Here is a 575093-nt window from a genome sequence, read left to right on the forward strand (position 1 = left end):
GTGTAAATGAATCTATCGCACGGTTTCCTCAGATAGGGTGGGGAGCTGGAAGTTGGTTTTCCTTTTACTGAGTTGGGGTGAGGGACCTAAAAGCATAAGAGTCACTTCCATGGAGTCACAGCTCCTGTGCTGGAGAGACAAACAAAAAGGAAACAGCTCCTGGTGGCCTACACCCAGCCATTTGCCCCTCTGTCACTTATGAAGTGCTCACTGGCGCCATGCACATACATGACCTCCTTCAATCCCCGTGACAGCACTGCACTATTTTTATAGATGACAAAACAGCCTCAGAGAGGTTATATGATTTGAGACAAAGTCTACACATTAGCAAGAGACAGAGGAGTAGGATTTAAATCAAGGGAGTGGGCTCCAAAGCCCATTCTCTCCCCAAGTCTGATATACCATAGAGTCTCATCAAATTCACACTTAATGCATGAGACTTCCCAGTTCCCTATTTTTTATGTAATAAAAATGCCATAAGTAAAATTTATATACACACTGTTCATTACATATTGTTCATTACCCCACACATTATGCACACATGCAAACACCACACTATAGAGTGTCGTATATACAAAACCATGTATACTGCAATTTACACACAGTAAATTCAGGGACATAATAAATTCAGGGAGTAAATTTAAGGATTTAAAAATGTGATTATCTTTTTATTCCCTGATTTTATTTTCTAACAAATTTTCTCATTGTGCTTCAATGCTTGATATTTTATATTGCTCTGTTTTCCAATTCGCTTATCCTCTCTTAGCTACATCTAATCTGCTGTTAAACCCATCTGTTGCATTGTTAATTATGATGTTTGTTGTATTTTTTTTCTAGAATCCCCATTTGATAACTTTAAAAATTTTTCTAGTCTCCTTTAAATTCTTTACTGTTCCTACTTTTTTGGAACGTATTAATCACAATAATTCTAAAGTCTGTTATTTTAAATGCCAATATCTTGATTCTCTGTGGGTCTGTTGCTGTTATCTTTTTCTCCCCCCACCTCTTGGTTTCAGTCATATGGTCTTATCTCCTGGTACGCCTGGTAAATTTTATGGACTGCCAGACAGTGTATATGGAAAAACTGTAGAGATAATTTGAGGCTCTGAATAATCCAGAGAGGATTTGCTCTTGCTTCTGGTAGGGAGATAGAGTAAAGGCAGCTCACTTTAATCCAATTTGGAATTCAGTTTGTTTGAAGCTGAGTTTCAATCTTTGTGAAGGCTGATCTATTTCTGATTTGCTCTTCAAGCCTTTTTTTTTTTTAAACAAACCCCCCTCCTTTCCTTGGAGATGCTTGAATTCTTTCCCTCTTCCTTTTTTCCCCAATTCCATGTGATTGTAAAAACCTCAGTCTTCACTTTATGCTCAACTTCATTCTCAACTTCATAGCTACTGCTTAGGAGGAAAATTGGGCCAAATATTGAGCTCATCTTCCTAGATTTCTCTTGTAGATTTCCAGGATCATAGCCACTAGAAAAGCCTTCAAAAAAAAAATTTAAATGTATTTTGTCCTTTTTCTTTTTTCAGTTGCTCTTGGTGGGAAAGTTGGTGTGATATATAAGCTAGTCCACTGTAGCCAGAAGTAGAAACCTGCAAAGATCTTAGAGCCCACCCCTGTTGAGATGCAATTCCAGTCCATTGCTTCAACTTGACCATCAAAGGGGTCAGCCTCGGCCTTGTGTGGGGTCTCCTCCTACCCTGTGCACCTGCTTGCCCCCATGTGGGGCTTGACTGTTGCCTAACGATGTTCATGGCCAGGATGCTGCATCTAGCCCGGCTACCCTTCCAGCCTAAGTGTCCAGGCTGGTCAGGATGGTAGTGGTCTGGCTTCTGCAAAGCTTCTGCCACCATAGGGAGGCCAGAGCCTGCTCCCCTCTGCTGACCATTGTCACTCACAAGCCGTGCCTTCTATAGACTGAGTCCCCTTGTGCCAGGCCCAGGGCTCAGTGCTAAGTATAAGTTGTCTTATTCCTCCCTCACAGAAGCACTAGCAAATAGTTATCTTCATTTTACAGATGAGGAAACCAAAGCCCTAGGGGTTTAGTCAGAACCCCTGCCCACCTCTAAAAGTACATCTGTATTTATACGTTTGCTTGTTAATTTTCTTGCCCATCCTAGACTGTAAGCAAAACGAGGGCAGAGAACACATCCATATGTCTATTGTGTGTCCTCATTGTATGCCCATGCCTGGCACAAAGTCTGTAGACAAGGGCAAACATTGCATGAATAAACAAAGCCTCAGGTCCCACAGTTGTGTACGGCGGGGGCCAGACTCCAGGTTCTTCCCGAGGGTCCTGCACGCTTCCCACTCGTGTCACAGCCAGGTGGGGAACGCACTCATTCATCAGAGAGTTAGCTATCTGGCACATTCTCTATGTTGAGATTCTATCTGAGTCCCCTGCTGGCAGGGGGACAATTTTGGCAATAGCAGGCTGTCCTGGCTCTGTTGCCCTTAATCAGCATCTGGGGACCCATGTGGAACTAAGGAATAGACTCAAAAGGCATCTGAAATTAGAGTAAAAATCTGCAAGTGTGTGGTTGTTTTTCTAGAAAAAGGATCCATGGTATTCCTCAGATCCTTAGAAAGGTGTGGGACCCCCAAAAAGACCTGGGCATAGGGATTGGTTTTCTTGTCTGTTGCCCAACATTGTGTCCCTTGCCAGGGAGGGGCTTCCTGCGGCCACTGCAGATTGCGGGGTCGGGGGGATGGTAGAGAAGCGGCCGGGGCATGAAGGGGGACCGTCTTTCCCAGCCGGGATGCTCCAACAGCCCTCAAGGTTGGGGGTGGGTGTCGTCCACCAAAGGACTGTGCATAATGGAGGTCTGGCCCTCTCAGGGCAGCCGCTGACAAGAAAGCCGTCCCACCGGCTGAACGGCATATTTGTGTGGCTTCTGGCTCTGAGGCAGCCGCCAGGTGAGGCAGGGGTGGCGGGGGTGGGTGTGTGGGAACTCCCAGGCCTGTCACCGCTTTGAAGTGAAGACCCGAGTCCCTGATGGAGTGGGGACAGGAAGGCGCCACAGGTCCCTCAATGGAGACAGGGCCTCTGGGGCCCCGTCTCCCTGCCCAGGCCAGCCTGGGTCTCCCCAGCCTGGGGACCAGGGAGACTCTTATTCAGCCTGGTCAATGTGTCCACCTCCAGGAACACTCCCTTAGAGTTCTCCCGCCCACGTGCTCTCTCTCACACGCAAAATCCTCTCTCACGCACACTCATTTCTCTTTCTCACGCACACACCCTCACACCCATTCGTGCCCGTGCTCGAGGCTCCTGCAGACCCGGAGTCTGACCTTGGCCTCCGTGTCCACCTCAGGGTCCGTGAGGTGACCCGGTGGCTTCCTGGCTCATCCTTTCTCAGTATTGTTCCCCGCTGGTCAGCCCTGACAAGGTCACTTCCTACACAGAGCACAGCAGACCTTGCTGGCCACATCCACCCCGCTGCACCGCGAGCCGGAGTCCTGCCCCCGCCCTGTCCCCTGGCCCAGGCTGGCCCTGAGCCCCGCTTCTGACAGGGAGTCAGGGTCTGGGCCTCCCTGCCCCCCAGTTCAGCAAGTCTCTCACTCAGAGCTTTGAGCAGTTTAAGGAGGAGGAACCGTTTAAGAAAAGGCAAGAAAACCAAATGATAACCGATGTCCAGGTGTGACACTCAGCGCCTGTCCTCCATCCCCCAGGCCAGACCCTGCCCCCACCCACAGTGGCTCCCAGGGGAGGGGAGGACAGGAGAGGGAGGACTGTGTTCCTGAAGGTCCCGGCCAGGGCAGTCTCTGAGACTCTCATGTCCCTGGTGCGGAGGTTTCCCTGCTACGGCTGGGCTCAGGGAGGGACATTGCTGGACACTAGGACTTTGGCCTTTGGGAGGGTCCTGACGTGCCACTCTCGCTGCTGCCAAGGTTGTCCCAACAGTGTGGCTGGGTCATGGGTGAAGGTGGCCTAAGACAGAGTGATAACAAAAATATTTAGCCCCTGAGCTGAAACAGGGCCCCCCCAGGCCCCCTGCTGTGCCCAGCTTTAACCCTTGAGTTACTAGACACGGGCAGCGGTGGTGACATTGGGATGGGGGGTACAGGGGCACAGGGAGTGGGACAGTGGCTATTTAGCAAGTGCTCCTGAAGAATTTCCAGAGCTCAATAACAGATACCGCAAGGTTGGCAACATACAGACAGTGTTGGCTGCCTGGAGCCCAGGTGAGCTTTGGGGCACCCTGGGGGGCTAATGGTGAAGACGAGGAGCCCTGGGGGTGGCGCTGGTGGCAGAACCCCAAGAGAATAAGGCCAGCATTTGCTGTTCCTGTAGTTCCCACTGGGTGCTGGACCTGCGGGGTGGCTTACACATACCAGCTCTCGGGATATTTTAAACAGCGCTGTTGAGGTGTATTTAAAGGGTATGATATGGTAGGTTTGGACACACGTACATATAACAGTAGTGAGAGCATCATTGCTGTGAAGATAATGAACAGTTCCCTCCCTGCCCCCCCAGTTTCCTCAGAACCTTTGTGGTTTCTCCTTCCTGAGCCTCCCTGCTGACCTCGGGCCAGCACTGATCCGCCTTCTGTCATTACAGGGTGGTGTTCATTTTCTGGAGTTGTTTGTAGAGGTGGCTCATTTAATATTTGCAAGGTCGCTCTGAAGTGAATACTGCTTTTCTTGTCATCATCCCCCTTGTAAAGATGAGAAAACAAAGGCTCAGAGAGGTTAAGTGACTTGCCTGCCGTTGCACCGCACGGCCGGTGAGGGGTGGAGCCCAGGGCATGTGGCTTCGGGGTCCAGCCCCCCGACCACTGGGCCACACTGCCCCTCATGTAGATGGAGGGGCCCGAGCACAGGAGGGCCTCAAAGTCTCTCTGCTGCTGTCCCCTTTCTGAGGGGCCAGAGGGAAGCAAGGAGGGTTTTGGGAGAGGGATCAGAAAACCCCTCTGCCGAGGGCAGCGTGGGTGTCACAGCCAGGCTGGCCTTGGCTGCCGGGAGCTGTGGGCAGTGGACAATGAATGGCACCATGGCCCAATCCAGATCTTAGCAAGGACTGTGGAGACTGTTCCCACTGCAGGAAGGGGGCCTGCGAGGGCTGCTGTCTCCCGCAATCCACGTCTGTCCCCAGAGGCCCCTTTGGTCTGAAGAGGCTTTCTGTCCTGATGTGGAGAAAAACCTCGGGGACCACTCTCCCGCCGCAGCCTTGCCTGGGGCAGGATTGGGGGGTGAGGCCAAGCCGGAGGTGGAGCTGGGACTTCAGAGATCCCTCTAGGTCCCCCTGGCTGGGCCACCGGTGCCTGGGCAGACCTTGATCGCTGGACCAAGACACTGTGGTTACCTGGAGCAGTTGGCAGGGCTGGGCACGCGGCACGCTGTCCTCACGGACGCCAGGGCACCTGCTGGACTCCAAAATGCTTTCCAAACGCCTCTTTCAGGGCACAGCTTGGATGAGCAAAAGAGGTCAAGAGCTTGGAGCTCTTTGGGGGCCTTGCAAGGAGGGGCCTTCTGGAGGGGACTGACTTGGAGCAAGCCTTTGCGAAGGAGTCCTTAGGGCGCGTGACCACGTGGCTGCTGAGGCTTTGGCCAGCACGGCATGGAGCTGCCTTCTCACCGGCTGCTCTGCGAGGATCACGACAGTACCCAGTGAAAACCAAAGCGGTAAATACCTCCGAGAGGGCAGGAATGATTACAGCTTTGCATCCAGCCGTCCCTCTGCTGCAGGGTGGGGACTGGATGATAAATAACATGCAAAGACTGTAAATCACTCCCAGACCTAATTGATGCAACAAGAGATTGACGCAGCTCCCTGGCCTGGGAGGTGTCTGCGTCTGGGGGTCATCGCAAGGGACAGTGCTGGGACTCCCGAGGCTATTCTGTGCAGGAGCAGGGGAAGCCCTCACCTGGGAGTTCCGGCCCTGGGTTCCAGCCCCAGCTCTGCCAACCACTCGCTGTGCTGCCCTGGGCCAGTTGCTCTCCCACTCTGGGCTCCTTTTTCTTCAGCTGTGGAATGGTAGGCTCCAATATTCTACAGTTCCAAGCCTCCACTTCCCCACCCCTGTTCCTCAAGATTCCTGGGCTTCCTGGACCCTTTTAGGAAGGGGTCAGCCCCATCCAGGCTCCTAGGAGGGCCCAGGCCTGGGGAGGGAGCGGGTGATTAGGGTCCTGCCAGGGCCCCTGCCTGGCCAGTGACAGGAAGGCGGCAGATCACGGTACAGGGAGCGATTTTACTGGAAAGATGAAAGGAAATTGCATCTTTAATAATTCACCGGCCGGTTTGGAGGGAGGCAGGTTGGCGGGGCTGCGGAGCCGCCGGGCGATCCCAGCCTGTGTTCCTGGAAATCCGCTGGCTCCAGAGCCTGCCCGAGAGACCCAGGGCCCTCCATCTCCTCCTGGCCGAGGGACAGCGGGAGCCGACAGAGTCTAGACCAGGGTGAGAGGTTAAAACACAGCCATCCCGGGAACCCGCTAAATTGATATCCCCAGCAAAAAGGGAGCCGAAATAATCGATACGGCAGCAGCCAGGAAAGCGGCCAAGCTCGGGCCGGCCTGGCGGAGTCGCTGCGGAAAGGGAGGGCTCTCGCTCTGGCCAGCCCCGTGCGGCTGCGCGAGCAGACTGGGGGGTCTCTGCTGGGGCCCACCCAGAACGGGAAGAGGCCTGTGGGCAGGCGGGGGCCACCGACGCTGGGCAGCCTGTCCCGCTGGTGGGGTGGGTGCAGGGGTCACGCTGCCTGGTGTCCTCAGCCGATCCTGGTCTCTGTCACGCGGAATGCCTTCAACTGAGTTACACTGGAGTGCCAGGATCACCTCTGCTCGGGAGCCTGGAGCGCCAGAAAAAGGAAAAGAAGGAAGTGGCTGATGGGAAGAACGGCCCAGGGCACAGGTGGAAGGTGTCAAAGACAAAGAGTCCTCAGATGTTGGTTTGACCCCCCGGCCCAGCCCCTGCAGCAAATCACTCCAGGGTTGCAGCCCTTCCCTGTGAAGGGGACCTCAAAGGATGCAAGACCCTTTGCTCCTGGAAAGAGCTTTGCATTTGTAGGTTGTCATTACTATTAGGGCTTTTTCTCAAGGGCTGCAGGATCGTGGTTGACTCACTGGTAACTGCCAAGCTTTCCGGGGTGGGAGAGCCCAGGTGTAAACCCGAGTGGGAGGGGTGCATCGCAGGGAGGCAGGATTCGGGGTTGAGATATCTGCGGGCCCAGGGGGCTCAGGCAGAACAACTACTGATCTCCTTCTCTCCCACCCTCCTTCCTTCCTCCTTCTCTCTCCTGATAATTAGCAAAGACAACTCAAGAATCATGGAGAACACGCCCATCCTTCTTTTACAGATGGGGAAACTGAGGCCCAAAGAGGAAACACTTCCACGGGCACCTAGCTGGGTAGTGTGGAACCAGGGCTAGAATTCTGATCTGCTGACTCTGAATCCAGTGCTCTTTGCTCGAGTTTCAGGAACCTGTGGTTTCTGAGTCCAGGTGCCTGTGCCAGTGGTCTTGCGATTCACCCGACTCACTGTCTGATCTCCACCCACCCAGCCCTCTGAGGCTCAGCTTTCCTCCCTGGAAAACTAGGAAAAGTCGCACCCCATCGGTGTCACAGGGCCATCAGGGAGCGCCTATCGGCTCACATAACTTTAATTCTAGGTCAGCAAAACCTTTCTTAATCTGGTGGATCCAACACTTTTGGAAGTCATCGGGTATCAGCAAGTAGGCAAAAATGATTTCTGAGCAGATGAAAGGGTAGTTGAAAACATCCATTCATTCAGCAACGCTGGTGCTCTTTGCTTACAAAAATATCCCTCAGGCCCTCGTTCAAGGCCTATTCACTCTTACTTGACAAATAGTTCTGACAAGTTTGGTGGTCTAGTTTCTCAGGCCACAACAGGTACACTGAGGGTAGTGAGAACGTTATGATGACACAGGAGGCAGAAAAACTGTAAAATGCAGATCTAGTAATTAAAAAAAGCAAAGCAGACGGGATATACCTTGATAATCCCTGAGGCTAACCCTGTATTACAGTCCAGTCTACTAATTAGTGCTGTCGGAAGGACCCTGAGTCATCAAGAAAGGGCAAAATATACAATGCCCTCTGAGAAATCAGGTATGTGTAGAATCCCCTGTAGAAAGATTTCTACCAAAAATTAGAAAAAAAAAAGTGTTGCTGTTTAAAGAGATAAGTCGTGGCTACAAAAAAATGAACGTGTGACATCTCATTCTGGGCGACGCCAGGCACCTGGGATGGGGAGAGCTGGCCCCGTGTGAAGACCAGGCCCCACAGAACGCAGGTTAGTTCTCTTCCCTCGTCAAGGTGCCTCCCACCTGCGTAATTAACTGGTTTTCCTGCCCTTTCTCACTGTTTCTCTCCCCTTTAATCCATTCTGCATGCTGCAGGAAGAGTCCTTAATTTTGGCTCTTCTGATAAGGAGCCTCTGACTTCATCGCCTGTGCCCGGGTAGCGCTGGCTTGCCCTGTCTGCACACCCTGAGGCTGACCGAGTGTGCTGGGTCAGCCGCCATCGGGCCACGCCAGGAAACTGGGTCCCCAGGCCACTGCCCCGCTGAGCAGCCCCCTTCCCACGGATTAATGACCCCATCACCAGAACGTGCGGCTCTGTGTGGTCACCCACAGCATCTCACGGTGTCCCTTCTTTATGTGGCCTGCCTTCCCCGCCACCCTGCACTGCCTGGCTCCTCACTGCCACAGCTTCGGCCTGAACGTGTCTGGGGGCCGCTCCCCTGGGAGGTGGCTCCTCCGCTGTGGGCAGCTCTGGTTGCTGTGTGACCCCCACCTGTCCTCCCGGGGTGCTCCCTCTGAGCCAGTCGTTCCTGACCAGGCACCTTGCGCTGCCTGGATCCTGTGACCCCCTTGGGAACATTTCTTCGCCCGATTCCTCCTTTCAGTCTGTCCAGGTCACATGATAAAGGTTTGTCACTCTGCCTCTCTGAGCCTGTTTCCCTGTCTTTACGATGGGGTCAAAAGTATCTGTCATCTGGCAAGGCTGCTGTGAGGATTGTGTATTTGAAAACTATAAAGCCCCATTCAAACATACGGGCTGGTTCTGCAAGCCTCAGTTTCCCCAGGTGTAAAATGGGTGTAAGAATTGTATTTCATTCCTTCACAGGGCTCTGGGAAGACTGCAGCCAGATGTTGATGTGAAAGGGCTGGGGAAGAGGGACAGTGCGGTGGGACGTTTCACACTCGCCCGGGGCCGGAGTGTCTTTAGCGCGGCAAACACACACGCTCAGCTCGTGCCAGGCTAGGGCCGAAGTAGCCGCTGCGTCTGCTCCCAGAGTGGGCCAACTACCTCCTTGGAAGTCTGTATCGAGAGCTCCTCTTTTGCCCCTCCTCCCCACCCTGGGTCACGCTGAGATCAGGTGGGCAGCAGGGAAAAGTGGGACTCCTGGCTCAGGTGACACCCACGTAGGGCTAATGTACCCATGAGGCGTAGTCCTTGGGTGCTGCTATGGACTGAATGTTTGCTTTCCCCCAAATTCCTATGTCGAGATCCTAATCCCCAACATGATGGTGTTAGGAGATAGGACCTTTGGGAGGTGGGTAGGTCAAGAGGGTGGAACCCTCACGAATGGGGTTAGTGCCCTCGTAAGAGAGACCCCAGAGAACTCTCTCACCCCCTTTCTGCCATGTGAGGATATAAGAAGTCAGCAGTCTGCAGGCCGGAAGAGGGCCTTCACCGGACCCGGGCCATGCTGGCATCCTGCCCTCGGACCCCTCGCCTCCGGAGCCACGAGAGATAGACACCTGCTGTTTACCAGCCCTCCAGCCTGTGGCACGTGTTACAGCTGCCCGCGTGGACTAAGGTACGTAATGTTTTTTAGGGACTCACAAAATGTTTTAATTTCTTTTAAAATCAGAATTTAAAAATGAACTTCTAGGTTGAAAATCATGTTTTAATAAATAATGTTTGTCTTTATACCAACGTGGTCATAAATGACAATCTTTATCATTTTTTTTTTTTTATGGATGAAGGGGGCCAATGAAGGCAAAAGTGCCCAGCGCCCATGAAAGTTGTGACACAGCCCGGAGTCCGCAGTGTGTATTCTGCCCCACACTCCAGCAACTTGCTGGCGCCCCTGCCCCTGTTGCAAACGCGCCGGCCAGCCTCGTTTCAGCCCAGATGGCCTCCGCTGGCCTGAGGACACATTGCATATTATGATGGGCCCTTTTGTGTAACAGCACCAAACTTTGCAACATCGCTCCTACTCCTGCCCACCCCACCGAAATCCTTGACTCGAGGTATTTCCTCATGGCCCTAGTTCCCACAGCTGCGGAGGGAAGACTGCGTAGCCTGCCCACCCCGCCAGTCCCAGGAGGCGCCGGCGGCTCCTTCTGTCTGGCTGGGGTGACTGGCGTCCTGGGCTGGTGCTCTGCAGTGGGAAGATCGAGAGCCGCAGAGGGACTCGCTTGCTCTCTGGGCTCCCCCGGCCCTGGCTCTTCTGCTGACCGGCCTTGGGCTCATCCGTAAGACGGGAATCAGAGACACCTGTCTGCTTACTTCAGTGGACCAACAGAGACAGGGTAGGGAAGCCACTGGGGAGTTTCTGGAAGGAGAGACACCATGAACACTGGAGGCATAACCACTTCTTTTCCCTCCAACTGCTCAGTCCCTTCTTTTTCTGCTGTTTGCCTTGGCACTTAAAAGGCCACACGTTGTGGGGGGGTGCATGTGTTCTACCTTAGTCGTCCACAATAGTCTCCACCTGCCCCATAGACCCAGCACAAATGTAACCTATTCTCACAACAGAAGAAACTTAAGAGCAGAGCTGGTGGTGAAATGTGGCATTAAAACATTTATTATTTGGATGATGTGTTTCTTAGTATCCAGTAACAAAGAACCTTCTGGAAGCAGGACTGAATCACCCAGAAAAATCCCCTGTCCCCTTTTGGGGAAGAGTTTGGTAAGACTCCCCTTCCCCACCCTCTCCTCTACCTTCAAACACCTTTAATTTTGCCTCCGATTTCTGCTCCTACTCCTTTGTACTTTTGCAAAAATATTTGGCTTGACAAGTATCTCAATGGTTTAACTAACACCAGCTCCCTCTACTCGGTCTGTGAACTTCCGGCTGTCCCTTTGCAGTGTCATGGTGGGGGTGTGACTCAGTAAGGGACAATGCCCTCCCCAGACTCCTGTGCCGCCGTCCTGGCCAGGCCGGGGGAACGTGATGCTCTGGGGTGGACACTCTGGTCGCCGCCCTGAGGAGCTGAAGGACTGGCAAGTTCCAGCCAGAGAGAATCCCCAAGGAGGAGCTGTTACCAGAGACAGTGTCCCCAGTGCCTTGCCATGGGAGGGATTGTGCAAAACAAGGGACATGTCATCACAGGAAAATAAATCACTGGGCCCTTTGGGGTCCCTCCAATGAAAGACTCATTTGACCAACCAGGATTGGACAGTCTTGCTGTTGACTTTTGGAAGCTGCTAGGCCCAAGTCTCAGCCCTCTTGTAATGAGTCATTTCCAAATGCCACAGTGACATCTCCGGGGAAAGGGTAGGTTTGGGGGGTGGTTAAACCAAACCTTTAGTGCGAAAGCCATTTTCTCTAGGCCTGGCCTAGTTCTACCACCTTGGATAGGTTGGTTCTCAGATTTGGGGAGCACAAACCTCCTTCACCCACGTCCTCCTGGACCAGCTCCTTCACAACCTTCCTCCTGCCCGACGCTGCCCTGCTGCCCCGGCAGCCAAAGCTGGGCAATCTTCTTATTTGCTCGCCTCCTGGGCAGGGGCTCCTCGAGGGCCCAGCCAGCACCCGCTGAGGCACAAAAGCCCGTGGGAAAGATTTCCTTTGCTGAACACACAGAGAACACGGATTCAGGGCATTTTTGGTTTTCGGTGTTGTTTATTTTTTTAAACCCACTTGCAGTTTGGGCTCAGCTGGAAAGCAGGACATACCGACGGAGGGAAGGTGGGTGCGCGAGCAGGATTCCGCCGCAGCTCTGGCGGGAAGCCCCAGGCCCCTGCTCCAGGGAGGCAGGTCCTGTCGTGCAGCTCCTTGCTGGCGCAGGGGCAGCGACCAGCCCTTCTGTGCAAGTGTCCTGAGCACAGGGAAGTCGTCTTCTCTCTGATCCTCGTCCTCAAAGGCCCTGCCAGAGGTTTCCCAACGGAGTGCTCAGCAGCGGAGGGACGCGACTCCCTGGGCAGGCCCCGAGAGGCTGTCAGACAAGGAGCTCGGCCGGAGTCTGATGCCAGATAACAGACTGGGGCTCGGCTGCTCGGAGGCCGCGTCTGGGGCGGCCCCCGCCCCGCCAGCTGCCCAGGCCTGATCAGTGGTACAGTTCCCACACCCCACCCACCCCATCCCTCGGAGAAATTAAAATAAAATAAAATAAAAATTAGAATAAATAGCGACTCGGCCAACATGTACATTTACACGACGGACAGGACGATCCCCAAACCATAAAGGTTTACAGACTGGTTAAGGAAGGACAAGCAGACGACACTGGGCGTGAGGGCGCACGCTCCCCACGGGGGACGTGGGGCTCCCGGCCTCGTCCAGGGGAAGTCGGGAGCCTCCCTGGGGCTGCGGCCCCAGAGCTCAGGCAAAGCCACCAGGCCGTGGGGAGCAGGGTTGCGGCAAGCCGGCCGCCTCAGAGGAAAACAATGACTAACTCATCCTGACAGGCAGGGGGGAGAGACCGGGACAGGATCAACATCAGATGGCTGGACTGAGCCTCCTCCATGCGCCAAGCACCGCGGGCGAGTGGGGAGAACAACACGAGCCTCAGAAATGCAATATCCAGTTCTGCCTCCCAGCAAATACATTCAGAGGTCAGCGTGGATACGGCCGTCCTCACTCAGCACAGGGCAGGGCACACACTTCTGCCCCCCAGTTCCCGTCTGAGTGGTCTCCCCTGGGAAGCTGCCTCAGGGTCTCAAATTTTAGGCTTTACTGTTGTTTCTGGACAAAAAAAAAAAAAAAAATTTTTTTTTCAGCGTTTTCCTTCCATGTCTGAAAAAAGGAGCAGCAACCTGCATTTAGAAAACAGCTCAAAGTGTTATTCGGATTGGCCAGGAAGCGCTTTCAAGCGATGGAACAAACTAGGCAAACCGTAAGTCTGGAGCCACCGTGACACGACACGTAATTAAAAATATATTTATATATGTGTACATATTTATATCTCACTTCTTCACACGCCTAACAGCCAGGGAAGGCGGCCCCGGGGCAAGACCACCGAGGAGGGCGTGAGGAGGAAGGGGCGTCAGGCCTTGGGTGCCCACAGCCCCGTCTCGGCTTCTGGGGGGCGCGAGCCCCTCCGCACAGTGTTTGGGAGCTCCCTTCCTGAGGCTGGTGCTCGGGGCCCACGGCAGCGCCGAGGAGCCCCCGCTTCCAGGTGCCTCTCCTCGCCCGGGCCCTGCCTCGCTTGCAGCGGATGCTCGCACGGCCGCACACCCTCGCTGGAGGGCAGCGGGGCTCGCCAAGCGCAGGTGCGGCTCGCTGAGGGCGGCGAGCCCGGCGGGCCTGCCTGACTGCACGAGACCATGACCCCTGCTGCCCTCTCTGCGCACCCCAACGCCAGCCCCTCTCCCCTCAAGGCCTCTTGCTGGGCCTCTGGTGTCCCTGGGCCCCGGGCGGGGCCTACGTGGGCCCGAGGACGAAAGGCAGGAAGCAGAAGCTTGAGCAATTAAGAGTGAAGAAAGGCGTGGGGGAGAAGTGGGCCGAGCGGGGGCCGGGGCCAGCACGGGCTCCTTGGCAGAGGCCACAGACCTGTTCCAGGTAAACCTGCTCCCCCACCCTGTCCCCAACAGGCTCTTTTGGGGGACTGGCCCAGGCTCTAACACTGGGGCCAGACCTGGGGGAACTGAGGAAGCCCCTCCCCACCCACCTGCTCTCTTAGAACCAGTAAGGAGAGACCCTCCCCGCCACCTCCTCCCCCAGCCGGTCTGACTATGCCAGGAGGGGCTCCATCGTGACCCAGGGCATGACCAGCCCCAACAAAGGAGCAAAGAAGGAAGTGGCTGGCCTCTGGCATTTTGGGGGACTCATCAAAGGGTGTGCTCCAGACCCCGGAGATGGAGCTGTGTGGACGCCTGTTACGATCTGAAGCCAGCCCCTTCACAGCGCTGCCCCGGGTCCTGCTCTCCAGCCCCCACAAAAGGGGCTGCTCCCCAGGACCGGGGCCTTTCAAGAAACCCCAGCCTGGAAAGCTCCATCTGGCAGCCCCACCGGGCCAGCCACCTGACTGTCCCTGTCATGACCCAATGGATTCGGCCCTTTCCCAACCACCGTGGGAGGCCTGGGCTTCTGCACCCTGCCTGGGCTGAGGCTTAGGGGCAGTGACAGGGCATCAGCTAAACCTCGAGGTCCCGGACAGCCAGGCAGCTCCCACCCCACCCTGCTCCCCAGCAAGACCTGAGAGTGGAGTGGGAAACACCACCTAGCATTTTGGTTTTAATTCGCCAGCTTTTGGGCCCTGTTCACCACAAGGCCCGAGGGGCCAGGACGGGGTTTACTGTGGTCCCAGTGGTGAGGAACACAGGATTCCAGCCGGGACCCCTGCCGGGGCAGAAGTTTCCAATTACCCTAATTGGCTACTGGCAAGCTGTCTGTGGCTAGAATCCTTCCAGAGGGGGCCGGGTTTGATCTCCCACTAATCCGGGGGTCCTCGCGGTGCTGACTGTGTGATCACATCGCGGGCATTTTCACTGAGAGAGGAGACTTCAAAGCGACCGACTTTTGAAAAATAAAACACAGTAAACAAAAGAGTGCAAGTAGAACTGCAAACTCCATCTCCCCCGCTGCCCCCGACGCCCTGGGCCCGAGGCTGGGGGCTGCGGGGAGGAGGCGGGAGGGTGGAGCGTGAAGGTTGGAGAAAAGCTCAGCCACGGCTGACAAAGGCCGTCCCTTGCGGGGGGCGGCTGGTGGGGACCCTGCCTGCCTTTGTCCTCCCGGACATCTGCTACACGTCGCCTGCTGCCAGTTGGCGACTGCGGCTGACAGCGTGAGGGAACAATGCGCGCCCGTCTCCGACCCAGTTTTCCAGCCTTCTGAGGTCCTTTCTGACCCAAGCGGTGTCCGGCTGAGAGGAGTCAGAGATGAAATCCCTCGCACAAAGCTCTGCGGGGACGGGTCCAGGGGGAGACGGGAGTGGGGAGGGGAGGGCCGGGGCCACCAGGAAAAGAAACATGCTTCCCTTATTGGTGTGAGCTGCCGCATGCTCGGGCTGGGGGGCTCGTGCGGGGGCTCCTCTCAGGGATTCCATCCCTTCCCCGTCTGGCTCCAGACTGGCCACTGACGCTGCCTGCCTTGCTCCCATTTCTTCCACCAGCCAGGGCCACCCCTGTCCTCCCGCCTGTCCATCTGGCCCCGCGAACCAGGGCCCCAGCTGCCCGTGGGCCGCCTGCCAGGCCCCCTGGCTGTCAGGCTGTCAGTTTCTGGATGGTTCTGTTGTAGTACTGCGTGATGGGGGGCGTCAGAGGGTTCCAGCTGTTGGCGTGGAGCTCGATGACCTCCAGGAGCAGTGACCGGGTCAGCATTGACTCTGAGGGGCACAGCATCTTGTCCCGGGCGCTGGCCAGGAGCTCTGTCATCATCTCGGGCAGCTGCTCCTCCAGCAGCCGGCCTGTGCTCTGCAGCTGCAAGTACAGAGGTGGGGTTAGGACAGGACTTGGCCCCGCAAAGGCCCCCTGACCTCCTTGGTTAGGTGGGCTGGGGGCAAGCACAGGAAATAGCTGGCTTGTCTCAGGGACATGCAGGCCCAGGCCTCCGTGCTGTGGCAGGAAAGAAGACAGGGGGCTGCAGGTGGGCACAGCCAAGTGTGGGATCCCACATTAACAAGCGATTTGCCGGCAGGAATCAGAGGGATCAGAACATCACCTGCTGCCCAGGGCTGAAGGGGCCCTCCCCAAGAATGTGCCTCTTGTCCCTTTCACCCAAGAGCCTCCCTCCTACAGGCAGCCTTCCCTGATTACACTCACACCCCCCAACAGCGCCCTGATCTGCTCCCACTGGTGATCAGGTGGCACTGTGCTCATTTCACTTGTTAGGGCGTCTCTCTGGGGATGAGCTTAGTCATTGTTACCTGCAGGTGTCCGTGTGGAACTTGAGAGCAGGGACAATGGCTCCTATTTCTTTCTCTCTCTCTCTCTCTCTCTCTCTCTCTCTCTCCCGCCTTCTCTCCTGCCCCCAATCCCACCTCACCAGGCCCCAGAACTGACCTCTGCCCACGCCTATGACACAATGGGGCAGAGAAACATGAACCGGGGAGAAGGCCAGCCAGAGGTCCTGCCCTGCAGAGACCCTGATCCTCTTGAAAAGCCCAGCTGGGCAGGATCCCCCCCTTCCTGGATCGGCACACCCCCAGGCAGCAGCCCCCGGGGGCTCTCCATACACTCGCAATCCCCACCTCTGCCCCACCCCAGCCTTGTCCTACCCATTTTTCTAGGCTCTACAGTCTTCACAAAGCCTTCCTCGAGCTCCTGAGTGCCCCCTGACCTCTGTCCTCTGACCTTTCAGGGCTGTGTGCTCTGTGCCCACACTTATTTTACGCACTGCACATCCACTCTGTGTGTGTGTGTGTGTGTGTGTGTGTGCGCGCGATCTACCCTTACCCAGACTGGAAGCTGTCCGAGGGCTGCTTTCTCCTGCTTTCCCCCAGTCCTAAGCCCCTTGTAGGGGGCCCAGCTGGATCCCAGCAAATGAATAGAGGGATGAGAGGGACGGTCCCACAGACCCAAGGCTGCCATTGGGCTCCCAGCGCTTCTGACTTCCAGGCTCCCTGGGTGAGGCCGTTGTGGCCGGGCCTGAGAGGTGTGCTCGTGACAGCCCTGACAGGTGAGGCCCTCGTGCGGGAAGCCCCGCTCCCGCCTGCACCCCAGGCTGTGTGCAGAGGGCAAAGATCTGCCCCAGGGACTGGGCCAAAGCCAGCCTCTAAAAGGAAGATCCCAGAGGAAGTTTCCATGAGCAGTGGCTGCACCTTGGGGACAGGAGTGGCACCTCCTGAGGGGGCTGCTGTGGGGTGGGCAGTGCCAGCACAGAGGGGACAGGGGGTTGTGTGGAGTCTCCTAAGTCATTTGTGTGGCATGCCTGATCCAGGAAGCAGGTGGCCTGAGGGGGCAGAGGGAAAGTGGGCAGTCCCAGCCCTCTGTTGGTCCCTCTAGAGAACCAGTTCTCTCTCCCTCCAGCCAGTGGTGGGCTGCTCTGCTCCCAGCATTTACTCTGGTTTAGGGTGGACAGTTCTGGATGCAGAAGTTCATGCCCACTCCTGGAGCCATCTGCCACCAGCCTTGCCCGAAAAAGCTTTCCCTTGGCCTTGCCGATGCCTCCAGCGACCCCTGCACCCCATGACTGCCAAGGCAGGAGGGACGCACCGGGTCTGAGGTCAGGACGTCTAAGCCCCACGGCTTACCTCCATGGAGCAGCAAAGGACAGCATCTTCCTTCACATCCTGAGATTGCAAGAGCTGTGGGAGAGAGCGGCAGAGAACACCATGAGGGTGACGGGCCAGCGGCAGGCCCTCGTGCCCCGCTCCAGCCCCTGCCCCCTGCCCTCTTCCCTCCAGCCCCAGCCCCGATGCAGCTTGTAACAAACACCTCTGAGGGTCGGGCCCGAGCGAGATGCCCGGAAAAGTAAGAGAAAGAAAGCTGCACCCAGCAGCCGCGATTTCTCTGACGGGCTTTGAGAGCCGTAAGACAGTGCACTCAGGCGGGGTGGAGCCCTGGGCCAGGTCTGGACGCCGTGACTAGAGGACATCGCAGAGACAGGCTGCAGTGCTGTTAAGAATTGGGCAGCTAAAATCCTTAGGGAAGTGAAATCAGCCTCAAGGTGTCCGACGGGTGACTCCCCTGTGTGTGAGGAGGCCCAGCCGTGGGCTCCGGCGCCCCTGGGCCTGGCCGTAGGAGGGTGTCCAGTAATCAAAGCACTCTTCTCCACTGGCCGCGTGCTGTGGACTTTCCAAACCACGGCCGGATGGACTTGCCCAGAGGCTGGAGCTGTCGCTAACCAGGGCCATGGCCCAGTGCTTGGGTTGGCCATGCCCAGATCTAGGCTGCCTGGCTCACTCTCTCAATCTCTCTCTCTCTCTTTTTTTTTTTTTTTGAGACAGGCTCTCACTCGGTTGCCCTGCCTAGACTGCAGTGGCATCATCATAGTTCACTATAACCTCAAATTCCTGGGCTCAAGCCATCCTCCTGCCTCAGCCTCCCAAAGTGGCTGGAACTACCGACGTGCACCACCACACCCGGCTAAGTTTTCTATTTTTTGTAGAGATGAGATCTCTCTGTGTTGTGCAATCTGGTCTTGAACCCCTGGCCTCAAAGCGATCCTCCTGCCTCAGTCTCCCAAAGTGCTAGGATGATAGCGCACGACTCTCTTTTAAATACAGATATAATTTCCATGACATAAAATCCACCATTTGAAAGTATATAAGTTAGTGATTTTTAGGACATTCCCAGAATTGTGCAGCCGTCACCGCTATTTAATTCCTGAGCATTTTCATTGCCCTCCCAAACAAACACATCCCCACTGGCAGTCACTCCTCACTCCCTCCTCCCCGCTGCTCCTGGCAGCCCCCACTCTCCTTTCTGTCTCCGTGGATCTGCCCACGCTGGACGCCTCCTATACACGGAATCATACAGGATGTGGGACTGGCTTCTTTTATTTAACAGTGTTTGCAGGGTTCACTCATGTTGCAGCGTGCACCAGTCCTTCATGCCTTTTTATGGCTGAATAATATTTCATTGTGTTGGGCACATCCCATTGGTTTATCCATTCACCGGTTGATGGCGTCTGTGCTATGCCCACTTTCTGGCTATTATGAACAACGCTGCTGTGAACATTCACGGACCAGTTTGTACGTGAAATTCTCTTGGGTAGATGCCTAGGAATAGAATGGCTGGGTCATGTGATAGCTCTATGTTTAGCTCTTTGAGTAACTTCAGGCCTGTTTTCCACGGTGGCTGCACCATTTTACGTTCTCATCAGCCATGCATGGGGGTTCTGGTTCCTCACCAATGCCTGGCACGTCCCAGTTTTCTGATTTACTCTCTCGAGCCCCCAGCAGCACTGGGGTGCTCCCCACCACCTGCCTGAGACTCGCTCTGGGCACCCAGTTCTTCCCAAACTCCACTGGTCACTCCTCCCACGGTCCCCTCTGCCGCTTCTCCGCCTAGTCCCTAACACAGGTGTTCCCGATATTCTGTTCCCCAAATACTTATCCTCAGGCGTCTGCTCTCTCGACACCAGCCCATCCTGCCATGTTGACCACCCAGCTGTCAGGGGACGCCACATACAGCTCGTCTGCAGGGAGCCCCCCATATTTGCTGAGCTTCTCTCTCTGGACGACACCCCGGCTTTACCGCCTGTGCCTCAAAGCGGCTCACTGTTCCCTCCAGCTCAAAACCACCGTCATGTTCCTTTTCCCTCATCGCCCACAACCAAGGAGGTAGCAGAGTCTGCTAGTTTCCCTCTGAAATGTCTCCAGAGCACGTCAGCCCCCCTTTCCTGGTCTCTGGCCTCACTCGAAGGCGAGGCCTGTTGCCTCCCTCGTGGGGGACTGCCTGGCGTCCTGACACCGCCCAATCCCACTTCCTGCCCCAGTCCTTGCACACCTGGCCAGCGTCATCTCCCCACCACCCCACGCCACACCCTGCTCAGGGCACGTTGGCCACAGAGGCGACTGTCACAAGGAAAACCCAACAGCTACACTGAGCCACACGGTTCCAGGTGAGGCCACAGTTCACTCCCAACCCACGACTCGAGGAGCCCAATAACACCTGATTGAATTCACGTGAAGGCGATTTGCTGTTTTTATGGAGAAACATTTTGGGACATTTCATCCACAGGAATTTTTGAGCTATGTTTAGTACATACTCAGTAAATACGGAGTGGAATGTGGAACGAATGAAAACGCACTACATACTACGTAAAACACAAGAACCACCTTCCCACAATTTCCACGACCTCGAAGCCAGTGTGGACCAATCAGGCTAGAGACTCAGTCTATCTGCCCTCGACCTAGCCCTGCCACCCCACGCCAGACGTCAGAGCTCCTGGGTCACACTGTAAGAGAGGCTGAGGTGGCCTTTGAGAAAAGCAGCACAGATCTACCAAAAAAAAAAAAAAAAAAAGACAAAATATTGGGGGCTCATCCACTTCACAAATTCACAGCTATTTGCTGAGCACCTGCTCAGGCCAGCACGTTCCCTGCAGGCAGCAAAGCAGACCGAGTCCTGCTCCGGGGGCTGGAGAGGCGACAATAAACCAATAAATGTTTGTATCAGATGGTGATAGGCGCTGTGCTAAGCAAAGTGACCGATATGTTAATTAGCTTGATTGAATCACTCCACTTGTATACACATATCAAAACGTCCTGTTGTACCCCATAAATGTATATAATTATGATTTATCAATAAAAAATAATGTTAATGATCTTTTTTTTTTTAAAGTGGCCTCGAGTAAGAGTGTCAGGGGTACTGGCTTAGTGGTGAGGGAGGTCAGGGCGCCAGGCCAGTGACGCCCGGTTAGGGTGGCCCTGGCAGAAGGCTCAGACAGGGGGTGGGGGGCAGATGGAGGGGCTTGGCCCATGGAGGAGGCCGGTGTCAGGATGAGGAGCACACAGAGAGTCTCAGGAAATGAGGCCAGGGAGGCGGCGGGGCCAGGGCCCCTCGGCCTTGCAGGCCAGGACAAGATTCGGAGTTTTCCTCTGAGCAACATGAGCACCATGGCAGGGCTCTGAGCGGAGGCAGGACAGGGCCTGGTTTGTGTTTTAAGTGGACCATTTTCCCTGCTGTGGGAGGGAAGGGCGGACGCTGAGGGACTGCAGACAGCGAGAGGAGTCAAGTCTGGACATATTTGCCTCTGGAGTGGATGGGGAGAGACAGAGAGAGAGACAGAGAGAGGGAGAGAGGGAGGTGTGTGTGTCAGGAGCCACGGGTTTCCGTGACTTCCCCTTTGCCCGGGATACAGGCCCAGACTCCGTAGCTGGTGTTTGGGCTCCAAGTGACCTTTCTATCTCAACCCCCCACACTCTCCATCCTTCAAGGCTGGGTCACTTCCCAGCTGCTCCCCGGCACCTTCCTGATCACCCCGGCCCCCTGCCCTCCCTGCCCCTCCCTCCCAGGGCACTCCCTGGCCCCGTGCACGCTGCACAAATGAAAAGCTGAGTTCCAGTGTGACCTGTCGGCTTCCTGAAGGCAGGGGCAGCGCCACACTCATCTCCGCTGCCCTTTAACACAGGTGCGGCCCCTGGCAACAGCCGGGCCTCACTAAGTGTTGGTGGATAGGATTTATGCGTTGTTTTCTGCATTTGTAAATGAAAGGGCAGAGGGTGAGAAGAGTGTGTAAGAGGGAAGCATTTTGAAGGCGATCGTCCTTGTCCACTGACCGAGAGCTGGAGCCAGAGTTTGACCTGGGCACGGCACAGTCAAGAAGGAGAGGTGAAATCACACACGACCAACGCAGGGGCCGTCCACATTGTGGGCTCGAAATCCAAACTCTGCTCATCCTTATTTCTTCCCTTCTCCTGTCCTGCTGCAACTGTCCACCCCGCCTAGGCTCCCACCTAGCAGGAGCCACGGCATTCACTTCTGGAGGCTGAGGACACAGGGCAGTCTTCACGACATGCCAAATGGGCACGCAGGACATCGGGGCCACAGGAGCCCAGAGGGCAGGTCAGGGGGGCTCTACTGGCCAGAGACACGCTAAGAGACCATAGCGTCCCCTCACCCTGTGCAGGGCTCTGCCCAAACATCCCCTCGTCCCTGCCTGCCTGCCTGGTGACAGATCACTCCCCACGCCCCTCCTGGCTCACTTCTCTCTCCAGCCCCTGACTTAGTATCTGCTTGTTTGCCTCCTGTCTCTCTCCCTGTCTTTGTGACTGCAGGACCTGGTGACTCCCCTTCCTGTCCCTTGGGCCGCTGCCCCTGCCCCCTCCCCGGCCAGGGCAGGGCGCTCAGGCAGAGCTGGGGCTGGGTTCTCAACCCCAGGGCCTCTCCTCCACCTTATCTTTCTCCTGGTTGTTTGGGAAAGTCTGCCTTAAGCCAAAAATCACATCGTGTGCGATAGGCTCTCTTGCAAATGACCTGCTGGGTTTTCTCAAGGAAGTCAGGGAGGGCTGGGAGTTTCTCATCTTACTTTTCCCTCCCAGTTGCTGGACCGCAGAGAGCACAGGAAGGAACGAGGTGGCTGCATGCAGACCAGGCCCCGTCCTCCCTTGCACGCCGGCTTGGCCTCCCATTGCCCGCTTTTGAGAGTGGACTCTCAGGCCCTTAGACTGAAGGGACCACAGAGGGCGGCCCCGTCAACCTCCCTCTGACACGAGGGAGCTTTGCTGGCCAGGGGCACCCGGCTGGGAAGTCACCACCTGCTGCCCTCCGTGTGTCACAGGGGCTGGCCTGCCTCCCCCAGGAGCCCTTGACACAACTCCATGGGCTTCCTCCCTGGGACCCCAGTGCCCCTTCCGGAACCCCCCTCCCAGGCTCACCATGCCTCTGCGTGACCAGTGGCCTCCCAGGAATCCTTACGGGACCTGCCTTTGTGGCCATGATCCCAAGGGCAGAACCTTCCACCTTTCTGTCTTGGCCCAGACTCACCCATGCTGTGTTCCATTTCTTCAGGGCTCTGGTTTCCTAAGGGACAGCTAGTGTTTGGATACACAAACCCCTGCTGAAATGTTGAGGGGCCGACTAGCTCCCTCATTTACGGGTGCTCTATTTGGGATCTCCGGGAGGCCATTGCTTTCTTCAACTCAAAGACAGGTCTTAAAAACTACCGGCAACCCGGACAGATACTGGTATACTCACGTTCACAGCAGCATTACTGACAACAGCCGAGAGGAGGAACAGCCCAAATGTCCCCGACCAATGCGTGGACAAACAGGTGGTATAACATAGACACACAGTGGAATGTCGTTCAGCCTCAGCACAAATCCAGACACACGCTGCCACATGGACCCACCCTGAAGACAGTGTGCTAAGTGAAATAAGCCAGACACACAAGGACAAATCCTGCACGATTCCACTTATATGAGGTCCCCAGAGTGGTCAAATCCATAGAGACAGGAAGTAGAAGGGTGGGTGCCAGGCGCTGGGGGAGGGGGAGTGGGGAGTTAGTGTCTAATGGGGACAGGGTTTCAGCAGGGGACGATGACAAATTCTGGAGATGGATGGTGTGATAATAGCACAACAGTGTGAATGAACGTAATGCCACAGAAGTGCACACTTAGAAATGGTTAAAATGGTAAATTTTAGGTCCTGTGTATTTCACCACAATAAAAAAAATGGTTTAAAAAAAGGCAGTGGCAGAGCAGGTACCATTTGTGGGGCAGGACTGTCCCTCGCCCCTGCTGCCACTCGCTGGGAGAAGAGCCATGCCAACAGGGGAGGCCAGGCCGCCCACCGGGGGTCTGAGGCCCGGGGGGGGGGGGGAGGAGCAGCCCACTCTCATCAAAGTCCCTGGCACAGGAGGGAGGTGAGCGGGCCGGGGCAGGCAAGCCACCGGCGCCCTCGAACAGTGAAATGTGTTTCTTGGACGAGAATCCAAGGCAATTGTGCGAGCCCACACAGTGTTTGTTCGGAAGCTAATGCATTCCTGTCCTATTGTCTCTGCCGGAGACTTGTTGTGGGCACACCCATCATATCCTCCCTCGGGGAGAAGCCAGGGTGCTCAAGTCGGGCTGTGGGAGGCCCGGCAGCAGCCAGGGAGAAAGGTGGCCTGGTGGGAGTCGCCCGGAGTCCCCAGGGGAACGGTCGTAGGCGCAGGCACGCTGTGCCAGGCGTGCCCAGGATGCAGCCAGGCTGGTAGCTTGGGATGCCACCCGCAGGGAGGGAGAGAGGGTGCTGATGGAAGAATCCATGGGGCCGCCTCCCCGTGCGGGCAGGAATGAGAGCTGGAGGTCACAACATCCTGCCTTACTAGCGAGGGGTGAAGCGTCCACCCCAGGCAGGCTGGCCAGCCCTTCCTGAGCACCTTCGATCACCCCCAGCACAGCCTCCGACCTTGGTTGAACAAACCCTGGCTGCTTAATGCAGCTCTGCTGAGCCCAGCCCCTGCCTCCTCCTGCAGCCTCCTGCCTTTGCTGTGGTGGGAGGTGGGCCAGAGAGCAGCGACCAGGGAGCTGAAGGGGAAGTTCACGGAGGCTGGGTTTGGTTGGCCAGGCCGACAGCCGGGCCAGGGCTGCGGGAGGACAAGCTGAGGGAGTGGAAGGAGCCACAGTCCAGAGGACAGGGCACAAGGAAGAGCAGAGAGTGGGAGGTGAGGGCTGCGGTGGCCGAGGAAGCCACAGAGATCGGCACAAATGCTGGCAGCGGAGAGAAAGGGGGCAGGGAGAAGAAGGGGGCAGAGGCAGAGGAGACAGCGCTGGCACGTGGCACGGGTCTAGAACGACGGCCACCTGCATCTCAGGAGTGCCCTCAGGGCCACCCGCCCTGCGCCTCTGCTGGACCTGGCCCTGCACCCACAGCCAAGTCTAGAGGGTAGCACATGAACTGATGCTCATGATAACCACCTGGAGTCATCAAGAAGAGGGTCAATTATGTCTGGGTCCCTTTTCAAGGCGGCAGGGAAGTAGATAATCTACCGGGGAAAGGCTGTCATCAAAAATGTGCAGCCGGCTTGGAGTCAGAAGATTTGTTGCTTGCTAAGAGTAACCCCCGGCGCGTCACTCAATCACTCCGTGCCTCGGTTCCTTACCTGGGAACGGGCATAATATATGCTTAGGATTGTTTTGAGAGTCAATGGAGATAATGTAGGCGAAAGAGCTTTGAAAAGTGCAAACCTTGATTCAAATGTAGGGTGTTATTATTGTTATTACATTTATATCTTTAGAAACATATATCTTCCCTGATGATCTCAACACGCTTTGTATGAACCATCCCATTTACCCTCATGGCACTCTTGTGGAGACAGGGAAAGGCCACGGGCATTATCATTGCTCCTTAAGAGAGAGGGAGGCTAAGGCTCCGTAGTTACGTGGCTTGCACAGCCAGACAGACGTCGAGTCTGCATACAACTAGACGGTGCTCGAGAGTCCTAGGTCAGCATTCTCATCCTCAGAGAATGATTTTAATGTCTCCCAGATTAGCCAATCCTTATTTTGCTAGTTGGTGCTCATAATTCTTAATTCTGTTGACTGGCGACAATAGTCAACCTGGGCCTTCACAAAATTGAGTTGATTTTACCTGTCCTTTGTCTGCGTTGGCCACCACCTATCCTATCCACCCATCCACCCAACCATCCATCCATCTATCCACCCATCCATCCATCCATCTGTCCACTCACCCACCCACCCATCCATCCACCCACCCACCCATCCACCCACTTACCCATCCACCCACCCATCCATCTATCCACTCACCTATCTACCCATCATCCCATCCATCCATCCTTCCATCCATTCATCCATCCTTTCATCCATTTATTCACCTACTCATCATCCATCCACCCATCCATCCATCCATCCATCCTTTCATCCATGTATCTGCTCACCTACTCATCCATCCATGCATCCATCTACCCACCCTTTCCACAACATTTATGGAATACCTACTGTGTACTGAACATTGTGTAAGTACAGGGATAACAAGAGGAATAAGACTTATAACTTACAGGGTAGTAGGGGGAAATCAAGAGACTTTTGCTAGGTATATGGTGTTGGAGCATGGGATGGCATGGTGGTGGAGAACACTCCAGGCATATGGCATAAGGAGAATGTACCAAAGCAAAAAATGTGAACTCGCAGAGTGGTGAACAACAAGTATTTCAAGATGCCCAAAATATATGATGATAAAGAAACCAAGGGCCACATTCTGAAGGGCTCTAGATGCCATGCTACTGAGTTGGATTTTATCCCAAGGGACTGGAGAGCCAGTGAAAGGTTGTAAACTGGAGAGTAGTAAGAGAATATTTGCATTTTAGAAAGATCCTTTCTGGCAGAGCGTGGAGAATAAATGGGAGCTGGGAGGGTGGTGTGGGACTGGAGGCAGGGAGACCGGTGAGGAGGGTGCTGTGTGACACGAGGCACAAGGAGAGGAGTATGTTTGAGAGGCAGACTATGTTCAGGGGCAGAAGTGGGGTGAGGAACAGAACAATGCAGAGGACACACAGCCCCGGGCTTGGGGCTTGGTCACTGGATAAAGGATGATGCCATCAATGATACTGGAAAGGCGGGAGAAGGTTTTGGGGAAAGTGAATTTTGAGTCAGTGTCAGAAATGTTGAGTCCATGGGCCTTGGGGCTGGTCAGGGAAGGTGACTAATGGGAGAAAGGTTATCTGGCAGCATCAGAGCCACGGGTTAGTGAGTCAAGGCCACAGTGTGAGCGAGGTGACCTGGAGAAGACATGGCGTGAGATGAGAAGAGGGCAAGGGCTCCCAGCCTGCACACAGCAACGTCTACGGTGGGAGAGAGGGAGAGGAGCCCCCAAAGGAGGAAGAGAAGGTCGGTCAGTGAGTTAAGCAGAGCAGGAGGAAGTGGCGTCATGGAAGCCAAGAGCGTTCCAAGAAGTACAAGGTCAATGGTGTCAAATGCTCAGAGAGGTCAAGTAAGATGAACAATGACTAAGGTCACCTGGATCTGGTGATTAGAAGCGTGGGGGCGACCTTTGCCAGAGGACTTCACTGCTGCGTAGGGGCAGTGGGGGTCTGGGGTGCAGACAGAGAGGGTACCTTATTTCTTTCTTTTTGAGGGGGGTGTTCTGTTCTTTCTTCTCTCTCTTTCCCTTCCTCCCTCCCTCCTTCTTTCTCTCTTTCTTCTTTCTTTCTTTCATTTTGTACTTGCCTACAGAAGAGGAGGGTAGGATGCTAAGAGAAAGAGACTGGCACGGTGTCACATGCAACGGTCTGGGAGTCTGGTACGGTGAAGTAGAAGAGCCCCGAGCCTGTTTAAAGGTGGAGGTGAGCGGGCAGAGCACAGAGAGAGGCATGATAGAGGGGAGGGAGGATCAAGTGCATAATCTGCCTTAATAAGAGCAGTGGCATGGGCCTCTGGAGTGAGAGGAAGGGCCAGGGTGGCCGTGGGTATCAGGACAGGTGCAGATGCTCACGCTGCCCTTACTCAGTGCTGTTTTACGTTCATTACTGCATTGCAGACACCTTTAGGAGAGGAGAAGATGCCCCAAATTCCACTTTTCCATGAGTCTAACATGGAGCCCTGGTACGGTGGCTATGGTCAGATGTCAGGAAATTCATGGTTCTGACCTGGCCTTCAGCGCAAGCTTGTGCCCCGTGGTCTGGCCACCAGCCCCCCTAACTAAGGCGGGCAGGCACCTAATTGCGGATGAGGCACCCAGAGGGAACAATTAGCCTCCTTCTTGCCGAGCTTGCGAACCGCCTGTACAAAGTGGCGACAGACAGTCGATGTCACATGGGGGATGCTTCACACTCAGCTGGCCCCAGGGCTGGGTCACATGGGGGATGCTTCACACTCAGCTGGCCCCAGGGCTGGAAGCGCAATCTAGGGCTCAGAGCAGACACTGAGTCCCCCTACAGACATCAGAGCCAGAGGCAAGGGCCACAGCTCCAGCAGCTCATTTTGGGGGCCAAGCCCTGACCAGTGACCTGGACAGGAGGGGAGTTCTGTTCACAGTCCCCGCAGCCAGGACTTCCCGGGAGCCTGGGTTGGGTTCGAGACTCCAGGGAAGTCGGCTGTGTCTGCAGCCAATGCCTCCCAGCTTCCCTTTAGGGCCCTTCCCAGCCCTTCTAGAAGATCCTTCTCTGCTCGCTGCCCCAGCATCCAAGATCCCTCCTAAAGGGTGAACAGGAAATGCCTGAGGCAGCTCTGAGGTTTCAACTTCCAAGAAGCGGGTGTCCTGAGGGTGCGTCGCCTGGCTGACATTTTTTGAGTGTTTGCTCTAGGTGCTTTGTGTACATTTTAAAATCCATGCAATCCCTATGCCAGATTATCTGAGTTAGACACCACTGTGAGCCTCCTCACGTACAGCTGCAGAAACTGAGGTACAGAGAGGGAAATGCCTCCCCAGGAGCACGCGAGCCAGTGGAGAATGGGTTAACTGCTGCCCCCGCCCCCGGCAAGTCCAGACAAACAGGCTGGTGGGGAGGGGCTGGCCACAGGGAGGTGACCCCGCATCCTGGGCTGCCCGGAATGGTTCCCATTTTCACCTGTCGTCCCAACGTAATTAGCAAAAGTGCCCTTCAAAGTGCCTCTCAAAGCCGCCCTGATTCAGATGCACGTTTTATGGTCACCTAGACTGGGGGTTGGGAGCCTTTCCCAGGCACCCCCATCACCCACAGGTTGACGGGCCTCAGGCCATTCGCGCAGTGGGGCCAGGGCTCCTGCCCAGCTCTGAGGACTGGGCAGGTGCGGTGGGGAGGAGGACTCCAAAGGCCACCAAGTGTCCCTAGCCCTAGTGAGGAGTGGTTATCATTGCAGGAGATCAGGACACCTGAGCCACAGTCCACACCTGGGCCACAGGCCTCACCGGAGCCTGCGAGGGCCCCTCGCTCACCAAGGACCACACGGAGCAGCGTGGAATGACGGTAACTGGGCGCACTGCGAGCTGTTTCCTGCTGCAGTGGCAGCGGCGGAGCCCTGGGGGAGCCGCTGGAGCAGAGACGGGGGTTGGGGGGTGTGGGGGGTGTGGGGGGGAGCGGTTCCTCTCCAGCCTCCCTGCTGGGCAGCCCAGCTAGGAGTGCCGGGCCCAGGGGGCAGGCCTGGACCTTGGTGCCCCTCATGCCCTCTCTGAAGGAAGGACTGCATTGTGTCTGACTCAGCACAAAACAGCTCCCTGCGACAGGGGAGGATTGGGGCTGGCTGGGGTCAGGCCTGGGGCTCTGGGCCGGTGGGCAGGCTCCCCTCACAAGGCTCAGTCTCTGAGCTCACAGGCCTGTCCCGGCATCCCCCAGGCTGGGACCCTGGGCAGGCCCAGGAGAAGGGCAGGGCTGGGGTGAGTGCCTCCGGCTGCCGCGGGCCCCCTGTCCCTGGCCCCTGCCCCAGCCCCTGCCTCCCACCCTGCACCTCCGCCCACCTGAGGCCTGAACTTGACCTTGCTGGCTTTGGGGGGAGGGTGTGATAACCGTCTCAGTGGAGGGAACTTGCTGCCTGCAAAGGCATTTTCCGGCTCTCTAAAGTAAACAATCAAACAGGAAATTAATCGAGAAACCCACATCAACGGGAAGGTTCAGGTTGTGATTTTCACAGCCCCAGAGCCAGGAAATTCGAAGTTACAGTTCCCATAGCAACTTGCCTGTAGAATCAGCGAGTGCTGGGCTGGAACAAGACCTCCAGGGGTCGGCAAGCCCCCACCTCCAGGCAGCGTCACCCAGCAGCAAGTCTGAATGTCTCAGGGCAGACGGGCTCTTGCGAGGTACAGCACGGATCGGGGAGAGTTGAAGGCTGGGGCTCTCCTTTCGGTGCTGACAAGGGTGGGCAATCGGTGGACCTCTCAGGGATTCAGCTGCCCCCATTCTATATTCCCACATTCCCACTATTGTCCCCCCAGTCCCACATCCTATGAGATGGGAATGACACTCGGCCAGGCCTCCTACGTCACAGACTGCACAAGGCATGCTTCTTATTCACGCTGTGCTTGCTCCACGCAGTCACATGACGGCCTCGTCCCATCTCTGTCCCATTCTGATTGTTCCTGAATCTTGTGCTTGGCCTTTGGCCTATCCTCTGCTTGTCGCTCCTCCGAGAAACATCTCAATTGACTGACAGGTCCCGGAGCTTCCAAAGCAACCACCAAGGCGGCTCCATTTCTTGGATATCCTCTCTCCCCTGCCCTCCCACCCCTTTGCAGGACCAAATATATAACATTATAATATTAACTCAATGCACTTAGTGCCCCTCTGACGGATAACCAGCTAGATTTAATGAAACCGGAGGCAAACCCGCCACCTTCAAATAGGTAGGGGCTGTGCAGGTTGGGTGGGGTTTTCTTTTGTGTGTGTGATCAGTGAGGAGTCCCTGCCTGGCAGGAAAGGAGATAAGGGCGTTGGAGCTCAACTCTAGGAGGAAACAGTCTGGAATCCTTCCCTGAGAGCCACCCTGCCCTCCCACCCGAGAGGGCCATAGGACTGCTAGCTGGCCCCGTCAGCCGGCCGGGACCCCTGGATAACACCAGCTGAGGTGACAGCGAGAGCTTCCCGGGCACCGGGCCTGTGGCAGAGGGTGCCTGTCTGCCCGCCCACCGCCAGCCTGGCCCTCGAGCCAGCGCCTTCAATTGAGCAAAGCGGTGGCAAGAGCGAAGTGGCGCCTGCTGGAAAGAGACAGAGCGTCTCCGTGATTTCCTAACAGGCCTAGCTGCATGCCAGGGCGCACGGGCCAGCTCACTGGCCTCGCTTACGAAACAGTCCTTTCCTCCTCTGGGTAGGCTTCCCTGGGGGTGGCCAATCCACTGTCCAGCCACCCAATTCCCTGGAGGCATCCAACTGAGCCCAGGCCACAAGGGGACTGCCCACGGCAGAGAGGCTGAGTTCTCTGCAGTCTCAGAGGGACTTGGGGAGGTCACGGTCACTGAGGGCCATCCACCAGCTCCAGAGGAAGGGCCTCCCTGTGCCCAGAGTCCAGGGGTGGCTCCAGTTCATGGGTACCCTGCATGACCACTGACTGGGCACAAGATCGTCTGCAGGGCTGCCCCAACCCACCTTCTCCCAGCCTGGGCAGAAGCTTCTTAGGAGGTTCTTCATGGTGTGCGTATGTCACCCAGGTGTCCCTTTTCAATGCAGGGGGTTGTTACCAATCTCAGACTTTACAGGGTGTGTGGGTTGGGGGAGGGGTAAGTAGCTGGCAAGGGGTGCTGAGGACTTAGAGAAGGGACGCACTGGCTCGTTCCTCTGCCACCAAGCTTGGGATTCTGAAGAAACCTTTGCTTAAACCATGTCCTTTTCCGCATGGTAACCTTGGCGTGCTGTATTTACGAAGAATAAACACCTGCAGTAGCCTGCGGAGGTGCCAGTCTTCCAGGGGTCGGGGGTGGGGGTGGAGCTTGCGGCCACATCGCAGAAGCTGGGCTGGAGGTCTGGCCTTCGCGGGAGGGAGCTCAGCTGGTTCCGCAGTGGGTTTCGGTGTAAGGCGGTAGCCAAGGACCAACTGGGCAGGGACAGCTGGGCCTGGGACAATTAAGCTCTGTTAATGTGCAGAGAATAATAGGGCTGTGCTAAAGGCATAATTAGCATTGTACTCGGAGGAGCAGCCACCCAATAGAGGGCCAGACAGGCCTGGGCTGAGAGAAGGGCCTGGGGCTGCCTGGGAATGTCAGAGGGACAGACTCTTTGCCAAGTCTAAGAGACTTGGAGATAAGAGAATTTAATTGGCACCTGGAAGTTTGTTTGGCTTTAGCGCCTTACCCTTAGTAGAATATACATTTTAATAATGAGGCAATTTTTCTAAATGGAGATGATCTTTTTGGATGAATGAGCCTGCGAGTCAGTATTTTGTACCATCCGTGTGCTCTGACTGTGTTCAACTGGCCAGGCTGCGAGGGGGTAAGAGCTTAGCCTGGCACCCAGGCCGCGCCCCGGGCAGGCCCACTCCAGGCCCTGCAGCCCCTCTCTCCGCTTCACAGACCTCGGATCCAGCCGAGCACATCTGTTCACAGGTCTAAGGACGCACGGGGTCCTTGTCTGCCTCCAGCTTCTGCTCGTCATTCTCTGCTGGGCACGCCTTTTCCCACGTTGGCTCCACTTACCTGATCCCGCAAGACCAACCGAGAGACCCTCCCGGAAGAAGCCTTCCCTGACCTCCCTCCCTAACCTCTGTGGCTGGAAGGCTCGCTGCTCACAGCCCAGGGCAGCCATTTGGTTCTACCTAGTTCCAAGTCAAGTAAAGCATCCACCAAGAGGAGTTCTTAGGCCGGGCGCGGTGGCTCACGCCTGTAATCCTAGCACTCTGGGAGGCCGAGGCGGGTGGATTGCTCAAGGTCAGGAGTTCGAGACCAGCCTGAGCGAGACCCCGTCTCTACTAAAAATAGAAAGACATTATATGGACACCTAAAAATCTATATAGAAAAAAAATTAGCCGGGCATAGTGGCGCATGCCTGTAGTCCCAGCTACTCAGGAGGCTGAGGCAGTAGGATCGCTTAAGCCCAGGAGTTTGAGGTTGCTGTGAGCTAAGCTGACGCCACGGCACTCACTCTAGCCTGGGCAACAAAGTGAGACTCTGTCTCAACAAAAAAAAAAAAAAAAAAAAAAAAAAAAAAAAAGAGGAGTTCTTTCCACATAGCTCATGAGACCTTGTGTCCAGCGGTCCTCTCAGAGCACCTGAGGGCCGGGTTAGAGAGGAAGCATGGCTTGCTGCAGGCTGGGGTGAAGCCACCCGGAAGGGCCTCTGTTCCCTGGGACGTAGTAGCCCCTCTGTGCGTGACATAGAGGCTGGGAGCATGGCAAGTTCTGCCCCCAACTTCTCCACAGAGTCTGACACGGTAGTGACAACTTTTCATTCATTCATTCATTCATGCCAGCCATGCAACACGGAGGCACGAATCTGGCCTTGTAGATTACCAGTCTAGCAGGGAAGACGGATGTTGCATAAGTGGATCGGTGTTTGGAACCGACGCTAAAAATTGAGACTGCCTGGATTCCTACTAGTCACGCTGTGCAGCGCAGAGGTAACCTCACCGTGTCTCAGTTTCCTCATCTGTAAAGTGGGGCTAGACATACTACCACCCTCCAAGGGTAGTTGCAAGGATTAAACAAGATGTTGAGAGCACCCTGGACTTCCACCCACGAGACAGCAGTACCCCTTCCCCAGGAGTCACAACCAAAAATGTCCCCAGACATTGCCAAATGCCCCCGTTGAGAAGCATGGGTCTGGGTCAGGGGTTGGAAACCTATAGCTCACCAACCAAATCTCTCTTGCAGCCTGCTTTTTGTACAGGCCAGGGAACTAAGCATGGTTTTTACATTTTTAAATGGTTGAAAAATATTCCAAAGAACAATGTTTGGTGACGTGTAAAAATTACACGAGACTCAAATTTCAGTGTCCATAAATACAGTTTCGTTGGAACCTAGTCACTGTCACTGCTTTACGTATCATCCACGACTGCTTTTTGGCCACAACAGTAGATTTTGTAATATGGCAGTCTTGACAGTCTTGTCGTTGGCTTGGTGGGGCAGAGGCCAACCCAGAGAGACAGCATGTGGGGAGATTAGCTTTTGAAAATCCTGGCTCTAAAGGGAAGAGAGAAATGGGGTGGTTCCCACAGGGGAATGAAGGGAGGTTTCCCCTTCAGACGAGTTTGCTGCAAATGTATGTGCTGTGGGAGAGAGACCAGGGACCCCAGGAGGGGAGCCATGGGTCAGAGAGAGGGAGGAAACAGGTGGCACTGGCATCGGGGTGGCCGAGTGGGGCCACCACCCTGGTAGACAGGCTCCCCCAAAATAGGCAGGGACCAAGGCAGGCCCATTGTGGTGGTGAAGTGGCCGAGACAGCCCGTGGGCTGGTAAGATAATTAAAGAAAGCTCACTTAGAGAGCAGTCTGGGTTAAGAAGAAAGATACTTAAATCTGGCCTTAGGATTATTTTTAAATCTTACTATATTATTTGCATTTATATATACATTACTCTTTCTTCAAGCTGTGTGCTAACTTCATTGCAAATTTATATTAAAAATATCCCCAAGGATTTATATCATCTTTTGAGAAAATTTTTCATGGAAGTGTAACACATGCAAAACCACACCCAAATTCTAAATATTTGGATGAATTTTCACAAAGGAAACACCCTCATGTCACCGACTCCCTGGTCAAGAAACTGACCCTTAGTGGTACCTCCCCTCCCCCAAGTCCTCTTGTGCCCCTTCCTTGTGGTATCCCTTGGGGTCCCCACCATCCTGCTTAACACCAGAGCCTAATTTTTCGCATTTTGAAACTCCCAGGTGTTTGAATCTGAAGCAAACACGCTGACGCTGCAGGGTGGTTCCCCTCGAGGCCCTTTGCTCGCCTGGTGGCAGCTCTGAGAGCCCCACCTGTTCTAGGGTGCTCCACTCTGGGGTTCCCTTCACAGGGCACATCTGATTCCGGGGCTCGGTGGGGCAGGCATGCTAGCCACAGTCTTCAGGGCTGAGGAGGTGGAGTCCTGATCTGAACGAGACGATCTCCCATGTGCCCAAGGCCACACATCGGGCTCAGGGAGCTGATTCCCAAATCCAGGAATCTGTCTCAAAAGTTTGGTGCTCTCCTATGCATTGTGTCCATAGATATGTGACCTTTAACTTTCTCGGGAACATGGATCCCTTTGAGGATCTGATGGCAACTCCGGCACCCCTCCCAGAAAAATGCACATCTACCCAGGTTCACAGACATCCGGGTACAATTCCAGGGGGTTCCCAGACCCCGAAGGCCACCCAAGGGCCCCAGACACATGAGCCTTACACACCCAGCCTAAATCATGAATGCAAAAGTGTCAGGAGTGTGGGACAGTGACTGCCTCCCTGAGGTCATCAGTGCAGCTGTGGTCTCACGAGTTGCCAGGGTGATCGCACAGCTTTTTTCTGTGGCTTTTCGGGCTGAGGCTGGGTAGCCCCATGGTTAAGGCATAATGTTAGGGTGGCCCATTTTATTGATGGAAACTGAGGCTCAAAGAGCTTGAGGAACTTGCCTCCAGCCCTAGCTGGACCCAAGAACGTGGGATTTGAAATTATGTAAGTCCGACGTCCAAGCCCTTGTTCTTTCCACCCTCCCTGCTCACGGAGGGGCTTTCAGCTTCCCCGGAGCTAGCAGGGAGTCTCCCTAAAGCGCACGTTGGGTGGTCAGGAGGGAGCCGGCTGGCGGCAGGAGGATGCCTCAGCACATGCCATCTCCACTCGTGGGAAATGACTCATTGGAGCCCTGCCACTCTGGGGCTGCAAGGGACAAATGCACATTTCCTGTGTCTTGGCCAGAGCCTCGGGCAGTGTGAGCTGGCAGGGCAGATTGCTGAAGGCAGCTAGAGATAGAAAACCACCCAGCTCTGCATCCTGGGATGAAGGTGTCTCTCCCTGGGTTCACAGCACAGAGGTATGTCACCTCTAGGCCTCAGTTTTGTCATCTGTGAAATGGGGGTGGAGGTCAGACTGGATCAGCCATAGTCATGTGGGGTCCTCCTAATGACAGTATCAGCATCATCTGGGAAAGTGCCAGTTCTTTACAACAGCGATTCTCAAACTTTAATGTGCATCAAAATCACCTGGTGTGGGGAGGGCATGTCCCAGCTGAGAACCACAGATCTAGATCAGGGTCACGAACTGCAGCCCACCGGCCAAATCTGGCCATAGCCTGCTTTTTATGGCCTGTGTGGGCTAAGAATAGTTCATATACGTTTTTGAATAGTTGGAAAAAAGAAATCAAAAGAAGAATATTTTGTGACACAAATTATATGAAATTCAAATTTCAGTGTCCCTAAATAAGGGTTTGCTGGCACGCACCGACTCCCATTCATTTACATACTGTCTACGCTGCTCTTCCGGGAGGAAGGCAGAGTGGAGCCGGTTTGCTCTCATGGCTTCGTGCCGCTGCTCACACACTACACGTTGCAGGGATGTGGTTAAACTCCGTTTTGCCTCTTGGCCTGCAAAGCCTGAAATATTTACTATTGGCCCTTTATGGAAGTTTGCTGACCCTAATCTACAGAGAGAAGGAAAGGGGAGGGGAGGAAGGGAGGGGTTCATGCAAGAACTGGGATCCCTTCTGGGGGAAAAAATGAGCTGTCAGGAGCTCTTGGGCTCCAAGGGAGTCCTGCTCTGCACTTGGGATCCTTTCCACAACTGCTCCCAGGGAGATCTCGAAAGCCTTTGCCCAATAAAGATCTTCCTTCTTGCCTATATGAAAACCTGACATTCTTTTATACTTCTAGATCAGCGGCTCTTAACTGGGAAACCCCTGCCCAGAGACAGGCCTCAGGGTTCTCCGCAAGCTTTAATGCATGTGGGTGTTTTCTAGGGAGAGGATTCTTTTTTTTCTTTTTTGAGACAGAGTCTCACTCTGTTGCTCAGGCTAGAGTGCTGTGGCGTCAGCCTAGCTCACAGCAACCTCAAACTCCTGGGCTCAGGCAATCCTTCTGCCTCAGCGTCCCGAGTAGCTGGGACTACAGGCATGCGCTACCATGCCCGGATAATTTTTTGTATATATTTTAGTTGTTTGGCTAATTTCTTTCTATTTTTAGTAGAGATGGGAGTCTCGCTCTTGCTCAGGCTGGTCTCGAACTCCTGAGCTCAAATGATCCACCTGCCTTGGCCTCCCAGAGTGCTGGGATTACAGGCGTGAGCCACTGCACCCGGCCGGCAGAGGATTCTTGGTGGGCTAGTGACCCCCCTACCCCTCCCAAGACTGAGCACATTTTTTTTTTCCTTTGGGGCACACATTTTTCTCTTCCCACTGTCCTTCCAAAATGTGAGAGTCCCTGGAAGGGGAACACTGCACATATACCTCCCTTCTACCTGGGAAAGGGGAGGTGATCTGATGGCACTGGACAGCCTTAGGAGGGTCCACGGATTCTGAGGAGGGGCGGGGTATGGAGTAGGGGGAAGGCCCTGGAAAGAAGAAATCGTGATCCAGGAAAAGTTCCCCTGACCCCTCCCACTCCATAACCCACTTCTTCCCATCCGAAAGAGGCAGCCAAGGCTTGCAGCCCGGGGGCCACCCTCCCCAGGGGGCACCTCTACTCCCGCCTGCAGCCTTAGCCAAGCAAGTCTCAACTCTGGCCCTGGGATTCCAGGTATTTTCCCAGCCAGCCGCACCTCATCTAATTGCTTTCCAGTCAGCTAATCCTTGGCCCACGCCCTCCGCTGCAGCCAGGCAAGCCACCTCGGTGCGGCCAGCAGACGCTTCCGAGATTCCCCGTGGCCCGCGTCCAAGCCTGGGGCAGCCTCTCGACTCCCCTAGCCCAAACCACATCCTCTTTGCGCTTCCCCACACCTCAGACTCTCCTCTGACTACCATTTCCAAACCAAGCAGAACTCGGTCCAGTCCAGGCCGAAAGCGGCAGTCAGATTCGTTCCCTGCCACCCCGGCTTGCCACTGCCCAACTATCGGGGAAGAACAATTAGCAAAAAGTGGAGTCGTCCCTACTGTTCAATTCCCAGAGCTAATTGTTTTAAGCAGGGCTTCGGCCTTAATTAAAGGATAATTAGTTACTGAATGTGTGTTTGCATTTCCACAAGTGTGTTTGCATTTCCTAAGTCTGGCTTTGAACCCTGGGAAACCAGATTCAGCAAATACTTTTATGTTTCAGTACCTCTGAGTAAGGGAGAAGGTCTTAATTGCAGACATGGTAGTCCTGTGTGATGAAAAGGGCCACGAAAGAATGAGCTAATGGTGTTTTCCAGGCACACTCAGCCACGACCTCTGTCCAGCCATTGTGGGGAGGAGCTGGCAGCTGCCCAGCCCTGCCTGGTGCTGCCCCTCCTGTGGATTCTGCTCTTGTCTCCCTCCTGCAGTTGGCCACCCCTGCCGTGGCCCTTCATTCCCCTGTCCGTGCTTTTCTTCTTTCTTTCCTTTTCTCCCCCTTCCTTCATCCTGAGGTCAGAGGGACTGCTTCTGCAGACCCTGCCGGGTGCCCCAGCCCCAACCCACGCTGGCACCCCGGCTGCAAGCCCGAGGTTTCGGCTCTCACGCTGCCCCCGCACCCCCTCTGCTGCTGGGTGCTCAGAGAGGTGGTGAACAAATACTTTTGAGACTTAGGGGAATCCAGAACTGTTCCAAAAGCCTGAGAACTCCAGAAGCTAGTCTCTAGACCTGCCCTGTCCAGTCTTACAACCACCGGCTGCACAAGCCTAGCCCGAATGGAGAGGTGCTTTCCATGTAAAATACACACTGGATTTCAAAGACTCAATACAAGAATAAAATGAAGAAGAATATTAAAAAAGAAAAAAAACCCCTCATTGATATTTTGTAATATTGATTACAGGTCGAAATGATAATTACTCGGACATAGTGAATGACATAAAATTAATTTCACCTGTTCCTTTTTCATTTTTTAAAATGTGGCTACTAGGAAATTTACAATCACATACGTGGCTCACGCTATGTTGCTACTGGACATGTTGCCCTGTAGCCGAGATTCTGCCGTAACTGCCAAAGGATAAGAGGCTTCCGTTGTCCTCAGTGTCTGTGACAATGGGTGGTTCGCTCCCACCCACGCCATGCACCCACTGCTGTGCTCCCTGTACTTCCTCCTACTCCCTGTGCTCCTTGTGGGAGAGGCGAGAGGGGGCCCTGTGGCTCCCCACCCTCTCCAGGTGCAGCTGGGGGCCGGCACTGCATAAAGCAGGTGCTTGCTAAAGCAGCCCCTGCAGTGACCCCTTCCCCTGGGGCTCTTGGTCCAGGGAGCTTTGCCGGACGCCCACCCTGACTTCTGATAACTGTGGCACTCAGGATTCTGACTTTGGACAGACTAATTAAATCTCACATGACGCTTGGCGGACTGAAGCTGAGACTGGACCACTAAGCCAGAGCCGAGTGTGGGGACAGAGTAGAGGCAGCTTCACCAGCTGAGAGCACTTGGGGCACCAGTTCACTCATATTGTGCCTGCAAATTGCTTCTTTTGAGTTTGATTTTGGGAGAGTGTTTCTCCTCCCTCTCCTGCTCCGATCTCATCTCCAGGGACCACAGCCAGCCAGCCCCACCCTGCCCACTCACCTTGCCTCTTCTAGGATTCTGGATTTATCTCCTCTGAGAAATCGTCCCAGATTAATTCTAGAAGGGCTGCCTATCGTCTCTTGCTTTGCTCAGTCTAGACACTCTATTTCCTTCGTTCATTCAACAGGTATGTATTGGGCACCTATATGTTCCAGGCATAGAGATGCACCTGTGAACAGACACACGGCCTGCCTTTAGAGAGCTGCCTTGCTATTTGGGAGGCAGAAAACAAGAAGATTAACAAAGAAAACTCTAAGGAAAAGCCAGGTACTGGTGGAGCTACAAAGAGAGGGCAAGCAGGCTGGGGACAGTGACAGGAGTGGCAGACTGGGGGGAGGTGGGTGTGGTCAGGGAGGGTCTCTCCGAGGAACTGACATCTGAGCAGAGACCTGGAAGGACCCCTAGTCGAAGGGCATTCTCCCAGAAGGCACAGCAAGTGCACAGCCCCTGAGGCTTGTTTTACTGTGTTCCTTCACGGTTTTCTCATTAGAGAATTTTTTCATTTTATACAACATGAATATGCTGCTGACCCATCCCTTTGTTTCATGTCTTTGCTTCTCAGGGGCCACGTGTCAAAAGACAGTGCACTACAGGGAAAGGAGGAAATCAATTTGTAACCAGCAAATCTAAGTTAGATGCATTTACCCCCGAGGGCCAGAGAGAGGAGGCTGCCTGAGTTTGCCTGTCTCCGAAATCCGCCTTCTTCCCCCGGCTGCAAGGCCTGGAGGTTCCTTCTCGCCCCCTGTGACCTACGGATCAGTGCTGGCCACGGTGGGGACGGAGCCACTGAGAAGGAGCTGGGCTCTAGCTCGGTCTTGCGGTGGACAGAAAAGCGGAGAAAAGGTGGTTCCTAACTGTGTCTTGCCTGTCACCCCAGGTGCCTCCTAGACGCCATCCGTATGTGAAGATGGAGCAGCAGCACGCGGAGTGTCATCAACTGCTAATTTGAACTGTCAGTGCTGAGCGCTGAGCAGGTTGAAGAAAGATCAGCGTGGGGCACAGAGGGTGGCGTGTGCCGTACGCACCCGCAGCTCTTAGCGCACGGCAGTTTGTCCCTCCCCGCCCCAGTGGACAGCAGCTCTTCAAGGGTGGGACCCCGGCATACTCATGCCCAGGCCCCGGAGCTGGCCCAGCACTTGGCCCCTCGACTTCTGGATGGGGGTACCTGAGCTGCAGCATGGAGGCTGGGCACGGCGGGCAAACCTTGGGGAGGCCCTGGGAAGGGGGCACTGTGGGGTCAGGCCAGGAGCCACCAGGGTCGCTTACATCCTCCCACAAATGGGACACAGGCAAGCTTTATTTTTTAACTTCTAGGTTATTCTGAAGTTACGGATGGCCATTTTTTATACCCACAGCACCTGGTTTATGATCTCCTAAATATTAACATATAGGTCACGCTCCTTCCCTCCCAGCCGATCCCTCCATCTGACCTGCACTAGGAAAGGGCCCCAGTGTGGCTCCCTGGTGTTCCCAAGTTCACTGCCACTAGTGGTGGGGGGTGCGTGTGTGAGAAGGACGGCATCCTAGCGTGGGTATTTAGCCCTAAAGGATTTAAAATCTAGACGGCTGCATGTGTGTATGTATATCTTGTACACACAACTCCAGCTAGATACAATTCTATCTTCCACAGACCTGTCCATTCAACAGCTTAGAAAGCATCTGCACCTCCCACCCTCCCCCAGGCCTTCAGCTCCTGCCCGTCCTCGCCTGCCTGCAGATAGCAGGGGCCTCTTGAAGTTCAGACATTAATTACCGAGTTAGAATATTTTTCAAAATTACAAGGCATGGCCCCAGGAGATAAGAGGAAGGAGGAGGAGCACACTGGGGAGGGGTTGGGGCATAGCGGGGAGGGCGAGCTGCCCGGGGCTGCAAGGGTGGGGCTGGAGGCCCCTCTCTGTCCCCACCTGCCAGGCCAGTGCCCCCTGCAGGGAGCATGGAGACCAGGACAGAGATTCACAGCTTGCTCTGGGCCGGCTGTGGGGGTGTCCCTGGGGAGGGCAAGGGCTGCAGACTGCCATGCAGGACTTTCCTTGTTGGTCCTAAGCAGAAAGGCTTGGACAACTCCACCCCTTACCTCCCTCCCCGAGGCCTTACAGTAGAATTCCTGCTAGAAATTGGCTATGTGAGTTTAAATTGTTTTCAATGAAGGGCAAAGTCCATAATTTCATATTCAATAATTCTGTAATTAGCAAGATGGATGGGAAGGACCTGGAAGGACGGGGTTCACTGGGGCTTGGCAATTCCATGGAACTTTTAAGAAAATGCCAAATAGCTGATGTTTATTAAGAAAAACTGCTCCCACCTACACACACTTTATAAGGCTAATTTTCCGGGGAGCCACATGCGTTCTGGATCTCTGTATCTCAGAGAAAACACCCGAAGCTTGCACCCACACCGCCTTCCAATAGAGAACTAAAGAGATGTCCGCCCCGAAGCCATGTTGAGATGGGTTTGGAAATCTCTTGAGTTTTAAGGCTGTTTAAAAACGGTTCTGGCTTGGAGAGCGGTTTCCCTTTGGAAACTAGTGTCTGGTGGAAGCTGGTATTTTTATAACTGCAGGCTCTCTGTCAGATCCTGCGTTACCATGGTTGCCGCGGGGAACACTGGCTTCACGCTTCACATTTCAGTTCGCAGAGTCTGGCTAAGGGAGCAGGAGAGTCGGAGGGTGGGGGTTGGGAGGGGGTCGGGAGCGGTGCTGGGGGCGGTGGGAGACTCCCCTGTTCTCTTGAGGAGGTCACAGATGCCCACAGCCTCCGATGGGGCCACCTCAGTGTGTTTGTGGGTGTGGGTTTGGGGCCCGGGGGTCTAAGCAGGTTGTCATCACACCACTGAGTGGCTTCGCTGTGTGAGCAGAGCAGAAGAGGCGGACGAAGGCTCTGAGGGGACAGAACTGGTGGGGAGTTATTTCAGCAGAGGTTACAGGAATGGTCCCTTAAGCTGGGGTATTCATAGCAGCAGCTGCTGGCCCTGCAGGGACTCTGATGCTAAGCCAGTGCCCAGGGGCTGGGTACCTGCCCTGGGAAGGCTACATTCTCGGAGGAACATTCCAGGCGGGGTCTGTGCCTAAGATTAGGGCTGGAATAAACTGTTCATGGAGAAAGGCTCTCCTGCTTTTCAAGCTTCATTCCAGCCCTTCACTTCCTGCTAAGTCTTTGTTTGACTGTTGCAGTGAGAACAAAGTTAAAGATGAGTAGGAGCTGGGGGGCTGCTCTCTGCGAGGATGCCCCTCGGAAGCAGACTTCCCACCTCCCCTCCTGGTCCACCGTCCGGGCCCCCACCTTCCCTCTCCCCACCCCCTCACTTGGAGCACTGCACTTTCCACAGTGCACCGAGGCACCCGTGGGTTCCTCTGGCCAGGGACTGCTCCAGATTTAGCTGACTTTGTTACCTCAGCACATTTCTAACCAGAAATGTGTCCAGGAGACTTTTCAGTCCAATAAGGAAGTAGCATTTTTCTCATTGTTTGTGGAATGAATACATAAATTCTTCTCTATGCCTTCCATGGTGTTGCTTTCTGGCATAAAAACTTTCAGAGGTTCTTGGTGTCATCACCTTGCATCGACCAGGATGCCCCCAATGGGAGCCAGAGGTGGCCTGTGGCTCACCCATCAGGCCCTCTCTTTACCACGCTGGCATTGACCACGCTCATTCTGGCCCCCACGCAGTGGCTCGAATGCTTCTTCCTGAAGGCTTGCCCCCTCACCCCAGTGCCCATCCATAGTCCACTTTCCCTTAAGCCCCAGCTCCCCTCCCTTTTGTCCCCAGTGGCAGCCCACTCCCCCCTCCACCCCTTTCCCTGCACGTCCAGCATCATAAGTGTTCACCACTGCTTAATTTCTGTGGATGTGGTTGCCAGGTGGATCGCAAGCCCTTTGCAGAAGGATCGCAATGTATACTTCCTCCTTCTAGCACTACTAGGAAACTGCAGTTTAGTAAGAAAGTAGCATCGTCTCAGACCCAATCACTGCTTATCGAATGAGCACAGAATCCTGAGCAAAATGCAGCCAGGGGTACATGACAGATGAGACCCAGCCTGCCCCCAGGTAGCAATGAAAGATGTGAATGATTTAAAAGCAACCAAGAAGAGATCACAAGGCATTAATACAACCGCCTGGCAAAGGACATGTTTGGAGAGCAGACGTTGACGGCCCTGTGTGGACATTAGTTCTACAGGATGTCACAAGAAGAGCAAATCCAGGCAGGGTGGGGAGGAGGCGGGAAGTGCGCCTGGCCTTGCAGGTGGGTGAGAGGCAGGCAGGACGATTGCGAGGCCCTATGGAAACACACATGGAGCCACTTGGCTGGAAAGGGGGATTGTGTTTGCTTATTGAGGGGCTCAGATGCCCAGGTAGGAGAATGGACCTTACTTTCTGGCCTGTGCTGCGATACTCCTCTTGAGCAATGCCTGGAACACCGTTTGTGTTCAACGGCAATACACACAGGACAGTCCACCCAGAAGCTGTCATACGTCACTTGCTTTACGTGAGCATCTCCCTTACTCTAAGCCTTAAAACAAACCCACAGGGTGAGTATTAGTCCCATTATTCCCTGCTACAGATAAGAAAACTGAGGTTTGGAAAGATGGAAGAATTAAGTTAAAACCCCACAGCTGGGATTCAAACTGAAGTCTGTCTGGCTCCTAAGGCTCTGCCCCTCCCACACGTTTTTTGGCTTGTCAGTGGACGCTCATTCAATGTACCTAAGATGTTACTTAACCTTGGCTGCACATTAGAATCATCTGGAGAGCTTATATCCGCCCCGCAACCCCATCCCAAGTAAGTTTGATTTAATTGGTTGAAGGAGGGGTCTGAGAATTTGTAATTTTGTAAAAGCATCCTGAGCTGTAGGGTTGAGGACAATTTCCCGTGGATCCAGCCAGCAAATCTCTGGTCCCCATCAGAGTCCATCGCTACCCTAGATGCAGCCTAGCTCGGCCGCTTCTGGCCCAAGTGGGCCCTGCCCTGGCCCCAGCCGGGCAGCCGAATGCAGCCCCGTCCCCTGCTCTGGGGAAGGGAGGCATGGTCCCCCTGGAAAGGTGCCTCTGAAGAATGTTCCGCTTGACTCTCTCAGCCCTGTGAAATAGCAGAGGCTCTCCACCCATACCCGCTTCATCTCAGCCTTTTCCGAGGTCAGATTTCCCCCGGAGCCAAAACAATGTGAGCAATTGAATGCACACTCACGCAAAAAGTTAAAAAAGTGGCTCTCTCATTGTTGCACGGAGCAAATTCATTTCCTGAGAAGCCTGCCTGGCTGGCCTCTGTGTTCTCCTCCCCAGCCTGTGCCTGCCCGCCTCCTCCAGGAGCCCAGCCAGTTGCGTCCCTTGGGGGTGCCCCTTGGAGACACCCCACAGAGGCACCTCTGGAAAGGGCAGGGAGAGGTGGATGGTATTTCTGGGGCCCGGAAGAGGGGAGTAGAGCAAGGGAGCCAGCCAGGGAGAGGCTGGTGGGGGTCAGAAGGTGGGCGGGGAGGGTGAGAGATTCCTGGCAGAAAGCCCTTCCCCTCCCCGCTTCATTCCACCTCTGACCTCTGGCTACGGCTGCTGGACTCTGGAGAGGGCGGGAGGATGGGAGTTAAGGTAGAGATGGGCTGGGGGGACTGGAGGGACAGAGGGAAGGTGGGATGTTCCGTGCAGGGGGAAAAGATGGGAGGAAGTGGAGAGAAAGAGGCACACAGATTTGTTGAAAATTCCCCTGCCAGAGGAATTTTCAGCAAAGCTCTTAAAGTAAGGGGCCCAGAGAGAGGCATTCAGTGATAACCCAAGGAAGCCTGGCAAAGCCACCACTGGTTCACAGAGGTGACGGAGGAGGTGGAGAGCATTATAGGGTCAGGAAACAAGGGTGCTGGACAAGCCAGACCCGCAGCTAGGCAGGTCGGCTCAGAGACGCCAGCTGACATGGGGAGATGACACCTTAGCTCAGGCCACAAACAATAATCATGCCCCTACTGTGTGTGGAATCCACACAGTCACAGTCTGACTGAGGACCTGGGCAGGAGAAAGGGGTCCTTAGTTAGGACACTATTAAAAATATTTCTTATGTTTCTTTCACCCATGTGTTATAATGTTCAGTGTACAAGTCTTTTACTTTAGTTAAGTTTATTCCTAAGTATTTTATTCTTTTTGATGCTATTATAAATGGGATTGTTTTCCTAATTGCCTTTTCAGATAGTCCATTATTAGTGTACAGAAATGCAACTGCCTGTTTTTGCACATTGATTTTGTATCCTGCAAATGTGTTGAATTTATTAGTTCCAACAGTTTTATTGTGGAGTCTTTAGGGTTTAGATCATGTCATCTACAAACAGAGACAATTTTATGTTTTCCTTTCCTATTTGGATGCTTTGTATTTCTTTTTCTTGCTTAACTGCTCTGGCTAGGACTTTCAGAACTACGTTGAATAGAAATGGTGAGAGTGAGCATCCTTGTTTTGTTCCTGATTTTAGATGGAAGGATTTAATATTGTGAAAATGTCCACATTACTCAAAAGCGATCTCCAGAGTCAGTGCAATCATTATCAAAATCTCGATGGCATTCTTTTTACAGAAATATAAAAAACAATTCTAAAATTCATACAGAACCACAAAAGAGCCCAAATAGCCAAAGCAATCTTGAGCAAAGAATAAATCTAGCACTTATACTTCCTGATTTCAAAATATATCACAAAGGTACAGTAATCAAAACAGTATGGTACTAGCATGAAAACAGACATATAGACCAGTGGAACAGAACAGAGATCCCAGAAATAAATCTATGCATTCATTTATGGTCAACTGATCTTTGATAAGGGTACCAAGAACACACAGTGGGGAAAAGACAGTCTCTTCAATAAATGGTGTTGGGAAGACTAGATAGCCACATGTAAAAGAATGAAATTAGATCCTATTATACCACAAATAAAAATCAACTCAAAATGGATTAAAGACTTAAATGGAAGACCTGAAACCGTAAAAGTGCTAGAAGAAAACAGGGAAAAAGCTTCTTAACTTTGGTCTGAGCAGTGATTTTTTTTGGATATGGCCCCAAAAGCACAGGCAACAAAAGCAAAAATAGACAAGTGGGATTGCATCAAACTATATAAAAAGCTTCTACACAGCCCAAGGAAACAATTAACAGAGTGAGAGACAATCTTTGCAATAGCAGAAAATATTTGCAAACCATACATCTGATAAAGAATTAATATCCAAAATTTAAATTTAAGGATCTCCTATAACCCAATAGCAAAAAAACTAACAACCCAATTAAAAAATAGGCTAAAGATTTGAATAGACCTTTCTCCAAAGAAGACATATAAAATGGCCAGCATGTATATGAAAAGATGCTCACTGTCACTAATCAGCAGGGAAATGCAAATTAAAACTGCCATGAGATATTACTTCACACCTGTTAGGATGGCTATCATAAAAAAAAGACAACAATTGTTGGTGAGGATGTGGAGAAATTGGAACGCTTGTACACTGTTGGTGGAAATGCAAAATGGTGCATCTGCTGTGGAAAACAGTATGGAGGTTCTTTAGAAAATTAAAAATAGAACTACCATATGATCTAGCAGTCTCACTCTGGGTATTTATCCAAAAGAACTGAAATCAGGATCTTGAAGAGATATCAGCACTCCCATGTTCAAGGCAGTGCTATTCACAATAAGCCGAGATGTGGAAACAACTCGAATGTCCATCAACAGAGGAATGGATAAAAAAATGGGTGGGGCTGAAGAGAGGTTGGTTAATGGGTACAAACATATCGTTAGATGGAATACGTTCTAATGTCTGACAGCAGAGTAGGGTGACTATAGTTAACAACAATGCATCGTATATTTCAGAATAACTAGAAGAGCTCCCAACACATAGAAATGATAATTACTCAAGGTGATGGATATATTAGATACCCTGGCTTGATCATTACACATTCTATGCATATGACAAAACATCACATGTACCCCATAAATATGTACAAATATTATGTATCAATAAAATTTTTTAAGTAGTCTATACATACAATGGAATACTATTCAGCCTCAAAAAAGAATGAAACTGCAATAGACAACAACATGGATGAACTTTGAGGACGTTATATAATACTAAGTGAAATAAGCTAGTCACAGAAAACCAAATACTGTATAATTCCATTTATGAGAGGTATCTAAAATAGTCAAACTCAAAGGAGCAAAGAATAGAATAGTGGTTGCCATAGGCTGGGGAGTGGGAAAGATGAGAGTTGCTAATCAGTGAGTGAAACTTCAGTCATGCAAGATGAATAAGTTCTAGATATCTGTTGTCCAACACTATGCGTGAAGATAACAATACTGTACTGCACACTTAAAAATCTGTTAAGACAGTAGATCTCATGTTAAGTGTTCTTAGCATAACAAAATTAAAAACAAATATTGAAAACCATAAAAACCTACAAAAGAGCTGGGTTAGCAAACATGAGCTGTGAGCAGGAGGACAGGGAGACTTATGCGGCTACAGAGGATCAATGACACTCTGCAGTCATTTTGAAAAGCCATCTTGGTAGAAACTATTCAATCTTAAACCATGAAAGGGCTCATTGCAAATTAGTCTTCTCCATTGCTGGAAGAAGGCTCTCTGGATTGGCATGTTAGTTACGGCAAAAATGAAATCAATTCCACAAAGATCCACTGGGCTCCCACCACGTGGCAGGTGCTGGTTCAGGACCAAGAATGCGAACAGAGTAGCCCTTGCTTTGCTTGCAAGGCGGTGAAACGGGGCGGTTAGGGACAGGCACCCTGTGGTCAGATCTGGATTCTAATACTGACTCTGCCACTCGATGGCTGTGTGGCCCTGAGCAAGTTGTCCGACCTCTCTGTTCTCCTCTGGAAAATGGGGATGATAATCTTCAGAGTGTTATGTGAGTTAAAAGAGAAAAGCATGTATAAAGTGCTTTGGATCGTGCCTCCCGCGGAATGAGATGTGCTGCCATCATTACCGAATACGCTATCAGGCTGGAGGGCACCTTCCGGGCCCCAGGACGGAGCTGTCCGTGCACCGGGCTGTGGATCGGGGTGAGGGGGCTCTACAGAAAAGGTGACTTTGGGCTGGGCTGCGGAAGTGTCGGGGCAGGGAAGATGGAGACGTAGAGATGACGCCAAGGTTTCAAGCTTGAGCAACCCGGAGAGTGGCTGCCTTGACCAGGTCAGGGTGTGAAGGGAAACGTCCGTGGACTCTCAGGGAGCTGGGGTGTCCTCCAGACTGACGGGGCCCAGGGGCTGAGCACGTGATGGATCTTAAAGGGGCACAGGGGCCGAGTGAGCCCTGGGCCCGGGAACTAAGGGGGCCTCTGTGAGCACGAGCACCCCAGACGGGGGCCGGGTTGTGAGGACTTTTTATCTTTCCCTTGGGTTTGTTCTAAGTGAGACTCTTCACACTGACATGGTTTTTGTTTTGACTTGCGACAAGGAAGAGGAGCAGGGAGCCATGGGGGTGCAGAGACGGTGGGTGGCGTGGGTGGCCGGGACTGAGAGGAAAGCATTGGGCAGGTTCTAGGGCTGCAGATGGGCTGCAGGGTGGCAGCAGGCTGGGGCTGGGCCCACGTGAGCACTGGGCTGAGCAGGAGGGCTTTGGGGTGTGGCTCTGGCCACATCTTGCTGCAGGGGTCTAGGCACGACCTGGCACGGGGTAGTCGGCAGCTGGAAATGTGGGCCTGGGGTGGTTCTGGGAGTTGGGAGGGTCCCAGGGCAGGGTGGGTGCTGTGGATTTGGAGTCAGCTATCTGCCTGGCCCCGGGGAAGGAGCCTAAGCTTTTCCAGCATGCAAGGAGGCTGCAGCAGTGCCTTTGGCTCTAGAAACTTCTATGAGCCAGCTCAACCTGCTTTAGGGATAGAGGCCAGGCCAGGGCATGAGCGTGTATGTGATAAGGCAGGGGAGGCAGCTCTGACCCTAAGAATTCAGAGGTCCCCAGGGAGCTGGGAAAGGCAACAGGCTCTCCACAGGGACTGATAAGACCCCTAGGTCACCCCTTTCTGCCCTCATCTTTTCTTAAGGCCCCATTTTAGGGAAGCTCAGTTCTCTACTGGAAACAGCCCGAGACCAGGAGCTCAGGAGCTCCAGGCCAGCATGCACCAGCCATGTGTCCCTGGGCAGGGCACTCAGCCCATGTGCACCTTTAAGACTGGCATGTGCTCAGTCCCTAGGCCCCATTAGCCTGGGACAACCAGCTCTCTGAGAGCTGCTGTGCCCTGGAATGGTGCCCTGGACATTTCCTTCCATACTCTGACCTAGCTGCCCCCAGTGCACGTAGCTCTCTCCCCCCTTGCCATCCTTGCTACACCCTCGCAGAGAAAGCAGCACGAGCCCCCTTTGCAGGTGAGGAAAGCACAGCTCAGAGCAGGTAAACTCTCCCTGCAGATGGCACAGCTAAAAACCCACAGCGCCAGGATATGAACCCAGCCAGCAGCCTGGCCCCAGGGATGATGCGCTAGCTTGGTACATGGGGCTTCGGTTTCTTCTTTTTCACAATGGTAAAAGCCATAGATGATTTATTTACTCTTCAAGTTGACCATGAGCACAGGATGGATCTGTGTTTGTCAGTCCCGAAAAGTTTAATGCATCAAACGAGTATGCATTAGGAGTGGCTCTTTGTTTCTTGTCTGCGCAGACCTCCTGGCACCTTCCGGATCTCCCACTGGAAAGTCTGCACTACCCCAGGCGGTGTTAGAAGTGTCCCAGCAGCCAGGGCCAGCGCTCAGCCCCAGCCCTGCCTCCTGCTTGGAGGAGCAGGTGACAGCAACACCAGGAGGTGTCCAGATCGGGCGGAGTGAACGTGTTGGGGCAATTCAGGTCACTGCCCTAGAACAGCGCGGCTCCCGGTCTGAGGTGGGTTGTCAGGGCCCAGGGCAATGCAGGCAAGGATGGAAGGGCCCCAGGAGGCCATCTGGGCCAGCTCCCTGCCTCCAAGTCATCCCAAAGTGGCGCAAAAGGCAAAGCCTGCAGCCCTCTTGGTGCTGCATTCTGAGCTCAAGACCCTTTGAGGGTGACATGAAGTCGGGAGAGGCCATTGTCTGAATCTGCAAAACAAGTCTGAATGCAAGCGCATTTGTTGCGAAACATGGTCGGCTACGTGGAGTGGCCGAGGCTTACCGGTTTACAAAAGCACCCAGGAGAGGCCCGTGTGCTCTGGCTCGTCTGGAATGAGCACGCTATTGTTCTATAAATGGATGCTTCAAAAACACTTACAAATACACTCCCTTCCTTCTCTTAAATTGCTCTATTACCGTCTTTCTTTCAAAAACACAAAAATGTCCCTTCCCCCCACACCTCCCCTTTACCTAACAAGTTCCCTTTCTCCGCTGCCATTCACGGAGAAGCTTCTCGCAAGACTTGTCCACAGTCGTGTCCTCACCTCCGCTGACACCCAGGGCCTGGGACCTTATTGCCAAACCCAGGGCCCTTCCCTGTCCTGGTCCTTTGGTTCTCCAGAGGCTGTTCCTCCCTATATCCTGGTCCCCGCTATGTCCAGAGGCCTGCCGAGGGCGGAGGGGACGGCGCATGTGATGTGTGGGGCCACTGGGACGGTTCCTGTGTGCTTTTCTGAAGCCTTCTCTGCCACCTCACCCTCCTCGTCCATCCCCTCTGCTGGCTCCACCTGCTCCTCCACCTGCACCCTCTTCCTGGGTGATCCCATCTGGTCCCCGGCCTCGAGCACCAGGTGCACATCCACAGTTCACATGACCCGCAGATCCCTACCTCCAGTGTGACCTCTTCCAGATCTTCAGACCCTCCTACCAGGCCAAACTTGGGACAGCTCCCCGGGGACAGCTGACAGGTGACCCAACCACAACATACTGGAAAACACTCCTGGTTTCCAGGCCCACTCTATTTTTCTTCCAGCATCTGCCATCCCAGAAAACAGTGTCACCAGGCTGGAGAACAGAGGGCCCACGCCACCTCCCCGCTTCCCTGCATCTCAAGCCCTGTTGGTTCTAACTCAAACACACAACGAGAACTCAAACACGGCTCTCCCTCCTCACTGTCATGGCTGTACTCCAAGCCACCAGCCCTGCACTGGACGACACCAACAGCCCCGCCCTGGGCTCCCAGCTTTCACCTTTGCCCCCTTTCAGTTCTATTCCCCCAGAGCAGCCAGAGGGACCTCAGAAAGTGTGTGACAGTATCTGGTAGGGCAAGTACCCCACTGAGCTTTTGCTTCTCAAAAGATTTTTGGTTCTTCTTCTTTATTTTTTTGAGATTCAATGGTAAACCAATCCAATCCAGAGACGCATTCATTGCAATAATACGTCCCGTAGGCCTCCTGTCTGCAGCCGGCGTTCCAGGTTAGGAATTACTAGGTCTGAGTTAATAATACTTGCCTTGGGGGGCTGTTTCCCTTTACATACGCTCAACGGATAAAGACCTGACTTTACCAAAGGCTCGATCCCTTCGTGAGTGACACAACCCTGCCGGCTTTGCCCACGTGTGCGAGACGAGTTTCGATTCGCGCCACCCTGGTGGCAGCGCTCTGGCCCCGCGCGTCGCTTACCTCCCTGAGGCAGGTGTAGATGGGGCACACGAGCACGCGGAAGGGCTCGCCCGTGCTGCTGCGCATGGTGCCGAAGACCTCGCACAGGAAGGTGATGAAGCCCAGCCAGCGCTCCACGTCCTGCTGCTGCAGCTCCTCACGCACCGTGAAGTCCTTCTGCGGAGGCAAAGAGACTGCGTCAGCCCAGCGCCTGGTGGCTCAGGGTGGGCCCCGGCGGCCGCAGGCAAAGCCCATGTCTTCAGTGAGGGTGGGGTGGGTGACGCATGCACTCGCTTGTGGGCAGGACCACCCTGACCTTCGGCCACAGCACCTCTACTTCGGGTGTTCCCAGGTGCGGGGTGCAGCTTCCCCTCCTCCGCCACAGCCCAGACCTGCTGCAGGTCACCCTCCTTCATGGACCCCCATGGTCAGGTGGGGGATGAGATGGAAGGGGAAACGTCACTCTCCCAAGACTCAGCACTTTCCTCATTCAACTCCCTGTGGCTAAACCATCTCCCCTTGCGACCCCCAAACCATGCCCTCTGCATCCGGGAGGGCAGCCGAACACTGCCTGCCACCTACGGTCAGCAATGGGCAAGTGAGGCCCCTCCCGGCTAGCGCCCGACACAGCTGCCACCTGCAAGGGGCCTAGAGGACAGTAGGAATATCAGAGGTATTCATTCATTCACACATTCATTCTTCCTCCTTAAAGATACTCTTGCCGCACTGTGTGCCCGGCACTGCCCTGGGAGCGACATGAGACATGTTCAGTCGTAGCTAGGACACAAGAGGGAAGGTATGAACAGCCATCAGAGGGTTCTAGTGAGGGGACTTGGGAGCTCAGAGGTGGCAGTTATTCTCAGCTGGGAATTAGGGCCTGGAAAGAGGCCAGGATTCCGACATGGGAACGTGGGGGGCGTTTCAGGTGGACAGAATGACAACAAAACGCAGGCGCAGGGAGGATGACATGGGTGTTTGGCACAGAGGGATGTACAGCCCAGCCAGGCCCCAGCATTGGTGGGGTGGGGAAGACAAACAGGGGACAGGGCTGGGACAGAAGCCCTGGCTGGAGTATGGAATGGCTGCAACCAGCCAAATAGTTGGGTCCCCTGGGATGGTCGCTAGGGAAGGTTTTGGGGGTGGGGCATGGGGTCATGAAATGCCACAGTCTTACCTGTGTTTTTAAGAAAGGTTAATGTGGCAGAGGTGTGGAGACCAGGCAGGATGGAATAAAAACCTGAACTCTCTGGCACTTGAAAGATAAGAATCCGTGATAGGTTAAATGATGTTCAGAAATATATTTCCCTTGCCCCTTGTCTTTGGGTTTGGCCATGTGCCTTGCTTTAGCCAACAGAACGAGGCAGAGGTGACAGGGTGCCAGTTCTGATCTGAGGCCTTAAGTATTTACGCTCACTCTTATGCTTCTTCCACTGTCATGAGAAGACCCTCTCTGGCCTGGCCTGATGGTCCCAGAGGAAGGACGACAGACAAGTGGAACAGGCCCCACCCAAGTCTAGCCTAGATTAGGTGACCCCTAACCAACCTGCACGCACATCATCTAAATGCATGCTTACTGCCTCGTGACACTGAGATTTCTGTGGTTGCTTGTTAAGCAGCAATAGCTGACTGATACAGGATTGATACAAGACACAATGTCAAGGTACATAGCACTTGCTAAGGGGTGAGTTGTAAGGGGGTGGGTGGAAAGGGAGACTGCAAGATGACACCAAGATTCTGGGTCTGGGTGACTGTGCCACCAAAATAAATAGAACATGGGAAGACAGGTCGCAGAGTGTGACCCAGGCCACTCCTACCATCTAACACCCCTCCCTGCTGCGGACTGTGCTGAGCATTCTTGATGCCAGAGGCTCAGCACCTGCAGAGACGGAAGCCCTCAGAGATGAGTCAGTTAACACCTGTCCCCTCCGTGTGATGGAGGTGCTGTCTAGGTGGGGGGAGGGTGGCCTTGGTCTCCTTAGGCAGCACATCAGGGGACTGGCCAAGATTTCCAAGAGAAGCCACTCGAGTTCCAGCTTTTGATGAGCTTAGGCCACAGCTTATAGCAATCTGAGTTTCATCAATTACAAAAGTAAAGTACGTACATGCGTGTGTGTGCACGAGTGTGTGCTTATATCAACATCTATATGTAAAACAACAGCGCAGCAGCTGCTATCTGTGAGCCGGACACGGAGCCAGGTGCCTTCACTGCGATATCTCCTTTAATCACCACAACGATCCCACAAGGCAGGTCTTGCTATTGCCCCATTTCACAGATGGTGACTCTGAAATAGAGAAGTTGCACGACTTGCCCATGACCTCGTGGCAATGGCAGAGCTGGGCTGAACCTCGGTCTGTCTGATAAGGAGACCAGGCTTATTTTTTTCCCCTCCTTTTTATCGCGTTTTTAAAAAAATTAATTTTATTGTGTATATTTAAGGTGTACCGCATGATGTTATGGGATACATAGAGAGAGTAAAAAGGTTACTATAGTGAAACAAAGTACATATCCATCATCTCACATAGTTGCCCATTTTTTGTTTGTTTGTTTTTGTGGCAAGAACAGCTCTTCGGGTGTTTTTAAATTGGAAAGTAGTACATCAGAGCCCAGGCTCTTAGTCGCTCTCCAAGTCTCCACTTTCCACAAAGCCGATTGCCCAGACTGCCCCTTGGAAGTGCACCCCTGCCTGCGACCCCTCAGGCCTCCTGCCCCCACCCCTGCCCACTGCAGCGTCTGCCTGCGCCGCTGCGGAGCCCTGTTGTGTGTCTCCCACCCTGGAGTCTGCGCTGGGGCAGGGCCGGCCAGGGACCCCACCGTAGTAGACACAAAGATGCGTTTGTATTTTCGCCCTAGTCCCAAGCCTGGAGAAGGCAGCTTCCACAGGGGGCGCCCCAGGAATCCCGGTTATCTGCGAATGAGTGAATGACCTGCCAGCCCCCCCAGAGCCTGCGAAGGGCCCCGGACTGTTGGCCTTAAAGTTGTGAACCTTTTGGTGGTTCCATTCTCATTAATCTGATTATTCCATTTTAGGCTTATGTAATCTGGACAAGGGCAGGGATTACCATTCTCCTTTTACAATGGGGAAACTGAGGCACAAGAGATCAAAAGATTTGAGTAAGGTCACACAGTACTAGAACTTGAACGAGAACCTAAGCCCCTTCTCTGCCTGGGCTAAAGGTTCTCAGCTTGGGTTTTACACTGGAGTTGCCTGGAGGAATTCTGAAGATATCGATGCTTGGACTCCACCGCAGAGAGTCTTGTGTAATTGGCCAGGGTGGGCTTGGGACACTGGTCATTTTTGATAGCTCCCCAGGTGATTCCAATGTGCAACCGTGGCTGAGAACCACAGCTCTCGGCCTTTATAAAATGCCAACTTGAGTGTTAAAATAGTGCCCCTCTATCAACGCCCAATATGTCCTTACCCCATCTCCTATAAAAATACCCATCCATGAAGGCACACACAGAAGGACAAAGTCCCGCAGCAACACTGAGGAGGAGGATAACAGTGCACGGCAGACTCTTCACCAGACTCGGGAGGTAACACCATTCACGAAAGCACTGTCACCAGTAAACTCTGATTGTCCAGGGCAGCTTGGCCTCTTGACCCAGAAGACCAAAAGCAGGGTAGTTTGAGGCTTCAGTCCTTTCCCCTGTCTGCCTCTGGCTGGCTGACCAAGAGCTTGTCAGTGCTAGCAAAGCCCTGTGCCGTGTCCTCAGGCAGCTCCATCAGCACTGGCTTCCTCCAGGCCTTGGAGACCCAGGTCCCTGCTGGGGCATAGGAGACCGGGTGGTATGCTGTGTCCTTTGAGGAGCGGTGCTCTCAGGCCTAGCCCTCTGGGGCAGGAAAGGGCTCAGGGGCAGTAGGCACCAGGGACTGAAGCTTTAAAAATTGATTGCATCTGATCAAAGGACTGTAGCTTGACTCAGTTTCCTCCTGATAATCCGTGACATCGAGGGAGGATTCTGTTCTGGGCTAGCACAGCTCACTAGGAGAATGAACATCTGCTAAGTATCGGCAATTGGATTTGAGATGAGCACATTACGCCACCCACCAGCTTCGGGTCTGAGAGGGACACTCTACTTTGGCAGACACCGAGCAGTTCCAAGGAAGAGCCACACAGCTAACACGAAGACCCTACAGAGCCTTCCTCGTTCAGGAGTGAGGAGAAAAGCACTATGGACCCTCACGGCATTATAGGGGAGCATTATCTTATTATGATACATATACATTTTTTTGGAGAGCATTATCTTGAAGACTTAATGGAAATGCATACCTCTGAAAATGTTAACTACAATAAACCAAAAATAAATAAAATTAAAAACCCAAGCACAAAACCTGCGGGCTTGTATGTCTGTAAGAAGAAGGACAATATGCATTCTGTAAGGTGACAAGGCATTCAAAAGAAGGGATTGTGATTAGCTAAATAAAAAACCCTCAGGCTGAAATGCAGGTGAGACAGGAGCCGGGATTAGGGGAGAATGATGGAAACTAGAAATCCCACAGCAAAGCGAAAATGAACCGTAGGCAACAAAGGACAGAACGGACGCTGCAGAAACAGGAATCCGGAAGACAGACTTGGAAAACACCTGGAAAGCTGAATACAAAGATAAATAGGTGAAAAGAAGAAAGAAGAAAAATGAAAGAGAATACACAGGGGGCATCTCATCTAGGAATTATCAAAGTTTTCAAAAAGGACATCAAAATACATGGAACAAAGAGACCAGGGTGAAAATTTTTCTGAAAACAAACAAACAAATAATAAACAAAGAGAGTTGACTTTTCAGGTAAAAGCTGTCCGCAGTGTTCCAGCCCCTCATTTATACCTAGTAGAAGAATTTTCTTTTTTAATTAAAAAAAAATCTAAAAACAGCCATGAAGGAACAAAAAAACGAGGTTTCTTACAAAGAGACAGAAATCTGGTTATTCTTCTATTTCTATATTGGGTGTTAAAATTCAGAGACATGGTGGCAACATCTTCATGGGTTTGAGGGGACAAGAACACACCTACCTACCAGTGAAAGCAAGAGAAAGGCGTCTCACATAACCAAGTGTTGAAAACAAATCGCTCCCACAAGCTTCTCTTAAAAAAATTAAACGTTGCAGCTGCTATGAAAAGTAGTATGGCGATTCTTAAAAAAATTAAAAATAGGATTGTCATATGATCCAGCAATTCCACTTCTGGTTATGTATCCAAAAGAACTGAAAGCAGGATTTCAACAGGTGTGAGATATTTACACGCTCATGTTCATAGTTGCTTTACTGACAATACCCAAGAGGTGAGAGCACCCCAAGTGTCTATCCACAGATGAATGGATAAACAAAATGTGGTGTATACACACAATGGAATATTATTCAGCCTTTAAAAAGGAAGGAAATTCTGACACATGTTACAACATGAATGAATCCTGAGACATCATGCTAAGTGAAATAAACAAAAGAACAAATACTGTATGATTTCACTTACATAGGTATTTAAAGTAGTCAAACTCATAGAAACAGAAAGTAGAATGGTGGTTGTCAGGGGCTGGGGAGAGGGGCACATGGGGAATTGTTTAATAGGTAGAGAGTGTCAGTCTTGCAAGATGAAAAAGTTTTGGAGATTGGCTGTACAGCAATGTGACTATACACTATTGGGCTGTATAATTAGAAATGGTTGAAATAGTAAGTTTTATGTTATAGTTTTTTTAATAATAAAATTAATAAAAAAATTAAAAACTTTCTCGAATGCATGTTCCAGCCAACACAATTTATGACTCAACTCTGAGGAAGTCATGGTTTAGAAGAAACAGAAGGGAAAACTGAAAGTATTAATGAAACCAGGTGGATGTATAAAGTTAAGTCAAAATAAGTAATTATAATTTTGGTTATAAGATTGAATCAAAAGCCAGAAATAATCCTTAGAAGAGATTTAATTTTTAAATGTAATTTAAATAATAACTTCATAGCAGTAGTGATTTAATAATCCAAAATTAAATTACTAAAGACAGATAAATACTGGTGGGAAGGGGACAGAAGATTGTAAAACACACAAAGTTTCCTAATTTAGATCATTAAGATTCTTAGGTTATTGCTTCTGTCTTAAGTTTAGTAATCAGAGAAATAAAAGTTAAAGTATACCTTTAAAAATGCTAACAGTGAACACTAGTAACCACTAACAGAACTGAAAGCAGGATATATAAAATGAATGGATGAGTAAAAATAACAGTGGGCAAATGAAAATAAAATTAAAGTGGTAGTAAGATCAAAGTATTTTTTAAGATAACAATCACTAAATATAATTATAAGGTTTTTTATATAAATAAAAATATAATCTGTAATAAATAGATAACACAAATTGCTATCTATTTTCTAGCAAATATTCAAAATATATCAAAAACTATTGAAGCTACGTGCAGTGGCTGATGCCTGTAATCCTAGCACTCTGGGAGGCCAAGGTGGGAGGATCACTTGAGGTCAGGAGTTCAAAACCAGCCTGAGCAAGAATGAGACCCTGTCTCTACTAAAAATAGAAAAATTAGCTGGGCATGGTGGCTCACACCTGTGGTCCCAGCTACTCAGGAGGCTGAGGCAGGATGATCACTTGAACCCAAGAGTTTGAGGTTGCTGTGAGCTAGGCTGACACCATGGCACTCTAACCCGGGCAACAGAGCGAGACGCTGTCTCAAAAAAGAGTGAGACACCGTCTCTACCAAAAATAGAAAAATTAGCCAGACGTGGTGGCATGCACCGGTAGTCCCAGCTACTCGGGAGGCTGAGGCAGGAGGATCGCTTGAGTCCAGGAGTTTGAGGCTGCTGTGAGCTAGGCTGACACCACGGCACTCTAGCCCAGGCAACAGAGCAAGACTCTGTCTCAAAAAGAAAAAAAAAAAAAGAAAAGAAGAAAAAACAAGCAATTGAAACATAAGAAGAAAAAAAAAAGAAAGAATTGTATTAGGAAATGAAACCACTAACTTTCAATGACTGATTAAATAAATAAAAAATGAATTACTTAGATGATTTAAGTAATATAATTGATAAGACTAAATTGAAACAAGCATCATAGTAAGCTATGATCCCACTATAAATTTCAACACATAGACATTATACAGATTACATACTGGGATTAAGAATTAATTTTAAAAAATCCAATTACTTGGATATTTAAAAGGTATTCTCCTAAAGAAAAATGGAATAAATATTTAATCAAATAAACAATGCTTGTAATAAATCATCTGGGAAATAAACAGCTATAAAAACTTGTGAGATGTGGTCAAAGCTATAAGCAGAGGTCAATTTATAGTCTTAACTATTTTGGCCATTAAAAGAAGGAAGAAAATATATCATCTAAACCCGTGTTGTTCAATATGGTAGCCACTAGCTGTATGTGACTACTGAGTGCTTGAAATGTGGCTATCCTGACTGATACGGGCTGTAAGTGTAAAACAGACACTAGTTTTCAAAGACTTAATATGAAAACAAGAGATAAAATGTCTCATATTTCAAAATAGCAATCACATGTGAAATTTTGGATATAGTGGGTTAAGTAAAACATACTATTAAATTTAAAATTACATACAGAGATGACATTATACTTCTTCTATAGGACATTAGTCTAAAGATTTAACTCAAAAAATGAGAAGACCGGCCGGGCGCGATGGCTCACGCCTGTAATCCTAGCACTCTGGGAGGCTGAGGCGGGTGGATCCCTAGAGGTCAGGAGTTCGAGACCAGCCTGAGCAAGAGTGAGACTCCGTCTCTACTAAAAAATAGAAAGAAATTATCTGACCAACTAAAAATATATATAGAAAAAATTAGCCAGGCATGGTGGCGCATGCCTGTAGTCCCAGCTACTCAGGAGGCTGAGGCAGTGGGATCGCTTAAGCCCAGGAGTTTGAGGTTGCTGTGAGCTAGGCTGACGCCACGGCACTCACTCTAGCCCGGGTAACAGAGTGAGACTCTGTCTCGGAAAAAAAAAAAAAAAATATGAGAAAACCAACAACTAAGGAAATAAAGGAAAGGACATGATATAGTTTGGATATCTGGCCCCTCCAAATTGCATTTGATCCCCAGTGCTAGAGGTGGGGCCTGGTGGGAGGTGTTTTGGTCATGAGGGCGGATCCCCCATGATTGGCTTGGTGCCCTCCCCATGATGATGAGTGAGTTTTCGCTTTATTAGTTCAGGAGAGCGCTGGTTGCCTAAAGGAGCCTGGCACTGCATCCTCCCTCTCTTGCTCCTTCTCTTGCTAGGTGACAGGTCTGCTCCCCTTTCGACTTTCGCCTTGCCTGGAAGCTCCCTGAATCCCTCACAGAGGCAGATGCTGGCACAACCTGCTGGTCTGCAGAACCGTGAGCCAAATAAACCTCTTTTCTTTATAAATTACTCAGCCTCAGGTATTTCCTTTATAGCATTGCAAAATGGACTAACACAGGATATAATCCAGATAAAGCCAAAAAATTAATTAGTTAGGAAGTAGAGAAAGGAAATTATATACAAAAATCAAGAAAGAAGACATAGAAATAAAATTAGATATGGAAACAGATATGGAGTAGATAAAAAAAGCATAATAAAAAATTGCAACACAGATGATGATTTTGAAAAGTGATGAGATGGATTTTTTTTTTTTACTAAAAAAAGAAATAAAAAGCCAGAATAGCCTAAAAATCATAAAATAAAATGAAAAGTTTGGAAGAAATTACCTTTATAAGGAGGTCTCTAAACTTACGACTTTTATGGGTAAGTTCATTCAAACTTTCAAAAAATTAGGCAATCGCTTTTCTTTGGAAACTGACCCAGAACACAGAAAAGGAGAAGCTTTTCAACCAGTTCCCTATAACCAAAATCTCATAATGATAGTAAGTTACAAATAAGGAAGTCTACAGGCTAATCTCTCTAATGGGAATAAATGTGACAGTTCTAAATGAAATACTAACAATTAGATCCATTATAACCAAGTAGATTTTTATCCCAACAAGGCATGAATGATTTAGTATCAGGAAATCTATAAATGTAATATATTACATCAACAGGCCTGATTAAAAAAAAAGCAGCAACACTCATGACCCTTGGAAGGGAAGAGATAAAATGATTTGATTATATATATGGAAAACCTAAGAAAACTTTCTAATAAAGATTAGAATTAACAAAAGAGTTTAGTAACTAATAAAAGTATTTAGATACAAAACATATAAAACCCAATAGCTTTCTTTTATGACAAGATTAACCAGTGAGATATTCTAATGCATAAAAACTCATTTATTAAAGCAATAAAAATACTTAGGTGACATAATTAAGAGATATGCAAGATGTCTATGAAGAAAATTGCAAAACTAAACTGAAAGACTTAAGAGAACATCTTGAACAAGAGAAGAGACACATAGTCCTTAACGGGAAGATAGCATTGTAAAGATGATAATTCTTGCTGAAATAATTCACAGGTCTAACACCAATCTGTACTCTGTAGCCCAACATGAACCTTTTTGAGGAAAGGGGAATGGAGATTTGAAAAAAAAAAAAGGGATCCTAAAAGTAATTTGAAAAAAATAACAGGGGTTATAGTTAAAATCAAAACAAAACAAAATTGGAAGCAGTTATATTACTTTCAACCTGTCCTAAAGCTTCAATAAGTAAGAGACTGTGGAACTGACCTAAGAATGGAGAGCTAGATCAGACAGTCTAGAAATGAATTCGGCATCCGAAAGGGTTTATCACACGATCCCGGGAGGAATACAAATCAGTAGCAAAGGAAGCATTATTCACTCACGCAACAGTGTAGAGACAGCTGTCTAAGTATCAGGAGGAAAATCATTAACAGTCTCACTCCACACTGGGCCCTAAAATGAATTACAGATGGACTAAAGAGGTAAATATTTTAAAACAAACAAACAAACAAACAAACAAAAGACAAACTAAAAACTTAAAGAAAATTAAATTGAGTATTTATCAAATTTCTGGATGGAGAAGGGCTTTCTTCATTAAAACAATGGAAGAATGCATCAAAATATTATAAAGATACTTAAAAGGCAATTGACATGCTGCAAAAATATGTATAATAAGTGTGACAAATGGTAACGGTCTTAATATACAGTATCTCATGTTTGTAATAAAAGTAATAAATCTCTCATGAACAAATGGAGAAAGTGCATTAAAAGGTAAATCACATGTCAAAATATAAATTGCTAATAAATACGTGAAAACAAATTAATTCAATATCAGTAGCAATTAAATGAATGAAAATACCTTTTTTCCACCTATATTAGCAAAGCTTAAAATAAAATGGTAATTGTCTATGCTGGTAAGGATGTAGTGAGATAGACACTTTTATACATGGGCAGTGTACACTGGTACCACTTTTCTGAAAAACCTTAAAATAAGTCTTAAAAATGTTCTTATTATTTGATCTGGTAATTGCACTTCTGGGTAATTATCCTAAGGACATAATTAAAAATAACAGAAGAAATAAGCTTAATGCACATAAAAATTCAACAACCGAAATATCCAACAATAGGGGAAGGATTAAGTAAATGATGATTCATGCATCCATTAAAAATTATGTTTATGGAAAGTTTATAATAGCATGGGAAAAATGCTTATATAATACTAAGTGAAAAAAGCAAAACCAAAATTGCATGTACCATATAATCTCATCCACGAATAAATTTTTTTATAAAGGAAAACGATGAGAAATATTCCAAGTGTTTAAAGCGTCATTGTTTCTCAATAGTAGAACTATGGCTGACCTTTATTTTTTACTTTTTATTATTTTCTGAATTTTTTTCTCCCTAATTATCTGCGAACATTTATTTTTTAAAATCAGAAAAACAGTTATTTAAAAAGCAACCGGCAGATTGTGACCCTTCTGGCTTTTTCCATTAGGACAGTGGGGGATCTGCGGCTCGCAGGGATCCTCGTAAGAAGGGTGAGGAACTGGGGTGTGAACATGCCCGGCCCAGAGGCCACCAAAAGCCAGCCTATGTGTCTCCTCTTGACACGTGTTGCAGGTTGCCAGCTTTTCCTCTGGAACAAGGAGCCCCTTTCTGCCAACCGAAACTAGCCGTTCCCTGAGTCTGTACTTCTCCCAAGCTCAGCCTCCTGCATCCAAAAGCAGCAAGGGGCCTCAGATTGGTGGCAGCCATTTCAAAGTCTGGTCTTTGGCTCTAGGTTCTCCTCGGACTGGCAGGCTCCCTCCCAGCAACCCCTACTGCCTTTCCCCAAACTTTAAGGCTACCATTTAAGCCCCGTTTCCTGCCTAAAACTATTTATTGACGTACTGCTATTTCCTGCACCGGCCACATCAATAAGCCCTGAAAGCCATTCAGTGTCTCAGGTTTCTCAAGGCATTCTGGGAAATTCTTCCCACTCGGGATAACCACATGAACTCTGGCGTGGTGGAGCCCTGTGGCCAAGCCAAAAACAGCTGTGTACAGGCAGAGGGGAAAACACAGCCCCCGCCCCGCCCCAGCGGCGGGCGGCCACAGCAGGGAGATGCTGCTGCTCAGAGAGGGAGGGCTCAGGGCACAAGGACCACAGTGTATTTTTACACTTCCTGAGGCCGATGGGCAGCCCCCGCAAGTCCCTGCAAACTCACCATCATTTCGTCCTCCCCTTTTTTAAAACAAATGACCGAGGGAAATTTGCCCATCCAAACCCTACATCCCCGGTGACTCTGGTTTGTTTCTGTCCAGAGAGGTGGCTGCTGTTGCCATCTCCCCAGCGGGGAGGAGAAAGTGCACTTTTATTTACTGCTAGCAGGAAGTTGCTTTTTCCTTGAGAAGTTGGGAGTGTGGGAAGGACGGGCAGTGGGGAGCTGGGGGCAGCCCAGCAGCGACCAGTGGATCCCAGTCATTCTTCTCCCGGGCAATTGGTTTGGGGACTTAAAAAAAAAAAAAAGTATTTGACAGAATTCTTTATATTGGACAGAGGAAAATAATTTTCAAATAAAAGGTGCTGTATTTTTTTGTTGGGCTCAAACTTTCCCTCTTCTGGGTTTCTGCTCCAATGTCACCTCCCCAGGGAGGCCTCCCTGACTGCCCCTCTACATAGCAGGCCCCGGGGCCCCTCATTCTGACCCTGCCCTATTTTCCTCCTAGCCCTTATCACCTAAGAAGTAAAACTGTCCCTGTTTGCAAATGACAGGATCCTATATGTAGAAAACCCTAAAGATTCCATTAAAAATATAAGGACTAATAAATAAATTCAACAAATTTATAGGATACAAAATCAGCAGCATTTCTTTACACCAACAATGAAATATCTGCAAAGGAAATCAAGAAACAATTCCATTTACAACAGCATCGGAAAAAAAAAGTACTTAGGAATAAATTTAACCAAGGAAGTGAACCAATCTGCACACTGAAAATAGCCCTTATCACCTAAGATTAGGTCCTTTGTTTGCTGCTGCCCTGACCCTTCAGTAGGAAGAGTCTCAGGAGACAGGGAGCTTGTCTTTCTCAGCCATCATCATGGCCCTAGAATGGGACCCGGCCCATCGCAGGGGTTGAATGGGCATGTGTGGACTGGATGGATAAATACTCCAAGGTAAGTGGTCAGACAGCTCTTCTCTAACAGGACAACCTGCCCAAAGGGCACAGGCTGTTGCCATTCCTTTTCAAATCTAACACTTAAGAGTGGAAAGTTGTGTTTGCCTGATTCATCTTTTCTTATATTTGTGGCTGACAGTACACTCCCCAGATACTTTCTTCCCATCTTCCCTGGGCCAGCCCTGGTCCCTGCTCCAGGCCGTCTCATAACATTGGTTTCACTTTTGCGGTTAACATTTTTTTTTGCCATAGGGTGATGTTTTTTGGCTTATCTGGGACTTTCTCCCCCTTCTTGGGGCTGCTTTAAGGAAGGCCATGCCATTCGGCCAAGCTAACCCTTTAGTGGTGTGGTGGGGTCGCCTGTGATCTCAGGGTAGTTCCTCCCCAGCCAGACTGTTCCCCTCAGGGCTGCTTGCTGAGGACATATCCCAAGGGTTGCTCCTCAGTTCCCCCCACCAATAACGCCGCGTCACTCCTCTGTCCCTGTCACCCAGCACAGGGCCTGCTGCCTGCCGCCAGTGGCTGGGAACTGGCCCAGGGTAGTTCCTGGAAGGCTCCTGCCCCGCCCCAGTCATTATTTGGGAGGAGCCAGGACAAGAGCCTCCACCTTGAAGAGGGTGATGCAGTCCCTTCTTGGCACCTGTTTGCATCAGGCGTGAGGCAGAGGGAGGGGACTTCCCAAGCCCAGGGCTGGTCAGGAGTGTGGATCCTGGAGACACTATGACATATCAGGTCATTCATTCCTGGCCTTAGAGAACCCTGAATGTTCCATTTCTTTTCACTTCCTGGGACTTTTGGGCCCCATGAAACACCTTAGGATCCTTATGAAAAAGGATTCAGGGATGTTAAGCCACCTCGAGTTGGTTTCCGTGACTGGGACCAGAAAGAACTGATGGGTGCAACAACAGGCTCTTCCTATGTGACGGGACGATGGATTCCTGGGCGCTGGGCGGGAGGACAGGGATGGGGCCCGGGAGCCGGGGATGGGGACTGCGGAGGGCAGAGCTGGAGAGGAGGGTGGACTGCGGCCGGGTGGGCGGTGCCTCCAGCAGAGCACAGAGTCAGCAGAGGACGAGAAGGGGAGAAAGGGTAATTTGGCCGGCAGCCCACGGGCCCTGCCCCTCACACACCCACTCAGGGCAGCGTCGTGGAAGGTCTTGGCATCAGTCTGACCGGGTCAGGCAGACTCCTTGGCTTAAATGAATAACATGTGCAACGTATCTGGCGCAGAGTAGGTGTTTAACAAGTGGCAGAGAGACCTCCTGGAAGTTGGATCCTGAGTCACTCCATCCACCAAAGCCTGCCCCGGACCTGGCCGCCCCCTCCTCTGGCAGGCTCCGTGGGTAGCCCCAGCCAAGGGGCGCGCCTGCTGGGCTGCACTCGTGGCTGGCCATCACGCCACATCCTGGCCACAGCTGCCAGTCTTGGCTCAGTCCTGCGGGGCCCTGAGGCCTGGCCCCAGGGACTCAGCCATACCCTGACTCTGCAGCAGCAAGAACCTGGACTCTGGCAATATTCTCCTGCAGCTGCCCATCTCCTCTGGAAGGAGAAGGTGCCCTAGGGCAGCGGTCCCCAACTGTTTGGGCACCAGGGACTGGTTTCATGGAAGACAGTTTTCCCATGGACCGGGGTGGGGATGGGAGATGGTTGGGGATGATTCGTTGGTGATGCAAGCGATGGGGAGCAGCGCTAACCGCCGCTCACCTCCTGCTGTGCGGCCTGGTTCCTAACAGGCCACAGACTGATACTGGTCCGTGGCCCAGGGGGTTGGGACGGCAGCCCTAGAGGACCCTGAGGGCATGGGCTGCAGCCTCCACCCCGGGACGGGTTGCTTGCCTTGGGTTCTGATGCTAGGTGGGCCTGAACCATTCCCTGGGCTTGGGCATGTTCCTTCTCACGCAGGCTCGGACCTTTTACCCGAGTAGCCCTGACCTCCCTGCCCCACAACCCAGACGCCCACTGCATGATGCCCAAGTCCTGGTCACTCTACTGCTTCACTCTGCTCTGTCCCCAGACACTTAGGATTCTCAGTTGCCGTGCCAGAAACCCTCTCGGATTAGCTGAAGCACATGGGGCCTGTGCTGGCTCCCAAGGCCACATCTCTCATAAAGGCTCATGAGCCAAAGGGCAGACAGGACCCCCTCTCTACCAGTGTCCAACTCTCAAATCTCAGAGAAGGATCTGGACTGGCCCTGCCTAGCACATGCCTGTTTCTCAGACCAATCACTGTGGATGTGGGGATGGGGCTCCCGGATTGGCCAGACCCAGGTCATGTGGCCGTTCTGTGGCTGGGACGGGTGGGCTCAGTGACAGATCCCTCGACCACACACAGAAACAATAGCTGCCCACTGCAAACACAGACTCTGCCTGGGACCACGAGGCGACCGTCACAGGTGCCTGAAACTCTCCCGAGCACCACGTCAAATGCTCCACGTGCTGACGGTGACTGCTGCCCTTTCTGTCCCACCCAAAAGAATGAAGAGAGAGTGACATTATAAGTACGATCTTGCATCAGCTCTAATCGGCAGACATGAAAACCCTGCCCCGCATGCCAGTCTTTTCACCATTGTTAATAAATATGACTGGAGATGTTCTCTGAGACGACGGTTCCTGGCTCTGTGGCTGGGGATGTTCTCTCCCTGGCACTTGGCTCCAGGCCAAGGGCACACGCTGTGGCTAGGAACTGCCATCGGCCACTTCCAGCTGAATCTAGATCATTCTGGAGACATTTTCGAAGCTTCCCAGGCTGTGAGCACCTAGCATATTTCTGTCCGCAAAATGAGGTCAGGTAGGCTCAGCTCTGCTGATCTGTGGGACGGGACGGGGGGGGGGGGGGGGGGCGGGGGTGGCGCTGGGTGCAGTGGAGAGAAGCTGAGAAGTCAGGCTGATGGAGTGGGAATTCTGTCTCACACTTCCGCAGGCGCGAAGCCTTATTCTCAGGCAAGGGAGCCAGCACCTGCTGTGGCCGTGGCCTTGAAAAGCCCTCAGAAGAAGCTGGAAGTTTTTCTTTCAGACTGAGCAGGGAGAGGGGGCTGGATTGTCTGACAGATGAGGAACACCAGGGGGATGAGTAGGGATTCCTCAAGCCAGGTGTCACTGGACTCAGCCACAGGGAAGACGGAGGGACCCCACGCCAGGTCAAGGGGCGTCGGGGGGCTGAAGTGCACAGCCTGAGGGCAACCTAGGAATCAGACCCTTGGTAGACAGTGCCCGTGCTGGCACCCTGGTCTCATCTGCTGCCTGCCTGATCTCCACGTACTAATAGCGGTCCTGCCTCACTTTATATAGCACTGTCCCTTTCCAAGCCCTCCCCACAGCTTCCCTGGCTCTGCCCACACCCTATGTCGCTGCAGGACGAGGCTCATTGGTTCGACCACCTTCTGAGGTTGACAGGGCTTGAACCCAGGTCTCCACTTCTGCACCTGGTGGCATGTTTGAATACGCCCTCATGCAGACACCTGAGACACAGCCGTAGCTGCCCGCCTCTGCCCTGCAGACTTGGGACTCCTCCCTGCCTGGCTGCCACCCTGCCTGGGAGAGTGGCCGGGGCTGGGAGGCGGGTGTTCACCAGGGCCCGCCCCAGCACAGGGAATCTTATCCATCGCGCAGAGCGCTCTGTGGGGACGAGGGGGTCGTGCTCATCTGTGCCCCTGTTCGTAAAATGTAGAGAGACCATTCAACCTGCACCTGGGTGACAGTGACAAAACAGATGTAAAAACCCTCCCTAAACAGACAAGGGTTACTACGCCCACATTCTGCAATGTGAGAAACTGAAGTATACAGTGGACGAATGTCCTGTCTGGGGTTTCCTGTGTGAGGGACCAGGAACTGGGGACAGAACCCAGCGTACCCAGAGTTTTGGAGCTCCCTAAAGTTTGCTCCCAGAGGTTCTGCCTGGCCTGGGTCCCCAGGCCCAGGTGGAAATGCCGTCTGGGATTCTGCCGCTTTGGACCAGGCCCACAGACCGTGCTCTGGAAACAACTGGAAACTGAAGAAATGACTTTCGAAATCCTCCTTTCAACGAGCAGCCCAATTATTTCTGAAATTGTCCGGAAGACTGGCGTTAAAAATAGATGATTACGCAGGTGTTATTAAACTATTTATAGAATTTGAGAAAACCCCCTGAAATGTTCACAGAAAAATCTGCCTATAATGGGGGTTCCTGAGTGACTCAGTCTGAAGCCCAAGCCACCCGCAACTTTGAACTTTGCCACAGATGAGACCTTTAAAAATCACATTAACATTTACGGGGCATCATCCCTCAAGAAAGCTGTAACGGGGTGCACACATCTTTTATCAAGCCATATCCCAAAATGTTTACTGACGACAGTCAAGCCACAGCCACGGGTGGGGCACACGGAGGAACAGCTGGGGTGGGGGAGGCAGGACAGAGGAGGAGGAGGTCACGAAGTCCCAAGTCCGGTGGGCTGGGGGAAGGCCAACATTTGCATGTGTGAGATGGGGATCCTGGCTTGTGCTCTGCCTCTGGAAACCATACGGGGATACAGACCTGGAAGCCATCGTCTTGCCTGTCATTTTATGCAAAGACAGGGATGGAAGCTGTTTGGGTCAGGCTCTGACCAACCTCTCTAATGCAACATGCTGTTCTGTTTGGTTCTGCCCAAATGGACGTGGTGATGTCTGTTCTGTGCAGCGCTGCAGGGGTGGGGGCAGCCCTGAAGGAATTGCCTTCCCCATGAGCCGTGAGCTCCCCTCTGAAGACCGAATGGGCTCCTTGTGTTGTTCCCAAGGAGCCTCAGGCCACCTGTGGGGATGGGTGAGGGGCGGTTGAGCGGGCAGACTTGGAGCTCCCAGATTCCCGGCAGACAGCCTCTGCGGGGTCTGTTTCACGGGTTGAGGATGTGCCTGAGATAGACTCTGGAAAAAATAGCTCTGCTGCTAGAAATGTATGAAAACCACTGGTACGTCAAGGCATGTGCAAGCGGCTTGAACACCAGACCAGCCTGGAGTGAGGCTCCCTGACCTGACTCCCACCCAGCCCTCGGACCTGGGCAAGCCCCGGACCTACCACCACCTCACATTCTCCATCTAGGAAAGGGTGACGGGGCTAAACACAGTGACAATGAAAACACCTGGCCAGGGCAGACATTCAACAAATGTCTGTCCCCTCCTGCTTCCCTGGCCTTCCCAAGTCAGAGTCCAAGGACATGGGCAAGGGGTGGGGTGGTCATTCATGCCAAGTATGATGGGATAGTCTGGCTGGCCTCCCTCTCCTTGGCCAGTGCGTGCTGGGCGGCAAGAGGGAAGGTGTCTCTGCACAGAGGAGGGAGAATGGCAGGTAGTTATTGACGGCAGGGGACTGAGGGTGGGAGAAGAAATGGGCTGGCCAGACGTGGGGCTAACATTCTGGCTAGTGTTAGTTTTGCATGCATATTTTATTTCCTTGGCTAGACTGCAAGCCTCGTGGGTATCTTACCCCTATTTGCCTCTCTCAAGTATCTGGCGGAGAGTAGAGCTGGGTATAAAACAGCAGCTTGGGGACTCTTGTTGACTTGATATGAGTGGAGGCCTTCAAGATACTTCGATATCTGGTATGCTAACTGAGAAATGCTGGTAGAGTTGGGGAAGAAAAACCCATCTTGTCTCCATGCATGCCAAGATGGCCCACCTTCACCCGCCTGAGCTTCTCTAACCAGAGTCGGGGACCCGCTTCCTCTGGCTGCTGAAAACCTGGCTCACGTGCATATCCTCAGTCTCAGCCTACTTGTCTTCTCCTCCCAGAGGCCTCCTGCATTCTCTAAGTACACCCTCTACTTGGGACTGTCCGTCACTGTGTCTTGTTTGCTCTTCTGCATAGCACACGTCACAATGGGAAATGACACACTTGTTGGTTTATGTACTCAGTGTCTGCCTCTCCCACGTGGGCTGCAGGTTCCAAGAGGGCAGAGGAACTGCGTCTATTTTAGTCACCAATATACGTCTAGCATCTAGGACATCACAAGCCCTCGGTATGTTTCATTGAGTGAACTCAATAAATGAATGGGGGATTTTTTTTAAAGCAATGACAATCCCAGGGAGGAAATATTGTTGGGGCACAGAGTGAGGCGGGCTCCTGGCCCCTGCACTAGTGAGTAAGGTACCTGCTAGGTCTGAGCTTGGTCACAGAAGGCATGAAAACAAGATGACTCTGGCTTTGGGCTGTAACAGAAGTTCCTTAGGAATAGGGTAGCTGCTAAGATGGGAAGTTCATTCTGTTCTTACTTGGGTGTCCACTCATATTAAGGTGGGTGGAAGAAAGAACTCAATTCTCACCAACATGGGACCCACCATGGCCCAAAAGAGAAGGGGGAGTGCTGAGATTGGAAAGGGGCATATTATCCTGTTAGGACATGCCCTCATGGAAAGGCCAGAAGACCCACCACGTGGGGGCTATGTGACCTTGGGCAAGTTATTCCCCTCACTGGGCCTCAGCTGGGTCATCCACAGAATGGGGCAGATTATACTTGTCCTTCAAGCCCGTAAGTTGTTGTGAAGACTGAACGAGACAATAGATATAAAATCACCTTGTGAACTGTGTGTGCTCTATAGAACTGGGTGGTTCTACTTTATGGCCAGAGACTACACCTTGCTTATCAGCCCCTTGAAATCCGGCTTGGTCCCCGCCTTGCACATGTAGACGGCTCAGCAGAACGTTCTGAACGGATCCGCGTGACCCGAGGCTGCTGGCTGGCACCGTTCACTTTCTCCACTCACAGCCCTGCTGACCCAGCCACCTCCCAGCAAGTCACGCGCTGGGTGGCAGCGAGAGGAGGCTCCATCTGCCTCAGGATTAGAGCAGCCTTGTCTCATCTTGGCACTGCTGACATCTGGGGCTGGCTCATTCTTTCTGTGGCATGCTGTCGCGTGCACTTGGACTTCTACCCACCACGGCCAGAGGAAGCCCCTACCTCGCCCCCAGCTCTGGAAACCCAAAATAAAATATCTCCAGATGTTGCTAAATATCTGCTGAGAGTAAAACCACCCCCAGTTGAGAACCACCACCTACAGGAACAAGCTTGCACGTTGCCCCCACCCAAGGGACGCCTTCTTGGACACAGCAAGACTGAGAGGCACTTGCAAATGTCAGGAAGTGTCAGGAAGCACATCCAGGGAGGGCGCTATAATGTGAGGCCTGTGCAGGGTGCCCCTGAAACCGCCTTTAGAAACCTTCCGGGGGCTGCATGGGACACAAACCGGCAGCCGAGCAGCTACTTCATGGGACCCAGTTTTGTGCTAACCTGACACATACCTAGCAGCGAGTATAGATAACCTGCCCCCTGCATTTAATCCACAGACTGTGACCATGTTCCCCTTGTGGACGACAGACACAGAATTGGGGTTTGTAAAAAAGTATGAGCCCTTATAGGTGGTGAACCCCAAACTGAGGAGGACAAAAGCAAGCCTGGGCTCTGGAGCTGGCAGCTGTGCCCTTAGCTTGTGATGCCAGCACCATGAGCAAATTCTCCTCCATCAGGCTGACTGTATTTTTAAATGTGAACAGCTTAGCATGCTTAATACTACTTATATAGGGGGTGCCTTGGACAACAGATAATTCAACTGTGTGAACTAGGTGACGCTAACGAATACCTCCCACGCCAGTGTCCCCAGATAAAAATAGTGCCAGCTCCCTCGCAGGTCTGCGGAAGGAGAGGACAGGAAGCTGGAGGTAGCCGGTTGTGTCTGGCACCTTCGTGCCTGCCTGCCCCTGGTGGTGCGGGCTCTGCTGCAGGCAGAGGAAGTGCTACCCTGGTGACAAGGGATGCTCTGGCTGTGGTCAGAGGAGTGGAGAGGCCTAGTGTAGTCTCTTCTTTCCACCTTCCACTGGCTGTGCCCACCACAAAGGGCTCTGCTTCCTCTGCAAACAACCAAGGTGCGTGCAGAGAGCAGCATGTGAGCTCGGGCAAGCCACTTGGCCTTGCTTTGCCTCATCTGCAGAATGGGTTATAAGACATGCCCCGATACTTTGCACCGGCCATGAGAGGTCTAAATGCCTGAGGTGGTCTCACAGGGGAGAGGCTGCTGCAGCTCTACAAGTGCAGGCCTCAGTAGAGTGACCCAAGGGACACCCAGAAGTGACCCTTGTGCCTCGGAGCATCCCCTACCCTAGAATGTGGGATACTGCCTGAGGTCACCCCATTGACACCACACCGTTAGAACAAGTCTCTGTTTCCCCAAGAAATCCCCAGTCAAACCACAGGATAAAACAGTCAGTACAAATCACGCTGGCCCAGTTCAACAGATCGGAAACTTGCCCTTCTATGAGACACTCGGGACTTGAGACAAGGGGGGTTGGAAGAGAGGAAAACTAGAGTAGTTTACACAGCACTATGGGAAATCGTCTATGGGGTGGCTGATCACGGAGGCCTTGGAGTCCAGGAGGATTTTGACAAGGACATCAGAGACCTGGGGTCAGGGAAGACCCCTGGTACAGACTGCTGATGTGGCCTTTTTGCTCTGGGCTGGGCATGTCTGATTCCAGCTGTTGGAGAAAAGGCTTGAGCCGCGTAAAGGATGGTCCTAAGGAAACGTAGGTCTCCAACCCAGACTTGTCACACGGTGCGACAACCTGAGGGGTTTAAGGTAGGCGTGCACTTGTAACGATTCCAGAAGTTATGGGTATGTTAAAGAGGCAAGTCTGTCCTAAGCCCTTCTCCCCTGGTCGGCCTTGGGGTGGCTGTGGGGTCTGAGTGTGTTTCCAGGTGGGGACACATGGGCACAGGGTGCCAGCAGAGGTGCAGATGGCCGCGTCCTTATAATAATGTCCACGTTGACAAGCTGCCCTCTGCACTAACCACCTCCAGCTTGGCCCTTCCTCCTGCGCACAGACCCTCGCTGATCCAAAAACATGCAGAATGGTGCAAACCATGGCCAATTTCAAAACTGGGCTTTCAGGCGTTGTTTCCCTTCTCTGGCCTGAGCTTGCAGTTCCAGTGACTTTGGCATGTGAAAGGTGGCACTTGGTTGAGTGCTTGGATGCCAGGCGGCTTGGCTCTCCCAAGGCATGGACAGCTAGGGCTCTTGTGGGGGAAAAAAAAATCCCATTTTCCATGAACACTAAACTGACACAATGAGAGAGGGTTTCTCCGAATGGTCTGAAATTCTTCCCTGCACAGAACTTTTAGTCATCAGTCATCAGGGGACAGAAAAGAAAGGAAGCATACCCAAGTGTTGAACTTGATTCTAGGCACCCAGAGGGAAGAAGTCTAGTTACATTTTCCAGGTTAATAAGTTTCTAAGGAAAACAGGACCTCCCGTCTGAAAGAGCCCAGGATACAGGTATCTCCGTGCAAGCCATTTTAAGAACCCAAAATAAAACTAAGAAGTGATTCCTCCTACAACGGGCACCTTCACTATACGAAGAATTCACTGTGGGCTTCCTTCAAGACCCCTGGAAAGATGAGAAGGTCAAGTACAGGCTCGCATCTGTGGTAGCCCACGAGCAGGCTCATTTTTCAAAAACTGTGAGTGACTGTAATCCCAGGAAACTGTCACCTTGGAGACGAAATCAGGTTGGGGAAGAAGTGAAGGCCACCAGCAGGGTGCAGGGGACTCTGGAGGGACCTAGGAGGATGATCGTGCTCATGTGGGCTCTTGGGACAGAGGAGTGCTCTGTGAGCCTCTCTCCAGCAACTAAGTGGTGGTTTGCTACTCTGTCCTTCAAGGAAAGGGTGACCTTGCCAGCTGAAGATCAAAACACCTGGCCAGGAGTAATGCCACCTGCTTCCGAAACATGGCTTATTCCTAAGGCAAAGCTTCGATCTATTAACAAAGGAAGTGAAGGCGAAACTAACCACTTGGGATGCCCATGTTCTGTCTTGGCTCCCCAAACAGGACTCTAGCCAGATAATTTGGCATTTACAACCATCCCTGCACCCATCCCTCCATCCTCCACTCCTCGCTCCCTCCTCCCCTCTCTCCTTCCGCCCACAGATGTCCGAGGGCCTATTCTCCGGCAGGTGCTGACCCTAATGCAATACACACAAAGGGCCTGGGGGAAGGAACGTCCTAAGCTGCATCCTGAGATCTGCTGCACAATCAAGAAAACCTACAGAGTTCTGACAAAGTCAGGTCTGACAGGCAGCTCCAGAGGGCATCGGCTTCAATCCCACCTGCTTTCAATCATCCTAGGTGGCTTGTAAAGCTGTCCTATTTTTAAAGCTATTCTGGGAAGAACGTCCCCAAACTTCCCTCCGCTTCCAAGTTCTCCCTCAACCCACCACCTCGAGCAATTGGCTTCTGAAAGGTCGATCCCCACCCCCCCAGCCAGAGCCAGCCGTCTGTGGGAGCACCAGCCAGAGCCTGTCCCCTTCTGGCCCCAAGACCCTTCCCCCGCTGTGGGGACACCTTCTGGGGAGCCTGGGTTTGCTGGGTGGGAGTTTAGCCAAGGGCCTTAGCCCTTGAGCCTCAGGGGGCCCTTAGGTCTGGCTCTCCCCCGCCCCATCTTTCCGCCACTGCTGTGCTGAATGCTCACTGATTCCTTGCCCAGTGTGACCTCACACTGCTTAAGGGCTCATCCCTGCCTTCCAGCTTTGAACCTGGCTGGGAGGAATAAATCTGTGGAAGGAGCAGCAAAACCGTGAGTGATATTGTCAGTGTATCTCTAGGAGGAAGGGGCAGGGAGCAAGAACTGAGCTGGGGCTGCACTGGGCTAAATGAGGTAGGACGGCCCTGTGGCATGTTCTTGGGGGCCGAAAGCCACCCTTGGGGCTGCTAGTCAGCAGGGCCGAAGGATCCCGAGGTGGTACAGGTCCCCCCCCGCCCCCCCCCCAGAGACAGGGATAGGGATGAAATCTTCTGCAGATTCATGACCAGCCTGAGCAAGAGCAAGACCCCGACTCTACCAAAAACAGAAAAAATTAGCCAGGGGTTGTGGTGTGCACCTATAGTCCCAGCTACCAGGGAGACTGAGGCAGGAGGATCGCTTGAGCCCAGGTGTTTCAGGTTGCAGTGAGCTGTGATGATGTCACTGCACTCTACCCAGGGCAACAGAGCAAGACTTTGTTTAAAAAGAAAAAAATAAAAAAGGAAAAAGAAATCTCCTGCAGAGCAGGTGAGAAGGTGAGAAGGTGACAGGTGCACAGGGGATCCTAACTCAATTTAGCTCCAGTTTTGGTGTCCCACTGCCGGTACCGTGTGGGTATGGACAGCTAGGAGACAGTCGGGATATTTTTTTTTTTTTTTTTTTGAGACAGAGTCTTGCTCTGTTGCCTGGGCTAGAGTGCTGTGGCGTTAGCCTAGCTCACAGCAACCTCAAACTCCTGGGATCAAGCGATCCTCCTGCCTCAGCCTCCCGAGTAGCTGGGACTACGGGCATGCGCCACCATGCCCGGCTAATTTTTTCTATATATTTTTAGTTGTCTGGCTAATTTCTTTCATTTTTAGTAGAGACAGGGTCTCGCTCTTGCTCAGGCTGGTCTTCAATCCTGACCTCAAGTGATCCTCCCGCACTACTCCATTTGCCTGCTCGGGCATTTGTATGGCAACCTCAGGGAAGTATCTGGGAGCAGTTTTAGAGAAAAGTAGATAGATGATGATGAACTTCAGTTGGGCTAATTATTAAAAAGAAAGAAGGGAAGGGAGCACATAAGCTGCACCCTGGAGCTGGTGGCCACCCGGCACAGCATCCCCGCCAAGGGACTCTGTTTATTGAGTGATTGTCATGGAGGCAGAAAACATTTTGTCAGAAATACAGAGCACAAAACCCAGTGGGTGCTAACTACTTAATCCTACTGGCACCGCGCTGCAGAAGCCAGAGCTGTAGACGGCTGCGGGGAAAGGTCTGAGTTATATAAAGCCGCAGGGAGCAAAGATAGCCCGAGGCGCCTTGCCTCTCCTCTGTCTGTTTTCCGGAAGCTGAAATTTAAGCCTCACCAAGGAATGAAATGATACAATGATACCATTTTCCCATGAAATGTCAAGGGGTTTAGAGGTGATGGGGCTGCAGCCTGCCCCTCCCCGTTTCTCCATGGCAGGAACCTCTTTATTTACAAGGATAATTAACTGCCTTCCCTGTGCTACCCTGCGTGGCTTCGGGGGAGGGCTTGGAGGCTGCAGCCTCTCTCCTGCAGCTGGCCTGCTGTGACACAGGTGAAGTCAGAGCACTGGTCACTGGCCACTCATTCAGAACTCTGGACAACTGGACATACAACTTCTGCTCCAAAGCACATGGCCTTTGTACCATGCGCTTGTCCCCTGGAGACCGCATCCAGTCTCATGGTTTCAAATGCCACCTGATGGCTCCCAGAGGTTCATTTCAATCCAGACCACCCCTCTGAATGCCGACTCCAAATGCCTGGTCAACATGACCACTTCCGATTATGCATGTGCAACGTGACGTGCCCACTAGTGAACTCTGGTCCACCCTCCAAAGCCTGATCCTCCCGCATCATCATCCCCATCCCAGTGAGTGGTGACCCCTCCTCCAGTTGCCCAGGTCCCCAGTCTTGAGTCATCCTTGACTACAACACTCTCTTGCACCTACATCCAGCCCTTTAGCAGATCCTCTCGGCTCTTCCTTCAAAGTAGATCCAGACTCTCCTCTGTCTCTTCACCCTCATCACGTTCCCACCGCCCCTCACTTAGACTCTCCCTAAAGCTCGTTCCCTTCCCTGAACACTTTCAGACTACTCTCAACCCAGCAGCCTGAGTGAGCCTATTAAAACCCAAGTCAGATCTTGCCTTCCCTGCCCAAAACCCTCTGACACATCCCAGCCCTCGCAGAGCTAATGCACATGCTCGTGAGCCCGCAGGTCTCTGCACCGCACTGACCCGGCACGCTCAGCTCCCCACGTCCACACCCTGCCCCAGCCCTGGCCTTCTTGCTGTCCCTACATGGGACAGGCATGCTCCTGCCTCAGGGCCTTTGCACTAAATATTCACAGAGCGTTGCATGAACAAAGTTGCCTGAAATTTAGCTTGAGAGATGGAAACAGACCCAAGAATGAGACTAAGAATGCCAGGTAGCAAAGGCTGAGTGCCCAGTGAGGGCACAGACAGACACAGCTGCTGGGGTGCTCAGGGAAGGCTCCAGAGACACAGGATTCCCGGGGAATCTGGGAAGAGGGATGAGATACACACAGGTCCGCTGCCCCAGGGAAGACTCTCAGTGGGAGCACGGAGGAGGAGGACAGCTAAAGCGAGGGCGGGAGGCTGCCCAACCCTGGGACGTGGTGTTCTCCCCTCTTTTCTCTGTGTCTCTGGTGGCCCTGTGTCCCTGCCTGTCTGTCCAGAGCTTGCCTCTCTCTTAAAGAAGGAAGAAAATGACAAAAGAAGAAAACGAAGTAAAACCACAAAGATGATTTGAAAGCGCATGGGTCTCAGGAGCTCCAGCCCCTTGGCCCTGCTCGGGCTCTGTCCTGCTGCAGGGCCTTGGGCCGATCACAGGCCTCCACCTCCCCATCTGTCCAGAGCGTGGCTCTCACGGTCTGGCCGGCGGGGCCGGAGGCCCGTGGCGCTATCTGTGGGTAGCGCCTGCTCGGCCTGGTGTTGGGCTCGGGCCATTGTGCAGCACCTCCCCTTCCTCCCCGAGGTCTGCTCATGACCTCAGAGATGGAGACGTGACATTCCTAGGAGATCTCTTCCGGGAGCCAAGACTCTCCTGGGCAGCTGGTGTGAGAAGGTGGCAGGCGTGGGGGCCACGGGGAGCAGGGATTGGAGGAGGCTGGCCGGACGAGGGTCTCGGGCCCTGCAGAAGGGGAAGGTGTATTCAGAAATACCAGCAGGTGGGCCAGTTCACAGGAGCCACCAGGAGGACGTGTTTCCCCACACGACGCGGCCTATGACGCGCCTCTCTGATTTCCAGGGTGGCGACTAGAGGCGCCCTGGCTCCAGCCGGGCGGGGTCTGAAGTGGGAACTTCAGAGTCGGACTTGGCCGCATTCCTCTGAAATCCCCGGCCTCTGAGAATGAAAGCTGCCGGTCACGTCCTCCCTTCGTCTGCTCCGGGAGAGACCTGGCCTCGAGCCCCTGGCGGCGGAGGCAGCCCCTCCGGCTCCCCGCGCTTTCCTAGCCTTTCAGGAAACGTCTCCAGGCCTGGTGGGGTACGTGCGTCCAGAGGGTGGGGAGGGGGCTGCTGAGCTGGGCCCAGGCCAAAGGGCTCCGTGGGGCGTCCTGTTGGACTTGGCAGCCTGCCCCTCGGTGACTCACGCCTGCTGGTCGTCCCCTGCCCACAGCACCCCCCTCGAACTCGGTGCTCCAGAAACAGCCTTCTCCCAAGGCCCAAGCGGCACCTCTGCAGATCCCTGCCTCGGATCTTCGTCCACACTCCCTGTCTGCTGGACACTTCCTCTGTATTTAACCTTCGGCCAAGTGACCCTGGGCAAGCTACTTCCTCAGTCTGGGACTCACAAAAGGAGGGGGCCGGACTCGCAGAGCCTGAAGCCCTCAGCTGGAGCCCTGCACCCTTTGGGGAGGGCGGTTCCTCCTTCTAGCCTGTCCTCCAAAGGACGTGGGGTCTTGGGGACAGAAACACTGTCCTCATTCTAGTTCTACGTGTGAACCGTGTCTAGCTCTGGTTTATTCTGCACAGTCTCCTGCCCACCTGGCTGAAGGCCTCTAGTCCTCTGACCCCTGTCCCAGTCACACCACCCTCAGCAGACACTGTCTTCTGTGTGCGTGCCTTACTTTCCCCACTAGACTAGGAGTCCTAACTCAGCCCAAGCAACAAGACCAATCTTGGCCTTCCCTTGGTGGCCTGCACCTTGTCAGCAGATGAGCTCCTTTCATCCGCACAGCAGCCCAACCGCAGTGGCACCGTGTTCATCTCATTTGACAGAAGAGACACCTGGGCGTAGAGAGGGAAGAAGTGCTCTGCCCAAGGTCATGGGCTGGCACTGAGGCCAGGGGCAAGGCTCTAGCATCTGCACTCGTAACCACAATCCTGGACACGGCGTGTGGGCTCTCACCACGCTGTCTGGTCTTCCCAGTGGAGCCTAAAGCGTCCCGAGAGCAAAAACCAGCCCTTGAGTTATGCTGCCAACATTTTTCTTTGTCAAGACTCCTTTGGCTATTCTAGGTCCCTCGAGTTTCCATACTCGTTTTAGAATCAGCTTGCCAATTTCTGCCAAAAGCCTGCTGGCATTTCGACTGAGACAGTGTTGAATCCAGAGATCAATCTGGGAAGAACTGATATCTTAACAATGCTGTGTCTTCCAGCCCATGCTCATGGCATGTCCCTGATCAATACTTGATTATAGGTCCCCAGAGCTTCAGACAGGGCCAGACCTACAGTATTGGTGCAAACCTAACGAATCGAATTGAAATGCTAATTCCTTCTGCTATTATCCCAAGCCAAGTCCGATTCAGCCACTGCCAGCATCGTGAGTGCTTACTGAGGACCAGCGCTGCACTCAGCCCTCACACACATCATCTCATTTAATCCCCGCAGCAAGCCTTCGAGCCTTAGTATCACTTTCCCCACTTTCCCAGTGAGGAAACTGAGGCTTGGACAAGCAAGAAACCCATCCAAGGTCACATGACTAGTCCATGACAGAGCTGGGATTTGAACCCAGGCCTGCTATTGCCCACCACATTGTAGGAAAATAAAAATCAGCTGATATATCCCCAAGCCCAAAGAAAATGACCTGGGGCATCTCCACGGTGCGGGACTCCCTGCTAAGGAAGCAACAGTGCAGTGGCTTGAGTGGCCGTGCTGGGAGGGGATGAGGTCTGTGGCCCAGGACGCGGCTGTGGGTGCTGAGGGGCAGGCTGCACAAACCTACTGTCTGCCACGTCCCCCAGTCCCTGCTCACATCCTCCTGGATCTGCCCTGGGGTCTCCCCAGGCCTGAAAGGCTTGCTGTGGGGGGAGGGTGGGAATGGGACACTGTTGGCCGTCAGGGCTCACTGTGAAGTCATCGTGTTTTCCTAGCAGCCACGTCCACTGTTGGCCTGCACCCCCAGTGGGAGTTCACACCCACCCTGCACATTTTTCCCGTAGTGACCTCTGCAAGGGTAGCCCGAGTGTCACTGTGATGGTGAGGGGGTCTGTGTTCTGTCTTATTGCAGTCACGCCTCCACCTCGCCCCGACTTTGGAATCTTATCTACAAAGGCCATGGCCGCACCTCCTGGCCGTCCACACTGCTCCCCTGACCTCCCCCGGCTCCATGGGCCCTTCTTGGCAATGCAGCCACCACAGGGCTGCTGTGTGGCCAGGCAGGGGTCAAGTGCTCCAGGTGGCCTTGGAGTCGCTAATCGGAATGGCAAGCCATCCTTCGGACGAGAAGCAGACTGCGCAGGCAGAGAGACGCACGCTGTCTGGGAGATGGAATGCGTGACAAGGCAGCATGGTCACACGCACACACGTGCACGCACACACACGCACGTCCTGCCCTTTCTTGCTTCTCAGGAGGGAGCAGACTCGGTCAGGAGAGGACATCTGGGAGACCGAGAGCTGGGGCTTGTGTCCTTTATTACAATGCTTGATTTGGGGGCAACTGTGTTGAAGGCCCCCAGAACAGAGGCAGCTGGGGCCCAGAGTTGGGCTGCCTGGGTGTAAAACCAGCACACGGACAGACCATTACTTGAGGAAAGCTTTTGGTGCTTTTACTCTCCTGAGATAGGGTCCCCTCCCTCCCTCCTTCCCTCTCTCCCCTCCCCTCCTCCCTCTCTCTCCCTCCTTTTGATACTTAACATGAGAGCCAACGTGGCCACAGCCGTTCTGGCTGGGCCCCTCCTCTGCCCATCCCTTGCAAATAGCAAGGACTGGGGGCGGATCTCAGTCCTCTGTCTGCTACCAGTGCCCCTCACAGCTGCTCCCGGAGCCAGTGAAAGGCACTGCTGCTGTCCTGACCCCGGCCCACCCCTACCTCAAGGATCTGGAGGCCCCAAACAAAGTCCCAGCCCAAGGCCCCCTCCCAGGCTGCCAGCTGAGCCATATGGACGGCCGTGGGCCCCAGCAGGGCACAGGCCGAGCCACAGGCTGAGCGAAGGGAGATTTACAGCTGTGCTGGGGGCGAGGGGCCAGGGGTCACCCAGCCCACCCCCGCTCCACACAGAAGGCTCTCCTAGAGTCAGCAGTCGACTGGGGGAAAGGGTGGCAATGAGCATGGTGGGAGAGGAGGAAGGACCCGTGGTTCAGGTTGGGGTGAGGCCAGGAAGGGAGAACGGCTGGACTCGGGGTCCTTCCTCTCCCTTCGGAGTTCCAGGTGTGGACCCTGCACCCCAGGAGTTCTGATCTTCTAGCTCAGAGCAGGTAAGGCCAAAGGGGACACACTGACTTAAAATGGTCCCCTCTCACTGACTGGTGCCCCCGTCCTGTGGAGTTTCTGCTCAGCGCTCGGCATGGAGCTGCACAGTGACAGTAGTAATTGTTAGCGCCTGGGATTTGCTGAGGGTCAGTACGTGCCAGGCATTGCTTTCAGTCCTTACACGCACTGTCTCATTTAACACTCCCAAGAACCCTACCATCATCCCGTCACGCAGATGATGAAACTGACACACAGAAACATCAGGTCACTTGGCCAAAGTCACACAGCTCGTAAGTGGCGGTGCTGGGATTTGAACCTGCACAGGAATGCAGCCCCTGAGTCCTGGCCTTTGACCCCACTCACTGCTGGGCTCAGATGCTGAAAGGATCTACGGAATGAGGCTCAGCTTCAAGCAGAGCCAGGTGGCGCCCCAATCCCAGTACTGGGGGGCAGTTCTGCAGGCAGACAGCCCCAAGGCTTGCAGCCCCCTCCCAAACACCAGCAATGGGCAGCCTGCTCTGCCGGCCACTCCCCAACCTCCCACCAGTCCTCTCTGACCTCCACGGCTCACTCTTGCTGGGTGGGGTCTGCATGGTGTATCCAGCCCCACAAAGGAGGGAGAGTCATGGGCTTGGGGACAAGGGACAAGGGATCTCGGACAAGTTATTCAAACTCTCAGCCTCAGCTTCTTCATCCCCCAAACCCAGCAGGGGTTGATGAACCTACATGAAAGTCCTGAGCCAAATGCCTGGGTAGTGGCTCTCAACTACGGCTGCGTGTCGGACTCACCTGGGAAGCTTTAAGCAACGCTGATGCATGGGTCCCACCCCTGAGATGGCAGCTCAACCTGCCTGGGGGTGGCCTGCGCATTGGCCTTTCCAAAGCTCCCCAGGTACCGCCAAGGTGCACAGTAGAAATTTGGTAAATGGCAGCTGTTGATGATGATGACAGCAAGGTCGGAGCTAGTTCATGGCAAAGCCAAGGTCACAGCCCGGTTTTCACTCCTAAGCAGTCTCTTAAGAATCCCTACGTCCCTTCCCCTGGGTTTGGTCTCTGGGAATTCTCACTTTGGAAAGGCTTTTGCCCTCCTAGACGGTCTCGTGGCTGGGCCTGGCTCCTCCGCCCATTTCAGAGGGAACTGCAAATTGTCTTCAGGGGGGGCAGGTTTCTGTGGATGCTGACTGCGAGGGCAGTTGTGCTCCCCCAGGCTGCGATGCAAGGAGCCCCCCAGGAGTGCAGGCCGGCGACAGTGGGGGCTTCAGGATGCATCAGACCGTCTAGACTACTCTGTGAGCGAGTATCCCAAGTCGGGTTCTGTTTCTGCAAGTTATTCTTCTCATTTTGTAGTCACTTGTAGCAACCACAGACTTTAGGTTTCGGACCTGTAAGAGTCACTTGTCTACGTGGCTCCTTCTGCCTTCCTGAGGGCTTTTTTCCATAAAAGAAAGAGAAGGAAGGAGGGTGGGAAAGAAGAGAGGAAGAAAGGAAGGCGGGAGAGAAGGGAGAAGGAAAAAAAGAAGGAAAGGCAGGAAGGAGGTAGGACGGAAGAAGGGATGGAAAGAAAGAAGAAACCTGACATTCGCACGTGCAGCAAGGAGCTCGGGGCCAAGGGCTGGCCTCTCCGGGGTCTGTTTTTCAGCAGTGATGGGGACGGTGTCGGATCGGAGGTGGCCATTCCTGCGAGTGTGGATGGCAGTGGGCTTTCCCCGAGTCGTTCACGTGGACTTGTGCACACACACAGGTGTTCGCTCTGCCCACGGCCCGCTGCTCACGGTGCTGACCCAGGCTAAATGCCCTGCAGGCACCCAAGCTGGAAACTACCCAAGTCCCTCTCTGCGGCTTCGCACATTCACCCGGTCACTCGGAGTCGACCACTCAGACCACTCTGGGAGCATCCCTGACCCTTAGGTCCCACTGCCACCGTCTGAGTTGAGGCTCCTCACACCCTTCCTGCTCCTGCCGGAGGCTCCCAGTAGGACACCCCCAACAGGACACCCTGCTCCCCAGTCCTCATGCAGCCCCTGTCTGCCTGCTGCAGAGAGAGACATCACCTTGCTCCTTGTGCACCTTCAACAGTGTCCCTGAGAGCAAAGGGTATGATCTCCGCACTTGGTAGGGCAAACAGTGCCCCTCCCTGGTCCTCCCCTCCCCCTCCCCCTTCCAACTCTGCCCCCCCCCAGCCCCGGATACCTCACTCCAGTAACAACCCCCCTTTTTTTTGCACATGATTTTTCCCTGCTTCCTGCCTCTGTTCAGGCTCGTGGCTTAGCCTGGAAAATGCTCTCCTGCACACTTCGTCATCTCCTGCCCCAGTCCAGCCACTGGGACTTAGGTCTTCATCCTTTGCTCTGAGAGATGTCCCCAGGTAGTTCTTCCACTCTAGAGTCTCAGAGTGGTCTGGGTGTGCCTCTGTGATATCACTTGGCATGCTGGCTTGTAGCTACTGGGCTGTCTGTCTGCACCCCACCCCCCAAATCAGATTTGGAGGTCCCCGGTGGTGGGAGAGGGTCTTTTTCACTTTTCCACCAGGACCTTGCCTGGCAGGTAGGAGGCGCTCAGCTGATAAATGAATGAGTCTTGGAGTGGAAAAGGCCGTCCCCACCAGAGTGCACACGGGGCAATGTAAGGCTCAGAGAGGATGCGTGAGAGGGGCGGGGACAGGGACAGGTGGCCCATGAGGCTGACAGCGTATGCGTGGGCGGGGTTGTGTAAGGCTGGAGGGAAGGAGTGCTGACTGGGGCCTCCGAGGCTCGGTGGACTGGGGTCAGCGGGCAGTGGTCAGCCCGTGCAGTTTCTCTGGGTTTCCCCAGGCCTGCGGGGACGGCGGCAGCCTGTGGCAGGCGGCGAGGACACTGAATTCCCAGCCACGTGGGAGGAAGCGTCTCCAGCTGCGAGGACAGAGTGGGCGGGGAGAGGTGGAAATCCCAGCTGTGAGGCTGCAAGGCACTGTCAGGAGGGGGCAGCCAGTCCCGGGTGCCCTGGCTCCTGGGCTGCACCCCCCCACTCGTCAGTTCCTTCATCTCTGTGCCCCCGGTGCCAGGACAGCCTGGTGCCAGGTGAACTGTGCTGTTCTAGAACCGGAGTCCTGGGCTCTAGGATTTCTTGGACTGGTAAAATTTGGGAGTTGCCAATATTTTATTTTGTTAAGGATGTTTTTTTTAAAAAAAGGTTTCATCCATCATATTATAAAAGAAAGGACAATTTAATCCCAAGATAGTAGGAAGGATGCAAGTAATGGCCAGCCCTTCCCAGAAGGGGCGGTTGGCAACTGTTCAGGTCACTCCATACATAAGCCGTGCTGGTGCAGCCTGCAGTGTAGACAGCTGCAGTGCGTGGACTGGCACCTGGGAACCCCTCAGCCAAGGCCCTGCCAGCTGGTCCGGATGTGTGGTGGCGTGTATGGGACCCCACGTCTAACAGCCCTCGGCCTTCCCCAGAGAGGAGAGGAGGGAGAGTGCACGGAACCACTCACGAACGGCTAGGACCAGGACAGGTACACGTTAATTGAGGAAAAAGGAGGAAAACATTTGTAATCTGGGCTGTGCTGGGAAGGCAGGCCTGGGCAGGGGTGAAGGGTCTACCAGGCAAAACTCCTCACTCCCCACCCCTGCCCCTGCTGGCTCTGGTCCTCCAAGTCTGGTGGCCTGGTGGCCAGTCGGGGGGTGGGCAGCAGCTGCCCCGGGCCGCAGGCGCCGGGCATTCCTCTCCTAAGCTCCACACGCGTCCCCGGCCCTGTTTATAAGGCACGGGGAGCCAAGGAGTCTGTGTGGCCCCGCCAACTCAGCCCCGAGGCCAGAGGAGGAACCCAAGCCGGAGGTCAGGCTGAGCCACCCCCCATGCCAGCCCCAGGACCTGCCGACCTGCAGTGTCCCGGAGACCCAGGCACCTGACCTGTGGCCCTCTGGGTGCCCTGAGGGCCTGGGGTCTGGGCCAAGGAAGGGAAAGCTGAGAGAGTGGGGAGGGGGGCTCGGGGGGCAAGGGGTGGGGGGTGTTCATGCCCCCTGGGCACTGCACGCTTTAAATAGCTCAGCTTCTCTATGCCTCGCAGTCCTGTCACCTCTGCCAGCGCCCGCCTGAGTTTCCACATCAGAGAGGGCTGATTTCCAGGTCAGCGTGGGGAGGGGGGGCGCACGGGCTGACCTGGCTTCCTGCGGCCACAGAGGCTTCGGAGAGGAAAGCGAAGTGCTGCCCCGTCCCCCTGTAGTCAGCTGGCTGTATCCTCCGGGCCAGGCAAGGGCCTTGGAGCAGGATGCATGAGGGGCTTCGTGTGGCTTCCCTTGTCTCCCTGGAGAAGTCCATGCCCGACCTGGGCCACCTCCTGCTGGAGTCAGCAAACCTGCGACCACACACCCGCACCCAGACAGAGCCTCTGGCGGGCTTGGCCCTCCCTTCCTGCCCCGGGTCGGGGTTACTGCCCGGCTGGGCCCATGAGCTACCCCTGCCTCCGTGGGAACCTCCTGTGGCCCTAAGTCTTGGTCCCGCCCCACCACTCAGCGCCACGTTCCCATACCCAGGCCTTTCCCCCGCAGCCCCGGCAGAGACATAGCAGTTTGACAGCACTTTACAGCTGTACATTTCTGTGGCACTTTACAGTTTACAAATTATTTTCACGTCCCCATTTCATAAGATCTTTCCAACCACCCTGTGCACTATGCAGGACAGATATAAATAATCCCCATTTTACAGCCAACAAGATTGAGACAGCCAGAAATATTAGGGGAAGTATCCAAGTTCATATGTCAAATTAGTGGCACAATCAAGACCGAAACGCAGGCCTTTTACTGCGCTCAGAATGCTTCCTCTCCCCGCGCCCCCTCCCTTTCTCCTCTCTGACAAAGGCGGGAGGGGGGAGGCCGACACAAGACGAGGGGGAGGAGAGGGCAGGGCCATGTGTCTTCTCTCCCAGGCCCTGAACCCTGCTGCTGGCTCCATAGGTCACTTTCACAACCCAGAACAAAAATCTCACTAGATATGGCCTCAGACCGCCCGGCTCCAGCCACCCTCGCCGGCAGACGCACACAGACACACAGAGAACGGGCTGTTATCTCTCCTCTCCAGCCTGCTTCCTCCACTTCTCACACAGCAGATTTCTTCCAGCCTGGCTGCCTCCCCTGGTCACCACCCACGGCCGCTGGCCCCTGGGGGCCCGCCAAGTCCCCCGCACCCTCTTTGCCCTAGACTGTGACGCCGAGTCCCTGCTAATCAGACAGTCGCCTCTGCCCTCCCAGCCGCCACCCCCAGAGTTCCCTGGAAATGTCCCTTCTGCAGGCCCGGCCCCCGCTGCGACGCACGGCTTTGCACACACAGCTGACTTGTGTTTGCAGGGACAGACAGGGGCTGGCGCTGGGGCCGGAGCCAGGCGGCACTGGGAGGGCAGAGCAGAGGGGGAACAACACAAAGTCCAGAGAACAAACTTTTGCAAGCGAACCCTCTGGGGTCATTTGGGAGCCTGACGACAGCAGGGGGTTGGGGGCGGGGCCTTGAAAAGCCAGAAGCCCCATGAAGGCAGGGATGGGGGTCTTCACCTTCCGTGGCTCCTCCAGCAAACATATTGGCCAGAGGGTCTTTTGTGATGTGAGCGCAGGGAAAGCTGTGCCAGCCAGGAGGGGGCAGGATGACAGGAGGGTGAGGAACAGATGGGGCTTTTGAGCCTATCTGCACTTCCGCCCCTCCTCAAGCCCGACCCAGGCCTTTGCCTCCCCTAGGTACACAGAGGGTGCTCAATAAATGCTTGTTAGGCTGAGCTGGCCTCTGGCCATCCTGCTTCTGTGGGGCCGTTCTTCCAACTGGCTCCCGGGCAGGCCGCCCTCCTGTGCAGACTGGCAGGGAAGGCAGCGCGGGGAGCCGGCTGCGATAGCCAACATACCAGACATGTGTCTTGAATTGTCCCCACGCAAAGCTTCTCCTTTATAAGGCAGAGGAGCCAGTGTCCGTGGTGCCCGCCACGTTTGCAGGGGGAGGACATCCACCTCCCAAGGCAGCAGAGGTGCGTGTGCAACGCTGGATTAAGTGTCCCTCGCCCTCCCACAGCCCCCGTCCGACCTCTTCAGTTCTGAGCCCAACTCTGAACTGAATCCACGGCTGCTGGAATGTACAGGGATCGTGACAAGTCAAGTCGTACGGGGGGAGTTTTAAAAAAAAAAGGCACAGCAGCAGCGGCAAAGAAAGCTTTTTATAAGGTGGCTCTTTCTCTGGGTGTCACTCTGGGCTGAGTGCTGGGGAAACCGTAGAAGGGCGGCTTTGGGGTTGAGCAACCCCAGGCTGCCTGGGCTCACACCCCAGGGTCCTCACACCCCAGGGTCCTCACACCCCAGGGTCCTCACTTTGTACTACTTTAGGGCGTTAGAAACGACACGGCATGCGGGCTCTCCCTCACGTGTTCTTTCTCTCTCTCAGGCCTGGTGACCAGGGAGGAAAGGACCCGTTAAAGGTGCCACCACCCTTCCCCTGGCCTAGACGGAGGTGCTGGTGCAGCCTCATCCAAGACACGATCTGTTCCTCGGGGCTCCTGTCCCTGCAGCCTGTCACAGGAGGCCACCTGCCGCCTGACCACCAGGACTGCATACTCAGGGGCGCTTACAGACGCCCAACACCAGGGCACCGGCAGACCCACAGACAAGCACCCACCCTAACCCAGGGCTGCAGCCTCCAGCCCCTGGGGCCAAGTGGGAGCAAAACAAACCAAACTGAGTTTCTTTCTCTTTGCATTCATGAATCACGAGGGCGATGGGCTGGAAACCAGCCGGGCGGGAAGGAAGGACACGGAGGAGAAGCCGAGGTTGGCCTAGGAGGACAAAGAGCCATCCTGCTGTCTGTCTGCAGCTTGGCGGAGCAGGGAAGCAGCAGATCCGAGCCCCCTGCTGAGCGCCGGCCTGGAAGCTGCCTCCAAATTCTTTTGGTCATAAGATGACAGTGGGCAGAGCACACGGCCACTGTCTGTCTGCGGGGAGGAGGCTCTGAACAACACTGCCGTCTAAACTCCGGCCTCTTATCTCGCTTCCCTGCCACCTGTCGTTGGCCTTATACCTGCGTCCCCCCCCCACCCCCGCCCGCCACGCTCACTTCTGGCCAACCAAGGCACTCGGGCAGCAGCTCGTTCTGAGCAGGTGGGGCGTGGGGCACCAGGGACTTGGCTCTAGTTCTGCCTCTGTCACTGGCCAGCACTGCGACTTTACGTGTTTCCTAAGCTCTCTGGGATTTTCTCTCCCCGTGTGTAAAATGGGACTGTTAAAACCCACCTCACAAAAGTCTAATGGGTCCCCAGGGTCCCCAGTGTCTACACACAGCTGGCATCCAATAAGTGCCTGCAGGGTGCCCGCCCACCTGCAAGGGAAGAGTGAACGGTCCTTCCGGCCAGACCCCTGACGGGAACCCCAGGCGCGCATGACGCTGTCCACGTTGTTCTTACACTGCCACGGGCATCCCACCGTTCACGCCTCAGCCACCCAGTCAGGCAGGTATCATCTGTTAGCCCCATTTCACAGATGGGGAAATGAGGCCCAGAGAGGCCACATGATTTGTTCTAGGCCACAGAGCTAGGAGTACCTGAGTTAACTCAAACTGGGGCTGTCCAGATCCTGTCCTCTGTCTTGAGCATCACTGTCAGACCAAGCAAAAAGAAACAGACTGTCCCTCTGGGCCCTCCAAGGACCAGCACTAGCTGCTGGGCTGAAGTGTCCCTACACGGCGGTAGTCAGAATGCTCCCATGAGGTTTGGGGGTTCAGGGAGCACTGCAAACCCCAGATGCCAGCCTCCTGGCCACGCACACCGTCCCCGCCCTGGTGGCTGGCATTTCAGTCAGGTGTGGCCCTCAGCGCGGACCCTTGCCTCCCTCTCAGCCTGCCTGGGGACCCCCACCCCTGCCCACTCTCTGTCTCACAGTCCCACCATGGGTGACAGGAGATGCCGTCTTGGCTCAGGGGTAGAAATTAGAAACAGGGTGCCCAGGGCCTGCCACAAACTGTCCCTTCTCCCAGGGGACCCAAAGCCTGAAGAGCTACCCACCCAGGTTCCCCTCGTACAAACCCCAGCTGAGAGTCCCATCAACGAAGACAGATCAGGAATCTTTTTCTACCGAAAGGGAGAGCCCACGGCTTGCCCCGGCGCAAGCTCTGGGGGATTAAACCTGCTCTAAGTTAGCTCAGGACTGATGCTCTCTCCCCCTCCCCTGAGCTACCTGGGGCTCCTGCTCCCCAACCGACAAAAATGTGCCCTTTGAACGTGACCGTCTCTGAATGAACAGCTAAAATAAGTGAGTAATACAAGAGAGTCGGCCCCTTTTCCTCCTGGCTGCCGCGAGTTCATTAGAAGACGGGCTGAGAACTGCCCTCCTGACCCCAGCTCCCAGGACGCGCACAGACACCTTTTTCAGAATTTTAAGGCCTTGTGGTCTGTCTGCCTTCTACTTTAGGAACATCCTAACAAGGGTGGCTGCTGAAAACTCCCAGGAAGAATCCTACCAGAAGGTTCCATAAACCGTACAGCAACGACTCCAGGCACCCCAGGTGTGGGACCACCAAGTTGGTGGTGTGGAAACAGAGTGACCCCCGCTCCCCACTGCTGGGGAGCTGAGGCATGCCAGTTCTGGGGTCCAGGAATGTGTAGCGGGGGGAGTGCTTGCTAGGGCTGCCCTGGGGGCACACGAGGGCCTGGGGGCCTGAGGGGAGAGGGCACAGACGAGGCAGCTGCCCCCACCCCACCAAAGCCCCACTGCCCCATCACGGGGCTGTTAAAGCTGGACAAGGCTGCGGCCCAGTCCCACTGCCCCTCGGCCTGCTCTTGACCTCAGCTGCAGCCCCTCCTGTCCACTCCCACTGCAGTGAGAGAGGCCTGCTGACAGCCAGGGCTCTCCCCACAACCTCTTCCTGCTGTCTGAGAAGGAAAATAAACAGCACTAGACAAACCAATACATTTTAAAAAGGCAGCCTCAGCTGAGCTTGTTAAACCTCCTTCGTTATAAGTGCAGCTGGGTTCCCTGGGCACAGAGAGAGGCATCTCTGGGCAGGCACCGCCCCTGGGGAACCCAGGACCTATACTCCATCCTTCTAAGCTGCTTGGGACCTCTGTGGCCTCCAGGAGCCTCGGCTGCCCTGGGCTTACACTGGGAATAGGCACCTGCTCTGGAGCTCTGGATGGGACCTTTGCTGGGGGTCTGGGTTCTAGTCTAACCCCCAGCCTGGGGTTTCGAGACTCAGGGCTGGGGCCCCAGATGGGCTAGAAATTGCACACAGGAGGTGGCTTGCTGGCAGAATCACCATGATATGGCTGAAAGTGTCTCTGTGGGACTCCCCCCAGGATGCCAAGATGCTGGGAGTGGCTGCTGGCAGACAGGGCTGGCCTTGTGCACTGGCGCCCCCTGCAGGCAGCTCTGCCCTACCCCCAGCGGGGCTGACTCCAGAGCACACACAAGCCAACCAGGCTCCGGACCGGAGGGTGGGCGGGAGCCTGGAGAGGAGCGTGGGGAGGAGCGGGCCAGGACTGCAGACCCAGCCAGGTGGGGGTATCAGGGATGGGATCTGGTCTTCACTGTCAACCCACCGACCAGTCAGTCAGCAACGGGCATTTAATAGGCACCCTCTGTATGCCTAGCTCGTCCGCTCTGGAATACCAAAGAGCTGGAAGGGATCTCTGAAATCACTTCTTCTAAGCCCTGTATTTCTTGGGCAAGGAAGCTACCCCATGGTGGAAGGCCTGGCCCGAGGTCGCCCAGCTAGAGAAAGGCAGGGCTGGGGCTCGAACCCGGGTCTCCTGCAGCCCAGGGTGCTTCCTCCTACCTGAACCTTTACATCCTCAGCTTCTGGTTTCCCTGCTCTGATAAACACCCACCAGGCTGCGGCCTGAGCAGCCCCCCCTTCTCTTCCCACCCCCAGCGTGTTCCAGGCTCTTCCCAGTCCTGGCCCTCCAAGTAAGCTTTGCAAGCCCCAGGCACCCGAGGGGTTGTGGGAGGTGGACAGAGGGTGCTGCTGAAGGCCTGGTGCCCAGCTGGGGGGACAGGACCCCATAGACCACCTCACCCAGTGCCCTCGTTTTCCTCCTGGGGATGCTGAGGCTGGGGGTGGGTGGGGGTGGGGCAGACAAGGGCTGGCTTCAGACTTCCTGTCTCCTGCTCTACCCTGGGGAGGAGGGAGAGGCCAGAAAACATGTCCAGGGAGGAGGGGAAGGGGCTTCTGCAGGGGAGGAGGTAAACGCAGAAACAGTTGCTTTGTGGACCGCTCTGCTCAGGGTCCCTGCAGGGCTGAGGGCTGCGGCATGGGGGGCACGGATCTCTGTGCAGGGGTGAGCAGTGGGCACCCGCCCGCACACAGCCCTTGGGAGCAGCTGGCTGGCAAAGAGGGCCTGCAGGGGGCTCATGCGGTGGGCACCTGGAGCCCTGCCCTCTCCTACAGGGCCGTGACCTCACCAGAGAGGGGCAGCAGGGGGTCTCCTGGCCTTGGGTGCCAGGCCCTGGTGCCATACCACCTGCCTCAGGGAAACCCTGGGGTTCGGAGTCCCCGGCAGGCTGGCCTGGGTCCCAGATGTGGTGGCCCTCCCTGCCTCCTGCCCAAGACTGCCTGAGGCCCAAGGTTGGCAGGAAACTCACGACGCTTGAAGTAGGAGTTTTAGTTTTGGATGAAAATATGGTCTTGGCCAGAAATTGCGAGACGCAGGCGCCAGCAAGATGAACAGGCCAGTGTGGTTACCATGACCTGGGGTCACGGCCTGGCTGGGCGGCCTCAGCCTTGGGCTTGCTGACCGCCACCCTTGGCCAGGCTGGCGGTGCCCCTCCGCACCACCCTCACCCCACAGGCTCCTCCCACCTACAAGTCCTGGGGTTTTCTTCTGTCCACCCAAATCCTGCCTCTTTCTTCATGCCACCTCCTCCAGGAAGCCTTCCCCAACCTGCCCCGCTTACGGGGCTTGCCCTGTCCTCTGATGTTCCTAAGCTGCCCTTGGGTCGGGCTGGCCTTGCCCCTCCAGCAGCCTCTATATACCTGGTAGGGGCCAGCGCCCCTGTTTCACTGGGGTTTAACAGCGCTGAGCCCAAAGCACCCAGCAGGGCCTCAGCACCAGCCCGGGGGCCCTTGGAGAGCTTTCCTGTGGCCGGATCCCAGGGCCATCCACAGTGCAGCATCCCAACCCCAAGTCCCAGTGCGCCTGGGGGGCCTTGGGCTTGCGGAAGAAGCTCTATGTGGGCATCTCAGGCTGCTTTCCCTGCGTGGAGCCTCTCCTGGGAGCTGTCAGTGAATGGCATTCATCAAGGGGGAGGAAAAACACGCTACTGTGAAATCCAGAGGTTCCTCCTGGAGTGGGAGTCTTAAAGGGGGCACAGACAAAATGACAGGAATTTCAGTGGATTTTAACTATGACGATGCTGGTGGAGTGAGCAGGTGTAGGAGGTGGGTATCATGACCCCATTTAACGGAAGAGTAAGTGGAGGGCTGCCAGACGGCGGGATCTACCCAGAGTCGCCCAGAGTGGTGTCAGCACCAGGGCCAGAGCTAGGTGGCTGGCTCCTGGCTGCTTCAGCTACTTCTTATGCCACAAGGTAATAAGCCATTGAAAGGAAGTGTCTGTGGCAGAGAAGTCACTTCCAGGTGACTCTGCTTCTAACCCCGCTTTAGAAGTATTACTCCTCTCATCAGATTTTTAATTTTTACCACCCAGAGTAGTGCAAAGACTGTTGTCTAAAGGGGTCCAACGTATGGCTCCAGCTGAATGCACTTGTTGGTTATAGATATTTGTGAGCTTCAGCTGGAGCCTGGCCATCTCCACATACCGCCTAAGCTACCCCTCCTTTGGTATCGCCCTTGCTCCGAGGACAAGCTGGGAGGTGGGGTCACAACATGGTGGCCCTCTGGCCCTCTCTGCTTAATGGGTCTGGGAGGGAGTGATCTGGGTGTGCACAGACTTCTCCGGAACACACTCGGTGCCATGCTGGGCACTGTCAAGGCTGGGACGATTGGGAGGCAAGGGGTTCCCCAGGAAGGAGGGCTCGGTGGCCATCCCAGGAGGGGACTGCTCCTGGCTGAGCATGCCTGTCCCATGCAAAGTGGCCTGAAGCTTCTCTCACTCTGTGAACCGGGATCTGTTCTGGGAATCTGGAAGGGCCACCCAAGGATTAAGTGAAGGTGGTTCCCTGCAGGTTGCTCCTTGCTCCCCCCAAGACTCAGAGCTCTGGGCCCTGGGACTGCCTGAAGGACTCACATGTGAGCTCTAGGCATGGGCGGCAAGGGACGGAGACTCTGGAGGTGTGCGGGGAGCCCTGACTCTAAACTCTGGGTTTCAAGGGCAGATCTGTGCTGGGTCAGCACAATGCAGATTCCCTGTGCCGATCGCTCTGCTTCCTGGCCAAGTGTCACCACCTGTCCTGGAGAGAGGTGCCCCAAACAGGGGAAGTCCAGAGGTGAGACGAAACCAGCAGCCGGGCACAGCGTGGGTGTGGATTGCTCGCATGATGCCAGTCAGCAGTGGAGTAACTGAGGCACGGCTGACCACCCCTCGCCCAGGGTCCCCCTTCCTTGCACTGCACCCTGCACCCCGGGACGCCCGCTGTGCCCTGACCTCGGGGTGTGTTCTCTTGACACAGGGATAGCCATGGCCACCTAAACCCCTGGTTCTCTAAGGTAAGACATCTCTAAGTGTAAGATCCTATGACCCACATACATGTCTTCCTAAAACACAGCCTCGAACAAGCTCCCTGGGCCTCGGCCTCTCATCTACAGCACGAGGGGATTGGACTGGGTAATCTACAGACCTTTCCTTCCGCTCTGCACTGGCCCTGAGTTTTAATTAATCCTGGAATTCTACAGCTCAAGAGCCAACAGTGTCTCTCTGGGCCCCACTTTATAAAGCCCAAACCCTTTTGCCTCTCAGGTCCCTAGTTGCTCCATCCTATAGACTTCTTTTAACTCTCAGCCGGATTCCAGCAAGGCAGCAACCTCTCTGTCCCTCACTTGTGTCATTTCTTTGAGTCTTGGTTCATTCTATTTCCCCCATCAAAAACACCCTTCCGGAAAAGTCTGGCAGTTCCTCAAAAAGTTAAGCATAAAATTTCCATGTGATCCAGCCATTCTACTTTAGGTATATACCCCAGTGGCTTGGAAGCAGGGTCTCCAACAGATATGTACATGCTCATGCTCATAGCAGCGTTATGCACAGTAGCCAAAGGTGGAAGCAACCCACGTGTCCATCGATGAATGAAGGATAAACGAAGTACGGTATATGCATAAAATGAAATATTATCCAGCCACGAAAAAGAAGGAAATTGTGACACATGTTATCCCATGAATGAACCTTAAAACCATGATGCTAAGCGAAATAAGCTGGACACAAAAAGGAAAATATCGTATGATTCCCCTTGCTGCTATCCGTAGAGTGGCCACGTTCATGGAGACAGAAGGCGAGTGGAGGTCGTGGGAGGTGGAGGGATAGGGAGTTATCTGTGGTGCGTACAGGGCTTCTGTTCGGGATGATGAGGGGGTCTGGTGGGGACAGTCATGCTGGGTGCCCAGCATTGTGGGTGTGCTTCATGCTGCTGAGCTATGTACTTAAAAATGGTTAAAATGGTACGTTTTATATTTTTACTGCAATAAAAAAAAATGCCCAAAAAGAAAAGAAAAAGAAAACAACAACAAACTGTCCCCTCTCTCTCCTCCGTGGCCACCCCCTCCTGCTGGGACCAGCTTCCTCCTGGCTCCACCGCCCAGGGAAGGCCTCTGAGCTCCTCAAGCATTTTTAGGAAACACCCCAGTCTCCTTGTGGCCTGGCACAGGCTGGCTCCAGAGGAGGACCTCGGATAACTCAACACTATTTTCTTCCTTAGCAAGAGTGGCCCTCTGCGGTCCCCTTCCTGCCGGGGGGCCGCCGCTCCCCCTCGGTGGTGGCTGGGAGCCTCCCTGGGGAGCCAGGGGCAGGGTGGTGGGCAGTTACATAACCCGCAGGGAGATTTTTTCCATCGGCCCGCGCGGTGCCAGCTTTCCAGCGGCAGCCGCGGCAGGTAGAGGCGCCCTGTCTGGGCCGGCCGTGCCGGGCAGGGCCGAGATGCTGCGATCTGGAGCCGCTTAGCATAGCTCGGATTCCCCGCGGCGGCTGGGGGCCGCCACTCGCTGAGCTGCGGGAAGGATCTGCTGTCTCCTGCCTGCCCGGCTCCGGGGCGGGAGGAGGAGGAGGTGCCGCGGGTGAGCTGCCAGCCAGCCAGGGGTGACCCTCTGGGGCTCGGGACACCCGAGCCGGCCTTCTCCGATAACCCACTTATCTGCGCGGCCTGCTGCGGCGTGGCAGCCTCAGACAGGGAAGCGCCCAGCCAAGTTCTATCAGGGGATTTAGCAGGGAAAATGAAGCCGGGGTGGGGGTGAGGGTGTGCAGGGAAGAGGACACGGTCTGGCAAGGGACACGGGGGATGGTGAAACAATTCCTGACCTGGGTAAAGCTCCCCTGGCCCAGAAACGAGAGGGAGCAGAACCCCGTGCCATTCCCTTTTGTGCCTGCCCACCTAACACGCTTGCCTCCCCGTGGACAGAAGCTGCTGGGACCCGCCAGTGGATGCTTGCTGGATAACTACCGTGTGCTGGTACGGTGGTGGGACACAAAGGTGACACAGGCACATTGTTTGCCCCCATGACATCTAGGGACACAAGCCTCAGATGAGAAAAGCTTAAATACGAGTCTGGAAGACTCAATGAAGGGGACACATAGTAGATGTTAAAGGGTCAGGGGAAGGCAAGGTCCCTGGGCTGGGAGATCAGGGAAGGCTTCCTGGAGGAGGCAGATTTGACTAGGAGGAAAGAAGCACCTGCCAATCCCTGGGTCCACCCCCAGCAAGTCTACAGGCACCCATTGCCTGCCGTCACTGCTCCAACTCGGAGCACAGGAGGGGGAAATGGAAATGCTGCCACAAGACCAAGGCAAAGGGCGGCCTCCAGGAATCTATGTCGTGAGGCCGAGACATAAAGTTAGAAGGGCTCCTTGTACCAGGGCAGGGCACCCCTATGGATGGAGCGGCAACTACAGGCTCGGCTCAGAGCTGGGGTCCGTGTGCACATCAACCCATTCAATCTCTGCCACAACCCAATTGTTCTTTACAACGGTGGTCCCCAACCCCGGGGCCGTGGCCCCGTACCAGTCCGTGGCCTGTTGGGAAAACAGGGCCTCGCATCACCACCTGAGCTCCACCTCCCTGGGCCACCGTGCACCCCCCATCTCCCCTGTCCTCCCCACATCGTCTGTGGAAAAACTGTCTTCCATGAAACAGTCCCTGGTACCAAAAAGGTTGGGGACTGCTGCTTTGCAGGGCAGAAGCTGGAGTGCAAAGATGGATTAAGCGCTCCTGATCGGTGTCCAGGTAGCAGTCGATGCTACCACATGGGTTCTCAGGGCCTCAGCTTCGCTGCCTCAGGGCAAGAAATCCTGCCTAGAGAAATGAGGTTCACGAAAGTGACCCACGCCTGCTTGTTCCGGATGGCCTGGCTGACCCGGTGCAGGCAGCTGCAGGCCCGTGTGGCCTTACCCTTTGCCTCCCTCCTGAGCCACCCCTGCTCCTAACGAGGCAGCGCAGTGGCCACTTTTCATCCAAGGCCCCCTCGGCCTCTGGACACCTTGATTCTCTGTGAAGGCTGCAGTCAACTGCCTGTGAGACCCACAAAAGTCCCTGCCGTGCACAGAAGGCCACTCTGGGCTTTCTCAAGAGTGGGGCGCTCTGTGGTTCTGGAGAAATCAGCAGTAGCCCAGAGGTGGGAGGTCGGGCACTTGGCTTTGCGGGAAAGCTCCCTGGTCTCTGGGGGCCCAGGGAAGTGGTTCGTTTTGCAGCGCCCAAGGCCCACCTGCCGGTATGACACCTGGCAGGCTGCTGTCCTGGGCTCCTTCCAGCACTGGCTGAGGGTCATTTTCTTTCCTCTATTTATTTCAGATTCAAAAATCAAAATGCTGTTTTACATTCAAGTCACTGGCTGCTTCTGTCCCACTGAGCATCCCCAAGTTGCAGAGGGAACCTCAGACTTTGCACTTTTGGAAGCCACTTTGTTCCCCCTACCCCCATACTGAGCAGTCAGGGAGATCTGGACTTTGAGCTATCCCCGCTGGGTCCTTGAATAAAACGCTCAGGATGTGGCTGGCACCCCCCACCGGCACACAGTGGGATAAGAACAGAGGGGTAGGCAAATGGACTGAGACGACACATATGCAGAATCTACCACAGTGTGTGGTACACAGCAGGTGCTCAATAAGTCTTTGTTGAGCAGAATAAAGATTGAAGAAAAGCAGATAAAATTCACCAAAGCAAGTACAGACAAATCTGGCAATGAGACACACGGCTCCGACCCACTGTGGCTGTGGCAAGGGGGGTTAAGAGCATGGGTAGGAGCCAGGCATCAGCTCTCCCCATCGGGGGAGCCCAGGGCGCCCGTGGACTCTGGTGCAGAGGTCCAAGCTCCTGTGATACTTGGTCTCCTGTGTCGTGAGGCAAGTCTGTTGGGGACTGCAGGTGCCTACCCTCAGGGAAATGCGTGTGCTGGCTCTGCGTGTCCCTCGCAGGGCACAGCCTTCAGCGTGGCACAGATGACACCCTGGGGTGCTCAGATGCCAGCCACTTTTTAGAAAAGCAGACCTTCGGTGGGCCTGAGACACCCTCCACAATCTGCACGTGGGGAAAGCGGCTTGCACTGCCCTCCGGCCCTTGGCGTTAGCCCCTTCTGATTTCTAGCAACCCGTGGAGGGGAGCTGGGTGGATATGGCCCAGGGCTTTTGCGCAGGCTTTGGAATGCACAGAACAATGTGCTTCTATCCCTGGGTATGCCCAGCTTGGGCCAACACTGAAATTAGTTTACATGCCTGGAGTGCACACTGGCTCAGCGGTGGGTGTGCAGAAGTGAGGGAGGGGGTCTGGGAACAGAAGAGGGAGAGGTGCAAGGAGGAGATCTAAACTGGGATGGCGGCTTCTGTGGTCCACACGGACAAGGACAAAGGGACAGTCCAGGTATTTCCCCAGGTACCCTCGGCCCTCGGGGGCCCAGGAAGCTCAGAGACTCAGCAACCACTGGAAATGCAGTGGGATTACTCCACAGGGGGGATTCTGAAATCCCCGCTGATAACTTCATGATTTTCCCAAGCTCCTGACCCCCAGCGCGTATTTGGGGAGTGGCGTGGGGCCAGCCCCAGGCAGCCCCATGACGTTGAGTGAGCCTTGTAGCCACTTTCTTCATCTACACACTTGAGGAATTATCCCTGACCTGGAACCTACTTCCATTTCACATACAGGAAAATGCTCAGAAGAATTCAAAAGGCCCTCATGTGCTGGGAGCATTGGTACCCAAGACTGACGGCTCCATCCATCCCTTCCATAGGCATTTACTGAGCATCTACTATGTACAGGTAATGATGCCAGGAGCTGGGCACAGGTGATAACTCAGCCAGGATTCCTACCCTGGAGGAGTTTATAACTTAGAGCCGGTTAGAACCCCAAGAATCAACATTAGTCTCTCTCCTCTCTTCCTCTGGAAAAGACAAGGGTTAGGAATCCCAAACTTCTGATAAGGAGGGATGACTTAATTTTCTGGAAACCTTGAGAGAACCCCGAGAGAAGGCTTTCCCTTCAGGAACAGAGATAGAGGAATGGCCCGATTCCCCTTCCCAAGCCCACAAATGTGGGACCAGGAGAGGGGGTAGGGGGCTGGGACAGACAGGGTGTAGAGTGGGGGAGACACGCACATCCCAGGTAAGGTGAAGGTAAGGTACATCTTCAGGGTTTGTCCACACTTGTGAGGTTTACTGATAGGTGCAGCTCGACCAGAAAACCTCCAGTGCCCCTTGTGAGCTAAAATCATCCCCCAAGACCCCACAGAGTCACCACTTGATCAAGTTTCTACATTTCAAAAGCCCCAAACACGTGCTTAACGAGCACCCAGCCAGAAACTCAGAAGAGTTTATCTGTTCTCTAGCTTGAGGTCAGCTTTTTAAGAGGCTGTCTTCTAGAAGGTGCTAGAGAAGAGCGATTTATTTTGAAATCTGGTCCCATGCCAGGTTCTGATTTCGTGTTGTCTTTTTACAATAGCCCTGCTGTGTTTACGACTTGGTTGAGACGAGGGTGTTTTTTTTTTTTTTTTTCAAAAAAAGGTATTGCATCCTTCTGTTAGATGTGTTGTTGGTAACAGTTGCTAGGGAGAGCTGGGCTCAGTTACAGACACACTGATGCCCGCTCTAATAATACTTTGCTCTGCATAGCTCGGATGCAGACACCTCTCGGCTAAACCGGGCACACACATTTCAACAGAGGAGGGCTTGAACTTGTACTACCCAAGCCTGTCTCAGCAAAGGAGCACTCCCTGAGCCCACGTGGAAGTCCTGGGCAGTGACAGGGCAGTGCTGGGCGGAGGGGGCTCAGGCCTCCATTCCTGTCATTCCAAAGGTCCCATAAAAAGAGGCACACTCATTCTTCACTTCTCTGTGAAACTGGAGCCCCCCCTCCTCCCCGTTACGGCACCACCACAATCCCCTGATGAGGATCAAGGGAGACTTTTGGTTACTTCTGGAACCCAGGGGCCCGGGCGGCTCACATTCTCGTGGAGTCGGAAACAATCAATGCGCATCGTGCAGTTACTGGGAGCCTCGGTGGGAAGGGCGGGTGAGGCAGGCTGAGCAGCGAAGCCGGTCCCCTCCCCAGCGTTGCAGGAGGGCCAGCCCCTGGCATGGCCTGGCAGCGTGGGGTGATAGCTGTTCAAGGCCAAGAAAAGGGGAAAGGAAACGGGGAAAGGAGTCCAGGACAGAGAGAAATGGGGCCGGCAGGAAGAGAAAAAGCGGTTCCCGCCTCCTCAGGGAGCCGTCTCAGGATGACAGTGAGGGGAACTGAGGCTGGAGGAGCTGAAGGAATGGTCTCCGCAGTTAGGTCTCCTGCCTCAGTGCTCTCCCACCGGCTTGGGCTCCGAGTCCTGCACGTCGTTCCGCACGGAGCCCAGCACCTGACAGGTATCTCCTGACTGGCTCACACACGACAGGCAGAGCCAGATGGCTCAACGATGGACAATCGTGGCGTCTCTGGGGTGTCTCCTGAACGGTGGTGGTCAAGCCTGGCTGCAGAGGAGTTCTTAAAGGATGCCAGGCGCTGTTCCTGGAGACGCTAATTCAACTGATTGGAGGCAGGGCCCCCGTGCCCGCACGTGTTAGAAGCCCTCCATGCGATCCCAGTGTCCAGCTAGGCTGAGAACCACTGACCTAAGGAAGGCCCAGTGTCTGAAATGCAATATTCCCCTGCTGGGTCCCCTCTGCTGACAATCACACCGGTAACAGACTGTGCCTCAGTTTGCCCACCTGTGAAACAGACTCATCACCTACAAACTGTCAATCACCCAATACCTTGGACCCTGGACCAGCAATACCGGGGGGCTTGTTAGAAACGCAGAATCTCAGGCCCCATCCCAGACCTACTGCATCCGAATCTGCATTTAAAGAAAACCCAATGTGATTCCTATGCACATTCAAGTTGGAGAACCAGTGATCTAGCGAACACTACATGCTTTGCAGGTTTAAGAAAGGTCTGATTAGCCGGGCACAGTAGGAAGCTACCACTTGGGAGGCTGAGGCAGGAGGACTGTTTGAGCCCAGGAGTGTGAGGCTGCAGTGAGCTATGATAATGCCACTGCACCTTAGCATGGCTGACAGAGGGAGACCCTGTCTCAAAAAAATAAAAATAAAAGCAAAAAATTAAAAAAAAATCTGTTTAATAAATAGATCTATAGCTTATTTACAAGGATGCTGATAAGAAAAGGGCCACATCTAAGGCAAAAAAGAGTTAGTTTGGATGTAAAAATTGAATACCGTTTTTGAGCTGTGGGATAGGTGATGGGGTCCACTGAGACCCCAGGGTCTCTGGTACTGTCATGCTCATGAGGGCATCTCTTCTGGGTTCCTTGAGATGGTGATGTTGAGTCTGGCTGGGGAGGGTTAAAGGACCTTTGGCCTTCCCCCAACCCCTACTTCCCGATACATGGGGGCTGCACCCTAGCTTGGCAGGCAGGTTGCAGACCTCTGCTGCAGAGTGTTAACCACATCAGAGGTTGCCTCTCTCCCTTCTATGCCAACGGCTCCCATCATCGAAGCCCAGGCAGCAAGAGCAGCCAGCCGGAGAGGGCAATGTCCAAAGACAGCTGCTGGGAGCCGTGCTCGTGGGGCTCTTCACATGCTGGCCCCTTTGCTGCCAGCATCACTAAGCTGGGCCTTAGGACTTGTGTGTGGAGGTTGCAGCCAAACCCGACCACACGAGGGGCATCTCAGAGGCCGCCGAGCCGGGGCCTGAAGTGGATGGAGCTGAGCGTGGCCTTCGGGGAGAGAGGGGAGGGGGAGGCGAAGGCTCTGCAGGCCGGGCCAGGACCGCGGGCCGGGAAAGGGACACAAGCACACTGGGCCAGGAGATGAAGGCGAGTGAGAAAGGACAGCCCTGCAGGCGTTAGGAGGGACAGCGGGGTTTACTGCGCTGTGCCTGCTGCTTCCTTCTCTTGTACCTCTTGCGTTTGGGTGGCGAATGGCCATGAATTATGCTGCTCGGCAAGCCCTGCTCCACCCCACACCCCCTTGGCTTCAGAGAGGAGCAGCAGGGCCTGAGAAAGCCCAGACACGGCGTTGGTGTCCTCTGGGCCTTGCAGTTACGGGGCCGTCAGGGATTCGGGGCAGCTTCGCACCAGCGCAGACATGCTTTGACCGGCTGCCCAGGAGGCCTGAGTACCCACATCCAGCCCTTGGTTATACCCTTCAAGGGGGTCCCTGCTTGTCTCACACAAAAGCCAGAGCTGCAGCTAGTGAAGAGGGGTGACTGGTGGCCTATGGGGACATTTAGATTTCTAAATGCCTGACCCACAAATGCTCCACCCAGGCAAATGGTCGGCGTCTGACACCTGGGGAGTGGGGATGAGCTGTTCTAGAGCCTCAGAATGTGAGCTCTGCCTGCCCCTGGGGGTTCCCCTCTTGCCCTGGACTGCAGCTGTCCTCAGGCCCATGGCCTGGGAGAAGGGAGAGGGGAGGCTTCCAGTGCCTTCCTCTTCACACATCCGTTTCTCCACGATGGCCGAGGGCCCTCCAAGTACCAGGCACCGTGCAGACTCTGGGATGCAGAGACGACGCCCCGTCCTAGAGCCCAGGGTGGGTGGGCAATAGCAGCACGCGCCCGACTTTGTCACTGTGTGTTCATGCCGTCATTGGTTGAAGTTCTGATCCTTCCTCCCTGCAAACCTCTTCAGGACAAAGGTGTGTCATTTATTGACCATTGGATCCTTAGCCCTGAGGCTGGTGCCTGGCACACACAGACACGCAGTAAATACTAGCAGGGTGACTGAATGTTTGTGGCTACAGGCGACAGGTGCTGGGACAGGGGACGGCTGGGTGCTTCCTGGAAAGTGGGGCCCCAGCGCCACCTGAGGCATGAGTGTGATTCACTCTGGAAGGGGGGTGGACGTTCAGGGTGGGGTCGGAAGTAAATTCTGGACAGGAGGAGAGTCCGTTTACCCAGGGTGCAGCAGGAGAGGAGGTTCAGCCTCGCTGGAGGGTGGTGGTGGGGGAGGGGGTACAGGATGTGGGGGTGCCAGTTCTCATCTGCCCCAAAGACAAGGGGCACCTGTAGAGTTGGGTCTCCTGAGCTGGCCCCCAAGCCTCTAACACTCATGACAGACCTATCATTGAGCCACAACACGGGGTAAGCAGGTTTGTGACGTCTAGGAGGACCCAGGACTGTTGCGTGCCAGTGGCAAGGCCTGGGCAGAGTGGGAAAGGCAGATTGTCATGGGGGGGTCACTCGTGCCCGTCTCCGAGGGCCCAGCTCATCTCCAGCAGCGCAGATCAGAGGTTGTACCGAAGAGCCAGTGTGTGCGAGTCCCAAGCAGGTGCTCAGAGACCAAGCTCCGACGGACGGCTGCATCGGGTCTAGAACCCCTGTTTCCCAGCTGTCAATGTAGGGCCTACCCCTACCCCCGTGTTTGCCAAACTGTGTCTCTCAGAGCACCAATCCCACAAGAAGTTCCTAGCTGAGGAATGCAACGAGGGCTTCGCTGAGTTAAACGCAGCCAGACAGGGTCCCTCCTCGCTGCCTGTGCAGAGCCTGTGCTAACTCTGAGGCTGACGGAGAGGCGAGTGCAGGGGCCACAGAGCCCGCTCTGGGGCTGAGCGTTTCCCGAGACTGATGCTCCACTGGACACTGGGAAGGCTGCTCTCACGGCTGGCTGGAGGAAATGCCTGACGGGGGTGGGCCCTGCGGCCAGCCGCCCTCCCCGCCGCCCTGTGTGTCTGTCTGCCCTGGGTCTGGCTGGGTCACTCGGAGCTGGCAGCCACTGTCTAGAACTCTTGCCCCATCCTGGCCCTTCTCTGAAAAACAAAACTCAAAGCCAACGCCATAGGCTGATCCTGTCCCTGACTCGCCTGTGCCGGGTGGTCGGTGGCAGACACACTTCTCCCTGCCCGTCACTCTCTACACTCTCCCAGGACATTCCGGCCCGCGAGGAACATGCCCGATGTGCAAATCCCTCAGGTAATGCGGGAATTCGTCACCAGGGGAGCGCGGGCGATCCAGGAATGGGAACCCGATCAGGGCCTGGAGCAGGAGAGAAGCAGCCTGGGCGGGCCAGGGAGAGCTCATGTTGCAGCGGGCCAGACACACGGGGAAGAGGAGAGGGTGGGCGGGACGGAGCCCTGCGCCCCGGCAGCGACTTCCCCAGCTTTCAGGGAAGAGATGGCAGACCAGGAACCAAGGGTGAGACAAGGGGACCGTGCCCTCGTTTACACCTGCTGTCTGGGCACAGTGAGGAACGGAGCCCTGTTCGCTCGCAGAAGTCTTGCAGTTTGGATGCTCTATGACATGGTCACCACAGCCAAGACAGACCTGCAGCTGTAATTCTACTTTCATAACTTCCCAGCCACTGTTTTACCTTGCCTGGCCTGGCAACTCGATTCGTACTTCAACAAGTCTCTAAAGTACCAAGGAGGAGGAGAGATGGCTTTCCCCCAGCCACGACTTCCAGGGTGGTCCCAGGGCCCAGTGTGGCACCAGGCTATGCCCCCCGCTATCTCTCCCTGATGCCACCAGTTCACCCGCTACCGCCCACGACAGAAGAGCAGGTACTCGCGAGATGAAATGGTGCCGGGCTCGGTCTGAGTGCACACACCCACACCCACTACACACCCATGCCCATAAAAACACCGCGGGATGCTGGTCTCCATGGGGAAGCAATGAGCAGGGGTGGGGTTACGCTCTCTGGGGGTGAAGGGCTATTAAGTGGGAAAGACAAGCTTGCATTGCCACGCTTCCCCTCTGCCTAGGAGCCCCAGTGTCTGGGCAGACAGACTGTCCCTTTCCAGCTCCTGCGTGGCTTTGCTCACACCCGTCTCGGTACCAGCTACCACCAGCTGCACAGCTGCAGACGTACGAGGGCGTGGTCCTGGGGGGAGGAAGAGAGACGGCCACAGCAAGTTCGTGTCTGCCCAGACAGAGAGAGGTCAAAGCACAGGCCAGGCTCAGACTAAGAGCTGGGCCTCTTATCATGAAAATAGAAAGAGGGAAAGGCTGGTTCAACACAAAGCACCTATAAAATTATATTGGTGCATCGTTACCATGGAGCACGCACACAAACACACACAAGTCTGGCCACTCGCCCCTGCCCTTCCACTGCCTTTCTGTTTTCTATAATTACTCGGGCGAGGGGGAAACTCGGGGAAAGTTCAACTGTGGTTCGAACTTGCAGCCTCCTCGCTACTAATAACCCCCAGACGGACGCAGAGGGGCAGGGGCGCGGGGGCAGCTGTCGTGTCCCGTTACCTGGAGCATGTTGAGGAGCAGGCTCCGGAACTTGGTGCCCTCCACCATGAAGAGCGCCATCTTGTCGCACAGCTTGGCGGCGGTGAAGGCGAAGCTGCGGTCAGACACGGCCTTCTGGTAGATGGTCCGCACGATCTCTCCCAGCATCTCCTCCGAGTTGGTGGAGTTCTGCGCCTCCTCCATGAAGGTGGTGAGCTTGGCGTCCACGTCGCTGCTGTTGTTCCGCATGCTGTTCAGGATCTCCATCAGCTTGTCCATCTTGTTCTGCTGAGGGCTGGTCGTCTCCACCGCCACGTCCTCCTGGGGTTGTGGGAGACAAACGGGTGTGCCTGAGGGACGCCCAGGTTTCCGCAGGGGCAGCCTGGTGGATGGAGGGCTGCCACCTCCAGAAAGCGGAACCAGCCCTACCTTCTTGGGCCTGAGGTCTGGTCCCTCTGGGAATGCTAACCGCCACCCAAAGACCCCTTATGCCCTGAAGCTCTTTGTTGACTTTTTTCTTGGCATCAGCGACATTCTAGCTCCTATCCAGGGTTCTCATATACACTAGCTTTTTTTGTCTATTGTTCCATCAAATGTCTCAATCAGGAAGTCTTATTTAATATTTCATCTTGTATAAGCCCCATTAAATCAAGACATCAAATAAGAAATTGGGCCAAAAAAGAAAACGCGGGTAGGAAGGCCAGGTCAGGAAGGTGGGTAGGATCCAAAATGCCTGCAGTGGGGGTTAGAAGTGGCCCAGGGAGCAGCCACCTTGCCCTCCACATCCTCAGCTCTGAATGCCCACGGCTGGTCACATTCTCTGGGCACAGGGCTCCATGTGGACACGGCCCTGGCTTTGCATCCTACGGAGACGGTGCCGGCCTTCTACACACAACTCCTACACACCAAGGAGTCCACCAATGTGCCGCTAAAATGGCTGGTGCTTCTAGGAGGGAAATTTCAGATAAAAAGCCCTTATGAGGTTTCGCTGCAACTGGGACCAGACCAGGGGCTGAAGGAAGAAGAAAATGGCATCTGACTGTCAAAAGTGTTTACTCAAACAGAGCAGAGTGGTGGTCAAGAATGTGATTGACTTAACTGCTGGGATGTGAGGTCCGGGTGGAGGGGCAGGATCATAAGATGAGATCATAAAGTCCTAAGATGAGACCCACACTTGCCCTTCTGTTCTCAACAGTAGGTGCCCTGGCCTAGAAGGCACAGGGCAAGGTTCTATCTCCTGCTCTCTGTTGCTTGCCATGTGGCTTTGGGCAAGTGGTTTCACTCGCTAGGCCTCAGTGTCCTCAGGGGTAACACGGTGAGGACGAAAGGTTCATAGTGGGGTTGAGTTCCAAGGGCAACCGGTCTCTCACTTGAGACCTGAGAGTTGAATCTGGGGTGTCCTTCTCCGTCTTCTCCTCGAGCCCCTCAAAGCCATCTACGTCCTCAAGGAACGCTCGTCTGGGTCTCTGAGTTGGGTCCAGAAGACACAGCTCCCCAGCCCCATGGACATCTAAGGCTTTATCCGTTCCTTGAAAGGTAGAGGGAAGTGTTACTCTCCTTGATGAAAACCTCGTGTGGGCTGGACTAGTGGCTCCCCTGTCCCCAGGGTTCAACTTTCTTTAGGGTAAGTGGGAAGAGTGACCCAGCCTGAGACTAAGCCCATGTCCTTCTGGTCCAGGAGTCTAGGAGGCCTCACCTGAGGGGAGTCCTTAAAACTGATCAGTGGGTGCTATAGATCCACCCTCTCTGTTCCATCTCCCCCATGCCCCTCCCAACCATCTGGGCCCCAGGGTAGGAACAGTTGTTTGCATATAGACCCTTGCAAAAGACAAGGCTCTTCGCACATTATCTCATTTATTCTTCACAGTCTCTTTGCAAGGTGGGTAGTATAACACCCATTTTACAGATGAGTAAACTGTGGCTCAGAGAGGTTAGGTGACTTGCCCAAGGTTGCCCAGCCAAAGGCAAAGTGAGGACTGAGTCTGGCTGGCTGCTCTCTGCCGCACTGCAGTTGCATTTAGCAGAGCTCTAGGGAACGTGATAAATGGTCCTTCTCCCTGGTTGCGCCATAACAACCTGTCCTGGAAGCTCTTCAGGCAGGGACCACACACTGGCCCTCACTTGGGAAGTTCTCCCCAGTGCCTACCTTTGGGACATAAGGAAATAGTGAGACTTCCCTCTAGGATCCCACAGCCGCTTGTCCCTGAGGGGATGTGGAGCAGAGGAGGGGACCCTGGGGGAAGCAGAAGGAACTCAGGAGGACATAGAGGACACTAGGAGCAGCATCTCATGTCCAGAGTTGATCCAGGAAGAGGGCTGCCCTGCCTCATCCTGCCTGAGTGTGGACCTTGGGCCTGACCCCTGGGGCAAAAGGCTGGGGAGGATGGGGGAGAGGGAGGATGGGGGAGTAGAGGGAGGATGGGGGAGAGGGAGGATGGAGGAAACGCCCAGGACCTCAAGCTCTGCGGAGGTCCCAGAGGAAGACCCCACAGGCTCTGCCTAAGTCGGCCTTTCTTGGGATGGTTCCTCTCCAAGGTGACCTTACCTGTGCCTTCGGCAGGCAGCAAGGGTGTGCTGCTGGGATGAGCACACGGACTTAATGCTGTAAGTAACACATCCCCGTCCCTGCCCTGGAGGCTTGGGCATCTCCTCCTGACGCTGTGACCAGGCACTGGAGACCAGGCCAGGACGAGGGTGAGGCAACAGGCTCCCGGGGACCTCCAGGAGGCCTCGCCCTGTGGGTCCTGCCGGCACAGGTCAGCACGGAGGGTGCCGAGTGGAGCCTCCTTACCGTTTGCACCCTAGAGCGCTCGCTGGCCACAGAGAGATGCAACCAGCCTGCACCCACTCCGCCCAGCTCACCTCGGCTCCCCACGCTGGCAGGGCCCCCGCCTGCATGGCACTCACCTCGTGGAGAAGCATCAGTCCCTCTTACTCCATAAGCCCCAGGTTTCCCCAAATGCCCTTTAGCGTGAACAGGGCGGTATCTGACCCGGGCACCAAGTGCCCGCCCTGGGCCTCTTGGGGGGCCAGGAGGTGAGGAGCCAGAGTAGCTGGAGGGCCCACGTGGCTGGCCCTCTGGTGGCCTAGTAGCACCCAAGGCAGTAGTGTCCCCGTGCGGTGGGTCCCCACAGCCAGCAAAGACCTGCTTCCCTCCACATGGCTCCCCAGACCCTCAAACCCCTGAGGCTCTGCCCTGCGCCCACCTACCAATGTGCCTACCTCTCACTGTCCTCCCTGGTGCAAGAGAAAAACAAAACTTCAATTACCGGTACCTTTTCTTTTAGCCTTCGCCGCAGTCTGTCTTTGGAAGACTGGAGCAGGGTAATTTTGGGCCGCTCCCCGATGCGCTCGGGAAGAATACTGTCTTTACGCTTTGTCTCGGCCTCCGGCCCTCCCGGCGGCTGCGGGGGCAGCCTCTCAGAAGCTGCCAGGGCCAGGGAGTCAGGGCTGCGGGGGGGCTCGAGGCCGCTGTGCCCGGTGTCCCCCGTGGTGTCCTCAAGTTTTGGGCTCTCGATGGTCACAATCTCTTTGGCATTGCGGTGGGTGCCTGTCTCCCCCTTGTCGCCTGGTGGGTGCTTCATGTTGCCGTGGTGCCAGCGCCGGTTCTGGCTGTAGCCGTGGTGGGTGGGCCTCCCCGAGGGGTGCGGTGCTGAGCCCCCCTGGTAGGATTTCTGGTGGTCCCTGTTGTGTTTGGCGCTGCCCGGCTGATGGTCACCATGCTGCTGGGGCTTGTTCCCTCCTGGAGGTCTTTGCTGCCGTCTGCAAATGGAACGGGAAAGACAGAGGGAGGGACCACTGAGTGGGCCGGCCAGGTGCCTGCATCTGGACACTGGAACCGGAAGTCACCGCCTTGTCCCTTCATTCATTCTTCCAACAAACACTTCCTGAGCACTTCCTATGTGCCAGGCTCTGTGACAGGGGCCGGGGCTATGGCAGAGAACAGCCAGTCAGGTCCCTGCTTTGCAGAGGATTTAAGTCAATCCTTCACTTAAAATCAGTGCTTTATTCACTTAGCAGAATATGCACAAATGCATGCATGTGGAACAAAACTAAAAAGATCCAATAGAGTACACAGTGAACCCTCCTGCCTCGGGCCCCGCCACCAGTTACGTGCTCTGGAAGCACCTGTTCCCAGATTGTGAATCTTCTAGGCATATCCTATGCATGTACAAGCAAGGAACGTACACAGACCTGCCTCCCATAATCACCATCTCATTAATGACTTTGCACCAGAGTGCTTTTTGAAAAATGATATCACTTTTCAAACAATTTTTTTGATACATTGACATTGTTCTCCCCAAACCCACTAAATAAATGTACTATAAGAAGTTGTTATAGGCCAAATTGTGTCCCTCTCACCCTTCCCCCAAATTCATATGTTGAGGCCCCAATACTCAGTCCTTCAGAATGTGACCATATTTGGAAACAGGGCCCTTAAAAAGGTGATTAAGTTAAAATGAGGCTGTTGGGGTCAGCTCCAAACTAATCTAACTGGTGTCCTCATAGCATCAGGGATGCCAGGCACAGAGAGGAAAGACCATGTGAGGACACAGCAAGAAGGCGGCCGTCTGCAAGCCAACGAGAGAGGCCTCAGAAGAAACCAACCCTGCAGACACCTTGATCTTGGACTCCGAGGTTCCAGAATTGAGAGAAAATAAATGTCTGTTGTTTAAGCCACCCAGTCATCTGTACTTTGTTGCGGCAGGACTAGCAAAGCAATACGGAGGGGATATTTAACACGACGATTTTGGGTCAAGACAGGTTCACCAATTTACTTGACAACACTTTCTAGGCAGAGAACAGCATATGGAACAAAGTGAGTTGTGCACCATGGGGTGGACCCCAAATGTTTTGATTTGAGGACGGAAGGCAAGTGAAGGGGTGGCGAGGGGCATTCTCACGACCCTTCAGGCTGGCACAAGGGCTGCTTCCTGCCCCTCAAAGCACCCTTGTGTTCAATCTCCATCTCACCCTCAGCGTGTTGCCCATGTCACAACTTCACCGGGAGTGCAGCTGAACACCAACATAACCGTGAGCCCCTCAAAGGTTGCAAAGTGGTGAAGAAAATCTGCAGAACGAAGATGTTACCTTCTAAAGAATGAGCCCCACACCTCCTCCGTGACCTGTCTTGGGTACTATAGATCTTCCTTGCATTGCATTTTATGAACAAACGGTATTTCTTTACTTTCAAATTATTGCTTATTACTTATATAAACTCAATTTCAATGTTCACTGGATACATTTTTATTTGTGAAAATTTGGGGGTATCTCAGGTTGAGATTAAACATATTATTTTCTCATTAAAATTAATGAAAACATTTTTTTCATTGAAAAGCTGTCACTGAAAAGCTTAGTCGCAGAGCTTTCAGGGGGAACTAAAATAGCTAAGTGAGGGACAGATGCAAGAGTCTTCTTTTTGTTTCCATGTAACACACTGTATATTAGGAACAGAAATGAGTATAATCTTTGTGAAGGGGAATTTGACAATTTGTTTCAAAAGCCTCTAACACATGCAAACCATTGGACCTTGCAATTCTACTTGTGGCAATGTGTCCCAAGGAAATAATCAAAGATGTGCAAAAGGATTTAGGCACAAGGATGTTCATCAGAGCAAAAACTGAATGTGGAATAATTAAGGATACGGCAAAAATACTCACGCTTGTTGGTGGAAGTATGGTGTCGTTTTTAAGGCAAGTATTTATATGCACGGGAAAATCTGGAAGGATGCACACCAAAATGCTAATAGTGGTTATCTCTGGAAGATGGGATGTGGATTTTTCTTTTCTATCTTCTAAATGAACATGATTTTATTTTCTTCATTAGACTTTTCATTGTCAGGCAATTATAGATTCACATGAGTTCTCAGGAATAATACAGAGAGATCCCTTGTACTTTTTAGCCTCACGGTAACATCGTGCAAAACTATACAGTACAATATCACAACCAGGATATCGACATTGATGTGGTCAAGATACAGAACATTCCCATCACCACAAAGGTGCCCCTGTCGCTCTTTCACAGCCACACCCCTTCCCTCCTGCGCCCAGCCCCTCAGTCTCTGGCAAGCACCCATCTGTTTTTCATTTATAATTCTGTCATTTCAGAGTGTTGCATAAATGCAGTCGTCCAATATGGAACCCATTGCGACTGGCTTTTTTCACTTAGTATAGTTCCCTGGAGATTCATCTAGATTGTCGCTTGTGTCAAGAGTTCGTTCCTGTTCATTGCTGAGTTGTATTCCGAGCTATGGATGTGCACAGCATGCTGAACCCCCCGCCCCCCACTGAAGGGCGGCCGGGCTGCTTCCCGTTTGGGGCTATGATGAGTAAAGCTGCTAGGAACACTTGTGGACAGGCTTCTGTGTGAACGTGAGTTTTCATTTCCCTGGCATAAATGCCCGGGAGTACCACCGCTGGACGGTATGGTGGTTGTATTTTTAGTTTTCAAAGAAATTCTCACACTGTTTTCCAGAGAGGCTATACCACTCTACCTTCCTGCCAGCAACGCAGGGAAACTTTTAGCCATGATTTCTTTGAGTGATTTTTTCAGCCCCACCCTTCTTCTCCTCTCCTTTTGGGACTCTGATGGCACGCGTGTCAGATTTTCAGTTACAGTCCCACGGGTCCCTGAGGCTCAGGTCATTCTCCCCACGGGGGGCTGGGGCACCTCCTCGCAGTCTAGGCCCCTCCCCGGGGTTCACTGGAGTGGGGGATGGGGGTGGGGCCGCAGCCTTCTGGGGTTTTGGCTGGAGTAGAGCAGTCATTATCTACGGTTTCCTGTCTTGCTAGGCTGCCCCACCCTGGTCCTTTGGCTAGAGCTAGCAGGCTTCTGCTGGGGCTCCCTTAGTCCACCCGTGCCTCGCGGCGTTTCTGGGTTTCCAGTTTCTTTAGCTCCAAGTCTGGGACAAACGAGCCAAAAAGAAAACTCAAGGAACTCACCACGGGGCCAGTCTTCAGCCAAGGTCCCCAGCCTGTCTGCTTCTTCCCACCTTTCAGAGTCTTGTGTTTGTTTTTCTATATCATGTCCAAGGTTTTTCGCTATCTGTACTTATTTTAATAATTTAAGAGTCATTACAAAAATATCCCTAAAGGTCTGGTACACCGAACTGAATCCTGCCGCCCGGGAGTGCCCTCCTCGGGGGCCTGCGTGGGATTTCTCACCCTCGTTGTCCAGGTTCGCTCTCGTGGGCTCTGAAGCACATTCCTGGTCAAGGGCAATGCTGCCCTGACACCCCCATCACAACGCCCCCCCCCCCCCCCGCCCCGGCTCCCCGCACCGACTGGCACACCATAAACACTCACTTTCACTCTCCATTGCATGAAAGCAGGGCAGGGACCATCAGCACCAGCGCCTGGTGGGGAGTCGGGCCCCCCAACCCGGCAAAGTGGGGCCCTTGAGTGGGCTTCCTCCAGCGATTCGCTCCCCACCTGGCCGGAGGGCCCAGACCTAAACCCAGACACCTTGGTCAGGTCAGAAGGCCGTGGCCCTCGCTCTGAGGAGTATAAACCAACCACGCTGGGAAAGCACAGAAGAAACTCTACGGCCCATGTACAACTTCCTAGGGTGCCACACGCCTGTGACCTGTGAATTCTCCTTCCTTTAAGTTTTCAGTTACTTTCAACTAATTTCTCCTTCCATTCTCTTTGTTCTTTGAATGTGAGTTATTTTTACACCGAGAGAGGAAGCTTGGAAATTCCCTGGAAGATAATGATTGATTCTCACAACTTTTGTCATCCTTATTTAGAACTTTTGTGGCGCCTACAGCTATGGCCCAAGAAATGCCCCCAGAGGATGGTTGACCAAGCCCTTCTCAACATCCGTCTCAAAACTATCTGGTTTCCCACTCGCCATGCCACGGATTTCCCTCTCTCTGCCCAGCGCCCCTGCCCCAAAAAAGAACACAACTGTCCACCTAGAGGAGGAAGGAGGTAATTTCTGCATGGCTGGTGGGTGGTCAAGGGCTCCAGAAAGGAATCAGCTGGGTCTTGCAAGAGCTTCTGCTGTTCGTTCCTGGAAGTTCGGGGAGACCAGGAATTCCATGTCTTCCTGGTTCAGAAGACCTTGCAGCGGTCACCAAGATTGCTTCGCCCTGCCTGGCATCTGTGGCTGTTGTCAGACTCGCTCCTGCGGGGTGGAGGCTCCTTTGCACATGCGCGGGACCATCCATAGGAGGGAGGGGAAACCAGGGAGTCCACCCCACGTGCGCCCTCCTAGCTGGGCAGGTAACACTAATGAGTTCAAAAGAAGGAGGTTTTGACAGGAAGCTAAACGGCAGAACAGGTCACCTGGGTGGGCCCTGGGAGGGCAGGGAAGAGCCCAGAAACCATGGGAAACAGAGGCACAAGGCCTCGCCCTCTCTTCTCCCTTTACCTCCTCCCTGCACAAGGTCCTGCTTAGTTCTCGGAGCAAGTGATTGCTGGGACTAGCCTCTGCGTGCAGGCAGGTCAAAAACCTTCCTTCCCATTCTACAGGTAAGCCAAGGCTCTCGGGAGGGAGTGTGCCAACCCGGTCAATTCACCGCGGCACCTGGTGGCCACCGCTTGTCTGTGTCTTACCCTCTTTGAGATCCAGCCTCCTCAGGAGAGAAGGGCTGCACCACGCCGAGACCTCTGCGGTGGCAACCACACGAGGCCCACGTCCTTGGCCAGGGGAGCAGCGGAGAGGGCTGCTGGAACCACGGGCACAGACTTGGAACGGGGCCTCGTTCCCCAACAATGGAGACCCAGGCTTCCCCGCTCCGGCCATTCACAAATACTTGTCAGCAGCGGTTGGCCGCACTGGCCAAGACCAGCTCCTCGCTCTTCTGCGTTTGCTGGCGCTGAGTTTCATCGATACCTTCATCCAGGGGCCAGCTGGCTGCTCACCACGAAACCTGTGGGTTCGGGTTTGGCCGGGCCGGGGAGGAGCCGCTTCTGCTCCCTGCAGCCGGGCAAGGAGGCTGCACTGAGTCCCGGACACACGGATGTGTGGATCCCGGTTCGGGAGATGACTAGACACCCGGTTCCGCAGCACTTCGAGCAAAAGGGGCAAAATCCATCTCTCTGCCTGTTTATCGTGGGCTCTAATCCTCTCTCTGGGGAAGTCTCTCGGGTGAGGGGCGACGGCTTAGGAGATACGATTAATATTCCATTTGTGCTACTGGCAACACCTGCTGTTAGGGAAATAATGCTTGCTTTTTTTTTTTTTTTGAGAATGGAAATTGTCAGTTTATGCCTTTTCTATCATTCATTTAGTTTATTCTTTCTCCTTTGGGTTCTGAAATCAGATGTCTTGTTTCACTCTAAGATTGCGCTTTTTTAGACGCACAAAAAAGTTCTTGGAACACCACAGCTGCATTTTGGGAGGTGGGTGTAGGGAGAAGAACTTCAAATTTTGTTTTAAAAAATGGTTTCAACAGCAGGCCCACTGGAGACAAGCGTCTCTCTGTTCGTGTTTTATTTCATAATCGTTCCCAACTCGATATTCCGAGGGCCACGGACTTATTATGGTTCTCTCGATGTCGGACACTTTACCACATAATTTGTAGGTCTGCTTAAAAATTTCTGAAAGCAAAATTCCTAGGGCAAGTGGTTTGAAAACTATGCACAGGCTCATATTTCTTGCCTTCAGGAAAAGTGATGACTGTTTATTTCTAGCGTGGGCACCTCCATTCCTGCCCACCTACACACGCCCTGAGCGGCGTCCCGCCTTGCCTGGCCCAGCCACGGGGACAAGGCCAGGGTTGGGGGGAGACTTAGAGGCACAGGCACGAGGGGCTTATCGGCAGCTCAGCTTAGCGTTGGCATGTGGGGCCTGGAAACAAAAACTGTCATGCATGCCTGCCCCAGCTTGCAGGATGGTGGGGACGCTTAAAAAGGAAAAGTATAGGGGAGATTTTCCTCCCTCTCCAGGGAACCAACCAAGGGCAAATGTGGCTTTGGCTTAGCAACACCCAGGGTCAAAGGTCACAGTGGCTTGTCTTAACAGAGCATCTACTATGCTCTCGGGACGGCTCAGAAGATGGAAGTTCATCGACTGTTCTGCAGGACCCTCCTGGCCAGATCTGTCTAGAAGACCATGCAGCCTGCTCAGAGCCCGGCTTGCCACTCATGGTTGCGTGGCCTGGGTGATTTCACCTCTCTCTGTCTCTGTTCCCAGAGGTGCTATCTCCCCCACCCCCCGGGGCAGCTGGGAGGACTACATGAGTGACAGAATGACAGATGAGGAAATCAAGGTTCAGAGAGGTTGCTTTGTTTCCCTAGGGTTACCCAGCCAATTTGTGGCAAAGCCTCCATTGGAATTCAGATCTGAATTTCTGCTATGTTGTATTGTCTAAAATGCTATATGATTGGATTTAACAATCATCTGAGATCTTAGTGTCCTTTGGAGAACCAGAGGCATCACTACAAAGCTTAGGCAACTGACTCACCCTGTAGTTGCCAGGGTCATCTTTTCATCACGGTGGAAACAGCAGTGCTCTGAGCCGGGCCCACCCCGCACCGTGTTCTCCTAACAGCCCCGCCAGGAGACGGCTGGCCTGGTGTGCGTCAGGAACGCTCCTGCTGCCCCGGAGGTCAGCTGAGCTGCAGACTCTGCCACTGCTGTAGGGCCAATGGCTCTCTTTTCACTCAGGGTTGGGTAAGAAATAATTCAAGACTGAGGTCTCTGCCAGCCAAGGCAAAAGTGCATGTAAGAGGTTTGGTATTTCACTGCATGGATCGAAAGCTTTAGAAGCCAGATGTTTACCTGGCTAAAAAGGGACGCTCTGGAATGGAAATGAAAGGGTCTCACCGGTACCTCTGTGCCCTGCAGGCGGCAAACAGACTTTCTCACCAACTGCAGAACGAATGAATGAACCATGGTGGGAAAGACTGATCCATTTAAAATTATTAATTAACACGTTCTGAGATTCTGCTCTGCCTGGGGGTTAATCAGAGATGTCAATGGGCTCACCCAAGGCCACACAGCTCCAGGAACACTCTGAGGGAAGCTGGAGGGGTGTGTGTGTGACAAAAGCTGTTCGGCCATCCCCAGAGAGTTTCTCAGTAAGCCCCTAACCCCTGAGATCTGTGCAGGAGCCTCCCCCAGCTCCCAGGGCCCTGCCCTAACCTTCTGGACTCCTGATGCCATCACAGCCTGGATCTCCCCACACCACACCCCGTCTCTGCCACGAGACCGGCCCATGTCTTCCTCTCATCTGCCCTCAAAAGCATCCACTTCCTTTAGGTGAGGCAGAGCCTTCTGTACACCTCCCTCGGGGTCTGGCGAGGGGCTGCGGCCCCCATGGGGCTTGGGGTCCATTTGGAGAGACAGACACTCACCCACCAGTTACAGAATCAGGGATCTAGCTGCAACTAGGAAAGAGAGTCGTGAAGGGAAGGAAGCAGGGAGTGGCACAGGCCCGTGTCCTACGCTGGGGGGCCTGGATTCAGGACCGGCCCACGATGTGTGGAACCCAGTGCAAAATGAAAACGTGGCCCCTTGTTCACAAACTAAAGAGAATTTCGGGACAGCCACATCAGAGCATTAAACCAAGCGCAGGCCCTGTACATGTGCACAGTCTGCACACCCAAGAAGCTGGCTGTGCCCAGAGGGCTTCCCGAGGCAACGGGACTCGAACTGAGATCACAAGGATGCAAGGGGACAGTAATAAAAATAGCTACCATGCAGGAACACTGACAGTGTGCCAGGCAGGCTTTCATTGACTGCTACTATTGTTTACTCCATCTTACAGAGAGGTCAGTAAGGCACAGGAAGGGTGAGTAACTTGCCTGAGGACACACAGCTTGCAAGAGCCAGAGCGTGGGTTGGAACTTAGTATTTGGCCCCAGAATGTGTGCCCTCCACGACCACACTGAGGATCCTTAGGGCCCAGGGCAGCCTGCACACCACTGCTGGGCCACTGAGACCCAAACCCAGAGCACCCCAGCCCTTGGCCCCAGTCAGCGGGGGCAGGGACTGTGGGCCGTCCTGTGGCTGCTCGGGGCACGGACGCAGGGCTGGGTAAGCAAAGCAGGGGGGGAAGGCTGAGCCGGAGCCCGCTGGGAATGGGGAGGCCGGGGCCGGCGGGAGGGCAGAGCCTGGGAGGGGTCTGGGCGGGAGCTTTGGAAACGCAGCCAGCCAGCCTTGGCTCCGCCAAGTCTGGGGAAACCCACAGAAGCCACGTGTGGCCCTTGGGTTTCCATCTGTGCTGGGAACAATCCTCTCCCCACCACAGTCTGCCGTCCTTGTGGCTGGGGCCCGTGGGGCAGGGCGGGGGGGGTTGAGTTTTGGGGTGACCCCTCTGGCTTCACTGCTGCACCGTGGGGGCGGGGGCAGAGCTGCCGACTCCTGCCACCTTCCTCTATCTCGGGGCAGCACAGAGGCGGAGGGAGGATGGCTTTCTTAGGGATACACAATAGATGGGGTTCTGAGCCTCACTCGACTGCTCAGGCATTTCTGAGGCTTCCTCTCACCCCCGCTGCAAACCCAGGGCCCGCCTTGCGCGGCCCCCATTTACAGGGCAGCTCTGGCAAAGCAGGTGACTCCCTGCGTCTCGGCATCCCCACCTGCAGAATGGGAACACCGGTCCCCACTCCAGGTGTTGCTCAGGGTGGCTTCCCACCTACCGGGCTCCCGCCTGGATCACAAGGCCCGGGAAAGCCTGCGGGGAACAAAGGCACATTATAACTATGAGGTATTATTTTTGTTCCAGGGTGAATCAGGCATTCCAAGAATCCTCGGCCTCAAAAGTTCTGAGGCAGCGTGATGTCATGGGAAGAGCACGCGGCTGCCCTGGGGAGCCGCAGGCTCCGCGTGAACCTGGTGGAGTGCTTCCAGGGGAAGGCCTCGCCCTTCCGCTCGCCGGCCAAGGCCCGCGGTCTCCAAGGTCCGGTCTGTGGACCCTCACTGCAGCCTGCTGGCGGCTCCAGGCATGCCCCGAGCTACGTGGTAGTTTGCAGTAGTTTCAAATATGAACTTTGGAGCCAGACCCCAGAGTTCAAATCCTGACCCTGCACTTCTGGCTGTGCAACTTTGGGCAAGTTCCTTAACAGCTCTGGGCCTTACCTTCTTCATCTATAAAATGGGGACAAATAGAAAACCCATCTCATAGGGTTCTTGTGAGTTTGTAATTCACCAAAGCCGATCCTGGGACTTGTGAAAAGAGCCGCCTTCTCCCTGACTTTGTTCATCAACAGGGCCAATCGCAGCGGACGAAGGCAAGCTGGCAAAGACCTCTGCAGCAAGCCAACTCCTCTTCCCCCAGACTGTCTGAATTCAGTGTCTCACTTCGAGGCCTGAGCGTGAAATCAAATAGTGACCCCAGAACTCCAAAGTAGCAGGAGCTACTAGGGTGAGAAACACGTCCCGCAGCCTGTGCGCGCTGGCCCTCCCCCACCCCCCCAGCTCCCCCACCCCTGTGCACCTCCAAAAGCCTCCTGCTGGGGTCTCCCAAGTTTCCTGGCCAGCAGCCCCTTGGGCAGCATGTTGAGGCATGGAGATGGGGCGCTGGTCGGCAACCCGGCCCACAGTGGCTCCCTCCTCTGCTGCAGTTCACTCTTAGTTCACTTAAAACCACATTCGAGCCAATGAGTAAATGCAAACAGAGTGACAGAATTAGAATATTGCCTCTCAGCCTGGCCTCTCTCCTGAAATCTGGGTAAAAGTACACACCACCTTTAGCGTCTTCTGTTGCAACCCTCAAATCAGATCGAGCTCTGGTGTATCTGTTGAGAGAAGGGGCGAAGATAGCTATAAAGCAGTGCTATGAACAGTTCTTGACCTCAGGGGTCTTTGAGTCTGGTGGCAGGTTTTCAATGCTACTCAAAGAAACATAACAGCATGAGGCAAGAAGTGGATTCTGATGAGTTCTGAGGGTGAGGTCAGGGAGGGCTTCCTGGAGGAGGTGGGGTAATGGAAGGACCTGCAGAACAGGGAGGAATACTTCAGAGAGGGAGAAGAGCAGAGGTACCTGCAGTGGTTAGAGGTGGGATGGAGACAGAGAAGTGGTGAAAGGAGGAGAGTCACCCTAATTTCTGCAGAGGAACTGCAGGTCTACTGTGGGTCAGGGACCAGGGGGCTGGACCAGGCAGTGTTTCTGACCCAGGTCTTCAAACTCTCCATAACAGGAGGAAAAAGACCTTGGCCACACTGAGTTCTCTGTCCTCTCTCCACCATGCTGTGTGGCCATGACCATCACCTTGCCATGCTCTGACCTAAAGCCCCTGCTGAAAATGCTCTGCTCTCACCTAATTCCTGACTCCTCTTTGCAAGCCTGGCCCTCCTATCTGTCTACCGGGCAAGAGGGAGACAGGTCGGGCAGCCAAACAGCTCCCCATCTGCTTGTCCCAGGCCCTGATCTCCCATCGACCAAGACCGTCGCCACACATTCCCACTGCACTCAATCAGTGTGTACTGTTTGGAGGGAAGAAAGCCAGGAAGAGGGCTTTAGAAGTCCCCAGGACTTTATCAGATAAGCAAGCTGTGTCCCTGGGGTCCCAAACACGAGGGCACAGAATGGCATAGGAGGGGCAGGTTTCAGAGGGAGGGTCTGCAGCCTAGGGCGTCTCCCAGGGCAGGCAGGTGTCAAGGTTGTTCCCGGGGGCCGAGTTGAGAGGGCTGACCACAGGGCTGCTGTAAACCTTGCCCACACCACCCCCTCTGCCTTGGGCCAGCCCCAGGAGGGGTCCCCAGGCCTTCCCGGCTAGCCCTGGGGGCTCTGGGAAAGGCTCCCGGGAGAAGTAAAGACGCCCCCCGAGGGGAAGGAGAAGAGCGGGTGGGCTCCGTGGCCCGCAGAGCTTCCAGGCTCTGGGGGAAACGCCGCCGGCCACTGCCACCTCACGCCATTAGCCATCACATCCCAGCCGCCCTCCCGGGACAGCCTCCTCCCCTCACAACTTCATTACTGACAGGTTCGCTTGTCCCTGAAGGGCCATTTTTCCACCCTGGGAAGGAGAGGAAATGTGAAATGGAGTTAGCTGGAATAGGGCCTCCCATGGGCCACATTTCGCAGCGAGGGCTGGTGGAACTGACGAGTCTGTGGCCAGATGTCGCGGCGGAGGGGCAGTCATCGGAGCCTCACGCGCAGCAGAACCCGACCCCAGCCCAGCCATCTCGGGCCACGGCTTCTCAGCAGATGGTTTCTTGGGCCAGAACCTTCCAAAACACAAGGGGGCTTGCAGCACGGTGCCGATAACCTTCACAGTAAACACCCACCCGGCCAGTAGTCAGTGTGTGCATTCTGGAACATTCAGATGGGTGGTGGGGACCTGCTCTGCCCAGCTCCCAAATGCTGGGGTCCTGAGAATTAGAGCAGCGAGTTAAAAGGCAACCAAAGACTCCCTTATGACGAAAGCCAACTAGTAAATTTAGAAAGAACGATGCATTAGAAAATCATTTGGCAACCATCATAATATTAATAATAATTGTTTCAAGCAAAAACCATCAATGGAGACGAGTGGGTGAAAGTTTGAGGAAAAACAGAATATTGGCATCATTTCAAGATATCTCCCCACAAGATATTTCTTAATTACAAAGGGAAAACTTGTAACTTACCAGTGGAGAAACTTGGCAGATGCCACCGTAACCAGGTAATCAGAGTTAACATCCCCAGTCATGGGATTAAAGGACAGCGCGTACCTTCTGATATGACCCACTAAGGACAGACCACCACCGAGGTGCACATAACCTGAGTCTAATCATGAGGAAATACCGCAGCAACTCAAATCCAGTGACCTTCTACAGACATCACTAGTCATTCTTTAAAAAAAAAAAAAAAAAAAAGTCATAAAATACAGAGACTTGAGAACTGCCCCAGGTTGAGACACACTAAAAAGAGACATGACAATCGAATGCATCCCAGGACCTAGGATTGATCACTGGAGAAATATGAGTAAGGTCTGTAAGATTAGATTATAGTATTGTATTAATATCTATGCTAGTTTCCTGCTTTTGAGAACTGTATTGTGCTTATGAAAAAAAAAAAGTCTTTGTTTTAAAGAAACACACTATGAAAGTATTTAGCAGTAAAAGGGCATCATTTCAGCAATTTAGTCTCAGACGGGTCAGGAAAAATTGTGTACGAGCGAGACAGAAGGATAAAGTGTTACTATTTGAGCAATCTGGGTGAAGGGTATACAGGAATTCTTCGTACTATTCTCGCAACTTTTCTGTGAGCCCGAAGTTTTGTCAGAATCAAAAGTTTTTAGAAATGAGTAGGATTTGGTTAAAAGGGAAGAAGTGGAGAGGCCATTCTAGAAGAAATGCCAGACTCAACAAAGGATTGGCAGCAATTTTTCTTAAGTCAATTTCTTATGCACCAGGCAAACCAAATAAAATTGACCCAAGAGGGTCCAGCTACATCTAGCAGGATGTAAAACTGTGGAGACCCCTCACCGTAGGGGCGGCATGGCCCGTGCTGAACACAGAGCTCACTCACTGTGTCCTCGGGACCTACAGAGTCCTTAAAGGACCTCTAGTGTCTGGGCAGAGCGTGACGGGCAGCCAAGCTCTTCTGCATCCCGAGGGACACCAGCAGCCACCGTAAGTCAGCTGGCCCCTCTGAATAACACTTGCAGAGCGAAATTTCCCAAAGCAAGACCCTGTTCTCCAGGTGGGCTCATCAGGAGACCTCACTCCTCAACGGGAAGGGGAAAGGATGCATTTTTATTATTCTGACTTTTACCCTTGTGGAAACTGAGGCAGTTTCGTGGGCTGCCTCCACTGAGCCGTGCTCAACTCTTTGAGACTCAAGAATTCCCCTCACAGTAACATGTTATCTTGCAAACATCCTTAGCAATTTCAAAAATATTTTGTTATTTTTGGTAGTAAAAGTTATTTTATGTCGAATACAGTTTTTAGGTTGATATGTGATTGGGATGTGAATGACATTTAATATGATCTTTAATAACATCATGAATAAAGGCAACCTTTAACCTTCCCCCGATTATCAAGTGATACATTCCTCTGCATTTATTGTAAATGAGTTATGAAAGCAAAAGTATGATTGTCTACAAAGAAATTTCAAAATGACATAGTACCATTGCATTGTGGCTTTGGCGCCAGACACACACTAAACTGTAGGCTAAAGTTTGACTATATAAGGCATAGAAAGAAACAAAAAGCAAAAACGGATTTTGCTGCCCACTCTTTGGATTCTCGAATTTTATGTTTTGTTTCTTTTTGCTTAAAGAAAAGTCAACTGGTTTGTTTTTGTAATAGTCTTGCTTTGTTTCTAAATGATGAGACCCGGAGTTTTCAGGAAGCGCTTGCTATCACTTCTGCCCCAGGAGCATGACACGAGCGAGGGCGGCCTTGACCCCCTGTGAACACAGTCAGAGGGACGCTGGGTTCTGTCTGCCTTGTGAAGCCCCCCAGGCTCCAGGACGTGTCACCCAAGGACTCTGACCGGATCAATGGACTCGCGGGTCCAGGCAGAGCACTCTGAGGCACATGTACACAATTATTACCACTTATATTTTGCTCATGAACCAGCCTTTTAATATCGGCATTCTTTAATGCTTCTTGCCTTTACCCAACTGTCCATTATGGGCAAAAATTAAATATTTGACTAAGAATGAAAATAATTTAAAACCGTGTAATGGTCAAAACCACTGAAGTGGCTCGCGGGCTGTGGAGGGATACACTGGCCGAGGGGCTGGGTCCTGGGTGTGCCTCTCTGATCTCCGTTAGGCCCTGACGCTCGCTCCCGCGGCAGGGACTGGCCCTGTGCTGTTCTAAAGGTGAGAAGACAGCCCCGCTTACGGGGTGAGAGCCAGTCAGACTCTGGAGCTAGTCAGACCTGGGTCCAAATCAGGGCCGGGTCACTTCCTAGCCAGTGCCCCTGGGCAAGGCTCATATAGTCCATGCCTCAGTTTCCCCATTTATGAAATGGGGGAATAATGACGATAAAACCTATTGCATAAGGTTCTGAGGGTTAAATGAGCTGTCCCTTGGCCCAGTGCCTGGCACAGAGCAAGGGCTCACTGAGTAGCTCCTGCTGCCACTGCTGTCACTGTGCCGTCACTCGTGTGTGTAAACCCAGGAGGCCCGAATGCAGAAGGTGCCTCCTCTGGCATCCCCAGGGCGCCTGTGCCGAGCTCTGTGTCTTCCAGGTGACCTCGGGTCTGCAGCTCCTATGGGGGTGTTCACAAGGGTTTGGAGGCTTCTGCTCGCCCTTCAGGGAGTCCCACGGACACTGCTATGACCTGCTTTGCTCCCTCCCTCCTCCCTGCGAGCATCCTGGCCATTCCCCTGGAACTCCCTCCCCACTTGTCTTTCCCTCTACGAATCTCCCCTTGGGTCTCAGGAAGCTCAAGTTCCACCTTGTTTCGAAAACGATCCTGGTCACCCCAGCCCATGAGCAATGCCCTGTCTGTCCCCAGGGCCTTAGCTTGGCGTTGACAGTAAATGTCCCCGTGTTTATGGCCCGTGGTTCATCCCTGGAGGCAGGCAGGGACCACGTCCTGTTCTTCTGCCTCTGTCTGGGTTCCTTCAGTCAATACTAGGCTCGACTAGAAATGAACGTTTAGGTTCTTGCTGGGGGGCGGGAGCCCTGGGAAGTGGTTCCTAAGCTGGGGGAAAGGGGGGCATTTCAGAGGCCCGGGAGTCAGGACTCAGGGGCCCCTGGTCCCAGCAGCCCAGCAGCACTCTTGGCCCTCTGTTCCCCAGGAGGAGCACTGTGTGTCCCTTCCTGTGCTGAATACGGCGTGAGAGGAGGTGAGGGGGAGGCAAGGAGAGCGTGCTGGGGGGGCCTCTCAGGACAGCCCTAAGAGCCTGCTTCTTCTGGGTGGGAAACTGAGGCAGGCCTCTAACTACGGCCTTGCTCAGCAGGGGAGGTGACATGGCTGATGGACCAGTGGGCCAGTGCTGGCAGAGGCCTGGGATAGGGCAGGACCCAGCAGGTCCTTTAGGCCCACTGAGTACCCACTGCCTGGCCACGTGCACCACAGTAGAGGGAGGGGCAGAGTACTAGAGAGGATGCTGGCCGGAGAGGTGGTTCCACTCCAACCTGCGGCCACCAGCTGTGTGACACTGGGTTAAATGAAAACACTTCTCTAAGCCCCCCCATTCTCTTTTCTAATGAACACAACCACCACCACCAGGATAATGAGTGACACTTGTATGGGACTTCCCATGTCCAAGGCACTGCTCTAAGAACACAAACTAACTTATTCAATCATCACAACTCTAGCGGGCGGCCAGTGACATTATTATCCTCATTTGACAGCTGATGAAACAGGCATAGAGAGGTTAAGTAACTTACCCCAGGTCGCACAGTGAGAAAGTAGGATGCTAGAGAGGGCCCATGCTCATAACCATGATGCTGTATTTCTGGCTTGGGGTGGGGCTAGAGAAATATTACAAATACCACATTGGAATCTTTCTACAACCCATCAGTCATCGTTTAATGGTCTGGCTTGGGCTGCTCCAGCCTTCCAATGACTTGACCATGGGGAGGAGAGGTCTGGGGAGCTGGAGCCCACTCCTTCTGAGCTTCTCTGCTCCCTGGGGACACGAAGGAGCAAACAGGGAGGTGACAGTCAAACCAGGCCAAAGCAAGCTCTGTGTAGCTAACCATGGCCTGACCAGTGGATACAGAACACTTCTTGCTCCTGGTCCTCCAGGCATGGACATGTCACAAGTATATGGGAATATCATTCTGGCCCCCTAGGGTGGAGCTGGGCCTTGCAGTCTCGGGGAGGGGGGATTTCTGGAGGGAGGATGGTAGAGCAGGGAAGGCCCGGGCGAGGTCACAGAGTAGGGAGTGGTCCGGCTGACTGAGACACCAGGTGCACGGCCAGAGATGGTGGGATGGCAGGAAGAGACTCTAGAAAGGAAGGTTGGGCCAGGTCTTGGAGGACTCCGATGCCAATGGTAGGAGAAGGGTAGGAATCTTGGTTCTGGCTAAGGGAAGCCATCTCTGAGCTTGGAAGCTGGATGGTCAGAGCTGGGCTTCGGGGACAGGCAGGCCAGGAAGTGGCTGGGTCACTGGTTGCTGAGAGAGGTCCCAAGGGGCTGAGCTGAGAGAGGAGGAGGGGAACTGTCTGAGCAAGGACCCTGGAGCAGCCTGCCTGAATCCAGGCCCTGCTCTGCCCCTGACTTGCTGGGTGAGTTACATTAACCTCTCTCTGCCTCAGTTTCTTCACCTGTAAAATGTGGGTACAGTAGTTCCTACCGGAAAGGGTGGCTGTATTGACAATATGCATTGATACCTGTAGAGCCCTCCAAACACAGGACACACTGTAAGAATTTATCAAATGCAATGGGCAGGCCGGGCGGACCCCAGGGCACAGGAGCAGGTAATCAGGGCCACCGCAGATGGCCAGGGAGACATGCGGGAAGGGGAGAGCAGGGGGAGTCGAGGGGTCAATAGTCCACCTACCAGCACAGCTCCCTCCCAAATTCCTTATCCGAGGATTAACTAAAGGCGCTTGCGAGCTTTGAAACCACAACTCTGGTGCCCCCACGGGCCTCTCAGCTTCCCGCGGCCTCCAAGGCTGCCCTTCGCAACGCCAACCGTCCAGGGAGGGCACAACACCCTCAGCTCGGCTCCTCGGTGTCCACTGCCACCCACGTCTGGCAGTGATGACTTTGTCTCTTTAAAGGTGAAGCGGCTGAGAACGGACAGCACGGTGAGTCCACAGACCAAAGAGTGAGGAAGCGCAGAGCCAGGGCCAGAGCAGTGTCACCTGTGGCCTGTCCCACGACATTTTGGCAGGGCCCATCAAGCAGGCCAGGATGAGTGGGTGTGCACACCTGGTGTCTGGCTCGGGGGTTAGGCTTGTCCCCCAAAACACCCCAGTTTCCCTCAATAACCCCTCCTGGCCTGTGCTACCTCTGCCCTATAGCTCCCTCCGCTCCAGTCTGAGCCGGAGGAAACGTGTCTCTCTCACTGGTGTTGGGGACTATGAAGAGTGATCAATACTACCCTGGTGATGACACTCACAGAACCTCAATGTCACAGACCCCAGGAGGTGGGGGGCAGGGGGCAGGAGTGTCAAGGTGGGGCCGCAGGGAGCCGCAACTTGAGCAGATGCAGTGCGGGGCGCTCACGGTGCCCGAGCGAGTGCAACAGCAAGTGGCTGGCCGCTGGTCAGACGGCAGAGGGGCGGCTGCTCCCCCAGGGATGAAGGGGCCAGGCTCAGGCTACCCGGACAGAAGGCTCCTTATGCTCTGCCTGCCTGAGGCTGGATCAATGAGAACTTCCTAGGAGGGCCCTCTGGAGCCTGGGGGCTTGCTGGCCATGGTGGGGGCAGGTCCAGAAAGTTTCTGACCCACAAGGGTTATTTTTATTCTTTCTTCAACTGTGAAAATTTCCAACCTGGAGCCACCTATTCTATATGTTTTTCCTTCTCCCTCCGTGGCCCTCACCACAACTCACACACTCAAAGGCGAGAGGCCAGGAAGTAAGTATGCCCAGAAGGAAACCATCAGAGCGGGACAGAGCAGGACTCCGGGTCATCCCAAAGTGGCGGCCTGGGTGGAGCTCTCCGCTAAGCCGTGCATCACACATTCCCGTGCAAAGTCCTCTCCCAGCTTCCATCCACGGCTCTGGCTTCCGCCTGGCGCGGCTGGAGGAAGCAGGGCCCCCAAACCCCAGGGACATTGCGGTATCTGCTGAGTGGCCCCAGAGCACGCCGAGTGCAGGAGGCAGCTTGCTTCCGAGCCCGGAGAGGCACAGGCACTCGCCCAAGCCCTTCACCTTCCTCGTCCCAGACATGAAATATATAATCACCGGGCTTATTAACCACAGCCCCATGGGGCTGTGCGGCAAGGAATGTGGGAGAGGAACCCACTCTCCGCACTGACCGGGTCTTAACTCAGTGTATCTTGGAACAAAGAAGAGGAGGTCTGAGCGCTCCCACCCAGAGGCAGCTTGGTAATTGCAGGTTTTCATAACCCTCCGGGAAGGAACAGTCGCTGCTATGGAGAAGCCAGGGAAAATGCTTCGTGGCAACCATTCCCAGGAACAAGGCCATCCTAACCACCAGACCACCCTGGTGTGCCCTTCCCAACTCCTCCGCTTCCCATGACATGCGGGATCACCACCAGCCTAGCCCTCCCCCGAAGGCCATCCCTCCTGCCCTCCGCAAACATTTATGGAGTGTTTACTACTTCTGCCCCGGATTGATGGCCGGAGCTCCCAGGGAGGACTGCAGATGGAATGGGAGCACCTAGCCCTTCTCACCAGACCTAAGCACCTGTAGGTAGAAGTGTCTCTAATCTTGATCGTAACCTACTTTTATTGGGGAAACTTAATCACCAGCAAGAATCCTACGGGCTCCAGTTTACAGGGTAGGAATTGGGCTCTCGGAGTCAAGACAAAAATCCAAGGCTCCCCTGGACACTGGAAGACACAGAATCTATTCAGGTGCCCAGTCCTCCCCTCCTCCCCACCGCCCACTCTGAGCTTCCAGTCTTATCTCCTTTTCTCCTGGATTAATGTGCCACGTGCCATATGCCACATGCCATGTGCCTTCCAGTGCTGTGTCAGGGCACCTGCTATCCCTGCAGTGATGTGCTCCTGGACCTGCTGCGGGCACACCTGCATGCCAGGCATCCGCAGACGCAGCCACAGCTCGGCACCTGGGCCTAACTCTCTACTGGCTGTGCCGGCCCTCCACACACAGCCCGCCTCCCTGCCCGGCCCGCTCTCCTCGGCAGCGTCCTCTGCAGTCAGGCCAGCCCTGTCCACTGTCTATAACCATCAGCAGGTCCCGCCTCCAGACCTCTGCCTCTGCTCAGCCGAATACCAGGAGCGTTCCTCCCTGCCCTCTGCCTGGCCCCACTGAAGACACAGACCAGGTGCCACCCACCCCACGAAGGCTACGTGGCTACTCTAAACCCCAGAAACCTTTCCTTTCTCTAAAGTCCCAGGGCCTTATGGCCTGCATTGTACTATCTCTCTCTCTCTCTCTCTCTCTCACATACACACACATGCACACACACACACAAAGTGGACACACATGCACACACAAATATACACATAAGCACAGATGCACAGACACACATCAACACACAACACATGCGTAGACACAAGTACACACTGCACACATGCATAAATGCACACACGCATGCACATAGGTGCATATAAACACACATACATATGCATATACACCACGGACATATACACAAAGCAACATGTTATTAAGTATGAATTGTACAGTATATCTTAATTTCCTCTCTCCGACTGGACAGGAAGCTTCTTGAATGCCTGGACCAGACCTAGGCCTGTGACAAGCACTCACAGAGCCTCCCTTCCTGACCAAAGCCACCCCCTCCGGCCCCTACTTCCCTATCTGCACAGGGGCTGGTGCAGGGCCTGCTCCCGCCGCCCTGGGGTCATGAGGCGGGGACAGTGACACTGCCAAGTGCTCAGCCTCCGGGAGAAATCTTCCCTTTCTCTCCCACGATGCTGCCCTGATGATGAACAGGAGCAAACCAATCCTGATGAATCCTTGGATTCAGATAGTTTTCATGCAGCTAATCCGACATCATCTCGACCACAGCCATGCTGGAGGGGCCCTGACCTATTTCCAGTGGGCAGTCATCGCCAGAAGAAGGCACAGCCCTGAGGGTCTCCCCACTCCCTGTCCTAGAGGAAGCCGGCCGGGCCTGGAATCCTCTTTCCCAGCCAGCCTGGCCCCCTCCCTTCCGGACGTCCCCGTGCTGGCTGTGAGCCGGGGCTCGCAGGGCAGGCCGAGCAGAGTTAGCAGAACCCAACCTCCCTAATGGCTTTGCCAGTTGGCTCTGCTAGGGAGTAGTCCAGCTCTGTCTCCAAATGCCCCTTTTATTGGATCCCAAATTGCCACCCACCTCCACCAGAATGCAGACGCCTCAGCACACTAAGGACTTGCAGGATGGGAAGCGAGGTCTTTACTGTGGACGCTCAGCTCTGTGACAGCCATGAGACTCGGAGCGGGGAGGGGTTAGTTAGCGTCCCCAGGGCTGGGCTGCCAGGGGGGCAGCCCCTAGCTGGGAGCAGCACCCTGGGGCGGGCTGGGGGCCTGCTGGGCCAGCAGGGCTGGGAGGGTCCCAAGGCACAGCCCAAAGCTGACTTCCTGGCAAGCTGACTTCCTTCGCAGTGCTGCTCAACTCTGCTTTTATCAAACAAAAAATCTTAGGGGGACTGAGAATTTCCTTCCTTTACCTCAACTGTCCTAATTGCTCTGTGGTGGAATGCGCCAGCTCAGCCCTGGACACCTCCTAAATACCCACCCAGAATCAATACCCCGTCCCTGGCAGTCAGGGCTGACACTCTGTGTCCCTGTTACTTACTGTTCTCCAACCACAGATGTTCTCTGGGACTTGGGTCTGGCTCCATCAGAGAACATCTCTCTCTCTCTCTCTCTCTCTCTCTCTCTCTCATTCCTCTCCTGACCCCCCACAGTGGGCTCCCCAAGGAGGGCAGCGGCCGGGGAAGAGCTCAGCTAGTTCCACTTCAGCAGCTCAGGCAGTGGCTGGGATCTGCAGGATCAACGCACGTGGGAGGCCGAGACCCCGAGAGCAGGCAGGCCTGAGGCACCAGCTTTGGGGACCGAGCTTGATCTGCACTTCACTGCCACCTCCCCCACTTCCCTCTCAGCCCCTCTTGTCCTCTGTCCCTTATCTATAATCCACAAACTTGATCAAGTCATCACAGACGTATCCCCTGTGCCTTGGGGTAACACCTCCCCCAGGGCAGCTACACTTTGGAGGGGACCACAGAGAATGTGGATTTTTAACCCAAACAGGCACACACGAGTGATGAAGTTCAGGCAACAAGGCCCCTCCTGCCTCTCAAGATAACGTTCCTTCTTGTTCTTCTTCTTCTGATGATGGTGTAGATCAAATGTCTATGGAGAGTACACCGTGGCCTCCAGTGAGGGCACAAATGAATAAAACCCTGAGACCTGCTCACACCAGTGGGTGCCTCTTCCTGCATGCACACCAGACGGGGACCCTGGCCGGAGCCAGGCAGCCCAGTCCCTCCATGGCACATCTGGGGACGGGTGGAGGGTGCACAAGAACAGAGCCACGCTGGCTGGGCCATCTTGCCTGGAGGACGGCAATGCTGCGGTCCTAAAGAACTCGAGGAGGGAAGACTATGTCTGGAAGGAGCTGGGGAAGGACAGGCGCCAAGAGCAAGGAAGAGACCTCTTATACCTGAGGATGCTTTGGGCTTCAGGCTGTGGACTTAGAGATCGGCCCCCACTGAAGGGGGTGGCTTTGCAGCAGCTCCTCCGGGGGAAGCTGGGGGCAGTGGCTGCCTTGTGGCAGACTCCAGAGAGTTCCATGCGGGGCAGCGTCTGGGCTGGCTAGCCCTGTCGCCGAGGCGAGACCTGCCTCCTGCCTGGGCACTGCCCTGCTGGCCTCCCGCCCCTCCCCCTTCTCCAGGGAAGGCAGGGAAACATGCCTTCTATTTTTCCTATAACCTTCCCATTCTGTTGCTGCCGCTTAGGCATCACTGGCCATTTCCAGGTACCCCAAATCCTGCGATCTCCCATGGCAGCACCTGGCAAGGCCTTCTGCAGCCTCCACATCAAAATGTCCCCCAGGGAACCTGAGCTCTGCTCAGACAGGCCTGGCTCTGCCTCAAAGGGCTCGTGAGCACAGCGGACAGGTGACTTCACACTGCCGCACCTGGGTCTCCTCAGCTGTCAGGTGGGAATGGAAATTTCATTCTCTGTGGGGTTGCTGGAGCATCTGTGATAATCCAGATCAGGGATGGCCAGCCAAAGCCAGCCACCACCTGTTTATGTAAATAAAGTTTTATTGGAACACAGCACTTTCATCCATTTATGTGTTGTCTGCGGCTGCTTCTGTGCTACCATGGCAGAGCTGAGTAGTTAGGACAGAGACCCCATCCCCGCAGAGCCTAACAGATTCTGCCTGGTCCTTTGCAGAAAAGCTAGCTGATCCTTAACCCAGACAGAATGCTCCATAAAGGGTAGCTCCAATAATTACTATTGTAGTAAGTCAGAACAAAGTCACTGTGGTAGGGGCAGTTGGGGTTTTGGCCCCAACCTGGTTAAAACTAAGGAGGTCTTCTTTGATTGCTATATATGGTTAGTTTCCACATAAGGTTTTGTTTGAAGAAACATCACCCGTCCACACACCCCTTCCCTTACCACAAACCAACCAGGCCCTTATGTCCCTGAGCTGAGCTGGGTGGACACTGGGAACACACTGCAGGCGACACGGTTTGTGCACAGACCTCTCCAGGCATGAGAGGGTTAATGGAGCTCTGTTCGAGTGGAGAGAGCAGGGGATATGGTCACAGAGGCGATGGTGGGTGTGGGTGGGAGGACGGGGACCTCTCCCTTCTTCGGAAACTCCCTGTTCCAAAAGATTTGTCCTGGATCCATCGCCCACAATTACAGCTCTGTACTCAACCCTCAGTGCCGCCCATCAGGCCAGGGGGAGGCTGCACAGCTCTCAGGGGTCCTGGTGGCCCACAGAGTGGGCCTGGAGCTTCTGAGTGAAGGCACCGCGGGAGGTGGCCCTCGTGGGCTTTGGATCCCAGCAGGGTGTGCGCACTCCCAGCTGCAGCTCAAGAGCAGTGACCCTTTCCTGGGCACCCCTTCTCTTGCTCAGCGTATCCTTCCCATCCTCAGGAATTCTCTCCCTCCTCAGAGCCCCCCCCAGACTATTCTCCACTCTTCTCTCCTCCCGTAACCGCCCTGCGCCTGGCTCTCTAGGCCAGCACAGTGTCTGCAGAGCTGGGCCATCTGATGGAACTTCTGCTATGATGGAAATGTCCTACAGTATCCACTGCGGTGGCCACTCGCCACATGCGCCCAGTCTTGAAACGTGGCAAGCCTGACGGGAGCCCTGAAACAGTAACTTCATTTAATGTTAATGAGCATAGATCACACAGGTGGCAGGTGGCAACTTTACGAGGCGGCATGGCTGTAGACAAAGGGGGCCATCCCTGCTCATTCCAGCAACTCCACTGGGAGACAGCCTGGGTACTCCTCCCAGGATGCCCTCGAAATGTGCTCCACCATCTTTCATCACACCCCCCAAACACTCCCAGTCCTGAGGGACTCTCTCCTCTACCAGAACCCTGAACTCCTATGATATCTGGTCTTCTATCCTAGGCAGGATCACCCTCTCCAGACAGGCAGACAGCTCCAGACCACCACCGATCCTCCAGTGGGTGGAAAAGAAGTGCGTGCCCCCTGCACAGGGCCCATGTCCCAGAACCCTGTGGATGTCCTGGTGTCTGCGACCAGCCTCAGCTCTGCAAGGCCTTGAGAACATCATGTAGCCTCTCTGAGACTCACCTACCCCACTCTTCTAATGGGGACACTAGCACTTGTCCTACCTGCCCCCGGGGCCCACTGCGGGGACGCTATGAGAAAGGCTGGGTAAGATATCTTTATTTGTGTTATTAATACTTGTGCTTTTTTCCCTACCTACCCAAGGAAGCCCTCCCTGTCTGTGTCTGACAGATTCAAGTATTTCAATATGCTTCCAATTAAAGCCCAACCTTTCATAATCATTGAGATTATAGAGTTTAAGGGAAAATAATTATATGTGTGAGTGTGAGTCTGTGTGTGGGGATGTGGGGGGTAGATGTGTATCTCAGAAAGTTCCCTTCTCCTGGAACTACCTGCTGGACCCTCTGGGAGACAGGTATGTTCCAAAGCTCAGGCAACAGCATCCTCTGCCTTCCAACCTTCCCCAGGGAGGAAATATTCTAACTCATGCTCCACTGGGAAGAAGGCCATGGATGGGGGGGCGGATGTACAGAGGAGAGGACAGGGTAAGGAGGGGATTCTTGGAAAGGTGTGATGTTGAACCAGAACACAAAAATCCTCAACCCATTCAAAGCTATTGGTAGGTTTCACCAAGCGTGGAGTGCTACTTAACCATAAAAAACAGTGGTGAACTAGCACCTCTTGTATTGTCCAGGTTGGAGCTGTAGCCCATTCTTGGAAGTGAAGTATCACAAGAATGGAAAAACAAGCACCACATGTACTCACCATCAAATTGGTACTAACTGATCAACACTTAGGTGCACACATGGAAGTAACACTCATTGGGTGCCAGGCAGGTGGGAGGGGGTGGAGGGGACGGGTGAATTCGTAACTGATGGGTGTGGAGCGCACTGTCTGGGGGATGGGCACGCTTGTAGCTCTGGCTTGGGTGATGCAAAGGCAATATATGGAACCAAAATGTTTGTACCCCCATAATATTCTGAAATTAAAAAAAATAAATAAAAATAAAGGGGGAGGGGAGCAATGAATGATCCAGGAACTCAAAACAGATAATGGCAGCTCCAATGGTCCCCACCCCTGGCATTTACACCCCTGTGCAGTTCCGTCCCACACTGTCCCACGGTTAGTCTGTGTGGCCAACAGAACATGGTGGAAGGGACGGTACACCCCTTTTGAGATTAGGATACAAAAGCCCCAGCAGCCTCTCTCTCTCTCTCTCTCTCTCTACCACGCTCTCTGTCAAGAGCACCCTACAGAGAGGCCCACATTGCATGGAAGCAAAGCTTCCAGCCAGCAACCAGTGAGGAATCACGGCCTGCCAGCAACCACGTCAGCCAGCTTGGAAGTGGCTCTTCCCGTCCTGTCTGAATCAAGTCTCCCGTGACTGCAACCCTGGCCAACCCCCTGACTGCAATCTGACGGGAGACCCCGAGCCAGGACTGCCCAGCTAAATCGCCTCAGGGTTCCTGACCCTCAAGACACTGCATGAGATGATACATGCTTGTTGTTTTAAGCCGCTACATTTTGGGCTACCCAGCAAGAGATCACCCATACAATTTTTGGTACTTGGAAGTGGGATGGCTCTAAAACTGTAAAATGTGGGATGGCTTCGGAACTGGGCAGGGGCCAGGAGGGTTTTGAGGTGAGTGTTAGTGAGAACCTAAGCGCCCTGCAGAGACCATTGGTAGCAATGTGGACTTTGAGGAGCCTGCTAGTGAGGGCTTTAAGGGAAGTGAGAAGCGTGTTATTGGGAACTGGAGGAGGGGGATTCTTGTTCCTTAGCAGCAGGATGTTTAGCAACATTGTGTCCTATAGTTATGTGAGAAATAGCGAATGTACCTAATGACTCCCACCATCTAGCTAAGAGATCTCTTAGCTGAGTGCTGAGTGCTCAGCTGAGCTTAGCCTGAGTGCTGTAGGGGCTGCCTGCTTTTTTCTTGCTGGGTGTAGTAAAATATGACAAGAGAGGGGGACAAGTTAAAAGAGGGACTGTTAAAATGAAGAAACCAGGACTTGCTACGTTTTGAAGATTCCCAGACTTTCCAGATGGCAAATGCTGCTAAGTGAGGGCATGACTTCTGAGCAAAGATCAAATCCAAGCACTCTCAGGAAAGCACGGGCCAAAGATGAGGCTGAGGGTGTGGCTTTAAACTCCTTGTCGAGATCTTAGCGAGATCAAAGCGGTGCCTCAGAGTGTTATCCAGTCGGAGAAAGAGCTCTGTAAAGATTTGGAGGGATTTTAAAGATCTTCGCAATCAAACCACAGAGCTTCTAAGGAGCTCAAGGGCACTGTCCCCCAGCTGAAGCCCAAAGCAGAGAAGGGATGGTCTTGGAGAGAGGTGTGGGTGGGCTTTTATTTAGTGGAACAGATTCAGCAGGATTCACAGAAGACCCATAAAGTTTTTTGAAGAATCATATCAGTGGAAACATTGACAACCGGGGCTGGAAGGGACGCGGACTGGACCAAATGAAAAGAAACTGTTGGACCGTCCATGTGCTACCAGCAGGAAGCTCGCTGTGAAACGGATCAGCCGCAAACACATGACACCTTCCATAGAAAAGAAAGGATGACTCAGAGGCAGAACCAAGAGCCCAGAGGATTCACCGGGCCAATGACTTGACTGGAATTTCATGAGAGACCCTGAAGGCAGAGGGAGGAGACCAGAGCCACACAGAGCAACTCCTGGGCAGGAATAGGACCGACTTCTCATCAAGGAACTTCCAACATTGGCCTGGCGGCTCCAGCATGGCTGTGGACCAATGATTTCTATGTGTTTCGAGTTTTGCCCCTTCTTGAGTAAGTGTGTCTGGGGCAGCTACCCTACGCCAGTCCCACAGTTGTATGTGTGTGTGTCAGTGGGGGCGTGGGGAGAGGAGTGAACTTGCCCCCTTAAACCACAGGCCTACAGGTCAAGCAGGAACTGCACCCCAAGAGCCCCCTCTGCATCCCAGCATGGTCTAGAGGAAGAGGTTCTGGACACAAATGAGACACGGGAGGCTGAGTGTACTCTGTACGTAGGAGGGATGTGAATCACTGGAGGCAAGAGCGGGGCTGTGACAGCCTCCAAGACAGTCCCCAGTGAGCCTCACCTCCTGGAATTCACACCCTCGTACAGTCCCCACCCACGTCGTACCAAGGTTAGTCTGTGTGACCAACAGGATATGGCAGAAGTGATGGTGTGGCTCTTCCAAGATTAGGTTGTTAAAAAGCACTGCAGCTTCCAGCTTGGCGTCTGTCTGTCTGCCTGACTGGCTGTCTGTCTCTCTTTTGGATCATCCTCTGGGACAAGTGAGCTGCTATGTCATGAGCAGCCCCATGAAGAGGCACAACCTATGACCTACAGCTAGTGAGGAACTCAGACCTGCCAACAACCTTGTGGGTGAGCTCGGAAGCAGTTCTCCAACTACTCCAGCCTTCTCCTGCCCCGTGCAGCAGCCTGCGTCCCCAGCCGACAGCTTGACCACAATCTCAAGAGAGACCCTGAGCCAGAACTACCCTGTTGGGCTGCTCCTGGAATCCTGGCCCATGGAAACTGTGCAAGATAATAAATAATTGTTTTAAGGTCTGAGTTTTGGAGTAATTTGTTATGCAGCAATAGCTAACCAGTACGAATGTGCAGACCAAGTTCCAGTTCCAGCAAACCATCATTGGAAATGACTGGCAGAGTCCCTAAAGCAATCACAAACACACACATATATATATACACACACACACTCACAAAACTGTAAACACAAATGTGTATAATTCAAACACAAATAAAGGCAGTAAGTTCTCATGTTTGCATAGCCTTTGGCATTTTACCTGCTTTCTGAGCATTGTTTGAACTGCAGAACACTCTTACATGGTAGATGTCCTATGTCTCAGGTGGGAAACATGCCTCAGAGAGGTGAGGGGATGCCTGGAAGCTATACATGTAGTAACAGGACTCAGACCGAGTCCAGACAACTCAGCACATTCAAGGGGCCACCGACACATTTGCTAGAAGGTGGGCTCTGCAGTGGCTCGTGTTCTGTGACTCCCAGGTGATGAAGGTAGAGGCAACTCGGGTGTTTGCCTCGACTGGGATGTTGTGGGCTTTTAGGAGCTAAAAATCCTGCCTTCAAAAAACATGACCCACCCCCCACCCCGCCCCACTGGCCAAACCACACATGGGAGCTTCTCAGTGTGCCAGAAACTAGATTATTCTCTTAACTCTCAGTAGTCATGGAAGGCTCGATTGAAAATGCAAAGTGACCTGCCCTGGGTTACCCATGCTAAGGCCTGATTAACCGCTGACACCCTACTACACAAGATGGGATGCAGGAGCAGTAAATGTGGGGCACAGGGAGCTGCTTGAGAGGACAGGGTGGTGGGAGCTCATCCTCATCCTCACCAAAAGGTGGGCGAGGAGGCAGAGATGGTTTTCCTCAATGGCTCAGACAACATATGCTGGGGCTTGGCCAGGCAAGTGTGCGGAGACTCCCCTGCTGTCCTAGGAGGGGCAGTGGGACAGGAATTGGGACAGCCTTTGTGAGCACCGCTCCACTCCTGACCGAGCATGCTCAACCCTCCACATCACCAGGGCAAAGTCAGGATCCTGCCCCGGCGCCCACCCAGCCTCTGCGCCACGGCTGCAGCTCTCGGCTCAAAGGTGCCAGGCGTCCTGCTCAGGGTGAACGGGCTGAGCCATCTGCTCCCGGACACGCAGAGCCAACCTGGAACACGTGTTTGCCGGCCACACAGGCCACCAGATCAAACCTGCACACGGTCCCATATCACGTGTTCTTCTTTCTAAACACATTTCCCACCTTTGTTGCAAGTCCACACACGTCTCTTCCCAAGTTCAGTATCAGCCCCGGCAAGCCATAAGCCTGAAATTAGATCCTTTGTCCACCAAATCCTCCCCTTGAAGCTGAAAGAGACAGTTCAAAGTCGACTCGAGGGCAGTCGCACTCCTGCGGGAGGGAGGGGTGTTGGTGCCGACAATGCTGGAGGTGACTCGGGATCCGGGGGCTCCCCATCCCAGACAAGGGATGAGTGTCCCGAACACTGAATCCCTCAGCAGCTGCACCTGCTCCAGGTAGGCCAGGGTGCTCACGTGGGGCAGGGAAAGCTCTCTCAGTCTGCGCCAGGCCTGACCTGCCCCAGCAGCTGTAGGGAAGGTCAGCGAGAGCAAGAGTCGGGTGACACGGGCCTGAGGCACAGGGGCTGGCCAGCGTAGGGACAGGAGTAGCCGGGGCTGTTCAAGGAACCCAGAGAAGACTGGGGTCTGGAGAAGACAGTGAGCAAGGACAGCGTGGGGAGAGGAGGTGGGGACAGGGGCCGAGGGCAGGTGGCACAGGCTGTGTCCGCAGGGAGCACCGGGGTCAGGGAGGGGCACTGGGAGGGGTTCTGAAGGCCTGTTTGAAAGGCCAGAAGCTGCCTAGTGATTCCTCCCCACGACTTGCAGGTGAGTGTGAGTGTCCACCTACACGGTGGGCCTGCAGAGCCTGCCACTGGTCTGGGCCTGTCTCCTGCTGGTGCCTGAGCTGTCCGTGTCTCTGTCTGTCTCTCCAGGCGTATCTGGAGAGCACGGGCAGCTCCGCCCAGCCCCCAGGTAGCAGGGCATTGAGGGCGTTCCCGCAGGTGCTCAGGGAGCTGAGAATGTGGCACAGGCTGCCACTCCGGAGATGACCACGCTGGGCACCCAGAGGACACCTTCATCTTAATTTCTCCCCCACCAAGGGCCAAGTACGGACATCACCTCTGGGGACCTGAGGGCCATCTTCTTGAGTCATTTTAGTTCTGTTTGCTGGTGTCTTGCCTAATTGAGCCCCTGCATCACTTCTGGAAACAAGGACTTCCCAAAATACTCCAAACCATAATAGAGGCCACCTCGGCTTCCCCCAAACACACACATTGGAATAAATGGCTAAAATTAAATTACTGGGAAGACTCAGAAATAACTCTCGGAGCTCAGGGTAAACGCTGACCCAGGCAGGAAGGCTCCTTGGTGTTTTTAAAACCTGTGCCCCCATCACTGCCGGGGAACCCTGGGGAGTGGAAGACACCCCCGTGCCCTGGGCTTGTCCTCCTGAGACGGGGGGAGCCGACAGCTGGAGGGAGCCCACCCCCAGCCACACGGCCCTCCCCTGAGAGCTGCCCACCACTCTGGAACTCACGCCACCCTCCCTCTGGGTGCCTACCGGGTGGGGTCCCCGTAACCTGGGAGATCCCTGGTCTGTTTCAAGGACTTCCTAAATATGTCTACTCATGAATCATCTGGACAGGGGAAGGACAGGGCAGGACTGACCTAGTGCAGGCGCAGAGAAGGCAGGAGGGTGGGCAGCCCGGTCTAGGGGTCCCATCTGAAATCTCACCATTCATTTCATTCACTCCTTTGAATGATGCCGTAGCCCTCCCCCAGCCCATTTGGAAATGGGAGCCCCCTCACCCAAAGAGGACTATACTGTCTTTAAAACTCCAAGTGCATGAGTTAATCAGGTGGGTGGTTGGGTGGTATACGGAGAAGGGAGGAGGGTGGGCAGAGGGGAGGTGAGTACGTGGAGGAGAGACAGCAGAGAAGTCTCCCAGCAGAGAGTCAGTTAGGAGCACAAGCGCCAAAGCCAGACCACTTGGGTTGCTTCAGTTCTCTGGGCAAGTTACTTTCCTCATCTGTAAAATGGAAATCAAAACAGTATCTCCTTCCTAGGGTTGTTAGCGAGATCGTATGAGCTAATATTCGTAAAAGGCTCAGGACAGCGCCCTGGACACAGCGAGTGCTCTGAAAGTGCTTGTGAAATCAGAGAGTGACTTCCAGGCTTGGCGGAGGATGGCCTAGGCTGGCCTGCGGGCCCAGCACAAAGACCCTCTGCACCAGCGGGGTGCACAGCTGCTACAGCTATGCGTAAGGTGGTCCCATGCAGCGTCTGATCTCCGGAGGGCAGAGGGCCAGGAGTATGGGGGCCCTGCCCAGCACGGCTGGGAGCCAGCACGCAGACCTGGACCAGATCCAGGGGAGGAAAGATGTGCCTAGGAGCAGCAGACACAACCTGCCTTTCTGGAGCTTTCTGGACAGAGCACACGGACTGGGCTGAAGATACAGGGGACACTGGTTATGTGTACTGAACGCTCTGGCCAGCCTCTACAGTACCGCTCAGTTCTGTCTACCCATCCCACGGTTAAGGGATGGAATATTCCTGGGAAGTCTTCAGCCTTGCACTCTTTCCAATACACTTCAGAGTTGGAATCAGAACCCCATTTTATAGCTGAGAAAACTGTAGGCCCCTGAAGTGTAAGGGGATTGCTCTGGGCCAGACCACAAGGATAAAACCGAGCTTGCCTAACTCCTGGCCCAGCGTCCTTGCCTTCCCTGCACACTGCTGAGGGTGGAGGGGTCCCAGGAGCGAATGTCAGGAAGGAGAGGGGACACACGGTTTCTGAGGACAGACCCAGAGCCAGGCACAGGATCAGGACTCCACTAGTATCTGCCGTCACATGTCATCTAATGGCATCCCTGTGGGCTGCACATCATGTCCTTGGGGACGGTAAGAAAAATGGCTGGTCTGGGGTCCTTATGTTCTCAAGAGCCCCTGGCTGATGACAGATGAGCTGGTCTTGAAGCCACATGAGCCTGGCCCAGGGTCTGGGCTGCCCACTGTCCACATTGCCCCCAGGGAGGGCTGGACCCACTTGGTGCCACAGGCCAGGTCACTTGAGGCTCCCCCAGTGAGGGACAAGGGGTTGGGAGTTAGTGTTTGTGAGATCTCCGGGGAGGCGCAACTAAACCACCTTGGGTGGCTGGTTCCTGGGGTGTCCCTTCTCTATCCCATCCAGGCACAGACCCTGTAGAGATGGCATTTGTCTCCCCAGGGCCAGTGTCCTAGTTGGCACTCCAGGCCACTAGCGTGTGCCCGCTACCTCCTTTTCAGTTACCTTGCTTGCCTGGGTCTGCCTTCTTTGCTATTTAGGGCTAAGGGGTCTGACTGCATTCTAACAGCTGGGGAAAGGGGGACGAGTGTGACCAAGGAAGAGCAGCACTCAGCTTTTCCGTGGTGGGCACAGAACTGGGAGATGCCCACTGCCTGGTGGGCAGAGCCAGCACCCAGGGGCTCTGCCAAAATGAACTACAGGCCACCTCTTGTGCCCATTTGGCCCCCACATGGACACGGGTCCCGATGAGAGAGGGACCCCAGGGCCTCACATTCCCATGAAGTGTGACATGTGATGCCGAGAGGAAGTCCTGAGCTGGGAGACCCAGGGAAGTTACCTCCCTCACAGGCAAGCCATGCCAGCCTCGATGGGGACCCACTCTGCAGCTCGTTCTGCCCAGGGCGAGGCGGCTGCATTGTACAAAGCCTGGGGTCTTCTCTGGGTACATCGGGGGCTTCACTCACTTCCATCAAACATGGCCCTGGACATCTGGCTTGAAGAAATGAGCTGCTCTTCTTTCCGAGAGAGAGAGAGAGAGAGAGAGAGAGAGAGAGAGGCTGCTTGGGGGTGTGCATGAGGGAGGAGGAGAAGGATCCTAAAAATAATTCCTATCTGACTCATTTTGCTTAGAATTTGACAGGGCTGCCTGCCAGGTGGGGGTTTGCCTGTCCCATTTTCTTATCTATCTTTAGCAGGGACTTAATGAGGGCAATTTCCTTGCTGGGATAGAAAGACAAACCGTGGGCAATGTGAGCACGGATCTGTCTCGCGGTCCCCGGGTTCCTGATGACAGGGTGGCAATGACAGTCACTGCAGGGCTGAGCCATCTGTGGGGCTTCAGCGATGGTGTCATCCCAGGATGGTGCAAATGACGCAGTGGCCTGCTCAGTGAAACCAGGCAGGACGACAACCACGAGAGGAAGTGTTTCCCCCCACCCCCGACCCCGTCTCACCCCCCAAATCCGCTACCGCCACCACGCGAGCAAGATCAATCATTCGGGTCCAAAATCGTGTTGCTGATAACATATTCCTTTACCTTCAGCATCTCTCTACCCTGTTTTAAACAGTAAGCACAGTCGGTTTTCGTTATTTACAATAGTTATGTTCTATAATGTTGCCACAAACACTGAATTAGCGAGCACTGATTCCTACGGGACATACAGGGTTGGGTTCCTGTGAGCCTCTGGTCACAACATTGTCACCCAGGGATCAATACATAAGCTGGTTTTATGTGTGTTTCTGGAAAGGCTAATTTTAAATAAGACTCCTTATTTAATATACACTGTTGATTTGTTAACACTGAGCTCACAGCAACGGCATCCAACCCAGGCCTGAATGAAGCTTATCTAACACGCATTTTCTCTACAAGGCACATTAACAGCCTCCTCGCACTTGGGAATAGCAGAGAGCACTTCAGCACTATTCTTGGGGGCCATTTTGAACAGCAAATTCACCTAAAAAAGTACAAAAAATGTGAAAGACACGGCACTAAGTAGATCATGAAAAGGATACTTGTTTACAACCTGAGAGCTGAAACGAGAAAGCAGAGTGTCACCTGGTCGGACCTCAGCTGGGATCCTGCAGGTCGGCAACTCAGATTTTTTACTGCTCTGCCCTGTGCATGTCGACGAATGGCCACAAAAACACGAGTATTGACTCTGGTGTTACAAATAACTTTAGCAAGTAGACGAATTTGCAAACACGGAATCCACGAGCAATGCAGACCGACTGTACTTCCCAAAAGGCCAACATAACAACTCGTGGGAATGAGCTGGTGGACAGATGCAGGACTCTCCCGGTCAGTTCCTGATGGCCAAGATCTGGGGACTTAGTCACCTCTGTGGGTGAAGCTCCATGACTGGTGGAGTGATCTGAGGTGCCAAAGGGAACAGCAAGCTCTGGACAGCAGCTGTGACTTAAGGACAAGGGTTTCAGAAGACAATAGGTGTCCCCTAGGGCCCTCTCCATGAGCCCAGATGTGCAAAGGAGGGGTAAGGTACGTCCCAGGATGGAATGAGGGGCTTCACATAACCAGGGATGACCATCAAAGCCTGGGGTCGTCAGAGCAGAGTCAAGCAGTGGGGCCTAAGAATATCAATGACAACTCTAAAATTATATTTTCGTATTTAGAGTGAGAAGGCAGAGTGAAGTGTGAGGCCGCTGATGGGGCAGATGATGTAGAATTAAGAGGTCGCTACAAGAAAGCAGACCTGGCCAACTTCAAGTTTGCCTTCCGCGAGAGAACACATGCTGGCTCGGAAAAGGCAGACTCAGCTGGAGCATCTGTAGGACGCCCAGGGCCTGGGAGGAGGTCACAGGAGGGTAACGGTGCTCTTGCCTGAGAGATGGGGCGGTATTGGTCAGGGTAAGAGAAATCTTTACATGAGGTCATCAACGGTCCCTGACCATGTCTGAGCAATCCTGGAGAACGGGTGGAATGGCTAATGTTATGTGTCAACTTGACTGGGCTAAGGGATGCCCAGAGAGCTGGTGAACCATCATTCCTGGGTGTGTCTGTGAGGATGCTTTGAATCAGTAAACCAAGCAAAGATTGCTCTCACCAACGCGGGTGGGCGCCACCCAATCTGTGGAGGGCCTGAATCGAACATAATAAGCAGGGAAGGGCGAAGTCACTCTCTCTTCTTGAGCTGGGACATTCATCTTATCCTGCCCTTGAACATCTCCTACTGCCACACGCAGCATGTTGACTGTCACACGGGCTCTCGGCCTTGGCGCTTGGAACGGACCACCCCGCCGGCTTTCCAGGCTCTCCCGCTTGCCGCAGGGGGCAGCCTGTGGGGCTTCTTGGTCTCCTGGGAACCAATTCCCATAATAAATCTCTCTCTTCCCCTCTCAATCAATATGTCCTATTAGTTCTGTTTCTCTGGAAATCCCTGAATAATACAACAAAAGTGCTGGAGACTGTAGCTAGGCATATGTAATCTAATCTTCAAAAATTATTATAGAAAAATATAGATAACATCTCTTCCAAAGAGATTCCCTAACAGATGGTTTAGAAGAAAAGAGGTGATCGCTAAGAGCTAGCACAGGTTCACACAGACCCAGTGCTGCCAGACCAATTCCATGTCCTTTTCCGAAAGTTACTAGCCTGATACATTTAGGGAACCCTACAAATACCAAGATTGAAGAGGTATGTCAAGGGGCTTGCCATATCACCTCATCCTGGGACCTGCCCTATTCATTGAAAAAAAATTTTTTAATTGAGATATAATTCATATACCACAAAATTCACCCCTTTAAAGTATATAATTCAGTGATTTTTAATCTATTCACAAAGTTGCACAGCCATCACCACTAATTCCAAATGTCCTGTTTGTTTTTATCAGTGACTTAGATGATGTCACAGAGAGCTTGTGAACTCAAATCTGACGGCTGACACTGAGGGTTTGGGTACACGTCGGCAGGGGAAGAAAGGGAGGGACAAGATTCTTAATTGGTTCTACAATTAGAGGACACCAAGGCCACAGTCACAGTCGATTGTAGGGCAGAGACAGCAAGCGCTGCTGTGGGCTGTGACCACCCTGCAGTGTCCTGCGTGCAGCCCAACCTGCACCCCAGGGTTACAGCTTGCTCCCCTGCCTCTCGCCCTGCGGAGCCATGTGACGCCAGTTGGGATGGCCAAGGTATTGTTTTCTTCTTCCTTTCAATCTGCATTGCACATGGAGTAAATTAATCGTTCCTAGACCTCACTCAATGAAACAAATTAATTTAGAGAAGGCTCTCCCGTCTCCCTGGCCGCATGGGCATGTGCGATGGACCGCTAACGCCTCCATTAGCCGCAGGGTCCGTGGAGACCGCTACCAGTCTGGGCCCGGGTCCTCAGGAGCCTGCCTCTCTATCTAGTTTGGCTGGGGGTCGTGGCCGTGCTGAGCTCTGGCCTCTGGCTCTGTTTCTAGGAGCCACGTGGGGGACTCCTGGCAGGTGGGGAATCTCTGGCTCCAACGCCTGCCTGCGCAGCTGTGGGGTTCATGCTCCCCTCGTCCCGACACCCCCCATCTCCCTTCCAAATCCTCCTGGTGTCTTGCTGGTAGTTCCATCCCCGCCTCCTCCAGGAAGCATTCCAGAACCATCTCTCAGGATGGCTCCTTTCTCCGAGCCTCCTCCCTATTAACACGTGGATGCTGCACCACCGTGCTCAATGTTCTGGTGGATTCTGGAGCGAGAGTGCCATTGTGCAAGCTACACCTCAGGCCCTTGAGAGCAGGGGCCACCCCTGTGCTTTTGGTGCTCTCTGTAGCACAGAGGAAAGCTCAATTCGTCCTGGCAGGAGAGTTAAACAGTGCTTCCCTGTAGTGTTCGTCAGGACATACTGCCCAGATGCCCCTTCTGGAACGAAGGACTCTCTACCCACCGCTGGAAGTACCGTGCAGACAGCCTCAGCCACCAGCACCCCAGGAAAACCACCCTGGCTGACGAGCACTGCCCAGCCCAGGGTCACACCCCTAGTCCGGGCAAACTCTACCTGATGACCAATGGGCATGAGGGGAGGAAGAGCCGCCCCTCCATTCCATCTTGGGATAGCTCTAAAAAGTCACCCCAACTTCAGAACCGCCTAGGATCAGACCTCTCCAAGATGCACTGCAGGTCACCTGCTCTCTGCTGGGTCCTGCTGCTCCTCCTCCTGACCAGGGTGTGGAGCCCAAGGGCATTCCTTAAATAGCCCCTGCCTGCTTTTTAAGCATCCCCATCCCGAAGTCTGCTTCCTAGGGGACGCTGACCACAATAGCCATTCATTGCTTCGGTGTATTCCTCTCCCAAAATGGAGCCAGGGTGGGGTGGGGGGGGCAGCAGAGAACCACGCCCCCAGGTGAGGGACCTCACTCAGGTAAACTCAGGCAGTGGGCCAGGGCGCTTCAGCCCTCTAGGGACCTCGCTCTTCTGCCCGGCATGCTGGGAGGGTACAAACCTCAACGGACCCCCTTCCAAGCAACAGCCCTCCAACTTGTGTGGGGACCGGGCATCTAAAGGCGTGCTGCTCTTTGAGGAACGCATGGAATACTCGTTTAGTACATTTATATCACAAAATGAACAATTTTGTCTGAAATCAGCAAACTGTCTTCTACTAGCTTCCAAAAATAAACAAGTGGTTACCAGTTGTTCAAATTTCAAGAACACTCTTGAGAAAACGTTTGAACTGTCCATGAGCTTAATTTTTTTCTGAAAAACAGAAAAAGGACATCCACAACTTCCCCGAAGCAGCCCCTGGAGTGTAGGGGCAGAGCGGGCAGATGCCTGCTCTGGGGGGCCCCTCCTTCCCTGCCCAGACTCGGGGAGGCCCTGACAGTGGGGCCAGGGCTTTAAGGGCTGATCCGGGAGAAGGAACAATTGATCCTGGCGCCCTGCCCCTGGAGGGAATGCAGAGCAAGGCTTTCTGGGGTCACAAGCAAACCTGGAATGCTGCCTGGATCATGGGACAAAGCCCAGCCTCACTGCACACACCTGCACTCCACACTCACCTGGAAAGGTTTCCTGAGCACCTCGGATCCCCGCCCACCTGTAGGTGGCACTGACTATTTCTAGGTGCTTTACAAGAATCATTAATAGCTCATTTAAGCCTCCCAATTAGTGGACCCATTTCACAGAAGAGAAAATAGAGCTTTCAAGACATGAAGTAATTTGCCCAGATCACAGAGCTGGTGAGCAGAGGCGGTGGGATTCCCATCCAGCCCCTAACTCCCAGGTATATGCCTTCACTGCTGCATTATTCAGCTTGCTAATAGCCTTAGATTTGAACAAGTGGAAAGTAAAAGCAGTAGGGCACACAACCCGCACCGCGCCCCCTCCCCCCCCCGGCCCCCGACTGTCCAGCTGGAACTGGGATAGGACGCACACCTCCAGAAGACCAGGATTCTAGGCCCCCCTTTGCAAATCCCTGCTCCAGGCTGTGGGAAGTCACACAAGCCCACTTCAGCTACACGCCTAGGCTGCACGGAGTCTGCAGCTATCGGAAACCGACTCCAGGCACTGGGCAGGAGATGGAAGGCCACATATTCCTGCGGGCACCAAGGAGAGCCACAGAGACACCATGGGGTTCCAACTGGCCACTTCCCTTCACATGATAGGGGAGGGGAGAGGCATGACACAGATTCCGGCTGTGCCCATCGGCCACCAAACCTGATTCTGGTGCCCTCCTCCTTTGACACCTGGTGTGCCCGGGGAATGCAAGGGCCTCTTGGTGTGGTTTAAACCCAAATATTAGGAAGGTTAACCTGCCGTACAAAAGTGTCAACAACCAAGGTCAAACATGAAGGTTTGGCACTTAGCAAAGCCACTACTATCAGTCATCAGCTGGGAGGGTTAGGGGTAAACCTGATAACATTCCTGCAGCCGCTCTTTGAATTTCAGAATCACCTGGTTTCCCAAGAAGGACTCAGGAGGCTCCTGCTTTCAGACAATGTGGTCCTTAACCGAAACAGCTGCCTGCTCTTCTCTCGAAAGTCCCCATCCCCTGGGGATTCCAGGACAGCTCCAGGCTATGGTGAGTGATGGGTGGTGCTGTGTCCACGATACAGGACGAAGGGTGCAGCACCCTGACCAGCACACGCTGCTCACTCAGTTCCCATCTGCTGCCCTGAGCTGCAGTCCGGGCCCCCGCGGGTCAAGATGTTCTCTCCTTGAGTCCATCTTCGGTCCAGCTGAAAACTCTTCTACCCTTTTAGCTGATTTCCTCCAGCTTGGGCCCCTGTGGAGGTGGAGGCAGCTGCCCCTCCTATCAGTCTTCCATATGTTCCTTCCCTCTGGCCTCCTGTTCCCTGGCCGCAGCCCTCCAGCTCTCCTCACAGGACATACTTTCCACCCTTTTAATCATCTTTATTGCCTTTTGTTGGAGCCGGGCCCGGTCCACGGCCTCTGTGAGGTGTGCTGACCTAACCCGGGCATTTGCTAGCACGAGTGCGGCCCAGCGGAAGTCCGGCTTCCCAGTCCTTGTGTGCTGTGCTCCTCTTCCCACATTCCTGGGCCAGGCTGCTGCTTTCCGGAGGCCTGCCACTGTGCCACCGTCCAGGGGACTCCAGCTGAGCGAGAAAACCTGGCCCAGAAACGGACATGTGGGCTGGCCTGGACGCCGGGCAGCAGCCTGCCGCTGCCTGGGCCTGGAGAAGCAGGTCAGAGGGTGACTTCTCATTGGGAACCTTGGGGACTTCCACACCTCTGAGACACACGCTCTGGGCCCTCCCTGCCATCAAGGATCACAGGGCCATGGGAGGGAGGACATAAAGCCTCTGCTTTCCCTGACACCTCCCCAGGCCCCTGTGAACCCCATTTCTCCTTGAGGGGTGCTCCCTACTTCTTCCCTCCACCGGGAACCCAGAAGCCAGGAGGTAGCCTCTGTGAGGCTGCACAGCAAAGAGGCAGCACACACAGCACAATTAACCACACTCTGGTCAGGGCAGGACGAGGGCTTGGTCCAACTCTCCCTGCTCAGTTTTCCCTTTTCACGACTGGTGGTTCTGATTTCTCAGCCAGGCTGCCTTCCTCCCAGCTAGGTGTACATTTACTGTCCTCTGTGACTGGTGCCAGACCCACTAAATCCACCAGCGGATGACAAGGCATTCTGGGTGCCCAATCCTACACCAAGCCCGAGAGCTGTGGCCACCACCTGCCAATGCTTGTCCCGAGCCTGCACCCAGAGGTAGGATCAGGGGCAGAGGTCAGCCCCAGAGCCCACCCACCATGAAAGCAGGAGCGCCCAGTGCCCCGAGGAAGGGATGCAGCTGGCTGTTCCTTGGCTCTACGAGAACATTCTCTGTTCACTAATGGTACGACCATGAGCCACCACCTTTATCTAAGAGTAAATTCCCTATAGAGGAATGAACACCTCATTTTAATTCCTTAGGCATAAACCTTTTTGTTCTTTCTTTTTTTGTATTTCCATCCAGAAATAATTTATGCACATTCAAGCAAAAAAAAAAAAAAAAAAAAAAACAGGCTCTAACTCCCCCTTTTGCACAAATGGCCACACACAACAAACATTGTTCTGCACCTGAATTTTTGCACTTAAAATACATCTTGAAGACCTTTCCTTGTAAGAAAGCCTTTTTGACAATAAATGCACACATTCCCGGGATGCCCAATCTCGGTTGCTTGTTCCCACCCAGGGCTGCTTCACTACATCTTTCCTGGCCCCTTGCTGTCCCCCAGGACTCTGGGCCCAAGAGAGATCCTGGTCTCTGCCTTAGTTTAACTGGATTCCTTTAGGCATTTGGGAGCAGCAGCGTGGGCCATTGCTGATCTGTGTGTCGCTTGAGACAGCAGAGCCGGCACGCACCAGGGACAACTCCAGGGACAATGATGGGAGGAGGAAAGACAGATACCCTTTAACTTGTGAGCTCCGGGAGCCTCCTGGAGGCCATGTCTCAAAACACGCAGCCAGCGAGGTCCTATTCCTAGGGACTGACATTATTGCTCCTAGATCAGTGGGGAGCGCATTTCTCCTCCTGAACTGCAGAGCCTGGGTCCTGCCCCCCCAGGAAGAGGCAGTGGTGACAGTGGGCCCTCAGCTGGACTCCAGAAGGAATCCAATCCCTGGAACGACGAGAGAAGCGGAGCCGCCTCGCCCACGTGGGAATCCCAACCAGTAACCAACAGCATCAGGCTGCCAATCTCAGCCCATAGGCATTAGCTGGTGACCAGGCAAAGCCAAACGCAGGCCAGACCTGAGGTAGCTCCACACAGCCGACGCAGGCAAAAAACCCCAAAGCCGGAGTGTCTCCTACCTTCGATCATTTCTCCTTCTCCGGAACAGCTTCTTGGTGTGCGCAATCTCCACTTCGTGGGGCATCGGGTGGTAGCCCTGTGTGGTGGGGGGAGGAAGGGGGAGCATTAGTGACTGCAGAAAGCGAGCACAGCACCTCTGGGACCACATCAGCTACAGCAGCATCTAAACCAGAGAGAAACCAAGAGTTTGGGGAGACTAGCCTCTGACCACACAATCCAGACTGAAAAATGGAAAATACTAGAGTTAGTGAATTTCCCACCAGGTCGATGATGCCGGAACTACAGAATCAAAGGACAGTGGGGACAAAGGGCACCTTGAAATTCATAGTATCCAAGCCCTTGGATTATAGATGCGTACACTCTGGTCCAGAGGTGAATGAGCCACAGAGCTGGGGCCAGGGCTGCTGCCCTAGGACAAGTCACTTCGTTCCCTAACAGAACGGGAATGTTAACACCTTCTGCTCTGGGCTGTAGAGAGGACCAAGGGGGGTAAATTCTGCAAACCCTGAGCCCTGCGCAGAGGAAACGTGTCTCCTAATCTTAGTCCAGGCTCCCCCTGTACAAATTTTACCAAATCCTCTTCTCTTACTCTGCCTAGGAAGTATTTAGGAAAAATGTGCAAACAGCTAAATGCCTTTTTCAACTGTAAAGGAGGGATGAGGAAAGTTCTAAGGATGGTCTTTTGTGTATTTTCATCATGACAACAACTATTTATACATTTATATCAAGGTTGGGGAGAGACCCTCCATGTATAACATGGGCTGGTCACATAAAAAACGCCAGGCCCCGGGGCAGAATTCCTTGCAGAAGCTGGGCTGACAGCCAGCTCTGTTCTTACCGCCCCACGGCAACAGAAAAGTGTGTTCTGGTGGGACAGGGCAGAGAGCACTGCCATTCCACGATGGGCAGCCCAGGGAGCAGCGGGGGATACCTAGGCCTGGGGGTCTGGGGTGGGGTGGGGCCTGGCTTGGGTCTGGGATACCTGAGACAGGCCTGATGCAGAGCCCATGCCACCATCCACGCCACCTGCAGGGACCTGGGCATGCACAGGATGAGACAGGAGCCACAGAGCCCAGTCTGCTGGAGAGTGGTCAGCAAGAGTCCATCTGGCCCAGACCCCTATTTACCAGGCAGGGAGACCGAGGCCCAGAGAGGCCAGACAGTGAATATTCATGGGCTAGCAGCCCTGACCCCCTGTGGTGGGGCAAACGCAGCCCTCTAGATTTGGGCTCCCAGTGGAGGGTCCCACTGTTCTGCCTTCACAGAGCTCAGCCCGCAACCGTGTGTGTGGGGGGGGCGGGGGGGATGCAGTGGACATTGGCTGTGCTGGGACTGGCCAGTTCGGCGGAGCTTCCCAGAGGGGCAGAGGGAGGGAGGACACAGGGACCTTGGCAATATGGCCACTTGGCCTGGATGCCTACTGAGCCAGGGAGGGAATGACACATTTCAAAATACATTTTAACGACAGTCCTTCCCTCCTACCCCTATCTCTCTTGCCTCCAGCCATCTAGCCAAAAAGCATGAATGAATTCCGGGCTCCAGGCAGCCACAATGGGCTTCTGGAGCCTTAGGATGTTCTTTGTTAAATGATTTTCTCAAAGGATATTATTTGTTTTCTTTAATACAAAACACAAACAAGGAGAAACACCAGGTCTTCCCCTCTCGTTTCCCCTCTCCCACCCGGACTGAGCTCTGGGCCGGCCCCTCCCCGCCCTCCCAGCCTCTCCAGGTCACTCAGGAACACGCTGGGTGCGCCCCAAGTAGACAATGGACAGGAAGCCGAGGCTCCCTCCCGAGCAGGCGGCCTGTGTCGGGATCTCAGCTCCAAGGCTGGGCAGAGGGCGCTGCCCCAGCACCTGGCATAACACGGGCCCAGGAGGTGCCAGCCTCCTCCATCCCAGTCTCACATCCTGGCCTCCTTCCCCAGTCATGGGCAGTGGCAATGAGAGCGTGGGGTCCTAAGCCTTCCCCAGGACTCCCTGTGGCCGGATGGGGCATACAGGCTGCTCAGGGCTTCTCATGCAGCCACTGCTATGTCCCCTGTGTCCACCATCCATCCTAGAACAACACCTATATATATATACACACACACACACACATATACATATGGAGAGAGAGAGGGAGGGCGGGGGGCGAGAGAGAGACGGAGGAGAGGGAATGTGTAAACATTGTCACAGTGGTTAGAAGCGAATGTTCAGATCTTGATGGCTATATGACTTTGCGTACATTGCCTAACCTCTATGTGCCTATGGAAATAATAATAGCATCAGCCTCCTAGAACTCGTGTGAGGGTTAAATGAGTTCATGAGCATGCAAAGAACATAGAATAATGCCTGGTACATCATGAGCCTTAATAAATATCTCGGTGTCATCGCCATTGTTGTCATCATCATCATCATCATCATCTTTCCCATGATCCTGACACCCTGACCAGGGCTGACCGCGCCAGGAGAAACACGGCAGCCCAGACACCTGTGCTCATGGAGCCTCCCCGTGTTGGTAAGTCCAGCAGGGGGCGGTGTGCAGGGAAGGAGGGCATGGGAAGCCCAGGCCAGGGAAGGAAGAAGGAATTCGCGCAGCGCCTGGTGCCCCAGGCCGGTGTGCTAGGGGAGGGCGGAGGAGTTCTGTTTTGTGTTTTCTTTGGCCAGAGGCTGGCAGACTCTACCAGGAGGCCAGACATCAGCTGAACAAAGTGACAAAGGTAACAGAACAAACTCCTGCACCCTCGGAGGGCCTCCCTCTCCAGGAATAATCCAGGCAAAGGCCACAGAGGACTGGCCCCACCCAAGTGGTCACTGTGGACCCCAGCCCCAATGTGGCATCTTGGTGAATAAATGAAGGAACTTTGCTTCCTTCCCTGGGACACTTTACATAGAACTTTCCAGCACCAGGAACCTCCTCCTGCATAAAATGGGGTGCGCTGTGTTTACACAAGCTTCACTTGGAGGCCTCTCTTCAATCAGCCGCCTTGTTTCTCAAACTCAGGGGAGTGCTGGGTACCAAGAGACACAGATCACTCCAGGTGCTGCCCGCACCCCCCCAAAACAAGGGCATTTGGTGTTAACAGGGGCCAATGTGAGGCCAGCAGAAGGAGAAAGAAGGAGAAAGGCTGTGCTGAGCCACACAGCTGCCACCAGCCATGCAGCTGGCCCATGTGAGCAGAGGACCGTTAATGTCATTGGCGAGAAGTGAGACAGTACGTGAGTGGTCACAGAAGCCTTGTTCTTAACAGCCAAAAAAGTAGAAACAACCCAATGCCCATCAGCTGATGACCAGATAAACTGTGATAGATCCACACAATGGAATATTACATGGACACAAAGGAAGGAAGCGCTGATCCACGCTACAACATGGATGAACCTCAAAACCGTCATGCTCAGGGAGGAAGCCAGTCACCAAGGACTACATATATGATTCCATTTTTTACAAACTATCCAGAATAGGCCAATCTGCAGAGATGGAAAGTAGACTAGAGGCTGCCAGGGGTTGGGAAGAGGGAGAATGAAGAGTGATTGCGAATGGACACTGGGTTTGGGGGCTGACAAAAATATTCTGGAATTAGACAGTAGTGATGGTTGCACCACCTTTGTGAACATACTAAAAAACACTGAGTTGTACACTGTAAAAGGGTGAATTTATGGTAGTGAATTTTATGTCAATAAAAAAGGGTAAAGATATCGGGGGCCAGTGTATTCCAGGTAGAGAGAAGAGCATGTGTTAGGAAGAAGAAAAAAAGGAGAATGAGAAGGATAAAGAGGAACAGGAGGAGGAAAAAGAGAAGAAGGAGGGGAGGAGGGTGAGAGAGAGGAGGAGGGGGAGGAGGGAGAGAGGAGAAGGGGGAGGAGGAGATCGTGCATCACAGTGAAAAGTGCCCCCTCACTCATTTAATCTTGAGGAAACAGCTGCCCGAACACATCGCCCGTAAGATAGGGCTAGGAAGGGTGGCACGTCCTAGCTGAGGGGCGCCCAGTGACAGGAATGACTAATAAGGGATCTGGAAAAGAGCCTGACCTGGTGGTCCGGGTGGCCTGGCCAGGGAGACGCTATGCTGGCTTTGGACCACAGATCCCTTCTTGCTTTTTAAGCTAGGATATGTCCCTTGAGTGGAGAATGGGAAATTTATCCTTTAAGAGCATATAGCATGGCCTTTGTTTTAATTATTTGCCAAAAAAATGCTTCTGCTCTGTGCTCCGAAAGATCTGCCTGTGGCCGTCAGTCCAGGTACAAGGCCCCCACCCGCCCCACGAGAGGACAGCCTTGGCGCTCCCAGCTGGTTTGTGAGTTTGGTCAATCTGAGCCCGGGTGCCTCTGGAACACCACCCTGGAGCACCACCCTGGAGCACCACCTGCCTGCTCCCGTGACGTCTTGCACAAGAACCGTTCCCCCTTGCGCTCTGAGACCTGGCTGCAGTTCCCCCCGTCTAACGTCTGACCATTTGCGATAACTAAATGGGCCCGGGAGACAAGTAGATTATATAACCAAGCCTCTCCGGGGAGGGAGGGAAGATAATACTCCTTCCACATGCAGAGTACACGTGAAACACACACGCACATGCACGCTCTGGTCCTGCAGGTCAGTGCTGGTTTAAGACGCAACACGGAGGGGCAGCATCCGTTACTACTCTGGTTGCAAAAATACGTTATGTAAAATCAGCCCGTTCTGGGGCAGGCTGAGGCTGCTATCTCACAACCTGGCATAGAAGGTGTTTCTGAGGGATTAAGGCAGGCCCAGCAGAGCTCTGGCTCCGGAACATTAGCCCCAGACAGTTAATAATCCCAGGCTGGGAGTGCCAGGGCCTTGTCCAGGGATGACGACTATGAAAAATAAATCTTGGGTCTGGGGGTGAGGGTGGGAGGAGGGCGGGCACAGCAAACACGCTGAGCAGACAGTGTGCGTGCCTGGTGGCTCTCAGACCAGCTGACACTGTGTTAAGAGTGACATGCCTCCCCTGGGCCACAAACTCCCACCTGCCCACCCATCCTTCCGTGCATCTACCCATCCTGAACGTGTTGCTTCAGGTACTGTGGACAGAGTACTGGAAAAAAATAGGCAAGACGCTTGTTCCTATAGAGCACACATTCTAGTAAAAGAAGAGAGACAAATAAATAAGTACATGATATGATAAATGATAATGTTTTGCTATGGAAGAGAAGGAGGCAGGGGCGGGCAGAATCATGTCCCTGAAAAGAGGAGGTGGTCAGGGAAGACCAGTGATGCCGCTGTCATAGGCCCAGTGGGGACATGTGCTTGGCATCTGGGTGGAGGCAGAGGCCCCGAGCTCCCAGGGCCAGCACTCCTGACCACAGTGTCTGGCTTGTTCCATCTGTAGAGTCCTCTTCACCCCTTGCAGTAGGTAGAATTGTGGTGGAGTCCTATCCCTGGGTCCCGGTGAAAGGTGAATATATTTGGAAATAGGGTTTTTCCAGATATAATCAAGTTAGGATGAAGTCATATGGGATTAGGAGGGGCCCTAACTCCAATGACTGGTGTCCTTACAAGACGGACATGTAGATGCAGAGAAATAGGAGACACAGAGGGATGAAGCCGTGTGAAGATAGACGCAGTGTTTGGGGTAACGCAGATAGTAGCCCAGGAACGCAAGTGCTGCTGGCAGCCACCAGCAGCTGAGCAGAGCTTCCGGAAGGAGCAGGGCCCTGCCAACACCTTGACTGTTCCAGCCTCTAGGACTGCGAGCTGATAAATGTCTGTTGCTTTAAGTGCCCGTTCGTGGTGACTTGTGATGGCAGCCCCAGGGCACACCTTACACTGCAGTCCCCAGTTGCAGGTCTGCAGCACTGGGATTGTCCAACTGCTCCCACCCCCTCTTTCCACATCACCTGCTGCTCCTCCCTTGTGGTCCCTGGGGACCCTGTCTGCCACAGGGTGGCCCTGTGTCCGTCTGATACCCCCTGTGAGCAAGTGGGTAGGGCTGTGCCCGCGGACGTCCACGTTACCCCTGACCCCGCAGAACGTTCCTCCCTGGAGACCACAGCGGAGCCACCAGCTGCCCAGCACAGCCGCTTCCTTCCGGGGCCGAAGAAGGCTCTTGCGTCCACTGTGGCCTGCCAGGCGAGTGGCCAGCACGCACGTGGGGCCCGTCTTTAAGCACGACTCACCGGGGCCGGGATGCGCCCGCCCCGAGAGGCCTTGCCTCCCTCCCAAGCTTCCCCCTCCCTCGGCCAAGTGTCCCCCAGGTGGTGTGGTGGGCTGGAGTGTGCCCCCCAAATTCTTATGTTAAAAAGTCCTAACCCGCAGCACCCCTGAAGGACCTGACTGGGAAAGAGGGCTGCCGCAGACGGGATTAGTTAAGAGGACATGACGGAGTGGGGACACCCTAATCCAGTATGACTGGTGTCCTTCTGGAAGAAGAAGGCCACGTGGAGGTTGGAGTGATGCTACCACAAGCCAGGGAGGAGAGGAACATCCTTCCCTGGCACCTTCAGAGGGAGTGTGGCCCTGCGGACACCTTGATTTCAGACCTCTGGTTTTCGGAACTGCGAGACAAGAAGTCTCTGTCCTTCTGAGTCACCCAGTTCATGCTCCTTTGTTATGGCGGCGGCAGGAAACTAACACAGGTAGAAGGTGGGCAGAATCACCCAGGCTGACAATGGGTGATTTTTCTGAGTAGATCTCCTATGCCAAAACAGAGATTTGAATGTGTGTATGTTAAGTGCTCGCCAGGTAATTCCACTATATTAACAACTGATTTTTATAGAAGAGGAACAGAAGGCCAGAAAGGTCAAAGAAGTGGCCCAAGGCTGCCCAGCCAGTTAGCAGCAAGCCTGTGTCTTCCGTTGCTAAGGCTTATGCTCCCAGTTGTGACGTCACACGGCCTGCGGTACCAGGGCAGAGATGTGGAGGCCGAACCCCTGGGAGAATCAGAGCTGTCCCTCGCCCTGGCTTACACCCAGGGGCCCACGTGCACCCTGGGGCCCTAGACGTGAGGGGCATGGCCGAGAGCAAGTCCCTCCCTGTGCTGGAGAGGCAGCCCTAGTCTTGCACTCGGGGACAGGCAGTCCCTCCCAGTGGCCACTGTGCCTCCCCTGAGGCCCGGAAGATGCAGAGCTGGCACTGGTTCAGAGGCTACCCGGGTCTGCGCTGCATGTCCTGGCTGTGACCCCAGAGATGACTCTGGCCAAGGCCCCATCCGCAGGCCTCCCCGTTCGCCTCACCTCCTCTCACCACAGGGTGGTGTTGCTGGCCATCGGGCCCACCCTGCCCCTCACCCCACAGGCCAGTGGGGTGGGGGTCCCCTGGCTGCTGCTGTGCCTGCTCCCCTTTCAGTCTGCCTCGATGACATTTAGAGGCACCCCCAGAGCCCAATCCCACGGCTTGCAGCTTTGTGGAACCCACTTAACCTTCAAGGAAGATCTTCCTGATAGTCTCGTGATCTCTGACCTCTGACTCCTGACCCCTGACCGTGGACCTGGGTCTGACAGAAACCATCCAAGCCTGACTAGCTCATAGGTCTGTTATCTCTCTCCCCCCGCACACCAGCTCTTTGTAAAAGAAGAAAGCATTACACAGCTCCAAGAGCGCCTTCCTCCCGCTGTGCTAAGGATCCCCCCGACTGCAGAAGGCCTAGAACAGCAGCACTAAAGGCCTCTATTAGGAAGCAGCACGGCCATGCAATGCTGGGGTGGGACAGGAGGCTGGGGGTCCCACCCGGGCCGAGGATGCCGTGGGAGGTCTCAAGCAGGGAGACACCCACGTTAGGCTCCTGGCCACGTACGCCCTGCAGCGCCAACCCTGTTCTGTGCCAACTGACACACCTGTCTGCTCCCACGGTGCCTGGATTGTGACTTTCTGCCCTGGCCCCTTGGGAACCACAGTCCCTCTCCTCTTCTTCACGAGCTTGCGTATTGACACCGCCAGACTCCAGTCACTCCCAAGAGTGCTTATTAAATACACAGAAACTAACAGCTTCCTTCCCTCCAGAACATTCCAGATGACCAGGCGTGGAGGGCCTCGGGCGCAGTCTGGCACAGCCAAGTTCTGCCATGCCTGCCGGGCAAACCCAGGGGCAGGAGTGCCACGGAAGCCCAGCAGGCCTCCAGGCCAAGTCCAGGCCCTGCCAGCTCAGGACTCCGCAGACTCCCACCACCTCCAGCCCCCCCGTGCGGAGACATCCCAAGGGGCAAACAATACAAAGGAACCGCAGCACTTGGCAACTTAAAAGGCCATAAAAATCCCAAGTACAGCTCCTGTGACAATCAGCTCGTCTTAATAGCAGAGGCTTCCTCCTGCCGGGGGTCATGCGTCTCATGTTTTTTTCTAAGAAGTCCTCCTACCAAGGTCTCCCTCCACGCGGGCAGGACGTGCAGGTCACATCCGAGCAGAAATAAACAGGTAATGTTTCTCCAATTCCTAGAATCTCTAGGCGGCACAGCTACTCAGAGAAGGTGACCTGTTTCAGAAAGAAAGGTTGGGCAGGCCTATCCATGTTTACATTGGTGGTTTTCTAACTTTTCTTTTATTATTTTTGATCAGGAGAGACCCTTTTAAAAATGATACCTTAGCTGTAGTCCCAACATGAAATCACAGGAACCTAAAACTCCCCTATTCTGAAAAGCTCTGCTCTCTATGCTATACTGAATGCCGGCTCCACAGGGAGCTGAATGTCTTTTCTAGAACAGGAGCTGAGCTGAGGAACTGTGGACAGGTTTTCGTGGAGTCCGTGACCCCTGGAAAGGCACAGGGACACTTTGCACGTGGCACCCACCCTATGTTCAGAAGGTCTGTGCCTGCACAGCTCTGTGGGGCACAGAAGTGCGCGGGACCTCCTTGGATGCTCTAAGGCGATAACCCCTTCTTCCCCTTTGTCCTTCCAGGTGGGTGTCCTCCTGTCACAGCCCAAAGAGCTCTGACTAATAAACTACACACGCCCTTCAGGTGACCTGGGTTCCGGCTGTAGCTAAGACCGCCCAACCCTGGGCAATCTTCTCTGCATATCTCACGCGGCACTTTCCTCGCTTTTATGTAAAATGAGGATGAAAATATTTGCCCTTCCTACCTCCTTTGACATAGCTCTTAAGTCTTTCTTTGATTTCATGAGCCAATGAATTCTCCTTTTATGTTTGAAATATTTTGAGTTGGGTTTCTGTCGCTTGCAACCAAAAAGTCCTAAATGATTCAACACAGTAGGTGTTTCTGTGGCTGATCTCATTATGACCATGGAAAGCAAACATGACCCCTCCCTTACCTCCCCCCACCGGTAGCCACGTCAGGGAGAATCCACCGGCCATTGTCAAATACAAATGGCATTTACTTGTTAATTTCCAAATGAACAGAAAAAAACAGGTGAAGGCATTGATGTGAAGGACAGGGACTATGAAGCAACAGAAAAAGTCAGAAGATTGTTTCTATATTATATGGGGTAAAATATAAAGGAAAGTTAGCAAAGTGTCTCCCTGCTTTTTCAACTCGAATTGTCAGTCTTCCGTAGTGCAAGCAGGCGGTACCATGAAGGGAGCTTGCGTATCTGTGTGTGGGGCGTGGGGGGCTGACGGATGACTGTGACTCTCTCTGTGTCAAAGGCCAGATGGGACCAAGAGTCCAGAGCAGTTCACGGTGGGTTCATGACGGTGTCCATGCTGCTCGCTGACACAGGACAGTCATAAGAGAATGAAGCTGGGGCCAACAGATGCTGTCCAGTCCCCGGCTGATGGACACCTGGCCAGGGTCCTGGAAGTATGTCTGAACTAAGAAAAGGCAATGCCTTGGAGCTGCTGCAGACCAGCGGCAGGAAGAGGCCCAAGAAATGTGAGAGGCACGAGTGGCCACAGGAAACGACAGTTGCTGTTCTGTAGCCCCAGAAAAACCACCTGGGCAAGATGAGACACACATGGCCCTGACTGAATGGTGTGTCCGAGACAGAGATAGACCCGGATCCTTGAGAACTCCCGAAAGCAAGCTGGAGGGAAGAAGCAGCAATACTTTGTGCTCCGGCCCCCCAGGGGAACTCACAACCTCTGCGAGGCCGGCACACTTGGGAAGGTGTCATGTACCTGGGGAGGTTCAGAGACCGTCCTAGGAACAGAAGGAACACCCGATGTCAGAAGAGGAGCGATGATTCAGCAAACACTTAGAGGAGGCCCACTGCGTCCCGTGAGCACACTATGCGTCACAGACACAGACAAATGAGACTCTGCCTCTGTCTCAGGGAAGGCCACAGGCCCCTGGGGAGAACAGACACGCACACAGGATTTTACTTTTACAGACTGAGGGACGTCACAGTGCCAGGACACCCAAGGCACAAGGGACCACGGAGGAAGAAATGCCTGGGGCCACCCTCTGAAGTGAACAGAAGGCTCTGAAGTTGGCAGCGTAAAGCAGACGTGGCCCGTGGAAGTCACCAGGAGCTTCAGGGGCTGTTCTGCTCCTCCTGAGTGTGACCCGGTGCAGCTCATCACACAGGCTAGCAGAGTCAGGGGCGTGCAGGGCGAGGGCATCTGCAGGCCATGGGGAAGAGCCCCTGCCCAGAGCACCCCACCAGCACGCTGAGAGTCTGAGGTGTACCCCACTGCAGAGGGGGAAATGCCCCCAGGCCTCACATGAACGAGCAGGGCAATCACTCGCCCATTCCCTGCCCCGGTGGGTCAGAGCTGGCTGGTCAGAGGCAGCGCCCAGGAGCTCCAGGACCCGTGTCCCGGTGTCCACGGAGCCAGCGTCGAGCGTGTGCACACACAGGGGTGCGAGCTGGGCACCTGCAGCAGCGCAGAGCTGGGCTGCCCAGGACCAGGGCAGCACGAGGCCCAAGAAATGTGACAGGACATTTCCATTAAATGCCGTCACTGCCACTTACAGTGGGAACTTGGAGAGAAGCCTACCTTATTTTTGCTTCTGTTTTCCTCATCTAGAAAGTGGTGGTAATGAAGAAAGTCTACCTATTTCAGAGGGTTCTTACGAAGATTTAATGAGATTATTGGACATATACGGCACTTTGATTCCAGCCCAAGAACACCCCACTGCACATGGGTGTCCCCCGACCTGAGGCTTATTAAGTGTTTCCATTCATGGCCCTCATGAGCCTGCTAGGAAACAGCGGCCCAAACTCTCCAAAACATCCTAGAATGTGGCCACACCTGTGTCAACCAACCAGCTACTCCCTGAGCTCCTGGGCCATGTCCAGAACATTTCAGGGGACCAAGTGAGGTTCACTGCAAACTCACCTTCCTCTGCAGGGACCGTCACCTCCTGTCCCCAGCCCCACCCTGGGCACTTTCGGATCCCTCCCCTCAACTCGTCACAGGGGTCCCAGCAAAGTGGGATGCAAGAGCAGAGGAAGCTGCAAGGAGGTTGGAAGAGAAATGGAAGGGCCTGTCCCCTAGAGGGACAAGCCTGTCTGTGGACCTACTCAAGAGCAGAGCATCGTCCAGGGGCCCTGACAACCAAGGCCACGGCCGCATCCTCGGGAGGGAGCCGCTCCTGCCCACAGCGATGGTGAGCGAGACGCAGAGTCAAAGCAGCCTGGCTGGGGCCACGGGGCACCGGGCAGCTCGAGGTCATCCACGGAGCTGAGCTGCACCGCAGACAAGGAGGGCGGGGAGAAGGCCTCTCTTCTCAGGCTTGACTGAGAGCCTGCAGGAGCAAGCTCAGCACTGGTGCTGGAGGGACAAGACGGCCGAAATGTGGTCCCTCTCCACGGAGCCAAACGTGCTTTCATTCCTTCAGGCAACACACCTCTGCTGGGGCGTACAAGGTGCTGGGAGCTGTCCTGGCTGCTGAGGACACAGCAGCGAATCGGGCCACAGTCAAGGGATTCCACTTGACTAGGGGGAGAAGATAGTCTGTAGGATGCAACTAAACAGACAAAGAGCATTTAAACAGACAAGTGTGCTAAAAAAACAGGAAAAGGTGAAGGTGATAATGCTTTAGATTAGGGGATTAGGAAGGGCCTCTCTAAGAAAGTGACATTTGAGCCAAACAAGGATGACCAGGTTGAACAGGTGAAGAAAGATTCCAGGCTGAGACCAAAAAACTACACAGGATATTCCTATTCTGTTTATTCTTCGATATGCAAAGTGTTGAGTTCTTTAATTTAAATAAGGTGGTAGGCCTGGATTAGTAGTTCCCAACATCTCAAATCGGTAAAATTTTAAATGAGGAAATTGTTACCTTTTATTCTGCCTAAGGACACACCATCTACCATCACGATCACTCCATAAAGGACATAACTTTAAAACAACACATATATGGATTCGCTTAAGCTCTCTGAGAAACTCACTAGCCCATCTCATAGAACGCCCTTTAACTAGAGAGTCTCAGTCAAGTGCTTGTCTGACGTGCTCAAGTTCACCTACATGTACTTGGAAAGAAATAACATTTAAATATGGGGCTTATGGACTCTTTATAACAGAGTATACATTATACAACCTCTGTACCGTGGGTTTATCAGACGTAACCCTATTGTAAGTCGAGGAGCTCCTTAGGATTTACGGTGGGGTTCTGGTTTCTATTGAATGCACATTGCTTTTGCACCACTGTAAAGTTGAAAAATCCTAAGTTGAGTCATCATGAGTTAGGGACCATCTGCTGGGTCACCAGCCCTCAGTACATTTTCGACTTACAGTATTTCTGACTTACGACGGGTTTGTCGGGAACAGCCCCATTGTAGGTCAAGGGGCATCCGTATAACGTTGCACAGAGTAAGTATCCAAACCAAGAATTCTGAACTTCATGGGCAATTTAAGGGGTATTCAAGAGTAATTTTGACTAAAGTGATCATTTTCACTTGAATCTAATGTGCAGGCAAAATGAGAATTCACTGTTTTCTCATTTTGCTACAGACCAGTGGCAGCTTCCTTACCTGGTTGGCCTGAATCATGGAGCCCAGCAGCAATCGCTACCTCTCCAGTGTGAAAGTCAAACACTCGTCTGTCCAAATATTTTACCTTCTTGAAAATGGCATTTAATCAGGTCATAACCAGTTTTGGGTTTGAAGTGTCCATAGGGGACTTTTTGGTCATTTGCTCATGGAACCTCCTGTCCCCTGCCCCTGCCCTATCTTTTCTTGGGCCGCTGACACAAATATAATACAATGAGTTTAGTGATCAAAGGGTGGCCACTCATCGACCGATAACCACACAGCCCTCAGCCATCAGCAGCTCCTGACACTGAAGTTGTGTCCCCAGGACATAGGAAAACAAGTCCTGTGCGAGCCACTGGGCCCTGCCAGCTCGGCCTGCAGACAGGGTGTCCCCCAGGACAGATGCCAGGTGGGCAACCTGCAGCTGAATCACCCAGCTGCCCAACAGAATGGGCCAGAAATGCCACATTTAGTCATTCTCCTTTCATGCACTTGGTGTTCCCTTCACCCACAATTTTTTTTTTTTTTTAATTTTTTATGCTGGCTACGTTTTCTGCAGAGTTGAGCTTCAGGAGTACAGAGTTACCCTGCAAGGCCCCACAGCTCCTGGCTCTGGGCACACCCCCGTGCTTGACTGGGAAGGTCAAAGTGCATGAACAAGCTCAAGGGATCACATCTGGGCTGCCAGGCTGCAGGGCTGGGGTGACCAGCTCGAGCGAGGGCCAGGGTTAATGGCATGATCTGTATTCCCAGCTGCATCACAGCCTTTCCAGCAGGGGAAGGGATTCGAGCTGATGAGGAGGAGGCGATTCTTTGGGTTCCCACTGCCCTCCTCACATGTCATATCTCAGGAGCAGCACACCCAGAGGAAAAGCTTCAGTCTCTGTCCCCACCCTGCTCTGGCCTCCAGAACCACGTTAAACTTCTATTTACGGCAACGCAGCAGAAGGAGCACTGGGCAGGGAGCCAGGAGACCTGGTTCCTGCCCTGGGGTTTGGAGTTAGACTGGAGAACCACTGGCCCCTGGTCTCTAAGGACCGTCCACACCTACCTGTCCCCGTGTGCCTGCCACCCCATCCCTGAACACACATTCCCCCCTCCAAGCTTTACCTTTGGCCTGGAACATCTTTCCACCTCTGTTCATCCCTGAAATCCTGTCCAGCCTCTGCCATTGGCACAAGTGCCTCTGCCCTGCTAAGCTGACCCTGATTCCCATGAGAATTAATCTATTTGTCACACAGCACATTGGACAAACTTCTTAGCACTCCATCCTGCTGTCCAAATAGTCTAGATAGTTGCTTACATGTTTGCCGCCCCAGCCAACCTACAAGCTTTCAGGAGCTCAGGGGCCGTTTTTCCTTCACTTTGGTGTAGCACAGAGCCTTGATACTGCAGGCTGCTGTAACTGCTTGTGGCATGAAAAGTTAAGATGACTGACTGCCCTGGATGGGCCAGAGTTGGGTCATTTCCATTCTATCCACTGTGGGCCAAGAGTACTCACAGGTGACCCAGGGGCCAGGGGTCTGTGGCCTTCAACCTGGCAATATCTCTTGCTCTGCAAGAAGCCAGGATCCTCGATGCTCTCATCAGCCCTCACCCTCTAGCCCAGAGGCTGAGTGCGCAGCAACTGCGAGCTCTCCTTCAGTTAAACAGACGATGACGGAGACCGGGCTGCCCCAGCACTCGGTCAGACTGTAAGCTCTGTGAGGACCAGAGTGGCCATTCACATGTGAACAGTGACAACGGCACCACGAATGCTTGATGTCCATTGCTCAACTCCACAGGCCCCCTTGTTTGCCACAAGTGTCTCCCTCTTGCAGAGCCAGTTCCGTGTGCAAGGCAGCAGGGACATCTGGCTGGGCACCAGTACTGCTCGTGTCTCCTCTCGGAGCCCCCATTTCCTCTGCTTTCAAATGCAGAGACTAATACCTACTTTCATGGTGAGGACTGAATGAGGTGCTGGAAACCAAAGGTGATGACGCGTAGGAACCCACCTGGCCAGCTCTGGAATATGTATTTGCTGAACCCAAATGCAGAGATGGTCAAGGCCAAACCAGCCCACAAAGAGAAGGGTCCAAGTGTACCTGAGGTCCACAGAGCTGAGGCCAGACAGGCTGTGTGTGTGTGTGTGTGTGTGTGTGTGTAGGGGGGTGTCAGTACCCACAAGGACGGGCCACACAAGTACAGAGGTCGGGATGGTGAGACCAGGAGTTCCACTCTGGCAGGGGAGAAGGATGGATGGGCAGCAGGGTCCATATACACAGGCCAGCTCAAACTGTGCCCAGGAGTCAGGAACCAACCGGGGCCCCCACTCAATGCCCACTACTGGGCCATGGTCATTGATTCTAGAATACAGGCTCCCTGCCCTGGAGTTGTGCTCTTTACTGGTAGGAAAAGGCTGAGGGTGAAGGTGAATCCTGGATCACAGCAAGGACCACAGCCTAGGCAAAGGCCAGGGGACTCTAGGGACTCCACAGGGCCCTACCTTCCCCGTCAGAGCCCTAAGCTTCACCTCCAGATCACATGTCATCTGGGGCAGATACTCAACAAACACTTTCCAGGTGACCGGCCAGACTGAGCGCTGGGGAAGAAGTGAAGAGAGACCAGTTGTCGGAGACAGCTTGGACACTGGGGTCAAACCTGCTTTGCTACACTCCTTGGCTGTTTCCAACAAGTTCTACTGTCTCCTTCCTTGGCCACTGCAGGGTGGCAAGAAGATGAAGAAAAAGGAGACAGCCAGGTGAGGCTAGTGCATCCTTGGGCCAAGTTGCACGTGGAGGAGCCGGCCCAACAGTGAGGGGAAGCCAGGCTGCAAACTCCTTCCTTCCCCGCCATCCTGCTCGGTAATCTGCTCCCTTCTACAGCCTGAGCAATGCCGTTTCCCCTGAAGGTACTCAGAACATCTCCTCACCATAGAAGGAACTAAGTGATGTCTGCGTGGATTATGAGCTATCAAAATGGTAATGACTGTGTCTATCACTTATTGAGGCAGGCACTGAGTTAAGAGATTTCATATATTAACTAATTTAAACCTTACAACAGCCCTGATAGACAGGTACTATTATTATCCATCCTCTACAGAGGAGGAGGAGGACTGGATAGATTAAACAGCAGGTCTAAAGAAATGCAGCAAGTGAGCAATGTCACTGGGTGTTGACAAAGAATTCTTGAACGCCAAAGCCTGTTCCCGAGAGACCCTAGAAAGACATAATGCCGTGCTCATAAGAGCGTCAGTTAGGAGACCCAGCAAGTACCCACACAGACTGTGGGGGGTCCTACTTCTCTGGCAGTAGCCCCCAGGTTCCATCACAATGACTTTGCAGATCAACATCACACAGCAGGTACTCAACAGACGCTGGTTGAGGGAATGAGAAAATGAATGAATGACGAACACAGTTTTAAACACGCTATGAAAAGCGTCAGCCCCACTTGTAGTGGGCACCCACTCTGTAAACCACAACAGTGTCGAAAGCATAAATTCGCAGGGTTGCTATAACCGAGCTATGCTGCGGCACTTCGTTTCTTCCCTCCTTCCAAACGAAGGCACTAACAGCCGTGCCGCAGAGCTAAATGTTAATGTGTTCAGCGCCACGGGAAAATAATGGAGCTCCCTGACAAGGGTGCTGTCAAAAATTAAAAGGCATATGGAACTTTTAGAAATTAAAAAGTATAAGGTCTTCGGGAGGTTTCCAATTAGGAAGAACGATAAGAAATTAGTAGACAGAGATGAGCTCCTAATGAGCTGCTTGCATGCAGAAAATAGTCCTGTATGCAACTGTGTTTTAACTGTACTAGGAAGTTACAAGTCTTGTTTCAAATATTTTGGTAAATTAGATAATTGCCTCCATCTTATTAATTTTTTAAGTGACTCCAGATACTTTAAGGACACTGGTCGTACCTTTCTTTCTGACTCCAGTGAAATATACCATTTCAGAAATTCAATTATTTGTTCCATTTTCAGAAAACAGAGCTGACTTTCTGTCATGTGGGTGCGGGCCATTTAGGATTCTCTGCCACATAAAATGGTCTTTATGGGTTGCCTTAAACTGGGCGGCCATTGGTTTTGCTGGCAGGCCCACTGAGCAGTAGTGGCCCTGATGACATAGTTGGTATCTCTTTCCCTCCATGTCTCCATGGCAGACATGCTTTGATCTACTTTCAGAAGCACAGTGGAAGCTCAAGAAGGAACGGAGGAGAACACAAGAGCCTGGACTTGACATATGGAAGCTCAGCCTCCAGGCGCGTCTTGGTCACTCTCCGCCCCTGGGGCCTCTCTTGGCTGTGACCAAGTACAGCTCTCATTCCCTCCCTCCTCTCTCTGTCTCCACAGCCTCCGCTTCCTGCAGCTCCCCTCACCTGGATCCACCTCCGCTGGGCAGGAAGGGTGTCCACTCCTAGCCCAGTCTGCCCAACCTCTTAGGTCTATCAGGTTTGGATGTGGGGCCTCCCAGCCCACAGAGAAGAAAGTAACATCTGTATGGCCCCCTGGGGCCACCCAAGGAGGCTGTGTGGGACCAGAGGGCAGCGGCAGCTGGTGCTCTGCTGTAAGGGCAACTAAAACATTAAAAAGAATCCTAATAGTGGTTAAAAAAAATTCCCAGCATATGTGTCAATGCATAAACCACAGCTGGGGAGTCTATGCAATCCACCCTCCGGAGCAGGGGTCAGCAAACGTTTCCTGTAAAGGGCCAAATACTGGATATTTTAGACTTTGCAAGCCACAAGGTTTCTGGCACAACTGCTCAACTCTGCCATTGTATAGCATAAACAGCCATAGAAGGGTGGGTATGTTCCAATAAAGCTTTATTTATAAAAACTGGTGGAGGGCCGGATTTGGCCCATAGAACAGCTGGCAGAGCCCTGCTCTAGAGACTTGCTGGGAGGCCAAGTGCATTTTGCAGTGGTGCGTCTTCCTGTCCGGGCCCTTCCCCCCCACTCAGTGGGGGTTGCTTGCATTGGACAGGTGGCCGGTATCCTCACACTCTCTCCCCTGCTGCTTTCATGGAAGGACCTGCCAGACTCAATCCCCCTGGGATGAGGATAAATGGATTATATTTACATTTAAATCAATCAAAACCCGAGTTCAGGGGCTTTTAGCCCTGGCTGTTCACTGATAGCCCCTGGGGGCCTTTAAAACATCCCGATGGCCAGTCCCACTCCAGAGACTCTGATGCACTTGGTCAGGGTGCAGGCCAGGCATGAGAGATGTTAAAAGCTCCCCAGGTGAGACTAAAGGGTGGTCAAGTTGAGAACCACTCCCTTAGACCAAAAGGAAAAAAAAAACAAAACTGAGTAGTAGTGTTTTGGCAATAAGCAAGCCAGGGAGGCAGGTTTTTTTTTTTTTTTTTTTTCCCCTGGTGGGTGGGGAAGGGCAGAAACATGTCCAGAACCCTTGAAACCATGCCACACAGGACAGCCTTGGCCACCCTCTGCCGAGGCTGGCACTGTGTAGATTTCACCATGCTCTGGCTAGATCCAAGAATACACCTCATCTTTATTTCCCCCTTGACATCTACTATGGCTCCCTACTGGCAATACCTGTTCTATTAACACTGGTTAATCATCAGAAAAGCACCTAAGGGCCTAATATTCAATCAGTTGGTCAATCAATCAATCTGCAAATAAAAAGTTGACCAGCTGCTGCCAATCCTTAGCGAGGACTGTAATCTACCAAAGGAGACAAGGGGAGCCCAGATGAAATGAATGATGGGCCTAGCCACGTTCACTATACGCAGTAAGGCAGTGGTTCCCACACTTTACTGCCCATTATAATCAATCACCTGGGGAGATTTTAAAACTCCCAATGCCTGGGTCATGGTCCATGCTAATAAAATTAGAATGTAATAGGGTGGAAGACTGGCATTGGTCTTGTTTAACCCCCCTCCCCCCCAACATGATTCCAATGTGTGGAAATTTGGGAACCACCATCGCAGGTTCTGCTACTCAAAGTGTGGTCCACGGACTAGCAGCATCAGCACCACCTGGGAGCCAGTTACAGACGCAGACGCAGGCCATCCCCAGGCCTACTGAATCAGAATCTGCATGTTTACCAGATCTGCAAGCTGTCTATGCGCACGTTAAAGTCTGAGAAGTGATGAGGTAGGGTACCATGGATGTTCTGAGAATGGAAGATTCTAGAATGTCCCAGCAGAGTAGCCAGGGAACACTACTTACAACAGGGAGGAAAGGGGAGATGCTGAGGGATGGGGGAGTTAGAGGCAGGGAGGTGGCAGGGAGGGCAGTTAAGGGAAGGTCCAGAGGCAAGAAGGAAACTGGTCTTCATGTGTTGTGAGCCAGAAACAGGAGCAAGGAGTCTATGAGGACTTTTTACAAAAGTAAAAATTTAAATCACATGTGGTCACACGATTAACAAACAAGCTGAAGTTTCTGAAAAGGATAAAATGACAGAAAAATAGGGTTGTCCTGGAAAATGTGGGGCGACAATTAGGAGGAGGTGGAGGGTAAGAATAGACGGGGGAGTGAAGAAAGATTCCAGGGATCAGACTTTGTCTCATGGCCAGTGGAGAGCTGTGTGTCGCCACTGGAGTCCGGGAGGGACACGATGACAGAGGGGAGAGGGCGAAGGTGTGTGGACAATTGCTTCGAGGAGACAGACTAGCAAGACAAACAGCAGGGGGTCTTCCTGTGACCCAGGCCTGGGGACACGTGCATCTGTGGCAAGGTGGAGGAAAAAGCATCAAGAAAGACCTTTCAGGAGGGGACTGATGATATACGGTGTGGGTGGCAAAGAGTCACCGAGCATCCATAGGTCTCAAGTCTGGGACACTGGGCTCTATAACCGATGAGAAGGAAATCTAGAATCTCAAGCGTAGTTACAATAAACTCTTCTGCTAATGACCCCTAAAAAGTTATCCATGGGAAAACAGAAAGGCCTTTAGTGAACGTGGCCCCCGAAGGGAAGGAGAGAGGAAAAACCAAGCTGTACACAAGCCCTGGGATTGTCTTCAGCCCTCCTGGGCCACAAACACTCAGAGCGGCCCTTGAGCACAATCCCTTTGTTTGCAGACCCCTGGAAGTCAAGTTGATTCCCAGTTGAGTTGGAAACGCCGGGAGACTTTTCCCATATAGCAGTAGACTGAAACAATAACAGCAGAATGGACGTTACCACAATTGTTTCCACTGAAGTTATTTTGGGGGATTTAGGAAGATTGTCTATTCCAAGACATTTCCTTCACCCGATTCCTTTTATAAAAATGCAGAGAGAAGCAGCCAGTGTCGCCACTGATACGCCAGGCCTGCTCACAAGCACGTGCGCAGTGCTCCACGGTGAGGGGCGTCCCAAGGGCCCCGGAGCCGCCATGTGCAATACATGCTTACTGCTGCCCCCATAGGAGCCCTTGGATTTGACTGGTACCTAACAGTTTTCAGAACACTTTCTCAGTTAGCATCTTGTTTGATTCTCAGGGCAGCCCTCTGGGGTGGTGGCTTGCAGGGGGTAGACTTTATTTTCCCCATCCTACACATGAGGAAACAGAGAAGTAAAGGCACTTGCCTGGAAGGCACAGGGCAACCTCCTGTGTCCTGGCTCCCAGAGTCTGCCCTTTGGTCTGGTGCATGCTTGGGGTGTGCCAGGGCCGCTGTGTGTTCCCTCACTGTTCCTGGTCTACTTACTGCAGCCAACGTCTGTGCCAGGTGAAGACGGGGGCCTGGCTCTTCCATATTCAGGGCCCCACAACTACTCCAGTGTGCTGTGATGGGGGGTGCAAGAGGGGGAAACATGGGAGCCAAGGCTGGGAAGAGAAGTAAGGGCTGGCTTGGGGCAGCTGTGCATGACAGGCGCTTGGTCCTACGTGTGGCGGGAGGCAAGGACAGGCCTGTGCAAATCAGTCAACTTAGCTAGACTTGTGCACTCGGCAGACTATGCTGGAGGTCGCACGGAGGATGGGTTTAGGGACTCCATCAAAACCAAACAGAGGGCAGACTGGTTAGGAGGAGATCACAACAGCCCACAGACAAGGAGGGCTAACGTAGGAGCTAGGGAAGCCGCAGAGGTGGAAGGAGGGGAGTCCATAAATATTTAAGGATAAACTGACAGGTTTTGGTAAAGGATGAGGTGGGGGGAGGGGAAGACAGAGCATCCCCTGTGAGAAATACGACGGCAAACAAGGCTCGGTCCCTGCTCTGGGGAACCCTACATTCTTATATGACCAGGAGGGAGGGGAAAAAAAAAAGAGTATTCCACAACATGGGTGTGATTTATTTCAGGAAGACAGAGGCCATTGCACTAATGTTTTATAAGTTTGGATCCAGTCCTGGCTAACCCCTTATTTTTCTTACAGAAAGGGGAAGTGGAACAAATCCTGAATACTTTAGGGCAGAGGGTCTCGGCCCTGGCTGTGCGTTAGATTTGCCCAGGGAGCTTTAAGAGTGACCCGTGTCCAGGACTCATGGCCCAGAGATTCTGACTCAATTGTCTGCACTAGGGCAAAGGTGCGGGCATTTTGGTAAGAGCCTCCCACGAGTTCTTAAAATCGTCTTCCCAGCTCTGCAGACAGCGCTGCAGTTTCACACCACGCTCACGGCAGGAGCGAAAGGAGAGGTTCTTCTTGGTCACTAACTTTCGATTCTTTGAATCACCCTGAGGTTTGGGGTTGTCTCTTCTTGAGGCACAGAGAGGCCCCCCAATGGCCTGGCAAGCTTCCCCCCGGGCTCCTGGCTCCTCACCCTCGGGCTCGGCCAGTCAGGTGTGCTCCTCCAGGGCACGGCCAGCTCCCGGTGCTGCTGCTCTTTGGGGTGTCCTCAGATGACCTCCGTGAAGGGGGGTGGTGGGTTTCCTTGACCACACCACACGCCAGCCTGCTGGAACAATGTCCCTCTTCTTGCCGCCAGGAAGAGCCACATAAAGGAACATCTTCTCTTTTCTTGCCAAGCAAATATTTCTGCTTTGACCTGGAGGGTACGCTTTGAAGCAAAATAAAAATGCAGAGGGCACGGAGCCGCTCTAGAGGTCACAGGAACTAGAATGAGCTGTTCCCAACATTTGTAACCTGTTTGGAAAATGCCTTCACAGGTTCTGGGGGTTTATTTCGTGGGTATGTGTGTGCGTGTGCGTGTGCGTGTGTGTGTGTGTGTTGGGAGGGGCTGAAGAGGGACAACAGCCCCTCCAGTGGGCAGCCCGTGACCCGCCTTGGCTGGGCTGGGTGGGATTTCCAGGCCATGACTATGAAGATGCTGTCCCAGGCTGTCTGCTTCTTATAGCCAACTCTGTTGAGGGTCTTTGCATAAATTCCTTAAAGTGAGTCACATACTACTGATTTGCATATTATTAATAAATATGATATGTTTCCCTAAAAGGAATCTATCTGCTGAGCAGATGACACTGGCCAAAACAAGTGGGGTGATCCGCTAGGGTCAGTGCTCTGAAGAACTTTGGGAATCTGGCAGCTCCTTTTCTTCTCTGCAAATCACCTTTTCATTTAGCCCCTCCTGGACGCAGGGATTTCTCTCTCCTGTGTATGGTGACCTCACGACAGCCTCAGAATTCAGCCCATCTCCCCTGGAAGTGGGAGCGCAGAAGCCCTGTGCTCAGAGCAGGGGCTCTAGTGTTGCAAAGTAAAGGAGTCGTACGGGACAGTCTTGAAGGTTCCACTCTATGACCTCATGACTCTTTCCTCCCAAAGAAACAGATAGGGACCTGCCTTCTTGGCTGCTAGACACTACCCTCCCAGGGAGGGTTCTCTTTAGCTGGAAATGTTCTAAACTCACAGTCCGGCCTCCTAGAGAATGAATCAGCGACCTAGGTATTCGACTCAAGCTTGTGCACGTGAAGTCTGCGTAAGTGAAGAACAGGCTGCTGCTCACACAACCCTGAGAGTTGGCCCTCACCTCTGCTGTCGTAGCTTTGAATCGTTTTCATGACAATTTGAGGCAGAGGCACCTCTTTTGAATTTGCACAAAGCCATCATGTTGGCTAGTGGCGGGGCTGGTCCATGGGCTAAACACTTTCACAAAAGCCTTCTTCGGGGACCAAAAAGGGACTCACAGGCCTAACAGCACAGCATGGAGAACAGAGACCAACGAGAGGACGCGGCACAACTGGAACACGGGGCATTCAGATGATGTGGCAGAAAATGCCTCCTCCGTGGTGTTTTTGAAGGCCCCGGCGATTTCCACATCTTTCTGGATGGCCCTTCATGTCTCTGTGCCCCGGACGTGGCAGGACAGAGGCACAGGCCCCGCGAGCCCCCCGGCCTGGGGGTCAGGGCTGCCGTTAGCCGCGTATGTGGCCTTGCTGTCCTGGTCCGCGCGGAGGGAAGTGTGCAGAGACAGAGAGGCAGCTCTGATTGTCATTGTCATTTCCTTTCCTTTTTTCCTCTTTTTTTTTTTTTTCTAATTTCCTTTCTACAGAACATTTTATGTGCAGACACTTTAGTGATGAAGTCTTTTCAAAGACACCTACTTGATGCAGATCCCTAGGAGATTCTAGAATAAATTATTAAACAGATGTCCCGTGAGCCTTACACAAGGACCAATCATTCAGATTCGTATAAAAGAAATGGCACGATCTCTGGGAAGAGCAGCAACCTAGGGCCCAGGGCCCCAGATCTGCGGCTGCGTGAGCTGTGTAGGTTTGGTTGCCTTGTTCAGATGATGCGCTAAGGAGGTTTCGAGTGTTGACTGGGTGGTCTTCACGCACAGCGGGACATTTCATCTCTTTGCCCCGTCACCCAGCGCTGGCCGCTCCTTACTCCAGGCACCAGGGCCAGGCAGCTACGTCTCCAGGGTCCTCCCCGGCTGGTCCAGGTGCCCATCCTTGGTGCCCCCTACTCCTGAGCCTGCCCCTCTCTGCCCTTCTCCCCTCCACCAGCCCCATCCCAGGTACACCCCAGCTTTATCCTCCACATCAGGGCCCGAGGTGACAACACGTCAGGAGGACGGATCCTGGTCAGAGATCAGCTGGAAACAGAGCCCTTCCAGGCCGAGAGGATGTGCCCAGAGTCCTTGCCCTTCAGGGCTTTGTGTTCCCAAGACTAGGAGCAGCTGACAGAGCTGTGCACAGACTGGCCCCCATCAGCCACGCTCAGCTCTCCGTTGCCCCCTAATCACTAGGCACAAAGTGCTATGCTGGACACACTGCCCTGCCTGCCCTAAAGGGCACGCCGCTTATTTAGACATTTCCAGAAATGAGCAGGAACTCCCAAGCAAGGAGATTACAGCTTCCAGAAGTTCCACACAAGTGGTTTTCAGGAACTGCAGAATGTGTGGATTGTTGAAATGTGAATTGGCAAAAGGCAGGGACAGCTTGTACTTTATAGGAGGCCTCCCGGGGCCGGCCAACTACCGGGGATGGGGCGGGGGTCACGGCTCTCGGTAACACCGCAGGGGAAAGGCGCAGGCGGCCACCGGGAAGGCGAGGCCAGCCAAGACCCAGTGCCCTGCAAGGTTTCAGGGGCAGTTTTAACAGGCTGCTTTGTTCATCCTCGCACGGAGGCGGCTCACACATTCGCAACTATTCTCCGGTCCTGTGATTTACTGACGCCAGCCGTGTGCCCAGAGCTGTCTCAGACGAGGTGCCAGACAAGAGCCCCACTCTCAGGGGCCTGGGGACTTGCTGAGGAAGAGTCTTTCCCACCGGAAAGGGTCAAGTACAAAGCTAGGCAGGGTGTGGCTGGAATCCTGAGCGGGAGGACAATAGAGCCTTATCCGTGGGTCTCACAGCACTTTTGCCCTGGCCACTCTCGTGCGGGGTCCGGATCTCTGCAAGGTCTGAAGCCAAGCAGAGATTTTCCCAGGGCCCTCAGACAGATGGGAGCTCTCACTCTGCTCATGCGCACGTCTCCTGGTGGTAAAGCTGGCGGGGGGCGGGTGTCCCCTCCTAGAGCTCTTTGAACAACAACAAAGAAAAGAACCTATTTATTGGCTTTCAGGTCTATCCTGCTGCTCCCTTTATACTCCAGCCCCAATGACAACACGTCCAGGCCTTCAGCCACATGCCAGTCCTCCTGCCCGGACTCCGAGGACAGATCACTTTATCCCCAACTCCCCACACGACAGCATCCACTCCCACTGCTCCTCCTGACAAGCACGCCGAGCTCAGACTCACGACACTCTTCCCATTTCCCTACTTACTTACATCCAGCCAAATTAGACTTCTGACTTGACAGGGTTGACCCCGTGCATTTATTTCAACTCCCCCCTCTCCCATGAATAAAAAAAGTTGTAAACCCACAAAAGCACAGAGATCAAGAAAAGAGATTTCAACAAACTCTGGGACGACAGAAAGTGAATGGGAGAAGTGGGGACAGGTGCAACTGAGTTGTCGGTAGAGAGGAATACTGATGAGAAACGCACTGACGGAGCCTGCAAACCTCCCGAGCTCAGAGCTTGGAGGGCTCAAGTGCCAGTGAAGGCAGGGTTCAGGTTCCGGGCGGAAACAACAGAACCAGACTGAAGTCTGACTGTGAGACTCCCCGCGTCCCCTTCCCCACCCGACACAGCCACGCAACCACCCTTCACTCCCTGACCCCCGGCAAAAGGTTCGAGGTTCATTTCTGGGGAAGCTGAATAAGATAAGCTCGATTTAGGGACCCAGGTACTCAGGGAGATGGAGAGGGGAGGGTCAAAAGCACAGGAGAACTCAGCAGCAACGAGCACACCTAGGGTCTGATCTTGGTCTCTAAGAACCATTCATTAAAAAAGTACCAGGAATCCTCGAATAATGGTGGATTCCAGGGCTGGGGCAGAGAAAGTACCAGATAAACCCAGAACAACTTTTTGTGCCAGAAAGTTGGGAAGTACTCAAAGAATAATGAGGATACTATAGCAATACACAGAAGCCTGTTTGAAGGGACTCCTTTTGGGACAATTTGAGCATCAAAAGAAATAACAATAGTAATGGATTATAACCCTTAAAAATCTATGAGCCAACCCATAGATAGATAAAAGATAAAAAGAGGAGAAGGGAAAGATCTTTATATTAGAAAGCCAACTAATAAATGTAGATGAAATTTTTTAAAGTCACCATTTGCTGACCAGCATGATGTTATTTCAGGCAAGAATAATCCATGAATGCTAAAACTTGAGGGTAAAAGTATTATCAGAAACAGTGTCTTTACATAGTCTCAACTATCTCCTTGCAAGGCATTTATTAATTACAAAGGGAAAGATAGTAACTTTCTAGTGGTGAGGCCTAGAAACAAACTACTAACTTCACCAGACGGTCAATGCCACAACATCCAATCAGCGGGCCTGTCCACAGGATGCCCCGAGAAGGACTCAGCACCCCTTCTGCAGTTTTCCTTTCCAAAGTGCTTAAATTTAATCATGAAGAAACATCGAACAAACCCACATGGACGGACATCCTACAAAATAACTGGCCTGTTCAAAATGTCCAAGTCATAAAAGACAAAGAAAGAATGAGGAGACAAAAAGATGTGACTAAAAAAGTGTGATCTTGTACTGGGTTCTAACCAGAAAAAAAAAAAAAAAACCCACAAAAACTGTTTCTTTAGCTATAAAACACATTAGCAGGACAACTGGCAAAATTTAAGGAAGGCACAGATATCAATAATATGAGAGTACACTATTAATGTTACTTTCCTGATTTTGATAATTAAACGGTGTGCATGGAAGAAAACGTCCCTGTTGTCAGGAAAACAAGCTGACGTATTTGTGGGTAAAGTGGCGCCGGGTCTGCAACTTCAAGTTGCAGCCATTAAGAAAAAAATAAGAAAATCAGAGTGAGAGCATGACGAAGCAGGTATGGTGACATGTTAACACTTGGGGACACCTGGGGAAGGGCAGACAGGAATTCTTTGTGGGTTTTTTACAACTTTTCTATAAGTCTGAATTTTTCAAAATAAAGAGAAAAGGAAAGTCAGATTCAGGACTGAAGTAACAATCTCACTAAAAATTTAACTAAAATCTGCCATATCGAGAGGAGGTCTAAAAGAACAAAATTCTTATCTACCATAATAAGAAAGTCAGCAGATACCTAAAGTTGAGACATTTAAAAAGAACAGGATGAGCACATTATGCTGGATATTAGAAATATTAGATATCAGATACCTGTATTAGAAATACGGTAATACCACCAGAAAAAAAATTGTGGAAAAAAGTGAAAGTCTATAGTTGCTCTGAGAAATGGAACTGGTAGCTAAGGAAGAATGGGGCCAAACGCTGCTATTTTCTGTTATAGGCCTTTCAGTATTATTTAATTTTTATAAACTATGCATATCGTTTTGGAGAAAATGGGTAGATGGATGTAAGTCTTTGGGGCCCCCTCCCCATGGAGGAACGAAGTCTCCCAGCCCAACCCTTCCTTTCCCACCTCTGAGTCCGGCCTGCGCCCACAGCACCACATCCTACCAACGCGTTGGAGATAACCGTGGTTCTACTGGAGACAGAATGTATGTGGTGGAAGTGGCTGTTGAGGTCATTTGCTCCCACATAGTCACTTCAGTGGCGAGGCCACCAAGCCACTGCCTGACACTTTAGCACCTCAATGTAGTGGACCCCAGGTCTGTGTCACAGCGGCCACCCAACATGGAACCTGGGGCTGACAGTCCTGGGCCTCACAGAGCAACTGGGCCCAGAATCCTCAGAGCTGGTGGCCCACAGTGGCACCACTCTGGTCACAGCAGGGGATGGGGCTGCCACTTACCTTTCCCTGGATCCCAGCCAAGCCGGCCAGACCTCTGGGAACCAAAAGAGACATACTCCAGGAAACCAGCAGCAAAAAGCGACATTAAATTCCCCATTGGCAATGAGAAAACTCCTGGGGTTCGTAACCCTGGGGAGTGAGCAGGGCCCAGATCACTCATGGCAGAACTTCCTCCTGAACCCTCAGAGGCTGGAGCCAAAAGGGAAACCGAGGGTCTTTGGAATAATGCTTTAATGATCGAACGGGTCTTTCCTCCAGAGTGCCCCAGGAGGGCGGGCGGAGGGTGGCAGAGCCTGCACTTCCATTTCACGGTGGCAGGGAACAACTGCCTGTCCCTGGGCCCTCTGCTTGAAAGTTTAGACCCCTGACCCTCGGAGCGAAAGGCCAGACTCATTTTCTGGACACAACCATTGTCTTTAGCATTTCCAGGGTCTGTTTAGCTAGCTCTGCCTCCGCACGGCTGTTGTTATTTATGGTCTATGTAATATCCACTTTATAGACAGAAGTTTGCGTTGCTGTTTCATTCCCAGGTCAGCTCCCTCCTGGCACCAAGTGGGCCTCAGGGTCATCGCCTGCCACTGGTAGAGGCTCTGAGTTTGAGAACAAACGCCCTTCACCATTAGCCTCCGCCCAACACACCGAGAGGGCTCATCTGCCACACACACAAAGTGCTGTGGCAGGAGGGGTGTCCACAGTGTTTAGCCCGGGGCTTTACTCCACCTGCGTGGGCTGCCCCCACACCTCCACCCCAGGTGGTGGCATCACTGGGGACTCTGCTGGGGTTTCTACCTTGGACTGGCACGAAGGGGGTGAGTCTCCCAGGAGCCCTAATCCTTGGTGGCTCGCCCAGGGCTGTGGGAGCCAGGGGTCCTCTGGGGCGTGGAGTCTGGGGGACCATGTTGTTCCCAAACCACCCAACTCTTTGCAAATCCATGTCCTGGGTTGTCAAATAGTCCACAATTCTCTGTCTTTCATGTGAGCAAAATGATGGTATAAAACAACCAACCAAAAATCTCAGCAGTAAATAGAAAGGGATAGGGAAAGGTGATATCAATGGGTTATTAGTTATGTAGAAGTAATTAAAAGCCAGTTGCGGTCGGATGTGTTGGTTCAAGCCTGTAATCTCAGCACTTTGGGAGGCTGAGGCTAGAGGATTGCTTGAGGCCAGGAGTTTGAGACCAGCCTGGCAACATAGCAAGACCCAATCTCCAAAAAAAAAAAAAAAAAAAATTTTTTTTTAAATTAGCCAGATGTAGTTGTGCATACCTGTCGTCCCAGCTACTCGGGAGGCTGAGGCAGGAGTCTCACTTGAGCCCAGGAGTCTGAGGTTGCAGTGAGCTATGACGGTGCCACTGCACTCCAGCCTGGGCAACAGAGCCAGACTCTGTCTCTAACGAAACCCCCCCCAAAACCTCAGTTGCCTGCAATTAGGTTGGAAATGCACATCAGAATCACCTGAAGGGCTTGTTAAGCCACAGATCGCTGGGCCCCCTCCCTGAGTTTCTGGTCCACTGGAGTGAAGTGGGTCCCAAGAATCTGCATTTCTAGCAAGTTCCCAGGTGATACTACTGCTGCTGATCTGGGGGTCACACTTTGAGAACCCGTCCTAAGAGCTGCAAAGGTGAGTAAGATTTATGCATCCAGCAACCAGGATCCGATGTGTGTTGCGGGGAGGCAGGTACGTGCGGGAAGGACATGCACACATGCCAGTGATGTGGACAGGCAGCCCCGCTCTGCACATATATTAAGTGCTGGAGGAGCCCAGGACTGTGGGGCATGGGAAAAGTACATTATCAGGGAGGGCTTCACAGAGGAGGTGACGAATGAACAAAGTCTTTGAAAAAAAGGTGTGCAGCAGGCGGGCAGGCCAAGTGGAAAGGACACTCTGTCGCCTACACTGGAGTGCAGTGGCGTCATCGTAACTCACTGCTGGATCAAGGGCCTGTTAATTAGTCACCAAGGCTAGAGCACAGACAGACTGGGAGTCCCAGGAGAGAAGCCTGGAAGGCCAGCGCGCTGGGATAAAGGAAAGTCCAGGGTTTTCCATAGGCCCTGGGCATCAGGGAAGCATTTTAAGCAGGGCAATGAGAAGTTTGGTAAATCCTTCACCTTTCTGGCTTTCTGTTTCCTTGTCTGTGTAACAGGGCAGTGGGCAGTTCTGGGTCTTCTCCAGCCATGGCTGGCTAGGAGTCACTGGGGGTGAGGGACAGAGTGCAAAGCACAGGGACCCGAAGGCCAGTCACAGACACTTGGCCTATTTGGCCATCTGCTGCCCAGAACCCTGGCCCAGCCTGGGAAGCGGAGGCAAGCGGCTGGAGGTGTCGCACACATTGCTAATCTCTCCTGGGCCCGACCCCCCCACACCGGCGGCTGTGCAGAGCCGAGCGGCCTGGGATTGTGCGGCGGCTCACAATGGAAGGAAGAGGGTGTAGGAGGGAGGTCCCTGGGCTGACCCTGGTATTGTTCTTGGGCCAGAAGAAAGCTTCCTCCTGCCCGGCCGATGCAATGCTAGAAAAACGCCGTCCAGCCAGCGAGAGTCAGCGCGTCCTGGGGGGGCCGCCTGCCGGGGGCCAGCCTGGGAGCCGGGGCCCATTCACAAATGCCTGCTGGAGAGCACGTAGCCCTGGGCCCCATCCCCCGCCGCTGCCAGTGACAGAAGCTGGGGTAAACGAAAATAACCCGGCGTCTCCGCCCCCAAACTCCCCGCTGCCAGGAAGGAGAACGCGACCAGAAACGGCACACTGGCTAATAAAGGAATAATGGATGCTTCACACCCCTGGCAACACCTTCCTCTTCCCCCAGCCTCCGCGGCTCGTCCACCGGCGTGGGACGGAGCAGGGAACGTGCGGCCCCGCGTGCAACCTTGTTCAACTAGGGCTGGCCCGAGTCACCAGGGGCATCACCAAATCGGCCGGGGAGGGGGCAGGATTAAACCAGCCCCTGGAAACTGCTGTAGGACAGGGACCGTGAGGCTGTGGCCATGTGACCCTGACCATCCCGGGCCTGCTCTCAGCACTGGGCACCGGCAAGCTGCCGCCTCCTCTTCCCAAGCCCGAGCTCGCTCCCCTCGCAGGGCCGGGCCGGGCTGGGCAGCTCTTCGTCCCTGCGAGATGGCCTTGGAAGAGGCTGTCCTCAGTCTGGCCTCATTTGAGCTTTCTGTCCCCCAAGCACCTTTGTCCCATGCTGGCCTCAAGCCCTCTGGCAGGCAGCAAGGGGTTCTGGGTACAGTCTGGCCCAAAGTAGGGCACGGACCTCTCCTCTGGAGGCAAGTCCTATTCTCTTAGGGACCCTGGCCTATCCCTAAAAAAGTAATAAAGCTTCTTCCCTGGACACTGGAGGGAGACCCTAGGACCTCCCTGTGAGTCTCCAGGACGAGGGCAAGGATTGGTCAGCCCTAGCCCCGGCTTCCTGAGTCCTCCTGCCACCGAGCATTTCCCTGCTAAGAACATTCTGCTGAGTCCCCATCTGGTCAAGTCCCAAGACCTCCACGGCCTCCACCAACATCTCTTGCTGCTCATAGAAATGGCTCTTGAGGACTCCTGGACTCCCCTATTCTCAGCAGCATCCTTTCCCTCCGAACCCCTGCTTGCTGCCTTCCCCATCCCTCAATGCCATACTTCTCTTTCTCCCTGCAGATCCACCTCCTGGCCACCCCCAAGGCCCAGGTCAAGGTCTACCTCCTCCAGGAAGCACACACACACACACACACACACACACACACGGAGAGGCACAAAAACCTGGAAAGCCCCGAAACTGGCCTAGATCAAGCCCCCAGGGAGCCAAGATACCTCTGACTTCTGCATGGAGGAGGTAAAATTTGAACAGGGCTATGAAAGAGGGGGAAGATTTGGGCAAGGAAGAGGGAGCGACACACAAGGAGAGAGGAACGGGGTGAATGGAGACAGCCTTCTCTGTCTAAAGGCGACGGCAGGTAGGCAGTCAGTCTTCAGGTCTTGGGCTCAGAGGAGCTGGGGGAACCCAGTGGAATCTCTGTGCCCCACTCCCACCCCCAAAACACCCACAGAAGGAACTGTTGGGCTGCTCCCAAGCACAGCTCTATGTCGGCTTCCAGTTGCCACTCGGCCACAGCACTCTGCAGAGTGTTTTTCAAGTTTACAAATGACTGTCACTGCACAGCCTGGTTTCTACTACTATTTGACTCTTAGCACAGCCTTGCAATGTTGATCAGGGACAGCATCCCCACTTTACAGCTGAAGAGATGAAAGCTGGAAGACAATTATTTTGGATGAATGACCCAGTGTTCCGTGTGTGACGCTGAAGGGCTCTCGGATGACTAAAGCGCATGAATTTCAGGATTTTTGCCACCTGTTTTAACTCTTGGGGTCTTTCTCTGTTTATATGCTAGATCAGTGTTTGGCAAATGTGTTCCGTAAAGGGCCAGAGAGTAAGTATTTTAGGCTTTGCAGGCGATGGGCTCCACGTGGCGACTATTCCACTCTGCAGATGCAGCGAGCAAATGAATGGGCGCGGCTGTGTTCTGATAAAGCTGCATTTGCAAAACAGGCAGGAGGGCTGGTCTTGGTCCGTGGACCGAAGTCTGCCAATCCCCTGTCTAAGATCCTAGCGGTGTTCTGAATCATTGAGGTTGTCTCACAGTAGAGTCCGACTTTCCTGGACCCCCTGGGGCCGGCGCCACCCAGCCCAGAAAGCGCTTGCTGCCTCTGACCCTGGCTCCCCGCGCTCAGCCCCTCGGGGAGGTGGACAGGGGAAGCCCCGTGTGGGAACCCCGGCCCAGCTCGGCCTGTCACCTCTTCCTGATGAACTTCCCTGGTTTTCACCAACAAAAGTCTTCACCCCCCAAATAATCATTTCTTTAAAGAAGACTCACAAAGAACAAAAATAAAAATAGGCTCGCCTCAAGGAGCACGTTGCCATTCCCAGCAGACCCTGCTACCTGGCGGCCTCAGACAGGAAACCAGGGACTGAAGAACTTCTGGTCTCCCGTATTGTATGGGCGCCTATTTTTGTCCCCAGGGAGGAAGCACTGGGGGTGGGAGGTGGCCGGAGGGGCAGAGGGGCTCCCTAGGTGAGCGCCCTCCGCGAGGGCTGACGCGGCTCTTGGGTCAGCGGGGATGGGGGAGGCCCCTGTAAACCTGTCTGATTTAAAAAGGAGTAAAAATCGTATTTCTTCCTCCTGCCAAGCTGTCAGCAGGGGCTTTTCTCTTTCTTTCTTTCTTTCTTTCTTTCCCTTCCCCTTTCCATTTCTATTGCCCTCGGCAGCAGAGAGGAAAAAAAAGACATCCACTTTCTTGTTCTTGCTTAATAAGGAAATGACATTCACCCCTAACTTGCCGTACGTGACTGCTGTCGCCTAGAATTAGAAAATGGTTTTCCCGCCCCTCTTCCTCCTCACGGTCGCTCCTCACAAAGGGGTGTCGGAGGGGTCAGGCTGCCTGAATCTTAATCCTGCTATAGACTGCGATTTGGGGCAAGGCATTTGGTCTCATTTCTCCGACCTGAAAAATAATAATAGAATAAACACTTCACATGGCAGTTAGGAGAAATCAGAGATGGCATGTGCAGGAATGTCGCTTGGACAGCGCCCAGGTCGTATTGGCCGCTGGGATGCAGGCCCAAGTTTTGGGCTGGGGCACTGGGTGTGCGTCCCTCTGGGACAGGAGCGAGTCGGAGCCCACATTGTCATTCCATCGGTATCTGATGAGTCCCTGGATGTGCCCAAGGGGCACATCCAGGGTGCTACAGAGGGAGGGCACAGACACACAGTAAAGCGTATGGTGGTGGCCGAGGATCAGGTGGGGAGGGGATGGGAGCTCGAGGACGGGACGCAGTGTTCAAGAGGCCTTACTGAGAAGGTGGCACCTGACCAAAGACATCGAGTCTGTGAACTGAGGCCAGTAACAGTATGCACACCGTGGCACAGTGACAGGGTAAGACAAGAAAGAGCAAGCACCTTCACAGTCCCCGGAACCCGGAAAGCACTCTGTGGATGTTCGCTGGTGTGACTGTTGGTGCGTTACGTTCACTGTTGGATTCTCACTAAGGGGACATTGAGAGGACCATGTCCCCATCCATGGGAGGGGTGCCCGGCCCCTGTGTTTTAACTCAGTCCATCATGGCTAAGACAGCGCCTGGTCCACGGAGAGGTGCCGGTCAGTACTGGTGGCCGGAATGAACAAAGTCAGGCCACATCTCCCATGGGACCATGAGGAGGCAAGAAGCAGCACTCGGGGAAGGGGACAGGGCCTGGGGGTGCGAGGCGGGGCTCGGTCCTCACTCCACTATGTTCCTGATGTCAGAATATTTCAATGATCCTTATGCCTGTGGGTCAGCATATCCCGGAAGTTTCCAGAAGACTTGGCAACAGAGCTGACACAGCTCTAGGGAAGATAGTCACTCCTTGTCAACTGGAAGCGGGAACCCGCTACAGCCCTGGGTCTGCGGCTTCACCCCAGCGCCGGGCGGCCCTGCCCAGCCCGCGACTGAGCAGCAACAGCGCCGCCTGCTGGAGGAGCGAGGCGGTTCCTGCATCTGCGCCACTTTGACTCCTCTGAGCACTGGAGTGGGGAAGACCTCGGTATCACTTTGAGGGCCAGTGACTTTCAGTTTGAAAGCTCATTTGTCCCTCAGGGTTCTCTGGGGAGGTATGTTTTTTTTTGGGTGGGGAGGGGTTAAGTCTCACTCTGTCCTTGTCTGGGCCAAGCCGAGGAACCAGGTGTTCAACCCAAGTCCCCTGCCCCTTCCATCAGCTGTCCCCTGTCCTTGCTCTGGGGCCAGTGTGAAGACCTGCTTGGACACTCGCTCATGAGGCCAGAAGGGCACTTTCCTTTCCCCGGGGTTTCAGGGACCCTCAGTGGGGAGCGCTCTGGGCACATCCGAGAGGCCAGGAAGCCCACTTGCCCTAGCCATGCCGGCTTCACGGGGTGGGCTACAAATCGTGTACCCCACACAGGTCAGCAACGAGGGTCGCAGGGGCCGACCGTTGCAAGTCAGAGTGAGCTAGTGACCACCTGCCACGGCACAGAATCCGGTCTCGGAACTGCCCAGCAGAAGAAAGGCAAGAAAAGTCAGTCGGGCTGTGTAGTTCTAGCAGACGTAACATTTGTCTGATGGAAAATGTGAGGCAAATGATCAAAGTATGTCCTTACAGAAAGCCTTGGGCAAGACGCTGGATAACTGCATAATGCAACAAACAACGTCTTTCACCTGGGGTCTCGTCTAGGACACAGAAGCACCCAGGGCAGTGGGTGGCATGGGGGGGGGGGCGTTCCTCAGGGCCCTGAGGCCCCTGTCCCCTGGGAGCAGGAGGGAATCCACGGGTCACCTGGGGACCACCTAGAGAGCAGAGGGATGACGCCCCCGTTAGACGTCTTTCGAATGCTGGTCGTGCGGAGGGGGCCGTGGTGCGTGTGGGGAGAGGCCGAGTCACAGACACTGAAGAGAAACTGCTCAAGTCACACCTCGGGGAGAAGGAGCCTGGGGGTGGGGGGCTGTCTCAGACCAGGGCTGACGCCAAGACCTATTCAGACTCCAGCCCCCTGCCTGGACGTTGAACTCGGTCAAGTGTAACTCGGCTTGGATTAGGGAGCTCCGTCCTTCCCCCTTAGCATGGCCCGCCCGCCCACCCTTCCAAGGGCAGAAGCCGCCACTTGTCACTCCCCCAACCCCGCACCAGTGAGTGTCTCCCCTGCAGGTCCAGGTGATGCCATCTGGTGGGGGGAATGGGACCTGCACCCCGACTCCCGGGAAGGCACCCCCCTATCTGCCCCCGCTCCCTCCTGGAAGTCGCTGTTCCCAGGGATCCACAGGGAAGGGAGGGTTCTGGAACGGCAGCCTTTGCACAGCAGGGATGTTCTGGCCACAGAGGTGCTTCCCTACTCCTCAGTGTGGCCGGCTCCCCCACCTCCTCATCCTCTCCCTTGTTGTGAGGAGGAAGGGCCTTGGCGTTGGCTGGGGTCATTTTCAGGACAAGCTGCACGCTGAGCGCCGACAGGAAGGCGGGGTCGGGGAAGACACCTCTGGCTGCTGGCGCTGGGGACCAGGGGACTACAGCAAAGCCCCACGAGCCTGCAGAGCGGTGCGCTGGTGCCCTCTAGTGGGAGCACACCGCGGTGCAGCCATGTGTCCTGGCCCAGCCTCAACACCAGGGTCCTTCTCAGAGCAGGACTACAACTGGCCTGCCCATGTCACCGCAGACACCGCAGGCCAGCCAAACCCCCTCCACTCATGGAGCTTCACAACAAAGGTGCCAAACGTGCAGGCGGGACACCAGCCCGTGGATGGCATTGGGGTTCCCCTAGAATTCCAGTCTGCGCCCAAGTGAGTGGGTCTCAGCGTCTGCCCTACCCTCTGGCTTCACTACTCAGAGCCGTGACTAAACCCTGAACCCATGTCCCTGTGCTCAGAGCCTGCTGCTGCCCTTCCTGAGCAGAGCTCCTGGGGAGCAATGCCAGCCTCCACTCACCCGAGACGGCCGTGTTTGTGGGCGCCGTGAAACCTGGCTGCAGGCTACCCACCGCCCAGGCACACCCGCTCCTCTCCCTGCAGCCACCACTGCAGGAGACAGACCTCGGGACAGTCAACATCACCAACACCAGCCCTTACGACCTCACTAAATGCCCGCTGTGCGTGCAGAACCATTCCTGGCAGTGGGGGCGAGCCCTGGACGTGGACACCTACTGCCTGCCCTGCTGCCCCAAGTCCTTGGCCCAGCGGTGGGGGACCTTGAGGTTAGCACTGCAGTGAGACTCGCCCCCTGGATTCATTGCCCACTGTGGAAATACAGCCAGGCTTTGTCTGGAGAAGTTGGCCAGCCACCAAGGTGTCAGCATCTGACCCCCAACTGAGGCACCTCCTCCTGGGACCACTGTGGCATGTGCCCCACGTGTGACTCCTACTGAGAGATAAGCTAGGACTCCTGGGAACTCTACAATAGGCACTAAGTCTGGGGGCCACTGAGGCCCTCTGCTTTGTCCTCAGCCACTCATTCAAGTCTCAGACTGCAGCGACTGCAGCAGCCCTGGGGAGCAAGGTGGGGTGCGCAGGGAGAGGACCCAGACTTCACCCTACAGGGACTCTGACCTGGGCAAGGCGCCAGTGTTTGCTCAGGCATTTACAGTGTCACTGTTGCAGGACGGTAATCCGTGTGCACGTCTCATTTCCTCTACTAGACTGTGCCTCTCCTAGGGAACTGTATCTTAGGCCATTCTTTCTCTCCTAAAGGCTAGAGCTAAGCCCTGGCCCATGAAGATGAGTTAAATGAGCAAGCTGGGGAAGAAGACTCGGCAGAGGCATGTGCTGCTCACTGAACAGCTGGGTGCTCACACCCGCCAGCCCTTTGCAGCCTGGTGGAGCCATATGACTAGTTCTGTCCAATGGGCTATGAGTAAAAGTGGCACTTCTGGGTCAAAGCATTTAAGACCCAGAGTATGACCCTCCAGCTCTCTCTGCCCCTGCCAGGGCCACCCAGATGCCATGGGTTGAGATGGCAGGGCCACAGAATGGAATCCAGTGAACCCTTGAGTCCCCAAGGAGCTGCCCTGGAGACAGCTGGGCCCTCAGTAGAATTTCAGGAAGCTAGAAATAAATTTCTGTGCATTAAGCCAGAGATTTGGGGGGTTTGTTTAATATCATGTTATGGTCTATACAATCCTAATATAGGAAATGATGCAAAAATCTTGTTTTTTGCAAAAAAAAAAAAAAAAAAAAAAAAGAGTGTTCCAGATATCACACCACCAAGAGCAAACCCAGGTTCATGTTGAAGTTCTCCTAGGAAATGGTGGGAGAAACTCACAGGCAGAGGGACGGACTAATGTCAAGACAGACAAAAGTCCTTTCTTGGATGCCCTAGACAGTGACAACAAAGCACCTAGAAGGGGCATTCTTCATTATAATCCAGCCAAGAACGCTGGTGCTGGGGTTAAGAAGATGACTGCAACATGACCCCAGCCCTCAGGCAGCCCAGAGTCAAGGAAGGGGGTCTGGCAGTTAAACAGCGGGTGCAATGTGACAGGAGCCCCACCACAGGGGTGGGGCCGGGGCTCTGGGGAGCCTGGCAGGTGGACTCCCAGACTCCGCCCTGTGCATCTGAGAGGGCAGCCCAGGGGAGGTGTCCTGAGCCAGCCAAGGAGTGCATCAGGCAGAGAAAGGGTGAGCTGGATTCTGGGCAGAGGGAACCAACTGCCCGTGAGAAAGCAAGGAGAGGGCAGGAACAGGGCAGATCTGGGAAGTGGCTCGGCGGGACCACAGCCTGGCATGGGGAGCCCGGGACCGAGGCCAGGCAGGTGGGCCAGGTCACGTCACAAAACCTTGTGTCTGCTGAGCCATCTGAACAGGGCCAGAGGGGCCAGAGATGGGGGCCTGGGCCTCTGGGGGCTGGGGAGATGCTGGGGAGATGGAGCTGGTAGGATCTGTATGCCTCTCTTCTTCTGGGGCAGGGGGGAAGTAGAGGGAAGGTGGGCGGTGGGCTTCAGGGCAACCTCCCTTCATCCCCCTCTTTCCTACTGGCCTCCGAGTGGGGAAGGCAGGCGAGCCCTGAGGCTCATCTCTGCACAGGCCCAAGCCTGCCATGGGAGGGCTGGAGGGGCCCAGGCTTGGGGTGGGCTTTCTCTTCCACTCGGTGGTCTTCAATTGGCTGCATAGTGTCCCCTAGGTGAACCTGGAAGTGGGAGGTGTATTTGGGTCACCATGACTGCCCCTCCCCAGTGACTGACATTCAGTGGTTTAGGCCAGGAACCCTAAATATCCTGCATTGCATGGGATACCCCGAAAAGGTGGTCAAGCCTTGAGCATTATCAGCTAAGACTTCAGGTTTTCAACCTTGCTGCTAATTGGAATTTCCTATAATGCTTTAAAAATGTGGATTGCTGGGTATGATTCACCAGGTGTGGTCACCAGCCTCCAGGTGTTCACACCTCTGTGCAGGCTGTCCCCATACTGTACCAGGGCAGGTCTGTGCAACCAACATATTAGCATGTGGCAGAGTGATGCTATGTCCTTCTAAGATCAGGTGGTGAAAGATTGTGACTTCTGTGTTGGATTCATTCTCTCTCTCTCATCACTCGCTTTGGGGAGAGCCAGCAGATACGTTCTGAGAACACATAAGTAGTCTCCTTCCCTCAGCCATGTGAGCAGCCACCACGGGAGGGGTCCTCCAGCCCAGGCACCCCTTCTGATGGCTGCCTCCCTGCTGCCTGGCCACCAGCTCGACCTCCAGTGCTCCAAAGAGAAGCTACACCAGGGCCACCAGCTGAGCTGCTCCCAGAAAGCGTGCGCGATAATGTATGTCTGTTGCTTCAAGCTGCTCAGTTTTGAGCAATTTGTGAATTTATTACAGATGACCAACACAGAGAGTCCAGGGTGAGACCCAGACAGCTGTAGATGTCAAAGGTCCCCAGGCAGTTCCGATGTGCAGCCAAGGCCCAGCACAGGGCCTGAGGGACTTGTCTGTCGATAATTTTCCAAAATGTGTATCATGAAAATGTGTGTGTGTATGTCTGTGTGTACTGTGGGGGGGGGTTATGTATGCATGGTGTGTGTGTACGTGTGGAGTGTGTGTGGTGTGTGTGGTATGCATGGTATGTGTGGTGTATGTGAGTTTGGTGTGCGTGGTGCATGTATTTGCATGTATACATATGTCATGTGTGGTGTGTGTGTATGTTTGTGTGCAAATATCTAAGTCCTTCCACGTGTGCCTCCGAGCTGAAAACAGAGAGCAGGGTGCAGACCTCCAGCACCAGCAGCCTTTAGAGCTGAGCCTCACACGCGGGCCCTGCAGAGCCGAGAAAGCTCGCTGATTTACCTTCCTTGATGAAACAGAGAAAACCCAAGCATCGCTAGATCACGATACCTCAGAGGACCTTGGTCTGACGATTATCACAATTTGTTTGGCAGTGAATCATTTCTCCAGATGAAACCATTCATAGCATCCTGACTCAGAGACACCAGCTGAGCAGTTCTGGGAGCTGCGCAGGTGCCCTGGAGCTTGCTCATTCAGCCTCCTCACCCCCCAGAGTACCCTGAGGCACCTCTGGGAACCCCGAGGGCTTCATAGTTTGCAAACCTCTGATCTAGTCCAACTGGGTCATTTTACTAACCAGTACACCAAGGCCCACGAAGGGACAGTCACAGGGCATGGCTGCGGCAGACGTCCGGAATTGGGTTGTCCTGACCCCTTGTCCAATCTCTCCACTGCCTGAGATGCCCACAGGACGAGAGTCACCCAGGGCCCTGGTGACCGTGGGTGGCTGTATGGGCACAGCCCGTGAACCAAGGCCCATAACCCAAGCCTCTCACTGGCACCGATGCCCCTCTTTCCCCGAGAAACAGCTCACCCAGGGGTGGGGCAGAAAATCGCTCCCTCCTCCCACCCGCATAGCCTGGTCCCCCTCAGAAGCGGGGGCTTGACTGGCAGCGCTCAGTCCTGGGAATGACAGCAGAAACCAGCACAGCATCCAGGACGTGCCACGCATGAACTCAATGCTTAATCTTCCCAACCGCTCTATGAAGTAGTTACGGTTATTTTACACACGAGGAAACTGAGGCAGAGTGAGGGTAAGTGACTAGCCCAAGACCCCTTGGCTAGTCAGTGGCAGGGCCAGGATTCTATGGGGTCCAGTCTGGGTCTGGACACCAAGCCCTTGATGCCTGCCTTCTGCTGCCTCCCACCCGGCCAGCAGCCCAGCTCTCCTTTCCCTGCTGGGCAGAGTAAAAGGTCCTCCATCCTGCTCCCTGGAGGAGCTAGGACACAGTCACCAAACAGGAAAGAGTGGCCAGATCTGTCACTTTTCCAGCCACAACTCCTAGTTTTTAGCTCGAAGGACACTGAGCGGTCAGCACCTTGCCTAGGGCAGGGGCATGGGGCTTCCCACCTAGCCAGGGTCTCTCAAATGCACTTGTTCTATCAATAATGAATGCTGTAGGCACTTAGGAATGGAGTGATACAGTGATAACTTCTAAGTACTTCACCCTCTTATCTTCTGCGCCAAGGCTGGCTTTACATCAGCAGCGATAATTTAATATAGATCCAGCCCAGAGGGTATCTCAGGAGCTGATGCTCTGCGCCTTTGACTTACACACCACGGCCTGGGCCCTGCTGATTCTTCTTCCTCTCAATTTATAGCGAAGTTGCGGGAACGGTGCAAAGAACTCCCCCATCCTCCTCACTCAGATTCTCCGGCTGTTAACACTCCCTGGTGCGTGCCCTTCCCTCCCTCTGTGTGTCTACAGACCATTATCATCATCTTTTCCTAACCCATTTGAGGACACACTGCAGACGTGAGGCCCACATCCCTCAAATATCCCAGTGTGCATTTCTCAAAGACGAGGACACTCACCTACATGACCATGACTTAGCCCTCCAAGTCAGGAACTGACATCGAGGCAAATCCACTGTCCCACCCACAGACCCTTCACATTCTCCGGCTGTCCCAACAGGTCTCAATTTCCTTCTGGTCCAGGATTTCAGCAAGGAACATGTGCTGCATTTAGTCATCTGCCTCTTCAGTCCCTTACACCATGGAAGACTGCCTCAGCCCTCCCCTGCCCTTCACGTCCAAGCAGTTTCAGAGAATGGTCCTTATACCCATTTCCTCAAGACTGGGCTTAGGTGGTGCTTTCTTAGAAGGAAAACCCCACACATGACATTGGGTTTTCTCAGTGTGGCCCACTGGGGCACCTGGAATCCGTTTGTCCCACCACTACGGAGGCTGACCCTAATCACCCAGTCAACTTGGAGCCTGCCAGGTTTCTCCACCACAAAGTCACCGTTTTTCCACTTGTAATAAGCTGACCTCTACACGTGCCCCAGCCCAGCACCACTGAGAAAGTTTCCAGCCTGCAACGCAGGAAGGGGAATCCGAGCCGGGTGGCCTCAATGAGTTAAGAAGACAGAGTTCAAAATCCAGGGAGTCCAAGACATCTTGATATGGCCAGGCAGAGTACCAGAAAGGAGACAGCCGCACACAGAGGGACATCCAGAAATCTGAGACCCTCGAGTCTTTGGCTGAATACTGATTTGTGCATGTGTGTGAGGAAACTTCCAAGGCTGTGAAAAAGCCTTGAAGGAATAGATGAAAGAATCCTCTGAGATCACTTAGGGCTGGAAACAGTTTGTGTTTTTACAGCTGGGAGGTATACTCCTAATACACAGGGCATTGGGTAGCAATCTCAGAAACAGTGGAGCAAAATCTGCCCTAGACAGATGTCTTCTTGCCCTAAGAAAACTTAAAACCAACTCTTGAAAGACTCAAACTACTTTTAAGTAACTTAACTGTGTTCTAGAACAAACTCCCCCCAAATATTCAAAGAAATTTAAAAGAAAATTTCAGCACTCAACAATGTAAAGTTCCGAACATCTAGCCTCTACTATAAAATTATCAGCATGCAGAGAATAATATGGCCCATAACCAGAAGAACAATCAATGAATAAAAACAGACTCTGATATGACATGGATAATGATGAATTAGTAGAGAAGGACATCAAAACGGCCATTAGAAATAGGTTGCATATGCTTTGGAAGAGAGGAGAAAGCACAAGAAATAAAAGATATGAAAAAAAGGATCCACACTGAACTTCTAGAGATAAAAACTAAAATATCTGAAATAAAAATACCCTGGATAGGATTAAGAGTAGATTAGACACTGCAAGAAAATATTAGTGAACTTGAAGACATAGCAACAGAAACTATCCAAAATGAAACACAGAGAGAAAAGAAAGATTGTCTAAAAATAAGCAGAGCTTTGGTGCGCCCTGGGAAAACAGGAAGAAGCACAGCATACCTATTATTGGAACCCCAGGGTTGAGGGAAGGGGGAGGAATAAAGACTGAAAATTTTCCAAATTTGATCAAATTACAAACCTACAGATCCAAAAAAACTCAATAAATCCCAAGTGGGTGAGACATGAAGGAAAAAAAAAAAATCACACTAAGGCACATTATAGTCAAAGTGCTGTGGCCTTAACTGTATGCTCTGTTGTCTCTCATTGACAGGCCCAAGGCATGAACAGAGAAGAAACACAATGGGAAAGGCACCAGGAAGAAAGGAATAGACACAGGGAAAATGACAAGACAGATTGAGGAAGGAAGGGAAGGGTGGCAGGTGAGTGGGGCGGTGGGTCGCCAGCAGCGGCAGGCTCAGTCGCGGCAGAGGGTCCTGTGCTCTCACCCCCTGGGGCAGGCCCAACCCCATCCCTGGGAGCAGCCAGATTCCTGCTGTTCCCACTGGATGTCCAGCACTATAAGCATTTGAGACCTGGATTCACTGCATCTTTGCTGAGTGAATCTCCATTGACCTGGAGCCTGGCCCAGTTCTGGGAATAAAAGCCAATCAACGACACACTCCGCAAACACAGCACATTCCTGGAGTCTGGCAGGACAACTCCACTTTTCAGAAGCCTAAAGATCACCTCGACCATATTAAAAACCCCAACAGGCCTGCCAGTCCCATCTGAATACAATGCAGGACGCCTCACCTGCAGAGGTTTCAGGTCAAGGGACAAAAACTTCCAAGTTCTCTGAGTTGACAGTGCATGGCCCACTTCATCTCTAAAGGGCGTCAGGCCTGCCACAAGTACCCACTGTACCACCAAGAGGGATTGCCACACACCTGTCACCGTAGGACACCCTGGACCATGGCAGGTATCCACTGCTGCCCACCTGCCACTTTCGTACATGTGGTTGCACCGCTTTCTGGAGCAAGGAGCCAGCAGGAGTGCTCAGGCCCTGCCCAGGCAGAGAATCAGGACTCCAAGGGCGGGGCAGGTTTTAGAGAATCTGCCCCTGAACCTACCTGCCAGGCTGGGAGGACCTTCTCGATGTCATTCAGGTTGATACCATCCCCATCTTCCAGCTTCCCTTTGCCACACCTGGATTAGAAAAGACAAAAAAGACAAAAAGGCATTGGAAAGATGGTTCATTCATGCATCCTGTTCCAGCCTGGCAAGCAGGAGAGGAGGGACAGTCAGGAGATACCTGGTCCTGCCATCCCTCAAACCCTGCAGAATCAGCTGTCCCACCCAGAGGAAATGGCTGAAGAGGTGAGGGTCCTCCTCCCCCAGTTCAACAGCCAACCTGGAGGGAGGTGAGAGAGGAGCCAAAGTTCCCCTTGACCCGTCCAGGCAAAGAAGCTAAGCTCCTTGCTAATGAATACCCCAAAGCTTGTCATAACTCCTGCAAAAATCGACCTGCCTTGCCCTATTACACCAAAGGGAAGCTCAGTGAACAGAGAGAGAAAGCAACTTTTTCAAAGTCACACAGGCTGGCAGGGGCTGGCAGGGAGCTCAGTGGGGCTTCCTTCCTCCTTGGCTTGACTTTGGGCCAGTCCAACAAGCCCTGTCAGATATTGTATGCTTTGTGTCCACGTCCTCTGCGAGTGGGCGTGCCCGCAGGCCAGACACGCTGGCCCCAACTTAGTGGCCAAGGATCTCTTTCTTCTACACATTTAAGGGTGCAGATTCTGAAACCAGACTGCCAGGGATTGGACCCCAGCTGCTAACTGGGGTGGTTACTAACCCGGTGACCCTGTGCAAACCCCTTAACCCCCCTATATCTCGGTTTCCTCATTTGTAAAATGGGTATAACAAATGTGCCTAATCTTCTATGGCTGGAAGATTAAATTAGTTAAGGTATCTAAGTGCTCAGATGCTTAGAACTGTGCCCAGAACACAGTAAACATTACATATGGCCATATATATTTTAATCGTAAACAAAGATAATAATGAAATAAAATTCAAATAAATAAGGCAAATATATTACTACTACTATGACTAATTTTACTACTACTATTATGGTTCTTGTTTTGGGGGCATAAAGGCAGCAAGGTGACTGATTAAGGGCACAGTCTCTGCAGCTAACCCAGCCTGGTGCAAGTTACTCAATTTCTGGGTCTCCTGGTTTCCTTATCTGTTAGAAGTGAGGATGGTAATAGTTTCCACTCCTCTGGGCCATGCTGAGTTTTAAATACTACGAGGCAAGTGCTTAGAACAGAGACTGTTGCACGGCCAGTGCGGGGTGTCATTAGCAGTACTGACTACTGAGGTATGGTGAGGGCTGTCCCACAGGCTGGTGACAGCATCTTCCAGCTGCACAGTTAATGCAACTCTCACGTTTCAGAGTAGTTAGCTCATTTGTTTAAATATTCACCAAGCATCTCTTCTGGTTTTGGCCCTGTCAACAAAAATAAACCAGTTGTAGCTCCTGCCCTCAGACAGCTCAGAGCTCTTAGCAGGAGTCCTGAAGTCATCTCCCAGGGCTGTACCCCTGAGCACCACCAGGGGGCAGCATGAGATCAGTGCCCTAAAGTCTAAAGTCCTAGGGCCAGAGGAGCCCCAAAACCCAGAGGAAGAGAAACTGGCAGCCGCCCACAGCAAAGGCTTGGGTGCAAGAGAATGGGGTATAAGGCAAGCCTGCATCTGATGGTTCATTTCCTCATTCACCAAATGCTTCTGTGCTGGGCTCCGGGCAGGGGCTGGGGCCCAGGTGCAGACAGCGCGTGGGCCTGGCCCTCCCGTGTCTGGAGGGAGAATCAGCTCCCACAGCACAGCGGCCAGTGCGCTGCACAAACTCAGAGCAGCAGTGCCTGGAACTGTCTGGGTGAAGGTCAGGGGGAAGGTGAGAAGTGAGCTGGTCAAGCACGGGGAATGTGGGAGAATGTTCCACAGTGCAGGCAAATGGCCGGAGCTAAGAGCAAAGGTGCTGCCGTGGCTGGAGGGGGTGGGCCAGGGCAGGGTGGAGCTGCAGAGGTGAGGGCAGGTGGAGCCAGGGTGGGGAGGGGTGTAGGGAAGTATAACAGGTGTGAGGGAAAAGAGGAAAAGTTGTCCCCCCTGACCCCCAAGATGTGCTGGACTGCAAGTGAGGAGGTGGAGAAAGGCCTGGAACATCCAACCATCTTTTAACTCATCTATCTGCTTGGTGGAGACAGGCCGCCCGTGAAAGCACCAGCTGCTTGTTGTCTTCTGTGTTCTGCACCTGCCAGGGCCGTGGGGGAGGAGGGCTGTGGGGACTTGGCGGCCTGGACTGGCTGACACCCCTCCCCCATGTCACTTGCTGGGAAAACACACCTCAGGACTCTCCCGCATGCACTGAGCTCTAAGCACATGCCGGGCACCAGCCTAGCACACTCCAGGCATGGCCTGCTGTTCTCACCCCAGCAGCCCCGGGGTCGGGCATGGGCGGTATGCCGGGGAGGGCTGCTGTCCCCCCAGACCTGCCCTGGTCAGGGCTCAGAACTGCAGGTTTGGAGGGCAGAGGTGGCTACAGATGAGCTGAGTCACTGCTGCCAACAGGGTTTCCAAGGCAACAGCCTTCTCCGATTTCTGTCCCTCCATGGAAACACAGGCTGCAGGAAGCCTTGGCAACCAAGTGGTACCTTGCTTCTGAGCGAGGCTGCAGTGCCAGCATGTGGAGTCTGTCCCCACTAAGGCAGGACTGTAAGGGGGAGACTTAGAGGACTCTACGGGGGACACCTGGCCACAGGGTGGCCACAGGACACTGTACCCAGACTCCCTGGGAACCTGGTAGTGGCAGGATTTGGCCAGAGAGTCAGGTGTCCGTGGGAGATCCCAGGTGACTCAGCAAAGCTGGCAGGCTCCTGGCGAGTGGGTGAGCCTGGCCAAGCAACTCAGACCCACAGCTGGCATCATGGGTGCAGCTGGTTACTCTGGTTTCAAAAGGGACAATGCCCCTCAGCACAAGGGGAATTGTTCCTTCCCTAGATAAGCATTTATCACCACTGCCAAATGGCGTTTTGTCATGAAGTTAGTTAATCTCTAGGAACTGGTGCAGATACCTTTGGAAAGCTTGCTTTCCATATGCATTCCCCATCGGACACCTGTAGTCAGTAAGGCAGCACCAACACCTCGATCCCCTGGGCCTCAGTTTCCCCACTGGTTTCACCAGCTGTGTGCTACCAGGGGACACAGGAGAGATGAGCTGCACAGGGAAATGACATCCCTCTCTGAAGCCTTTCCCAGGTGATTCATCCTACAAAGTGCTCTCTTTTCTAACCCCTTTTGCATTCACTTTAGTTAACCCCACACCTGGCATCATACTTTATACTGCCTACGCTAAATAGGCACCGCATAGTTTAGTCATTTTTTTTTCCTCTATACAGTCTCAATCATGAATGGGTTCATGTCTCCTTTTCCCAGTAGACTGAACATGCTTCTGGGCAAAGACCATATTGTAGTGTGTGTGTGTGTGTGTGTGTGTGTGTTTGTGTGTGTGAATTTTCCTCATGGCACCTAGAGCCACGCAGGGACCCAGCAGATCTAGTGACAGACTGGCTCCTTGGACTTGAGGACAGTGCAGTGCTCCTCCCATTCCCATGGCACAGCCAACCTCCAATGCACTCCACACTGGGCAGATGGCAAGCAGCCCCTCTGCCGAAAACCCACTCCTGAATTCCACCGGCTAAGTCAAGTCCACCTTCCCTGAAGACAGGATTGCGGAGGCACAGCCCCGTGCAGCGGTGGCCGGCTGGGCGGGCTGAGCAGGCAGTGAGGGGCGGATGGTCAGCTGTGTCTCTCCCACGCTCTATCGCCCTCTAACAGGTGTCTCCATACTCAACCCGGGGTGGGGACCCTGTGGCCTTAAGGCCACGTGTGGCCTTCTTGGTCCTTAAGTGTGGCCTTTGACTGAATCCTAATTAAAAAGAACAGTCTTGAAATCACAAGGCCACAGGTTCCCACCCCTGCAGGGTGGCCATCTCCCTTCTCTACCCAAAGAACTATGGAACCCACAACGGGCAGGACAATGAAAAAAGGAGGTGTGGTGAGAGGGTGGGTCTCCTGGGAGAGTCTGACGCGAGTGGTGGGCATTTCCCCAGAAAAACACACGTGTGCACACACACCCAATCTTGAAGAAAACTTCAAGGAGGTCGAGGATACCCTGCTGCGAAGACCTGGGCACTGGATGGCATCAGAAGGCCTGGCCTTACGTCATGGCTCCGCTATTTAGGTGAGTGGCTTTGCCCCTCTAAGCGTCATTTCTCTCACCTCTAAAATGGGGATGAGACCAGCTCTTTCTGTGGGCTGTTGCTCATTACACTGCAAGGACAGACCAGTGCTGCCATGGGAAGGGGCGACCACTGGGGGCGGGTGGGGCAAAGATGGCAGCAGGAGGACACGTGAGACACAGAAAAGTGTCCAATAATGTCAGTTATGCTTAGATCTGAGTGACAGGGAGACAAGAGAGTGAAAGGGAGGGCTGGAAGAAAAATAAGGGCCATTGGTACAATAATTGAACACGAACAAAGAGGATGAGCAGAAATCAGGACCCTTGTATGTTGCTGGTAGGGATGTGGAATAGTCAGCCGCTGTGGAATAGTCCGGCAGTTCCTCTGGCAATCCCACTCCTAGGTACCTACCCAAAGAACTGAAAGCAGGGACTCAAACAGATGCTTTACATGCATGTCCATAGCAGTATCATTCACAATAGCTGCACCCAAATGTGCATCAATAGACGAGGGGATAAACAAATTGTGGTCCATCTATACAACGGAACATTATTCAGCCATGAGAAGGAATAGAGTTCTGATACATGCTACAATGTGGAAGAGCCTCAAAAACGTTATTCAAAGGGAAAGAAGCCAGAAACAAAAAGTCACATAGGACTCCATTTCTATAAGTATCCAGAATAGATAAATTCATACAAACAGAATGCAGATTAGTGGGCACCAGGGGTTGAGGGTGGGGTATGGGGTTTGTATTGGGGTGTTGAAAATGTTTTGGAACTAGACAGAGGTGGAAGGTGCACAACACAGTGAATATATTAAATACCACTGAACTGCACACTTTTAAATGGTTAATTTTATGTTATGTGAACTTTACCACAATAAAAATTATTTTTAAAATATAAAAGAGGCTGGGTGCAGTGCTCATGTTTGTAATCCTACCACTTTGGGAGGCCGAGACAGGAGGATCACTTGAGACCAGGAATTTCAGACTAGCCTGGGCAACATAGCAAGACCCTGTCTCTAAAAAATAAAAAATATGTAAAAATTAGCCAGGTGTGGTGGCCTGTGCCTGTAGTTCCAGCTACTCAGGAGGCTGAGGCGGAGGGGATCGCTGGAGCCCAGGAGTTTGAGGTTGCAGTGAGCTCTGATGACACCACTGCACTCTAGGCTGGGTGATACAGTGAGACCCTGTCTCAAAATAAATAAAAGAAAAAGAAAAAAATAAAAGAAAAGAAACAGCAGCCATCTGTCCACACCCCTGTGTCTGGTTAGAGTCACATTCCTGTCCTGAGGACATCCCAGGCCCTGACACCACCTTTTCGGATGGGAGGCAGTGCTGACACGCGAAGCCAACAGCAGGTGAGGACGTTGGCCACCTGTGTGTCCCCAGTGCGGCAGGAGAGCCTCCCTGCCAGGCACAGGCCCCCGCCCCGCCCCGCCCTGGCCCCGCAGAGCGCCCGCCGCCCTTACCCTTCGCGGTCGATGTGCGACAGGGGCTGCTTGGGCGCGTGCCGGAGCTTGCGGTGGAACTGCGTGAAGTCCAGCTTTTCGGGCTGCAGGTCCCAGGTGGCACCACTAGAGGGCGAGGGAGGGCGAGAAATGCGAGGCGAGGGGCGACAAGCTCGGTTATTGGGGGAAGGACGCCAGGCTGACCCAGCGGCGGGGCCCCCACGCAGAACGGAGCCCGAGGCTCCCAGCCCCCACCTGGCCGCCCCCCGCTGTGGGAAATGGGCGCTGATAAAACGCCCGCGAGGCCTCCTGCCACAGCGCGCCCTGCAGGCCCCAGTCTGTTTTCATGCCTGGTTCGAGGGCGGCTGGGGAGAGGGGGACTGAACCCGTCCCCAAGAGCCTCTGACAAGGGGCTCAAAAAGGCGGCCGGGCGACCCTGAGGAGGGCGAGGCGAACGAAGGGGGCCGGGCTCAGCACCCCCAGCTCGGCCCCAGGAGACCCTCTGCGCTCCCCACTCACGTTTCTCCCCGCGAGCCCCACCTCCTCTCTCTGCCCTCCTTCCTCTTCGGCCTCAGCCTTGCCACCCCACCGCCCGCCGTCCCTCTCCCCTTCTCAGTGAGCCATCAGCAGTCGCTCAGCCCCCTGACCACGCCGGGCCCAGCTGGAGCCGCAGGCGCAGAGACGGGAGGAAGAGGACGTTACCTGAAGGAGTCGAAGGTGTTGGCAGCCCAGATGTCCGTGCCCAGCATGTCCAGGGAGTTGTCTTTGCTGCCATTCTGGAAGAGACGGGAGTGAAAGGGCCGTTATTTGCTTGGCCAGGACGCTGAGGACAGCGGGCAGGGGCCTCCCCAGGGCCCAAGCTGGCAGCCGGGAGGCTGGAGTGAGCCCCCTACCCTGAGTGAGTGTCCGGCTGGGGCACCCGTGAACGCTCTGCTGGGGGCTACCGGCTTCCCCCCAGACTCTGGCTTTTGTTTTGCTGATGTTTTCCAGTCAGAGTCAGGGTCATGCCTGAAGACCATGGTTCCCTCCTCACACCCAGCAGGGGCGCTGTACAACCCACTGAGGAGCCACCGCCACCAGTGCCCATTAGCCCTGGGCTGAGAGCACCCAAGTGACCACTCGGTCACCAGCCCTGCCACGTGGCTCCAGGGCCAAGCAAACCCTCGCAGCCATAAAAGTGCCTGGATGTCCCCCTTGTGCTCTGGACACCAACCCTCAAACCTGGCAACTCCCAACACACGCACATGTACACACACAGATATATACACACCACGCACATACATGTACACACAACACACCACCCCATATACACACGACACATCCACACCCATACAACACCACACAACACACATAGAATATACATACACACATACATACCAGACACATGCATGTGTCACTTGTTCCACAAGCCTCTGAACACCCAGAAGTCAGAGAAGAAGGAGGGGCCGGAGCCTGAGGACAGACCCCCACGCGGGCAGACCACGACCTGATCTTTGGAACTTCTCACCAGAGGCCAGACCCACCTCACTCTCCAACCACTCTCACCCCTTGCTCACCGAGGACCCATGTGGAGAGGTGACTGTCAGGCTGGGGACAGAGAAGAAGGTGGCCAGGGCTCGGCTCATGCCAGGCACCCCTGCCTCTCAAGTCCAACCCTGCAGCGTCTGCCACAGAGGCCTCGGTTTCCCCTCGATACGCTGGTAATGTGCAGGGTCACTGTGTGGCTCGGACACCATCCGCCCGTGACGGAGCTCTGAGGCCACACCCAGTGCAGAATGTATGGAATTATATTCCTCTCTGGGCTCGGAGAAAACAAACGACCGAATGTTCTTTCCACACGGCCCACACCAGTCCTTCCTGTTGGGACCCAGCTCAGGTCTCTTCCTCCCTGTGGCTCTGCAGCTTCCTCAACAGCTTGTGCCCGGGAGCCCCCAGAGAGCACGGTTCACAGCACACACCGTGCACACCCCTTCCGGATTGTTCTCCTGCTCGGCTCCCCGGGGTGCTCTAGAAACACTAATCCACAGGCTCTCAAATGTCAACCTGCATCAGAACCGCTCAGAGACGGGAGGGTTGGTGGTTTAAATTTACTGCAGCTGGGATGGTCCGCAGACCATGCTTTTAGAACCATGGTCCTCACATCTAAACGTTCAGGAGAGTTTTATGGTGGAAAAAAAGTTTTAAAAGACTCTCTAGTCAAATGTTCGGGACCCACTGAATTAAAAGATTGTTAAGAAGTGAAGATGTGACAAATTGTTAAGATGTTAAAATTTTATTGCAGAATTTCTCAGTGCCTTTGTTGGTCTTCAGTGGATGTTGACTCTTCAAGTAGCTGGAAGTTTGGTATGCAATATTTACCAAAGTGTTGGCCAGAAATCCATCCCACTCTCCCTTTTGATTCTGCAGAGAATTGTGCCGGACTAGGGTTCCATGGAGCCCCCTTTGGGAAACACTCATCTGACACTCTCTATGTTAATTTCTCCCCCAGTTAGTCTGTCATCCCTTTGATGACAGAAACCCTGGCTTCACATTTTTGTTATATCTCCCTGCCACTCACCTGCCCCCGCCCCAGCCTTGGGACCCAGGATCACTCATTCAATATGTCTTAGTGCAGACTTGGTGGCCAGGCACTGAGAGCCAGCCATCAAAGACTCAGTGGCTTCTCAAAGAGCATCCCCCAGTTTGCAATTCCACGACTGGCCCTGGTGACCACAGCCTCCCTCTGAGCATAGCCTCCTGCCCAGTCCTGAGATCGCCCAGCTCCTGCCCCCAGGTTGCCGAAATGCCAAGGTTCTAAGAAGCCTTATCAAAAACCGTCATCCTTCTCAGTGGGCTGTTTTTAGCACTCAAATGCTGCTGAATCCTTCTCAACAGCCCCTTTTATGGTCAATTAGGGGCCCCACGCCAGGGAGCACCATGCTGCTGGCAGAACAGCTCACAGAGGGATAATGAGCACGTTAGACCACACAGAAAAGAAAATGCAAACAGCCTCCCCCATGGGCAGGGACACTGATACCATCTCTGGAAGGACCCCACGGATGTCCCCAGCTCAGGGGAGGTCAGACTCCTGGAAGGGCCAAGAATACAGATGATGACAATAGCAAATATTGACCCAGCATGCAGTACCTGCCAGCACCACCCAAGCACTTTGGGGAGCAGACGGCATTGTCACCATCCCCATTTTACTGTTGAGGACACAGAGGCACAGAGAACTTGCCCTCGTTCACGGAGCTCATTCCCAACATGGGAGCACAGACAGCGTGGCCCAGAGTCTATGCTCTTGACCCCTGCACAGTGTGCAGTTATACTATTCAGTCTGGTAAACTCTGACCCCACTGAGGAGATTTCCATGGAGCAGGAACACAGCCCTCCCCTGGAAACATCTGGATTCTCTGCACCTATCTTTGCCCATGCTTGCTAAGGCAGAGCTGGTGGAGGGAGCACCACACCTGTAGTGAAGGAAGAGGGAATATCGGGTGTGCGTTGGTAGTACAAGGACGGGGTCTGCATGCACAGGTGCATGTGACAAGGTGAGAGTGAGTGGCTGTGTAGTAGAAGAGCATGCAAAGTCAGGTGCAGTGAGAACAACAACAAACCTCTTCTATGCTGCTCGGTTTTCTCTATAAATACACAGTTGCATAGTGATCTTTGCCTGTGTATGTGTGTGTGGGTGTGTGTAGTGACAGCTCTGGGCTGTGAGTGTTCAGAAACTCCACAGAGCCTGGCTGGATGGGACAGGGGGCAGCAGCAGGACGCTCCCCATGACCGTGGGAATCACGGGTGAGACTGAGAGAACTAGAGCATTCTGGGGGGTGCCAGACTGGATTTCCCCAGCGCATCTGCTGCATCAGGTGACACTGCGGCTGGGGTGGCTTGGGCTCCCTGAGACCCCAGGAGCCAGTGTGCCCTCAGCAAGTGGGCAGCTGGGCGGACAAGGTGCAGCTGTGGGAACCAGAGAGAAAGGGGTGGTGCGGTCCCTGCTCCTCAAAGGGCTCGCAATGCTGGTCCCTACCCTTCTCAGCGCAGGACGTCACTCCACAGATCCCACCACAAGGGGCAAGGCAAGCCTGACCCTAACACGGGTTCTCTCACTTCATGGACACAGGGCTCCCAGGGGAGCCAGCTGGGCAGTCACACCTCAAAATAATGCACAAAAGTTTGCTCTGTCCTCCCTAAGGATGGCTGGAGCTCCGATCTGTCCCTGCCCACCCGAGGGCATCAGCACAGTGCTATGAACTGGGTGGACCACAAGGGGCCTAAGGCTCTCAGCCCTGCCCTCACACAGGGAGTCACAGAAATGGAAAGGACCGCTCAAGATGGCACACAGTCAGGTGCCGTGTGACAACATGCCTCCCCCCGCAAGCTGCAGGCCTCGGGGCGACAGCAGCAGGGCTCCGGGGAAGACCTTCAAGTGGCAACAGGGTTTGACTGAGTGGGGAGAATGGGATCCTAGGCCTGCACCCTGCTTCTTCCTGGGGCCTCACGCAGGTCACTCTGGGTCCCTGCACCTCAGCATCCCCTGTCCGCGAGCACTGGGACTAGACTGGCGAGTCCCAAGGACGGGTGGGGGAGCACAGGCGGGCACAGGAGAGACATTGTGAGAGCTTTTGCATTACACAAAATGTTCAGGGACCAGGAGACCCCAAAGTCATCTCCTGGGCCAAAACAGGGGCTTCCTGTAGGCTGCTTCTGAAACTCCTCTCAGGCCCAAACCAAGCAGGCTTTGAGGATGACCTGGATTTGCTCAGTCAGAGAGGAACTAAGGAGACAGACAAGTGCAGAGGGTGGTGGTGGGGAAGGACAAATCCCAAGGAGAAATAGCCCTATCCTGGCAGCACCGCGCACGTGCGTGTGTGTGTGTGTGTGTGTGTGTGTGTGTGTTCAGCACCAAGGACAGCATCCCACCTCCGGCAGGGAAAGAGGGAGATGGACCCCCCAACGGGTCTCTGAGGCATGAGAATGACAGAGCAGGGACCAGCAGGGACAGCCTTCTGGGTGGCACCACAGCTGATGTCAGGAGACGGAAAGGCCATTCCTTTCACTCTGGGATGTCTGTGTCTGTCTGTCCATCCTGTCTCTTCTCCCTTTGCTCCCTTTGTCTTTGAACTAAGACCAAAGGCCAGGGAGAGGTGGGGCACATCGGCTGAAGCCCATGGCCAAGTTTATTTTTCCTAAGCCAACCCTTTCTGCCCACTCTCTCGGCCAGCTAATGGGCCATATTATTTGAACCTGCCCTGGACTGAGCCACACCGGAGGCCCTTTCTGGCTGACTGCCTGTCCAACATCTGCTGAAATAATGAGAGACCCTTCAACTGTCCCCCACTCCCCGCCAGGGAAAGGTTTCCAGCAGATGGTGAAATCAAGGTTCCCATTCCAACACCATCCTACCCTCCCAGGCTCCCTCACAAGGAGTTCTTCTTTGAACTCCCCAGTCTCCAGGGAGCTGTCCCTTCCTGCCACTACCAGACTCAGAACCACAGGAAGGCAGGGCAGGAAAGGGGCTGAGAGATGGTGGGGTCCAGGGGGTGACCTAGGAGTCCTACAGCGATGTCCTAAGAGCCACAAGGTGGGGCCAGGGGAGGAAGCAGGCGGTGCTCCTCCTCTGCCTCACCAGGCAGTGCTACACCTTCCGGGTTTCTGCATGGAATTCCCAGGTAAGATTCTGATGAAACAAAGTGTTATGCTTTTTAAGAATTAACCTTTTCATGTTTGGATGATTGTCAATTTGCATGTAGTTGTAAGAAATAATACAGAGAGACCCCCTGTACACTTTACTCAGTTTCCCTCCATGGGGAAGCTTGTAAAAGTGCAGTTCAATATCACACCCAGGATATTGACGTTGACACGGTCAAGATACAAGATGGTCCCATCACCACAAGGCCCCTCCTACTTCCCTCTGTAGCCACGCCCACTCCCCCTCCTACCCCTCCCCCTTCCCTCATCCCTGGCAACCATCAACCTGTTCCCCATTTCTATTATTTTGTTATTTCAAGAATGGTCTATAAATTGAATCACAGAGTATGCAACTTTCGAGGACTGGATATTTTATCGCTCAGCATAATTTTCTGGAGAAGCACCCAGGTTGCTGCATTATCGCTAGTTCATTCCTTTTCATAGCCGAGTGCTACCATGTGTTTAATCATTCACTTGTTGAAGGACACCTGGGTTGTGTCCAGTTTTTGGCTATTGCAAATAAAGCTGCCATAAACATTTGAGTATAAATTTTTGTGTGAGCATAAGTTTTCATTTCTCTGGGATAAACACCCAGGACTGTAATTGCCGGATCATATGGTACTTGCAGGTTTAGTTTTGTTTTTTTTTTTTTTTTAAAGAAACTGCCAAGCCTTTTTTCCAGAATGGCTATACAATTTCACATCCCTCGAACCACTGCACGAGTGATCCGGTTTCTCTGTGTTCCCACCAGCACTCAGCATTGTCACTTTTTAAAAAATTATTTTAGCCATTCTGATAGGAGTGCAATGGTATCTCATTGTGGTTTTAATTTACATTTCCCTAATGGCTAATGATGTTGGATATCTTTTTGCTTATGTGTCATCTGTCTGTCCTTTTCAGTGAAAAATGTCTCTTTAGGCATTTTTTCCATTTTCTAATTGAACTGTTTTTCAATGATGAGTTTTGAGAGTTCTTTATATATTCTAGAAGCTGCTCCTTCATCAAAACCAGTCCTTTGCCAGATATGTGTTTTGCAAATATCTTCTTCCTCTCTGTGACTTGTCTCTTCATCTCCTTAATATGGGCCATCCCAGAGCAAAGGTTTAATTTTGATGAAGTCCAGTGTAGCACCTAAGAGGTGACATCTTTTGATGGACTTTTTCATTCAGTTTGAAATCTTCCCAGTTCTTGGTATGACAAATGATTTCCAATTGAAACCAGGACATTTCTATGTTACATATGAGATGGAATCTTATTTAAATCTTCTGCTTTAACTGTTTTTTTTTTGTGATACCCCTCTGGCAGGGGAGAAGGGGAGGGGCCCAGCCTCGCTACTGCCAGGTGGAGGTGGAGTGCAGGCTCCCCACTCGCCCCTCTCTGACCCCCTGGGTGTGCTGGCTGTTACTGCTGGGGGGAGGTGGGAGTTTCAGAGCCCCACGTGGTTGCCTCTGATCCCGCAGTGGGGCTGGCCTCGTTTCCACCGGGCTTTGATGAATGCCTTACTCTTGATTAGGCCTCCTCCCACACCATGAAGCACGGAGGGAAGGGGCACCTCAGTACTGCCAAGTGGGGGTGTAAGTCCAGGTTCCCGCATGGTCTCCGATGACACCATGGGGTGTGGGTAGGGAGCCTCTGCACCAGCTGGCAGGGATGAAAGTTACAGCTCCCCACTGGCCTTGTCCTGGGGCAGGGGGCTGGGGTGCCTTGTGAGGGTGGAATCTAGGTGCCCACTCGGTCTTAGCTGGAGTACAGCAGTTATTGTCTAAAAGTTTTCTATTTGGCTAGGTCTTTTCCTATTGTTTTCTTTCTTTTCTAGCCCATCTCTGTCTATCTTTTCCTGGTCCTTTGCTTGGAGAGACCGGCTTTTCCTGGGACGTTTTTGGTCTATGTCCACTGGCATTTCTGGCATACCCGCACCAAGACTGGGACATATGAGGCAAAAAGAAAACAAGTCATTTGTCTGTGTGTCAAACTCCTCCTACCCTTTCCTAGGGCAAGAAGTAATCCATGCATTTGAGGTTCTCCTCTCTACCTGACACCTGTCACTCCCCTGGGAGTCCGTGGTGGTGCCACTGTAATAGCCTGGGGCTGGCAAAGGTACTGGGGTTGGGAACAGTGGAGAAATCAGGAAGGTCCAGACCTGCTGCTGCTGTAATTTGGATGCAGTTGCGCATTTCAGGGAGACACTGAATGTAAATAAGAAATGAGATTTCCGGGGAGGCTTGGAGATCTGTGTAGGCCAGCACTTCATTTTGCAGAAAAGGTGCTTGGCATCAGTGTCACTCCCGGGTCAACATCTGGTTCTCCTGGTCCTTGACCCAGGCTCTTTTACACTTTCCTGGGGCTTCAGTTTGCTACAGGGCATCATGACGGAACAGGCGAGTGCCCTACGCTTATGGTTCCAGGGAGTGTGGGATCATGGTCCTTAGCCAAGAGTCGTGTCATCATTTCTGACACGCTCCCCTCTTTCCCAGGGCTCCACATGATCCTGTCTGATAAGGAGCCAGGCTCACCAGGTTCCCAGCAAGACTTCATCACCACGCTCAATAGCCAACAGTGTGGGCCAGCAAGTCCTCCAGTAGGGAAGTCCTTCTCAAGGTCTAATCAGAGGCTCTGCTGCTGTTGTGCACATTGATTTCCTTTCCTTGGCACTTCTGTGCAGATGGCAAAGAGCCGCTCACTCCCGAGCCCATACAACCTTTCATATGCCTTTGGTGTCTTTCCTGAATTGCCAACCCCATGCCAGCACCTTGAACAGTTTTCTGAATGTCCTGCTGTTGCACTCGTGCGTCAGGTGTAGTCCTCTCTGCCATCAGCGTGTGTTTCCCGTTACAACGACAAGCTGGAAACTATTACGACATCCTGACCAAATGACGAGGTGATGGGCGGGTCTCTTGGAAAGAGGATGCCAGGAAGCCGAGCGATCCCAAACACAGCTGACTCCCAGATGCCGGCAGCTGGGCGGGCCTCTGCTGGACTCTCCGTAGCCTGTTCATTTGTTCTGGCCTCGCTAGGCTGCCTCCCTCCTACTTTGGGGGACTCAACCTACCCTAGGTCGCCCCTACTTTGTGCCTCTGAAAGGTAAGGTTTTTTTTTTTTTTTACATTAGTTAAAATAACAAAATGAGGATGGAAGTCTGCTGTGGGTGAATAAATAGTCCCAGAGCATGATCAATCCCTGAGTGGTACCTACACCTGGGCTGTGGTTCAGGGCATGGTCTGTGACCCACCACCCAGAGCTTTCTGGGCAGAATGGAAGAACTCAGCATCCTCCTCCCAACCTCCCCCTTCCTGGGCATGTGCAGCCAAGGTAGGGCTTTCATGGAAGCTCTAGAGCAGGCGGCCACCCACCTTGATTAGTTTCCCCCAGAAACTAATTCTCCCCCACGAGTGAATGCAGGTTAGTAAAGCTCCCCCCACCCCAATCTCAACAGCCCCAGAAAGCTCATCAAAGTTCGTGTGTCCAGAGGAAAGGGGCCACTAGGGAATGACTGCATGGACCAGGCCTGGGCCAACTCAGTGCAGTCTCAGGCATCACTGCTGAATGCCTACTGTGTGCACGGCCCGAGGCCGGGGTGGCTGGGGACATAGAGCCAGCCCCAGCTCCCATCTTAGGGTTGCCCAGCGGGCTGAGGGCACAGGCAGATGTACATGGAACAGCTTGAAGGCAACAGGAGCGTGTCTGCCCGGGCGAGAGGGTGCAGTGAGGAGGCCAGCTGGTGTGCTCATGGGGCTGGTGGTGTCCCTGAGAGCTGGACTTGTGTTCTCACCTCTGGTGGGTCAGGCCGAAGGAGGCCTTGAAGGGCAGATGGGCCAACATCACCGCATTGGAGCCACACATAGCAAATACATGCACCAGTGGGCAGCTCCCTGGTTCCCCCCATCAGCGAGCCCCTGTGGGACAGGTGTGGCGAGGGCAGCTGCCACAGGCCAGCTGCATGGGGCTTTCCCTGTGGCTCGGTCACTCAAGGGATGCTGGCCAGCTTCGATCCCTCCACCAGGGGGCATCAGAGGACGGCTGCTTCACAAGGGGCAATCAGAGGTTCCCAGAGACGAGACCCAGGGCGCGTGCCCCCACTGGTGGGAGCATGGATGTGGGCATGAGCCACCATGGGCCATGCGGACAAGGGCCACAGAGAGGGCAGAGCAGCGAGAGGGAGGGACCCCGACACCGCTGAGCTGCCAGGCCAGCCCTGCAGACCTGTCCAAGCTTGTGGCAAGAGAAAATAAACTTGTCTTGACTGTGGCACCCTACAATTTGTGCATAATTAATTCAGTCCCTGATGTCTAAAAATCAGGCCTTTCATCGCTGAACTAATTCTGAGGCTGGACTGAGGTTGGGGACAAATGGTTTTCTCAGTCCCTAATTGCACAGGCTGCCACAGGCAGGGGTGAAGTATCAGCAAGAACAGCAGGACCACCAGAGGGTGTGCAGAGCTGGGGGGCCTGGGGTCACCAGGATGGCTCTCGAAGAGCAGCTGCCTCCCTTCCCTCTGGGCCACATGACCCACCGAGGAGCCCCTGGGGACCTCACAGGCAAGCAGCAGAGAAGTGGCAGGCTCCAGCCCAGTCCCAGGACATTTGGTCAGCCAGGGGGGATGGACAGGTCTCTGACTGCGCCCCCCCCCCCAACAAACTGCTCCTCCCCAGCCCTCTGCAGACCTGGATCAGAGGTGGTCTCCAAAGCGCCCACCAGCAAGAAAATGCAATGCGTCCTATTGTTCATGGGGTCCATCAATGTCGGTGCATGAACCTCCAATTCAGTCACTTGACTGTTATACCATATTCCACTGTGAGGACATATCACAAAGCACTTCCCCCTTCCCCTCTCAGTGGATGTTTGGGTTGTTTCCAGATGTTTGTTATTATATATAATGCTGCTACTGAAATGCAATCTTATGGATTGGCGAGTTCCGGACAGGGGCGCTTCCCTGGGGGCAGGGAATGAAGGGCTGGCTTTCCAGAGGGGCAGCAGCACCCTCCCCTCTCCCACCTCCTGCACTCTCCGTATCATCACCGCTCAGGAGCCCCCAGGATCCCAGACAAACAAGACACATGACACCCCCAGACAGAGCACAGAGCTGGTTCCCTACCTGCTGTGGGGGGGCTCGCCCTCGGGAGAAGGAACAGCTGCTGTCTAGCGGCTCGTTGCAGTCCGCTGTCCACTGCAGGGCAGAAAGGAGTGGTCAGTGACGGCAGGACAGCCAGCCTCATCCTCACCCTGCCTGGGTCCCCAGGTGTACACCTGCCCCTCCGCAGTAGCACCGGAATAAAACCTTACTTGGCCATTTGCAAGAGCAAATCCTTCCCTCCCACCAGTTCCAAGTTCGCATCTCCCAACTGCACATCAAGATGAACCTTTGCTGTATGCTTGGGGGAGGTAAACTAATTTCCCTTCCCCTACACCCACCAAAGTGAAGAAGACCTGGCTACATTCCAAGTCAACCAGACCCAACACTGGGTTATTCTGAGTTTTGAACAACCAGCACCACGCTTGACCGCCTGACTGGGCTTTAGCCACACTAGCCCTCTGCAATGTCAAGGGTGCGGCTGGAGCTGGTGGTGAGGCACGTACATGCAGCTCTTCCTGTATGCCCAGCTCCAAAAGACGACGGCCCTGGCACCGGGGAAGCGCCCAGCCCGGCCATCAGAAGCCAGCGTAAGCCCAGTCCCAGCACTGACACCCCTGAGAGCTTGGAGGGTGGGTGTGTCCCAAAGTGTGGTCTGACGACCACCTGCATGAGAGTCCCCAGAGTCTGTCTGCAGAGGTCCCTGGGCCTCACCCTCCACCCTCTGTGGATCACACCAGGGCCTGGTGATCAGCATTTTGACAAGCTCCCCATTGACGCCCCGGAAGTCCGGGAGCCACTGAAATCCATGAGATCTCTCAGATTTCGTTTCATCCTCTACAGAGTGGGGGCAGCAGTGCCGGGTGACTCTGCAGCGTTGGCAGAAAGGACCTTTGTAAGCCATAAAACCTTGTCTAGATATGTAGCAGTCGTACAGCTCTCCTGTCAGGTGCCATCTAGCTATGTGGCAGCACTTTTATCGTCATGTTAAACATTAGCTAGCCTCCGGCTAATGCTGCTGAACACTGACCGTACCCTGCACTGTGTGTGATGCATGAAGAGCAGAGGGAAGCCTGGTCGCTCCGTTTGACGCACTTGGTCACCTGGTCAAAGCTGTGAGTGTAGGTGGCTCCAGGCCGGTGCAGCCCTGGTTTTCTAAAACCTTGGCTGGACGTACCCTCCTAACAGTTTGCCAAGGGCATGACCTTCTTCCAGGAGAGACAAACTATCACAATGCTGATAACATAGGCTGGGTACAAGTGCACTCCGAGCAGCACTGCCCAACTGAAATGAAATGAGAGCCACCAGTAGCAGCCATGGGCATAATTTTACATTTTCTAGTAGCCAGATTTTTAAAACAAATAGGTAAAATTAAATTAAATAATATATTTTATTTCATCCAATATATCAAAATATCACTTCAATAAGCAATCAATATAAGAACTTATTAATGAGATATTTTACATTCTTTTCTATCCATACTAAGTTTTTGAAATCCACGCAGAGCACATCTCAGCTTGGATGAGCAATGTTTCAAGTGCTCAAGACCAACATGTGGCTTGTGGCTACCATATTGGACAGCGCAGCCCTAGAGAAAAGGCAAAGGCATCAGCACCAGTTCTTGCTCACCCCTGACCCCTGCAGACTGCGATTCCCGGGCTCCCATGGCAGCTGGCTGCTGGGCTGGGTTCAGCCACTGGGAGACAGGAGAAGGGAGAGGCCAGGGCATTTCTCCCCAACTCGCTCGCTACACCTCGGGTGGCACTGCCAGCAGAGCCTGGGTCTGCTTTGTGGCTCCAGCCTCCCCAGACAGGCTTCTGTGTGTGCCCCTGACCCCGGAGCTCTGGCAACACCACCCCCTTCCTTTGCAGCTCATCAGGTAAAGAGATGTAATAGCTGCCTGAGGTTGCAAAGCTCTGGTTGTGTAGCTTCTCAGCTCTGGGTAACCAATTTCCTGAATTAAATTCCCTCTGTTTCAAAAATTGCAGTCTCCAAGTATCTCTCCCAAGGTATTTATTATTAATAATTAACAGAGGGGAAAAGCAAAAAATGGGAAACCCATCAGATAACACGTCAGCCAGTATCAAAGTGAACCTGACCAGTGACAACCCGTATTGCCACCACAGACTCCCCAGCAGGGTGCGCTGAGAGGGGCACCCCACTCCCGAGTATTCTTGCCAAACACGCACACCCTCAACGTCATCGTCGGAGAACATCGGGCCCCCAAAACTGGTGAGCTTTCCCTAAAATCAGTGATCAGAACTCCTCAAATGTGTCAAGGTTGAAAAAGAAAAGACAAGACCAAGAAAGTATCACAGGTTGGAAGAGAAGGAGGAGAGATGGCAATTAAATGCAAATTTGGATCTTGGAACAGAAAAAGGACATTAGCAGAAAAACTGGTGAAATCCGAATAAAGACTCTAGTTAAGAGCATTGTACCAATGCTAATTTTTTACTTCTGATAATTGTACTATGGTTATGTAAGATGTTCATACCAGGGGAAGCTGAGTGACAAGTATACGGGAACACTCTGTACTGTTTTTGCACCCTGGCTATAAGTCTAAAATAACTCCCAAACAAAAAGTGTTATACATGTGTACATACTTAGACGGATATATATACACCGTTTTGAAGACTATATACACACACACACACGCACACACACACACGTGTGTGTGCGTGTGTGTGTATGTATCTATGGATGGATGTATATAATGCTTCAAGTGCTGTGAAAACAATCCCTCTGCTTTACACACTGGAGTGGTTTCTCCTCCCCCGGGTAGAGCCTGGCAGACAGCGTGGGGTGGGGGTCGGCCGAGGCGCACGGTGTCCCCTGGCTGGGGAGAAGACCAGGCCACTCATGCACTCCTCATCCATCCTAGGGCCGCCTCTTGGAAAAAGGCTTCTTCCCTTCCAGGCATGGCAAACACTTCAACCCCAGCTGCACACCACTGATGTGACATCCCACAGCATGGTGACTCATGGGTGGGCACACCTTGTCCTGGCTCAGCATGATCCCAGGCAGGCTTGGGCTGGGAGCCGAGCTGGCTCCTCCTGGCAACGGGACATAGAGGCTTCACGCGGGTCCGTATGCAACCTCACCTCCCCCTTGGCGAGCTTTCCGAGAGCAGTTCCCAGCTCCAAGGAGACCACTTCGTCTCGTCCAAAGTCACCCTTAACTTTACACTGGCCACCAAACGCCATGTCCCGAGTGCCTTCTGTGTGGGACCCGCAACAAAGAGCCCTCCCAGGAGAGGTAAGACACGTCACATCACAGCCATGAAGGAGAGGTGCGACCGTGCGGCTGAGATGAGGATGACCGTGCTCTTGGCAGGGGGTTGGGGGAAGGAACATGGGCAGCCCAGGATTCCCAGAGAAGAGCGAGTCTGAGCGTGTCAACAGGTGCAGGGGAGCGCCGGCCACCGTGGAGAGATGGCAGCTGTCAAGCTAAAGAAGTCAGAGTCATGTCCTCAGCAGACAGGGGTCAAAGGCTCGGTGGGGAGGGTTGGCCTGCTACGGAAGGCTAAACTGGCCTAGGGGGAAGCAGGTCAGGAGACGAGGCCCCATGTGTGGGCCATCCGCCCTGGGGGCAGAGATGGAAATGGAGAAATGGATCTAGGAGTGTGGGCAGACAGGCGACAGGTGCAGAGGGGGATGTGTCCCTGGAAAGCCAGCGAGATGATGAAGTCCACAAAGAGCTGTTCCCGAGACCCGGCGAGGCTGGATGCGGGCACAGCGCCCGGGCAGGAGGAGGGACTGTGGTCCTGGGTGTGCAGCATCCATGGCACCCAGGGAGGGACCGTGTGAATTATCACAGTTGTCACAGCAAGCTCTACCTACCTCAAACCCCCAGCCAAGCAGCAGCCCCAGGGGCGGCCCCCGCAGGGCTGCTGCCTGAATGACCTCCACCAGGGACATGTGCTTCCTCCCTGGTCCTCTGCGAGCCCTCCCTTCCCTATTCCAAGTTTCTTCCCCATCTCTGCTGGGATTTTGCTCTCGATGACACCACCTCCTGCCAACCATCTGCCTTCTCTGAGCCACCACCTAGAAAGTCTCCAGACACCGATGTCCCCAGAACCTGTCCTGACCTGTACGGCGTGAGTAAGAACCGAGCAGGGTCCCGCCTCTCCAGACACTCTCCTGGGCCCGGGCCCCGCCTGAAATCCCACACGGAGGACATGTCTCCTTCCAGGCCAACAGGCTGACAGCTTTGAGCCTCCTTAAACCTCCAGGTCCTTTCAGGGGGTCAAGGTGGTGTCTTACGTGAAAGGTCGTCCACGAGAAAAAGAGGCAGGAAGCGTGGGAAGTTGTTACGTATGTGGACAGTGAACATCGGATTCACAGGAGTGGTCTTAGGGGCTCCACCGCCCCTGCTATAATTTATGTCTGAATTTAAAAAGCTGGAACACATACGACACAGGGTTAAGACTCAATAAACATGAGAGCACAGGTACTTGTTCTGCACTCGAAATAGATGCTTATTCTATTATTCCCTGCTCTTATCAGTACATTTTAAGTATTTCATACTAAAAAACAATGAAAATAAGCTATCAGTCATTTGCATCCCAGAATGGACAGTGGTTTAGGAGCAGACTTTGGGCAGGATGGGGGAGACCACAAGGCTCTGGGCGTTGGAGGTGGAGGAGTGAGAAGGAAAAAGCTCAGAGTTAGGGGTGGCTGAAGGTCCTAACCCTAAACTGGGCCCACTTTTCAATGGTGTCTAAAACTGCCCCCAGGGACTGGCCCTACCAGATATCAAATTATATCATAAGGCTAGAGGCAAAGCAATGTGTTGCATCAGTACAGGAATGGAAAAGTAGATCAACTGATAAAACCTCATCCCTAAGCAAATTAATGTACAAATGAGAACTTAGTATATGATAAAGATAGTTCTTTAAATTAGGGGAAAGGAGAAGTTCATTGATAAATACACAGTATTGAAACAACCAGCTAGACATTAAAGAAAAAATGACCCTAGGTGTCTACCTTACACTATCCAAATTTTGAACCATATCAAAATTACATAAAAATTTAAAATGTCTATGTGACAAAAGAAATCATGAGCAAAGACAAGTGAGAAGCTACTTGTGACATGTACAGTAGCCTCCCCTTGTCCTCGGGGGATGTGTCCCAGCACCTCCAGCAGATGCCTGAAACCGCGGATAGCACCGAACCCCGCACACATTATGTTTTTTCCATCTGATAACTGAGACGGCTACTAAGTGACCAAGAGCGGGCAGTGTAGACAGCATGGACGCCCTAGACAAAGGGATGACGATTCACGTCCTCAGTAGGACAGGGCGAGATTTCATCACGCCACTCAGAACAGCGTATAATTTAAAATGTATAAATTGTTTATTTCTGGATTTTCCATTGAATATTTTCAGACTGTAGTTGACTGCAGGTGATTGAAATCATGGAAAGCGAAACTGCAGATAAGGGGGGACTACTGTATAACAAAGGATTAATCTCCACAATATACAAAGATTTCACTTAAATCGAAGTACTGGTCCAAGCCCGTTGGAATATTGTGCTAACATTGCCTCCTCGTGGCTCCCTCGGCACTCGCATTGTCCCCCTCAGCATATGACGGGTGAGGAGGGGCGTAGCTGATAACTTACCCAGGGATGAGTAAACGGCATAAACAGGTGTGATCAAAGAGCCAGGAAAAACGACAGGTACTAAATGCAATGAGGGATCAGGTGTGATCTTGGATCAGACAAAGATCACAGCCCCATTTTTTTTTTTTTTTGCTATAAACAATGTTATTGGGAAAACTGCTGAGATGTAAGGTCTGTAGATTAAGTAATAGTATTGTATCAATGTTTATTTCCTGTATTATGCTTATGTAAGAGAATGTCCTCGTTCTTAGCAAACACACACTGAAGTATTGAGACATAAAGGGGCAGCATATCTGGAACTTACTCTCAAATGATTCAGAAAAAAGTTACATATAAAAATTACATTTATATGTCATTACAATAAATATTTCAAGAGAGAACATGGGTGCAAATGTAGTAAAATGTTAACAAGTAGACACGTAGAAATTCTTTGCATTATTACTATAATTTCTATATACATTTGAAATTATTTCAGAATAAGAAATTATGGCCGGGCGCGGTGGCTCACGCCTGTAATCCTAGCACTCTGGGAGGCCGAGGTGGGCAGATCGTTTGAGCTCAGGAGTTCGAGACCAGCCTGAGCAAGAGCGAGACCCCACCTCTACTAAAAATAGAAAGAAATTATATGGACAGCTAAAAATATATATAGAAAAAATTAGCCGGGCATGGTGGCGCATGCCTGTAGTCCCAGCTACTCGGGAGGCTGAGACAGGAGGATCGCTTGAGCTCAGGAGTTTGAGGTTGCTGTGAGCTAGGCTGACGCCACGGCACTCACTCTAGCCTGGGCAACAGAGTGAGACTCTGTCTCAAAAAAAAAAAAAAAAAGAAAAGAAAAGAAAAGAATAAGAAATTATTTAAAGGTCACCTTACCCAGGGCTTGTTAACCAAGGGTGTGTCAGAACCATGCAGGGGTTATTTTGAGAGCCTGCGAAGGGTCTGAATGGATGGGTGTATGGTGGGACACAGCCTCTGTTTGCAAAACCTGCCCCAGGTGGACACTTCGGAATGCAGCCAGGGCTGTCACCTGACCCCCCCCCCCATTCCCCTGAAGGGGACCTGAGGCTGATGGGGCATGTGGCTTCCTCACAGCCTCCAGAGCCCAGCTGGAATCCTGCCAGCCTAAAGACCCAACTCCTCAAACAGAGGAGATTGCCGACGTCTTCCTTATCCTGGCCACAGGGGCTCACTGCCCAGGGGAGGAGAACCAAGACCAGCAGTAGGACCCGAAACTGTCTGGCAGCTCACTCTCGATCCACAGGGAGCCTCTAGAAAAGACTGTGGTCGGGGGGACAGGATGCTGCCCATGGCTGAGATTTGAGAGAGGGAAGAAGGCTTTTGTTCCTATCTTTAAAAAAACAAACAACGTTCCTGGTGCAGAGGCAGCTCAGCATAGTGATGAAGAGCTTGAGTTCTTGAAGCAGAGACTCCCCAGTTCATACCCCAGTTCTGCCACTTGCTCTATGACCCTGGGCAAGTCACTTCATCCCTAAGACCAAATTTTCCCACCTGTAATAAAAATAGATCTACCAAAAGCAGAGACGTTAAGTGTATGTCACCTGGAGACAGACCACCTGGTTCAAACCCCAGTCTTGCCACATACTTGCTGTGTGACCTTGGGAGATTTATTCAACCTCTCTGTGCTTCAATTTCTTCCCTTGTAAAATGATGATGATAATAGCATCTTCTTCACAGAATTATAAAGAGTAAATGAGTTAACGTGTGAAAACCACTTCACACAGTCTCCTTTGTTCGTTCCTCTTCAGCTCCCCAATGTCTTAACTTAGGGCTCAATCTTTGACCCTCTGCTCTAAATTTCCTCACTTCCTGGGCTTAAAACACCATCCATATGTTGATTATTTACAAATGTAAATCTTCAGTTCATTTCCCTTCTCTGAACGCAAACTCTGCACACTGACCGGCTGGACCAACATCTCCGCTAAGACGCCTAAACACTACCTTACACCTTTCATGTCCAAAACTGAGCACTTGACCTTTGCTCCCCAAAGCTGCCCTTCCAGGGTCTTCCATATCACGTTTCTGGAAAGTCTATCTTTCTACTTGGTCAGGCTAAAATCCTCAGGGTCAATCACGGTGTCAGCACCTCCAAAGTACACCTAGACTCTGATGGCATCTCACCACCTCCATGGTGACCACACTGCCGAGTCCCCATCGCCTCTCCCTGGACCCATGAGCCGGCTTCCTGGTCTCCTGCTCCCTCTCTTGTCCGCTCCCCCCACCCCCAGCCCCTGGCCAGAGCTTAGTCCCCACACAGCGCCCAGGGTCATCACATTCAGCCAGTCCTCGTGCCCCTCCTCTACTCACATCCTCCTCCTCCTCGGTCCCTCCCCGTGTCTCCCCCCACCCACTCCGAGCAGGGTGCTCTCGGGCCCGTGAGGCCCCGACACCGGCTCGCTCTCTAACATGCTCCTGCAGAAGTGGGGCGCCCCACACCCACACTTCGCCCACCATTCCCTCTGCCCGGACGCTCATTCCCAAGCCACCTGCTCTCACCTCCTTCAAATCCTGGCTCCTATGTGAGCCTTCGAGGACCAGCCTGCATGCCCCACCCACCTCCTGCCTCACTGGGGCACACACGGCCTCCCAACACCCCGTTTCCTTCTCTGCCTGGGTCTGCCTGTCCCCATCAGAGTGAAGCCCCAAGAGGACAGTGATCACGGCTGTTCTGTTCATGGCTTTGCCCCTAGAGCCCACAACAGAGCCTGCATGAATAAATGTTAGCCCTAATTATATTACATTTTACGACTTAGCCAACAGCACCTGGCAGAACATGAGCAGATTTAAACAGCTACACTTTATGCTAAAAACTACCACCAAACAGTGTCTAGGAGAGCACACTAAATAAACAAGCAAGCTCAAACTTACATATACTCTAGCACAACTTTGTAAAACATGTATAAAGAAAAAACTCCACAAAAATTATACTAGTTGTCATAAAATGATAGTGGATTTTTTTTCTATTTTCCAAGTGTTTCCGTTTTTCCAACTGTTGCTTTAATGAAATAAAGTTTTAGCCTATTAAAAAAATGACTGGTAATCAAATTTGAAAGCATTCAAGCTCACTAGAAATCAAGACAATGCAAATTAAAATGACAAGATGTCCCAGCGCACTGGTGGCACTGTGAATAATGGAACAGCCATTTTGGAGAGCAATTTGGTAATAGCTATTAGCATTAATTCTATTGCTCAGCATCTACTTAAAGAAACACTTTTATCTGTGCCGAAGGAGGCATGTTCAGCAGAACGCACTCAAGTATCATGTATTTCCAGGGGAAAATTTAAAAGTAACCTGAATACCCATCATTAAATGAAGGGTTAAATAAATCCATACCACGGACAACTGTGCAGCCATTAACCAGAACACAGCAGATGTACAAACCCAGAAAGAATCCCTAGGGCATACGGTGAGGTGAAAAATTCAAGTTATTGAACAACATATCCACTGGCTATGATATATGACTTTGAAATAATATATTTCTATGAGTCGTATATGTGTCAGTAAATGCATTAAAAATGGTGAGGAAGTTAATTCACCAATTGGCTGTGAGGTAGGGGTAAGGCAGTGGACCGAGGTGATAACTCAGGAAGATTTTATTGTTAATATTTGAATTTTCATGCACCCCGAGAATGCATGCATAAAGTACTCGTATAATTGAAATAAAATGTGTTAAACAAGGGGAAATATATAATAAATCCCCCATGCCCAACCACCCTGCAGTCCTCCTATGAACTCACTTCTTCTGTTAAGCCTTTCATAGGTGGTCCACCATTGAGCGCTTCCTCCTGCGAGCAAAGATGGTGGGGAAAATGGATTTAAGGGCAGGAGGAAATGAAGAAAGGGGATTTAAGAAGGGATGAGGGAATGGTGAAGAGGGAAGGCAGAATGAAGGAGAAATGTGAAGGGAAAGAGAAGGAAAAGCATGTTAGAAAAAGACATCCGGTCAATCGGAACGCTCTCACCCTGTCCTATACATCTCCAGCGTTGCAGCTCTCTTTGAAAGATCACTTTGTCAAGGATGCAAGCTCATGGGAATTAAAAAAAAAAAAAATCATTTTGCATTTTAGACAAAACCCAGGACTTCCAAGTGCCTGACAGCATCAAAAAGGACTATCGGAGTTATCTGCACACTCCCTGGCTCTGAATTTGGCCTGTTAACGAGAATTTATTGGAAACTCTAGCTCCATTAAATGTATCTGCTCTTCACAACGTCTCTACATTCTCTCCTTCCAAGAGACTGCAGCAGGACGCAGCTGGCCATGGAGAGGAAAAAGGAGACAGCCTTGCCCCAACTGTGGCTGTCAACCTCAGTGGGACATCAGAGTCACACCAGGGCCTGTGAAAATGTCAGTACCCAGCCCCCGCCCCCGCATTCGGCTGGCTCTCTGGAGGTGGGGCCCATACGTCAATATTTTCCAAGGCTCCCTAAGGATTCTGTGTTCAGCTGGCATTGCAAACTCTGCTCTACAGCTTTCTGGTGATGCATCAGAGCATCCACTAACATCAGAAGTACCAAACTTTCCCCCACTTATAACATCCTCACGTCTTCCCCAAAAGGTTTGCGGTCAATACGATTTGGAGTCCTAATGCTCTTTCTATAGGAAAAAATATATATTGACCACCCAAGACCCTATCCGTCATAGCCTATACCCAGCAGGAAATTAGAAGTCAGTAGGGTCAGGGTGGGGCTTCAGGGCTCAGCTCAGCCACCACTGAGCAATGTGGTTTGGCCATTGTCCATCTCTGCCTCAGTTTCCCTCCTTCAGGATAGGGCTATAATCCTCCTCCTCCTAAGAACAGAGCGAGAACTTTCTGGATGTGACTCTGGGGACTTGGAATCCACTGGAGAGCAGATGCTCCTAAAATATGGGTGAGGGGTATAATTTTAAATATGGTACCCAGAAAGTGCTGGGAAACTCAAACACACATTCTCTTGGCTACTCATATAAGGGAAAGGAAGATCTATCTATCTATCCATGTTTTCTTTCCAGTTGTTACTGAGAGAGAGATGGGGCTGGGGTGCAACTATATAAGCATCGTGAGATATTTTCTTCCTGAGTGTCAACTGTCACTTCTCAGATTCTAAAAAGTGACTTCACTGACTGAAGAGCAACATTGTTCTCCACTCCCTCAAGTGTCTCAAGGTTTCCAGATTCTTAACAATTTTCCTTTCCCACAAGCATCAAAACATCACCACAGACAGGCAGACAGGCACATTCTCTAAGTGTTTGGTTTGTGTTTTTTTTTTTTGGCTTCCATTTAAAATAGTCATCAGCTTAAATAAAAACAAGCAAAAGTGCTTCAGCAGAAATATTTCCCATAAAGCTGTCTCAGTAGAGACTGGTGTTTTTCAAAGAAGTGTCTCATGTAGACACGTCTGACCCTGGCCTTGCTCTGAGCTGGCCGCAGCTGTCCCCTGCTCTGGAGTCTGTACCCAGGTGTGTTTGTGGGTGTGGGAGGAGGGGAGGCAGGGGTTTGGTAGGAGCAGCATTGAAATGTCCCTCCTTTGCCAGCGGGTCCGGAATCCTGCCAGGTGTTTGCATTCCTCAAGGGCACTCCAGAGCATGGGGAAAGTTTAAAGAAGGCATCCAATGTCACAAGTGGTGGTGGTCTCCACACTCCGCCTCACAGCAGACATCGGTTCAGAAGCACCTCCTCAGTCTTGCCTCCCTGCCACCCAGATGTGGGCGTCCAAGTGGAGTCAGCCCTACGTCACCCAGCAGCAGGAGCCAGAAGCGCGGGGCCCAGACCAAGGGCACTCCGCCACCCTGCCTTCCCTCCCAAGAGCTCAGTAATCAGTCATCACCGGGAGATCAGAGGCGCTGGGAGGGCCCCTCTTTCCAAAACGGTCTCCCAGATGGCTGCTCTGGGCACAGAAATTCCACCATCAGCAAAGCATGCCTCTGGGGTGAAGCTTCACGGCTTCCTTGGCCCCTCCTCCTGTAAAAGTGCATTTTAATTTTAGCTCCAGGAACTTTCGAGGATTTCCCACCAGAGTTCCGGGTTCCACACGGTGGGGGAGGCAGGCAGCATGTGCCAGAGAGCGCCAGGTCAGCCCAGGCACCTGTCCACGGGGCCTGCTCCTGGGGAACTCGGCTCACGGATGCAAGAGTTGGGTCACCTAGTTCCTGCCCTAGACAACCCAAAGCGGCTAATTTCCCAACCCATCCTGATCATGATACTCTAATCCACTCCAGGTCATGGTATTGTTAACTGTACAATAAAGACAGTTTAAACCAAGAAAAGAAGTTACAAAGATAAATTAACGCGCCGTCAGATGAGACCCCTGCCACACCCCTTGCAGTCAGTTGTAGACCACGAGGCTGCCACCCCCACCTCGCTCTCTGCACTCCTCGAGGTCTTTTCTCCTGGATCACAGCCACCGTCTCCAACACTCTTTTGTCCTTTCTGGGCAATTATTGAGACCCACAACGAGCTCTCTTCCTGGTCTGCCCTGTCCCCAGGCATTCCCCAGGCTGTACACGTGCAGCCCCCTACATCCCTGTGGATGACCCCAGGGCTGGGGACAGGCCAGACCTCCAGCAACCCTCCTCCTGTCCCACCGCTCCCAACAACACACACACACACACACACACACACACACACACATTGCTCCTATGTGTTTCCAACCACCACCACATCTCTGCCCTTCACAGCTGAGCTCCCCAAGGCGGTCAGTCGTGTTATACTCCTTGTCCCCAATCCGTCTCCTCTGCTCTCCCTTGAGCCAACCCCAGCCAGACTTTCACCCCCACTACTCAACGAGAACACCCCCGTCATGGTCTCTACTGCTTGGCCATTCTCAGGTCCTCCAGCATGGCCTGGCAGCAGCACCCCAGCAGTCCCCCCTCTGGCTTCCTTGAAGCCCTCCTCTCCCCACTACCACCTCCCACCTTCAGCATCCCACACTGGCCTGGCTGTCCTCCACCCCAGTGCTCCCTCTGGCTGGCTCCTCCTCACATCCTTTCTTTCTAATGTGGGGCAACCCCAGGCCCCAGCCCTCGTACCTCCCGTCCCGAGGGTCCCACTCTCCCTATCTCCCTAGCTCTAGCACCATCGTCCTCTGCCCCAGCACCCCAGCCCCCTTGCTGGGCCCGGACCTCTCTTTCAGCCCAGCCCTGTGCAGGGGCTGCTCCCCCAGCCTGATGCTCCTGCCTGGCTCTCCCCTGCCCCTCCTTCCGTGACATCTTCCCTGCCTAATATACTTAAAATTGCAAGTCCCTCCTGCTCCTCCTCACTCCCCACCCCTTCCATTTTCTTGCTTTATTTTTCTCCATTGCAAGGATCACCCATTACTAGAAGGTAAGTCCCACGAGGGCAGAGCATTTTGTCAGCTTCACTTGCTCCTGTACACCCGCTCTCGAACAGTGGCTGGCCCAGCGGAGGGGCACGGTAAACACTCACAGACGCAATGATGAACAAATTACAAGGTCATACACTTGCGATCTTACAACTTCAAGGACACTAGGGAAAGCATCACAGCTGTTTCTACTCCTCCCTCAGGGCTATTTCCTGCCCCCTGCTCCCCAATGGGGACAGGGCATGGGATCACTGTGGCTTCAGCAGTTCCCAGGGTGACTTCTGGTCTGAGTTCTAGGAAGACCGCAGGTTTTTCCTGGCTTCCTAAAAAGCTAGAAGACTCGGGTTTTCTCTCTACCCACAGAGCGAGCCAGGTGGTTGCATTTGGCTTTTCTCCAAAGCAGGGCGCACTCAAGTAGCTCACTCTCTACTTGTCACAGGAGTCCCAGGCTTGAGGACAACAAGTTTAAGAGGTGGACACCTGGGACCCTCATACCAGACAAGAGAGGAGACCCTCCTTATGGAGACAGCACCCCTATTCTCTGTGCTTTCGTACCTCTGACTGTCTCTTCCGACATTCCCAAGGCAGCGGGATAATCCCCACGTGCCAGATAAGAAAACTAAGCCCCAGAGACACTGAGGGCTCTGCCAAGGTCACACAGGTAGCTGGAAGCAAATCTGGAACCAACTCTTGAACAAATACCTATTGAGGATTTACAGTGTTAGACAAAGGTACGTGCAATAGGGTCCTGCCCTTAATGCATTCATACTTTATTTGGGAGAACTTGAGACTTTCAAAGCTCAACCCACATCTTTCAGCTGAGTCCACATCCCATCCAAGGTCAGGGCCGCCACAGGCTGACCCAGGAGGGGGCGAGGCCAAACCGAGCTTCTGGTCAGATGACTAACACATCCAAGTGCATCTGGCGTATGGAGCCCGGGGAGGCAGCACAAGAGACTCATTTCTTTGGCTGCCAACAACTGCCTGTATTTGAAATTAGAGAAAATATTCACAAGTTATAGCCCTTTGATGGTGTGCATGATGGATGAGCTACAATTTCCAGATCTCTTCTAGAACATAAGCTTATTGAGGACAGGGAACAGTGCCTGGCATGTCATAGGTACTCAAAGGATGTGTTCAAAGACCCGTGAGCTTGGCCGTTGCCCCAGCAGCCCCGTGGATAGGAAGCGGTGCTGGTGGGTCAGAGGGGTCATGTGTACCGCCAGGGTGCGTCCTGCCTGCATCCCAAAGCCTCACCTGCAGGATTCTGGGTGCTCTGCTGGGTGGCACCACCCACGCCTTGGCAGTCTAGGGTCAGGTGACCGAATGCTGGCAGAATCAGGGTCCCCTGCGTCACCTGCTCTGCGTTTGCCGAGGCCAGTGCTCACCTGGGAGATGTGGGACTGGGTCCTCTCGCTCTCGCCGTCGCCCTCTGTCTTGTCCGCCAGCAGCCCCTGCACCTGGTACTCCAGCACGTAGCTGTCGATGAAGCGCTCCAGCTCCTCGATCTCCTGGGAGCGGCTGCTCCCAGCCTCAGAGGAGGCCGACGCTGCCGAGGAGTTTTCCATCCCTCCAGCTCAGGGGCCCGGGCCGCGGCTGGTGGGAAAGAGGACAGACGGACTCTGTGAGACGCCGCTGGAGGCCAGGACAAGTCCCCCACTTGGAAAATACTCTCCACTGCCGGGAACATTTTCGCATCCATCGCAGCACGCTGGTCTCCCGACAACCCCGGGAAGTCAGTGGGGTGCTGGCTTCCCTTCAGCATAAAGGATTTTCTGTAATTCCCACTGTGTGGGGAGGGAAACTGAGGCCCAGAGAAGGCAGGTCACCTGCCTAACTGGCCAGCACGGTAACTTGTGCAATGTCAGAGTTAGTGTACACCAAGGCCTTAACGCCCAGGAAACGCAGAAGATAAGCCCAGCCTAGCACCCAAGCTCACTTCCCAACTTGGATTTAACAGAATTGCGACAAAGCAGAATAAAATAGACCACAGACTGTGATGTCCCTGACCCAAGAATTACAATGTACAAGGGCGTCCCCAGACACAAACCCTCTATAGGGTCTGGGCCCTCCAAGAAACTGCCTCCTTCTAAAAAAAACCTTTTCTTCTCTTTGGTCACCAGACTGTGCCTAAATTAGTTGCAGCCTGTAGGCCAGAAGTTATCAGCATGAGTTTGCAGCCTTGCGCTGGGACAGCCACTGGGGCCCACGCTACATTCAGTCTGTAAGAATGCGACTGGTTTTCACCTACAAAACAAGAAAGGCCTGGCGGGTTGTCTGTGCAGGTGTGGCCTGGCCACCCCCACAGGAGAATGACTGTCCCCATTAGCCCCCGGCCCTGTCTCAGAGGTGGCCTGGCATATGTGCCCAGCTGTTCCTGGGATGCTGGCTAAAGTCCACCAACAGAACTGCGGTCCCTCCTGACCAGACTGGTGTCAACCCAGCCCTGCAGGGGCCTAAGCCTGCTGGGACACCCCCACCACCCCCTCCCACCTCCTTATCCCCGCAGGTCACACCCAACCCACTTGAGAGTGAGACAGCTAGAACCTTTCTAACCTCTAGGCCCAGGACCCTGCCCTTCCTCTAATGGGCTTGGGCCAGAGGGGAAGGAGCTTTAAGGCTTGCCTGGTGTCCCTTTTACTATCTGGAGACCTGTGACCTCCATGGAAGACCCCACTCAGCCGGAGGAAACAGCCTGCAGGTGGTTTCATCATCACGACTAGCAGAATGGTCTTCCCGAAACCCCAGAGAAGACCTGAATGATGCACGCTCGGGGCTCTGAAGCCACACAGGGCTGCATGGACGCTACTGTCGTTAATAAGGTCCCAGTGTGTTTAACGGAGCATTTAAATTTCAAAACCTTGGGTTACTGAGAACTTTTCTGGAACACAGCTATTTGCCAATAACCAAGAGTTAGTTGAGTGTTTAATTGTAATGGATCTAAGGCAGGGGCAGGAAGGGCCTGCTGGGTTCCAGAAATGCCTCTGAGACCATGAATGTTGACTGCCCACGCCCTCGCCGGCCGTCTCAGAGGGCGATAGACCTGGGAGGAAGAACTGCCCAGTTGCTGAACCGTCCTGGTGGACACACATCTTCAGCTGGTTTCCTGACTCACTTTTTGGCGGCTGCTGCAAGGGGCCTGGCCTCCCTTGGACTCCAGGCCGGCTGCAGGGGAGCTCTGAGGTGCTGCAGGGGCTTGCTCTGGGCTCCTGAGCTCAGTGGCCTCGGGGCTTGGGGGTTTCCACCCATCCCAGAGGGAGGAGTCAGAGGGCTGGGAATTTCAGATTGGGGTGTTGCCCTCATTAGAACGAGGGAACCCAGTTGCAGGGGCCAGGGTGGCAGCAGGTCTGCAAGGAGTCAGCCCAGACTGGGAAAAGCGCATCTAGTGGAACAAGACCACAGGCAGGGGTGGGCTGGGATGTCCAATGCCTCTTCCCCCACCTGCCTTTCAAGGCCTACAGGGCCTCACACCCCTCCCACCACCAGCACCCACCTTAGCCTTCCCGCTCCAATGGCACCCATGCCTAAGCCTGGGCCCTGCTCCTGCCCCTGGCTACTCTGCTCCTCATCCCAGGCACCTCCCAGGTGTGGTAGGTTCCAAGACAGTCCTGGGTGTGCACCTTCTCCCAGTTACTCAAATAGGAATCTAGGTACTCCTGGGAAGGGATTTTGCAAGTGTAATTAACTTCCAAATCAGTGGCCTTAAGACAGAGAGACTGTTCAGGAGGGCCTGATCCAAGTTCATGAGCCCTTTACATCTGGGACTAGAGGTCAGAGACAGCAGAAGAAGCCAGAGATCCAAAGGATGGAAAGACGCAGTGCACCTGTTGCCGGCTTGAAGGAGGAGAGGCACCTGGCCAGGCAGGCGGGTGGCCCCTAGCAGCTGAGAGCAATCCTCAGTCAACAACCAGCAAGGAAGTGAATTCTGCAGAGAAACAATGAGCTTGGAAGCAGATTTCCCCCCTAGAGCTTCCAGCCAAGGATTCAGCCTGCCCAACACCTTGATTTTGGCCTCGTGATATGCTGTGCCCGACCTCTGACTTACAGCACTATGAGATAGTAAGTGGTATTGTTTGAAGCCGCTGAGTTTGTTGTCATTTGTTACACAACAATAGAAAACGAGCACAGGATGCTCTTTCCTGCCTCTGTGCTTTTGCTCACACTGCACCCTCACCTGGAAGCACTTTCCCCTTCCCGCCACCTTCCAAATCTAGAGGTCTTTATGCTCAGGGGATGTGGCACAGCGCCTAGAGGCCATCTGACCATTAGTCCAATGCTCTGGTTTAATGGCTGGCTATAGGCAAGGGATCCACCCAGCCTTGGCTATGGGTGTGAATACAGCAACTTCTACTTGTAACAGGAATGGCAAATGTCTACTGTGCCCATGGCATGTGCCACGCGCTCTTCTCAGCACTGATATGCCTTCACCCACCTCACCCTCACAGCGACCCTATGAAATCCATCTAATTATACTACTTAGTAGAGAAAACAGAAGTTCAGAGAGGTTGAGTAACTTGCCCAGGTTCACACAGCAGAGCTCCAGGTCTGCACAACTCCATCTATACCCCCTGCCTCTTCTCGCCCCACCTCTTGGCAGCCTGCTCAGGCCCTCAGGACATCTCTCAGACCCCCCACTGCCCCTCCAGTGAGCAGTGGATTCTTCAAGTGCTCTGTGTGCCTGTGTGTGTGTGTGTGTGTGTGTGTGTGTGTGTGTGTTTGTGTGTGTTGCTTACTCCACACTGGGAACAGGCTCTGGAGGGCTGGGCCCCACGCAGGCACAGTGCCCAGCCCTGGGCAGGTGGCCTCAGCTGGGAGGGAATGACAAGGCTGATGTCCAGAGAGGGCTGAAAAGGAGCTGCCTGCAGGACAAGTCAGCACCTAAGGCCACGCCCATTATTCCTCGAAGCCCTCAGATCTTATCAAGGGCTTCCTGGCACACCTGACAGGTACAGTCAGAGGACCCGGCTTTGCAGGAACGCCACAGGGAGCGTTTTCCAGGATGGAGTGCCGGGCTCTGCAGCCCCAGGAGCCTCTGGCCTGCCCCGCCTGGCTCTCTCAGGCATGCAGAGTCTCACAGGGATGTGCACAGCCCTGCGGGGAGCCTGGGTCCTGCAGTCACCCCAAACCCACACTGGCTCACAGAGGAAAGGGACAGGCATCGACACTCATCCCAGCCCTGCAGCATCTTGGTGCCCAGAGGGAAAAAGAGGCTCCTTCCAACAGAAGCCACTTGCGTCCTCACGTCCTCTTGGGCCCCTTGTACTCTGGGCATTGCTGCCCATCAGATTCACGTGGGGTAGCCCGACAGGGCCTCCCCTCCGCTGCCCTGCATGCTTCCCGCCCGCGCCTGCTCTGACACAGGTCACAAGGGGCCTGCGGGAACCCACCTGGCCCTGGTGCCTGCACCCTGGAAGTGTGAGGTGCCAGCACCCCATGCGGCCGCCCGTGATGGGACAAACACTCCCCTCTTCGTGTCTCATACAATTCTGAGGCGCATTCCACAGGGTCCCCAGCAGGTCCACGTGGGCTGAGCCCCAGGTGCCCATAGCGATGACCAGATCACAGCACCCCTCACCGGCCTGCCCCCCTTCGCTCTCTCCTAGGGATTCCAGCTCCTGGGAAACTGTCTTCCCGGGGGAACTAGGCGGATATGTCACTTCTGTGTTCCAGAATGAGTCCCGGGCAGGGAGCCGAGAGCCCCCTCCTGCAGGGGCTTGGGGAACATTCAGAGCAGAAAGGCCCGAGCCCCACCTCATTTACAGAGAATAATGAGGGGGAGGAGGAGAGGGAGAGGGAAAGACCCCCCTCCTCTGCCCCCCACCTGCACGCCCCCAGCCTGCAAGTTCAGCCAGGCATGTAGGCCCCGGTTTTTTTATAGGGGTAAAATGTATATAACATAAAACTTCTATTTTAACCATTTTTGAGCATACAATTCTGTGTTTTAAGTACATTCACAATGTTATGAACCGTCATTCTAGAACTTTTTCATCAACCTGACCAGAAATTCTGTGCCCATTAAACACTCACTCCCCATGGCCCTCCTTCCAAGCCCTGGCGGCCGCTGCTCCACCTTCTGTCTCTACGCGTCTGTCTGTCCTGGGCACTTCAAAGACATGGAATCATACAGCATGTGTCCTTCTGTGACTTGATCGATCAGTTCACTTAGCACAAAGCTTTCAAGGTTCATCCGTGTTGTAACATGTCAGAATTCCGTGCCCTTTTATGGCTGGACAAAGCACTGTATTACAATGATAAACGGTACGTATATATCGCATTGTGTTCATCCGTTCATCCGTCAATGGATTTGGGGTTGTGTCCACCTTTGGCTATTGTGAATAGTGCTGCTGTGAATTTGGGTGCACAAGTACCTGCCTGAGGCCTTGTGTTCAATTCTTTGGAGTACATGGATAGAATTTCTGCCACATTTTTAAGGACAGAAGAATGAGGAGGAACAGAGTAGAACTCTCTCAAGCTGGGGGAGACACAGGAAAGGGATGGTCTCCCGGAGCCCTGTGTTGCTGCCTTCCTGCCTGGAGCTCTGGGGGTCTCCACTGGGCTCAGTTTCTCACCCACAGTGAGATGCAGATGGGAAATCTGCAAACAGATGGACAGCTGGACAGCTGGCTGAGCTGACAGCTGGCGAGGGGAGCTTCTGTTCTGATGGTCAGTGAGAGAGGGGGAGGATAGACCCAGAAGAAGAAGGCAAAAGGAGAGAGGGTGGAAGAGGACAAGGGACACCTCTGGCTGCAGCCATCCAGGATGCAGAGGCAGAGCCCTGCAGAGCAGAGGCCAGATCTCAGCAAGGCTCAGCCGTCCCCTGCTCCCTCCTCTCCTCGCTGGCCCCATCCCCTGCCAGGTGATGGATGAGGAGGAACAAAACAGCAAGCAGCAGGAGCAGGAAAAGTGCTGAGGCCGCAATTTGCTGCAAAGGGCACCACAGGGGCGGCAGCCCTGAGCCTGCAGGGTGGGGGGGGCCTGCGTGGGCGCAGCTTTGTGCACGGAGGGTGCAGAGGGGCCCGGGCTGCAGAAGGACCCGGCCAGGGGCGTCTTCGCCTGTGCTTCCAGAGAAGACAGGGCAGACGAGCTTGGACACGGCGGTGGCTGTCTGGGGAGAAGCACAGCTGGCCCATGCTCTCTTCTTGGGGCTGTAGCTGTGTGTTGGGGGACCTCACCCCAGTCTCAGCCCGCCCAGGGCTCCCCACCCCCTGCTGCCACCTGATCACATGCTATGCTTGTCACGACGACGGCCTGGTAAACCAGGCTGTTTTTAAGGCCAGAAACAATAAACACCCATGTTCTCTGATGAAAATGTGCCTTTCCCCGCTGGGGTGTCCCCTCCACCACCCCCAAGACCCATGCAAACCCCCTTCCTCCTCCTCCTCCTCTCTCGCTGCTCTCAGCCCAGTGCTCTGAGGCTTCCTTAGAAAACCAGTGCTCAGCAAAGGGGCTCCTGCTGACACCATGGGGCAGCCTGTCCCTCCGCCCTCTGGCCCTGCCTGGCTTTGAGCCTGGGGGACTCACAGAGCTACCTTCAGGGGCCAGGGGCCTGGGGGAAAGGTGAGGATGGCATCAGGGAGTGCCCGCAGGCCAGGGATAGTATGCTGGAGCTGTCCCAGCCCTCTCAGTATCCTCGCCCGCCTGCCCCGTGACAAATGGCATTAGCAGCTGTAAATTTAGCCAATCCTTTTAAGAACAGCCTGGCATTAGAGGCATTACCTCCTCCTCCAATCCCCAGGGATGAATTCAGTGACCTGCAAACCAGATGAGACGTGTCTGCTCCGCTGCCTCCCAGCCCTTCTCGGGGAAGCCATCACTGGGGGCCCCGCGTGGAGACGGCACTGCACCCCCATCTTCATCAGGCTCTTCCCTCTCCACCCTCAGCGTCAGCTCACCCGGCGCACACCCTTCTGCACCCCCATAGAGGAAGCCCGGGAAGACCTCATTCTGCTTTCCTGGCTCGTGTTTTGGCTTTTGGCTGCTCTAAGGGGCCCGGCCTTCCTTGGACTCCAGGCCAGCTGCAGGGGCCCCAGGTGGTCCTGCAGGGGACTTGCTTGGTGCTCCTGAGCTCAGCAACCTTGGGGCTCACAGGTCTGTCCCCTTGTCCCAGCAGGTCAGCGAGTCTGCATTGCAGGCCGCATCAGAGCTGTGCGTGGGCAGCAGGCAGCACTGCTCACCTTGTGTTAAATCCACTGATCATGTCCACCAAAGTCTTCACCCACCTTCCCTGCAGCCGCTTTCTATGCTGCCTAGTGCAGCAGGGGACTGTGCCCTGAGCCCAGCACTGAACTCCTGGTGACCATTATGTGCACAGCTGGCTGCTGTCCCCTCTCTCCCCTTCCCACCCCCACATAGTGCCAGCCACACCTTCACCCCGAGTGCACAACTAGGGCTGGAACTCTCGTTTGTCGGCTGTCAGGCAGCCCCCAGGGCAGGGCCAGCCCAGAGGCCACGCTGCCCGCTGGAGTGTGGGAGGAGAGTGGCCAGGCTGCCCGGGACGGAAGATGCCCACAGCTCTCCCTGAGGCAGCCATGGGAACCTGCTCGCTGCCAACCCACCCCTCCCCGTCCAGCTCACACTCAGCCTCATGCATGGAGAGGACTCCAGAGAGAACACCATTTCCCCGACACCCTGCGGCCCTCTCGCTCAGGCCTGGTCACTCGGCCAGGTTTGCCAAAGAAGCAAGAGGAAGCAGAGGCCTCCATGCACAGAAGCCTCAGGTCCTCAGCCCCTGGGAAGCGGGGAAATTCAGAAACGCATGCAGCCAGTGGCAGGTGGCCCTGGAAATCAGCAACATTTGGTGTGTCCTCTAAATGTCTGACCCCTCCCCGCCACCATCAATTTAACCCTCTGTCATTCAAACATCAGATGGAGTGCTAGCTAACGTGGTGTTTTTGAAATTGCAGGTCTCGGCAATCTAGTGGGCTGTAAACCAAATTTCGTGGGTCATGATCTCAGCATTAAAGAATGTATAACTAAATTGAGCATATCAGCATGTAACACACATAAGTCTATTGTTTCGTGGGACTTTTGTTTCACCTACCCATGGAAAGGTGTTTCTATCTGTGAGGCCTGGTCAAAAGAGGTCAAGTCAAGTGACCCAGAGTGCAGCTCCCCAACGTCAGTGTGCACACGGACCACGGGTATCTCGTACAATGCAGACTCGGGTTCAGTGGATCAGAGCTGGGCCCTGAGTCTCTGCCCTTCTAGCAGGCTCCCCGGTGAGGCTGTCGCTGCTGGTCAGAGGACCACACCGTGAATAGCCAAGCCTGGAAAAGCTGTCACATCCCTTCCAGTCATTCCCCAGATATCCCCCTCTGGTCAGAGGACTAGAAGTGGGTGGAGTCCCCCTCCGACCTTCTGGCTAGTTGGTCAGCTCCCTGGAGGAGGGACAATGCTCCCCTTACAGCTCACTCAGGGTCAAGCAGAGCTTCGAGCCAGGCACGACCTCCACAGGCTCAGTTATTATTATTGGTGGATCCTGGGGCCACCTCCTCCAGCCTGGACTCTCAGAGCCAGGCGCATGGAACAGCACCTGCTTAGAGTCCCGAGATGCTGAGCTTTGTGCTCAGACACATCCAACTAGTCTGAACAAGTTGGAGGGGACTCCTGAAACCTAACCTGCATGACCTCAATAGCCCTCCACCATGCAGATGAGGACACTGGGGCCCAGAACAGGGGATGACTTGCTGGGAGCCACTCAGATGCCTATGGATAGGGCCAGCCTGGAATGCAGGTCCCCAGACCCCAAGCCCCCAATAGTCTGCCATCCCCCAAGACCCTGCTGAGAGTCACCCCCCACCAGTGACTGTCAACCTCTGTGGATTCCAGCTGTAGTTCTGGGTCACAATTGTTAATGTCACACAGTAGTGACAGGACAGATATTCCTAAATAACAGACGATCCCCAAATCCCATCATCCTCACACCCTACTGAGCCCCACTCTGTGCAGGGCCCTGGCCAAGGCCCACGGTCCCATCAGAACCTCCCAGAGAAGGAGAGGGGGCTCGGGGTTACTCCTCCCTCCCCAAGAGCAGCCTCCAGGAACAACTGAGGAGGGAGCTGGACCCGTTTTCACAGGAAGGGGCCGGCACTGCCGGCCAGGAAGGCCAGGGAGGCACTGTGACCCCTTCTCTCGGCAGGCCTGTCACTGCGGAGCCCAGGATAGGGCCTGAGCAGGGAGGCCCTGGGGAGGGAGAAAGCAAGGGCACCTGCAGGCGTGAGAGGGACACCCACAGCAGTCCACCTGGGGTACCTTATTAGACCCCAGCCTACTGGTGGGCACCTCCTCTTGGAGGAAGACACCAAAACAGCAGGTCCACACTAGCAGGTGGGCCTGGGCCAACAGGAAGGAGCTCTGGGAGGTCCAGTCCCTGATTTGTCCCTGGAGGTCCCTGTTGCCCAACCCTGCCCTGCCCTCCAGGCCCCGAGGCCCACAGGAGCCTCCTCTGGGCTCCAGCACTGACCACCCACCTGCTCCCTTGGCAGCGAGCACAGGCTGCCATGACATCTTCTCGTGCTCCTCTGTTACCCAACTCCCACCCTGCTCTTGAATTTTTTATGGGTTTTTATCTTGTCTTGACAAGACTACATGATCCTTGAGGGCTCTGCTCCATGCTATGTCCGTCTCCACCCCAAGCCCAGAACGGGCAGACTGGCCATGGCTCCCCAGCCCTCCCACACCCACCCGGCAGCCCCCTTCCCCAAGAACCGGCCTCCTCGGCTCTCCTGCCCGCTGCCACCAGGCCTGGGCGCTCCCCCAGCCCCACTCCCAGATCCCAGAATGTTAAAGCCAAAAGATGCTGGGGGTCAACCTGCCCACCCTCCCCCCTCAACATGCCAAGTTCACTCCATCCCAGAGCCAGGACTCTGCCTCTTCCCACAGCATCCAAGAGCCTCTTCAAGGCATTTAATTCATCCCAACTAAGAAACACTGAGCACCTGCTGTATGCCACACCCTGCAAGCACCAGGGGACACGGAAGTCACAGGTGGAATAAACCAAGGCTGTGCAGGGTCATAGGCCTCAGGGGCACTGGCCAGCCACCCCCGGCCAGAGTCAGGTGGCTTCCTCACTGTCCCCTGCTCCTAAGACGGAGTGAACATAATGGCTATGGGCCCCAGTGCTGGGCCCCAGTGCTGGCTGAATCACTTCCCAGCTGTGTGACACTGCATAGACCCTCAGCCTGCTCCCTACTCTTTCAAGGATGATGAAAGCACCGCCCCATAAGGTGCTGTGAGAATTAAGTGAGATGATACATGAGAAAAGAGATCAACACAGCCAGGTATACAGCAAACACTCAACTATAGGTTGTAATTATCACTCGACTTCACAACTGCCCTACTATCCCTCTCTGTCTTCTGGATTCTCTCTCACCTCTCTGCCTCTGCAAATCACACCCTTTCCCATGGGCGGGAAAGGCACACCTCCTCCATGAAGCCCTCTCTGCCCACTCTGGCTATCACTGGCCACTGTTGTCTCTGAACTCCAGTTCTCTGCAGAACTCACCACTCCCAAATGCCTCCCTACTCTGAACTCCCAGAGACCTGCTGGGGCCTCGGTCTGGCCCTCTTCTGTGCTCTAAGCCCTGGGTTGACCTCAGTTCTGCTAACCTGCATGGACTCATGGGGATCCATTCTCCCTCCTCCATGGGCCCTAGGGGTAGATGGGTGAGACCCAGCACCCGTCTTCAAAATTTTCTGAGTTTATTGGCTAGGAGTAAAAACTAACTCGGAGGATGCAGGGAAGGGAGACCCATGGTGTCCTGCTCTGAGCCCAGCAATGCATCTATGGGAGCACCTTGGGTTAAGGCCAGAAAGCTCCTCCAAGTGCAGTGGCCCCAGCACCCCAGGCCTTCCTTCTCAGGTGACACTCTCTCTCCAGCGTCTCTCTTGGGGTAACCATGGTCCCCGGTCAGCTCTTTCCGTCTTGGCAACAGCTTCCTGAACTAGAGCCCAGCTGGAGCCGTGACAGTCCTGAGCTGTTTCAAGAGCCTGGCAGCCGTGTCAGCAGCTCAGAACAGGCTGTACGCAGTGGCCCTCAGCGGGGCTGCGGCCTTGCAGGCCTGTCCAGGCGGGCTGTAGCACCAAGATGCCACAGCTGGAAGGCAGAGCTGGCTCACTTTCAAGGACAGCAGTCCTTTCCCTCTCCTCATCCTCAAAAATAGCTCAAGCCATTGTGAATCAAAAGATTTCATGCAAAAAATCCACATTTCTGACTTTTCTTGAAAAAAATTGAATGATCTAGCAACACTGGCCCACCTTCCCGCATTGCAACAATCAGCTAGAGCTAAGAAGTGCTGACCCCTTTGGACTGGGCACTCGGTCTCCAGTTCTCCACAGACCCCCACACTCCCTAATGCCTCCCTCAGCCATCACTCTCTCGTGGCTGCCTCACTCACACTGGAGCAGTGACAGTACCGAGCTGTCTCAACAGCCTGGTATCTGCATGGCCCTTATAGGCATCTGATTTGAGAGTCCCCTGCAAAAGAGTAACCAGAGGTGGTCTCTGACTGCAAAAATGAGGGGTGCCCCTCATAACTTTAAAATAAATAAGGAACAAATATGGTCCCCTGGGAGCTACACTGAAATCAATACATGATAGTCTAAAACAGAAATATGCAACGTCGTTGACTGCAAAGAGAAAGAAAGAAAGGCTTCCAGACCAGCAGGGCTCAACGCTAACCTGGTTGAAGATAGCCACAGAGCTATTATGGGAAGATGGTGTCACTCTGCAGGGACTGGGCTGCACGGGAAGCCAAGAAAACAGCAGCCACAGAAGGCACTACACACTGAGCTCTGCCCAGAGACAGGGTGTCCCTGTTGGGTGTCTCCAGGGAGCAAAGGAGGACCCAGGATGCCCCACTGCTCCCTCTGTGCTCCCACCACACTCCAGCTCTGCCCTGATGTGGGCTGGGTGGCTGCCCCCTTCCCCAGCTAAACCATGGGCCCTTAGAGGCCGAGGACCTGTCTGCTCCTTCCCTTGGACCCTGGGAGCCAGAGCTGGGCTCACCATAGACATTCAGTTCCCCTTTGAGAGTTTGAAGATACATGCCCAGAAAGTAGAAAATGGTCAGCAAGTAACAAATGCTCTGCCCCCTTGGTACGAGCAGACAGGCTGCGGCGGTTGCTGATAGGCACAGAGACAGATGGCGCATCACAAGTGGAACAACGTCACACAGCTTGGCTGAGGGCACGCCCCTCTTCTGCTGGGCAGCCTTTATGCACCCTGCATGATGCTGCCGCCCACTGGATAGCAACCACGGGAATCTCTAGCTTGAGCCAGTGCCCAGGGCTCCTACCTCCCTGAATTCTCTGTGAACCACAGGGACACACAGGGCTGAGCAGAAAGAGCCTAGGGTCCCTGATTCCTGGAGTGGTCTGCAAGCCCAGAGACAGTATATCCATGTGCCTGTCCTCTAATACCATGCTTACTTTTACAAGTAAATCATAAATGAGCATCCTCCCAAAATATATAAAAGATAACAACTTGCATTTATTGAGCATTTACTATGTGCCAGGCCCTGTGCTAAATGCTTGTCATATATTAATTTAATCCTCAAGACCATTCTGTGATGTAGGAATAGGTTTGTCCCCCTCATTCAAATTAGGAAACTGTGGTGGGGAGGGGTTGCCCGAGATCACCTGGCTAGTAGGAGTCTGGGTCAGAATTGGAACGCAGACAGAATGGCTCCGAGATCTGGCTATTCTGACCACACAGATGCGAGGTGCCCAGAGCTCCACTCACTCAGTGTCCCATCCCTTGCCCTACACCCCCCATAAGCTGCTATACCTCATGCTCACTCCTGGAGTTGGCCTTGGGATTTGCTCCAGGTCAAGGTGTTGGGCCCTGCACAGGTGACAGAGTAAGCTGCCATAGTTATGAACTTTCCAGGTGGTCAGGAGTCATCTGCAGGGACCTGAGAGGTGGCCCTGGGCCTCATGCCCCTGAGATCTGCACAGCCAAGCACCGGCCTGCCAGTCACCCTTCAATGGCTGCAGCTGGGCAGGGCATGCATCACCACCTCCCTTTACTGATGGGGACCCTAGTGACAGGGCAGGACGATAACCCAGGCATCCTGACTCCAGCCCCGAGCGTGTGCCCTGGACCAGCACCATCTCAGAGTCCCGCTGCCCTGTGGCATGAGCCAATGAGTCACCAAACGCTCCCACCAGGTTGAGCTGAGATGGGGCAGGAACTCTGAGGGGTGGAGGAGGAAGGGGACGGGATGGGACAGATGAAGGTCCAACAATTGCAAAGGCTTCTTCTGGAGAGAGGGTGTGAGAAAGCCAAGCTCTGCAGCCCGCAAACATTTACAAGCCACGTCTTCTACCCACACAGAGCCCCGGTTACAGAGGTCTCCCACAGTGGACTGCTGAGCCAAAGATGAGAGCCATCGGCCAAGGCCATGTTGAAGGCTCAGGTATGGTCATTCTCCTGGGGTTGGTCTCCCCAGCTGCTTCTCTCTGGAACAAGCTCAAGTGATTGGGGAAACAGGCAGCCAGAAAACCTGAGTTCCAGTGGCTTCTATCAGGAACCTACTCTAGTATGCATTCTTGAGGACAGGGACCATTTCGTCCTTCCCATGATCATGTTTCCAGGCCTGGCATGAAGCAGGCAATCGACAGAGCTGGACAGGAGGACCACGAGCTCCCTGCGAGAGGCCTGAGGAGTTGCCATCTCTGTGACCTAAGAGCTCCTTCCAGGATGGTCTGGGGCAGATGCAACATGGAAGACCTCCAGATGCAGCCGGGCACCCTGCAGAGAGAGCCCACGGGTGGCAGTTTCTGGCTGGCTGTTCTCATGAGTCCATCAGAGTCTTTGGGCTCTATTTCCCATTATCCCTGTGGTTAATTTCACCACTAGCACATGGTAGCAGCAGATAACCTCTTTACACACACACAGCAGGGGAAGTCTGCAGCCGGTCACAGCAGCAGGGAGCAGGCTGAGTGGTTAACTGGCAGATAATTAACTGAGAAATTCCCCACAGCCCTCTGCAAACTCCACTGAGACGTGGAGAAGGAGGAGACATAAAGCCAGGAAGGAGCCTCTCCTTTCCTCAGCCACCACTGGTCTCACCCCAGAAGCCAGGGGCTTGGAAGTAGAAAGGACCTTACAAATTATGGAGGCAAGTGTTGGAGAGGATGTGGAGAAACTGTAGCCTTCATACACTGTTCGCAGAAATGCAAAATGGCGCAGCTGCTGTGGAAAACACTCTGGCGGTTTCCCAAACAATTAAACATGGGGTTACCATGACCCAGTGATTCCACTTCCGGGTATATACCTGAGAGAAATGAAAACATCTGTCTACGCAAAAACTTGCCCACCAGTGTTCTTAGTAGCATTACTAATCATAGCTAAAAGGTGAAAACAACCCGATGCCCATCAACTGATGACCGGATAACAAAATATGGAATATCCATGCAATGGAACATTATTTGGCCATAAAAAGGAATAAAGTTCTGGTCCATGTTACACCATGGGTCAACCTTGAAAAAATTAAGTGAAAGGAGCCAGTCACAAAAGGCCACATATTATATGATTCCATGAATATGAAATGTCCAGAATAGACAAATCTATGCAAAGAGTAGACGCTATGTGCTTAGGACTGGAGCAGGGGGACACATGGGGACACAGGGGGGATGAGGGGGTGATAGCTACAGGGGATGGGGCTTTTACTTGAGGTGATGAAGGTGGCGATGGTCACACCCATGTACAATCATATTGAAAACCATCTAACTGTACACTTTAAATGTGTGAATTATATGATAGATGAATTAAATCTTAATAAAGCCATTAAAAAATGAATGTACATGGGCTGGCCCCAGGAGCATCACCTTGCATTGCAATCTCTGGCTGAGGAGCCTGGAGGCCTCTCCAAAGAAAACTGCAGTGTTCCTGCCCCCAGGAAACTGCTGTCTCTATGCTTGTCTTACAGGTTCTTGCTTAAAAAAACAACAACGGTGATATAGAGCATACAAGGCAGTGAGATGAACAAAGCCGCACGTGCAGTCTTGGTCCAATAAGCCCATGAGGAAGGTGATGGGAGACCTGGTCTCAAAGCCATCTCAGGGCTCAGCTTCCCGAGACAGCATTGAACTGCAGTGTGTAAGTAGGCAAAGAAGGCCCCTTAGTTTATAGCCTTCCTGAGACTGTGTTTCCACGCCCCACGGGCTGGTCCCTCAGGCTGCCCTCCAGCAATACTGTGCCGTGTTTACAGATGAGGCTGGCCAGGTGTTTTCTCGGAATCGGAATCGCAGGGCCCTCCCGAGGGGAGGGGCCCTCAGGGAGGCAGCCTCCCCATCACATCGCCTACAAGAGAGTCTGGCGTCAGAAATCCTCCTGCCTGCTGCACACACACAGAGCGCACGGCGCTCCGAAGGCTGCTAAGTGATTCTCCATGTCTAAACACGCTGCTCGCATCCCGGCTGTGCATCTGTCTTACAGGGCACTGGATCAAGATGGGGAAAAATACATTTTTCTTTTGGGAGTCCGTAACTGCAGAGCTGGCCCCTGACACTAACACGGATTTACACGGCCACGTCCTCTTCATTTCTATAAAAGCTCTTTTTTATTTTCCTATAGCTGGATAAAGAATGGGCCTAAAGCCCAGTTCAGCTGAGCTCAGATACCCTGCAGGCGGGGCCAAAGCCTGGAAGGCCTGTCCTCCGATCCAGGAACGTGTCTGCCCAGCACGGAGGAGAACAGCGGCCTGGGGACACACCGGGTCTACGCGGCGGCGAGCACGGAGGACGCCTCTCAGATTTCAGCAAGATTAACAGTCTCACCAATACCCAAGTAAACTGTCACCAGTATGAGACAGGCTGCACTGGGACTGATGGAGCAGGAGGCCCCTCAGGTCCGGTCAGGAATATCGGGGGGAAAAGGAAGAATTTGTCATGCTGCAAAAGACAATGAAGAATGTGTCCACCTCATCCAGCATCATCCAGGAGAGGGGGTGGACAGCCAGGAAAAAAAACAAAAACCAAAAAAACAAAATTCTAGTCTGATTTGCAGTGACAAGCCAAGAACAGAGCTGGGGACATGGAGCCATCAGAGCTCAAAAGAAATATCCCTTCAGTTCTCCCAGTGGCCTTTGTTCTGACCCTATCCTTGACTCAAAGCAGGAGAAACACCTGTCACTTCCCCAGAGTGTGGCAAGCACCATGCTAGGTGCTGGGGTACTAAGGGTACAAGACATGGGCTCTGCCCTGATACCCCCAGAGTGGCAAGGAGCAGACGGAGTATGGAGTGATAAGGACACCATGGGGGCACCTGGGAGTCAGCACGTAACTGGAGTCCGTCCACCTCTCCCACATGACCTTCAGTAGGTTCCTGAACTCTCGGTCCCCCAGTGCCAAAACGCCCTTGTGACTTCCTGTGTCGGTCCCAGCTCCCCACCCCCTGGGAGCTCCCTGGCAGCAAATAGTGACAGTGCACATCTATTGTCTGCCCGTGGGGCCAGACACCACTCTCCGCACACTCGCGTTTCATTGCTTTTAGTGCTCACAACCCTGTGACGGGGTGCTATTACTCTCTCCAATTCTGAGTGGGGAAACTGAGGTACGGAGTATTATTAGACACATTGGTGGGCAACCGGGTGTGCTGCCTCCTTCTTGCCTCATGTGTTCAAAGTGGACTGGCCACTTGGAGGGTGTCACAGGCTGGAAAGTTTTGGGGACACTGGGCTGGCTCAGGGAAGCCCCCTGACAGGCCAAGTGAGGAGGGGTCACAGCACCCTCTGTTGGGGCTCATGGCACAGTGGAGGTCTTGTCCCTCTACCCAAGACACGGGGGTTGCCCTTCTTCCCTCTAAGGTGGGCACCTGGTACTGCCCGGCCGTTAGAAGGAGGGGGTCTCCTTCTACTGCCCTCAGTCCTGTGGGCACAGCCAGGTGCCTACGGGCAGCACAGAGCCCGCTGAGCAAGAAGGCGCTGGCGCAGATGGGTCCCGGCAGGTGGGCACTGAGACGTCGTCACACAGCTACAGACGTGGCTCCCCTGGGGTCCGTCTCCCCAGGGGCTTATCCGGCCCTCGGAATTATTTATGAAGGACAGTAATTACCTGGGCTTGCTCATGGCACCATGTTATGTGGGGGGAAAGCATAATTTTTAATATATCCTAAGACCTCAACTTCATAAAAATGCATAGAAAAAGGACCATGAACAACAAATATCCCCAAACATCTCTCAGATGTGGTATTAAGACTAAATTTTCTCTTTTCCTTTTCTATATTTTCTTCCCCCCCACCCCAAAATTAGATTTTGGCAGTTTCATAAGCAAGAAAAAAAATTTTGTTTAAGAAAAAATTCTAAAAGGTAGCCTGTTGATGCCCTGGCTAGAACACTGGCTACGAGGACCTTGTGCCCTCCCAGACACGGCCTGGTCATGCAGTGGGAACATCTGTCACTATGAGGCACTGGCCACACTCCAGGTCAGCAGAATCTGCTTAGACCCCTCCTGCAGGGACACCGCCTTGTCATCGGCCAGGCCTTTCTGCACCCATGAGCTGGTTGGCACACAGGTAATTTTCTGCCCCGTCAAAGCACTCGGGCCCTTGCGGGGCAGGCAGTTCTCTGTGCAGAGAGGCCTAAAGTTCTCCACGTTAGTGGTGGCGGCGTCCCGTCCCTCCGTCACCCTGCGCACCACTGCTTCGTCTGGAATCTGTTCCACTCATGTGGGGCAGAGGTGGGAAACAGTCCTGCTGGGATTGTCCCCTGCCCGCTGCCAGGAAGAAGGCTGGGGCTGGAGGGGAGGGACTGATAACAGCATCTGCCTTCTGGGGCTCTGGTAGGGAACATAATCCCCCTGCAGCACTTTTAGCCCCCGCTGACACTTCCACAAAGTCAAGAACCGACACTGCTGTCGGGATCAGTGCTGTTATCCTGTTCTTGCTCTTGGTGTTGCCATAGAATTCTCCCCGTTGACCGCAAAGGCAAGCACAGCAGCCGGCCTGCCCACACCACGCTGCCGTCTCGCCGTGTCACATGCCTCCCAGCAGCGCATTCTTCTGGCTGGCAAAATACCAAAGGGCTCCCAAGTTCAGACCATAAAATTTTAAGTGCACAGAGGTGGCACGTGTCACGAGCTTATTCCCGGATGCCCTACAGCCCCCCAGAGGGCAGGCCGGCGGCGGCACTTATGAACATCCTCGGGAGGTGCCGCCTCAGCCCCGAGCTGAGAGGTGCCTGCCACACCTGCCCTCCTTGCTGATGACAGCAACTTCCCACCTCCCTCACACACAGGCCTCCGAAACCCTCTGAAATATGAACGAGCAGAAGTTCACAGGCTAAGTCAGGTGGTTGGTTGTTCTCTTGTGACTTACAAGGCAACCATGGTTCGGGGGATGCCTATGATGTTCCTTAGGTTGCCAAGGAGGAAAATCTTGGAAGCTTGGTAAGATCCCCAGAGCCCCCCTAATTCTCTAGTACCCTCGCTGGCGTTTCTCTGCCCACCCAGGCCACCCACCCCGTTTCTGGGCCTGGAGCTTACTGCATGCCCACTGGAGCGAGGATTTGGCTGCAGGGCGCAGGAGCCAGGGGATGGGCTGGGAAGGCTGAAGGGCAGTGGATAGGGGGTGACAGAGGCTCCTTCACGAGCCCTGCTGCAGGCAGAGGTCTGTCCCGTGCCTTGGCCACTGCATCTCCTCGCCTGAAACAGCCCAAGTTCTCAGGCTGGAGCAGACAGAACACTCCAGCAAAGCTCTCCTTTGGACCAGGGCTCTGGATCGGCTAGCCAGCACGTGGGCTGCTTCCTTAGCCCGCACCTGCCCAGACAACTCCTATCCACCCATCCAGTCCCAGTCTGCATGCCCCTCCTTCCCAGGACTGAGTAATCTGTTGACTGGTCATTTATCCATCCCCATGTCTGTCTCCACTTGGATGCTGTGGTCCCTGAAGTCTTTGTCTTCCTCCTTCTCCTGCTGCCTCATGCAGAGCCGGTGATCAGCACATGGATGGTCAATGAACGAGGAGGGAGAGAATGTTACACCTCTTCTCTCAGTGCTTCATCCCACACTGCACTTGCTCTTTCCCTGCCTAGGGTCCACTCGCACGTGTAACCTGGAATTCACAACTCTGCTCTGGAGCCTGAGCGATCCCAGCCTGGCCCTGCCGGGCTCGCAGCGTGTGCTCAGGGAGTGCTGCGGCCTGACTGAGCGCACCAGGTGAGGGGGAGGCCCGGAAGGGGCCGTCTTCATTCCTGGGATAGTTCTAGTCTTCTCAATTTGTCAAAAATAAACCCCTGTGGGGAGCTCAGATGGAGCCGGCTTTAGGACGGGGTGAGAAGGGGACAGCTCTCCGCTGTGGGTGCTGGATTTCTGGCCCCTTGCTCTCTGCCTGCAAGGTCGCCTGGTGTTTCCAGGTGAGGAGGGAAGGGACAGAGCCTGGGAGGCAGGGAGGGAGGGACAGAGAGACAGAGGGAGGGGTGGAGAGTGGTGGCAGCCCAAGAATGTGTGCGTGCTCATTCCAGAAATCCCCAGGCTGCTCTAAATGCCAGGCCTCACAAACAGTGCAGCCTTCCGCCTCTGGGCCTCTGCAGCTATTCCACCACAGCCAGGTAGCTGGGCCAGCTGGAAGACGCCTGGTGTGGCAGTCAGGAGCATAGGCTCACGCCCCCAACAACTGTGGGACCTTGAGCAAGCAGGACTGGCTATATAACTCGAGGGGCCCAGTGCAAAAAGAAAACGCAGGGCTTCTTGTTCAACATAAAAATTTCAAAACAGCAACAGCAGAGCATTAGGCAAGCACGAGCCCTTCTGGGCGTGGGGCCCTGCGCCGCTGTGGGGCACCTCAAAAGCCTTGCCTGAGGAGGGTAGGCCAGGCTCCAGCCACTGTTCTCCACGACACCGGAGACATGTCAGGAGTCGGGGAGGAGACGCAGGCAGGAGGGCAGGTTTGTGTTCAAAGGAGGGACTCACGGCACAGAGGAGGGAAAAATTCACCTCTTTGGTCCATGTCATCAGATTGAGAGGAAACAGTCCCCTAACTCATTATTTAGGCGCCCCTGTCACATGGTACTTAACTGAGTGCCAGATATTCAGGGGAAAAAAGAACCTGGATGAGCTCCTAGCACCCCTGGGCCTGGCCCCAGCCCCACATGAGGCAGAGGGACACGCTCACCTCGGCCTGACCACCTGAGCCAGTCACCTTCCTCTTTAGGCCTCATTTCTACACCTATAAATGAGAACAATACTTTTTTCTTAACCTCCCAGGATTGAAGGACATAAGAGTCAGGTCTAAAATACAAAAGAACTCTAAGCACGTTATTAATTCTGATAATGACCACAATAACAAGGATAATTTTGCTTGGACTCAGCCGAGTCCTCCCCGATGCACTACAGACTTGTCCTTTGCTGCAAAGTCTTCTCAGGAGCCCCCCAGAGTGGTGGGACACCCCACTCTCCACTCCAGGCGAGTTCCCGACTGGAGGGTCCCCCAGGCACATCTGCCAAGCACACGCTGACCTCAGGGAATCCCTCCTGTGCCTCCTCTTGAACCCTGAGGGTGCCACCTTCCCACCGGGCACATGTGCCAGTCTTTCCGGCCACCAAGGGTGGGAGGAATGGGAGAAAACTTTATAGGCATTGATCATCTAAAAAATGTGCTGGCTCCTCTGAAGGCAGGACTGGGCTCTGGGTATAGTGGCATCAGCCAGCCCTGCTGTGGTCCCACCTGTTTCTGGGCCTCCCAAACCCCAGATGCCACCATCCCCTGCTCCACAGCGGCCAGACCCCCAGAACAAGAGGGAGCCTCGAAGTTTTACAGCGACACCTTTTATTCCTCTTCCCCTGGGGCCCAAGGCACCCGGTGCTGCCTGTGAATGGGGACTTGGCTTCTGCCCGGCCGATGAGCACGATTAGTCCCTGCCACTCCCTGCTAATTGCTGCCCTCAGCACCGCCAGGCGGAGGCCTCTGTCTGCACACAGCCTCCAACTGTTAACAATGACAAAAGTTGCGTGTCATGGGCTGACAGTGGCCGGGGCTCCGGGGCAGGCTCGCGCTGGTTATTAATCCGCTCACTGCACTTGAGCCCTTGCCCACCGCTTCTCCGCCAAGGCCAAGTCTCTGCGTCAGCTCCCGGGCCACATGGGAACTGAAGGCCGGGGAGAGCTATTTGCAAACCATCCCCGGGAAGTGCGGGTGCCTAGGCAGCTGGAAGGCTTTACACTAATTTATTCACTGGTATCTAGGTTAATTGGGGCAAGGGTGAGAACCGCTCCTGAAACCCACAGATACTACCGGGTGTTTCTGTAGAAAGAGCGCACACCAGGAATCCAATGGGCTGGGCGGGTCTGTTACTTACTGCACTGTGGATTTCACATCTGTGAAGTGGGACCAATTGCACCGGCCCCGTCTGCCTCCCCGGGTTGCAGTGAGGATTAACTGAGCCACTGAGCATCGTGAGACCAACGATGTGAGTGGCTCCTGGGAGCTAAGCCTTTACCCGCACTCTCGTCAATCCTGCCTCGCACCTGAAGGATGGATCCCATCTCAGAGATGAGGAAACGGGGGCCCAGAAAGGTTCAGACACCAAGGTTGTCACACAGCGGGTGAGGGCACATGCTGGATGTGGGACCAGGGGCCTGCATCATGGTGCTGACCTCTTCCTTAAAGCTGCAACTATCTCCTCCCATGTGTCCTGCTCAGAGCTCCAGGGCAGGCTTTCCTGTCCTTGCAGACAGCCGTTGCCTGGAGCAGCAAGGGCCACACCCGAGGGTGTCCCAACCCCAGCCAGCCAGGGACCCACGAGGTGGTGTGGCAGGAAGACTCTACCTTGGAAGGGTAATGAGTGAGGCCACTGGACCGCCCCTGAGCAGGTCTGGACTGTAGAACGTGGGATGGGTTAGGCAGTCCCTGGATAAGGGAGATGGAGCAGGCATCAGACAGGAGCTGAGCTGCTCTGGAAATCAGCCTGTTGCTGTCCATACACAACTTACAACATGTCCTGTAATACTGTGTCTGTCTGACTCCAATCGCACTCCGTGGCTGTAGTCCAAGTTCCCCTGGGAGAGGACTGATAGTCATACTATGGTGTAAATGACTAACATAAGCAGGTTTCAGTTGGGGCAGGAGAAAGGAAGTGACAGAAGCCAATGGAACCTGGAAAGGAAAGTGGCACAGAGAGGCAAGAAGACACCTGAAACAGATGTCTGCCTTTTCCCAATTTGGGTGCTGCCAGGGTATTAGTCACTCTTTTCTGGGTCTCGGGTAAAGCTGGTGCCCAGAGGGAGCCCGACTGTGAAGACAGCACGGACTTCTGGGCAGCGTGATGCCAGGGAAAGGCAAAGTGCTTGATGTCCAGAAACCCAAATCTAGCGGCTCTGACATTAACTAACTGTGTGACCTTGGGCAAGTCACACCTCTGGGCCAGCCCAGGCTCCACGTAGAAAAGGGCACTGGACTGTGTCGCCTCCCAGGCCCTTTCCAGTTCTGGTCCTTGTAACTCTGAGGTGTCTGTTCAATTCCCTCCCTGCCCCTTTCCCAGAGTCCTCCTGGTCAACGTCCAGGCAGGGCCAGGCCGGCTCTGGGCGGGCCCCAGTTGTGCGGCACAGCAGGCCACGCTGCCCCGGCTCTGGCTCGCAGCCAGTGCTCCGCTCTTCCTGGCATCCGCCGTGGCCTCAGAGCAGCAGCTGGGCCTGGATTCCAGACTAAATATGGAGCCCCGGAGCCAGGCTTCTCCCCATCCGGGCCTGGGGTCCCAAACCTGCGGCGATGGCCTCTCACGCGGCCGCCCTCCAGCTCACCCAAAATGCTGATCCAGAAACTCTGCACATGGACAAAGGCCAGGCAAAGGCCAGGAGGGCCGGAGCAACAATGAACTTCCCGAGCAATCAAAAAAACAGCAGCATAAGGCCGTTGCCTCTAAAGGAAAACAGGAGCAGGCCTGGCAGTTCAACAAAGCAGACAGGAATCGAAAGCAGCGAGGTCCCGGAGCACGCACAGGTTTATTTTCCAAAGGGGAACAATGACAAAAGTTATTAATAAAAGATAAAAATGATGCCTCTCTGAGGCGGTTCTCTCTCTCCCCGAGGCTAAAACGTGCAATCACATCTGACAGAAGGCCCAGGGGCTGGAGCCCTCGCACTTTAGTCCACGCACACAACCGAGCACCCCGTGACTAGCAAAATGTTTTTAAATGACACAGACCTTACAAGTACAGTGCTGACAGTTTCCAGCCTAAGATGCAAGGCTGAATCCACCCCCAGGGTGAACCAGCATGAACCACATCTCGCATCCTCTCTCCAATACCACAAAAATGGGCGACATCGCCCACACTGCTGTGGGTTCCACTGTGTCCCCCAAAGAGATATGCTTGAGCCCTAACCCCGGTACCTGTGAATGGGACCTTATTTGGAAACAGGGTCTTTGCAGAGGGAAACAAGTTAGGATGAGGCCACCCTGATCCAGTGGCTGGTGTCCTTTCAAGAAGAGGGAAATGTGGACACAGACACGCACATAGGAAGGACACTATGTGAAGACGGAGGCAGGAGGATGGCTTGAGCCCAGGAGTTTGAAGTTGCAGTGAGCTGGGATGATGCCTCTGTACTCTAGCCAGGACGATAGAGTGAGACTCTGTCTCAAAAAAACCCAAAAAACAAAAAACCCAGCATGATAAAGTCAAGTAGAAATTTGGTAAAATGCAAAACCACCAAAATGGATTTGTTTTTATATAACCCAGATGCTTCAAAAACAAAAAAAAAAAAAAAAAAAAGGAGCTAAACTGTCATAATCTTTTTGTGAAAAAAGAAAAATATGGCTAGAACTTGGACTCATAAATATTTAGAGCTAAGAATGACCTAGAAGGTTATCTAGCGGCAGCCTCTCATTTTACTGGTGAGAAAAGTGAGGCCTCGAAAAGTTAGCTGGCTGCCCAAAGTCATGTCGTGAATTAGGAACAGCCTGGACTAGAACCCAGGCCTCTTGACTCCCCTGTAGATCCCGGCTGCTCCAGCACGCTGCCACACAAACCAAATCAATGCCAGCTAGCTCCAGCCTTCATTCCAAACACCGTGATGCCCACGTTAATATTAATAGTTGGGAAGTTTAATTATATTAAAAATTGTACCATCAATGGCTTGGAGTTTTTATTATTATTTTCAAAAGTGGCTTAGAGGCCGGGCGCAGTGGCTCACGCCTGTAATCCTAGCACTCTGGGAGGCCGAGGCGGGTGGATTGCTTGAGGTCAGGAGTTCGAGACCAGCCTGAGCAAGAGCGAGACCTCGTCTCTATTAAAAATAGAAAGAAATTACCTGACCAACTAAAAATATATATAGAAAAATTAGCCGGGCATGGTGGCGCATGCCTGTAGTCCCAGCTACTCGGGAGGCTGAGGCAGTAGGATCGCTTGAGCCCAGGAGTCTGAGGTTGCTGTGAGCTAGGCTGACGCCACGGCACTCTAGCCCGGAAAATAGAGTGAGACTCTGTCTCAACAACAAAAAAAAAGTGGCTTAGTTCAGTTTTTACAACACCAGAGTGGCCACATACAGGTTGTGTGGGTTGTTTAGATTGTGTAGCTGTGTTCTGAACAGGGGAGCCCGGCTAAGGGACCCAGGACAGGCTGAATCCACCTGAGTGCCACCCACTGAGCCCTACACTTAGGAATGGCACTGTGTCTGCTAAGCAAGGGACACTTTTTCCAGTGCTCCCAAAGACACTGTATTGGCCAGCGGCGGCCTGGTACCACTTTGGAGTTAATTTAATTCTTCCGGCCTCTGAGTCCGGGAAGAGATCGATATTTTTTTTAAAAACTAGAAACCAAGGACTTAACCTATAATTTAAGACTCTAAACAAAAAGATAAATACATCAATAGAACAATGAGCAAGGCATGAAAAGCAAATTTACAAAGCAAATCATAGAAACAGCCTATGAATTCCTGAAGAATCTCTGAGGTCGCTAGTCATCAAAGAAATGCAAAGGAATCCTTGATACAATTTTACACCCATCAAATTCGGAAGAGTATAAAGGAATGCTAATACGCACTGTTGGCAAAATAGGTGTTCTCAGGATGCTAATGGGAGTGAAAATGTGTGCAACCTACCTTCTGTAGGGCAATTTGGTACAAGTATAAAAAAGTTGTTAAATATATGCATAGCCTAGGAATAGCCAAAGATGCCTTTGACAATTCGCTTACAGGACTGTCGAGGAAAAGTGAGAGCAGAGGCCACCACCCCAGGGACGGGCATCCTGTTTGCGCCCTCAGCCCTTGGAGTCAGCGTCAGCAACATCACAAGGCTCGCGGGTGAGAGTTTACTCCAAGGGAAAACATTTGCAGGTTGTTATTTTTTTTTTTTCTAACTCAGCTATAAAGAGTCATGGAATTGAGGCAGGAAAAGAAAGCATGAAACCAGTGTGCAAAACAAGAAGGGAGCATCAGTGAGTGGTAGGAGCTCTCGGAGGCTGGACCAATTGCTCCAATGCTCTGAGCCAATTCCATTCCTGGGAGGTGGGAACAGCAGTCAAAGCCCCTTAGTAAAGTCCCAGAGAGCCTCTGCAGGCTGGAGTAGATTGCATCTCTGGATGCTCTAGCCTTTCCTTGGGATAGGATGAAAATGCCACAGGTCCCTGTCCACAGCTGCTTGTCTTAGAAGTGTATACTCTTTAAAGAGAGCCTTGGAGGAGGGGCCACCTGCCAAGTTTGCAGGGGAAATGGTTCTGGCGTCCTTCCAGCAGGTCACCAATCCTGTGAGTGTCCAGGCTGTATTCCCAGGCCCCGCCACAAACACACAAAAAACCATGGGGTCCTCTAAATGGCTCCAGCAATGAATGTCACACCCTTGCACTTCTCGAACTCCTTCCAAGGCTGGGACTGCATTACCCTTGGGGATCCAGGGACAGGTTAAAGAGAAAACCACTTTCTCTAAAGTGGATTTTTTATCATCAACATCCCAATGATTTTTGTATTCTGCTCTCTATGTATCCCTTTATTTAAACATAAAGATGGATTTTCTTACACAATCTTCAAATGGTGTTGACGCTCCACAAAGATGCACCACTTTTATCCTGCAGCTCAGTCTGCCTTGGCAAGTTCTGGGTTTGAGAAATTTGGTCACACGTCATTCCTGCTGCCCTATCCGCAGGCCCCACACCCCATCCTTCCAAGGAAAATTGCAGAGGACATGAAGACACACATGGAACAGAAGTGATCTCTGTTCCCCAAGTGCCTCTGTCCGCACCAGCATTCCAGAACTGCTGACAGCTTCTGGGGACATGGAAACAATCTTTATTTTGATCTGGGCAGTGATTGTATGGATATATATTTTAACATTTGTTAAAATCCTTCAGGTCGGCCGGGCGCGGTGGCTCACGCCTGTAATACTAGCACTCTGGGAGGCCGAGGCGGGTGGATCGCTCAAGGTCAGGAGTTCGAGACCAGCCTGAGCAAGAGCGAGACCCCGTCTCTACTAAAAATAGAAAGAAATTATATGGACAACTAAAAATATATATAGAAAAATTAGCCGGGCATAGTGGCACATGATTGTAGTCCCAGCTACTCAGGAGGCTGAGGCAAGAGGATTGCTTGAGCCCAGGAGTTTGAGGTTGCTGTGAGCTAGGTTGACGCCATGGCACTCACTCTAGCCTGGGCAACAAAGTGAGACTCTGTCTCAAAAAAACAAATAAAATCCTTCAGGTTGTGCACCTGAGATTAGTGCATTTCACTGTCTATAAATCATACTTCAGTTAAGCTCTGTTAATATTAAGGGGGGGGAAATAAACATTGATGGTAGGAAGCACATTCTACAAACAAAATGGCACAGAGCAGGTTCTTGGCCTTGGAGGTTGTCAGAGATAGGGGAGCTGGGACGGGACCAGGGGCAGCAGGGGCTAGGGATGGTGGGGGAGTGGGGAGGAGATGGCAGGGAGAGGGTTGCAGGAGGCCTGCACTGAAAATCACAAGAGCTGGGTGGGTCAGGTCTCAGCCCTAACTCTGGATGGACCTGGGCAAGTCACCATCCCTCTCTGGGCCTCTGTTTCTTTATCTATAAATGGGCTAGATCTGCGGTTTCCAGCTGGGAAGTTTATGAAAAATACAGGTTCTTGGGCTCATCCCACGTCCTGAATCACACACAGTGTAAGTCTGGGGTATAGGAATCTGCATTTTGATAAGTTCCTTGGGTCCAGCACCAGCATTTGGGAACTTTGGACAATGCTTATAAAGGTTCAGACCTGCAGTGGCAACAAGTCCCTGGTTCCTCGTGGAAGAACAGCAGCACACAGCCGAGAGAATGGTGTAAATAAATAAGACAATAAGAGTTGAGTGACAAAAAAGCCTCCCCATATTCTACTGTCTCCAATCCAGAGCCTAAACCCAGACCTTAAATCTCAAATGGGTGACCACATATAGTTGTGCAGTCTGTGTACTGCTCAAAGATATTCATCCAAGAGAGCGAGTGAGGGCCGAGAGCCAGCTTGTACCCTATTTGTTAAGTCATGTGCCCTTGTGCAAGGCTGCAGCCACCTGGGGCGGGGTCAGGGAGAGCAGAGGAGGGGCTGCTCTCTTCAAAATTCCTCCACCAAGATAAAGAATGCCTTTTCCTAATTCTCACAAAAATATCGTACGGGTTAGTAGAGGCCCGACCTGCAAAAAGACCAGGATAATGAAATCGATACAATGGGGGCCGAGCCAAACCCAAGTCCAAAAACCTAAGATGGTGGCAAGAATTATGTTTGAAAGTATAAGGAGCAAAGTGGAATTCTGGGTACAAGGCAGATAAGTTACATAATTCATGCTGGGAATCTCAGGATTTCTACCAAAAACATCAAAGCCAGTCATCAGTGCTGGTGTTTGTGAAAACAGTATTTCTGTCTTGCCTTCTCTCACTGTGCAATGGAAAACCTGTAAGAATGGACATTAGAGAGATGATGCAGGGACAATGCTGAAGAAGGAACAAGTTAGGGCACAGCAAAATCATGGTGACACATTGCTAAATGGAAAGAGGATGGCTCTAAGGCAGTTCTGCAGCAGGGTCTCATTTCTGGAAAGCAATACCTGTGTAAGAGGGTGTCGCTGCTGAGCAGGGCTCCGATGCCTCCAGCAAATAGGTTAGTTCACACCAAATCCCCCCATGAATCTACGCCCCATGAGGGCCTCCCGGGGCACTTGTCCTCCTGAGGTTCAGTCCAGACTCTAATACCTGGGGTGGAGAGAAGACATAGAGACCAGATTGCAGGACAGGAGAATAGAAATCCTAAGAAAAAACTCCCCGGGTTGGGAGAGGGAGCTGGACCCCTACCTCACACCATATACAAAAATTAACTCAAAATGGACTGTAGACCTAAATGTAAGAACATTCTAAAACACGAATCTCTTAGAAGAAAACATAGGAATAAGTTGTTGTGACCCCGGATTAGGCAACAGTTTCTTAGATGTTACACCAAAGCATAAGAAAGGAAAGAACAAAGAAGAGAAATTGGACGTCATCAAAATTAAAAATGTTCACTCTTCAAAGTAATCATCAAGAAAGTGAAAAGAAAACTTTCTCCCCATGGAAGGGGAGAATATATCTGCAAATCAGATGTCTGATAAGAGTCTAGTATCCAGAGTATACGAAGAACCCTTATAACTCAATGATAAAAAGACAAATAACTAGAAGGCTGAGGCAGGAGGATTGCTTGAGGCCAGGAGTTCGAGACCAGCCTAAGCAAGAGCGAGATCCCATCTCTACAAAAAAATAAAAAAATTAGCCGGTGAAGGTGGCCCACACCTGTAGTCCCAGCTACTCAGGAGGAGGATGAGGCAGGAGGATCGTTTGAGCCCAGGAGTTCGAGGCTGCAGTGAGATATGATTGTGCCACTGCACTCTAGCCAGGGTGACAGGGTGAGACCTTGTCTCAAAAAAAAGATAAATAATCAAATTAAAAATCAGTAGATATTTCTCCAAAGGTATAAAGTGGCCCATATACCTTGGATGAACAGTAAACCTGAGTTTTTAACACTACAGAACATGTGAAGAGATGTTCAGCATCATTAGTCATTAGGAAAATGCAAATCAAAACCACAATGAGATACCACTTTACACCCACTAGGATGACTATAACCAAGAAGATATAATAACAAGTGTCTGGGAGGACGTAGAGAAACTGGAACCCCCATACAGTACAGATGGGATTGTAAAATGTGCTGCCACTTTCAAAAACACTATGGCAGTTCTTCAAACCGTTAAACACAGAGTTACCATGTGACCCAGCCGTTCCACTCCCAAGTATATCCAAGAGAATTAAAAACAAGTGTCCACACAAGAACTTGTACTTGAATGTTCATGGCAGCACTATTCATAATAGACAAAATATGGAAACAACCCCCAAAGACCCATCCATTGATGAAGGAATAAACAAAATGTGGTATAATCATATAATGGAACATTATTCAGCCATAAAAAGGAATGAAGGACTGATATGTGCTATGGTTCATGGATGAACCTTGAAACTATTGTGCTAAGTGAAAGAGGTCAATCACAAAAGAGCACATCTTGTATAATTCCGTGTGGATGAAATATCCAGAATAGACAGATCTGTAGAGAAAGTAGATTAGTGGTTGCCCACAGCCAAGGGAGCTGGGGAGAAATGAGAGTGATGTTAATGGGTACGGAAGTGATAAAAATATTCTGGGGTTAGATAGAGGAGATGGTTGCGCAATATTGTGAATAGATTCAAAACCACCCACTTTACAAGGGTGAATTTTATGGCATATCAATTTTATCCCAATAAAGCTTTTATCTAAAAAAAAAAAAATACTAGGGAAGGAACTGGAGGTGAGGGCCACGCAGGGGCTATGGCACTGTCCTTCAGTGTCCTAGCTAAACACAGACAAAATAAGACAGAAAGGAAGTCCAGTGTGGGAGAAGCCAGGGGGAAGGAAGGGCACGTCTCGGCAATGGCATCTTCCACGCTGTCTCTGGATTAACATCCCTAGGGTGAAAGAACAGGGCCCAAAACAAGACTATTTTCTTCCAGACGTAGGTTTTATTAATAACACCACCTGTCTCAAACACCTAAACTCCTTCGCCGCCACCTGGTGCCGAGGCAGAAACACACGTTGGGTCCACTTTACCCAAACTGCCTGCCCAGGTGGGTGAGGCTGCGTTTGTCTAGAGCCACAGCTTTTGTTTGGGGTTTTCTCCTCACGTCTCTAACCCCAAGACCTGGCTCCCCCAGGCCAGGCTGGAAGGCTCAATATAGCACCATGGCACGGGGGCCCTGGGCAGAACCTGTCCCCCTGGGCCGTCCTAGCGGGACAGAGGCCACAACTCGTGCTGACACCTGCCTGCCTCTGACCTCCCGCCTGCCCTTCACGAACGTCCCCTGATCAGATTCATGCTTCCATGGCACTTCCCGAGCCGGCATGATGGTTTCTTGGAGACTCTTGGAGGCTGTGATGCACATGTGCTATCGTGACTTGTCATATAAAGTGCTCTAATATGACATATTCCACATACACAGCCCTCAAAGGTTTAAAGATAATTAGCAATTTCGACCTTCTAGAATGTTCTCCCCTCAATGGAGAAACCCAGAAAACAAAACAAAACCACACAAGAGATAAGCCCTGAAACCCCGAAACGCCAAGCTTATGAACAGAAGATTTTTAAAAGGTGCGTTTCAGCAGACCCAACCCTCCCTGCGTCCTTTTGTTCTTTGCTTTCTTTGTGTCACACCGCAATCCCATACTCCGGGCACCATGGAACCTTGTTTTATTTGGTTTTACCGGAGACTTAGTGTCAGCGATTAAAGGGTTACGCCTCAGCTGGCACAGCAGATCTGGAAAAGAGAAGAACCTCACGCAGAGGTGGCCTTTCGCCTGCTCCTTTCTGTTTGTGCTGGCCGAGGCGGAGAGCTGCGGGAAGGGGACCTGCGAGGTGGGCGGGGCGGCACGGGAGGCCCAGGATGAGGACTGTGGGGAGGTGGGGGGCAGGCAGAGGCCCTCAGATGGACAGAAGGGCCCATCTTAGGAAAGCGCCTTCCTGGTCCCAGTGGGCTCCACCCCCCCCACACACCAGTTACTGCAAATGCATCTATCTTTATGGCTTTGCAGTAACAATGGCCAGGCCAGAGAAGGGGACAAGCTATGCAGCATTCCGTGCTTCTCCCCTGGGCCAGTGGCTGCCCTGGACAAAGCCCAAAAGGCCACATGTTTGACCTTCCGAAGGTCAAGCCTGCCCTGGGCAGCCTCTGTGCGAGTGACCACACACTGGCGGAACGCAGGCCCACGCCCCAGCACGCTCTCGGGCCGGGCACGCGGGCACACCTGGGTGCGCTGTGCACAGGCGCCGGCGTCTGAGGTCAGGGAGGGACAGTCCACAGACCCGTATTGTTCTCCGGCGAGCTCCCCCTCTCTGAGGCTGATTGTTCCACAGCGCACGTTTCCGCAGCAGAGGGCCTGCCTGGCATGTTTGGATCCTCCACAAATGCTTGTGGTTGGCTCCCCGGGGCAAAAAGCAAGATTTGGATTCCGCAAAGCGCTCTCATTTACTAAGGCCTTCATCCAGGCGAAAGCCCTTGCTCCAACAGTTTGCCTTGGAGAGGGGAGACTGCATAATGCGGCTGCTGTTCTGCATGTACGACAGAGCGCTGGGGCGTGGGGCGAGGGCCACGCACCGCCCGGCGCCTGTGTGTGCACAAAGCAGCCTTCAGGAAGCGCACCCCGGGCAGGCTGCCTTTGGGACGGTCCTGGTCCGCGTCTGAGGGCGGAGAACGTCCTGGGAGAGCAGAGCCAGACCGAGAGGAGGGTCCCCACACACCGTCACCCGCCATGGGTGAGGGCAGCCTCTTCGGGAGGGCTCCCGGGTGAACGGAGCGTGCACCGGCGGTGGCCGGACTTGGAGGCCCTCACACCACAACCCCTCGGTTCCACGCACAGTGCGCTGCTGCAATCTCACTGCATCATTTTTGAACACCCCGAAGGCAAAAGAAAAAGTGAAAAATTAATCTAATTAAAGCCGACAGTGTTCACAGTAAGGAAGATTCTGGTATTTTGCCAAGAGACTCTCTCCCCAGCCAGCTTTGCGGGAAAAGGGCACAGGGTTTGGGCCCTGGTGGGCCAAAGCTGGAGTTCTGGCTCTGTCATTCGGCTGCGTCACCATGGGGACAGCTGTCAGGGGGCAAAAGCGTTACTTGCCTTCCAGAACTGTTGTAAGGGGTACAGGAGAAATGATGAAAAAGATGTAGAGCTCCTGGTAAATTTTAAACACTCGACAGGTTAGCCGCCCTCGTGCCTGGGTGGACTCACGCCCTACACGCTGTCCTGACAGCGGCCTGCTGGGCCACCTCCAGAGGAGCTGGGACCTTCCTCCTGCACCCCTGGGTCCTGCGCCTGGGGATCCTGGCAGAGAGGTGGGACTCCCTGCGTCTGGGAGTGGGAGCTTTGGGAAGGCAGGTTCCAAAAACACGGCCACACCCAGCTCCCAACACCTTTCAAGGCTTTTATTCTTTTATCTCATTTGGACCTCAAAGCAGCCCCGTGACTGGCTGGCATTTCTATTAACTTGTTTTAAAGATTCAGAGAGGGAGTGAGTCTTGGGCTAGGTCACACAGGAAGCTGCCCAAGAGCTGGGTCTCTCTGACAGTTCGGGTCTGTGTCTAATGAAACAGCCAATATTTATTGAGTATCCAGATATTTTACACCACACTCCTATGGGGATGGGATAGTTGCCACACTTCCCAGTGTGGGGTTCAGAAATGCCGCAGAAGTGACATGATGCCCGTTCCAGGCCTAAGCCTGAAAAAGGCCTGGCAGCGTTTGCTTTTGTGTTCTGAGGGAAGCCAGTCACCCTGTAATAAAGCCACCTGCACTGAGCCCACCGTGTTGCAAGGAAGCCCAAGCTAACCACAGTGACATATCACACAGAGAAGGATGAGGGTCCCACGCTGCCCTGGGTGGAACCACATGGAACAGAGATGAGCTGACCATGCCCTACCCTCACCCCCAGCCCCCACAAGCCCTGCCCAAAATGCAAAATTATGAGCAAATAATAAAAAGATAGTGGTTTTAATACACTAATTTTTGTTAACTTTCTCATGCAGTGTTATATACCTGAAACAGAGGGTGGTATAGGCTATAGAGAAAAATAAAACAGAGAAGGGAGACAGAGTTCTGGAAGAGGGGAGCAGCTTTAAACAGGGTAATCGGAGAACTATTTAAGCCCATTCACCCCAATGCCACTTGGGAAGAAAAAGAACTGAGATTATCCCCAAATGGGTGCGACTCCAAGCAGCCAGCACCTGTCAGCACTGGAGAGTGGCAGGAATAGAGACCCTCCCTCCTTGGAGACAGCACGAAGCCTGCCCTGGCAGGAAGGTACTAGAAGACAGTGTCAGGAAGGAAGGGGAGAGGGAAAATCTTGCTGAAAAGTGAGACCAGGTGTGTTGGGGGCAAGCGGTGACACCAGACTCCACTCCCGAGAAGGTGATGTCCGTGGCCAAGCACTGCTGGAGATGCCACCCCTGCTCCCCGCTCCCTGGGTAATGAGGCAGCCCCCGGGGGTGACGGGGGCCCAGGACGGCACCTGATACAGAGGACAGCGGCTAGGAAGACGCGCTCGTGCCTTTACTGTGCAGCGTCCTGCCTCCCTGTCCCCGCACGGAGAAGGGCACACAGCGCACGGCCTGGGTGGGTGGCCGGATGTCGCCCTTGTCTGCTGACCTGGTCCAACCACACCCAAGCGCTGCCCTGTCACCGAGTGTCAACCCAGAGCTTCTGCTGCAGAAGCCTGGCTTCACTGGTCCCCATCTTCCAGGTATGTGGTCTTCAAAGTGGGGTGCCTGAGGGATCACTGGGACATAGGAAGAAAATAGCAGAACATTTACTTTTTGCCCCTTGTTACATTTCTTGTTTGATATGTTTTTAAAAAGTACACACTACACGTTATAGCAGTGGTTCACATATATATGTATATAAATGGGTACACAATGAGGCAAATGCACAAATTTATTTTTTCCTGCAAGGGAAGCCGTTTTGGAGACCACTGGCTTAGGTCACATGGAGGACACAGGGCCAGGAAGGCAGCTGGAATAAATGGCGGCGAGGGAAGGTGGTCGTGAGCCAGAGGGACCTGCCCCGCTCTGCCTGCCCTCCAGACTCCACACGGAGCAGGTCTGTGGACGGGGCCAGACCCAGCTGGCAGCTGCCAGTTTGTGACTTCGGGTCCTAAAATGAAGCCCAAATACTGCTGAGTGCATTCCAGGGCCACCTTCCCGATCTGGACACGGGGGCTCCTGTCCTTGAAGACCACCCTCAGCCATGTGCCGAGCAGACAGCTCACTCCCCACGCTGGCCTTTGCACAAGCCAGCTCCCCAAGCTTTATCCACCTCGTCAATACCTTCTTCTAGGGCCAGTGCAAACGTCTCCCCCAGGGTGACACACAACCATGGTATGAAGCAGAATTAACTCCCACAGGCTTAGGATGTGGGTTTTGGACTAGCCTAGGCTAGATTCTGCTTCTACCACCTACTGGCTGTGCATCCTCGGCAAGTTAATTTACCTCTCTGAGCTTCAGTTTCCTCAGTTACAAAATGAGAGGACTAATCCTTCCTTCCTATAGCCAGGTGGGAGACCCTGACTCCCGTTTTCTGCATCCCCACAGTCTTTTTACTGAAACCTTCTTGGGCTCTGTGATGGTTAATTTTACATGGCAACTTGGCTAGGCCCTGGTGCCCAGCTGCACAGTCGAACGCTCATCTAGATGTTGCTGGGCAGGTATTTTCTAGATGTGACTAACATTTATAATCAACTGACCTTAAGTAAAGCCGAGTACCAATGTGGGAGGGTCTCTCCCAACCAGTTGACAGCTTCAGGAGCAAAGACTGAGGTTTCTCCAAGAGGGAGGAATTCTGTCTCCAGACGACGACATAGAAATCCTGCTGAGTTTCAGCCTGCTGCCTGCAATCTCGGATTCCAGACTTGCAATGTCAACTGCTCCTGACTTTCCAGCTGCCAGCCTGCCCTACAGATTTCAGATCTGCCAGCTCCCGCAGTCACATGAGCCGGTTTCTTAAAATCTCTCTCTCTCCCCGTCGTGGTTCTGTTTCTCTGGAGACCCTGACTAATCCAGGCCCCCCGGGGCCAGGAGCCAAGAGTGACTTGCCTTTGACCACGCAGTACACACAGCGTCCAGCTCAGATGCCCAAAAGTGAAAGACTGAAATCACCCGAACGTCCAGAAATAGGGGATGAGCGAATGAACTGCAGTAGAGCCATACGGTAGAATATTATATACCTGGGAAAAATAAGCAGGCTCACTATGTGCTGACATGGAAGAGATCCACAGAACCTTCTATTAGGTGAAAAAAAAACAAGGTGCAGAACAGCATTTTTAAAATGGTACCTTTGGCATAAGAAAGTGGGAAATGAGAACATATATATTCCACGATGAAATATTGAAAGGAAAAACAAAATATGATTAACAGTGCTGCCTATTGTGGTTAGGTTTTTAAAAAAGATTTCTTGTCTTTTACCGGTATATACTGAATTATTGATGAGTAAAACAATACGATGTCAGTGATTTTCTTCAAAGTATCCACGGGCAGGGGAGTGGACAGCAGAAAACCATCAAGCGTGGCCACGAGATGACAACGGAGGAAGCAGGGTGATGGGTACACAGTGGCTCAGGACACTATCCTGTCTACTTTTACAGCTTTTGAAATTTTTCAATAATAAAAAGTTTTTTTTTTTTTAATTGTCACCTCCAGGAGGGCACAGCGTAAGAAGGAAGAGGATAGAGGGTGAAAACAATAGTTCCAGACTTTGCAGATTGTATCTTTTTTTAATTATTAAAGTGAAATGCACATAACATGAAATCCACAGAACTTGAAATTGACCATGTTAGCCATTTAAAAGTGAACCATTCAGTGGCATTTAGTACGTTCACATTGTTGCACAACCACCACCTCTATGTAGTTCGAAAACATTTCCATCACACCAAAAGAAACCCCCCAGGACCAGGTGTGGCTCCCTCGCCTCCGGGTGTGTGGCTTTCTCCCTGTGGCCACCCGCTCACCTCTAGGCCTTGGCATATAACATTCCTTCTAAACATTCCTCTCCCCACCCCTTGGCCAGACTAACCCTCGGTGGCCTTCGATTTAGCTCTCAATTGACTCAACACTTGCCTCGGAAGCCTCCCCTGACTCCCCGAGCTGGGCAGGCACCCCACAGGGCCTCTCCCAATGCCTCTTACCTGTCCTTTTCCTAGCTCCACTTTGCACCCCTCCAGGGCAGGGACTAAATCCTCCATGCTAGAAGGCTCTCTCTGGCCAGAGGAGAGACTGTACTACCCACAGGGCCCAGCACCGTCCCTGGCATGCAGTAGGTTCTTAAATATTTATGATGGGAGGACAGGACTCAGAGGCTAACACCCAGCCAACATCGACTTTACTAAACCCCGATTTCCTCGGCCCTAGATGACAAGTGTTCTTTCTCCAATAACTGTTGGCTTTTACCCTCTGAGAATCATGACGTGCTTCCCTGCAAACGGACCAGCCTCACGTGCAGATTCCTGGGTGCTTTCCTGGTTAGACACAATCTCCCCCTTTAGCCTCTTTGTCCGCCTCGTTTTGCAAGGGTCACTCCTCCTCCATGTGCAGGGCAGTGGGCTCCACTTACAGGGAGGACCAGAAGTTAATCAATCAACTTGGCCACGTTTGCAGCTCTGGTGAGGGAAGCAAAATGTCTGCAGGTTGAAATTGCTAACATGAGGTTTGGACAACAGTCAATATTCATTTGTCTATGTCTGCCAGTCCCCTAACTGAGGAGACCAATGTCACTGGCCCCCGGAAAGAGGCAAAAAGAAGGATGAGGTCTGCTTGCTGCCGGCACAGATGGGAGCCAGTGCTGGCTCCTAGGACAGTGGGAGGGACGTGCCAGCTCTGGGAGGGCCCAGGCGCTGGGCTGCACCCCCAGACCGGCTCTGTCTCTGTGCACAATGTCCCAGAGCAAAGGCACCCGAGACCCAGTTAAAGTGCCCCGGCTGCTTTAACCATCCTTGGCTGCGAACTGCACTGGTGTTGGAGGAGGAAGGTTCAGCAAAATTTTAATTACAGGTTGTCTCTCCTGCTTTTAATGGCTGGGCTGTGCACACGTAGTACTTTAATCACATGGTATTAAATCAAATCATGTTTCAAGTATACTGGCAAGGCTGGGTATTTAAAGGAACCCTGTTATGAAATCGTTTATGAAGCAAGTTAATTGACCTTTTTTGTAATCTGGGGTTTAAAAAATTTTCTTTTAATTTATGAAATTTACTTAAGTAAATCTAATCCAAGTTTGCTGGGCATACCAAATCACTCACTGATCTACGTTCACCTTGCCATATTTCTCAGCAGGGTCCCTCCTCCCCCAAATCAAGTCTATGATAACTCGCTGGAATATTCCAATTCTCCCCTTTTCCTCAAGAAGTGCACCTTTCCACTTAAAACTGTGCACACTCCGGAAATTCTGAACGAATGTGTTACAGGCTGAATTACAAACTCCCTAAATTCACATGTTGAAGTCCTAACCCCTAGGACTTCAGAATGTGACTGTATTTGGAGAAAGAGTCTTTAGAGAGGGGATTAAGGTTAAAAAAAAAAAAAAGAGAGAGAGAGAGAGATCAGTAGAGGGGGCCCTAATCCAATATGACAGCTGTCCTCATGAGAAGAGGAGGCTGGGACACAGACACGCCCAGAGGAAAGACCATGTGAGGACACAGCAAGAAGGCGGCCGTCTGCAAGCCAAGAAGAGAGGCCTCAGAAGAAAACAACCCTGCAGACACCTAGATCTTGGACCTCCAGCCTCCAGAACTGTGAGAAAGTAAATGTCCGTTGTTTAAGCCATCCAGTGGGTGGTACTTTGTCATGGTGGCCCGAGCACATGAACACAGAAGGAGGGGCCCTGTCTCACCTGCCTGGCCCCACCACGGATCAGCTGTGTGACCTCGGACAGGGGCTGCAGCTCTGTGGCTCCGATTCCCAATCAGTCTCCCCACCTCTCGGGGCTGCCGTGGGGACTGAATGCCAACATCAGGCAGTGATACCTGCAAGCTCACTTTGCATCCTCCCCGGTTCTCTGACGTTTGGACGATGTCACTTACCCACAAGAAAATGAGATTTCTCTCTGATTCCTCACTGTCTCCTAGGTACAGGAAGCCAATGGGAGAAGGGGATCCTGACACCAACAGCCTGGATTTTTTCCTGAATTAACTAACACTTTACTTTTTTTTTTTTCCTAAAGCGTTGTCACATATGTTCTTAAAATTAAGACTCACAACAAATTTGTGAAATAGCCGGAATTAGAAATCTTACTATCATTTTACAGATAAGGTAAACTGAGGCTCAGAAACGGTGAGTGATTGATCCATGGCCCCATGACTCACTGGGCAGGGATTTCTCTAGAGCCACAACTCAGCTGCTCTTTCTTCCACCCCTGCTGCGCCTGGCCTCCCAGCTCGCTCCACCATCGCTGACACCCTAAGCACCTGAAAACGACACCGTTACCGGGGTGCTGCTCTATTGCAAACCTTCAGTGGCTCCCTGCTGCAGAGCACATCAAGCCCCACTGGCCTGCACTGGCCCCTGCCCTCTAACCCCCAGCCCTGTGTTGCCTACCCCACTGTGGCAGACCAGTCACTCTGTTCAGTGGGCATAAGCTATGTTCACGTGCTACTACCTCTCTGAGAACACCTTCCCCACTTTTTTTCTATCTGGCCTGGGAGCCACCTCCTCCAGGAAGCCTTCTCTGACTGCTCTCACTGAGCTCTTTCCATAGTGCTCTCAGGCCCAGCCAGAGAAGGTGGCTCTCCGTGGACTTGCCCTGGTTGAATTTGCTAACTACTTGACGATCTTAGTCTCTAGGGCAAGGACCAGATCTTCCCACAGGCGCCACGTACGCAGGCACAAAGAGAATACTCAATGACATCTGTTGCTCTATCAGAAGACCAGTCGTGGATAAGTTACCTCCTCGATATATTAAATACGTTCAGTTATAGCCATTTACAAGCTCAATTTTTTTTAAACAGAATCTTATTCTTCCCTGACTTCTGGGGTGAGAGTGCTGGATGTCCACTCATCAGTGACACTCCTTCTGCTGCTTTCTGTCCCTGGACATCCTGAGCGCCCCCAGCGTCCCCACCTCCCTGTCACAAAACTAATGATCCCTAAGCTAATATCAACATAAACTCCAGGAGTTACTATTTAAAGACTCTGGGGATCTTTCTTTAAAGAAAGACTCCTCCTGTTGTAAAACTAGCCCAGGAGGGCAAGAATTATTGTCTATTTTGCTCACTTGCTACGTCCCCGGCTCCTAGAAAAAAGCCTGGTACATAGTTGCTGCTCAGAAATATCTGTTGAATAAATTTGTGGAGTAAATGGGACTACCAAAACCCTTTGACTATTAGTTTCATAGAATTTTTCTAAAATTTAATGATTGAATGAAAATCCAAGTCGATAGTCTCTTAGCCAGGCTGAGATAGGGGCTGGGGCGGAAGGGAATTGCAAACTAAGTAGGATTGCCCAGGAAGTCCTGCCATTTAGACATGACTCGGCATTCCTTACCCCTCCTGAAAGGCCCTTCTCATGTTATCCTCGCAGAGCTATCCCCAAGGGGCTCTCGCAGCCTTTCCAAAGCCATCATTTCCTTCCTCTGAGACAAAGAACAGGAACTCCCACCCCAAAGGGGCTTGCAGAGGAAGAGGCTGGCCCCAGAGTCAGTAGGTGCTGTCCCAGCTGTCACCTCTGCAATGGGGTGGCTGCCCAGAGCATGGGAAGGACGTTCCTGCCACATTCACCACGATTCGGGGTCACGTAGAGCACGTGTAAGGGCAATCACACACAACAGGCTCACTTTTGCCATGAAAACCTCAACTCCTTTGCTTCTAAACGCCTCCCATGAGGTGCTGGACAGTCATGGGACCTATTCTGGGCTCTCCCTCCTCTCTCTTCCCCACTAACTTTGGGGAGGCTGACCACGTGCTGCTCACTGAGAAGGCGCGAAGATGAACCATGGCCAGGAGCTCACCACCAATAGGAGAGGGGCTTCTGCCAAAACCAAGCACGGGGCTCAGAGTTCCAGTGCACAGTGGGGGTGGGAGGGCACTCAGCCCCCAGGACATCACCGGAATGTCCAGGTCCTCCTGGCTCACCCCCAGCTCACTCCCCTCCAGTCCCCAAAGCCTCCTGCCGGTCACCCCCCCATATCCTCCCCAGTCCTCAGGATCTGCCCTCCCAGTCCTCATCCCTCGTCACAGCAGGCACTGTGTTCTTGTCTCTGTCTGTAAGCTCCATGAGGACAGGGGCTGTCCTGGTCACTGCTGTGCCCCAGCAGCCAGACGGAGCTTGGCACATTGCAGTAAATACCGGCTGAATGAATGAATGACTCCCCTTCCCTGACACACGGCACATTCTCCCCTGTCGACGGCTTTATTCTCTTGCGTGTGTCTGTTCATTGACACTAAGAAAGTAGTAAGAGGGGCACGGCTGAGAGCCAGACGCCCAGAGACTGCAGCCTGCGTCTATAAAATGGCCTGGCAGCACCTGTCACCATTTCAAAAGCCCACAGAGCACACCAGGATCCCTGATTGAAGGGCACCGTGCTCCACAGACTGTCATTAGTTCAGCTTTATAAGCAGCCTCACGTCCTTCCGGCCGACCAGCCCTGGCGAAGGAAAGGGCACAACCTTAGCAGGCTGGGACCACGAGGCTCCCAGTGGCGGATAGCCACGAAGTCACACGCAGGGGCCCACCTACCCACTCTGTATGATGGTACGGGTTTTATCTGCATTCCAGGATGGGGCACCCAAGCCACATGATCTGTCTGTCCCCCCGTGGTGGCGGGGGTAGGGGCTACCACGGCCCATCCCGAGAGCTCACATGAACTATGTCCCAGGCACTGTCCCAAGCATGCAACAGCTCATTTAGACCTCAGTGGCCCTACACAATAGGTAGCACGGTCACCCCCACTTTACAGATGAGGGAACTAAAGCACAGAGGCCCTGCCCCAGGTCTCCATGGCTGGGTGGTAGAAAGAACGTAAGATTGAGAGTCCGAGGATGTTGCCTGTGGTCCTGGTGTCAGCTGCGAAGCCCTGCATAAGATTTTCAGTCTCTCAGAGGATCTTTGTAAAATGGAAACATAATGATACCTGCCTACCTGCAGCCGAGGCATGAGAGCACTTGGAAAATGCACAAAGTACAACACAAAGGAGTGGCAGCTGGTGTTATTTAAGGCCACAGCAGTCCCTGCAATTTCTCAGCTGTTTCATGCAGAAGGGATGGAAAAGCCCCCGACAGCCGGGGAGCACAAACCATAGCTAGATCCTCTCCGCCAATAAGGAGTCACTGATGGTGACAGTGACAAAACAGAGCTGCGGGTCTTGGGATCTAAGGAACACAGGTTCCAAAGTCTCCACATCAGGAGAGGCACACAGGTGGTGACATCAGGAATAAACAGGACGTGCAACAAATCAAGACCCAAGCTAATGAAGTATACAAAATTATTAACATGACTACAGATCAACCAATTGCCATTAAAGGGGAAATTGATATCACACGCACAAGTCAACACAGCATTCCGTGATGAGAAGAAGGTGCTTCTTCCCTAAAAATATATTTTAATGCGATGGTGGCACCATATAATCAATAACATTTTTTAAGTTGTTAAAAACATACCTACACAACTACACACGCTAACGAGGTAACTTCAATGAGAACCAAGTTTCTGTTTTCCAGAATAGTCCCCCAAATTAAACAGCTTCATTTTATTCAAGTACCTGCTGTTTTTGTCAATAGTTAATTATTAAATGAATAAGGTCGAATATTCTCCTAGGATAAGCCACAAGAGAGCCAGGCTTTGGTGACCTCTGTCATGCCTAGGGAAGACTGTCTGTAGCAGGTGGAGCTGTCCCAGGACTTGTGGCACCCACCTGTACCCCACCCACCTTTACCCCAAAAGGACCTCTATCCACACCATTATTTTAGACCAGAGGTCAGCAAATTTTTTCTGTAAAAGGCCAGAAAGGAAACATTTTAGGTGTTGTGGGCCATATAATCTCTGTTGCACCTAGCCAAAAACAACTGTAGACACACATAAAGGCATGACCGTGTTCCAATAAAACTCCATTTAGAAAAACAGGCACCGGCCTGAATTTGGTCTGAAGGTTGTACTTTGCCAACACAGGAGCTAGACCAAATTCCCTATCTTACAGATGAGAACAGAGCAGGGAAGTTATCTGACACTGCTAAAAGCCAGGTCTTTGCCTTCCTAGGCCGAGCACATTCTAAAATCAAGTATCCCAGGAAGGGAAAGAGAAGTAGCAAACAGTTTGTTCAGAGCATAGATGTGCTCCCACTCACTGTATTCTGCTGGTTGGCAAGGAAAAAAATGGACTCACGGCTGAGTCCATTGCTCTCTATCAGCAATACTCTGGGGACCCTGAAAGTGGGGCACAGGGGTGAGATGCCTCCTGATCCATCCAGCCCCCCAGCAGCCAGCACAGGGTCTTGCCACAGCAGAGCATCTCTGAGAAGGCTGTTGACCATGGATGGCCTAGCCGGGAAAGACTCCCATCCTACAAGGTCAAGGGCCTGCACTTCCATATTTCAGCAAATTCTGAGAGTGACTGATTACCCAGGACAAGGAAGAGCCACTTTTTAAAGACTTAGGATATAAAGGAGGCTTCATACAAAACTATAACTGAGTTCAAATGATACAATAAAGTTTCTATAAACACTTCTTTTTTCACCCCTCCACAAAAGACTGCAAGGCGAAGATGAATCTAAACCTCAGTGAAGATCTGTGAGAAGGAAGGCTATTCCCTTTGTTGTGGTTAAAACATAACCTCCAAATTCTTTGACACTCCTCCCATCAAGAAGTAGGGGCTATGTCCTGTCCTCTCGAATCTGGACTCTGTGACTGATTGGCCAATAGTACATGGAAGTGACACTCAGCCAGTTTTGGGACCAGGCTTTAAGAAATCAGCAGCCTCTCCTTCCGTTTGTTGGGCCATTCACTTTTGGAAGCCAGTCACCATGCTTTGAGGAAGCCCAAGCAGCCCTGTGAAGAAACCCACCTGGAGATGAACCAATGGCCAGCACAACTTGCCGGCCACAGGAGTGCACCATTTTGCAAGTGATCTTCCAGCCCTGATTGTGTCATCCCAGCTGATGCCATGTGGAACAGACACAAGTGGTACCTCTTGAGTTCTCCCCAAATTGCAGGCTCATAAGCAGAATTAGGGATTATTATTGCTTAAGCCACTAAGTTTTGGGTTTGTTATATAGCCAACAGCAACTAGAATACCTATAATTAGGCTCTTAAATGCCAGTCATTTGCTCAGGCCACCAAGCCATCTGCCTCCACAGGTAACATTAGAAAATATGCTTTTGCTTATTGGGATTGGGGGAGGGGTACTGCAGGCCCCATATTTAACATTCTGTTATATTAATAAAGGAGCTAAGATATTTTGGGAGGAAATAAAATAATTAGAAAGAGAAAGTAAGACTCAGGAGGGTCTGAACATAGGGCCAATTTTTTTATTAAAAAAAAGATTTTTGAATTCGTATGAGCACATCAACAAATATGGGAATGAGACCACAGAGTCCCCATTTAGATAAAAGATGACAGTTGGGAGAAGTTCTAATTTCAAATATTCATCCTGATTTTTTAATTTAAAAAATATGGTCACCATCACTCACAAAATGGAAGAGAATATTGTGGTCTAAAACTGTTGAAGTCTAGCATTACAGTGGTTATCTCAACTTCAACATAACTCTTGTAGATTATCTTTATAAGAGTAGCAAACCTTTATCAGGTTTACCAGGATGGGTTTACAGGATAAGTTAGCTTCCAAATGTACCCCTTGATTAACTTTTGGATAACATACTTTTATTGGCTGGAGAATGGATGTCAAACAGAACACTTGGTATGGCAGCGCATTTGACACTAAATGATCATTCTGACAATGAAACATACCAACTGTCATTGTGCTGAAGTTACTCAAGCTGCCAATTAAGAAGTTTCTGATGATGAAAATTCTAAACAACAAGCTGCTGTTTGAGAATCGAAATTTGCAAAAGAGGTGCTCTTGAAACAAACTGGATACTATAGAAAAAGATTCCTACAAAAATATTTATTAAGGTTGTCTTTAGGTACTGATCACCTTTGGTGAATTCAAATTAAAATCATACGTATAAAAGTTTTATAGGAACCCACATTTGTTACATGAAAAGAGGTAGCCTGGGGCTGAAATTGGACATGTATTATTCAAAACTCTACCGGTGCCAAGTGACATAAACCCAATCCAAACTAGCTTATGCAACATTGCCCAAAATTCACTACCTTGGAGTTCTCTGTCCTAACTGTGTACCAGTTATAATATTATAATATTGTTGACCTTGTATTGAGTTTTTATTAAATTCAGCCTCCTGCTCAGCAATAATGAAATTATAAGTTCCACGTACTAGTTGCATTTTTTTCTTTAATGCACATTTAGAGGAACATGTGGTTTGACAGTTTTTACATAAGTATTCAACTGAAAATCATCCTGTAATCCACCAGTGGTATGAACGACATTCCTTATGGCATAGAAACGGGGCTTATTGAATATAGACTGTTATGGACTAAATTATGTCCTTTTAAAATTCACATGTTGAAGCCCTAAACCCCAATGTAACTGTACTTGGAGACGGGGCCATTAAGGAGGTAATAAAGGCTAAGTGAGGTCATAAGGGCGGACCCTAATACGATAGAACCGGTGTCCTTAGCAGAAGAACAGACACCAGACAGCTGTCTCTTTCCGTGCACACAAGCACGGAGGAAAGACCATGTGAGGGCACAGCAGGAAGGCGGCTGTCTGCAAGCTGGAAAGAGAGACCTCACCAGAAACCAAATTTGCCAGGATCTTGATTTTGAACTTTTAGCCTGCAGAACTGTGAAGAAATATTAATAAATGTCTGTTGTTTAGGCCACCCAGTCCATGGGATTTCATTGTGGCAGCCTGAGCAGACTGACACAGAGACTGTAGCTAACTATAGCGAGTCCCTCCACCTGGCGTGGATGTGGGCAGAGCCGCCAGGCTCCTTCTCCACGCCGGGCCCTCAGGAAGGAAAGGACCCTTCTCCCCCGGCTCCCGTTCAAAAATTCCCAGGGAAGGTGACTCCGTCCCGGACCCGGCCTTCAGCACACAGCCGGCCGTGTCCGCACGCTGGGCAAACACCCCGAGTGGGGCTGCCGTCATCACAGTGCCTGCCGCGGCCCGGGATGGGACGATGACGCCTGCTGGGTACAGCGGCAGTCTGGAGCTGGTTCCTGAGGGAGACACGGCTACCCCGGGGGTTCCAGAAACTTCCACATGCTTCATTCTAAACAAGCAAGAGGGCACAGTTCAGAGAACCAGTCCTCAATTTGTTTTCTCACCGGCAAGTGTGGTATGTGACCTTGGCCAAGTCACCTGGGTTTTTTTTTTTTGCTTAAATGTCCCTGTTGGAGGAAGTGCATTAGCCCTGCCAGCTCCCTGGCCACCTCGCATGCAATGACCGCTGGTGGCGCTGACGACAGCAAGAAATGAGGAGATAACTTGTCCTGTTGCACCGTGGACAGCCATCCCCCCCACCCTCCACCACAGCGATGGGGTGTGCACAGCCTCTGCACCCCCGGGATTGCAGGCCTCTCCCCATCCGTCCAAACGCTGCGGTCACAAGCAGACCACCGGGAACCGGGAGCTTTGAAAGTCACTCAACTGCTTTTCTCCTTCTAAAATCTATTACAGAAGCATTAAGTACACTTGGCTGTAATGAGGTAAGTAAAATCTCGAAAACCCTGTGGGGATAAACCAGGAGCCGGGCGGCTGGAGGTTTCCCGCCCTTGCTCTGATTGCCCCGCTTTCAGCGTGCACGCCAGGAACCGCAGCGTCACCCTCCACACCCTCACCCGCCACCCACCTGGGCCTGAGAGCAAAGGGGAACAGGATGAAGCCACAGAGCAGCTGAACCCGGGCTCGCAGGGCCGGCTGCGCCTGTGGCTGGCGTCCCCCTGGTGCTGACGAGCCTGCAGGCCCCTGGTTTGTTTACCCAGAGGAAGGAAACACACCAACATCGTGTCACCAGCAACCCTTTCCCCACACGCTTCTGTGGATGTAACTCAAAGCCCACGCCCTCAGAAAACCAAGAACGGACCTGGCACAAGAGGGGGATAATTTCTACCTTGTTGCAAGAATGAATTTTACAGGGAAGGGAACAATGACCAAACCACAGGTCCAACTGGCATCTCAGGCAGATCTGGAGCCGCCACCTCAGGTGTCGGCACATGCCAAAGACAGCATCACAGGGATGCTCCCGTCTGTGTTGGCCCAAACTGCAGACCCAATCCCTGCATGACAGAGGAATGCACAACGGGAACCTCAGAATGAGAAAATCTAATTCTTTAGATATTATCTCATCCAAGCCCTGAGCAACCGAGAAGGAATTAATACCCACATGTGAAGTGACTTGCCTGAGAGCACCCCGGTCACTAGTGGCAGATTTAAGACCAGTGACCTTTGCAGAACACCGCAAGGGGACTGCAGAGTAACCGGCCAATCCCTGTGCGTCACAGATAAGAGACAAAAGTGGGGCAAAATTGGCTCTGCCGCTTCTCAGCTGTGTGATGTAGGGTAAAATACTTAACCTCTGCTATGGTCTCAACGTTTGTGTCTGCCCAAAATTCATATGTTGAAATCTAACCACCAGCGAGATGGAACTAGGAGGTGGGGCCTTTTGGGAGGTGATTAGGCCATGAGGGTGGAGCCCTCATGAATGAGATTAGTGCCTTCATAAAGGAGGGTCCAGAGATGTCTCTCACCTCTTCCGCCACATAAGGACACAGCAAGAAGGCACCATCTATGAGAAAGCAGGCCCTCGCCAGACACTGAATCCGCCAGCACCTTGATCTTGCACTTCCCACCCTCCAGAACTGTGAGGAGTAAGTTTCTGTTGTTCGTAAGCCACTCAGTCTATAATATTTTGTTATTAGCCCAAACGGACTAAGACACCCTCTCTGTACCCCCATTTGCTCATCTATAAAATAGAGGCTGCAAAGGCTAATGAAGACAGCATGTGTGAAGTGCTCACCCAGCATTTCAATGCTGTAATACTTAACAAATGTGAGGCTGTTAAAGTTATTATTGGATCGCCCAGGGTTTCAGTAGAAATACCACCTGCTCAATCCCTGAGTTTACAGACATCTCCCCACCACCCAAACATGCAGCTCTCTGGGCAGAGTCCAGATCTGGGGGCCACACAGGCCTAGATTTACAGCCTGGTGTCCCTGTGTGACCTCAGGGGAAATGCTAACCTTCCTGGGGTATCTGCAAAAGAGGATAGTAACACTTACACCCAGAGCTGGAAGATTAAATACTCTGAGGTGAAGCCCTAAGCACAGAGCCCAGCACACTGCATGTGTATTAGTGTCCTAGGGCCACCATAACAAAGGACCACAAACTGTGTGGTGGAAAACAACAGACGAATGTCATTCATTGAGGCTGAAATTCCAAAACTAAGGTGTTGGCAGGGCTGTGTGCCCTCTGAAACCCGTAGGGGAGAATCCTTCTGTATTAGATGGGAGGGCTGCCATAACTAGCCAACACAGCCTAGGTGGCTTCAACAACAGAAATGTTCTTATTTTGGAGGCTGGAAATCCAAGATCAAGGTGTCGGCAGGGCTGGCTGCTTCTGAGGCCTCTCTCCTTTGCTTGCAGACGGCCACCTTCCCACTGCGTCCTCACATGGGTGCCCCCAGTCTATGTCTCATCTGTGTCCTAATCTCTTAAGGACACCAGTCATACTGGATTAGGGCCCAACCTAATGGCTTCATTTTAACTTAATTATCTCTTTAAAGGCCCTATCATTAAATGCAGTCACAATCTGAGGTGCTCGGGGTAGGACTGCAACATATGAATTTTGGGGGGACACAACCAACCCATGACAGCATGGCTGATTGCCTTTCTTCCTCTTTAGGGAAGGAAAACGTGGAGACCCACAAATCCTCACTCATGGCACCGTGCAGTAACACACGGAACTGGTTTTTTACTCCGGAGAGATGTCCAACATGAACAAGTGCCTTTCTACAAATGTGCACTTTGCCTTAAAAATGCATTTTTTCCATGGAGCTTTGACCCCATGGCTGGCACGGCCCTGATTTTATGGGAAATGCACTGATGACTCCCACAAGAATAGGATCTCCACGTGCTTATGATCTCACAGGGGAGATCAGGCAGGTGCCCGGGGAATGATGAAGAGGGAGGGAGTGATGGAAAGTGCTAAGTGCCCTAATGATGCACAGACCAATGCTGTGGGGCGGGGGTGCAGGGGAGGAATGGAGCGAGGAGGACGAGGAGGACAAATCGATTATCTGGGCAGGGTGTAGAGGAGCCCCGTGGGGATGGATTTGCCCCCCTCTTGAGTGGTAGGTACCATGGCCTGGGCTGTTTGTATGCTTGTGTATAAACAGGATGGTGGTTTAGGGAGGAGAAGGTGGCGGCCACCACCATCTTCCCAAGGCCTGGGTTCCAATCAACGTGGGCAAGAGAACTCATTCTGCAGGATCTAAGGTGTCCTAGCCACGGCTGAGAAGCAAGTCCTCTCTCAAGCCCCCAGCGCCTACAAAGGTGTCCACTGTCCTCCATTGTCCAGCCAGACCTCAGGCCCTCAGGCCTCTCCAGCCCTGCTGCCCAGGCCACCAGCAACATAGGCTCCCTCTCTCTGGATGATTCTGCCTGCAGGGTTCTCCATCTGACTCTAGTGGCAAGAAACTGCAGGAGCTGCTAGGGAGAGGGGCCACGGAGCCCCCTACTGAGATCACACAGAAGGCTTCCATGGGAAACCTGGGCTCCTATGTCCTGGTATTACCTGCAGGTTAAGAAATAATCGTTACGAGAAATGGCAAAACTATGGTGATACAAAGCAGAACAGTGGTTGCCAGAACCAGGTGGTAGTATTTTTTTTAAACATCAGTTATACTGAGGTATAAAAAATTATATTTCAATAAAGCTGACCCCTCCTCCAAATAAATAATACCATGTTGAAACTTGGTGAAGCAAATGTTAATCATTGCTTAGCCAACCATTATTCCTTTCCCCACTTCCTTGCAAGCAGAGGTCGCCTCCTGCTATAGATGAGGCTGAAAATACCAGAGACTTGCTTTCTCATCCTCTACAGAGTATGGGTATGGACATGTTTCTCTTCAATGGGACTCGGTGGAAATTCTAGCAGGGAAATTCTGGGAAAGGTTTCCCTCCCTGACAAAATAAGATGGACAAGGAGAAACTCACCTGCCTGCCTGCCTTTGGATACAGTTGCATGAGAATGTGATGCCTGGAGCAGTGGCAGCCATGCTATGAGCATGAGGGGACAAACCTGAGAACAAAGGCCAATATGCTGAAGATAGCAGCCCAGATGGTTAGAATGAGTCTGTGAAATTATCACTGACCCACTAAATTAACCAACTCCAGAACTCCTACCTTTAGACTTCTGGCTATGTGAATTGAAACACCTTGTTTTTAAAGCCACTGTTAGTCTCCTATTCTTTTACCTGTAGCCAATAACATCCCCCAAGTCAGATGGTTTTCATCTCTACATACTTCTATCCCCAACCCCCAAACTGAGATCACAGTGAGATATAAGATAGAAACTTATGGCTGTAAGCTGAGCCCCACCAGAATTCTGAGTCCACAGTCCCCACAGATAACGCTGTCCCCACAGATAATGCTGTCCCCCCAGCCCTTAAGCAAAGTGGGGAAACAGATGCCCATTTCTCTTGTGTGTGAGCATTTCCCCTGTCACCCCTATGTGCACCCTGCAGGATCAATGACTGATAATAGTGTCAGGTGTGACCCACATGCATACACCACCCTGGCTGGTGCATCCATAAGCCCCCATTTGCCCAGGACAATCTCAGTTTTCACAAGTGTCCCAGAATGATTATGCATCTGAACAAAAAATTTAGTCACCCCACTTCTGGCTGCCTCAGCACCCTTTGTGCTCCCCTGACCCAATGCTCACCATGCTACACTAACATAAGGCTGTTCTGTCCTCCCCACGGAGACGGGAAAGCAAGAGGCAGGGACCCTGCCAGGTTCACGCCAATTCAGCCGGCCTGGTTCACAGAGCCTGACCCACAGCAGATGCCTGACGCAAGCTGCTAAACTGAACCAAATGTTGACAGGCTAAGAGTCTTACGCTAAAAGGATTAAGACAAACCAATAGAATGTGGGCGTAAGAAACAATTTTTAGAGGGAGAAGGGAACTTTCCCAGAATGCCTGACCCTCACCCCTGGCCCCGTTGGCACAGGGTCCTGCAGAAAGGTGGCAGAGCACATCCAGGCATCCAGCTGTCTGACGCAACCTCGCTGCAAAGGCAACTCGTGCTCTTCATCACCTGACGTGGCACGTGGTGAATGTACGACCCACACAGATGCCAACCACCCTGCGGATGCGGGGAGATGGAAGAGCAGAACACCTTGTTGCTTCCTGAGAGCGCCCAGGGCACTGCAGACAGACACCAAGGGACAGATAAACCATATGCTCCAAAAAACACTTTGTCAACACCATCCTGTTTGGTGACACACCAAGATATGAATTCTCTAAGCAGGTCGCTTTCTTGATCTCATGGTTCAAACTCGTAAGTATTTCAGCAAATGCCCCAAGAGTACGGCAAAGGCCTGTGGGTTCCTGGCTAGTGGTGAGATCAGGACATTGCCTACCCCAAGGGAAGGCCCTATAAGGAAACAGCATGGGGAATGTGTCAGCTCCACCCACTTGGGATGGAACCACACACATTCTTTCTGAATAACTTCAGGGCTCAATCGTCACAACCACAGCTCTGCCTCTCTGTCTGTCTCCCTCACAGAAGTTACTTTCATTTAGTGAGGCATACAGACAGCGCCTAGCACTGTGCCTGGCATGCAGTAGGCATGCAATAAACGTCAGCTCCCTGCGTTCGATTCGCGAGTTGCTTACTTAGAAGCTGAGATGTATTCTGGGCATTGGAGGAAGGAACTTGCAGCGTGTGCTGTTGCTTCTTTCATGATCATCTGAAAAGCACTGAGCCAAAGCTTCTCAAAACCTCCCCATCACAGACTGCGCCTATGCAGCCAGCTCAGCTAACCTCACATCTACTTTCAAAAGCTCCCTCTGTGCTAAGAAAGTGAGGACAGACGTTGGCTGGATTCACGCTGAATCTGAGCTCGACAAATTGAGGCCCTTCTAGCAAAAGCACGCAGGATGGTGAAGGGTCTTGAAACCATCTCTCAGGACAGCAGCAGGGACGACGGGTGGAAGTGGCTGGCAGCTGGCAAAGTCTCAACACAAGACCTTTGCAGCTCCCACAGCCTTCTCGTAAGGGAAGGAGCTGCTTCACAGCGGTGAGCGCCCAGCCAGAGGAAGCATTTGATGCCCACGCCAGGTGGAGGGTTGACTAGGTGACCTCTAAGCTGTCTCCCAAGTTTGAAACTGTAGGAACTGAAGGCTTTCGGCAAGGGGACAACAATGTGGCACGTGGTCTAGAGGATCAGTAGGTGCTGGAATCTGCACAGGACACCCTCGCCGGGACCCTAGGAAGAAGCCTCATTTGTAAGAACCTGACCTGAGTACATGGCAGGGAAGGATGAACATTCTGGGCTTCCCAGACAGGCTCATCTGCAGGTTTTTGCGAAGAGACAGAAGCCCCAGGGCAGGAACAGTCCTTCTCCACCGCTGTCTGTGCTGCTGTCTCTAAGATTTTTTCAAAAAGCTCCACCAAGGGCGCTCTCTCTTCCCTCTCATCACTTACTCATTTACCCTGCCCTGGCCATGATGCGTCTCTCTGACAAAGACACTCAGAATCTTCCCAGGCCCCTAAGGACCCTGGCCCACAATTGGAGGACCCTGACCCCCAAGACTTCATGCGCTAATTTCTCTTCTGGAGGCCTCCTGGACCACACGTCTAGTGGACATCCAAAGCCATAATAGGCCTGAGGTCTTGAATTTCGAGGGACCTCACATTCAGGTCAAGACATCCCCCTCCCCCCCCCCAATGCCAATGGGCTGGCGTCTCATCCATCCTTCCTCCAAGCATGCAAACCTTTGCTGGTCCCCTTTAAGGCAGGGATCTCAATTCCAACTCCTGGTCTCATCTCTAGTTCTAGAGGGGACATTGTCAGGACTCTTGGGTGTTGAGACCAGTAACCACCCCTCAATTCCTCTCTCGCCCGCCAGGCCCAGCCGAGCATCAGCTGAGCTTACCCTCTGCGCTGGGTTTTGAGATCCCTGGGGATTTCCCTTACATTCTACGAGCTTAGCTCTTCTTTGAAAGCATGCTAGTTACAGCTTAGACAGCATTTCTAGGTACTTTGTCGTTGGAAGGTTTTCAAGACTTTTATTCCACTGTGGTACTAAAAGTATGCTAAATCAGTGTTGGGAGGCCCCCTTTGGACTTGTTCGTGGAAACCTTCCCTGGCTGACCCCCCCACTCCAGACAACTAACTCTGTGCATCCCTGCAGATCCACAAACGTAGACTGAACACCTATTATGTGCCAGGCACTACCGTCAGTCCAGAGGATTCTAACAGGAAAAGACTGGACCTCTGCCTGAAACACATCAGCTCTATAAGAAGCAGCAGAACCCAGGTATCTGCAGCATGCTATTAATATTTAATTTGCATTCTACTCTTTCCCCATATGTTATAGCTTTTTAGTGGGTTCATGTGTTCACATCGTGTCTCCCCCAGTAGACTGCCTGCTCCTGGAAGCCGGATCCTGATCTTCCTGCCCAGTACTCACACCTCAAGGCTCTACAGGGCTCTGCTCACTGTAGATGTTAAAAAACGAAATGTCTCTCCCGTAACTCACTCTAATGTTTCCAGCTGAAGCTCGCTCTTGGCTGTCGCTGGATTTTGCCAGCTGGGCCTCCAGCATGACACAGCATCCCCGCCTGGCTTCCCTGACGACAGCACCCGGCATGACAAAGGATTCTCTGACAATGGGAGGAAGAGGTCTGCTCTCATTGTCTGTAGCAGCCACCACAGTCACGCTCAGCACTCCCAGAACCACAGCTCGGCCCACACTTCTGCAGGCTCTACCTTACCTGTTGTATTGTCTGTAAGACAGCCCCATCCAACTACGCTGCCAGCAACTCAAATGCAACTCGTGCAGCACTGAATTTGCCAGTCTTCCTTCCCACCCCAACCACAGCAGTCCCGCTCCACACCCGGGGAATGGGCTGCCAACCACCCGGTCAGTGAGGGCGGAAACCTGGGAGTCACTGGGACTCCTCCCTTGTCACGAAGTCTAATCACTGCAGACTTTACTCCCAAATATTTTTAATATATGACCTTCAGTCCTGCCTTAGACGCACAGCCCTGGTTCCAGGCCTCATCCCCTGCGACCTGGATACCATATGGAAACTGGTTCTGCTCCCCGCACGTTCCCTTCTGACCCACGGCTGCACACCTCGCCGCTGCTTAAAGCCCTTCCTCCGTGCCTTACCCGCAAGGCTGAAAGCCAAGGTCTGAAGCACTGTCTGCCTTTCCGCCCCTGCATTTGACCTCACTGCTTGTGGTTCCTTCCTACACCCAGGCAGCCTCATCCCTCCACACCTGTGTGTACACCATTCCTGCTCCCTGAATGCCCTTCTCCTGCCTAGTTCCTTTTCATCCATTAAGATGCAGCTCCCTAGCTGTTTCCTTTAGGAAGCCCCCTCCCTGATCCCTGCGGCCAGAACAGGTGCCTCTTGTCCGCCTGCTGTAAGGCCCCCAGGCTCCTCTCCCACTGCGCTCCCCACACCACCGTGAACAGAGAGCAGGTAAGTGTCTGCCTCTTCCACTGGACAGTAGGCTCCTTGAAGACAGGGGGCCGTACCTGGCCCCTCCTGTGGCCCCAGGGCCTAGTGCAGAGCCAGGAATAGAAATAGAGTCCAACGACTTCTGAGAAGCTCCCACTGACTGCAGGATGTTCAAGCAAACCTCTTAGATCTGCTCCACCGCCACCCCAAGCTCACAGTCTCCCCTTAACCACTTTTGAGCCACTGCCCCAGCCTAAAACCTCCTCCACCACCACCCCGTACCCACTACCAAATTCACCGCTTCCATGAAATCATCCCAAACTGGCCCCATGCTACATACTGTTGCTATGGTAACTGTCCCTCATACTTTATGCACCCCACCCCCTGGGTAAGTTAGCATTTGGGTCTGGCTCTGTGGCTGAATATGAGTCAATGGTAGATATAAAGAAGCTCTAAAAAGTTCAAGACCGTCCACTCACAAAACCATACTGATGATGTCAGACAGTAAGCCCCCTCGACCCTGGGCACTGGATGTCAAGTCTAAAGTCAGAGTTCAGACCCCTGTTCTACTTACTAGTGACTTGGGCATGTCGCTGACCACAGAGGTTCAGCTTCCTCGTCTGCAAAATGGGGATAATGATAACAGCCTGTTGTAAAGGGCAGATGGAGTAATTTGTGTGAAATACTTTGCAAACTGTAAAGCCAAATCAAGTGTTGGGCATTCTAATAGTTCCCGGTTGCAATCAATCTACTGTCCTCCTTCCCACCAGGACTTTTGTCCTTACCTGAGTCAGCTGAGAATCAAATGAAATCTGAGGATCCTCTTTCTAGAAAAATGCACATACATATCAGCTTTGCAGACACTTCCAGGAGGTTCCTGAGGACCCTGCCACAGGGCCAAACTGAAGAGTGCTGGAAGACCCCAAGCCTATCAACTCTCCCAAACACATGCCCTCATTTGTTCCTGGATGCCAAAGGTGAAAACGAAGCAGGAAAGGCCAGTCTTGGAAGAAAGCAAAACCAAAACTGAAAAATTACTCAAGAGCCTTTGCCGATACCAGAAGAAGGGAAATAAGATGGAAAGTTCTCACTCTTTGGGAAGTAAGGATGCAACTTTTTTTCAGAAAGCATCATATAGTATAGAGAAAGAAGATCGGATGAGATCTCAAATTCCAGGATTTCTTGTCCCACTCTGCCAATGGCTCACTGTGACCCTGGGCAAGTCATTCCACTTCTCTGGGCCTTAAGGTCTTCACATGGAGATCAGATCATCTGAAAGGCTCTCCCCAGCTCTGGGTGCCTAGGATCCAAGGATGTGTCTGTTCTCATCCTGTTCTGAACCACAGCTCTGGCCTGGGTTGAATTCAGAAATCGGAGGCAGATGTTGATAGTTGGCATGGTGGTAATGCAGGGGGAAGGCCACCATTATTGTGGTTCTAAATTAAACTGAGTGCAGGGGGAGGGAGGAAGGCAGAAGAAAACCCAAGCCTGCAAGTAAACAGCTGGGCTCAGGGTACCCATGAGTTAGCAGTGGGGGCCCAGAGGCAGGGATCCCTCACCCCACCCCCACCCCCGACATCAAAAAATGGTTTCCACCTTATCAGGTAAGTTATGCAGAAATGCCATCATGTTTGGAGAATTCTCAAAAATTGCAATTTGCCTGTGTGTCTGTATCTCCTGTTATTTATCTGGGCTCGGAATTCTCTCTCCATCCTCACCACCCATCTCCTGCTTCCTCCTTCATGATCTGAACTGCAAACAACACAGCCTTAAAACAAGGGCTATGGAGTCCAAAACTGAAATGAAATTAGAGGGCAATTTCAGGGCCCACAGAGTAAGTTTGAGAATAGATAAAAAGCGGACCCATAGTAAAACATCTACACAGACCTGTAAGACAGAAACCCCTATACCCAGGTGGGGCCTGAGCAAGACCTTGCCCAAAGCCACGGCCTCACTGAAACACAGCATGTCAGAGCTGGGGCGGGACCTCAGAGAACACCTCCTCAGCTCCTGATGCTGAGCAGAACCTGTTGGTTGGTTTCAGGGTAATTATTTCCCACCAGCTGCCTAACTTCTACAGGACAGAGCTCTGGGCCCTCCTGGAAGGTTCCAAACAGCCTGAATGAAGTTCAAGGTAACAAGGGGCATAAGGATCTTCTCCCCACCACCTTGCTTCCTTCTGCATTTGCTCTAGGAGACGAACTGGCGTTATGGGCCCCTTGCAACCAACATGTGAAATTGACTAGGTTCCAGGGTGAGTGCTTTAAAATATTTACGATCTGTTCTCTCCACTGTTATTGCATTGTAACTAACTATTTCTGCTATACTATCGTTGTGTGCCCAAAACACAGTCGAGTGACTATCTAGGCTAAGGTAGGTGCTTGATAAACATTTGCTGGACTTAATTTAACATTTGTTAAATTTTCTTTATATACACTTCTAGATACACAAACATGTAGGTGCCCAGTACATATTTGTGAATGAATGGTTAATTAGCTGATTAGCTGGACAAACTTAATAACCCTCCAGGCAATGCCTGAGAACCTTTTAAGTACCTAAACGCTGAGAAATACAGACTGCTCTTTTCTGGGCTTCCTCATCCCTAGAGAAGGAGGAGGACAGAGAGTATACAACCTGGGATGGTTTCTCAGAGGTCCACATTTTAAATCCAATGGCTTTGAAACCAGTAACTAAAGAACAAACCTTGGCTTCAGTAAGGACTCCAGGAACACACCCATACGAACACAGGCACGTGCTGCCTGAACAGGTAGGTACCATGCAAATGTACCACATGCAGGCACGATTCCGGTATATACCGGATGTATCACAGCTGATATCTATTCACCAAGAGCAAATTATTAAATGGGCGATAATTAGGCTCATGCAGACTTCTGTTCTTTAGTGGCTATTCTCATCAGGAACCGTTAGCAAACTAAACGTGTTTTGAAAAAGAGTAAGCACCAGCAGAATGTACCCCCTTTCTTGGGTTCAGTCCTGCTGGGGTGTCCAGAATCCATTCTCAAAAAAAGTGGCCACTACTTAAATAAACAGCCATGGGCTGAGAAGAGAAATCTCAGAGGGGGAATGTAGCCCTTCCCTTACTGAGAGGCCGTAGGCAACCACATCATTTCTTGGCCCTCAGTGTGCTCATCTGTAAAATGGGGTTAATACTCTCCATCCTGCCTCACTGACCCACCTTAAGTGCTATAATACTTGAAAAACAAACCTGCCCTGTAAGGTCATGCAAACGTATTATTATTCTAGCAATCTGTTAATCACTGATGACACTGTACCCCAGAATGTGTTACAAAATTACTGCCTCTGAGCATACATTATCCAGGACAGATACATGACACACAGGTGAGACGATCTGTGTGTAAACCGAGTCCTGTTCCCAACACTCCCTCAGAGGGAGTTTCCTCAGGCAACCTGAGTGCGTCCTGGCCATCTTCAAGCGTCTGCTCGGTGCAGTCTGTTCTCGTGTCATTGGGTTTTCTTGAAAGCCAGGCAATTTCCTCGCGCGGCCGGAGCCAGCTCCGAGCCGGGATTCCTGAGGTTTTCGGCCCAGACCCCGCTCCGGGCAGGAGGAGCTGGGCCGGACAGCAGGGCGGCCCCTCCCGCGCTCTGGGCGGCTCCTTCCTCTCCCTCCGGCCCTGGCGGCCGCGGCCCTCGCGCTGTGTCACTTTCGCCGCCGCCGCGCCGGCAGCTCCGGCCGCTTCCTCTCCTGCCGCGCCGGCCCGAGGCCCGGAAACAATCCCCGGCCACGGAGACAGAGCGCCGGGCGGGCGGGCGGCCCGGCTTCGGGCGGCGGCCAGGGCGGCAGCAGCGGGCTGGGCCTGGACTGGGGCAGCCTGCGGCTACCACTGTCCCCAGACTGAAGAACTGGGGGCTGAGGGGCCGCCGGGCTCGCTCATCTCTGCAGGTCTGGGAAGGCGGCGCCGCGCGCGGGCACGCACACCCACGGGGCACCTCGGAGTGCAAGGGTCAGCCCCGGCGTGTCCGGGGGGCGGCGACACGCGCGCGCCCGCGGCTCCTCCCCGCCCAGGCAGACCAGCCCCTGGGGCCGCCGGGCGGGCGGCCGGGTGGCCGGGTCAGGGGCGGTCCGGGACGCGGAGGGAGGGGCCGCGTGACTCCCGCCGCACGGCGGGTCCGGGACTCCACACAGATGACAAGCACAAGCAACCCCAGGGTCTCCCCCGCCCATAGCCGCAGTATCCCCTCTCCAAGTAGCCCAGACGCGCGCGCGGGAACACACGACCCCAACTAGAACGGCGAGGGAGCCGGCGGGACCGGTCCTGCAGGGTATCAGGGCCCACGGGCGTCCCCACTATGCCGCGGTCTGCGGTCCCCGCCCCCCACACACGCCGGAGCGGTGTGTACACACATACAGCGGGGCGGGGGAGGCGACGCCTCACTCCTCGGGGTGGGGACGCACACAACGCCACCAGCCATCCCTCCCCTCTACGCGCCGAACGCCCCTCCCTGCTCGCATCCCCTCCTCCCCAGCCCCAACCCTGAAACTCCGCGGAACCAAACAGAGCCAACGCCGCCCAGATGAGGGGCTCGGATCCCCGATTGTCTTTTAACATCAATGGAGAAATACCCGGCTCAGACGCGCGGTCCCTGGGACGCCTCCTCCGGTTGCATGCAGGCACCAGCACGCGGTCCTCGGAGGCCCCAGACCTCCGCCGCAGCCCAAGCCCTCGCAGCCCGCCGGCCCTCCCCCACGACCCGCGCCCGGGACAGTCACCTGCCCGTCTTCCTGACGAACTCTAGCTGGAGCCCACCCCACGGCCGCGCGGGTCACTCGCTGCCGAGAGCTGGCTTTTCACAGCCTGTCAACTTAACCCCTGCTCCGCCGGGCGGATCTATTCCCCAGGCCCGATTACACCGCGGTGACGAGAATAATCAAAAAGACAACAAAATCACAAGCGTGGGGACTGGCCAAAGCTGAGACCGCAATGAGTCCACCAATTGGTTTCTTCCTCTGCTCCCATCCCCCGCGCCCCCCGCTGCCCGCGGGCTCAGCAGGGACGGAGGGAGGGGGCTGCACCCTGTCTAGACGACAGCCATCCACAGACATCCCCGAGCCCGCGGGGACGGGTGCAGACACACACACACGCGCGCGCTCGCTGCCACAGACACAATCAGTCACCAGGGGAAGGAGGGGAGGCGTGGAGACACACTCTCCGGGTCCCTCCGGCAGCCCGGAGTGCGGCAGCCCCCGGCCCCGAGACGCGCTCCCTACCTCGGCGGAGCGCAGTCAGAACAGCTGCAAGTTTGGCTGGTACTAAACCAACTGCTCGATGCAGCAAATGCGGGCTTCAAAACAAAAGGGACAGGAATCACGCTCGCTCCCTTCCTCCCCCCGGGTCGGAACCCAGCACATGACAGCCGCTACACCGCGCAGCTCCAACGCGAGCTGGGATCCTGCCGTGCGGCCCCCAAGAACCCCCCTGGGCGCCGGGGCTCCAGGGCCACGGCTCCCCACGGAGCGCAGAACGCGGCAGGGAATGGGACAAACCCAGGGAGGGGGCGAGATTGTGGAGTGCAGTCCCCCACAGAGGGGGAGGAGGGGGCGGTGGATGGGTGCGGACACCCCGCTGGCAGAGGCGCAGGGAGGGGGAAGGGGGTAATTGTTTGGGGCGGTTTTCCCGGATTTATCTATAAGCACGCGCACGTCACGCAGCCCTCCTCCCGAGTCCTCGGATCGATCGGCAAGCTGGGATGACTAAAAGAGGAGGACGGACGAGGGGATGCTCACCTCGGGGTTCCTCTGGCCGCTGCGCGGAGCCCCAGTCAGGGGTGGGGGAAGGGGGCAGGGAAGGGGAAGGGAGGGACGAGGCTCTGGATTGCCGACTCCTGCCTCGAGTTCGGCGCGTCCCAGCTGCGGAGGGGACCCGGCGCCCGGGCGCAAAGACCCAGCCGAGAGGGGAGGGAGGGAGGGAAGGGAAAGAGGGAGGGAGGGGCGGGTAGGGGGGAGGGAGTAAAGGAAGGAAAAAAATGTTCGCTGATCTGACACAGGGAAAGAGAATGTAGGAGAGTGACGTCCAGGCCCCGCCCTCCCCTCCGGCCACGTGCAAAGACTTGAAAGGAAAGAGGGAGGCGGGAGGCCTGCTGGGTAATGTAGTTCGCCTTTCTTTCCCAGAATGGCGGGCCCTGGAGAGCGGGGTGGCCCGAGGACGCTGCGGTTGCCGCCTGAGCAGCCGAGACAGCCCAGTCCGGCGACGCCGAAACTCTCCCCGCCACGACTCCACGGTGCTGGCGCAGCCCGGGGTGGGGACCTCTGCGGCGGGAGAACTGGGGGCTTAGGCGCAGTCCAAACTAACGGAAAACGTTTGGTTTTAGAGTCAGAAAGCCTTTAAGGATGAGGGCTTCCTTGCTTAAAGTGCAAAATCCGTCCTAATGGCAGATAAAAGGGAGCTTTGTGTATGCACTGGGGGGCCCAAGTGGCGTAATTAATGCTACATTAAATGCCATGCTCGCTTATTGAGATGCATATGTTATAATTAACATTTGAGCATCTCTGTGGCAGGGGCGGGATGTTGTAATTAGATATGCACTTTGCAACCAATTAATTTTCCTTTGGCCAAGCTAAGGGCTGGGACATGGTAGCTGGGAGAATTCAATGCAGTGGATAATTCAGTAATCACTTAACCAGATCACCAATGTTTTGGTCAAAACCGAACTTGGCACAGAGAGGCCTTCAGGAGAAATACTGTATAAAATACTGTATGTCCCACCGAGTAACGGAGTTCGAAACTTGTAGGAACTGTATGACACAGTATAACTGCTGTAGAAATCCATTTATTAATTCATATAACATTTGGTAAGCCCTTTCCACAGATCAGGAACGTCTGGGAATGCTAAGACAGGTAAGACCCTCAGTCTAGTATAGGGACAGCAGTCAATGAAAGTGCTGCATGGGGGGGGGATAAGTCAATACTTAACATAGGGATGAGCCCAAAATGCTATGGACCCCCCCACCCCCTCCCGCTGCTCCCCAACCAGGAGCAGCCAAACAGGATGGAGGGTAGATGGGAGTGAGAGAGGGTCAGGAAGGCTTCCTGGAGGAAGTGGTAATTGAGCAAGGAATTTCTAAGATTTTTAACAAAGGCAAAGGAATGGGTAGCCGTCTCATTAAGGCTATAGGGTACAAAGTCTCCAGATGAGAGAGAAGAAAGCTAATTTAAAAGGTCCCAGCAATTTGGCAGGGCAGAAGGGGACAGATTGGGGTTGGGGAAGCAGCAAAGGAAAGGGGGGGTGGTGGCTGGAGTGTGAGTCTAGAGGGCAGATGGAGCCTGGGATGGTTTCCCAGAAGAGGTGGGGCTGACTGTGGGTGGGCCTTGAAGGATGGATGGAATTTTGTTTTGGGTTGAGAGCTCATCTTGGAGGATTGAGATGCAGCATGGGCCAAGTCTTAGGAGGAAAGCAAAGCAGCATATACATTCACATCCTGCAGAGCAACTCATCTGATTCTTATGTCATCCCCTCCCTTCTAGAGTGAGGTGCAGGCCCAGAGACTAAGCAGCTCATCCACAGTCATGGATTGGTGAGAGGCAGAATGGGTACCAGCAGCCAGTTGTCTGGGTGCCACTCCTGAAAGGAACATGTTTGAGCACACCTGACTCTTCCCGCTGGTTTGTCCCTCTTAGCATTTATGCCTCATTGGCTCAGCAGTGAGTTATTTTTGTGCTTTAACATCTGGACAATTTCTTTGGTTTCCAAAATATTAAATAATAGTACTGGAGTCTATCCATCCAGCAAATTCTCACTTACTTACCTTATTGCCAATGTTGGATTTGCACATTATGTGACGGGCATGCCACCTGTGAAGGAAACAAGAGTAGAATTGTCTAGTTCTTGGCTTTGCTTTTGCTTTAAATGACACCCTCACAGGTGAGGAGAGGCTGAGCAATGTGCAGAATGGAAACATCGTGGAGAGCACACACCTCTGTTTGGGGCATCTGCCTGGGCTGAGAGAGCAGTAGGGATAACAGGCTCCAGAATCAGCCTGAACCCTGGGTTTGAATCCCAGGCATGATACTTCCTGACTCTGCGACCTTGGGCAGCTTACTTAACCTCCAAATGGATGACCTTGGGTGAGCTTTTCTCGGCCTTGTGAGAACCAATGTTGCTAAGGTATTTAAACTGGCTCTGTCGTATGGAAAGTGCTTAACTTTGATTCCCTTTCTTGTCCCAGGTCTTTCTGGCTCATGAGAATAATCCTGGAGTTTTGCTTTCTGCAGCCTCACACCAGTAGAGCTGGTGGTGCAGGACTGATTCTTGAGGGTGATTCATCTTAATGTGTGAAATAAGTTAGGCTTGTCTTCAACAAGCCTTGGCCCAGGTCTAGTCTTCACTCCCACTGGCCTCTCTCTCTTAACCCTCATCAGCTGACAGTGTTCATGCTCTCCCCCTCCCTACCCTGCTGCCCAAGGACCCCACCCCGACGACGATGCTGCCTTCTCTGGGCATTGCCCTAGGCCCCACATTGCTGCTCCCTGCCCATCGAAACTTGCCTCCTGATTTCCATATCCTCACAGCCGGCTCTCCGCTTTACCTGCATTCTAGTAAATCTTCATTAATGTATCAGATATTCTTGTCATTCTCTCCTCCAGCCCTGACATTTTTGTCTTCTTATTGAGAGCTCTCTGGAGTGGCCTCTGGTGATGGGCATTTTAGGCTGGAATTTGGGAGGAAGGCTCTGGGGATCTCCCAGACCAAATCTCCCCGGGGAGGGAGGCCCCGGGCTTACTTGGCCCCTCATCCGCCCTTCCCTCTCTGCTCTGTGACTGATCGCATGCCCAACCTTCAGGCTTTGGTCGGAAGAGCTGCTGGGTATGGAGTTCATGAACTGGAGATTCTTGGGGGAAATGACACTGGCATTGGTTTAACTGTGGCAGATTTTGAGTGGCCAGGAGTTGCCTCTGTCTGATTTGTTAGCACATAGCCTAGAAATGAAAAGTCAGAATGTTTCTCTTTGTTGTAAGCAGTTGCTTCTCCTCATCCCCGCTTGCCTAAGACACTGGCAAAAAGTAGTATTTCTCCTTTCTTCCCACGCCTTCTCTCCACCCAGCCCCATAGCCTTTCCAAGGAGGTTACCCCTGTCAGTCCACACATTTATTGAAGGCCTGGCGGGAGACTGCCAGAGTGCTGGGGCAGAGAAGCCACCTGCCTTCAGGGGCTAAGACCAGGCCAACACGCAGAAGATAACAGGAAAATGAATGAAGTGCCTGCTCTTTGAGGGTGATGTTGAATAAACTAAGAGATCTTAGGTGGCCAGGCGCGGTGGCTCACGCCTGTAATCCTAGCACTCTGGGAGGCTGAGGCGGGTGGATTGTTTGAGCTCAGAAGTTCGAGACCAGCCTGAGCAAGAGTAAGACCCCATCTCTATTAAAAAATAAAATAGAAAAATTAGCCAGGTGTGGTGGTGCATGCCTGTAGTCCCGGCTACTCGGGAGGCTGAGGCAGGATAATTGCTTGAGCCCAGGAGTGTGAAGTTGCTGCGAGCTAGGCTGACACCATGGCACTTTAGCCCAGATGACAGAGTGAGACTCAGTTTTGAAAAAACAAGAGATCCTAGGAGGCTGCAATGGTCAGAGAAGGCTTCTGGGAGGAAGGTGGCCCTACATCCACTTGTAATTTCTCACTGGGAGGAGGTCAGTGGTGGCCCAAACCCCTGTGTTGTAGTACTGCCGTGGGAGGCATTGCAGAAGTTGTGACCTTCAGCAGAAGCTAGAGAGTGGCTTCATTGTGCAGTTTGGTGTCCACTGACTCTGCAGAATGAAGTTGCCAGTCTAGTGTCTACACTTTGTGACCGTGGTGTTATCCTGGAGAGACACAAGCTTGCTAGAACAAGGTTAAATTTCACCCCTGGCTCTTCTCAGCTTCCACTACACAGCCCCAAAGACCAATGCCTGAAAGGCAGGTGCAAAGTGATCCCCTGAGGTTGAAGTTGGTGGTGGAGGAAGGGACATGGAGAGAGAATAATGAGCTTGAGAAATAAAGCTATGGATATTTATTGGTTGCATGCTGTGCATGAGTCATGGCTGGGCACTATGAGGAAGAAGCGTGTGAAAGGAGGTTCCAGGTCCCACCCGACCCTGTCCCACTGTGTGACATTTCCTCTCTCTGGGCCTCAGTTTCCACACCTGTAAAATAAGAGGGTTGGACTCTGTGATCTCCAAGATTATCTTCAAATCTGAACTTCTCCCTTAAAAAACTGTAAAAGAAACTGTAAGGTTAAGTAGCCAAAAGGATGAACTTTAACTGTTGAATTCCAACAGAGCAGGAAACGTTTGTTATATTCATTAAAGCCCTGAAGTCCAGAGGGCACATAAAATAAGCAGACCTCCTCTTGCAAGATTCAAGGACAGTAAGTGAAGCCCCTGAGTCAGCAGACATTCCTTAAGTGTCTCAGAGTTTAAGGTCAGACCTCAGGGGTCAGCGGCATGAGTACCACACCTTGTCCATGATGGGGGTCCGGGCAAAAGATATACCCCATATCTCTGCAAGAGACAGGTTTTCTTGTTTTGCCTGGCCACACTCTAGAAAAACCAGATCACTCTCACTCTGGGAAGGGAAGCAGGCTAATTCGACCAGAGGCATACATCTGATCCAATGGACCACTGGCCAGAAGGACTTGAGTGTCCCTGGCTCCATCAGATGAACTGAGCCAATCAGATTTCCTCTTGCAAGATTCTGAAGGAAGAGGTGGAGAAACCTCTGCTGATTGGTGATGGCTCCTCAGATGGAGGCTTGTGGCCAAGGTGGGCCCAGTGCAAGGTAAATAAGAAAGGAAGGAGGGAGAGGAGGAGGGAGAGTTGTTTTGAGGAGCCTCCATTCCTAACTTCCCGTTCTTGGTCACTGGACGTTCTACCGTGCCTCCCTTGGATTCCTGATCCCTCTGTATCCTTAGAGTAATCCCCTGTAATTTGTGTTCCTTTGAGTGAATGCTGAGCTTTGTAATCCGAAGATCCACATCTAGAACAGGCTGAAAGAGAGGAAGTGCAGAGAGAAGACTTGGGCCATGACGATCTCTCTAGCTGTGAATCTCAGACGCCCTTCCTGTTTCTGTCCCAGATGTCTCCCTCTTCAACCAGTTTATCATGTCTGTCTCCTAAGTTCTTATTCTGAAATATCTGCAAAATCATTTGGCTTTGAACCTGCCACAGCTTCTAAATCCCTTTCCAAAGAACAAGAGCTAATATATTACTTGAGCGATGACTATTTGCCAGGCAAGAAAAGCAACACCTTTTGTGCTTTGTCTCGTTTAGTTGACACAGCAACTTTTACAGTGGAGGAAAGTGAGGACAGAATGGGTGAAGTGACTTCCCCAGGGACACGCAGATAGGTGGTGGTCCATCCAGGGCTGTGGACCTCGGAGCCAGCAAGCTTGGCCACACCCCTCATCTTGAAACAGTAAGATCCACCTTCTCTAAGTCCCCTGGCTTGCACCTGTCCCTAGCTGCAGGAAACATTGGAAACATCGTTCTTCCTCATTGGTGCATTTGTAATAAGGTGTTTTTTTATTCCTTTAAACTGAGGCTTCAGACATGTGTGTATATTTGTGTATATTTGATGCCTCAAATCATTCTATGCCGTAGAATAGTGATATTTGTTCATTTACCTCATTGGTTAAAAAAAAAAAAATTTTAATCTGGCATCTATAAAAGATGTTTGTTTATCTACTTATTATTTATTTATCTATCTATTTAATATTTATATCAAAAAGACATTTTAAATGATGGTCTGAAGATGAAAAATATTTTTCAAGAATTTAAAAATTTTTACAAATTAATGACTCAAAAGTCCTTTTGCTCTTAGGAAGTTTACTTTCTGCCTATGTTTAACACAAAAGTGAATATCAATAAACATCACAGTGTTTTCATCGGGCACCCCACTGGCTCATTTTGGGACACACATACCTGGGGCCCAAATTTGAGTGTTTGTCATATTCCCTAATTTGTTAATAATAAAATTGCAGGAAATAATGAAGATGCAATCAGCTAAATCCAAGGGACTCTTCCTGCCTTTCTCGACTTGTTTATTGCCCTAGTATTTTTTATTTTTTGTATTTTAAACAAGTGATTTATCATGTGTAATTATGTAATAGCTGAGATGGCATTGCTTATGCATTTTTGCATTTGGCTTTAGTCGTGTAATAAAATTAAATGCACATATTTTCTGTGTTATTAAAAAGTCTTTATAGACACCATTTGAAAAATCATTTAAGTGACCTTTTCTTAACCCTAGCATTTATTAAGTATGATAATGCGTTTGCTCTAAGTATCATGAATGACAGGCACACACAAAAATGGGCATTCATCTAGGCTCACAGAACCTCACAGTTTAGTTTAGAAGACAGACATATTTTAAACAGAAATGACAGTATAAGATTAAAATCCAAAATGTGCCAGGCGTATACTGCAGAGTGATTGTTCAGGGAAAAAGCAGCCCTTGAAAGCTAGAGCGGCAGGGATAGATCCCAGGGAGGCGGGGGACCCGAGCCAGGCTTGGAGGTCTGAGTGTGCTTTGGAGGGGACAGGGTGGCTAGGGGGCTTTCCCTGTGACAGAGGGGCAAGAGTGTAGAAATGGGAATTGGTAGGGGGAGAGGCTGAGCAAAGAGGAGGAGGAGGAGGCTGTAAGTCCAGAAAGTTAATCATGCGCTGTTGGTTCAAGGCTGGACTCAGGAGGCAGGCAGACCAGGATTTGAATCTTGCCTTCACGACTTTTATTTTTTTTTTTTTTTGAGACAGAGTCTCACTCTGTTCCCCGGGCTAGAGTGCTTTGGCATCAGCCTAGCTCACAGCAACCTCAAACTCCTGGGCTCAAGCAATCCTACTGCCTCAGCCTCCCGAGTGGCTGGGACTACAGGCATGCACCCCCATGCCCGGCTAATTTTTTGTATATATTTTAGTTGTTTGGCTAATTTCTTTCAATTTTTAGTAGAGACGGGGTCTCGCTCTTGCTCAGGCTGGTCTCGAACTCCTGAGCTCAAACGATCCGCCCACCTCGGCCTCCCAGAGTGCTAGGATTACAGGCGTGAGCCACCGCGCCCGGCCCCTTCACGACTTTTACAACCACTTGGCCTTGGGCAACTTGATCACTCTCAGCTTTCATTTCCTCAATAAAGTGAGGCTATAACAGAACATATCTCAGTAAGTTGTTATGAGGATTAAAGGAGATAATGTATATAAAACACTTAGCATGTAGTAAGGACTCATAGTAAGGCTAGTTTTTATTTTTTGTTATTATTGTTATTTTTGTTGTTACACCAGGGATAGGCTACGTGGGACCAGGAACAAAAATTTGACCAATTTGGACTTTATTCTGTGACCCGGGGGGTGAGGTTAGACTTGAGGTTTAAGTAGTAATTCAGGCAGGCAGTAGAGTGTGGCCCAGACCATGGGCTCCACTCCTGGCCTAACCCCCAATCCCAGTAACCCTCATCCTCACCTTCAGTATGGCCTCTGGGGGCCAGCAGAACTTGGAGACAGGGAGCTGTCCCCTCGGTTCCCTAGGAGCTGACATTCTGTTCCCCTCTCATTCACAGGCAGACACACGTGCACACCCTGCCTCTTTTTCTGTTTTGACAATATTGATTATCAGATTTGTTTATATTTCACTGATTCCAGAAAGGACTCGAGACAGCTTTTTAAATTCCAAGATGTACCTACCAGTATATGAAAATAGGAGTTTACACAAAAGACTGCGAGATAGTTTTATCCCTTTTACAAAAGGAGAAACCATAGTATCTTTAAATAGCAGCTCATCTGGTGTGTGCAAAGTCAGATCTGATTAACAAAATTTCGCCTCCCCAGCACCTTGTCTGGATCGTGTCTATGGCATCAGTGTGGTTCACAGCCTCACTCCCCATTATCGCCTTCACGGGAGTGGGCTGATTCTCATCAAGTTTGGTACTTGAATAAAGGGCATGTGAAGCTCTTGAATTTGTTTTGTGCTGAGCTAAGTGATTGAATGGAACCTGGTCTGGATGTCACTGAGCTGCCAAGTGGTCAGGGAATCCTGCCTGGAGGAGGTGGCAAAAAAAACAAGGTTCTCAAAAAAACAAGGGAAGATGCCTTTTGGCTGACCTGGAATGGGAGACCATCCCAGGGGAACGGAAGCAGTGTGGGGGAAATGCTAGGCTGCTGTTCTTCCTGTAGGGTCCTGGCAGAGGTGGTCAGCCAGCCTGGAACCTTGGACAGAGCCAGAGAGGGGAGCTGGCTGGTGACAGTTCACCTGTCCTCCCTCTAGAAAACAATTTTGGTTGTCTGCTATATTTGTATATTTCAGCCCTATCAAACATACCCTATGTTATAGTTTGAATGTGTCCCAATACATTCATCCAACATGTTCTTTTTTTCATCCCCAAAAGCATGTCTTGGAAACTTAATCCTCCATGCAACAGTGTTGGGAGGTAGAGCCTGATGGGAGGTACGTAAGTCCTAAGGGCTCCACCCTCATGAATGGATTCGTTGCTGATTATGAAAGGGCTTCAGGCTGCAAGTTCGATCTCTTGCTCACGTGTGCCCGTCCTTCCATCTTCCACCACGGGATGACACAGCAAGAAGGCCCTCACCAGATGCGGGCCCCTCTACCTTAGACTCAGCAGCCTACAGAAACGTAAGAAATAAATCTCTGTTCTTCATAAATTACCCAGACTCAGGCATTCTGTTATAGTAGCACAAATCGGACTAAGACAGCCTTTCAGCGGGCAGGTTGCCTTGGCAACCTTAAAGTCACTAGAGGGCATCTATAATGGGTAGAAAGTGATATTAATTTAGTTACAGGTTATTTTTTTTCTGGGAGGAGTTTTAGTGTTAGGCTACTTAAAGTACTCAGATGCGATCTTTTTGCCTGAGCAGACTAATAATCACCTTGTAATTTAATTACTGAGCTAGTACCAGTGAACTCCACTGCTATCAATCGCGTTGTAATCTTGAATACCACCCTCTCGGACAAGGCCTATCTCTGGAAGCTGTGGTTATCCAGACATAGGTCTTAACCGATGCTGTGCTTTGTGAAGCCACTTAGCCGTGGAATCAGCTGGAGGGATCCTTGTGAAATGCAAGCACGTTCTGAGTGGCCCACCTGTCAGCGGTGACAGGCGTTCGGTTCCATGAAAGAGCATTCCAGGTTGTCCACACTGTTGCTTCTCCATTCCCTACAATCCTATTCTACCCGCTAAGTTCCCATTTCCTAGGTATAGAAAACTCCTAATCATGGAACTGTAGTTATTTAAAATGTTTTTAATTTTTAAAAATTATGGGAAACCATACATAATATAAAATTTACCTTCATAACCATTTTAAGGGTACATGCACTGTACAATTAAAGTTGGCATTAAGGACATTCACATGGCACTACCATTGCCACCATCTATCCACAGATCTCTTGCAAAACTCGAACTTTGTACCCATTAAACCATAATTCTCCATTCCACTCTGCCCCCAGCACCTGGCAACCACATTCTGATTTTTGTTTCTATGAATTCGGCTACCCTAGGTGCTTCATATAAATGGAATCATACAGTATTTGTCCTTTTATGACTGGGTTATTTTACTTTGCAGCATAATGTCATCCATGTTGTGGCACGTGTCAGAATTTCCTCTTTTTAAGTATAAATAATATTCTACTGTATATATAAACTACTTTTTGTTTATCCATTCATGTGTTAATGGACATCTGGGTCGTTTCCACCTTTTGGCTATTGCGAATAATGCTGTTATGAACATGGGTGAACAAATATCTCTTTGAGTCCCTGCCTTCTATTCTTTTGTGTATATACCTAGAAGTGAAATTTCTGGATTATATGGTAATTCTATTTTTATTTTTGTGAGGAACCACCATACTGTTTTCCATAGTGGATGCACCATTTTACATTTACACGAGAGTGTACAAGTGTTCCAGTTTCTCCACATCCTTGCCAACACTTGTTTGTTTGTTTTGCATAGGAGCTCTCCTAATGGGTGTGAGACAGTCATAATTATTTTTTTAAAGGCAGGGCCTATCTAATCCTACTAGTTAATGATAACACCACTACTAATAGCAATTATAATAGCTGACATTAATTGACCATATAACATGTAGTAGACACTCTGTGTTGTCTCATTTGCTCTTCAAATAAACCCTATGAATAATGTGCCATCATTATTCCCATTTTACAGATGAATAAACTGAGACCTAGAAAGTTTATATAATTGGTGATTTGCCCAAGGTCACAGAACCAGGTAATTATCCAATACCACTGAAGGTGGACACTGAAGAAGCTATGGAATTCCTCAGCACAGACCAAGACCTGCTTATGAGTGGACAGAACAATCTGTAGTAATGCAGTTCTTTTCTTATGTTTCTAAAATGTAGTGCCTCTCCTGACAACATTTCCATGACAACAAACAACATCGAAGACAACGATGATGATGGTGATGTTAAAGAAGAAAAATGGAATTGAATATAACCAAACATTCAGCTATAATCTCCATATGTAACAAAAACTAAAACCTCAATATTTGACCATTTCATATTCATAGAGAACTAAATTAGAGGGTTATTATTCACATAATGGAATTATTTGCTTTATAGAAGGATTCGCTGAATTATCCTCTTCTGTGATGAGCTTTCTCAGTTCATTTAAAATAGGAATTAATTTACAACAATGTGATGTATATATAGTTTCCCCCAGAGCACATCTATTGCTCAGCATGAAGCCAAATCAAGTTGCTAAAATGATTTTGATTACTGGATAATGACAGCGGGGAATATTTGCTCACTTCAGCGTTTGAGAATTCCAACAAGGAAAGGATTTGTAGACTCAACTATCAAACCACTTTCCTTAATCTTGGTGAACTTACGAAGACCAGAGAAATGCCAAAAGACAGGTGGAACAGATTATTAAACAAATGTTTTTGCAGGCACTTATGAAAAAGTGATCACTTGGAGACTACTTAACAAGACATAAATAATAAGACAAGCCAAACTTTTCTTGTCTTGCCAATGCTAATAGAGAGCTAGAGTACAAAATCTTTTCTTGTATTGCTAATGCTAACAGAAATGTAGAGGAGGAGAGAGCCATAGATTTGTTATGCATTTGACAATCTCTCCTGACCTTCTCATAAAAAAGCAGAAGAAATGTCACTGGGTAGTAACACATGACTAGATGAGCAGTCACTTCTGACTTTTCGGTGTGTTGTAGATTTCTGTTCAGTTAATCAGCACTCAGTAGCACATTCCCACCATATCAGTTAGGAATCACATTCAGCTGCTATTAATGGAGACCCAAATTACAGTGGCTTAAAAAAAAGACAGGAATTTATCTCACATTAAAAAAAAATTGGTACAGCCACGTTGGAAGACAGTTTGGCAGCTTCTTACAGAACTAAACATACTCTTATCATACAATCCAGCAATAGCTTTCCTTGGTATTTACCCAAATGAGTTGAAAACCTACGTCCACACAAAAACCTACACATAAATGTTTATAGCAGCTTTATTCGTAATTGCCAAAACTTGGAAGCAACCAAGATGTCTTTCAATAGGTGAATGGATAAACAAACTGTGGGACATGCAGACAATGAAATGTAATTCAGCAATAAAAAGAAACGAGTTATCAAGCCACGAAAAGGCACGGAGAAAGCTTAGTGCGTATTGCTAAGTGAAAGGAGCCAATCTGAAAAGCCTACATGCTGTGTGATTCCAACTCTATGACACTGTGGAAAAGACAGAACTACGGAGACAGTAAAAAGATCAGTGGTTGCCAGGCGTTGGGCGGGGGGTGGGGGAAGGGATGAACAGTGGAGCACAGGGGATGTTTAGGACAGTGAAACTATTCTGCATAAAAGTCCTTATACCTTTGTCAAAACTGATAGAATCTGCATGCGAAGCATGAACTCCCAGGCAAACTGTGGACTTTAGTTAATGGCAGTGTATCAATATTGGCTCATCACCTGTAACAAATGTACTATATTAATGCATACTGTTAACACCAGTGGAAACTGGGGGGGCGTGGGGGGATCTGGGAACTCTCCGTACTTTCCACTCAATTTTTCTGTAAACCTAAAACTGCTCAAAAAAAGAAAAAAGCAAGACTGAGAAACAAAAAAGTCCAGAGTTAGGGCAGTCTGGTGTTAGTGTGACGGCTCCACGCTTACCAGGGCTCCAGCTGCCTCCATCTTCCTACTTCACCTTCCCTAGTGAGTGGCTTCCACCGTCCAAGTGGTGACTTGGGCCCTGGCCCTTGGAACATCCCATAGCAGTAGAGGGATGGGAAGACAGGCAAAGGGATGCCTGGTTCCCCAAGTCAGTCCCCTTAAAGAGATGTCCCAGTTGAATGCAGACTGCTTATTAGGTGACATAAGGAATTATTGTTCATTTTGTTAGGTATAATATTGGTATTGTGGTTATGTTAAAAAAGAAAGTATCTCTTAGAGGGACATGCTGAGATATTTATGGGTAGAAATAACATATCTGGCCTTTGCTTTAAAATTATCTAGAAAAGAAAGACAAGGAGAAGGCTAAATGAAATAAGAAGGGCAAAATGTTGATAGCTATAAAACTATGTGAAGGGTGCATGGAGGTTCTTGTTTTTTTAAGAGACAGGGTCTCGCTCTGTTGCCCAGACTGAAGTGCGGTGGGATGAGCATAGACTTGCCTTGGTGTGGAGCGTTTGCTTAGATGGTGATGGGCGGATCCCGGCGTGCAGACGTGGCCCCGCCCCCTGCGTAAAGGTATAAAAGGGCAACTCCACACGGGGGGGGGGGGCGGAGGCTCCAAGCAGGGAGTGTGGTGAGGTCTGTTGTGACCAGGGCTGGTGACCGCTGAGCTCCTGGCACAGGCCCGTGAGGAGGCAGGGAGGCAGGAGGCCCTCCTGGGGCATCCATACTCTGCCAGACCTTTGCCGGGCTCGCCTCCTGGGTGCGGGTGGTGACCCCAGGCGAGGGGCTCTGTGAGCCAAGAGCCCGGCCAGCCAGGCCTGCAAGCTGGGCACCGGCGCAGGGCTCGCATGGAACGCGCTGCTTAAGTGCAGGTCTCAGGTGCCAGGCGGATGCCATCCGTCAGTTCTTCCTCATCCTTCCGGCACATGCTTCCGAAAGGAAGTGAGTGGCAGACACCAAGGAGGTACGCCCTCCCCGCATCTCTCACTCCGAGGCACCTCTGTTGTCCAACACCAGCGATGGAGAAAGGAAAAGGCAGGTAGAGAATCTCACATTGACCTGTACTTCCTGTCTGCCGATAAATGTTCTAGCAATATCGAACAATTCTTCCCCCCACCCCACACACACTGACTAGGCTGCTTCTTGCCCCTGGTTTTCGCACCCTGGTCCACACAGTTTCCTTTGCTGGCAGTGCCATCCCCACCCATCCTCCAGCGCTCTGTTCATCCTACACTCAGTGGTCACTTCCTCCAGGAAGTCTGCTTGGGTTTCTTGCTCTGGGCTCCCTGAAACACCCTGTCCATATCTCTCTATTGCAGGGGTAATGCTGCCATATAAGGCTTCTTTATGGGTCTGCCTCTCCACGGACTACGAGTCTCATACATTTGCTTTATTGTCCTTCGTATGCATAGCACTTCACACTGTGCTGGCCAAAAGATATGTCAAGATATGTTGTTGCTCAATGAATAATGATACCTCACTTTTATCTAGCACTTACCGTGGGCCAGGCGGCATGCTAAGAACATTACCTGCGTTGTGTGTTTTAATCTTCACAGCAACTCAAGGAGCGAGGCACCAATAGTATCTGCATTTTACACATTCCTCCTCATCCTTCTGTCTCATGCTCCCTAACGGAAGCGGGTGGCAAGGCTTGGAAAGGTTATATTACTTGCCCAAGTAACGCAGGTAGCAAGCGCCAGTCCTAGAACTCAAAGTCCAGGCGTTAGGACTCCATACTCTTAAATACTGCTGGACACTCCCTTCTGCAGATACTTGTGGGTTGCAGGATTGAATGCTTTTCATGAGCTGTAATGTGCATCATTAAAATGTAAATGTTTCTGATGGTGAAAAAAGGATGTGAAATAAAGCTCAGAGATTTACATTTGGAGGGAAGAAAATATCCTCTCTCCCCATATCTATTAGTCAATTCTCCAAATACTTATGGCATTGGATTTATCTGGAGCTCAGTACTACGTTAATAGCTGCAGGGAAGCAAAGCTAGACAGGTAGCTTTTCCTGCCTTGCAGACTTGCTACTATGGCTGAGACACAGTGGCACAGCCACGAGGACGCCCCGAGATGGAGTCTGGTGAGCAGGGAAGGCAGCCTGGGCTGCTGGGAGAAGACCTGAGTGGCTCTGGGCAGGGGGCGGTGGTCAGAAAGAAGGTCACAGCGCACAGAGCAGTCTTTGATGAGAACAAGACCTGCTAGCTTGGACTTCTCTGTGGGTCTTACCAAAGTCCCCATGGAGTGGGCTGGAAGGCACCTCTTATGTGATGCTGAATATCTGCGACAGCCCCCACCCTCATTCCACAGCTGAGAAAGGAAACCGGAGTTCTCTGCCTGGGCTGAGACAGGGAGGAAGTCTGTTCTCCCAGCCCCGAAGAGCTGCCTCTGTTGCCCCATGTCCCTGTGACCCTCCGTGCTGTTTGCAGAAAGGCGGCTGTGTGAGGCTCCCCATAATGGAGCCTGAAGGGCTGCTGGCTTTCGAAAGCCCGCACCTCTCCATTCTCTCCCCGGGGGAACCGGGGGATAATTGGGTATTATGTGCAGCCTCTCAGACACAGGGCCCTTTCAGCATGGCTGTCCCCTGGGAGTGGCCGTATTTGTGTCGACTGCAGTTTTCCCCCAGCAGGGGAAGGGAGCAGATCCGGCCCTGTGCGACCTTTTCAGAGCTGGGAATCGTACCTGGCTTTGGGGACTGCAGTAACATTCACAGTGATACAAAGCTGGGAACAGTGGAGGCTGCAACAATGACCACAGAGTGTAATCTTAGGACTAAACTTTCTTCTTCCCCTGGTGGAGGCTGTGCACAATGTTAGCGTGGTTGCCTGCCAGTATCACCCGGACTCTTGGGAAGTGGGGCGCACTTGACCGTGGCTTCCCATCCTGGCTGCCTTCCTCCTCCTCTCCTTCCCTCAGGCATCTGGCACCCTTGATCTTCCTCCCCTTGCCTCCTCTACCAGAAGTGACACTCAGGAAGAACGTTGTCAGCCACCATGACAGCTGTGGAGAGGAAGGAAGTGTTCTGAGCAGGGGCTCAGTGTTTCTCGCACTGGCTTGGGCACTACTTGGCTTTGTGACCGTGGGCAAGTCCTGTCACCCTTGTCTAGTTCATTGCCCAGGCTGAGCTAGCCAAGTAATGCACTAATGTAGAGGCTCTTTGCAGCTAGAGGGAGGGTTCTAGTGCCTTAGAAGAATCCAGAAGGTCTAGCAGGGTGTTAGGATGGCACCGAAGAGACATTCTCTTTATCCTTAGAGTCTAAATCCTTAGAGTCTTATGCTATATGCAGTGAGGTATATAAGAAAAAGAATAGACATGGTTCTTATCCTCAGGGAGTAATAAAATAAAATAATAAAATCTTGCGGAGGAGTATTTCAGACCTTCTAATGCATCATTGCGGATCCTCTAATTTTAGCCATTACTATAGTGACCAGTTGTAAGGGGCTCCAACCAGCTTCCTATGGGACCAGCCAAACAATGTACACCTCAGACTCATGCCCAACACCCAGTACCAACTTTAGATCCAGGCGAGTGGGACCCATGCCTCTGACCTGAACCTCGGGACCTGCCTACCTCTCCGCACTCCTTCTTTGAACTTTCCTAAGTACTACTGAATGCCCGTGACCTGCATGGACCTGGGGCCCGGTTTCTCCCATGGTACGATGCATACACACTTGTACATGCATACACACTTGTACATGCATACATTCACACACACACACACACACACACACACGCACACCATGCAAAGGGTCAACCAGATAACCCAAAGAGCTCCAGGACTTGAGCCTATGGGGTTGTCAGAAAGCCCAGTTCTGGGGGGTTCCAGGAAGGTGATCCTCTGGGGGTGGCCCTTTCCATCTCCACCAGAGACGTTCAGGTCCCTTGCTCCCCAACACCACCGGGCCCTTCTGATTGATGTGGTGACACCGTGCTCTCCCAGGTCAGTCTGCAGCCTTGCTGAATGAAGGGTGGACGTTCCTGGTGGAAATTGTCCTGCTCTTCTGCCTCTTGCCTGTCCTCCCTTTTGATTGTGGTGTATGGAAGGCTGGGGTGAAATCAACATTGCAGGAGATCACATCCTAAGACACAGTGATTAAGGTCAGAGAATTCAAGGGAAGACAAGGTTGGAAGATGTTTACATTATATAGCTCAGAAGGGTAAATTTAACATGTGTATCCAGAAAACGAATTCTCATTCACAGTCTCCTGCACAGTCTGGATGAGACTTGCATATGTCATCATGAAGCACATTAACAACCTTTGAGGAACTCCTTGGGAGCCGGTATTCGCAGGTGGCCCGGAAGATGATGCAGCCCTGTGAGTAACAACGTAACCAGCACTAAATACGTGGTGCTAGGGAACTGCAGAGGCAAGAAGATCTGTCTCGTTTCAATACAAGCAGGGTCAGAAGGACCATGGCATTGTGAGTAAGAGCAGCAGTACTACCTTTTTCTCAGTGAAAGACGTGATTAGTCAGGAATGGTGCATGTATTAATAACAGTAATGGGCAGAAAGAGGCATTTCAAGGTCCTGAACAGGAAGGGATGGTGCCTGGTACAAATAATCTTCACATGTATTGACACGACAATAAACAAATAAATAAGTACCTGTTACCTATGCATTACTCAAAAATTTCATTAGCAAATCACTCTATCTCGTGTAGGCCTATGACATTTGCAATATATTTTTAAATCAAATTGTTTATATAGATGAAGCCCTACAAAAACGATTTGCCCAAGGCCGTGTATACCTTAAGGACAGTCCTGCTTGTACCCCTCCTTTCCTGCCCTGAGGTTGCTCCGACGCTGCCACATGGGACCCACGGGGACAAGGACCCCTGTGTGTACAGTCAGGAAGTGCCAACGAATTAACACCCACCCTGTGGAAGCCAGTCAATAAATGCTTTCTCCTTTTTTCCCCAGAGGGATGATCCTGAACTTGTGTCATATGACTTCTCAAATGGACTTGTGGGGCCACGTAAGTCATTGCCCATAAAAATGACCAAATCCATGATGCATCCTCATGTTGACTTTCCCTCTTGCTCTGCCTGTGTCCCCTGTCCCTTGCTTTTACTCCTGGGATCACCTTCTCCAATAAGATACGAACACTTAAGCCTTTCTCTCAGGCTCTGCTTTCTGGGAACTCAGGTTAAAACAGGGAGACAAATAGGACAGATAGACCTAAATAAACAGACCAACAAGTACATAACAAGTGCTTAACTGCTTGTTTTAAACTGCCTAGCAATGATTTTCAATTTGGAGGAGTTAAATCAGACTCACGCAGGCAGTTTTGCCAAAGCACACCTGTCCTGCCTCTGATATATCTGATCTATGCCACCCAGCTGGGGAGCACTTCACAGGGAGCTGCTGTTTGTATGATTATGCGGGGGACAAAACTGCCTGGGTGGGTTTCCAGAAAGAAAGGGGACATTTTCGTATGTGAGAGAGATGTTTATATGGCAGTGTGCCAAGACAAAGTTTTGGGACTGCTGCTATAAAGCTTTTTAGAAAACATAGAGATCTGTCGTAATAATAACCAAATGCATTAGGATAATTAAAAAAAAAAAAAGGCTTTATAGAAGAAATAGGATTCGTATCGGTTTGCTGGGGCTACCATAGCAAAATACCACAGACTGGGCGGCTTGAACAACAGAAATTTATTTCCTCACTGTTCCGGAGGCTGGAGGTCCGAGATCAAAGTGTCAGCGGGATTGGTTTCTTCTGAGGCCTCTGTCGCTGGCCTGCAGATGGTCATTGTCTCACTGTGTCCCCACATGGCCTCTTCTCTTTCATGTGCATCCCTGGCGTGTCTCTTCCTCTGCTTGTGAGGACACCAGTCAGGCCCATCCATGGGACCTCATTTTACCTTAATTATCTCTCTAGAGGACTTTTCTCTGAATATGGCCACATTATGAAGTGCTGGGGGTTAGGACTTCAACATATGAATTTAGGGGGACACATTTCAGCCCGAAACAGGGCCTGAGGGGGCCTTGGAAGCTGAGATGTCCATCTGAGCAGGGCAAAGGACAGAGAGCCTCCCCCTCCAGTATCCTCGTTGTGGTGTACTCAGATGCCCTCGTGGAGATTAAACTTCTTTTTCTCTCTTCTTTGGTGAGAAAAAGGGCAGAGAATCACCCTGGTTGGCCTCAGGGGCTTGAATCACCTCTGAGACAAGGAAGGCGTCCCTTATCCCCAAGTAGATCTTTGTGTGTGACCCTCTGGATGGCCTTTGGGGCAGTCACGTGCTGTTCCCCGAGTGCAGATGAACCAGAATTTTATGCCTGGGAATCCAAGGGGGAAGGTGCTAGGTGGGTGGTGCAGTTTACAGGGAGGTGACTACGGGGCAAATCATCCACTCTGACTCCGCAAAGCTGAATGGAGTGGCGGTCCTGTGGTGCCAGAGTGTGTACAAGGGGGGAGGACAGGTTGGGAGGGGCCTCAGGGCTGGGTCAGGAGAAGTATCTGGAGTGGAAGATCCAGCCAGGCAATCACCACTCCCCCTGGGGTCATGGGTTGAGTTGCCTCACAGCAGGCACGGGGGACCCCTGGTGTTGGAGGACAGGGCTTGAGCTCTGTTCCTGGGGACCTGCTGGTGTGCCTAGAGCTCCAGGGAAGGGGAAGACAACACTCTGGCTACAAGGCCATCATCCCCAACTCTCACATTTCCACCCTCATCGAGGGGAAGCCCCTCTGTGCCTGCCACTCCCCCACCCCTCACTCCCCCTGTCCCTGTCAACTTCCTGTAGCCAGAGCCTGACACGCAGCAGGACAAACTTTCCGGAGAGGGTTCTGGCAAGAATGGGGTCATTTTCATACGTGAGGGAGATGCTCCGCTTCTGCTACAAAGAGGCGCGGCCTTCCCATCAGACCCGGCTCTGACAGCCTTTTGTCTGCTGCTTACAGTTCTGCCAAGCGCTTGCCACATCCTGCTGGGCCTGATTAGCAAATCTGGGGCCCACTTTTCTGTTTCTGACCAATAGCGAGAGAGCGGACTGCCAGCGAGGAGGGTGACGCTTCCTTGCCAAGGGTGGGGGTGGCAGAGGCAGAGATGCTCCGGCTGGGCCGTTTGGGCTGGCACACAGCCGCGCACTGGGCCAGCTGCAGGTGTTCCAGATGGCCAGCCTGGCGTCCGCTGGTCTATGTGGCCAGCTTTTGTTTATGTCCCATTGTCATCCCTATCCTCATCAAATGCACACTGAGTGCCCTGACATACCTAGAACTGCAGCAGAAGCCTTCTTGAGGGAGGTGGTATTTTAAGGCATATTTCTTTTTAAAAGGAGGACAGAGGAGAGAACTCTATTGTGGAAAGTGTTGCAGACTGAAGGGAATTGGACTATATAATATCCACTGACGATGTCTGTTTATGTCAATTAGGAACCTAATATTCTAAAAGTAAGTTTTTATAACAACATCTTATTGGAAGTGGAGAATGGCCCAGAAAATCTAGAATGGATGCTCACTGTTCCTAGAAATCATTAATTGGTTTAGCTAAAATGTCGAGTGCCATATGATTTCCTTTATATGACGTTCAAGAACAGGCGAAAGTAATTAAGGGGAAAGAAGTGAGAACAGTGGTTACCTATGAGAGGAGTTGACTGGGAAGGGACATGAAGGAACCTTCTGGAAATGGTCTACATCTTGAGCTGGGTGCTGGTTATATAGGTGTATTCATATGTGAAAATTCAATATATACACTTAAGATTAGTGCACTCTGGCCGGGCGCGGTGGCTCATGCCTGTAATCCTAGCACTCTGGGAGGCCGAGGTGGGCAGATTGTTTGAGCTCAGGAGTTCGAGACCAGCCTGAGCAAGAGCGAGACCCCATCTCTACTAAAAATAGAAAGAAATTATAGACAGCTAAAAATATATATAGAAAAAATTAGCCGGGCATGGTGGCACATGCCTATAGTCCCAGCTACTCGGGAGGCTGAGACAGGAGGATCCTTTGAGCTCAGGAGTTTGAGGTTGCTGTGAGCTAGGCTGATGCCACGGCATTCACTCTAGCCTGGGCAACAGAGTGAGACTCTGTCTCAAAAAAAAAAAAAAAAAAAAAGATTAGTGCACTCATGTATGGTGAGAAACCTCAATAAAAAAGTTGAACAATTTTTGGAATCCCTACTGTGTGTCAGGTATGCACTAGGTATTGGGGTGCACATTCTTGTAACAAAGATAGACAACCAGGCAATTATAGCATGGTGTACTAAGGGCAAATTGGCAGGAGCGACTGGTTGCCTGTTCCGTTTTCTCCTTCAGTAGTGACAGAAGCCTGATGCTTAGCAGGGAACATTGTGGTTCAGGATAAAGATGACATCTCGTAGGCTTCTTAACCTAGCTGTGGTCCTTGGATTAGCTCCTGGCCAATGGCATGTAAATGGAAGTGCTGTGGGGACATCTGGGAAGACTGCTTCAAGGGAGCAGTAACTTTGTCACCTTTTGCCTCTCCTGGTGTCTGGAATGTGGACCAGAAGGCTGCATTTCCAGCCGCCATTTGGATCACAAGGTGACCTGGAGGATGAAAATCACGCAGTGAGAATGTTGGAGAAGTAAGAGAAGAGAATGGGTCCCTGATGACCTTGTGGAACTGCCCTGCCAGCCTCAGGCTGCCTACCTCCAGACAGCTTTTTACATGAGTGAGTAAACTCATGCGCATTTGAGTCGCTGTGTCTCAGCGTTCTATTACTCACAGCCTAACTAATCACAGGTTAAGGGAAAGGTAAACACAGGGTTCCATGGGAGACATAGTAAGGCACTGGCTCAGCATGGGTGACAGGTTGTTATCAGAGGCAATTTCTTAGAGAAGGTGCCACTTGAGCTGAGTCTTGATGGACAAGTAAAATTTAGCTAAGAGAGATAATGAGTCTTTTCAAATGCTTTTATGAGAGTCCCATCTGGGTGTGAAAATGTGTTAAAGGTTGTTCAAATCCAGTCAAAGAGACACTCTCTTACCTTCAAGGAGCTAATAATTTGATCTGCCTATTAAATAAGTAGCAATTAACATTTCCTTACTTTTAGTGGTTATTTGAATGTTTGTTGATAAAGATGAATTTGTGAGGCTTTATTTTTTTTATTTGATTTTGGAATCTACCCCTAGTAAATATAAAAGCCATATTGTATGGTCAAATGTCATTTTTTGTTGTTGTTAACTCAAAACTTTCCACTGAATGACATGCAAGACCTCTATTCTAAAAATTGCAAAACATTGCTAAGACATACTAAAGAAGACCAAAATAAATATATTGGGATACTGAATATTGTTAAGATATTCATTTTTCCCCAAATTGATCTGTAGTTTCAACACCACCACTATCAAAATCCCAACAGGATTTTTGGTAGACATTGACAAGCTTATTCTAAAATTGTATAGAAGGACAAAGAACCTAGAATACTGCAATTAATCTTGAAAAAGAAAAATTATGTTAGAAGACTTAAACTACCTGATTTCAAGAGTTACATATAAAGCTTCAGTACTGAAGGCCAGTGTGATATTGGCATAAAGATAGACAAATAAAATCGATGGAACAGAATATGGATTCCAGAAATATACCTACACTTATATGGTCCATTGATTTTCAACAAAGGCACCAAGGCAATCCAATGGGGGAAAGGGAATTCTTTTCAGCAAATGGTGCTGGAATAACAGGATATCCATTTGGGGGAGAAAAAAACTGAACTTCAATCCCTACCTCATACCATATGTAAGAATTAATTTAGTTGGGCCATAGACCTAAACATAACAGCTAAAACTATAAAGCTTCTATATGAAGACAGAATATTATTTTTTGAGCTGTGATGTACGTCTTCTCCTGCCCTCAGACATTGGTGCTCCTGGTCCTTGGATCTTAGGACTTGGACTGAGTTACACCACCAGCTTTCTTGGTTCTCCAGCTTGCAGATGGCAGATTGTAAGACTTATGGGCCATAATTGTGTTAGGCAATTTCTATAATAAATCTCCATATATATATATCTCCTATTTCTTCTGCTGCTCTGGACAACCCTGACTAATACACTAATACGCTGGTGCCCTGTTACCCACCAATTCCACTATGACCCAAAAGAAATGAAAGTGTATGTCGACACCAATATCTATAATCAAATGCTCACAGCAACTTTAGTCATAATTGCCAAAACTGGATTTGTGACATATGATTTGCAAATATAGTCATGAGCTGCATGATGATGTTTTAGTCAATGATGGAACCTTTATATGATCATCATTCCATAAGATTATAATACCATTTCTACATTTAGATATGTTTAGATACACAAATACCATTGTGTTGTAATTGCCTGCAGTATTCAGTACAGTAACATGCTTTACAGGTTTGTAGCTTAGGAGCAACAGGCTATACCATATAGGCTAGGTGTGTAGTAGGTTGTACCATCTGGGTTGTGTAAGTACACTCTGATGTTCACACAATGATGAAATCACCTAAGGACATATTTCTCAGAATGTATCCCTACTGTTAAGCAATACATGACTGTATTTTCATGTCTCTGAATAATATGCCTAAATTTGCATTGCTACCTGTTAACTTTCAATTGTAATCATTAAGTTCTAGAAATTTGTTTATAAATTTGGCTGATTTTTTTAACCCAATTATATGAAAGCCTATCTTTCTCCCATGCCCTGTCCTTGGTAAATCAGTGTTTGCATCTTGCCTCTTCTTGGAGAATCCTGTCTTTCCTTAGCTTTCATGCTAGTTAGTTCTCTAGTGATGTCAGATCTCTGAAGGGTTCAAGAAAAGTTAGGATTTTGTAGATTATCCAGTCTTTACTTATTGGTAGGGTGAGAATGATCTGTTTCCAACTTTCTGCCTCTTAAGCAGACCCATTTTTTTTATTTCTAGCATTTCCATTTGATTCTTTTAATTTCCATCTCTCTGATGATATGCTCCACATCACAGCAGGCACCCAAGATGGTCCAATAGGACCTTTAATGTATTAATCCCAGTTATTTTAAATTCCCCGTTTGACTGTTCCAACATCTGGGTCTTCTCTGAGTATGGTTCTGTTGATTGCTTTGTTTCTTTACAGCCACTTGTTTTCCTTTGTCTTTGTGTACCTTGTGATTTTTGTTTAAACTGAGGACAAACTGTGTAGCACAGTAGAGCAGTACTGATGCCTGGAAATGGGCAATACACTGCTTCTTCCAGGCCTTTAGTGTAGGGCGTTAGATCAGTCTAATCAAGAGTTGAGCGGGGCTTGACTTTTGTGGCTGTGGCTACCTTCCATGCAGCACCATCTTTAAATTCCTTTAGCATCCCATGTGCTTAGGGTGGGGGCTGGAGTTCCAGAAGGATTTTTCTCAACATTCCTTCTTCTCCCTTAGCTTTCAGGCTTCCCTGTGTGCCAGCCCACAAAGGGGGTCTCTTCCCATTCTCCGGATCCTCCCCCAGGGACAGGGGCTGTTGTTGGTTACTTGGTGCTTACTAGCCAGATGGGGGCATGGGGTGGGTGGAGGGGTTCTCTGTTGTTCTGATTCAGCCTCAGCCTTAAGCAGGCACTGGTTGGGCAGGGCCTTGTCAATGATCTGACCTTGTTCCAGTGATAAGAGTCCTAATGTTGTTGGTCCAGGACAGTGTCCTGCTCCTCCTCTGGGAGGAGGGAATTTTTCTTTCTCCCTCCTCCAGTTGTAGAGAGTCTTCACCTATGCCCTAGCAGCAGTCCCCAACCTTTTTGGCACTAGGGACCAGTTTCATGGAAGACAATATTTCCACGGATGGGTGAGGGATGGGGGAAGGCGGAGCTCGGGTGCTGACGGGAGTGATGGAGAATGGCTGTAAATAGAGAGGAAGCTTCCCTGCCTCACCTCTTGCTGTGCAGCCCAGTTCCTAAGTTTCATGGAAGACAGTTTTTCCATGGTGGGGAGGGGAAAGGGAGGTGGAGCTCTGCAGCCTGGTCCCTAATAGGCCACTGACTGGTACTGGTCTGTGGCCCCGGGATTGGGGACCACAGCCCTAGGGGCCATAGAGTTGCTGCCCTTCCCCCGGTTGCTTAATGCCTTTCCTGGGGAAGAAGGGTATTTGTGGGGTTTCATGCCTTTCCCACTGTTACGTCCACACCCCTTTCCCCTGAACCACAAGGGAAGGCTTTCTCTGTCTCCCATCCTGTCCCAAGTCTGTTTCATTGGTGCCTGGTGAATGTCCGTGGAGAAGAGCCAGGGAGGGCTGGGAGCTCCCTGTGTCTGCAGTGACCTGGGGTTCTGTGGTCACATGCCAGCCCGCTCCCAGCCTTGATGGCCCTTCAAACATTTCAGCTGGATGCTTCTTACTGACTTGTGTGTTGGTCCTGTCTCTCTCCTTTGCTCTGTTACAGGTGAACCAGTGTCACGTCCTGCCTATCTTTGGAGGAGGTTGGCTTTCCTTAGATTTCAGGCTAGTTGATTGCCCTGTGACATCATTTTTTTGATAGGCTCAAGAAAAGTTATGCTTTGTAGATCTCCTGGCTTTTTCTTGTTGTTAAGGCGGGAGTGACATTCTTCAGCTTTCTACATTCTAGCTGGAAGCCAGAAGTCAAAATATATTTTTAGATGATTCACTTTTATCCTGAATCACTTTGGGTTCTTTTCAAAATCATATTTATCCTCTATGGATGAAAAATTCCTACCATAAAAGTGATTCTCAAGAACATGTGCCTCAAGGGATTTATGGGACATTCCAAAATCACGATTCCAAACATGTGTTTAGTAATGAGCATCATTTGATAACTGTAATTTCTCAAGGTGAGTACTCCTAGCAACTGAACATTTGGATGTTCAGTTTCAGATGGTTCTTTATAGTTTCATTACTATATGGTCACAGGAAAACTAAAACATATTGTCCCCAAGATGTTGGTAAAATTAATTAACTTATCCAAGTTTCAGTTTCTTCATCTATAAAAACAAGGATAATAATAGTACCCACACTCTAGGATTACAGTGAGTATATGAAGAACTGAACACAGTCTAATATTATATGTATTATGTGCCACTGAAAATATAAGTAGTTTTAATTTTGTTTATGAGAACAGCAACCACAGAGTGAGATTCTAGAGAGGAGCTGAGCCCGAGAACAGGAGAGCAAGGAACGCCATAGAATTCCAGGGAGACGCCGCTCCATCCTCACCATCCTCATTTCAGCTTTTACCAAATGCTGAGGTGGAAGCGGCCCTGGCAGGAGCAGCTCTCCAGTCACTTTCTCATTCTGCTTCCCACATTTGGGTCATCTGCCACCGTGCCCCACAGGGCACCTTGTCTAGACTCTCTCCCTGCCCCAGTCCAGATAAAGCCAGAACAATGAATCATAGAATAAGTAGGTCTTGGACTCTATGTTCTTCCAAAAGTCAGAACGATCCCATTCCAAGTTTCACCATCAAAATTCTACACATAGACTCGTGTGGTACATTTACCTCTGATTCCCAGCTCCCCTCCCCCCCCCCCCCCCCCGTGCATGCTCTACACACACACACACACACACACACACATACATGCACACACACGCACACATGCACACACACGCACACACCATCTACCTCTCAGCAGAGTAGTATTTAGACTTTGGGTTTCATCGTATACTTTATTTATCACCACCTGACACAGTTACCATTTATGTATCATCTCCCACTAAAATATAAAGCTCTAAGTGGGATATTTTGTTTTTGATGCAGTCCCGATGTCCAGAACAGTGCCTAGGACACAGCGCGTGGGTGCTAAATAAATAGTTGTTGAATGAGTGAATGAACAAATGAATGAATGAGTTATATGTGTGTGTCAGGGTGGGAGTGGGGAATGGATTCATAGTTTTGGGGAGGAATGCACAAGTGAAGAATCAAAATATCATGTGTTTTAAGCATCAAGGTCCAGACAGGGTGAATGTCTGAGATTCTGTCACTGCAAATCCGAGACTGGTCCCCATGTCCTCCTGAAGTGGAGGTGAACAGCCAGTGCTCATAGGGGAAAAGTGAAGGCAAAAACAACAGCAGTCGCAAATGCACTGCCATGTTTATTTTGTGGACCATTTTTGTCCTAATCCATCCCCTCTTGTAGGTCAACACCAATCCCCAGACTAACTTGCCCACACACCTGAACAGCTTTTTCTGCACGAGACTTAGGAAGAAATCCTCTGCTGTGTGCACCGCCGTGCAAATCAAGGTGAGATGTTCCGGCTCTTGGAATAGTGACAGCACAAGCTTTCTATTTCATTTTCATATTTGAACAACTTTGGATGCGGTATCTCGACTGGAGTTGTTTTTAGAAACACTAACAAGAATGCTTCTTCCTCCCTTTCCTCACTTTGTTGTTAAACGGGCCTCCTCTCTCTTGCTCCTTCCCTCCTCCGTGTTCTCTGGAAAGTGTTGGTTTTAATCTCCACCTAAATGCTTTGCAGAGACTGCAGAGTATTGGTCCGAGAATGGGAGGGACCAGAATATTCCACGGACTTGGGCTTCTGAGGAGGGTAGGCACCTGAGAACTTTCAAATGAGGACACACAGACTGGGTTACCATGTTTCCTTCTGCAGTGTGTCGGCACTTGGTGGGTAATTTAGGAACCCGGATGCGAGAGTTTTTCGTGTTGCCCTTGGTAACACCTCATCTCTATCTCTTCCATCCAAGGCTTCATCGTCTCACCTGGAGAGCTGTGGGATTCATCACAATTCTGGTGCTGTTTCTATTTAATTCAATTCCTGTCTATTGAGGAAAATGTAAAGGAAAGCCTCTAATTTGGCTGAGAAGTAAGTTAATTAGAACAGGGAAATAACAAAACAATATGGCACACACCCCTCTTGTTCTCAGTAATAATTCCCAATGCTTAAAATATTGCCTGGCCGGTGTCAGGGGGTTAATAAATATTTGTTGAATAAATGAATGAGCTGAGTGCCAGAAGGGGCAGTGGCTCTGCTCAGGTTTCTCACTGTCTCCCTGGAGTACCACGACGGTTTCCAATGGTCTCCTACCCATCCCTCTCCCACCGTAACCCATCTTCACTTGGCTGCTGCTGCACTCTACAAACTGAACGTTTGCTTGTGTCACGCCTAGATCTAAAGTACTTTCACATTCCTTCCTGGCTCTCCAGTGCCCTCCGGGTAAAGCTTATTACATCGTTCTTTATTCACTGGACTGAAGGCCCCCTGAGGCCAAGACCAGCACTGGTCCTTGAGCAGATGTTCTCAGCCTGGGGGGTCTGGATGGGTTTCAGGATGTCCATAACTCCCTGAAAGAGTATGCAAAATTTAGTGTGGAAGTGCCTGTGTGCACTTTTTTTTTTTGTATAGATAGGGTCTTGCTTTGTTGCCAAGGTTGGTCTTGAACTCCTGGCCTCCCACAGTTCCGCGATTACAGGCATGAACCACTGTTCCTGGCCAAAATTGTTTTCTTGATTTCTTTTTCACATTGTTCGCTGTTGGTGTAAAGAAATGCTACTGATTTTTATGGGATGAGCTAGCACACTGCAACTTTACTGAATTTGTATATAAGTTGTAACAGTTTTTCGGTATCGTTTTTAGGTTTTCCTACATATAAGATCATACATATTGTCTGCAAATGGGGAAAATTTGACTTCCTCTTTTCCAATTTGGATGCCCTTTATTTCTTCTCCTAGCCTAATTGCTCTGGCTAGGACTTCCAGCGCTGTGTTAAATAAAAGTGGTGAAAGTGGGCATCCTTGTCTTGTTCCAGATCTTAGAATAAAGGCTTTCAACTTTTCCCCATTCAATATTATATTACCTATGGGCTTTTCATGTATGGTCACTATTGTTTTGAGGTATATTCCTTTTATACCTAATTTGTTGAGAGTTTTTATTAAATATCATGAAGGAATACTGTATTTTATCAAATGCTTTTTCTGCATCTATTGAGATGATCAGATGGCTTTTGTCCTTCATTCTGATGGTGTGATATATCAGGTTTATTGATTTGCATATATTGAACCATCCTTGCATCCTGGGATAAACCCCACTTGGTCATGGTGTATAATATCTCTGATGTGGTGTTGGATTCAGCTTACTAGTATTTTGTTGAGGAGTTTTGCATCTATGTTCATCAGGAATATTAGTTTTCTATTTTCTGTTGTTTCCTTTGTCTGGTTTTGGTATCAGGGGAATGCTGGCCTTGTAGAATGAATGAGTTTGGAAGAATTCCCTCCATTTCAATTTTCTGGAATAGTTTGAGAAGAATTTGTATTAGTTCTGTAAAAGTTTGGTAGAGTTCAGCAGAGAAGCCAACCAATCTAAAAGGAGCAATTTTGAGGCCCTTCAATAGATTCTCCCAGATCCCACCTTCCAGCTCTCTCTGCAGAGAGACCCAAACCTGCCCCATCTATGCCAACACTCCCTCATCCTCCTGAGCTGGGGAGGGCAATCGCTTCCCTCTGTACACACCAGGAGAGGGGTTTTGCAGGTAAAGGTGACAGATTTTGTCGTCTTCTCTTACTTTTGAAGCAGTTCCTCGTAGATCTCAGAACAGCTCAGCCCTGTCTGCCGGGAAGTGTGGACTGCACAGTGCTTCCTGGCTACATACAAGGCTGCATATACCACCCACGTGGGGCCCAGGACACAGGATTTTACCCGTGAACTAGTCTTCCCTTCCTCTCAGGAAAGGGGCCAAGTCTTATATTTTGTCCTGAGCCAAATAGATCTAGATTTGAATTCTGCTTCTGCCCCTGTCTAGTTGTATAACTTTGGGCCTCTTAATCTTTCTGAGCCTGATTTCGAGTCTGGAAAATACAGGTGGCAACACACACCTTGCAGGGTAATCATGAGGACTGAGTGATCCAAATGACCACATCCCTTACTATGTGTGTGACCTTAGGGAAGTTACTTAACCTCTCTGTATTTATCCCATGGGTTGTCACGAGGCATGAATGCGTTAATACTTATAAACAGTGTACAACAGTGCCTTGCACGTACAAGGCGTTGCTCAGTGTTGTCTGTCATTAATACTAAGGCCTGCAAAGTGGCTTGTGTGCAGAAGGACTCCAATAAATGCGAGTTCTCTTCTTTCCTCCCTTTTGTGCACACAGGCTCTGGCTGCAGGAGTTTCTCTGAAGCTACCGCAGAATTCCAGGCAGCCCACTTATCTGGCTTTGAATAGTTTTAAGTAAGTGGCCTTGGTTCACCTCCAGGCACCTGAAAAATAAAGTAACAGAGACCCCTAGTGGGGCCTGGTGGCAAGTGCTCAGGCCCGTCTGCGAGCCTGTGGCTGAGGTCAGGTGGAGGCCTGGGGGACAGTGTAGCTGTGGCCCAGGTGAGTCACATCAATGCGGCCCTCACCAGCAGGGAGCCCTGCTCACCCGCCCTGCAGTGGGGCCTAGTCACAGGGCTCTGTCCTGAACAACACCTCCCGGGGTGGAGAGTCTGTCTCCCTGGGACGTCTGCCCACGCGGTTGGAGCAGCCTCAGGTCGTGGTAGGAGCTGGAGGAGAGTGGACAAGTCCCTGCCTTTGAGAAACCAGCAGAAAATGGATGGGCCTAGCACTTTTCTGTGATCTTGGACGACTCATTTGGCATTACTTAGCATCTCTGAGCTCCAGTTTCCTGGTTTGCAAAATAGAGTTAGTAATAGTGAGGATGGTTTAAAATGATGGCTGTAGAAAGTTAAGCACTGTGTTGGCACAGGGAAAGCACCCAAGAAAATGGCAAATGTTGTTATTGTTATTCTTTTATGGTAGCTAAATGATCAGAGAACAATTAGGGAACAAATCCACATAATATTAGATTGGGTGGAAACCATCGTAGCTTAGACAAACTAAGAAACAGTTTGTCCAAGAGCTGCACGGTTAAGTGAGGCTTTGCAGAGGAGACAGAAGAATCCCTTGAGAGCCTTTGGCTGCAGTAACAAAAAAAGTCCTACTCCAACTGGCTGAAAACATTATGGGGATGTGTTGGCTTGTGTAACTTGGTAAGACTTGATTCAGCAGCTTAGTGATCTCATAAGGATCCCATCTCTTCTTTTAAAACAATTATTGTGATGCATATACAAAATATACAAAAACATTTAGAACACAACATAGCATTCACCTTAGAAAATAATATAACAGATATAGCTGAAGCTTCCTGGCCCTTCCCCAATTGCATTTGCCCTCACACCCTGCCCTGCAAAGGAACCATTATCCTAAATTTGGTGTTTATCCTTCCCATGGATGCATTTGCATTATTACTACATATGTGTGTGTTCCTAAACAACATATGGTAGAACTGCATATTTTAAACCTTTATATAAATATATCATAGAGTATGTGTCTGTATTTGTCTGCTTGGGCTGCCATAACAAAATACCATAGACCAAGTGGCTTAAACAACAGAAATTTATTTTCTTACAGTTCTGGAGGCTAATATTTCAAGATCAAGTTTACAGCTGATTTAGTTTCTGAGAAGGGCTCTCTTCCTGCCTTGCAGGTAGCCCTCTCCTTACTATGTCTTCACAAGGATTTTCCTCGTTGTGTGTGCATGGCAAGGGGAGAGGGGAGAGGGAGAGAAAGACACACACACACACACACACACACAGAGGGAGAGAGAGAGAAACACATCTCTAGTGTCTAGTGTTTCCTCTTATAAGGACAATAATCCTATCAGATCAGGGCCCCACCCTTATAACTTCATTTAACCTCACTTAACTAAGAGTCCTCCTCTCCAAATACAGCCACACTGAATGTGCTAGGTCTTCAACATATGAACTTAGGGGAGGGATACAAACATTCACTCCATAACACGTGTCTATATTGACTCTTGAGCATTTGCGAATGGTACGATTAGATGGTCAGGAACTGGGAAGAACAGGGTGGAGTATTCCTTCCAATCAGGAACTATTAATGGCATTGTCTCCCCATGGCAAGAATTCACGGGTCTGGGAATCGAGGGGTAGAAGTGGAAGTGGTTCCTCTCTCCTCCCTGACACCTAATAACCCACGCACAGAATTTTCCCTTCCCATCCCGGCAACTTTGAGCTTTGTTGGTTTGCAGGTCTTAGTCCCTAAGGGAAGAATCCTTCCATCAGGGGACACACCAACAGGACCACTGATTGGAAGATGAGAATACCATCCAGCTATTTTGGGCTCCTTATACTGCTGAACCAACAGGCAGAACAAGGTGTTTTTTTTTCTTCTACCCACTGGAGTGACTGATTCCAGTTAGCTGCATACTGGGGAAAGGGGGTCTATGTCTGCAACTGAGGGGATGCTCTGCGGTACCTCTTAGCATTTCTCTGTCAATAGTAAAGATTAATGGAAAACTATAGGAACCAAACATAGACAGGACAATGAGGAATAAAGTTTTTAATCACCACAACAGGTAAAGAACGTAGAGGTTCTGGATCTTCAGGAGCATCTCCCCAGTGTCACCAACCCAAGCTTGACATCTTACTCCTTTCCTATTGGAGCCGTGAATTTAGCAAACAAGAACTTTGTCAGGTGCCCTTGCAGCTCTGTCTCCTCGTCCAGTAAACCCTGGGCCTTGAGCAGTCCTCCTTCCAGCTGCAGGACATAAGGGTCTCTTTACACAGCCGTGGGGGGCCTTCCTGCTTTCACAGTGTGCTCTGAGTTGCAACTTGGCCAACCTGAACTTGCCATTCTGTTTCTTCAAGATTTACAAACCAGTTAACAATAGCTAGTTGCCTCCATAATCTTTGTAATTAGCGATGTCCCTTACTCTTCAAGTACTGGACCCATGGCATAAGGATTCTCATTTAAGGACGTATTTCTCAATTAGCTGTAGAGTGAGGCTGCATTTCTCTTTCCCCTTGTGTTTAAAGCAGGTGAATTTTCTAGGCCTTTAGGAGAGAAGGTTCCTGCTGGCAGGTGGGGGAGGGGAGAGTTTGGGAAGAGATGGGCCAGGGCAGCCTCCCAGCTCAAGGCTCAAGACCACCTCCTCTGTTGATACCATGAATGACTCAGAATAAGGCCTGTGTCTGCAGCCATTCCTTTGTCTCTTTCTCAAGAGTCAAGTTCAGGGAGTTTCCTGCCTCCAGCCCTTGGGCTGTCTAGGTTTGGCCTTGTAGGTCATGCTGTTTCCCACGATGTATTTTTTTTTTTAATCCCACATAGCTCTGTTTTACTTTCAAATTCATTTTCCCCATACTTGCAAGAAATCTTTGATTTTGGTTTTAGTTAAAAAAACAAAACAAAAATCACAATTTCTATCGTAACAAAAAGCTTGAATATTGTAATTGGCATAAAATTCAGTTCTAGTTTTCCTCCAAAAGTAAGATGCTTACCCCAGCAGGAATCTCTTCCTTCCTAATTCTACATATTTGCATTTTGTTTTATTTTTAAAAATTTGTATACATCTGTGGGGTACCTGTGCAATTTTGTGACCTGCATAGATTGTGTAGTGGTGAAGCCAGGGCTTTTAGGGTATCCATCACCTAAATAACCACACATTGTCCCCTTTAAGTAATTTCTCATCATCCCACATGGTGCATTTTCATATTGCAACATTTTTAGAGACCTTTGTCCTCTGTCCCCTCCGCTTTCTCTTTCTCTTACTCAGAGCGTCCTTGCCCTGCTCCATTTGCATTCTGTTTCCAGTAATTTTCCTTGGGAGTGAGGCTTTTTCCTTCTGGAATGAATTGTTTGCCGGAAACTTCCGAGACTCTCAGGAACTCAACTGCTCCACCCTCTTTGCTCCACCCAGAGCCAGGCAGAGTGATCTGTGCTGTCCCCAGGGCTGTGAGCTGTGGGACTCCTCTTCCTCTCCCAGGATGCTCTCATTTCTGCGGGCGTGGGCTTCTGCGTAGGGTACTGTCTTCTCCTTTTGGGGCTGAGAATCTGTGGGTGACTTTTTCGTTCTGTAGCCAAGTCCTGGTGCTGCTGGTTTGGTGCATTTGTCCATATCCTAGGATTTGACAGATTTCCTGCCGCCTAATTTGGTTGACAAGGTTTGAGGTTTTCTGTGGGGTTTTTGTTTTTGGTTTTGCCGGCAGAGGGTGGAGGGCCGGTATCCTATCTGATCTCCATGTGGTCAGGAGAGGTTATAGGGAGATCAGAAAACTTAAACTGCCACCATGACCACATTGCCCTGGAATTGTATTCTTAGTTAAGGGATTTTCTTTCTAATTCCCTAACATAGATTTTAAGGTTATGAATTTTTCCCCTAAATTCTGTTTTAGCTGAAGCCCACAGGTTTTGGTATATAAGGCTCTCATGTTGCTTATTTTTAAAGACTGGGTAACTTCAGTTTTGGTTTCTTTTTAAACGCATGATACCTATTTTCTCTGCTAGTTTGTGATTTTCTTGGAAGCAGAGACCACATCTCTGTACATGGTTGTGTCTTTAGTTAGTATGGCGTGTCAGAGCTGTGGGAAGTGCTCACCACTTTTTGTTATTGAAATGGAATGAAAATAGAGTTACAAATTCCTGTTCTCTGTCTGCTCCCGTGGGCAAATGAGGCAGGGCCGGAAAGAGGGAATATTTAACATAGTACGTCTGGGATTCTTGGATCAATATATGTTCTGATATTCCCAGATTAGTGTTAATTTGTCTAAGTATTATCTCTTTTTAATGGTAACTCTTCCCCATGAATGTTGATTAAGACAGTACGTCTTTGAAGCATCAATGTGTATTAATCAGATTGCCTTCCTCATAGCTCAACATCACTTCACTGACAGAATGGAAGTTTGAATGCCTGCAAAGAAGAAATATTTTTGGAGCATGGTTCACAGCTTAAGAGGGCTGACTGAAGGAGCAGAGAGTCTAGAAGTGTTCCTTAACCCTGACTACACATTAGAATACTTTGGAGGGGAGGGGTGGTTTTTAAAATATACTAGTCCTCAGGCCTAGTCCTAAGAGGTTGTGATTTCATTGATCTGGGGTGGGGCCTGGGCAATAATAGTCGAGGGAATGGAAAGAAGAGGTTACAGCAGCCTAGAGAGGCTTGTGGGAGTGTTAAAACAAAACAAAACAAAACACAACACTTAAGTTTATCCATTTTGCAATTTTTTTCCAGAGCTAGCTGTAGAGATTGCAGCTGCCTGGTACACCTTGGAGACCTACCCATGAACCTTCTGAAAAACTTGCAACACATTCTTGTAGGTGCTTGGGCAACCGACTAGCAAGGACGGGGCTACGTGAGGAAGATTATTTGCTGGCACTATGGGCTGGTTGGAGGGGTGAAGAGGCGGGCAGGCAAGGAAGAGGCTGTTGCAGTAACCCAGGGAGAGGCGACTTCAGTCCTGGGCCCTCTGCCCCGGCTGTGGTCCCCTCCTGCCAACCTAGCATAGCTGCTGCGCCACACTGTTCCCAGGGCTGGTGTATTAATGCTTGAGCTGCCACCACAAAGTACCACAAACTGAGAGGCTTAACCATTAGAAACGTTTCATCTCACGGTTCTGAGAAGTACTGGAAGTTCTGAAATCAAGGAGTCCGTAGGATTAATTCCTCCTGAGGGCTGTGAAGGATTCTCTGTTCCAGGCCTCCCTCCTTGGCTTGCCGACGGCCATCTTCTCTCTCACACGGTCTTCCTCTGTGAGTGGCTGTGTCCACATTTCCCCTGCTTATGAGGACGCCAGTCAGATTGGTCTGCCTTAAGGACTCCATTTTAACTTAATGCCTCTATAAAGACCATATTGCCAAATGGGGTCACATTCTGAGGTACCAGGAGTTTAGATTTCAGTATACGAGTTTGTAGGGGACAAAATTTAACTCATGAGAGCTGGCAAAGCCAGTTCTCTTCATTCCTTTGGCACTACCTACAAATCACTGAACACAAAATGGCTTTCCACCCCTCCCTGGGAGTTCTCACCTGGCTTCTGGTGATGAATAGTGACCTTCTTCCCTCCATGGGCAACTCTCGGATGTTGCTTTCTCCCCTTCTATTTTCCCAAAATGGGTCCTGTAACAATGTCCAGAGCAGTCACACCATTTTTCCTTTTGTTATGCCCAATATCTGAGTGGCCTAGGTCCCCAAATTCCCCCCAGGTCTTGTGACCTGGCCATACCACACAGCCGGCAACTGTCCACACTGGGAAATCTTGTAATTCCAGGTCGCTTGATCTGAATCCTAGTTCATGCACTTGGATGACTACATGTGCCGGAAATTGTCCTTGGAGATCAAATATCCTAGAAGCACTCAACCAGTTTTAGCAAATAAAATCTTTTATTCAAATGAAATCCTTGGTAAATCTTTAATATAAAACAAGCTCCCACTTTTGTAATTTATGGACGTTACGTGAGTATCGTGGAACCAGTGGAGTGAGTACTTCCACGGAGTTCCACGTTTCCCTGAGTCAGTTTGGAAATCACAGATCTCTCCGCATGCCTCAGTTTACAGATAAGGAAATGGAACCCAAAGAAATGAAGGGAGCTAGCCAAGAACACATGTAACGTGGAAGATCAGAGGGAACCCTGGTGTCGTGACACCTAGAATAGTACTATCACAAGGGCCTGCCCTCTGGCAGCCAGGACCTGGACAGGCAGGAGTTTACTAGTTGTTTAAGGAAATATTCCTCAAGTGGGTTCTGGAGCGCGTCTTGTAAGATGCACTTTGAAAAGTAGGTTACAATGCTCCAATAAATTCTGGAAAAGCCATCCTATGATCCTCTGTAGCTAACTCTCAAAGCACATTAATATACTTAAGGCTCAAGGATGTCTTGCAGTATAGAAAGCTGTTTATCGTTGCTTAATCTAGTTTTTCCAAAATTTAAAAAAAAAAAAAAAAGTGTTACTTTTTCCTAGGCTTACTTGCACTCTGCTTTGGAGCCCAGAAAAGGCTTCACTCAAGGAATGACTGTCTACTGGGAACGACTCAGGCATCACGACAGTGGGGCATGATTTCAGGTGTTGTCACCTGTGCCATGTCCTGTGCCCGGGAGTCAGCTGGCCAGTCCCTCTGGCAGGTGCAGGGACAAAGGAGACAGGAGGGGGAAGAGCAGCATTAGTAGAAGTGGACGGACGGTGCTATCTTCCAATCGCAAACTTCAAAGTGGAGTTTTGTACTTTGTGTATCTTTTGGGAGTGGAGGAGCCTGGCGGTAGCCAGTGAAACCAGGAGAGATTTCCTAGCCTATTCTTTCATTGTTTTGCCTCCTTCCTCTCATTCACGTCCACTTCCAAATCCTGTGGTTTCCCCCTTGAAATGCTTGCATCTCTCCGTTCCTGCTGACACCTTTCTGAAGCCCTTGTCACCTTCCAGTGACCTCCAGGCAGAGCGCTCTGAGGTCAGCTCTGCCACTGGGCTGCGCATGCACCACCCTGGACTTCCCTAGAGAATCGATGTGTGTCAATCTGCCTCCTAGGATCTTTCACAAGGGCGACGTTCTCATGCTCTAGCGTGAGAATTTCCATCATTCCTAGAGTCTAGGAATAAACAGACTTAATTAAATCCATGGCCACCAGAGGGCACAGTGAGACCCAGGCAGTAATTAAGGACATTGCATAGGGAGACTGCAAAACTTATTCCTGAAATGCTTTTCTTCTGTTCATAGCTGGCTCACATAGTCTTGGAAATAGCAAAGTTCGAATGTAAAAACTGCAAAGCAGAATACTGTAGCTTTGGTCACAGCTTGTAACATCTTCTTCGCTTTTATTCCAAATGCAGTAGAATTCTGTTATGACAAAACTCATGCCACACTATTTCACTTGTGCCCTGGGCCTAATCCTAGCCTTTAAGGACTGTGCAAAGAGTGTTCAGAAAAGGTCTCCAGCCTTGTTTTTAGAAACGTGAATTCTAACAGAGGTTCCTTTATAATAAAAAGGTGGCCATTTGGCAACAGCACACAGCAGGGATGGGGAAAGACAGGGCGTCTAGTAGAGGCTGGCCCTTAGAAAATGGGGCTCTGACCCTGGCTTTGATGTGATTCACCAGGTGAATCTATGACTTAACAGCAATGAGAGTGGATGTTCACTGAGCACCTACTGTATGCCAGCAACTGAGCCTGGCACATCATGAGCATTCTCTCTCAACTGTGTGATAACTTTGCAAGACAGGTATTTTTCCTTTCATGTAACAGATACAAAAACTGATGCTCAGAGATGTGAAATGATGTGTTCAACCTTACACAGCCAGCAAGTGCTTAAGCCACGAAACGATCTCTAGGTGCGTTTGACTACAAACCAGGTGATTTTCCATCAGCTACACTTCTTTCACCTTTTGATATTTTGGTTTCTGTACATTCTTTGTACTAAAATCCATGTCTGTCTTCCTGTCTCATCCAGGCTAGGCTAACCATTGTAATAAGCCCAAAGTCTCAGTGGTTGAACAAGATAAAAACCTTCCTTGTTTAAGTACAAGTCTAGTGAAGTCAGACGGGGGCCTCTGCTCCATGCTGTCACTCAGAGACCCAGGCTCCTTCCACTTACGGAGCTGCCATCTCCAGTATGTGACCTCCAAGGGCCCCACAGGTCAGATAAGGAATGCAGGGTCACACATGAGAGATTCCTATGTGCCAGGCCTGGAAGTGGCACACGTTGTTTTCCATCTGTCAGAGCTGGGTCACTTGGTCCTAACCTACCTGCAGAGAGGTTGGGAAATACAGCTTAGGCCTGTGCCTGGGAAGAAGAGGAGAAAATGCATATTCATGAGCCCTGTCTCTCTCACCCGTCCCTGTCTCATGAGATTATGGCGAGGATGGAATAAAATAATATCTGTCAGGGTGCTTTATCCATAAGAGAGATTATGGTAGCTTAAACCTGGAAGGAAGGGGCTGTCGGAGAGATTGCAGATGGGAATATATCTGAACAGGGATGAATATGGGCCAGCAAAGAGACTGTCCTGTGGTTGAGGAATTGGAAAAAAGAGACTAAAGAGGCTTTACTCATCTTCCTGAATTTATATACGCCTTTCACTCTCTGGTTTATACTCTCATTTCTAGTATTCATGCATTTATTCGCTCATTTATTCTCCAATAAATTGCTACGATGCCCTAGACATTGTGCCATGTGCTGGTTGTGAGTGTGTGTGTGTGTGTGTGTGTGTGTAATGCCTTACATTGAAGAAAATCCCTCATGCCTGCAGTCCTAGCACTCTGGGAGGCTGAGGCAGGAGGATAGCTTGAGGTCAGGATTTTGTGACCAGCCTGAGCAAGAGTGAGACCCCATCTCTACAACAAATAGAGAAGTTAGCCAGGTGTGGTGGTGCACACCTGTAGTCCCAGCTACTGGCTACTCAGGAGGCTGAGGCAGGAGGATGGCTTGAGCCCAGGAGTATGAGGTTGCACTGAGCTATGATGCACTCTAGCCTGGGCAACAGAGTAAGACTCTGTCTCAAAAAAAAAAAAAAAAAAGGAGAGAGAGAAAGAAAGAAAAAAAAAAAAGAAAGTTCCTCTCTGGAGTTGGTGTCAATTCCAGGAAAGAGGCGTTGCTGCCTTCTCTAACGAGGAGCACGCCAGTGCAACTGACCTGCCACCAGGTGGCTAACTGGTCCACACAAGGAAGGAATGCCGTTTCAAGGACTCAGCACTTGTCTTTTTTGCTCAGAGGTTGGGTACTTGGCAACCACAGCAAATAAATGGGAGTCCCTGTTTTTGAACTTTTGTGTAATCTATATCCTTGTCACCTTGACCACTCTGTTCATGGACACATTGAACAAATACTGAGATGTCTGAGGGGACAGATTGGATGACAAACACAGGGTGGGTCATCCTGTCTAGATGGTGGCTGAGAACCCCAAATGTGTAGATGCTCTCTGGTGAGCGTTGACGTGGGACCCAAAGATCCATCCACGCACTTGGTGCCCACGTGCATAGGTCCCTCTGCCTACTGCTTCCCCAGATTTCCTCATCTCTAATCTTCCAGTATGTTCCTTCCAGGCCCTTGACCAACTGGCCAAGCTATCTAATACTGCTATGGAAGTAGTATATACCCATGCCTCAGGCCAAATCCTCCCTCCATATGAAGTATATGATCAAGTGTACTGGTTCCTGCCTGTCTCTGGAAGAATGACCCTTGACCACCTTCTTGAAGGGCCACTTTTGATTGATGTGACAGCGTAGCAGCAATCCCATTCAACTGAGTTCAGTGACATGTAGGGTACTCCCTAGGAGGCTGTAGGTGCAGAATGATGAGGAGTCAACAATGCAGCAGAGATGGGTGAAATGGTAGTCTAGACCACCTGTTTACATAATTAATCTTTCTGGACCTGCTAAAGGTTAGTTCCAAATGTACCTCTGCCATTGCATGATAGATTGCTGCTATGTTCAAACTTATGGCTCTGTAGGTTAGATAACACCACGTCCCAATGGGAATCAGACTGCACGGTAATGGTGTCCCGTGGCCAGTTGCTCAGTCTCTGCCAGGGTGCAGAAGTATGCCAGGAGCCACTTTTCAAACAGGATAGTTCCTACTATAGCGTGTGGCCCTGTTCCAGAATCTGAGTACTCTGTGCTGTGACTCCGCTATTGACACCTGCCGCATCTTTATCCAGCACAGATGCCTCTAGCACCATTGGACCTGTCAATCACATGGCCCAAGAAACAGAATACCTGAAACCACAATTTGGGTTTGCTGCTCATACTTAAAACTGGTGGCTTTCTGAGACAACAGAGAAATGAAACAGAGGTTTATACTATGTTGTCTTCAAAATCTAAAGAACCCCTCCAGCATTATATCTCTTCCTTAATGTTATAAGATGCAAGGTGCAGCAACTTGTCCTGCATCTTAGACAGCTGTCCTGAGAAATAGAACTCCAAAAAGTTCACCAATGTAGCATGCTTCTTAGTCTTTGTGGAGTTTATTTTCTACTTTCCAGCATCCCTGTATCTTATAAGTGCACTTAGGATATTTGCTAGTTCCTGATTACCAGTTCCAGTTAGCACAATATCATCAATATAGGGATCAACGTGATGTTCTGCTATGTCATGACAGGGAGCAAGACAGTTAACATGGCCTTGAGGCCAGACAGTGAATGCATATTGCTGTCCCTGCTACATAAAGGTAAACTTTTGACCTTCTCTACTGATTGATTGATTGCCTGAGCTGTGTTGCTCTGCCCCAATAAAGATCCACATGCAGGCCAGGTGTGGTGGTGCGTGCCTGTGGTCCCAGCTACACGGGAAGCAGGAGGATTGCTTGAGACCAGGAGCTCGCGTCGAGCCTAAGCAATACGGTAGGAACCACCACCCTCATCTTTCAAATCCTGATGGTGCTAAATTTCTTCATAAATGCGGTATTGCTTCTGATTTATCTTGGGGGCTGGTGTGGGGGTGGGAAGTCTCAAGGGCTTCTACCTGGCCTTTCAAGGGGCTTCCACGTCTTACCATAACGGCCCTAAACCACCAGCTAAGTGTGTCTATCCTAACAATATATTTAACTGGGGAAATAACCACAGGGTGGGTTTTCAGATGCACCGGATCCTCTGTGAGGCTGACTTTGGTCAGAACTTAGGGTCCTAAATTTCCCTTTGTAATGATCTTTGAGTCTGTGAACTAGTTTAGAGGTGAAGGCCATAATTTTCCTTTGCAGTGGCTAATGTCAGCCTTCTATTTGCCAGATTTAGACATTTTCCTGTTTATATAAATCCAATAGCACCATAACTGGTAACCTATGTATCTTACTCCTAGGATATCTGGCACTCTACTCCAGCTTGCTGCCTATTGTGTGATTATGTTCATTGCTAAGCTTCTCCAAGATGCTGGTAACTGATTCATCAATGTGCTCTCTACTGTCTGAGTAAAGAGTATTTCTTCTGGGTGGTAGGTTCTTGGGGCCATACATAATAAATCCCTATTTAATATTCCAACCTCCTCAAGCCTCTCTTCTTTAACACTATGCCAAAGTAATTCAGGGAGATCCACTTTGTTTTCTGTAGTTCCTTGTAGAGTTAAGGCTTCAGTTAGCCATGTCAGCAAACTATCCAGGTGTTCTTGACATAAAATTAAGTTTCTAGCCATAAATGAGTTACGCATGTCAATGAATACCGGACTATCCAGCCCTATATATGCCCCTGCTGTCTGGGCTAGCACTCTCATTATTCACTTATATGTATGTTCCCCAGTTCTTGCTAGGCTTTGTCATTTCTTTCCTATCTAGACAATTTCTTCCTGCAACAGGATTTGCATCGTGCTCTGAGCTTGCAGAGATGTGACTCTGGCTATCGGCCTGGACACAATGAGAAGTGGTGGAGGTTAGCTTGCCATGAGGAGTACAAATAGCATCTTGTGAAGCAACTACTCCAGTGAATCATTACACACTCTCCACGCAAGTAGAGCCCGGTCTTCTCCGGCAAAGGTGAAGGTGCTGCTTCTTTGGAGAAAGAAGGGAATTTGGAGTTTCTAGGTGCTCAGGTTTATCCCCCTAAATGTTTCCATCCCAAGTCTCAGATTCCTACACTTTCCCTATCAGGACCCTGAGTTAACACAGAATATTTGCCAAGGCTATGCATTTCATCTTCCTGCCAGCTCTGAAGCCCTGAGACTCAGATCCTCAACCTGATTTTCACACAGTCTTCCCTGAGGTTGCAGGAAGTAAAGACCTCCTTTAATAGCTGTAGAGGTTATTTGGCTTTTACAGCCTTGACTTGACTTCCCTGGCCCTGTTATTTATTTAAATGTCTTTAATGCTGTCATTAGTAGCCATCCTATCCACAATCCTCATAATGACACTGTTTCTGCAAGGGTTGGGGGCCATGGCCACTTGATCTTCCAATGCCTTGACCTGCCTCCACCTGCACTTAATACCAATTGACTACAGTGCAAATTGGAACAATTGTGAGTCTACCAAATGCCAAGGAGTTATTACCAGCCACGTATGACCAGCAGCGAAGTACCTATTACTTTAAGACCAGCGGGACATTCAACTCCTAATTCCATCCTGGGACCTATTTTCTAGGACCACTCTCGGACAATTGTTCTGTGTCTTCTAGAAAGCAGAGCTTTGAGCAAGGATTAAAGTACTGATATTGTATTTCCAAGGTGTAAGACCAGGGAGATGAGGGTGAAGAAAATGGGAAGTGAGGCCAAGAATCATGTGAAACAGTGAGGTGTGTCACTGTGCTGGCCATTGCTTCACCACAATTCAACTGATGTGCACGTTCATGCGGCACATTGGATTTTCTCCAGAGGAATTTCAAGGAGGAACCAAATAGAGTAGTCTGCAGAAGGGAGAAATGAGGAGGCATTTATCATGCGGTTCTCTGCCATCTCCCGTCTCCTAGTGGATGCTGACACTCTCACCTTACATAATCTGGCTCCACGGTGGCTGCTCAGAAAGTCACATGCGGTGATCTGAGTGTAGCATTTTAGCTAAGTCTGTGGTTCGTGCTAGCCATGGAGGCCTGGGCCTAACCTGATTCTTGCCGGCTTGGGGAGGCCGTCACGGGCAGCGACAGCAGCAAGGTTCAGGAGACAGGCAGACACTTGGGAAGGAAGCCAGAGATGGTGATCCAAGAAGGGTCGAGGTCTGTGTCCGACACACTATGCTTCAGGATAACGGACAAATCAGGTGCCTGTTGCTCAATTATTCTTACCATGGAGACTATTTAGCCAGTTGCAGTTCCGTCACTGTCAAGGGCTCGACACAGTATAAATTAAAACTTGAGTGTGCTCACACCGTGCATGCAAGCTCCCAGGTGTGCCTCGTTTTAGGTAATATTTCTGGTCCTGAAAAGTACTCAGGAGTTCTCCATTTCAAGGAGCCTGGTAGAAAACCTTTCTGTGAAGTGTGGATTTCTTTGCCAAAGTGAACAATCGTGTTCTAATTTAGCAGTTAAGGAGAGTTTAGTTTCCCCATGATGGATTTAAAGGTTCACATGACCCCATGTTTATTCTGATCAGAAAAGTCTAATTTATTGTTTGCCTGGGCCAGATGGAACTTTTACTCGATGGTTGATAAAGCCAGTGCCTTCCAGATATGGTACATCTCAGGTGACATGGGATTGAAGGACATGCACTGTTCTCACGAGGTGGTTTCTGGCATGCAGTTCTCGACAGGATTTTGTGGAGCTCCTCAGGCCAGTAAAGAAAGACAGAGACCAGTGAAAGAAAAAACGGAGTGAAGCCTTCACCAGCCACCTTTTGGTGGCCTCAGGATGGTGCCAGTGATAAGATAAGGATGAATTAAGCTGATTGAGCTCCACAGTGTTGACCTTTTAGGGTTAATGGAGGTGATAATCATTGTTCACATTACCAAGGTAGAAAAACAATACTTTTCACTGTGCAAATATTGCGATGCTTTCTCTTTTCCCCCCCCATAGATTCTTTTCTTGCCATGAGATTTGATTAAGAACCTGGATGAGCATTATAATGTTAGCATTGGCTACTCTAAGGCCATGTTACTTTAGTAAGAATCATGCACAACTTTCTCGGCACCACCAGCAGCTTTAGGTCTGTTTCGAACTTGAGGCCCAATTCTGCCCCTCCACTGAAGGGGTGCAAGGAGCCCTGTTTTCCGCTGTGGCTGAGCCTTGTGAACAAGTTTGCTGTCTTCCTGGTGCGCTTTGCCTAGACCTATGTGACTCTCAGCTAGATCCCTAGATCTGTGAATATCTCCCAAAGGTGCTCAAACTCAATTGTGCATCAGAATAATCCTGGAAGCTTAAAAAAAAAAAAAAATACAGGTACCCAGGACCTACACCACTCTCACCAAATCAGAATCTCGAGGGATAGGCCCTGAGGGTCGTCTGTAATTTTGGAAACTGGCTGTGTAACTCTAATGCTGCTGTCCCGTTATCAGGCAATGCTTGATGCCAGCCTATCTTCATCTGCGCTGTTACTTTCTGGATTCCAATTTTGCGGGCCCCTCTAGAGGCCTGCTTGGTAAATGTGGGATCCTGACGGGTTTAATAGAGAAAGGACCATTTACCCATACCTCCGACTGTGAATGTACGTATCTACCTATCTGTCCATCTCTCCTTCTTGTGAGCAAATGATTATTTTTTGATGCTGATTATGGGGGATGGCTGCAGGTAGAAAACCATAGAATCACTTGAGCCTAACTGTGTAGAACACTGATCTGTGACTTCCTTGGAGGTAGAGACCACATTGCTCTACATGGTTGTGTCTTTAGTAACTATTTAGTGTCAAAAATATGGGAAATGCTTGATATGTTTTGTTATTGAAATGGGATGAAAATAGAGTTACAAAGTCCTGTTCCCTATCTGCTCCAGCATACAAGGGAGACAGACATGTTGGAGGGTCTTCCCAAGGCCATTGCTTACCTTTAAGTCAGGATAGGTCATCAGGGGCTCTTGGGAGGCACTAGAATTGTAGATGTGAACAGAAAGAATGATTTGGGAGTAAAAACTTTAATTGAGGTAGACTAGGATGCATTTTATTCTAGGAGTATGGCCTGTCACCTTTTTAGAGTAGATATGCTCTGTCTTAATGCTATGCAGAATTTTGAAATGATGAACAGTGCTGAGCTGTCCTGCTCGCACTGTGAGGGCTTGGCCTGGCCTTCTGCTTGAGGACTGGGGCGGAGGACAGGGTGCAGCCTGATTTGGAGGGTGTGTCCCTGCACACATGGGACGTGATCTGGAGTCTAGGAACTGAGCCACTGTGCGGTCCTTAAGGCCATGAAGTCTGAAAATTTCTTGGAGAAAAAAACGGTCTTTATTTGGCCAAATAGTCCTACCTCTTAGAAAGCCAGTCCTTGAGAAGGGAAGACTTCCTGGGAGAGGCACTATATTTGCTAGCAAGTAGGAAATAAAGTCGATCATCTTGGTGAATAAATTTCTGAGATCATTCAGGCTTCAGCTTCCCCAGAAATCCAGATGACAAGGTCAGGGGAGGCTGGAGTGGGGGGTCAGGTGGGAAAGTTTCCTATGCTCGTGGTCACTAGTCCTTCTAGAGCACTCCATTTCATGACAGTTTCCATTCATCTTTGGCAGACTGTGGGGGCTTGCAGAGGTCAGAGAGAATCATGGCTTATCTCTGTTGTCACAGTCAGATTGGAATGTGGCTGGCTGTCTCCACTCTCTAGGGTTTTGTCACTCTGATCTGATGAGCCTCTGAGCCCCTCAGCACTGGCCCAGAAGGCCTGGATCGGTGACAGTGGACAGTGGTCCGAGGCGTCTTGTAGTCCTACAAGGCATGGCTCCTATGACTGACTGGAGAACAGAATTTTACCATGAGCCAGAGGTGGCTAAGCTGAGGCCACAACATTAGGGAACTCCCTGTCAGAGAGGAAATAGAAATGCAAAGCTGGACTCTGCTTAGTAGTTTTCATTAAAAGAAAGTTCACATCCCTAAAAGGGAGCCTAGGATCTGAGAAAGTTGGAGCTGCATGTGACTTGGCCCAAGCTCTGTCTGAGGCCTGGCGTAGTACTAGTGACTCTTCCAGAATTAAAACCCGAATTCTCATCCCCTGTCATTCTCTGTGGTGACTTCATCTCCTGAACCCCAGATCCAGCTCCCGTATGGGATCGAGTTGTGTCTGAGCCTTCCCTCGTGGGGCATTGCCCCGACAGTCGCCCTCTCAGAGGGAGAAGCTCTCTGGGGTGAGTCATGCTTGCGAAGGTGTTGGGTGGACTGGCAGCCTGCGCAGAGGGAGGGCTCCGGCAGGTGAGTGGGGACGCCACACCCTCCTGCTGTCTGCCTCTGCCCCCGGGCAGGGAGCCCTCAATAGGCTCTTTGTTCCCAGGACTCTCCCCAGCTCCACCCTGTCTTTAAGTGTCCCACAATCTGGGCGCAGGGCTTGACTTAAACCACCAAGCCTTCGCACCAAACCACAAGAAGAAAACCACATGCCTTTTGAATTGATCTGTTCTCTCTTGTTTTTTTCTTGTTCCTTCCTTTCTTCTTCTCTTGCTTCCTCACTCCAACACACACACACACACACACACACACACACACACTCTCTCTCTCCCTTTTTCTCCACAGCGGTTTTCCCATCCAGAAACTGTTTCCTGGTGTCGTGAGAGCAGGCTGCCAGGATTTGGTTCAGGAACATGCAAACAAAGGGGTGCCCCTTAGGCCAGTCAGGGGAGCAGCCAGCCCCTTCTATCAGGCCTGGGGCCCTCACCTCACTGCTGCTGGCAGAGTAGGACAGGGGCTGCTGTGGGTTTGCAGCTCTTTGGACCAAGTGGCAGTGGCCCAGTCTTGAGCCAGAGGTCTCGGTCAGTGCCAGGCCTTGTGGCCTGCTGGTCCAGGGGAGACCATGAGGCCAAGGCTGGCAGCCTGGCTCCGCTGTGAGCTGCCCACACACGGTGGCCCTCTGGCCTCGGGAACACAGGCTCCTCTGTCTGGGGCTGCGGAGTCCTCTGCAGGGTGGGCAGGGGAGGCAGAGTTGGTGCAGTGGGGAAGGTGAGAGTTGTATCCGTGTTTCTGGGCCTCAGTCTGGACTCGCAGTGCAGGCGAGATGTCCCAAAGTGCCTTCCGAGGGAAGGAAGGTGGAGACTTTCAAAACAGACGTTCCCAGGCACCAGCCCTGAAGTCACAGTGGCGTGCGAGAGACGGGCTCTAACAGGGGTCACAGATTCAAAGGCTTTTGGGGCCAGGCAGGTCATTAAATATGGAAAGGGCCAAATATAAGGTATAGGATGCATGTTAGGACATTCAGTTAACTTACACTACATTTTTTAATTTTAAAAACATTATTTTAGCTAAATAAAACATATTTCCGGCCAGATGCAGCCCCAGGGCTCTGAGTTTCCAATCCTCTTCTATATAATCCACATATAGTTCTGCTGTTCTGACATAGAAGGGGACTTAAAGAAAAGTACCAGGGTCCCTTTATGGCTTCTTTAAACACAGCACTTCGCTGGGTGCAAGTAGATTAATGGTTAAAACGCAGGCTCTGATGTCCAGCTCTGATAAATGTCCCTCATCATCTTCATTTTAGCTCTGTGAGTGTTGCATAGGTTACTAAATGGTGCCAAGTCTCAGTTTCTTCATCTGTAAAATGGCGATAATAAAAGAATCTATCCTACAGCACAACGAGCCACCTCACACAGCAGTGGCAGCTCAATGAACGATTGCTGTGATGTGCACACCCTCTTCCACTGCCCCATGCTAGGAGCTGGATGCCCTTTGCTGGGCAGCAGTGGTTTGGTAGGCAGAGGGTTAATGCCTGTGTGGCTCTGTTCTGCGGCAAGAGGGGTTGAGAGTCAGAGCCAAGGTCAAATCTTCACAGGCCCTTTCCCTGTGAACACAGAACAAATACTCTCTTTGCTGCTGGGCTGCTCATTTTAAAGTCAGCAAAGGAAGGCCGGTTGGGGACGTTTTGCCTTGGGGTCTTGGAATTTTTCACCAGACCTTTTGTGCTGCCCTCCAGCTGCTCCCACCTTGCCCACTTCGTACGCAGTGGCCTGTTTGCCCTTGATCTTAGGGGAAGAAGTAGATCTGCCCAGCTCATGGGGAACCCATCCCTAGTGCCCTGGGGACATCTGAAAGAGCCACTGGGCTAGGCTTCCTGAAATCACCTTCCCCCCACAGCACCTGTGCACTTAAACTTGCAAACTCCTTGAAGGTGGGGACTAGCGGGTCCCTCCAGATTGCCACAACTCCAAGCCCAGCACGCAGGATGAACGACCTGCTTAATACATGCTGAAATAACTATGTGAATCTTGGACTTGAAAGCAGGAAAACAGGGACAGACTCTTTACTTTTTAAAAAGAAACATTCATATTATAAAGCATTTCCCCACTAACGCCCTTTAAATAGAAACTTCCTTAGTTATTTAAAATGAGCTTTAAGCCACCTCTCCAAGTTCACTCCCATCCGTCCTCAATCATAGTGAGTGAATGTTGCTGAGACTTGCTTTGCGGCAGACACCCTGCTCAGTGCTGTGTGCTTGATCTTACTTGGTCATCATGGCCACGCCACGGCCAGGTATATCATTTTTTCCGTTTTACAGATGAGAAAATATAGGCTTGGAGAGTGCAGAATTATTTGTTTGTAGGAGTGGCAGAGTTAAGACCCAAAACCCAGCCTAGAGGCTGAGCCACCTAGAGACCGTCTCTAAGGAGACCCCAGCTCCACCAGGGTCTTCCTGACCTTCCGCCTCTCCTAAACAGACGGAATGTCCCGTTTCTCTGGCTCTACCCTGGGGAAAGCCATCTGGGTGTGTTTTCTTCACCCCTTCCCTGCCACCCTTCCTCCTCAAGCGTCCGTGCTGGACTGGAGTCACCTAGAACAGGAAGCGTGTCTGACTCCCCTTGTGTTCCCAGCAGTGGCAGGACCGGTGCCAGCCCTCATGGGCCTCACTGAACATTTCAGTTCCGTTCAGTATATTATTTGTCCCTGAAGAAGGGACTGATGCTCTCTGAGAAAGAGTCTAACAGAAACGTGGAGGTGGACAGGCCTCAGAGGACCCGGGAGCTCTCTGGGGGAGCTGGAGCTGTCTGGCCTGGCCTGGGCAACACTGTGAGGGGCCCTCTCTAGGGCTGTCCCACCCCTGAGAAGATCTGGGAACAAGCTGGGAGGTTCCCAAATGGCCTTGTGGGCCCACAGCCTCTGGCTGGTCCCGCCTGCCTAGGCCCTGAGCAGCGGGGGCCCTGGGTAGTCCTGTGGGCGTGGTCCTGAGCACAGCCACCCCCTCGCTGCCCTCCCCAGCCAGCTGCACCCACTTGTCTGTGCTGTGGGCCCACGCCTGACACTGCTTCCTATGTCCCTGCTCCCAGACCTGCTCAAAGGGGCTGAGTGGATTCCAGCCGGACCTCACCCTGATCACAGCAGGCCTGTCTGAGCGTGTGACATCCCTTCCTCCCCTTCCTTCATCCGTCGCGCACAGGTAATAACAATAATTAACCTGCAGCCCTTGGTGGTTCATCCTGGATCTCACGCCCAGTGTCTCCCTGGATTATGCCAACGGTCCCCAGGGAGAGAATGGAGGTCATTGTTATCGTTCTTGTTGTTCATGCAGAGGGACTGAGGCTCAAACTAGGTGAAGAAAGAGGCAGAGAGGCAGCCTGGGGCATCGTTAGGCAGAGGGGCCTTGGGGCTGGGCAGAGCTTGCCTGGGCTGAGAGTTGGGAGTGTCTGGTCCCTGGGCTGTCAGTGTGGGCTTTGCAGCACATCTTGGCAGCCAGTAGAGCACTCCTGGAAGCGGGAAGGAGCGGCCGGGACAAAGCCACGAGGTAGGATGAAGGTGGCCCCACCGGAGCGCCTGCCCCAGATCCTATCCAAGGGCCCCACTATTATGAGTGAGGCAAGGAGGGAAATGGCTCCCCAAGTTCTGCCCAGACCAGCTCCCAGCTGCTGTCCAGGCGAGATGAACTTGAGAGCCAGAAGGGGTCTCTTGCCAGCAGCACCTGTATCATCTGGGGAACCCAGAGGGCAGACCAGGGGCTGGGGAGGCAGAAATCTAAACTGCTTCCTTTCTTGTTCTGTCTGTCACTCCGTCTCTTTTCTCATTTTGTCGGGGCGAGGAGCATGGACAGGAGCAAGGGAACCGTTATTCCTCCCTCTGCAGTTGCTACCCTGTGTTTGGAATAGTCCCAATTCAAACTACTCATGGGTCAGATTCTCCAGGAGAAATGAGATTGTATGATTCTAGGAACTCATTGCTCACCAAGATAGATGAGCCTCGTGGGGCCTCCAGGGAGCCCCTCCCGTGCTCTGAGTTCCCTTAGCGCCCTGCCTCCCTCCCAGATGCTGCTCTGTCCCTCCGTCCTCACTCAGTCATGCGTTGCCATGGGGCACTAGGCTGGACTCACAGCTCAGCTGCAGGAGGACGACTCTCACCCCGGCTCGTGGGTGTGACAGGCCTTCAGAACAAACCTGATAAGGCTTGGTGGCTGTCTGGGACTTAGAATCCTTTTATGTCTGCAGAATCCTAGGCTGCAGAAGTTAGCCCCACAGACTGGGCCAGTTTTGCTTGGGGCCCCACTCCTGCATACATTTCCCCTAGACCCAGGGTCTTGGATGTCCAGTCTTGTGAGCTGCAGAATATTTGCTAATGGGTTTGAGGTGTTTAATTCTGTCTATTTATGTACCAGCCCCCGTGCTGGGCTCTGAGGATATTAAGACAATCCCTGGGTCTGCATAGGCTGGGGAGACCCAGAATCGAGGCAGCGGGCACACCTTCTCTGTTATGCCTCCGGGTGGCCTTTCCTGCTGTTGACCAGGATTACCAATGAGAACTCCACCAGGGCAGTCGGGCCACAGCAAAAGGCTGATGGGATCTTAGCCAGTTACTCCTCCTGGCACTTTCAGGGTTGGCTCATTTTTGAGGACCCAACTCAAATCCCATGTCTGCTGTGATATCGTCCTTCCACCCATTCCTTTACCCAGCAAAGAGTTACCGAGGGCTAACGCTGTGACAGGTGCTGTTAAAGGGGCAAAGGAGTGTGAATCATGGCCCCGTACATCTGGGACATTGCATTCTAACAGGGGAGAGTCCTTCATTCAGCATATAATGATTGAGGGGCCACCATGGTCTAGACATCACACGAGGCGCAGGGAGTATGACAATGACCCAGACCAACATGTGTCCTCTACTCCCAGGCCATCAGGCTTAGTGAGGGACAAAGATATGTGGCAGCCAATCCCACCCCATTGTGATCATGGTGGCACCATGGAGGGAAGTTTGGGAGGTGATGGAGCAATGGAAATGCTTCTGTCCCTGGCCAGAGGAGGTGTCCCTGAGGGAGGGATTCCACTTGTGCTAAGTAAACACTCGAAGGTGGTGACGGCCAGTGCCACCCAGAGGTGCAGATTAGTGCAGTAGGAACTGTGAAGGGGAGGCCACCTCCAGCGGTGGAGAAGGCTTTCTGGAAGAAGTGGGTGTTGAGTTGGGCCTTACAGCTTCCAGAATGACTCCAGCCTGCTCCGACCTTTCTCTCTCTGGAAGTGACAAAGCATTCCCAGCCTGTCTCATAAGGTCAACTCAGTTGTCTATGCTGTGATCACATAACTGTGCTCCATCCTGCTTTGTTCAGTTTTGTGTGTGTTCCTTGTCCACCCCTTAGGATCATAGACCTCTTGAAGCCTCTGGGGACCAAGGCATCTCTTGTGTCCCCTCGGTACCACCTTGGCACATGGTCTTGTAGACTGGATGCCCAGCAGGTGCTCCTTGATGCCCCTTTATGCCCCTCCCCAGGGCACATTGAAAATCAGTGCAGTTCCTTGGGGTGGGGACTTTTAAGTGGGTTTGGTGAAGGCAGATACCAGGAAGGTCTTTAAATAGAGCGAAGGAACACTGTTATCGGCAGCTGGGAGAGAATCCGCTTACGCTTTCTATTATTCATTTATACTGGGAACATTAACTGAATTAAGCATTGAATAAAAAAGGACTCTATTTTCAGAGTAGTGCTGAGGACAATTAAAGGGTGGCAATTCCCCCCAGAGAGCTGCCATCAAACCACGTAACCTTATTTTGGAAGCCACCAAGTGTTCAAGTAATGCTGTGTAGAAATAAAAAGTAAAAGGAGGCGCCCCTGCCCGCAGCAGGACAGAGCCCAACTGCCACGCAGCCTCTCTGGCTTCGTCCTGCCCAGGTGCCTGCAGGCGTAAAGCTGGACAGCGCAGGTGTGGGGAGCCCAGAATGCTGTCTCCTTCACTGGAGGTTTGAGATGGGGCCTCCAGCTTTTAAAGTTAAGATATGTCTTTCTGGGATGTTCCTTGCAAAACCACAACTTCCTCTGTTAGGCAAGCCAGCATCCTTCATCATGCCACGTAGTTTTCGAGCACCTGTTATGTGCTCAGCCCAGTTCTCGGAGCAAAACAAAGTCCCTGTTGTCTGGAAGCTTCCACTGTGGATGGGGCAGACAGAGGGCAGCAATATCTAATCCATATGCACAGATCAGGGGACAGCAGGGCCATCGAGGTGAGGCAGTGATAGGCAGGGCAGTGTGCTGTCGTGTGCAGGGAGGCCAGGGAAAGCCTCCCTCACAATGAGATGCTCCTGCAGAGACCTGCAGGCAGTGAGGCTGAGCCACGCAGCTCTCTCAGGGGAGTGCTCCAGGCAAAAGGGACAGCAGGTGCGAAGGCCCCGAGGCAGGAGAGGGCTGGCACCCTGAAAGCAGCCTCGGCAGGGAGCTGGGAGCAGTGGCTGAGAGGGGAGAGCTGAGGCCAGACTGTACATAGGGCCTGGTAGGCAGGCTGTGCAGAGGACCTTGGGTTTTACTCTGAGTGCCTTGGGAAGCCATCAGAAGGCTCTAAGTAGAGGAGGGACATGATCTCATTGATGCTTTATAATACATCAGCCATTAACACCTGGGGTGCTGCATGGAAGGAGGCTAGAGACAGGGGCTGGGGGCATGGAGGGAAGTGTAGGCCAAGGGAGGGAGCTGGGACTTTATCACGAGGTCAATGGGGAGCCATGGAGGAGTGTAGAGGAAGGGAATTAGCTATTTGAGTAGAGAGCGCTAAGCATAGAGAAGTGAGGTCGCCTGTCCCAGAACGCACAGCTGGGCAATGTGGAGCTGGGATGGAAAGCCAGGGGCTCAGGCTCCCTCCCCAGTGCAGTAGGAGCTTTCTCCTGAGTAACAACAGGAAACATTTAGTGAGCATTTTCTCAGGTATCGGCTCATTTAATTTTCAAAACAACCCTAAGAGGTAGGCATCTTAGAGACAAGGGACCCAAGGCACGAAAGGGTTAAGTAACTTGTCTGAGGTTACATGGCTGGAAAGCGGTAGAGCCGGATTGGAACCAGGTTGCCTGGATCAGGAGCCCATGCAGTTAAGCGGCGAGCTACAGGGCCTTGCGAAGTCTCCAGACATGTGGGAAGGTGGGTGGGGGAACCAGGACCACTTACACGGTGTTTCCAGAGCCCGCCAGCTCCGGGCTTGTCTGGACTTAGGCCCTGGGCTTTTCCTGTAAACACCGTCATTAATCCTTTCCCGTTGAGACCCCAGCTGCGGGAGACACTGAAAGCAGGAGCAGGCGGTGGGGGTGGATCGGAAGAAGTGGCTTCCCAGAAGGACACTCTACAGCTGCCTCTTTTCCCCGTGGGCCCCTGCTGCCCTTAGAAGATCTCGGGTGCCCTGGGGCACCGCTGTGCCCTCTCTGCCACAAGCAGCGGGAACACCAGGCCCCTTGTGTGGTTTGATCGTATGAATCACTCCAATTGAGAGAACGAAGGAGATTGGATTCCGAATGAAAATGATTCCTTCCCCAAGCTCCGAGTGCGTTCCAGAACCCCTAGGGGAAGGCTGGGGTTTGTGTTGGCAAAGGAGCCCGGTAGACATGTCTGCAGCTGGACCTGGCGGCTGCCCCTCCGCCCTGCCGGTTCCCTTTGCCTAACCGGCGCCCCGGCTGTCCAGCTGAGAGGCCACCAGAGGGCACCCGCAGACAGGGCCCGGCAGCCTCTCAGGCAGGCTGCGGGTAAGAGCTGGTTGAGAAGGCCAGGGTCGGAAGTCAAGGCCCAGCAGGGGGAAAAGCACACACACAAGCTGGAAGACACCGAGCAGGCTCCCCCCCCCCCCCCCCAAACGGAACGTGGCATCCGGAGCCACGCCCAGCTGGTGGCCTTTCCCATCCAGTAGCTGTGACCACTTTCCCTTCCCAGGCTGACGCACAAAACCATACCTATAGGACCTGCTCAGTGACAAGCTGGGATTAGGTTTGTCCTAGTTTCCCAGATTAATTTGCAAAAGGCAAGTCCTCTGTAGATGCAAAGAACGTGGCCGGAAGGGACTACAGACATCACGTCATTAGCCCACCATGATGCCCAACCGCCCGTACCCCCAAAGCTGAATCCTGGGGACATTGGCTAGTGATGGCAGCAGCCCAGCCATACACATAGGTACCCAAATCTCTTCTGTGCTTATCACGCTGAGTGAGGACTACCTGTTTACTCACATGTCCTCAGGACTAGATTGGGCTCCTCAAGAGCAGGAACCGTATTCCATGAATCTCTGTTCCCAGTTGAACGAAAATGCGTGTCCCGTGTATGTAGACCATTCGGTCCCATTTCTGCAGCTAGGCCTGGAAGACAAGAAACACAATGCTGGTTGGATTCCAAGTGGAGAAAGCCCTCCTGTTCTGTGGCCTGGGATTATTTCCAAGTAAGGTGGTCTGTGATTCTAGGACAGAGGTCAGCAAACTACAGTGCCTGGGCCAAATGTGGTCCATCACCTGTTTTTGTAGGAATAAAGTTTTATTGGAAGACAGCCATGTTCATCCATTTACTTATTGTCTATGCCTGCTTTTGTGCTACAGTGGCAGGCTTAAGTAGTTATATTAATAACAGAGGCCATATTGTCCCTGTAGCCTAAAATATTTACTGTCTGGCCCTTTATAGAAAAAGTCTGCTGACCTCTGTCCTAGGAGAACAAAATGGCAGGCTCAGGATCTGGCGGGCAGGTGCAGTCCTCCCTGCTGCGCGAGGGGGCATGGTGACGATGGTGGTGCCAGCAGAGCCTCTGCGGGCTGCTGACCATGCCCTGGCATGCCCAAGCTGCTCTGGGGGACAGACAGCCTTGCTGAGGAGCCAAGGGTCTTGCACGGGTCTTTCCGGTTTGTGGTTCTGGGCTGCAATGCTGGGATCTCCTCCCACAGACTGGGAGGGTCTGGCCATCTTAGATCAGCTCCATTCTGATCTCTTCCTCTTGAAAATTTAAAAAAAAAAACATTTTATGGTGGATTTATGGAGATATAATTCACATACTGCACAATTCACTCATTTAAAGTGTAAAATTCAGTCCATTATCTCTTAACCTCCTTGTCTTAGGAGTTTTCTCCTTTTCACTTCCTTAAGCTACACCTGTATAAACTTGTTCTCTGTAAAGATGTCAGTGAATTTATTCACATTCAGGTGTGAGTGACTGATTATAGTATGATGACCTAGAATCTTAGGGGGACCTAGCCCATGCTGTACCCTTTTGTCTCAGGTAGGGTTTTCCAGAAGGAGACACTGAGATGGAGTTAGAAGTGTATCGCCGGGCAGAGTGGCTCACGCCTGTAATCCTAGCCCTCTGGGTGGCTGAGGTGGGAGGATGGCTTGAGGTCAGGAGTTCCAGACCAGCCTGAGCAAGATCAAGATCCTGTCTTTACTAAAAATAGAAAAATTAGCCAGGCATGGTGGCACACACTTATAGTTGTAGCTACTTGGGAGGCCGAGGCAGGAGGATCACTTGAAGTCAGGAGTTCCAGACCAGCCTGGGCAAGAGCAAGACCCTGTCTCTACTAAAAATAGAAAAAATTAGCCAGGCGTCATGGTGCACCTATGATCCCAGTTACTCAGGAGGCTAGGCAGGAGGATGGCTTGAGCCTGAGAGTTTGAGATTGCAGTGAGCTATGATCACACCATTGCACTTTAGCATGGGTGACAGAGCAAAACCCTGTCTCAAAAAAAAAAAAAGGGGGGGGCGGGGCAAAAGATGCCAAACAGTGTTGCAGACCCAACAAAGCCTTGGCCAATCTAGCTCTGAAGTATCACCCTTCAGGGTGTCCTGCAATGGGCCCGGATGTCCAGGCCTCTGTAATTGTCCAGATCTGTCACCAGATGCAATTGTCCCAGGGGAGGAGGCTCTCTGCAGCTGAGGCCGACACTGGAGGCTGTGCAGACCACACTCCCCACAGCTGGGCAGCAAGTCCTTCCTTGAAGGGGATCTAGGAGCTGCGTCTCCATGTGCACCTCACCCTTTCACAGGACCCCCTTCCCCAGTGGCCCTCCAGCTCCTGCTCAAATCCCCCCAGGACCAGGGTGCTCGCTTCCTACTGAGACAGCCTGTCCCCATTTCACAAGGTGCTGGCCTTCCCTCTGCTGAGCCAAAATTTGCACCCCTAAAACACAGGAGCACGAGTCTGGGTTCTGCTCTCTGGAGCTACACAAATCAAAAACCCGTCCCTGTGACAACTGTTGGTAATGTCTGCCCCCCAACCCCCATTCATTCCCCACATGACACACAGCCATGCTCTCTGTCTGCATTGTGGCCAGTTAGTCCAGGTCTCTCTGTGATGTTGTTCCAGCTCTGAATGCAGCTCTCCAGGGGCCCTGCTCAGCGCTGAGACCGTGTCCTTGTTCTGGAGGACACAGTCCACGCATGGTGTTGACTCAATTGACGTCCACCAGAATCCTCAGCCGTTCCCACCAGCTACTGCTAATCCAAACAGCCCCACACTGTCCCGCTGTAATTGGCTTCTGAGATCCTAGTGTAAAATCTATGTTTGTCTCAGTTTTGTTCAACTTTTAGCCCCTTCCCGAGGGAATTTGCATTTTAACAGAAAAGGATGAATATCTGATGAGGGATTTCCGGAGGGATCACAGGATGAATCTCCAGCCCTGGAAGCTCTGGTGTTCTTGCAAACACCCTAGATTAGTTCTTCTTAAACCAGTTTCAGGAGTGTGCAGCCGTTCATTACCGGGCGCTCAGGCGGCTTTGTCATGAAGCACCTGCCTGGAGGGTCACTTTATTCTAAGATTTGGGGACAAAAATTTCTATTTTAAACAACTCAGTGATATAGAGAAGAATGTGATATTTACATGAATTTCTAAGGGAAGTTATTGACTTCAAAGACATTTCACACATCTTTCAGGCAGCCCTAGGCCCACCTCGATCTCCCTGGAGGGGGCCACGTAGTCGCTTTGCAGTTAGGGTACTTGATGTAGATAATTATGTTGTCTACCCTGGGTAAAAATGACTATACATGGGGCAAGACAAAAGACACACACACACACACACACACACACACACGAAAAGCAACCAAATGAGAAACCCACACATCACCTGCCATTCCAGACCCCAAAGTTTTGGAGCTGGAGGGTCCCCCAGAGATCAGCTAGTCCAATTCCTTTGTTTTACAAAAATACAAATGCTGAGACCCAGAGAATGAAAGTCATTTACTCAAAGTCACAGATGGGACAGATTCATGGTCCTCTGGTTCCAAGTCTCACTCGAGGTCTTTAATATGGGTAGCACCAGGGAGGTGGGAATTGGGGGGCCGTGAGGCTGGAATGTAAGTGTGGGGAGGAGCTTCTTGCGACGCTGCTCCAGGTGATCGTGAGGCCATGGGCCTGGGCATAGATGGAAGTTTCCAGGGGGAGCTGCTGGGCAATCCCCGTCCATGCTGCTCTGGGCAGCTCCCCACAGGTCAGCCTGAGTCAGCCTGAGTCAGCTCACCAGGGGTTCACCCTGGATCCGTTCTCTGACGCAGAGCCGCCTTCCATGACTTGAAGAGAAAGCCACGCTTCTTTGCCAAGAGTCATTTCCAACATGGATTTCCCCCCTGCCCTGGTTGGTTCCTATGGAAAACACGACAGCTTTCCCCCAAGTCCCAAATGATTGCCTTCTTTGATCCTGCCCCTGGTGCTGTGCTTGTGACACCATCGTTTGGCAAACAACTAGAAAACCCAGTAGGGTTGGAGTTTCCAAAATCCAGGGCATGGTCCCTGCCCTTGAGAAGCAGCTAGTGATCGAGTTGAGTGAGAGACTAACACACATTTGAGAACAGTAAAGAGGGAAGGGGTGGTTCGGGCTGTGATTGGGAGAACAGCCCTCAGATGAGAGGGGCAGGTGGAGATGGCAGTGGGTAGGGAAGCCTCCTTGGAGCCGCCATCTCTTGTACTAGGTTTTGGGGTACCAGCACGAGAGTACCAGACTTGGAGGCTGGAATGCATGTTTAAATTTCAGGCCACTGGAATGAATTTTGCAAAGGGACCCATCTCCAGTTCCCCTACCCTCCTAATTCCCCACCCATGGTATCCTCAGTGATTATATAAAGCCCTAAAGTCAGAAAAAGACTGTCTCATCATCATGCATTGTCTCAGATTGGCCCTGTTTTGCTGCCTTACTGTTTTTTTCCCCCTACTGTTGCCTTTGTAAGTTCCATTAGTTCCCCACATGCAAGCGAGAGGAGATTTGCTCCCCTGGTCTTTTCTAAGAAGGTTGTGAAGATAATGGCATCCCAGCCAGACCAGCTCACACAAGCCCAGTGATATACTGAACAGGAAAGCTTCATTCGAACTATTCTAATTTGGTCTGTGATGCATCGCCATATGGACTGTCGGAGGGGGAATTTCAGACGAGGGCAGGCTTTCTATCCATTCATTCCACAAAAGCAAACATTTCTGAGTTCCAAGAAATGAAGAGAGGACAGCACCAGGCGAGTATGCAAGTGGGCCTCCTTGTCACCTTTCCTGAGTGTCTTTGGGCTGGAGCAGCCGGCGGAGGACGTGGCACTTGGAGCCAGCTCAACCGCGAGGGCAGACCGCAACCAAACCAGTAAATGCTTTTCCAGACACTGCAGACAGCCTTGCCGGGCTGGAAAGTGCAGAGCAGCTGACAGACACAGGAGGGCCTGCAGCTTCCAGCGCTCCAACCAGTGTCAGAAATCCTGAGAAGATTGATGTCCCCTTTCCAAACCGGAGGCCAGAACACTTCCAGGCTGAGGGCCCAGGAGGAGCCAGGCTTTGGAGAACTTGGCACAGATCTGTCTTTTGCTCCTGGGGGCCTGGATCTGAGCATGGTCCCAGAGTCTTGGCGGGAGGCCGTGTTTCGATTGGCATCCTCTGCCATGGTGGAGGAAGCCGACCACGGCCGGACATCCTGTGCCAGTTTGGGGGGGTTGGGAGCGCCTTTCGGAGAAGTCCCAAACCCTGTGCACACACAATCACACTGCATGCATTCAGCACACGAGTGTTGTTTCTAAGGTTGGCACCAGATGTGACTTTGAAAATGCACAAAAGGAACACAGGATTTCCACAAACAGGATCCTGCCTGGCGTCCAGTGTTTATGGAAAGGTCATCACAGGCTAACCTAGGCGGGTTTTCATTAGTTCCAACCACCCCATGACAGAGGGGTCTGACAGTGCAGAAACCAGCCAAGGGCTGGATCGGGAGTCAGGGCTTCTGGAAGGGAGTCCTTTCCAGGCCACTAAATAGCGCACGACTGCAGGCAATCAATTGACTGGCTGTCAGTCTAAGGTTCCTCCAGCTCCAAAATTCTAGATGGGAGTGTTCCGAGTGCAAGTGAAGATTATATTTTTAGAGATGGGGTCTCGCCCTTTCACTCAGGCTGGATGCAGTGGCATGATCATAGCTCACTGCAGCCTCAAACTCCTGGGTGCTGGGACTACAGGCGTGAGCCACTGCACCTGGCCAGATTGTGTGTTTAATATGAGTAGACGGTTGCTGACAATCTCCACTTAAGAGAAAGAGTATTGTAAGTCTGTAGACATTTGATTTCCCTTAAAACCATTATGTAAATAATGGATGTAAAACAGTTCTAGTTTGAGCTGGGCGGGTAGGAAGGACAGACATCCACTCAAACAAGCTCAAGAAAAGGAGGATTTATTGAATCCTATGAAACCTAAAATCAGGGTGGGTCTTGCAAGGGCTGGAGCTGGGAACTAGAAAGTTACCAGGAATGGAGATGGCCTCCTGGCTTCTCTCTCTCTCTCTCTCTCCCTCTCTCTCCCTCTTTCTCCCTCTCTCTCCTCCTCTCCCCCACTGCCAACATTGAGCAGTTTCTTCCACTTACCCGGAATCCCTGCTCACTCACGAATGTCACAAGTCTTGTCTTGGTGCTGACTTCTCCCTCCCTGCACTTTCCCTTGAATTCTCACTGCTGGTGGACACAGCCTGGGGTCAGGTGTCCATGCATGGTCTAACCATCTTCTGCAGGAAAGGGGAGTAAGGTGGCACCTGGCCTGTGGGCGGGGAGGCTCTCCGGAAGGCTGGGTGGGGTGGGTGGGTGTGAAACCTAGCCAGGACAAGAACATCTCGACCACTGGGCCACACTCCACTCTAGACATCCTCTCTCCATTTGGGTCTGGGGACTCCATATCCTAGACTTCCTGTCTTTCTCTGCTGGTTTCTCTGACAGCTCCTTTGGTGGCTTCTTCTTGGGGCCCATCCCCTAAGTTTTGATGTTCCCTATGATTCTGTTCTTGATCCCTTGGGCTTTATTAAGTCCTCAGTAAAGGACCTAGTATATTCCACATACTAAGAATATCGTGGAGACCAGGACACAGCCTCTGTTGTCACAGGATTGACAGCCTGATGAGGAAAAAAGTGGTAACAACCTTTCACAAGCTCTAGACGGGAAGTGCAGTGAGGGTAATGGGAGAACATTCAGGGGACTTAATTCCACCCACCAAGGACTCCCCAAACTTCTTTCCGTCTGTGATTCTCTCTTGACCTGTATTTATCACTGCCTATTGGATGTCTCCACCCACAAGTTCTGCAGCAGTTTTAGATTTAAATGTCTCCACAGTGGAAATAATTAGATCCCAGCCAGTGCTGTTGTTAACCCAGTGTCACTGATAGCTGTGCCTGTTGGCACATCCCTCCAATCTCCAAGGCTGGACACCTGGGAACCCTTTGACTCCCTTTTCTCCAGTCACCAAAGTCTACTGAGTTGCTAGGTCTGATCAAGTTCCCCTTAGAGATGTCAGCTGGACCCAGTCCCCCTCTCCTTCCCATCACCGAGTTCTGTTAAAACACACACCAGCCCTTCTCCTTGCTGTGCTCAGCTGGATTCTCACCACCCTCCTCCATCTGTCAACCCCATAGCACCCACAGTGAAGTTTTATTTGTCCGAGGAAAAAACACTTTTTCTCCTACTAGACTCCCAGAATGCTTCACCTCTGGTCACCAAAATGTATGTGAGTTTTTCCTCCACCAACCAATCAATTCTCTAATGACACCAGCTGGGTGTCCTATAATTTGATTCGATTCTGCTACTACCTGGAGACGGCATCAGATCCCGCAGGTTAGGGCTCAGTCCCACAAAACTGCCCCCCACCTTAAGATGCCAGTCGCTAGCCTCAGGTTGCGACCTGTGTTTCTGACTGGCTGGCTACCAATCCCACTACCCGCTCCTTGGGTTCAATTGATTTGCTAGGATGGCTCACAGAACTCAGGGAGACACTTCACTGATGTTTACCCATCTATCATGGAGGACGTTACAGAGGATACAGTTGAACAGCCAATGGAAGAGACGAATAGGGCAAGGTATGGGGGAGGGGGTACGGAGCTTCCATGGCCTCTCTGGGCGAGCCACCCTGCAGGCACCTCCAGAAGCTCTCTGAATCCTATTTTTTTTGGTTTTTATGGAGCCTTCATAATCTAGGCATGATTGATTAAACCATTGGCCATCAGTTGGCGACCAACTAAACCTTCGGCCCCACTTCCTTCTCTCCCTTTAATCACACGTTGGTTCCCCTGGAAACCAGCCCCACCCTGAGGCTATCCAGGAGCCCACCCAGAGTCACCCCATTAGAATGAAAGATGGTCCCATCACCCAAGACATTTCAAGGCATTTAGGAGCTTTATGTCAGACACTCCTATCACTCAGGAAATTATAAATGTCTTAGGAGTTCTGTGTCAGGAACCATGGTCAAAGACCAATTATTAGAACAACAGATTGTTCTAGTGCTGCCATCTACAAGTGTTGTAGGAGCTGTGTGCCAGATATGAGGGGTCAGAGACCAAATATGTACTTCTTGTTATATTACAATATTGCAATTTGCTTTTCTGTTTTTACCTGTTTCTTCATCTGTTTGTGCTGCTATAAAAAAATACTATATACTGGGTGGCTTGTAAACAGCAAAAAGCATGTGCCAATATTAATAGGTATAAGTAACACTGAATTTATTTCTCACGGTTCTGGAGGCTGGGAGTCCAAACTCAAGATTTGGGCCAGTTAGGTCCTGGTGAAGGTTCCCTGCCTGGTTCTATGCCTTTTTGCCGTGTCCCCATGTGATGGAAAGGACTAGCTAGCTCTCCGGGGCATCTGTTACAAGGCACTATACCCACCCATGAGCACCCATGACCTAATCAGCTCCCAAAGGCCTCAGCTCCTAATACCATCACCTTGGAGGTGAGGGCTTCAACATGTGAATTTGAAGGAAACACAAGCATTCAGACCACTGCAATCTAAGATTTAAAATCTTAAATCTTAGTGTTTTGCTATTTGTTTCAGCTTTATCCCTTAAAAAACAGAACATCAGAGATGATGTTAATTTTTTAAATTTAGATAACCAATCATCCCGACCCCAATCACTCTGGTGTGTGCCACATTTCAGGGCTCCATATGTGTGTTGGTGTGTCTCTGGGCCCTCTGTTTGGTTCTATTGATGTATTGCATTCTTCAGTGCCAATATCACACTTAATTAATACATTTTTCTACAGTGTCTTAATATCTGGTAAAGCAAGCTGCCTGCCATTTTGTTATTCAGTTGCCTTGGCTATTCTTGGCTCTGCGTGTGTGTGTGTGTGTGTGTGTGCAGTGTAGTGTGAATGTTTCCTCAATTTTACAGCAAGTTATGCTAAATAAGTACAAACAATTTGGAAGATTGAGCGTACATGACAGAGCTGTGACATTTCAAAAGATCACCCAGATTATAAACACTGACCTGCACGTTGTTCCTGTGCCTCATTAGCCACCAAATACCTTTTATCTGTGTGGCACTTTATACTTTTTCAAACCTGATAGAGTGGTAAGAGGCAATATTATTGCCACCATTTAATTATTTTTATATTGTATGTTAAAAATTTATATTTTAATCAAACGTACACATGTGCATGGTCAAATTGTTGTACAAGCTTTTATGTGAATAAATAGAAGTCCTCTACCTTTCCCTCCACTTCTCCCCCTCTGGGGGCAGCCATTTTCAGCTCTGGTTATTTTGGTTGTTTATTTCCATGTCTCTGAATAATATGTCTAAACTTGGATTGCTACCTGTTAAATTTTCAGTTGTAAACATTGAGTTTTTGTTTTGTTGTTGTTGTTGTAGTTGTTTTTTGAAACAGAATCTTGCTCTGTTGCTCTGGCTAGAATGTAGTAGCATCGTCATAAGCTCAGTGCAACCTCAAACTCCTGGGCTCAAGTGATCCTCCTGCCTCAGCCTCCTGAGTAGCTGGGACTACAGGTGCATGCCACTATTCCTGGCTAATTTTTCTATTTTTAGTACAGTTGGGGTCTCTCTCTTTCTCACACAGGTCTTGAACTCCTGACCTCCAGTAATCCTCCTGCCTCGGCCTCACAGGGTGCTAGGATTACAGGCGTGAGCCACCATGCCCAGCCACCATTAGTTTTAAAGTTTTAAATATTAATCTGCTGAGGATTTCTCTGTGCCTTCCACCCATGTGCACCCTTTGCTTCCCCTATAGGGTAATCTTTGGGGTTAACATGAACATGATTGTATAAAAGCCCTATTTACTGCTGAAACTTGAAGTGAACCATGATGACTTTTTTTTTCCCCCACACAACGTCTTGTTTCTCCTGGAGGTAATGATTATCTTGCCTTTTGTTTTCTTGGTTTCTATTTATACATGTCTAATTAAATCCCAAAGTCTTCATCAATTATCTAATTCTTCCTTTCACAATCATTGGGTACCAATTTCATCTTCCAAGAAGTCTCGCCTGGAGATTTCTGATGTGCTCCAGCATGGACTGGAAGCATCTATGCCTGGTGCACAGCATCGACCTGGGCCCTTCCTTCACCAGCAAGGCTCTTTTTCATGCTGGATCTCCTGTGTCCCATGCCTTCCTCATTATTGGGTTATCTCCTGGTTCTGGGGCACATGTCCTTGGGAAGGGGTGCATGGGAGGTAAATATTTTGAGACCTTCTGTGTCTGAAAATATCTCTATTCCTCATTCCCAGTTGATTGGTACTCAGATGGGTACAGAAACCCCGATTGGAAGGACTCGAGATTCAGAATTTTGAAGGCATTCATAAGGCATCCATCTTCAAGCTTCCAATAGTGCTATTGAAAAGTCCAAAGCCTTTCTGAGCTTTGAAACTTGTGGGACTTTTTTTTCTTTGTAGAACCATTAAAAATTTTCAAACATTCTAAAAATAATATTTCTTTTTAGAACATTGTAGACAATGTTCTAAAATTTCATAATGATATTTCATCTATTGTGCTGGGCACTTGGTAGGTCCTTTAAATCTATAAAACTCAAGTCCTCCAATTCTGGAAGGTTTTCTCCTTTTCTTTTTTCCTTTTCTTCCCTTCCCTTCCCTTCCCTTCCCCCTTTGATTCCTTTCCTCTATTTTCTCTCTTTTGTTTTTTCCTGGAGCTCCTGTTGTTTATATATTGCAACTCCTGGACTAGTCCTCTAATTTTCCTATCTTATCTTTTCTATTTTCCATTCCTTTTTCTTTGCCCTCTTTCCTTAACTTTGTCTTCTATTCTTCTATTGAATTTTTAATTTCTATGGTAAGGTTTTTAATTCTCAAGAGTACTTGTTACTTGCACTGTCCTTGTTTGCTTTTAGAATGAGGTCATATTAACCTCATATGATGAATTAGTTGGTTTTCTTTTTTCATGCTCTGAAAGAGTTTGTATACAACAGGAATAATTAGTTCCTCCAAGTTTGATAAAATTTACATAAAACTATCTGGAACTGCCATTATTTCCTCCTCCTTCTCCTTTTTTATTTTGAAATAATTTTTAGACTAATGGAAAAATTGCAAAATGTCACAGAGAGTTCCCATAGACTCTTCACCCCACCTGAACCAGACATTTTTTTTCATGGAACACTCAAGTCTCAAGACATTACCTGGGGGAGGAAGTGTCCAGCCCGTCCTTTAAGGAGTTCATTGTCCTCCCCATGCTCAGGAGTCTTTAGAGTCTCCTGACCAACTTTTTAGGAGACTTTGACTCCATGGCTGCCCATACGTAATGTGCAGGTATGCCCAGCACATTACTGAATGTTCTCTGGGCATCCTCCGTGGTCCAGGCACTATTGGGCTTTGTGTAGGCTGCAAAGAGGACCAGACACAGGCCCAAACTTCAAGAACATGCCCTCTCATTGGAAGGCAGTTCTGGGCGCAGATAATGGTAATACCAAGTAGCATCCAGGCTCTGTTACCTGGGAGGAGCTAATCAATGCTGATGTGATCAGAGTTGACAGTTAGATCAGCAGAATCTAATTGTTGGACGGTTTTCCTGGAACAGGGGATGTTGGTGGGAGATGGGGTGAGGCTGTGGGGCAGGGGAGTAGAGAAGGACTCAGGTCATGGTCTATGTGCTGTGGGCAGGAGGGGTCCTCGAGGGAGAATGTACACGTCCGAGGACAGAGTGCCAGGGTAGGATATGTGTGTGTGTGCATGGGGGAGGGGGAAGGGGATGATGAAATGGAGCAAATGACAGAAATGAACACAAATTTCCTGCTGCACAATTTTGCCCACGGCCAGCCCTGGGCCTGTGAGCCATCTGGCAAGACCTGCAATTCCATGCACATGAAGTTGTCTACTTCCCCTTCCCTCATCTCCCTTACTGCTGCCCATGGGCGTGTGCATGATGGCACGATGCAATTTACAAAATTAGTCCATTTTGACCCCACCCTGAGCCGCCCTTCTGGTGGCCCTGTGATTTCACGGGTGACGTGTTTGGCAAGCTCCCTGCGGCCCACGCAGTGCTGAGAGATGTCAGGGCCCTCAGGGCTGGAAACCCACAAGGGTTATGAATCCCCTCCACTTGCCCTCCCCAACCTCAAGTCATCTCAGCACTCATTTTATGGGTGTGTGGGAGGTACTAGGCAGGTGCTGGAGGGATACCACGGGGAGGAGGGGGTTGGATGAAAAGATGAGCACGATCTGATCTCTGCAGTCAAAGTTCTCCTGGCCTTTCTTCTCCTCCAAGTGCCATGTGTGTTCATATGTGTAGGGCACTTTCTAGTTCATAAAGCACTTCCCTTTTGAACGTCCCAATATCCCTCTGAGGGAGGCAGGGAAGGTTTTATTCATCCCATTTTACGGGTGAGGGAAGCAACTACTATACTCAAGGTCATGTAGCTAGTAAGCCAGAGGCTCAGGGTAGAAACCTGGATCTTCTAGTTCAGAATGGCGGATTCTGATGTTTCAGAAAGGAAGAAATGTTCAGATCCCAGTCTAAAAGGCTGTGTATGATCCACCATGCCAATCTTGTAGAAAACCACTGTGCTTCCTTCATTCATCTCATGGTTGGCTTTGGGTATTTCTCAGAGAAAGAATTGAAAAGGCCAAGAAACAAGAGACATAAATAAGGGGTTGCGAGCACTAGAAAAAGAACCTGTGCCTCTCTTTCTGACTTTGCACCTCTCAAAGTTCTTCCACACCCAGCATGTCATGCGAGCCCTACAACCTGCTAGATAATAGCCAACATGGATTAGGCCCCTGCTGTATGGCAGGCACTGTTCTGCACGCCTCACTCATATTACTTCATTTCATCCTCAACAACCCTATGAGGCAGGCACTTGATTATCCCCATTTTACAACTGAGGAAACAGAGAAGTGGAGCCACTTACCCAAGGTCACACAGCTAATCAGTCGGAGAGTCAGAATTTGAAACCCAGGTGGTCTGCGCACAGCCCATGTCTGCAGCACCAGGGGGTGACTGGTCAGGGAGGTAGCACGTGAGTGTGGAATGGTGAAGGAACTTGCTCGAGGCTCCATAGTTAGCACCAGAACTGGAACTTCGCCTCGGTCTTCGCGAACTGAGCTCCTTCTCCGTCCTTCCCACCACTCCGTGGCCAGGAGGAGAGAGTGTGGCGTGTCTGCAGCAGGTGGCTCTTGCTCCAGCTTCATGAAGTGGGGAAGGGGACTTGCAGGGAAGATTCATGGAGGCCAATGCAAGGTGGGCGTGGGGAGAGAGAGGGAAGGCAAACTGGACAGGTGGGACAGGGTGGCTGCTGGTGTGGTGGGTTCTGGGTGACCAGGGGCCATCTGACGCTGGCAGCCAGCACCCCAACAGCTGGTGCTGCCAGCTGGTGTGTGACCGTGTTGTGACTGCTATTGCTGTGAGCAGCCCTGCCTGGACAGCTGATGCTGCAGCTTCACGCAAACCCCAAAATCGATTCTGAGCTGACGAGCTGGTGCAAGAGAAATAGAGATTTCTTCCTGAATAAATTTTAGGGTTATAGAAAATCCTCCCAAAGACAAACTTTCTACTACTTTTGAATTAGTTAATTCTGTTTGGAAGATGAAGAGCTGGGAGGAATGGAGAGAGGAAACGAGACACCCAGGACGCAGCAAACACCGGGGCTTCTGATTACAACATCTGTCAGACAGAAGGAGGCCTGTTACATGGAGCAAAACCCCTGATTCGTCCAGATGGGGATGAGCATGAAATCAGCTTATTTACTAGAGCTGACCAGGGTGCGGGGATGAGTGAACTGCTGGAGCGCTTTCCTTGGTGCAAGAAAACCTGCTTTTGGTAATAGATGTGGTCCTGAAAAGCTGTGAGTAAACCCAGTCTTAGGAAAGGAAATGCTGTTTTAAATGCCGGGGGGATCTTGATTTCTAAAGGGAACATGCAGAGAGCGATCAGGGTGGGGGGACCTTTATGTAAAGAGTACTTTGTAAGGGAAAGTTTATTCTCCCTGGTACGTACGTGTGTGTGTGTGTGTGTGTGTGTGTGTGTATGTGTGGGGTTGGGGGGGGCACCTGTCTTCTAATCAGTCCTCAGAAAAATTTTAAGGTGGAAAAATTTGTCTTCAGGGTTTTTTCTTCTTCTCTGTCTCTCTGTCTTTTTTTTTTTTTTTTTTTTTTTTTTGAGACAGAGTCTCACTCTGTTGCCCGGGCTAGAGTGCCGTGGCGTCAGCCTAGCTCACAGCAACCTCAAACTCCTGGGCTCAAGCGATCCTCCCTGCCTTAGCTTCCCAAACTGCTAGAATTATAGGCGTGAGCCGCTGCACCCAGCCTAGGATTTCTTCTTTCATTTAGTGTCCTGACTCTCCCTCTATGCCTGGGTGTCCCTTCCACCACCTCCCACTTTTTGTTGGGAGGACTGACTGGAACGATTGGGTAGTGGGGGAACCAAATCATTAGACAATAACAACCTAAGCGTGACTCTGGCCACTTTAAAAAAAAAAAAAAATTATGGTGCCTTTTCATAAAATGGAAACTCTTTGCAGATCACTTATGAAGGATTTTGATTAATTTCTGCCACATACTGTTCCTTGTGCTTTAATTTAGAAGACGTCCTCCTATGGCCCAAGCTGAGTCCTCAGAGAACTTAGCTCCTTCATTGTGTGCTGATTTTACAAGTTTAACTCTTAGGAAGTAACTATCTCCATTTCTTGGATCTTGCAGAGGGTTGAATGGTGGGCCCCAAGATAGGTCTACCTAGAACCTGTGAATACCACCCCTGCAAGGGTCTCTCACTCTGTCATTGGCTGTTTAGCCAATGTAGCTGTTTAGCCCAAAGCCATCTCTGGCCCAGTCCCTGGAAGCAGAGCTCACTGTTCTTAGCCGAGGCATTCCTCCACTCTGAGCCTTCCATTCAAAAGTTCCAGATTCCAAATCCTACCAGTCCCAGAAAGCTGCTTCTCTGAAAACAGCCTTTCAACTCGCACCATAACCTCGATGGATAATGTGTCATCCTCACCATCATTTCCTCTGTCTTGGTTCCCACCCAGCCTTGAGCTGAAGACTTCAGTTCTCCTTCCCTTCCTCCGGGACACACGCACCTCCAGGAGGAGGAAGGTGGAAAAGAGCCTGGAGCACAGAGCGGCACTCCTACCTAGACTGTTTTTTTTTTTTTTTATTGTGGTATCATAAAATATATATAACATACATTTTACTATCTTTAAGTGTACAATTCGGTAGCATTAAGTATATTCACCATGTTGTACAATCATCAACATTATCCATTTCCAGAACTTTTTTATCATCCCCAACAGAAACTCTGTACCCACTAAACACTAACTCCCCACTCCCCCTCCCCTCTGCCCCTGACAGCCGCCATTCTACTTTCTGTCTCTATGAGTCTGTTGACTACTCCAGGTACCTCATTCGTCCCTCGAAGGACACCTCGGCTGTTTCCACCTTTTGGCTATTGGGAGTGAGCAGTGCCTGTTTTAAGAGCAAATGTAAAGTCACCTAATTAGTCTTCAGAATGACCAACATTACACAATTCCTATTCCACGCCTCGCACATTTGTATGTGTTTTATTCTTATCACAACAGGGGAGATGCTGGATAAATCAGCTCAACTATGTTTATCTCACTTTTTGATGCACGCACATTCTGCCTCTGCCTTCAGTTTACTAAGCAAGGAAGGACTCACAGAACAAGGGCATCGTTTCTTTTGATGTCATCATTTTCAGGGCAAGTGGGTGGTTAATATAGGGAAGTAACATGGATAAAAAAGGCTATGGTAGTGTTCCTTGGTCATTTGTGTTTCTTAGAAGTGTCATTGTCATCTTTCTGTATTTGAAGCCAGCTCTGGTTTGAATGGAATGCTGGCCTCTTGAGGCTGTGAGTGCCCCGTTCACTCAGTCGCAGATGCCTGGGTATGGAAAGTGAGCACAGCTTTCCTGGGGACCCGCGATGTGTGGGAGTTCGGGCAGTGAACTTGAAGGCAGTGCTGGGTCAGGGTGTCATGGAAGCCACAAAGTGGTCACAGCCAGCTCTGCGTGCGGATGGGGCAGCCCAGAGCAGAGGACACACACACTGAGCAGGTCTCTTCTGCTCGTGGGCGTGCTCCTTCGTCCCATTGGACTTCACTTAACAAAACATAAATCCCAAGATGGAATTATTAAGAATTTCGAGATAGCTACAGCAGAGCACTAAACCAAGTGGGACCTTGTGTGGCTGCCCAGGACACATGTCCATGGAGCTGATCTAAAAAACAACCTTGGCTAAAGGAAAGGAGGTAGAGAAAAGGCAGGAAAAAGATCAGAAAAACGGTGGCCAGAGGTTTACCCAGAGCAGCCCTCTTGAAGAGCACCAAGTAGAAACAGCAAAAGGAAGCAGAAAGACCTGAAAAATGAAGAAATGACAGCTCTGCCAACAGCTGGTAGCAGGAATGGAGGCAGAAGTGCTTCCAAAATTATATAGAACTAAACATCCATGGCCTTTTAGGGCCATTCAGTGTGGTAGAGCCCTGCAAACCCCAAGGAACCCCGAGTGTATTGGAGCTTTGCACCAAGCCCAAGAAGGCTCAGGACGAACCCTCAGCATCTTCAAGAGGAGGTTAAATTATATTGAGCACTTTTGGATTTTAAATTGAGTAATATGTTTTAGAAAGTTTACTTTCAAATATATATATATTTTAAGTTCTGGTGTGTCTGGAGGGTTAAGCTTTAAATTTCTGGAAAATCTGCTTTCATGGCATAGCACACACATGAGATGCTGTTATAGCTTTGACAACCCAGGAAAAGATTTAAAGTTCTAGGTAATTGCAGAGGTAAGTACTTGGAGGGCATGGGCTGTGTCTTCTATTGCTTCTGTATCACTGGTGATACTTGGTTAAGGCAGTCATTAGATTATTGGTGAATTCTTGCTAAAGGGCTGTGTGTGGGTAGGGCAGGGATTTGAGGTCCAGTGAACCTGGTTAGGTGGCCCTGCTAATTCTACCTACATTTAAAGCTGGTTTGTCTAACAGCTCACATAAATATAAAATAAATATCAAAACATTAAGAAGTATGGAGTCTGAGCAAGAGTAAGACCCTGTCTCTACAAAAAATAGAAAAATTATCTGGGTGTGGTGGTGTGCACCTGTAGTCCCAGCTACTTGGGAGGCTGAGGCAGGAGGATCGCTGGAGTCCAGCAGTTTGAGGTTGCTGTGAGCTATGATGAGGCCACTACACTCCAGATAGGGTAACAGAGCAAGCCCCTGTCTTAAAAAAAAAAAAAAAAGAAGTACAGTTTGCTTTGTGTTTTTCCAAAAATTATCTGTAATGTAATATTTTTATGAGATATTTCACTCTTAAACTAATTGTTGAATGAATGAATAAGTGTAAAAGGAGAGAGGAGATAGCAATGATTAGGGTCTGTCAGTTTCCTCCCTTTTAAGTGTTTCAAACTGCATGGTGCATTCTGACAAAATTCAATGACTTGATTAATATATATAAATTCAATTAAGATGATCACTGCTTGATAAGAGGAAATCAGATATGTTTATATCACATGGCAATCCATTTACTACCAGATATTCAGCTGGAGAGTGTTTAAAAACAGAAGAGCAAATGACAACTGGATAATCGGAAGATGACACACTCATTCGTGGAACCAGGAATTACTAAATGCCTACAGGTGCCAACATGCCAGGCACAGTGTGAGTTAAAGCAGAAGCTATCATCCCTAACCGACCTCAAGTTATTAATTTGGAGATAACCAAATAAATGAAAAAGGATGGGTAGATTTCTGTAGATCAGAAACTTCCAGGTCCCCTTTTACTTTCTGCACTGTTGCTGGTTTATTTACAAGTTGGAGAGAAGAAAATCGTGGTCCCTGGGAAACACAACTTCCTTTTTGGCAACAGGGTTCCTCAGATTGGAGCCCCAATGGGAGTGACAGACCCCTGGGAGGACAGAGCCTCCAGGTGGGTAGTGGGGCTGAGCCAGCCTGTTGGAGGAAGTCCACGTCGCTGGCCCAGCCACTGGGTTTTCTTTGGCAGAAGAAGGTCCAGCCTCCTTGTGTGGCTGGTGCCAAGCAGGCCAGGCGCAGTGAGCTCACGGCGTTCCATGAGTCCTGGCGCTGGAGACTTGGGCAGAGGGAGGTGGATGGCTGGGGTGGCTCTGATGGCTCCAGGTTTGCAGCACGCAGGGCACCAGGCCAAAGGAGACAGGAAATATTCTGGGCTTTCAGACATTGTGTCATATGATTGTTTATTTGGGAAGAGGAAGCCACCCAGGGAGCACTGGTGCCCATCCCCGCCTCCTGAGAGTGAAACCCAGTGGGTGCACGTGCCACACTCCTCACCCACACATGTCACACACAGGAGCACACAGACACACACAGGAGCACGGCCCCACATCCCCCCATCACCCCCATCCCGTGCACGCAGGTGAGGTGAGCTCGCCATGTTCAAAGAGGAGCAACAGAGCTCCAGAGCCCTGTCACCTACAGTCCCACCTGTGGTGCCACAAAGGGGGGACCTAGCTCTCCAATCACTCTTGGGCAAGTTGCTGCCTCTGGGAACCTCAGTTTCCTCATATGTAAAATGAAGAAAGGAAAACGTCTTCGACCTTCCACCGAGAAAACAGATGGAGAAGAGCTGTGAAGCACAGAACAGCAGCTGCATCCACGTGATGAATATTTTCTGTCCTCCTAACAACCCAGGCTTGCGAGTTCCACAGTCACCGCAGAGTCCCTCCTTCCCCTCCGTGCTGCCATCTACCCACACGCTGCCCACAGTGTCACCAGCCGAAGCGATGGCTCTGGTCGGATACTTCCTCTTACCAAACCCCTCAGACCCCTCCTTGCTTACAGAGTGAAATGCTAATTTCAAATTCCTCTCTGGTCCAAATTCTCCTCCCTTTCCAGCCCTGTCTCCCATTTCTCCAAATTAGTCTCCTGGGCTACGGCCACACCAGCTTGTTATTTCCTGAACTAACTTTGCACATTCTTACCTCTGTGCATTTGTCTATTCTTTTCCTTTATTCTGGGATGTGGTTCCCCCCAACCCCATACATCCTTCCAACTACTTGGAAGAAACAATAGAGTAAGTGTCTTACCTCATGCCATACTCTACATAAATTCCAGATTTAAATGTGGAAAAACAAATGAAACCATAAACACATTGGAAGAAAATATGGGTGAGTATTTACATACCTTGCATCTAGGAAGCTGTCTCTAACACAACACCAGTCATACAGTGGATGGCTATTAATGTTTATAAATAAATTACACATTGCTTGTGTAATTTAGACTACTAAAGACATCAAGAAAACAAAATTTAAAAGCTAATGGCAAAGTGGTAAAAATGTTTGTAACATACAGGACAATCAAAGGGTTAAGATCTTCCCTATGTGAAGAGCTCTTAAAAATAAGTAAGAAAAAAGATAAACAACCCATTAGAAAGTCAGCAAAGGACATGAGCAAACAATTAGAGGAAAAGAAATATTAATAGCCAGAAAGCTTATGAAAAAATATCAGCCTCATTAATAATTTAAAAATGTAAATTAAAATAAGTTTGGCAAAGGTTATGCCAGTGTTTGGCCATCACCCACGCCCCCAGTAGACTATGTCATGAGTCAGGCAGTCCTCCAGGGGTGGCAGCAGCTATTTCCTCTGATGGTTTTTTGTTTTGTTTTGTCTTTGAGACAGGGTCTGTATCTGTTTCCCTGATTGGAGTACAGTGGCACTAGTGTAGCTCATGTGACCTCAAACTCCTGGGCTCAAGTGATCCTCTCACCTCAGCCTCCTGAGTAGCTAAGACTACAGGCACGTGCCACCGTACTTGGCTAATTTTTCTTATTTTTTGTAGAGACTGGGTCTTGCTACATTGCCCAGGCTGGTCTCGAACTCTTGGCCCAAAGTGATCCTCCTAACTCAGCTTCCCAAAGTGCTGGGATTATAGGCATGAGCCACTGTGCTCTGTCTCCTCTGATGCTTTTGAGACTATTGTTCCACAGTGCTTACGGATCTTTCTCATCAATGTCCTTTTTTGCCTCCAGCTGAGGTGGGAGGTCATGTTTTTCCAGGCTGGCCTTATACCTTGCTGGACCAAGGATGGACATTCCTTCTCACTCCACCCAGGGGCCTCTTGCCCACGCTCCCCACTGGTGGTGGTAGAAAGCAGGATGTATTAGTTTCCTAGGGCTGCTATACTACAAACTCGGTGTCTTAAAACAATAGAACTTTATTCTCTCACAGTTCTGGAGGCCAAAAGTTTACAATCAAGGTGGCAGCACGGCTGATTCCTTCTGGAGGCTCTGAGTGACAGGCTGTTCCATGCTTCTCTCCTAGCTTTTGGTGGTTGCCAGTAGTCCCTGGTGTTCCTTGGCTTGAAGATGCATCACTCGACTCTCTGCCTGTCTTCATGTGGCCACCTTCCCTGTGTGCCTCTGTGTTTCCAAATTCCCCTCTCCTTGTAAGGATACCGCTCATTGGACTTAGGGCTCACTCTGATCCAGCATGACTTTATCTTAACTTGACACATCTATCAATATAAAGACCAAATAAATATTTCCAAGTAAGGCCATATTCACAGGTTCCACGTGGGCATGAATTTTGGGGGGAGTCAACATTCAACTCAATACATAGGGGTTTGGTCAACATAGAAAGAGCTCACATTCTAAAAATGCAGTGATCATAGCCCAAAGAGTTTAAGAGAACACATGGGTGGAAAATGTGTTGTTTTATGTTTACTCTATAATTCCAAATGGTAAATTTAACAAGACCAGAAGCTAGATGATTCAGAAGCTGAATGATTGCTGACATTTCCCTGCCCACCCCAGTCAAGACTTGCATTTGAGGTCCTCACCAGCAAAGCATAGCAACCTTTGAGAGAGTTGCCAGAAGCCAGTCTTCACGGTCTGCTGGATGTGTGCTGTGGCGTCATGAGTAAAGGGTAGTTGGGGGCTGCAGAGACAAGAAGAGCTCGATTGATTCCATACAAACAGGTTCTGAAGAGCCATGGCATTATGAGTAATAACAGTGATGCTACCTTTTCTCAAGGTAGGGGATGTGAAATTAACTACAAATGGTACATTGGACAATAGTGAACAAAAAAAAAAATGAAGAAATGGATTTGAAACAGGAACAAGAAGAGATGGTGCCTGAACACTATGAAGAATCTTCACTACAAATTTACATTATGAAATATGCAAATACTTCTCTACCCATTATTCTAAATCTTTGTTGTTAAATCATTACACTTCACATGGGACAATTGTTTACATAGGTAGGCACTCTGCAACAGATACTTGCCTGGTGTCCTGCACACCCTGAATAAAAGCAGTGCTATTCTCCTTCCGCACAGCCTCTGAGCAGGGCGAGGGCTCTCTGTTGAAAGTTTAATCATATCCTCATAATTGCACAGCTCTGACCTGGAGCTTGGCTGACTATGGGCAACACAGTGGGTCTGTAGCTCAGTGATTCTCATTCCATATTCTCGTAGGGGGAGCAGGGTGGGGCAGTAAAACAATATAAACTGCCAGGGAACAGGATGAAAGAAAGTAACTAACACTATGGCATTTTGTAAAATTTGAGGTAATTAGCAAATTGTTTCTCTGATCCTCATGGATTTAGACTCAATCATCTCTGGGAACTGTCCATGGAAGGTGTGTGGTGAAGGGTGCATGTGTACATACTTGGTTCAACAATTACTCATTGGAGAATTGGAAGAATACATACACACCTGCCATGCACACTGCTGGGGAGATCTTGAAGGGGACTGGACTCACCTGTGGACTTCACCTGCCCTGGCTGGCTTGGCTGTTCAGCCACACTTGGGATGCCAGTGGTCATCACTCAACAATCCTGCTGGTGACCAGGCAACTACCCCAGAGTGCTGCCTTAGGTGGTTTGACTGACTGAGGCTTGGGAAATGCATAGTTGAAGCAGGAAGGAGAGAAGATCCTAGGAAAAGCCCTTCTCTGAGGTTAGGGTTTGGTTCTCCTATGGGGAGTTACATCAAAGGGTAGACACTGAGTGTAGGGCAGGAAGGACTCCAGAAAGCCAGGGAGCCAGGTTAGAAACAGGGGAGTACCATCAAGGGACCCATTATGGAGGGTTGAACCTGTGGTTGCTTCTCCCTGGAATATGCAGGAAGTCATACCTCATGCAGAACTTTAAGTTGTCCAATATTACATTCTAATTCCCTTGAGCTACTCCATCCCTTTATTAAATCTGTTACCCAGTATAGCCTTTGTGGGTCCTGGTGTGGCTAACAAAAGAATAGGTGCATATGAGGGGCATGCCCCCCCAGCTTCCTTCATGGGGGCTGTTGGGTGCAGCATTCTCTCAAGGGAGATGGTAACTGGAGTCTGGAGTGAGTAGCAATAACATGAATGGGTTATGGCCATGCTGGGAGCAGCAGGAGGTGTATAGGGCACTGAGGAAGAACTTCAGGAGGAACAGAAAGTAGGACTTCCATATCCTTAGTATTTTCTAGAGGAAGCTAGCCCCTGGGAGGGAATGGTGGTTGTATGCTTGGATTACACATGTGTATTTAAAAAAAATCAATGATTAATACTGGTTATAGCTGGTAAGTGATTACAAGTGGGTTTTATTTTTTTCTATATATATATATATATATATACACATACACACACATATATTTTGGCTGTGCTAAAGAAAAAATTATTCTGACACTTGTTAAAATGCCAGGGAAGACTTTATTCAAGACTGTTGCCATGGGGGTATTGCAATAGGGGACAGAGATCAGGCTCAAAGAGGACAAGTGAGGATTTATAGCCCAGGAACAGAGTAAGGGGGCTGGTGGATGGAAAATTACCAAGAGACAACATCAAGGCTAGGCAGATTCTTGCTAGACTGACCTAACAGGATTCTTGCTAGAGTCAGGCCAGGGTGATCAGATATCAAGGGTGGAGGATGAGGAATTTGATCAGATATCGAGGGTGATCGGATACCAAGTGTGGGGGGATTCTCACTGACCTGACTTAGTAGGATTCTTGCTACAACTGGGCCAGGCGGGCTAAAGAGAGAGCCCAAGGGTGAGAGCCCAGTGGAAAAAAAAGGCTCAAAGGAGCCTGTCTGAAGTTTGGCCAAAAAACCTTTGCCATCCTACATGGGTCATTAAAATCAGAAACAAAAATTGATAAAATAAAAAACACCCTCCCAAGAGATAGGACAACTGAATGCAATACATAATCCTGGGTTGGATCTGACTGAAATTTATTTATTTTTCATTTTTGCCACTAGTGAGACAATTGGTGAAATCTAAATATGCTTTAGGCCAGATAAGGGTGTTGTATTGATGGTTATGTTCTGATTTCGATTATCATGTAAGAATGTCCTGGTTGTTGGAAAACACTTATGAAGAATTTACCAGTAAAGGAGCATCCTCATGTCTTCAGGTTACTCTCAAAAAACTTAGGAAAACATGATACGTGTATATAGAGAGACAGCAGAATGAAAGCAAACCTGGGCTAGTGTTGGCATTTGGAGAATCTGGGCGAAGATAGGTGGGAATTCTTTATACTATCTTTGTAACTTTTTTGTAAATCTGAAATTATTTCAAAATGGAAATTAAAAAACAAACAAACAAACAACAACAACAGCAACAACAACAAAAAATCATGCAAACTTAAAGGACCCAGTCAAGTGCCACCTTTTCCAGGAGTTGTCTCTTAATGTAGATTGCACTTCACCCAACTTGCCTTATGGTAGGTGACACAGAGCATGGTTTCCTTGCAATTCTCTTCAGCCTGGAATCCTCAAATCCTCTTCTCTCTTCTTTCTCTAGAGGAAGCACTACAGGGTAGGATGCTTGTGAACTTCTGAACTCACAAACGCGGTCCAAATGCTCTGCCTCTGCCACTATCCAGCCTTGGTCAATACCACTTCTACTGATACCAGATTTCTCATCTATATAATGGGTACAACAAAATGTATTGCACACAGTTGTCCCGAGGAACATATAGCAATGCATGTCATGAGTTCTGATTCTAGAAGGAGCCCTGTAAATGTTAATTCCCCCCTTTTCCCGAATCAGCCTCTCAACATCCTTGGGAAATAGGTAATACTTTGAACCCAATGCTCAGATAATTTCTTTAAGATTTATTACAGTGACTAATATTGACAATTTACAATGTGTTCCACAGTGCTCGATACACACAGCCCCTTAATGAATGTTGTTCATGGGGCAACACATACCACCTTTTCTCATCTGACCATCCCAGCATCCCTATGGTGTAGAAAGGGTCCCATTATTATCCCCCTTTTATAGATTTGGAAATGGGGACACTAAAGGGTTGAATGACATGCTTTTTTCTTAGGTTATGTGGCTGATAAATGGTAGAGTCCAGCAGTGAACCCTATTAATTATGGCAAAGTCTACCATTGTGCTTATATCCCGACTAGTAAATTGCAAATGAGTATTACAACATTCCCTGAATCTCCATCCTTACATGTAGTCACACTTACTCCAAAATTCTAAAATGACTTTTTTCGCATTCAGTTTGTCAATCTTTTAATGAGCATCTATTAGGTGCCAAGCATGTGTTAGGCATTCAGGATGCCAAGGTGGGTAAGGAGCTCCAAGCCATAGGAGGAAAAAAACAATTGAACAAAAATTGTAAACACAGTGTGATAGCTACTTAAAAAAATACTAATACTCACTAATGCAGACATTCTCATCTTGCTTGCTTTTAAATTTATAAAAGTTTTGCCTGTGGTGATTAGGTTCAGGAAACGCTGAGGCTTAGTGTCCAGGAGATAGCTCGTGACATATAAAGCCATGCAGTGATCTACAAGCATCTACTCTGAGCCAGAGGAGGAAGGGGAAACTTTCCAACTTAGAGCCAGTTCTATTTTGGTGCCCACATCCTTCTTTTCTCAAACAAAATGCCCTTTCCAACGATGTAGCTGCCCTCCCTTCCAGAACTACATTCCTGTCTCCTGGGGATGTCTTGGCATTTCCAGGGCTCAGATTCTTCAGGTACTCTCTAAAGGCAGCCAGCTCCATGGCTGACATGGGACACAGCTTCGAAGCTTGACCACATCAGCTGGGTCAGCAGTACTCTGAATTGCTGAAGACCCTTTAATGAGAGGAAGCAACACAGGCAACCTAATTTAACAGGGAGACAGACAGCCTAATTTGGGGAGGCAGTGGCTCCCAGGGCTGCTTAAAGTTAAGGGATATTATTTTGCCACTCTGGAAGCTCTAGCAACTTGGAAACCTGACATCCTGAGTCTGAAAACCCCTTAGTTTCCAAGACAGACTTTTCCCTAGACTTACACGCGCCTTTGAATAGTTTGGATAAGTCGGTTGTCCAAACTGTTGAATTAGTGATATTTACTTAGTAGGAAAAGCCAGGCCTCTCTGGCAAATTAAACGCGACGTAATTATACACAAACCTTATGTTCCAGATCCCTCTTTCATGTTCGCACCTAGTTTTCCACTGTTACATCCCATTTCAGGGCACATTTCCCCTTGTTTTCATTCCTCCCAACGTAGTGTCTTGCAACGGGCATTTTTTACACTAATGAATGATTTAAAAAAAAAAAAAAATCCCAACGAGCAATACTAGGAAGAAAGAAGTACCAAACAAAAGGTGCACAAACTTATTTTTGTGAATTCTGTAAACCATGTCATCTAGTATCTTCAGCATGACAAGACCCCACCCGACCGCAGCAGCCCCGCCGGCCTTTCATTAGTCAGTGGCTAGAATCGCGACAAGGACGCAGGGGTTCGCCTTCTAGCTTCTCCCTGGCGCCCGCGCCGCGCAGATAAGCGCAGCTCCTCGGGAGTTTAATGACTGCAAACTTTCCTGCGTCTGACGGAGGGGCCCCGGAGAGGACCCCCTGACATGTCGCGCTGGGGAGGACAAGGGTGTCTATGTCTGCCTGGAGCGCAGAGGGGTGGATTGCAAGAAGGTAGGGGGCAAAGCCAACTCGACTGTGCCCGGCCCGCTGGTGGCTCGAACATCTGTTCCAGCGTCGCCGCGCCCGCTGCCGCTCCCGCCTTCTCTGTCGGGCGGTGCCCCCTCCTCTGCCCTGGATGGGCTCTTCGTGGCGTCCGTCACCTCTCCGCGCGCCGCGCCCACGGAGCCCCTGGAGCCCCCACGGCATCCTCGGGGGCGGGGCTTGGCGAGACGGGGTGGAGCCGAGCGCTCCCCGGGCCCGCCCCTTGGCTGCGTAGCGCCGCGATTGGACGCTTCGGAAGGCCGCCTTCCAGGCAGTGCTGGGGAGGGACCCGCGGCCCGCGGCTGTTCTCCGCGTGCGGGGTTCGCAGTCCCAGGGGCTGCGGCCGGCGAGAGGTTGGGGTCCCCGCGCCCAAGCGCCTCCAGGGTGGGTTTGCCCGCAGGGACTTGGGCGCCCTGGAGTGCTGCAAGCCTGCAGTCTCTCGTGTCGGTGGGGTGTCTAGATGCGCTCGCTGGAATTTCGAGAGCGTTTGGGAAACTTCTCGCCCCCACTCCTTGCTCCCTACTTTCGGGTAGGAAAGCAGTTGCCGAGTTGTGTTATTTCCTCCCCCAATCGGACTCTGCAAAAATAGCCGTGCGCCGGGGCGGCCGAGCCAGTCTCTGCCACACCGCTGCCCCGGGTCGGGTATGGACCTAAAAATACCCGGTAGTGCCGAGCCTGGGCTCGGGGTCTGGGCGGTCCGGCCGGGCCGCAGAGGGCGTCTGGAGACCGGGGAAACGGCGTCCGCCTGGCCCCCTCGCATCGGCCGGGGCTGTCCCTTTAAATCCTGGAGGAGGCAAGAGAAAAAAGGAAAGAAAGAAAAAAGACATGGAGCCCCGAGCGGCTGGTGGCTCTGCCCGGCCCCCCACTCCGCCCCCGCGCCCGGTCTGACTCCCGCCCGCCGCCTTACGGGTCCCGGGCGCCCCCCGCAGCGCCGCCCACTCGCTACAGTTACTGTCAAAATAGAAATTAGCGGAGCCGGAGCCGGGGAGGAGGCTGGGACGCGGCAAGTGCATGTGTGGCAGTACCGGGAGGGGGCCGAAGGAGGGGGCGGGCGCGAGCGAGAGGCGACCGAAGACATCCGGGCCCTTTAGCCCCGTGCGCCCCCCGAGCCGGCGGCGCGGGTGCCGGGCGCGGGGCGCGGGGCTGACAGCCGCGGCGCGGGAGGCGGGGCGCGAGGAGGGCGGAGGCGCGGCGCGGGGAGGGAGGAGCTGCCCGCGCGTCCGCCGCCACCGCTCGGCTCCACACCCGCCGGCGCAGCCCCGCCACGAGACTCTGACAGCGGCGCGGCCGGCGCGGCTCGGGCGCGCAGGGACAGACGGACCGCGGCGGCGAAGGAGGACGCGAGGATCGCGGCCTGGCGCCAAGTGCGGGAGGCGCGCGGGGCCGGCGGCGCGCAGAGGTGAGCGGCTTCGCGCGCCGGGCTCTGGCATCGGCTGCCAGGGTCGCGATCTCCTCAGCACCTCGGCTGCTGAGGCGGGTCGGGAGGTCGCGGGGCGCGGAGAGGGTGGCTCTGCAGCGGAGACGCCAGAAAGCGATCGCGGGGTCCGTTGCTAAGAGGCCGGCGGTCCGCGCGTCTCGGTGCGCCGGCGGGGGCAGGGGCGCCCTCCGCGCGGTGGGCAGGAGGCGGGGGGTTGCGGTGGCTATTCAGGGGCTCAGTGCGGCAGCCATGCAACGGGAGGAGGCGGGAGGAGGGAGGGAGAGAAAGAGGGAGGGGAGAGCCAGCGGAGAGCGAGCCAGCGAGCGGGCGCCGCGCCTCCTGGCTGGCACTGCGGCCCGGAGCGAAGTGGCGCGCGGGGCTGGAAAGGAACTTCTGCGGGCGCGTGCGGCCCCGGGCTCGGTGGCGCCTCCGGGCCCGAGCGGGGCGGGCCCGTTGGCAGCCACAGGTGGTTTCTGCCAAAAGTTTTAACCGCACTTTTGACGGGAAGGCACGGCAGCATTTTGGAGAGTGACGGTTTCCTGGGACTTTGGAACCCGCACCTCGCACTGTCTTTTCTTGAAGCTTAGCAAGCGGGCTGGAAAGGCTGGGATCCCGCACCTCGCGATGAGGCCTGAGCGCAGCGTGTCGGTCCTGGCCCGAGGTGGAGCTCCTACGCGACGCTAAGATCCTTGCTGCTGTCATATTGGGAAGTTGGGGGGAATAGGCGCACGCACACAGTTCCTCCAAACCTCGGGCAAGTTAAGGCCAGCCTGGTCCCGTACCTGTCGCCGGCGTTGAGGCAGCGCAGGGTCTTTTCCTAGCGACACGCACGGGAACTGCGCGCGTCTTCGCTCAAGGTGTGCGCGTCTCTTGCTCCGTTGAAAACGAATTGTCTTTGGCCGCTGTGCTGCTTTGTTATTCCGGCTGCTCGTCTGATTTCACTAGGAGGAAGGCCACCAGGAGCCAAAGAAAAGCGAAGCAGCCACTCCCCGTTACCTTTGCCATCTACAGAACAGTGGAGGCTGGTACCCAAGCCTCGGCGGCGAGGGCGCAGGGCACAGGTCACAGGGGAGCTGGGGGTTGGTGGCGTGTGCTGCCCGCCTGTGGAACCTCGCCAGACCATTCGCAAGGCTGGGGCTGAGGTTTCTGGTGCTTCTGGGACAGAAAGAGGGGTGGGGATGGGAAGGGAAGGCCACTTAAAAGAGGAAGATATGCTGTGTCCAGCTCTGGGAGAGAGGATCCGAGAAGTCCGGTGGCTTGGCCCCGTTCCTCATTGGCCGGGTTGACGAATCCAGGGCAGCGAGGTAGAACCACCTCGGTAGGTCCGTCCTGGGCTGAAAGAAATCATTATTCCCGGAGCAGGTCTGATACCCGGCTGTTGCAAGTAGGTACAGAACTGCGTGAGAGCTGGAAACACTCGGTCCTTCATTCCCCTTGGTCCAGCTCCCACTCCCTGTTCCCCCTGCCCCCACAAGTACATGAGCAGAAAGCAAGCTTTTTGCTTTAAAGAAGGTCACAGAATTTGGGAGCTGAAAGAGACCCTAGAGATATTAGGAGTACTCATTTTACAGATGACCAAACTCAGGCCCAAGGAAGGCAAGTGACCTGCCACAGTGGTTAGTGGCCCAGTGAGACTAGAAATGACATCAGCTTTCCAGACCAGGATGGAGAGACTTCCCTGGGCAAGGCCTTGTAGGGCTTGAGATCAGAAATGCCACCCCCACACCCCAAGCTCTTCATGGACTCATTATCTGCTGCTTCCAAATCCATGCTTGCCAGCTAACTGGTATATTTCTCTTGTCCCCTGCCCTTGGCTTAAAAAAAGCAAGACTGTCACTGCAGAGTCCAGTCTGACACTATCCCAACTTTCCCTCCTCCCTCATTACCCCCAGATTCCTCAAACTGCTTTTGTAACATAACATGGTTTGACTCGCCAAGATGAGTCTGCAGCTTGTGTTACGGAAGCACCCACTTTCCATAGGATGCCAGAACTCTGTTTTCCTGGTAATTAGGTTTTACAGATATTTTTGAAAAGGAGCCCAATTTTGGATCAATTACACTTGGACACAAATGCTGTGCTGTTGTGGATACCAAATGAGAAAGATGAGCAATTATCTGGGGGTGTTGAAATAAATGTTGTTATTTGACACAGCTATTAAACATCAATGAGTGGGTTTTCAGTAAATGTTTTTTACTCTGTATTTTATTGAGCAAACAAAGTGTCTTAATTAAAAAGTACTGTGAGTTGGCCACTTAGATTTTAGCCACTTGTTTCTTACCAGTGTGTATGGGTGGGAAGGAATTGAAGGATAAACAGTGATTAAGAGAACTTTTCTCCCCCAAATAAAAATATTCTAGAGTAATGCTTAGCTTTTCAGTCTATAATGTCATGTACAGTCCGACAGCATTTTATTAAATCAAAATAGGTCTGGGTACAGTGTGTGTCATTCTGTGTTAGTCAGAAATGACTTGTAAGAGAGAATATTTTGTAAGTTTGATGGCTCTCAAGGACACGGCGGTATCAAGAATTCAAGGCTAACGCTGGGTATAATTCTTCTGCTCTCATGAACAGATATGAATCAGTGGCCCCACACATATCCCCTGTGCTCAGGGCTGCTATAGAAGAAGCCAAGATCTCATATCCTAATGATAATACAGTGTTATATTTTGACAGTGCCTTTCACTTTCACTGTATGTTAATCTCATCAGCTTTTCCACCAGCTAGATTGTTCCATTATTTGTTCATTTTACAGATGGAGAAACTGAGGCAGAGAGAGGGGAGAGTGCTATTCCCGTGACTTTTTCCCTTGCATTAACATTCTGAGCATGCAACCTGGGCTTTCTGGGCTGACCAGGGTGTAGGATACACCCTAATAATATTGCTGGCTGCTTGTCACTCTGCAGCACTGTAATTACAAAGGGGAGCAGAGGGGTGGTGGGGTTACAGTTACAATTCATCAGAGGCTGTCACCAGGGCATTTTTGTTCCCCGCCCCTGCTGAGGGTGGGCAATTGTCCTCCCTCTCATAGCAGCCTGTGGGAACTTGGGCTCAGAGGGACCAGCTGGCTGAGGCTGGGGCGGGGGTGTGGGATCTGTGCCTGTGTAGGGCTGAAGGAGTGCAGGCTATTTATAACCCCTCCTCCCCTCCTGGGAAGAAGAGACTCAAGGGTCTGGAACCATCTGCGGTGCTGACTTCTCCCCAGGATGCCTGTGTCCCACTAGAAGAAAACCTACCACCCAAGCACATGGGGGGAGTTGGAGTGAACCCCGACCTGCATGGAGGAACCCTGCAGGACTTCTTGGAACGTCAGCTGCTCTGGGGGAATTTAGGATACAAGGATTTTCTAGTGCCAGTGTGTACGCTTTTTCTCAGGCACTGCTCCCCCGTTTGCACAAAGTGAGGTACACCCTGGAAATCTCACAGGGCAGAACTTTAGAACCTGCTAAAGTGAGGGTAGTTGACTCTTCTGAATAATGACAGCAATGATTTTTATGCAGGAGATTCTGAAGTGGCAAATGACATGTGGTTGCCTCTGACTCTAGGCAGAGGCATTTCTGTGTGGGGCTGGTGGAGGTGGTTGGAGACATTCACTCAAAGCTCTTTCCCGCCTTGTTGGACCCTACCCCCAGACTACTCCCCAATGGCCCCCTTGCCCACCCATTCTTCAAACCAACGCCAAAGTCCTCCTTTGTCTTGGAATAAATAGTACCTGCCATGCCACTGGTTACAACTTCATTCCTGAGACTGAACAGATTTTCTCCCTGGGTTGGTGGAGGGAGGAAAGGGGGTGGGGTGGGGCGGAGGAGGCAGCTCAGCCTGTCTCTCTGTTTAACTCTTTGGTGTGAATTGATCCACCCATCAGACCATTGCAGGGGCTCACAGCAGGTTTAACCAGGGGAGAAGACTTAAGTAGGAGGCTCTGGATGGAGAAGTGGGGACTGGCCAGCCTTTCATCGGCCCCCACGCTGGAGCTTTGAAGGGCAGGGCTGATGTGTTGCTCATCTTCACAACCTCAGCATCCAGCACAAGGCCTGGGTATGGAAAATGTTTGCTGAACGCATGCCCTGCGCTGGGCACCGGTGAATGGGTGGACCACGGTTAGATTTACTTCTTCATGGCTGTTGGCTGTGCCCTCTGGCACTGTGAAGGGGGTGTCAGGAAGGCAAAGACATAGAAGCAGAGTGTGGATAAGAACAGATGAGGGTTCCATAGGCACTGTGAGAGCCCCAGGGCCAAGCTGATTGGCCACTCCAGCCCCCAGGGATGCTGGGAGCATCCACTCATCAGTTCAACAGATAGTGATGAAGTCTTTCTGTACTGGCTGTCACGGTGCAATCCGGCCTCGCCAAGCAGGCAGAGTGAGTTCCATTAGTAAGGTGGACCAGGGCACTCCCTTGCAGACCGACCTGTGGGCACTCGGGATCTGGCCCCTGCCAGCCTCTCTGACCTCCCCTTCGCTCCCTGTGCCCCACCCTTTTGGCTCCTTTTTGTTCCTTGAACACATTGAGCTCATGTGTTTCTGGCTTGGCTGTTCTCTTTGTCTGGAATGTCCTTCTCTCAGATCTTCCCACAGTTGGCCTCTCCTTGCCCTGAAATATCACCCCGTACTGTGTTCTTCATAGCACCCAGCACCACCTGGGCTGGAACCTTGATTCTCCTCGTTTGTTGTCTGTTGTCCCCCACTAGATTGTAACCTCTGGGAGGGCAGGGACCATGTCTATTTTGCTCCCCGTCAAATCCTCAACACCAGAACCAGGCCTGGCACGTAGATAACAGTGCATCCCAGTGACAGTTGGGGAATGAACATGGTAGTTGGTGCTTTTGGGGTGTGTGAAGATGAATCAGCCCAGGGCCCTGCCCTCTGGACCGTGTTAGCCTAGAGGCAGAAATAAAGCTTGTTCGTACCTACTCTGATGATTGGCAGGGAGGGAAGGTGGCATTCAAGAGGTACAGCCCAGGGGGGCTGTTCTTGAGGGTGTTAGCCATGATTTGACAAGGGTGGTTGGCTTAGGTGGAGGGGTCCTCTTTCAGATGTCATGTTGTGAGTTTGGAAGCTCTGGCAGCTGACTCACCTCTAGACTGAAGTTCCTCTAGCTTGACTGGCTACCATCTCTCTCTCTCTCTCTCTCTCTCTCTCTGTTTATTTACTTCTCTGGTGGGCAAGAGTTCCAAGCATAATGCCATCCTTGGAGAGTCAGGAATGTTGTGTTTTTCCACCCGCTCCATTCGTTGGCAGCCTCCTCAGAACAGCTGTGGACAGCTGTCTGCCAGCGTGGATGCAGGGAGGGTTTCTCTTCGGGGCCAGGGGCACACTCAGCCCCGCAGGAGTGGGGAATTCATTCGTGGTTCACACCCTCCCGATTTCCAAACCCCATTGAAATGGTGCCTGTAAAAACAGATTCATGTGGAAATTAAAAAACTATTAGCTTTTGGTTTACTGCATATTTTCTGACTATGAAAGCAATAGGACTCATGATAGCAAATTTGGAAATGTGGGAAAGTATAAAATTAAAACAAAAACTTGCTACAACACCCTAATTTGGGTGTATTTCCTTCCAGTCTTTTTTCACCTCTCAACACACACACACACACACACACACACACACACGCACACAGAGACACACATAAAATATAATGGGGAATAAATATTGTTTTCCAAAACTTGAAAAACGCATGCCATCTTTTACTAAACAGAAAGCTTCCTTTCCCTGGGGAGCCTGGGCCTCAGGTTCCCACTGTGAATCACGCATACTCACAAGAAAATGTTTTCAAGTCTCCTGACAGACTAAGAAGGTTTCAGCGAGCTCTGCCTTCTGTGCTTTCAATAAGGAAGACAGTCTTCCTTCCCTCCTGCTTCTGAACACACGTGGATGTGCTTCGAAACGTGCTTCTCGTGCTCACCCAGCTCCGCCAGCGTGTTAAGGAGCACCCTTGCGGAGCGCTCTGTCACGTTACCAAGTCATCGTGTTCTTTAGAAACGTATTTCTGATGGATGTGTAGCATTCCTTCAGGTAATATACACCATACCTTATTTAACCATTGGGAAAAAAGTCAGTGCCCTTTAACTGATCATTCTTTGACCTACAAATAAGAGAAGCAGGAAGAACTTGAGAAATAGGAACTTGTGTCATTGGATTAGTGTGTTTAGGGCTTCACTGTTTGTGGGACAATCCTTCACTTCTTCACTGCTGTGTTCCCAGGGCCTGGAAGAGTGCCCAGCACACAGTAGGGACAGGAACTATTTTGCTGAATGAATAAAATACAGAATTCTTCCTGTGGGCGGTAAGACCCTGATTAAGTTAATCAAGGTCAAGGCTCCTGGTTGGGGGTGGAGCACAGGGCTTGGGGACATGAAGAGTGGGGAGGGCCATCCCATCCTGGGAGGAAGAGCAGGAATCATCAGCACAGGAAGGTGGACCCCAAAACAGTTCTTGGACTTAACAATTTTGGTGGGTTTGGAGGAGGTGCAGCTTAGGTGCACTCTTGATGTAAGGGGCCAGGGCACCTGATTCCCTGGAGATAGAAACTGGAGGGACCCAGGCAGGGGGGTGGCATGGGTGGAGCCTCACAGAGCAGAGAGTGGGGCGAGGGGTGCAGCCCAAGCCAGGGAATGGCAAGAGACAGAGACCCTTCAAACTGGCACCTCCTCAGGGCCCAGAACCTAGTCCTGGGGGAGGATGGGTCCTAGGGATTGTGAGGTCCCTCCTCCCTCCAGGCAGGCGCCATCCCCATACTACAGATGAGGAAACTGAGGCTCAGGAAGTTAAGGGATAATGAGGAGCATAGGTTTTGAAGTTGATCAGACCTGAGTCCTGTGGTTGGCCACTCTTCTGCCTCACCTGGGGCACATCACGTCCCCTCTCTGAGCTTGGGTTTCCTTGTCCATGCAGTGGTGATAACAACAACTTGATAGGGTGGTTGGGAAAATGGGATAAAACGCACAAAGCACTTAGAATAGCTCCTAGCAAAGAATAAGGGGGTCCAAACATGGGAGCCACTACTGTTTATATGTTTTATAAATTTCTATTCTTAACCTGAAGGGAGAATCCTCATAAAGACGCTGAGGATTGTTGCCAAAAACCAAAAAAACGTCCAAGACTTTGTTGTTTTCCTCCTCCTCCGCAAGCTACCACCGCATATTGGGGGATCAGAGTCCCGCCTACGAGGATGCTGACTGTCGGGATCCTTCCCTCCTCCCCTACCTCCAGTAGAAGGAGAGAGACACTTATTAAAATCATGCTGAGGCTTCAGGAGCTCAATCTAGATGTCACTGGTGGGCACACGCTATTTACTCATTAGCACCTGCTCATGGATGGGTCTTCGTAATAGAGAATGTCTGGCCGCACCGACAGGACGTGGGCTGGGTCAGTTTCGCTGACTGGGAGCTGAACGGTTAAGCGTGTGGCCTGGAGCAGCTCAGCCTAAGAGAAATATAATGTGAGCCATCTATATAATTTTACATTTTCTAGTAGCTGCAATTTTAAAAAGTAAAAAGAAATGGGTAAAATTAATTTTGTTAATATGTTTTATTTAACCCAATATATCCAAAATACTATCATTTCAATATGTAACACGAGTCAGATTTCAAGTGCTCTGTAGCCCCATGGGCACAGTGGCTGTCCTACTGGGCAGTGCAGTGAGCCTGGGGCACAGGTTGGGGGGCCAGTCTGGGGGAGGCTGGGCATATTGGGGGACTCTGCATTTCCAGGGAGAGTAGCTGGGCCCTGGGGGGCGGGGAGAGAACACTTCAAAAGCAGGGGAAAAGTAGGGAAGAAGCAAGGGGACGTGAAACCAGACTTTTGTCCTGGCCCAGTGGCAGGTGTATAGCATCATCCTGAGCGAGCCAGTCCACTTTTATGGGCCTCAGTTTCCCCATCTGTAGCATGAGGTTATCTCTAAGAGCCATTCTGGCTCTGGTGTTGTCTAATTGCTGCGAGAAAGACAAGGAAAGCAAACTTAGCCCCTTCTCCCATTTGGAGAGGGTAGAGGGGCTAGGACGAGACGTCTGGGCAACAAGAGGCCTGCTGGGCCCCATGTTTTAAAGCGTCTCCTTACAAAGTTGTCTGGACAGTTTCTACAGTAAGTCTCTTTAAGAATAGACCGTGCCCGTCATCACCATTAAGTTGCCTTTCTAAAAATGTGTGTTGGAGATGGGGCAGGGGCACTCATTGTCGTTTTTTAAAAGGGATGTGTTTCCATTCTGAAGCTTCCTCTTGTTCCTGGGCCATCCCAGATGGATGTAAGTGGCAGCCATAAAAGAAGGGAGGGGCCGTCCAGGAAATATTAGAACAAAAAAGGAAAGTTTTCAGCTCTGTCATAAATGGGCACTTGGCCTGGCCAGAGAGGATGTGGGGAGAGGGAGGAAAGGCAGCAGGTGTGTTTCGGGGAGGGGGCGGGGGGGGGGGGGGAAGGGCGTGTCCCCGAATGTATTTTAAGCTCCTGAAGTCAGAGGCACTGGTTTCATTGCACTCTGGTGAGTTAGGGATGTGGGTTTTTTATCTCCCCATCACTGACTTCTACGAGGGCAGGGAAGCTCGCTCTCCTTTTTAAGGAGGGTCTCTGCTTTTTTAAATTAGGCTGTTACGAAGTAGCTTGTGTCTCCCCGAAGACCTCCACCTCCCGGACTGGAAAGGGGTCTGTGTGGTCTGAGAGCTGGTGCAAACACTGCTGTTGGCAAATGAAGACACTGGGGCCCCGGGAGGTTGCCTGGCTCCCTCCTTCACCCCAGAAGGCAGGCAGGGAGCCCGTGGCCAGAGCCCGCCCGCCTCCCGCCACCCCCGACAGCCCTTGTCCCTCTGCCAGCCGCGGTGCCTCCTCGGTTTTGTCCCTGCCGCAGTTAACAGATGACTCAACAGGCTGCCTTGAACCGTTTTAAAATGAGGATTTCTCTTTTATGTTTTCCTAAAGTAGATTTTTTTATTGCTTTTCCACACATTGTTTGCTTTGAATTTTTAATTTAATTTTTTCAAATAGGTCAACACTTACTTCCATGGTTGAAAATTCAAAAGGTACAAAAGGGTGTTTAAAGTGAAACATCTTTGTCTCGCTATTAGTTCCCTCACCCCGAGGCCACCACTGTTAATGGTTTCTTCAGTTTAAAGGCATTTTATGCAAGAAACCATGTACGTGTGTGTACATGTACCTACATGTGCGTGTGTATTTTTAATTTTTTTTACTCAAATGGAAGCTTATCGTACATCTGTATTTCACTTTCCACTTAATTTGTCTTGTAGATATCTGACTGTCTGATTATTATACCTTATTTCACCATCCCTTATATATGGATATTTTGATTTCCAGTCTTTTGCTGATATGATACCCAGCGATTTTTTTTTTTTATGAAAGTGATCCTTGATTTTTCTAAATACAGGTAAATTTATAGCACTCCAAGAATAATCTCACTGAGTATTGTGGAAAAGGTAGTTTAAAGGAGAAAAATACTTAATTGTTTAAGGATTAAGAGTAGAATAAATAATTTTGGGTTGACCTTCCTAGAAAATGAATCATACACGGTCAACCCCAGTGTTTCCTGAGCTAGTATGTGCTGGGTGCCGGGCAGGCAGTGGGGACGGGAGCAGAGGAGGACAAGGCATGCAGGGGGTGCTCACATTCTGCGGGGGTGGGCGTGGGGGTCAGATACGAGACAGTGACTTTGATGGGAGAGGGGAGCAGATGCACCTTCGTGCTGGGGAAGGAGGTTAAAGCAGTGCTGGGCACAGCCTTGATGGAGGACAATGGAGGCCACAGAGGTAGTGTTGGGCCCTTTGACTTGGGGTGGGGGTGCAGGGTGTCCGGGAGAGGGCTCTGGGCTGATTGGCCTATGTGAGCTGCAAGTTTCCTGACCCTACCTCATGGCACCATGCCCTTGGTCACTGCCCACCTGCAGGGCCCACCAAAGGACAGGGTCTGAGACCCGGGCTCAGCCAGGGGGACTGTGTATCGCTGGTGTGTTCTTTCTGACCTTAGGCTCTTTGAAACCCCACTTTATCCCAGGGAGTCAGGGCTGGCTTCGCCAATCCCTGTGTAGCCAATGGGCAGCGATGGCCCAGCAGCCCTGTGGACAGGGCAGGCCGTGGTCATCGGGGAGAGACCAACCCCACGCTGTGTTGAAGGAGGCACACTGCACCTGGACATCCCGGGGCTTGTCCCTGTGTGTACTCAGCTCGCTGTTCCCCTCCTGGGTTGAGCAAGATCTGCTTCCCGTGAATGTTGGCCTTGATCCCGGCAGCCTGCATGCTAGGGGGCTCAGGAAGCAGCCCATGGCGTGAGGGTGTGGACCTCCGTCAGTGGGCTTGAAGGCAATAAGCTAAAGCGGCTGAAGAGGTGCAGATTGGCCCTGGAAATACCTGGTCATACAGAATCTTTGCTGCTTTTGTGCGTGTGCAAGTGGGGAAGCTGTGATCCCACAGGGAACACCAGGTGCATTTGGGGTCCCGCGGTGTCTTTAGTCCTGGGCTAAGTTCTGCAGGGGATCAGGAGAAGCCCAGGACATCATCTTGCCTTCAAGGATCTGAAAATCTGTTTGGGAATATAATGACATATGCAAGACATAGATAAGCCTTATGCTAAAGGGCTAAATGATAGGGTGTAGCTTGTGAGGGCTGTAAGATTTTAACGAAAACAGCAGTTGTGTGCCTTAGAGTCTGTGTGTTTAGAGTTGCCAGCTGGCCAGACTTGAGATGAACTTGGGGGAGGGAGCTGGTAGAAGGATGAGAACTGACATCATTGAGCACCTGCTACATGGGGGGCACTTCCCGAGTGTGACACATCCATTAATGCTCACGGCAACTTTCAATTAGGCATCATTATTCCCATTCCACAGATGATGAACTGAGGCTTGGAATGCTGAGATGAACTTGCTTGAGGTGACACGGCTATCAGGAGATGGCGGAGCTCTGATTGCAGAGCCCGGATTCTGTCCACTACACCCCAATTGACCCCAAGGTGCCCAGAGAGTATCTGGGGTGGGAGGAACAGCCTATGCAGAGGAGGGGTAGTGGGACCATCATGACATGGGCCAAGCTCAGTGAAGAAGTGTCCCCTTGGCAGAAAGGTGCATGTAGGAAGCAGGAAGAAACACATTTGGGTAAAGGGGTCAGGCTCGGGGAATCAGCTGCAGCAGATCTTAACTGGTACGAGGCTGTTCCCCGCTCTGCAGTTCATGTCTGGCTTTCTGCCTTGTTTAGTTCAATGCTTCGGGGGATGGCATAATTTCTATTTTAGCTTTAAACAATGAGAATTTGTTTCTCATTGGAAAGAGGAAAAGATGATCCACTTGATACCAAGTATTAAAACCATTTATTTTAGTTCAGCACCAAACTGGAATGATTTTTATTCATTGACCAATATCTCTTTCATAGGGCACTTTAGGAAATTGCTTTTGGAGCCACTTAAAGCCCAGTTGTAAAAATGCAACTACCAGCACAAAGAAATACCAGGTCACTAAATTCAGGTGATGAGACATCCCAGAGGTGTGTGTTTATGCATGTTTTATAATTCTGTAGATGGACACTTCTGTATTTCAGCTTCTGTGAGGGCAACATGACTTGTGCACAACCAGTGCTGTGGCTCGAGGTTAAGGATAAGAGCTCCTCCTTTATTAATATTATAGTCCCTCTCTTTTTGCAACATGGGGGTGGCGAGTGGACAGGAACAGAGGAAAGGATGTGAGGGCTAATAAATCCTGTGTCGTGATTGGGCTGAGATTCGAGGACTCCATTCAAAGGCCCAGGTTTGCATAAGCTTCCTTCAGTGGATTTATTATCTGTCTTTGTAATCTCAAGGTTTCTCTGTCCTGGTACTAATTTACACATAAATATAAGCCACTTAAAAGAGCTCACCTGTTATTTTTCTGACTATCTGGGGAATCTGTGCTTAACGAAGCATTAGTGAGTGGGATAAGCTCGCCTGGTGAGGTTATGTTCATCTCCGGCCTCTTGCCTCGACTCTTGCAGAACACCTACTGAAAGCTCCCTGAGGGCAAGGAAAGTGCTTCCTATTTTGGGTCTAGCCCTGATATTAGATGTGCTTTTGCCCGTTTTGCAAATCATCGCCTAATTCAGATGCCAGCTTGTTTCCAGGAACTCAGAAATCTTGCTCAGAAGCTGGGTCATACAGATGAGCAAGCAGGCGGCAAAGTCCCAGTTATTGTCCTTGACAGCCACTGGAAAATGGGGAAGTGTGTGCTCGCCTTTGTCTATACCTGGAGTCCTTGGCTGTTTTTCTAAACTGCTTTACAAGGGGGTAGGGTGGGGGGTGGGACAGGGATGGAGAGAAAAATTGTAAAAGAGAATTATTTGATAAAACAATATTTTTGCTTACATGCTAGAAAACGAAATCATGCTATGTTCTCCTTCCGTTGCTTTGCCAGGAATTTCTTATAACAGATTTTGATGCACCAGAGTCAGCCACCTCACTGAGAGTTACCTATTTGCAGAAGTCATTAAAAACCATTGTTTAACTAAAGGCTTCTTTTCTTTTCCTTCCTGACAATTTTTAAGACCCTGCATTTGTACAGACCTGACTCAGCAACATTCTATTTTGGGAATTTGGTACCTCGTCTCAGATTCTGGACTGCGGTTCCCTAATTTTCTGCTCTTTGCTCCGAAATGGCTATTAACTAGATGTTGGCTCCAGGTCCGAAGTTGTCTCACCGCAGGAGGACACATCTTTGCACGAGGACTCTGCCCGGAGTCACAGGGTACCTGGTGACCGAGTTCTCCTTCCTGCTTGCCTCATGGACAAGCTAACATGTTCACCATTATAAATTGTTACATTCCCTGGGACAGTAGCCATTTGCCGGGGTGGTAAAGCATTTGCATAGAACACACACATGCACACTCACCCACGTTCCTACACACCACTGCCACCCCTTCTGCCACACACACACACCCACACACACACACACATTCTCTCTCTTTCTCCTTAAATGGGATTGTGGATGGGAAGCACCCAACACAGGGACTGTCACAGAGCCCAGAACTCAATAAATATTATCGACTACAACTAATATTATAATATCACGCTCAGAAGGACAATGTAACCCCCAAACCCTTTGTTGTCACGCTTGAGAATCAGAAAGCTCTCTTCCTTAGCTTGGTGACCCTTTCTGATGCTTTTTTATACTCTATCCTTCATACACGCACAGCACATTAAGAGTCAGTTCATTCTTGGGATGTGTGCAAAATTCCAATTCCTGTCAGGAGAATTTATGTGTGGTTTTAGAGGGGATAATCGACCAGTTAGTATGTGCGCGCTGATTTTATACACATACGCGTCGCCGTTTACAGCACACATTATAACATCTTCAGTCTCTGCCAAGAATGTGTATTTCTTAGCCCCGTGCATTTGCATATTATGGGTTCATAATTTCAAATAGCTGTAAAGATCTCTACAGAAAAATGTAGTCACTGTACTCTGATGTTCTAAATCTCAATATCATAGTAGAACCTGGCTAATTTTTGCCCCTGCTAATGTACCAGCATTATAATTTTTACACACACATGCACATGTGCACACACACACACACACACATGCACACACAAATCTCTGACTTTATCCTACTTCTAAGCAAAGATTTAATAGCTGGGAGCTGAGTTATGCTGCCTACTCCCCAGACTTCATTACCTTTCCAAATATGTCATATACGTGGCACAATGTACTATGGTCTTAGTACAGATGATTAAAAAGAAAAGATTTGTCAAAATAAATGAACCCACTGCATCTGATCTTTCCCAGGTTCGGATCCCTCATCCCCTACACCCTAGCTTGAGTCATTTCCTGAGCCTCTGGCTCAGCTGAACTCTGTGACCAGCCAGAGAGCTCTTCAGAAATTGTTTTCTCAAGCTAGCACCACCAGAAAATCCAGCCACCCACACGCCACCCTCTAATCAATCATGAGAGAATTTGCCATTGGCAGCTTGAGTTGACCAAACAAAATAGAGCAGCAGGAAGAAAGGAAACTTCTGAGACATTTTTAAAGTCTTGCAGGTACAACGCACCTGAATTTAAAAAAAAAAAAAAAAAAAGGTCACATGGAGGTTTTCTTTTTGAAGTTCAGGAAAAAAAGAATGCCAAGTTGAAGTCTATTCTACCCCATTTTGGTATAGGGAGAATTACATAGCTGAACCATGGAAGTTTTCAAGTGTAGTGGGTGTGATGGAAATACTGCAGCATACACTGACACGTTGGTAACCTGGGATCCCTGGGGCTGCAGACAGGCCAGGACTGGGAAGGCGTGCCAGTGGCATCTTCATTGTGTCGTCTGCTACATTGTTCTGATGCCCAATCAGAAAGTAAATGTTGCAAAGAGCGCCCTGAATATTGGGAACTTTATACCTTTCCCAGTGTCTGGAAATGTCCTGGTGTCTGGGAAGGTCCTGGCTTCCTGAAAGCAAAGGAACATCATTTTCTAGCAGGTGAAGGGGTGGCCATTCTTCACACCCCAGCCTGAGACTGCTGACCTTGGGTTGGTCATGATCAGCTTGATGCCTCTCGGATTCTGCCCTTTGTGGCTTATTTTCAATTAGGAGGATTTGCGGTAGTCCTCCGTGTGTGTGTGTGTGTGTGTGTGTGATCATTTTGAAGGTGTCCTGACCAAAACTGCCTTTAGTTTTGATTCAGAGCTTATTCAGAGAAGAATATAATGAAATCTCTTTACATTTAAGAAGTTCTTTTAACATTTTTAACAGATTTATTGAAGTATAGTTTACATGCCATAAAATTTACTTTGTTTTAGGATGTACAAGTCAGTGATGAACTTTTTATATAGAGAGAGAGTTAGGGAAAAAGGATATTAGTGAGGCAGCGACTGCGGAGAGAGGAAGAAAAGGGAAAAGTGACCCCTTTGTTCCAAGCCTGTGCAGGTGTGTTCTCTCCTGTCACCTTCCCTGCAGGAGGGGGCCAGGGGGCCAGGGAGTGTGCTGGTTGGAGCAGGCCTGGCTGGAGGAGGGGCACAGGTACTCTGGCCAGGGTACCTCCGTGGCAGGTGGGGCTCTTCAGGGCTTAGACAATGACAGTTCCTCCCTGGTCATTAAGAGTTCACAGATGCCAAGGTATTGTCACCTCAAAAACATATTCATTAGCACATTTGGCCCAAACCATTTCCGGTTCTCACTAACAGGCAGTGCTGAAGCGGATTTCTGAGGTCATCTGGGCCAGTTCTCCTGTATTCACACAACCAGATATTGTCCCTGGAGCTGAAGTGGTCTAGGGACACTCCCTGGTCAGCAGTAGAGCTGAGACCCGCTCCTGATCGCCTGGCTTTCCCGGCCTTCTCGTTGCAGCGCCCTGCCGGGCTGGCCTCACGTGGGCAGGGGCAAGCAGGCAGAAAGGCAGTGCAGAGTCACCAGGGACACATCTGTCTCCTTCCTAGGTTTCCTTGTACCTATGAAGAGCTATTTCTCACTACTTAAAGCACTCTCGGTAAGGACATTGTGCTGTCCCAGTCTGATTTCTTTGTGGGGGGAGGAGTGTTTCCAGTAAAAACAAGAAAGCTCGCTAGACAAATTTTAAAAGAGCTGTAACACTCCCAGCCTGATTTTCAAGAAGTCCTCATCATCTAGCGACCCGAAAGGAGCAGAGCTCAAGTGGAGAACTTCCTACCTTAACGCCTTTGTTCGAAAAGCAGCAATCGTTTGATTACACCTAATAACTCCAAGCAAGAAATTAGGCCAAACAGAGAAACACGGCCACAGCTTGCACTTGGACTTCTGTACAGAAACACTATTTTAAATCCTGGTTGCATTCTGTTGGGGGTGTGTGCGTGTGTGTGTTTGTGTGTGTATTGAAAGAAACTTCTGGAAAAACTATATTTTGGGATTTAAAAAAGGGGATTTCATCGTTAAGGATTCAAAGCTTTAAAAGAAAAGTTAGTGAAGGAACTGATTGTATGTAGATGCAAGTACTTATTAGACATCCCATGTCTGGTGGGAAGGGAAGATCGTAGCTTTGAAAGGGGAACAGTCCTTCCCTCTGATTCAGGGGACTGTCACAGGGAATTGGCCCTGCTGGGATCCTTGCTTAGAAGGCCTTTCCTTTCAGCCCTTGCCAGCTGGAGTGGAGCAGAAAGCCAGCTCGTGGGGCAGAAAGCCAAGCTCTCCCGAGTGCTGGGCGCCAGAGAGGGAAGAAGTAGGTAGGCGGCAGACCCCAAACGGGGGAGCAAAGTCATAACAGCAAAACAATGGCAGTTAGAGCTGGGACAATTGAAAGGCGGTAAGGGTTTTGATACCTAGAAGTCTTAAAGCTTTCCTCGACCCTTTACAAGTTGGATGAGCCAAGAGAACAGGAGTGTCTTAGCGGTTCTCTAAGTGGGGTTCCTAGATTACAACATCAGCATCTCCTGGGAACCCGTGAGAGATGTATATTATTGGGCCCTACTCCACCCGGACCACCTGACTCAGAAACTCCACGGTGGGCTCAGCAATTGGTAGTTTAACAAGCCTTCTAGGCGGTTCTGAGAAACTCTCAAGTTTAAGAAACACAGCTGTCGAAAGAAGGAGGGTTAAGTTAAGCAGGGATCGTTAGCAGTTGAGGACCAGAACACGGATTCTGCATTATTTTTGTGAACATGGTAATTGTGGTTAATTTAATAAAGAGTTCTATTTTTCTCTAGGAAATATAGTTGGCTGACTTGCCTGTCAAAAATCCAATGAAATACACTCAGAAATTGCATAAAAGAGATCTTGAGAGGCAGGTAGACTGGGCCTTCCATCCTGGCTCTGCCACTGGGCCATGGGAAGTCCAGCATGTTCCTTCAGACATCTGGGCACCATGTTTCTTGCAGGGTAAAATCCTGGAGAGTAACTGACACTGAGAGACATCACCTAGCGGAGTCTAGCTCGGGGCTTTGGCCCCCGAGACCTGTAGTGAGAGGACTTCCCTTCACTTGGCAGGCTTGGTGCTGAGGGCGCTGCCGTCACATGGTGACCGTCACCCAGGAGCCATAGTTGCACTTCTCTGGAATTGAGCATGAGCCCTGGAAGGAGTTTTGGGGCTCTGTTTCAGCCACTTCATTTTATAGGTGAGGAAATGGAAACTTGGAGGGTTTGAGCCACACAGCTAGTCATTAGCAGAAGGAGGGTCGGAGCCCAGGTCGGCTGCGGCCTGGCCCCCAGCTCTCTGGCCCCTGCCATTGTCCGCACACGTTTGGCCCCGTAGCCCAGGAAGGAGAATGCGAGGGCCCCTAGCGAGAGCCAGAGACAGGGTCCTGGGCCAGTTGCAAATGCCTTGGGCAGAGGAGACGGGGACCCAGCCACTGCCCAGCCCTGCTGGCTGCCACTCTGTCTTGCCTCTCTGTGTCTCCAGAGGGATTAACGTGCGGTCTCTTTTGGAGATAGGCATGTGGGTGGCAGAACTGTGGCCCGCTGTGGCTGGGATCATGCCTTGGCGACGGGGGAACAGGGTCTCTTTCTCCCAGTGGAGAAGCAGAGGCTCAGGGCGAGGCAGGCCCCGGGCGAGGTTGGAATTGACTCTTGATATGAAGCTGTTGGAAGGTTTGGAAGGTTGTGCTGGAAGGTGAGGGATATGATGTGATTACGATTTTTAAACAATCACCAGCAGTTATGGAAAATTGAGCTCTAAGTGTTACCTCTTGGGACTGTGACTGGGCAGGCTAGTGGGACGGGCTTTTACTTGGCATTTTATTTACACTCTTTGATGCTGTTTGGATTTTTTGCATATGTCTTGCTTTCGTGATGTGTGTATATTAAAAAACTACTTAAAAAATGACGCACTTTTCTAAACCAAGAAAATAAGTTCTGTGGAGAAAAGTAGGCAGTACTTTGGAAAGATGATCAAAATAAATTACTAAGCAAAGGACACATTTTTGGTATGATTCCATTTTGATAAAAATGTATCTATGTGTATCAAAAGTCTAGGACAATGAATATTAAAATATGAGTAAAATTAAAATGTTCCTGTTTTAGCCTATCTGTATTTCCTGTTTTTTATGTAAACATATATTACTTTTGTAGTTAGACAAAAATAATTATTGATTTTAATTAAAGCAGAAAAGCAGCACAGGTGTGTTTGGACAACCAGCAGCCTCCCCTTCATTAAGGGCTTCCACCCCAGCTCTTGTCCCTTCACGTGGACGGCTGTGGTTTTGTCTAACACCAGTGACGGCACCTTTAACTACACTAAACATGTTTTTCTATTGGAAATCCTCTGACTCCAGCCCCGTAAGTATAGAGCATCTCCCAGTGGGGAGAAGGGGGTCTAGAGAAACTTGCAAATAGATAATTCAGAGAGCATTTGTTCGTTCATTGAGTCATTCAAAAATATGCGTTAAGTGCCTCTTTGTGCCAGGCTCTGTGTCGGCCTCTTCACAATCACTAGTGCATTACGGAGGTTGGCTCTTGCTTTTCCTTTGAGCTTCCTTCTTCTCAGTATTGATCCAATTCTTCAATTCTTATTATGGGAGAGCCTCACTGCACAGGAATGTGGCTTCAGTTGTCCTCTTCAGTAACAAGTAGGCTGGCATGGCCTGGATGGACGCTGAGGCTGTGAGTCCCCCTCGGGGAACACCCGAGGGAAATCCTGCCCATCATGATCGTGTATTGATGGTTTCCTGTGCCAGGCACTGGGCTAAGTGCTTACACACGTTTTTAGTCTCTACAACACTCCTTTAAGGGCAAGACATCCAAGAGTCACGGAAGGGAAGGGCCTGGCTCTGGATCATACATCCAGGAAGCAGCAGAGTCAGGACTCGACTACACATGTTTCTGTGTGTCTCTGAGGCCTGCTGTCTTCACCCTGTTCTTCTACGACCCCATCTCCAGGGTGGTGCAGGCTCCTAGGTGCTCACAAGGCCCACAGGCAGGCCCAGCACATGCACACAAGCACGCGCACACGCAGAGTTAAATGGCTCTGAACATCACCATGAATAAATGACAGAGTGTGGTTTGCAGCCTACGAAGTTACCTGCTACTCCCAGCCTGAAGCTCAGATGGCAGGGCAATTATTTAGCAAGTGTGGTGACTCAGACAGGGTTGGGCTGAAGTGGAACTCAGTCCCAATAAAGACTGGGGTGTTGGGGGAGAGGCCAAATTCATCCTGTAAACAAGATGAGAGAGTGAAACATTTGAATGCTTAAGAAGAACATAGTTTTTAAGTACTGATACACACTTCTGCAGAATCCTTTTACCCCCGCTTGTTCTAGATCAATTATGTCCCAGCTGCTTCCACGTAAGATGGACTGAGTTGCACAGATGTCTCTCTTCCAGCCCCAACTTCTGTGATACCAGTATTTGTCAGTTTAAATGATTTCAGAACTAGTTTGCTAAAGACATGGATTTCTCAGTGTAAAAAAGAAAGCAAAATATGAGCACTGCTATATTTTAAAAATACTTTTTAAACAATCAGTGACTCAGTAACAGTTTATTCCGTTCTTCCTATATGCCCGACACACTGCAAGGCACCGTGGGAAAGTGTGTGAAAATGTACGATATCATTCCTGCCCGTAATGATCACATTTCCTCACTGGGAGAAGATGTGAATATCCACTGAAACAAAATGAAAAAGAAAAAAAGCAAGATGGCATCGGGATTAGGTGGTACACTGGTGTTGAAGATGCTCAGGAGAGTGACAGCAGAGAGGGCAGGGGCGATTAGGGTGGCTTGGTGGCTCAGTGAGTTTTAAGGCATGGCTGGGATTTCACTTGGAAGGAGAGAAACAGGCCTATGAAACAAACCCATGTGGACAATTAGACCAGTAGACAGGGTGAAAAGCAGGTTTTTTTGGTCAAACGGTACTTTTTATTATGTTTTGGTATCAGCTGGTTTGCCACTTCAGATAAAGTTAACCCGTGTGTGTGTGTGTGTGTGTGTGTGTGTGCAAGTTAGGGTGTCCCGGGTCCGTGTTCTCTCTTCTCACTGCCCCTCCCTCTCTGGCCCATCTCAATACTAGTTTCTCTGACTCGAGAGAAGGTAGAGGCCAGGAGACATGAAGGTCAAACTCTTCTGTGTTGCAACTTATTGAAGTTCAGGGAAGAGATTCGTGAGAGGAGGCAGCTGGCTGTAAGTGATGCTAAAATGACACCTGGGAGTTATCTGTGTATTTCAGATGACCACGTTTTCCAGTGGTGTCCGTTACAACCGCCTATTAGAAATAAACCCTGTTCACTTTGAGCATCTGTTAAACTGGAGGCTGGCGTGGGGGGTTGATGCAGTACATTCCTTACTGGTGTCCTCCTCTCTAATCCACCCAGTGGGGCTTCCTGGAATGCTGTTTGGGACACTTTATGTTTCTACCGAAAACCTCCAGTGAGTTCAGACTCGAGACCTCCACGTCCACTCTTGACCAGCCTTCGACTGCCTCCCAGTCTCATTGTCTCTGCGTCCTTGCTCACCCTGACCCCAGCCACTTTGCTGTTTCTAAACATGTCATGATGTTTTATGCCCCCTCTTGGTTTTTGCTCGTTGTAGCCCCTCAATGGGAATGTTCTTTACTTCACTTCTATTAAAATCCAACTCATCCTTTAAAATTCGCCATACATGCCTCCTACTCTGAGAAGTCTTCCTGGATCATTCTACTGGAACGAATTGCTCCTGCAGCACTGTGAGCTGGTAATGGAGAGAGATGATGGAGAAGCTTCGTGTTGGGCATCGAGAAGGTTTGGAAGGTTTGGCAAAGGAGGGGCTTCACAGAGAGTTGTGGGAGACTTGGGTAATGTTTCTATTGGTTATCGAGTGGTATCTCATAACATCCTTTGAGATGAAGCAAAATGAGACTGGAATTTCCTTTCAGTTATTTTGCGTGGCTAGACTCTGCATCTTTGACTGAGAGCCCTTACAGAGACTGGGTGACGTGGGGCCCTTGCATTTATTCAGGTTCCCAGTTGCATTTTCCCAGCACATCTGTACACAGGCTGTGTCCCATCATCCTACACTCAAGGTTGTTTTTGTATATTTCCTGCTATTCTATGACCTGGATTTTCCAGAACAGCTCCGATTTGTGGTTTGAAAAATATGGTCAGTGTGGGTAAATCCAGCCTCTGCAGCTTAGATTGCATTCCCCTCTTTGGAAAGTATCAGTGCCTCTTTGTTGGCATTCCCCGCGCTGGCCAGGGTGGCTGCTGTACTTGTGGAACGATGGATGCGACAGGCCTAGAATCCAGGTGCACCTGGATGTTGGGCTGGCGCATGCTTTTCCCCTGCGGACGCTGAGCACGTGCCCTCTGCCCTTTCCTCCATCTGCTCTTTCCACCTTTCAGCATCTGGCCTAGAAGATTCTTGCTATTAGTGGTAGTGGTGAGGGGCAGGGGAGAGGCCATATTTTTCTGAATCAAGCACGACAGCACTGATTGTCCTTGGAGTGGGTGGAGAAGCCTCCTAAGTCAGAGTTCAGCCCCTTGTGTTAACCAGAAAGAGCAGCCTCTTCTTAGCAGACTTAGGCAGGGGGTGGGACGGAGGATAATGGGTGAGGAATCACAAAAGGTGGGGGTTGGGTCCCCCAGACCCCTGCCTTCTAGTTCAAGCATCATGTGATTCTGCGACTAAACCGTAAGGGGTTAAAAAGAGTATATTTGGGGGAGGGGGAGAATCTTCCACTCCCGGAATCAGGGCAGCTGAGAAGGCCACTCCGAGAGCCGAGCCGAGCCGTGCAGGGACACATGGGCTGTGTGTCTGCCACTCTGGCTGCCTGCAGCACACCGTGTGGGCTGGCGAGCAGTGAGGAGCAGGCAGCCCTGTGCATGTTTGAAACCACAAATCACGACTCTGCAAATATCGAGGGTTTCCTGTGCTTTTCTGAACTGCTAGCTGGAAGAGGTTAAAGGGACTTTTTGTATGCTCAGTTCCTTCCCTGTGCACGTCTGCACTGCTGCCTTCTGCTCCAGAGGGTACGTGCGTTCTGGGCAGGCCTGCCTTTGTGTGGGGCATATTTTACCCACGTAACAGCATGTGCATTCAGACTTGTTGGGGTGACTTCATGTGGTGCCATCCACCCTCTCTGGCTATACCCCAAAAGGATCTGTAATTGCTAGGCTGTGCATAACCAGCCGGCTAGGACAGGAACTGAAACCCCGACTGTGGCTCCTCGTCGTGGTGTTCTAACCCAGTGGCCCCAGGCAGCCTCAGCAGAGGTCGTCAGCGGCTTCCTAGTTGCCACACACTGTGGGGCATTGTAGGTACTGCGAGGGCCTATGCCGGCCTGCAGAAATACTTGAGACCCAAAAAGAAAAATATGGGCTTCAAATGGAAAAGAGATCTGCAGACCAGAAAGTAGTAAACATTGAATAATGTGTGTCCATAAAATATCATATTGGGTCCCCTGCACCTCACCTCAACTTTGAAGATCATTATAGAAAACCCCTGCAGCGAAGGATGCGGGTGTGTGTTGGTGTTGGCCGTGATGTGAGGTTGCACCGGGTACCATGACTCAACATCTAACTGCAACATCTTCCCCACGCCCTCTCCCAGCTTTCGAACCACACCCTCCAGTCTCCAGCAGCTTCTGTTCTGGGGTTTAGTGACAGGGGACAGGGGCTTCCTGACTGTCCGTAGTCATGTTCTCGACCCCCCAGTTCCCAGCATGGAGGGGTGCACACAGATGGGGTGCAGGCGGATTTGTCTTGAGGCTGTGCTTGCCAAGCACAATTCATATGACTGAAACAGTGGAGAAAGTGCTTCTGCCGTGTCAGAGGCTGCGGCGGGGGCTTGTCCTGGGATGGGGACTAAAGCCCAAGCTGACCCTTGCTCATGCCTTGTTTCTTTTTTCCATCCTTCCTTCTCCTCTTTCACTGAAGCAGTTCCCAAATCTTGCTGATTCTACCACCCTAGTAGCCTTTGATTTCTTTCCATTGGTTCTATTTCCATCCTTACTGTTCTAGTCCAGGCTCTCGTGATTTAAAGTGAGATACTGCAGAAAGTCCCCAGCACACGGACAGAGTCCCTCCCTCCCACTAGTCCTGACCCCTAAAATTATCAGAGAATGGTATTAGAAACCAAGATCTGAGCATTTGATGTGCTCATAGCTACTAGGGGGTCATTGCTTCTAGGCTTTCTCAGATGACAGAGCTAGGACATATATGCGTGTGTACTAATGCCTGTATATACACATATCTGTAAATATTTCTATATGTAACCATCTGTGTCTACATTAAGCTAAACATGAGTTCATTCTAATTTATTATCATATAGATCATTTCAGCCTCTTCTCTTTGCTTGTTTGTAACTGCCCATTCCAACAGCGAGAAACCTGGTTCCCACCACCTGACATCCATTTACTTAATATGCAGTTCCAGTATACGTGTCTAGTCATGAAAAACAACTTTATCAACTAGAGTACAGTGCTACATACAGTTCCTTTTGCTTTTAGTCTTATATGCTTCACTTATTGCCAATGCTTCTTAGGTCAGCACTTCACTCCGCAGCCTTTCCAGTGAGCTTATTTCATGTATTTGTGATACATTTAGATTTTTTTGGTCACATTATACATTCTGTCCTGGGATCCCTCCAACTTCCAAATGATTTTTTAAAACATTTTCATACATTAAAGTTTACTTTTTGTGATATAAAGTTATGTGGGTTTTGACAAATGCTGAATGTCTTGAATTCACCATTATAGTATCATACAGAATAGTTTCACCATCCTAAATATCCCCTGTCCTCTACTTATTCAACCTTCTTTCTCCCCCTGAACCCTCGATAACCACTGGTTTACCATCTCAATAGTTTTGCCTTTTGCAGAATGTTCTATGATCAGAATCATATAGTATGTAGCCTTTCCAAATTGATTTCTTTTATTTCTCAATAGACATTTAAGATTTATCTATATCTTCTTATAGTTTGGTAGATCATTTCTCTTTTGTCACTGAATATCCTATTGTATGGATGTACAGTTGACTCTTGAACAACACAGGGTTCAACTGCATAGATCCACTTAAATGTGAATTTTCTGCCATCTCTGCTATCCTGAGACAACAAGACTGATCCCTTCTCTTCCTCTTCCTTTTCGGCCTATTCAACATGAAGGTGACTAGGATGAAGACCTTTATGACAATCCTCTTCCACTTAATGAATAGTAAATATATTTTCCCTTCCTTATAATTTCTTTTAATAATACTTCTTATCTCTAGCTTACTTTATTATAAGAATATAGTATAAAATACATAAAACATAAAAAATATGTGTTAATTAACTTTATATTATCAGTAAGGCTTCTGGTCAAAACTAGCCTGTTAGTAGTTAAGTTTTGGGGAGTCAAAAGTTATATACAGATTTTCAGCTGTGTGAGGGGTCAGTGCCCCTAACCCCCACATTGTTCGAGGGTCGACTGTACTATAGTTTGTTTATCCATTTATCTATTGAAGGACATCTTCGTTGTTTCCAATTTTCCACAATTATGAATAAAGCTGCTATAAAAATTCACATACAGGTTTTTATGTGGGCGTAAGTTTTCACATCAATTTGGTATATACCTAGGAACATGACTGTTTGATTGTATGGTAAGATATGTGAGTTTTGTAAAAAAAGAAATTGCCAAATTGGCTTCTAAAGTAGCTGTACTATTTTGTACTCTCACCAACAGTGAATAAGAGTTCCTATTGCTTCCTACCCTTGACAGTTATTGGTGTTGTGAGTTTTGGGGTTTTAGCCATTATAAAAGGTATGAAGTAGTATTTTATTGTTGTTTAAATATACAATTTCCTCATAATGAATTATGTTGGGCATCTTTTCATACACTTATTTGCCATCTGTATATCTTCTTTGGCGAGGTGTCTGTTCAGATCTTTGCCCATTTATTAATTGAGTTGTTTGTTTTATTATTGAGTTTTAAGTGTTGTTTGTCTATTTTGGATGTATGTCATTTCTCATATATATGTTTTGCAAATATTTTCTTCCCAGTTTGGGGCTTGTCTTTTCAGTCTCTTACCGTTGTCTTTCATAGATCTGAAGTTTTTAATTTTAATAAGTAAGTCTACCTTACCAGTTTTTTCTTTCAAACATCTGTGTTTTTTCAACACCTGTGCTGTTGGTGTTGTATTTAAAAACTCATCACCAAACCCAAGTTCATGGAAATTTCCTACATTTTTTTTATCAAGAAGTTTTATAATTTTGCATTTTACATTTAAGTATCTGATCCATTTTGATTTTTTGTGTAAGGTGTAAAGTGTGTGTTTTGGTGCACTTTTTAACATTCAGTTGGTTCCTGACTTACGATAGTTCGACTTATGATTTTTTGACTTTACAAAGGTGCAAAAGCAATACACATTTCAATAGAAACCATACTCTCAGTACCCATACAACCATCCTGTTTTTCACTTCCAGTACAGTATTTAATAAAGTACATGAGATATTCAATACTTAATTAAAAAATAGGCTTCCTGTTAGATGATTTTGCCCAACTGTAGGCTAATGTAAGTGTTCTGAGCATGTTTAAGGTAGACTAGGCTAAACTATGATGTTTGGTAAGTTAGGTGTATTAAATGTATTTTTGACTTAAGATATTTTCAACTTAATGATGGGTTTATTGGGATGTAACCCCACTGTAAATCATGGAGCATCTGTATAGATGTCCAATTGTTCTAATGTCATTTGTTAACAAGACTATCCTTTCTCCACTAAGTTGTCTTTGCTCCTTTGTCAAAGATCAGTTGATGAACTGGGTGTGGTGGTGTGTACCTGTAGGACCAGCTACTCAGGAATCTGAGGTGGGGGGGGGTTCCTTGAGACCAAGAGTTCAAGTCCAGCCTGGGCAACGTAGTGAGACCTTGTCTCTAAAAAAAGAAAAAGAAAAGGAAAAAAAAAAAAAAGAAGATCAGTTGACTACATTTGTGTGAGCCTATTTCTGGGCTCTCTAGTCTGTCCTACTGACCTATGTGTCTGTTGTTTTGCTAATACCATCCTGTGTTGATTACTGTAGCCATATAGAAGTCTGAAAATTGGGTAATGTGAGTCCTTCGACTTTTTTCTCTTTCAGAATTGTATTTGCTATTCCAGATCTTTCGCTTTTCCATATAAACTTTATAATTACTTTGTTAATATCTGCAAAATAGATTTCTGGGATTTTGATTGCAATTGTGTTGAATCCATAAAGTTGGGAAGAACTGACATCTTCATATTGAGTCTTTCAATCCATGAACATGCTATATTTTTGTTTTCACTCCAGTGTTCTAAAAGGTCATGGTGATGTGCTTTGCCTCATAGTACATCTATTTTTATCAATTGTGCTTATATTTTTATCTAAGGGCTCACTTGTCAGGCCTTTTCAATCTGTAAACTCTAGTCCTTCAGCTCAGGAAATTTTGTTGGTTTTGTAGATGCTTTACTACTTTTGTTTATTTATTTATTTTTCCTGTTCCCTCTTTCTAAGACTCTCATTTGGGTAGTAGACCTTCTGGACTGTTTCTCTGGTTTTATTGACTTTTCGCTCCTCTTTTTTGTCCCTTTGTCTTTTTAATTTATTTCTGGAAGATTTCCTCAACTTTACCTTTCAACCTTCTATGGAATGATTCATTTATTGTTACATTTTAATTTATAGGAATTCTCTTTTTTTGTTCCTGAATGTTCCTTTTTATAGCATCCTGTTCTTGTTTTATGATTGCATACTATTTTTGTGAAGAAATTAATGCTAATTTTTTCAAGTTCTTTTCCTCTCTACACTTTTCCTCTCTACACTCCTCTCTACACTACTCTGCTTTTTCCAATTTTTTTATTTGTTTTTGTTTCTATTGTTCGATTTTGATGCTTTCTTTAGCTATCTGGTTATATTTGTTTATCTGCACATAGTTAAGAATCTCTTAGTGCAGGTGGGATTTGATGACTATGGGCTTCATTGGATGATCTGATTGGGCCTTTTTCTTGTAGAATCTTCAAAGTCAGGATCATGAAGTCTTTCTTCTTAGTTGGGTTGGGATCCCCAGAGAAGGCTTCTCTGTCCTCTGCCTGGAGGGTAACATTCTGGGAGTTGGTGCTCTGAGCACCTAGTAGATGAAGACTGGAGCCTCAGTAAACAGAATGCAAATGAATGTTCTTTAATCCTCCTGATTTCAGCGTGGTAGGTCTGTCCTCAATTCTGCCTGGTGTGTCCCAGTCCAGAAAGCCTCTATCTATCATTTCCAAAGAATAAAGCTCTATCTTCTGCTGGGCTGGGCAAGGGGCTATCACTAATCAGGGAAAGAACTTTCCTGAACAGACTGCCAACCAACCTTCCTCATTTCTCCTCTTCACTCTTGCTTTCAGGAGGGATGGTTACCACTAATTTCTGAGTTGTTAAGAGGCCTTTGCAGTATAAATTGGGTTGGTTCTCAGCTTCCCCCACTGCTGGCTTAGAATTCAGCTTTTTGGGATTCCTGAGCCATTTATCACTGTGCATCTGATTTCCAGCTTCCAAAACTGTATCACTTTGTCTCCTTTCTGCTTTTTCCCTTTCTTTTGTATTTACGCTTAATTTTTAAAGACTGTCGCTTGAGTAGGGTTTGGGGAGGAAGTAAAAGTGGGTGCATATGTCTAACCAGACATATTTAATCAGCATCTTTTCTAATTGGGCTGGGATTGGACCTTAGCAGTTGTTAAAGAATTTGAATATTACCCCTGTCCAGACATGCTTTCTCCCATTTGTCATTTAGGACCAGTTCAAATGTCACCTCCCTGGTGGTGCTTTCTCTTGCTCTCCACCCTCCCCCACAACAAGCAGAGTGAACTATCTCTCCTGAGCTCACATAGACTTTGCAATCATTTCCAACTCGCTGCATGTATTGATGATAACTTGTATACCTGTCTTCCCTCGTAGACCAGGAGCTTTTGGGGGGCACCTCTTATTCACCTTTAGATCTCCAGCACTTGACCCAATCAATGCCCAGGCTGAACAGACTCTTAGTAAATGTTTGCAGCCTGCATGAACAACAAAACCAGGTGCTTTGTGGGATTATGCTCGGGTTGGGGGTGGGATTGCCTGTAGGCACCCCTCCCCCATCCTCTGTAACCTGCATGAGGCCAGTGTGGGGGTCCAGGCTGGGTCCCTGGGGGCTTGATCTCAGGCCTGCTTTCAACCCCTGGATTCTTTCTGGGAGCTTTTTTTCTCAGTATAGACCTTTTCTCTTGAAGACTGTGTCCATGTGCTTGAATTTGTGATTAGAAATATTGAGACCACGGTGGGGATGGGAGGTGTCGCTGTTTAATGATGTCTTCCCTCTTCATGTTTCTGTGCACCAAAGGCAGAAGGGCCCTGTTGAGTGGGGGACTGGAGAGAGGCCGAGGAGGAGGGTGTCATTGCTCTATAATTGACTTGAGGGGCAGCTCTCTTCCCCGAGGCGAGGCCCAGAGCGTCAGCAGAATGACAGCAGCATTTACAGAGCCTGGCCACCTGGCCGGACAGGCCTCACAGCCACACAAAAGCAGGGAGCAAAGCCGAGAGGGGTTATACACCCAGACTGCAGGGACACTGGAGAGTGACAGCCTCCGGGGCTGCAGGCCCTGGGCTCTGCCGCCCACCCCAGGCAGGAGGCTGCTCTCCAGGGCCCGGGCAGGGGTGGGGGAACCTCGAATGTCACCAGCTGACTGACAGCCCTGCTTGCAGCAATGGGGCCTGGCCGTGGGCTGATTTCAGGCAACCAGGGCCCTTTCCTCAGCCTCAGACGTCATGCTCCCAAACAGTAATTAACCAAGTGCAGCTGAGTCACGTGGGAAGCTAGAGCTTTCCGAACGATCTGCCTTTTAGGTGGTGCCTACACAGTGTGGCTGCAGAGGCCTGGGAAGCCCTTGTTTTGGAATCATCTTCCCCTGTTGCATGTTTTAGGGCTCTACTGTGTCCACCTTAAAAGTAGGTGATGTCTTCAAGTTAAGATATTATTGTATTTAAAATGCAAATAGCCATAAGAAGAACACATGAAATGAGTATTAGTCCTAACAACTTAATGTGGATTAGGTGAAAATAGTCATTAAGTGGTTAGAGCTGGAAAGAGTTCTCAGATTGCTTCTACTTCTCAAAGCATGGTCCTGGGGCCAGCAGCATCAGCATCGCCTGGCAACTGGTCAGACACACAAATTCTACAGTCCCACCCAGAACTACTGCATCAGAAACCATGGGGGTAGGGCCCAGCAATCTGTGTTTTACACACCTTCCAGGTGATTCTGATGCATGCTATCGTTTGAGAAACACTGCTCATAAAAATTAGGAGACAGAAGGAAAAACACAAAGGGTAAGTACCTTCCCTGAGGTCACCAAGCTAGCTGATGGCAGAACTAGGACCAGAAGCCAAGTCTTCTGATTCTTAGTCTGTCATTTTTAAATGACAACTGGTTGCCAGAATCCAGGAAGAAATTCACATTTATGGAGGGCCTTGTCCATGCAAGTCCCATAGCAAGTATTTTCTCATTTAATTCTCACCATAATTCTGCAAATTTCCTCCAGTTTGCAGAGAAGGAAGTTGAGGCTGAGTGTGGTTAAATAACTTACCCAGACAGAGACAGCATCTCAATCCTGACCTTTCTTTTTCTCTCCCGCACTTACCTGCATTTGTCATGTGTGTGCATGTGTACACATGCAGAACATGGAGAGCTATGTCCAGGAGCTCTGGTCCTGGGAGCATCTGAAGGCACTCTTCTCTTGCAGAGACAGGGAACTGGAAGGTTCTCTCCCACCCACCGCCTTCCTAGTTTTGCTTCTAGTTGGGTCCTGACTCCAGTCTAGAGGGAGAAAGAGAGAGTTCTACCCAGCCTTTCTTCCCACTGTATTTCCAGCATAGCCTGGGAATTGGGTTTCCTAGTTGATTTCATGTTTCCAAGAGTCCTTGCTGCTCAAGGGAGAGAGCCTTCCTGAATGTGGCCAGCATACCATCAGGAGGGACTGAGGGTGGGTTTCCCCTCCATCTGGGATGGGAAGTAGTGTTCCTTTGGAGTTAGAGCCCAAGGGCAAAAAAGACTACACGTGGGGCGGGTGGGGAGAGTGCACGCAAAGCAAAACAGAAGAGGAAATTAAAGAGAGTCTGGAGTCTCCTTCTAGCTTCCTTCCAGCTTGCTTTGCTGCATTTTTGGCAGGGATTGGCAACACTGGCTTGTAACTTTCCGGTCTGCCTGCTCATTGTCTTGCCCAGAAATACCAGATAAAAGAAACCATGGAATGAGGAATGAGGAGCTTGGGTCCCACCCTCAGGATATTCCACCAGTATGAACTCTCTTGCAGGCCAGCACCCTCCCTGCTGTCTGCCAGGGTCTATCTGTTCTAACAGCTCTTGCCTCTGCTGTGTGATGGGTGGGGCAGAGGGGGGGGTGCAGGGAAGGTGTGTCTCCAAAGAACCCCTCACTGCTGACCACATGTCTGGCCCATTGCCTGTCTTGTGCCTGGAATCGCTCCGTTAGCACTCTTCCATGGGGTCTTTGGTGGTCCCATATTAAAGTAAAATGCCCAAGGAAGGTCAGATTTTGGTTGAATAGATGAGGGGCTCAGTGGTGATGGGCCAAGAACTCTGAGTGGAGGTTTCTGGAAAAGAGAAGGACCAGAAGAAGAGCAGGGAGGATGGCAGAGGCAGCCTTGCCAGTGCTCAGAACCATGACACTTTGTGCTGGGAGGGACCCCAGAGATGATAGGGGGAGGGACTGCCTCACACAGGGGTGTGGAGCCCACCAGGGGACAGAGCTGGCCAGACCCGGCCTGTTGGCTCCCCCAGTAGGGCTCTCTAGAGCTCAGTGTGATGATGGGTTGTTTTGTTTCTCACCTCAAGCCTCCTCTTTTCCTGAAGAGTTCCTGCAATTTGCGTCGCTCCTTCCAGAAGAGGAGTCCTTCTCCAGAAAGGTTTTAAAGTGGGCTCCATTTGTGTGGTCATGGACATCCTCTGATGGTCTCCTAGGAACCAGATGCTGAGGTGGGCTCTAGGGAGATAAAGAGGAGGAAAACTGTCCTTGCTCAGGCAGAGTTCACAGTCCAGTAGGCAATAGAGAAAAGTGAAACAAAAAGCTCGGATGCAGTGTGAGCAAGGGGTCTGTTAGAGCTGTAGACAGGCTGCCTCTGGTTAGCAGGAAGAGCCCAGCTTGTCCAGGGAGGGTCACATAAGCTGGGTATTGAAGAATGAGTGGGAGTTTGCCAAGCAGATGCGAGTGGGGAGGGGTGAGGGCATGGCAGGTAGAGGGGACCTCTCAAGTGGGAGGGCCATGGCCCTTCCAGACCCTGCAAGTGTGGTTAGATCACAGTTATTGATAGGGTGTGTTTAGGGAAGGGGGAAGAGAAAAGGCCAGGAGACAGGCCAGAAGAAGCCTGGCCCAGACTATAAAAGGCCTTGAACATGGCCACGAGGAGGAGTTTGGAATTTGTCATATCCTGAGGGCAATGGCGGACTGTCCAATAAGCAACCTCTAACATTTTAATGGCTTAACCCCAATAACCCCAATAAAGGTTTAATTTTACTCCTGTGAAGTCGGATGAGACCTCCAGAGTCACATAGGAGGGAAGAGAAAGATGGAGAAGGCACATGGATTTTTAATGCCCTCAGCTGGAGCGGGCCAGACGTCTGGTCCAGAAACAGCTGTACTCACAGTCTTGGTCAGAACCAGTCACATGGCCCAGCCTCCTTGCAGGGGAGGCTGGGAAATGTCGGGAGGCACACGGATCTCTGGACAGTGTTGGCCATGGCTGTCAGAAAAACGACGTGGTCTGACGTGCGGTTCAGGATGTTCGCTCCGGCAGCAGAGTGCATAGTGGAGTTAGGGGCTTCAAGCCCAGAGGCAGGAGGCCAGGCAGAGGCTCCTCCAGTTGTCCAGTGAGAGGCTCTCCTGCTCCGAAATTCTCTTCAGACCGCGGCCAGGTGAGTGCCGCGCTTTGGAGGAATGATGGGTGGCCACGGCAGCAGGGGAGGCGAACAGCCCTGGGGCAGGGGAGGTCAGTGGAGGGCCTGCCAGCGTTGGACACAGGGCGGACGCCGGGCTGTTGGTGTGCCTGGGCCCATCCCGTGGATGTTACTGGAATTTCTCGAGTTCGGTCCCTACCAAGGCGGGGGCCATGTCTCCGTACCTCCATGCACCAGTTAACGTGCGTGGAGTGAGTGAGCAGGTGGGTGCAAATGAAGGGGCTCGGAGGAAAAAGGAGGCAGGATGGAAACATCCCTGGGAAACTGGCGTTGAATGGCTTGTCTTCCAAGGTAATAAAATCTCTCTGGTGTTCCCAAGCTCCACTGCCACCTATTTGAGTCTCTCAGGAATATGAAAGCTGCCACAGCCGAAGTGCTGTCAGGCATCTTTGGAGGAAGCGTTTGCTCATTAACTTCTGCATCCTGTGCTCATTTTATTCGGGTGTCCAGCCACGCTCTCACTGCGATCTTCCACCGGTAGTAACGTGGCGACGGAAGTCCTCCTGCCCAGCCTTTGCCCTCCTGGCTGTGCTGCCCAGCGTCAGGCTCTTACGCCAAGCTAAGGGGTGAAAGTCCCAAAGCCGGCAGCCAGGAGGAGGGGACCTGAGCGCTGGTTTCAATTTTGCTGCTGACCGCCTGGATGGTCTTGGAAGGTCATCCAGTGTCCCTGGGCCTCGGTTTCCTCTTCTGTAAGTTGGGAGTTGGGTGGGTGTGGGGGTTTTAAATGGGATGATCTTCAACTCACTCCCAGCTCTGACATTTCCAGTTCCACAGGATGCAAACAGAACATCTTAAGGGTCTAGCAGTTTTCACAACAGTGCTCTTTCAGCTGGGGACAGGAACCCAGGAGGCATATGGGAGTTTCTAGAAGATGGCCTGGCTTGGCAGAGCTCAGCAGTTTTTCCTGGGGCTGCAGAAACTGTGGGTTGTGGCTGTTGAGTGTGGGCCTCCTCCTCTCGCCTTTTCAGGAAACGAACCCCTTTGAGAGATGGGTGAAAGCCACAGACCTTCTTTCCAGAACAACGTGCAACATCACAGAACCATGTACCGCACGTACCCCCTTGTACATTTCATTTCAGGGGCTTTCCCAGACGCAAGTTGGATCACCTCCTTTTTTCCCCACTGGTTTGAAAATGCCACCTTGACTTATTATGAGTCTTCTCTGTGTGGGTGCTTATCTGCCTTGTCAGCAAATTGCAGGTGGCAGCTGGTGGCCTGGGGAGGCTGCGTTGGAGTAGTCTCAGAGCCATTTACATGGGAAGGCACACTTTTAGACAGGATAGGTGGAAGGATGCCTGTTCCTCCCACCTCAGACTGCTGTGTGATTTAGTCTCAGGAAAATATATTGGGTCTGTTTCAGGGACCTTGTCCAGTGGTCTTGCCCTGATGGTAGGAGGCCCCTCTGTCTTCCCTTCCATGAACCTGCAAGGCCTGCCCTCCTCTGACACATGCCCTACATCTTCCCCAGGTCCCTGCTCCCCTCTTCCGCTCCTGACACCTGTTTACTCCAGCCCTTCATTATTCAGGCCTAGTTTTGAGCACCCTCCTAAATGTTTGTTTTCATTATCCATGCTGCCTAACAAATCACCACAAACTTAGATGCTTAAAATGACACGCATTTGTTATCTCAGAGAATTATTTTTTCTGTGGGCTAGGAGTCCCAGTATGGCATAATTGGGCCCCATGCTTCAGGGTCTCTCATGAGGTTGCAATCTAGGTGTTGGGCAGGGCTGGCGTTTCATCTGGAGGCTCAAATGGGGAAGGATCCTCTTCTTGGCTCCTATGGTTCTTGGCAACATTCAGTTCCTTGTGGTTGTAGGATTCAGGGCATTTTGCTTCTCCAAAGCCAGAAAGGGAGAAAGAGAGCCTCTAGTGCCAGTCTGCTAGCCCGACGGAGAATCCTGTATACCGTGATGTGATCACTGAGTGGCATCCCATTACCTTTGCCATATTGTATTGGTTGGAAGTCAATCCCAGATCCCACCCAAGCTTGGGGGAAGGAATTCCCCAAAGGTGTGATTGCCGGGGGCAGGGCTTGTGGGGCCCCTTGGAGTCTGTCTACATGGGGTCGCTGTCCTGTAGGCTATCTCCACTCTGGTCCACACACCACCATGGAGCTAGATTAATTTTCCTAAAGCATGTTTCTGACCTCACCAGTCTTCTGCTCAAAAGCTTGCTAGTTAAAATTCAAAAGTCCATATTAGCATTCAAGGCTCCTTCTAAGAGCTGCCTGGCAGTATCTGTCAAAATTGCCAGTGCATGGAGTCTTTGACCCAGACTTTATGCCAGAGCTCCACTTCCACACGAGTGAAATAATGAACACACCAGTGTAATCCTTGCAGAACTGTTTGACATAGTAAAAGATTGGAAACAACTGAGATGGAAAGGATTGGTTAAATGCATTACCATACGTCGAAACAATGAAATATTACATAGTCATAAAGATGCATAAACGCAGCTCTTTGTAAATTCATGTAGCATCATCTACACCAGTGCTCCTCAAAGTGTGGTTCCCAGACCAGCGGTGTCAGCATTACCTGGGAACTTGTTAGGAATGCACATCCTCAGGCTCCACCCCAGTCCTACTGACCCAGAGACTCTGGGCTGGGGCTTAGCAAGCTGGCCAGCTAATCTGATGCATGATCTGTTTTGAAAACTATAGGTTTATAATTTATATAATTAAATGGAGAATGGCAGAACAAAGTATATGGTATGCTACCAGTTGTGCACGAAAGGTAAAAGAGGTATGTATTTACTTGTATATGCATAAAATATCTCCGGCAGTGTATGTAAGAAATGGGTAACAATGGTTGCCTTTGAGACGGGGAATAGGATAGCTGGAGGCCAGGGATGAGAAGGTGACTTTCACTATACATCCTTGGATATCTTTTGAATTTGAACCATTTAATGTATTACTTATTTTAAAAATTCAAATGAAAAGCCCCATCACTCTGACCTCAGCCCTCCTCATTAGCTTTCTCCCTCACCTCCTGTAGGGCCTCCTCATGCCAGTCAAACTCATCTCTTCAATGTCCCTGGGATTTGGGTTGCATTTCCCGGCCATGGGCCTTTCTTAATTCTGTGCTCCCATCTGGAATTCCCTGTACTCTTTGCATAATCAAAGTCTGCTCACCCTCAAAGGTCAGATCCAAATGCTGCCTCCTTTGGGAGGATTTGCCTGGTCCCCTCCTTGCAGTCAGGATGAAGCCCCATGCTCCCCAGCCTGTGCTCTGCTGGAGTTTGCCTCCGCGTCACTTGCTGTGCGTTTGTTGTTGGTGTGTTTGTTTTTTGAGACAGGGTCTAGCTCTGTTGCCCGGGCTAGAGTGCTGTGGCGTCAGCCTAGCTCACTGCAGCCTCAAACTCCTGGGCTTAAGTGATCCTCCTGCCTCAGCGTCCAAGTAGCTGGGACTACAGGCATGCACCACCACACTCAGCTAATTTTTCTGTTTTTGGTAGAGATGGGGTCTCATGTTGCTCAGGCTGGTCTCAAACTCCTGGACTCAAGCGATCCTCCTGCCTCGGCCTCCCAAAGTGTTAGGATTACAGGTGTGAGCCACCGCGCTTGGCCTATATTCTTTATTGGATTGTCAGCTCTCTGAGGGCAGGGACTTGACCTTCCAATCTTTGTGTCTCCAGCACCTGCCGCAGCCTGCACGGTGGCATCTAAGACTCTTTTAATAAATAACTGAGCAGAGAAGTGAATGATGGACATGAAGACAATGACACGAAGCCACAGGGTGGCATGGATAGTGAACAGACGTAGGAGTGGCGTCACCTTAGAGGAGGATCAATGGGTGGGTGAGGTGGGAGAGGCTGCAGGAGAAGGTGGGCTTTCTCCTGGTTGGGTTTAGTTTTGGGCTAAGCCATCAGCAGTGCCCTGCAGGGTGGGGTGGGTATGGCGAGGGCACCCTTCACCTGGATGCCATGGGATTTAGTTTTATTGGTAGGGGGAGGGAGTTCTTTTAAAAGGACTGAGGTGCATTGTGTGGGGGATGTGATCGAGGGGTGGGATGTTCAAAAAGGCCTCACGCAGGCTGGCAGAAGGGCAGGCTGCCCTGTCAATGAAGTTTTTCTGATTAAAACCAAGTCAGGGGTGAAGCTGGTTTTTTTTTTTTTTTTAATATTAAAAAGAATATGCCCCCAATGGCCATGCTGTCCCTAACCTCCCTCCATCTCGGGAAAGCATCTGACATTTCCTGCACATTTTAACTTTCTAACCAAATAATGAAATAATCATATTGGTTCCTTAGTCACAGGATTTATTTTATCTCTTTCCTGGGCTTCAAAATTCATCTCATATTTTAATCTGTTTTGAGCTCTTTTCAATTGCCTTGGAGATAGAGCCAAAGGTTCCCCGAACTCATGTTGCCGGGAGTTGTTTGGTTTAGGTTCCTGTGGGGTATTTTCTTTAATAACGGGGTCCATCTTGCAGCAGCAGCAGGAATTCTAGCGGGGCCGGGCTTGGGGTTGGGCTCGCACTTCGTGGCTCCCTGACAGTAAATTAATGTCCAAATTCCAGCTCTGGGGAAGTTCATTTTTGTCTTCCTCTTGGATGGTATCCTCCCCTCTCAATTGTACTCAATTCTTACAAGGCCAGCCTCCTGCAGAAACACGCTCCAAACTACTCTAGGTAGAGTGTCCCTCTCTCCCACGAGCAGCAAGTGCGTGCAAACCGCAACGGCAGTGACAACCAGCCACATCCTACGCACTTTGCATGGATTCATCTCCTTTGATCTCGCACTACCCTCTAAGGGAGACTTAGTACTAGTAGCCCCATTGTTTCGATCAGGAGACTGAGGTAAAGAGAGATTAAATAACTTGCCCAAGAGCTGGCACACACCTAAGGTCGGCTTCATCCAGGCTGACTTTCCTGCTCCACGTGTGCCTGTCGTAGTTTCCCAGCCCAACAGTGGGCCCTCGGGGGCAGAGGCCACACCCTTCTTGGTGCTGCCTTAGGGTGCACAGTAGTGTCATTGTAAATATTTAAGGGTGGTTGGAGCCCCTTGTCGCATGAGAGACCAGAGGGGGCCCTCATCTAGAGCAGAAGGCAGGGAGCCTCTGCACTTTAGAGCCAAAAGGCTGACTTTGGGGGTGCATGGAGTCCCTAGAATTTAGTTGTGTTTCTTGTTTTAGGAAGTGGCGAGGGGTCACAGCGGTGCAGGTGACAAGGCTTCCCTGTAGGGCTGCCACAGACTGGGAGGCTTGTGCACAACAAAAATTTATTGCTCACGTTCTGGAGGCTGGGAAGTCCAAGACCACGGCAGACCTGGTGTCTGGCATGGCCAGCTTCTTGGTTCATAGATGTCACCTTCTAGCTGTGTCTTCACATGTGCAAGGGGGATAACTCTGGTCTCTTCAGCCCCTTATGAGGGCACCAACCCTATTCCCGAGGGCTCCAGCCTCATGACCTAGTCACCTCCCAAAGGCCCCATCTCCTAACACCATCACATTGGGAATTAGGTTTCAATATGTGAATCTTGGGGGAACACAAACATTCAGAGCATACCAGGTGTGAAACCACATTTGCTGTGGGATTGTTAGGGAGAAACTGGCGCACACACATCCAGGAGCACCCCGTGACCGTGCAGGGAGGGAAGCCCACTGAGAGACATCCAGCTGTGTGAAGGGCTTGGCCACCAGGAGGGACCAGAGACGGCTCTGTCCCAGGGGCTCTCCGGGCAGCAGGTCTGGTCCCCACTCGGCTGTCTTCATTCCATAAAATTGGCCAGACTTGGGGCTTAGTGCTTCACATCTTCAAGCCTCAGGCACTTCATCTGCAGGGGGACGTGCCCATGCCCACCTCCGCCGTGGCTGCACTGCTGGGAAGGTGGGATGGGAGCTCGCCCAAGAGGGGAACACGGGGGAGGAGATTCCTTACATGTTTTCTCCTGTTTCCTGGCTGATGGGCTCCTGAATCTATGCAGCTTCTGCTCTTCCCTTCCCCTCCCTGGCTTGTCCCCTGAGTCCCTCTGGGGCTGTCGTTTCCTCTGCCGCAGGCTTCTGAGCCCTCCCCATGCAGCCCAATCCCCAGATACCTCTGATGTCCGGGCCCCACCCCCAGAGGTCCTGGTCCCATGGGCCGGGTGCAACCTGGGCTTGGCACTTCTTGAAAGGCTTCCCAAGGGATTCCAGTGTGCCGGGGCTGAGACCCGCTCTCCGTTCTGCAGGGCATCAGTGGAGAGAAGGCAGAGGAGAGGAGGTTGGTCAGCATTTCCAGAGCAGCACACGTACCTAGGAAGACATTTAGAAAGCGCGTTTATTAGATGCTGTGATATGTTTTAGGCCTGATGCTGGATGCATTTTGCAATGTCAAATGAAATTATGAGTGCGTTACATTTTTATGTTTAGTAAAAGACTATCTGGGGGAGCCAGCACGAGCCACTACTGGGCTCTGGGCTCTGTGACTCGGGGTCGGGGGGCTTCCTATGCCCTCTGAACTCAGCGTCCTCACCTGTCCAATAGGACTGTTAGTGTTTGGCTCATAGAATCATTGCGAGGAACGGGTGAGATCAGAATGGAAACATTCTGAGAAAGCAAGACTGCTATACAAATGAAAATACTGTATAGAAACAGTTTTGTTCTATGTTCTGTCACTTGTAACTCTCTCGACACCATGCTTCGTGGGTTTGGCCTGACACACGGTACCACTGACTGCCCCCTTCCCTCCCCGGCCCAGCTTCAAATTCTGTCTCCCCAAGAAACATGCTCATCTTACTCACAGGAGAAACAAAACCCAGCTGTGACCCTTGGGCCTCCCTAGCTGCCATCCTCCTGTCTGTGTGTGACAGCCAGGCTTTGGGGATGTATAACCCATGTGGAGACCTCCCTTTCCTCCCCCTCCACCGATGACCCATGGCCACCAGCTGCCCCATTATCTTCTGAGGGGTCTGCTGTGTGTGCCCCTCTCACCCCAACCCGCCTCCACCTGCTCATCTGGTCTTGGGGATTCTACCCTCAAACACTCAGTCCTGCAGGCCTCTCAGTGCCCAGCACAACCCTGGCGCAGTCCCTCCTCTCTCACCTGGGCTACTGGTCCAGCCTCTTATGGTGTCCTCTACCTCCCTGGCACCCTCTGTCCTCCAGGGTCAAGTTCAATACAAAGCCCTTGGTGCTCTGGCCCGGCCTGTCTCTTCCAGCTCCTCCTGTTACATTTGCATTCATCCCTCACGTCTGTTGTGGCGTGTCATGGCTCTGTGACTTTCCACATGCCATAACTTCACCCTAAGACCCCTCACTGCTCACCACCACCCGGTTTCATGCTGGAGAAACGTTCCTTTCATAAATCCCTACTCAACCATTGACTCCCTGTAGGGGCCTCCCCAGCTCGTCCACTCGGTCCCCAGTGGGGCTCGTCCTCCTAGCCTGGCTCTGGGCCACCTCTGCTCACCTGCCTTCCCAGGGCCTGGGAGGTCCCTGGGAGAAGGTTCAGGGCTGGCTCTTTCCTTCACGCTCTCCCTCTCCAGTCTGCAGTGCCAGGTGCAGAGCAGGCACTCGACAAATGATTGCAGAATTGAACTCAGTTGGTTGATCTGCAGATGATGACTTGAAGAATCTTGGTGAGCTATAGTGACTTCTGGATGCTCAAGAAAAGGTCCATTTATCCTCGTATTGTTGCAGTATTCCAATGCCTGCAAAGTAGTTGTCCTCACGTGGGATCTATTACCAATTCACAGATAGCCAGAGTCGACTTTTCCAGACTCCGCTGTGTCCTGACCTTGGCAGACAGCAGGGAGCTTCCTCCCTGAAGGCCCCATTCACGAACAATTCTAGGTTCACGCACATCTACAAACGCTGTGGCTGGGCCTGTGGAAGCAGCTGGAACACTGCAGCTCTGAGCCAGGGAGAACTCCAATGTCCTGCAGGCTTTTCTGGAGTCTTCTCCTGGGTCTAAATTCTTACCCCTTACCCACATTAAGCACCTCTAGAAGGACAGTGGCCTCTGGCCTCCCCCTCCCCCTCCTCTACCCCTGCACTGACCCCACCCCACCCTGGCCTCACACAGATGACATCTTGTTCCTGTCTTGTACCACCCATGGCTTCTTTTCCAAGTTCTCTCCCACCCTTCTGTCTTTGGGCAAATGGAAAAGGATGGTCAGTTACAGTCATAAACATCATCGCAGAACTGATGCCACCAGCTTTTGATGGGCCAAGGGGCCCATCCCTCCTCTGGCCTCCCTTCCTATCCTTGGTCTGTCAGGAGATCCAGCAGTCATTAGACTCGTTCTTGAAATTTTCCTTTGTGCGTTCTGCCCGTCTGTCCCACTCTCACAGTGGCATCTGCTGTCACGTGTCATTACCATAAAACCTTTAACTTCCTGTTACATCCGTGTCTGTTCTGTTGTGTATGAGAGTGTTGTCTGGGCACTGTAAGATGGCAGTGTCATACACTATAGTGATGTGCCCTGTCATCGTCTTTGAAAATCTTGTTTTGATCATCTTCATAGTGGCCTCTTTCCAAACCTGCTCTGAAAGCTCTCCTTCCTCCTCAGCTGACAATGACAGACAGGGAGAGAAACTTTGGCTCTCGGGGAGACTGAGGAAGGCCAGGGTGGCTGTGGGTGTGTATTTGTGGGGGTGGTGGCCACCAGGCCTGTTCACCAGCTCTCTATCGTCGGCCCATGGCAGGAGTGTCCTTCCTGTGCCCTTCATGGTCGGGCAGAGTCATGGGATGAGTGCTGGGAAGTGAGAGGTGAGTGAGGTATGGGTTTCCCTCCAGGTTGGAGCTTTCCATGGCCAGTGCAAGGCCGTCCAGGGCTCACAGGACAGTGGGCAGTGTTGGTGACAGTGGCTGCTGCATCAGCCTGAAACCCTGAGTGCTTCCGCCAAGCAATGTCCCTGCAGGCCTGTGACCCGCGTTGGCCGTGCGTGAGGGGGAGGTAGACCTGGACTGGCTTTTATTAGCTTTGTTGAGATAAAATTCACGTCTCTCCTTTGTCAAGCTAAAGTTCATCCTTTCCAAGTATACAGCTGGGTGGTTTTTAGTATAGTCACAGCATTGTGCCACCATCACTGCTATCTCATTTTAAAACATTTTCATCACTCTACAAAGAAACCCCTTCTTCACTGGCAGGAACCTGTGCTGCTCTGAGCCACTGCGACTCGTGTGCATCGTTTGTTGTTACTGCAGCATAACCCAGCCTGTCCTGACTGGTGCAGACACTGGTTCTGACCTCGAAGAGTTGTTCTCATAGCAAACACTTGCACTCTATGCCCTTAGTTTAGGCTCAATTTGAAAACGAAAAGGTTGCGGAAGAGAATTGGTGGATGTGTAAGGTGAAAGTGAAGCACACTGTCGTCTCAGGCCACCGGGATTTGGGGTGTTGTTCGCAGCCTGCCTGAGTGATTCAGGGTTGGGAGGGCCTGGTCAGGGCTGGCTGGGGCTGGGTTTGAATGCCACCAGAGCTTCCGGGAGTGCCCACAAGCTCCTCATCTTGGGGGTCCCCTGCTGAGCCGACGGGAGGGCCAATCCCGTGCCACGCTACCCGGGCATCTGGTGAGAATTCCCGGGGCCCTCCAACCCGGAGACCAGCAGGCTTGTTTCTCCTTGGAGCCCTTCTTTGCCTCTGTTTCATTGTCACCTTTTCTACGTGTCAGGTAAGGACTCTTGAGAGGCAGAGGTGAGGAGTGTGAGCTCTGGGCCCCATGTCCCAGCTGTGTCTCTGGTGGGGCTGGTGGAGCGAAGTCAGCAGGCAGGTGCGGTTGTCATTGTGACTGTTCTCTGTCCCCAGTGCCCTGGCCCCCTCCTCCTGGCCATTCGCCACCTACTCTGCGGTGGCTTTCTGCTTCCCATCCGAATCTGTAGGTTCTCTCACCCCTCTGGGACAGAACTTCCAGTGTGTTTCAAGGTGACAATCTAGTGATCTGACAGATTAATCTCAGCACATATGCTAATGGCGAGTGCAGGCTGCCTGGGGTTTGTTCATTCCTAACGTGGGTTTTGGGGGCTCCTCTGTGCCCCGCACCACGCACAGCATTGTGGGGGGACTTGTGACGAAGGACTGGTGCTGCCTCTAGGCCCTTCTGGTGCAGTGGGGGAGGAAACGGGGCTGCGTGGGCCCAGCATTCAGAAGCGTGATGTAGGATCATGTGTGTTGGGAGCTGCGTGTGGGACCCAGGCGGGGAGGGTGGAGAGAATGCTCTGTGGTCAGGGGATGCCACGTCGCTGCCTTGGGCCTCAGTTTCCCCATCTGTCAATAAAGTGGGTGGGCCCGAGGATAAGAATGACCAGGGAAGTGAATTCAACGTGTGCATCCCGCCCGGCCCTGCCAGCAATTCAGATTATTTTGGACGTCTGGAGTGGCCCTGAGATCTGGCTCTTTTTGTCTGTCTGGACTCCCCTCCCCACCCAGTTCTGCCCCAGGAGGTGGGGTGCTGGGGGTTTTAGCCCGGGGCAGGTTGTGAAAAGGTGTGGGGGGGTGTTGGGGGAGGTGTTGGGGGGATGGGGTGTGTGGACCTGGAAGGAGGGGCTTCCGAATGCTAAATTCCTGCACACTGCCCTGCTTTGTGTTGGAAAAGCCCTTTTGCAGCTGAGCAAATCACTTCGTTGGGAGACAGGGACATTGTTAAACTCTAATTGGTTGCTGAATAATTTAACCACCCAGTTAGCGGGACCAGGGGAAGGACCTCTGGATAGGAGTGCAGTTTGCAGGAGAGCTGAAGGCAGCCTGGCCTGTCTGTGCTGTGCGCAGGCAGCCTTGGCCCAGTAACGCCGCAGGCGGCCGTGAAGGCTTTCCGAACTAGTTCACTGAGAGATTCCTGGGAACCCACATGGGAATTGGGTCTCCACACGAGTCCAGCAAGATGATGCCAGCCCCTTTCCTGGTTGGAAAACCCTGATCATCAATTCAGCAAACCCAGCAAGGTGCATTGAGGATCCTGTAACTCGGTGGTTCTCAAACTTCGTGTGCATCAGAGCTGCCCGGTGGGCTTGCTAAAATGGGGTGGGGCCCTATGATGCACATTTCTAGCAAGTTCCCAGGTGACACTGCAGCTGCTGCTGGCCCAGGATCATGTGTTGAAAGCCAATGCTAACTTAGCCCTCTAACCTGGGGTGGGGGTCTCGGGACTCAGTCACTACCCCCAGAGCACTTATACTATGACTGGGGACCTACCCCCACCCCTCCAGATCAAGAGAATATGAAGTAGCAAGTGGCCAAGGCCTGAAGTGAGCTGCAGATGTGTGCACCAGTGGGTGGGAGGCTTCTGAGGCAGAGAGGCCTTGGAGGGGGGCAGCACCTGGACTTCTGTGCCATCCACCACACACAGGGTCTAGCATGGGCATGGCGCCCCCTGGAGTTGTGCAGTGTGGTGGTGCTGATGCATGAGCAGGCCCCTGTACCTTGGCTAGTGTGTAGGAACACAGGTTGGAAGCCCAGGTAAGCCTGGGGATGGTGCAGAAGCCAGCGGCCAAGCAGGATTCCTAGGAGCGGCAGGAAGGAGAGAAGGCTTTAGAGGAGCCAGAGCACGGAAGGTCTGAGATGCTCGGGTGAGGAGTTCAGACATTATTTCATGGTGAACTGGGAACAAATCAACAGCAGTTTGGCTCCCCAAAGCAGACATCTGGAAATTGACTCTTTTAAATTTTGAAAAACAGATTTTCAGTAGTAGCTCATGGCCGGTCCGTGTGACATGCTGAGTCTCAGAGATTTCTCTGTTCCCCCATTCCCTCCCCCAGCCTCACTCAATTTCTCCCTCCCAGTCCTTGAAATTTCACAATTAGAGATGACTTCCTTTTGTCTAAATACTACCCTCTCCAAGAGGCTTGGGTTATAAACCAGAGATGCCTATGAAGGAAAGTAACCAACCTTAACGTGTTATGCTCGGTCTCCTTAGAGAGCATTGACATGGCAGTCTTCTCCAGGGGCCTGTGGGCAGGGGGCAGAGGGCAGGGAAACTGACCAACCTGGAGGCACAGAGGAGAGGCAGGTGTGGCAGAGGTGGAGTACCAGCAGGTGGCTCAGAGAGGAAGGAGGAAGACAGAGTTGGTGCAGGCAAAGCCCTCCTCTGAGGCCTGGGCAACAAGAATGTTCTAGAATGGTGTGAGGCCAGGGGCCCTGGGTGCCAAGGGGCCTAGGAGGGCTCCAACAGGCTTGGCGGGCTCCCAGTAGCACAACCCAGTTTATTTAGTCCCCTTTCTCCCTTCTCTTCCTCTGCTGCAGACATTGCAGTGAGGATACTGCTATACTTCAGACCCAGCCCTGACGCACCTGCTTTCTCCTCTGCCTAACTGGCTGCAGGGCCGGAATGGCTGCTCGGTTTGCAGTCAGGAAGCAGGAAACAGCCGTGTCTCTCAAGTCGTGTTCCTGAGTCCAGGAGATAAATATGTTTCGAAAACCACATGAATAGAGAAACTCTATTCTAATTGTATTTGGGGATGATCCAAAAAGGAGATCTGGGGTGAGTCCTTTTGCCAGGCGATTAATTACCTCCTTATTTTCCTGTTTCCAAGTCAAGTCTTTCCATACTGGGTGGTCTGCGAGAACAATGTTTGTGCACATAAAGACTCCAACAGGAAACTATTATGAGCAAATTCATTAATTGTGTTCATGTTGAGGTTGATAATGTCAACCTAAAAAACCTGTTTGTTTCAATGGGCCGCATAGAAAGAGTTGTGTGTGCAGGTGTGAATTATAGGTGTACTCTCCCAGCAGTTGCACCGGCGGATGAGATGTTTTGTGAAATGAAGATCTGAGAAACTAGAGGCTGATTTCTGCTACCAATTGAGCATCTTTTGTTCCACAAAATTCATCGAAAAGAGGAAAGTAGGGAAGGCCCGGCAGGAGGTTTGCAGTAGAGGTAAAACCTTTTATGGGGTGGGGGAGAGGCTTACTGTGCCGCTGTCTCCTTCTCCTTCCCACCTATGCTGCGATTCAGGAGGGCCCTTGGCTCCCCACCGCCTGGGCCTCATCCTGGCCCCAGCACTTCCAGGCTGTGTGGGGACTGTGGGCAGGTCATGCAACCATTCTGCTTCTCATCTGTGCTGATATCAACCCAGGGTTACCATGAGAAAACATGTGCAGAGCACCTGGAACCTAGCGGGTGCCCTCCCAACGCAGGCCGCCCCCATCCGCCTCTCCACGTTGTCATAAAGGACTGTGGCCCCTCGAGCAAGGCCTTGAGTGGAAATGCCTAGATCAGAGTCATTAAATGGTTTTCACATAAAGACAGGCAGAATTGGAGGAAACCGGGGGACAGGGCCTCTCCCTCCAGCCCACAGCGGGTCTAAGGCTGAGCCCCTCGTGCAGCCTGGTTTCTTACCCCCAGGTGAGGACTCTGTCCACCCACCCCCTCCAGCACTGCTGTTACAGAGAGACCAGGAAAGCTCATTTGTCAATCAGCAAATCTACTGAGGGATTGAAGAAGCTGGAAGAATCAACAGATCCATGGAAAGATTGAAGAAGAAGAAGGGTTTTTTTATACAGCCAGAAGCTATGATTTTAGAAAGTGGAGAGTGCATCTTGGCGTGGAAACCGAACACCCTGTTTGCAGTCAGAAGACCTGGACAGTGCTATCAGCTCAGCCTTTTGTTATTGGTGTGATTCTGGGCTGGAACTTTCTGTACCTCAGTTTTCACATCTGTAAATTGGGTTATATATAACTGTCCACACCTGTCTCCCAGGGTTGCTTTTTGAGGATCAGGAGGTGTTGGATAGGAAAGTTCTACACAGGCTGCAAGACACTATGCAAAAGCAAATGATTGTTGTTACAACGGTTTCTATTTCTATGTTGTTTTTAGGCTTCTAGAGAACTTTATCTTCTCTCTGGTTTAATGTACAGCAGGCAGGGTGGATGGTATTACCCTCGTATACAGACATCTAAGGTTGACGGCGTGCCCAAGGCTACCACTGGGAGGCAGGGGGGTAACCCAGGCCTCAGGCCTCCTGATACAGGGGACATTGTGCTTCCTACAGAGCCACCCACGTGTGCTTTTCAGCTCACCTCCAATCTCGACTTCATTTGCTCACCTGGTTGCACATCTCCTCTGTCCTGAACTGAAGTCACTTCTGCTCTTCTCAGGCTTTTGTTCATTTGTAAAGTTGGGATCTTATCTTGATGCCTCTCGAGGCCTGTTTTCATCTTCGGATGCCCGTGCACTACCCACTGCAGTGCTCCCCACCCCCAGTCAGCATCCCAGGCCCAAGATCTACCCTTCTCGCTCCTGAGCCCCATCCCTGGCTGGCCCAGGGGATAGAGAGGACCACTGAGGGGGAGCATGCCTCCTCTTGGGGACAGGGACTTTCTGGAGGTGATGCTTTCACTCAAAAGAGTGGCTCAAACAGTGGGCCTTGGGGGTCAGGGTGGCATTTTAGGACAAGAAGCTTGTTGGAACCCTGTGGATGCTCCCAGGGCCTAGCGCAGTGGTTAGCACCTGGTCTGGCTGTGAGCATTTGGGTGGCGGTGACACTGTCAGCTGGTAGCTGTTCTGCCTGTTCCCTGGGCTCAGGTTCGTTCACTCACCAAACATCATCAAGGGCTTAGTGGGCCTCGGGCTCTGTGCTAGATGCTGCCCTCGAGTGCTCACAGTTGGTGGATGGCGGATAGGGTGACAGGCAAGGCTCTGTTTCAGGGTCCAAGGTGATAGGGTGGGGTAAGGTACAAGGACTCTAGGAACATGTTGTAAAGGCACCTGTGAGTCCTGGCCTGTGGGGTCAGGGCAGGCTTCCTGGAAGATGGTACCCTTGATCTGACCATAGAGACCAAGTGGAGGCCGAATGGAGGTGAGGAAGGGGCTGGGCAGGGGGCCCGAGCCTCTAGTTCCTGCCCCCAGGACCCTCAGGCTCATGTGTTGGGACTTAGCTCTCTGCTCTCTCTCCTCCAGCCCACTTGTGCGCTCGGAGAGCAGTCTCCCAGAGGGCAGGATTCTGTGTCCTGTCCCCCAGATGAGCTTGCTGTGCTGGTGGGGGCGGTGAGCACTTTTTGGGCTCCGCAGGCCTGGCAGCTGCTGCTGTGAAATCTTAATCAATTACCGCCATCAAAGGTTGCATGTCTTCCTGAGTAAGTGATTTAACTTGTCTTTTAGATTGCAATTGACTTCAGCACATAAAGGGCTCCTTCAGTTGGAAGCAACATCTCCACCAGGAATGGATCAAGAGCAGGAAAATGGCGTCTTTCTTAACACGGGTGCAGCTGGGCCTTTGGAAACGCAAACACACTTGTAATCTCCTCTTGCAGCACAGCTGTGGCAAGAGGCCCTCCTTTGAGGCAGTGGTAACATGCTCTCCCTGTTGGGGAAGCCAGTTGGCTTGCAAGCCTGCGGAATGTCTGCAGGAGGAGGGTTTGCTGGTTGAGATGCCCAAGGCCACTGCTCTTTTAGCTCCTTTGAACTTGGCCCCTCCTTTGCTGGCGGCCAGCTTCACCCTCCTCTTCTGTCCTGCCCACTCACCAACAAGAGCCCAGGGAACTGTGAGCAGTGGTGATCCTCCTGGGCGTCCTGGGTTCATCCCTGCGGTAAGCACAGGAGTGGGGGGTGGGGATGGGCACGGAAGAAATGTGAGCTGTGGCTTCTCTGCCCAAAGGAACTTACAAGTCACACCCACGCATGGCCAGGGGTGGGAGTGTGTGTGTAAACTAGTTCAACTCCATGGAAGGCAATTCTACAGTTGCTGGGAGACTTTAATGCTTAATGTCCTTTGACCCGGGAGTTCCACTCCTATGAATTTATCCTGCAGACATCCAGGCTCATACAGGAAATGGTGTATGCATGACGTTCTTCATTGCAGTGTTGTGTGTAAGAGCAAAAGGTTAGAAACAACCTGAATGTCAGCCAGCAGACTAGATTAATTAATTATCCACACAGCGGAAGAGTATGCAGCCATGAAAAAGAACAAGAGTGTTTTTATATACTGGCCTGGGACAATCTCAAAGATAGAGTGGTCAAAGCAAGATGCAGGACAGCATCATGGTATGGTACCATTGGTGTGAAAAAGGATAAAAATAATACCTATTGCTGTTTGTTTATCTAGGCATAAAGCCTCTTGGAGTAGAAACACAAGGAAATGTTATCAGGGATGGGAAGGTGACTTTTTACTCTATAGCCTTTTGTCCCATTTGGATTTTGAACAATAGGAATGAATTTCCTATTTGTGGCAGGCAGAATAATGGCCTCCCAAGATGTGCGTGCCCTAATCCCTAGAACCTGTGAGTACATTGCCCTACCTGGCACAGGGCCACTCACAGTGCGAGTCAGGTTATAGGTATTGAGATGGAACATATCCTGGCTCATCCAGGTGGGCCCAGCCTAATCACATGAGCCTTCACAAGCAAGAACCTTCCCTGGCTGTGGTCAGAGAGGAAGATGTGACTGTGGAAGAACCATCAGAGGGATGCTATGTCGCTGGCTTTGAGGACAGAGGAAGGGGCCCATGGGCCAAGGAGTGCAGGCAGCTTCTTGAAGCTTGAAAGAACAAGGGAGTGTTTCTCCCTGAGAGCCTCCAGGAAGGGACACAGCTAAGCTGACACCTTGATGTTAGCCCAGAGAGACCCGTGTCCTACTTCCAACTTCCAGATCTGTAAGGTAACAGATCCACTCACTCAGAGTGGCCCACCTCCATGCTTGGAAGGTCTGGAATTCTCTTTTGTGGCCACAACCCCCAAGCTCTCTGCTATTCATGGCTCACCAGGAAGTTCAGACGGTATCTCGGTGGGGAAAGAGACGAGGCCGCTCAATGTGTGGTGTGCAGGGCAGACAGTGAAGGGGCGCAGGGGCGTCGGTGGAATCTGGGCTCAGCCGGGGGTGGGAGGAGCAGAGGCAGTGGGGGTGAGGAGTTGGTTGCCTCAGCAGGAGAGGCAGGGGTGGGTGCATGAGCCTCGCTCTTCCAGATGGTCTGGAGGGAGCCTGCCTCTACCCCCCTGCCTCCGATGACTTCCTAGGGGCAGCAGGGAAAAGAAAGCCTGATTTGGGGAATTGTAGCATCTCTTATGGGAAGAAGCAACAGGCAAGAGCATATTGAAATTTGGGGACTCTTTGGAGAAAAGGGTGACACTAGGGATGTATAGAGTTGGAGTTAAGTTCTAAATCTAAGCCCCCTTCTTGTCTGGCCCATGTGGTAACGTCAGCTCCTCTGATGCCCCCTTTGGGAAAACCAGCCATGGGAGCAGAAAGACCTGCCAATTCAGGTGACACTTCACTTATCCAGAGCCCAGCTTGCTGGCAACCTCTGCTATCCAGAACACGGCCACAGATGGCAAAGCGAGGGAAAGGTGCCTCTGGGTAGTGAAAATGGCCAAACCTGGCACCTTATTTCCAAGAACACCTCTGTGGCCACCCTTGCTCACAGCCTGGGGAGGGCGGACCCCAGGTTGTACATTAGAGGCAGGGGGACCCCAAGTTGTACTTTAGGCAGGCACACTGGACCAGGGAGCAGGACCCCTGGGAGCCTGTCTGTGGGGAAGGGATGGGTAGTAGAAGGGAGAACATCAGAGCAGCAGAGACAGACTGTTCCATACAGCAAAGAGCTGTGTGCTGACGACAGAGGGTAGAGAGGACAAGGTGGAGTGACATTCAGTGTCCCCGCCCTTCGGGCACTCTGTGGAACGAGGCTGGGAAAGATGTACACAGACAAATTTTAGGTTTTGTATCCTTTGCCACAAAAGGGAGAGAAGTATGTAAACATTTAAAAAAAATACTTCATGTAGTAGGGTGAAAAATACAACACACTTCGTTGCTTGAAGGGGCGATGTTTAGTTTGTGAAATCTCTCGTCTATATTGCTTTGGCCGTTGAGCGTGAGAGACAAATGGGACCAAGAGATCCCATAAACCCATTTTTAAATTTCTGTAGATCATGCAACTGAGGTTCAGAGACAGGAAGTGATTTGCCCAAGTTCCCCCAGCCAGATGGTGGCCGAACTCAGCCTTGAACTTCGCTCACTATAGTGCACAGTGGACATAAGCGTTGGCCAGCAGGCCTGGTGCCAGACATGAACTTCAGGGAGGACCAACCACACTGGGGCCTGGACCCCCTGAAGCCTCTCAGGGCTTGGAGCCACGGCCTAGATGGGCCACTGGGGGGCCTGAAAACTCTGCTCGGGGACAAGCTGCAGAGACGCAGCGCAGAATCCATGGGGTCTGGGAGTGAGCGTGGAGTGCTGCAGAACCGGGAGAGCTGAACAGAAGTCCACAGGGCAGCCTGGGGTACGGGGAGTTGGGAGTGGTGTGAACATGCCCAATCCCTAAGTGCCTTCATGACGGCTGTTCTAGAACAGCCCACCTCCAGGCATGTCAGGAACTGGTTTGAATGGCGGCTTATAGCACTGAAACAGGAAACAAAGAAGAAAACGCCAAGCGCTCCTCGTAATCCTGCAGGAACCAGTTCCCAGAATCTGCTTTTTGCTTTCTATTTCCTGCAAGAGAGGGTTCCAAATCCAGTCCAGTGCAAACCTGCAGCGGCTTCTTACTGAACGTCTATCCGCAGACTTCCTATTTTTACCCTTAATAACTGTAAGCTCGGGGTTACCGAGGTCTTCCTGTTGCTATAGTGAGAGGTGATAGCACCAGCCTTCCAAAGCGCTGGACCCTTGGCTCAGAGGAAAAACAGAATCTGGGTTGCTTTATTTTTGGGTTCGACTGAGAAGATTTAATGCACCATTTTCCAGCCTTTGTAACAATGGCAGTTTGTACTCAAAATACATAAAACCTCCATAACAAAGAATAACTGGCAATTTGGGGGAGTGGACATCTGAGAGTACAGAGAAGATACATTTTAAATTACAAAAATGATACAACTTCATCAAGAAAATCTAGAAAATGACAAATAAATAAAAACACATGTACTTATATTACCATACTTCAGCCTTTGTGGTCCCGGTGAGTTATAGCCCTACGATCAGCTTTCCTAAACATGCATTTGGCAGCGTCGAAGACATAGTATCCATATAATTGGTAGTCTGCTTTTTTAGTTAATATGTCATAAGCATTTTTCTGTGTTGCTGCATTATCTCAGTAAGCATTATTTTTATTGTCACATAATTTCATAAAACATTCTCCTACTTTTCCTCTGTCTCCTGAATCCACCCTTGTCTCCATCATATCATCTATGTCTAAATTCTACTCCTCTGATTTGAATAACTGGCCCTCCTTGTCCCTGTCTCTTTCCCCACCCCTCCTCCCCCATCCCCTTCGGCCCTCCCCATACTCGCATGCCAGGACTTGCTCTACTCTAAAGCCTTGCTAATCAAAGATGGTCCCAGACCGGTGGCCTGGGCATCCCCTGGGAGCTTGTTAGAAATGCAAAATCTTCAACCCCACCTGGGACCTACTGAATCTGCATCTGCATTTTGACAAGATGCCCAGGTGGTTCATAAGCGCATTACAGTTTGAGGAGCACTGATCTAAAACACCCATCCCCATGGCTCCAGGGCAAAAGCCACTCTGCTAGCCAGGTGCACACCGAGTAGAGACTAAACGGGGAGTGGGGGGGAGTGCATAGCGAAGGGGCCAGGCCAGTGGGACGAACCACAGGTGGTGGGCAGCTGTGGGCCAGGAACTTTAGCGGGGTTGGGGGGAGAGAAGGAGGCCTGTTAGGGAAGTTCCAAAATCCAGATCCACAGAAGATGCAGGATTGAAAACTGGGAGCCCAGTTGGCTATTAGGGGCAGGAGTGTGGGTTTGGGCAGCACAACCACCACTCCCAACTCACTCCCATTTCATAGATGGAGAAACTGAGGCACAAAGAAAGTAAGTTACTTACCCAAGGTCACGCAGCTAACGGGTGGCAACGCGAGGATACAAACCGGACTCCGGAGCCCATGTTTCTTACACACCCTGCAATGCAGCCTCCAGGGTGTGGGGTAAACACAGGAGGAGGGAAGGAATGAAAGGATGATTAGTTCCTGCAATGAACAAGTACTTTTAAATTTTATTTCATTTAATATTTACAGTAGCCCTTGGGTGTGGGTATTATTACCCCACGTTGTAGATGAAGAGGTGATAAGCAAATTACTTGAGTTCACCTAGTTGCTAACAGCTGAAGCCAGGATTCAAACCCAGGGCTTTGTAGGTATCAAAGTGATGTTCTTTCCACCTTGCACAGGTCATCAGCAAGGTGTGGAGTCGATCTCTGCCTCTCAGAACAACTTCTCTCCTTCCTACCTGTTCCTGGATTTAAAAACTGTACCTCTGCCCAGGAACAAATTGCCCCCATCTGTTTACAGTGGGGAGAAACACAGGGCAACTCTTAGATAGTTCTCCTCAATCCTTAAAATGATGAAATATTAGGGCTAGAAAGTACCTCGCTTTGCATTTAATCTATCTGCCTCATTTTGTAATTGAGGAAACTGAGGCCCAGAGAGCTCAAGCAACTTATCTGAGGTCACACAGCCAGCTAGTCACAGATCCAAGACTGCCTTTGGATCCAGTTCTCTTTTCATGGTGCCGGGCTGTGTGTGTTTGCGCCTGCTGGCCTGAGGACCCTGGTGTACTCAGGGCACTGCCGGGCCAGCCAGCCCTGTGCTGCTGGGTCACTAATTCATTATAAATTCAGCCTTACGTTTAGGCTGGAGGATAAACCTCCATTTTTTTTTTTAATGAACTTATCAAAATAATATCTGCTTGCTGTTAAAAATCCAAGCAGAAGTGTAGAAGTGTGTCCAGAAACGCTCGAAGGCAACTCCTGTCCTCCTGGCCCTCCCCATCCCACTCCCCAGGGGTAGCCACTTAGCAGCGCTGTCTCCAATGGCTCCTTAATTTTCCTGCCAGCCGCTGGTTGTGTAGGATCCATGCCACAGCAAGGCTATTTTTAACAAGCATCCCAGGCTTCAGGGGCTTGAGGAGAGGGGAAGAAAAAAATATTCCATTTGTATATTTTTAATCCGTGCACATTTGAGCAGGCGGTGGCTTTCCTGTCCCTGCTACCAAGGGCTGTGGGCAATTGATTGGACTCTCTGGGTGCGGGGTAATCCTTCCTCTTCCCCTAATGAGGGCAGGGGGCCAGGGCGGGGTTTAGGTGATGTTTCCCGGGACCATGGCGGTCTCGGCTGGCTGCCTCTGGACCCTGCCTGCCCCCAGCCCTCTCCCTCCCGGCAGCCTAGAAAATCCTGGCTGGGTCTCCCAGGGCAGAGAAGGCCTGGGAACCTGACTCTTTGTGCCAAGCTCATATTTAGAAATGTCTCCAGCCAGAACTTGGCGTCTGTCCCACTTGGGCTCTGGGCAGGGGGTGCAGTCACATGTGCTGCCTTTGAGTGGGCAGATTCTGAGTGGGCAGCAGCCCACTTTGAATATAAACACGATCCCTTTATGCGGAGGGGCTGGCACGGGAACCCGCGCTCCTGGGCCCCGGGCAGCCGCAAGCTCTGGTAGACGGTTGGGCAATAGGGAGAAGGGAGAGAGATGCCTCGAGGCTTGGACTGGGCAAAATGGTGGCAGAGAAGGGGTCTCCAGCTCCCTGTCCCACCTGTCCATTTTGTGCACCCCTTCCCTGGGCACCCAGGGTGCTGCCCCTGCCTGTGTAGGGGGCCTGCAGCCCCACGGGGCCCCGACAGTGTCCTGATCTGGACCTGACCTCACCTCCCCTCCTTTCCCCTCCCCTCCCCTTCCCTTCCCACCTTGTGAGTCCCCCAGTCTGGGGGACAAGAGTGAGGCCTGGCAGTGAGGCCACCTGCAGCAGGGCCTCGCTCTGTCTCGTCTCTCCGTCTCTGGGAGGAGCAGCCCCTCCACCGCTCCAGATCACACCTGCAGACCGTGGCCCTGGAGGTCGCCATCCCTGAACGCACAGTGCCACAGTTCCTCGCTCACCCTGCCTCCTTGTCCAGGACGGTGCCTGATGATGGATGAATGAGAGCAGCCGACCCCCCGCTTTAAATAGTAGCCCTCTGAGGTGGTGAGCGTCATGCCTCGGCCCTGTGAAAACTCTCCTTTCTTTGAAAACAGTTTCTTTAAGGAGAGGCATTCTGTTCACTCACTGGTGCCTCAGATAGCTGACGAGCACCTACGAAGGGCAGGCTCTGCTGTCACCGGCCCTACGGCTGCTGGGTGAGGGGTGGGAGGGTGCCCACCTCTCCCCCGCTCTGCAGGTCTGCCCTGGGGACTGCAGTGGCTCGCTCGCCAAGTTCAGCTCTCTGGAGAGGAGGCTGCTTTCCTGCGGCCACATCTTCAGAGAGAATCCAAATGTAGCAACCGGATCTACCTCCTATAGCCTGACACGGAGCCAGTGCCATGTCCTCAGGCCCTGGCACCCCCCACCCCACCCTCCCCACCTGTGCCTCCTGTCCCCACATCTCGGGGGAAAAAGCTCCAAGAAGTGGTCAAGAAGGCTGAATAGATATGTTCTTTGTGTTTCCTGGGAACAACATGGTAAATAACAAATAACTGAATGGGTGGATGGATGGATGGATGGATAAATGAGTGAGCAAATGGATGAAGGAACGCATGGAAACTCAGTCTCTGCTCCAAAGGAACTTAAAATTCAGATGAAAAGAAATGGGCTTGCAGAATGGTGGCACCGTGGGACTGGAGGGGGCCCTAGGGATTGGACTCTCCCCCTCCTTTTATGGGAAGGGAACCAGGAACCGCAGTCTCAGAGGAGAGGGGGCTGCGGCAGAGCACGGAGCTTAGAAGATGGGTGGTGGAGCCATACGCAGGGCTGCCCTAAGTGTCCCTCGTCCTTGGGAAAAATTGCCTTTTCATATGGTTGGGAGTGGATGGTGCAATTTTTCTTCGAGGGTTAATTGTTTTGTTGACAGCACAGATAATTAGGAATGAGAATCCCGGAGTGAGGGCGACAGCACCATCTGCTGTGAATATGTTTCAGCCCCACCTTGCTGGAGAGCCTGGAAGAACTCCTATCCCCACCCTCCCACCCCAACAAAAAGGCACGTGCTCTCTCCCTGTTTGTTTGCGCGGCCACAGCAGCCGGTGGCCAAGCAGCCAGTGTGGTGGGATGACGACTGGCTCCTTAAGGGTGCAGTTTCTTCTCCCTCCCCCATGGCATCTAGTGCACACAGTAGGGCTCACTAAAAGCTCCAAGTTTGAACCAGAACCCAATAGAGAGTGCTGATGCCAAGGGGCCGATTTTCTGTTCCTCTCCAGCCTGTTGCTGGGAGGTCTGTTCCTCTGTGGACTGGAGGTGGGTGTGTGGGGGTCATTTTTCTGCCAACTCCATACATTTGCCACTTGCCCTGGCTTTCCTGGCCTTTGGCCTGGGCTGCTTGTTCCAGAAGGATGTGGGTCCTGCCTTTCCTTGCCAGGTAGGAGTGTCCTGGGTTATGAGTTCCTCCGTGTCCACAGAAGCAGAGCTGCTCTGGAATTGAGCAGAGAATCCCATTGTTCAGGGGCATCTGAGATCTTTCCTCGTATAGGCAGACTTTTGTGGGGGGTTTTTATTTTTATTACTTAATAACATATCACATATATAAAAGAGTATATGAAATGCATTTGTGCCTTTTGAAGATAATAATAATAATTGCTTGCTCTTTCAAAGGGGTGTCTAACCTCTGGTGTTGCCTTGCACAGAAGTGCCTGGGAGGCCTGAGCAGTAGAGGGCCAGGTGGCCGGGAGGCTCAAGGTCAGCCCAGCCTCCCTGGAGCTGGGGCTGTTTATCACAGCCAATGTCCTTTGTGCCTGAGCTGCTCCTGTTAACTACTAGGAGCCTCCACATTCCTGTCTTCCCTATTTATCACTCTGTCCTCTGTGCTTTCTCCTCCTAGACCCTCCTATCAGGGAAGCAACCAAAGGCATGATTGTTCTCCTTTTCGGCCCATCCCCCCACAGTAGGGGCAAGCCGGCCACTGTTCCCTCCCCCTTCCCACCTCCACCACTCATCCCCCCGCTCCTGGGGGGACTTGGAAGGAAGATGAAATTATCCTAGGGCCAGGGAGCTTGCTGGAAAGAATGATAATTGGGAATCAGGAATTACAGTCTTGACTCTTTGACTAATTTACTGTGTGATCTTTAGCAAGCATCGCAATCTCTCTGTGCTTCTGTTTCCTCATCTTTGAAACTCTCCTTCATAGAGCTACTGAGAGACCAAATGGATCCAAGGAATGCAAGAGCAGCTCAAAGGGTATAAATCATTATATGTGTGGCATGTAAGACATTGTCATCATCACGCTCACAAAATCCATGCAGGCCAGAAGGAAGGAGCCTCTGTGTCCCTGCCTTCCTTTGTCACCCTCACTCCTAGCCCTGGGCTTCCTCTTGCCTGCAGTGCCAGATGCCCTGGTAGATGTTCTCCATCTGCCACAGCCCCTTCTCAGCAGTAGGTCCACCTGGGCCCAGAGGAGCCCAAGGTCGGGTGGAGCTCAGGGTCATAGCCGTGGGGCAGTGGGAGCCCACCCCTCCACCGCAGGAGCTGGAGGCCATGCGTGGTTGGACGTGCAGGGCTGCTTCGGCCCCTTCCGACAGAGTAGGGGCCGTGGTCTTGGCTGTGAAACCATGTCTTCCTCTTTCCTGGGGTGATGGAATAGCTCAGGGGTCCTGTTGGAGGGTCCGAGCTAAGCTCTGAGTGATGGCTAGGATTTGGATACAGGATTGGGAGGTGGGTCTTTCAGAAAGATGAAATGAAATATGCAGAGGTAAGAAAACAAGAGTGAAGGGTGTGTGTGTACATGTGTACATGTATGTGCATGTGTGTGTGTTGAGGCCTGGAGCAGGGTTGGTGGGCAGGACACTGCCAGTGAAAACCCTGGGTGAGACTGAGTTGGTGCAGTCACCAGGAATCGCAGGACCTGATAATAAAGAACAAGAAGAGGGTGGCTAGAACATTCAGGAACAGTCAAAACCCGGACATGTGTCTCTGGTCCTGGTGGGTGATGGAGGCCTCTGTTCTTCCTGCAGATCCCCTGTGAAGCAGCCGGGAGCTCGGAAGGTCTTACCGCCCCGGAGGAGTGGGTGAGCTGGAAGACAAGAAGGCATGGTGTGGAGCCTGCCCAGGGCCTGAGGAGGGGGCACGATCCCCAGCCAGTTGGACCTGCAGCCTCCGAGTGGGGGCCGCACCCCTGGGGAGAGTCGAGAAGAATCGATGCTTTGGCCCCTGGCGACATGTACACGGTGTAATGACAGGTAATGGGCCCGAGGCCCGTCTATCCTTTATGACTGATACGGCAGGTAGGAGAATGCATCAGCCTGTAGTAGACAGGAAATGTCAGCCCGTGGGAAGATAACTATGCAAACAAAGCAGAGCGAGGCCTGATCAGATGATAGATGGATGCTTTATAGTTATTAGTTTCTGCCCCATGTGCTCGCGGGAGCCAAGCACCGGAAGATTTAGCGTCAGATGGGTTCACTTCCTATGCCTTATGGGAAGGCCCGATGTCTTTATGGATGTAGCGTGTCTTATTTGAGGAACTCGGAGTAACAAATCAAGAAGTCATTATTCCCTGCCAGCTACCTTGGGCAGCAGGGAGTTTGTGCCAGTGGAGAAAGAGAGGCAGCGAGGGGCGAAGGTGCGAAGGGGCTCTGTTGTGCGTCCACGGTGTGTGCAGGAGGCACCTGCAGATCTCACCGGTTGGGAAGCCTTCAGGTTTGGTTCAGGTATCTCTAGTGGCAGGGTGTTGTGATGGGTTGGTGTTTCTTGGGAACAAAGGGAAAGAGGGATTTGTGGCTACCATCTTTCAAGGGTGCCAGGGCAAGTAGCAGGTGATCAAAGGTGGTTGGGGAGGTCCTGAGTGGGGGTCTGGAGAGGACAGAGGGGGGTGCCTTGCAGACACCTTGGGTCTAGCAGTTGATCTAGGGAAGTCAGCCAAGGCAGGAGGCATTGAGCAGGTCCCTAGGGCCTAGAAGGTGGGGCCTCGAGACTAGGAGGACCGAGGGCCAACTGGGCTGGAGACCCCAAGGTGAGCTCTGATCCGAGGGCAGGGCCTGTTCCTGCTGCTCTGGTCTTCGCTGTGTGTGTCATACAGGGTACCACCCTGGCAGCTTCCACTGTGGGGAAAACGGCAGGCCGGGGTGGAGGCAAAAATAGCTTGGGGCCTTGGGAAACTGACCAGGGCAAGAGGAGAAGAGCCAGTGGCCTGGGGCAGGAGGCCCAAGAGGGTGTGGCAAATTTCATTCCAGTGCAGGCCAGTGTCAGGGTCCCCAGGGTCAGAGCCGAGGGATGGGGAGGGGAAGAGCATGAGGACTTCTGGGTGGCCTTGTTCTAAATCAGGCAGAAAGAGTAAGTGGAAGAAGGAATCCAGAAAGCCGAGCCCTCACTAGGGCTTGGGTCAGACACAGGCACCAGCTGCGCCCAGGCCTGGACTCCTGTCTATATGAGGAAATGGATGGAGACTTGAGCTCCAGAGACCCCAGCATGGGACAGTAAGGGACTGGCTATGCCTGGCAGCTGCACAGGTACCCAGGGCTAAATATGACCCTGAGGTACCACCCTGGGCTATCCCCAGACCCCATCCTCAGTGGGACAGGTGGTCTGTACATCTCAGGTTTGGTTGGGGACCGGGGCAGGGCTGACCTTAGCAGGTGTCATGGTGGGAGGTGATGGGAACAGGGTGGGTGGGGGCAGAGAAAGTCAGTCCCTGCAGGTGGGGGGGGGGCGGTGAGGACTTTCATCAAGTATGTGGCCCCAGGAGAGTAAGTGGCAACGTGCCTTCTGACCAAGTCCAGAAGTGGCCAAGGACTGGGTCTGTCAGAAGGTTCTTTGCCTGTTTTACCAATATTTACTGAATACCTTTTGTGCAGGGGGCACTGTGCTTGGTGCCAGAAATGCAAAGAGAATGAGCCGCACTCTGCCCCCAGGGGAGGGGTCTGGGGCAGAAGTCCCAGAAGTCCAAGGAAGAAGCGTGGGCACCGAGCCAGGCCCAGGCCTCTGGGAGCTTCAGGTTCCTGTCTCCAAAACAGGGATGGTAGTCTCTCGCTCCGAGGCTAGTGGGGAGAATCAGATAAAACCGAACATGTAAAACACCTAGCACAGCGGCTGGCCCCATAATCAGTGATCAATACATTTAGTTTGCTTCCGTTACTCTGCTCTTGGAGGAGCTCACGGTCTGGCATGCCTGGGAGCGGGGAAGCCTGGGGAAAAGTTTTCTAACTCCCAGGGCTCCGGTCGCCCACGGGGTTGGAGGCCTGGGCTTTGAAAACCCGGTTATCAGAGTTCCTCTGGCCACGGAAAATGTGGTTGCAGGGGGATCCTACCACTGGGAAATGGGGACCACACTTGAGTGCTGTGGTAGTCGCTGGACGCAGAGGAGGGTGGGAGGCAGGAGGGGTCGGTCCAGGAATTTAGAGAAGTGTTGAGAAGAGAGGACATTCTCGGGATGCTTGGGGAGTCTGGACTTCTTGGCTTCCGGCAGTTCTTGGGAGCGGGGGCAGGGTGAGGGGTGTGCAGAAGCCAAGGCGAGAGTGTGATCTGGAGTGGGGTGGCCCCGATACAAGCCACACGTGTCATTGTAAATTTGCTAGTAGCCACATTAAAAGAAGTAAAAATAAGCAAGTGAAATTAACTTTAATAATATATTTCATTTATTAATAACTCAGTATGTCTAAAATATTATTTCAACATGTAATCAGTATACAAATTATGAATGAGATATTTTACACTCGTTTTTTTTTCCTACAAAGTCTTCGAAGTCCAGAGTGTAGTTTACAATTTCAGCACATCTCAGCTTGGACTGGCCTCACTTCAAGTGCCCAATAGCTGCTGGCCACATGTATTGGATAGCACACGTCTAGAATTTAGAATTTCTCGCCAAGGAGCACCCAGGGGCCAGGGGTATCCTGAGCTAGACAACAGGATTTACTATTCTGCTCCCTTCCTGTGAAACGTCTGTAATGAATCCCAGGGCAGGTTTGCTTGAATAATAAGAGATGTCTTGAATCATTTGTTCTAGGTGGTGACTTGTGTTCTCCAGAACAAGCCCTGGCTCTGGGTCTCGCCAACTGGGTTTAGGTCTCTGACACTTGCGGGGGGGGGGGGTGGGGGGGCAGTTCAGGCAGTTCCTGAAGCTTCTGAGCCTCAGAAGCACCATTGAAAGTGGTGAAAGTGGAACTAATAATTTCTGTCTTGCTGGGTAACTAGGAGGACTAAATAAAATAATGAAGAATTGCTCTGTGACACTCCATGTCAAGAAATAATTCTTTTTATTTTCGTAAATCAAATGAAAACAAATTTGAGTTCCCCTGCTATCTAGTTTGGCAAAATTTCCTAGCAGGCATTTGTATGGTTCAGTCTCCACCCTTCCCTGCCATGAGAATGGGGGAGGCGGTGCTTGCGGATCACGGAAAATGGGGAGGGCTGAGGCCTGGACCTCAGCCCTTGGTGGTGACAGTGCCTCTGGCCTGTCCTTTCCAGATCTGTGTGGCCCTCTGGAGGAGGCAGGTCCCCACGGCCAGCTTGTGCCCCAGTGCCAGCTCTGCCTAGGCAAAGCTAGGCCCCCAGGCCAGCATCTCGAGGACATCGACAGTGCCCAGGCGCTGCGCTCCACTGGAGTAAGGGGGGCCAGCCACTCCGGGGCCTCAGTCTCCCCCTGTCTTGGGATCCAACTCAGGGATCCTCCCCTGAAAGCTGCCTGTCCTTCCTCCCTCTCTCGCTTGTCTCCCAGCCTCAGTTTTTGAAACAAAGGCCCATCCCTACCTAACCGTGCCCCCTTTCTTTTCCCAGAAAGAAAAATCCAGTTAACTCCCCCTTAGGGTAGGGAGCACAGATCTCATTGTCGCACGATATGTCTGCTCTTTCCGGGGATAGGGGGAGTACACCTTTTATTGTTCTGTGAATGGCTCCTCTAGCTACTTGCCCCCCAGACCAGCAGAAAGCAGTAATTGCTACATGCACTTATTAACATAGCATCCTGACACACGTAGCTGGCACAGGGTTGGCACTTCACAAGGTCATGTTCCCCTATGCCCAGCCCCATCTAAAGAATGAATTAAGTAATTCCTGCCTTCTGGGTTTTTTTCCTGAGCCTCAAATGAGATAGCGTATGTGAAAGCTCTTTGTAAAGTTATCAAATGTTATGCAGACTCTTAATTCCCTGCCTGGGGTGTTTTCTGGTCTAGAAGCTGAGTGGAGGCTGCAGCTTTGATTCTAAAGGTGCCCCTTCTCTTGGCTTCTCACGCAGGGGGTGCTGCCACCAGATTCAGCTAGGTGCTCCCACGAGGTGCTCCCACGAGGTGCTCCAACCCCTAGGGTGAGCTCCTCTGCGTTAGTGCCTTGCCTCCTGTTGTCCTCTGGGAGAGGAGAAGAACCTAGGTGGCAGTGGCAGTGGTAGGTTTCCCCGACATCTTTATTTTCTGTCAGCCTGTTGTGTGGCATCTCTAGCCAGTCCCTCTGAGTCTGGAATCCACCTGAATTATCATGCAGGTTTATAGCCCATCCTTCCTGCGACTCCGCAGAGCAAGGCCGTGGATCTAAGGAAGTCCCGTAGGTGCTGCTCACCTCCCTGGCTTGGGTTTGGTGAGGACTGTGTGATAGGGAAGGAGGGCTCCAGGCAGATCCCATGTCCCCCGGGCCTTGTGTGGAGGGAGCAGGACCAGGAAGCACAGGTGGGTGACACAAGGAGTAACTGGGCTTAAGCTGCGCTGGAATCAGGACTAAGTCGGCAGGACACATGGGAACTCTCTAGGCCCGGGCACTGAAACGGTGTTTTCAAGGTTGGGTCCATGTTTGACTGTGTGTGGTTGAGTTAATGGGCCTTTGATGCTCGCCGCGGTGGTATTTGGGTCTCCGGTGTTGCTGCCTCTCTAGACCGGTGAGGCCCCACCCCCACCGCCCCAACTGGCTTCTGCTTCCTGCCGCCTCTCCTGGGGCCTGAGCTCTCAACGCTGCCACGAATCCTAAAGGAGTCCTTCAAACCAGTGTCTCTGTGACTTAACATCTATTTCCAAAGGTGATCTACGGCCCATTTGTCAGGGAGGAGGCGGGGGCGTGTCACAAACTCAAGCACATTTCAGTATGGTTGTAGACCTGGCTTTTTCTTAGTTTGCTGTATACCCAGTGCGTATCTCTTAAGTTCTCCAGGGCTTAATGTTCTCCTCTGTTAAATGGGCATGAGAACACGTACTGCAGTGACCTAATCCTGTTGCCAGGTGTGTGTGCATTCTGAAAGTAAAAGGTCTCTAGACCTTACTTGCCAAAAATTAGAGAGTATTACGGCAACACCCTTTCCTTGCCAAATCTACCAGTGTGTAAATTCTGTTCTTCAAAATTAGTGTCTGTTGCTTTCTGGGGACCCATAGGAAGCAGCTTCTGATATGTCACCTTAAATTTTGCAGCAGGTAGAGGCAGAAAGCCCCATTGCCCTTGACTGACAACCTTCATCTGGGTATTTAACAATTTTAATTTTTCATGATTCTTCTGATAAAAATAGTGCCCGACTAAAAACAAATACATTTGTATTTTCCATCTCCTTAATTAGTTTCTAATTTGGGGGTTCTTATTAGCTTAAAATCATCTTGCTGAAATGGTCCTTGGAAGATAAAAAAATGTGAAAACCACAATCAGTTCTAGAGAGATCTTACTATTTAATTATGCTGATTGGAGCACGAGAGACCCCTGGTAAAATGAACCTCTCAGAATAAGCTTGATTTGTGTAATTTGGTTTTTAAAAATTTTGGATGCATATGTATCATGTTCAACTGTGTGTTGTTGTTCTCCTTGAGATTCTGACTTGTCTTGAGAGAGGGGTGGAAGGAGCCGGGGGCTGCTGAGACCCCCCTGGGACTTCAGCTAAGCCCATGGGGTCACTGGGAGGGCCTGGCCTGAGGGGGACACGGGGTCCTCAGTTTGTCTGGTAATTTAAAATGCCTTTTCTTAAAACAAACAAACAAACCAAAAAGGAAAGGTAGAAGGTCACCCAGAGACGGGCTAGGAAAGGACAGACCGGTAGAATCTTGGAGCTGCGTGGTAGGAGAGTGTCTTCCATGAAATCACAGGAAATGAGCAAATGCTGGGTTAGAGATGTATCTAGAGCCAAATTCTAAGAAGTGATGTAACTTTAGAGGCACTTGTTCAAAAAGATGTCTCCCACCATCCAAACCTGTGAATCGATATTAGCGCCACTAAAAGTTGGATAACCCGGTATCACTCGAAAGGAAGGACACTGCGCCAGCCATGATGTCTTCTTGCCGCAGAGCTGAAGCTAACCTTGCTCAGCCATAGCTCTAACCACCACTTCACACGAGAACTGCAGGGACTGGCGCCAGGCCCTCCCCAAGTCCAGACCAAAGGAATCAGGACAAATGACCTCATTGCTTCAACACGAATGATGTTGAGGTGGGCAAGGGTTGGGGTAGGAGGATTGTTATAGATAAGAGAGTTTTAAGAAACACACCAACCAAAAGGGTCTATGAGTCTTTTCTTAACCCTGATTCAAGCCGACCTACTGTAGAAGGACATGTCTGAGAGAATTGGGGAGATTAAACACAGGCTGGGTGTTAGATATAAAGGAATTAGTGTTAGTTTTTTAGGGGGTATGATAATGTGACAATACCATAAACTGAAGTATTTACAGACAATATGATATGATGTCTAAGAATTTCTTTAAAAGATTTTGGGAAAAATCTTTAGAAAAAAACCATACACAACATTTTGTGTATATTTGAACGTTTCAGTGATAAAAAGAAGAAGGAGAAGAAGAAATATCCGTACTAGGTGGCTGAGCCCTGAGATTTCACCATGAGAACTTTGTTCATCTAGTATAAGCTTTTCTGTATGCAATAATACGCAGCTGCTTCTGGGAGCATGGTTTACCCGTTAGGGAGGTAACCGTAGGGCAGAACAGGTTCCCAGTACAGGATACCGTAGAGGCCACATGCAAAGTGGTTTCAGGGGATGGTAAGTTTGGAGAAGGTACCAAAGCCAAAGAGATGTCGCCAGAGCCTTGGTTATGCTAATACGTACCGTACATCTTGGATGGGGTTAGGTTGTAGTAGTGCAGTGTTCCCCAAAATTATTTGTTATGTACTTCCAGGGAGATAGAGACTTCCAGCCCCTCCAGGGAAAATCAGAGTAAGGTCAGAAGCCTGCGTTCCACAGCTATTTCTGTTTGCTAACCAGTCATTGGGCAATCGTTCAGATTTTTCTGAGCCTCAGTTTTCCTATCTGTAAAATGGGCTTAACATCACTTGCCGCCTACCTCATGAGAATGTGAAGAGGCTTTGCACAGTAAGAAAGGGTAAGTTGTGGGGTTATTATTTGGTGCCATTTTCTGAAATTCTGGTCCACAGACATTTCCTGGAGGCTTGAGCAGGGTGGCTCTGTCCACGGGTTGTAGTCTTGTAGTCTAGGACGGAAGTGGTAGGACAAGTTCTCGGCCCTTCGGGAGCTCAGGATGGAATTGGGGAAGCGATACAAATAAACAGTGATGGAGACTAGCAAAGTCTTCCAGCCCTAGGGATAAGTGAACAGTTTAGGTTCAGAGGAAAGGGGGAGATGGCTCTTGGCTGGGGTGGTGTGCGACAGCCACCTGGAGGAGGTGGCACTTGACCTGGGACCCTGGCGAAAACTTAACCGGGCCATCCCTTTGTTGGTTCGGGGTCAGTCAGCTGGAACGCTTCCCTCGCCTTCTGCCTCCACACGCCCACGTCCTGCAGCTGAGCACATAAACCTTGTTTGGATTATGGTGTTATCTGCCGTGGGGGCCCACGTCCTCCCCATCCGGGGCGGGGGTCGATGCTCCCCTGCCTGGCCCCCCTGGCCGCTCCCATCTTCTCCTCTGTTCTCTCTCTCCATCCCGTTTCCTTCTTCCCACCAGGGCCCAGGGAGGCGGAGATTACTCATCCAGCCCACACTAACTCACTCCTGCCCTCGCTTTTAAGTTAAAAAAAAAAAAAAAAGTATAAACCACTGAGACAAAGCAACAAAGTATGACTCAGACACCCAGTCCTTCGTGGGAAATGTTTACCATCATCATCAAATCACTCCCGAGGGCAGTGAGAGCAGCCAGCCCGAGTGGAAACGTGGGCAAGGTGGGCAGCGGATGCCTAGGTGGAGGTGAAGGGGTGGAGGTACCCCGGGGAGCTGGCTCAGTGTCTTGGGTGCAGAGCTGGCTGGGGGCCCTGCTCCCCTCGCTGGGTGTGCATGGGGCTATTTGGGCTGTAAATAGCAGTCAAGGGCACTTGCTACCCAAGAACCCACTCTGCCCTTTAATTTGCACAGCAGAAATGCAAGAGAAGGCCCTAGGAAAGGACAGCCCTGTGGGAGACACCTCGACAAGGTGCACCAGTGCCCAGGTGCCCCGCTCTGGGCCACACCAGGATCTGAAGACATGCTGACACATGCCCTGTCCTCAAGGGGTGTAAGCTATTGTTAGTATTGATATTTCGGGAAAGGACTTACTCAGTGCCTGGCACAAAGTTGGCCCCCACTGTGGAGTTGCACAGCAACCCCAGAGCCTCAGCTTTGGGGTCAGAGAGCCTGATGTTGAGTTCTGGCTCTGCCACTTGGGGAGGGTGACGTGGTCTTCCTGAGACGGAGGGTCCTCGAGTGTAAACTGGGGTAACCACGTCTCTCTCTGGGATTGTTGTGAGGACGAAATGAGATGATGTAGAGAGAGTCTCACTGCCAGTGGGCCTTCAACAACTCTTAGTTTTTACCCCTTCCCCCTCTGCCCCAGAGAGACATGGGATAAGTTGTCCTGAACCTCAGTTTCCTCATCTGTTAAATGGGAATTATTAGATTGCCTGTTTATGAAGAGAGAGTTTAATGGGCAATGTATGTACAAACACTTCAAGGAGTATAAAGAGTTAGTCAAGCACTAAAAAGATGCACACATGCATATTCATATGTACAAACCCACATACATAAACTGTAGCTAAAAGACAAAATCTCAGAGTAGCAAAATGTGTTCAGATCGTAGTGCAGGTGGCCTGGGAGGGAGACACACTAGCACCAACTCTGGACTGGCTTGGCTTGTCCCTTTTGGTTGTTGTACTTTCCAAAAGGCGGTTCGTCCATTCTTCTGGCCCCAACAGCCCCCAGCAGAGTGTGGCGAGAGGGAGGCAGGTGGGCCAGGCCGGCAGAACCGGCACCGACTCTGGCCCTCAGACTGCTTTGGGTGCCCCTGAGCAAGTCATGGCCACTTCTGCAGACACAAAAATGAAGGCTAAACAATGCTGGTGGCAGGACACAGGGATCCCACAGGACGATGATTAAAGCCTTCCTCCATGGCACAGTGGAGACCACGTGGAGGAGGCCACCGTCCTTCTGACCCTCAGCCAGGCCTCCTGAGCCCAGTGGAACAAAAGGTTTAATAATACGTGATCAATGTGCATCCTGTCATTTCAGCTGCCTTTTGGGGAGACGGTGGCGATTATTTTTATATCAGAGAGGGACTTTTTAAAGAAGCCTCCTCGACCCAGCAGTGCTTTTATGACTCAGAGAATAATCTTCTCCCAGCCTTGGTGGAAACAGTCAGGTGGCCACCGGGACTGAGACCAGCCATCCATTAACCCACTTATTCTAATTAGTTTGTAACTCAGCACTCACTCCGGGCTTTGATTTACAGTTAATGGTTCATCTTTAAATGAACGCTTGTCTGGAATCTTCCATCAGTCAATGGCTGATTTTTAGGAAGTGGTGGTATTGACCTGGCAGCCAAGCAATGAGTCCTGGAGTGCCAAATCTAATTTGGGGGGCCAGTATTTCCCTACATTTTCTCTACCAGGCACATAAAGGAACCCTCAGAAATACACACTCATTTCAAGGCCACGTGCTGTGGTAGGAGGAGCACAAGGTTGTGAGTTGGGATACAGGAGTTCTCAGCCCAGCTGTGCGGTAAACTCACTGTGTGTCGCCAAGCAAGGAAGTCCTGAGGCCTCTCGGGGCCTCGGGGCCTTTCTGAAGGATGGGGCAGGGTCTGGAGGGAGTTCCTCCGCTGAGCCTCTGGCTTAAGCTAGACACCGTTAGGGCCGGCCCAGCCAGGTGAGTGGTAGGTGTGTAGTAAATTAGAAAGATCTTTGTTCAATTACACAAATAATAACTGCTCCGCATAAGAAACAAATGAAAACAACATAGAAGCCTTTAACTGAGAGAGTGAAGGAACTTGTGACACCTCCCCGCACCACCAAAGATCACCACTGTCCACAATTCAGGAAATTGTTACACCTATTCCTATCGCTCTCTGTATCTCTACTATTACAGAAAACAGAAAAATATATCCATAGTAAACAACAATGGGATCAAGCTAAATATTGTGTTCCACAGCTTGTGTTTTTACTTAATCTTTTTTTAAAAGGCTCATATATATGTCTCTAATTCTTTATAATACAATTTTTTATAATGTGGATATAATTCAATAATAGGATGGGATTATTGTAACCTCATTGATGGACACCTGGATGGTAGCAGTAAATTTTACCTGACTCTGGGAGGGGTCAGAGCAGAGTGGAGGGAGGGGAAGAGCATGTTCCACGGCCCCCGCCTCCTTCCTCAGCTGGGGGCGCTGCCCTCTCCCCTCTCCAGGGATTCTTCTCTGCAAGTGCCTTGGCTCAGCAATGCCAGGGCATGGGGTGCTGCCCCCCCCAGAGCACCAGGGCCAAATTTGGGGTGGAGAGCAGAACGCAGGGAGAAAGGCCCTGGGGGTGGGATGGAGCTGTGGGTCAGAGTGTGCCGACAGGTGCGCCTGAGAATTCGAACACTGTGCTGAGCACAGTCTGCTGCTCCTGGAACCAGAGAGTCAGGAGCTGGGATAACGGCTCACCTCGGGGCGTCAGGGGAACAGCCGTGGGCACAGCCCTCCACAGAAGGACAGGCTGTGAGCAGAGCTGGCCCGGCGCAGGTCCCGGGCCATTTAGCCTCCCTGATTCTTCGGGCAAAGAGGCAGGGAGGCCAGGCCACCAGGCCCAGCCCCGGCAGGCTGCCGGGCAGAACTGGCTCCCTCTGCACGCTGCTCCCGGCCTCCTCCTTGGCCAGAGGCTGGAGGCAACCAAATGGTGTTCAGTTCAGTGTTTAACTCCTCAGGCCTTGACCTGGGTGGCTGGAGTGCTTTCTTCCACATGAAATCCAAGCTTGAATGAAGGCGGCCTGTGTAATAAAGTGGTGCCCATGTGCATGTTCCCATTACTCGTAAGTACGTTCATTTGGCTACAGATTTGTGAAGCCCTTTCATTGCTAGTGCATGAAAAAGGGATATTTCACACATGTTTCACATTAGCCCCGTGATTTAGCTTCTGACTGACTAAGAATCAATGCAACAGCCAACTGGCACCCGAGAGCCCATTTGTATCGTATTACCGGCTGCTGCGGCCCCACCTTTGACTGTGGTCTTGTCAGATCTGATAAGGAAATAGTGACAATAACTTATATTTTCATTATGTGGGCTCTCCGTGCAGGGCTTTGCTGCCGCTCGTGTGCCGCCTTTGTTGTCTATCTGCGCCTGTCCGGGGCGTGTCTGAGTCACTCGGAGCCCTCACAGTCAGTGTCATCCTAGAAAAGAGGTCTAGCATCATCACTTATCAATTAATCAATTAGTAGATCAATCGGTCATTCACTGCAATGTCGTGCACAGCAGCCTTCAGACTCAGTGTGTCCAAAGGGAGCTCCTGACAGTCCCCACAGCCCTGGGAACGAGCTCACCCTGTGAACAGCACCTCTGTCCACTCCGTCCACCAGCGCTGCCTCAGTCCTGCACTCTCTTCCGCAGTGGCTCTGTCTGCTCTCTGTGTCAAATGCCCCTGGCATCTGCTGCTGCTCTCCGTTCCTCAGTTGTCATTTGGTCCAGATCACCACCGCGTCCCCTGGACCAGCAGGCAGCCCCACAGGGTCTCTGCGTTTTCTCTCCCCACCCCCAGCCCAGGCCAGTCTTCGCACAGCACACAACAGCTGCTCGGGTAAATATGCTCATCTGATCCTGTCACTTCCTTATTTACACCCTCTAATCACCTCTTGTTGCTTTTAGGATACAGATAAAAATTCTTACCAGGGCCCATGAGGTCCTGCCCACCTAACCAGCTTTCTCTTGCCCCCTCTTCCCTTTTGGTTTCTGGAACACTGGTGCTCTTTCCCGCATTCGGGTGGTGTGCGCACTGCTCTCTCTATGGGTGACAGCTGCCCTCACCTGGTGACAGCTGCCCTCACCTTGCTAGATTAACCCTCGCTCACCCATCAGAGAGCAGCTAGGCTGCCGTTTCCCTGACCGCCCTGGGCTGGGGTAGGCTCTCTGTTACATGGTTCTTAGCCTTTACCACTTGTCTTAGTCTGCTTGGGGTGCTGTAGCAAAACACCATAGACTGGGTGGCTTACAAAACAGATTGCTCACAGTTCTGGAGGCTGGGAAGTCCAAGATCAAGGTGCCAGCAGATTTGGTGCCTGGCGAGGACCTGCTTTCTCACAGATGGCACCTTCTTGCTGTGTTCTCACGTGGTGGAAGGGGCAAGGACACCTTATGGGGTCTCTTTAAAAGGGCACAAACCCCATTCATGAGGCTCTGCCCTTAGACCAAATCACCTCTTAAAGGCCCCACCTCCTAATCTAATACCGTCACCTTGGGGGTTAGGATTTCAACATCTGAGTTTGGGAGGACACACATTCAGACCATAGCATCTTAGTTGTAATTAAATGTCTTACAGCCTGTTTGATATTTGCCTTCTCACCAGAGGGTAGACTCCACGCCTCATTGACAGCTGAACCCTCAGATCCTGGCTCCGCACATAGACCGTAGCAGGAGTGTGTTAAATCATTGAGGGAAGGAGCTTGGGCTGTGTCCTAAGGGGCAGGGGACACAAAGAATATAGGACTCCCAGTGAACATCCATTCTGTAGCAACAACGTCAAAAGAATGGCGAAGCCATAGAACTGCAGAGGACTTCAGAGGTGGTCTCAGGTCCAAGCCCCTCTCAGGGAGAAAGTACAGAGCGTGGGTAAGACCATGGGCTTTGGAGTCAAACTGCCGCTTCTGGCTTTGTGCTCCTGAGCAAGGTGCCTGGCTTCTCCCAGTGTCAGTTCCCTGTGAAATAGAGACAGTACCTTCCCCAGAGGGGCGTTGTGAGGATTCCATGGAAAATCCATGCAAGGCCCTTAGCACAGTGCCAGCCCCGAGCAAATATTGGCCAGGGGATGGCACTGAAGCCCTGAAAGTTTAGGCCTCTTGACCAAGGTCGCACAGTTACTGAATGTGGAGCCTGGTTTTCTGCACTGGCTGCTGACATGGTCCTCGCCCTCCCAAGGTTTCCAGTCCTACTGCTGTAGCACAGTGGTTCACAGCCAGGGTGATTTTACCCACCCTCCTTTAGGGGAAATTGGGTGATATCTGCAGATAATTTTGATTGTCACAGACTTAGGGAGGAGAACGCTACTGGCATTGAGTAGGTAGAGGCCAGGATGCTGCTAAACACCCTGCAGTGCATAGGACAGCCTCCCCGCCTCTCCCCACCCGGCAGAGAAGCCCAAAATGTCAGCGCCGAGATTGCGAAATCCTGCTTAGGGTTTATAGGAGGGCCATGGGCAAACTAAGTCCACCAGAGACTAACCCGATGAAGGACATCCTCTCTGAGAGGGGCAGGAGGTGCCCAGGAGCCCATATCCTGGGGACGTGGCCTCTGTGGTTTGGGGCTGTGCAGGGATGGAGGCCTGGAGATGGAACTTAAAGGCGTGAGTCAAAGCAGCTATTTGGAGCAAAGAGAAAGCAGAGACAGGCTGATCCAATGTGAATGGGAGCTGGGGAAAGAGGATTTCTCTGAGTGGCGTCTTTGCCAGAACCTTAACAGACATCAGCATCCACCTTCCCCTTCTCATTTTCCAAAAGGCCTTCAGCTCATTGGAGATTGAGATGGGAGCACTTTTGCGGAGATGCTGCTCCTGGCCGGGGCGGATCGGCGCAGCCTGCACGGCGCAGCCCTTCTGCAGTGGCTCTGAGAGCAGGCTGCCCTTGGGAGGTGTGAGGACGCAGGGTAAGTGTAAATCACACTCCATCCCGTTTCCCCACCCCTAGCCCGGCACCATTTTCACCTAGGAAAGTCTAATAAAAATGCATTCCAAGTCCTAGTCCTAAAGGGGCAAGGATGGGAGTGGGGACGGAGAGGAAGGGAGGCCAGCCCCATGCAGCCTCGGGCCAGCCCCATGCAGCCTCGGGCCAGCCCCATGCAGCCTCGGTTAATGTGTGTGAGCTGAGAGGCAGCCCAAGGGAGCAGGTGGTCCTGGGCATCCACTCCACTCTCCAGGATGTGAGGCAGCCCTGCAAAAAGTCCCTGGGCCCCAGCCTACCATACGAGCTAGGTGGGTGCATGCCCTGCCCGTCACAGTCCCTGCGTGGGCCCAATAGGCCCATCTCAGGGCTGATCGCACCTGCAGAGGTGCAGCACCTCACTGGAAGATGCACCAGCCTGGCTTTGCCAGAACAGCAGGTGGCTGGAGAGAGGCTTGTGGCAGGAAGTACCCACGCAGGATGGGGACCAGGAGCTAGACCGGGCCACTTGAGCAGTGCTTCTCCACCCCGGACTGCACATTAGAATCACCTGGAAGCTTGGAGGCAATTCCAATGCCCAGGCTGGACCCCAGGCCGATTATAACAGTCTGTGGGGGTGGACTCAGGTGTAAAATTGCAGCAGGCTGTCCTCACACCTCCCGTGGGCAGCCAAAGTAGAGAACCAGGGATCTAAAACTTCTCTGGGCTCCGACAGTCTGGCTGCATTGAGGCCCATAACGCGGCACCGTGGGAACCCCGGTCGGAGCTCTGGGAGGGAATCACGGGTCTGGCAGACCCCGGTGGGGAAGGACTGCACAGATGGCTGGGGGTTCCGGCCAGACAGGCAGCACAAGGATTTGGGAAGGAGCAGGAGGTCTCAGAGGAGCAGGGCTGCAGCTGCCAGCAGACTTCCTGCAGCTGGCAGGGGGCCCTTCAGGGAGGCAGAGGAGGGAAGGAGATGGAGGTGCCCACTGGACTTGGCCTCTGATGCAGAGTTTACGGTAGACTTCGTGTCACGTGTCTGGTCTTTGCTGTCAGACTGGGAGCCCCTGGGAGAGCAGTAGCCATGGCATAATGATATCCAGGGCTCGGCCACTTCTCACCTCCTCCGCTGTCATCTCCCAGGTGCTAGCAGCTGTCACCTCTCTCCTAGATTATCACAATGGCCTCCTGATTGGCGGCCCAGCCTAAGCAGGAGCCAGCAGGACCCTTTAAGATGTGTCAGATGGCTTCCTCCTTTGCGCAGAACCTTCCAGTTCCCCCCATGTCACTCAGAATAAAAGCAAAGACCTCACCTCGGCCTGCAAGGCCCAAAGGACCTGGCTCCATCTCCCCTCCTGCACCTCTGCCCGCCTCCTAGGCTTGCTGCCCTCCAGCCGTGCGCCTCCCCCGTGCTGGGCCGGGCACTCTTGCCTAAGGGGCTTTGTGCGGATGTGTCCTCTGCCTGGAAGCTCGGCCCCCAGAGATCTGCAGGCCCCCCCTTCCCCTTTCTTCACGACTTTGCTTGAATGTCACTTTCTCGGTGAAGCCTTCTCTGCCTGCCTTCTTCCTGTCTCCCGAAATCTTCTCATTTCTCTCCATAACACTCATATATCAACACTTTATCTTTTGTTTACTTCTGTCTCCCTACAAGAGAATGTGAGCTCCAGGAAGCCTGGGAGATTTTTTTTCTATCTATTCGCCGATGTAAACCCAGAGCCCTGAACAGGGTCTAGCCTTCAATAGGCGCTCGGTGTGTGTGTTTCTGTTTGTCCCCCTTTGAACTGTTGGTATTTAATCACAATTTTTGGCTGATGACATTCTCTCCATTGGTCCATGCTTGGGCTGCTTTTCTTTAATTATGTATTTAGTTATTTTTACTAATGTAATAAGCACCCAAGAGCCCATCACCCAGAGCAAAGCTAGGATTTGACCAAAACCTACATCCAAACATGTGAATCCTCCTCAGCCCACTCCTGGGCCTCCCAAGGTCACCGTCTTCTTTAATCCTGTGTTTACCATTCCCTTGCTTTTCTTTTTACCTAGTTTTATTGTATCTGTATATATTTCTAAAAAGTATATTTTTGTAGTTATTTTTAGGGTTCTTATGCTGTGCATAATCTTTGGAGCTCTTTTCACCTAATATTATGTTGAGATCTGCTTGCATTGCTGCATGTGCCGTGGTTCTTGCCTTTTGACTACAGACAATGTTTGTGGAATGAATATTTAGCGCTACATCTTCCACAGTGCCAGGTTCATCATAACAGTTGGCATCTATTAAGTACATCCTCTGTGCAAGGCACTCTGCTAAATGTTTTGTTAATCCCATTTAACAGATGGGAAAACTGAGACACAAGAGGTGAGCTGCTGGCCCAAGGTTACGTACACCCAAATGGCTCAAAGGGGCAGAGGCAGGATTTGAACCCATGTAGTGTGGCTCCAAAAGCCTTGCTTCTGCGCTTATACTGCACATTTGTTCTAGTGAGCTCATGCACACACTTACCGGGATTGCCAGCCCTATAGGTACCCCATAGAACTTGGTTACAAATCAAGGTTACACACACACACACACACACACACGCGCGTGCGCACAAAGGTGGCATTCTGGAATTATTCATGAATACTTCTTAATTGACACAATTTATATTAGGAGAAACTGACGTTATTCTCTGAAGCTCACTAAGATCTTTCTGTCTGTCTCTATCCATCCTCTCTCTATTAAAAGAAAATGCCATCTTGGTCTTGTGTTTATGGGGGCTGCGGGCTCAGAACGACCCTAACAGGCTGAGCCCTTGGGCTTGGCTGCCAGGAGAGGGGAGCAGGTTGGGACCCATGTCCTTGGCCCTTGGAAGAAGGGGACTGCTCTGGACAAGTTTGTCCCCCTCCACACCAGGGCCCTGGATGACTGCAGGGCCTCACTCAGCAGAGCTGGCCATGTGGTGACCAGCGTGGGCAAGGACTGCTTCTTTCAGGGCTCTTAGTCATGGGCCACCTGCTCGAGGCACCTGCAGCACACCCCTCAGGGGTGAAACTCTTTTTCTATATTAGGAACAAATGAAAGTGATGGGGACCCCGAGGGCTGGGCAGGGGTCCCGGGAGCAATTACCCCTTCCCCGAGGGTGTATGCAGAGGGCCTGGCTTAGGCAAAAAAGTGAACACCGTGGAGACTTTGGTCTCAAGTCCAATGAGGGGCTCCTGTGAGCCAGGTTGTATCAGAGGGAGGATGTGGGCCATGGATTTTACCCTCCTAGTGTGAGGAATGGCCTGTCCACCTTGCCGGTATTTGTCCGAGGCCTGGAGCAGAGCGGGTCTGGAAGGGGCTGCCTGAGACTTGCCTCCTTGACCATCTGAGGACGACAGAAAAGTTGCCTGGGAACCACGTGGGTGGGCCGGCAGCACAGATGTTTCACCTGAGGTGATGGGGACGGGGTGGACTGGTAGGTGGGTGGTTCCAGGCCAGTCCAATGGGAGGGGAGAGCTTAGGCTGTTTTTTTCAGCAAGTGACATCTTCTGCTGGTATCAGTAGGGGGTGGCAGAGGGCAGAAGATAGGCAGCTGGGCCTCCACTGGTCCGAGCCCACCCAGCCCTCAGTTTCCACTAAACACCTTGGGGGCCTCGAAGCCTTAGGACTGAGAGCACGGGTGGCACTGCGCAAGGGCCGGGTCTATAGCTAATATGTACACCCCTAAGTAGCGGGCGGGCAGGAGGCGAGGAGGGGGGCAGGGGTCTTGAGTGTAGGGTGAGCTGTCTCAACCCAGGCTGCACATTAGAATCGCCTCCGGAGGTGTCTAAAATTCTGATGCCCTGGCCTACCCCAGGACTGCGGGACCAAATGTCTGGGGAAAGGCCCCCAGATCTGTATGTTTCCAAGCCTCCCAGGTGACTCTCCTCTTTGGGCAGGATCGAGAGCCACTGGGTGGGACACTGCTGTTGGAGAACCGGCTCCCCTCTCTGTAGCTGCAGGGCCCGGGGTGAGGACTTGCATCGCTTGTGAAATGAAGATGGTAATAGTGTATGCTAACATGGAGGCTACCATGAGGACTAACTGAGATACCGTGTGTAATGCTTGCCACGTGGCTGCCACGTAGGAGGAACCTATCCCGTCAGCAGACAGCGCCCGTGGACCCCCTTCACTTTGCAAACGAGTGTCTCCTATGTGCTAGACATGTTCGCTTTTATCATTCCACACAATTCTCATAGCAACCGTGTGTGAGGGACATGCATATCCCATTTTACAGAGGTATAAACTGAGGCCCAGAGAGGTTCCTTACTCAGGTTTCTTACTCTTACCCTTAACAGGCAACTTTCTCAAAGTCACAAAGGAGAACCAGGTCTCTTGACTTGTGACCATTTTGCAGTGGCTTCCTGCTGTCATAGCCCTTGCTTTCAGGCTCCTCAGACACCCGTGACCCGACCTCAGGCAACTCCTACTCCTAAACTCATCCATGGAAGGATCATTCTTTTCAAAATCCCTTTTGAAACAAAATGCCAGAAATTCCTCTGTGTATTTTCCTTGAAGATTTTTGGTAACATTCTTTTGAAAGTTCCAATTCTACCGCATCTGTAAGGAAGGGAAACAGTGAGTAAGGGAGTGTTGTGTTGAGGCCCAGCAGGTGCTGGGTGTCCCAGGTGGCTGGTGGTGGTACCCAGGGTCTGGCTGGGGACCTGGGCGGCCTCTCTGCCAGGTCTCTAGGGCTGGAGAGTTGACGATGTGGATCTCTGAGGTCGAGAGGGATGGGGGCTGTGGGAATTGCAGGGGCTGGGCTGGGGGCTTCCGGTGCTTAAGTGGACCTGAAAGTCTATCCTCCATCCACAGGCCTCTCCAAGGCTTTGTTTATAAATCTCTTTCCTTTTCTTTCTTTTTTTTTCTTTTGAGACAGAGTCTTGCTCTGTCACCCAGGCTAGAGTGTAGTAGTGTCATCGTAGCTCACTGCAACCTCAAACTCCTGGGCTTAAGCAATCCTCCTGCCTCAGCCTCCTGAGTAGCTGGGACTACAGGTGCTCGCCACCATGCCCGGCTAATTTTTCTATTTTTGGTAGAGACGGGGTCTCGCTCTTGCTCAGACTGGTCTGAAACTCCTGGCCTCAAGCAATCCTCCTGCCTCGGCCTCCCAGAGTGCTCTCTTTCCATTTTGAGTTACACTTTAGGGGTGGAGGACATGAAGCTAATTGAGACCCCTAAGTATCTGAGCTGGACAAGACCATTGAGCTCACCCAGACTGGACGTTCTCTGGACAGTGGTTGGCATGGGAGGGGTGGTGGGGTCGAACTCTGCAGCGCCCTGGAGAGGCTGATCCACCATGCACGCCATGCACATTAGGAGCTGTCCTTCCTACTGGGAGTGTGGGATTTGGGGCTGAACACAGGTTGCGGTCTACCTTCTTACCTCCCTCTTTGCCTAAAATGAGGAAAGTGAGGCCCAGAGCAAGATGTGGCTTCTTGGGGGTCCCCAGGCTAGTAAGTGGCAATGCTGGAGACCACTGAGTACCAGGCCAGTGCCCTTTGCACTCAAACAGGGCAGGGGTGGGAAGGAGGGGGGAGGAGGGGAAAATGCGATGACCTTGGCCATCACGAGTCCCTGTGGGAGTGACCTTCATTCCACTGTGAATCCAGACACATGATCCCTCACCAGATCATAGGACACCTTCGGTCATTTTCCTGTGTCCTGTTGGGGCTTTGAATTTTCAAAAATCCCTGAGTCCTGTGAGCCTGATTCAGCGTTGTTGTGCCAATTTACCCCCAGCAAGTTTCCCGCTGGTGCTGAGTGGCTGGGGCAGCCTCAAGGTCAGCTCCCCAGGTACCTGCTTCATGCAGAAGTTGTTGTGTTCCGAGTGTCTGGACTCGTCTGGCTTCTGAAATCACACACATTATGTCCCAACTCTAATTGGCACTCTTGAAGGCACTCTCCAGGCAGATTAGGGTAGGCTTTGACAGCCCGAAAAGAGGACAGGAGAGGGCTGCCGTGCCCACGGTCACCATGCCCTCCACGGAGGGCTCCTTTCATCCTGAGGGGCTGCAGCGAGGAGCGGAGCGGAGGGAAACCATGCCCATTAACAGCCGCTCAGGACTCCCCTGCCGGCTGCAAACAATGCCTGCCTGCCAGCTCCTGAAGTCCCTGGGAAAAGGCTCATTAAAAGTGAAAGCCAAGGTCAAGGCGGGCACTTCGGGTGGCCTGCAACCTGCACCCTTCTCCCAGCTGTCAGCAGTCTCTGGGGGTGGGCCAGCTTGCAGGGGAGAGGGCAACTGTGGGCTCTTCCTCCTCTGTCCTCCAAGGAAGCTCAGCTGGGGACACCTTGCTGAAGGCGCTTTCTAGAAGGGGCTACTGGGTCACGGGCCTGGCTGGGGACCCAGTGTTGCCTGTATCTGCCACCTCCCGTCATCCCACGCTAGTCCCAGCAGCTCTTGGCCAGCATGTGCCGTGGCCCTGCCCTTTGTCTCCTCTCTGGGCTCTCCTGCCCTTTCCTCCTTCACTGGCCACTGGGATTTCACATAAGTAAGGAAAAGGTTAGTAAATGTATATCCTGCGTATTGCATGGGACATACTTATGCTAAAGAATTATTTGTCATTTATCTGAAACTCACATGCACCTGGGCATCTTGTATTTTTGTCCACTATATTTGGTAACCTCCCCCACAGAGAAATCATGCCACAGCAGTGCGTGGCCCAAGAGGGGTGACATCTGTGGCTTCTGTCCTCTGCGAGACCAGCTCTTCTTACCTGTGCCCTGGAGATTGTAATGAAAGCAGCAGGTTCTGACTCAGTAGGTGTGGGGCGGGGCTGAGAGTCTGCATTTCTGTCAAGCCCCCAGGCCAGTGCTAATAGGCTGTTAATGAGGCCTGTGCTGCTAGTCCAGGGACCCTACTTTGAGTAGCAGGGAAATAGAGCAGTGGTCGCAGGCTGAACATCAGAACGCTGCTGCCTGACCCCACGACTCTGATTTAATTCATCTGGACAGGGCCCAAGCACCCCAGGTGATCTAATTCCCAGGCAAGCTTTAGAACTGCTGCCCTCGGCTCTTTCTTGACAACTTCTCTCTGCTCTTGCTGGCCTAAGGCCTCTGGGTTTTGCTGGGTGCAGGGTGGATCCATTCCACAGCTTGGCGGGGGTTGGGGGGCACCCATTCCTGTGAATGGTGCCCCTGGAGCTGGGCATGTCAGCCACAGCTGGCCTGGAAAGCCGAAGGCCTAGCTTTGAATCCGCATGTTGGAGACTGTGTGATCCTGGACAAGTCACTGAAGCTCTCTGAGCCTCAGGTCTACATTTATAAAGGGATGGAGGGAGTGACCAATATAACAAAAGGAGGATCAGATGAACAAGATCCGATACAAAAGCCTCTTGGATCCACAATCAACCATGGGAACATTAGAAGAGATGATGACAATAGGAATCGAGTGAAGAACTGGAGCATCAGCCTCTGTGGTCGAGAAGGCTCAGTTGGAGTCAGTTCACATTTATAGGCATCCCTGCTCCATGGCATCTTGGAAGAGTTTGTCTTGTTCACCACAGCCCAGAACCTAACCCAACGCCAGCGTTATGCCTGACATATGGTCGGCACTCAAAACACTGCTGAACCAACGATTGACTGAGACACAGTCCCAGAAGCCTGGGGACAGCTGAGCTCCCAGGGACAGGGCAGATGACATGACCAGTACTGACTCCTATGGAGTCAGGCTACACGTGCAGATGAAGGTCAGGTAGTGGCTCCAAGGGGTCAGCCCTGGCTTCACAGAGGAGGAAACCCTGACACTGTTCCTGAGAAACGGGTAGACACTGGACAGGCAGACAGCAGGTCAAGGATGTCCTAAGTGGGCAGGGGGACATCAGTACAAGTACAGAGATTCTTGCCTTTACCTGAAAGAGGAACTAATTGAGGAATTTCAGTACCCAAATCAGGCTTGTTGGGGAGAAATATTTGGTCCAAAGTGGCTGCTTTTTCTACTTGTCTGTATCTTACTGATGAAGAAAAATCCAAACAAAAGCAAATTTTTAGTGGAATGACTCTTACATTTTTACTATCAGCTGTGCTTGTCTTTAGTACCCCACTGCTCCTAGGGTTTCCCTTCAGAGGACAAGGTAAGACCACAGATTTGGGGTCAGACATATCTTGGTTTGACTCCATCCTGGCCCCTGAATAGTTGTATTCTGAACCTCTATTTTCTCATCTATTGTACCGAGACTGTCCTGGGCATTGTAGGATGTTGAACAGCATTTCTGCTTTGTACCCCTTAGATGCCAGTTGCAGCCCCTCCTCGCTTCCAGTGGTGACAATCAAAAACGTCTCTAGATATTGCCAAATGTCCCCTGGGAAGCAAAATTGCCCACAATTGAAAGCTACTGTAATAGACTCTGGCTTCCTCTTAGGCAAAAAAGGCTGTCATTCATTCATTTTTATTCCACAGATATTTATTGAGCACCTGCTATGGTGCTATGTGCTGGGCGCTGGGGGACTTGGTGGTGAGCAAAACAGGTCACATGTCCCAAGCGGCGCCCACCATGGTGAGGGCAGAGGGGGAGGAAGGCAAGGGAAGGGGTCTCTGCCGCTTCTTGGGACAGGCTGCCATGGGGAAGCTCGTGGCACTGTGAGAACGTGAAGAAGAGATGCTTCCTCCCGGGTTTCTCAGTGGAGGGGCTGGGCGTGGGGGGGGGTGGGGGGGGGCGGGGGGGCGCGTGGAGAGTGATTAGAGGAGCCGCAGGCATCGACCTGCAGGTGCCAGAAATCCATTTCTGTTGTCGATTGAATAAATCTGAGAATGGTTAGCAAAGACTTCACACAACATAATTTACTGCCCAGATTGGCTGAAAAGATGTGCACAAATTTGTCACATGGAGGGGCAGTTACTTTGACGTTGGGAGCCAGGCAGCCAGGGGCCCGTTGTTATGTGTCCTAGGAGGACCAAAGTGGAGAGAACAAGTGGGTTTATTAGGTCACCTCACAAAGAGAGCACTATGGCCACCAGCCCAAGTTGCCACCTTGGACTCCCCAGAGACCTGGGCTGGGGGAGGGCAGGGGAGAAGACACCCATGTGCCCCAAATGTGTCCTGAACAGAAATTCAGGGAAGCAGTTGCCTGCCCAGGCCTGTGGGCTTGGGTGACAGCGCCTCTCCTGGGCATTGGGGAGTAAGGCTGCTCGACATCCTTTGGAGACAGACACAAAAAAGAAAAAGAGTCTCTCTCGCCTTTTTAAGCACTAGGAAAGACTAGAAAGGCTGTGTGTTTCAGCAGTGGCCTTTCTTTGGAAGTCTTGGGCATAGCTCTGTTTTCAACTTGAATCTACTACTTACATTTCTGGCTTTGAAATCCAGACCTGCATGAACTGTCCAGAAAACAAAGTGGAAGGAGTAGTTTTCACTTGCTCAGGAGTGGCAAGAAATGAAAGCTCCTGAAAAAACTAATACTAATAATAACAACAGTGATTTCAAAAAGACACTGGGAAACAGCAGCCAGTTTTGGGTGATTGCTGTGTGCCAGGCACTTGGCATTTGCAACTTTTACCATATCCCTGCAAATAGATCTTAATGTTCCATTTCATGGAAAAAATACCAAGCCGTAAGTTACCCAAGTAGCAGGTTTAGTGAGGCCAGGACTCAGATTTTGGGTCTAAAAAGAAAAGAGAAAAACAACATAATGTAGTAAGTCTTTTATAAGGTTAAATTTGTCTCTCTTAAAAAGATTATGCCATATTCTGAAACTCGCATTCTCTTAACATTTTTGGTAATAAGATACACTATCTCTCATGAGAGCTACTGGAACCAATAGATGCTAACCCCCTTCCTTATGTGTGGGATACTCATATCCTACAGCCACCCTGAGAGCAACCACTACTGACAGTGCCCCCATTTCTGTACTTCCCTACCTTTTTTACACTTCTTGCTTAGGATTGTGGATTTGCCAGAGAGGGAGAGTGAGGAGGAGAGAGCAGGAAAAATGATAAGTGACAACCCTTAGGGCAGCAGTGGTTTTTAAAGAAAAGATCGTAATTCTGTTGAAAATTGCTGGAGAAGAGTATGCCAGTCCAAGTAGGCATATGCAAATTATATGCAAATCGTACACGGCCCTCCTATTTCATAACCTGGATGTAGCCCTTGGGAAAATGCTAATGGAGACTAGTGGTCTCCGGCAAGCCTCCCTTGGTGATCTCCAGGAGTCTGGCCCTAATTAAAGAGTATTTTCCCAGCAGTGTGGGACCCCAGCGATTTTTATTTTTACACCCTCTTTCCCCTCCCTCATCTCCACAGGCCTGTGGCCGGGTCTAAGAGGGATCTTCTAATTCCATGGTGTAAGGAACATGGTCAGAGACCTGACCTTGAAGCTTCTAGAATCTTTAGGTAGGTCTCACCTTCTGTAGGGCTCCTAGGGTCCCAGTCCAGCCTCACCCTGAGGGAAGAGACTGCTTAAAGCATTGGTTTTCCGACTTGAGCCCGCACCAGAATCACATGGAAGGCTTGGGAAGACCCCACCCCAGAGTGTCAGGTTCAGAAGGTCTGGGCTGGGGTTCAAGATTGTGCATTTCCGTCGGGTTCCCAGATGATGCTGATGCCGCTGGTCCTGAGACCACAACGTGAGAACCACTGTCCTAGAGCGAACAGCCCCCTCAAAGCCTGGGAGGGTGGGCCACTGGTGCTGTTTGTTACCAGAGTGTGACACACAGAAGCTGAGAGCAGACATTTAGAAACCCCTACTGAAGTTTGGCATTGCCACAGCATCTAAGCACATGACTCTTTTTCTATCAATTCATTTTTATTGTGTTTTACAAAAGTATTGGTCCAATGGGAACTCTGGCCAAGAAGACCCAGCCTGCTAGCCAGGGGTCAGAGCAGCCCCCAGGTCGGCAGGAGAACTGGAGTACCCACTGAGAAACCAAGGCAGGAGGACTCTGGCCAGCCTGGACGTGCAGTGGACTGTCCCCAGAATGTGTTGGAAAAGTGGGGGGTGGGGGCAAGGGGTTGGTTGTCACAATGGCTAGTGGGGTTGGGGAGAAAACTGGCATTTAAAGGCTGAGGGGTGGGCATAGGCACAACAGAGAATTGTCCTGCCCTAAATGCCAGTAGAATCCTCCCCCCACCCTGGGGGAACAATAGCTGGGGGCGGGCGGAGCTGAGAGGCTGGCCTAGCTCCAGAAGCCCTGCCTTCTCTCAGGATGGGGAACTGGGGCCCAGGGAAAGGACAGGGTGCTGGTCAGACCAGCCCAACCAGAGTGCCCTTGTCAGCACATAGTCACCTTGTGTGTGTGTGTACATGGCCTTGCATGGGTGACATGGGTACTCGTGTGGCCATAACGTTGTTGGTGTCCTGTGGGTACCTCGTGCTTTATGCAACACCAGTATACAAAAGTCCCAGAGTGGAAAAGGGATAGACTGGCAGGGTGTTGTGAGGGTAATTTCTTTTAAAAAATGATTCATTGTAGGACTCCCTGCTACCTAAAAAAATGTACCAAAATCGTCATCTATACCTGGCTTCCAGGACAGCCATTTGCCTACAATAAGAGATTCCTGTTCTTGCAGAGGAAGGTGGCAGAATTTAAAGGTGGTGTGAGGAAACGGTGTTATTCTGCATTGCACAGTAGGTACCACGGTGATAAGTGGCTCTGGTTAGAAGGGCTCCCGCCCGAGTCTGGGACTTGGCAGCCTGTGTCGGTGCTGGCCCTCGCCAGCCCCGGGCCTGAGCAAGTCCTCTTCAGCCAGGAGGGGAAGTTTTGCAATTCCGACCTGCCATCTTTGTAGACAACGTTTTGACGGTTTACCGCGACAGTGTGAGAAGTAATTAGTTGTCTTGAGCCTTTGGGCATCTGAGGAGGCTACTGGCTCTTCAGGCTCAGAGTCTAGATTGCAGAGCCTGGACGGGGGCACAGCATTCATCAACCCTTCATTTTACAGTGGTGGAAACTGAGGCCCTGGAGGCCCCGGAATCTGCCCGGAGTCAAGCTTGCGTTAGGGCAGGCAGCCGGGCCCATTGTTGGAGGCTTACCATGTAATTAATGGGATTTGGAGCAATTACAGGCACAGTAAAGCCCCTCGTTTGTTTCTTGTGCCAGGCATGAGATTCCTTAGGAGGGTGGAGTGGGAGAGTGGAGGGAAGGTGGTAAGGAGGTGGCAGATAGTTGGCAACTCATCTCTCGCCAGGCCTGCTCCGCAGAGCGCTGGCTCACATTTTTATGCTGTGCGCCTCAGAGGATTCCGGTGCAAAGGGCATTATGTGTTCGAGGTACCCACCTATTTTCCCTTTGGGGCTAATTCTTGTTGGTTTTTTAATGCTGGGCTGTAAAGAGCCTACCTTTCTGTTCTGTTTTGCAATTAGCACTGCACAAATAAAAGGGGACATCTTTCTAGGGTGGGGGTGGCTAGGCTCTGACCCTGCCTGCTCCTTCCTGTGCCTGGGGACAGGGGCTGAGCCCAACTGAATAGTCACTTGTTGGAGGAGGGGAGAGGACGGGAGATTTGGTGTGGGATGAGAAGATCCGCTCCTCCAAGGTTTTACAGCTGTATGCAATTCTGTGTCAGAGCCTAACTGCCAGGCACCTGAACTGACTGTTCATTAACTCCACAAATGTTCCTGGCACACCTGTTGTATTATTTCTCAGCCGCTGTGCTATCTAGGGATACAAAACATTCTGGAGACCAGTGGTGGTGATGGTCACACAACACCGTGAATGTATTTAATGTCACAAAACTTTACTCTTAAATATGGTTAAAAATGGCAAATGTTATGTTGTTTATATTTACCACACACACACACAAAAGGTAGCAAAACAGAATAAGGTCCCTGCTTCTGGGAAGCAGCTGGTGTTCTGCAAACTCCCCCTAACTGTGGCCTGGAGCCTGGATGGTGACAGTTAGTGGCCACGGTGGAGGACAGGGGGAGGCTGGGAATGCCCAGGCAGGCTGAGGAGGGTCGCCCACCTGTGTGCCCGTCACACTAGGTGTCTACGCAACAGAGGGTGCTCCCTGTCCCTTACACAAATTTCTTGCTAAAATGTGATTTTGAGATGTTGCCGGCATAGGGACTGTGCTTAAGTTTGAATTTCTGTTTGGAACTAACGCTTGTTCACAGAAATTTTTTCAGTTGTGAAAACTTTGGGGTTGCAACCATGGTGACACTCTGAGCTCAAGGTCTGGCTTTTTTCTTTCCAGAATGTGTCTGAGCTAATTCTCTTTCAGAAACTTCAGTGAGCTGGGGCTACATAGCCTCATCCTTGGCTTTCTTAATATTTCCTGTCCATTAGCCATGAACACACATGCCACCCTTGGGCAAGTGACTTAAATCCCTGAGCCTCAGTTTCTCTCCCTGCACAGATTCTTAGGAGGTCTGAGCCCACGTGATGGAGGGCAGGGAAGCATTTAGCCACAGGCATGACATGTACCAATCCTCTCTGACTGTCAGCTTGGAGAGTTTCCATTTGTTTGGGCATCAGCATCCTGTCTTACAACCAATGAAGCATTATTATTATTTAACATTTTCCCATGTTAACATTCTCTCCACTCAGGTTATATAGCACCCAGAAGGGATATTGCTTCTTCCTGTGCATACCTGGTAGGTGCGTAGCAGATATTCAGTTGATTATGAACAGTGTGTTTGTAAAGCCACAGTCTGGACAGTATTTCCAAGGACAGACTTTCAGTTTGCCCACGGTGCAGCCCCACTGCAGGCCCCTGAGCAGGCCTTGTTCTGGGGGCCGGTCAGTCCCGTGTGAGTCTCGGATCCCCCATAGCTCTGCACCCTTTTCATTTTGGAACCGTAACTCTGGCCTCTTCAGATGGACTCAGGGACTGATGGCCGGATCACCCAGCAACAGCCACTCAGATAATTACACAGGTTTCCAATTGTTCACCGTTTTATGTCCTCAAAGCAATTTCAGAATCAATTTGAGGTTTGACAGGGACGGGTGGAGGTCTTGCTGGCCTGGGATGGCGTGCTGGGCCTGCTTAGCGCTCCTTACAATTCCAGTGGCAGGCCCCGCACACCCGGGGAGCAGGGGCGCTGCCCTGTTTTGCAACTCGGGGGAAGAAAATCAATCAATCAATCAATGAGAGCACACCTAATTAAAGGTAACAAAGGCTCTAGGCTCTTCATCCCTCCCCGCAGTCTCAGGCCCCTGCAGCACTAGTAGGAAAATCAGCCTTGTCTCAAACAGGATTAAAATGAAGTCGGGGTGTCAGAAATCAAATCTAGCAAGGCTATCTTTTTTAACAACAGATGCCTGCCCCACCCTGGCGCATGGAACCCCTTCCTAGGTGCAGTCTTAAAATGGATTTATGCAGTTACTCTGGTCTCAGTGTAACAAGTACACTTGGAGAAAGCACCTCTGTGCCTGGGGGTACAGCAGGCACACTGTACCCCTCGTGAACTGGATCAGAATGTTGGAAGCAGGCAGCCTGGCTCATGCCCTGTGTTTGGAGGCCCCTGCACACAGAGAGGCCACCGAGTGCAGTGGTTAAGGTGTGGTCTCTTGACTTCCTGGGTTTATCCCTGGCCTTGCCACCCACCCACTGGGCCCCCCTGTGCTGGTTGCCACAAAATCTTCATCTGAAAGATGGGGGTGGTCGTAGCTCCCACCTCTGGAGTCCTTTGAAGGGTTACATGAGTTAGCACATGTTAAAGGCTTAGAACAGTACCTGGCATAGAGTAAAGTCTTGCTACTTCTATCACAGAACTGTTTCCCTAGCAAGGGAACTGGTAAAGCTATCCTTGAGTTTGCAGGGAGTGAGAAAAGTTTATTTTGGGTTTCACTTTGCAAAAGGGATATAGAGGCCCAGAGGGGTGCGTGAACCCAAGTTCACAGAGCAAAGTGAGAGTGGAGCCAAGCCGGGAATCAAGGCCTTATCACACCACCTGGGGTCGGGACCAAGTGCCCTCTGAGCCATAGAGCCTGTCCCAGGCGCCCCAGTCTCTGGCCTTGAACCTGTTTCCAAGCCTTGCTCTGAGATCTTCCACCCTGACCTCTATTCTCATGGCCAAGATGAACTCAAAGCCTCATCCCTTGCAGGGGAGTTGGTATCTTGACAGGGTCAATCCCTTAAGCTACAAGAATGGATTTGTAGAGTGGCAGGAACCCGCTCACAGTTGAGGAGGTATTTGGCAGGCAGAGCATGTCCCTGGGCCTTGCTCTTGCACCGCAGGGCATTTTGCGTTCTCAGTCTTTACTTCCCACTGACCCTGCCTTGTAGATCCTAGGGATTAAAAGGATCCCCCAATTCTCATCAGAAGGAAGTTGGAAAGTCTTGGTGATTCTTGGGGAGTCACTACCTGCTTTGGCTCTTTGCCTTTTGTTTTGGGACCCTTAGGCCCAGACCGTTAGGACTGGCTCACCACCCTCCTCTCCTCCACCTTCATGAGAGAGCAGGTGCAGAGGCCAAACTGAAATGGTGAGGTCACTGGCTACTGAGGCACACGGAAGAGTCAAGAAATGCAAAGCTGTGCTCTCTACAGCAGTTGCAAATTGGTCTTCTTGTGCGGTTGCGTGTTATACGCTCCCAATAATAGAAAAGGGAGGGAGGGGAGATGGACACTTTGGCAGCCTGAGCTGCTGGGACTGCTGGCATGATGCTGCCTTCATCCTCCCGTTTCTCGCATCTTCCCCGGCCTGTGAACATTAACGGGACTAAAAGCTTTAAAAACCAGAGACTACGCTTGGATTGTGGGCTCTGGGGTTGCAAAGGGAAGCTGGTTCCTGAGGACCCCAGGCCGGAGGATGCAGTGGCAGATTAGATCCAAAGAACAGAACTGCAAATAAATGGTTCACACCTGCCAGCGCCTAGCTTTCCTGGGACTGGATTAGCCGCCAGCAGGACTAGAAGTCAGCTACGGAGTGCGGTGTTACGGGGAGAGGCCTCGGTGGAGGGCTGTTGTGAGAACCCACTTGAGAGGTTCAAGTTCAGACTTGAACATCCATGTCCGGCCAATCCAGGCTGGTTCACCAGATAGAAAGTCCAGCATCGATCTGGCCGGACTTAGCCAGTTCTCTGCTATCGAACATGCTGCAGAGTGAGAAAAATTATTTTACCTGCTGGTGTTAGTGTTCTCCAAGGGGAGGAACTGCTTTCATTTAAGAACTACCTTGATAGGTCATTTGGGTGAGAGATGGGGCCTTGAGGGCATGAATAGAAAGAGAAAAATATATATATATATATATATAGAGAGAGAGAGAGAGAGAGAACGCCTCTATAAAAATCTGAGCAGGAATTGCAGTAAAAAGGAGGGAGAGAGAGTGGACCCAGTTGAAGGCTGGGATTGAGTTAGTGGAAGTGGCCAAGGAAATGTCAGAGAACAGGAGCCATTGGCCCTTCAGTTTAGGATCCCTGATGGCCCTGCCCTCTCCTGAGGCCTGATGAATCTCGTCTTCACTCCCAAGGTCTGTCCATCACTGTGCTCCTGCTAGCTGGCACGAGCCCACACGCTGGGCTGCAGGCTGGTCGCTGTGGCTCCTCACAGTGGGGGGCTACGGTGAGCACCCCCACCTCCTGCTGCCCCATCCCCAGTTCTTTCAAGCCAGCAAAGACTTAGAGCAATTAAAAGTAGAGCTTCACCAGGGGAAGTCGACTCAATCTGAGATCTGGCAGAAAACATCCAACGCCTCTCACCCAGCCTGACACGGATCCATCGTTTTCGGCAGCATCCATGACAGGTGGCCACTGGCCTCTGCTCAGGTATTCCCAGTAGCAGGGGGCTCACTCTGCTGGGTAGTGACAGTTCCATTCTCAACAGTATTAGGACGTTCTTTGTGAGATGGAGCTGTATTCTGCACTCACTCTCCTACCCTATAGCCACTGACCACGGCTTTCCACTCTGGCTCCCTTTTCTGTACAACAAATACCCCCTGTGGTGCCTGTGGCCATTGGACCTGTCCTTGGGGTTCTTTTCTGGCTGAACATCTCCTTCTCTCCTTCCTCATCGTGGGTGCCTGGGTGCCCGGGTGCCCAACGAGAGACTGATAAAGGCATGCCTTGCTCATGACAAGTAAATAACATTACCGGGTCATCAGAGGGCATTTTCAGTGGATGGTCCAATGCGCAGTGTTTTTTTGTTTTCTGAAAACTGCCTAAAAGCCAGGCCCAGCTGTGCCCACCCACACTTTCTCGAGGTATGTTCTCAGCCTGGGAAGACCCTTGCTTTGCAGCGAAGCTGCCCTGGCGGTGGCCCTCTCGTCCCCTCTCTGTGCTCCTGGCCAGCTCTGCCTGTGTTCACAGCCACCTTCCAGGCTTGTCTGCTGTGTGGGCAGGGTGGCCACTGCTCAAATCTCCAGGTTTGAAAGGAGCTGAGGCTGGCCCCCTCCACCTCCCTCCCCAGCACTTTTCCTCCGCCCATTTCCTGTCCGGATGTCTCTCATCACTGGCAGCGCCTCCGGCCCCGCCCATCTGGCCCTGCATCTTTTAGGAGCCATCTTGCTTCCAATCTGCAGGGGGTGTGGGGGGCACCGGGCTGGGCCAGGGACCTCACCAGCTGAGTGGGCTCAGGACCTGCTTCCTGATGCCTTCCTTGATGCCCAGCTCTGACAGCGTAGGATTCCTACTTTGGATAGAAACTTTTGTTTTTCTGTTCCAGAGCCTGCACACGCCCTCTAGGTAAAGCTCTGTTTTGCAGGGGAGACTGTGTTCACCACTCATTTGCCTGGCAGACACTATTGATATAACCTGGAACTCATGAAAAACCTAGCCCAGTGTCCCTCCTCTGGCGTCACCTTCAGATCACCTGGGGAGCTTTTCAGGTACTCCAGTGCTCAGGCCCCACCTGCAGGGAGTCTGACCCAGCTGGACTGGGGCGGGCCGCGGGCGTCTCACCATTTCCTGAGGAGAACGTATGGGGAGGCTGGGGAGGCCTCTCTGTCCCTCAGAAACTGCACGGCCAATCCCTGCCTAATTCTGAACTCCTTGGACAGGGGACAAAGAGACGCGATACAAAAGTGCACACACACAGGATCGCCGCTTTGCTCTGCTGTTCTGCATCCCTCTGGCTTCTGGTAAGAGCCCAAGTGCTCAAGGAGGGATCTGCTGTGCCGAGAGGGCCTCAGGACCTGGGTACAAGCAGGGAAAGGGCCAGAGACTGGACAGCAGCCCCTACCCCCACCCAGGCCCACACCTGCTGTGGCCTGGCCCTGCTGAGGGACACGGGTCCCTCTGAGGGCTCTGCTGGGGACAGCCTGAGCCGCTGGCTCCCTGGCTCCAGTCTAGGCTGCCTTGTTTGAAAATGTTGAATGTGGGGCTGGGATTATGGCCAAAGTGCCCCGAGCTCTGTGTGGTAAGGATGTGGCATTGGTCTGGGCCATCAGCAGGGAGGGACACTGTGGGGACAGAGCACCTGGGCAGAGTGCGGGGAAGCACAGCCTGATTAGATGCTGCAGGCCGGAGTCCCAGTGTGGACGTGGGTGTCGAGACGGGGGCCCCAGCCTGGCACGGTGCCCACGGCCGTCTCCACCAACCAGAAAAGGCTCCCGCCCTCCACGGGAAGGACAGTAAGGCAGCCATCAACTCACAGCTCTTCCCTTGATATTAGGACACTTAGTGACCGCAGAGACAAGAGAGAGAGCTGCATTTGTAGCTACTGTGAGCATTTAATGTGTGACGCAGGCCATACCCAGATCAAGGCTTGCATTTTCATACAGAACCACCTCTGAGGCAGCAAAAAGCCCGTTACTTGGGTAACATTTTATCCTCCTAATGAGCATGTAAACAGAAGGAGAATTCATGAAGTTCATGTTTCTGCCTTCCTGCAGGAACATTAGCAGGCATTGATTTTTAGCCGTGATGTATGCCACTTCTTACTGAAGGGAACAATGCTATTTGGGATTCTGTGAGGTTTAAAACATCCTGTACTGCCCAGTGCTGCAGCATGGCCAGGCCTGCTCCAATGGCACCTGATTTGTTAGGGTAGCAGGGAGATGACTGTGATGGCCTGTGGCAGGACATCCCAGCCCAGACCGATGCCCTCGGCAGGGTGCAGGTGGGGGATGGTGTGGAGAGAGGGAAGAAGTAGAAAAGCCAGAGACAACAAACAGCCAACTCATGGTAGAACTTCTGGGGCGGGGCGGGGGAGGGGGGAGAGTGGGGAATAGGACCAGGGAGGGCCCCCGGGGCCTCAACCACATCTGTAACATTTTATTTTTAAAAACAAAATCCAAAGGCAAACAGCATAATATTAAGATACGATGATTCTGGGGGCGTGTTCAGGGATGTTTATTCTATGACTCACTATTTGTCAATACATTTGGAATAGTTCATAATTAGACAAAATGTAAAAGAGGGTGGACACAGTGCTGCACGCCTATAGTCCTAGCACTTTGGGAAGTCGAGGCAGGAGGATATCTTGAGGCTAGGAGTTTCGGGTTGCATTGAGCTATGATGACGCCACTGCACTCCAGCCCGGGAGACAGACTCTGTCTCAAAAAACAAAACAAAACAAGAAAGAAAAGAACAAAGCAAGGCGCAGGGCAGTTTGTGTAGTAAGCCACTATCTGTGTAGGACAGCGCACTTTGGAACGTGCTGGCACTTATACTGCGTGTCTCTGGACGGACTCAAAGGACACGGGGCCAGCAGCCATCTGAGCCTCCGGCACACGTTGCAGGAGAGAAATTTCTTTTCACTTACATGGACTTTGAGGCTTTGGGGATGTTTTACCAGCTGCCTGTATTACCTAATTTTTAAAAATAACGTAATTATTTTCCAAAACTTCAGAAACAACAAATAGAGAGGGGAGAGGGGAACTCAAGGACAAACCATAAAGGAAAATGAAAAAGGGGACGAGGACAGAGGAGCCTCCTGCAACCCCGGGAGTCAGCTGGGCACTCAGTGGGAAGATTAGCAAAGACCCTCCTGGCTCCCTGAGTGGGGAGCCTTTTCTGGGAGCAGCTTTCTGAGGGCACCGAAAGGCAGCCTAGAGGAGGCGGTTGTCCACCCGCCCACCTGGCACAGGGCTCCACGGGATGCCCCTTCCCCGTCCTGCGCGGGGAGCAGCCCTGGGCCTGCCTGCCTGGGCCCTCCTGCCACCTGCCAGCCACCGGGGGCAAGTGCTGGGACCACGACGCACGGGAGTGGCAGGTGGTTGGTAAGGCCCAGGTGACAGGTTCTCCTGGAGAGGAAGTGGAGCCCCAGGAGGGGACTCCCTGGCCTGTAGGTGGCTTCCCTGTGGGCACCAGTTGTTGGGAACCAGTGGAGGGGAAGGATTTATGCCGAGGAGATGACTGGACACGTGATCCCAGGCTATGTCTCTCATTGGCCCAATGCAAAGCTCCCTTCCTAGGATTTTTCAAATACCTGGAATACTGGTCTTTAGAATGAGCTCCCTTCTTCGCCCCACCTGTGACCTTCCTCCTCCTGCTTCCGGACCCAGGGAGAGATAGAGAAGCCAGTTCAGATGGGGGGATGGAGGGGCTTTTTCCTGTGTGCTCTCAGGCCGGCCATCTAGAGTTCTGGCTCCTGGGGGCTGCTTTAGGCCTCTGAAAACATTTTGGCCCCAAACTGAGTCAGGCCCACAGAAGGAGCTTCAGAAAGGTTTATTGGATTTAATTTGACTGTTGCGAGCTGCTCGTGTGTGGCAGGGGTGGAGGTGGAGGTGGGTAAACTGCCTGACGCCCTCAGCTGAGAAGAATCAGCCTCTGACCTGGAAGTCGGAAGTTCGGGTCCTGGAAGGCCAGGAGCTCTGCGCTGCCAGGGAAGGGAGGGGCTTGCAGCCCCCAACACCGTTGGATCTCACCTTCCTGACGTTCACGGAGGAAACATTCTAGAAGGAGCACTGAGAGACCACCTGGGACCATGAACTCTGCCCCCACAAACTAGTGCTCCGCAAGTCAGGAAAATCGTCTCGTGTGAGCCCCGGGAGAGTGGGGTTAGAGATCCCCTGGAGCCATGGTTCTGATGTGTGGCCCCCTGACCAGCCTCAGCAGCATCACCTGGGAACTTGTTAGAATGCACATTCCTAGGCCACCCTGGCCCTACTGAAGCAGACTCTGGGGTGGGGCCTGGTGCTCTGTGCTTAACAAGACGGCACCTGCAGGCGATGCTGATGTACATGGAGTTTGAGGCCTGGGCTCTTCCCCAGTGGAGAAGAAAGAGACAGGTAAGTGGCGTTTAGAGCGCTGTCTGTATGACACTGACTTTTATGCCCAGCCCTGGTGTGTGTCTCTCATCTCCTGTTTTGCAGCGAGGAGCAGGCTGCCCAGAGTGGGCCAGTGTTCTGTCCCGTGTCCTGCAGCAGGCTCCCAGTGGGCAGAGACCGGGCTCTGGGCTCCCAATTCCTATTCAGTTCCTGCAGTTGTATAAACGAAAAGGAGGAAGCGACAGTGGATGCAGGGAAGTTACAGATTCCCAAGGGAAGGGATCCAGGTTGACATTTCAGGAAGTAATAACTCACTCGGCTCACCGAGGAGCCATGGTAGCCTTCCCTGCCACGCCCGTGGGGCTGCGGTGAGATCGGGTGGAATAAGTGCCTTGCAAGTGCTAGAGGGGGGTGAAGCCATCTGCATGGGGACGGACAGTGACCGGGGAGGGCCAGCCTTGGCTGTGCAGAAGCAGGGGTCAGGGCAGGCCGGCAGCACGCATGTGCTGATGTGGAGAGCCTGCCTCGTGTGGACGTGGTGGGCGGCCCAGAGCCGGGTCCATCCCAGCGGAGAGCCTGGCAAACGCTCGCACGTGGCCTTGCTCCGGGCTGCACCCAGCGCTGCAGGAGCAGCAAGGACAGCTGGGAATTGTGCTTCCTTCCCAGCACCAGAGGAGCTGGCCTGGGGCAGCTGTCAAGGGGATCAACATGCGAGGCCCATGTTATAATGGGAGCCAACCTAGAAACAGAAAACCCACCTGGGAACGGGGCCTGGGGGTGGGGGTGGGGTGTGCAGGATTAATTTAATTAAGCCCTGCTTTGGGGACTAGGCTAAATTTAGCAGCTGCCTCGGCTGCTGGTTCGACTCCTTCCCTGCAACTCCCTCCCATCTGCCCATTGTGCCTCGTGCAGGTGATTAATTCCGAATTCCGGGCTGGCATGTGCACACGCACCTGCTGATTGCCTAGTCCCTTCTCCAGGCCTCTGCCAATGTTCTCTCCCGGGCTCCCAGGGGAAGGCGCGATCTGAACCACCTCCGCAGCCTGCTAGCCCTTCTCCAGGGAGGTAAACTCCGCGTCCGCACTAATGACTCCCGTGGTGGCCGCAGCAGGCCCAGCCCTGGGCCCCAGCACCTCACCAAGGAAACACCACCGCTGCAGGCCCGGTCTCCAGCTTGTTCATTTTACTGTTCTTGGTGAAGTTTAAGAAAAAGGTTGAAAAATGTGGCAGGGACTGAGACTCTGAGGCCTTTGTGCCTCGGAGGGAGAAGGGGAGAGGGTTCTCTGACCCCCATATTTGCTCCTGTTCTGCACTCTTCCCCTTTGATGGTCCATCCTTGGTCTTTTCAATCTTTGGACTGTTTTTTCTCCTAATGACCCTCCTGCCTATTTGGGGGCAATTCTGGAGTTTATTAGCATCTCCACCCAGTTGAAACGGCGTGAAAAAGGGAAGGAGACTGAGTGGAAGATGACAGGAATAATAATAAATACCAAATGATGACCTGAATGTTTGTGTCCCCTCAACACTCATATGTTGAAATCCTAACCCCTGATGTGATGGCATTTGGAGTTGGGGACTTTGAGAGGTGATTAGGGTTAAATGAGGTCTTGAGGGTAGAGCCCTCATGATGGGCTTAGTGTTTTTGTAAAAAGTAGAAGAGACTCGCGATATCTCTCTGTGTGCACACACCAAGGAAGGCCAGGTGAGGGTATAACCATCTGGATCTTGACTTCTCAGCCTTCAGCACTAAATTCCTATTTTTTTAAGCCACCCCAGTCTATGGCACTTTTGTTACAGCAGCCCAAATGGACTAAGACAGTGGTTTGGAGCATTCATTTATCAAGTATTTATTGAGGATCCGCAGTGGGCCAGACATTGTGCTAATGTAGAAGCTGCAACACTGAGCAAGACACAGGTCCCATCTTGAGGAGCCAATCATCTAAAGAGGTTATAGACAAGCACAGCTGACCACGGTCGGGGGTGGGCGGGGGTCAGCACCGTGCCTGCCCGAGAAAGGAGGGCCCAGGAAACAGTAGCAGTGGTTATGATCATGGATTTCAATGCTTTATGCCAGGAGCCAGGCTCAGTGGGTGAGATATGAAAGTGCTTTCTTCCCACTTTGCTGTTGTCCATGCCACTCCACGGGCTCGCTCTTCTGGCCCCTGAATCAAATCTGAGACAGATGCCCTAGCTTTTCTGGTCACACTCAGATATTAATCAGTGGCTTTGTTTTAAGGCATTGTAAGTCCAGCCCAGTTTAAAGCCCCAACCTCAGTCTCTCATCCAGTTTTCAGTTTCTGCCCCCTTCTCCACCCCGGGTCCCTGCCCAGGTTTGGTACCTGCAGCAGAGGATGGGGCACAGACTGTGTCTCTGCTCTTGCTCACCCCTCTCCTTCCTTTTTGGCCAATTCCTCAACTGGCATGCTTGTCTCCCTGACCCCTCACCCCTGCCACCACCACCGCAGTGACAGCACTTGTTGGTCCAGAGCATTGGAAAGTGACTGCCGTGACCATAATGGCTGTGGTTATGGAATGGTGCAATGTTTTGATCAGTTACAGGTCTATGAATATAAATGATTTTAAAGCACTTTCCAAATTTGCAGCACCATGTAAGCATTAAGATGGTTTTCATAACAAGCAGGTCCAGACACTGCCTGTCCCAGTGGATGAGGAGGCCTTGGGTTCCGTGTGGATTTCAGGAGTGTGGGGTTCACGTAGGTTTCTCCTTTGGTCTTTCCCTTTGGGCTGTTGCCACCTCACCACCTCGAGGTTCCCGTGGATTTTAATCTCCCAGGGAGGAAACGTCTTTGTCGGAGCAGTTTTCTTTACTGGTTCATTGAATCCAGGCCAGCTGGATAGAAGATCTGTCATTCCTTTTCTACCCCAGACATGTCATCCCTGCCCACTTTTGAGTTTAAATCCTCTGCACATAGTGAGGGTGAGTTCTTGCTGAAGATGATAGCACATCGAACCCAGGGCTCCTTTGTATTTTGTCCCCAAAGCAGAAATTTCTGTGGTGACTGAGGTAGAGTTGGGGCTAGGGAGATGGTCCAAACAGCCAACTCTTGACTTTCTAAACTGGTAAATATTACTTGAGGAGCCTCTCATTTTAGAGGGCTGGGAGAATGTTCTTTTCACAAGTCCTAGCAAGTGATAAATACTTATGTAAGTATATGAGTATGTCCTGGGGGCCAAGAATTTCAACCTTCAGCCACTGTCTCTCCATATGTGGAGGAGGAGGAGGGCACCCTCAGGGGAGGGAGATGGCAGGGAGGGGTTTCAGGACCCTGCAGGGCCTGGGTGGTTGTGCCCAGGCTGTCCCATTGCAGCCCCTGAGCATGAGGGAGGAGTCTGATCAGCCAGACACTCCCGAGGTGTGGTGGCGAGGCTTTGCCTTCCCTCGGCAGGGATAAGCATGCAGGGGACAGGGCCTCAGGCACAGAGCTGACTAATGGTCCAACAGTGGGCCCCTTGCCTGCCCAGGGGAGGAAGCACAGGCTGTTCCCAGTCCCTCTTGTTCCTAATGACCCTCGAAAACACCACAGGGGAGCAGTTCTGCTTGGCTCCCCAGGACAATCAGCGTCTGCCCTGCAGCAAGTGAAGCTGAGAGCAAGACACATCCCCCGCTGGCACTGCAGCCACCTGGCTTGGAGGTTGCAAACCTTTCCCCCTGCAGAAGCTATTGCCCACTCTCTCCCCTGCAGGAGCTTGGGCAGCCCCAAGAGGTGGCCCTCCTAGTATGACTGGGATCTTTATAGGGAACAAGTTTGGACTGATTTCCAGAGGGCCTGGACTCTGGGGCCTGTGGACCTCGGAGCCAACAGCCCCAGCCAGAACCCACAGGCATGGCCTGGAGTGACAGGAGCCATCATGGAGCCATCCATGGTCCTGTGGGTGGTTTAGGTCTCCTTCTTCCACTTTATTTATTTATTTATTTATTTTGAGACAGAGTCTCACTCTGTTGCCCGGGCTAGAGTGCCATGGCATCAGCCTAGCTCACAGCAACCTCAAATTCCTGGGCTTCGGCAATCCCCCTGCCTCAGCCTCCCACGTAGCTGGGACTACAGGCATGCGCCACCATGCCCGGCTAATTCTTTCTATATATTTTAAGTTGTCTAGCTAATTTCTTTCTATTTTTTTTTTTTAGTAGAGATGGGGGTCTTGCTCTTGCTCAGGGTGGTCTCGAACTCCTGGGCTCAAATGATCTGCCCGCCTCGGCCTCCCAGAATGCTAGGATTACAGGTGTGAGCCACCACACCTGGCCTCCTTCTTCTACTTTATAAAAATACTACTAGCCATCATTTATTCAGCATGTAATAGGTGCTAAATGCTCTAAATAAGTGATCTATTTGAAAGTACACAGTAACTATAAGGAAGGTACTAGCGTAGCTATCGCAATCCCTGTTTTAACAAGTGTGGAAACAGCAAGATGAGGTGACCAAAGCACATAAAGTACCCATCCATAGTGTTGCATAGGCATCAAGTTCATTCATTTTAACTGCTGTATAGTATTTCATTGTATGAAGCTCCACATTGTATGTATCTTCAGTGGTAACTACTGTTATGGCCAGTGTGCACCTGTCTAGGACTTTTCTCTGCCCAGATCTGTGCATAGGCCCATATAAAACCCAAAGGTCCATATCTATGTGTGGATGTGTGTACCGTAGGTTGTAAGCTCCATGTGGGTAGGAATTTTTTGTATCTTTTGATCACCATTGTATTCCCAGCACTTAAGCTTGCCTGGCACATACTAGGTACTCAATAAATGTTTATTGGATGAATGCATATGTAAATACATAATTATGTTTTGTGAAGTTTAAAAAATCATACTGTATTTATTTTCCATAGGTGTTTGGTTTTATTTGCTTAAATGAATGCCTTTCCATGTCAGTACATATAGATCTGCCTCGTTCTTTTTCACTACTGCATAATATTCTACAGATCATCCAATCATTCCTTTGCTGATGAGCATTTGGGTTGTGTCTGATTCTTTTCTTGTTACAACTCTGAGATTAATGTGCTTGAACTCATCTCCTGGAGCACAGGTATGAGAGATTAGAAGTAAAGAACATACCCAGAAGAGAATTTGCTAGGTCTTAGAAATACATCTTTATTATTATTATTTTATATTTCCCAATTCCTCTCCAGAGATTTTTAAAACCCATTTTCACTCCTGGAAGGAGGAGTATGTGAGCATTCCCACTTGTCCAATCCATGCCTGGTACTATTTGGCAATGGGAAGTGCTGGTGTGTTGTGTATAAGCTTGCATTTCCCTCAGTGATCATTGAAGTTCAGTCAACCATTTCCATTTTTTAATTGCAATAAATGTTTATTCTTCTAATTCTAAATATATCTATTTTTAAAATATTAGGGGTTTTTGCAGGCATATCATAATATAATTGATTTGTATATTGATCTTTGTCTTAGTCTGTTCAGGCCTCTATAACAAAATACCATAAACCAGGTAGCTTATAAACAACAGAAATTTATTTCTCACAGTTCTAGAGGCTGGGAAATCCAAGATCAAGGCACTGGCATATTCAGTGTCTGGTAAGGGCTTTCTGGTTCATAGACAGCTCCTTCTAGCTATGTCCTCACATGGTGGAAGAAGACACTAAGCTCTCTGGGCTCTGTCCCCATGGCCTAATCACCTCCCAGAGGCCCCACTTCCTAACACCATTACCTTGGGGGTTAGAATTTCAACAGATGCATTGTGGGGGGGCGGAAATAAACATTCAGTCCATTGCATCTTTTAACCAGTATCCTTTGTATTCTTTTTAATTCTAGCACATTGCTATAAATCCTTTTAGACCCATGTAGAAGATTATATCATGTTCAAATAATGTCAGTTTCATTTCTTCCTTTCCAGTTTTTATACCATTTATTTTATTTTTCTTTTTTTGCCTTAATGTACTGGCTAAGGACATCCAGTACAGAGTTGAGTAGCAGAGATGGTGGACAGCCTTGTGTTGTTCCTGATATTAAAGAGAGTGCTTCCAGTACATCACCATTAAGTATCGTAGTAGCTGTACATTAGATGACCTTACTGGGTTAGGGAAGTTCCATTGAGTTCTAGTTTGCCAGGAGTTTAATCAGAAATAACTGTTTAAATTTTATCCTGTGCTCCCCACTACTTCTGAGATGACTATATGATTAGTTTCCTTTAGTCCATTTTGCTAGTAAATTACACTAGCAGATTTTCTAATGTTAAACCAATTTTTCCAACTCCTTGGAAAAATTCAACTTGGTAATGATATATATTTTAAAACTATATTTCTGCATTTGGTTTATCAATTATTTTTCAGCTTTTGGGTTTTTTTTTTTTTTGTATCTTTATTCATGAGTGAGATTGGTCTGTAATTTTCATTTTTGAGACTTTCCTGGTCTGAAGTTTTTATTCACCTTACAAAATGGGTTAGAAAGTAGTCTTTCTTTTCTTAGGCTCTAAGAAGATTATGTGTAAGATGAAATAGTTTACTCATCACATGTTTGGTAGAACTTTCCTGTAAAACCATTTGGACTTTTGTTTTCTTATTTTTGTATTTATTCCTCTATATTCTTTGGTTTTATTCTTTTGAATTTTTTCTAACAGTTTGTTATTAATTAACCTTCTTTTTAATAAGAATTCAAGGCTATAAGTTTCTTTCTACATACCGCTTTATCTGTATCCCACAAGTTTGATAGAAAGTATTTGTATTATCGTTCAGTAGTATTTTTAAATTTCTAGGATGATTTTTGCCTCTAATCAGTGTTTTAAAATTTACAAATATAATTTTTGTCTCCATTTGTTTTTAGTTATTATTTGTTAATAATTTCTAATTTAATTTCTTTTTTGTCAAAATACTTAAGTCAAATCTAATTTAATTTCATTAAGATCAGAATATGGACTATATTACTCTTTTGAATTATTTGAAACTGCTCTATATCTTCTGGTCAGTTTTAAAAATTGTTCTTTGTGAACCCAAGAATATGTGTTCTCTACTTTGGGGTATGAGGCTTTACGTTAAATCAAACTCACTAATTATTCAAAGTCAAAAGTTCAAAACTTACATATTCTTGCTTATTGTATCTGTTTGACAAGAGTTTCTAAATTTTCTACTCTAATACTGTGTTGGCTCCTTGTACTTTTATCAACTTTTTCTTCACATATTTTTAATTATTATACTATGATTATATTTTCCTGGCGAGTTGAATATTTTGTTTAGTGATCTGTCCATCTTTTAGAAATACCTTCACTGGCATGTTTATGAGCGATGATCTCTCTCACTTTCAGTTTATCTGATAATGTCTTCATTTTACCCTTATTCTTAAAAGATAATTTTTGGGGGTATACAATTCTAGGGTTGTATAGTTATTTCTGTACTTTGAAAATATTTTCTACTATCTTTATTGCATTATGTGTTTTTTTCTGGTTACCGTGGTGGATCCAGCTGATAAAAATGTAATATGCAACCCTCCAACACACACACACACACACACACACACACACGCATACACATGCCTACACCTGCCCTGGCCAAGATGGCCATGATAACAACCACAACCAGACAAAATGGTATTTTGAGGCTGGGCTTCAAACCAGGAGAGAGACACTGTTAGATGCTTGAAAAGGAGAGGGAATAAAAGTCTGAGCCTAAGAGCTGAAGCCAAAAGTCTTATAAGTATGGGGACCTGATTTAGAGTTATAAAATAAATATAGACTGAGGTTCTAAATTCCTCAAGGGGAGAAGCTCACGTATAGATCCCTGTGTTTGCAAAATCAGTGTCATAACCCCAGGAGCCACGGAGGGCAGTTTCTTCTATAAAACGAGAACCCTAAATGCTCCTTTCATCAGCCCAGGGAATTTACAAAGTAGTACCATCTTCTAAGGACCAGGAGTGAAAAACAAATAAAACAAAAATAAAAAATTTGCCTATGAGAAAATGGAACCCCAAGCTGATGTCATACCCCAAACAGCTAAAACTCCCCATTAAAGACAGACACTCTTGTATTTAAAAAAAAAATGTTTTCAGGGACAAAATCCAGGTATATGTTATTTGTAAGAGATACACATACAATTTAATGACACAAAAAGATAAAGACAAGGGTTAGAAGAGAATATATCTTACAGATACAAAAACAGGCTGCTGTTGCAGTGTTATTAACAATGTAAAATGTAAGGAGAAAAGCATAAATATAAATAAAGATGATCATCGCTTAATGATAAAAGTGACACTCCACCAGGACATACAATAATTATGAATCTTGATGTGCCTAACAACATAGCCTCAAAATAAGGGGAGCAGAAATTGAAAGACTTGAAAGGAGCAAAAGATAAATCCACAATTACTATAGGAGATTTTAAACACACCTTTTATAAGCAGACAGATCAAGGAGAGACAAACCAGTAAGGCTATAAAAGGTTCAAACAAGACAAGTAACAAGCAGGAGCCAGCGGATCTATCCATAACCCTGCACCCTACAAATGGAAACTGCACCTTCTTTTCATGCGTACATCTATAGACACTAACCATGAACAAGGCCCTAAGAAAGTGTCAGCGAGTGCCACAGAACCAACACCATACAGGCCACCTTCTCTACAATCCTGCAGTGCAACCAGAATTCAATGACAACTTCCCTCTGCCTTTAACCACTAGTCACTCTGCCTTTGATGCTGGTGCCAACCGAAAGAGCAAGGCTCAGGGGAGGGTGGGATAACCGTGAAGCAGGAGGAGGCTGGGGCATGATGTTTCTTAGTAGAGCTGGAGAGCATGTTGCGTGCCCCTTTTGGTCTTGCACATGCTCAGTGGAGTCTCCTTTGCAGCTGACTACTTCAGGGTCAGGTAGGCAGGAGAACACTTATACTTATCCTACAGGTGAAGGAACTGATGGATAGAGAGAGGAGCTCACCTACCAAGATGCTGGAAAAACATCACTGGTAGAGCTGAGACTCAAATTCATGCATTTTGACTTCAGATTGGTTGCTTTGCTCATTGCTGATTCACACTCAACCCCATGTCTGTCTAGACTACGGTTCTGAGAGCAGGCCCTAAGCCATGTTCAATGCCTGGCAATGGAAGATTTTAGTACCTACTTATTGAATGATTGCTGAATTATTTATTTATGCATAAATATTTGCATTTGTTTATTTCTAAATAACTTTTCTTATGGTAAAAGTGATGCTTGTTCCTTGTAGGGAATTTGCAAAAAAAAAAAAAAAAAAAAAAAACTCAGAAAGTAGAAAGAAGAAATTGAAATCTCCCATAATTGTTTCATTAAATATTTTATAAAACATATTTTAGTGGCTGCACAGTTAGTATACATGTGTTCAACACTGAGGCTATTTCCAAATTTTCCCTGTTATAAAGAATTCCGTTACAAGTACAACTGCACCCTCATTATTTCCTAGAGCTGGGATTACTAGGTCAAAGGATATGAAGTTTTTAAAGGTTTTGATAAATATTTCCAGATTCTCTTCCTTAAAGCTTTACTCATTTGCATTCCCCAGTGTAAGAAAATGTTAATTTCTGTGCACCCTCATCAATACCAGGCATTTTTTTTTCTTTTTCCCATTCTTCTATTTATTGAAGTATTACATACATAGAAAATGCAGACATCATAGGTGTATGGCTCGGTGAATCTTCACACAGTGAATATACTTATGAACCCAGCATCTAGATCACAGCAGAGAAGATTCACAGCACCCCGGAAACCACCCCCATGCCCCATTGCAGTCATTGTCATGTTCCCAAGGGCAACCACTGTCCTGGCTTTCAACATCATAGCTTAGTCTTGCCTGTATTTGAAGGTTATGTACACTTTATATAAATCATATGGTATTACTCGTCAGTGCCTTATTTCACTCAACATTATGTTTGAGAATTAATTCATATTGCTCTGTGCAGTTATAGTTTGTGCATTCTCATATTCCTATTGCATTTCGTTGTGCAACTGTACCATAATTTATGCATCTTACTATAGGTGGGCATTTGGATAATTTCTAGGTTGGGACTATTACAACCAGTGTTGCCATAAACATTCTTGTACCTGTCTTCCCGTGAGTGGTTGTAAGCATTTCTGTTAGCTATATATACCTAGAACTGGAATTTCTGGGTCATAACACTAAATATTTTTAATTAAAAAAATATTACCTAATAAATCTGATGCTTAAATCAAGGAATAATAGCTAATCAGAAATTTCCAACCAGCTGAGTGTTGGGTGTTAGTTGGGCCTTGGGGCCGTTCCCTAGATTTCTCATCTCATGTCTTTTTGGGGACTGCTGGCTCCCATGGGTGTAACCATGTGCATATAAAACCGCTTGTGTTTAGAATTTCTATATAGAAATGGAGACATTCGCAAATATGTACATCAGTGTGGTCAGAGTTGGGGGTGGGCTAGTCACACGGTTGTGCAGGTGACCCTGAGCAGGGATTTGGGGAGGTCCCTTTGTGGGGAGCTTTTTTTGTTGCAGGTGTGTTCAGAGGGGTTGGGGCAGATTGTGCATGGCTGGAGAAGCCAGACCAAAACAATGGGGAGTTTATTTGATGGCTGGGTTGTCATCGAAGGCTTTAGAGCAGGTTAGGGCCATCATGGAAGCAATGTTTAGGAACATCTATGGGAATATAGCCAGAATCCAATGAATGCTGGGTGGATGGCACTGACATAGGATCCTGGGAGTCTAGGGAGTGGGGTCAGGAGTGCCCTCAGTTATGGGTGGAGTCTCAGGAGCCTGGGAACCCCCTGTGCACACTGCAGCATCCTGTCACTTTCTCCAGCCTCCAGGGGGCCTTTCCTGCCCACCCTGCTTCTCTGACACCGGCTCCAGCACCATCCAGTACATGCTGCTCATCTGTGCTGCTGTACCACAGCACTGGCCACACCATGTTCTAATTGGGGTGAGCTCCCTGGGACAAGAACCACGAGTGTCCTGTTTCCCACTCTATTCCAGCCCCTAGCACAGTGCCTGGCATGTAGGAGATGCTGCGGCAGCATTTGTGGAGCGATGAATGTTCTTTTGCATCAAACCTATTTCCCCTCTTGGCCAAGCCCTTTTGAATGACTCCTAGATATCTGCTCATCGTGGCTCCTAGCCACTGCCTCGTGGCTTCCCTTGTCCCTTTCTTCAAGGCTCTTGAGTTCTGCATGCAGGTGAGGGTGTTGAGGCAAACTCAGGGCACAGCAGGTCCAGAGCTTCCCCTCCGCCCTGGTTCTGTGGACGCGGGCCTGGTCTGCAGCCTGGACGGCCCAGGGCTCAAGGTGCCCGGCTTCGTGCAGCCTCCGCCCATGAGGCTGCAGTGGGGAAGCCGCCTGAGGCTCAGGACTTGGGGGGCCTTCATTTTAGCAGCAGCCAAGTACAGGTCATTTTTGGGGAGTTGCTCCTTATCTGTCCCTTTCCCTGCAAAAGCCAGGCCATGCTGTCATCAGAGGACAGAGCCACCACGCCAGTCCCCACGCAGCCCTTTGTCTTCATTCATGTGGGTGGTTATTCCCCGTGGAGCTTGGACATGACTCATGGTGATAAAGGCTGCCCCGTCTCTCTGGATCCACCTGCCCCCAGGTGAGGGGACACCAGCCCTGCCTGAAGCTTTGTGAGGAAGTGTAGCCTCTTTTCTTTTTCTTGCCATGTTGACTGTGAAATGATTGTGGGGAGCAGGGAGCTGGGAGCATCCAGGCAGGAGGTCCTGCCGCCTGTCACTTCGGACTGGAGAGGGACGGAGGCCTGTGAGTACTGGATGTACCGGATTTCCTTCCAGGGCATTCTTTTGTGACAGTGGAGCAGGAGCAGCTTGTTCAGGGGGCAGCCAGTGGTCTGTGTTCCGGGGAGCAGGAGTGGCAGGGGCCCCAGCTCCGCGGTGGCCCTCTGGGCCCTGGAGCAGGCTGGTACCGTGGACTTCTTGCCTCTAGCGTGTGAGACCCAGGTGTGACAGTGTGCCCGGCGTACCTGTTCCCCCGCCAGGCATGTTTAAGGGCTCTGTCAGCCTCCAATCAATTTCTACTGTCTCCAGCAAGATCCTCCAGTTGATGAATTTAAAACAACAACAGCAACAACAAATACAAAAACAACTCGGAAACAATTTCAAAACCGAAACCCACTGCAGTCCCTCAGGGGACAGCCTGTGAGGAACTAGTTGACAGCAGAGAGCAGGTCGGAGGTGTCGCAGTTGTCTCCTGTCACATAGCAAACCAGCTCCAAATATAGTGGCTTAAAGCAACCGTTTGCTCACGGTCACATGCGCCAAGATTTCGGGCAGCACTTTGTGGAGATGCTTTTCTCTCTTCCGCCTGGGTCACTCGGCTGGGGCCGGAGGATCCAGGAAGGGCCACTCGCACGTCCGGGGCCTCGGAGCTGCTCTTGCTGGGAGCCGTGGCCCTTCTCCACCCAGCCTGGTCCTCTTCTCGTGGCCCTCGTGCCCCAGGGCCTCTCTCTCCTGTAGCCTTTCTCTGCAGCAGAACAGCCTGACTTCTTTACCTGTGGCAGGAACCTGCCTCTGCAAAAGTAGAAGCTGTGAGGCCACTTCAAGCGCAGAAGGTCACTCGTGCCACATTCTCTTGGTCAGAAGAAAGCACGTGGCCCGTCCACATGAAGGGCAAGGGAACTACAGTAGCCGGCCTCTTGACAGGGGATCGTGGTGGCCGTCTTTGGAAATAATCTACCACCTCCACTGCTTGTGTTCCTCCCCACACTGTCACCTCTGGGCGGGTCCTCCTCTACCCTGTCCCACTCCACTTTGTCCCCCCAGATGATACTGGCACCTGGCAGAAAGGATGGTGATTAAAAAAAAAAAAAAAAAAAGGCTCCTGTGCTATTTTTGTGGTTATAAATGATGAGTTCCCGAAATCTGTTGTTCTTTACAAACCCAGCCTGTCTGCCTGCAAACGTAGCTCTCGAGGGAACGCGTTCTGATTTCTGCTGAAGAACCCTCCGACCATCGTGGCTGTGAAGCGGGGCTGACCCCGGGGGCCCCTCCCACGGTCTGGTGAGTCCTCACCAGCCAGTGTTGTACCTAATTGTGCAGCCGTGTAACCTGCACCTCGCACCTTGTTAAACAGCGTGTTCATTGTGCTAGTGCTCCTTACGATAGATGTCAATGTTAAATTCTCAAAGTGGAAGTAAAACAGCTATGTATTTCACACTTTTATTTGGGACAGAAAATATCCTAAGCTTAGGGACGCATCTGCAGCCCTGTCGTGGCCATTTACATGGCTGGAAAACAAAAGGAGAATAGGAACGAAGAGGGGTGCTGTTCAGGAGGTACAGGAAGCAATTTTATCCTGTGAGATTCTGAAAGCCACCTCAGCTTATGCAATCAGAGGCCTTTGTGTCTTCTCTGTGATCTTTTGCCTGTCACGGTTGCCACTGTATTTGTCACCAGCCTGGTCCTCGTCCCGTTCCCCAGATCCCATCGATCTCTCTCCCCTCCTCCCCTCAGCACTTCCTATCCTGAGTCCGTTTCCAGGATCCCATACCTAAGATGTTTCCAAAAGCAAATTTCCAAAATCAAATTTGCCTTCGGGGAGAAAAAACAGGTCTGTAGTTAGTTGGTGCCTGTTGCTTAATGCTTTCTCTGTGATGCTGCTTAGCAGATGATTGGAATTTAAAGGGCTTCTGTTTTTCATTGGTTTTAAATGGGGTGTCATTAAGAGCTGGGGGAAGAAAGATGAGGCTCACCAAGGTGCACTTCTGAACTGCGCTGTGCCTGTGCCTTTTATCCTCCTGCTGGAAGATGGCGCTGAGCAGTCGTTTTCAATCACTTAACACCAGAAACACACATCAAGTGCAGGGGAAAGAAAGTCGTAAGTGTGTGTGTGTGTGTGTGTGTGTGTGTGTTTACTTTGAATACATTAAGTGGTGTGGATTGAGGGTCAGGAGACCTGAGGACGGTGACCCCAGCTCCATCAGAAGTAAACCCTGTTGTCTTGGGCAAGTCACTCTTTGGGCTGCAGCATTTTTGTCCTGTAAGCCAGGGATTTGGACTCATTCATTCTGTCAGACTCTGGGTCAGGCATTGGCTGGGCATTGGGCTTAGAGACTGAGTTAGGCTGTGCCCTGCCCACAAGAAGCTCCATGTAACAAATGATCTCTGAGGTTCTATGATAATCAAAATTCCCTGACAGAGGCATGTCCTGATCTTCGCATAGTAACACAACAGCACAGGCTTCTGCAGAGGGGACCCATGCTGATGATTGCTGCTGTCATCTAGCAGACCACAGGTGTGCAGAGAATCTGGTACTGGTCATTAGCATTCGTATATGTTTTCACAAGATTTGTTCAGGAAAACGCTCTGCCAGTTCAGCTGGGCCTGGTTTGGAATCTGTTAATTAATCAATCAATCAATTAATTTTTTATTGCTAGAGATTGGGTCTTTCTTTTAATTAAGTCATTGTTTTGCTCTCTTGTTACTCTTTTCCAGTAATAAGTACTTGGGATAGCTATTGTATAGTTTTTACTAATCTGAATATAAAATGATGTTTCAGAGTTGTTTTTTTTTTCTTTTTTCTTGAGACAGAGTCTTACTCTGTTGCCCTGGCTAGAGTGCTGTGGTGTCAGCCTAGCTCACAGCAACCTCAAACTCCTGGGCTCAAGCGATCCTACTGCCTCAGCCTCCCGAGTAGCTGGGACTACAGGCACGCGCCACCATGCCTGGCTAATTTTTTCTATTTTTAGTTGTTTGGCTAATATCTTTCTATTTATAGTAGAGACAGGGTCTTGCTCTTGCTCAGGCTGGTCTCGAACTCCTGAGCCCAAATGATCCACCCACCTCGGCCTCCCAGAGTGCTAGGATTACAGGCGTGAGCCACCATGCCCGGCCAGCAGTCAATTCTTATTCTCCTCTTTCCCCTGCCCCTGGAAACCACTGTCTACTTTTGTTTCCATGGATTTACTTGTTTTCTACGTCCAATATAAATGGTATCACACAATATGTAGCCTTTTGTGTCTGCCTATTTCACTGAGCACAATGTTTCCAAGATTCACCCATGTTGTAGTGTGACTCAGTACCTCATTCCTTCTTCAGGGCTGAGTGACACTCCATTGTGTGGATATACCATATATTGTTTTTCCAGCCATCAGGTGATGGACATTTGGGTTGTTTCCACTTTTGGTTATTATCAATAATGCTGCTGTGAACCTCTGTGTGCAAGTTTTTGTGTGGACAGACGTTCTTATCCTCTTGGGTATATACCTAGGAGTGAAATTGCTGAGTCTTTTGGAAACTCTATGTTTAATCTTTTGAGAAATTGCCAGACCATTTCCCAAAGTGGCTGCACCATTTATTTTACATTCTAGTTGGTGTGAAGTGGTAACCTGCATGGCATTTGGATTGAAACTGCATTGGTTTCCGGGTTTGTTTAGGGACATTGGAACCTTAATATTGAGTCTTCTCATCCAAGAGCCTGGTATATACATCTCTCCATCTGGTCAGATCTTTTTTTTTTATGCCTTTCCAGTCATCTTGCTGAATTCTTTTATTTATTTTAGCTTTCGGTGTGTATTAGTCAAGGTTCTCTGGAGAAACATATATATATACACATATATACATATGTATATATATATATATATAGAGAGAGAGAGAGAGAGAGAGAGAGAAAGATTTGTTTTTAGGGATTGGCTCACATGATTATGGAGACTGAAAAATCCCATATTCTGCCATCTGCAAGCTGGAGGCCCAGGAAAGCTGGTGGCATAGTCCTAGTCCAAGCCTGAAGGCCTGAGAACCAGGGGACCCAATGATGTATGTCCCAGTTCAGGTCCAAGGGCACAAGAACCAGGAGCACCAGTGTCCAAGAGCAGGAGAAGATGGATGTCCCAGCTCAAGCAGAAAACAAATTCATCCATCCTGCACCCTTTTATTCTATTTGGGCCCTTGAAGACTTGGATGTTGCCCACCCACATTGGTGAGGGTGATCTTCCTTACTCAGTCCACTGATTCAAATGCTAATTTCTTCTGGAGGCACCCTCACCAACACATCTAGAAATAACGTTTTACCAGCTATCTGGGCATCACTTAGCCTAGTCAACTTGATATATAAAATTAACTATCACAAAGTGCATCATGAACAATGATATCGTCTGCAAATAATGAGAGTTTTTGTTTATTTCTGATTATTGCACTTTTTTTGGTCTTATTGCACTGGATAGGACTTTGAATTCAGTGATAAATAATGCAGGTGATAGTGGCATCCTTGTTAGGGTCCTGAGTTTAACAAAAATACAACTAAATTTTCACTATTACATATGATATATTTGCTATTAGCTTTTAGTAAATACTTTCATCACATTAAAGAAGTTCTTTTCTATTCTTAATTTGCTAAGTTATCATGAATAGGTATGGAATTTTGTCAAATGCTTTTTCTTCAGCATTTCCTAAGCTGATCATACTTTTTTGTTCTCCTTAATCTGATAATGTAGCATATTGCATTACTAGATTTTCTGATGATAAACCATTTACATTTCTAGGATAAACTGTAGTTGATCATGATGCAATTTTGATACACTGCTAAATTTGATTTGAGACTTTTTGTTGTTAGTTCATGTCTTTTATGAACTCATAAATAATTACTTGTCTTCTGGGTTGTTGAAGTAATAAGTCAGACACTATTTGCCACAATAATGCCTGTCAAAGTGGCTGGCTGTAAGACTCCAGCATCACATTCAGCCAAAGGGCACTCCCCAGGAAGGTGACTAATTTTGCCATTCTCATCTACCTGATGGAGTTTTAGAATAGCAGCGTAACCTGCCTTCTCTTAGATTTTTTTTCTTCTTTAGAGTGGTGTAAGACTTCTTTCTCCTTGTCTCAGCACCACCACGAAGTCTCAACACAAGTTGAAGTGTGGACTCCTTTTGACGTTGTAACTGAACAGAGTCCAGGCCTTTTCCAGTTGCTTGCCAACACGGACCAGTCTCTGCCGAGCAGGAGGAATTCCTGCCTGGACCTGGATCCTGGCCTTCAAGTTTTCTGTTTTATCTGAGGTTCAGCCTTGGGGGTGATGGTCTCCCCTATACAGGTTTTTATGAAAATCTGCATTTTGGTGGTAGTGCCACCTGAGGTTGAGGGAAAGGAAGAGATGGGTTAGACCTGGGAAGAAAGAGAGGGTGATGCACAGGCTGCTGGCTGGAGAGTGGCCAGAGAGACCACTCACTCACCGCAGATGGGGGATCTGAGACTTTCTTAAAGAGGATTTTTGGAGCTATTGTCATCAGTGAGACTGGTCAATAATTTCCTTTTTATTAATGTGTTCTCTCTGTTTGCAGTTAGTAAGGTTATACTAGCCCCGTAGAATCATGTTGCTAGTTTTCCCTCTTGTTCCATTCTCTGGGACAGTTTGCTTTGGACGGAGATTATCCATTCCATAAAGATTTGGCAAAACTTGCTTCCAAAGCCTTCCTGGCCTGGTGCCTTTGAGTGGGGAGGAACAGATTTCTATCTCTTCAGTCTCTCTTGGGGTTAGGAGTGTATGTAGGTTTTTCACTTCTTCTTGAGTCAGTTAGGACCATTTATACATAATTTTAAGTAAAATTGCTTGCTTTTCTTCTAACTTCGTTAATAATTCCTCTTTTGAGCTAATAAGTATCTACTGTTTTTGTCAAGAAATCCCCATTTAAATCTTATTACTATTTTTTTTCCTTTCGTTCAATCTTGCTAAAGATTTGTCTTCCAAAGAATGAGGTTTTTTTTTTTTTTTTTTTTTTTTGAGACAGAGTCTCACTCTGTTGCCCAGGCTAGAGTGAGTGCCGTGGCGTTAGCCTAGCTCACAGCAACCTCAAACTCCTGAGCTCAAGCGATCCTCCTGTCTCAGCCTCCCGAGTAGCTGGGACTACAGGCATGCACCACCATGCCCGGCTAATTTTTTTCTATATATATATTTTTAGCTGTCCATATAATTTCTTTCTATTTTTAGTAGAGATGGGGTCTCGCTCTTACTCAGGCTGGTCTCGAACTCCTGAGCTCAAACGATCCGCCCACCTCGGCCTCCCAGAGTGCTAGGATTACAGGCGTGAGCCACCGCGCCCGGCCAAGAATGAGGTTTAGGTTTTGATAATTGGTTTCCTCTTGGATTCATATATTGTCTTAGGTTAATTATTTCAACTCTTCTGTTTTTTTTTTTTTTTGTTTTTTTTTTTTCTGAGACACAGTCTTGTTATGTTGCCCATGCTGGCCTTAAACTCCTGGGCTCAAGAGATCCTCCTGCCTCAGCCTCCCAGTAGCTGGGACTATAAGTGTGCACCACCACACCTGGTTGCTTCTACTTTCTTTGTGTTTTATCTATTGTTGCTTTACTAACTTCTTGAGGTGAACCTTTAATTGATTTGTATTTATTCCTTCTCTCTTTTTCTCTCTTGTCTGACATTGGTAGTGTTACATCAGTTATATTGTCATTATTATTTGCCTGGAATGTCTTTTTCCATCACTTTATTTTCAACCTCTTTATATTGTTTTGTTTTAGGTGTCTTTACCAATATTTAGCTGGATTTTCTTTCCTTTTATTCATTCTGAAAATTTATCTTTTAATAGGTGATTTTAATCCAGTTTGAGACCAGGGTAACAAACCTTCAGTGTAGACTAGAGACCTCCAGGAAAGTGGACAGGAGGAAACCACCCAAGGAATCAAACACTGTCAGAACCATTAACCCATCAAGTGACCTCTACCTTCGAGCTGTGGGCTTCCGTCCCTCAGCCCCCAGGAGTCTCCTGAAAGTCTTTAGATGTGGTTCTGGATGCCCCCATAATCTCAGCTGTCCCTGTAGTTTGGGAGGTGAATGTTCTTTAGAGTGGTAGAGTTCAGGCTTTGATCATGGTGCTTTTGGTCTTTCCACATTGCATTAGCTCATGGTATGGGAAGATCCTGATGTTGGACTCTGTCTAAGTAGGGACTTTTTATATCCACCTCTTCATCCCCCACTTCCAATATGGTGCCTGATCATATATGCTATGGTCTGAAAGTTTTTGTCCCCCCCAAAATTCATATGTTGAAACCTAACCCCCAAGGTGATGGCATTGAGAGATGGGGACTTTGGAAGGTGATTTAGGTCATGAGAGTGGCATCCTCATGAATGGGATTAGTGCCCTTAAAGCAAAGGCCTAAGGGAGGTTGTTCTGCCATGTGAGGACACAGCAAGAAGGCACTATCTTTGAAGCAGAGAGCAGCCCTCACCAGACACCAAGTCTGCTGGCACCTTAATCTTAGACTTCCCAGCCTCTTGGAACTGTGAGTAATAAATTTCTGTTGTTTATAAATTAATCAGTCTAAGGTATTTTGTCATAGCATCGCAATGGAGTAGGGCAATATGCATATGTCTGTGCAAATAGACAGATAGAGATATCCACCTCTACATCTATATTTAAATCTGTATCTACACCTACCTACATCTATATATGTGTGCCTTGACAAGGATTCTCTCCTTGACAAGTTTTGATCAGACTCCTCTGAGTCCTCTTCTAGACTAGGCCTTGATCTTGGCCTGCTGAGCTCAGTTTTAGCAAAGAGTCCTGCTAAGCCAGTTTATGGAGAATCCCTCCTCCTTGATATCTGATTACCCTTGATATCTAAGCAAGATCCTCATCCCCTACCCCTGATGTCTAAGTCCTGGGCTTGCCTTTAGCAAGAATCTTGTTAAGTCAGTTTAGCAAGAATGTCCTGCCCTTGATGTCTAATCAAGTTCTTCTGAGTTATTTCCATCCACTGACCCCCTCACTCTGCTCCTCGGCTGTAAATCCTCAGCTGTCTTTGCAGTATTCAGAGTTGATCTCAGTTCTAAACTGAAGTCTTTCTCCTCTACTGCAATAGCTTGAATAAAGTCTGTCTTGCCAAACAAATGTCCCTGCAAAATTTTCCTTTTGCAGTCTTCTATATATTAATAAATGAATGATGTGAAGTTGGAGAAGTGCTTATAAAGTTGCAAGAAGTGTCCTGTTGGACTTTGAAATTCAATGCTTACACAAGTACATGGCTTGCTGTTCCCAAAGATTGCACCTCAAACTTGCTCTCATTTGCTTATGGAAAATATCTTTGCTAAATGCTGTGCCCAGTTGCTGAAATGGCTGATGTATCTTGAATGTAGGCTGCGGGAAGTGCTTGCATTTCACATCTGTGAGACAGCGACATTTAGAAGCTGGAAATCTAAGAGACCTTTTGCCTTAGTCCATTTGGGCTGCTGTCACAGAATACCATAAAATGGGTGACTTGTAAGCAAAAGAAATTAATTTCTCATAGTTCTGGAGGCTGGGAAGTCCAAGATTAAGGTGCTGGCTGATTTGGTGGGGCTGCTTCCTAGTCTATACACGGCTGTCTTTGGCTGTGTACTCGCATGGTGTAAGGGGCGAGGGAACTCTCCAGGGGTCTCTTTTATGAGAGGATTAATCCCATTTCTGAGGGCTCCACCCTCATGACCTACTCACCTCCCAAAGGCTCCACCCACTCTTAACACCGTCCCCTTGGGAGTTAGGATTTTAACCTATGAACTTGGGAGGACACATTCAGTCCATAGCACCTTTCAACCTGCAAACCACACAATGATGTGCTCAGAGGAGCCCTTGGAGAGAAGCCCATGCAAGTGAGATTGTGAAGGAGAATCCAATTATCCTTCATCCTTTTGGCCTTGGTTACCACATTGACAACAATGAAGACCCAGTTGCGAAAGGACTTAGCTGCCAGGACAAATGCATTTCAGTTGGTGGAAACTCCAGCTGCGGGTGTCGTGCCAGGCTGTGCTCTGTTCCAGCCGACTGGCTTTCGTTGAATAGAACCTTCAAGGGGGCCTCATCGTCAAGCAGCGAGCTCGTGCCTTATCTGAGGCTGGGTGAACTGTTGCCAGGGATCGGTCGGTTGTTGACAGTGAGAAGGCCTGGACAAGAAAAGGAAAGTGTTACTGTCGTGTAGTTTCTGTGGTGCTGAGGGGAGTTTCTGATGAGCAGTGGGGAGGCTGGGCCAGGAGGAGACGGTCTTGGGTCTTGATCTCCTTTGGCCAACTAGAGAAGCTAATCAGGGGCCAGTGAGGCAGGTGCCAGGACGTTCATTGCAGCCGTACTTGCAGCAGTGAAGAATGGAAAACAACCTCAAACGACCTAAATGTCTATCGGTAGAGGAATGGCTGAGCCGAGCAGCACTATGTAGCCCTTTACAACAATGAGGTGGAGCCCATTAGGCAGCACGGTAGGTCCCATGGTAGACCCAGTGCCCTTCTTTATAACACATAGCTTGCAATACTCCTTGTGCTAGCCTGAAATGAGATTCATGAACACACGTAAACCTACTACACAGAAATTTAAAAATAAAATGTGTTCTATGGAGCTACCTATAGCATAAAAGAGAAATAAAAGGAAAGTAACTTGTAATAAAATTGTATTTCACTCTGTCAGTGCTTAGGCAGGAGTAGACTAAGAGACATAATGCAGTAGTTAAACGCTTGCCCCTGTGCCTAGGGCCTCCGATTCGGTGCTGATGCTGGGGGTTGTGTGGGCAGCTCAGTTACTGGGAGCAGCACTGCAGCTGTGATGAGATTTCTTTAAAAATTAAGTGGCGAGTAGTGCCTGCTAAAATTATGAGCAAAACAAAATATACTTTCTCTACAGTGCTAGGATGCAGGGCAAGCCCTGGCTGGGTGGGGTCACAGAGGCATTGCAGGTTACTTGGCAGCCGCATTTCCAACATCGGGGGGTGGGGGTGGCATTGCCCTTGGTAAGAACCTCAGGCTTCTGCACCTGCTCATCCTACGGATGAAGAGCCTGCTGTGCAGAGAGGGGAAGGGGCTTGTCTGTGGTTAAAGGCAGAATGGGAGCCAGCACCTGACACCCTTTCCACAGTACTTATTAATCACCTCCTGGTTGCCTTCCACCTTGCCACGGAGTCAATGGGAAGACACGGGCCCTAGGATAGGAAGCCGGGGTGTTGGTGGGTCCTAGCTCTGCCAGACCACTTAACCTCTCTGAACATCAGCTTTATTTCATTTTAAAATAATTTTTGAATATTTTTTTTTATTTTGAAGCTATTTCAAACTTACAGGAAAGATATAAATACAGTACAAACTTACAGAAAAGATATAAATACAGTACAATGAGCCTTCCCCCGCCCATTTCTCTGAACCATTTGAGCGTAAATTGCCAACCTGATGCTCTGTCATCACAGAATATTTTAGTGTATATATCCTACAAAAAAAGACGTTCTCCTACAGAACCAAACTGCAGCCATCAAAACCTGGAAATTCACATCAATATGCTACTACTCAGTAATCCTCAGACCCTCACCAAGTTGTGCCACGTGTCTCAATGACATCCTTTTAGCAAAAGGACCCAGTGCAGAATCACACGTTCCATCGAGTTGACGTGTTTTTCTAGTCTGCTGTGGTCTAGAGCAGTTTCTCTGTCTTTCCCTGACTCCCGTGGCCTGGGTGTTTTTGATGAATCCAGGCCAGTTATTTTGTTAGTGCCCCTCATTCAGAGTTGGTCTAATGTTGGCATGATTAGGTTCAAGAGATGCCTCCGTGACAGGATGGCTGCAGAAGTAATGCCATGTTCTTTCTGTTGGCAGTTTTATTTTATTTTATTTTATTTTATTTTTTGGCAGTTTTATTTTAAATGTGATCATAAGGAAAGCTGGGCTCATTTATTGTCCCCTCACCATGGCCAGCACTGGACCTAGTGCTTTACCCGGATGATCTCATTTAGTGCTCACGTGGGGTATGTTCCATTGCAGTCACCGCTCTAGAGGTGAGCACACAGTGGCCCAGAGAGGAGAAGTAACTTGCCCAGCTTAGGTGACAATCAGAGATGAACCAAGACTTGAACTCGGGTATTCTAGCTTCACAGCTCCTGAATGTATTGACTGTGGTCAAAGAGAACCCGAGTCAGATGCCAGCTAAAGTGGTGAAGACAGATTTTAATCAGAAACGATTGCAATTGGGGAAAATAGACTTTGGTATAGAACTGAGCTCAATTCCAAATACAGGGACAAGTGCGGGTTTATAGCTTAGGAGCAAAGTTAGAAAATTACTAAGTGGAGACATCAAGGGTCGAGAGATTTTTGCTAAACCAACTTAACGGGATTCTTGCTGAAGGAAGCCCAGGGTGATCAGATATCAAGGGTGGGGGCTTTTTGGTAAAACTGGGCTCTTCCATCTAGGCAGGGACATTCCTGGCACCGCAAGGACTAGAAGGTGGGTCCTCCTCTCCCCTCATCTGCTCCCATTGTCTTTCTCCAGGAGTGGTGGGGATCACTCCCCCGTGAGCTCTCCACGTGGCTTAACCTTTCTGTCTTCCGCTTTCTCATCTGCAATCAGGACTCCTGTCCTTCCACCTTGCTCGTGGTGGTGGTGGGGCGGGGGAGGATTGAGACGACAGATGGAAAAAAGCTTTGCAAATTTCCTCGTGAAGGTAAAGGATTATAGGCTGCTGTTTTGGCTCACTCCCAGGCACAAACCCGTGAGGGAGTATCTGCCACATGAAGATGCAGTTAGTCACAGTCCCCGTGTGAGCCGACCAGTTGGTGGGGGCTGGCCGGGTTAGGGGAGGGTAATGCCAGGGAGGCTGTTGCCATGGTGACTTGGTGGTAGCCCTCCCCAGCCTCCCTAATCCCAACCCCTGCAGCCAGGTTTCCAAAGCGCTGTTTTCCTGCACATGGAAAAGCTGTTTCCACCTCTGTGAAACCTGCATTGTGTCTGACAGCTGGAACCCAGCCCCTCAGAAGACCCCAGAAGGTCCTCCATCTTGAGGAGCAGGGCTTGGGCTTCCCTGAGCTTGCAGGGCGAGCCTGGCTGCATCTGTGAGGATGTGCTGTGACCCAGAGCCAGCTGCGTGGAGTGACATGCGGCGAGTGCTCCTTTCTTTGTTTCTCTCTGATTTATCTCAGTTGTGTTCATAAAGGTGACTTGATTCTGTGGTCATTTTAAACAATGAGCGGCTCAGTCTTATTTGCCCCACAATTACAGCTCAGCTTCTGACTGTAATTGATGTTAGCCAGGCCGGGTAATGTTATATCTTGCAAAGATTGGCTCATTAATTGACTGTGGAGATGTCACCCACACACTGGAGGTATTAACAATCATAGGCCTTAAGCAGTGCTGACTCAGCAATGGCAGGGCTGCAGGTTTCTGTTGCTTCCTTCAGGATGAAATCCCAGCAGTGGGATTGCTGGGTTACAGGGCACAGATACCTGTGTGGGTCTTGATGTGTTTTGCTAAATATTTTCCCCAAATATTGTACCAGGTTTTAATGCCATTAACCATTTATGAATGTTCTCATTTCTCTACAGTCCTACCAGCATTTGATTTATTAATTCTGTTTCCGGGTGCTAATTTATAGGTATGAAATGGTGCATTATTGCCTTCCTTTGCATTTGGGGGACTTGAGTGGTTTAATTTGCATATCTTTGATTACTAATCTATTCTACATGTTGGTTTATTGTTTTTCCTCCTGTGTATTGTCTGTTTATATTCTTGGCTCCTTTCGGCTGAGTTGGTTTTTTTTTAGCAGCTTTATCGTCTCTAAGGAGCCACACGAACATGAATAGACACAGTTCCCTGAGGTCTAGAGTGCGGATAGCCCACCCGTATGGCCACACTGCTCACCCACTCAGGACTCTGCTGTGAAGGAGGGGGGCAGCAAGGAGGACAGCAGCTCATTCTAAGGGTGCCAGAGAGCTCAGCTGCATGCGTTAAGTCCATTTTTGAGGGTCCTCTATTCGTTCATCTAAAAAAAGGAGGGAACAACTAGATCACCTCTGAGTCTGTTCCATTTCCTCTAATCCTTAACTCTGGCATCTCGGCAGGTGGGTGCAGAGGGGATGCAGAGATGAACGCAGCATGACGCTGCCTCAGGTTTCTGATGATCGCGGGGCTGGTGCCCCAACTTCTCACTGCCAGCACGAGCTGCCGTGCTGGCACCACGTACATGGTGCTGCTTGCAGGGGCACTGGGGACTCAGAGAACAGAGAGAGCCATGTGAGCTACTGCTGTGTAGGGTGTGGAGGACAGTCCCAAAGAATGGGTAAGATTTGGCCAGATGGAGAGATGACAAGGGCTTGCTAGGTGGGGGAGACATCTTCTAAGCACTGTGGACAGTGTGTGGTGTTTTGGGACAGTGAGGCGTTGAATCAGGCTTGAGCACATGATTCCCACGGGAGCTGGGGCCACTGTAGGCCGAGGAGGAAGAGTGGTCCCTGCTGCGAGGCATCTGGGCCAGGCCAGGTGGAGGATATCCACGAGTGGGGCACAGAAGGCTGTCCGGTGGTGGGAGCACGAGATGACAGCAGTAGGTAGACACAAGGTGGACAGCTCTCCAGCGGGGCCCAGCAGAGGCTCCTGGCTTGTAGGTTCTACGTCGGGAGGTACTGGCTGCTGGGGCACTGTCAGGCGCTGTGAGTGGTCTGGGGCATGCTCTGCAGGCTTGTCCTGGTGCAGCCTGAAATTCCCTCAGTCCGGCCCCATATTCCTAGAAACAAAAGATAGCAGCGTGGAGTGAGAAGAACATGTGATCTTTTTGTATGTACTTATACTGGGTCAGTGCTTGTATGTTAGTGGGTCCCTATCTGTTGGGTACATCCCACAGAAAAGAAAGGCTGGGTAACATTTTTGTGTGTGTGGTAATTTTGGGGTACTCGTTTATGAAGTAGATCCATAGAACTTACGCTAAGACGAGACCACTCTAATGGCGCCATTTTCAGAGCATTTTCACATCAGCTGTGTGAGCCTTGATTTTATATACTGCCTGGTGTTTCTCTTGCAGGGTTTCTTGTGGGGAGGCCTCATCCCCTCGGTGGGACAGTAAGCTCTCTGAGGACAGGGCAATAATAACAGGGCCTGACCACAGGGTGAGGACACTGTAAGTGTCATGACACAGCTGGCTCTTGATTCTGGGCCACCTTGCAGGTATCTCATCCTTCAAATTCACTAAACTCCCCCGAGACTGGAAGCATAACATGCTGGAATGGACTGGGAGCCAGGGAGCCTGGGTTCACATCCAACTCTGCTGTCCTCTCGCTGTGCAGCCTTGAGCTGGTCATTTTATTCTCCTGTGCCTCAGTTTCCTCAACTGTAAAATGAGGGAGCCATTGTAAAATGGAAGACAGGATATATATTTCAGATTCTCATCCATGATCATGTTCTTTCACATGCTCATGTGACTTTCCACGGACACAAATCCCAGCCCTGTGGGCAGACACACTGGAATGTCCTGGAGAATGGGGAAGACCATCTTGTCCATTCTGCACCTTCCTCCCAGATCTTCTGCTCTGCCTCCATTCACAGATGCTCAGATGGCACCAGTCCAAAGCATTCTGTCCAAGAAGGGCCAAGGACAGACCACTCTCTCCCATTTGGTGCTGGAAATAGATCTTGATGACTTGGAAGGTTCAGAGTGTCCACATCCCCCCAGTGCCTTTCCGTGTGGCCACATTCTGCTAAGGGAGTGGTGCGGAGCCCATGGAGCCCAAGCTGAAGGCACCTGGCACTCACTTCCTAATGAGAAGGGACAATGAGAGCTCAGGGAGAGTTTGGGAGCCTCAGGTCCATGATGTGTAGTTGCTCTGTGATGCTGGGAGTGGCCCAAAGGAGAGGACTCCAGGCAGAAGTCAGGTGGGGGTCTGGGATGGGAACTAGGGGCTTCCTTCAGATGAACTGTTACTTTGCAAAGCATTGTCCCATGAGAAAACAGCTCTTTCTGAAGCCAGTGACTTAGTGCAGTTTTTCCCACACAGTTCTGGCAGCGCCGGATCTTTATTATACACCATGGCAATAATAATCACCATGATAATAGCAACACTCCATTTGTTCAGTCTCTTAACTTGGAAATAAATAAGACCGCTGATCTAGTGTGAGCTCCTCTCTAGTCTATCTGCCCCATCATTGCTTCACAGCAATCACGTAGCCCCCCGGGCAGACGGCGCCCTGCTCAGCACTCGAGATATTAAATCCACCTAGAAGCAGGTATAATGATGCTGACCCCGCAGGGATGTTCCAAGAATTAATTCCTGTGGGCTCTCTGTTCCGCTCTTCTCCGACACATTCAATCTTAGGAACCCACGAGTTGGTGACGTTTATACCATGAATTAAGACATTCCGCTGTTGCCCCTGGAACTCTTCATTACGATCCTGAGTCAATCAATGGCAAGGAGGAATACTATTTATTAGTTAAGTGGATGCTATTGAACTCTTCATTTAAGTGGCTTTTAATTCAGTGTTCTTGCTGTCCTCCGCTTTGCCCTCGCTCATACACATTTGCCCAGTAAAGCTCGGTGTGGGGCCATGCTGCTGCCTTTTACCATGATTTTAGGGTTTTTCTGGAAAATAGTTTTCAGCTGAGAAGAGGCAAGACACTCAGAGTGGGCAGAGAGGCCAGACTGGCAGGCCTAGAACAGGCTTCACCGCTGCCTGCTTGGAGGAAGTGGGCGGTCTGGGAGGAGTGAGTCAAGACGGCTTTTCAGATAAGCTTCTGCAGCTAATGTGGCCTTCTCTGGTGTTTTGTGCTTTGGTTTTACCAACTTGAAAACTCTACTGCTCTTCTGCCACTGAGATATGAGTAGGTGGGATGCATAAAACCTCTCCCTGACCGGAAGCAGGCTCCGACTGGCTCCCTAGAGGAGGCTGTGGCAGTCTGGCTCAACCTATTGCACACCCAGGAGTACCTGTGACATTATCACCACATCAGAATAATGAACATATCCTTTACCCCAAAAGTTTCCTTGTGCTCTCACTCCTTCCTGTCCCTAGGGGCAGGGGATGCTCTGGGAGAGATCTGCTTTCTGCCATTAGAAATTATTTGCATTTTCTAGAATTTTATGTAAATAGAATCACACACTATGTATTCTTTTTTATGTGGTTTCTCTCGCTCAACATGATTATTTTGAGATTAATCCAAGTTGTTGCATGTATCAATAGTTTATTTCTATTGCTGAGTAGTGTTGCATGGTATGGATATATGATGGTTGTTTATCCGTTTGCCTGTTGGTGGACATTTGGGCTGTTTGCAATTCATCGTTATTGCAAATTAAGTTGCTATGAACATTTATGCATGAGTCTTTGTATGGACTTATGCTTTCATTTCTCTTGGGCACATACGTAGGAGGGGAATGACTGGATTATGTGGTAGGTATATCTTTAACTTATTAAGAAGCTGCCTAACTGCTTTGCAAAGTAGTTGTACCATTTTCCACTTCCACCAGCAATGTATGAGAGTTCTGGTTATTTTGCATTCTCCTCGACATTTGGTATTCTCAGTCTTCTCAATTTTAGCCATTCTACTTGTTGTGTAGGGGTATCTCCTTGTGGTTTGAATTTGCATTTTCCTACAGCTAAACTAATGATGTTGAGAATCTTTTCATGTGCTTACTTGCTTGCCATCCATATCTTTTTTGGTAAAGTGTTCAGATCTTTTGCCTATTTGCGGAGAGGTTTTTGATTTCTCATTATTGAGTTTGGGGAGTCATGTATTCTGGATATAAGTTCTTTATCAGATATGTGAGTTGCAAATATTTTTCCGATCTGCAACTTGTCTTTTCATTCTCTTAACTGTGTCTTGCAAGGACCAGAAATTCTAAATTTTGGTAAAGTCTGACTTTTCAACTGTTTTCTTTAATGGATAGTACTTTTGGTGTCATATCCAAGACATCTTTGCCTAACTTGAGGTCACAAAGATTTTTCTCTTATGTTTTTGTCTAGAAATTTTACAGCTTTAGATTTTATATTCAGGACAGTTATCCATTTTTAGTTAATTTTTATATCTGGTATAAGTATATATCAACTTTCATTTTTTTGCATATGAATATCTAATTGTTCCAGCACAATTTGTTGAAAAAGCTATTCTTTTCCCACTGAATTACCTTTTACACTTTTGTCAGAAGTCAGTTGTTTACATATGGGTGGCTTTATGGTTATTTTTAGACTCTATTCTGTTTCATTGATCAGTTTATCTGTCTTTGTGCCAATACCAAACTATCTTGATTACTGGAGCTCTATGAGTCTTGAAATGAGGTAGTGTCAGTTATCCAAATTAGTTCTTTTTCAAAGTTGTTTTGGGTATTCTGGGTCTTTTGTATTTTCATATGAACTTTAGAATTAGCTTGTCAATTTCAACAATAACAAAAAAGCTTGCTGGGAATTTGATTGGGATTGCATTGAATTTTTAGATCAATTTGGAGAGAATTGACATGTTAATAGTCTTCCAACCCGTGAACATGGTGTATCTCTCCATTTATTTAGATCTTTAATTTCTATAAGCAATGTTTTGTAGTTGTCAAAACAAATTTTGCACATCTATTGTCGTATTTATCACTAAGCATTTCATATAACATATCTTGATGCTATTGTAAGTAGTTACTGTTCTTTTTAAATTCCAATTTTCAATTGTATGTTGCTAGTATTAACATACAGAAATACAATTAGTATTTGTATATTGATCTTGTACCTTGCAAACTTGGTACAACTCTCTTATTAGTTCTAGTAGCTTTTTTGTAGATTTCATTGTATTTTCTACATAGACAATCATGTTGTCTGTGAATAAAGGCAATTTTACTTCTACTCTAATCTGTATGGTTTTTTTCCCTTGTCTTTTTTTATTGCACTTACTAGAACATTCAGGACATGTTGTATAGGAATAGTGAAAATAGATACCTTTGACTTATTTCTGATTTTACGGGGAGACATTCAATTGTTCACCATTAAGTATGATGTTAAGTATAGGTTGGCTTGTTTGTAGATGCCCTTCAGTAGGTTGAGGACATTCTCTTCTATTCCAAGTTTATTGATAGGTTTTTTTTTTCCTTAATCGGAAAGGGATGTTAGATTTTATCATATGCTTTTTCTGCATCTATTCAGATGATCATATGGTTTTCTTTTTTAGTATGTTAATATTGGTAGACTCACATTGATTTTCAAATGTTAAACCCACTTTGCAATCCTGAGTTAAATACCACTGAGTCATGATATTTATTCTTTTTAAATATTGCTGAATTCTATTTGCTGAAATTTCTTTTTTAATTTCTGTATCTTGTTCATGAGGGATATTAATCTATAGTTTTCTCTTCTTGTAATGTCTGATTTTGATATCAGAGTAGTGCTACCTCATAGAATGAATTAGTATGTATTCCCTTCTCTTTATTTTCTGGAAGAGTTTGTGTAGAATTGGTATAGTTTCTTTTTTAAATGGTAGAGTTCACCAATGAGGCCATCTAGGTCTGGAATTTTCTTTATGGGAAGGTTTTTAACTACAGATTTAATTACCTTAATAGCTAGATGGCTATTAAAGTTATTTCTTTCTTCTTTAGTTTTTGCTTCAGGTTTTTCAAAGCTCTGTTATTACAGAAAAGTTTTGTGTATAATAGTGTCCGATTGTTATGTCCTCCTCGTAATGAATAGATCCTTTTATCATTATGAAGTTACCTCTTTTTTATTCTGGTAATATTTTTGCTCTGAAATCTACTTTGTCTAACGTTAATGTAGCTACTCTAACTTTCTTTTGATTAGTATTAGCATGGCATATATTTTTTGATCCTTTTATTTTCATCTATTTATCTCTTTATATTTAAAGTAGGTTTCAGTTTATAGTTGGGTCTTCCTTTATTTAATCTAACAATCTCTGCCTATTAATTATAGTGATTATACCAGTTATGTTTAATGCGATTATTGATGTTTAGGTTTAAATCTATCATCTATTTGTTTTCTATTCATCCCATCTTTTCTTTGTTCCATTTTTCCTTTTCCTACCTTCCTTTGAATTGAATATTTTTTATGGTTCCCTTTTATTTCCTTTGTTCACTTATTACCTGCAACTCTTTGTTTTGCTATTTTGATGGTTGCTTTCAGATTTATAATATAAATCTTTAATGTCACAGTTTACTTTCAAATGATATTATACTTCATGTGCAGTATACAAACTTTGCAGCAATACATTTCCATTTCTCCCCTCCTGACCTTTATGCTAATGTTGTGACACATTTTACTTTTACATATGCTATAAACCCCATAGGATATTGTTGTTATTTTGTATAAATACTCAGTTGTCTTTTAAAATACAGACATAAGTACCATTTCCATTGCTATCACTGTTTTATGTAGGTCCATACATCCACCTGGTATCATCTTCATTCTGCTTGAAGAATGTTCTTTAACATTTCTTGTAGCATGGGTCTGCTGGTTATGATTTTTTTCCCCCAGGTTTTGTAAGACTGAAAAAGTCTTTATTTCACCTTTGCTTTTGAAAGACATTTTCACTGTACAGAAAATTCTACGTTGACAGTTTTTTCTTTCAGTACTTTAAAGATATTCCTCCACTGTCTTTTTGCCCACATTATTTTTTATGAGAAATCTGCTGTAATCCTTATATCTGTTGTTCTGCATGTAAGGTGTCTTTTTTTCCCCTCTGGCTGCTTTTAAGATTTTGTCTTTATTATTGGTTTTGAACAATTTGATTATGATGTGTCTTTGTATACTTTCTTAACATTTCTTGTGTTTCAGGTTTATTGAGCTTCTTAGAACTGTGGGTTTATAGTTATTTTTATTTGAAATCAAATTTAGTAAATTTCTGGCTTTTATTATTTTTTTTGGAGACAAAGTCTAGCTCTGCACTAGAGTGCAGTGGTGTCATCATAGCTTACTGCAACCTCAAACTCCTGGGCTTAAGCAATCCTCTTGCCTCAGTCTCCTGAGTACAAGTGGGACTACAAGTGCTTGCCACCACACCTGGCTAATTTTTCTATTTTTCGTATAGACGGGATCTTGCTCTTGCTCAGGCTGTTCTCAAACTCCTGATCTCAAGCGATCTTCCTGCCTTGGCCTCCCACAGTGCTAGGATTATGGACGTGAGCCACTACACCCAGCCTAGCTATTATTTTTTTAAATACTTTTTTCCCATCCTCCAACTCTCTCCTTTTCTCTAGAGACTTCAAGTACACGTATATTAAGCTGCCTGAAGTTATCCCTATAGTGCACTGATGCTCTATACATTTTTTTATTCCTTTTTTTTCTCTTTGAGTTTCTTTTTGGATAACCTCTATTACTATGCATTCAAATTCCCTATTCTCTTTTTAGGGGAGAGGGAGCAAGATCTAATCTACTATTAACTGGATTCTATCCAGTGTATTTTTCATCTGTCAAAATACAAAATTACAACAAATTTAAAGATCTTAATTGGCTTTTATTTGAGATTCTAGAACCAGGCAACACCTCATTCTATAAAATAGAATATATTACTACTTGACAGTCTGTCACACTCTCTGTACGAGTTGTTCCAACTCACAATACCTTTACAATGCACTGTTATCCCCATAATATTATGAGGAAATGGAAGCTCATGAAAGTGAATAAACTTTTCCAAAGCCACACAACTAAAACCAAGTTTTAACCCCACAGTTGACTCCAAAGCCAGTAGTGCCTTATAATTCAGCCTGCTTGTTCTTCTGGCTGATAGTAAGTGCTCTTTTCAGTTGTTTTTAAAAGTTTATTTCTTCTTTCATTAATTTATTCTGTTAACAAACATTGATTACCTTTTATACACACACACACACGTTACAGTATTAAGGGCTGGATAAAAATATGAGTAAGAACAAGAGTGTGGTCCCTACCTCCTAGGATATTTCTACTTGTACAAAAATTAGAAAATAATTTAAATAAATGCTATAGACTATTTGATATGCTATAATAGATTTGTTAATTTTTTTCAGACATTTTACTTTTAAACATGTGTCAAAATTTTAGTTCAAGCAGGTCGTAAGAAAAGAAGTTTAAGTGGGTTAATTCAGAGATTGTCTCCCACAGAAGAATTTTATAGGAAAACAGGATGATTAGGTAATCACTGTTAGACTGCATACAGTAAAAAAGGCTTGCTTCAAGATCATTAGATCCTGACTGACAGTCAGCTGAGTGGGTGGGTATCTGGCTTCCCAGAAGAGGTCTTAATCTCATTAAAGTTTATCAGAAAATTGCTTAAGCATTTTATCAATGCTAATTTCTTCCCAGAAGGAGGTTGGGAATTACATCATGCAAAAAGTTTCTACCCCATACCGAGTTTGGGACTGTGTTTCCTTATTAGGTATGTGGACAAAATACAGAGGAGCAGAGGAGAGATCGTAGTGGACAACAGCAGCGACACCTCACATGGTTTGAGTGTTTGTCAAGCGGCAGTCCCCGTTCCTTGTGCTTGACAGATATGAATTCACTAATTCTCACACACTGCTTTGAGGTAGATCAGTGGTCCCCCTTTTTGGCACTAGGGACCGGTTTCATGGAAGACAATTTTTCCACAGACCTGAGGGGGTGGGGGGCTGGTATGAGGATGATTCGAGCACATTACATTTATTGTTCAGTCAAACCTCTCTGCTAATGATAATCTATATTTGTAGCCGCTCCCTAGCACTAGCATCACTGCCTCAGCTCCACCTCAGATCATCAGACACTAGATTCTCCTAAGGAGCACACAACCTAGATCCCTCGCATGCACAGTTGACGGTAGGGTTCTATGACAGTCTAATGCTGCTGCTGATCTGACAGGAGGTGGAGCTTAGGCAGTGATGCGAGCGATGAGGAGCAGCTGTAAATACAGATGAAGCTTCGCTTGCTCACCTGCTGCTCACCTCCTGCTGTGTGGCCCAGTTCCTAACAGGCCGCAGACCCAGTACCATTCTGCAGCCTGAGGGTGGGGACCACAGAGGTGGAGGCTTTTGTTATCCCCATTTTTGCAGAGGAGGAAAGTGAGGCACAGTAAGTTTAAATTGCTCAAGGTTTCACATCTGGGGTGCGGTGGAAAGGTCAGGAAGGCAGCATAAGGAAGAGTGGAGAATCTGGTCCCAAGATGGAGGGCGGCATTCTGGGCAGACTGGCCCCCACCCCATTCTCTGCCAGGAAGCCATGCTCATCGTCAGGTGTATGGAGAGTCTGGGTCAGAGAAACTACTTGTTCTCCATGCCCGGGGCTGGGGATGTGCATTTGGGCTGGTCCTTGGCTTTAGAGGGTGGCTGACTCAAGTCCCGGCTGTGTTTCTAGACCTCGCATTCTGGTTTGGGCAGAATGGACACCCCCTTCTACCTAGAAGCTTTCAGAGATATAAGCAAAGCTTCCAGCCAAGGCAAAAACGCATTAGCCCAGCCGGTCACCCACGGGTGGTGAGAGTGGTTTCCAGGGTCATTTTAGCTCTAGCCTGAGTGTTCCCTCTTATATGTTTGTTTATTTGTTTGTTTGGCATATTTGTGCCTTGCCTTTAGGCTCCACAGCAGAGGGAGTGTTAGAAGAGTCCTACTATTGCAGTGTAAATAAAAGTAAAGATGATACCGTTTTACCAGGATGTGTCCAAATTGATAGTTGATGCAGTGTTACTCCAGGCACAGAAAGAGCCTTTCTGAATCGAACCTGTTAGAAATTACAGGAGATTCTGTGTGAAAATTGAAGAGAACATTTAAAAAATAATATCTCTTATGTCAGCTATAAATTCCACTAACCCCAATCCAACTGTTTTATTATTTTTACATATTATCTCTTCTAAATGTTATACATGCTGGGAGTGTTGTCTGTGGTGCATACCTACTATTTTGTATTCTGCTTGTTTTCAATGACCAGTGGATCATAAACATTTTTCATGTTTCTGCATAATTATCATTTTAATGGCCACATAATATTCCATTGTGCAGAGGTACTGTAATTTATTAAACCATTCCCCTTAATGTTGGCCATTTATGTGTTTTCAGTTTGGGGCTTTTATAGATAACACTGCAGTGAGCATCTTCTTGCAAATAGCTTTTTGCTGCTGTTGAATTTCCATAGGAATAATTCCTAATAGAGAAATTACTGGTAAAGTATACCGACATGTATATGGCTCCTTCTGTATATTGCTGAATTGCTTTGCAAAAATATTATTTAATACAGTGTCATCACTCTGGAATGAATCTCCTCGTTTTATCTCAACTTCAATAGCAGTTAGCAAAAACATTTTTTCCCTTACTCTGACAGATAAAATGGCATCCCAATTTGCTTTAATTTACATTCCTTTGTTTACTAGTGAAGATTATTTCTCCATGTGTTTGTTTATATTGTATATAATTTTCTATGAATTATCTGTTCATTTATGTATTATGGTCTTGGTGTTTTTCTTATAAATTTAAATGGACTCTTTATAGATTAATCACATTTGTCCTGTGGATTCAAATATTCACCTCTACTTTGTCCTTGTGTTTTTAGTTTTAATTTTCATTATAAAGAAGCTTTGTATTGTTATGTACGGGGATTGTTAATCTCTTAATCTGTGAATACTTTTTATTTTTCTGAAGAAGAGAAAGTAATTCTTCTATGGATCTTTTGAGTGTTTTATATGCCTTTCCTTTATTCATTTATCCAACGCAGAGTTACCTAGTGCCTTTTGTGCATCAGATATCCTTCTAGGCTCCGAGGATCCAAAATTCCCATCTTCTTGGAGATTAAAATTCTAGCAAGAAGGAACAATAAGCAAAAACCTAACATATATGTCAGGCGGCAATACATCTTATAAAGAAAAAAATACAGCAGAGCCAAGGGCTAGAGAATGGCCAGGGAAAGATTTGGTGCTCAGGAAAGGCCACTCACAAAGTGACATTTGAGATGGGGGAGGCAGGGAGGGCCACTGTCTACGGGTATCATTTGGGCAGAGATCTGAATGAGGTGTCAGAGGGAACAGCAAGTGCAAAGGCCCTGAAGCAGGGACATAGGTGGCTTGTTGAGAAACAAAGAAAGCCGTGTGTTTGGAGTGGAGCAGATGAGGTAGAGAACAGGAGAAAACAAGGCCATCACCAGACGATTAGGGGCCAAGGACACTGGATTTAATCTGAAGGAGGTGGGAAGCCACTGGAGTCAGACGAGCGTGAGACAGGCATCTGATTAACCGGATCACTAGATATTTTTACATTTGAATCGGTTTGGCTGATTTAATTTTCCAGGTATATAATCACATCATCTACAAGATACTTTTGTCTCTTTGTTTTCAATATTTATTCCCCTTAGGCTGTCTTTATCTCTCTTTTTTTTTTTTTGACAAGAACTTTCAAGACAATATTAAATAATTGTATCTTTACTAATGATTTCAATAACAAGGATAATAGTAGTCATCTTTGTATGTTCTGAATTTTGAGGAATTACCAATTTAGTTTAAATATGGATACTCTATGATATTAACAAGAATTCTTTTTAATTCCAGCTCTTACATTTTTATTATGAATGGTTGTTGAATTCTATGAAATACCTTGTAAGTATGCATTAAAATTATAAGATGCTTTTCCTATTTGGCATCTTGGTATGGTGTAGCGTATTAATAGAACCTCTTATATGAAGCAATGCTTGTTTGCAACTCTAGGGTAAGCCTACTTTGTCATGTATAATTTTAATATATCATTGGATGCATCACTGTTCTTTTATGACTGTCCTATCTGTGCTCAGAGTCAGCTTACCTGGCCCTTTCCACCCATGACCTATTCCTTCCCTGACTATGGTTCAGGGACCCCGGGGGCGGAGGTGGGAAGACAGAGGATGTGTGTGAGGTGGGGGTCATGTCAAAGCCCCAACAGTGATTTTGCCAGCATCACAACCTCAATTCAGATATGGTGCCTCATCCTTCCTCTTAATTTTAGTCTTAGTTTTTATCAAGATAAATACGCCCATAGTTTAAAGAATCAGTTCAAAAAAACTTATTACAAAAAATGGCAATCCTCCCCCAACCCTACCTTATTTTCCATGTGCTAGAGACAACTACTTTTTCCTTTTGTAGCTGTTTTTTTTTTTTTTAATTTCTATTTCCCTATCTCTAAGTAACATGCTTATACAGCTACTTCTCATGTTTCTACTTTAAACATTATTATTTGCTGGATTTTTCCAACGGAAGATGATGATTTAGCTCCTTTACCCTCCATCTATACCAGAAACACACTTCCCATATCCCATCCTTATGTCATAATTGTGATTAGATTAGTATCTAGTGTTCACAGTATACTATTGTGAAGATGTACTTTGGTCACACCTGAGCTGTATGATTCCTTTCAGGCACAACGTTTTGTTTTCTGGAGTTAATAATTGTCTTGGTTTTTGTATGTCTGTTTGTTTGTTTAGTTTTTTGTGTATTTATCATAAATTCAGTCCAGTACCCTTAACTGGATCAATACTTTCCCAATACTTCCAACTACATCAGGCAATCTCTCAGTTTCATCTCCTCGTTGAAATCTCTCTGGAGACTTCTGACCTCCTCCATTCTTGTCCGGTTGCTCTCTAGTGCACAGCTCTCGGCCTGCGATCACTCTTCTCCAGCATTCTAAAGATTCCCTTTCCCTCTCTGCTGTGTGGATCTCCTGTTTCCTGGATCTAATGTCTTTTCCTTCCTTGGTTTGCTCCTTCGCTTTGTCAGAGCACATCCCCCAGTAGCTTCCTGAGAAGAGGTGCTTGTGATGCTTGACACACTTCCTCCTTCCTCCCTCCATTCCTTTTTTATTAAAAGGGATGGTTTGCAGCTTCCTGCTCTTGCTAATCTGTGGATTGCTTCATCATCCCTGCGTGGTTTTTCAGCCCTTCTAACACTTTGATAACTGATCCCTGTATTAAATTCCCTCTGCGAAGCAACCTGGCACGGCTTTGTTTTTCTGCCCAGACCCTGACTGAAACAGGCTCTCTGGGCCAAACTTTCTAATCAGGGAAGTGTCAGATTCTTGTTGCAAACAGGATAGAGTTGAAATCCTCTTATTTAACAACTTCAGAATCTGATCCCTCCTTAAATTTCTGCAGTTCACCCTCGCTGTTCGCAGATCTCACCTGCTGTTCTTATTGGACTGGTGCCTTCCCTCCCACTTCCATCTCCTCCTCTAAGCAGGTCTTCCTGTTGAAAGCCACACCCTCCCCACAGTAACATTCTGTTCATATTTCAAGGCTCAATTCAAGTGTTATTTCTCCTATGAAGTCTTCCTTCATCTCATACAAAATCCTCAACTTCTCTTCCCTGAGGCTGGAGAGGGTTTTAGGTGGCACCTTTGTTGACATCCTGAACTGTAAGTTTATCTATTTCCCTAGGGTTCATATACCTGTTCAACAAAGATTTCTCAAGCCCCTCTCATGAGCAAAACCCTGTTCCAAATTTGTGAGGGTAAATATCCATTTATGGGCTTACAAGACTTCTGGACCAAAGTATGGATTAATTTAGATTGATCCACCAAAGTGTAGATTAACTTAGATTGGTTTCCTACTAGAGTCTAGATAAACTTGGACATAGGGAATTAGAATTGGGTGGGAAGGATGGGAAAATATAGACCTGGTTGTAGAGAGATTTAGTTGAACTAACAGATAGATGTGAAGACATTATCAGAATGCAATAAGAGAAACACAAATTAAGAAAATAACAGAGAAGCTAAGAGACAGAGAAGGCTGAGTAGGAAGGTCTAACACATGTCTGTTTCTCAAATATGGGAGAATAGTGAGAATAAGAGAGAGGCAATCTTTAAAGACAAAATGGCTGAGGATTTTCTGAAATTGATGAAAAATATAAATTCTCAGATTAGGGAAGTAAAATGAATCCCAAGAAGATAAATAAAAAGAAACACACATTTAGAAACTTGAAAGTGAAATTGTGTAATATTAGTGATAGAAAGATCTTAACTCAGCCAGGGAGGAAAGATAGAAGTCCTACAAGGGACAAGAAAATTGGAAAAAGAGCCAACTTCTCAGTAGCAACCATGGCAGCCAGAAGACGTCTTCAAAATGCTGAATGGGGGAAACGTATCAAACGAAAATTTCATATATATATAAATTCTCAAGAAAAACATATTCATGCAAAGAAAAACTCAGAGAGCTTGCACCAGAACACAGTCACCAAAAGAACTCTTAAAATATGTATTTAAGGAAGAAGGAAACTCATTGCAGAAGGAAGATCTAATATGCAATAGAGAACAAAAACTTTGGTAAATAAATGGGTAAATGTAAAAAAAATAATTTTATAAAAACAATACTGATTAATGATGGGATAAAAGAATTAGTTAGATCTAAAATTTAAATGTGCAACATAGAAGGAAATGAGTACAAGGTGTTCTGCAGTTCTTGATTTGATTAAGTGTTAATTAGTTTTGGACTTCAAGTAAAACATTTATGTTAAAAAATTAAAAGTAAGCACTAAAATAATGGAAATGGAATGTATGACTTGTAAAAGAGCAGAGGAAACTATAATTTAAAAACTTCAGTCCTTTCTAAAGAAGGTTGTAAATGAGAAAAAATAGTGGGAAAATGGTGAATCCAAAAGTACCATACAAAGTGGTAGAATAAATCCATATATTAGTAATTACAATAAATGTAAATAGATTTAACTTACTAATTAGAAGTCAGAGATTGGTCATATTGAATTAACAAAGACCCAAATTCAATCTGCCTCTTTGCAGTTTATGAGACAGAAACATTGGAAGTAAAAGAATGGAAAAAGATATACTTTTGGCAAACACTGGCCAATAGAAAGCTAGTGTAGCTGTATTAATATCACAAAAATAAATTTTTGAAGCAAGAAGCATTATGTTCACAACATAATAGACTTTTCAATTCTCCAGGAAGATATCAATTTTAAATTTATATGCACCTAATAACTTAGTTCAAAATATACAAAGAAAAAAAGACAAGGAAAAATGAACAAATCTGCCCTTGTAAATAGGAGATTTAAATACACCTCTCTCAATAATTGATGAAAAACTAGTAAGCAAATGGAAGAGTTGAAAAAAGTCAATCAAGATGCTTAATGTAGTGGCCATATGTCCATCTCAAGCACACATGAGCAATTGCTAAAACCAGCATTGCATGAGGTCCAAAGCAAGGCTTAATAGATCGTGCAGAAGCACAATGTGGAATGAGTGGATGGTGTGTTGCAATTTGTATCTTAGCAGGTATATATGCACATATAAATACATCTGTGTGCTTACATGGGCATAAAGTATCTCTGGAAGACTAAATAAGAAACTGATAATAGCAATTTCTTCTGTGGAAGAAGACTAGGGCTTAGGATTGGAAAGAAACCTATTTTTTGTCATATATATGTCATTCAATTTTTTCTGCTATCAGTGTTTTTATTAAAATCATAAATTAAATATATATTTAAGCAGTCACAAAAGAAATCGTTTAAGACAATAGAGATATTGTAAAACAACTTGCTATCAATATGACATGTTGTACTGTGAGCCACTGTAAGCTCAGAAAGAAGCCAGTCTGCTCATGGTCTAGTGGAGTTGCAGGAGGAAGAGTTCAGGAGGAAGGGGTTTTTTTTCTGGGTCGTGAGGTTCAGGTAGATTGAGATTGGGAGAGAAAGGGAAGGTGTTCTAGGTGCTGAAACCTCTGGAAGCAGCTCCACTGAGGCACAAGAGCTGTGATCAGTGGCCCTGGAGATTGACGTGTGGGGAAGGACTCTCCCTGGCAAAGTTTGCTGTTGGAAGGAGCAGAGTGGGGGTAGTGACTGATGTGAATCGCATTGACCCAACCTCCGCCTATGGAGACGCCAACCCCAGCCCGGTGGGTTCTGATGTAGCAAGGTTGGCATCTCATAAATGCATTTCTAGAACTTCTTGGCCTTTGACCTTTGCCACTGGCAACCTCTCACCTCCCTGCAGTAGCTGAGATAATTTAGCCAAACATTTTCCTTTATGAAGGAAGCACAGATGAACATGGGTCCTCTCCCAGAAACCGTGAAGACCCATTTAAAGACAACATGGCTTTCAAGACCCAGACCTTGATTTTCAAAACTGCTTCAATTTTATGTTGTAGCTGGGTTTGTGAGTACAGATAAGTGTTTCACAAGTGTCCTTAACTGCTAGGAAGTGCAGGGGACAGCAGGTGGGGCCCGGCCTGCTAGAACAGGGAAGGTAATGTGGGCCGTGAGGTGGCACTGACTGATTCCAGCTCACCCGTCTTCCTGTTAGAATAGCCATTGGATGGTCTTTGTATTTCAGCTTCCCTGCCTGGTATTCAAAGCCTCTTATAATCTAAATTCACCTCGTCTTCAACCATTTTTATTCTTCTATAACAGATTACCAGAGACTGGGCAACTTATAAAGAAAAGGAATTTATTTCTTATAGTTCTAGAGGCTGGCAAGTCCAATATCAAGGCACTGGCATTTGGTGAGGAGCTTCTTGCTGTGTCATCCTGCAGTGGAAGGGAGGGAGTGAAGTGGAGGGAGGGAGGGAGAAAGAGAGAGAGAGAAAGAGAGAAGCTCGCTCTTTTATAACGAAACCACTCCCACAATAATGGCATGAGTCCATTCATGAGCGGGGAGCCCTTATGGCCCAATAATTTCTCATTAGACCTCCCAGCACTGTTGCATTGAGGATTAAGTTTCTGACACATGCTTTTTTGGGGACACATTGAAACCATAGCACGCCTCTCCCATTCAACATCCCTACTTCTGCCCACCTCAAAACCTATCCTCGTACCATACCCTTTCTCCTTCGTGCCTTGCTTGTTTTGGTTATTTTGCCATTGCTTCTAACCCCCATCTCCAACACTTAACCAGGGGTGGGTGTTGATGGTGGTACAGAGATGACGGGCTATTTACCTGCTCTCCATTAATTGTACATCTTAACTGGGGTACTGGGATAAAACTTATATATGCATATGAAACTGCTAAGAATAACTGGTTTATGAGCAGGAGAAATCATGGGAGAATGGAAAGTCTTACTGAATTATGTAGGAGACAAGAGACCTCAATTTTAGTTCCAGTTCAGCCACTGACTCACTATATGTGTCTTTCAATTGCTGCAAAACTAATTACCCCAAAACTTCATGGCTTAAAACAGTGATCTATTATATCTCATGATTTTGTGGGTCAGGAATTTGGACAGATCTCAGCTGATGATCTTTCTGTTCCAGGTGACCTGGACTGAGGTCAGATCGGTGGTACTTAGCTGTCAGATGGGTTGGTCTAGAGGATCTGAGATGGCATCACTCACCAGTCTGGCATCGTGGCAGATGTGACAGTTTCCTAGAGCTGCCTTAACAAAGTATCACAAACTGGGTGGCTTAAAACAACAGAATATATTCTCTCACAGTTCTGCAGGCTGGAAATCTGAAATCAAGGGGTTAGCAGGGCTGTGCTCCCTCCCAAGGCTCTAGGGAAGAATCCTTCCTTGCCTCTTCTAGCTGCAGTGATTGCCATTATTTTTGGCCTTTCCTTGGCTGCTGGATACACCACTCCAGTCCCGGCCTTCATCTTCCCCGGCCTTCTCCCCTGTGTGTCTCTGTCTCTGTGTACAGATTTTCCTCTTCTTATAAGGCTGCCAGTCATATTGGATTTAGGGCCAACCCTAATCCAGTATGACCTCATCTTAACTTGATTACATTTGCAAAAACCCTATTTCCCAACAAAGTCACTTTCAGTGATTGCAGATGGCCATGAATTTTGGAAGGACACTCTTCAGTCCAGTACAGCAGAGTCAGCCAGAAGCTCAGGCTGAGCATCTGCACGTGGTCTCTGCAGCGTGGGGATCTCAGGGTAGCTGTACTTAGGTGGTGGCTCAGGGTTCTTAGGAGAGTGTCCCAGGAGAGCCACATGAAAGCTGCAAGGATTCTTATGCAGTGGCCTCAGAAGTCACAGAATGTCATTTCTGCCACATTTCATTGGTCATGCAAATCACAAGGCCAGCCGATATTCAGGGGAAGGGGATTAACTCCAACTCTCGATGCAAGAAGTGTCCAAAAACTTATGGCCATCTTCAACCTGCCACACTGTGTTCCGTGTACCATGGTAGATGTTTTCATACTTATTTGCTCATTTAAGCCTCATAACCATCTGAGTCAGGTTATGCTCACTCTTCATGTGGGAAAACCAAGGCTCAGAGAGGTCACGTAACTTGTTCAAAGCCACACAGCTAATGAACTATGGAGCTAGGATTTGACCAATGGTTATCTCATTCTAAAGCATGTTCTTTCCAGGACACTACCCTAGAAAAAAAAAGAGAGCCAGTTCCTTGTTAGTACTCAAGATCTAGAACTGCTCCAGAAACCTTGGGACGGCATACACGTGCGCCTCTGTGCTCACGCCATCACAGGCAGCCAGGGATTATGGTACCCACAACAATGGTAGGATTTCCCTGGGTCTCGACTTCTCCACCAGGAACATCATTGAACTGCTAAGCCCTCCCTCCTTTCATCAGTCAGCAGTCCCGGGGGTCTCAGATGTGCTCACTGGTGCAGCAGTTGGCATCAACAGCTGTGCCCACCTCTGCAGAGGCACTGGCTGCTGTCCCTGGAGGAGAAGGCTGGACCATGAGCCTCGTCCCATTGGTCCTCCTGCATGTCAGGTCTCGTGTTTACCCTTCCCCTAGCAGCCTTTGTTAACTCTTCCTGTATGGCCTGAGTCTAGATGAGGTCGCTGCACAGGTGGGGCCCATAGAGGCAGGCACACCCCAGTGTGGCCGGGCTGAGGGCGCCATGCTGCTGGCCTCGGGCTGCTTCTCCTTGGATCATCCGTAGCTGCACAGCCCCACTGTTGGCAGCTCCCGTCCCTGCCCCATCTGATGATATCCGCACCCCCCCACACACCCATCCCCTCCTGGGTCTGGCATGTCCGATTCAATTCCCTTCACAGACATGTGCTGAATGCAAGTTATGGCCAAAAATCTGTCCGAGGTATGGGGGCAGCACACCAGCCATGGCTCTGGGGAGTAGAAAGAACCCATAAGCACCATTTTAGTTCAGTGGCTTTATTTTGTAGGAGAAACTGAGGAACAGAGAGGGAAAGGAGAAATACAGAGGGCTTCAGTCTGAGAGCCGTGTTTAATCCAGGGTCACCTCCCACACCCCTTGGTCCCTGTTGGGTTGCTCCAGTTGGGTTGGGGCAGACATTCTGCAAGCACTGCTTAAACCAGCCAGCCGGGACCCCGGCCGGGGGAGGGCAGCACTGTGGGGGGAGAGGCGGGCGATGAGACTTCCCAGCCTTCTTCAGGGGAGGCTGTTTGATGAGCCTGTGAGAAGGAATGTTGATTCCTGCACTTAGTTTCTCTTTATTGCTAATCTGCACAAAGAAACGTTAATGATTTTAATTATAGGGTTGGGTTAATACATCATGTAAATGATTTTATTTAGAAAATGCAAACTAATCCCCTTTGCTGCAAGGCTCTGCCTGAGGCCCTCCCACCCGCTTGCTGGGGCAGGAGGTTGGGAGGCGGGGGTGGGGCCTCCCTGGGGCCTCCCTGCTTCCTGGGAGGCAGAGCCTGCCAGGCAAGTGTGCGACACATTCCTCGCCACGTGGAGGCCAGAAAGAAAGCCTGGTTCCCCCTTGGCCGCCCCTCAGCGCCCCACACCTGCGCTGCTCTGGACCGAAGGCCCCTGCGGGAGACAGTCTCAAGGCTGCCTGGCTCTTCAAGCCGTCCCCGTTCCTTCCTGCCGACGCTTCGACAGTTCCCGCCAACGGAGCTGATTATTCCTCAATTTGTTCCAACCTGAAAATAAAGACAGATAAAGTGAAAATATTCTGGGAACAATGCCAAGCCAAAGGCATTAAATTATTAAGCGATCTCTATCTGAGTAATGGATTTATGCCCTTTAACAACTTTAAAAGAAATATAATGTTTTTCAATACCCTCTTTTAGGGAACTTCTTATAAATGAACTGTCCATTTTATTAGTATTAAAGGAAATGGGGATTGAATCGGAGCTTCTAGGGTGGGTGATTATCTGCAGATTTCTCCTTAGAGCTGGCAAAATTAACAACATGGAATAATCCACACATTTTTTTAAAGGGCACTTTACAAGATATTGTACAGTAAATTGGAAAATGTATAACTATCCATCAAGGTAAATCTTGGGAATAAAATAATTAGAAACCACACAACCATGGCCAGGGAAGATTAGAGCTAAAATTAGACCCTGCGTGGCTGTGTTTTGAAGGTGCAGAGTGGGCGCTGGGGGTGGCACAGGCAGGAGGCTGGCGGAGCAGGCTCGGGCAGAACGTCGGGGTCCTGGGGGAGTTGCCCGGGTGGGCACGCGGGGGCTGTGCGTGGTTCTTGGCATTTTGATTAGATTTGAGGGGGATGAACAGGCTGTTTTGACTGGAATCTGGCGACCGCCTTGTTTTTCCTCCCCGTTTCCCGTGACCCTGGCCGTCTGCACCTCCAGCCTGGCACGGCCCTCCGTGCTTGTGTTTCCAGATGGTTCGAGGCTCTGTGGCTGCCGCTGGAGAGCCAGATGGATTCCTTTCGTAGGGGGAAGGGGGAGGGAAGGGGAGACAAGTACCCTTGATGCTGAAGTCTGGAGTGTGCGTGTGAGAGGGAGAGTGTGAGGGGTGCACGCACCCGCACGATGGGGGTGGAGGGTGCGTGTGTGTGTGTGTGTGTGTGCATGTGTGATACCCTCTGAACTCAAACGCTTATGGTCTTTACTTCTGCTCGGAGCCTCCTGACACCTGGCATCCAGGCCAGGGTTGGGGACGGGCAGGGGGTAGCAATCACACCGTGCCAGGGCTGCTTCTCCCCTTCCTGCCACAGCCTCTGCCCTTGGCAACTGCCCTCAGGCTGGCAGGTGGGGTGGGCAAGTGAGGAGGGGTCCTGCCAGGGAGGAGGAGGCAGGTGTGAGGGAGGAAGAGGCCCTAGAGGACCTGCCCCACCCTTTAGCAGCAAGGCCAGCAGTCCCATCACCTTCTCCCACGCCACGGACCCTGTGCTATCTGTGCCCGGCTGATGGCAACATCCTCCCAGCCAGAGTCGGCTCAGGAAGGGACCCGCTCTCAGGACTGGCCCATAACAAAATCACCTGTGGTCAGAACCAGCAACCGGCCTTAGGTATCTTGTAATCTACCTCTCCCGTGCGGAAACTGAGGCCCACACAGACGAAATGCACGGATGTGAGCCAAGTACTTGTTGGTCCTATGCTTGTTGCTGCTATTTATTGCCTGCGGTTATACTTTCCGGCCAGTCCTGCCTCCCAGCTCAGGAGCCGTGCCATTGAGAGCACCTCCTGCCTGTCTACCTTGCTTAATGGCAGCCTCTTCATTCAGGGAGGGGCTGGAAGCATCTTCGGGGTGGGGCTGGCCTCCCCAACGCCCTCTCACTCCGTCACCTCTGCTCCTGGTGTCCATCCCTTTCCTCTAACTTCCACACCACAGAGCATCAGACCTTCAGTGTGGAATTAGAGGTTATGCCCTTTAATGTCCGCTGCGTCTCCACGGGTCCCTGGGACTGCTGCCCTCTTGCTCCGAGAGGGAGGGGGCGAAGAGAGGGCAGGGGACCACCCCCAAGTATACAAAAATTATAATGCCTTCCAGGCGGCCTATAATTTTTAATTTTTCCTAATCTCCCAATTTTCCCTTTTACTTGCTAGAAGGCAAAGACTAGTCCAGCAATTTCCAATGAAAATTTTTGTAGTAAAGCAGGATTTAGTCAAACAAGGCTCCTGTTTAATGAGGGCCTGAAAGAGCAAAACCCTAAGAGGTGGTCGGTTTATTCCCTGTTCACGATAGTCTTCAGGCCGTTGCAGTAGTGATGGTGATAATGATAATACTAATAACAACCAAATACAATACAAACAGCCATTGACACTTTGGTCATTTGAAATTCCTGTGGCAAAGGTGAGACTAGGAGCAGACGGATGAAACCTGAAGACTCAGGTGTTTGGTGGAGGCTGTTCCAGGTAAGACAGTGGGACGTCCTCTCCTTAGTGACTAGAGAACTGGCTGAAAGGAAGCGGGTGGGTCAACCTGGCTCGGCCACAAACCCTCAGAAGTGCACCTGTCCAGAAGGATGGAGCGAGAATTCAATGGGAAGAGGTTTGTGCAGGTGCTGTGGGAATGGCCAGGCTGTTTGAAATGTAAGTCAACTGTAGCAGCAGCATTCCTGGTGGACACGGTAGCAGCTCTTTCCTCTCTCACTGGAAACAGAATATGGTGGCCCTTAAGTTCCTGGATGCTTGAGCGACCCTTCCTGGCCCAGACAGCCTCGTTGGAGCACGGGTAGCCCTCCCTGGGGCTAGAGACAGAATTGGAGTCGGGGGGTGATCTGCTTTAGGGCTGCAGAGTAGAATGCTCACTTTCAATCAGTCTGTGGCCAGCTGGCTGAGGAGTCACTCTCAGTGAACATGTACCACCCACCCACCGTAGGGGAGGCCCCATGTGGCACCTGGAGGATGCAAAGGTGCATGTCCTGCATATCTTACCCACAGGTGCTTGCAGTCCAGGTGGAGAGAGAAGAGTCATGCACATGCAGTTTAAAACGCCTGGCTCCCGGGTCTCTCATCTTTAAAGGAGGGAGTTGGCCTCAGGTGCCTCTACAGTCCACCCCTCCATCCCTACCCCCTCCATCCCTACCACTGTTTAAAAGCCTCAGCTCCTTAACAACGTAGTCTCTTGGTTGGTGTGTATGGTTGATTGTGACTGATTGTTCAGGACTAAGAGTTGGAAGAAGGGGAAAACTAAAATGGAAAGAGAGGGCAGCCGTTTGAGGCTGTCACCTCATGCCAGCCCAAGACAGAGGAGCTTAGGGGACACCTGGAGATGTTTCCTGACCGGAGGGGTCTACCTATCTCAGTTGTCCACTGCTGTGTAATAAGCAGCCTCACAACTTACGTGTTTACTCTTGTGTGGTCAGCAGCTGGGGCTGGGCTCGCTCTCATGTCTGGGCTCTGCCGGGGCAGTGTGACACTAGAAGGCCTGGGCTTCTGTCTTCGTATCCCTCTCATCCTGAAGGAAGCCAGCTGTGTTTCCTCACCTGGCAAAGGCGTTCTAAGAGGGAGAGAGTAGAAGCTGCAAGACCTCTGGAGCCTCAGGATGAGAAGTTACACAGACCCACTTCCTCTGCATTCGGTGAGGCCAGCCTGCATTCAGGTGCTGAAAACATGGACTCTACCCTCTAATGGGAGGAGCAGCAAAGTCACATTGCAAGGGGCGTGTGTATGTGGATGGAAGGAAGTGTGCAAGCACAATTGAAACAATCGGCCACGCTACCCAAGGCACACCTGCTTTCCTTACTGTCTGCAGTGCACTGGGCAGTTTCCATGGGGCTTGGGTCACTGGGCTCATTCATTCTCTCCCCTCCTCCCTCCCTCTCTCTTCCTCTCCCTCTTTATCCCTCTCTTTTTCCTCCTCCTTTCCCTTTCCCTCTTTTACTTCCTCTCCCTCCCATTTCTAAAACTCTAATAAGGTTGAGTTAACCCATCAGATGAGATAGATGATAATTATGGTGGGGTCTAGTGGTGGAAGGAGATTGTGGGTGGGGAATATTTATGCTCAGACATGCATGTGTGTGTAATAGAGCAAAGCTATGTGTACATACATAACAGACACTAAGCCACCTGGGTTCCCAGGACTGGAAAGAGAGAAATCGGAAATATTACGAAGGGAGTTTTGCAACCAATGGAAAAATTGATGTTTAACTGATAGTTTACTGATGGATTAACTTTAAGTCACCAAAATATTTAAGCAGTTGGATGGAAATGTATAGATATAAGAAAATAAAAGTAGCTGCGTGAGTTAATAGAGTTTGTAGAATCCTGTGTAACGGTTTCATTATAATTGCCTGTGCTGTGTGGAATATGTTTGGGCTGTTAGCAGCTATTATGGATTGGACATTTACTGTGTGCCAAGAGCTGTGCAAAATGTGTGGTTTTATATACGTCACCTGTAGTGCTCAGCAACTCTGGATGGTAACTGTGGTGCTCCCCAATTCATAGGTGGGGAGGAAGCCCTAGCGAGGTTGATTGACGTGCCCGTGGCTAGTAAGCAGTGGTGTTGGTGTTTGAAACTAGATCTGTCAGACAGACCCCTCATGTTAGCGTGCATGTTCTAGAAAACTGTTCTTACCATGGTTTGCTGTTAGTGAAGGACAGGGACGCTCTAGGGATCTGAGATGATGCATGGAGCTAAAGCCCCCAGGTCGTCTGCTGCCTTTGTTGGCTTCCCCTCCCTCCATGTCAGGGCATCCCTACCCGCTACAGCCTCTCCTCTGCATCCTGTCCCACAGACTTCCCACTGCTCCTTGGGCTGATGGCAGCTCTTTTCTCCCATTCTTTTAGTTCTCTTTAGTTTTATTTTATTTTATTTATTTATTTTTGAGACAGAGTCTCACTCTATTGCCTGGGCTAGAGTGGCGTCAGCCTAGCCCACAGCAACCTCAAACTCCTGGGCTCAGGCCATCCTCCTGCCTCAGCCTCCTGAGTAGCTGAGACTATAGGCATGCGCCACCATGCCCGGTTAATTTTTTTCTATTTTTAGTAGAGATGGGGTGTCACTCTTGCTCAGGCTAGTCTCAAACTCCTGAGCTTAACCTCCCAGAATACTAGGATTACAGGCGTGAGCCACCATGCCTGCCCTTCTTTAGTTTTATTAATGAGATTTTGTGTGTTAAGGTTTCTTCATTGGTTCTAGATTTGTGACCTTCACGGATTTTTGTGTCGTTAATGGTCAAGGGTGTTGAACCTATAGAGTAGCTGATGAGTCGGTTATGAGCATAAATGTATGCCGACCCTGACTCACCTAGAAATTATGTTCAGTTGCTAGTAACAGAGACCATAGACAGCAGTGACTTAAATAATTTCAAAGTTTATTTATTTTCTCATGTAAAGGAAGCCTATAGGTACACAGTTCAGGGCCAGTATGAAATATCCACAGTTATCTGGGTCTTCTATCACTCTGTCTCACCATCCTTATCTTAGCATCTTCATGGCACAAGAAGGCTGCTGGAGCTCCAGCTATCACAAGGGCTTTTTTAAAGGTCCCACTCAAAAACTACTGCACACATCCCAGTAGCCACTTCTGTCTTCAAGGTTGTCTGGGAAACGTAATTTCCAGGTAGATAAGTCACCCAGGTTTCTAAGTTATAAGAAGAGAATGGCTATGAGGTAAGAAAACAGCAGCCTCTAAAACAGCCTCTTTCTAAGACCCACCTGTTTGAGTGGGCTGGAGGAGAGATGTTATAGCTGCAGAATTTGACCTTAAAGGAGGACTTGATCTCAAAGTCATGGTAGCAGAACTGTGACCAAGACGTGGAGCTCAGCCACCTTTTTGTATGGCCAACCCATTGAAGAAGTAAGGTGGGACACCATCCCCAGCCTCCCATACATGACACCCACTTGTGTGCACACACGTGACCACGTCTTCAAAGAGAAAGCCCATTGCAAGTTGCTCAAGTAGGAGAAATATTCTACATCCTGTGAGTTTTTCCTCTCTGCAACTCTACTTCCTGTGAAGGCCAGTTAATGAGCTATCTCTGTTAAACATGAGCAGTCTGTTAGCTGCTGGCTGGAGGGTGGGAGAGCTGGGGAGCTGGGGCCTCAGCCCTCAGGTTTCTAGGATATGCCTGTGGTGGTTGGAATAAGGGGTGCTGGTGGGGAAGATCCTCACCTCTATCCTGACAACAATGCCTTTATTTGGGGGACTTTACCGGGACAAAACTTGTCCCCCACAGGTCAGGAACCAGGTCCCCCGAGAGCCTGGGGCTCCAGGTTGACCTGGCCCTGCACCTGGCTCATCCCCTCACTGCCTCTGCAAGCCCCCACGTAAAACTGTCCCCAGCCCTTCCCTAAGGAAGCTGGGAGCTCTTTGTGCGAGGCGAGGTGCACTGTGTAATTACAAGCAGTTACTGAGCAGTGATCCTGCTGTTAATTTAGTCTTTAGGATTTATCAGTGTGTGTGTGTGTTTTTTTTTTTTTTAAATGTCATTGGCTCTGAGCCTAGGCCTAGGGGTTGCTATCTCAGAACGCATCTCGGGGCTACCCAGCCCCAGGGGTAGGGACTCCTGCACCTGGATGATCTAGCTCCCCCTCTGCCTCCTCCCCTCCCTTGCAGATTTCTTGCTGCTTCCTTGGAGTTCCTTTGGGTTCAGAGTACAGGGGACAAGGGTTCCAGAGCTGGTGGCCTGGTGGCCTGCTGGAGTGATGAGAAAGCTGAAGGAGATGCTTCCTCATGCCCTGGAGAAGGGAACTGCTTATAAATTTCGATAACGGTCCCATATCTGTCACAGATACACACATTAAAACAGGAATAGTCCCTCATGCCCTGTGTCTATGAGGGAAGGCTCTCACCTTCCTTCCCGAAACATGGTGTGATGGGAATTGCCCAGGGGCAGGTGTCTAGGACCAGACGGTGGCTAGGACCAGCTTTGGGAGGCTGCAGGCATGCCCCCAGCTCCCATGAGCCTTAATTTTCTCAATGGATGAATAGGGATGGGACCATTCCTACCTGCCTTAAAAGACTGGGCATGAAATGCTTCCTAAACATGCTCGCCGCACAAAGCTGTGTTCTTCCCATGCTCTCTCCTCCTTGGTCACAGTCCCTCAGTGCACAAGCATCTCCTGTGGCATGAGTGTTAGCTAAGCTTCAGGACAGCCAGGATGGAGCTGGCGGAGAGCAGAGCAGACCTTAGCTGTGCTGTTTCACACGGGGCTTGAGCAGAGTCCAGGTTCATAGGATGCTTGTTAGAGGCCAGAGTGTGGGGGCTGGAAGGAGTATGGGGAGACGCTAGGGGCAGGTCAGGAGGGACACTATGGACAGTATAGAGGGAAGACTAGGAACAGTATACAGGGAGACTAGGGACAGTATACAGGGGGACTAGGGACAGTATACAGGGACAGTATAGAGGGGATACTAGGGACAGTATACAGGGAGACTAGGGACAGTATACAGGGAGACTAGGAACAGTATGAAGGACTAGGGACACTATACAGGGAGACTAGGGACAGTATACAGGGTCAAGGGCAGTGACTGACCTTTCCATGCCTCTATCTTCTTCAATGAACAATGTTTCTTCACTGGGCTCTTCAGTGGCTAAATGGGTAAAACCCATGGAAAACGCTTAGTAAAGTACTTGGCACTTGATGAGTTTTAGCTATCATTATGTCTTTCTTGCTTTTACTTATTTATTTTCTCACACAGTTAGGCGGAGACCTCCTGTGTCTGCATTAAGACTGGACTGTGTGTAGAAGCCAGTAGTTGGCCATCTGGGTGCCTGGGATCTCAGGACGGCATTTACGTGGAAATGTAAGCTCTGTGGTCTGGGGGCCGTGGTAATTCTGACTCCCAGTTATATCCCCTCCCCCGCACAGTGCCTGGACTTAGTGGAGATGGAGGGTGGTGATGTGAATGTACTTCATGTCACTGAACTGTGCACTTACAAATGATCGAAATGATAAATGTTTATGTTATGTATATTTTACCAAATTGACTTGGAGGAAAAGAAGCCACCAGCCTTTCCAAGCAGACTGTGCCATGGCACCAAGGAGCACAGAGTGGCCCCTGAGCGGCGCCCGCACGAAATGCCCGCTCTCACCGCAGGACGGGCCGCTGCGTGTCCAAGCACCTCTTGACTCACCTAGTCCTTCGCTTGCCACACACGTCGTCACAGCTGTGCATCCGGAGGCCATTTTTCATGCCAGCCCTGCATTTGGACAGCTCCATGGAGCCACCCACACGTGGGAGCTCCGCCGGGAGAGGCGCTTCTGTGCTCTGATGTCACCCGTTCGCCAGATCTCTTCTTACTTTAGTGCCAGTTCCTGTCCCTGCAGCAATTCTCCAGCATGTTCTTTGGCCAGTGGAGTCACTGCTTTTAGGTCAAAACAGGCAGAATCAGCACCCAGAGAAGGGGTTCGTCAATGTGGACAAAGCACATGCGTTTTGTACCCTATTCCCCTTGCTGTTGTCTAAAATGTAGCTGCTTTCTTCTTGGATGTGACCTAGGTGAAGGTGTTAGCTTCATTTACATCAAGAGTAATGAGATGCCGACGAATGCAACGTGTTCTGATGACATATGCCTGTTATCCAGAGGCATACAGTAGGAGTCATTTTGTCTCCAGTGCACACAGGAGAAGCCATTGAAGATGGTGAGGCCCAGGACAAGAGCTCAGTGCAAACGCAGGGCACTCTGGTTGTGATTGTGAAAATATCAACTCACAAGCGACTAGGGCCGCCACTAAATGTTCTTCTGCAGCAAGCTGTCCTGGTCCAGTTCATTTCCCGACATTGGGTAGTTTGGGGATAGAAAAACCAAAGTAAAAATACCTGTGTAGTCAGAAACAAAGACCAGGTGATTGAGAAGGTTAAGTAACAGCGGGCTTTAGGATCCTGTCCAGGGCCTAAAGCCACCCTGCCCTGCATTCTGCTCCTCCAACACGCCAACTTCATTCCTTCCAAAAGATCTGTGTGCTGGCTGGGCCCCTGGAACAAGGAGCCAGGCAAGCGTGGGAGCCGGAGGAATTGCAGAATGGGTTCTCCCGTTGGTCTTCTGCTAGAGGAAAGGCCCTCCCTTTGCGTCTGAGCCAGACCTTGCACACAGCTGGAGCTGGGTTTGAGCAGCGTTGTAGCCCCCCAGCCTGAAGGCTCAAAGAGGAGGGTTTCAGCATCTCTTGAACGCTACCTGGACTCTCCTGCCCCACCCCTGGATTAACTTTCCTTTCCAAATTCTACCCCTTCTTCAAGACCCAGCCCAATCCCCCCTTGTCTGGGATGGGCACTCTCTCTGCTGTGACCTGCCATTCTTGTACCAGCCACTCAGCAATGAATCATAAACTAACTTGTTCCATCTCTTCTCTTGGCTTGGATTTTTTAAATTAATAAACTTTATTTTTATAGCAATTTTAGGTTAACAGCAAAATTGAGTGGAAAGTACAGAGAGTTCCTTATACCCCCAGCTACTTGGTATTTACCCAAATGAATTTACCCTGCCCATCACATGGGCTGTGAATTTACCCATGCACAGCCTCCCGCCATCAGCATCCTGCACCAGAGTGATCCAGTTGTTCCAACTGATGAAGCTACACTGACATGTCATTACCATCCCAAGTCCATAGTTTACGTTAGGGTTCACTGCTGTTGCTGTGCATTCTATGGGTTTTGACAAATGTATAATGACAGGTATCCACCATTATAGTATCATACAGAGTAGTGTCACTACACTAAAAATCCTAGTGCTCTGCCTGTTCCTCCCTCCCTCCCCACTAACCCCTGGCAACCACTAATCATTTTACTGTCTCCTACATTTGTCTTTTCCAGAGTGTCATATAGTTGGGATCATACAGTGTGCAACCTTTTTCAGACTAGTTTCTTTCACTTAGTGATATGCATTTAAATTTCCTCCATGTCTCTTGATGGTTTAATAGCTCATTACTTTTTAGTATTGTCTGTATGTACCACAGTTTACTTATCCATTCACCTACTAAAGGATATGGTTCTTCCAAGCTTGGGCGGTTATTAATAAAGCTGCTATAAACATTCATGTACAGGTTTTTGTGTAGACATAGTTTTTAATTCACATGGGTAAATACCAAGTAGTTGGATAATATGGTAAGAGTATGTTTAATTTTGTAAAGAATTGTCGAACTCTCTTCCAAAGTGGCTGTGCCATTTTGCATTCCCACCAGCAATGGATGAGAGTTTGTGTCGTTCCACATTCTCGCCAGCACTTGATGTTGTCAGTGTTTTGGATTTTGGCCATTCCAATAGGTGTCTAGTGGTATCTCATTGTTGTTTTAATTTATAATTCTCTAATGACATATGATGCGGAACATCTTTTCATATGCTTACATGCCATCTGCATATCTTCCTTGGTGAGGTGTCTGTTCAGGTCTTTTATCCATTTTTAACCAAATTGTTTATTTCTTATTGTTAAATTTTAAGAGTTCTTTGTATATTTCAGATACCAGGTTTTTATCAGATATGTGTTTTTGCAAGTATTTCTCCAAGTCTGTGGCTTTTCTTCCTTTCTCTTGACATTGTCTTTGCAGAGCTGAAGTTCTTCATTTTAAGGAAATCCAGCTTGTCAATTTTTTCTTCCATGGATTGTGCCCTTCGTGTTGTTTCTAAACAGTCATCATCATGCTAAGGTCATTTAGGTTTTCTCCTATGTTATCTTGTAAGAGTTTTATAGTTTTGCACTTTACGTTTAGGTCTATGATCTGTTTGAGTTATTTTTTCTGAAAATGTGAGGTCCGTGTCTAGATGAATATTTTGCATGTGAATGTACAGTTGTTCTAATACCATTTATTGAAAAGACGATCCTTGCTCTATTGTATTGCCTTTAACCCCTTTGTCAGAGATCAGTTGACTGTATGTGGGTTTATTTCTGGGCTCTCTATTCTGTTCCATTGATCTATTTGTCTATTCTTTCATTCTTCCTGCCCCGCATTATCATTTAATGGTTTTTTAGTATTATACATTCACAGAGTTGTGTAACCATCTCCACTATCTAATTCCAGAACATTTTTATCACCCCAAGAAGATACCTCACATCCATTAGCAGTCACTCCCTCTTCTCCCCTCCCCCCAAGCCATGACAACCACTGAATTTACTTTTTGTCTCTGTAGATTTGCCTATTCTGGACATTTCATATAATATGTGGTCTTTTGTACTGGCTTCTTTTACTTTGCATAATGCTTTCAAGGTTCATCTATGTTGTAGCATGTATCAGAACTTCATTCCTTTTTATGGCTGAATAACATTGTGTGGACATACCACATTTCATATTCATTCATCTTTTCATTAATTGGTGGACTTTTCCCCCACTTTTGGCTATTTTGAATAATGCTGCTATGAATGCTCATGTACAAGCTTATCTGTGGACATGTATTTTCATTTCTTTTGAGTATATATCTAGGAATGGAATTTCTGGACCATTGATGGTAACTCTGTATTTAACCTTTTTTTTTTTTTTTTTTTTTGAGACAGAGTCTCACTCTGTTGCCCAGGCTAGAGTGAGTGCCGTGGCGTCAGCCTAGCTCACAGCAACCTCAAACTCCTGAGCTCAAGCGATCCTCCTGTCTCAGCCTCCCGAGTAGCTGGGACTACAGGCATGCACCACCATGCCCGGCTAATTTTTTCTATATATATTTTTAGCTGTCCATATAATTTCTTTCTATTTTTAGTAGAGATGGGGTCTCGCTCTTGCTCAGGCTGGTCTCGAACTCCTGAGCTCAAACGATCCGCCCACCTCGGCCTCCCAGAGTGCTAGGATTACAGGCGTGAGCCACCGCGCCCGGCCTGTATTTAACCTTTGAAGTAAGTGCCAGACTGTTTTCCCAAATGGTTATGCCATTTTACATTTCCACCAGCAGTGTGTGAAAGCTATAATTCCTCCACATCCTTGCCCACATTTGTTCTTAGCTGACTTTTTGATTCCAGTCATTCTAATGGGTGTATAGAATGAGAATGATATCTCATTGTGGGTTTCACTTACATTTCCATGGTGACTAATGATATTCAGCATCTCTTCATGTGCTTATTGGCCATTTTTATATCTTCTTTGGAGATATGTCTGTTCAGATCCTTTGAGCATGTTTTAAAAATTGAGTTGTCTTTTTAGTTTTGAGTTCTATGAGCTGTTTACACATTGTAGACACAAGTCCTTTTTTTATATATATATTTTTTTATATATATTTTTTTTTTTTGAGACAGAGTCTCACTCTGTTGCCCAGGCTAGAGTGAGTGCCATGGGTCAGCCTAGCTCACAGCAACCTCAAACTCCTGAGCTCAAAGGATCCTCCTGTCTCAGCCTCCCGAGTAGCTGGGACTACAGACATGAGCCACCATGCCCGGCTAATTTTTTCTATACATATATATATATATTTTTTTTAGCTGTCCATATAATTTCTTTCTATTTTAAGTAGAGATGGGGTCTCGCTCTTGCTCAGGCTGGTCTCGAACTCCTGAGCTCAAACGATCCGCCCACCTCGGCCTCCCAAAGTGCTAGGATTACAGGCGTGAGCCACCGCGCCCGGCCGACACAAGTCCTTTATCTGAATATGATTTACAAATATTTTCTCCCATTCTATGGTTGCTTTTCACTTGGTTGATGGTGTTCATTAAGACACCAAAGTTTTAATGAAGTACAATTAATTTTCTCTTTTGTCACTTGTGCTTTTGGTGTCATATGACCTGGATTTTTAAATGAATTTTATTGTTATCTTTTTGGTAACTTTGTGTCTTGTTAGCTCAACTAAACTGTAAGCTTTCCAAGGGCAGAATTCATGTGAAATTCACTGTAGTATCTACTCCAGGGTCTGAACTTGTCGGCTTGCTTTGGGGCTGACTTGTACCTGCATCAGGATGCAAACACCGTGTCACAGAGGTTGCTTCTCTGGACTCTCTAGACTTGCACATTCCCATTTTGAGCCCGGGGGTTGGGCAACAGGTGCCAGCGCAGAGCGTCCATCACCCCTCAGCATCAGAGAGGTTTAAACGATACTGCATTGACTGAGGCCGCTTTTCTCTCATGCTCGCTCTGTAATATCCATTTCTCTATAAATATATCCAGGGGAATATTTTCTATTTTGCCTTATGGGCAACAGCTGCTGTTTTTGCCAGGCTGTCATCTATTTAGTTGTTACTTTTTCGACTTTATTTTTAAACAGTATAACATGAAGTACAGCAACACTGAGCACGGGACAGATGGAGAGAAAATCCAAATAACAGACTTCCAGAGCCACCTAATATAAGTGACTGGGGTAGGGTGGGGGAACGAAACCAGATTGCCGGGTTGCTAAAAGCAAACAAATATCAATAAATCACAAATGAAGTGCGGAAAGGAGGAGCAAATAACGAAGTGGCACACCTGAGCCATCCTTCTGCCACTAAGAGTCTGAGATGTTGGGAAGGGGTGTTGGGCTGACGTTGACAGGGGCTTCCCGATCAGGCCAAGGGGCGCATCTGTGGCAGAGGTGGGAAGAAAAGCCGACAGCCCTCCTGAGGCAGGTGATGCCGTCCATGTTTAGTGGGTGGAAACACTGAGGAGCCTGCAGGGGTTAAATGGTACATAAAGGAACATCTCTCTTATCTGGGTAAGGATCCAGGCTCTGTGCCAAGGAAGATATTTCCCCCCTGTCTCTCCTGGGCCATAAGTAGAAGTCAGAGAGAAGTGAGTTTGCAGATCTGGGTTTTTAACAAAGAAGAAAAGAAAACTCATTTTCTAATTTCCTTTAGAGCAGCCAGCACTTGATGCAACCCGGGGCAGGGGACAGAGGCCTCTGCGGGCCCAGTGACTGCATGTGTGCAATGTCCCCATGCAGCAGCTTAACTTCCTGACCCACACCCGAAAGCACAGGGACCACTCTTGTATGTTTGTTGTTTCAAAGAAGCAGGCTAGGTGCCAGTAAAAGGTGCCTTTTTATCCTTGGTGCTGACCCCTGATGCACTAACCTCTTTACTGGACGGAATGCCTGCTCTGCCCCCCAAGCCTCCTGGACATGGGGATGGCCACCAAGGCCAGCTCTTGGCCCTCGTCATGTCTTGCCTGGTGTTGCCTTATCCTCTCCTGTCTTCTGATTAAAGCCCTGTCCTCCCCTCTTTGGTAAAGTGCCCAAATCTTAAATGTACAGCTTGATGAATTTTTACATAGGTAAACAGTCTTGTGATCATTCTAGAACATTCCCAGCACTCTGGATAGCTTCCCTCTTGCCTCCTTCCTGTGGGACCCCCACAAGAATAACCACTATCCTGACGTCCATCATTGTACAGTAGTTTTGCTGTTTTGACCTTCTTGTACATGGAATCATGCCATAGTCACTCCTTTTGTATTTCACTTGACAATGTCTCTGTGAGATTTATCCACACTGTAGAATATGCTAGAAGTTCATTCTTTTTATGTTGCTACATAATATTCATGGTGTGACTATGCCACAATTTATTAATATTTTACCCAGTCTATTATTGATGGACATTTGTGTCATTTCTAGTTTGATACTATGTTTTAAAAAGCTTCTGTGAGTACTCTTATTGATGTTTTTTGGTGTACCTAAATATCTTTTCTTTGGGGAATATACCTAAGAGTGGAATTGCTTAGTTACATGGTCTATGTATGTTTAGCTTTAATAGGTATTGTCAAACACTCTTTGGAAACAATTGTACTGATATACATTCCCACCACCAATAATTTGAGAGAGTTCCAGTTGCTACACATCTTCACCAACACTTGGTGTTTTATTTTAGCCATTCTGGTGGGTGTAGTGATGTGTCACTGTGGTCTTACCATTTTGCCTTTGCATGAGCTTATATGTTTATTGGCCATTTTGATATCCTCTTTTGTGATGTGCCTATTCCAATATCTTCCCATTTGTTAACTGGTAAGTCTGTCTTTTTCTTTATTGGTAGTAACTCTTTGTATATTCTGGATATGAGACCTCTGTCATTGGTCTTCTCTCACTCCACAGCTTGCCTTTTTGCTCTCTTAATGGTGTCTTTTGATTAACAGAAGTTTTAAATTTTACTAAGTTCCCATTTATCAGTCTTTGCGTTTATGGTTAGTGTTTTTTCTGTCCTGTTTGAGGAACTTCTTTTTTGAGCCATGGTCTTGAAGATATATTCGCCAATGTTTTCTTTTAGCAACCTTATTTTCTTATCTTTCATGTTGAGGCCTGTGATCCATCTCAAATTAATTTTTCTTTAGTGTGAGGTAGAGGTCAACATTTATTTTTTAAAACAGGTATCCAGTTGACTTAGCATCAGTTATTGTAAACATTGTTCTTTCCCAACTGAAGTGCAGTGGAATATTTGTCATAAGTGACGCTATATGAATGTGTCTATTTCTAGACTTTATTCTGTTCCATTGGCCTCTTTGTCTATACTTGAACCTATACCACTGTGCCTATTACTGTCGCTTTATAGTAGAAGTCTTGATATTATCTGGTAGTGCAGTTTCTCCAACTTTGTTTCTTTTTCATTATTGCCTTGGCTATTCTAGGCTTTGCATTTCCGTGTAATTTTCAAATCACTTGTCAGTTTCCACACACGTATACCCAAACACATGTGCGCAAATCTGCTGTGGTTTTGATTGGACATACATCAAATCTATAGATCAAATGGAGAAAATAGACATCTTAATATTGATTCTTTCAATCCATGAACATAGTACCTCCACTTATTTAAGTCTTTGATTTCTCTCAGCCTTGTTTTGTGCTTCTCAGTGTAGAGTTTGTGCCCATATTTTGTTGGATTTATTTCTTAGGTATTTACTTTTTTAGTGCTATTAGTAGTATTAAAAATTTTATGTTCCATGTGTTTGTCACTAGTCTATAGAAAATATGATTGATTTTTGATTATCGACCTTGTGTCTAGCAATCTTGCTAGATTCATTTATTTTTTCTAGTCTTGTCTTAACCAAACTGTAAACTAACTGAGGGGAGACACCCCTAACCCCTTCTGCAGAACAATAGGCCTCAATAAACACTCACTGGCTGTTCTGAAAATCTTCCTAGAGCAAAGGGAGGGGATAAAGGAATGTCCTGGGGGCCCTGTGCACCCCTGGTCATTGGTCCCTAGGCAGGTATAACCTCCCCAAGATTGCTCCCCTTCCCATCCCCAAGCTGGGCTGCTTTTTTATCATTTATAATCGTTTGCCACTGTTAAAATGAGTGCTTACCTCTTCGCTTAGTGGCCAAGGGAAGCCAGGCAGCAGGCCAAATGAAAATTGCCAGTGGTCACAAAGGAGAGTAAATTTATATACTCTCTCTGTCCCCTCTGCGGATCTTGGCTGAGTTTGCGTGGGAGGCTCTGGCGTAGGCTGCAGGTGTATGGCTGGGTGTGTTAGGAGAGAAGGGTGGCACTGAGACTGAGGAGTGGGTCTACGGAGGTAACTTTAGGCCGTGGAACACATACAACCACTTGCCAGATACTCGCCAAGGTCCTAGTCTGGGTAACTCTGCTGCTGGGTCCTCAGGGGGGAAACAGCGAGGCCGGCACCACGGGCCTTGTCCTCCAGGAACTGTGCTGTGGATAAGGAGGCGAAGCGCAGGCTGCGTGAAGAGGCAGGATCCCTAAGCAAGAGTTTAAGTTCTGGCTCTGTCGCCAATGGGCTTGAAGCCTTTGACACGTTTGCCCATCCCGCAGGGCCTTGTCTCCAACAAAATCCTAAGGGCGGGTTAGTTGTCCCCTGAAGGTCCGTCCCACTCTGAGGCTCCACCTTAGAAGTGGTCCCCAAGGCCAGGCAAGATGTGGAGACAGTAAGAGCAGTGAGCATCTAGCTGGAAAGATTGGCGTGGGATGGGGTGGGAAGGTTTGTGGACAAGGTGCGTCTCGAGCGGGAGAGTGGGCATGGGGAGAGTTGGGGGGTGGAGGGGAGCAGACCAGCCCCCCAGTGTGTCTGCTGTCTTTGTGCGGACCCTCTCCGGGCACCTCCTTTCCTCTCCCGCCACCACAGCCAGTGTGACCTGGGGGAGTGGCCTTGGTATAAATCCGAGGTGGAAGGAATGTGGTAGAGATGTGGGCACTGCAGAGAGAAGGGGTGTGGGCCGTGAGGGGGGGCTCCCCATCAGCCAGGGGTTGTTGATAGGTTGGGGCACCTGGTTCTGGCTCAGGGACCCATGCAGAATGGTTGAGGCTAGTTTACAGCTGTCACTGAAAAGTCCCCGAAGAAATCATGGGCAGAGGAAACACCCCACCTTCGAAGGTTCTCCTCCTCTCAACCCCGTAGTGCAAGACCACCTGGGGATCGGCCTGCCTTCATTTGCCATTTATCAAGCACCTCTCCTGTGCCAGGCTCTGGGCTGGTGCTGGGGATATAAAGACGAGTGAGCTACAGCTCCTGCCTTCAGGAATTAGTGACGAAGTGGTGGGGTAGGTGCTCCGGTGGAGCTCAGCACGAGACCACAGGACCCCAGCCCAGGTGTGGGCGGGGGTGGGCCTATGCGCCAGCTCCTGAGGGGAGGAAGGTGGCGTCCAAAGGTTCAACCTGAGTAGGTCGCAGAGAAACAAAGCCACCCGAAGACAACTCCATGGAGCCACTGCCCCTGTTGGCATTTCCAGAATGTGGGTCTAGAATCAGAAGGAGAAGAGAAAGTCCATTCTTCCACACCTCACAGCCTTCATCAAATGGACATAAACTGCTATTTTCTTCTCAGCAGTTTTACAGTTTCTCCAAATAGGGTGGGTTAAGCAAAGACCTCCCAGGGGAGCCCGCTGTCTTTCAGCCTTGGCCAGCGGTGGTCCCGGCCATGTGGGTCAGTGATGCCACCTTCCTCTGCTCCTGCTACTGCCTGAAATACCAGCTGGAGTGGAGACTCTGTCGGCTCAGGACCGTCCTTGGGGCCGTGCAGTGTATTCTTGTGAGCCCTCTGTGCCCGGGTGAAAGAGGTTCTGGAGCGTGTGCTGTGCAGGGAAGGTGCGGGCAGAGGGAGGCAGCAGTGAGGCCCTGGGCAGGAAAGGGGTGAGGACTCCCACGGCAGAGGCGCCAGGCCAGGCATCTGGGCCTTGATCCTCTTGCTTGACAGAGGGCCTGACGATTGTTCTGGGGTGCGTGGATGCCTCGGAGGGGCCACGGGGGGTGTGGGCAAGGGGTGGGGGTCTTGTGGCTTCAGGGCATAGGTAGAAGGTGAGGCCAGGGGTGCGGGTGGGGTGGTGGGCAGTCAGCTCCAGTCTGGAGACTCCTGTGGAGGACGGGAAGACTGTCCCCTGCTCCTGAGCCCGTGCCCCTGCCCGGGGCGTGGGTGCCATCTGTGCGGACTCCCGGCTGTGTGGGTGCCCTTTGTCTCCTGGGGTGGAGGCTGCAGTGGGGGGTCACCCAGGTGTCCTCTTCCGCCTGTGCTCAGGCCGTGCCAGTGTCAACAGCACTGGGCTCCTGTGTCCTCCCATGGCCTGTGTGCAGTGGGGGGTGGGGTGGGGTGGCGAAGCATCACAAAGGGCCCCTGACACCCACCCCCTCCCCCACTGGGGATCCTAGCAGAACACAGTGGGGTACTGAGGACAGCCAGGCCTGGCAGAGGTGGGGCACCTTAGCATCCACAGTCACCCTCTCAGCCCACTGCCATGCAACGCCCTGCCCAGCTGGCCTCCCTTCCCTCCTCTCCAGCCTGGTGGGGGCCTTTCCTTCTCTGCCCTGCCCTCAACTATCCCAACTTGTCCCTCCCTGCACCCCTCCATCCTACCATCCTCGGAGCTCAGGCTTTAATCCCTCACGGCCTCCCAGGCTCAGTGGCCCCTCTCTGCTGCACAGGTGGGTCCCCGGGCTCCAGCTCTGCCCACACGGCCTTGGCTGCCTCTGTGAATGTGCCTGTGGCCCCCCAAAGACTACCAGGCCATAGGAGGCAGAGTGTCCCTGTTCCTGGTGCACAGAGGGGCCCAGTGCTGTGTGCCAGCAGAAAGCACTGGGTCCCGCCCCGTGGCCCCACCGAGGTGAAGTCCCCACTTCAACTCCCAGCTCTCTCCTGACCTGCCTGTGTGGCTTTTTAACTAGGTGGGGACCTTCGGGAAGCCACTTCCCCTCTGGGATAGGGAAGCGGTCAGATCACAAAGGCAGACAGGCAGGCGGTGGGTGGAAGGGAGCTTCACGCAGCCACAACAGGCAGTGAGAAAATTCCTACAGCGGTGTCCAGGTGACAGCTGGTTGTGCCTTGGATTTATGCAGCTCCGTGGGCTTTTGCTGAGGAAGACGGGAACAAAGGCTGTTAGGAACTGTGGTGTCAGAGAGGGATGTGAGCCTCGGATTAGAAAGAGCCGTCTTTTATTTGTGCAGCCAGGTGGTGGGTGCACAGGTGTTCATTGTATTATGTTTTTTGCCTTTTTGTATGCCTGGAATATTTCATAACAAATTTGTAAAAGAAAGAGGTGCCTGGGGCCAAGACAAAGGAGGTGGCTCTGGAAAGGTGGAGGGAAAGGGACGTGAGGACAGGCAGGACACCTGCGGTGTAGGTGGAAGGAGGGGCCGGGTTCCAGAACAGGGAAGGAGGAAGATGCGTGGAAAACCCAAAGTCGTGAGTCACTGGGCTCCGTCAAGAACTTGCCAGAGCATGGGCCAGGGGCCAGGGGTGGTGTTACGGTAGGCATGGACGAGTTTATGAAGACACAAAAGAATCACCTTCTGTGGCCTACCTGTCCCCTGGCTTTGTATCCCGGGCTGTGCCTTTGCTCCCAGGCACTTCTGCATGGCTGTCGGGGGAGCCTGGGAAGTCCACTTATTGTTGTTTTTAAAAAATAATTCTAAAGTAGGTGACTGTCCTTGGCAGCATGCCTGGTGTCCAGAGTCTGAATCTTTGAAGAACAGATCGACTGTATGTGTCGTGGGGAGGAGGGGAAACCGTGGAGGGAATGATTCGTTTTACAGAGATGATGTACTTAAACAGCAGTGCTTTAGGGGGCTTAAAGTGAGGTTTGAGGTGTAAGGATGTTTCGATGCAATCTTGTATGGAATGTAGAGTTCACCTGCACAGGTGTGATGCTTGCATTCTGCTGTCGGCGTGTTCTGCATCTATGCTGGGCTCCGAGGGGGCAGCGCCTGGGGTGTACTACTTTGCCCTGACTGGTGCCAGCCATGGGCCACACACCCTTAGCTTCTCCCTGCCATGAATGGGACCATATTTGTTGTTTTCAGGAGGGCAGGTGGACCATGCTGAAGGTTGGCTTCCCCACAGGGAGACCACCCCCTTTCCGACAACACCAGAGGCTGTTTGGCCCACAGGGCCTGCGTTTAGATTGCCATTGTGTGGAGTCTGTGCCAGGATGAGGGCAGAAGGCTGGTGGCAGCTCCCGGCCAAGCTTCTGTGGGAACGCAGCGTGTCTACTGTTTATCTGAGGTGGCTCCGGACGCAGGGACCCATGTCCTGCTAACACATTTTTCTGCTGGAAGACTCTATCCTAATGACTTAGTGGATTTTCATATTATTAATGAGGAAACTTCACTAACAGGCTAGTAGCTGGCCTCTGGTCTCGGTTTTGCACCTGGTGCCTGTGGTCATAGATATTTCGTGCCTGTCCTACTTGTGATTGGTGTGGTGTTATGTCGGCGAGCCTGACGTTGGCCAAGAGTGTCCCTGGGCAGGGGTTAGATTTGCCCTCCTCGTCCTGCCCCAGTGTGGCCGGTGCTACAAATACCCACACAGGGGCCCCTCTCCAAAGCTAAGTATGGAGTGTGGGTCACTAAATATGTCTGGGTGGGGTTTTCTGACATGTGAACCAGAAAGGGTCACAAAAGGAACCAGGTGGGAGGTGTGGATGATTTAGCATTTTAGCGTCGCTATGCCTACAGAAGAACTCTTTACTGGCTCTGCATGATCTCAAGTCACTCAATAAAGTCTGGTGGGAAATCCCAGTGCTGTGCGGCGTGCCCTGGGCTCCAGGAATACTGGCAGGCCAGGGTCTATTCCTCAGGCAGGGTGACTGGAGTGTTCCTTTGCAAGCAAACTGGCCCAAGAGAAAAAAATGACATATACATATTCCCCAAACTCCCACCCAGAGTGGAGAGGAGCTGGAAGTCGCACCACTCAGCTCGCAGTCTTTAAATCAGTGTGTTCATTGTTAGTGTATATAGTGCTCAAAGTTGCCCTCAGCTGTATGCAGTGTCTCCAAGTCTAGAAATTCCTGGGATCACATCCTTTGGCAGATGACCAGATCCCTACCCAACCTCCATAGGGAAAGCACCAGCTTTTTGGTGTCTTACTCTTAAATAGAAATGATGATCAAGGATCACCTGGTGTTTGTGGAAAGGAAACCTCTAACCTGGGCGGGGGAGAGAGAGAGAGAGAGAGAGGGAACAAGCAAACAACAACAATAACTAAAGGAGCTGGAAGGAATGAACAGAGCCAAGTCTGGGAGTGGAAAAAAACTTCAATAAAACTATAATTAATGCCCTCAGAGAGATAAGGGAGACAGTACGTCCATAAAATGAAAATGGAAGGTTATAAAAAAGAAATGTCCAAAGAATAAGGAAGAACTCTAAGAAATTAAACATGTAATAGCAAGAATTAAAAATTCAGTAGAAGATTTGAGAGGTAAAAATTGGAGGACTTTCTCAGCATGTAGGGAGAGAAGACAATGATTTAGAAACTGGGATAGAAAAAATAAGGAAATCAGCAGCTTAATCCAGCAGGCCAGCGGTAGGAGTTCCAGGAATGGAGAGCAAAAGCCCCGAGGAGAGGAGGTTATCTGAGAAGTTGTACAAGAAGGTTCCAGGCTCCAGACTGTGCGAGGAAACATGAATGGAACAGACCTGCAAGGCACATCACCGTGGAATTTCAGAATACTAGGGATAAGGAGGAGATTTGTAAAACCTTTGGAAAGGAAACGGTAGATTGTGTGCAACAGTTGGAACGCAGAACAGTATATGACTTTCTACAGCGTCCCTGGAATCTAGGAGACCCTGGGTCAGTGCCTTCGGCCTTCCAAGGGGAAGTGGTTTCCAACTTAGCTTTCTGTTTACAGCCAGTCTAGGGTGGGAGGAATAAAGTCGTTTCAGATAGACGTGGTCTCAGATGATGTGCCCCCTACACAGCCTTTCTCAGGAAGCTACCAGAGGAAGATTTGCACCATTGAAATGACAGCAAACAAAAACAAGAACGGTGGGTAGGGTAGACAAAATAACGCACCCCCAGAGGTGTGCACCTCCATCCCCAGAGCTGTGAGGATGTTAGGTTACATGGTAACGGGAACAAAGATTGCAGGTGGAGTGAAGGCTGCTAATCGGCTGGCCCAGAGATGGGGAGATGGTCCTGGATTCTCGGGGTGCAGCCAGTATAATCAGAGTCCTCATAAGTGAAAGAGGGAGGCGGAAGAGAGGTCAGAGTGGTGGGAAATGGGAAGGGCTCGCCAAGGTGGCTGGCTTCGAAGACGGAGGAAGGGAGCCCTGAGCCAAGGAATGCCGTGGCCTCTAGAAGCTGGAAGAGGCCAGGAAACAGATTCTTCCCGAGAGTCTCCAAAAGGAACACACCCGTGCCAACACCTTGTTTTTAGTGTACTGAAACCTATTGCAGATTTCTGACCTCCAGAACTATAAAATAATAAATTTGTGTTGCCTTAAACCACTTAGTTTGCGGTAAGAGTTAGAGCAGCACTAGAAACTAATGCAGTGTGTTCAGAGGACTGATGTGAGAATTCCAGGTGACAGCTGTGCCTGAGGCTTAGGAGCAACTGCTCCAGCCTGGGGTTGGAGGGTGGGGAACTCCGGATGGGATGATTCTGGGAACACACAGATTCCTAACTTGCTGAACTGCCTAGGGAGGGATTTTAACAGTCCTAGCAGGCCATCTGTGTGTAAATAAGTGTTAGGTGCATATAAAGCCATTGTTAACACTAGACAAAATAAAAAGTGTGCAAGAAAGGAAATATGATCATGCGGCTCACTCATCAACCGTATCTGTCTCATCAAAATACTGGGAACACTGACGATAATGATTTAACTAAAAATGGTGGTATCACTCTATTGGGAAGATACTAGGGAACAGAAATGTGGGTTTAGAAGAGGCACAGATTGGAGCATAAGGGAGATAAAACCTCATTTCCTTTATGGGACACTAAGATACTATTTAAAGTGGAAAACCTAGAAATAGTAGGATATAGCACGTGCTATGAACTGAATTGTGTCCCTCCACAATTAATATGTTGAAGCCCTCACTGCTAGTATGGCTGTGTTGAGAGTAAGTATTAAGGTGAAGCGAGACCATAAGTGTGGAGCCCTGATCCCTTATTAGTGTCCTTATAAAAAGAGGACACTAAAGTGCCAGAAAACCTCCACTGTGCGAGGACACAGGGAGAAGGTGGCTGTCTGCAAACCAAGAAGGGAGCCCTCACCAGAAACTGAGTTGGCTGGCACCTTGATCTTGGACTTTGCCAGCCTCCAGAATGGTAACAAATACATTTATGTTGTTTAAGCCACCAGTCTATGGTATTTTGTTACGGAAGCCCTAGCTGACCAATGCAGCACGTTATTTAGAAATATGGCAATAAAGAACAAATAGCTAGAACAGGTGAGAGTGGTTATCTCTGGGAGTTGAGACTCAGTGTGGTGAGGGCTGGAGCAAGGGCTGCTTTTTTCATCATCAGGCTTTTACTGTTTTTGATTTTTTAAGCCATGTATATGTATTAGTTTGATTTTTAAAAGTTAACCAATTAAAAACAATAAAGGTCTGGGAGGCCAAGGTGGGAGAATTGCTTGAGACCAGGAGTTGGAGACCAGCCTGAACAAGAGTGAGACCTCGTCTCTACTAAAAATAGAAAAATTAGCCAGATGTGATGGCACATGCCTGTAGTCCCAGCTACTGGGGAGGCTGAGGCAGGAGGATCACTTGAGCACAGGAGATTGAGGTTGCTGTGAGCTAGGCTGATGCCACCGCACTCTAGCTCAGGTGACAGAGCAAAACTCTGTCTCAAAACAAAGCAAAACAAAGCAAATCAAAAACAATAAAGGGAATTTATTGGCTTGGGTAAATGAAAAGTTCAGAGGTAGAGTGATCTTCAGGAGCAGTTTGATCAGGTCTCCAGTTCCATTTTTCTGTGACTAGCTCCGCACTGCTCACTGGACTTCTTTTGGTAACAAAATGGCTGTAGTAGCTCCAGCCCTCACATGCACTTTCTCATCTCCAATGGTGAAGCTTCTTCCCCAGAAGTCCCCAGCAAACATCTTGCCTCTTATATGATGGAATTTGGTCCAATCACCATGGCCAGGGAGCTGAGTTGAGCTGACTGGCTTAAGTCAACCATGACCCCCGCCCCTAGAACACATCGGCTGTGGGGGGCTGATGGAAATCTGGAAGGAAATTAGGGTTCTCTTACCAAGAGGAAGATGGAATGAACAGTGGGTGGCTCAAAATAGCAATGGCCACTCCAGAGGTAGTTTTGTGTAGAGTATTTTCCTTCCCCTTACAGGTTGTGGGCGCCTGATAATGCCATACCAGAGTTTGGTTGGTTGGTTTGATGGCATCTAGGTGAAATGTTGCCTTTTGCTCTGTGTGACCCATGAGATAAAGAAGGCTGGATACAGAGAAGATGACTTTGATAAGGGAGGTTAAAAGGGGGAGAGCATCCCATGCCGCATAAGGGCTTGGGCGCGTGGAGAATGAAGGCAGAGGTGAGGCCACAGCCGCATCTTCTTAGGGGAAGTGTGACACCACCCAACAGGATCAGAAATTTCAGCCTCAGGAAGAGCGTGTGCTGGAGGGACTCTAGACATTCCCCTGACCCCTAAATCTCTCCCCAGCCAACCTACTGCAGACGCCTGAAATTACATCATTAGAAACCCACCTCTGTAAGAAATTCCTATCACATCCGGGAGAGTGGTGCATTTGGCTATTGTCTGTTGCTAAAGCTGTAGAGTTAGTTTGCCAAATCCTTCCTAGACAGCTGCGACGGGAGGAAGTGGGGTGGGGGGAGAGGGAGGGTATCTGGAGAGGTTTGGCCCCCTCTGCACACGGTAGAGTTGGGCGGAAGCAACACCAGGTGAGGACTGGACCAAGCTGGGGGCGGGCAGCACCAGGTCCTTAGTTGCTGGAGAGGCAGCCTTCCTGGTCCTGATAAGGGGCCTCTAGGCGCCCCCTGAACCACAGTTAGCTGTCTTGCCAAGTTCACCAGCTTCCTCCATTCCCTCTGACTGATCCCCACAGCTGGAGGAACACTTGGGACAGGAAGGAAGGCTGCTGTCCAAAACGTCCGCTGTGTCTGCTCCCACCAGCTGAGCTGAATGCTTTCCTGGAGGCAGCTGGCTTCATTCCCAAACCTGTTTATGCCAGTGGAATTTGCTATTGTAATTATGCAATTTAATTAAATATTGTACAAACCAATTAAATACTGTTGCAAAAAAAATAGAAGAAAAATTTGTTTCTATGAAAACTAAGTTGAAGCTTTGGAAAGACTCAAAAAAAAAAAATGCAAACCACTAGTCATTTTTTTTTTTTTTAATGCTGCTAAGTAAAATGTGGGTGAAACAACTATGAAAGGTTGGGGAAATATCCAAAAAATCTTTTTACACTCAGATTATTTTGCAAGTATATTTAATTTCTCATTTCACTGGGGAAAAAAACCAAAACTAAACTAAAACTGGACATTGTAAGCAGTGCCGCATGAGTGTGATTTATTTAAGAGAGGAAAAGGAACAGGTCTATCTAGGAGATACAAAGTCAAAAGGCCTTTACTTTACATCAAAAGTTTGGTGAATGAATGTGCAAGTATATGTCAAATGTTGAAATGTTTTAATTAGCTGACCAGTCACATCAGCTAAGAGGACTTCTGTCATCGCATATGTGCCATGGCTTTAGCTTCTGGAAACGTGCTCTCACTTCTCTGAACCAGAGGCTGATGTGCAGAGATTACATTTTGGGGCCACAGGTGCTTAGTTGGCTGGGTTTCCAGAGCTGGCAAAACTGGGAATAGCTGAGGGGAAGTAGGAACAGGGGTGGGCATGGCCTCCGCCGGGGCCCGTTCCTCTGTCCCTCCCAGAGTCTCCCGGCAGGGAGGGGGGGCCCTGAGCGAAATGCTGCACTCTACCCCCAATCCCCATTCTCCGCCTGCCCCACAGCTGTCCAAAGACTCAAGCCCAGAGTTGGCTGGCCAGCTGGCACCTGCCTTTATTAGTCTTCTTTGCACACATCTGCCAGCCACATCTGGGAGCTCACTGGCCTGACTGTGCGGGGCCCAATCCTGCCTCTGCATCATTGTTGAGTCTCCCCTTTCTAGACTGCCCTTTGCTCTTACCTCTCCATATCCTCCCCATCCTGCAAGACTCTGCATACTGCTTGCTGCCTCCAGGGAGCCCTCTCTGATTACCCCATGAGCTCACTGGGTGTAGCCACTTTTCTGTACTTAGTTCTCTGCAAGGCTCACTGGCCAAACCACACCTCCCCAGCCATGAAACAGAAGTTCTTCCTGAGCCCTGCTGGACAATCACCACTCTGCGTGATTGCTCAAATTCCACCATGAATGCCCCTGCAACGGACAGAGATACAGGACTTATAAGACAATGTGAAAGAACCAGGGAATTCCCAAAGGGCCATAGCCATAGGACAGACTCTAGATCTCTGGGTCCCTAGCCCTAAAGGGAAAATTACAAGAGTTCAGTTCAGCTCAATTCTTTCCAGCAACTTTAAGTCAGAGACTTAGAGGTAGTGGGATGGGGGCGGGGGGCGGGGGCGAGGCAGGAGGGGCCAGAGGTGGATGACATGTGATGGCACCTGTCCTCCAGGGCTGGTGATCCGGTGGGAGAGGTGGCTCCCACCTGAGCTCAGACACATGAGATGGACATGCCGAGGGGAAAGGGGGTATCTGGGCAAACTCCGTGGAGGAGGTGGGATCCGGGGCCCGTCTCTGGGTGGGAATGCCTTTCCTCTGAGAGAGAGAAAGGCGGGCAGAGTTCTTGTATTTCACGGAGATGTGTGTAGTTCTTCTGTCAGGCCTCGGATGTGCCTGGTGGCCTCCCTGAGGATCGTGTCTGAGGGGGGAAGCTGGTGGCTGAGCAGATGTCTCCTCTGCGCCGCAGCTCCAGAGACAAGCACGGACCTTGAGTTTCCCAAGCCCCAAGGTGGGCGGAACTGCAGTGGGGGCGACACCCTGATTGGCATGGCAGAGTTACTTATGCCTGCTGTCATGCCTGGTTAACAGCTCGTAGTGTTCCCTTTCGCTTTCAAAAGTGTGCCGACTTGGACAACAAAATGCATGGTCTCCTTAGCAGTGCCCCGTGCTGGCTGGGAGTGATCCGATCCCAGGAAGACAGGCAGTGGGAGCTGGAGCCCAGGCACCCTCCCATCTGCTGTAGCAGCCTCCCATCCCCTTCCAGACATCCATTAACGCCATCCACGCTGCCTCTGTGTTACCTGTTACCGTGAGTTTGTCAGAGTTGTGATGCCTGCTAAACAGTGGAGTTCGAAAGTAAAAAGCCCCTTTCCCAGGGGATACAACTTTCTCTTCCACCTGAGGGGGGCTTGGAAATGCCTTTTATCTGAGAGAAAGAAGGGCTGGAGCTATTTCCATCACACTGGACACCAGGTGGAGACAGAACTTTCTGGAAAGCAGGTTCAGAGGGAGGAAGCAGTAGAACTCAGGGCACCAGGAAATAGGGCAGGGGACAAAACCCAGAGAGGCAAAGAGGCACCGAGGGGAAGCTTGAGGCCACTGAAGACAGAGCGGGTCTGCAGACTGTGGCCAGCCCGCCGTGTGCTCCCACTGTGCGCTGGCTCCCCGCTGCCAGCCTCAGCGCCCCAGCCCCACGGGGCAGCAGCACCCGGCAGGCAGGGCTGGGGCTACCACCCAGGCAAATTCCAAAGCGTGAGCCTCCGCAAACACCATCAGCCAATGGAGTCGGGCACCAAAAACCATCTTTTTAAAGTCAGCACTCTTTTAACAAACCTAAGACGCCCCCATCGCACCTCGCCCCTGCGGGGGAGCCGCTCTGCGGCAGCCCAAATACCTTCTCCAGGTGCCCAGCGACATGAAGTCATCATCATGCTTTATTTCTTTTCCTTGTGTTATAGAAAGAAACCTTTTCCTTTTTCCAAATTTAAACTGTTATTCAGTGTTATAACAGTGAACATCCTTTGCCTACCCGTATTCTGGCTGAGAATTCGCTGTCCCTGCTTCCCAGCGGGCACCTCCTCTGCCTCCCCTCGCTGTCTGGGCCGGGGGGCCGCGGGGGACGGGGCGGGCCTGGGCAGTGGTGCCCTCTCAGCAGCTCCAGGCCCATCTGCTGGGAGCCCTTCCCAGATTCGCCCGGCCCCAGCAACACTTCCCTGAGGCTAGAAAAACGGAGTGTGCGTGACTGAGCAGAGGGCCGGGTTGGGCAGCCTGAACCGGGAGATTAGGCCTTTGTTCCTTGGATGGCTCATCTGCCCTCCCCTCCCCTGGCGTAGGCCCCACTGTTGGCCTTGGCTCTGGGCTTAGCCCTCCCTCGTTCTCAGGGCTATTTTAAGATTCTAGGCCAAGGTCGTTGAAATTTGGACTTCTAAGGGGCCATCACCCCAGAGCAATGACTGAAGGATTTGGCTCCCCCAGCCACACACATACACACACTCCCCTCCTCTCTGTCTGGATCATTCCACGGCCTCTTGCCCTGCTGGGCTGGGTGGCAGGGGTTAGACACCAGTCTACTCTCCACAAACGCTTGCGGGGCTTCCCTGAGGCACCCCCCGGCGGGCCCCTCGGCCGAGGGGGTTCACGCTGCCCCTGCCTCCCTGCTGCCGAGGCAGGCTGCTTGCACATGACACTTGGCCCCCTTTCTGGGGGTGCTGGCCTTCAGCCCTTCCCCGCAGGCGCTGGGGGGTGCCCATCCTGCTGGGGAGGGTTTCTGCGGAGCAGCCCAGTGCGTGCCAGGTGCGTCTGGGGAGATACGCTCTCGGGACTGTGGAAAGTGACCCATTAAGAAAAACAAGGTCGCCCCCACGGCCTGTTCCTTCCACCTGAATTCTATTCATTCTCTTCAACAAATACTTTGCTGGGAGCTTGCGGGGTGGGGGGGGGCTTATAATCAGATTCTTTCCTTTAATGGGGGGAGCAACAGGCATGTGGATAATTACTATTTAATTCAACACATGTTTATCGAGCACCTACTACATCTGGGATTGGGAGTGGGGGAAATAGGAAAAGTCTGGGCAGAGTCTGCCTCTCGACGCGGGGGCTCAGTGGATTTTAGACTCCCCTCTGGAAGCAGGGAGGCTGTGCCTGGCCCGGGCTGTGTGCTCGTGAAGGATGAGTTAAGGCTGGAGTCACTGCCCACCAGCCAGGGTGCACGGCCCTGTTTGCGTCCCCAGCTGGGGGTCCTGCTGGCCTCCGCACTTGGCTTCCCCACACTGTCTCTGTCTAACGTTTGGCCAGACGTGGTGGTACTTCAAGTTGGGAGGAACATGCTGGCCCCACGGCCCTCCTCCAAGTCTACAGCGTGGGGCCTGGAAGTCCAAGGGGGTCTCAGCGATGGCCTGTGTGCTGTTGGCCCTGAGTGTTGTGCTGTGGAGAGGCTGCTTTCTTTTAAAATGAATAAACTTTATTTTTTAGAGCAGTTTTAGGTTTATAGAAACATTGTGGTCCTTATATACCTCTTTTCAATCCTCCCCCCCCCATATCCCCTATTATTAACATCTGGCATTAGTGTGGTACATTTGCGATAATTGATGAGCCAATATTGATACATCATTATTAATTAAAGTCTATGGTTTATACCAGGGCTCACTCTTTGTGTCCTATGGCTTTACGGGTTTTGACAAATGCATAATGTCACGTGTCTACCACTACAGTAACATGCAGAGTAGTTTCACTGTCTTAAAAGTCCTCTGTGCTCTGTCTGTTCCTCCCTTCCTACCCTCACCCCCTGGTGACCACTGGTCATTTCACTGTTCCCATAGTTGTGCCTTTTCCAGAGTGTCATGCGGTTGGAGTCAGACAGGGGATAGCCTTTCCCCTGCCTCCTCTCACCTTCTTTCATCTGTTTCAGTAATATGCATTTAAGTTTCCTTCATATCTTTCCTGGCTTGATAGCTCATTTCTTTTTATTGCAGAATAATACTCTGTTGTCTAAATGCACCAGTTTGTTTATCTGTTCATCTACCGAAGGACATCTTGGTTGCTTCCGGTTGTGGCAATTATGAATACAGCTGCTATAAACATTTGTGTGCAGGTTTTTCTGAGGATATAAGTTGTCAAATCATTTGGGTAAATACCTGAGAGTGTGATTGCCGGATTGTGTGCTAAGCCTGTGTTTAGCTTTGGAAGGAACCGCCAAACTGTCTTCCAAAGTGGCGATCCCATTTTGCATTCCCAGGGTGGTTGATTTTAATATTAGACGTAAAGCAAAGTGCAGCCCACTGAATGTAGCCTCTAAAGGATCCTGGGAGGAGCATCCACTGCCCCCCTGTCAGCACAGACCAAGCTCCAGGCCCCGAGACCCGGGCCTGGCCTGCCCGCCGTGACAGTTCAGCACATCAGGCCTCTTCTCACCAAGGGCTGAGCTGCCACCAGCTCTGGAAGTACTTTCCGCAGGAATGTCGGCTCTCATCTATGCGCCAGCCCCGTGCTAGGCACTGGGGACTTACCAGCGAGCACAGCAGTCAGTGTCCCCCTTCTGGTGCTGCCTCCCAGGGAAAAGCCAGGCTTGCTGACCCCGCCTGAGGCCCTGCACCAAATGCTTCTCTTCATTTTCTTATTTAATCCTTGCCACAGCCCTGTGAGGTAGGAGGTAGGTACCATTATCTTGTCCCTTTTGCTGGTAGAAAATCTGAGATAGAGAGAGGTTAATTCACTTGCCCGGTGTCACACAGCTGGTCAGTGGCAGGGTGAGTCTAGCTCTAAATCACCAGGCATTATGGCCCCCTGGGAGCCACAGACCCTGCCACAGGAACTGTGATCTGGGCGTCCTCTGAGGGACCCGCTCATGGCCCCTGCCCCGGGGTGTCTAGGGCCGAACATGTTCTGACACCCACATTCTTTCATTCTAGGCATAAATGACTCCAAACCACTGTCCCCGAATCACCTGCCAAGTGGCTTGTCCCTTCTGGATGACATTGTGCAGACTAAATTTCATACTAAACTCACAGGCCACCTAGGTGCAGTCGGGAAAGTTTCCTGAGTCTGAGGGCTTGGCTCGAGCGCTGCTCCGGTGCCCGCCAGCTGGATGTCTCTGAGAATGTCGCCCAGGTCCCTGCGCCTCCGTCACCTTGTCTATAAACCCTCCGGCAAGGAGTCTGCCTCCCAGCAGGCAGCAAAGACTCCGGGACAGAGCATGTGCTCAATGCATGTGTTGAATCCATCCTACCTGCCGGACAGGCATGTGGGGAAATACTTTCTTAATCACAAAGCATCTCACAAATGTTAGTTCATGTTAATATTACTGCTAATGTTAATGTTAGTATTAGTGTTGTTATTCAACTGCTTCTGATTCACACTGAGTCTCCTTGCTACCGAAAGCCCCGGGCAATCTGGAGGTAGGGGCATGGGCGTTTGTGGCCACCATCTGCAGACAGACACTGGTGCCCCCACCTTCCCAGTGTTTGTCTGCATCCAAGGCAGAGAGAAGAGGGAACAGTGGTAGGGAAAGAGGGGGATGTCAGAAAAAGCCTTGGCTGGTGGCACAGTCTGTTCAAGGACCAAGTGTTTCTGCCCGTGGCAGCAGGCTGGAGCCAGAGCCCCTCTGCTCCGCGGCTGGAATGCTGCCTCCGTTTCTCACCTGCGGGGGAGCGCCAGGAACATCTGTCTTGCAGAAGAAGCCAGCCCTTGACAGACAGCGCCGGCTGGTCACAGAGCCAAGGACTGGGAGACGGCGCTGGACGATGCCCTTCCGCCCCTTTGCAGCCATTTCTGGAGATTCGAGAAAACAAGTCATTAGTCTTGAGTATTCCTTAATGGTCTAATGAGAGCAAGGTGGGCAGCTTTGAGAGCACTCAGGTCAGGGTCTGGGAAGGCACCTGAAATGATTAAGAGCCTTGTCCCGGCTGCGGGGGCGTGAACTCGAGCCTTGTCTATCCAGAGGGGAAGGGGTACCCAGCACCTGGTGGTGGCGGGGGGCAGGGGGGGTCGGGGAGTGAGGCAGTAACTGCTAGCTTGGAAGGTTGCCAGCTAACTTCACAGCCTCACCTTGAATCATGATTTTATTTATTTTTTTAAGTTGGAAGGGCCTTTGAGATCACTCCCTTGTTTTGCAGACTGAGGGGACAAGGCTTGTCCAGAGCTCCTGTTCGGTTCTTTCTGTCTCCCAGGCCTGGATATTTTTTTTTTTTTCTTTTTTTACTGGTAACACTATTTTTTGAGGCTTATAGCATATTCCAAGAAAAAAAATCCAGGACACTGAAAAAACTTACCTATGCTATTTATTTATTCACTGTCACTCAGAGAAGCTGTGAGCGCTAATGACCTTTCCAAATTAATAAACTCTGTAAATGCTCGATTGTTTATTGCACACATTGAGTTACACCTCTAAGTGACTGGAGAGGACTGAACACCTGCCTGGAACGTGTAGCTCCAGGGCGCCGCAGCCAGCAGCCCGCCTTGTGCCCCGGGCCGGGGAGCTGGATAGATTGGCCTGAGAAAGGAGGTCCCGGAGAGTCTCCCTGTCCAAGCTCGTGAGTGGCACTTGCCACTCTGACTTCCAAGATGAGGAAGAACAGAAATCCTGCAGAGAAACAATGTGTTTGTTGTGCTATTTTTTGTTACAGGGAGATTTTTTTTTTAAATTGTAGTAGAATATATATAAAAGAAAATCTATCATTTTAATCATTTTTAAGTGTGTCACTCAGTGACATTAAGTACACTGTTGCACAATCATCACCACCACCCATCATTTCTAGAACTTTTCCATCTTCCCAAATGGAAACTCTGCCCCACTCTCCCCTCTCCCCAGCCCTGGCAACCACGATTCTGCTCCCTGTGTCTATGGATTTGACTACTCCAGGTCCTTCAGAAAAGTGGAATCATACCGTATTTGTCTTTCTGTGACTGGCTTATTTCACTTAGCATAATGTCCTCGAGGTTCATCTAGGTCGTAGCAGGTGTCAGAACTCCTTTCCTTTCCAAGGCTGAATAAAATCCGTTATATGTATGTGCCACATTCTGTTTATCCCGTCCTCTGCTGGTGGACATTTGGGTTGCTGCTGCCTTTGGGCTATTGTGAATAGTCCTGCTGTGAACGTGGGTGTACAAATATCTGTTCCAGTCCCTCACAGAAGGATTTTGAGCTTTAAAAAGAAGTGCTTCCGGCTTTCAAATTATCAGGCCTGATCTGTGGGCCCTCACTGCTGTCACCCCAGAGGAGCAGACTGCCAGCCTGCCACTGCCCATGTGCTGAGACTGTCCTCCCTAGACCAGAGCTCTGCGTTACCCTCCTCCAGGGACGCAGACTGAAGCTGGCCTCTTGCACACACCGCCCTTCCTACTCCCAGCTAAGCCGCTCAGTGTCAAAGCCTCTTTACCTGCATTTCTTATCCTGAAATACGTCAGTCGTGTTGCATTTGTCCCTCGCTGAGGTAGCAAGTGCTTTGTGCTCTTCCTTGCTAAGTTATTCCCACCCCCCACTTCTCAAATGTATTTAGCCACCATTGTAAAAGCCCAGTAAAATCACTCATGCGCAGTCTTCCTTCCTGTCCAAAGATCTCCCTGCTCCCCTGCTCCCTCCAAAAATCCACGTACATACACGTCGGCAGAACTAAAGGGCATCCTGTCTGGAAGCATCACTACCTCTGGGCGTTAATTGCCCAAACTCACGTTGCAAGGCATTTACAGTGTTGACACCCTCAGGCACAAGGCAGGAGGATTCACAGTTCAGGTTGGCATTGTCATTAACTCAAGTCTTTGATGTCAACTCCCTCCCGCCTGAACGTTCTAGCCTGGCCTTACAGTCAACCTCTGAGATGCATTTTCTGGCCTTTGTTGGTTTGTGTCAGCTCTTGAACATTATTTAAATGTAGTTTGGGGTCCATGAATGCAATTACCGTTGTGTTATTATTCAGAGCCAGATTGTTAAGATGCAGGCAGCTGTACAAGGAGATGCCCTGTGCTGTGAGGTCCAATTTAGGAGGGCCTTCCGAGCAGCGCGCGCGCAGGGTTGCTAGGCAACCCCATGCTACAGAAGTGGAGGCCTCACTCCGAGTGGGAAGAAGCCGGAGCCCCTTCAGGGAATTGGAGGCAGTGGTCAATCCGAGACTGGCACGACGCCGGGGAGGGGAGGGAGGCAGCGTGGGCAGAGCCCACGGGCCTGGAGGGGTGTGATCCTGCGAGGAGTGAGGGGCACCTGCCCAGCTAGTGCATGGGGAGGGGAGATGCCTCTGGGAGTGAGAATGCAGAGAAGATGCAGAAGCCCTAGGTCAGCCAGGAAACTGCCAAAGGATACCCAGAGCAGATGCTAATGTGATTCTCCCTCCCTTTCTTCTCTTTGCAGGAAATGAGCAGGTTGGCAGAAAAACTGGTGGCCTGAAATTTAAGACTAAGGCGTCGGTGCTTGTGAGTATGAATTTTGCTTTTTTAGTTCTGTGGCTTAACAGTGTTCCTGGGAAGTGAGTAGGTTCCCCTGTTAGGGGAAGGGACATGACCTGGATGGAAGCTGTTTTTGGTTCTTCTTCTGGAAGGTACTTCTTGCTGGGTGAGGTTGGACCCATGAGTGGAAGATAATCGGGTTGAAGGAGGATGGTTTGAACCCTGGCTCTGCCTTCTAAGTGCAGAAGAGAGTCACTCTCTTAACTGGTTGATTGGTGTGCCCGCAGAGCAGAACTCCTCTGGGGAAAAGAGACGTGTGCCTTTTTCCACCCTGGGGCGACAGTTGATGCAATTCCAAGTTTGCTGCTAGGTTGACCTTATTTAGAAAAGCAAATTCTCATATAGGCCATTTAACAGCATGTTAAACTAAGAGCAATCATACGTACCAATCCATTAATCAATCTGAGAATATACCAGGTGCCTGGTATTACCTGGAGGCTCTGAGTAATCCACGAGAAGCAGCCGGCCTGGGCTCTATTTTGGAGGAGCTTTCAGTCTGGTGTGGGACGACAAGATACCTGCACATAAGACAATTAAAAAACTTTATGAAAGGGCGTGTGGTCAGCTCTGGCTTGCATGGCAAGGGCAGAAATGCCAGTGATGGGAATGTTTAGATAAGACTTCCTGGAGAAGGAGAGGCTTGCACCGGGCTGACGGAAGAATAAGGCTCTCAAGGAAGGGAGAAACAGGGGCAGAGGCCTGCGTGGAGGATGGCGTAGGCATGGGTCAGACACTGGTGAGTTTGGGCAGGGCCAGGTGCTGAAAGGCTTGGCATGGCTTCCTGAATGGTCCAGATGCAAAGAATCAGGACAAGTTAAAGGATCCCTTATCCATGTAAATAAAATCAAGTTTCTGCCAATTGGTCTGTTACTCCATCACGTGAAAGTGGCTGCATGGATTTTTCACCAAACTTGAGGTTGTATTTGAGATCAGTATATAAACTGGATAATGACAGGAAGTCCACAGTGGGGACCTTCCGTCTGTCTCAGACACACACACACACATACACAGCCCTTTCCAGACAGTGACAGCTGAGTGCCATCAGAGCCTTGTGAGACCAGCGATGGGGCCACATCCTGAGCCCTGGGTGGACAGTCACCAAGCCAGTGCTCTCAGTTGTCCACTTGCTTTTCCCCAGAGCCTCTTCTCACACAGGGAGCTCTAGGGACTGTGGCCAGGATGAGGGGCAGCTGGGATTTATTTATTTAACAAAGGTTAACTTATTATTTTTTCCGAGCAAGCAGAGGAAGCTCGCTAGTTCTAAATCTCATTAACAACAACCAGAACTCACATAGCATTGCCAGTTTGCAGCGCTTGATGGTATTGCCTCGTAGGAGCTTTACAAAGGCTCTGTCAGGTATTCCCACTTTGTAGATGAAGAAACTGAGGCTCAGAGTCGTTAAATGTTTGCTGTAGTTCACTCAGCTCGTAAGCTACAACGCTGCCTAAGACACTGGCGCTGACTCTGCTGCATGCGACTGGATAGCTCTCTGTGGAACAGGCCTTCTGGGTTGGCCCTTGCCTCCTGCTTATCATCCTGGGGTAGAAGAGTAATTGTTGTGCTGTCCCATGGGGTCTGGTTGTCAGGATCCTCTCTGGGGTGTCAGCGTTTTGCTGTTGCTGGCTTTCATGGGCTGTGCAACGTCAGACTGGTGGTCTTTGGCAATGGCTCTGCGCTCAAAGAGGAAGGCTCGTGTGTGCTTCCAACACCTGGGACAACCCTCTGCAAAGACGCTGGGGGGCTTCATTTGGAGCCATTGGTGACTGAGCTGGGTTGGGTTCCCCAGAAGCAGAGGCTGAGGCAGGGTTTCGGGTTCACTTGATGATGCACCCAGGGAGACCTCTTAGGAGACACTTGCCAGGGAGAGAGGGAAGCAGGATGGAGAAGCGGGAGCCAAGCGAGGATGTGGTCTCAGGGCACATCTCTCCTGGGCTTGGTCCGCATCCATTGCACTGCAGTGATGTCTGCTTTGGAGGCAAGGGGCAGGGCTTGTGTGTTCCCTTACTTGTCATCAGCCTCCCCCAGAGTGTTGCTGGTGGTGCATCACCTCAACCAAGATTGAGGGACCAGAGAATGTCCCGGGTGAGAGCTGGGTGCCAAATTCCCAGCAGCGGGGGAGTAGATGCCCCAGTAGGGACAGAGGACCTGGGGAGGGTCTCGGTTGCATTTACGGTCATGCCTGTGGGCACCACTATTGTGAAGACAGTCAAATGCCATTCTCACCTGACCCAGCAGTAATTCACTGCAGTAAGTTTGCATTTTAAGAGCATAGGTATTAAAAGGGAAATCAATATTGCCACAGTATGTTTTTACTGAAAACAACATGTGCTTTCTTAACTGAAATTTTATTCTTAATAGGTAATACGATCTCATGGCTCTAAGTTCAAAAGTACCAAAATGTATACTATGAAAAGTCCCTCCTCCCCACCTGTGGCCCGAAGCAGGCTCCTGTCCTAGACAAACAATACTGACAGAGTTTTGCATTACTTTCCTGCGATAGTCTGTGCACACCAACAACGGTGTGGTTTAGATTGCAAAGCTTTGGTGAATCTGACGCAGTACAGAAAGAAACCACCTTCTCAGGCCTCCAGAGTTAGAAGTTGGGGCTCTTCCAGAAGGGGTTGAGCTGGAATATGCCTTTGTTTTGGAGAGAGAACAATTCATAGCCTGAGTCAGCTCTGGGAGGAATGTTTAAAATGCATAAAAACTTACTTTACAAATGTCTCCAAGCTCCTTAGAGTTGACTATGTAAACAATTAACATAAGGATTGCAAATAATTATTTCCAATTGCAAATAATAATAATTATTATTATTATTATTTTAGAAACAGACTGGAGTGCAGTGTGATCATAGCTCACAGCAACGTTGAATTCTTGGGCTCAAGTGATCCTCCTGCCTCAGCCTCCTGAGTAGCTGGGACTATAGGTGTGTGCCACCACACCTGACTGCAAATAATAATTATTATTATTTAAAGCAAATCACACATAGTTTGAGATACTGTATTGGAATTCTCACATATTTAAATTATTTAAAATTTCACTAAATTCGCTGTTTAGTGGAAATTATAGAGGTCTCCCTACATTTATTGTCTGATGTCATTTGCATATGGTTTAATGACTTACTGAAACATGCATTCTCTTTCCAAAGTGTATCGAGATCTGCCGCATTGTCAGCACCTCCTGAATTTCACTGTGGTTTCCTTTTATGAAGTGACTTGACTGTAATGTGGAGGTACTTTCTCAACATAGCATCTGGTCAGTGATAGGATGGGCTCCCTAGTGAGCTCCCCATGGTAGGATGTGTTGAAACAGTAACTAGGTCATCTACTCGACAGGAAGGCTTAGGAGACTTCTACCGTCCTGTCATTGCTGAATCCCGTCTGTGCACTTTTGTTATCATCATTCCCTTTGTAGGCTGTTTACCTCGCTTGAATTTCAGGCTATTGGGCTCATACTGTGCACTTATCTTCTGAATTTCGGTCTTGAAGCTTTTGTCTAATGTCTATAAACGTCCAGGTAGGAGTTATTTTGTAATCTTGTAGGCCTGGCGTGTGTGTTTTTCTCTTGCAAAGAAGCTCCCTTCTCTCTGTTCTCCTTCATATTTACATTCTCTCTCAAGGGTTGCAAGAAAATCCTCTAACTTGTGTGTGACCTGTTCCAGCCCTGAGACAGATTTTGGTGGCACCCCCATGAGGCAATGAAAAAAAAATCTCATTTCCGTTCAAGAAATAGAATCATTATCTTGATTGAAATAATATCCTTCCTCAACCTGCACCCAGATAAAGCATCACATTGGTGGAGTTTCCTTATCACTGCAGAGTTTGCAGGACACAGACTAATGGCCTGTCAGCTGCCTCTGGTGGGGTGGGTTCTGGGATATGGGGCCCACAGCTCGGCCTGGTTTACACCATACAATGTCTGGTGCAATGTAAAATAATGCCATTAATGACAAAGAGTGTTACATTAAAAGGAGAGGATAGCATAGAGCCTAGAACGGCACAAGCAATAAATGCGGCTATAACAGTTATGGTGGCTGTTTCTATTAGACAACATCTAACATGTTTAGGCAACTGTGGGAGGGACCGAAGGATACAGATATTTATATCCCTTTAGGATGTGAGTACTCGGGAACCCTATGTACCCTAGGCCCGGGCTTCCAGGGCTGCGACTGGACTAAGGGAGCAACTGGGCTTGAGAGGGTGGACTGGGTCCTAGTTCTGAGAGGCAAACAGGGCAGCTAGGGGCCAGTAAGCTGACATCTTTGGGGAGGGAGCTGAAAAAGCCATGGGGAGGCAGGGGGACCGGGTTCTGATCCCCATCCACCATCCTGCAGCTCTGGGCTCTTGGGGCCTTGGTCTTGGCGTTGTTCAGAGAGAGAATACAGGGTATCAGGAGAAGGAGATGAGTCAACGTTTGTGCAAAGTCCAGGATCCTGGATGCACCTTTATCCTGCCTGTGCCTCCTCCATGGAGTGGGGAGGCTCTGCTGTATCCCAGGTGGGTCTTCCAGGGGTTAAAATGCTGAATCCCACGAGGACTTCCTTCACTCCTGACTCAGTCCCACAGCCCTCCTGCACCCACACAAGGCTCCCTGAGCCCTAGAGCACAGTGGGGTGGAGTGTACATGAACAGCACTGGCTGGGAGTCCAGTCCAGTCCTCGCTATCTGCTTGCCTCCTGGCCTGGCCACAGGCCCCTCACCTATGAACATGAAGGGGATGTGACACAAGGATACGAACGGCTGACTTTTTTGAGCACCTACGCTGTGACAGGCACCCCTTCAACCATTTTACGTGAATTAATTCACTTAAATCTCACAACAATCCTGTGCATAGAAACTTTTACTACCTGCCTTTTACAAGTGAAAAGTAACAGAGAGGTTAAGTAACTTGCCAGTAAGTGATGGAGCCGAGATCTGAAGCCAAACAGTCTGGCTGGAGCTCTTGAAAACTTAATGTGGACTGTGGCATCAGGACTCACTGATACAGTTCAAACAGCCTGTGCTTCCACCAGGCCCTAAACCTTAATGCTGTGAGAGAGAGAGAAGCAATAATAATAACTACATCTTCAGAATGTCCCAGGAGGCCAGAGAGGTGGTTCCTGCACCAGGTGGGAGGTTGAATGATATTCTAGCAAAGGTGTCTGATCTTGGTGCCTGGGTGCTCGGATCTTCTCCTCGCATGGGATCCTGCAAAGCTGTCCCCAGCCGTGTATACACTGTAGAGCACCAAGGTACGCAGGGCTTGCCCCCCACTGACCCATCCCCCGTCTTCCTGAAGAGCCCTCCCAGGCCCTTGGGGCTGTGCTGTCTGCCAAGGCTTCCCCAGGGAAGGAAACCATCCCTCCCAAACGCCACCCATGCCTGCTTCAATCCCCTCTCCCCAGGCATGGATTCGTAAGTGACAGGAAAGCTCCTATCTCCTGAATCTTGTCTTCAGGAGGAGTGTTGGCCTGTCAGTGAGCGTGCCTGATTACCATGGCAATCACCAGCCAAATGGCGTGATTTCATAATACATTTCCATCTGAAATGGGAACAGGTGTGCAGGGGAAATCAACATTTATCAACAAGATAGGTCTTGGGAGATTAATATTGAATTTAGGATTGCTCAAGGAAACAAAAGGAAGGAAGAAAGAAATATCTTTGCTTGCAGTCAGGGTCCCTCCAGCCTGACTTCTGACTACCTGCCTAACAGGATGCTCCATTCCTGCCCCCTCTCCCTCCTGAGATGAACTCCCACCCTGGCCTCTGAGCTTTACCCTTATGTCTTCCTCCTCCTCTCCTCCTCTCTCCTTCCCCATGCTTAACCACTTGTCAAATCTCACCTCGTCTGGGAAGCCCTGCTTTGGTCCACGCAGTCCCCAGGAATCTGCCTCTTCAACCACCTGCAGCCCCCACGTCCCCCACATCAGGCCCTGGGCAATCTTGCTCCCCAGCCAGCTGGAAGCTCCCTGCAGTCCATGCATTCATCTACTCTGCAACTCGGCCACCAGGCAGCAGCCCTGCCCAGCCATTCAGAGCCCTTATCAGTTGGGGACTCTCGTCCCACCTATTGGGTCCTTAAGGAGGATGAGCCTCCAATGAGCTGGAGCCTCACTATCTTCCTAGGGGCCCATGACACCTCTGGGTGGCTCTAGAGCTGAGTGCCAGAAGCCAGGTTCGTTGGTTCCTGCTAGAGAAACGGGCATTTGCATCATGGTGTTCCTTCCAGAGAAAAAGGCAGCAGAGGGCATCCAAGGAAACCGCAAAGCAGGTTTGATTTTTAAACCTCAAGGTCCCTGGATCATCATCCCCTCCACCTGCTTCAAAATCAGTTCTGGCTCTGGATATGGAAAACCACATTCCTGGGGCCTGGGAGCCTTCCTCTCAACTCTGTGGCCACTCTCGGGGGCCCCCAGCACAGGGGGGGCCCAGGCAGAGGCAGCCGTGCCCAAAGGGCCCTGGCACAATGGGCCCCATGACTGGCTCCCTCGCTTTGTCCCGGACCTGTCAGTGTCCCAGACACAGAGCAGGCCAGGGTTTTTCTGTCATTGTGAGCAGGAGACCAGAACGGACCTGATAGAGCCATGAAAGGCCTTCTTCACTTTCAAGTAGACAATGCATCAGAGAAGTTGCCGGACCTGCGCCCACGACGCGACAGGCCTTAGCTAATATTCTGATTTTAATAGAATGAATAATAAAGAGCCCCAAGTGTCTCTTGGAACTAATTTTGAAGAACATGTTCTGCCACATGTCCCTGTGGTTGAATCGGGCTCCTGAAGAGATCCTAACAAAAGGTTTAAACCAAAAAAAAAAAAAAAGTCATTTCTCCACCAACTTTTCTCTCTTTTAATTCCCTTCTTGTAATGCTTCTCAGTTAACAGTAACTTATGATAAGATGAAATAAAGTTGGAACAGGAAGCAGCAAGCAGAAGGAGGCCTGAAGTGGCAGCCCTCGCTTTTGTTCTGCAACGTGAATGGCTGCTCGGATGTGGATCCCCCCCCCAAGCGTGGTAATGCAGGGACTCGTGTGCAGACAGATACCAAAGGCATTTACGGGGGAGGGCACTGCCTCCCGCCACTCGTGTCTGCCCAAGTCAGAGGCAGCAGGGACGAGGTGGCACACACAGAGTGGGCTCTTTGAAGAGAGTTGAGTCCAAAGGCCAGCGCAAGGTGTAGGGACCTCACAACACCCAGTGAGTACCCCAGGGCTGTTGACACCGGGGAGCTGTTGCACCCAGGGGACAGCAGGGGCAAAGAGACGGAGGGGCTTCCAAAAGCAGAGACAGTGAGCGTGGGATGGAGGAGCTCTCTCCAGGTCGGGCTGGGGCTGGGGCCGCAGTAACGATACAGACCTCCTGCCCTCAAGGTGCCAGTGGTCATTCTTATCATGGGGACAGTGGATTTTCCAGGCTCTTTCCAGCCACACAGTTGCTGAGATCAGCTCCCTGAATCTGGTGATGGATGGTTTCCGGGATATTCTGCAGAGAGTGGAGGGCCTGGCGTAGGTGGGGGAAGCGAGGGCTGGAAGGAGAGGGGAATTCTAAAGAAACAGAGGGCCGGGCTCCAGATCTCAAAGAGCTCTCGTGTGGCAGGCCTATTGCCCTCTGGGATGTGGGGCGATGGCCACGGCCCTCCTGGTTCCTCTTTCAGGGAAAGTAGGTCTTGGCCAGCTTGGGGAAGAAGCCGCAAACCCTGCTTTGTCCTCCTGTGGCCGGGCAAGGGGCTCCACGGGCTCAGGTAGAGCCAGGGAAAGAGCAGTGAGAGCTAGTGCAGTCTTCTCCCGCTGCCGAGGGAACTTCTGGGTCTGGGCCCAGCACAGGGGACCTGCCGACCCCAAGTCCCAGCTTCTAATGCCCTGTTCCCAGCTGTGTGGCCGGTAAGTGACAGTCAGTGTAGGCTGCTTGCAGAGTCCAGGCCGTGGCTCCCCATGGGATCAGGAAGTGAAGGGGCCCTGCCCTGGTGGAGGTGGGCACTAGTCCAGGGGGAAAGCACCACACTCCATGACACACCTGGAGAGCAGCCACAGAGGCCCCGGCAGCCGTGCTCGGGAGACTTCTGCCATCTCAGTGCGCAGGGGATGGTCGTAGAGGGGCAGTGGGAGCCTGGTGAGGTGAGTGAACCGAGGGAGCCCCTGGGAGGAGCCCCTGTGCAGCCAGGCCCTGAAAGGCTCCATAGGTGTGGAGGGGGCTCTCCCAGAGTACCTGCTTACTTTGTTAAGGTCTTAATGGGTCTTTTTTTCCTGCTGCCACCTCTGAAGGTCTGAGGACCGGCAGGAGGGCCAGTCCCATCCCCTAATCCAGCATCCCAGCCACGCATGCATTCCTGATCATGTCTGAAAATGCTCACCTCTGAGGCTGCCCTGGGCTTGATGAGCTTCCTGGAGTGGGATGTTCTGTGCTCTTGACACCTCCCTGCCTGCCCCCAATCCAACATTTCTCCACGTGGATGACCTCAGGCTGCTCAGCTCTCACCCCAGCCTGCGCATCCTTCTTTGCAGAGGCTGCCAGACCCACCCAGAGCTGTGATGATGAGTCCCTCTTCCGCCGACAGGCCCAGATGCCCCTGCGGCATCGGAAGGCTAGATGCCAGCTACCACAGGCCTGGCAAGCAAGTGCCCGTCGTCGTCTGACACACTAAGAATGCTGCCTTTGGTCCACTCGCTGGTGGTGCAGTGGAGGGCGGTTAAGCAGCGGGGAACCCCATCACCCCACTGCATAGGCCATGACAGCACCCTGGGTACAGGTTCTGCTGGGGGAAGGTGGCCTTTGGGGTGAGCGCAGTTCAAATGGGACTTTCAGTGACTAGATAATGGGATGACATTTTAAGGGCATTTCTGGCAGGTTAGGAGAGATGAGGGCGGGGGGAGTTAATGGAGTCAGGAAAACACAGACCCCTTCCCTCCACCCTCCCTCGGAACAGAGAGAACAGACAGTTTATCATCTCAAATGGGACACGTTTGATAGTGAAAGTGGGTGTTATTATAATTATAAGGAAAAACAGGTATAAAATGGGATTTTTCCCTGGCAAACACGAGACTTCATGAGCCAGTACACTAGGCTACGTTTTCGCCTCTCCTTTTGCCCACTATAAAAAAGGAAGCGGACTGCACAGACCTCTCCAGGTGATTGATGGGTTGCACAGGCTTTAGCAGGACACGTCACCTTCCTGACCCTCTGACCCTTGGCTCCCTCAACTAGAAGTTTCACTCGCTCATCCTGTGGGTATTATTTTGTGCCTTCCATGTGCAAGACAACATGCCAGGTGCTGCAAGTTCAAACGTGACCATGGCAGGGCCCCGGTGCTCTCGGCCCTCTGAGGTCCCTGCCCCCCGTGAGCTCCAGCCCATGAAGTAGTCATGCGGTCTAGTTTGGGGAGCTGAAACAATCCTCCCTCTAAAATATGTCCAATCGAGTGGTAAGAAGACTGGCGAGGCAAGAAGACTGGGAGGTGGGGAGCATTGCACCCATTTAATGGAAGAGGAGCCTGAGACGCAAAGAGACGGGACACTGCATTCAGCCGGCATCTAGCAGGCGGTGGTCGAGTTGGGATTCAAACCCAAAGTTGCCTGACATGAAGTCAGTGCCCTTCCCTTACATCCTCCCTTGCCTGCCCCCCATCGCCCGTGCAGCCACCTGGACAGCAGACCCCCGCAGAGACAGGGCAAGAGCCCTGGACCAGTTGGAACACCCACCAAAGGCTGCTGGAGGGTCTTAACTCGGCCACTTTCCTCTGTGTGCTCAGGTTCCGCAGCTGGGAACGGGACCCGATAAATCTTCTGCTTCTAATCTTCCAGAGTGGACAGGGGAGAGGAGAAGGGCGTGATGAGCATTCTGGAGCTCCTCAGAGAAGAGGACGGTATAAGACGCCACTTTTCTGCCTCATGCAAGAGACAGGAACCCAGTACCATTCTTTACGAAACTTCCGTAAAAATGTTAACTAGGAAACAGTCCCAGGCAGGGAAAATGATTTGCCTGAGGTCTTACTGGATAGGTGACAAGATTTCAAGTCTTCTAGCCCTTAAAATATCTGCCTCCTCCCCATTTCTTCATTGGCACAGTTGGTTTTTACATTTTAAAAAATCACTAAGTGAGATCGAGCCGTTTAAGTAAGCTTAGTGGATGTTTATACTACATGATTTTCCTTATTGATTTATAGGAACTCTTAGTATGTTATATATTTAAACCTATGTTTGTTACATATAATGCAAATACTTTCTCCCACTCTGTTTTTTTAGCTTGGATTGTGGTATCTTTGTCATATAAAAGTTTTTAACTTTTCCGTAATCCAATCCATCACTTTTTTCTCCTTTATGACTTGTGGGTTTTGTGTCATGCTTAGAAAAAGCTGCACATTGACCATGTATCTGTTAAAACAAAAGTTTCCCAGGGCTTTTGGATCGGAGAGCTTCGGCACAGAGGTGCAGGAGGTCGTCGTGCAGCAAGCAGACCTCTTCCGAGGGCCTCCTTGCCGGGAGGCTCTGACCATTAGGCCCAGGACAGCTTAGTCACCCGGCCCTCGCCCTGGACCCCTCACACAGCGCCGGGCCCTGTGCCAGCTCTGCCCTTTGCTCCCGATGGGTCAAGGCCTGGTGATAAGCTCAGCGAAGCGAATATTGACCATGGCACCCTCTGAGTGTTTTTTCCTGGTCACCAAGGCCAAATCAAAGCACACAGACTTGTTTTTCCTTTTTATAGTCCTGTCTCCTCCCCTCTCTCTTTTCCACACTCTGAAAGGGATCTGAAGCCCCACTAAAACGGTTTTATGTGGGCGGGCACCTTTATCTGACTGTTGCTGCTCTTATGGGAAACTTTTCACGGAGCCGAATACAGAAAATTATCTTTTCAAACATAGCATTCAGTGTAATTTTATAAGTTCTTCAGTCATTGCCCTAGCATCCTCTCAAAGAAACCTTGAAATCCAGTGGCTGCTGTGTTATAAAAGAAGCAAACAACTTGGGTAACCCGAAAAGGATTCTTAATCCTGCTGGGGCTCACCCTTGCTAATTCATTGTTTCTGGCAAGTGGAGAAAGATTGCTTTGAAAAGCTTCTTGGAAGGACCCAGAGTCTATTGGCGTGTGCGCGCGCGCACGCACGCACACACACACACACACACACTCACACACCCAACCTAGCAATGCAGTGGCCTGCGTTTAACATTTCCAAGTAGGTAGCTCAAGTGTTGGGTCTGTGCTGAGTCTTACTGCCTTTGGGGACCCCCATACCTTAGTGCCACATATTTTCAGGGTGCATTTTGGAGGGGGGCTGGTTAACAGTTAACTCCAAAGAGAAAAGGCAAGAAATGGAGGCCCTAGTACAGAAGCAGCTGGAACAAGGAAGGAGCTGGGCCAAAGGCTCAGAATAGCTGGGTTCTGGTGCCAAAGGGTGAAAAGGGCAGAGGAAGTGGGTAGGCTGCGGCGTGGAAGGGGCAGGCGGGACTGGGAGGGAAGCAAGGGTGGGTGTGTGGCTAGGCCCGGAGGAGATCACTCATCTGTGGAAAGCTTTCAAAGTGCAGATTCAGTGGTGGGCGGGAGGCCTGTGAGGGTGGAGGAGGGGTCTGGATGTTGCCTCCAGCCAAGGAGGCACCAGTCACAAGACTACCCCCGGATGGCCACTGTGCAGAGAGCAGGCACAGACAGCTCTTGTGGAAGGGTGGGATGGGGTTCAGAGGCCAGAGAGGGGCAGAGCAGAGCAGGGATTCTCAGAGCTGGAGGCTGGGTGTGGGCAAACAGCCTCAAGAGCTTCCCTTCCATCTGGGAAGGACAACATGACTGAGTCACCTCCTAGCTCGGTATACAGGAGGCACCCAGGAAGCGTCAAAGGCTGAGTTTCAAAGGGCTTGTTTAATGGGGACAGCAGCTTCAGGGCCACTTTAGCAAAACCATCAGCAAGTGTCGTGCCCAATGTGGTCCATCCAAGGGTGGCTCTCGGCTGTCTGTGGCAGCGCAGTGCCAGGGCCCAGGAGGCATTGGGGTCGCCTCCTGCCACGTCTCCCTGCTAGAGACTCCTTTTTCTTTTCCTTTAACATGCTGCTTCACTAGTGCTGTTGGCGATGCTCAGGACTAAGCAAGGTCCTTCTGCCTGCAAGTAACCGGGGACACTGAGCTTCCTCGGGACTGGCCCTCCCCAGGATGACATCACTGGTGTCAGCATTCCCACCCCCCTGCAGTGTCCTTGTGAAGGAAGCAGGGCTCGGGTCACTCTGTCCCTTCAGCAGGTGGGAAACTGAGGGTCTGAGAAGCTGAGCAGTCTGGCTTACTGTGTAAGAGAACTGGCTTTGCAGACACAAAGGACAAATACCGTATGATTCCACTTGGGTGAAGCATCTAGAATAGGCAAATTCTTGCTACCTAGGACTCTTATTTTCCTAAATTAATTAATTAATTCATTAATAGAGATAGGAAATTTGAGGTTACCAAGGGTTGGAGGAGGGGGGAATTGGGAAGTTGTTGCTTAATCGTCACAGAGCTTTTATTTGGGTTGATGGAAAGGTTCTGGAAATAGTGGTGATGGTTGCACGACACTGTGAGTATACTTAATGCCACTGAACTGTGCACTTAAAATGGTTAAAATAGCAATATTTATGTTATATATATATTTAACTACATTTTTTTGAAAACATTATTCTTCTATAAAGAGGGAATCAAAGAGTATCCGTCAAAAAATATGGGGAAAATATATTACGCGGGTGTTCCAGACAGGTATGCCACACTATTAATAAAAATAGTTGGTCATTTTAAAAAGAGGGAGAGAAAGACCTGGCTTTGAATCCAGGCCCCACCGGTTACTAGTACTGTTTCCCCTTTCTCTGAGTTGCCTCGTCTGTAAAAGGCGGTTGTTGTGAGGATTGAAGGGGACAGCAGTATGTGACATGCCCGGCACAGAGCAGTGCAGACGCCACGAAGGGTGGCTGTCCTGGTTATGATGCTCACGTTCCTCTTTAGTATTAAGCAGCTCAAATTCACAGAGTTAGGGGGAGGGTTCACCTTGGCCAGAGTCCAGGGCTCTGTTTTGAGGCTAACCTTGAGGGTGTAGCATTTGGTAGTGAGAGGGGTGTTTAAGGCAGGGAGGGAGGTCGAGTGACTTTGGAAGCTCGTTGTGCAACAGGGATAGAGTGACAGGCTTTGTCTCTGAGGGTGTCCGGGCAGGTTAAGACAAGGACTACAGCAGGTGCTGATGAGGCCACGGTTTGGGAGTTTGATCCCTGACAGGGCCAGGTCCCTTACTCTGTTCCCATTTGCTCCCTAGATGATATGCCTACAGGACGGGCCGAGTGGGAGTGTTTTCTTAGCCCTGAATGCATGAGTAATCAGTAACGTTTCTCCCGGGCTGAGCTGCTCAGAGCCGTAGGCTAACGGGAGGCAGCATGCTCTGTCCTCTAAGTTGCCTGTGACCTTGAACAAAAACCGTCCCCTTTCTGGCCTGCGAATTCCCTCCTCCGTGAAATGAAGGGTTGGTGCATGTCCCTTCCACTGGTGCGCGCGATTCGGTGCCCTTTCTTGCTTATGGGACTGTCTTGAAACAGAGGGTGATGCCAGCTCTTGATTAGCAACAGAGTGTATGGAATGTTTTTGGTTTAAGATTTACTGAGCAGCGATATAGCTCTGCTCCCTTTCACAGCTGGGTGACCTTGGGCAAGTGACCTGACCTCTCTGTGCCTCAGTATGTTGTCTGTAAAGTGAGGACAATGATCCCAACTCGGGGTGTGTGTGTTGGGGGGTGTCATGGTGAGGACTACATAAGATAATATTTGGAAAGTCATGTGGACAGTGCCTAGCACACAGCAGGAGCACCTGCCACGTGTAGAGCTCTCAAAATGGAAATTATTCCCTCCCTCGGTTATGCTGAGCTTCCTGAGAGACCCAGAGAAGACACAGGCCCATTCCCTGCATTGGAGGGGCTGTTAGCTTTTGCTTAGTGATGCAGGAGGGTCCCTCACGAGACAATAGCCAACAAGAAAGTGCATCATCCAAGTACAGAGTGTACGTGCTGAAGGGAGGGGACGGAGGAGGAGGAGGAGGAGGAGGAGGAGGAGGACACTGGGCCTGAGCCAAGTGCAGTCAGGGAGAAAGAGAGAAGGCCGTGCTAGCTGGTGAGTGTATGTGTGTGAGCGTGAGTGTGAGTGGCGGTGTGACTGTGTGTATGGGTAAGGGTAAGTGTGTGTGCGTTTGCCGGAGGAGCACAAAGGCTTACCCCAGAATGAGAAGTCTAGGTCTTCGGCTCCCCTCGGTGGCACCGTATTTTGTGGTTGTGTCGCAGCCACATGCCTCTTTCCTGCCCCTGGCTGTCACCGGGAACACGCCTGCCTGTGAGCACAGGAGCGAGCCCTTGTGCATAACCCTGGGTGTGATTAATTTAATTATTTCAAAAGCCCCTTTGGTATTTCACGAGGGTCATGCCCCTGGCTGTGGGCTTGAATACAACTGCAGCAGGTTTCAATAAAATCAATTAATTTAATTTGATTTGGTTTTATGTACTTGGAGCGGGTGCCTCTTGAACTCAGTATGAAAATTATTGCAGAATAAAAATGCATATTAGTACTCAGAGCCCAGTGTCCTTGGACTCTCTTCACGGAGTCTCAGCGCTGATCACACGGGCAAATCCCCTCTGACGTGGCAGGAGCTGAGCCCACTGCCCACCACGAACCCCTCCAGCCTCCGCCGGTGGTTATGGCCGCTGTCGGGGCTGTTTAGATCTGACTTCTCACTTCCCAATGCACTTTCTTTTCTGTTAGCAAAGCTAATGCATTTCCATTTTGCTTTTGTGAGAGATTTTGATTGGACTTGGTCGCCAGCTTACAGGTTTTTTACTGTTGCTGTTAACTAAATTGGAAGCAATATGGTGCCGTGGATTGAAAGGTGGCTCTGCCCCTCAAGAGACACATGAACTTGGGCAAGTCTCTGCACTTCTCTGGGCTTTTGTTTGCTCATCTATAAGTGAGAGAGCTGGACACCTGCTCGTGAGGCTCCTTCCAGCTGTAAGAGTCATATTCAACAGGACAGCTGGTCTTCCCGGGCTGCCTCGGGGAGCCTGTCCCAGGGTTAAGCGCCACCTCATTTCTGCTCCATTAAAGAGGGCTACCAGCCGGTGCTCAGAGTGGGTGACAGGACTGAAGCCGGGCCCTGCACCCCCCAAGAAGTGGCTTCTCTCTCACATTCCTAGGGATCACAGCATGCATTGCTTTCAAAAGGGAGGAGAGCTGCAGCGCAGGGGGCCTAGAAAGCATCTGGCCAGTCTGTTATTTTACAGATGAGGGAACCCAGTTCCAGAGTCACACAGCCGCAGCCCAGGGCAGTGACAGTGTTCCGCCACATTCACAGTCATTATAAAGGGTGGAGATTGTGCTCAGGGCTCATTTTCCAACTGTTCTTTCCATTCCTTTCTCCTGTCAGGATGGGAGAGAGATGGCCAAGCCATCTCCAAGTCCTCCCCAATAAAGCAGATGTTGACATCAGTCACGCTGGAGCACCTACATCCCTTCTCAAGCTCTCAAGCCCAGCGCTGGCGCCTTGCTCCCAGTGGGAGAGGCCGAGAGACTGGGTTCAGAAACACCTCCCACTGATGCCTGGGATCCCACCTCAGCACTTTCATTCTCATAGACGCTGAGGCCTGCCCTCCAGTGGCCCTTCCCTGAGCTAGTGGTATTTTCCTCCCACAGGTCTTACCTCCGTAGAGCTCTGGTTAGCAGAAACTGAGCCTGTCCTTCCCATCCCCACCCTCCCTGCTCTCCCCCATGTCTCTGATTCACTGAGAGGCCTTACTGTGTGCCGAGAACAGCCCTGGACACTCTCCTTACATTGTCTCCTTTCATCCCTGCATTGGCTTTGCAAGATGGGCATTACTGTCCCTACTTTACTGTGGGGGACTGCAGTTCAGAGAGGAGAAAGACGCTTTTCAAGCCCACACTCAGCCAAGTGACAGAGCTGGGATTCAAATTCACATCTAACTCTTGCACCACACCAACTGGCCTACCTTACACCTAGTAGGTGCTTAACAGATCCTTAATGACAGAGTAGCCTATACATCCCTCTGCGAAACCTCAAATGCTGGGGAAGAGGTAATAACCACTGCTATTTATGCAGTACCTATTATGTGCCAGGCACCAAAACTCAACACTCAGTGAGGTGAGTACAATTATCTCCATTTTACAGAGGCAACAACTGAGGCATAGAGAAGTAACTTGCCCAAGGTCACTGGGAAAGTAAGTTAGCTGGGCTTCCCTGCGGCTCTCGGTTTCCGGTAGAAGGTGCTGCTGTCAGGGAAGGAGGCTGGTGGCGGGGCGGTGGTTGCGCCTCAGGGACGCCTGCAGCTGGCACTGCCCTCCACCCAGCGGATAGCTGCAGCCTGGCTGGCTGCCTGCGGCGCACACTGGGCCCTGGCACGAAGCCCTGCTCGGGGGTGGGCGGCCGGCAGCGGCTGGGGGGTCTGGTGCTGCGCCCTCCCCTCTCGGCCCGCCCCGCCCCGCCCCGCCCCGCCCTCTGCCGGGTCAGTGCGGGTCCCGCCCGCCCGGGCCGGCGCCGGCCTCTCGGGCGGTACCCGGGTAACCGCGGGCAGGGGAGGCGCCGCGCGGGTGAGGAGGTCGGGTTGGAGCGGTGCGAGAATGCGGAGGAGAGGCCGGGAACGGGCTGCGGCCGCGGGAGGGGCGCGGCAGGGAGGGGCCCGTGACACCCCGGAGGAGGGCGCGGGCTCCCGGGGGAGGAGCGGGGTGGGGCGTCCCGCAGGGGCGGGGACGGTCTCCGCGGGAAGGGGGCTGCGGGGCGGGCGCGCGGTCCCGGGCGATTGTGGCGGGGCGGAGAGGCTGCGGTGACTTCACGTTCCCGATTCCGCTTTCTCAGGGATCCGGCAAGGGGGCTGGCGGGGAGGGAGAGGTGGGCGAACCAGTCCGAGCAACTCGAGGGGCGTGGGCCTGGCGAACTGGGGTGCTGCCCTGCACCCTCTACCCTCACTACACTCGGGAATTTTTCGTGAATCCGCCCCGTTGGTTTACAGTTTCCCCCATCCCGGCCCCACCCTGTCTCCTGACCCGCCCCCCCCCCTTTCCATGTTGGCTCCTCCGAGGAAGGGGTTAGCCAAAGGGAGGCACCAGGCTCCTGCCCTCGGCTCTCCCACTCCCAGCCCTCCTGGAGAATTCAGGTCTTGTGCATGCTCTTTCTCTCTCCCTGTCCCTCTCCCTCTGGCTCTGTGGGACTTAGTCAAGGAGACCTTGACTCAGCCCAGGAGGCCCTCCCTCCCCCATACCCTTTAGGGTTCCCCCTTGTCCTCCAGCCTCAGGCACCCCAGGCCCCTGCTGGCAGGCAGAGAAGATCCTAGCAACCTTAGAAGGGTGGGAGCCACACCTTGCTCTTGGCTGTCTGCATTTTGCCTGAAGATGCCTGCAATCAAAGACAAGCCCCCTTAAAAATAAAAAACTTTCTCTCAAATGGTGGAATTCCAGAGGTCCAGAGGCAGGACCCAGATTGGGGGATGGGGAGCAGATATTTGGGGCGAGGGCCTTCAGGGATACCTCATATCACATCAAGAAGACCACCATGGTCCGCCTTAGACTGCCACTGCCCTGCCCTGTGTCTCTCCGTGGGGCTAGTTCGACTTCTCATTCATCTCAAGGCTATGAGTTCTTTCATTTTCAGGTAGCAAACCAGGAACCCTTCCTGTGGCGACGGGTTGCTGTGTAGGTTGCTGAGCTTGTGTTTTCTACAAGCTTGAAGCTCTTTGACCAAGACTACTACGATCTATCCATCAGAGATGTTATTTCGTAGATTAAATAACTGGGGTCTTTAACAGAGCTAGACCACAGGCATCATGAACCCAGTCCCGGTTTTACAGCTCAGGCCCTTGAGACGCAGAGAGAGAGGTGACCTGCCCAAGGTCTCACTCCCTGCTTGTTAGTGGCAGAGCTGGAGCTCTGACCAACTTCCTAGCTCCTCCCCCAGCGTGCCAGCTGTTACACTGTGCTTTGATTTCAGGGTAGCTCTGTGTCAGGGACCTCACGCTACACCTGCTTGGCACAGAGCAGGTGGTCAGTAAATACTGGTGAGATGAATGAACGAGCCCTCACCAGGAGGGTTGGATTAGCACCTCTTGTGGAAGAAGTAAGAAGACCCCAGGCTTCCATGGGTGCTTGGGATTTAGCTCCTTCCCACTGAGTGCACTGGCAGTGCCCACCATACCAGCCTGGCATCTTTGGTCACTCAAGCCCAGCCATGGTGCCTGAGGAGGCTGTGGGCCTGGAGGTAGGTCCAAGTGGGAGCCAAATTGGCAACTCCAGATCAGAGTGATTAATGCGGTGACTCTTTCCATTCACTACCCTCAACCAATATCTGAACGGTTGCAAAAGACTGAGGCATGTCTTTTCCTGCAGGGGTTCTTGTCATCCTGCAGCCTTGCCAGGCATTGTGCTGGGAGACCACAGCCCCACAGATCTGGGGTGTCTGGGGACTAGGGGGCCCCCATGGTCAGCTCTGGGCTGTCCTGGGCTCTGTGAACCCGCTGTCTGCCACGCCCCTGGGGGCTTGCCTGCTGGACATGGGCTGTTTTTGTGAGTGTTGCTATGGCATGTGGGGTGGGGGCGGCATTTGGGGAAACAGTGAAAGCAGTAGAAATTCCAAGTCATTCAAGCTACTATTATATTTTTTTTTTTTTTTTTTTTGAGACAGAGTCTCACTCTGTTGCCCAGGCTAGAGTGAGTGCCGTGGCGTCAGCCTAGCTCACAGCAACCTCAAACTCCTGAGCTCAAGCGATCCTCCTGTCTCAGCCTCCCGAGTAGCTGGGACTACAGGCATGCACCACCATGCCCGGCTAATTTTTTTTCTATATATATTTTTAGCTGTCCATATAATTTCTTTCTATTTTTAGTAGAGATGGGGTCTCGCTCTTGCTCAGGCTGGTCTAGAACTCCTGAGCTCAAACGATCCGCCCACCTCGGCCTCCCAGAGTGCTAGGATTACAGGCGTGAGCCACCACGCCCGGCCCACTATTATATTTTTAATAAAGTATTTGGAGAAGAAAGAAGCTGAAATGAATGATTAAAATAACTTTTGGTTATAATAAAAGCTCATGAACTTGGACCTCACTGATTTGAAATTTAGGACAGTTTAGCTTAGCTGTGGTAAAGTTATCTTTGCACTGTCTGTGCACGCAGCCCCAGTGAATAAATCAATGCACACATGATTTAGAGTAGCAAGGAAGGCACATGCAGGTGCCTTTCTTGTGATGATGAATTTTGGCCAGAAGCAATTCAGCTCCATTCACATTGGTGAGCCTTTATTTACAAACATTTATTGGCCACTTTCTGTGTGCCAGGCCGTGTGCTAAGTGTTCCGTAAGTATTTCTTAATTGAATCTTATGAGGTAGGAATCACTCTTCCTGGTAAGTGGAAGACCACCAGGATTCACACCAGGGCAGTCTGACTCCAGGGTCCGTGCTCTTAACCACCACATGTGCAGCTATTTTATGTGTGAGGAAAAGGGGGATAGAAAAGGAAAAAAAAAAAAAAAAAGGATTAGCCATGACCCCCTACTCCCTCCAGAAGCTTCTGACCTAGTTGGGAGAGGTAAACAGAGGACCTGGTAAATAGTAGGTGCTCAATAAGTGAATCAATCAGTTAAACAAGAGTAAGGCTGTGGCTTGTGCACCTTGAGGGCGGAGTGGGCTGGACTCTCTCTGCATCCCCGGCCCCAACTCCAGGGCTTGTGCATAATGGACCTGGAACAGCCAGTAGAACTGCAGGAACTGTTGTCTAGTCTGGGCATATGTCAGATGAGGAAACTGGCCCATGGGAGGAGAAGGGACTTGCCCAAGGTTGCATAGGTTCCTGGTCCAGGGCTCCCTCCACACAGCCTTCTGATTGGCTGCTTGGAAGCAGATGAGGGGCTGAGAAAGACGAAGCAGCACTGTTGGCAGTTGGCTGGGCCCTCGTCCCTCCTCCCCACCCTGCCCCCTGCCCCATTCTCATCCCCAGCCTCTGGGGAGCTCACACTGTGTAGGGAGACCCGGGGACTTGCCTTCAGCTGCATGCCTACCCCCGCCCCCTGTCCCCTCTAGCTTGTCCTTTCTACAGAAGCATCATGCCCACCCCACACCATCACTAAGGCCAGGTGCTTCGAACTTCAGGATGGATGAACAGGGCAGGGAGGTGGAGAAGGCGAGGACTGACACGCTCCACCTTGACCTCCACTTGCCATCCCTGCTTCTGGACCCTGCTTTCTTCTGTTCCTGCCAGGGCAGGGCCAAGGATGTGGAGACACTTCATGCATTTGTTGAATGCACAAACGCCCTACTGCCCTGTTAAATCAATAATAAAAACCAAAAGAATTGCAGAAGAGGGCCCAGGAGCTAGGAGAAGGTAGGTCTATCCAACAGCCATTCAGAATTCTGCAGCTACAGCCCCAGAATGCTTCCCCCAGATTCATAGATGAGAAAGCCAAAAAGGGCATTCAAGTTCATTGCCCTCCACCCCCCACAAATTCCTCCAAGACCCTCATTTTACCGAGAACAGTGAGGACCAGGAAGGAAGAAGTACCTGTGCAAGGACACGCAGCCCTCTAGAGGCTGGACTTCTGTCTCCCAGTTCAGACCCTGCTCCTGAGCATAGGGGCCCATGGCTTTGAGAAAGAGCTTCAGTGCCATGGTCGTCCTGTCGCCTGTTAGGGCCAGAGCTACGAGAAAGGTAGCCAGGGCTTGTTTGCCTGACCCTCCCCAAAGGCAAACCACCTGTCATTTCTGATGGGCATCTTGGTGGCAACTAAAACAAATCCACAAAAGTGAAGAGAAAAAGGAGAGACAGAGGTAGGAGCTAGTTAGTTTTTGTCCCTGGTGGTAACCTGGGCAAATTTAACTTGTCAGCTTGTCCGGCCCAGATACCATCTCGTTCCTGCTTGGCATGGATTTATGAGCCTGTGTGTTCCTCCTTGGCAAAGTCCTCAAAGCGAGAGGAAGCAGGGACAGTCCCCAGGGCACTGGGGACATTGCCAGGTGCCTGCTCCCCGCCTCCCTCCAGCAGTGGCCCCTCTTTCCACTCCCCAGTGACAATCCTTGATTGACATTGAGCTGGATTAGAATTTCTCCTGCAGGGTGGGGACACACATTTGGGATCTTGCCATTGGCCTGTTTGGGTCTGGGGGCTGCAGAGGTGGGCACTGACCCAGGAGTTGGTATGTTTAGCACACTTATGGGGCACTTTATATGTTTTGAGGGATGTTCTAAGCACTTAACAAATATTGGCTCAGGTAACCCACTGAACAACTTCTACAGATGAGGAAACTGAGGTAGAGAGAGGCTAAAGCATTTGCTTTAGGTCACACGGTGAACAATGGCAGAGCCAGGGTGCAGTGTCTCCTCTGGAGCCCCTACTCCTAGCCACGACCCCAGGCTGCCTTTCTGCTGGGACAGCCAGGTTCTTGCCATTTTGACAAGTAATACAATTTACTAATAAAGTAATTTAAGTGATCCAGGTCTCAGTTTCGTCATCTGTAATATTAACCCTCCACTAACCCCTCAGATGGGGACTTTGAGAAATGCGGAGGGCTGTTCTCACCTGCCCAGGTTCCCGGCTGGGGTTTGCCCATCTCCCCAGGGTCAGCGGGCTCTGGCCGCCCTACTGCCTTGGGGGCCCAGTGAGCTCCTGAAGAGGTTGCTGGACCTCCTTTCCCCAGAGTGACCCTCCCACGTTCCAACCCACACCAAACATATTGTCTACATGGTATTTATATGGTTCTGCTTACTGTTAATGCTCTTGCTTATTGAAAGGCTCTTCTTGGAGAGTACCCCAGTTCATAGGCAAAAGCTACACTGGGGAAGCTGGCTGAGGCCCAGAATTCTGCTTACACAGACCCGGTGGCTCCTGTGCCCCTCTCCCGCCATCTGGAATCGCAGCTCGCCTGCCCTGGACCACTGGTTAACTGTCAGCTACAATTCTGGCCTGTGTTCAGAAGGTGCCCTGTTCTTCCCCAACACTGAAGCCTGGGAGAACCCTCTGGGCAGCAGGCAGGGCCAGTGCCTGCCACCCTGCAGCCACAGAGACCCTAAAGGGGGCCACTCTCCTCCCCCAGCCCTGCTCTCTCCTCTCTGTTATCCAACATCACTCCAATCCAAAACACAGGAATTTTCTAAATGAAACTTAAACTTTACATTAGAGTTTGTCATTCCCTGCTTCTCCTTTCTAAGTACTTTGATTTTTCTTCCCGGTCGAACGAAGCAAGGAAAGAGAAAAAGGCGCCGTGATGGAAATAGGTGTAATTGGAGGTTGGGAAGGGTCGTGAGGCTTCCTAGCATTGGGGAAGTGCTTGATTTTCCTAAGAAGGTGCGCAGAATCAACTTTGACCAACAGTAGCAGCTTCAGTCTGGTGGCCACATCGGCCGAAGGAAAATGGGTAGCGTTTCATGAGTTACAAGGAGACAGCTGAGAAAATGAAATGATAAGTTTTTGTGCATATCCCACTTCCTTTTTTGAGTGCTTTCTTTTCCGTATAAGACCTAACTGGACCCTCACAAAGATCCTATGAGGCAGGATTTGCCCATTTGACTGGAAAACTGATGCCTGGAAAGGGGAGTGGCTTATTGTGGTTGAGTGACAAGACCTAGAGGAGAAGGGAGAAAGCAGAGCCACCCCGGGCTGACATATTTCGGCCAGTCTGCACCGTGTCATAGTAAGCACACAGGTCTTGTGAGTGTTCATCTTGGGTGCTGACCTTAAGCCTGGCTCCTTCTCTGCTCTGACCTCCCCCTTGCCTCATTTTTCTTCTGCATTATTTTTTATGTGTTTACCTTGCATTGTAGGCACATTTGTAAGCTGGCTCAAATCCTCTGTGGAACAAGCTGGATTATAAATGCACACATTCCTACACAGGAGGTTGCTGTTAATCATTTCATAAGTTCTCCTGTGGAGGAGACATTTACAGATTAGCCAATAGCTTCTTTAGTAACTGTGGACACACCCTGCTTCCTTGGAGGTAAAGCGAAGGTGCGGGTCTATAGGTTCTGGGAGGAGCCCAGCGGCTCTGATAGTCCGAGCATGCTTCTGTTTCCACCCTTGTCAGAGTCACACAGCCCAATTTGAGATAAAGGAAGACCTAAAGCTCTGGTGTTTTTAGTTTAGCCCTAGCCTGGTTTGCACTAAACCAGTGGTAGTTCTCAGCCTGCCCCGGTGAGCGAAATATGGAAGCTAAGAGCATCCCCTTCCCCACTGCGATGACCACACTGCGTACGAGTTACAGCATCAAGAAAGAAAGAATTTAAAATTTCAAAGAAATAAAACCCCATATAACATCTAAGGCGTATTAGAATTACAGGGAAACCTCATTTATTTGGCCACCTCCTCTATCTGGGACAGAGTCAAGAATCTAAGAGGAAAATAAAATAATTGTGAACCAACAAAAGAGGCCAGAGAAGACATGCCCTAACACACATTCCCCTGGGGTCCATGTCATTCGGGGCCTATTTGCTCTTGCTTTATGCACAATTCTAACATACTTAGTTTTCTAGTTTACAAGCCTACATGGGACCAGTTGGCAAATATAGGGTAGAGGACTGCTGATGACAATCCAGTTGTGGACCAGATCTTGCTACATTTGGTGGCTCCAGGAGGGGTACTGGGTGAGGACTGGCATTGTAGGTGAGGCTTTCTCTGGCTTCCTGTTATGCAGACTAATTCAGATCCTGTAAGCAATTTCCATAAAGAGACTAGGACTCTAGCATTTCTCACCGACAATGTAGCTCAGGGTGTGAGTTGCCCAATCAGAAGACACAGATGCCAGGTAAGACTAGCACCTCATGTCTTACTCGCAGGTAAGACATGAAATGTGGCAGTGAGGGTGAGAAAGGCAGGGTGGAGGATGAGGGCAAGGGCATCACCGGACAGTGCTCGCTGCAGAACACATGGAGAAAACTGCCTTTGTAATGGAATCTCAAACACAGAAAGTCTTCCTCGAGCCATGCATATTACTTTCAAGGTAAAGAAGCACAAAGTTTTATTTTCTAACATGAAAAGAAATTCCAGACCCAAAAGGACTGTTGAGTCGGGAGAAAGAACCTTTTAAGAATTGAACAGGCCTGGTTTTGGGGACTGTCCTGGGAGAAAGGCAACCGTGGGGTTGGCCTGGCTTCTGGGATGCCATCAAAGGCCACAGTCCCCTGGGGTCCTCCTGCTCTTCCTGGTCACAGCTCAGCCTGTGTCCTGTGCCAGAGAATAGCCCCAGGCCCCTGCCCAGCCTGCAGAGAGCTGCTCCCCTGCTTGGGTATGTGTTCCTGAGGCTCACAGGGTCACGTCCTCTTAGCCCCTCCAGGGCTCAGGATCCCTCCCCAGACTGTCTCCTCCTGCCGTGACTGACCTCCAGCTGTTTAGATGGGCTCCTGACCTCTGTGCATGCCTGCTTCTCAGGACCCCAGGTGACAGGGCCACGCACCCGGACTGTGCCCGGCCCTGACCCCTGCCTGCTTGCTTGGAACAGCGGCTCTGTGCTCAGCTGCCAGAGGCCTCTCAGACTCTGCATCCAGCTTTGGCCTTTGGACTTGACGAGACTTTCAGGGTCCTCCCTTCAGGGTTTTCCAGCCGTGACCCTGAGCCCACAGACCCTGAGCTATGGCCATGCCCACCTCCCCCTTCCTAACCCCGCCCTTGTAGCTGGCTGTCCCTGCTGCCTCCTGCACTTCATGCCTTCCAGGCCCTACGGCTTCCAGAGTCAAGGTCAAAGCCCTGAGAGGAGAGAGCTAAGAGGGCCGAGTGATTTTAACTGGACGAGTGTGCTCCCATAGTTCTTGAATCTCTTAAGAACATTTTATGAGGCAGTGAGCTTTGTCCTCCAAGACCATAGCCAAATTCCAAAAAGACATGGGTCAAACCTCTGGTTGAATCCTGGAATGTGGCTCGGGGTGGACGAACTCACATCCCTGTGGCCAGTGGCCAGTGCCCCTATAGTGTAAGGTTTTGGAAATTGTAGCTGTATATTTGAATCATTCATCAACATCTTGGTGCTGCCTGACATACAGTGCACGCTTCATCCATGTTTCCTGCCTCCCTCCCTCCATCTCTCCCTTCCTTTCTTTCTTCTCTCCTTCCTTTCTTCTCTTCTTCCTTCCTTTCTCTTCCTTTCTTTCCTTTTGACCATGGCATCAAGCTCCCTGTGTCTTTTCCACACCTCAGTCATCAAGCAGGCCCCGACGAGGGAGCCAACCCCTGCACCTCTGTGGCCTGCCTCACCCAGCAAGAGGCAGAGAAGCAGAAAGAGGGTGAGTGCAATCCAGCCCACCCGTGCCCACTGGCTGACCTCAGTGGCCAGAAACCTCAGGCCATTTCTCTAAACCTCACTGTACCTCAGTACCCCACCTGTAAAATGGGCATGCTGATCCTCACTTTAAAAGCTTTTTATAAGGATGAATTTAAACAAAAATGACTGCTAAGCCTTTTATATATTGTCTGACTTATATTAGATGCTATACTATAACTACTATTACTATAACTACTATTACTATTACTCTACTTGTGTGGACAAACAGCCTGGATAATTTCAAGTGTGTACATGATACTATTCCTTTAAAGGCCAAGGGAACGGTAGGGTTAAGATATTCAGGGTCCAGCCTTTTTGTGGTAGACAGAGATGGGGTTGATTCTGACCACACAACACCACTGCTCTCAAAGGCTGTATCTTGCCCAGGCACCAGGACCCCTAGCTGTGGGCCCACCCTGCTGGCTTCTGGTACCCTCTTCCACTCGCAGCTGTTTGCTTCGGGGAGAGTGACGTAACATCCGTGGGCCTGCGCTTCCTCTTGTCCAGTGGCAGTCACGCTACTGCCCGAGCCAGGCTGCTGGGAGAAGCCAACAAGATAATACTTGCGAGGTGCTCAGCAAGGGCCTGGCACCCACTCCGTGCCCCGTGAGGCCTCACTGTGATTGCTTTCGAGGGTGTCCCATCTTACGCAAGAGATTGCTCTGGAAAAGTTGTGAAACCAAATCCCGTTTTCCCACTAACTGCTTCGTCACTGCACCAAGACTTTATCTTTGCCTCTGATCGTCCTTGCAGGGCAGTGACTCTGCACACCTCAGCTCCAGGCCTCCTGCCTCCTCCCAGCTCCACGATCGCCCCCTCCTGCAGTGGAAAATAAGAAAATGTAGGTATAAGTAGTGATTCTTTACTGTACCTATTTGCTAAATCTAGATTTGTTTGTTCTACCTACATATCAGTTATCTATCCTCCTGTCCTCTAGCTACCATCGATCGATCAATCATGGATCTTAACAAAGACCACCTATAATTATCTCCTCTCTCCCTACCTCGGGTAAAAATACATACACTACAGCAAACAGTTTGTATTATAGCTCATGTCCCACCTTTCACCCGAATTTTATTTTTTGAACTTTTTGGAGGTCATAAACTTTTTTGAAAATGTGATGAACACTAATGGGCTGTCCTTGCAGAAAAAGGGACATGCTCACACACTCATACAGTGTGACACATGGTTTAGCTGGGGTTAAGGTCCCTGTGAAGCCAGAGCCCAGCTCTCCTGTGTAAACAACCCGTGTCCCAGTAGCAGCACATGGCTGGTTAGGTGAGTGCTGGGATATTTGGAATCCTGAGTCTGGCGTGGCAGCTCTTCCCCTCCCCCCATCACCTGGCCCCACCCGTCCTCCCACTGTATCCTTGCTCATGTGCACCCACGCTCTGACCGGGCTGGCAGGCCTTGGTCCCTCCCCTTGGCTGTCACCTCACCTTTGTCCCACTGCTTCCCCACCCTCGTGTCTACGCGCAGCCCGCAGTGCAGCCGTGACTGATCAGAGGAGGGTTCATGGAGGATATGGGGCTCAAGCAGAGAGAAGAGAAGTCCTGGTTTTAGAGGCAGAAAAACCATGAAAAGCACTGAAATGGGAGCTCCTAATGTGGCTGAAGTCAGAGCCAGCAGGGAGGTTGGGACAAAGAGAGGAAGGTGTTCCAGGCTTGATTTTTCCTTCCCGCCTGGCTGGAGATTGCAGAACTCAATGGTGGTAAAATCCCCCAGCCCGTGAGTAAGAACCCCCTGGGTTCTTGTCTGAGCTCTGGCACCAACCGGGTGTGTGACTTCGGGCAGGGCACAGGTCACTTCAACAATGCAGCCTCAATTTCCTTCTCTTTAAAGTGAGAGGACTGAAATGCTGGCAGTGCTGTGGGGAAAGGGACACTGTAGAACAGTGTCAGCCCAAATGGAAAATGCAATTTAGCACTATGTGTTAGGAGCCAAGAAGTTGTTCATGCCCCTTTTCATCCTTCTTCTGAGAATCTAATCTAAGGCAATCATCCAAAATATGAGGGAAGTGTGCATAAGGATAATCATATCAACATTAGCTATGTCACGGGAAAAATCCCGAGTGTTCCAGAGTAAAGGAGTGGTTAAGTGTGTGCGCCGTGTTCACCCAGTGGTGTTTAAAAATGATGGGCAGCGTTTAAAAATGATGGCTATGGAGAACATGCTTGAGATGCAATCCAGCAGTTGAAAACCTCCTCCTGCTCCCCCCACACCCTCAACACACACCTGAAGAGGGGAGGGGCCGGTGGCCAGCAAAGCCAAGCCAACCACTGACCGGTTACCACTACTTCTTCCGCTGCAGCAAGCAGCCCCTAGACAGTCTGTGAACATGCAGATTGGGGGTTCGGGTTCTGATTCAGTGGGTCTGAGATGGGGCCCAGGAATCTACACTGGAACCATCTGTGCAGGAGAATCTGGTGGAGGACCTGAAACCCACGTGCTGAGAAGTCCTGCCATGCTTCAGTCATGGCACAGCATGGCCCCGTGTGGCACGCAATGCAGTCTGCCGCCCTCTTCTCTTCGTCAGTGAAATGTAAAGCCTTTACCAAGGACCTCAAAACTCCACTTGTCTAGAATTCACTGCTAGGTCAACCTGCTAACTACGCCAGACAGAGGGCGGCTCATTCTCTGCTTGCAGGTGCCCCCAGGCAGCACCCACAGCCTCAAACAAGGGCCTCGCCTGGCGTTTTGCTCCCGTTATGATGAACAGATCCTCCCTCTGCCTTGTTTTGGTTTCTCCTACTGCAGTTGAAGTCCACAAATGTTCTGAGCCACCTTATGCAGTTCTCCAGAATTAAAAGTGACTTTTGAGGTCATAAGTGTGACCTGAGTGTAGATCCTGGCTCTGAGCTGCCGTTCTGTAAAAAGACAGTAATAATATACTGACTTCATAGGATTGTCGTTGAGGATTAACGAAAACATTGCATGCAATGCTCTTAGCACAACACTTGCCGCTCTTATGATTGTTTTCCCGTCCTTGGGGGTGAATATTGGGTTTGGCTCCTTTTTTTTTTTTTTTTTTAATGTGGTCCTTGCAGGAGGCGAAGTCTATTGTTTTGAGCCATGTAGTAGCCATTTAAGTCTGCCTGATCCTGCTGTCCATCCTACAAGCCTAACCTTGGCCTGTGGAAAATGGCCAGCTTTAATTAGAAGGTCCCTGTCTCAGTACCTCGCAGAGTGATGAGGGTCATTGTGCTGACCCACGCCCCTGGCTGATGTGGCTGGCTCTGGAGAAGGGCTGTGGGTCTCTCAGCCATACTCAGTATCCCCTGGCACGCTGACCAGTGGCACGTTGACCAGTGGCACGCTGACCAGCCCTAGGGGGAGGCCAACCTCTACCTAAGTACACTGGAGCCAGCTACAGCAGAAGCTTTTCTGGAGGGTGCTTGAAACAACAGGGAAACTGCTGTGCACACCCCTTCCCCATCTAGCAATGACCGGCAGCCCAGCTCCTGGTCCTTCTCCTCGCTGTGCCTCCTCACACATCACACACACACATGCACTCATGCACACACACACACACACATATGCATGCATGCACACAGGGCAGGGCTGCCCTCATCTTCCTGTCCCGGTCGCTACCTTTCTCCTCCTGGCCAACACTCGAGAAAGGAAGAGTGGGCACTGACAAAATGTGCACGATGGCAGGATCCAGTCTAGTTTACAGGTGGATGACAAAACCTCACAGCCAATGAGCAGGACCAGGATCTGATAACTCACAAGGGTATGCTATAGTTTTCTGTTGAAAATAAAATTTCTCTCTACAGCCACCTCCTTTTTTGATCAAAGGTAAAGTAAGGTTATTCTTATTAACAAAATGGTCTCATTAGATTTAGCCTAATTATTTACACAAGGGCAGCAAAAATGGTCATCGACCACACAGACCTTTTTAAGTTTGCTTTGCTGGAACTTTTCCTAAGGAATCTTAGATTGCACCTTTAAAATCCTCTTAGGCTAGGAAGCCAAGCCAAGAACTCATCATCAGATTTTGCCTACAGAACCTATAGATTTGGATGAATCCTTTCTTCTTTATGTCCCCAGAATACCCAAAGGCTCCTCGGCCTGCCAGGAAGTGACCTTCTTTGCTCATCTGGGAGGTTAGGACACTGTCAGCCAGGTACTAGGCTGGTTTTCCCAAGAGGGCTTTGTGAGCACTGACTCCAGAAATTCCACTTTAGGTCCTTAAGAATGTCTGGTCATATTGGATGCACCATTCTCAAATACAACATTCCAGTCAAAGCCTTGGTCCTGTAGCCAATGTTTCCAATGGTGTCCTATTACAAAGAGGACAGATTCTTAGTGAACTCATGCAGATAATCATATTGCCATGAAAATGAGAGTATTCAACAAGAGTTTCCAAATTCCTGTAAAAAAGGTAAATGTTTCCTTTCTTTTTACAAAAGTCTGATCTATTAATTTGTTATGAGTTATAGTTTAGGGAAAAAGGAAAAGGGATTCCCTCTAAAGCTGGCAACACTATTCCAAACAAAAACTACCATCATCCTTCATGAGTTTCTTCAGTCCCATGTAATTAATTCTTGTTCTGCTTGGTCTTGGGCTAGTGGTTTTATGAACCCATCAGCTTCTCCACTAGAGTTCTAGAAATCCTGATTCAGTTCAGTGAGATGGTCTCAAAGTTATTGATATTTAAGCAATTCCATCAGAAGCCTGTACCCCAGAGAACCTGGCACGGTCCTCTCCAAGGATCGCTGAGACGCCCCTTTTTGTTAAAGACAAAGTACTCTGTCCTGTAGCTGGTGACAAACACATTCAGAGAAGAATCGGAGTAAAACAACTATCAGTAAAGCCAAGAGACTTAAAATAGCCATGGCTAAAGATCTGATGAGAGTTCATTTGGCAAGGAAATTTGCTTATTTCTGTGGCACACAGTGTTTTCAAACAATAACCAAAATTATGACCAATAATATTACACCAGGACACATCATTAACAGCAAGGTACTGACAAATTTCTAGGAACTTTATACAGTTTCTGAAATATTTATACTAATAGCATTTACCCATACGAGGGTCACATACAATATAAACACAAATGTATGCATGCATATATACATATACCCCTACAAATATAACATAGAGAAGATTAAGTATCTCTTCTTATTTGACAATACTTTTCATGCAATTCAACACATCAAATAAGCCTAATTATTTTTAACATCTCTTTTTATAAGGTGAAAGAAAAATTTTTTGAGATTTTTTCCAGGGGCCCTCTGGGAAATCTTAAGGTCAATTTGAGATCAAGATTTTATTTAGAATTTGAAGTAGACAATTGTCTGTTACATACCAGGATTCTGTGGCAGATTAGCAAATTTTATGAATATACCATCTTACATTTTTGTAGGTATATGCTATTTCATAGTACAGTTCTCAACATGGTAAAAAGAACACGTTTATTAACCTGCATAAATATATATAGCCTTTCTGTACTGTATAAAAATAAAAAGCCAAAAGTATACAAACTTAAACTTATCCTTAGTAATTAATGTTTTAGTATTTTATTTTATTTAGAAATGATCTAGCAATGAATATCTATTGCTTAATTTAATTTAGCATAGGTTTAAGGGTGCAAGTTACTGAAAAGATTTTGGAAACTATTTTTAGTTTTTATATTATAAAACATAATTGTTATTGAAAGATCCATTTATAAAACTTTTATCCTACTTACATTAACTTAATACACATGTTCTTAACAATTATACTTGAATCGTTCATAAAAATTTCATAAGACATTAAACAAAGCATCATCTCAAGTTATTTCCCTGTTTACTGTTTTCATAACACATGCATGTTAGGCAGGTATCCAAAAAAATCACAAAAGCAAAAAACCTAGAAAAAAGTTAAATACGAAATATATGTTAGTATTACTATACTTAATACTGATAACTAAGAAGACATAGTGGGTTTTATGAAGTGAATAATATTAAACTAGGTCTTTTTTTGCTAAAGATTTACCTAAATTACATGAACTTGAAAAGCATTTGGATGAATTTCTATGTTTCTCATAGTTTTAGGAATATTTAATTTCTCTAAGCTAATTTGAATAGAACTCTCTTAAAGGATTTTATAAATTAATTTGGTAATACTATCTGGAAGTAGAAAAATGTCACATATGCATAACATACATACATGCATACATAAACATACAGATAGATACAAATAGAGACCGTATATTACGGCTTTCATTCTAAAATTTTAGCCATGAGTTATATAAATGCAGTAATACAAAACTCACTTGTGTGTACATATATATATATATATATATATATATATATAAAATCCTTGCTTTACTTCCTATTTTTATCTGAATTGCCTTTCTGTTAAGGTTACCTGCTCAATATGAAAGCTAAAGCTTTTTACCAATATTTGGGGAGGAGCGTTTTAGGACTTTCTTTTGCCCTTATGTGTACTTGCTTTGGGGAGTCCCTGAGTCCCTTGAGCCCCTCATTGGGGACTCAAGTTCAAATGACTGTAGGGAGTTGAGGGTCTGGAGTGGGAAGAGCAAAGTCTGGCGATGGTGGGCAGAGAGAGGGAGGAGGGGTTGAGTGGATCCAGTGGAGGAGAGAAAGATTCGGGGGAGCTGAAGGGCAGATTGAAGGTGCAAAAAGGAGGAAGAAAGAACAGAAGCAACAGTCAGGGACAGGCCTTCAAGGAACCAGTTTGGGGAAGTCATTGAAGTTCCGGCTTATCCCTACCTAGTAAAATCACGCCAACTAGAGAGGAAGCAGACAGAATTCGTGCCACAGGTGTGGAACATCTGGTCAGCAGAGCTTCCAGAAGAGGGATCTCAGCTAACCGAGAAGCTCCCACACTCTTAACTAATGATACCTCCCAAATGAAGAAGCCCAGGACTCTACCCCAGCCTCTGCCTGGGACTCTCACTCAGCTTCTAGAGTAGAAGCCTCATAAAAGAACCAGGAATGTCTGGCTTGAGGGCCACGAAGTAAGTCCCTGCTCGCTGGCCCTCCAGCCAGAAAGACTTCCATCTGGGAAGATTCTTGCTCCAACAGGTACCTTTCAATCAAAGTCTGGGACTCTCACCCAGCCTCAGAGGAAATCTTGAGAATCACACTGTGTCCTTGCCACCCTGCAGGGGACTATTGTCTGGAGCACTGGGTTGGATCAGGAGTGAGGACAAAGGCTTCAAAAGCACACACTTGGAGTCCTGAGTGAGAGGTTGGGGGTCCAGTGATAAATTGGATTCTGTTCAAGTCGAGGCACCGCAACTGTTAAAGAAAAAATTATTCGTGCGGTTGTTAAGACGGTAAAGAAGACTGTATTCAGGACTATCGCAATAGGGGCCTCCCCACTTGTCCTTGCTGTATGTGGGGTTGAGCCCAATTGCAATAGGGGAGAGACATCGGGTTCAACTCCAAATACAACAAGGACAAGTAGGGATTTTTAGCCCAGGGGGAGGGCGCTGGGCGGAGGGGGTGTTGGTTGGTGGATGGAAAGTTACTAAGAGGAGACATTCAAGGTAGGGAGCTTCTTGTCGAAGGTAGGCTGGCAGGCCAGGGCGATTAGCCATCAAGGGTGGGGGATTCTCCCTAAACGGACTTGGCAGCATTCTTGTTAAAACTGGGCCAGGCAGGCCTCAGACAAGGCACAAGGTCAAGGGCTACGGAAAGGGCATTCAGAGGAGCCTGTCGAAAGTGTGGACAAGGAGAGAATCTTTGTCAGCACCCAGGGAATATTTGTTATGCCAAAGAGTCCCAATTACCTGGCTGGGTAATGAGGCCCTCACAGATTCCTGGGGACCAGGAAGGACAGGTAAACACATTCACCATGTTTACCTGAGGGAACATGAGTCAAGGCCAGAGTTTGCAGCTTGTGTAGCCAGCCCTCAGCTCCCCGGGCTGCCTAGACCCACAGGCATCCTGTCTTGCACACAGTAAATGCTCATTTAATAGTAGGTGAATTAGTTGTTTGTCCTCTGGTCATGTTCCTAGTTCATTTGTTCTTAGGATTCTGTGTATAAATGCTCTCTTTTTAAAAAAAAACTGTTTTTAGAAGCAAGAGTTAAATCTGTCCCCTGCTTTGGAAGTGTGTGCAGGTGTGTGGAGGAAGAGGCAGAGCAGCGAGGGGAGCTCCTGGCAGGCGGCCTGTGTTCCACTGCGGCAGCTCCAGTGTGACCTCGGGCAAGTCACCTCGGTGCCTCCACCCCATTTCCTCTCTGTATATGGGAGCTATAGTCCTGCTCTCCCTCCCTCTGGGTAGGGAATCACGTGAGGCGAGAGGCTGCTAGAGATAAAGTGCTTTACCTAAGAAAGGGGCTGAGAAATGGGGGATTCGGACTCACGCACCTGAATTCATGGTAGATGTTTATCTGTTCATTGTCTTTCCCCTACTAGAAGGTCAGCTCCCTGAAGCTGGAGACCACGTGGATTGTTCACCACTTTATGGCAAAGCCGAGAGTGGTGTGGGGTGCAGAATAGGTAGTATGTACCTGTGAAAGGAAGGAAAGGAGGGAGGAGGGAAGGAAGGTGGGCAGCAAGGAGGAAGGGACAGTGGAAGGGAGGGGTACAGGAAGGAGGGAGAGAGGGAGGAAGGGATGAAGGGAGAGAGGGAAGGAAGGGGGAGGGAGAAAGGGAGAAAAGGAAGAGGTAAGGAAAAAGGGAGAGAGAGGGGGAGGCAGGAAGGAGGGATCTGCTTCCCCCAGCTACTAGTGCCACCTCCTTTCCTGCCACTGCCCCGCCTTGGCCAGGTCTGACCAAGCCCTCTTCCTCCCCCAGGCTCCCAGCCGTTTCCATGGTGATGGGCCCAGCCACCCCCCCACACACACCCCTGCCCCCCAGCCAGGCTTAGCTAAAGCTTCTTCCTGGCACCCTCCCCTCCTCCTGCGGGTGCCTGACTGTGTCACCTGATACAATCTGGGAGGAGGGTGAGGCCCTGGCAGCCCTGGGCCCCTCAGGCTGTGAGCAGAGGGCTGGGACCCTGCTGCCCTGCCCAGCCTACTGTGCAAGCTGCCAGGCTCACAGCCCTTCCCTGTGCCCCAGCCCAGAGGGTGCTTCCCCCTCACTTTCCCCAGCAAGAGCAACCCAGCACCCTGTGCTTAGCCCGCACCCCGCCCCTTGGAGGCTCCCCAGGGCCCTAGACAAGCACCAGCTGGTCTCCCAGCGCAACTGAGAAGTGGGAGGCAGGCTCCACAGGCGCCCGGCCCTCCCCTCTGGGGCCACAGCACCTTGCTATCACCCTCCAGCTCCCACAGGACAGGGCAGCCAGAGGCCAGGCAGCCACAGGACTCCGCTCCTCTGGATCACCGTGAGGCACTTGAAGAAGTGGAGGAGTTTGATGGAGTTTGGCAAACTGCCAGTGGGTTCCAAATGGCTGGTTCTGCCCCCCTAAAACATAGTGGCAGAAACGCACGTAGCCTTGGCAACTAAAGATTTGGATAAACTTGGTGACCGTATAAAAGGCTGTTAAAGTGTAGCTTAGATTCAATTTGTGGCTCCCTCTCTGTTCTTGATGCTAAACAGCACTGAATTGTTATTTCAAATTGGCATTTAATACGTTTCAATGAAATCTGATCCGTGGATCAAAGCGATAGAGCTGTGCGATTACAGTCAAGTCCACTGGCACTAATAATACCAACAGCGGACTCCAGCGTAGCGAGGTCTTGGCCTGCTGACAGACAGGAAGCCAGAGGGGCCACGAAGGAAGAGACTGGTGTGCCCCTCCTCCCTTGAGGAACCGCGGCTGGAAGTGCCACCACCTTCCTGTTGCCCCAGCTGGTAGAGTTTTCTCTCAGTTTTCCTCAAAATTTAATTAAACATTTGTTGAGCACCTAAGAAGTGCAAGGTGGGATGTCAGGTAGAGCCTGTGTTAAATGCAGGGTGGACTGTTGACTCCAGTGGGACCTGGGGGGGCAGAGATAGAGAGATCATGCACTGAGGCCACTGCCCACACTGCCACGATGCCATAAGTGTTCGCCTATCCAGTGTGGGGAGACGGTGGGTGATCCATTGCACAGATTTTCTCCGAATGGAAGCATTTCATCAAGACCCTGTCCAGCCCTCCTTTCCCCAGACCCAGGGTTCTCTCAGTCAACATCTGTTCCACAGATCTCTGCCCAGGGCCATCCTCATATCAGGCACAACACAGGGAAAAAGACGCCCAGGGTCCTTGTCCTCGAGCCGCCTCCACTCTAGTGGGAGGGACAGCAAAATGGATGCAAGCACGAGTGCTTTGCTCAAGGGTCTCGAATAGATAACGGGGGGGGGGGGGAACTAATTTATCTGTGTGGTCAGCAAAGGCCACTCTGAGGAGGTGACATTTCTGCAAGACCTGAGGTGGGAGCAGGAGGGGATTTCGGGCTGAGGAACCCACAGAAGGCAAGTCCCATAGCAGGAAGGAAAAGGAACCGGGGTGTCTGCCTGGGACTGCAGTGGGGGGCGAGGCGGGAGTTTGGTGCTTCTCGTGGGCTGCGGGGCATAGTCCGAAGTGCACTGTCAGGGCCCTGCGACAGGACCAGATGCCTGTTTTAAGGGGACTGCTTGTGCAGCGCGTGGCACTGGGCCAAAGGAACAGGACAGGCACGGAGCAGGGAGCCCACCAGTAGGTGCCTGCAGAAGTCAAGGTGAGAGGGGATGGTGGCTCGGCTAGGGCAGTGGTGGCGGAGGTGGCAGGAAGAGGGCAGATCTATTTTGGAGACAGACTTGCTGATGGATGGTTTGGCTGGGGGCGGGGGTGGGGGCAGGAAGGAGAGGGAGGCAGCAAGGGTGATGCCGAGTTTCCGGCGTGAGTAACCCTCCTTCCCCCATGCTCTGTGCCTTCTCTAGGGACACTCACCCCAGCACTTTACCAAAGTCCAGCCTCCGCCTCAGCCTCCTCCTGGCTAACGATTCCCTCTCGGGTTCAGGAAGCACCATCACCCTGCCTGTTCAGCAGGTGGATAAACTGAGGCACACATCAGCAAAGCAAACTGCCCCTTAGGGAGCCAACTCTATGAACTAGACAAAGAGCCAGAGCTCAAACCCCGGGGCAGGTTTTGGGCACCAGAGTCATAAAGCCCAAGGTGTGCTGTCCAGTGTTGTGGTGTCTCTGGGCCCCAGTTTCCTCATCAGCAAGATGGGAAAATAAGGTCTTGCTGCAAGGATGACATGAGAGGAGTAGGCCCCCAACAGCTATTAGTGTCACTCCTTCTAGATCACAAAGCTCATCTGTGCGTCCACCTCTTTCTGCACATGTGTGCAGACGCTGTTTATCCGTGTGCTCCTGGGCACAGGAGCTGTCCGCGTGGCCACAGTGCAGCCAATGCCCAGGCCCTGCTGAAGTTTCAGGTTAAGACAGTAGCACCCGTGCTCCTAGTGCTTCTGTTTAGCCTTCTGAGCCTGCTTGGTGGTGGAGCAGGAGTTTTCGTCCTCACTCGAACACGAGTGAGTTGTTAGGTTTGGAGCCAGCTGTGAGAGTCAGGGTCCTATGAAGCCAGCTGTGAGAGTCAGGGTCCTATGAAGCCAGCCTGCTTCCAAGCCAGGCAGGAGCCAGGGGTGGGGGCCGTGGTGGGGGAGGGTCAGAGGGAGGGAGCCGAGGAGGAGGAGGAGGAGGAGGAGGAGGAGGAGGAGGAGGGTGTGTAAGAGGGAGGGGGCCAAAGCAGGCCTAGGAAGGAAACAGGCACAATCAGAGGTCTGGAGTCTGGCCACCCAGGGCCCCTTCTGCGGGTGGCTTTGGGAGCCTCTCTTGTCCCCCACCCCCACCCCACCCCTCTGAGACTCCTTTATGTTCCTATTCCCAGGAGGCAGCTGGCACTGGAGAGAGGCTGGAGGGGCAGGGGGGCGGGTCCCCACTTTGTGCCCAGAGCCATTCCGAAGGGCATGTCCCAGCAGGGCACACACACAGTGATTAAGGGGGAGGGAGGAGTGACATTCACTGTCCACTGCAGGACCCAGCCGGTGGGCTGGACAGCAGCCAGCTCTCCCCAGGCTCTTGGCTGCAATATCATTGGCCCTGGCACCACCCACTGGCCTACTCAGACACTCCTTCCAGTCCAGGGGCTGGAGCCCTGCTAGGAGGGGCCGTCTGGGGGCAGGCTGGGCTGGGCACCTCCACCCTGCCCACCCCTCTCTGCAGCCTCCCTCCCACATCCTGCTTCAGCTGTGTTTGAAGAGGCCTCCAATCCTCCCTTCCCTCCAAAGCAGGCCCTGCCCTGTACTCTCTCAGCCAGAAGCTGGCTGTACCCTATAGAGCCCCTACCCGGACAGATGGACAGATGTTTTACCCGCCAGAAGAACCCTCTGAGCCAGCCAGCTGCCAGCTTCCCCAAGGACTCCCCCTCCTGCCTCTACTCCCCGACCCCCACATGCCCTCCTCTCTTGCTCAGAGCGGCACAAACTTCCAGGCCTGCCCAGCCCACCTCCTCCTGCCACGTGAGCCTCCTTTCCTACCTGCACTGCAGACATCACTCTCTGTGCTTTAAGGGGCCCCGCACATTGCGGGATGCACCTTGCCCCATTGTTTAGTCCGCCTGTGCCTTATCTCCCCAAAAGACGAGAGGCTCTGAGGGTGGCACCTCACTGCACCCACCCACCCCACCTCCACCCACGCTGTTGAGGCAAACCCTTTATGGGCACACAGCAAACACCTCGGGATCGATACTGATTCCCTCTAGGTCTTCTGTTGGCACCTTTACCTGCCCAGCTCTGGGAGTGGAGCGTGGAGTTACGCTTGGTCAGATATTTAATTAGTGACTTTGTGGACAAAGGGATTTGACTTTTCATTCTCTGGCTTGGGTGTTCCGGGAGTACGTAGTTTTTGATAAAAAGCTACGGAGTCATCCAATCTGGGACACTGTCCATCTGCTCTGATGAAACAGCCCCCTTCTTCCCTTCGGTGCCTGATTCCCTGGTCTAGCACCCCCTCCCCACCATACCTGGCTACCTCCCTCTCCCCCCACGCTGCCTGCCACAGCACGGAGGATCTGACACTCATTCCAGTCCCTTGTGGAAACTCCTGCTCCCATACCTGCTGAGGGTATTTACAGTGTTAGAGAGAACCACAGAGGGAGACCCTTCCTGCCTTCCTGAAGCAATTTTGCCTGCCTGCCAGGGGCAGACTCCCTGAAGGGCATGCCCCAAGAAGGAATGATCACTAACACTGATTTTTTTGCGGGGGTGTCAGGGGGCCTGTTGGAGGAGATATTTTCGTCTGAATGATCTTTCTGGGGCTCTGCAAATCACAGCCCCATCCCTGGGTCTTCATGGACAGCGTACTTTGGGGTTTACCTCTGGCTTCGGGATGCTGGAGGCTGGTGGTCTGCCCCTTGTAGGGGGGCACAGGCTTGGAAGGCCTGTGTTTTGTGCTCGTTCTCCATGGCACAGGGGCAGCTAGTCCACAGGAGAGGCTCACTTCGCTGCCTCCCCTCCATTTCTGAGAACAGCCAGCAGGGGAACCAAGGAGTTAATGGTAATTTCTCCCAGGTGACCAGATGGTTCCAGGGGAAGAGAGAGGCCTGGCAGCAGCCAGCCAGCCAGAGCCTCCCAGGTGGCAGTTTTCAAAAAGGGTGTGGTGTGTGGTTTGAAGGAAGGGCCTGGGAGACGGTGCTTGGCCACACCTCTCTGCGATTGGTGGGCAGCCCACCCCAAATGTGGACTGCTGGAATCTCTGGTTGGCACTTCTGAGTCAGCCTGTGTGATCGGGGTGTTTGTTGAGGGGAAGGAGTGTCAGTGGATACCCCCACCTCAGGCTTCCTGAGCCCACCTGGGCCAGGCCCTGCCGGGCAACCCAGGGAGGCTGGAGCCGCAGGTCTGGGCTTCCTTCCTGCGCTCCCTCCTTTGCCGTCACTGCAAGGATTGCTGTGCAGTGTGTGATATAATTAAGTCACACTCATGACCCTTTAGGGAGAAAACATACAAGTTAGCCATTTTATTGGGCCCAGATTTCAGGCAAATGGAAATAAAATTGCCTCTAAAAAGACAGACAGGCAGAATTGACTAAAACAATAATAATAAAAAGCCTTCCTTGCTTTGAGATAGGTGGTGAAATACTGGAACATTTTGTGAAATACTGGAGAGAGAGAGAGAGGAAAAAATAAAGTGAGAGATCCGGGAGGAAAGAGGGGGAAAGGAAAACTCCATCGCCCTTGCTTTCATTTCTGCTTTAGCCTTTCCGAAGAGCTTAGTCTGCGTGTTATAAAGTGAAGCATAAAGCGCGACTAGTGAAATTGGTCCTTGTCCCGCGCTCAGCAGTACAGGTGGACCAAAGGGGCTGTCTGCCAAATACTTCTGGTTGGAGGGAGGGGTGGGAGTGCTCGTTCAAAACCACTCCTGGAATGGCTTAACTCGCCCAGCACGAATCAATGACAACCTCCCGCCGGCTGCGGCAGGCTCCCCGGAGCAGCGCTGCCGCGTGGATTCCCAGCCCGGGACGCTGGCTACGCTCAGGACACGGCCCGGGCACGAGCGCGGCGTCCCCCGGGCAGCCAGGTGGGTCTGCGGCGACCTCAGCCGGGAGCGGGGCAGTGATCGCGGCCCCGGGGAGCCGGCCTGGCGGCCTGGGGAGCGGTGGGGAGGAAGCCCTTCCGGGCAGCTGGGAGAGCTCCACGGACGCCTGGCGGCCGCCCCCTCCCCAGACACCATGAGCATTCTCGCAGTGCGCCGCGCGGACCCGGTGGCGGGGTGGCGCCGCTCGAGGGCACGGGTGGCGGCGTCCGCCAGGCATTTCCACCCCCGCCTCGCTGGAGCTCCTGCGGGGCGCGGGCCGCGCACCTCCCGCGAAATGCGAGGGAGAATCTGGAACTGTGCGGAAAGCAACTCTGGCCGCTGCCCCGTCGATGGTGAGGGGGCAGCGAAAAGAATATAAGGGAACTCCAAAAGGTAGCTGCGGATATATGCTGGTAGTTTAAATTGCCTCTCCCCAAAAAGCTTGGTCCTCGCGAGTGTCAGATGCAAAACGTGGAGAGGGGGCAAACGAAACCCATGGCAGCTTGGCACAAGTCGAGGTACCCAGACATGGGCAGAAACTAACGGGGGGCATCGGCAGAAGATCTGGCTAGGCGCGCGGGAGGGAGTCCCGTCGCGTCCCGAGTTCGAATCGTGGGTTCAGCTGGGTGGGTGGGAACCCTTCCCTGGGCGCCAACCTGGGGGTGGGTGGATGGGGAGCGCTCCCACCCGGGCGGGCGAGTCAAGCTGTGTGCTCGCGGCTGGGCGGGGGTGGGACAGGAGAACCGACCCGCGCTCCCCCCACCCCCGCGGGTGCCCAGGCCCGCGTCACCCTGCAGAGCGCCTGGGTCTCTGTAGGCGGGCGCAGCGGCTGCGGGGCTGGCCCTGGAAGGACGCTGGAAAGAAATGCTGTCCCCCACCCCCGCCCGCCCTCCACGGAGTGCCCTGTGCACTGTTCCTCATGCTGCGTAGTGAGGGCTCCCGGCGTTGGATTCTGTTTGTTCCCGGCTTCTGGTGTCCTGGCTGTGGCTGCGCGGCCGGTGGGTGGGCAGGGGGCAGCTGCCCTCTTTTCACAGCTGGTACCCGGCTCTGGGCCGAAGGAAGCCCCATTCCCGCGGTTCAGTGGCCGACTGGTGGCAGACCACTTCCAATCCCCCTAAATGCAGAATTTTGAAAATGTAAAGGAAGTGATGGAAACAATAAGGCAGTTTTCTCCAGATTAGATAGAAGAGTTTTTGGAAGGGGGAGGGGGACCTGGAGTGGAGGTGGTAAAAGCTCTGCCAAGTTCAAGTTTCAGCTCCACTCCTCCCTCTCCCTGCCTTCACCGGGTTAAGTCTCCTCCGCCTTAGGCTCAGGAGCCCCCCTCTGGATGAATCTCCAGGAAAGGAAAGTAGCCTGGTGCCACCCCTTCCACTTAAGGCATTACATGGGCTGAACAGAAAAAGAAACCCACTCTCCCCAAAAGACTCCTATTAGGTCAGCCTGTGCTCCAGCTCTCTCTGGACACACTGCTTGGTGCTGGCAATTAAACTCTCCCAAACTACCACTCCAAGGACTACCACCATCCTCTTTGTCCCCATTTTACAAGTGAGGGACTGAGGCCCAGAGATGAGGTGAGTTCCCCAAGATCACCAGGTGGGCACTGTCAAGAGTCCAGGGTTCCTTACAAAGAACCATGCATGGGGCACCAGCGCCACAGCAGTCTGTGGCCCTCAGCTTGGGTTTCAGAACTTTGTGAAACTGGAAGATTCAGGTCCCACTGAGCACCTTCTGAGCCCTGGGAGATGCGGCCTGAACCACCCTGGGGGCATCCAGCACAGATAGATGAGACTTGCATAGCAATAACTGAAACCAAGGGAGTGAGAGGGAGGTCCCCTTAACAGCCAGCTGAGAGAGCCACGTTGGGATCTTAGAAAAGGTACTTTGACAGCCAGAGAGTTCAAGAAAAGCTTCAAAAAAGGAGGTGGCATTGGGGCAGGAGCTTGAAGGAGGAAGACCTAAAGGGCAAAGGCCTGGAAACTGCAGGACATGAGGCTTGTCCTGCTGTGTCAGTGCTGGGAGGTGACGCAGAGAGGGGAAGAGTGGGGAGGAAAGGGGTGGGACATTTAAAGACCACCTACTATGTGCCAGATGCAGCTTGGTATACATTATCTCCTCTAGCCCACCTAACCCCGTCAGATATGAGTCATTAGCCCCACTTTGCAGATAAAGAAACTGAGGCTCAAAAGGTTAAGTACACTGTCCAGATAGTGACAGAGGCTTCAAAGCTACCCATTATACCCCACGTGGTTTAGAATCTTACACTTTAGTTGGGGAAACAGGAATCCCCCGGATATAATTATAGCACAAGAGAAAATAGTATGTGAGTGTTGCGCATAGTATTCACTTTTTTGAGCCTCTGTTTCTTTCCATTCAGTCAATCAATCAATCATTTATTCAATGACGATTGTACTGTTTACTGTGTGCTGGGCACACATCAGTGAGGGAGATGAGACCTGGTCCCTGGCCTCTGTCAATGGGAATAGTAATAACGACAATAGTAATAGTACAACCCTCGATGGGTATTGGGTGCATGAGATGAGACAGGGCCTGGGAACATGCCACAGAAACATTGCTAGCGAGAAGCAGTGGCAGAAGGTCTGGGTGAGGAGGGGTAGGAGAAGAAAGGAGAGGAAGGAGCAAAAAGTTGGAAGGAGCAAAAAGTTGGAATGACCTGCCGTCCCCATGCTGCAGTCACCAGGACTTGTCCCTGGCTCAAGAGGACATTGTGGCACGCACACAGCATAATCAGCCTCTGCCCCAAGTGCCCAGGAAGGCGTTTGAGCCCCTGTTATGCAGATTATTGGTTTAGGGTTTACAATTGTGGGTTCCAAAATGAGCCTGTAGTTTTGGCACAGGCCAGCTGGAGATGACAAGAAGAGACCTGTGCAGTCTCCGAGAAGGACTGGCCCCTCTCTGGATTAGTGCCAGCCAGGCTGAGAACTGCCCCAGTGCACCACCCTCCTGATGCATTGGCCGAGTTCCTCAGTGGCCAGGATGGCATTTTCACCAGGCTCAAGCCACTGGGGAGGGTAACTTGTCCACATTCACAGGAGACTTGTTGGTAGCAAAGCCAGGTCTCGTGACTGTCCACAGTTCTCAGAGCAGCTCACACCGGCCTGCCGGAGTGGTTTCAGGGCTCAACTGAAAAGACCCTACGCTGTATCTCCACTTACAATGCCATTTCCCAAGATTTCTGTCCTTCTCCGTTTCAGCTGACCGGACATATCTGGCCTAATAGAATGATGTCAGATGGATGTTTGAGACAGAGTAGCCATAAATATTCCAGGACGTTTGGCCTGTTAACGCTCCTTCCATCTTGAATGGTGTGATAGGTATAAGATAACTACCTCTCAAATTAACTACCACTTTTGTGAGGAAGGTGAACTGATAAATCTTGCCTC

At 50.7% G+C, this 575093-nt stretch overlaps 1 protein-coding gene and 1 non-coding gene across 3 annotated transcripts; both read right to left on the reverse strand.

Moving 5' to 3' along the window:
* Positions 1–15048: 15048 nt before the first annotated feature.
* Positions 15049–281309, reverse strand: CTIF (cap binding complex dependent translation initiation factor). Of its 2 annotated transcripts, none has more exons than XM_069468432.1 (12): positions 281168–281309; positions 222056–222263; positions 207756–207827; positions 197693–197766; positions 197012–197116; positions 191378–191453; positions 148178–148254; positions 107660–108146; positions 104406–104705; positions 50965–51120; positions 17317–17370; positions 15049–15544 (listed from the first exon to the last, which is right to left on the reverse strand). In XM_069468432.1, the coding sequence occupies exons 2-12, from the start codon at positions 222233–222235 to the stop codon at positions 15329–15331; spliced, it is 1797 nt and encodes a 598-aa protein (XP_069324533.1). In that variant the 5' UTR covers positions 222236–222263; positions 281168–281309; the 3' UTR covers positions 15049–15328. The 2 variants fall into 2 exon arrangements, with proteins under 2 accessions (XP_069324533.1, XP_069324532.1); XM_069468431.1 differs by having other exon boundaries at positions 107654–108146.
* Positions 281310–377420: 96111 nt separating this feature from the next.
* On the reverse strand, positions 377421–377483 carry LOC138383538 (U7 small nuclear RNA). The gene has a single exon (XR_011233604.1). It is a non-coding gene; the product is annotated as a U7 small nuclear RNA (small nuclear RNA).
* Positions 377484–575093: the final 197610 nt, after the last annotated feature.

This window comes from Eulemur rufifrons, chromosome 5 (assembly GCF_041146395.1).
Source record: "Eulemur rufifrons isolate Redbay chromosome 5, OSU_ERuf_1, whole genome shotgun sequence".
NCBI classification, from domain to species: domain Eukaryota; kingdom Metazoa; phylum Chordata; class Mammalia; order Primates; family Lemuridae; genus Eulemur; species Eulemur rufifrons.

Coding starts and splice junctions, on each gene's coding strand:
- CTIF (XM_069468431.1), bottom strand. CDS start 222,235: ATGGAAAACTCCTCGGCAGCGTCGGCCTCCTCTGAGGCTGGGAGCAGC. Junction 148,255..191,377: donor AGGTCCTCCCAGCCTGGCAG/GTAGGTTCAGGG, acceptor CCCACCACACAG/GGCTACCACCCGATGCCCCA. Junction 51,121..104,405: donor TGCTCCTCAACATGCTCCAG/GTAACGGGACAC, acceptor TTGCCTCCGCAG/AAGGACTTCACGGTGCGTGA.